The sequence below is a fragment of the Xyrauchen texanus genome, chromosome 14 (assembly GCF_025860055.1).
Source record: "Xyrauchen texanus isolate HMW12.3.18 chromosome 14, RBS_HiC_50CHRs, whole genome shotgun sequence".
NCBI lineage: Eukaryota > Metazoa > Chordata > Actinopteri > Cypriniformes > Catostomidae > Xyrauchen > Xyrauchen texanus.
In genome coordinates this window covers 6,731,996-7,308,711 of record NC_068289.1, presented here as the reverse complement: position 1 = coordinate 7,308,711, position 576,716 = coordinate 6,731,996, and the positions used below count along the sequence as shown (strand labels likewise).

The window sequence follows — 576,716 nt, the reverse complement described above, 5'->3', positions numbered from 1 at the left end:
TTCTAAAATGTATTCCACTACAGATTACAGAATACATGCTGTACAAATGTAATTTGTAAAGTATTGTGTTAGGTTACTCAAGGTCAGTAATGTATTCTAAATACTTTGGATTACTTCTTCAGCACTGGTAGATTTTTTTTACTTGTTTTGACTATAAAAACTATAAACCAGTACAGCAAGACAAAATACACATGTTACAAATTAATTCTCTGAAAACCTAAATATCATATGCCGTGTTGTTTCTAAAACAACACTGCAGAGTGGTGGTGGTGTAGTGGGCTAAAGCACATAACTGTAAATCAGAAGGTTGCTGGTTCGATCCCCATGGCCACCACCATTGTGTCTTTGAGCAAGGCACTTATCTCCAGGTTGCTCTGGGGGGATTATCCCTGTAATAATTGCACTGTAAGTCGCTTTGGATAAAAGCGTCTGCCAAATGCAAAATGTAAATGTGAATGTAAAACAAGATCAATATAATTGATCTTGTTTTAAGGATTTTTAGATATATTATTTAACAGGAAAACAATAAAACAATTATTATCAAGAATATGATTTTTTTCCTAATATCAAAGGTCTTACTAGAAAAAAAGAAATGATCCAACATGAATTTTCTTGATAAAAAAATATGTTCGTGCCGTGCATGTAAAATAGCTAAAAAACAATTGCATTTTAGCTTAGCATAAAGCTGACAATTTTACAAGTTTTATTTCTATTTCTTCTGCTCCCTTACTTCAAACTTACTTCTCTGTCTGCTCATATAAATGTAACACATCGTAAGAAAGTGTTTCACCGCTGTTCAAATGCACTTTATTTTGCATCATTTAGATGTATAAATGTTATCCATCTGAAAGGACTAAATATTAAATTAAACAATTGACAATAAAATGCAAAGTAATCTCTTCAGTAATCAAAATACTGTTTGTATGTAACTGTATTCTAATTACCAATTATTTAAATTGTAACTGTAGTGGAATACAGTTACTTATATTTTGTATTTTAAATATGTAATACCGTAACATGTATTCTGTTACTCAAACCTGGCTATGTCAAAGGATAATACTGCCTTTTTGCCTTAAATGTATGTTTAATGTATATTAAAGACCAATACTATGATGAAACTGAAAGGAGATTCCAAGCAGGTTTGTGGTTTTAAGAAAGGTAAACAGAGGACTCCCTTTCCCCGCAGCTATAGTTTCAACTCCCTGGCTTTTTTTTTTTTGCTTTGCTTTTTTCTGAGCAGAAGGCATTAAGGTCTTTGCATGTAACAGCTTCTTAATTTATTATGTATTGCATTTCATAGCACAATATAATTTTGTCCTGTTATGACTTGTTAATTCTGCGATGTCTTCACTGATGAAAACTTGTTCCCAGGAGGATTCCAGTGAAACTGAGAGGGCAGTAATATGTCTGTAAAATATGTCTGGAAAATGTGTTGACTGCAAATAGTGTCTTGTCTGCCTTTTATTAATGTGTTGTTTTTTTCAGGGTGGACTTGTCACTATTTAAAATGAGAAACAGGCTGAAATGTTTCATTTATACTGTACTTTTCAACAATACAAAGAGAGAGCACAATAAATTGGTCAGTGAATAGACGGACAGGAAGGTGTTCAGTGTGCAACAGTATTTGACACTTTGAAGTTATCAGAAAATGGTTTTAATTATACATTTTGGCATTTCAACAATGATTTAAAACTATGCTTCACTAACCACAAATGATTTAGCATGTATTTTCATGGCAAATAGAATAAGTCACATTCGAGGAAGGTTTATTATACACTCACTGAGCACTTTACATTTACATTTACATTTACGCATTTGGCAGACGCTTTTATCCAAAGCGACTTACAGTGCCCTTATTACAGGGACAATCCCCCCAGAGCAACCTGGAGATAAGTGCCTTGCTCAAGGACACAATGGTGGAGGCTGTGGGGATTGAACCAGTTATGATTAACAGTTATGTGCTGTATCCCACTACTCAACCACCACTTTATTAGGAACACCTGTACACTTACTTATTCATGCAATTGTCTAACCAGCCAATCACGTGGCAGCAGTGCAATGTATAAAATCATGTACATATGGGTCAGGGGCTTCAGATAATGTTCACATCAACCATCAGAATGGGGAAAAATTTGATCTTAAACAGTTTGTCATCTTTATGTTCTTATGAACTCTTATTTTGGCATAGTTATCGTCTTCTCTTATTAGTTTTCCCCATACTACATTTCCCATATTGCACTACCCTCATCACAGCCATATGTTCCCCATCTTCCTCACCTGTTCCCTATTCCCTCATCAAGCATGTATATATACACATATAATCAGTTTGTATATATACCCTCTAGTTTCTCACACTCATTGTCAGTTCTTATGTTTCCAAGTTTGTTCCTGTTATTGCTGTTAATGATTTTGTTTGGTTCTTTGTATAACTCCACTTTGTTTTGTATCACCTTCATCTCTTTCATTAAAAGCCTGTGTGTAGATTCATCATCTCCCATCTCGTCTCTACAAATCGTTACAGAGGAACTGACCACAAATGGATCTAGCGGCAGTCAAGATTCTCCTCCTCACACAAGGGGGCCGTTCAGTGGAGGATCATGTTTGTGAGTTTTTTGAACTGGCTAATTTGGTGCACTATGATGATCGCACTCTGATGATTTTCTTCAGAGCCCGTCTATATAGTGCCCTAAAGTGGCTCACCTTTCACTGTGGTGAAGGAGGATGAGGCCTTCCACGGCCTCTTGCTCCAAGCCCTCCACGGCCCCTTGCCTAGCACTCTGAGCCCTGGACTCCGCCTTAGCTCCACTGTGGTCTTCCAGCCTATCGCCTTCAACTGGGTTCCTCTTCCCTCCAGCTCCGCCTTGGTCTGTCGGTCACCTGGCTCCGCCTTGGCTCTCCCATCCTTCAGCTCCACTGGGGACCTTCATCCCTATGGCTCTGCCTTGGTCCTCAGTTCCACCGGCTCCGCCTCAGTCTTCCAATCCCCCAGCTCCGCCATGGTCCTCCGAGCCTCTGGCACTGCCTTGGTCCTCCGAGCCTCTGGCTCCACCCTGGTCCTTCAAGCCTTCGGCTACTCTCCAGGCTCCAAGTTCTCTAGTTCCTCCCCTCGAGCCTCTCATGGCTGTGCCTTCCATGGCTCTGCCCCTCTAACTTCTCATGGATCCGCCTTCCATGGCTCCGTACCTCGAGCCTCTCACGGATCCACCTTCTGTGCCTCCCTCGGTTTCACCCCCTAAGTCTCCACCTCCTGCGACCAAATCATCTTCTAAGCCTCTTGAACCTGTTCCTGTGGCCACCTCCCAGGCCTCCTGACCCTGTCCTTGCCCTGTGGCCACCTGCTAGGCCTCCTATTCCTGCCCTGTGGCCGCCTTCCAGGCATCCTGTCCCTGCCCTGTGGCTGCCTCCCAGGCCCCCTGACCCAGTCCCTGCACTGTGGTCACCTCCCTGGCCTTCTGATCATCCTTCTTTGTATAACTCCACATTGTTTTGTGTCACCTTCATCTCCTTCATTAAAAGTCTGCATGTACAGGTGAAACTCGAAAAATTAGAATATCGTGCAAAAGTTCTGAATTTGGGGTTTTCATAAGCTGTAAGCCATAATCATAAAAATTATATCAAATAAAGGCTTGAAATATCTTACTTTGCTTGTAATGAGTCTATATAATATATTAGTTTCACCTTTTAAGTTGAATTACTGAAATTAATGAACTTTTGCACGATATTCTAATTTTTCGAGTTTCACCTGTAGATCCATCGTCTACCATCTCGTCTCTACAAATCAGTACGGATATCAGGGTTTTCGACAAGGCATGATTGTTGGTGCCAAACAGGTTGGTTTGAGTATTTCTGTAACTGCTGATCTCCTGTGATTTTCATATACAACAATTTCTAAAGTTTACTCAGTATGGTGCCAAAAACAAAACAACATCCAGTGAGCAGCAGTTCTGTGGACGAAACGTCTTTTTGATGAGAGAGGACAGCGGAGATTGGCCAGACTGGTTCGAGCTGACAGAAAGGATACGGTAACTCAGATAACCACTCTGTAAAATTGTAGTGAGCAGAATAGGATCTCAGAATGCACAACATTTCAAACCTTGAGGTGGATTGGCTACAACAGTAGAAGATCATGTTGGACACTTTATTTGGACCATAGTTTTCCGAATAAAGTGTCAGTTGATTGTACCATTACATATCTTAAATATATATCACAAAAACTGGATTGTTGTGTTTGAAATGTCTTTAAGATCATTCACGTTCACGTTTGGCAAACTGTGCTTTGTGGCACCAAAAGATAATTTGGTAGCTTTATACAAAGATATAATAGACTGCATCCTAATAATAATACAAATTCACACACTGAACAAAGCTTTCTACATGTTCAACATATTCCAGTGTTGACAACTTTGTTGATTATAACAGGAGTTTTCAAGTTTTGTCATGTTGCATTGCTCGCTCTCAGTGTAGACTGGGAATGACACTCTTGTTATACATTCTTCTTCAATGGCTCACACATAATGTGTTTTGAATTCCTGCTTGAGTTGCATATAAATGTAAGCCCATATTGTTCATAGCCAAAGTCACTTCATGACCAGCAGACAGTGTGACAAGGGAAATCTTGTTCAGGCCTCTTATTTCAAGCAAAGGAAAGTGCTCTTCACTTTCACTTCAAATCAAATCAATGTCTGATCAATCATGGGGCCTGAGCCTTCAGGGTGGCAGTGGGGATCAATCTGCCATTTTTCAGGGTATCCACTGACTGCTTACCGCTGAGGCTGGGGCCTGTCTAATTGAATTAGCGGGGCCACGTCCCGGGGTGGTTTCCATCTGGTTTTATATATGTAAGTGACAAGAAGAAGTTACTTGAAGATGCATCAACAGATGCAGCTGTTAGTTCAGGAGGGAAATGAACTCGACGAGGCAAAATGAGACACTCTCTTTTGCTTAATTTCCTAGCCACAGTTTCATCATGCGATTTGAAGAAGTTATGGCAAAGTAGACAAGCGTTAGAAATGTTTTAACTCTTGCAGAAATGGGCATCATGCACCAATGTTTTTTGAAGGGACACCAATGGCATTCCTAGCTCACTTGATGCCATTGGCGAAAAATGACATGACTGATTATTTCTGTATGCATAAATTAGGTCTATGTACAAATGAGAAACTTGTTATTCTAGTAAAAATGTAGGACATAATAAAAAAATATACAAATAAAAACAAACTGGAAGTTGCATTCAAAATTGGCTTGGCTCTAAAATTAGTTTGAATAGGAATGAGGCTTTCACTTGCAAAAATGTTTTTACTCTACATTTTGCATTATGACATGAGTGCTGTTATTTGACGAAATTGTAGCAAATTATTGTATCAACAGTCTTTTGGCATCCACATTTTATGTCAACACCTGTGTGGTTTTGGGTTATTAATCAGACTGAATGACCTCTTATTGACCTCAGCATCAGCCAGGGCTACAGAAATTATTGCTCAACCAAGTTATAACTACTTTGTCTTTGCCCCAAGACACCCATAACTTATTTTGAAGCTTTTCAAAAGATATATTATTGTGATTTGTTTTCAGGTGTCCCTAATGGTGACCAGACATTTGAAGCTCCAAACATCACATAAAGCCAGCATAAAAGTAATCCATATGATTCCAGTGTTTAAATTAACATCTTCTGAGGTGATGTGCTAAGTGTGGGTGACAGATAAATATTTAAGTGCTTTTTACTATCAATCTCCTCTCATTTTCTCATTTTAAAAGTGAAAGTAGAAATGTATGGTGAAAAAATTAAATACTGATCTGTTTCTCCCCCATGCCTATCCTTTTACTTCTGAAGATATTAATTTAACCAACCTGAGTCATATGGATTAATTTTATGATGCCTTTATGTGATTTTGGTGCTTCAAAGTTCTGGTCACCATTCACTTGTATTGTATGGACCCACAGAGCTGAGATATTCTTCTAAAATTCTGCATTTGTGTTTTGCAGAAGAAAGACATACATATGGGATGGCATGATTGTGAGTAATTGATGAGAGAATTTTCATTTTTAGCTGAACTATTCCTTTAAGAATATTATTTGAATCAAAATGCCAGAGCTCCTTCATGCAGTGCAGTTTCTATCAGTGCCATTTAGTTTAAAAAATACACATTAAAATTAAGTTTCTGCTGATGTCTGCAGGGTAATTAGCTCTCCCTTTCACTCACTACCGAACTTCTGCCACTCAGCATGTTATTTCAAAAACAGTGATCCAGTGGCTGAACTCTGAGTGAATCTGGCCTATGCCGCTGACGGCTGCTCATGATGTTCAAACATCAGAGAAACTTGGTTCTACTCCCCCGCCAATGCTACAGCCTGCTGATGCATGCTATGTAGTCTGTGTGAAATCAAATCAATAGCTGAGGACATTGATGATTCACAGTCACACTGTATCTGCACATTTCCCTATCTGTGTAATGATTGCGTGAGAGGAACGTTTAAAACAAGAAGTGGCAAGTTGTTTATTTCTCTCTTTACATGGTGGGTGTAAGGTCACGGTCAAACAAGAAGTCACACTGGGCTGCTTTCAACTGTGAGAAAAAAAATTATTGTTTTGCTGCACTCTTGTTCTGTGGATGGAGTTGCATGAGTTCACCCCTGTGTCATCTGTAATGAGAGACTGGCTTATTCATGATCAAGGAAGCCACTTAATAGCCTGACCTCATTTTCTATGACATTTTAAAACCAACCTACGGAAAACAAAGATGACAACAGAGCCACCGATTGTTTATATTGTGTTAAAAGGATAGTTCACCCAAAATGAATAGTATGTTCTCTTCACCATCATATTGTTCCAAACTTTTATGACTTGTATGGAACACAAAATGAGATGTTATGCCAGATGACAGCCTCACTCACCTTTCATTTTCATTGGAAAAAATATGAAAAGTGAAAGTAAATGCTAAGCTAACTGTGGCTAACTGTCTACCTAACATCTCCATTTGTGTTCCATGTAAAAAAGAGAGTCATAGGGGCCTATGGGTTTGGAACGATATGATGATGAGCGAATGATGAAAGAATTTTCATTTTCAGGTGGTCTAATCCTTTAAACCCCTCTCCTCTTTGAAAGAGATATTAGATAAATATTTAACACCCCCTACACTCCTCCTTTAGTCTTATCTCCTCAGAAGGAGTCTTCCTGACATCAATTACAGGGGCAGATGGCCTCTTGTCTTGGGTGCTGGAGGACAGGAGGTGTGAAGTGTGGCCTAGTCAAAGTGAATAGCCACATCTTAGGCCTGAAGGAGCCACACACAAAGAGAGATTAGTGACACAACACAACCATTCTGAAAGCACACAAGCGGAGCACGGCGATTGTGCTTTGTTGCTGTGGAAAATGGCAGGATGACACATCTGGAGCAGAACTGCATTCAGCTCAGGGTTTCAGGGCCTCCCACCGGGCTGCTTTCCATTATTATCTGTTCAATGGGTGGAAAGTCAGTGTTTATGGGTGGAAAAGGTTTGAGCTAGAGTTCAAAACTTCTTTGGGCATTATGTTGGAGCATATCTCTGGCATTTATTGTGACTGTTGCAACTAATCTGATGGTTGCTTGTGGCAAACAGATTTTCATAATTTAAAATGCAAGTTTTTGGATCAATGCAATAATCAATAATCTCTTCACCAAGAGCAGAAAATCATAGTGGTTTACAGGTCTGGTAGGGTTGTGGACAGCAGTGAAAGAACAATGCCAAATGCAAATAATAAAAGGCAACTAACCATATATAATGATGCATAGTTGGAAAATTAAATAAGCTTCTCAACTTTTAAAGAGGAGAAAGGCTTTCCATATATTTTGTTGTTGCCGTCAAAAGCTGTGTATCCAAACAAACACAAACAAAGATTTTAAGAAGATTATTTTAGCTCCATGGGTCCTCACAGCACAAGTGAATGGGTACCAAAGTATAAAAGCGTAAAAGTAATCAATAAGACTCCAGTGGTTAAATCCATGTCTTCAGGAGCTGTTTGATTGGTGTGGGGGAGAAACAGATCAATATTATTTGTGCATTTCAGCACCTACTGGGCAGGGAGGAGAATTTATAGTGAAAAATACTTAAAAATCAATCTGTTTCTCACCCACACCTACCATATCACTTCTGAAGATATATGTTTAAGCACTGGAGACATATGGATTACTTCTGTGTTGCCTTTATTTGATTTTTTGGAGCTTCAAATTTTTGTTACCCATTCACTTGCATTGCATGGACCTGCAGAGCTTAAATATTTTTCAAAAAATCTTTGTTTGTGTTCAGCAGAAGAAAGAAAGTCATACACATCTGGGGATGGCACGAGGGTGAGTAAATGATGAGAGCATTTTCCTTTTTGGGTGATCTAACCCTTTAATACATTTCACATTTAAAATTTGAGGAGATTTTGTTTGATAAACAATTTTTGTACTGTGTTGAGTTACCACTTCAAGTCCAATGTAAATTCTGGGTCATGACACAAGACCATTTGAGAACCACTGTTATAGACGAACAAAGACAATGTAACACATGCTCTTTTTATCAAGGGAAATAATGAAACAACCATTTTACACATCTAGTAATATTAGTGTCAAGCTCTCACCCACTTTAGTAGGTGCCATTGCAACATGTATCTACTCTTTATGTCAATTTTTTTAAACATGACATAGTTTAGAATTTAATTATGTAGCATCTTGCTCTTATTTGCATGCTAATTGTTATAACTGTGTTCCGAGGGCAGGGTCACATGTTTATTACAGCACTCCGGGGCAAACAGGGTTCAGAAGTCATGGCACTTTAGTCATAAATCTCCCAATCTGCTCAGCCCTGTCACTAAAAATGCACCTCATGGGTTAACAAAGACAGATCGGGGTTTACCTAATGTTTTTGAGATTCACTTTACAATTTTTTCCCCCCCCTAAAGGCTCACTGAATTCTCCCAAAAGAAACAAGTTATATAAACACATATGCACCCATGGAAAACAACATTTGCATTGCCATCTGTGAAAGACAGAGCCCATCAAGATGTTCATTTGCATACTTATAATGATGGTTAAATTTATTGTGATGTCAGCATATTTGCTATTGTTGGTTGGACAAGTGAGAGACCTATGTGTATTGTTTTAAGCATAAGTTTATTCAAATCTGGAAATAATTACTTTGATTTTGTATGTATTAACGTTAATTGATTTTTGAGATAGGAAACTAAACATTTTCCATAATTTCTGAAAATAGCAACATTTCTGCTATGAAACTAATCAGACATGATCACTTGATCACACAAAGGTAGCATTTCAGTTGGTATTCTTTTTTAAATCAAAATTATGGAATTGCATTTTACATTTACATTTACACATTTGGCAGACACCTTTATCCAAAGCGACTTACAGTGCACTTATTACAGGGACAATCCCCCCAGAGCAACCTGGAGATAAGTGCCTTGCTCAAGGACACAATGGTGGTGGCTGTGGGGATTGAACCAGCAACCTTCTGATTAACAGTTATGTGCTTTAGCCCACTACACCACCACCACTCTTTTATATATATATATTATATATATATATATATATATATATATATATATATATATATATATATATATATATATATATATATATATATATATATATATATATATATATATATATCACAGACTAAAACCACCTGTCCTCAGACTACCTTAATACATTAAATAGATTCATATTTAAATTAACATATCATTTATATACATAACTTAAGAAAAGTAAAAAAAAAAAGAAACATTACTTATATGTCATGACATAAGAAAATCGTTATTAAAAACAGATCTTTTTTTCATATGTAGCTGTGTCCCTTACGGGCTTTGGTTATTTATTTATGTATGTATTTATCTAGTAAGTTAGTTAGTTAGTTAGTAGTGCTGCATAATATGCATATAGGGAGCAGCGGTACTGGGTAGATAATTTCTGAAGAATAAGTGGGTACTGATTACAAATTACACTATTTAAATGATAATCCGTTACGCAATTTGTTTAGGTAATTTAATTGGATTGCTTTTGGATTACCCATTTCATATTTTTATGAAAATCTAATCAATAATTTTAAATGGATTAAATAGCCTACCAATTAACACTCCTTTCAATAAACATGAGAAAACATAACATCAAATGGAAACTTACTGTCAGTTGATGAGTAAAAAAAATAAAATACAAATGTTAATAAAAATGTATGCTACTCAAGATAAAATACATTCTTTAGATCTCAGGCATATGTCCCTACCAACTTTCATGTAATCAGAAATGTCCCAACCAACAGGGCCAGCCATCCTATTTCGCAACATTAAGGTGGCATCGTTTCACATTTTAGCATGTGTCTAATCTCTGTCGAACAAAATACGCCCCGGTCTTACCACTTAGTCTTACCACTTCTGAAGCTATGCATAAAAGGTGTTATTTTGTTGCATATATACATTTTCTCTGAGCTGTTGACGCTGCTCCAATCACAGTCTTTTGTGATTATTGTATAAAGATTTTTTTTAAAAATCTATTTTCTGGAGAAGGTCCTGGGCTTGCGTATACGGCCCAATTAGTTGAGGGTTCTGCTTCGGTCAGTTAGTGCCTTATTGTGGAAAACACTATTGAATACTGACGACTGTCCAGTAAGGGTGTGGATCGTTACAGTTTCTTAAATACCAACATTTTGAAAATCATCCTACTTGCAACATGTCCATAAACCTACGACTTTATTTGAGACCATGCTTGTATTTTTAATTTTAAAATGATTGTTGTTATTTAGGAAATTAGGAATAGGGACTGGACTTTTTTATTTTACAGCTTTGAAAGCAATTATGAGAGAATGTCTTTATATATGATGCAGAGATTTACAATTTGTACCTCCTCATAATTATTCATGAGAAGGTTTGGCCTCAACTTAAGACAGGTGCTTTTTTTTCCTTCAACCTGAAGCATGGGCCGAAGTGCATTTGCATGGTACAAAAGTTCAAAGTTGCATGTGACCAACACCTCTGAAATGTTTGTTTGCAACATGTGTCAAGAGTGTTTAAAATGATGGACAGGTTTACAAGGGCTTGTTTGAATCCAAGTGCCCTGTGTGTATTTGTGAATTGTATTAAGCACTTTCAAAGCAGTGTAACTATTTTGGTAGCTATAGTAGCTATTTTGGTAGGGTTAGATGTTACATAAAATATAAAAAATACAGACTGCTCAAAGCTGCTTTTATTTTTTATTTAGGAGCATAATTTGAAAATGATGCACTAGTTATTGCATTTGGTTAATTAGTGATGTAATCAAGAATGTAATCATGTAATCCATTGAAATGTAACTATAATCTGATTTCACACATTATAAAATGTAATGTAATCCAATATCAAGCACTTGATTTTTGTAATTTGATTACATTATCCAGATTACATGCAATCCGCTCCTTCCAAAGATCATTTTAAGGCAATCATGCTTATATTTTCTGTCACAACCATGATTTGTCAAGACCATCATCTGTCAGATGTCAAATATTTGACATGACAGTACACAAGTTCTGTAGCCTGTTTTGTCCAATGTAGCATCAAGTAGCAATATCAAACAGTAAACTCTGTGACCTTGTCCTTAATTCTGTTCAATATCAAATAATATAAAGAACAGTCACCAGGTGGCACTCCATACAACCTTATTGAGAATGTTCAATTATGGCTTTATTCATTTGATTGCACTTGAGACAAAGCATGTGTCAAGTTGACTTAAAAATGTCAGAGTTAATCTGTGGTCACACTGTTGAGTACTATTAGAGATGGCACATATCAGTGCTTTAATCAAAGTTTGATGAATCACAGTGTTTCATGTGGAGATCGCTCTTATTATCCTTCCCTCCCTTGCTTGTATTCTCTCTCCCCTGGGTGTTCAGATGTTCTCAGGGTGTAGAATTTCATATCCACTGCAAATACTGCAAGATTTTAACATTGTAAAGCTTTACTTTGATCATGAAAGAGACGCAGCCCACTGACAGTACACAGAGGTGCTCTTTTAGTGTACAGAATACAGAGAGATCAGTATTTGTTATCGAAATAAAACTGAAATCACAAATTGAAAGCCAATTTTTCACGCTTTAAAACCTGAGATGGATGGGCCTACATCTGTTACTGCATTATTTTAGTAAGAGAGAGTTCTGCTTCTAGGGCTGGCCTTCTCTCCCTCTCTACCACACCCAGCTCTCTTTCAGTCAAGTCTAACACGCTTTCTCCAGTTTACATCTGAAGAATAATTAGGCCTCCTGCTTGTTTTATTGTTGCTCTCCAGATCATAAATCAGTGAGAGGGATGGTGGCAGTTCCACTGCGTGGCTCCACTCCTGCCCTCAAGCCATGATTGGGAGTTGCACTCTAGTGACATCCAGTATTCCCTTGTGTGCATGGATATGGTTTCTAGGCTAAAGGCTGCCACAGGAAACAAAAGATGGGTTGTATTATTGTGCACAAAGGCTAATTAGGCTTAAAAAAGGAGAGAAAGCCTGCAAATCAATCATGCTGATGCTACCTCTAAATAATGAATGACAAAATAATGAATTTTTAAAACATTTTTGTTTTTCTGTTTTCTTTTGGAGTTGTGGTGGAATAACATGCCTTTGTTAATGAGTGAGTGTCAAACCCAAAAGAGTTCTTTGATATGGTGGTCTATTAGGATGTTTTTAACTACAGTGAGACTGGTTTCACATACAGAATGTTAAGATTAGGTGGAACAAACGGCACTGTTTTTGTATTTGTTTTATTTCCTTTTATCAAAGTATACATTACACACACACACACACACACACACACACACACACACACACACACACACACACACACACACACACACACACACACACACACATGTTGTGTTTCCATGTTTTATGGGGACTTTCCATAGACATAATGGTTTTTATACTGTACAAACTTTATATTCTATCCCCTAAACCTAACCCTACCCCTAAACCTAACCCTCACAGAAAACATTCTGCATTTTTGCATTTTCAAAAAACATAATTTAGTATGATTTATAAGCTGTTTTCCTCATGGGGACCGACAAAATGTCCCCACAAGGTCAAAAATTTCGGGTTTTACTATCCTTATGGGGACATTTGGTACCCACAAAGTGATAAATACACGCTCACTCACACACACACACACACACACACACACACACACACACACACACACACACACACACACACACACACACACACACACACACACACACATCATGCCTTTGTTTATCCATATTTGCAAATCATATTTGAGCTGTATGCGTTTCAGAACTTTTGTTGCCTCTCTGTCCGTTTTAAAACCATCATATCATATTTTCATACATTTTTTAACTAATTTAAGACACACAGTTGTGTATTATGCAAACAGTGGCCATTTTCCTTGCAAATATTGTAAATGTTTTGGAAAAAATAAAATCTTAGCTGCAAAAAACGAAGAACTGCACTAAGATGGTATAAGCAAATGCTGTATACTATGCACACCTTATGACCTTTGAAATTTGATGTTGTTGCCACCTAGTGGAGAGGCTGATATGACATGTTCTGTGATTAATTCTGACCTGATTGTACTTCTAAACGCATGATAGATTTTTATTCAGAATGTATTTATTTTTTGATTACGCAGCCACATTTGCTTCAATGAAAATTGTAGAGTTCAGAATACTGTGCATGTTAATATGTAATTGTTTCCCCTGACTCCTATTTAGCAAAGTTCATAGATCATTAGCCCTTATTGGAGAAAATAAATCTCCTCTTATTTGCAAGACAACCAAGCATCTTGACAGTGTGCGCTGTCTATTTTATGGTTATTGTAAGTGTGAAGAATGTGATTCATTTGTGTCAATCCTGGAAAAACAAACAATAGAGCTTACAGAGAATAAATCATCCCTTCCTGGTGGTCTGAATTTTCTCAAGTGCTCTCAGTTCTGTAGCACAATAAGAGCTAAATGTTAGAAAAATGTGAACAAACAAGAAAATAGTGACGTCTTAAAGCTTCTTAGCTCAGGTGAAATTTTAGCTGCTTAGGGTGGGATGTTCTGCGTGGCTGGAGGTATTTCTCAGTCCTCAGAAAGTCATAAGCCAGTGACAGTATGCTTGGTAATTTAAGAATACAAATTGAACATGGCTATGTAGCAGAGAAACATCAGGTAAGGTTCAGGAGCATGGCAAAACTGAAAGCAATAAAGAAACCTCTCAAAATGGAAATTATTTGAACTTGCCATCACACTCTAAACACACCCGTTTCTTCTCATCTCAAATGGTACAAATTATCAGACAGGATAGAAATTAATGAGGTAATTTTCTACCATATTAGATTTTAAACAAAAGCAAGTCAATTTATCCACAGAGACTCTGAAACCACTTTACCAGCAGTTATGAAAATTAAACATTGTGGGAGGGAAGCGTTTTAGTGGATTGTTGATGCATTACCGATGAAATTATGCAATTTACTTGTGTGAATGGCCTGTTATTGGGGTCATTTTTATTTCACTGCATCTCATATGCCCCATTTTTAAATGCCCATAATTGAGACAACGCTCTGTCATTTGGAGTTGGATCCAGTGAGACACTTTACAGGAATATAATGACATCTCGCAACCATATTTAGCAACCATGTGCATTTATAGAAAGCACCGCTTAGAATATGGATTAAGCCATTGATCTCAATTGGTCCAGGTGGTTTGTCATTTGTGGTTTGTGGTTTAAACGAGTTAAAACCACAAATCAAAGCGATTAGATGATTGTTTCCTTGCTGCTAGCGTGTCTGATGGGCAGTACCCTTTGTGGTTTGTTTAGTCAAAGCTCAAGAAAGGACTTAAATTACCACACGACCGTCTGTATCAGTGCTTGATACGACAGTTATTTCTCCTGGCATGTAATTAAAGTTATTCTTTGATTCTTTTTTCATACAGCCATGAAGCAACCAAATGGAGACTAAAATGATGAAGACGCAGATGCAAAGAGCCGCAAGAGCATTCATCTGAGTGAAATGGAAATTGTGATGACAAGTATGCCAAACCATACAACTATTCTAATACACAAACCACTCTGTTTCACAGGTAATGGGCCTCACCTCTTCCACTTTAATGAATGGTTTCAACTTTTTCATCTTTTGCCCTGCAAGAGCTGAGGGTTAAATTTGTACATGCTAACATAAAAAAGTATCTATCTTTACAGCACACTGGTTAAATATTTCCCTTGGCCATAGGTGGATTGTGAATAGTTTAATAGTGGCTAGGATTGGAGTGGGCAGGTCTGGGGAATAAATGGTCCCATGATACTGGAGCCAAATTGACAGGCCCGTCTATGTTAGCTCAGTCTTCATTTATAGTGTATGATCCTTGCCAACACTGGTGGTTTCCAATTTGCTCTAGGACAGATACATTTGGAGGGCTACATATAGACAGTGTTTTTCTCACAGTCCCTCTGGTATGTGCTGGGTAGATCTGTGACCCCTGCAACAGAACTGATATCTTATTTACCACATTATTTGAGGAACTGTTGAATCAACTATTTAAACATTTGGAAATTTTATATCAAGTGATCACCATGAGGTCATTGCTTCTGACCTACTTCTGATCCACTTTCCAGTATAAGATGCTGCTGTGCTGTGTCCCCGCCAGGCTTTTTAAATAGCTTGGACAAGCAAGACTCTCTTGGTCCACCAGCTTCAACCATAGACTAGATACAGAGAACAGGGGCCAGTTTTGGGTGTATAGGCTGTTCCTGACATCTAGAGAGAGAAGGTGTGCTGACTTTGATAAAGTGATGTAACAGTGACATCTAGTGGTCACAAGAAATTGTTTAAATTAAGTTTGTACCTTCAGAGTTCCTGTAGTTTAGTGTTGGTTCAGAAATGTATTCAGAATTTGAACAATGCACATAAAGATGCTTCTCCCTGGCATGCTCTTTGATGTTAAAAAGGCTTTGAATTCATGCCTGTGAGTATTTAATTTAGTATTATTGTATTGTTAATAGCACAAAATGTAATTTGATGGAACATCTGTGTAAATGTTTAACTGTTTTTCTGTGAAGTTATAATTGCAAATCTAATTTGTTAGCCGTCTATGGGAATTTCATGTCATGCTAGTTTAAATAGTTTTTACATATTTTGCCATATTTAATTGGTAATTATACTGAATAAATTATAACCTGAATGTAGTATGGGAATTAATACACACAGGACAGATTATTTCACATTTTGTTTATATGTATGTTCAGATTTCCTAACAAAAATAATCTAAACTATCCACAAACTTGCAAATTTGCAGTGCGTTATTTTCACTTGCAAATTAGCTTTTGATTCACCGCAAATGTTTGCCAGAAGTTTGCAGCTCTTCACCGGCAGTGGTGAACCTCTGGCAACAGTGGACAATTTGCTGCAAAGCTCATTTGCATGTGAAAATTATCAGTGGCAAATTTGCGGCAATTTGCCATGAACTCTCAGTTTTTGTAAGTAAACCACTCAATCTGAAGTTGTTTTTGACAGTGAAAACTGAGCTTTTAGAAAATGTTCTCTCAAGTGGGTACACTTTAAAACAGCGTTTTCACGTTGTAGTGTGGACAGGAAAAACAGAAGCATCTGGAAACTGACATATTTGTTGGTATGTGACATAGTCATGTGATCCATTCAACCGAAAACAATCAAGATGGTGGCCCATCTTGTTGTGGCATTGTTGTTACTGTTATTCACTTGACACCTAATCTGATAGCTGTTGGAGGCGCTCTGACTAGTGCATTAGTGTGCATGTGCATGCGCAGATTGAGTTGTTTATAACTCAAATAAATGGATAAATACAACAATTTTCCATACAACAATTTTCCATATAAATGAAAAAAAAAACCAATATTCTAAAATAATCTATGTATAATAACAATATTACTGAGGGAAAACACTATGCAAATATACACGAAACAGGTTTAGAAGCTTATACATGTTAATCACCTGTACTTGTGCTTTAAATCATAAACAGTCAAAATGTTAATAAACAGGGAATGAGAATAGTGTATACGAGATATAAAAACAAACAGAATACATTCTACTTACTTAACAGTCATGCATACAACTTTCAGCAAAGACAAATTGTATTAGGAATAAACTTGCATCCATCAGCATCCTGTTCAGCTCAACTCAGTTTAGGGGCAGAACTGATCACAGGATGTCACGTTCTGAATGCTGATTGAGTGATCTGGAGGATGCTAGACCAGTTTAGAACTGTAAAAATAGTACTAATAAAAAAAACATATAAGTGAAATAATAACAATGGCCTTTTTTACAGCCTCCCCAGATTTCTGAAAGGAAATATGAACAAAAACAAAAAGGACTACAACTTAAATGCCATTAACAGTAGTTCTACTTTAATCAGGTATGACAGGTAATTGTATGAGGCATGCAACTGGGCATATGAACAGTTTCTCTCCCAACCTTAATTTGGGCTGTTCTAACTCTGTTGTCTACTTCAGGAATACCTTGGACACCTGACCCATCAGCCAGACTTCTCTGGGCAGCTGAGGGTCAACAATTAGAACTATCGTGCCGACGTGGATATCGCACGATTTCTTATCTTGCCACTTCTGGCGAGTCGGGAGGATAGGGAGGTAATACTTCAGAAAATGCTTCCAGAAGTGATCAGCCAGTACCTGACTGTGGCGCCATCATCGTGGGCTGATCAGTTCTGACTCCTGTTACATTATGGAAGCAAGTGATGAATCTGGCCGCCTCCCATGAGGAGGGAGTTTGGTGTGACAGGGTCCAGATCAGAAATATCAGATGAAGTGAAACCTAGTGGCTTGGAATTTAAGATCCCTTAGATCTACACCAGCACAGTTTGCAGTACCTCAAATCTGACAGACTAGGTACCAAGGGTTGTAATCAAGGCTTTCTTTAGTGAGCGAATCTCCCATTCCCAAACGCCACCAAAGTGTGGAGAATTGGGAGGATTAAAGTGAAATTGAATTTGCTGGCTTGCCAGCTTTCTCTGCATTTCAGGAGCTAAGAATGCCTCTTTTAGTTTTCTTTCTCCTCCTTTGAAATTAGTGCCCTGATCAGATAAGAGCTCAAAAGGTTGTCCTTGTCTCGTTATGAAGTGTCTGAGTGCCATAAGAAATTAATCAGAATTGAGGCTATGGAGGAGGTCAATGTAAACTGTCCAGATGTTTAGGCGTTTAAACAATATGCCCCACTTATTTTCATTTCTCTGGCCTACCTTAACATATAAGGAACAAAGCAATCCACTCCTGTTGAGTAAAAGGCTTGAATATTTATGCCGAATTCATCAAAAACACTTTTGGGTCCTGGATGGTGGAGTTGGGAATCATAACTCTGTATGAGAAGCTTAGTTCTATCAGGAATACTTGCAGACTTGAGTGAGATTTAAGATGATATTTATTTAATGAATATAAAACAGAAAAGTAATGTCTCTCTTTGGCATAGGTCTGGCGGTCCGAAGAAGTTATACTCAGAACTGTCATATCCCGCCGGAGATAGGAGGCAGGGGCGAGGAGCCTACCCCCAAAAGAGAGAGAATGTAGAATACTACCCCCAAAAGAGATGATCCAGTCGGGTACTAGCCAGGTCTTGTGTTCATTCTGGAGAAGAGGGGAGAGAAAAGAGATGTGAACACCTAGATTTTACATGAAATGCGCAATATCTCTGGCATGGTTGTGCAATACCTTTGCAATAGGAAAAGCCGTGCAATAGGGAAAGCTGTGCGTTTTTTTTTTCTCTCCATTCTTCTCGAGTTTGATTTTTTTCTTGTGCATTTTTTTCTTTCTTTTTTTCTCCTCTCCTTTTCTTTGTCCTCTAGTGTGATTTTGGGCACTCCGTCAAGGGCTCCAGTTGTGCAGAATCTTTGCCAAAGATGGACAACATGGTATGCGGCCCTACGTTAGGCCGGTGTTGCTGTACAGTGTCGTTGTTGAAAGATATAGAGCCATACGATAATGGCAATGTTGCGTGCAATCCCTTTGGTGAAAGAAAACAACATGTGATTATGAAAACCCTCTGATGAGGGAAGAGTTGTTTGATGTTATCTTTGCCGAAAGGTGAACAATGTGCGTAGAGCCATACGGTAATGGCGACATTGCGTGCAATACCCCTCGTAGAAATATATTCCATGAGGCTGAAGCCCTTGAACAAGGGCAGCCATTGTTCAATGGTTATCTTTGCCAAGGTGAACAGCATACATAAAGCCATACGATAATGGTGATGTTGTTGTGCATTACCCTGTTGAAAGATATCCCATTATAGTGTGAGCTTTCCAGCAAGGGCGGCTGGCTTGTGCAATACCTATGCAAAGGAGATGCTTGAGATTATGGAAGCCCTGGCGAGGAGGGTAGACATAGTTGTGTGCCATCCTTGTGAACAGTGGGTGTGCTTGGTTTGAATCATTGTGTAGGGAAGGATGTGCTGGGAGAGAGTCACCAGCCACCACCAGATAGGCATGAAAACTTAGGCTGATGGAGAGTTGTTTGATGATTTGGGTTGTGTTGACTATATTTCAGGTAGGCTTAGGAGGACCAGCGCCCAAGCATCTTGACGGTGGATTCCAGTATACCTCGAAGAGCACCAGTAGAAGCTGCTCCGATGCGAGATGAATACCCCGAGATGACATGATGGGAGAGACCATAATGTTTTAACCAGTGGCGCTACATGGGAGCTAGGGATGGAGGGATGAATAGGGGAGGAAATTTGAGATGCCTAATGAGAAAGCAAAAGGAAATTTACAGGCACGCTGGGAAATTGGAATGAAAAATAGGGTACTGCGTGATTGGCAGGAGGAGGAATAGTGGGCCCAGGTGGAGTAGTAGGAAGTGTGTACCTGGCAAGTCCTTTCTGCATGGGAGTTGGAGGGGAATTTAAATGGGGTAGTAAGGAGGGGCTTAATCCGGCAGGAGGTCTGAGAGGGGTGGTGAAGAATTTTTATTTATTTATTTATTGGTCTGTGGAACTCCTGCAAAACAAAGGAGGGAGTCGGAGATTGCATTGAAATAATGAAGTTGCCGTAAATGCTCTGCCATGTCAGATGTCTCATAAGGGACGTGATGATTCAAGGAGGACCGGCCTTAATTGATTATAGTGACAACTGCGGAATTGTCGCATAACTACAAGGTGTTTGCATGTCCAAAGGGAACCCCATATAACAATGGCCGTGACGATGGGATAAATTTCAAGGAGAGCGGATGAGCATAGGAAGCTATATTGAAAAATAAAATGTCTGGCCATTTCCCTGTGAACCATGACCCTAGATTAAACCCTCGAATCCTGTGGAGGGAGCTGTTTCCATGAAAAAGGACATGTCATCCGGAGATTCACGGCAGCTATTATCGATTGAATATGTGGGAGAGGTTGTCTTCAGAATGAGCTAGTGTGAGGAGGTGGGAAACTAAGAGCGCCGTTGAGGAATGATTCGCCTGGCAAAATTGAGGTGGCCTAATGGAGATGGGAGATTACGAGTAGACCTGATCCTGTCGAGTTTCTTTAGGCAGGGAAGCTTGGGTGTTTAGAGAATAGAGCGTGATCAACACTAGGACATGCAACATGGTGAATGACATGCGAGTGAACTTTGACCGAGTTAACCTCATGTAATCTCACTGTGAACGCGTGATTGCCTGCACTCTGAGAGCGAATGCGCTGTTGACATAAAATACTGGCTTTTGATATTGATGCAGATGTGTTATGATGAACAGACAGCATTGCAGCTTATGATGAATAGACAGCATGACAACAGAAGAACTATGACTAAATCAGAATGCATTTGATGGATATGATAAGAACTTAGAATTTAGAACTTAGCTTATTTCTGATGGAAAACGGCTGCTGCCTGAACCGATGATTTTGACAGACTTGGCGGGGAACGCACTCCTTCTGCACCGGGCAGACCAATAGGGGATGCGGTGGCTCAATTGAGGGAGATCTTCTAGGTGAATGAGACATGGATGAAGATCCGGGTTTGCTGGTTGTTTACTCCCCATGAGTTTGATGTGGCCAGAAGTTGAGATGAAGTGATGACTTTATTGGAAAGAGAAGGTGAACTTCCTGTGCCTGTTTCTCCTGTGGCCTGGAGAGGTCGGAACATGTCTATTATGATTCCAGGAGGGCGCGATCCCACTGAGAAACCAAAGATATGTGGATGTGCATTGCGCGAGGACTGCTGCTACTGGATGAGAGGTACGGAGCAGTGAATAAGTCTGTGTCCATTCTGGATGTTAACTAGTCAGATAGCGAATGGGACTCAACGTCAGACAGAACCATAGAATTATGCTGCCGTGTTAGCACACTGAAACAGCAATGTGATAGATTGTGAGCAGACTTATAAAGCAATGGCTTACATGTGATTGGCTGGGAATTACCCAACTAATGGTGCAATGATGTACAGCTGCTAGTCTTCCTGCTAGAACTACACTGCACTTACTTAGACAGGGTGTTTAAGATCTAGAACAATAGGGTGTACTGTATCTGGAAGTGAGAGCTATAACGTAAGCGACCTCCAACTCTGATCAGTTGCATTTCAGGGTCAAGCTCAGGGGCTAGAGTCTTTAGCTGGCTGTTTCTGGGAAGTAGTTTACCCACTTTTATCTGTTCCAATTCAGAGGGAAAGCATTCCTGCTGAGCTTGCTGTAGAACACTGACATTTACAGTTTTGTAGTTTGCAGCTGTCGAATTACTGCCAGTTGCCCAGTGACAGGCCCTGGATTCAAGTAGCTGTTCAAAAGTCTTATACTGACTGATGTTAGGAAATAATTAACTGGTTGTGAAACAGGCAAGGGAACAGGCTGCCATCTTACGGAGCTCAGTATCATCTGCAGCCACAGTATATGGAATTTCTGGCCACAGATTTGAAGGATATTTAAAGATCGATGGTCCCTGATACCACCGGCTTTTGGGTCCCAGCTCATTAAGGCTTTTACCTTGTGTAATATCGTACGCTGTCCACAAAATTATTTGGTGAATGTGGAGATTCAACTCAATTCTGACTACTTTGGTGATTTGTGCTCCAGACAGTGCTGCACCAAGTTCCCTGTTGATCCTCTGTGCAGAGGTAAGTGACTGAGCTGGCTCATATTAGTGTTTCTAACTGGGCTAGTATAGCACCTGGGAAGAAGAATATGCTGTAGGGCTGGCAGTTCTTCCTCCCGTTCTGTCCAGGTCTGCTTGAAATCTTTGGGCAAGTGTGGGTCATCCCAGTCTCTTTTTTCCCCACAGGTGCTGCACTATGAGCTTAGCTCTGGTAATGTAAGAGATGAGATAGCCCAAGGGGTCAAACTGGTTTGCCAGAATTTTGTAAATGCTATGCATGGTAGTTTCTTATGGGCCGGTATTTATAAGATATTGTGTCTGTTTGCATATCCTGCCTGTTCCAGTTTCAAAATCTCTACGGTGTAGGCAGCTGCTTTCTCTGAATCTTTAGCCAGCCTCCTCTCAATGGCTCGCAGCTGTGGGCTGACGGCCTCCTGGAGGGCCTTCAAGTGCGTTATGATCTTAACATGCAAGAGAGGGGTTGCATATCACTAAACTTGGTTCATCTCTACCCTCACTGTCTTATTTTCCAGGAGTTCCACCACTTCCTGATATTGTCTGGATCTGGTGCTCATCTTTTCACTTCGCCAGGGAATCACATCCATCTGCCAGAGTCTCTCTACTTGTTTGTAAAGATCTGTTTCTGGATATGAGATTGAAGTGCAGAGACATTGCTGACCACTTACTTCATGCTTTAAGTGTAAATGTCCATCCTTGTAATGTCCAGCCAAGACAAGTCTTGATAGCTATTGGTCCCCTTGGAGGGCCTGGACAGATTCACCACAGTAATGAGGTGGAGATAATCAGATCCAGTGAGTAAGACATGGCAGACCACCTCTAGATGATGTAGGGGAAGCCTACTGAGTTGTCTATATTTCTCTCTCAAGATCTGAACAGGGTGTGTATGTTCAGCTAAACTCAGCTGTGGGGCAGTGAATGTACCTCTTATGTGATACAGTTTACTGGGCTGAGACACAGGAGAGATATGAAAAGACACTGCAGCACAGTTGAGGACTTGTAATATCCTGTCTGACTGTTCGAAGAGGAAGGTCTTCTGCCTGACCTTTAAGGCCCAACTGCTGGGCGGCACTATGGAGAAGGAAAGTTCTCTATGATCCATCAACTAGGATGGTATAAGCGCTAATTCTTTGTGCCCCATTTCTGAGAATGACCTTAACAATCTTTAACAGGACCTTACGACTGGCAGGTGGTTTACGAATAAGAAGTATTTAATTCATGGTGTTTAAAAGGCAGGCACCTCCTCTGGAGCATTTTTAAATTGCACTCTGAAACCTGATGATTTCTCCCACAGCAGCAGCATCTATTACAGTTCTTTATCCAGTTTCACTTTTGGTCAACAGTAAGTTGCTTAAAGTTGTAACAATTATTCAATTAGTGTTTAATGTGGTCACAGTATGGACAATAGGGGTTGGGAATAGGCTTAGTGGAAACAGATGACACCTTTGGCACAGGAGGTGATCACTCTGTACCAAGCAGAATGGTGGTGCTTTTAGCTTATGGCTTAGGGTTTCTAACCACCTCATGCGTTCGTACAGGGTGTACATGACTGTTAACTGCTGCAAACATTGAGGTGTCTTCTTATACTTGAATTTCGTATTCCAACCTTTCTGAGAAAAGAGTGGGGATAGGCACCCTTTGGGGGTGTACAAAATGCCGGAAACTGGACCTGAGGTCATGCGGCAACTTCCCCAAGAGCCTGGAGACATGAGAGCCACATTGTAACTCAAAGGTGCCCTTCCTCCCTAGGTGCTCCAGTATACTGACAAAAGAACAAACTTTGAGGGCAAAGGTTTTGAAGCCCTTAATATCACCACTGGCTATGTTTGGACCATCCAGACGCTCTGCTATACATTGCAGAACGAGCTGATGAGGCTGACCGTATTGCTGATCCGGTGTTGCCATGGTCTTTGTAAAGGGCTGTTGAGAATGACTGTATGAATCTGCTATCAATTACACCTCTGTGTAGTCTGTGAGTTTTGAAAAGATATATAAATATTTTTTTATATATATATATATTGGACAAAATCTCACTTTATGCAGGACAAATATTTTTTATTTGTTAAATCCATGGTTAAAGCTTGCTGTACATTTAAAGAGTGGATGCACAAGGCATGATCGTTTGACACATATAAAGTCCAGATTCTCGTTACGCTGCTTTAAAAAATATCAAGGAAAAACAAAGGGGGCACATGGTATCTACTAATATAGTAATTATTATATAAATAACCACAGTCCTTATAGATTGCATATGATCCATACATATAAAATTGTAATGAATATCAATAAAGCAACAACACTTAAAAAGAGAAAAAAAATTCACTGCTCTTTTCTGGATAAATTAATACAACCATCAAAACTGAACACAAAATTAGGATGAGAAATTGCTCGTTTTAATTTACAGACACAACGTCTGATAGCATTAAATATGTAACCTATTAATGTATCAAATCTACAGTATTATCATTCTGTGGAGACAACTGAAAAACAATTATGAATTTCACTTTCCCCTGCAATCTTCTTCCTGGTTTCAGTCCATGTTTTCATTATTGCCATAAATGACTCAAACAAACTTTAAAGTTGAAAAGATTGTGTTTTTCTGGGTCAGCTGTGTCACTCAGTTCCAGTTTAAACTGAAAAGCGCAAATTTACGTGCATTCGAGTTTCTGTGCCAACACACATATGTTTTATCTCTTGTAGAGTTATGTTTGATGACTTGTTTAAAGTAAATAAAGGTCATTTAGAACTGGAATTTTTTTAAGGCATTATTTGAAGATGTTCAATGACATATGTGCTAACAGAGAAATATTTGACTGATTACAAATGATGAGGAAGGTCTGGTATCTAACAGCAGTTGTAAACCAGTCCAAAATAAACAGCGAGATTTAATATACAAAAACACAACAATACAGTCACATAATTTCAGATGTGTACATTACTAATCATTTGAAAATTTAAGTCAAATGATATAGTCTATATTTTACCCAGAGGGGAACCTCAGCCCATGTGGGCAAAGGTGCTGTTGCTTGGGCCACTGTAGCTACCCCCTCTGTACGTGCTTGGAACAAAGAAACATTTAATGTTGGAGTGGGATTTGAGCAAATGCTTTTTTACCGGTGAGCGTGAGTGGTACTTGAGCAGAGCGTCTGCTTGGGCCGTGAGCAGCTGAGCGGAGCGCACATGCATGGGGAGCGGGTTATAGAGCGGAGTGTCACACCGCTCCGCTTTGCTAACATGCTCTGCTGTCAAGACAGAGAGAGGTCTCACATTTAAACCCCATATGAAAACAGGAGGCACTACAGATCCTGACAAGAATTATCCTAAAATTCCAGACAAAAACAGGTAAACCACCTTGACACACAGTGCCCACTATAGCCTATAACAAACCCCATCCATTTAGGAAATGTTGTAGCTTTAGGAGCAAACCTCTAGATGAGAGGAAAACTTAACTCAAGGACAAGAATATCTGTTTCAGATGCTGTGCATCATCCAGCCATTTTGCCGATGACTGTGACAGACCTGTGCAATGTAAGGAATGTAACAGCAACCAGTACCTCTCAGCGTTACATCCATGTGTAGCACTGCGGAAAGCTGATAGCTGTACATCGACTGAAAATAAAGACATTGAGCAACCAACAACTAATGCTTTGACTGTGACAGCTACAATGGAAAGAAAGAGTATGTGAACCCTTTGGAATTACCTGCATTTATGTATAAATTTGTCTTAAAATCTGTTTTGATCTTAATCTAAGTTATAAACTCATTCTTTTTAAAATAAAAACACAACTTATTGTATTGTTCTTGTACATACTGAATACATCAGTTTTGAGCAAGGGCGTAGGTTTAGGGGGGGACACTAGGTACTAGTCCCAATCAATATTTTGAGATGACAAATTTGTCCCCACCAATATTTAGCAAGCTCCTTTGAACTGCTATTTTGATATTTGCTCTGCATTTGGATCTTTGCGCTGCTATTTGGATCGATTCCAACGGCCAGGACGACGACAGTACAAGATACGCCGTAATTTGATTGGCGGCGGGGTATCTGACAGGCTACACACGCGGGCCGGGGCTACTTTTTGTGCTTGCACTCACTGGCAGCGAGCGGGTGGTGTGTGCGTGTGTGTGTGACGACGCCGACGGTAAGTTACCAGAGCTGTCTGTCTCTCTGCCTGCCATATACAAAGGCCAGAGTAAAACATTTTAATATTCCGTTTTTTTGCCCCTTTTTGTACTTTGTAGATCAGCTATGTCACCCAAGAAGAAGAAAGGGGACATACGAAGCTTTTTCATAAAGCAGAGTGTAAGTAGGCAAAATAACTAGCCACACACACAAATAACTAGCAGTAATAGTGACTGACCAGGCTTTCAAATGCAGATTCTACTGTGGAAAATAGTATTAACTGGTGATCCTGGTTACCCAGGATATTGTTACAGTTAAACCTAGCTTCTGCAATCTTTCAAGGTTAGGAGCATTAATTAGGGGTGTGCAGCACGGATAGACTCATAGAAGTAGCGCTATCATGATAGAATGCTACGTTAGCAAGTCACTGAATGTTAATTAGCCTACCTTAACTTAGAATCTTGCAGTCAACATAAACAGTGGATCATCTGAGACATTTTTCATTTCTACATTCTGTTTATGTAATGTATTTGTGAGTGTAGCCTACTTGCTAGACACGTGCTGGAAAAAAATGTTGGCAATGTTAAAAAGGCAAAAGTTAACACTGTTGGTTATTCAAATATAATGAATCATTATTTGATTGATAATATCCAAATAACAATATCTGGTAGGAGGGTTAAACATGCTAGCCATAGGATAGACTACAAAATTAATTAACCATGTTGTATGCAGGAAAGACAGCATCAAACCACAACAGATTTACATTTATTCATTTAGCAGACACTTTTTATCCAAAGCGACTTACAATTGAGAACAATAGAAGCAGTAAACCTAGGATAACAATATGCAAGTTTTATGACCCTTCCCAGTTTAATCTAATGCACTTTTTTATTTATTTTTTTTTTTTTTTAAGAATAGAATATATCAATAGAATTTGATATAGAATAGAAGATACAATTTTAGTATTAATAGAATACTGTAATAATGGATAATAATAATAATGGATTTGTTAATCCACAAAACCATGTCCCCTTCATATTTAAATTGCTTTGAAATATAAACATGATGTGTTGAATGCATACTATATGATATGTGTGTATTTTATTCATAAGTTTATTTAATCACATATAGGAAACTCAGACATCTTGTGAAGGTGTCATAGAGCATGTTGAGGAAGAAGTAGCTGGACCTTCAGGGCTTCAGGTGAGGTCTTTATGAACTATGAATTATTAAAGCGTGAGTAAAGGAAATCATGCATGTTAAAAGTTTTGAAAACCATGTCCCCTTCATATTTAAATTGCTCTGAAATATAAACATGAAGTAGCTGGACCTTCAGGGCTTCAGGTGAGGTCTTAAAGTGATAGATCGTCTTAAAGTAAAGGTCTTAAAGTGATTCTGTGATGAGATATACTGCTATTGATTAATAGCAAATTATTAAATATAAATATAGTCTACCTGTTTTATTATGTGAAAGTGAAGTGAATTGGTACTAGTATAAAAGGATATCAGTGTGGATAAAAACCAGGGTATGTTTTGTTTGCTCTTCAGGAGACAGTCGGTGAGAGCAACAGCGATCCTCAAGCAAGTCAGTGTAGCAGTGTCCTGGACTTGGGAAGCAAGCCATACCAGCCTGATCCAAAATTCATAAAAGTACAGAAACTTAGAAACAAGAAGTTAAGGTTTCAGGCAAAGTGGTTTAGTCAATATCCATGGCTGCATTATAGTCCTACATTGCAGAAAGTTCTTTGTTTTGAGTGTGTCAAAGCACACACCATCAAAAAGACCACTCTAGAGAAAAGAAATGACCCTGCCTTTTGCTCTAATGGGTTTAACAATTGGAAACATGCCGTAGAATGCTTTAATCGCCACAAGAGAAGCAAAGCCCACCATCATGCCATTACTGTCAATGCACTGGAGCAAACTCCAGTGCAGACACAAATATCCAGTTCAATGGCTAGATTACAGGAGGAGGCGAGGTACTGTCTCGAGCAAATCATGGGCTCTTTGAGATATCTAGCAAGGCAGGGAGTTGCCTTTCGAGGACATGAGGTTAATGAGGGTAATTTTTACCATCTTGTGAAATTCCTTGCAACCAAGGACCCTATTTTATCCTCTTAGTTCAAACGTTGCCATATATCAGTCCACAGTGCCAAAATGAGTACTTAGCTTTATTTGCCAACACAATTGTGAGGGAAATTACCTCAACAATCAGGTCCTTGTCTGTGCTACAGTTTTCAATCATAATGGATGGTACTCAGGATATACAGGGGAAAGAGCAGGTTTCCATATGTCTCAGATATGTGGATCAAGACCTTGTGCCTCAGGAAGTATTTGTGGGACTGCATGAGGTGCTAAGGACAACTGGTGAGCAGTTGGCTAAGCTAGCTATTGATGTGCTCCTGAGATTGAATATTCCAATCTCTGGCTTGCGAGGTCAGACTTACGATGGAGCAGCCAATATGTCAGGGAAATTCTCAGGCGCACAGGCAATGTTGAAGAGAGAACAGCCATTGGCTTTGTATGTGCATTGTGGTGCACATTGTGTGAATCTTATAACACAGAGTGCTTGCAGTGCCTCTACCTTACTACGTGACACATTGCAGTGGGTCCATGAGCTTGGAACTCTGAGCATCCAATCAGGGAAATTCAAAGGGGTATTGGCTAGCCATCTAACATCTGAGGGGCCTACCAAAACAGTTAAACCTCTGTGTCCAACTAGGTGGACAGTGCGTGGTCAAGCTGTTGATACAGTTCTTAGCCAGTATGAGGCTGTGTTGTGTAGTTTGGAGGAAATGGCCTCTGTTGGTTCTCCAAATGGCACTCGAGCCTATGGTCTCCTAGATCGCTTCCAGAAGGGTAAGACTGTTCTTGGACTGCTGGTAGCATCAGAGGTGTTGGGAGAGCTTGAGTGCTTAAACAAATCTTTGCAAAAACAGTCCCAAACAGTTAAAGGCATGCAAGCTGCTGTTGACTATGTTAGTTCAACTCTTCAAGAAAAAGGAGTGAGGAAAAGTTTGCAGAAGTGTTTGAGAAGGCATTGTCAATGGTAGACTCCATGGGAATTGAACCTATTCAACTCCCTCATCAAAGAAATCCCCCCAAAAGATTCACTGGCGGGGCTAGTCAGCATAAGCCAAAAACACCAGAGGAATACTATAGAATAGAATTTTTCAAGGTGTTGGACAGTTTGGGCACTCAGTTCAAGGAACGGTTTAACCAACCAGACTTACAGAAACTGAAACAGATCGAGAATGTTCTCCTCACTGGGCAGATGGATGATGTGATTGTACAGTATCCAGAAATAAACAGGGATATTTTGAAGGTTCAGCTACCAATGTTTCTTTCAAAGCATACAATCACATCAAGGGATGAAGCTGCATGCATTCTGAAAGCAATGCCAAGTGAGGTGAGAGGCTTATTTGATGAGGTTGAGAAGCTTGTTAGGTTGTTGTTGGTCGTCCCTGTGGCCTCAGCTGAAGCTGAACGAAGCTTCAGTGCACTGACGAGACTGAAAACTTGGTTACGATCTACCATGTCTCAGCAGCGCCTTAATAATGTAACTGTATGTCATGTACATCAAGAGGCCCTTGACAAAGTGGACCTTAACGATGTAGGCCAACAGTTTGTATCTGTAAATGACAGACGTAGGCATCTGTTTGGAAAGTTTAGATAAAAGGAAGGAATCAAGAAAATGCAGTAAAATGTGGAAAGTAGCCATAATGCAGTTATAATTTTGGGTGCCAAATAGTAGAATAAAGATGTTTTTTTGCTTTGTTTTTTGGTTTATTATTATGCTCCAAAAGTTCTCAAAGTCTACCTCTTGCAACAGTGTTTTTTTGTAAGTATAAATAGGCTACTAATGTACATAGTAAATTATGTTTGTTTGTTAAACCGTATGGATGTTCAGCATTTCACATTCCCAGGTATTAACGTGAGTGTGAGTATTTGTTAGAGGTACTGGAGGGTAAAAAGTGTTTATAATAGAAAAAGGTTATTATAGTTATTTATTTAGATTTGTTTTGCTCCACAAGTTCTGAGAGTACTTCCTTGTGACAGTATTTTTTGTTAGTGTAAATACTAATGTACATAATAATTTATGTTAAATAAAATGTTTGGTTGTTCAGCATTACACAGTCTCAGGTTTTTATTTTTTGAGAGTGCATTTTTGAGATTATACAGTTATACTAGCTCTTTATTGACAGTATACAGGATGGTGTATCGGGGTCAGGATACAATATAATGAGATGAAGTAGATTCACTTCTGTATTGTGATATTCTGTATTGCCAGCAGTCTGAAATGACAAAGGAAATCGCCATTAAAGCACTGTTATCTTACAACAAAATAATTCCCGGGGGTGGGGGCGATTGGGGGGGGGGGTGTCCCCACCAAAGCTGAGACCAAACCTACGACCATGGTTTTGAGTGTGCTATTCACAAGAGCTATTCTAAGGAGCATCTTGATTTGGGGCTGCTTTGCTTCTTCAGGGCCAGGAACGTTTGCCATCATCGAGGAAAAAATTAATTCCCAAGTTTATCAAGATATCCTACAGGATAATTTTAGGGTGGCTGTGTGCCAGCAGAAGCTCAGTAGACTTTAGTTGATGCAGCAGGACAATGACCCTTCTCAGGAAAGCTGTGAGAACTTTCTAAAGTTTTTTGACAATAAAATCTTGGAGATCAATGCTTCTGTTGAGCCATCAAAATATTATCCCCCTATGATATGTTCACCAACTGGTTTGTTAACTTGTTTTCAACCAGTTAACTCTGCCCAGCTAGCTGATCTTGTTTCTAAGGCTAAATGTTCCAGCTGTGAGACAGATGTTATTCCAGCTCGTCTCGAAAGTGTTTGAAACATGAGCCCAGCTGTAACAGCTATTATTAACAGCTCTCTAGTAAATGTTGTACCTGCCAGTTTAAACATGCTGTTGTTCACCCTCTGCTTAAGAAACCTCATCTTGACCCATCTGTCCTTAGAAATGTTAGAACTATTTCCAAACTCCCTTTTATCTCAAAGCTCTTGGAGAGAGTTGTATATTGTTAGTTGAATACTTATTTAAGCATGCTTGATATTTTTGTTTAATATAATATTCTATCAACTTTACATTGGCTTCACGTTAATTATAGAATTGATTTTAAAATTGCTGTCTATGTGCACAAGGCTTTATCTGGTATATCAGAGACCTTTTGAATCCTTACTCTCCCCAAAGAGCACTTAGATCGTGTTATCAACTTCTCTTATCTGTCCCTCATTGTCACTGTAAATCTAAGGGTGGTCGGGCCTTATCCGCTGCTGCTCCCAAAATTTGGAACAGCCTGCCCTTTAACGTGAGGTCTGCTCCTTCACTAGCTATTATTCAATCGTTCTTAAATCTTATCTGTATTCGCTATCATTTGATAATTCTTTGCTTAAGTGTTTTATGGTTTAGTTGTATTCAGTTTATTGCACTGTATATTTTGTATGCCGCATGTTATTTATTAATGTTGTCACTTGCATATTTGCTCCTGGATTTTTCTTTTATATGTTTTAAATTTTACTGTACAGCACTTTGAATCCACTCTGTTGCTTTTATATATGCTCTAGAAATAAATCTTGACTTGACTTGGCTAAACATTGATGTAAATCCACTGCAGAATGGCTTCAAAAAAAGAAAATCCACCTTTTGGAGTGGCCCAGACCTTAACCCAATTGAGAATCTGTGGAATATCTTCAAGAGAGCCCATCACACCTGACATCCTAAGAATATGCCTGAGCTGAAGCAGTTCTGTAAGGAAGAATGGCCCAAAATTCCTTCTGAACGTTGCAGGTCTTATTCGAAGCTACCAAAAACACTTGGTTGAGGTTGTTGCTGCCAACAAATGATCAACCATTTATTAAAACCAAGGGTTCACTTACTTTTTCCACATAACTTTGAGAGTTTAAGTGGACATGTTCAATAAATACATGGAAGATTATAATTGTTTGTGTGTTGTTGACCTAAGCACATTGTATTTGTCTTACTTGGGACTTTGATGACAATGAGATCACATTTTATGACCAATTAATGCAGAAAACCAGCTAATTCCAAAGGGTTCACATACTATTTCTTGCCACTATAAATGCATTGAGATCTGTAGAAATACAACTAGCTCAAGATCATGCTCCAAAATGTCTCTCATCAGTGTGTATCCAGCAGGACAGAAAGAAAGAACTATCAAAGCCTATGTCGTCCTTGATGATCAAAGCAATATGTCTTTGGCTAAAACCCAGGTCTTTGATCATTTTGGCATTAAAGAAGATGGAATGCTATACCCCTTAAACACATGCTCTGGAGTCATGGACACAGTAGGGCAGGGGCCGGCAACCTTTTCGACAATTGGAGTACCATTTTTTATTTTACTGGTCAATGGCTGTGCCAACAATCTTAAATATCTTTTATAATATGCATTCATACATTTTTCAAAATCACACAGAGGGGTAATCACTAGCACACAAGCAACAGCGAGGCTATTTTATTTATATTAAGTTTTATGCACCTGCATTCCAATCCAATTCTTGATGTAATCCTTTCTCATTATCACACAGCATGTTTTCATGAGCTGAATGGGAGACTAAACCCTATTAAAGTGTGACAAGACTCACGCTGTGCAAGCAAGACATTTGAACATCACAAGCCGATCAACTATTTAGCCTTTTTCTGTGAACTCCAAAATCCTAAACCTTTATTTATAGGTTTAATTGATACTTTGAATAGACTCTTTTTGATGATTTTTGAACTTAACTGTGTGGGTTTATGTTTTCTTTTTTAATCTTTTAATGTAATTTTTAATCTAACCATGGTTTAAGGACTGTGTACCTGTATGCTGGGTTGGAAATCTCAAGGATTAATAGTTGTGTTTTCCTTATTACATCACTAGTTCTTCTGTAAGCAAAAAGAAACTAATGAAACACTGAATGTAGGCTGGACTGCGCAGACTGAAGAAAAGTGGGGCGTTTACTCATCCAATTAACTGAAAGTGAAGTGCTGCTGGTGTGGGCTCTGGCTCGCAGACCGGGGATTCAGAATGAGCAGCAGTAAAATCAGCGATATGCAAAGTTAAAACATGGGAAGCACATGTTGAGAGGCACAGGAGAACCTGTTGGTATATACTACCAACCCCAATCCCCTTGCCAACCTTAATTGAATGTGACATACTTCTAGATGACAGGCCTCAGATCCCATCACCAGAAATTGCCAGGCTCCATCCACATCTCAAAGCATTGTCTGATAATATCCCAGCTGTTGACCACAGTGCAGCCACACTCCTGCTCCATTATCGAGATAACTACAGCTGCACAAGATTCAAGAACAGCATGGCGGATCTCACAATGTGGCATTTGCACAATGTCTGGATCTTAGATGGGTGATCAATGGAGAGGTTTGTCTTGTAAACACACACAAAACATCCAGTGTTAGTGTTTTCAGAAGCAACATTCTGAGTAATGGATGCTCATCTATTCATGTACTAGTAACATTTGTGTAAGAGAGAAGTTTGACAATGCAGTGTTATATTGCAATCCCCTAAATCAGAGGTTTCCAATCCAGTTCCTGAGGCACCCCAACACTACACATTTTGGATATCTCTCTAATCAAACACCCCTGATTCAACTGATCAGCTCGTTAGTGGAGACTCCAAGACCTGATCCGGATGTGTCAGATAAGGGAGGTATGCAAAATGTGCAGTGTTAGGGGGCCACTGCTCTATGTAAACCATGTACAGCTGTTCTTGAAGACGATTCAGATAGCCTTGGTAGAGTTTTTCAGAGAACATCCCATGATGATAAAGGACAGAGTCTTCCTTGACATTATGGACAGATAAGTCATGTATGTCTCTAACTCCTAGGTAGCACCATTGCCATTCAGACCAAACACCTACATAACAATAGATGCACCCAACATCCAAACATCCAAACACCTTGAATTCCTCCACCACACTCTGGAAAGAAAACCAGATATGAAAGATTTTTCAAATTCATGCAGACAATGTTTGACTCTGACCAAGCTAAACTAGCATCCCCACTCATAGCACAGCAGGAGTATTGGTACTTGCCCATATTTGGTGTTTACCACCATCAGAAAAAGCCAGATATGTATAGTATTCGATTCCAGCGCCAAACATGAAGGCACTAGTGGTCAACCGATATATTGTAGAGGCTGATAAATTGTCCGATATTCAGAATTTTTAATTATCGGCCGATACATTTTCCCCTTTTGCCGATTTGTTTCTTGAGGGCCCTGAGAATCGCCTGCTTGCATGTGAAGTGACTGAGACATGTAAATGGACAGTCACGGTTCATTTAGTTGTTACGTGCCATCGTACTACTTAAGTTATAAAATAATAAGAAAATGGTAAATAAGAAGAATTTTGTTCTAAAGAATGCTTGGAGAATCCATCGTACTACTACAATACTAGACCATGCAACACAGTCTCATTTAAACAGTCTGTATATTAGAGCTGCGGCAGACACGTTTAAGCTCATAATGTTAAACTTGTTTCATTCTCCCTCTCTCTCCTCCACAGTTTCCTTTAACTTTTAAATCCTTTTAAAATGTTTTACCTTGTCTAATGTTAAAAAGGCAAATATCAATAAAACTTCTATAATATACCATCTGCAAACATGCAGATGTCTTGTTTAAACAGATGTAATTCACATACCTCATGAAAATCCAGTGATTTCCTTCTTCCTAATATATTAACATTTTCTTCATGTGCAAATATATTACTAAAATTTGATGACTAAAAAGAAATCAGAAGAAACTGCTATCTTCCATTTAAAATACAATGTTATTTTTTTGTTAAAAGTTAAAGTTTAGTGTGAAATTGAATAAATATAGTGGTTTATTCATTGTTTTTTATTTTTTGCAATTTTGTTTGTTAATTAATATATTACATTTTGTGATATATCAGCATTAGTCATTAAAAAAACCCATATCGGTTGATCACTAGAAGGCACCTTACTCAAGGATGTGCTACTGAATGGACCAGACATGAACAATGCACTGCTAGGTGTTCTCATCCACTTTCGCAAGAAACCTGTGGCATTAATGGCAGATGTACAGCACATGTTCTATTGCTTTATTGTCCATGAAGATCCCAGAGGCTTTCTCAGGTTTCTTTGGTTTGAAAATAATGATCCAGACAAAAAGATTGTGGAATACAGCATGAAAGTACATGTGTTTGGAAACAGTCCATTCCCCATTGTGGCTGGGAGAGAACAAACATGACACAGATGTGAAACACTTAGTCATGAGGAATTTCTATGTGGATATGTGGATATTGGACTCATTTCCTACCAGTAACGATGCCATCACAGTGCTGACACAAAAGAAATACTAGCAGAGTCAAACATCTGACTGCACAAAATAGCATCCATCATTTGAATGGTAGTGGAAGCGTTCTTTCCTGAAGATTTGGCCAAAGATCTAAAAGACCTTGAGTTACCATCAGACCCCTTAACTCTGCAACAAAGTTTAGGACTAATGTGGAACCTGCAAACTGACAATTTCACCTTTTGTGTGTTGCAGAAAAAAAGATGTTTACCAGAAGAGGCATCCTCTGAATAGTCAACATGCATCATGACCCTCAGTTATTTGTAGCACCTGTACCGTCAGTACTGTGGAGACATATATACTTATCGACCAGCCATGAGTTATTTTACAAAGATGGCTTTAACAAGACATTCCAGCCAGAGACCTGTAACCTTATTTGGACACAGATGCAGATTTATGTTCACATGTGACAGACTTCATTACGAAATCCTGTGAAACGAAGCTAAACATTGGTTTACACAATTCTACAGCTGGAAGCTACTCACCTGAGCCATGGGCAGTCCAATAAGCAAAGCCAGATCTTCTTTTGGATCTCCCAACTGCAATACTGATCAATAAGTACAAGCAAGACTAGTGAACATCAAAAGTACACAAGAAACGTCATGGTTACTGTTGTAACCTCCATTCCCTGAGGGAAGGAACAAGACGTTGTGTTGAATGAAGTGACACAAGGGGTCTTCCTGGGATGCCAAACATACCTCTGTACCTGAGAAAAGGCCAATATCAAATTGGCAGACAGAATTAGCATGCCCCGACCCAGACATACGGGTATAAAGGGAAGCGGGGCAGCAAGTGCCAGTCAGGATTTTGCACTGAGGAGCCGAAAAGAAGGTACGGCAGTTTACAGTGGTAGGTCTAGTGCTGTAGCAGGAGGGACACAATGTCTCATTCCTTCCCTCGGGGAACGAAGGTTACAATAGTAACCATGATGTTCCCCTTCTGTCACTCACTCGACGTTGTGTCGAATGAAGTGACACAAGGGATCCCATATAAAAACGCAATGCACTGACCGTGTTACGTGAACAGGCTAGGCTGTGGAGGGTTCAGTCTCCGGGCACATTTCAGGAACCTGATAATCAAGTCATGCTTACCTAAGGACTTGCCATCTACTGCGTTGTGGTGGGCTGCGATAGCAGCTACATACACCTTTTCAAGGTGGAGGGGGACAGCCTCCCCTCCATCCTCTCCTGCAGGAATGAAAGCACTGTCTGAACTACGCACCTCTGCTGGTCTTCGGCTCGAGAAGAACACCAATTTATATGCTTATGAAAATTATAAATGAAATAAAATTGTTATAAAATAAACCACATAGTGCTGAATTGTCTATGCATTCTTTAGAACAAAATTCTTCTTCTTTACTGTTTTCTTCTTATATTATAATTTTTTATAACTTATAACTATAATAATATTTTGTATTTTCAAAAAGACTTCTTCATGTTCTGGGCCCATGTTCACAAAAATCTTAAGGCTAAACGTAGCTCCTAACACAGGAATTTAGGACCAACCCTTAAAAATTAGGGGCGTGTCACTCCTAATTTTAGAACTTGTAATTCATGAAGCATTTTAATGCTAATAGTAGCTCCTGAACCCATGACAGCTTAGAAGTTGTCCTGAGGACTTCTAACTCCATTAGAGTGACTCACAAACAATGCAAAGCTTGGCTGATGTCCTCAATTCACATTTAAAACAATATATTAGAATATTATTTTGACATTGACCATTTAAAAATGTATTACCTGAATCACAACTGTCAATGTATTTTAACAATATAATATTATAATGTTGACGTTGACCTTTAAAAAAGATATCGCCTGAAATGTGAGGGTGTTTTCATTATTGTAAACATAGTTATGGATGCAGTTACATCTCACACAAACTGAAACAACCCAATTACACTGGAGATAAAGGTTTTGACAACTCTACTCCCAGGCCACATCAAAATAAAACTGTGTAGCCTGGATGAATTGTGTTTTTCTGTCATCCATCAGCAGAATAATCTATCAAACTATAAATAACCTTTTCAGACCGCACATCGTCTGACAATTCATAGTGTGTTTCTCCTGTGGATACATGCTTGCTGCAGAGAAAAAAGGGGGCATTCTCGGGGAATCAAGTCAATTGCGGTGCTACCCGGTGTTTTGATGCTGTGATGGAATGCATGCTCGTTTAATTACATCAACACAGGATGAAGAAATGTTCATAAAAAAGTGTCTGTGTGTGACGCTATGCTATGCTATGCTGTGCTGCCTGGACAAAAAAAAAGTATGTTGGCATTTGGACTTAATGTAAATAGGCATATACTTAAGAACATATGATTGGATTATTATTACGTTATTATTATGTTTCAGCTGGCAACAATTCTTTTAACCCTAACTGATGTGGCGTGTAGCTTCTCATTTCTTAAACAACCATGTCAGAAAGCATATTCCGTGGTCGTGGAAGAGAAGTTACTGTGTTTCAAAGGGGCAAATTATTGGCCTGCATCAAGCAAAGAAAACAACTAAGGAGATTGCTGAAATCACTGGAAATGGGTTAAGAGCTGTCCAACACAATATTAAAAAACCTTGAAGGATAGTGGTGAACCGTCAGCTTTGTGGAAGAAATGTGGTCTGTAAAAAAATCTTGAATGATCGTGATCAGAGATCACTAAAACGCTTGAAGTCACATCATAGAAAATTGACAGTAGAACTCACAGATTTATATAATAATGTAAATAAGAGCATTTCCACATGCACAATGCGACGAGATCTTATAGGATTGGTACTAAACAACTGTGTGGCCACAAGAAAGCCATTTGATGCTAATCAGAAAAAAGGGCTTCAATTTGCTGAAAGAAAGGGAGCATAAAGATTGGACTGTGGAGCAATGGATAAAGGTCATGTGGTCTAAGTCCAGATATACCCTATTCCAAACTGATGGTAAGAAATGTAGGTAAGAAACATCAAGGTAAGAAATGAAGCACATGAAGCGATGTACCTGTCATGCATACTGCTCACTGTACAAGCCTCTTGAGGCAGTGTGATGTCTGGGGTGGCTTCAATTGGTCATGTCTTGGCTCAGCAATGTTATGTGGCGATAAAATGAAGTCAGCTCACTACCTGAATGTACTGAATGACCAGGTTATCCCATCAATGGATTTTTTTCTTACCTGACGTACCTGGGCATATTCAGGATGACATTGCCAAGATTGATTGGGCTCAAACTGTGAAAGAGTGTGTGGCAGCAGGGGCATGGTCAAGTGCCCATCCGGATAGAGAGAAAGCGGAAAGGGCACTTGCACGTGAGCTAAATTATGACTAACACTTGTCTCTAATTCCAGTGAGCACGGGGAGAGCGGATAAAACCACCCACGCCACCAGCGGAAGAGAGAGAGAGTCTGGGTCCTGAACAGATTTTATTGTGAAGCTGTTGAGTTGTTATTGTGAAGCTGAACAGATGTTATTGTGAAGCTGTTGAGTTGTTATTGTGAAGCTGTAGAGTTGTTATTGTGAAGCTGAAGAGTTGCTATTCTGAGATATTATTGTGAAGCAGTGAGCCCTGCAGTGTGGAGCAACCCAACTTCCATGTCCTCCTTTCCCTTAACCCGCTTTACAGAGTGGTTCAGGGAGCATGAGGAATAATTTTCACACATGAATTGGCCATCACTGAGTCCTGACCTTAACCCAGGTGTGGGGTGCACCCTGGTGGGAGGTGCACAAAGGTATTGTAAGGGGGGTGCAGAAGACTGACCTGTTCTGAAATCACTTTCACACATTCTGCAAAAATAGTGACAATACACACAAGAAAAATGTGTGCAATTTCTTTACCTCTGCATTTTCTCCTGCCTTGCTTAAACTTTGGTCATGCACCGCAACGCAAACATCACAAAGCATGTAGCAGTGTCAGGTACGTTCTCGATGTGCTTGTGTAAACTAAGACATCTTGCGCACGCGAAATTATGAATTAACACTAGTGCTTCAGTCAGTCCCTCACGTAACACTGTTGAATGGCTTCAGAAGATTTGATATATAAGGCACAAGAGTTAAGGATGACTTGTATGGTGATATTGGTACTTGGACAGCCTATCACCATCCTCTCATCCCTGTCTTGTCGCTGATATGTGGTACCTGTAACTTTTCTCAGCATTGGCCAGGATGGGCCAATCACATTTGTTTATTATAACTTTTTTTTTGGCCAGGCATTGTATGTTATGTTATGTTACATTTGAGCTAACAAATAGCGGTTCCCTGTCTACCAATCACTGACGGGTGATTTAAAAGAGCTCGCTAATAAAATGTGAAGTCATCCATAGCAACGAGTCCACTCTCCCTTATTCTTGTCTTAAGATTTCCTTACTAAAACTTGCTCTTAGCAGTAGAAGTAAAAACTCTTAGCTAGGAACTCTTTGGAGAACTCCTAGTGGTAAGATAGAAATCTTTGTGAATATGGGTCCTGATCTTTTTTTTTTTTTAACCAGCAATGTTCATACATTCTAACAAACTTAATAAATAAATAATTAATTTCCAAATGTTTTCCAAAGTAGACTTTTCACACCAAATATTTATTGACTCATGGGTCTCTAGAGAGAACTAGAGAAAACTTTTATACGATTTTGTCTTGTAAATTATGCTAAGCACTTGAATCCTCATTTTTAGGGTTGAATCCCAGGAGAGGACCAAATTGTCCAACTCATTTTAACCATAGACTTCCTAGCTGCCTGTCTGTAACAGATGGACATGTTTTCACTCTTTCTGAAGAACGTCTCGGTTACTGACGTAACCTCCGTTCCCTGATGGAGGGAACGAGACGTTGTGTCACTGAGTTGACATTAGGGGTCGCTCTTGCGGAGCACGGCCATCTCTGATTTTGAGAAAAGGCCAATGAGAATTGGCGTGTGGCATTTGCATGCCACTCCCCCGGACATACGGGTATCAAAGGAGTGACGCTGCAAATACACATCAGGTATCGCATTGAGGAGCCGAGCCAAAGACCCGGCGCTTTCAGCGGATGGTTCAGTATTGTGGCTAGCGGGAACACAACGTCTCGTTCCCTCCGTCAGGGAACGGAGGTTACGTCAGTAACCGAGACGTTCCCCGTCTGTCACTCAGTCGACGTTGTGTCGCTGAGTTGACACTAGGGGTCCCATGGAAAACGCCACAGAGCTGAATCGAGTTACGCAGACAAGCGGTGCGAGACGGGCAAACCTCTGTGTGCCTCATAGCCAGCGCAGCAAGCCATCGTATAAATACCCCCAACACACTGGCAGGCATGAAGCGGTCCCCTGCACCTAGGGGGAACAGCTAACTACTCAGAAGTATAAGGACTGGCTGGCCCAGCCGGGGCCTTCTCTCTATTTTTCTCCCCTGTAAAAGGAACGCAATCGTTCGGCTGGGGGCCAATTATAAATTGTCCAAGCTGGGGGGTGTCCCTCCAAAGAGGAGGACACCGCGGAGACCACACCCGGCCCCGAGAGGGGGGGGTTTAGGTGGAATACACACACGGTCTTACCAGCCAGCAGCGGAAGCACATCGTGTGGAACGGTGCCGTGGTAGACCCTACCCAAAGGTGGGGAGGGGTTACTACAAACACGGCGACCCGGGGCCGAGGACCCTCTGTCCAAGGAAGATGCGGTTTGCCGGTAGGGAAACCATTTTGCGGGATATACGTCACATGGGGTTGCCAAAGGGGGCAACCAGCACATGTGGAGCACTTACCTCAGTACGGGGGCCTGGTGACGCCCGTACCGGGGCGGCATTGAGCCTCTCCGAAGACTCCAAGGGAGGAAGAACGTCCAGGGTTCACACTTCCTGCGAACGCAACTGGGGAAAAGAGCGCACGTCTTCACCTCAAGGGAGGGGAAAGGCGCTATGCACAAGCGATACACCCGGCCGGCTGACCCGAACTTACCTGTTTGTGTCACCTGATAACACACGGGACGAAACTGGCTCAACCCTGAGGTTATAGAACCTCGCAAAGGTGTTAGGTGTTGCCCAACCCGCGGCTCTACATATGTCTGCTAGAGAGGCGCCATGAGACAACGCCCATGAAGCCGCAACGCCCCTGGTAGAATGGGCTCGTAGGCCAGCAGGGGGCGGCACATGCTGGGCGTGGTATGCCATTGTGATGGCATCGATGACCCAGTGGGCGATCCTCTGTTTGGAGACAGTGCTTCCCTTCCGCTGTCCGCCAAAGCAAACAAAGAGCTGCTCGGAGCTTCTAAAGCTCTGTGTGCGGTCCAAGTAGATGCGAAGAGCACACACCGGACACAGCAACGTAAAGGTTGGGTCTGCCTCCTCCAGGGGCAGCGCTTGCAGGTTCACCACTTGATCCCTAAAGGGGGTCGTGGTAACCTTGGGCACATAGCCCGGTCGGGGTCTCAGGATGACGTGAGAGTAAGCCGGACCGAACTCTAGGCACAGTTCGCTAACAGAGAACGCCTGCAGGTCCCCTACCCTCTTGATGGAGGTGAGCGCCGTCAGGAGGGCGGTCTTCAGAGAGAGCGCCTTTAGCTCTGCTGACTCAAGGGGCTCAAAGGGAGCTCCCTGAAGGCCCCGAAGGACCACGGAGAGGTCCCACAAGGGAACGAGGCGTGGCCTGGGGGGGTTTAACCTCCTCGCGCCCCTCAGGAACCTGATGATCAAGTCGTGCTTCCCTAAATACTTACCTTCCACTGCATCATGATGTGCCGATATAGCGGCTTCATACACCTTCAATGTGGAGGGGGACAGCCGTCCCTCCAACCTTTCCTGCAGAAAGGAAAGCACTGATCCAACTGCGCATCTCTGGGGGTCTTCACCACGGGAAGAACACCACTGAGCAAACAGACGCCACTTCAGGCCGTAAAGACGCCTCGTTGAGGGGGCTCTCGCCTGAGTGATCATGTCTACCACCGCGGGAGGTAGGCCACCTAAGTCTACCGCGTCCCATCCAAGGGCCAGACATGGAGATTCCAGAGGTCTGGTCGTGGGTGCCAGATGGTGCCCTGACCCTGAGAAAGAAGGTCCTTCCTCAGGGGAATTCGCCAGGGGGGGCTGTCGCGAGGAGCGTGCGGTCCGAGAACCAGATCCGGGAGGGCCAATAAGGGGCCACTAAGAGGACCTGCTCCCTGTCCTCCCTGACTTTGCACAACGTCTGTGCAAGTAGGCTCACTGGGGGAAACTTGCGAAGCCCCGGGGGCCAGCTGTGTGCCAAGGCATCTGTGCCGAGGGGGGGCCTCGGCCAGAGAGTACCAGAGTGGGCAATGGGAGGATTCCGGGGAAGCGAACAGGTCTATCTGCGCTTGGCCGAATCGACTCCAGATCAGCTGAACCACCTGGGGGTGGAGCCTCCACTCTCCCCTGGATGTAACCTGCCGCGACAGCGCGTCCGCTGTGCTGTTGAGGTAACCTGGGATGTGAGTGGCCCGCAGTGACTTGAGTCGGTGCTGACTCCAAAGGAGGAGACGGGGGGCAAGTTGTGACAAGTGGCGAGAGCATAGACTGCCTTGGTGGTTGATATACGCCGCCGCAGCTGTGTTGTCCGTCCGGAGCAACACGTGCTTGCCCCGGATCAACGGCAAAAGCCTCCTCAGGGCAAGTAATACTGCCAGCAACTCGAGGCAGTTGATGTACCAAGACAGTCACGGGCCCGTCCAAGGGCCGGCGACTGAGTGCCCGCTGCACATGGCACCCCAGCCCCGTTGGGAGGCATCTGTCGTAACCACGACGTGCCTGGAGACCTGGCCTAGGGGAACTCCTGCCCGTAAGAACGCTAGGTCTGACCAGGGGCTGAGAGAGCGGCAACACGTCTGCATGACAAGGACGCGGTGTGTGCCGTGGCGCCATGCTTGTTTCTCGACTCGGGTCTGCAGCCAGTGCTGGAGTGGTCTCATATGCATCAAACCAAGCAGTGTAACCGTGGCTGATGATGCCATATGCCCCAGGAGCCTCTGAAAGGATTTCAGTGGGACCAACGTGTTCTGTCTGAACGTACGCAGACAGCTCAGCACTGACTGTGCGCGCTCGCTGGTGAGACGCGCCAACATTGAGACCGAGTCCAACTCCATACCGAGAAAAGAGATGCTCTGAACCGGGACGAGCTTGCTCTTTTCCCAGTTGACCCGAAGCCCCAAGCGGCTGAGGTGCCTGAGCACCAAGTCCCTGTGAGCACACAACATGTCTCGCGAGTGAGCTAAGATTAGCCAGTCGTCGAGATAGTTGAGGATGCGGACGCCCGCTTCCCTCAGTGGGGCAAGGGCTGCCTCTGCGACCTTCGTGAAGGCGCGAGGGGACAGGCCGAAGGGGAGGACTTTGTACTGATATGCCTGACCCTCGAAGGCAAACCGGAGAAAGGGTCTATGCCGAGGAAGGATCGAGACATGAAAGTACGCGTCCTTCAGGTCTACCGCCGCGAACCAATCCAGATGCTGGACGCTCGCTAGAATGCGTCTCTGTGTAAGCATCTTGAACGGGAGTCTGTGCAGAGCCCGGTTCAGAACTCGCAGGTCGAGGATTGGACGCAACCCGCCACCTTTTTTGGGTACGATGAAGTAGGGGCTGTAAAACCCCTTCTTAATCTCGGCTGGAGGGACAGGCTCTATCGCGCCCTTCTGTAGAAGGGAGGTGATTTCCGCACGCAAGGCAGCGGCGTTCTCGCCTCTCACCGTGGTGGGGCGGACGCCATTGAACCTGGGCGGGTGCCTGGCGAACTGAATCGCATAGCCGAGTCGGACTGTCAAACTCCGAGCGAGAGGGACCAAGGGGACTATAGCGTCAGACGTACCGGCAGGCGGGGCCTCGCGACGGGGCGGAGCCCGGGGTGCTGAGTCTAGGGACATCGAAGCACTTACCTGGCTCCTTGTGACCGCTCCCGGAACAGCCTGGGACGGGGGAGGAAGAATTTCGTCCTCGTGGCCCGCGGAGACCGTCGGCTCGGGGGCGGGGTTGTGCTGCGGCTGGACGCGTGGAAGCGGAAGACCCGGTTCCAGGGCGCTGTACCTGCTTGGTCCACCTGGGGAATCGCCGTGTAGCCCCTTGCCGCCCCGCCGTCAAGGGTAGTGAGAGCGGAGGAGCTTACTGCTCGTGTGCGGGCAGTGAAAGTAAGCTCCTCATGCACCTCCGGGAAGAAAGGAACGGGGGCAGAGCGTGGCCGTAAGCAGCGCTCCGGCCCCAGGAACCAATCGTCGAGCCGCGAGGGTTCGGGGGGGAGCGGAGGGTTCCACTCCAGCCCGACACTCGCGGCTGCCCGGGCAAGCATGGCTGTCAGCTCCGCGTCAGCCTGTGACTGAGCCGCCGCACCCGAGGGTGGGAGCTCAGCCAAGTCTTCAGCGTCAGACATGACAAACCCGCTCTCCGATGCCGCGATCGAAATCTCATCGTCGTCAGGCGCTCCGAACGTGATCGCGGGTCCGCTATGAAGCGAGCCGGCAACCGCGCCCCAGCGCTCGGTTGGAGCATACGAGCGTGGCGGGGAGTGGGAGGTCCGTGGGGTTGTACCCGGCGGAGAGGCTCCCACTGAGGTCCCCATATCGCCCCCAGCGCTAGCCGACACTGCCTCATACCCGTAGGTAAAAGGACCGAGTCGGGGAGCGGCTGGGGTGCCCCACGCTCTTACGAGTGCGAGGCGCGACCGCAGCATAGCCATGGGCATGCTCTCGCAGTGAGAGCATGAACCATCCACGAACACAACGATCGTGGCCATCAGACGGGGAGAGAGAACGACCGCAACCAGGAAACACACACAAACGGAAAGACATCTTGAAAAAGACGCTTCACCGTTTGTGCCACTCTTTAATGTTTTTTTTTTTTATATATATATATATATATATATATATATATATATATATATATATATATATATATATATATGTATACTAGAGTATAAATGTATATATAAACGAAGTTATTCACTCCGTAACTCTTTTATCAGCTGCTGAAGCACCCAGGGGTGTATGCTCAGCACAAGGTAGTATGCGAGGGGGAGGACCGCTGGAAAGCGCCGTAAAGCCAACAGCTTGCAGAGATGACTGGAACAGCAGAGTAGTTCAGTTCTATGACTGCTCTCTCGGCTCCAAAAAAGATATCTGATGTGTATTTGCAGCGTCACTCCTTTTATACCCGTATGTCCGGGGGAGTGGCATGCAAATTCCACACGCCAATTCTCATTGGCCTTTTCACAAAATCAGAGATGGCCGTGCTCCGCAAGAGCGACCCCTAGTGTCAACTCAGCGACACAACGTCGACTGAGTGACAGACGGGGAAACTCCATTATGCTTTGGGATTTGTTTTTGTGTATTGTTAGCTGTCAATCACATAAGCTGATCATTATTCAGAATAATGACTCTTCATCCACTGGATCTGATTTCCAGCTCCTGAGTCAACAACTTTTCATTTGTTGGCCCTGAATTGCTGAAGCCATGTTCAGCTGCGATTTCTCAAAGCTTGCATTGTTAGTATTGCTTCTCAGTAAAACACAACACATGGACCAGAATATCAGTTAAGGAGCCAGATTCACGAAACATTCTTCTTCTAACTTAAGAAAAAAGTTACGAAATTTGCATTCCAAAAAGACATCTGTGGCATGGGGGCATGGTCATGCGTGAGAGGGCGAGCGGTAAGGCTCGTCACCTGGCTCATAATGGTCTCTAACACCTGTCTCTCATAATAGTGATGGCGGAGGGGGACTTAAAGGCGCACCAGAGGAGGGAGAGTGGCCCCCGAGTTAAAATCCGCAGAGAGAAAGAGTTTTGTTATTGTCAACTGTAGACTATTTATTTATCAAAAGGACTTTACCTTGAACCTGCTTCGTTGTCTCCTGACTCCTCCATTGCCCACAGACCAAGATCCTTTTACAAAATCTTAAGAATGTTCTTCTATTTTTTTTCTTCTTTTTTTGTACTTAGAAACATTCTTACACACTTATTCCTAAGAACTTTAAAACAAACAAACAAAAAACAATTGTCAAGGATAATTTCCTGAATCCAGCCATAGGCTATTTAAAATCATTCATTATCTTTAAATATGTTGAGATATTCTCAGTTGTTCTGCCAATGCATGAGCTGTGATATCAAAGGCAGTATACAAGGAAATGTATAAGTCCATTTCACACTTTTAAGAGCCCTCCAAAAAAAGATTGGTCAATGGCAGCACATCTACCACGATATAATGACATTTTCACAATTTATATGTTGCTTAAAAAAACTAAAAAATGTTTTGTAAGAACACACAGCTACATTTGATTGACTGTCAATGCAGAAAGATTATTTTTGCACTAAGAATGGTGTGTTCCAGCATCTACCAGCAGGGGCAAACCAGGCCATACTACCCTGCCAAACCTTGGTTAAAACAGTTTCTTATGCTATTTTTAATTAAGATCTGACCGTAGATCCATTGTCAGTTAAAGTCAAAGACCTAAACCTCTGAGACAGGTTCACTTCATCAATCACACTTGGATTACACTCACTTCTCTCAAGGCTATGATCCACTGTATTAGCCCAAGACTCTATATGCTAATAGTCTGTCATATTTTTAAATGGCAGCTATTTGTTAGGCTGGAAAGGATTGACTGATGATGTTTACAAATTCAGCAGGTAAGATCTGAAATTATCTTCTATAAATCATGCAATGCAGCACTTCTGTTCCATGAGATCATTCAATAAATGTGCCAACTTTGAGAGCGATTGTCCCTGCCACAGGGAGAGATGCACACAGGCTAGTCAGCTTTCTGTATTCTGAGAGGCCTTATAATTAATTTGGACAGCGTCCAGCAATCTGCTAGTGTCCTGGGCCGGTTCATTTCTTACCCGGGTGTGTGACGGATGAGACATGGTTTGATTGTCATTCCTCGGTGTGAATTAGGAGCTCTTGAGAGGCAAGCGCTCGTTAACCCTCGCGCATCACTTTGACTCAATGCCAAAATTTGACAAAACTCCATTAATTTGGAAATGAATGCAAATGGCAGGCAATGGAGCTCTTCTTGAGCTAGTCCTTATGGAACATGGATAAAAGCTGAAAACTATATTGATCCTTCAGCCCAGTCTCTTTGGTTTTTCAATTGTTTGACAGAGTATAATGTAAGGATTGTTTAGAATTTCTTTCGGGATTAAAGTGAGAAAGTGGGTTTACTACAGAATGAATGGCAAACATTTTGGTCACCCAACCTTTCTACAGTAAAACTCATTCAAATCTTGCATATAGTAGTCCACAACAATAATGTGAAGGCTTTTGTATATACAGTAATTCATCTATTTTGATTTTTGTGCACTATGCACCTATAAACTGAGTTCCATGCAGCTTTTCAATGATTAAAGTGAGGAAACAATGCAATGTGTTATAATGTATTTTGATTCCCAAACAGTTTAAAAAAAATAGTTCGCCCAAAAAGGAAAATTCTCTCATCATTTACCCTAAACCCAGATGTGTATGATTTACTTTCTTCAGCAGAACACAAAGGTTTTTTAGAAGAATATCTCAGTTGTGTTGGTATGACTCCTCACAATGCAAGTGAATGGTGACCAGACCTTTGTAGCTCCACAAATCATACAAAAGAAACATAAAAGGAATCCATATGACTCCAGTTGTCAAATCCATATCTTCAGAAGTTATATGATAGGTGTGGGTGAGAAAGAGATCAAAATTTAAGTCCTTTTTTACTCTAAATCTCCACTTTCACTTTCACATCTGAAAGTCACACGTAGTGCCTTTTTAGTTTCACATTCACATCTGAAATTCACAAGTAGTGCTTCTTTAGTTTCACATTCACATCTGAAATTCACAAGTAGTGCATCTTTAGTTTCACATTCACATCTGAAAGTGAAAGTGGAGATTTACAGTAAAAAAAGGACTTAAATATTGTTCTGTTTCTCACCCACACCTATATCATATCACTTCTGAAGATATGGATTTGAAAACTTGGAGTCTTGTGTATTACTTTTATATTTGCTTTGTATGATTTTTGGAGCTACAAAGGTCTGGTCACCATTCCCTTGCATTGTGAGGAGTCGGATCAACAGAGCAAACTGCTGACTGTGCTGGAAAACTATATTGTAATTTAATTAATTGCCAGACATTCAAGGTAGCACAATTAGATTTTAGGTTGAACCAGCAAGGGTGCACATAATTAGCAGTGTGATTAAGAAGTTTAATTAACATCGGGTAATTTGATCAGATGTTCTCCTTTGTTAATAAAGTTATCTAGGTCCCTTTACAGAAAAGTAGTAATTTTCATTTGAGCTCTTCATTTGGCAAAATGTATTTTAATAAAGGCACCAGACATAGGTCATATGCCGTTGTGAAATTGTATAAATAATAAAAAAAAAAAAAAAACAATCCACATTTTTCCTCATATTACAGAGATAGAATTTTTAATTAATAATTTATGCCATTTATTTACTTACCCTCGTGTTGTTTTAGATCGTATGCATAAAACAAAAGGAGATGTTTTATTGAATATCTCTTTCCGTCTTTTCAATAGAAGGGTAACTGATGGTGACTCACTTTAAAGCTTAAATTAAATAATAAAACTAAATTCATAAAATTAGTTCATGCAGCTTATGTCATATTCAAAGTCTTCTGAAGGCAAACAAAAGGTTTTAGTGAGAAACAACATGAAATGTTTTTCAAGCCTAAGTCATTTTTCAATGAAAAATTTTTGTCCATTGTCTGGTCATGAGTGCATGAGAGAATTTTTTTTTTATATGGCATTATTTTTATGTGTTCTATTCTGTAGGTTGTAATAGTTTGTATTTTATTATGAGACATATGTAGTTTGGAGTTTTGGGCTATTATATTTGGAATATTGTTTTGGTAATGGTCCGTTTGGACAAGAGGTTGACCGATAGTGGACTAAAGTGGTGGAGAAGGCCGATAAACGATTAATCGGCCGATAGTTTTTAAAATTGATTCAAATAATGTTATAGAATATTTTCTTAACCGGCACAGACATAGAGGCCAGAAATCCAAAAATAATCAGAAAAAAAGATTTGGTGCATAATGTGGGACTTTTAACACAAAACAAGCCTGAAACGCATGGGGACTCTTACTTTGAAATGACGGAGACTTGGCTCGGTTACAATGCTCTACTATTATTATTTACTAAATAAAGCTTTTTTCTAGCCTATATATTATTATTATTATTCAGGGGCAGGTTTACGATTTCTGAGGCCCCAAACAACCGACCAACAGGGACGAAGGCAGGTGGAAAGCAAAGGCACATGGATACAAAATGCAGGGGAGTGGATACAGTGACATCCGGGACGGAGAGGTGCGGCGACCTTGGTGTGCACACACGTTAAGTCTCCTGTGTGCTGCGGTTGTACAGAGATGGTTCCACTTCTAAAAAACAAAATTTTGCCCAAGACAATAAATGATAAAAACGGCAATTGCTAGTGGGGTGGAACGGTGTTGGCCATGGCCACCCTTGGCCACCCTCTAGCTCTGCCCCTGCCGACCACCCTGGGGCCCCATATAGAAAATTTTGCTTTAAAAAATGACATACAGTTGATTTTAAATCATAATTTAAAATTCATCCTATCAGCTGTTTTAGCCAAGTACATTCAAAATATTTAATGAAATACAATTCTTGTTCAAGATGATTAATGCATATTTTCCAGTTTTTTCGACAATACAGTGATAAAAAAAGCAATAGTTACCTACATATATTTTTACAAAACACTATTTTTTTTATGAACAGGGTGTGCAAAAAATACTACTTCACTCACTAACATTTTTTTAATTAAATTGTTATTTATTATTATTATTATAACCTAACAATTATTCTTGGTTGTCCAGTTTTTATTATAATACAGTGTGAAACAGTATTATTATTATTACATTGAGGATTTGTTGTGCATAACAGTCTTATTTACTTTCACCTGGAGCTTATATTCTAATGCTGCAGTGCATTGTTCATCAGTAACAGTAAACATACAAGGCATGGCAACCCCTCCAAAAGGGAAAAAACAGTGCCGTGTATCATGTTCTGAAACTTTGCTTGATGCAGAACAATCTGGAGTAATGTTAAACATTGTAAAAATCACCTCTTTGTAACCTGAACTTGTTCAAAACATTAAATCTTTGTGACAACTGCGCTAAAAACAATCTAGAAAGCGCAACTAATGACACAGAACGCAGGTGTCTCAACGTGCATTTTGAGACCTGAAGTTATTTTTAAATTGACACAGTGTCTAAAAATGTGCTGGTCCTGCGTGAAACACTGAAGAGACAGCGAGACATGGTGTAGCAGTCAAGAACTTTTGTCCAGCGTGTGTGTACTTCGGAAAACAATGTAAAAACAGAACAGACACTCGTAAAAAACATGTCCGGTGTGAACGGCCTCTAACTCATGGGTGAAACAAGTTCAGAAGTCCTGTATATTTTTTTCATAAATTAAAAACCCGAATCCAAAGTCCTATTTGAAAAACTGACCCGAACCTGGCGGACCTCTAATTTGAACCGCTCTAAGACGCTGACAACAGCGTATTCGTGTTTGTATGCAGAATATCATGTCATCCCTCAAGAGGTTATTGCTGAGCTTTCCTACCTGGGGCCTCTGGGGTGCCACGTAATTGTGTGGTGGTTAAAGCCGTTACTGTTATTGTACACAGTATATGAAATTGGACACATGATGGATGTGCTGTGTTATGTCCTCTGACGTATTATGCAGCAGGTGGCGCCGATATTATGTGTGTTGTTCCTTTTTGTGTTTTGTCTCTCTCTCACAGGATTGGACCGTGGAGAAAATCAGCTAGTCCTGGGGATTGGTGGATGTGGAGATCCACTGCCTATTTAAAGGAGATGGTGTTGATCAGACGTGGCTGGGTCTCAAGACTGTGGTGGCCTTTTTTACTCTGTAGTGTTTGTCTTCATTGTTAGTATGTGGTAGTGAATGCCAAGGTCAGTGAGTGATTGTTTCTCCAAAGCCAATATGTGATTGATCTAAAAGTGTTTTTCCTTGTTTCTGGTATAGTTAGGGAGGTAGGGAAGAATGTATTTTATTTGGTTTCTTTTGTGATTTGGTAAGTTCATTTTCAACTAGGGAGTTAGAATCACTTTTGTTTGTTATTTTGGCCACACTCATTTCTGAAGTCATTGCTTCACTCTTGAAAAGAAAAGAAGAAATGTCTCCTATAATAGTTTTGGTTATAGATATAGGGTTTTGGTTAATCCTGCTTGTGGCATCTCATATATATTGCTTCATTACCCCTAGATGGGAAGTAACATAAATTGCGGGCTCATCTTTTACATCTGCAAGTACCTAGGGTCAGTGATATTTCCCTAGTTTGTTTTGCTGTTTTATTTTGGTGTGGGTAGGGGAAGTATTGATGTTTGGAAATATAGTTTTATCCTGAAGCATTCTCCTAGAATCCAACTTTAGATGAGTTTAATATATGTAGGAAATTTGATCTAATCCAGTTAGCCAGTTTCTTTAAAACCACTGTATCTAGGTCTGATGTTAAACATGTAATTAGGTCTGGACTTTTCAATGAACTCATCGAAATGAATGATTTACCGGCTGAGTTTGAGTATGATGGTGTTGGATAGGCTGCTGCACTGGTTGAAGCTGATGCAAAGATCCTCTTGTACACTGGTCCTACAAGTTACTTTTTGTCCCTGGTTTGGTGATTAAATGAAAAGAGCTGGAATTGCAAGTAGCGAAAGGGGAACTTGAGAACAGATCGCTCCATTTGTGAGAGTTGTATATACTTTCAAGAAGCGCAGTTAACATTTCCTCAGTTATTTCACCTCCAGTTCCTCCTTCTACAGGGGTGGCCCAGAATGCAATATGGGGTGGAGTAGGTTCAGTGAGAGGTACCACTACCGTGGGCAGAAACACAGTGACATCTGTAGCTGAATTTGATGTAAGTAAACGGAAGTAGATTTGTACTTTATTGCATTCGAATGCATTGCTACCACTCTAAGATGGCCTTGGGAAATGTGGGCACTCCTGTTACAGTGTAAATTGGTGTGCAGGGCACAAGAAATTTGCTCATCTTTACCTATTGAGGAAAGTTTAGAAATTGACTTGGTTAAAAAGGCTGTATTAAGTGCCTACGAATTAGTGCCAGAGGCTTTTCGTCAAATATTTAGAGCCCTTGAGAAATCAGCAAAACTTACTTTTGTGGAATTTGCTAGAGAAAATGGGGCATTTTTTGACAAATGGTGTGGGGCCAGTAAAGCCACACATTTTTTCTCAGTTACGTGAACTGGTTTTACTGTAGTACTGTAGCGTAGTCTGCCAGATAAGGTGGTAATTCATTTAAATGAGCAGAAAGTAACATCACTAACAGAGGCTGCAGTTTTGGTTAATGAGTTTTACTTGACTCACAAAACCATTTTTCCTGTATCAGAACGGCAGGAGAAACGTGTTTTCCCAGTTATTGATCTTTCAGTTAGAGAAAAATATCTCTGCACTTTTAAAAAGTCTAAGAGTGATGCAGGTGAAAGACCTCGTAATACCGCGCACCCTTACTTGTCTAATAAAGTATGTTTTTACTGTATTGACTCATCTCATTTATCTCTGATTGTAAGGCACGGAAACAGATTAAATCTAAGGGAGTGGGTTTTGTTTGTGATTTGGATGTCACTACAGAGTACAAAAGTCCACCACAGCCTTGGGAGCCAGCAATGTCTGATCAACACCGTCCCCTTAATTAAGAAGACATCTCCACATCCACCAGTCCCCAGGACTAGCTGATTTACTCCATGGTCCAATCCTGTGAGAGAAAGAGACAAAACACAAAAAGGAAGGGTAGAACAACAAGCATCATAACAGTGCCACCTGCTGCACAATACGTCAGAGGACGTAACACCCTCTGGCACTACACGGGCACAAGCACAAAAGTTCAATGAGGTAAACGATTTTTCTGATTCATTTATGAGAACTTCTCCAGTCACAAGTGAATACAAAGTGTTTGGTGAACCTGAATTGCCTTTTGATTTTAGGTCTGAGTCATTTGAATTGTTGCCTGAAATAAGAATAGAGCAACTGGCTGATGTGCACAGAGCTGATCCCTCTTCGGCTGGATGTATTGCAACAGCTAAAGATAAGGATGAAATATCCTTAAATTATACGGCATATTTTTGGGATGGTGTCCTGATGCGTAAGTGTACGCTGGCTCTCACTGGTGCGGGCTGGGACACAGTTCATCAAATTGTTGTGTACAGCTTGCTCACGATCATGCACTGTCAAGATATGTAGGGGTTAAAAAAACATACAGTATCATTGCATCTTAAGGTTTTTTTTGTGGCCAGGTATCAAATTGGCTTTGTCCAAATATTGTAAATCATGCCATGCTTGCCAACTTTCAGGTAAACCAAACTAAGTAATTTCTCCAGCTCCTCTGCAACCTATTCCTGTGATGGAGTAGCCATTCGAGAGAATTATCCTTAATTGTGTGGGACCGTTGCCTAGATCAAAATCAGGGCATCAATATCTTTTAACTTTGATGTGTGCTTCTTCTCGTTACCCGGAGGCTGTTCCCTTGAAAGATTTGTTAAAAAAAGAAGTCAGTGGTAAAGGCTCTGATTACATTTTGTTCAGTTTTTGGGGTGCCGAATATAATTCAGACTGACCAGGGGTCTCATTTATTTTTTTTCCCAGGTAATGTGTGAACTGGAAGTGAGGCACCAATGTTCCAGTGCTTGTCCTCAATCTCAAGGTCCATTTGAACATTTTCATCAGGCGTTAAAGTTGATGCTGCGTGTGTATTGCATATAAACAGGTAAGGACCGGGATGATGACTTACCTTTGCTGATGTTTCCAATATGTGAAACTGTGCAGGAGTCCTTGGTGTTTAGCACGGCAGAAGTTGTTTTTTGCTATCAACCCCAGTGAAAGTGCTGGATTATGTCATCATGCCTGTGATATTGCCAAAGCTAATTTGGGGAATACCCAGTCAAGAATGAAAAAACAATTTGACAAGAAAAGCCTACCTAGAGTATTTCAACCGGGTGATACCATGCTTGTTTTTCTTCCGGTGCCTGGTTTGGCTTTACAAGCTAGGTTTTCCAGACCCTATTTGGTAGAGTGTAAATTGAGTGAAACTGAGTACCTAGTGCAAACTCCTGACAGTAAACGTAAGTTACGAGTTTGTCATATTAACATGTTGATAAGTTATGTGGATCCGTCATCTGAAGGTAGTCCTTCATCTCTGTCCATTTCCCTACCTGATGTTAAGCCTGTAAATATGACTGTGATCTCTGGCTTACTGTGTTAAAATTCTGCAGAGGGTGGGGTTAGAATGTTGGAATCTACCTGATTTGGGTGCTTAGAAGCAAAATTTTGAGATTTTAGATAATGTGCCCTCATATCTAGCTCATCTATCAGAGTCTCAGAGGGAAGATTTAGTGGGGGCGATTGAGAAGTATTGTCCCATCTTTTATGCTATCCTTTCTCAAACATGTGTTTTGGTTCACAATATCGATGTAGGTGCTTCGGTACTGATAAAAAGCCCTTGTTTCGTGTTAACCCTAAAAATGTCAAATAATGTGAGAAGAAGTAGACTATCTTCTGAAGCATGGGCTTGCTGTTCCCAGTTACAGTGCATGGAGTTAACCATGTTTGCTTGTGCCAAAGGTAGATAGATCGTCTTGCTTCTGCACTGATTACCAAAAGGTCAATCGAGTAACTAAGGCTGACTCGTTCCTGCTTCCCTGGTTAGAAGATTGTGTTGACCGTGTGGGATCTGCAAGTTATTTGACAAAATTAGATCTGCTAAAGGGGTACTGGCAGGTGCCCTTGACCGAGCACGCTGTGGAGATCTCAGCCTTTGTGATACCGGATAGTTTTATGTTCTGTAATGGCTGTGTTTCCACTGCCTACCACAAAACAGTAATTGAGACGCTTGGTATGGACGGATATTATCATTTGTTCTGCAAATATTTAGTTCATATGTGTGTCCCTAAACTGATTTTCTCAGCTCTGTTCGGGAATTCGTGTGGACTTTGGAGTGTGATGCTTCATTTATTGCAGCCAACAATTTATTGAGTAGCACTCTTGTGCTCTCCGCTCCTGACATTGCGCTTCCATTTATGTTAGAGGTAGACGCAAATGTGAATGGAGCTGGAGCTGTGTTGTTACAGGATGATAAAACTGGCATCAAACATGTTTGTTTTTTCTCAAAAAAGTTTTTGAAATCGCAACACAATTATATCGAAAATAGAGGCTCTGGTGTCATTGATTGCGTTGCAGCCTTTCGAGTCTATTGGTGGTAGTTCTGTTCCCTTCATTGTGTTTACCGAGTCAGATGTCGAATTCTAATTAATGCTTAATGCATTGGTCTTTAATTGTTCAGGAGTTCAATTAGGAGATTCATCACAAAAAGGGGGTGGAAAATGTGATTGCGGATACGTTGTCCCATACGTTTAGTGCTGAGTAGGGTATAACACTTTTTAGTAAAATGGTGGTTTGAATTTTATGGAAGGGAGGTGTTACGTCCTCTGACATATTGAGCAGCAGGTGGTGCTGTTATTATGTGTTTTGTTCCCTTTTTTGTGTTTTGTCTCTCTCTCTCTCTCAGGATTGGACTATGGAGAAAATCAGCTAGTCCTGGGGATTGATGAATGTGGAGAGGTCTGCCTACTTAAGGGGAAGGTGTTGATCAGACGTGACTGGCTCCCAAGGCCATGGTGGCCTTTTGTACTCTGTAGTGTTTTTCTTCATTGATAGTATTTGGTAGTGAAAGCCAATGTCTTATTTATTGAAGTGAGTGATTGTTTCCTCCAAAGCCAATATGTGATTGATCTTAAAGAGGAAGCCGTAGGAAATGGGGGCCTGTTTTTTTTGTGTGTGTTGTGTTTTTCCTTGTTTCTGGAATAGTTATGGAGGTAGAGAATAATTATGTATTCTATTTAGTTTATTTTTGGAATAGGGAAGTTAATTTTCATCTAGGGAGTTAGAATCACTTTTGTTTGTTATTTTGGCCACACTCATTTCTGAAGTCATTGCTTCACTCTTACAAAGAAAAGAAGAAATGTCTCATACAATAAATTTGGAAATTTTGGTTAATCCTGCTTGTGGCGTCTCGTTTATGTTGCGTCGTTACCCCTAGACGGGACATAACAGCTGACAATGGACGCTTCCATGTAGTCGCATTTTTCTTTGCATGCCCTCACTTCAATAAAAAAAAAGCCATCATGAGAAAAAAAATCTGAAAATCAAACTATCGGCATAGTTTGCAGATAATTGACAGTTCCAACAAGCAATTATCGGCACCAATTAATCTGTACAACCGATATACTGGTCCACCTCTAGTTTGGACACTGTTATTACAAAGGATTACATCTTATCTGTGGTGACCGTAAAATCAAGAATTATTATGAATCATGGGTAATCTTTTGGTTTAGAGTTTTATAGTTTATAGTTATGGTTTAGTGAAGATTGCCAGCAATTATATTAAAAAAGTGATGTACAATGATTTTAGGTTTTGTAATTATTTAAATGGTCTGTCAAACGAATAGACAATGACTACTAAACATGGTGATGCCACTCAACCACTAAACCAAATAACAAGAGACTGATTTAATGATTAGACTAACTTGCTTTCTGCAACAATCTGACAAATAAGCTTTGGGTACATCAAACAGGACGAAGGGAATCCATTACCCGGGACTTTTCCTTGTGGGCCAGCCGTTAAATGGTGCCGAATGTGTGGCGATAAGCTGAAACAGGCACAGTGAAATGCCGAAGGGGGCCATGATATGCAGTCCGCCCCTAGCCCCAGTCCTTTGGTTCAATCCAGCTAGCAGACACTAGTTCAAAAATGCTGTCAGCAGCTGCATGCCGTGTGTCATTTGCAGCTCTGTGCTCATTGAGGCAATTAGAAAGGAATTAAACAGAAAAATGCACATTGCCACAAGTTGAAAATAAATCAAATCCCCTCCCCCATCCAAATCTATAGCTCAAAAGGTTCCAAAAAGTTATAAATGGGTGGAATTGGCACATTTTTAAATACTTATGTGTGTGCTCTTCTTTCAGTGTTTTTCCAGGCATTTATACCAAGCCAAGCATGAATCAGTGGATTTCATGCATTCTAAAGTGATGCAGTATTGAACCACGATGATGTGAGGGCTTGAAAAGGCATATCGATATACTGTAAAATTGCCTTTAATCCTCATGTTCTGTTTGTGGTATCAGTGACCCCAAGGCCATTTTAGTAGCTCCAAAATATGCTTAACATCGAATTATTGCGTTGACTTTTTCTACTCTTATGAGAACTGAATATAAACATAAATCTCAACTTGATCTCATGCTTCGATTGTCCTCCATTTAAAATCTTTCTGTTTGGGTCTCAGTGATACCAGAATTAAAGAACATAAATGAACTCAATACATTTTCACATACTGCTGTTTTCTGACTGGAGTACACAGTGGCCAGTTGTCTTTTGCCATCCTGCCTGTTGCATAATTAGATTTTTTTTCTGCAATATGTTTTTGCCCATATATATATATATATATATATATATATAAAGTTATAACTTCTATATGTTGTTTTGTTTATTTATTTTATTATATTTTATTTTTCAGTGTTGTGTTTTTGCTGTGATCAGAATCACCCCAAGTAAAAACAATTTTACTCAATTTGATCCTATTCACATTTCTGTAAAGAATCATAGCATGTGGTCCAAGATGAAGTATTGGCCAGGGTACATGTGGGATATAGGAGTGGAAATGAGATCAGTATGTGGCTACTGCACATTGACTAGGTCAGAAGAAAACATTGGTTAAATCCCAAATTACACATTTTGACACGTACATCATTGGGGTGTCTAGGACTCAACTGAACATGATGGTTAAGATTCTCTCTGTTTTTGAATCATGTTGAATTTTGTTTATCAAGGAATACATTGCATTGTTTCAGGTCGCTTTGAATAGAAATGCCATTTTAGCTGCAATATGTGGTAGTCGCAGCCTTAGGTGCTGATTCGCAAGATTGAAGTCTGTGTTAATTAATGAGTAACCAGTATCTAACAACTGGGGAACCCATATACCATGTGTCAGGTCCCAGTGGGTTTGACTGCTTCTATTTCACATGTCTGTAATACTCAGAGGAATCTGTGTGATACACCCTTCAGCCTCACCTGCAGAATAAGAGATGGAAAGAAGGAATGAACCAGGGACCAGGAGATTTGAGCATCCTATAGATTTGGTCACAGAGGTGTGATGATGGAGGGGGTTGTCAGGATGCTTTCACACAGGGTAAATCACACCTTGATGGAGAGGAGAGAGTGCCACTATGCATTAGGTTTTGAATTAACATTTCTCTGCTCCAGACCAGCCAAGTGGTTTGGGGCATAGAATATTGATACCCATAAAACACTGATATTACACTAAATTAAGAATGGTATTTTTAGAAACGTGTTGCTTTGTCTGGGAAATCTTTGGATTGGGGTGGATTTGTAGCCCAGTCAAGGTTGGTCCCCAGATCTCTTTTATTTTTAACAGGTAATTGCTTTCCAACAGTCTAGCATTTTACTTTAGAGTGAATGGCTCGTATCTCACCATCCGCTCATTATGATGGAGGTTAGCTGTTTTTGAGCATGGAGGGATAGATTTGGTTTAAAGGGATTCAATCGGATTAAGATATCAATACATTCAAAGCCAGACCACCTACGGTGATATTTATTTAGTTATGACTAAGGTAGACTCTTGGAGGCACTTCAGAAAATAGATAATGCGTTTACCACTAGATGGCAGAATATCAACTTGCATTAAGAGATGTGTGTCGAATTTGGGTGCATGTAGATGACAGCAGGAAATGTGCTGCTACAAAGAGCTGTTCAAAGATCACAAACACTTCCCTTGATGTGATTCGGTATGTTTTTTTCTGTAATTAAACCCTCAAATTCTTAACATCCTGTAGATACTTCGTTACATAACCTGTATTTTAAATCATGACTCAGATCTCACTAATTTTATGGACAACTGACACTTGAAATGGAATTTTTTCTATCATTACCAACAAGATTATAGATTAAATATATATGAGTGTAATAGAAATACATTTTTAGGATCATGTTTTAGGATTAGGAGGAAAAGTTATGATGTAAAACAAAGAGGAAATATTTAAGATTCTTCACTATTGATAGGTTTGGCATTGACCAAGTTAACTCCCTAGTACAAAAACACAATTGCTGTTGAAGCACACAAAATGCTTTTATGGATTAACATTAATTATTATTTTTCACAAACTGCATAGGCCAGTTCCAGTACATGCTTTCATCAAAGCATGAGGGGAAATAGTCACAAGTTGAGGCCCTCTGTATATAGTGCAATAATCAAATCATCTGTTTTGTTACTTGCCATCAGAGGAAGGTATGAGTACAAAAGGGAACAGACATCCCCTCTGGATATGTTGATGTTTCAGCGTGTGAATCAGTTCAAATGTCACAAGAGAACATTACGTACCACCTTAGGGTAGTACGCTCCATGCAACACTGTCAGACCACATTCACCCACCCGACTCGGACATCTTTTGAAATTCTAGTCTCCTGCAAAATCATTTATTTGATGCTGTCCAACATGGGCAACAAACAGCATTTTCCTTGTCAACAATTCAGAGCACCTAGTCAGGCTGTCACGGTCCAGAGTGTGTCCTTTGGCTATGGCAAAACTGACAGCCTCTCACTCTGGAAAAACTCAAGCTCTTTATAAAAGTTTGTTCAAAGATTCCTCCAAACAGATTGATGGGTCTAAAGAACACCCCCTTATGTCCGTGAAATAAGAAATTATCCAGTCTTCATTATTCAATTTGTGATATTTTACTGTTTCTCTGGCTGCCTCCAAGGTGTTTTACCATTTATACTCACTGTTTCATATACTGCATATATTTTTTACCTTTCCTGTGACTATTTTCAACTCTGGGAGATGAAATATATGATGACAGAGGAGCAACATTTGGGTTTGCAGCTCTCTCCTTGTGGCTAGTGATAATATCTCATATTTTGCTGTATTTTTCTTTTTACTGTGGGCAGTGGTTTCTATAGGGCTGTTTTTTTTTTACTATCTGTGCTTGGTTTGTCCTTTGATCAGTTCTAAAATATGAAGCATATTTGTATTGAAAGAAAACACAGATAATATTTGTCAACAAAACTGCATAATGTATCACACAATGAAACACAAATCTAATACCGCATGCCAATCATCATTTATCACAGGAACTTCCTGAACATCACCATTCTTGTTGTATTCTACTGGTTTTACAGTTTCATACTTACAAGTGTTAAAATGTGATACATTTCCAGACTAGCTATATACCGGACAGCTCCAGTGTGGTATTTGAATCAGAAACAGGAGGATTACTGATGTATATGTAGATGAGCTCCAGAAATAATCCAGCACTGAGGATTCTGAGAAGCAGAGCAGCAGGTGTCCTTCAGTCTAAGCACAGTTATCTCCTCTCCATCTTTTGTAATTTAGTCATAATAGAACCTTGCCTTAGACTCATTCATACACAATTTCCCCTTGAAAACAGATACAACTAAACTTCAGGAGTCTAAAGTAGTCTGCTTCACATCTGAAGGTGTGCTTGTTTCCAATCCTGGTTTCAGGAATCAACAATCGCCAAGTAAACAGTCTGTTGAGAATGGATCGAAACAACTTCTGTAAATTGTATTAATGCCATTATATGCCATTCAGTTTTTGGGTAATAATAATTCACTGTACATTGACAGTAACAGTAAGGTATGGGTGCAGTTCAGAGATATGTTGAACCAATATTCTGAATCTTAGCTTAGTGCCTTGTTGTACTTATCGTGGCAGTTTCCTGGTGAAATTAGCTTTAGAACCGCAACAACAACTTTCATTAACCTTCACAAAAATCACAAGTAAAACGGCAGATTGTCAGTTCATCAACGCTTTTCATTTGTACCTCACACAGTGCTATTTTATGATATCAAAATACTTTACCATAGCACATGACTTGTAAGTTGATGCATTTTATAATTTGCTTTATATCCAACTACATTTACAAGACTATTCTAACTCTATCAAGTTAAAAGTAACGTAATTATTAATATGTAATCAGTTAAGTAATATGATTGCAATTTTAGAAAGGTAATTAGTAATTTGTTGTGGATTACTTATTTTGAATAATTCACCCAACATTGTATAGAAGCATCACAACTTGTCGTGGTTGATTCAGCAAATGGGTATTTTCATCTCACGTTGGCTTTTTACATATAACCCCACTCACTTCTTTCATTAATGGTTTTACTGTATATGTGTCTATATTTATTGCTCCTAAGCAAATTTAGGAGAAACATCCAAGACAGAATTGATGGTTAAATGAATCATCCTCCATTAAGTTGCCAGAACTGTGAAAGAGGGACATCTGTGCAATAACATTTTCCTCTGGGAAAGTCTTCAACATTTTCATACATGGCTTATATTATTGCTTAGAGACGTACTCTTCAAGTGCAACTACACAACGGACCTTTTCATGTTTGCCATTTCAAATGCACTGACACTTTTTTTATTTTGCCAAGAGCAGACAATGTTCTTTGGCATTGTTTAGGCTGTGATTTACAGCAAGGAGAGACTTGAATTCTACAGCACAAAGTTTTGAGATCTTTTATCCTGCTGAATGACTCATAGCCACATCACTATGACATCCTATCAGCCAGAACGGAGAGGAGCCACGAGTGTTGTCTCATACAGATCTAGATATCTTTTCTGAGGCATGATTGAATATGTGTGTACGAGAGATAGAGAGCGAGAGAGAAAGAGAGAGAGAGAGAGAGCGAATGAGGAAGACAATGAGAGCTGTTCTCAAGTAGCTTTGGTGTGTCACCACTTAACAGGTGTTTAACTGGTGAGTCACTACACCCCCACCCCCACCCCCATGCAGCTCTGAACCTCAAAAATTCACAAGATAAACGATGAATGAGGTTACAAAGTTAAACGCTGGCATTGTCTCTGTAAATCAGAACTTTTGTTTGTTTTTTTTGCCTATACTCTTTGTCTCACTTTTTTCCCCTGGATGTTTGAGCAAGTGTAACTTAGCAGAGAAAATATTTGTTTGTGAAAAGCAGCGTATGCTCCATTAGGCCTAGTGGATTGTTGTCAAGGACCATTATACATGTTTGCCTTCACTTTGCCTTGCCTGTGGGCCATTTAAAAAAATGGCTGAAGTGTTATCTTTCATTGCACTGCTAGACATTTGTGACTTTTGGAAGGGAAAAACCTTCACATTTTGTAAAGGATCCATCTCTTATGTAAGACCAAGTTTAACACTAGTATAATGTTTTTGTCCTTAATGGATGAGGAGCTAATGGGCCTTTTTACACTTCACTTCATGCGTCGGAAAACAGCCTTCGTCGGATTGCTACACTATTATACTATTCCCAAGCTATTTTCAAATATAACTGAGTTCCCTTCAATTACAATGCTAATGGGTTAAAAAAAATAAAAAATAAACTGGAAGTGGTTATAATTGTTTCAATGATTGCGGTACATTGTCTTTGGACTGACATAGTTCTGTTTAGAAGGAGTACAGTTTATGTATGTTGTCTGAACATCCAGATGCATTTACACTTGGCCGAGTCGCAACTTTAATGCGTCTGAAACCACCTTCTGAGGTTTGAGTGATCGGAATGTTCAAACGCGTCTTGGAGGGTATTTTCACTTGTTTCTTCCTTGTAGGATAGCCATCCGAGCAGTACAAATACAATTGAACAGCTGTAACTATTTTTAATGTTTAACTATGTTTATGTTTAAATAGGTTTTTAATATGTATGTCTGTGGATGACTGCAACATACCATTTTAAAGGGTGAAGTACTTATGATATCTTGTTGTTAAACATTTAATGCTTCCTGGTTGTACAAATGCACCCCAACTTTGCTAGTTTGTCTATCTGTGGGATTTTCCAATACCTGCCCATGGAATGAAGCTATCTTGTTCTATGAGAGTACATTATCACTGTAACCATTGGTGGAGATGAATGAAGACCGCACTCCTCTGTGCTACAGATACAGCAGGCATATTTTCCTCTGATAAGGCAAGGGAGGCAGTACATCCTTGAACAACTACATGAAAAACAATTAACAGGGCAAAAACAATCTCAAAACAATTCATACGAATTATGTCATTGAATAACTGTTTGAAGTACAATGATACAGGTGATAAGTCATGTCAGACAGTGCTTCCTTAGCACTGTGATTGGCTAATTAGACTGCCAGTGCTATGAAACAAATCCGCACAAATTGGTCAAAATGAAAATGGATATTACAATTAGTTAGCTATTTGATTTGTTTACGTTTGAACTGAAATTCATTTTAAATGACTTGAAAGACATACTGATCTGTGAGTGAGCCATTTTTGTGACAACTAAATTAAAGAGGGTATCACTGTCTGTGTCACCACCATTAAACCTGCAATTTTGACAGAGCATTTGTTTACTTGTAGCCTGAAAAGAAGGTGATTACTACATACAAGTATGACATAGGCTTGTTACTGTATTACTGTTGTTATTTTTTTATCAATGTAATTGAAAAAAAAAAATCAATAATTTGATGAGCATGGTCATAACATTTTATGAAATCATGGATGGCTTTATCCCAGAAACCAAGTAAAAATTATTTAAAATTGGAATATGTTTCCATGTTTGGCCCTGTTTCCACCTGGTATTACGATGCATCTCTAGTGATTCAATCACATATGGTCAGGTGAGACAGACCGCTGTTTATACCTGGTCGTTTAAATGCATCTCCTGTGACCACTTGTGTTTGGATTTGGAGGGGCGGGTCTCTGTTTCATGATGACATACATCAGTAACTATGTCAGTGTGTTACTGCATGATAATAAAGCACAAACAAAAAATAGTGCACTGTTTCTCCCAGATTTGGTTGAAATTTCAACATTTTCTTTTATTTTAGTGAACTACCTTTGTTAATGGAGCTTCATGTGTTTGTGCTTGACATCTGTGTTGATAACAGACACACTAAAGAAGATCTGTGAATCTCTCGTGATTGTGCATGTATCCGCATTTTAACATTTTCCGATGAGATGTTTTTTTTTCTTCTTTTTTATAAAGCAGCTCGTAACTGGCAAAATGTAAACTCTTGTTTTAGCGCATCAGTTGATTAACAGGTGAGGGGTGGCGCTTCACTGCTGCCAGGATGTATACAGGATTGATTACTGTTTACACCTCAAATGCGATCTGGTCACATACATTTTTTACCACCTTTGTATATATGGTATTTCTGATCCGATCACAAAACATTTTAGACTCATTTAGATCTGTATTTAGGAATGATCACATGTGATCGGAAATGCATCTTAATACCAGGTTGAAACGGAGCCTTTGTCTCCTCATTTTAGAACTCCACCACATACGACTGACATGCAGGGTAGTTCAATATCCAGACTTCATTTAAACTTTGGTTTGCATGTGAGAAAACACACTGACTAAACAAATTGACAGTCTCATGAAAATTACATAATTGTGGCAACATTTTTGCAAAAGTATATTATGTGGTTCCTTACACATATCGCGACAGTTCCAAGGCGAAATAGCCACTGTGTGGTGCTTAAAGGGAGTTAAATGTTCTCCTGAAGAGATGAGGTTTTAAAGGTTAATGCTCTATCGAATTTTAAATCAACAATATTTAATGAGGCTGCCGTAGGCGGGGATCAAACCCGGGTTTGCAGTGCTCGAGTGTTTGATGTTCTACCACTGAGCTAACCAAGAGCAGAAGAGCAATGAGTCGGGAAACTTGCATTTCTTCCAAAAAAATATAATCTTTAGTTGTTGAAAAAAGGAGCAAAGTACAAATAAACTAGGAAAGCCGAGCTTCCACAAAACTGAGAAACAAAATAGACACAAGGGTCAATAATGTACAACAATGATAACACTTAGCTTGAAAGCTGGTCACTGGAGGCACAAGGTACATAGGCTCAAGACTGAACACCATGGCAAGAAACAAACACACTTATATAGGGCTAGATACAGGTGAAGGGAATGAGGGTTAATGAGCGGGGAATAGAACAAGGTTAGGGGCGTTGGTGCTATCTACAGGAGTGGAGCATGGCACGGTGAGGCCCAAGGCGAGCACCCTCTGCTGGTCTGGAGGGGAAAAGCACCCCAAAGAGGAGATCCCTTACACAATACCTCCTCCCTACTATAAATCTTAAACCTAAACCTAACCAACAATGGCATAAAAGCAAATGGCAGATGAAAAATGCAGAGTTGAAACAACCACATCATTTTGTGGTGCCTCTTATGACACTTTTGTGTGTCAACTTGCATGTTCTTCAAGACTCCTATCCTTTACATTGCAAGTGCAACACTGCATTAGTTAAGATACCACACAATTTGATCACAATTGAACAAGCTTGTAAATGTAGTTTGTTAAGTATTGTAAACTTTATAATGTATCATCTTAGTCATGCATCGAGGTAGAATTGTGTGAGGAACAGGGCGAAAGTGTTTTTGATCTGATAATATGCCCTTTTACTTGTGATTTTTGTGAAAGGGAATAAAGGTCATTATTGTTGCCTCTAGGGTTCTTTTCACAATGTAACTGTCCTGATACACACAACGAGACATGTACATAATGTGATTCTATGAGACAAGGTTGCAAACTGAACTCTGATGTTATACAAACTCATGCCCAAAAACTTCCAATGTAAGAACACCCTTAGTTTTCAATTATAAAGGTTTATGAGTTTCCACTGATAGTCCAATGCTCTGGGAGAACTGAAACCTTTGCTTCGTGATTTTCATCCGTCTCAGCAACAAAGTAATCCAAAGCCATGCTGTGGTTGGCCAAAAGGAAGGATTTTCTCCAGCAGAGGCATTTGAAGTGCCCCGTAGAGCTTGATGTTTTGAGAATTATGTTCCACCTTCACTTCCTCTTGAGGTCTGTCCCTCCATTTGATCTGACAGCTCCCATGTCTCGCTTTTTGCCTGTAGCAACTGCGCCGCTTTCTAGGGGCACACCATCACACAACTCACTAAATATTTACCTCATGCTGGTTAAATATAGACAGTTCGCAAAGCAGCCCATCCAAGACCGATCCCATCAACATGCTGCTGAGAAGAATGATGGATGGCCCTGCCTGAAAACATATGACTGTCAGAAGCAAAACAGGAAGAAATTGAGGAAATGAGTCCTGACGGAAAAAACAGTGTGAAATGCTACAGTTTCACCATGAATGTCTGATATGGTCCTGAACACCTCTTTAGTGTCATATCAATGCCAAAATGATGAGACACGAACACAGGGTGTTTTTCTCAGCATGTGGGCCTTCCAAAAATAATGCATTTAACTTTGGGCGACTTTTTGTTTATGCAATCTTAAGGCAAGGGCAAAAACACACATGAGAACTAAAAGAATTATGGTTCAATAATTTTATCATACCTACTTACAGTGGCCCCTGAAAGTATTTGTACACATTTACTCACCCTCACGCCATCGCAGATGTGTATAATTTACTTTCTTCTGCAGAACACAAAAGAAGATTTTTATAAGAATATCTCAGCTCTGTAGGTCCATACAATGCAAGTGAATGGGTGCCAATATTTTTAAGCACATAAAGGCAGCATAAACGTAATCCATAAAGCTCAAGTGGTTTAATCAATATCTTCAGAAGAGATATGATAGATGTGGGTTAGAAACAGATTCCCATATAATAATTATTAAGTCAATTTAACAGATAAAAATAATGAAGTACATTTTTTCTAGACATTCTTCTCGCTGCCCAGTTGGTGGCATATGCATGAAGAATATGAATCACCAAAAACACAAGAAGAAGAATGTGAAAGCTAAAGTGGAAATTGACCAAGCAAGGAGAATTTATAGTAAAATTGACTTACTTATTATGTGTATCTCACCCACACCTATCAGACCTATATGGACCTACAGAGCTGAGACAGTCATTTAAAAATCTTCATTTGTGCTCTGCTGAAGAAAGAAAGTCATATACATCCGACATGGAATAAGGTTGAGTAAATAATTAGATAATTTGTATTTTTGGGTAAACTATTCATTTAAGTCACACTTAAAAATGTATGAATAAATGTATTATATGATAAAACCACAGGCACAGTTCCACAAATTTTGACACCTACTGTAGAACATGTCCAAATATTTTTTCTTAATTTTGAACACTTTATCTATTGTTCTATAATTTAAAACCTTACAAACTTGTAAAGATCTTGTGCTATCTGTTTTTAAAATAAATGTTTGATATTTATGAATTGATATCTATATCTAATACAATGGCATTCATACATTTTAAATGTGGCTTTATACTGCCTTCATGTGCTATCGGAATTATCCTACTTTGAGGTAATTACGAGGACATCATGTTCAAGTGTTTTGTTGTCGGAAAGAACATTCATTCATCATTCATTCAAATTTCTAGAGGAATTTTTATTTTGACACCATTATACATACTACTCAGTTAGCTTCCTGACGATAATGGAATTTTGGTCAAATACAAGCTATTTTCACAGTACAACATGCATCAAATGGTTGCTGATATACATAAATGAATATGACCGAAACGGCAAGCACTCACAATTACAATATACCTGTCATTCAAAACAGCAACCATATTCTTTTCCACCATGTTGAAAGTTTACATCTCCAACCAATTGATACATGGGTATCAGAATTATCTTAGAGTTTCTTAGTCATAATTACAACTTGAGGGGTCGTTCATGTGCAACTTCCAAGTGGGAAAATCGTATTTACAATAATTCCGAAAGCATGTGAAGGCAGCATTACACTAGATGAAAAATTTCCCCAAATTTTCTGAAAATGTATCACATTAAATGTTTCATAGAAGTTTACAGCTCTTCACTAGTGGTAAACATGCAGCAAACCTTTGACAAGGGCAAACCTTTTATAAGGGTAAGTGTAAAACGAAAACCTTTTGGATACTATGTCATTTACACTTGTCATTTTGCTGTATTCCTAAACTCAGCTCTTGAATACATGAAGTACTGAAGGAAAATGTAATCACAGTTTGATGAGACAGAGCTAGCAGTTAATGTGTAATAAAAATTCTGACCTTTATAAACAAAGGCCTTACATTACCCTCCAGTAAAGTGATTCTTAAAAATGATATTTCAAATTTGTCCTCAAAATATCCACTAAGCATAAAGGTGTCTAAGCTAACAGTTTGTTGCATACTTTCTCTCCAAGGTTTCGAGACACAATGACCCACCTATTAGAAAATTACATTTTAAAGGTTGCATTAAAGGGCAGAGCATACTATTACTGGCCAGTCTTTGTGTGTGTTTAGGGGAGATGCGGGTTGGTATTGACAGATCCTCTAACTGATGTCTCCAAATCCTAAATGAATAATTCATTTTGTGTGAAGGGGACAAGATCCTTCGGCTGAGCTTTCATCTGCAAGACTCCAGCGTGACCTCTGCCCCACTCCTGTTGAGTTCATTTCTCCTCTGCTCTCAAAGTCAGTGGTGTCACCACCATACTCAAATGTTCAGTTATGACTCATCTGCAATTATTTATGCTGTTTTGTGATGACAATGAGTTATTGGTGTTTTAAGCAATGTAAACAGCAGGCTTCGTGCTGTATTAAGATTGATTCTATATTAAATATAATGTGACAACATGTAGGCTTTTCATCCACGGCCCACTAATTTTCAGCTAATTCAGCTCATTTTAAATAATAATGTTTTTGCTCCTGGTTGACACTTGTTAATTATTCTAAAAGCTCAGTTTCTTATTCAAGTTTTATCTTTAAAAGGCAAGAGGTGCATGGTTTACTCCGGGAACTCTGTGAGTGTTCATAAAGCATTGCGATCATGCTCTGTCTAAGGGCATGTTTTATTCTCCTGGTAGTTTTTAGTCTCTGTTGATTTTTGACCTTTCACAGTTTGTACATTTGTTTATTTATCTTAACAACTAGAGAGACTGATGTGTTTGACCTTTCACTTTGATGAAATGGTATTTGTGCAACTACAACTAAAAGGCCCTTTGGAGGTTATCGTTTTTGTGTATTGTGGAATAACTGACAGGTTCTCTTAAACATTTCTTTGGCAATCTAATACATAAATGTGACTTTTGTGGCTAAATATCATCTGATGCCCAGTATAAGTTTAGCTCATTGGGGTAATTGAGGCATTCAGAGTATGTGTGTAGACGGATGCCCTCTCTGACTCTGACTGTAGAGTTGCTACTACTCCTGTGCCGAAGTTATAGCTAATATTTCACTCTCTACTTTGAAGGCAAATCACATAATATACATTATTCAGAAATTGGTGTAAGAGAATGATGCTTAACTGCATAACAAATTGAAATGAGACATTACAAAATGTCCTAATATAGAGCAATTAGCTATATAGTCCAATGTAAAAGATCTTTTGTAATAATCATATTAATTCAATTTTTTAAATTATAATTCTGAGGATTGCAATGGATCACCTCTGTTTGCATTTCAGTAAGGTTACACTTGAGCGATTTACTCATTCCATATTTACCTCTGTACCTGTATTTTTGGAAGTTTAGATGTGGTTCTGATCAGAATTTGTAATTCTTATGTTGATCAATTGGATTGTACATTTCTTTTGGACTGTTGAGATGTGCATGTGGTCTTTGTTGTCAGTTTGACTATTTTAAATGTTATTTATTGTAGTTAATTGCCACTTGTCTCCTTTTAAATTATTTAGATGAATCCAAAAGAACACTTTTAAATTACCAGCAGGTAATTAGTGCTCACAGAGGTACTTAATAAAAATGTTTGTATGTTAATGCTTGATGAAGATTCTCTGAATTTAAATGGGGATTTTGCTGCAGTGTGTGGATCTACCTCTTCAATTTGTTGACATGTCACATCTGCACAATATCTGTCTTTCTCTTGCACTAACAACAGAAATGCTAGTCTTTGTCATCACATTGCTAATTGCTATTCACCATTAAGCTGGAGAGGGTATTTATGACCGGTCTGAACATAGCAAGGAGGCAATTACCAAACAGGGCGCTGTCTAAAGGGGCAGTGAACCATACACAATGCAAAGGTCAATTTTGTGCATTGTGAAGACCTGCTGTCAGGGCCATTGCACGATAACTCATAATCAGGGCACAGAGGGGGTATTGTCAGACTTCAATCAGACCGCAGGCCACTTGTCAATCTGACGGAGTCCCTCCCTGTGCCCTCTCATATGTGAGGGTGTGATGAATGCTGGGTGTCGGGGCTGCAAAGTTTATGTGGCAACTCTGATAATGTGATAATGGAGTGGCTGTCACTTATGAAATGGGCAAAGTTACGATACTCAGTGTGTCATGGCTGGCAGTCATGTGGAGATGTCAGTCATAGCATGAAGGCAAGAGACATAGGGGTCTAATTCAAACAATCTCTGATGGCTTTTAGTGTATATGTGTTTGTTTGTGTGAGAGAGTGTGTACTCTTTGTTTCACCATTTACCAGTAACTGAAGGATGGGTTACTTCATGGAAAAATTGCTCTATGGGGATTTCAAGTGAAGTACAATTTTATTAATATAACACCTTTTAAAGTAGTGTTTATAACAGACTTTACAGAAAAATATAGGGGTACACTTGGTCACTTCACAAGTTTATACTGATCTGATAGCAATCTGATAATGCAGTCGAAATTGATAGCAATACAATTACTAATGCAGAAGAATCATACTTTGAGATTTACATTTACGTTTATGCATTTGGCAGACGCTTTTATCAAAACCTATTACAGCGACAATACCCCTGGAGCTACCTGGAGTTAAGTGCCTTGCTCAAGGACACAATGGTGGTGGGAATCAAACCATCAACCTTCTGATTAACAGTTATGTGCTTTAGCCCACTACGCCACCACCACTCCATACAGTACCAAGCATAAATGCATCTGGTTGTTCTGGGCACATGTGTAAACTTTACTCCTTCCAGAGCAGACTGATCACAATTTAAATTGGGCGAAATGATTCCAAAAGTCCTCTGCTGAAATTGGTCTGTGATTACTGAAGTTTGAATCACTGTGTTGTTGAACATATGGGAACGTATGAACTTTGGTTTCTGTGTGATATACCCACAGAGTGGTGCAAAAGGCAAGCTGTATTTTTTGTTGTAATGATGTAATACAGTCAATAGAAATGCATATTTAATTAACTCTACTCCCTAACCCAAACCCCAACCCTCAATCTAACGGTCAGTGGAGTAAAAATGCAATTTTAGAGTGAAAATGAAATCTCTGAATCACGGTCACCATTGTTTATGTGAACATGATCACTCCCTGGTTCTCACGGGACCAGAATCTGTGTCTCGGAGTCTGCTCGTTCAACACACTACCAGTAGTACTAGAGGAAAAAGTAATCATGGCTGAATTAATGCAATATGTCTAATGGAATATGGTGCTTTTTGGTAGTTCGGCAGTATGGGATTGATTTCAGGACACATAAACTTTCAGAAGCAACATGTCGATTTCCCATGCAATGATGTGGTCAAAACAGAAATACATCACTATTGGCTCTTACCACCATCGGACAGAATGCTTCTGAGCACGGTGAGTTACACTAGCTTTTCCACCTGGGCACGATTCGGCACGACACAATTAGAAACCCTTTTGGACTGGAATTCTAGGATGTCCTGGATGGTTAGACAACCGTGCTCAACTGTGCTGGTGGAATGCCTGTAGTGATGTCACAATTCACGATTAGTCACTTGTCACTTGATGTATTTCTTGTATACATTAAATGTCTGTTTTCAGCTCCACAGTAGAAAAAAAATCCATAACCGTGCTGGCTGGCCCAGATCGGCACAGAATAGAACAGATTCTAAACAAGAACAGTTCGGCCCGATGGTGGAAAAGAGGCTTATATGTATAAATAAATGTAGTTATTTTATCTGCCTCCTTTTATTAATTTGTTTGAGCCACATTAAATGCAGCAAAATGTGTCCAAGTGTAAATGGAATGAGTATACCCAATCTGACAGCAATTTTATCAATCAAGTTGCATGAAGTGACTACTGTAAGTGTGAATATGTACAAAAAAAATTAACATACATTCATATGGAAGGAGATAAGACAAAATAGAGTATTAAGAAATAAATAGAATAAGAAAATAAAATGCAAAAAGTAATAGAATAAATGAACATAAAAATAATAACATGAAAAACAAGGTAAGAAGAGAAAATAATTGCGTTGCCTGAGGAAAAGTCCAGTAAACATTATTGCTAGATGTGTCATATTATCATCATTTTTGTTTTGTTTGATTGTTTATTTCAAAAGGATTCAAAGGAACAGCCAGAATGTTTCTGTCAAGTAAAGAAACAATTGAACGTTTGATCGTTGAACAATTAGTACATAACTGCGATGATATATTTCCTTTAAAAAGCACTCAAAAGGGCAGTTTCTTTTAACAGCTCCCAATTATTGGGTGAAAAAGCACATTTCTCTTTTGGAAACGAGCAAGGGGTTTGGGAGTGGTTGAGAATATAAGACATTAGAGATATTAAACCGTGATACAGCTCCTAAATCTGCCATTTTCATCAGCGGCATATGAGAGAATGGGAGGTGTGAGCAGCATCTGTTCTTAATCAAAAGCCTGGCGGTCTTGCCTGAATGAAATTACATTACGTAGGCTGCATGATAATGCCGTTGCCCCCTATCAGCATGAACCGGCTCTCAGTCAGAAACTGCTGCAATAGTGAGGCATAAGCCCCAAATTTTCTATGCATTGATTCTTAATGGACTATTATTGCTAACAGTTTACTACTGGGTATTTAGTAGGCTATTTACTCTAGAAACATGTTCTGTTCTTCTCCCATTTTCATCTATCCTACAGGATCTGTTGGTTTAGTCTCGGCTGCTCAGCTGTTTGTGTTTAAAAGGTTTTCATTCTCCAGGGACAAAACTATTCCTGTGCATCAGATTTCTCTTTTAAATGGTCTTTCTTTCACCGATCACTAGGGAACCTGGAGTTTATCTCAGCAATAGTGAAGAAAAGAGAATGAGGAATATAGGGCCAGAGAGAACAAGAGATACAAGCTTTGTACCCAGTAAACTGCCTCGCTGCCTACTGCTTACATAGGCAGCAGCCTATTAAATGCCAAAGTATACTTCCGTTGTCTGCGTTGCTGATCGCTCTTGCACAGTATGCGCAGATTTCATAATAAGCTCAGTTTCCGCGGAATGTCCATGTTGGCCCCAGATTTTCTCAAAACGTGGACTGTCCTCATCTGTGTGTATCTCTGGCGCATGCACCTGCCGTTGGCAGTACTAAAAGTGTATCACAAACAGTCTTAGTGCGCATACAACGAGTGCGTTCGTATTCGCTCGTGGTCAAAAAGTATACCTTTGAAAGGCAACGTGGTTGACCGGATGCGATCCGATCCGGAATGCATACATGCATACAAGTATACATGGGCCTTTAGGCAGCAAGAACTTCATAAGTCACATATTTGGAGTGCTCTTCTGTACATTGGTATTACCACACAAATAATGCTCCTCATGTGAAGAGCATAGGATTATAGACTTTAGAGTTTTAAATTAGTATGTTGCTGAGCTAATATTGTGAAACTATAAGAATAAAAATTCATAGAACACACAAATATTGAAGTTTAAATGAATAGTTAACCCAAAAAATAAAAAAATTGGTCATAATTTACTTACCCTCACTCCATGCAACATTGTCAAGTGTTAAATCCCTTCGTCTTTTCAATACAAAGGCAGTGTATAGTGCCTCGGTTTAAAGCTTATAAAAGGACCCATATGTATACAGTCTGTGTTTCATATTCATGTCATTTCATGTCAAAAATCTAAACGTCCCTTGGAGGTTTATTGATGCTATAAGAGAAGATTGTTCATATTGGCACTCGTGTTGACTTGAAAACGTAATTTGTTTTAGCGATGAAAATTGCTGAAAACTATGGGTGAGGGTGAGAAAATTATGACAGAATGTATTTTTGGGTGAAGTTCAGCCCAAAATGTAAATTCTCTCTACATTGACTCACCCTCATGCCATCCCAGATGTTTATGACTTTCTTTCTACAGCTGAACACAAACAAATGTTTTAAGAAGAATATCTCAGCTCTGTCAGTCCATACAATGCAAGTGAATGGGTACCAAAAGTTTGATGCTCTAAAATGGACATAAAATCAGCATTAAAGTAATATATAAGACTCCAGCGCTTAAATATATATCTTCAGAAGCGATAGGATAGGTGTGGATGAGAAACAATTCAATATCTTTGTTTTTGTTTTTAACTATAAATACTCCTCCCTGCCCAGTAGTTGGTGATATGCATGAATAAGGCAAATTGCCATAAACAAAAGAAGAAGAAAGTGAAAGTGGAGATTGATAGTAAAAAAAGACTTACATTTTTATCTGTTTCTCACCCACACTTATCAAAACACTTCTGAAGATATAGATTAAACCACTGGAGTCGTATGGATTATGTTTATGCTGTCATAATGTTCTTTTGGAACTTTTTTGTTTTTGGTACCCATTCACTTGCATTGCGAGGATGTACAGACCTGGGCCTTGTTTCCCAATGATGATTGATCTTAGCAGTTAAGAGCGTTTTCTACTAGCGATTTTATGAACTTTAATTTTTTACATGCATTTCCCAAAACTGCACTTAACATGAGTGTGCGAGGACGCGCTTTAAGTGCTACTTAAGAGAGACGCTGTCCATAAATCTGAAGCAATGAAATATGACCGTATAGTACTGCTCATCATTACAACTTGCGTAACTTAAAAAAAAAAAACTTTTGTAATTTACCTTGCTGGAAATATTTAAAAATTAATATTTAAAAACTTAATTCACCACATAATTTAATTTTGTTTTGCAAACATTTTTTAAACATCACAGAATGATATATTTATTTTACACAATCACTGCTTTGTTCATCAGATGTTAATTTTAATATTTCACTATAAAAAATTGCTCTGTGGGTTGAGATTAAAGCTTCCAGGATCAGTGAAGACAGCGGAGACTCTGTGTATGGTCCTGCTAATGGCAACAAGCATTAATTGTCTATAATGAGGCTCACAGTGTTATCACGCAGCGCAAAATAAGGTAACGCATGGAAGCTGTGCTTTAGTGACATTCTCCAATCTAAGGGAGATCTGCTCTTTACTCCCAAAAGTGATAATGGTAACAGCAATGCTACACAATATGTGTGGTACTACACAACGTGTGGTGCGATCAAAAGTGTCCTTAGGTGTCAGAGAGGAGATGAGGATGAGGAGCCCATGTATAATACGGATGATTTTCATGCATGGTAGCAAGTTATTGACTTCTTTCCTTCTCTCTCTGATTGAAATGCTTACAGTTCATACAGTTACAGTTAACAATCATGCCACCACTTTGTTGTTACCAACTTAATTACTTATACATTTATCTGTTCATCCATATTGACTAACCATTTTATGCATTCATTATTATTATTATTATTAGCCTTTTTTCGGTTAAAAAATAATTAAAATAAAACATTTGTATACTGATGTTAAATGAGCATAAAGTGTAGCTGTGGGTGTTTAAATTGTATCAGGTGTAATTTTACGTTTGTCCTGCAGGTGTCTGCATATGTCTGTGTCCTTACAATGCTCTTAGCGCTGTACGATTACTCCAGAGCACTCATTAATCTGTGAGCATTTTGAAGTACTAAAGTTACGATGCTTTTCGGAAATGAGGCCCTGAAATATTCTTCTAAAAATCTTTGTTTGTGTTCAGAAGATGAAAAAAGTAATTAATCTGGGATGACATGAGGGTGTGTGAACGAAGAGACTTTTCATTTTTGGGAGAACTTTTCCTTTAATGTAACTGAGCTATTAGGTATAAATAGTTTAGTCATCTGCCATCTTGATTTTTTTTTTTCTTTTTTCCACAAAGAATACATCTAATGCTGCCTTAGACATTGGCCAAAAATGAAAATCTGAGGAGGTGGCATAATTAAGCTGCCTTCCAATAGGAACAGTCTTTGCATTTGAAGCGTTCCTATAATGCCTTAATATTATGCCTCCACAGTCTGCTCTCTTGGTTTTGGAGTTTTTCAGCAGTGAGTGATAGAGCAAGAGATGAATCGAATGTGGTGATGCAATGCAGGCTGCACACTCAATGAAGGCAGCATGGTGTTTTGTCTGGGCTTTTCAGTCTCCCTGCTGCCCTTTTGTACCCATCACTTCTTGCTAACATTCCCTCATTTGCCTCAGCCCTTGTCGCTCTGTCAGCTATTACAATAGTAATTATTGCCGACAGCTATTTTTTAGTTCCTCTATTGATGTGCAAAAAAGTCATGGTTTGCCCTTTGCTATGGGAACACGGAATGGCGAGGAAAGTGCGGAGCAAGCAGTAATGGGCCATACATGTTTTTCCCCCGCTATCTCTGTTCGTAAGGGCCTGGAGAAAAGCATATTATTTCCAGGCCATTAGCAGGCACTTGTAGCTGTTCTTTGCTCTATAAAGTATTAATGCAGGTGAAGCTGCACGCTGATGGAGCAGAGAGCCATGGATTTGCAGCTCAGGTCTGGTTTAGCGTAGACGTGCTCCTCCGACTGGGGTCGAACTGGATTTTGTTTCTCTCCGGGCTGATGGGGGATACTATAGTCCAGCTGGTCATTGCTCTGCATTGCTGTAGACTAAATCAAAGCTGACAGTTGAGATCCGGTTATAGAGACATTATTCAATGAAGTTGGCAAAGTCCAATCTACCAGAGCTTGGTTGTGACAGTGTTTACAATTTGCCTCATTGGCTCACCTTGTGTTGCTGCTGGAGCTACATTTATTCGCAAATACTTGAATAGAAAGTGAAATAGAATGAATCTATAATCCTTCTCACACTGTTATAGAGGTTGGCTGACTTTTTTATAAGCTGAAACACAATCTGACAACAGAAGTGAAGTTTGGTTTGGCTGTGGAAATGCAAGTCTAAAAATACTCAGAACTAGTTCTATATTTCTTTCTGGTAGAGACACAAGCATAGCAATTTCCTCCAGGCTAATTAAAGTGACGCCTTTTCATTGGGCCATTGATAACAAGTGAGACTTTTTTCTCATGCTTCAACACTGGGTTTCATGGTATGTTGCTTCCTCTGAATTCCTGATTGAAAAATCAATCTTAATTCTCACATAACTAAAAACAGTTGATTGGTGTAATTATTATTCTTTGCCATTGGGGAAATTCAGGAACTTTGTAAATGCCAAAGAGACAGAAATCATGCCTTCTAAAACTTACCTTAAGTTGGGTTTGTTTCCTTGCATGTTAAGTACTTTAAAGCACGCTCAATGACATTATTTTCTTTCTCTCGCTAGTTCATGCAACACATAAGAACTGGTAAATTATCTATTTACTGAATAAGGCTGATACAGACGTTTGAGTGTAATGTGAACTGGAGACTTCTCTGTCAAGACTCCCTCCCTTCCTGTCAGAGGACATCAGTTTCCTTGAATTCTTGAGTTCTGTAGTTTAGTGTAGCCCTTAGTGTTACTTGCTTGATATTACATTTATCCAAAGTCAGTTAGTTCAGGTTAACTAATGTTGTTCACTAATGTTAACAAATGGAACCTTATTGTAAAGTGTTACCACACATTTTAAATAATTGATATCTTAGTTTGAGTCCTTTGGTTTACTAAACGTTTACTTTCTGATGTAATATAACCAAAGATTCCCTCGTTCATCTCCATTATTACACGATTAAAACCTTTCTTCTGTCTTCTGTGTCATAATTGTTTGTATGGATGGAATTGTTAGAATTGTGGGTTATTTATGATTGAGTGAAGCATAATTGGCAATGGAACTCCGTGCTCTGCTGGTACAGTTCATTGATTCCACATCATGGTCGACCTATGTCTGCCACCATCTGCCTGCCAATGAATGATGAGCAGGTCAGCTACTGTAATTTTCATTCGCTGAGGCTTGTCATTCCCATCATGCTGCTTGCTTGACTTGAAGTCCAGGCTTTAACATGAACTATCATTAAACAAGACTTTTACAGCAGTTTTCATCTTGGTTCATTTTAATTTTAACATATTCTAATGCATTTTTACGCATACTATAGCTTTTTCACATTTGAAGTTGAATATGTAACATTAGTTGCATTATAAACTACATGAACTAGCAACAAACAATTGTATATTTATACATTAACCAGGATTAATAAATGTTTTAAAAATATTGTTCATTGTTAGTTCATGATACCTAATGCATTAAATAGTGTAAATTAACAGAAACTTAATGAAAAGTGTTTGTGCAACCAAAAATCCTTGCATCATCCATCAATACATTTTGTGTAGCTTTTATTGTTTATCAAATGAAATTAAAAACAATACATAGGCTGTTTTAGATTTTATTTGGATTGCTTAAAAGGGTCATGAAATTATCTTTTTTATATATAGTTTTATTATCTTCCCTGAGGTCCACTGATAATGTTAGTATATATATATTCTTTTATTTTTATTTTTATTTTATTAAAACTTTAACATAAAAATGTGTAATATATGAACATTTTCCACCCTGTCTCTGGACCTCTGTCTGAAACGCTCGGTTTTGCCTCCCTAAAACTTCAACATGAACGGACACTTTTATGATTGGCTAACATCGCACAGCCCCTCAAATACAGCCATATTTGAAACTAATTTGGAAGAATATGAACCAGCTCCACCACAATAAAAATACATGTCAGGGTTTACACATGATGTGCATATAACACATTTTATCCAAATATATTAAACTGTTCATCTCAAGCACAATGGTTAAGACTCACACCATAAACTATCAAACAGTCATGACATTTGAAATATTCATAAATTAAACTGTTTACTTAGTTGTGATTGGGTGCAAATGTTTTTAACTGCCCCATCCTTCAATAACAGTTCCTTTGCAAAGCCTGTATAGTTTTAGGACTGGTTCACAAGCAATCCACACTGATACTGTATGAGCAGATAAAAAACATGCAATCCACGCTGAAGACACATCAAAATGACGCACATACATAGTCTGGAGCATGGTGTGATCTAGACGCACACATCCAGTTTTCAGCAGTGGTGGACAGTAACGAAGTAAATGTAATTCGTTACTGTACTTAAGTAGCTTTTTTGCGTATCTGTACTTTACTGAAGTATTTAAATTTGGGGAGACTTTTACTTTAACTCCACTACATTTCAGTGTCAAATATCTTACTTTTTACTCTACTACATTTTCAAAATCAGTCGTTCATTTTTATTTATGAGTGGATAAAAACGTAAGTGGTCAAAGGAGCCACCAATCACAGTACAGCGCGCGCTTTGTTTTGAACTTGCCTTGGCGGCATCTACTAAGCGCGAACCAGGGACGTGTTTCCCAAAAGCATCGTTAGCTAACTATGGTCGCAAGTTCAGTCCTTATCATCATAGTTCAACAAGTCGGTGTTTCCCGAAACCATCGTTCCAACGAACATTCGCAAACAGCATCGCAGAGCTGTGTGGTTGGAACGACAGCTCTCGACCTGTGGTTAGAAGCAGAGTTTCTTGTTATTATAACAAGTGGGCTTAATAAATTATTATCTTGAGCCAAATAAGCAAGATGACATTCTGTACAATCAGTATCTTTTATTTAGAAGACATACAAATGTCCTTTATGTCTTTTAGTTTGTCAATAGATTTAAAGCACCATTTTTGAAGAGTGCGCATGTGTGAACGTGCTCTAGTGCGTAAGAACGAGCCTATGATTGAATCTGGAAATACTGAGAAAAATATGAGATAGTCCTCAGATGACATGTCCGTAATTTATAGCAAAACATCTAGCATTAATTCGATCGCAAACAGATTCATTAAAAGTAGTTTTTACTCCACCACATGTGTGACATCATTAACCAACGTGGTTGAACAACCAATTTGCGACAATACGGTTTCGGGAAACAGTCGTGACTAGCAAGTTGATTTCTTCAACAGTGCATCGTACTACGGTAGTGGAGCAGCAAGTTACGTCGTTGTACGGGAATCGCACCCCAGAGCCGTTAAATATGAGTATTGCGAACATAGACGGTTGCGACAGTGATCTCGCCGCTGCGCGGTCACGTGATTCGTGTAGCTCTCAATAGTTCCAAACAAATTGCGTTGCCAATGATTTTTAGCAGGGCAGAGAGCAGCAGCTATTATTGCAGCAATTATCGGTAAATATTGACGCATAATGTACATTGATTATTATGCTGACACTAAAATGACTTGCATATAATAGCATTTTTTTTCTGGGGAGTAGCAGAAACACTGCATTAATACGTTTTTGTGTTTAATTTTGGAGGGAAATTGGCTGCTCCCATAACATAGAATATATATATATATATTCTATGTATGTGTGTGCGCGCGCGTGTGTGTGTATATATATATGTGTGCGTGTGTGTGTGTGTGTGTATATATATATATATATATATATATATATACACTCACCTAAAGGATTATTAGGAACACCTGTTCGATTTCTCATTAATGCAATTATCTAATCAACCGATCACATGGCAGTTGCTTCAATGCATTTAGGGGTGTGGTCCTGGTCAAGACAATCTCCTGAACTCCAAACTGAATGTCAGAATGGGAAAGAAAGGTGATTTAAGCAATTTTGAGCGTGGCATGGTTTTTGGTGCCAGACGGGCCGGTCTGAGTATTTCACAATCTGCTCAGTTACTGGGATTTTCACGCACAACCATTTCTAGGGTTTACAAAGAATGGTGTGAAAAGGGAAAAACATCCAGTATGCGGCAGTCCTGTGGGCTGAAAATGCCTTGTTGATGCTAGAGGTCAGAGGAGAATGGGCCGACTGATTCAAGCTGATAGAAGAGCAACTTTGCCTCAAATAACCACTCGTTACAACCGAGGTATGCAGCAAAGCATTTGTGAAGCCACAACACGCACAACCTTGAGGCGGATGGGCTACAACAGCAGAAGACCCCACCGGGTACCACTCATCTCCACTACAAATAGGAAAAAGAGGCTACAATTTGCAAGAGCTCACCAAAATTGGACAGTTGAAGACTGGAAAAATGTTGCCTGGTCTGATGAGTCTCGATTTCTGTTGAGACATTCAGATGGTAGAGTCAGAATTTGGCGTAAACAGAATGAGAACATGGATCCATCATGCCTTTTTACCACTGTGCAGGCTGGTGGTGGTGGTGTAATGGTGTGGGGGATGTTTTCTTGGCACACTTTAGGCCCCTTAGTGCCAATTGGGCATCGTTTAAATGCCACGGCCTACCTGAGCATTGTTTCTGACCATGTCCATCCCTTTATGGCCACCATGTACCCATCCTCTGATGGCTACTTCCAGCAGGATAATGCACCATGTCACAAAGCTCGAATCATTTCAAATTGGTTTCTTGAACATGACAATGAGTTCACTGTACTAAAATGGCCCCCACAGTCACCAGATCTCAACCCAATAGAGCATCTTTGGGATGTGGTGGAACGGGAGCTTCGTGCCCTGGATGTGCATCCCACAAATCTCTATCAACTGCAAGATGCTATCCTATCAATATGGGCCAACATTTCTAAAGAATGCTTTCAGAACCTTGTTGAATCAATGCCACGTAGAATTAAGGCAGTTCTGAAGGCGAAAGGGGGTCAAACACAGTATTAGTATGGTGTTCCTAATAATCCTTTAGGTGAGTGTATATATTTAATGGCGTTGTGCAGGTTTATGTGAATGTATCATAACATTAGGATGTTAATAATTATGACCATAGACACTCGAGAAAAATATATACAGTAAATACTGTAAATGTATTATACCTTATGGGAACAGTCCACTTCCCTCCAAAATTAAACACACAAAACATGTATTCAATTCAAATATATATATATATATATACATCTGACTAATTAATGTCATTTTATTAATAGATTGGTGTGCCAAGAGTGACATTAGTCTTCATGTAGACTGAGTTAAGCAATAGTCTTGTGACAAATTATAATAGGACATTATGGCCATAAAAAATCATAGTACTTGGATATTTAAGTACATTTGAAGGCAAATACTTTTGTACTTTTACTCAAGTGAATGTTTAAAGGCAGCACTTCTACTTTTACTTGAGTAATATTTTACTTTGAGTATCTTTAACTCAAGTACATGGTATGTGTACTTCGTCCACCACTGGTTTTCAGTCACCCTGGAATGAAATGTACATCACTGGAAATGCATCAAAACAGACAAAGACATCCATACATCAACAATAAAAAATAGTACAGATGGGAGTGAGAATGCGTCCAAAATGCGTTAGTGTTCAAAACAACAAGAGGCACAGCAGCTGAATGAAACCAAAAGGGTCCTCCTTTTCAGAGATGTACCTTGACACCTTTATAGTAGAAAGATTTCTTATATGATAAAATATCAAGGAAATTTGATTCCTCCTGACATGACCCATTTAAAGAGGCTGTCCTTATCTCATATTCTACTGCTTTGCAAGCGGTTATGCATTTTCAAAAATATTTAAAAATAGTAAAAAGTAATCATTAATGGAGCTCATTCATGTAAAGTTCTGAATAAACATAATTTCCTTATGGTGCCTTATTCACTAAAAATGGGTTGAACAAGCCTAGTTGATATCATAGATTGCAATACTTTCATGTTCCAATATTCAGCAAGGATATGAGCAAGTTATAGTTATATCCATAAGTTATATGGTATTTAGTTATAGATAGTTTCCTCCTATTTTGTATCATCCTTATGGTCTCTCTCTCTGGGGGGTCTCCTAGTGATTCTACAATCTAGTTTACGATGGAGGGATTCATATCTCAGTTTTGCAAGAATCATACAGATAACTCATGTCAGCCTTCCTAAGCTCTCCGCGTGAGCGAAGTGCAGGCACTGAACATTAACTATATTTACTGTCAACAATTTACAAAGGAAGGAAATTGCCTCTGCAAAGGGAAAGGGCATTTAGAAAATCCAAAGTCTAGATTTCAATCAAGATATGTCAGCTTAAAATATATTTTCCTTATGTATATGCTGTTGTCTTAGTGTTTCTGTCTGTGAACTGTGACACCTTACAATCTATTTCATTGTATGGATGTGGATGTAAGTAAACCCTTCTGTGTGGATTTTGGGAAGAATAATGGATTTTTAATGTGAAAAGCAAATGAGAACCCTTTATTCTAGGCCATCTGTCACCACAGAGAAAACCATCTTGCCAGACAGAGCATGTTACATTAAACAGGATCATGTTACATCATGAAGCACTTTTTGTTCTGTTGTGAGAGGAAATTGGAGGACTAATTAGAGTCCCTTCAAAGAAGCGGTTTAGAACCTAATTTGTTTCAGTGCTTAGTGACACATTCCATCCATTTTTTTGGAATGCTTAGTGACACATTCCATCCATTTTTTTTTGAGAGCATCCAGTCTTAAATCCCTCGAAGCGATGATTACATTGATATTTTGAATGTTCTTTTCCATCATGTACCATTCCATCCTTGCATGGATGTTCTCATTCCTCAGATCTTTTGCCAGTTTTCCTTATAAACAACATCTAGCTGTTTCTATATTAAATCAGTATGATCAGCTCTGTCTATTGGTCTATTCTGCTAAATGATTAAGTTTTTTTTAAAAGGGCAATACATACAGTATACTATACATTCTATAAATTGGCAATATTTCACATATTTGTAGCATTTTGTTGCCAATTTATAATGTTAGTCTTAAGCTGCACAATTGCACAATAAACAATTGTAATGTAGTGTTATCCAACCATTTCTACCCTCTCTCTGACCCTTAGAATTAAATAAGCTATTATTAGTTACTTTAAGACTTTATATGTAAATGACCTCTGTTATGATTGGCTATAATTGCTACTGATGTCTACTGATGTAGAATACATTGTTGGTCATCAGAACAGGTTGAATGGCTAAATACTGAATAAGCATTGAGTTATTACATGTGGGCAGTCATATGTCAATGTGCTCATAATGTGCTCACACCATAACCATCACAATTTCTGAATTAGCCATTTTTTAAACTTCATTTTTATTAATGCTCTGGGAAGGGAGCTTTATATTGTGAACGCTAATGTAAATCTACAAGTACATATAAGTGTTTTATTTTTATTTTTTTTCAAAAAGAGCAAGGAAAATCCTATTTTCCATTATATATATCCTCTTTTAAACCCAAAGCTGGGCTCAGAGCTCTTATTTGTTTGGACATCAGAGGAAGTGACACTTATCTGAATTTTGACCCCTGACCTACACAGAGACGTCAGAGATGGAATTAGGGGATAAACAGCAGCCATGCTCTGTCAAAAGTGGGTGGGAGAATTCTGCTGAGGTGGCCAGAGTTCTTGGTGCCATTGATTAAACAATATTTCTCCTTGCTCAATGTGAAGGGAAGGAAATATATACGCTCTTTCAATGTGAGCTGTACACCCCCATACCTCACAAGGGGTATACAATTATGTGTTATTTTAATTTACAAGGCCAAAGCTCATTTCTCCCACTCCCACACTCTCTTCAACAACATTAAAGATGACACCTTGCATAGGATAAGCAGCTATAGAAAATTGATTAATGATGTCCATGGGAATTTCACATGAACTGCGATATCACAGAACTATTTAATAAAAAGTCCTTTTCTTTTCACAATATCATACAATCAATATTTGTCTAATATGTAATGTATATTTACCTTTAAATTAAAACAATCACAAATAATCTCAAGTGCGGCACGGTGGTGCAGCGGTTAGCACTGTCGCCTCACAGCAAGAAGGTCGTGGGTTCAAACCCACACAGAAACTCCACCGGCCTTTCTGTGTGGAGTTTGCATGTTCTCCCCGTGTCTGCGTGGGTTCTCTCTGGGTACTCCGGCTTCCTCCCACCATCCAAAAGACATGCAGGCTAGGTTAATTGGTGTCTCCAAAAAAATTACCCTAGATGTGGATGTGGAAGAGAGTGTGAGTGTGAGTGTATGTCTGTCTATGTGTGGCCCTGCGATGAACTGGCAACCTGTCCAGGGTGTCCCCTGCCTTTTGCCCAATGTTAGCACCATCCTGTACACAGGATAAGCGGTTGACGATGGATGGATGGATGGATGGACAAATAATCTCATGGTTTTGTTTTTATTAATTCCTCAACACTTTCAGTTCCTTTGAAAGCAAATACAAGAAAATGTGTAAGTGTTAGGTTTGGTATGCTCAAAGGTGATGTTTATACTTGTTGAGATTTGATGATAATTTAATTATGGCAGAGGCTATAAGTGCAAATAGTGACAGATTATATTTACACCAAATGCAAATAGAGACAAATGCCATTCACTAAGTGTAAAAAGCAACAAAAAGCACCTTCATTGCACTAAGTTCAAATAGACAAGAAAAGCACAGGGCCTAGATGGTGTTTCACCCACTTGTCTAAAATCCTGTGCTGACCAGCTGGAACCCATCTTCAAACAGATCTACAAAAGATCACTAGAGCAGTGTGAAGTTCTCTGCTGCTTCAAATGCTCCACAATCATCCCCGTCCCAAAGAAACCCAAGATCTCTTGATCCACTAAATGCCTAACCCATTAACCAGTTTAATGTCTCTGCCCCAGTGTAAAAAATTCAAAGATTGTTTTTAGTTTTTGTTTTTTAATAAATAATTTATATAATGTTTAATAACGTCAATTAATAATATTAATGGTAATGCTATATGATATTCAGTTATTGTCAATTAAATGGAACACAATTATGATTTTGTATTGTTGAAAAATTACTTGACCATTACTGATGGGCAGTGGTGGGTAGGAATGTATGTTATCTTTATTCCAAAAAATCAAGTACTTGTAATTGGATTAAATAAAATATTAAAATACTCATAGTCTGTAATGGATTACATGATTACATATTAATCAGTCCAAAGCAGTAAATTGTTAATAAATAATTTATCCTCTTAATAATTTTTTCCTTTTACATTTTTATTCTAAATCAGCCTACCACTGATATACTGTAAGTTGGGAAAGTATTTGACCCTGTTTCCACCTGGTATTACGATGTGTCTCAGGTGATCCAATCACATGTGGTCAGGTAAGACACATTGCTGTTTATGTAACTTGTCCTACTTGACCCGCTCCGAACGGGATTCGAACCGGCATCTCCGGCATGGAGGCGGTTTTAGTGTATTAGCTGTATTGATGGAGCTTCAGGTGTTCATGCTTGTCATCTTTGTTGATATCAGACACACTAAAGATGATATGTACAGCTCTCGTGATTGTGCATCTGCATCTGCTTTTTACAATTTTCAGATTGGATGGTCATTCCCTTTTTTGATGGTATGGACCACTGCACACATGTTTACATATGTCCTTCATCACTGATGAGTATGCATAGAGCGAGAGTTTAAAAGATGGTGGATTGAAAGGAAATTGGGGGGAAATCATTCATATGAAAATAAGTGGAACAAAATGCAGGTGTAGGGGTGATTGCAAAAATGGCGGTGGAAACTTTACAGGAGTGCATGGTCGAAATGTGCTGTCAATGCACTGTCTAGTAGTTGGAACTGGTACTAGCCACTAGCTTGGTGATTATAATTACACTAAAGGAGGAGGGGTCTAACTCAGCATTTGACCACTGGATTTAAACAAATCATTTCATTTTTAAAGAGACATAGGATATTACTGTGCAACGTTCCAAAACGTAATATCCTATCCACAGCAAACAATTCCGTCATCATATTTAAATACATTTATGGAGATGAGCTTGCATGTTTTCTCAACTTTGTGGAATTTCCAAATGGAGGGAAACGTGAATCAAAATTAAGTTAAATCCGACTACACCACCCTGGGGAGAGCCAGGGAAATTCTCCCAATAAGGGCACACAGGTAAGTTTTACCAATTGAAGCAAAGAAATAAGAGAAAGTGAGACATGAGTATTAATGCAAAAAGTATATTTTATTAAAACACCTCAGCATCATTCTCCAGGGCCAGGCTTAGCAAACAAGGCAGGCAAGCCGCAATTCGGGAGGTCATCCAAACCCACCTTAACACAACACACACACCATAAGGAAGTTGTTGTGTCGGCATACTCAGCGAACTGTGAAGCACACACCACTGAATGAAGGCAGCTAGCCTCCCCTGTTCCCCACTGAGGCCACACTGGCTCCTGGAGAGAAAAGAAACACAAATTAACCCGGATTTACACTGAAAGAACACTAAACGATAATCAAAGAAAGAAAACAAACAAAATACATTTTACAGACACAATGGTGTGGTGGCTATAGCACTCAGGCCCACTGACGCCACCACATGCAGCAGAGGCAGTTAAAAAGCGCCTGAGTGAAGCCAGAATGATTGTTGTCAGTAAAAAACTGAAAATCATAAACACTATACAATAGAAACAATGACACAGCAACAACATGCACCACATCAATAGTAAGGTGACAGTGTGGAAAACGAACCTGAAATAACAGGTTTGAGGATGAGAAATGCACTGATTTCGCGTACAGTCTCTCAAACTACATGTGGTCGCAAAACAAATAATAGTAATACAATAATCCTGAAATTAATGAAATTTAAATCAACAAAAAAACCGAATGAATGAATTTACACTGTAGCAACAAAAAATAAAAAAAACAAAAGGAAAAGGCACAGTGCAATGCGCAAACAAAGGGAAACAAATAAAACTACACAAACAAACAAAGCGAAGCTGATATGCAGCACAGTGAAAGCAAGGCTCATAATCAGAAAGCCCAAAAGAGCCGTAAAGCAAAACAGCAGAAACAAATGCCCATAAGCAAAACAGCCAGAACAAATGACCGTAAGCAAAACAGCAGTGGCGTCACATGTAGCGTTTTTGGCTTGGGATTTTTCTTCAGGATTTGGATGATCAACTCCCCACTCTTACCTTAACAATAAGACCCAAGAGTTAAACTACATCTACCGAGCCCCAATGTGAAAAAGGGAGAAGCATACTTACAATTGTGTTGAACATACACCAGACCCAAATTTGTTTGGTTACTCACAACAGGTACCGGGGCTCAGTATACCTGCCATCAATCAACCACCTGCTAATGTTTCTGTTACTGTGAACATAATACAATAAATACCCCCACAGCGAGTGACCTAAAGATTTAAGATAAATATAAGACATAACTGAAAGCGACCTCAGCTGCCAACTCACCACAATGCACATGCCACCAGCTCTGCTCTAATCAAAGCGTACATAATCATATTAGCCTTGAGATGTTCCCATCATTACACCGGGAGCAAAGCCTCAACGTACCTGAGCGGGAACGAAAAATGGAAATGCCAGGGAGCGAGGAACCCAGAATCACCAGGACACATATACATGTACACCCGTCAAAATAAGGGTCCTTAAATAGTATTGTAGCTCCCACCTCATTGGTCTGCCAAAGAAAGCCATACCCCAAACAGGGCTAATAGGATGGTTAATCACTTATTCTGCCACATTCACATTGCATAACCAACTCCTGACGAACACATTTTAAATATAATTAAAATGATCACTCTTTGTATCATTTAACTGTGTGACTATATGTCTTTGGAATATTTTTGTCCATCAAACGCATACAAATGCACAAATACATGTCATTTCGTACTCACAGCGCCATTAAAACATAAATACTGAAACTATTGCATTAGTGTACTAATGTTAGTTTTTGTTTCTGAAATTGCATTTGTGCTCTGCTTTAAACATTTTAATGATTGAAATGTAGCTATTGTGATAACCTTTGAGATATTTGAGGTGTTGAATCACAAATATAACTGGACTGATCAGTTAGCAAACATGGGTGGTATTTGTAATGCTGAAATTGCAGGAGTAAGTACGGTTGTTTATCATGCCCCGGGGTACCTGTTCATAATCCTAGAATCTCTTCAATAAGAAATGCATGTTAAACACAAACATATTTGTGTCTCTCATTGATGAAGGGCCTAGAGCTCTATCAGCATCACAAGGGAAAAATGCCACTCCTATTATTCACACCTTGTAAATACATATGCTATTCATGCTTCTGAATTTATGGACAAAAGCAGCACTCAAATGATCAGACCATGCCTTCTCATGACGAATAATTATGCAAGTTACTAAACACTGCTGATGGATAACTGTGAAATACAATGTCTACATCATATTCAGTGACCTTCTTTAATTATTGATTCTTGAAATCTGAAACAAATAAATAAATAAAAAAGAAAGATTCTAACCTAGAATAATTCACACCTTTTTTTTTCTTTTTGTAATTTTGGACAAACATATGTTATCAGTGCATATATATTTTTGTGTTTCATGACTGTTTAAGTGCCTTTTTTCATTCAGTAACATACAAAAAAAACCATAATTTCTCCTACTTTTGATTCATTATCTTTTTTTCAACAATTGTATTTAAGCAACATTATGCCCAAATGAAATAGATGATTCTACTAAAATGCATGAAACATCAAATAAAACTAGTTAGGTCAGAGGTAATCCCAAAGCAATCAGATTAGATTATCTAAAATATAATCCAATAGATTACGTCACTGATTGCAAATCAGAAGTAATCTACCCAGCACTGCTGATCAGGCTTTCTGGGTACATAAGTCGAAAAAGGTTAGGAAACACTGAACTACTGCATCATATGATTGATTGATCGATCCATTTTTTCCTATAATTATATCAGGCATTACTAGGTAAAGTACATTTATGAACACATGTACCTATCAACTTTGTATAATTATCTTCACAATATATCTGTTATTTTGAAAATGGTCTATTGTTTTAGTTTTGTGTGTACAGTATCTATCTATCTATCTATCTATCTATCTATCTATCTATCTATCTATCTATCTATCTATCTATCCATCCATCCATCCATCCATCCATCCATCCATCCATCCATCCATCCATCCATCCATCCATCCATCCATCCATCCATCCATCCATCTATCTAAACACTGATTTACAACATAAAACAAGGATTTCTACATTTAAGTTATCAAACTAAGAGTGTGCCACAAGCTTTATAGTAAACGTTTAGCTTTGCTTGTGTGCTGATAGAAAGAGAGAGTGTAATAAAAAGGAGAGAGGAGAGATGGAGTTCTGATGAGTAAAGAGAAAGTATTGCCATCAAGTTTCTAAGACAATTCAAACCTCAAATAGTCTTTTCAACGACACTTCAAAACAATCAAACAATGGGGCCCATCTGTCTTGCGCTATCACTCTGGCTCTGTCGCACTCCACACTCCCTGCAGTGGGAAATGAAAGTCTGTGGTGCTCTGTGTTGTAATCATCCAACAAACATTCTGCAGATGCAGTACATACAGAGTGTGTACAGAATTGCAAAATTTCATGAAGAGACTATAGAACTCCTTTATTTGTCATTAAGCCACAGTCTAATGAGAAATGCACTCCAGAGCCTTATGATCCATTGACATACAGAAGTAAATATAAAGTATGCATTACCGAGGTGCAAAATATTCATTTTATACCGTTAGTTCAAAAACACTCATGTCATTCCAAACCATTATGATTTTCTTTCTTTTGTTGAGAGCAAAAAGAGATGTTTTGCAGAACTTTAAAACTTTTTTTTTTTTCATGAAATTAAAGTGAAGGGTGAAGTACAGCTTCTAAAACGACAAAAAACACAATGAAACTAACATTAAAGTAGTCCATATGACTTTTCAATGTTTTTTTGTTTTTTTTTTGTAAGCTATTTTCAAGTCTTCTAGAGCCATACAATAGACCTTATTCATAGTAGCGCCATATTTAATTTTTTGTATTTTTTTTGTATTTTCTCCCCTTTTGTGAAAATGCCCAATTCCCAATATGCTCCAAGTCCTCATGTTGGCGTAGTGACTCGTCTCAATCCGGGTGGTGGAGGACAAATATCAGTTGCCTCTGCATCTGAGACCATCAATCCGCGCATCTTATCACGCGGCTTGTTGAGCGCGTTACCGCAGAGACCTAGCACATATTGAGGCTTCACGCTATTCTCTGCGGTATCCACTCACAACTCGCCCCACCTAGAGCGAACCACATTATAGCGACCAACCCAACTTATATACAGTAGGAGATCAACCCAACATGACTCTACCCTCCATAGTAACTGGGACAATTGGTTTCTTAGGAAGCCTGCCTGGAGTCACTCAGCACGCCCTGGATTCGAACTTGTGACTCGAGGTGTGGTAGTCAGCATTTATACTTGCTGAGCTACCCAGGCCCCAGTAGCGCTATATCTTAGATTTTTTGACATGATTAAAAATTAGGCTGCAGGGCTAGACTAACCTTCTGTTCAATGACATGCTCATAGATGACATATAATGTTCTACAACTCATGTTTTCTGGAGTTTGTTGTACTGAAATTATATCATGAGTGGAATGATCCAAAAACACACAGCCTTGTTGTAATTTCCATCAAAACACAAAGATGATGATGCTGTAAATTAAGGTCTATAACTTTGTGTGAGGAGCAGATCAACATCTTTCGCTGATGATTTTCCACTTCACTGTTTTTCTCAAATCTATTTTGTGCTTGAGAAATTTGGCACAAGTGACATCATACATTAAAAAGTGTTTTAATTGAACGCAAGTGTGAATGAGATTTGAGAGCTATGATGGAGAGGAATGTTATCTGTGAATAGTGTCTACAATTTCTGTCTATTCCTCACACAAAGCTATTGTACCTTTTTGGAGCTTGACGGCATAATCACAATTTAATTTTCACTTTATAGAAAACAAAAGTTTGAACACTCTTCAATTTATCTCCTTTTGTGTTCCACAGATAAAAGAAAGTCATTTGTGTTCAAAATAACATGAGGATAAATAAATGATTACATCATTTTCATTTTTGCATAATCTGTTCTTTTAATGTTACATTCCTATACCATTACTGTTTCCAGATTTTTAATCCAGTTGTGTAAGAAAGAGTGAAAGGCAAAGAGATCAGGTAAATGTTTTGAGCTCTGTACTTATATTGAGTTTAGGGACTAATAGTGAATTGGAATCGTGTAGTTATTTCTCAGTGGACGCGATGACAGGTGAATTACTGCTAATTACTTTTATGCTACTAATTGTTTTTGTGACTCAGAGTGAATGTATTGTGTAGTAGCATGTAATAGGAAGCAAACTGAATAATGCAATGGCACAGTGAACTCTATGTCTTTATGCTAGGAGTCAGAGCTGTGGTGCAGCAGTTAGCACTCCAGACACACTGAGTAATGGTGCTCGTGCGGGTGATGTTGGTTTGAATTTGGCCTCTGATGTGTTCCAATCCCAATCCCAGCTTAAAAGACCATCTTAAAGCAAAATTTCACCCAGAAATTTAAATTCTGTCAATAAAAACAAACTTAATTGCTTCTTGTGGCATGATGACGTGTCCATGAGATGTAATGAGAACCAATGGGGTTTGATTTTATTGACATAGTTGCCATATTTGATGGTCAATCGGGTCCAAAACTTCCAATCTTTAAAAAGACAGGTGTTTTAATCCATGTCTTCTGAAGTGTTGTTATTCAGTTTTGTGTGTAAAAATGTAACGCCTTTTTCATTACAAATCTTGCTATCTGCAGTCTTGGACACTTCCTCGCATAGATTCTCTGCACATGCGTCAAGGAAGTCTAATCAAGCTTCAAATCATTGTATCGATCGTTTGGATTACCGTTATGGTAAATCATATTGTTTTCATTTATGCTGCCTTTATGTCCTTTTTGGAACTTTTGGAATTTTTAAACCCCATGGGCTTGCATTATATGTATATAACCCCCAATGTCTCCTTCAGAATGTCTCAATTTGAGTTCTGCTGAAGAAAAAAGTCATACAGGTTTGAAATGGTATGAGGGTGGTAAATGATGAGAGATTTATAATTTTGGGATGAACTATAACTTTTAAGCCTTGTGAGGACACCAGCACACCAGTATCCCATGTTGGAGATCAGCACCCAAAACACAACATATGAATGTCTTTTCTGCACTGTCTCTCCAGAATAATATCATGTCTCTCGGCACTATGTATGTCAAATAACGAGGCAAAAAGCGCCCCAAAAACTTTGTTTTCTATCAGTGGTTCTTGGTAGACCTCACACAGAAAGGCACTTCATCTAGCTTTAAGCCTTTACTCAATATGTCTGCCCGCACCACCTTCTGATTAATGACTCTGCCCTCAAATTAAAGTCTGTATTCAAGAGTGGTGTTGTACCAAAACAAGGCCTCATTGACCCCTCTCAAATGGGAGATGGTTTGTTAGTGTCTGTATTATAAACACAGACCAGTTTCACCCCACAAACAAAGCAAATTTAATTTCATCAGAATGTCACGTTCAAATAAAACAGCACTAGCGGTGATGAGATGATTTTGGCCTTGTCCATTGGAGAGAGCTGGGCAGGAGGCAGAGGGCTGTCTAAATGTAAATAAGTGAAGCGTCTCAGAACAGGTTTCCCTGTAGCTCAGTTGTAATGGATAACTGCTCCCGGTTAGTAATTACTCACTGTCTTTCTCTCATGGTGATTTCATTACTCCCCTTATGATCTGTCAGTGTTGACGAAAGTAGTGTTTGAATGTCTTCCTTTGTATTTGCTTGACAGAGCCACCATGTGAATTTCCTCAAACTTTTTTAACATCTCATTCTACACTCTTGCAGGGACTAGCAACAGGCCGTCTGACAAATCTGGATGATTGAAGTTCAGTGAGGATATCTTTTTTTTTTTTTTTTTGAGTTTGACGGGATGAAGGGAGTTGGTGTAGCATACTTCTACATCTCTCCTCTGTGCGCATACACGCACAATCCCTGACACACTTCAAAATTACATTTATTATTCATTTTGAGCATTTCAAATTTCTCTGATCCAGAATGAATGAATACTTTTATTTAGGCTAATTCTGCAGTGCATGTTCTTGTACGTTCTTAAACTTTGCAGTTTGTGTTCTTGTCAAAGAAGTACAATGACTGATTGACACTGACTGACAGGCACCATTTACTGTTTATGATTCCTTTCGAAAAGACCAGTATACAGTAGTTGGTATGAAGCACATGCTGTGTTTTGGACACTGATTATTTCCATCACCAGCTTTATCATAAAGGCCATTCTGGTAGACCAGCTAAGTTAGTGAAACAGCAAAGCTACTCTAGACCGGCATAAATAAGCTTGGACCAGCATGGAATTCATACGGATTTGTTTCTGATAAATGTATTCATCTATATGTAAAATTACAGTTAAATCCATATATAACTACTCAAGTATCCTTGCCAGAGGACATCATATGCTGACAATGATATGCTATATCTGAGATCAGCATCATTTATTAAAGAGGCAACGAGAAAAACATTTCCTTTAGCCTTGAGGCACGTATTAGCCCTGAGTTAGATCTAAACTAATGAGGCACACAAGTATGCCAAACCGCAATGCAAAACAAAGTCTAGACTTTCTATCTAGGAGTTTTTTATCAGTTACATAAAAACTTAATGACAAATATGGACTCCTTTAATCTGCATGCTGTACGAGTCTTTCCTACTGTAATAAATGTCTTTGTGTATATTGGATAAAATGTTGAACTCACTATTTTAAAGATGGAAATTATATATATATTCTTTTTTTTTTTTTTTTTGGGATATGACATTTTTGCCATATCCACAGGTTCTTCATGTCCATATATGGAAAATGTATTGTTCCATTCTGTTAGTCTTTTGTACTATCCTGTGGCTCTAAACTGAAGGAGGAAGCGGGAGTCGGGTAAAAATCCAAAACGTAAGACTTTTATTAAAAACACTTTTCAGTGTAACACAAAATACAATTTATTTTCAGCACACAATCTTTGGCCCACACATTCACTGTTGACTGTTTACACGTAACTTGGCTGCATTCATCTCTCTCTCTCTCTCTCTCTCTCTCTCTCTCTCTCTCTCTCTCTCTCTCCATGTCTCTCTCACTGTTGTGGCTTTGGCTTTGGCTTTATCTCTCACCCACCATAATCACCAACAGCTGCGAGAGATCCCCAGGTGCCCATACCGACCTCGCTCCACACCGTCTTCACTTGGTCACACCCTGCACACATATACCCTTACTACCCGATGCTGGGGACCATCCGGCCTGTTCTCTGGGGAACAGGACTAGGTGAAGGAGAGAAATTTTGCCAGAAGTTTGCAGCTTTTCATCGGAAGTGTTGAACCTACGGCAAACCTTTGATAACAATAGGCAATTTGCCACAATTATGCAGGAAAGTTCATTTGCATTTGAAAATAATCTGTGGCAAATTTGCTGCAAGTTTGTGGCAAATTTGCCATGAACTCTCCATATTTGTTATGGAAATTTTGTGGTAATATTTGGTTTGTTTTACATAAAGACAATCCATCCTGTTTGATAAAGTTATACATCAATGTGGAGCAGAGGGGGGCGGGGCCGGGTCGGAATATCCTGCGCCGGTCCCCAATCGGCCTGATGAGGCGCGCAAGGGATACAGGCGGCCGGTGACGATGGTTCGAGAGAGAGAGAATTACGGGCATGTCCGTCATGTGTTTATGTTTGTGCCTTTGGTTTAAGTTCTCATTAAATTATTATTTATATTGACAAGCCGGTTCTCGCCTCCTCCTTGCCCATCCTTAACTGTGTTACAATCAATTGTTATGACAACATGACATTTTTACAAGATGGTTAAAAAATAAAAAAATGAACAACATGAAGTTGATACCCTCATGTAGGCCTATGCTAATGGCAATGGCTAAGTTTAACTCTTTATTTCCATCTTGTTAGACATCCTGTAAATTTTCTTGCCAGTGTAAATACTCAAGTTATAATTAAGTGCCGGATTTAAGTACCTGATCTTGACCAGAGCATATTTCTGAAAGTCTAGTATTCCCTTAGAAATACTTCCATAAAGCTTATTCATTATCGAGAGTTAGCATTCAAATGTACTGCATTACAGGAAAGACCCATGCTTTTTATTATAACTCAGTAAATATAAAATAACTATTGCAACTCTAGCTACTTGTTGGATGTGAGAGATCGGTGACGACAGCCAACAATGAGGAAAAGTACGGCAGATGAGAACTGTGTGTGCTTGATGCACATAAACAGCAATGAGATATGTTTGAATACCAATGTCTAAGGAAATGGCTTTACATTTACAAATCCCAATGATGTCTTATTTCCCTCAACACCCCTCTGCCTCTCACCTCACCCCTCCGCCCCTCACCTCACCCCTCTGCCCTTCCCTTCCTCTGCTCGGAGAGAGTGCTGTTAAGTGCTTGTTATGCGTGCAGGTGCTAAAATCCCACAAAATCCCACTCACTGTTCTCTCCGAGGCTAATTAATTGTACTTTGAGAGCCCCATCTAGTAATTCAAGGTTAGCAAAAGACCAAAGGTTATGATTTAATGCAAACGTGTAAAACAATGTTTTGCCACCACTTTGTGAGGATTCCACTGATGAATTAATCAAATATTCATACTTTACAGGAACTTTGGGAACTAATTGTTGCTTTGTCACCATTAACTGAAGGCTATTAACATGTTGAGGAGATTTTCTATTGTATAATTTTTTTTTATTGATTTGTTTAGCTCATAAAAGGACCTGAATTGTTTGTAAACTTTGCGACTTTTTGATCTTATTGATTAAAAAAATTAGTGTTTCTTTTAGAACATGCTCTGGAGAAGTACCAATGCTTAGGGCATCCACAGTTATAATGATGTTGATTTTGCCTGATAAAGTAAAAAAAGAAAATAATGAATTAAAGCATTTTGTCTTATGTATGAAATGTCTGTGATGCATACTGTCATTGCAAGATACACTGCCTGCCAAAAAAAAGTTGCAGTTTGGATTTAAATAAGAAAATACTTAAGAGCTTATAATTGGATCATTATTGCAGAGATTAATATGTTTCAGATGGCAACAATTCCTTTAAACTTAACTGATGCAGTGTGTAGCTTCTCATTTCTTAAACAACCATGTCAGAAGATGTATCCTGTGGTCATGGAAAATATGTTACTGTGTTTCAGAAGGGGCAAATTATTGGCCTGCATCAAGCAAATAAAACAACTAAGGAGATTGCTGAAATCACTGGAATTGGATTAAGAACTGTCCAACGCATTATTAAAACCTGGAAGGATAGTGGTGAACTGTCAGTTTCATGGAAGAAATATGATCGTAAAACAAATGCTTAAAAAATCAAAGGCTATGTTTAAGAGTGCAAGTAAGAGCATTTCCACATGCACAATGCGACGAGATCTTATAGGACTGGGACTAAACAGCTGTGTGGCCACAAGAAAGCCATTTTATGCTAATCAGAAAAAACAACTTAAATTTGCTAGGGAGCATAAAGATTGGACTGTGAAGCGATGGAAATAGGTAATGTGGTCTGATTACTCCAGATTTACTCTATACCAAAGCAATGGGTGCATCAGGGTAAGAAGGGAAGCGCATAAATTCCTGACCTTAACCTCATTGATAGTCTTTGGAATCTGCTGGAGAAGACTTTATGGAGTGGTTCGGCTCTCCCATCATCAATACAAAGTCTCGTACAAAAATTAATGCAACTCTACACAGAAATAAATAATGTGATATTGCATAAGGTTGTCGAAACAATGCCATGATGAATGCGTGCCGTAATCAAAGCTAAATGCGGTCCAAAATATTAGAGGATGCAAATTATTTGGGGGCCAGGCAGTGTATATGACATAAAACAAGACATGACGCTTAATTAGATGTATGAGTAAAATTAATTGCCAAAATTAATGATATCCTAATCTTGCATTTATAATTTGATTAGAAATAATTGCTTTTCTCGGGCCTAGTCCTCTTTTGATATCCCAAACTGTCCTTTTTATTTCTGCTGTAAAATACACTGCCCATGGTGAAATAAATTTTCTGCTATATATATCCTTCAACAACCCCCCACTCCGTCATCATAAAAGTGCTGGGGGGGTTGTTGCTTAACAGCAAATTGAATGGAAGTTAAGTCATTAGAGCATAAACACTGTTAATTAAAACCTGAGAAACTGAAAAGTGTACTTGTAAAATTTTGCCATGCTACAATTTCATTAAAACGCTTACTTTAAATTCTTTGTAACAAAAAAATCATGGAACAGTTCACTGAAGACATTAACCTTTTAAACAACCAATATAGTGAAACAAACCGAAATCTAATGTATTATTAAGTGAAAAATTTTCCTGACCATTGGTCTCCTGTGCGTGTTCATGCTGCCCCCTCGCAACTTTGGGGCTTTCAATCAAAAATGAATTTTGTTTATCTAAAAATGGTCCTCCACAGCAATCGCAACAACAGAACACAACAGAGCTGCACACAAAACTAAACATGCTCTACTAAACTTTGAAGAGTTTGTAGTCAAAGTATATATGCATTTATACTTTTTTTTAATTTTTGGGTGAACTAATCCTTCAAATTTCCTCCTGATCATTGCAGCAGGAAAAACTCAGGATTTTACATAAATGATGATATTTCACGGGTCACCGTCATCGTTATCGCGTCTGTTCTATTAGACAAAACTGACTCGTAGCAACTGTTGGTGGATATTATTATTATTATTAACTGCACAAACTCCCATCACAAATGGCTGTTTTTAATGTCCAAAGTGCTGTCTCTGTGACAGATATGATGTCAACTAAGATCTATTGATAATCTTATATTATCAAGACCACCATATATAGGGGTCTTGATAATATATAGATGTGAGTTAAGAGGTGTCTTGTCTTTAGGCTCACTGGTGGGCCACCCAGAACATCCTGTAATGACAAATGGACACAACCACATACACCTAAACAATGTATTGAAACATTTTGAATGTAATTTCAATAATACATTAATCTCTTAGGATTCATCCAGCCTTTCAGTTATACTTTAAGCGGGCAAAGCTATCATTATGCTCTACAGCATGACAACTGTGTAAAGATTGATCACAGAACTTCTGGATCACATTCCTGAGTACACTCTCTGACTGTGACTTCAATGGGCACTGGTCTCCGTGACAAGAAGTCTGCATCTCGATTTGTTGTTCCTGGTCTATACTTCAATGTGAAACGGTAGTCTGGCAGCTCAGAAACCCACCGTTGCCCGCTGCATTGAGCTTTGCAGTCTTCATGTCATATGTCAGCGGGTTATTATCACTGTAGACTGTGAAATGCGGTGCGTGAAACAGGTACTCTCGGAATTGCTCTGTGATCACCCATTTGAGCCCCAGGAACTACAACTTCCCATAGTGCACTCTGTAATTTCTTTCAGCCGAAGTCAGGATCCGGGACACTTAACCCACTACTCGGAGTTTGCCTCCCTGTCATTGATTCAATATGCCCCTTGCCCATTTCCTGAAGCAACAACATGAAGAACAAATGGCTTCTCAAAGTCTGGGTATGCCATAATTGGTGGGCTTTACAACTTCACAATCAGCTTTTCCAGCACTTCCTGATGTCTCCCAGTCCACTCTACTGGCTGTGATGGAGGTGCTTGGAAGGAATGATTTCTTCTCTTTCCTGAGCATTTCGTCTTGCACATACCAGATTCTGTCAACAGCCTGTTACAGAGGCTTGCTTATTCTGGCAAAGCCAGATATGTATGATCTGTAGTAACCAAGGAAAACCATGAGCTTCCTCACCTATTGAACAGAGCTGGGTGTTTCCCACTTCAGTGCTTGCACTGCCTTTATTTCTTTGGGGTTAATGCTTTACCCATGTTCAGCGATAATGCTCCCCACATAGCAGAATTCCCACTTGAAAAGTCGCATTTCCTCATTCTTAGCTTGATACCACACTGTTCCTGTCATTGTAGCGCTCTCCTTAAGTCCTCCAGATGCTGGTCGAAGTCCTTGCTGAAGATTAACACGTCGTCAAGATAAGGGACACAAATATTATCCCTCAACTCTCCTAGACATTCTTCCATGTACCTCTGAAAAGCAGCAGGTGCATTAGTGAGGCCAAAAGGAATCCATACCCACTCGCAAAGCACCCACGGTGTTATGAATGCCGTGTATGCTCTACTGTCTTCACTCATGAAGCCCTGATGGTAGGCTTTACCCCAGCACTGTGAACCAGGAATTCCACCCTAGATTTTATAGGGATGCACATAGACATAAGCTCCCATCCTTCTTTTTCACACACACAACTGATGAGGATAAGATAGGAGGATGTCGACTTTTGGATCCACCCCAGACTCAGCAAGTTCTGTATTTGGGTCTTTACATCTTGATACAGAGGTCGTGGGATTGCATTGTATGTCTTTTGGACAGGGATGTCATTTTTCAAATGAATGTCTATTCTAAGGTCCTGAATACATCCAGTATCCCAGTCATCATTAGCAAACACCCCACTATTCTTTCTCAATTGCTGTCTCACATGTTCCTGTTGTTCCTCAGGTAAGTGACTGAGGTCCACTTGAGGGTCCCATTCTTCACTCTCCTGAACCCTGGGCCAAGTCTCTGGAGGTAAGTCGTTGTTGCATTGTGATCCAGTTGGAGGTGGGGATTTTACTTCCAGCTGATGGATGGTATCCACTATATGCAACCACCCCAGGACCGTCCATGCAGTAAGAGTCACCTCTTCATCTGTGGTATTATTCATCATCACTGTGATGTTGTCATTATCCTTCAGAGGTATCTCAATGAACTGTTTGTTTACCTTTATCCCCACAGGCCAGGGTACTACCGGATTAGTTTCCAGTATCACCTGTATTCCCAGAGGAACCGTCTTATTCAGTCTGCCACAACTGACGTTTACTCTCGTGCATTCTCGGAAGAATGATGGATTTTCGTCCCTGTTTTACCATATGACAGTCGACAGATTCTTCAGGAGTAATAGAATGGGTTTTGCTTTCCTAGAGCTAACTTCCAGAGATTAACTCAGTGTGTTCAAAAGGAAAATGTATTAGCTTGAACCAATTCCTCAATCACATTAAAACTGATCATTGGTTTCTCCAGATCACTGGATGGAATGAGAATTGGTGCCAGCAAGTGTCTGCCCCATCATTCAGTCTCAGTGTTTCCAGATAGACAAAACTCCACTTCCATTCAGCCTTCATATAGGATGCTCATCCCATTCATCGCTGTCAGGTTGAGTTCTCCCTCCTCAAGTAGTTCTCCCACTGGTCTCACCTCTGCATCAGGTAGATGTCTTTTCTTCTATTCCGAACCCACAATTGAAACTTGTTAACCCGTGTCCCAGAGCACCGATGTTTTAACACCTCCTAGAGAACACTGCAACAGGCAACTGCATCCCACCAACCGAGCTGTTTTCTCTTGTTTGGTCGACATGGCCCTTCAGGTAAGCAAGCTCTTGATAAGCTTTCCATGATATCTGAAGTAAGCTCAATCTTGATTGATATCACATTAGTCACAGTTTGTTTCCGACAGCCCGCTGCCCAGTGTTCACTGCTGCCGCACTTATAACATTGTTCACATCTTCCCTCTGGTTTGGACTGCTCACACTGGGTACAAAGTCTGGTGTTTGCTCAATCAGGTGGAAATTAATTACGAGTGAATCTCTGGTTACCGTTTCTGACTATCTGAGGTCTTGATGTGATGTTTGAGCAAGACTCACCACTTGATAATGAAGGTTCCGAATCACTTTACAGATCACTTTATCCTGTGTGTCCAGCTTTTTCATCAGGTTGTTAGGCTTTGGAGCTTTCTCTTTCTTTGTACTAACACCTTTATTTTGTTCAGCATGTGCATGTTCCTCCACATTAACTATGGCTACCTTGGCAATCTTAGGTCTTAGGTGTTTGAGAATTTGGAATTTCTTTCAAGCTCTAGGCTATATGACATGTTCATTTTCTCCAAAAACACTTCATCTTCCACCAGTGGTTTATCCAGGTAAGGTTTTAGATCTGTGCGTATGCTGTCATCATGAAAAATGATTCTGAATTAGTTAATGATTATATCTTTATCCTGTCTTTAAATTTTCAGATGCCGCCGAAATTCTCTGTCTAAGATCCATAGCTCGGACTAAGAACTGATTAGGCGTTTCTTTGGGTTCTTGAATTGCAAGTGTGAGTGAGTAATACAATTCTGTTGCATCCTTTTCAATAAAATGTGCTCTGAGAATTTGTTTCAAGACAGGCAATGTTAAGTCTGTTCTACACTCCAGGTAGCTTCTCAGACTGACACCTGGGAGGATGGCTTGGATAACTGGTTCAACAATTTCTCCCTCATCGTAACCTCTTTTACATGCCCTGTGAATCTGTCTGTCCAGGCTGGTAAAGTTTAATTTATCCCTCTAACCAGCTTCCCCAATTTGCCCAACTATTTTGAGTTCTTTTTTATACACTGAATACATTAGTGGGACATTTTCTCCTGAAACAGATGGATTTACCATTGATTTACCTACCGTTTTGGCACATTGTGATTCTGTTGCATTGATTCTCACAGATTTTTGTGGTGCAATTCCCTTGCACTTGCTGCTTTCTTCCTCCTCAAATCCATCACAACCGGGTGGAAACACCAATTTTATGTTGCCCTGTCTGACAATGTCCATGACAAGATTTTGATTTTCTGTAATTTATTTGCCAAAGTTATTTTCTCTTTTGTTTTCTGCAACACATTCAGGGCGGAAAACCTCAACACTCACAATAGGCATTAACCCCTGCTTATTCTTATTTTTACTCTCAGTACCACCAACAGTATATATTTTCTTAGGTTTGCCATATATTTTCCTCTTAACATAGTAGTGCCAATTATCTACAATAAACTTAAAAACATGAAACAAATTAAATAACAATTATTTGAGTTCATTACAAAAGGAATACAAATAATGTCATACTGACAAAATGATGTCTTTGCATTTATTTTGAATGCAGTAAGTTATATTGTTCAATGAAATACGGCTGTTATTAAGTTTTGATATGGAATATGATCATCCATCCATCCATCCATCGTCAACCGCTTATCCTGTGTACAGGGTCGCGGGGGGCTGGAGCCTATCCCAGCTAACATTGGGCGAAAGGCGGGGGACACCCTGGACAGGTCGCCAGTCCATCGCAGGGAATATGATCATATTAAAGAAAAATATTATTAAGGTATATAAGCAAGGTTTAAGCAGTTAAGACACAAATTGTATGTCTGATGGTAGTTTTCATTTCAAAGTACCCAAATTCTTAGGCTTTTGAAGTGATAGATGTGTGAGGATGTGTATTCATCCACATGTTACATAACAACATAATCACATCGGCTTATTGAACCAAGTTTAAACTTGTTTTACCAATATTTCAGAATAGAATACACATAATTTCTTCACTCTAAGCCATATAATGTATATGCCTTTGTAATAAATGTTATTAATATTAACAGGCATTATTACATTCTATATTTCTCACAGGCTACAAACAGAAAATAAAATGTCAATCAATTATCCTGTAAAAAAAAACAAATCGAAACAAATCTCTAATGTTTGCTTGACATCATAGAAGAGTTTGAAAACAATTGTAATTCAGGAGTAAAAAAATGTCAAAACAGAACTGACTTTATATTCTTAGCTGCTCTGTCTGATCAGCATACCGCAGATAAGAAATTCAGTTCCCCCATGATGATATTCAATGACTGTGTGAAAGTCAACAGCTTAGTCATTGGTTTAATATACCAAATGAATGATAAGCTATCTATCTCACTCACAATGGAGAATTCTTAATTAGAAAGATTTGCTTATACACTTAGGCATTGATCATGAAAATGATTTTTTCCTGGCTTGTGTGAGAATTCCTTCTAGACCTCAGTTAGCCAATTCGTTTAGCCATTCAGGATAACTTAGAGAGTTTTCACATTCCACAATTGGATTTCCTCTTGCCTTTGCTGTCTTAGTGGCTTGCAGCCTCTCTTATTTCACTGTAGGTGTGTCAAATGCAGCAGTTGGGAGTTGTTATGCCTTAGAAATAAAGGTAGGGGAGATATGAGACACAGCAAGAGGTTTGTGGATTGCAGTGAATGTTGTAAACATGTACACATGTGCAGAAACTGGAACTATAACTGTAGGTGTTTGTGTGTTTGCAAGGAAGAGACATCTTTATCTTACTCTATAGAAAAACAGATTCCCTCGGCCGATGTGCTTTTATTACAATCGCTTTTTACCCTCAATGGGTGAGAGACTGACTATAAGCTGAGATAACAGAGGCAAACATTACTTTGCTTGATGTTACACATTAACTAGATTTATTGAATGTGATTAATTCTTCTCATTGATTGGTCAAAGTTTAATCAGGTTTTTATGTTTATCTATCAGCATTTAGGCATACATCTTGTTTTCGAGGGGTAAAATCTGCACCTCAATATGCAATAATGATTATTCTGAGACACCAGAGTCCTGATCTATACATAGAATGACATTCATTAAACTCATAAAGATGTCTTTACAATGTTCTTAATTTAGTTGCATTTGTGTTAATTAAGCACATATGCATTTTGTTCTAGCTGGTCTGTCTGCAGTTAATGGTTACATTTATGAGGTGGATTTTTTTAGGCTCTCTCAACAATGACAACATGTCCATCATAGCAACACTTATTAATAACGAAACATGACAGTTACATCTGATAATTAAACCTGAAGGAAGAGAGAAAATGGATAGAAATCAGAATATGTAGACACTCAAAAAATTATCAGCTCTTCAATGGATTTTTATCAAGTGACATTTTGTTTTACTTTATAGGGTGCTGGATCTTTCTATATGGTTCTTTAAAGTTTAAAAAGTCCTTTGTGACATTTAGGTTCTTTTTTAGGTTTTCCTAAAAAAAATAGAGGAAAAACAGTTCTTCTGTGCAACTTAAAAATGTTCTCCTGTGGCATCAGTCCTTATTTTTTATTTATTTATTTGTAAGACTGGATATGTGCAGTCAATTAGAATCGAGTATTGTCCAGGAATTCATGGCATTGTATATTCTTCCCCAAGAAAGTAAAAAGTGGCTTGTATATACCTGTTCTTTATGTCAGTGTTTACTTTTTCTAGAGGAAGCCATATAAGAGTTATGTGCTGGTAAAAGTTTTCCACTGTTCACACATTACTATGACTTTAAAAGGTGACACTATATATTCTATGCTAAAAAAAAAACCTAGTTTCATACTTTCACATAGTATCTGTCATGTGGTCTCTTTCAGCTCTCTCGTCAATTTGTCTAAATCTCTGCAGCACACTACCAGCACGTTCTCCGTTTTATATCTCCGCTTTTGTCAAACAGGCGCCAGGACATGTCCTACTTGCAGATGGCAAGTTGAAGCTACTAAGGCATGGGAGAAAGTTCCAATTAGTGCAGCATATTTTTCTTTGGCAAAGAAGGCTGAAAGTGCAGATGGGTATCAAACAACAGTGACAGGGGTTCAAGGGGGTTATCATCAGCCTTGCCAATTACTGCGTTACTCACAGAACAAGAAACAATGGGCTGATCAGAGAGACTCTTATGACTCATAGCAGTTGTTTATGAAAACACTGAACTGCAAAGCAATGTATGACATGATATTTTCCAGACTAGCTGCATCATGGGTATACATAAGAGATTGGGCGTATATTTTTCACTTGTTAAAAATATGATAATGTTGTAAAACTGCCATTAGTGGATGTGGTTGTAATGCTTTTGTGTATAGGAAGCAAACATTCTGGACTCTTACAGGTATTCTGTTATATTTGGAACCCTTAAGATTTATTTGCTTGCACAGATGGTTTTGTACATCTCTGCCTTTGAATTTATTCAAAAATCAACTTTTAAAATGTATTGTACATTAAGGTATTCAATATACAATTCCTTATTATATTATGAAAGCCTCCAGTGGTTTTGACACTAAAGGTACACATTCTCAATACCAGTGGTGGTCAGTTAGTGTAGGCAAGGGAGGCTGAGCCTCCTCATAAATGGATTCGAAATGTATGTTACAACCACTAAATTAATAAATACAATACTTCCTAACTGATACCTACTTAGGTGTGTTTTAGTATTTTTTAAACAGCCTCTTATATACATTTACACATGTATGCTGTTGAATGTTGTGAAAGAATTTGGAACATTGTAAAATGAATAAATATTTTGAATTTGTATTGAGACACTTGGTGACTACACAATTTGTAACTTTTTATAGTAGATTGGTTGTAGGTTGGAAAAAGAATGTGAACCCCTAGGCTAATGACGTCAACAATAGCCAAATAGATTCAGGAATTGGCAAAAATGGCATCCACTTAATAGATTAAGAGATTGGGGATGTGGGTTAGAGCCTTTTACTTATAAAAAGCACCCAAAAATTTCATGTTTGTTATTCACAAGAAGCATCTTCTGACGTGGACCATGCCTCACAAAAAATCTCGGAAGTCTTCCGATAAAATTGTTTTACTTTGCGTAAAGCTGGAAATGGTTGGAAATTTATCTTGAAGAGCTTATATATTCATGTATCCACAGTTAGAACAATTGTCTATAAATGGAGACAATTTAGTACTGTGGCTACTCTCCCTAGAAGTGCCCATCCAGCCAAGATGACTCAAAGGGCACACCACAGAATGCTCAATGAGGAAAAAGAGAACCATAGACTGACAGCTAAAGACTTGAAAGAATCATTAGAACTGGTTAATATATTTGTTAATGAGTTTACTATACAGAAAATATTAAACAGGCATGGTGTCCATGACAGGACACCACGAAGGAAGCCACTGCATTCCAACATAAACATTGCTGCATGTCTGAAGTTTGCCAAAAAACACCTTGATAATCCACAACTATTGGGAAAATGTTTTCTGGATTGATGAAACAAAGGTTGAATTATTTGGGACAGTTAAGTATGGTGGAGGGAGCATCATGATTTGTGGCTGCTTTGCTTCTTCGGGACCTGGGCTGCTCGCAATCATTGAGGGAAAAATTAATACCCAAGTTTATCAATATATTCTACAGGATGATGTCACGATGGCTGTGCTCCAGCTGAAGCTCTGTAGAAGTTGGGTGATGCAGCAGTACAATGATAACATAACATAACCCTAAACATCAAATTAAATCCACAACAGAATGGCTTCGAAAAAAGAAAATTCACCTTTTGGAGTGGCCCAGTCAGAGCACAGACCTAAACCCAATAGAGATGCTGTGGAATGACCTCAAGAGAGCTGTTCACACCAGACATCCTAAGAATATGGCTGAGCTGAAGCAGTTCTTTAAGGAATAATGGTCTAAAATTCCTTCTGAACATTGTGCAGGTCTGATTTGCAGCTACCGGAAATGCTTGGTTGAGGTTTTTTTGCATCCAAAGGATGATCGACCAGTTATTTAATCCAAGGGGTTCATGCCCCTGGGCGCTTCGACAACGCTTTCTTTCTGGTTAAAAGAGTGTCTCCTCCTAAAAGAGTATATTTTCTCTAAAAGAGTCTGAGTTTCCACTCACAAAAAGAGCAATACACAGCAGCGCTGAACGTCCTTTCAAGATGCCTTTCCGCCCCTGTGTTGTTCCTGGATGCGGTCGATTTCTCTCCAAGAACGACAGCCATAGACGCTGTCTCTTGTGCCTGTGTAGCGATCACACTGAGGCGGCATTCGTGGATGGTTCATGTTCTCACTGCGAGAACATGACCATGGCAATGTTACGGTCACGGCTCTCCTTCTTGAAGGTGAATGCCACTTCAGCCGCCCCCCGCGTCGCTTATTCTTCCCACGGGATTGAGGACGACCTCGGTTTCGCCGGGTAAATCTCCACAAACCACCCACCCCCCAACACGGTCGTGTGCTTCCGTCCAGGCTCGGGATGAGTGCGACTCGCCTCGCAGCCAGCCGGCATTCTCCTTTGAGCCCCCGGGCTTGGAGGATGACATCACCGCTGCATCGGAGAGCGTCCAGGTGTCTGACGCGGAAGATTCTACTGGGCTGCCGCCTTCGGACGACTGGTACCTTGGAGCCCTGCACGGCTCACAGCCATGGCTCTCCTGCAGGTCCATAGAGCCAAGGCACTTAAAGATCTGCACCTGGGTAGTCCCGATCCCGATGTGCTGCAGAAACTGCGCTCTGTCACCGACCTTGCTCTCAGAGCCACGAAGGTAACTCGGGTGGGCGATGGCCACCCTCGTGGTCCTTTGGCTGAACATGGTCGAGATGCCTGACGTTGACAAGGCAAAGTTTCTCAATGTCCCCGTCTCCCAGCTTGGCCTCTTCGGCGACACCATCTCCGGAGCACTCCTGAGATGGGCAACCCAGGCAGTTGGATGTTCGCTCCGGAGATGTTACCAAGACCACTCCATCCCCCGGTGGAAGGATGGGAGGAGAATCCTTGTTTACCTTATTTTCATTTGCTGCAACCCACCCACTTGTTCAATAAAAGAGCGATTTACCCACTCCCTGGGTCATCCAGCTGGTGTGCGCCATTCTCATGGCACTCCGGCCCTAGAACTCTACAGTCCCGGTTCCCCGGATGCAGCTCCCTCGCCTCCAGCCCCGCGACTGCTCAACCCCGGCAGGCCAGCGCTGACGGGTTCCGAAGACGCCTCCTTAGGACCTCTTCCTCAGTCTCTAACCCGCCCACTGCTGGGTACACGGAGCAAGGTAAGTGCTTTGAGTCTTTTCTCAGCACCCAAGCCTCAAGATGCTCTTTTGCCTCCTGACGCATTATTACCTGCTCCCCCCACCACAAAGCCCCGCCCGGTATGTCAAAAACAATCATCCCGTTAGTGCCCCTCGCACAGAGTTTGGATGCGTGGCTCTCACTTCCAAATCTGTTGCATTGGTTGGCCAGGATCATCCGACTCGGCTACGCGATTCAGTTCGCCCGGCTCCAGCCTCGTTTCAGTGGTATTCGCTCCACTCTTGTGTGCAGCCAACAAGCCAGTGCCTTACGAGCAGCGATCTCCACCCTGCTCCTAAAAGATGCCCTCCAGCCGAGAAGAAGAAGGGTTTCTACAGCCCTTACTTCATCGCAACCCACCAAAATTGGCGGTTTGCCACCAATCTTGGACCTGCAAGTTCTCAACCGGACTTTGTACAGACTTCTGTTCAAAATGCTCACACAGAAACAGATACTCGCCTGCGTCCGACAGCTAGATTGGTTCGCGGCGGTAGACCTGAAGGACACGTACTTCCACGTCTCCATTCTGGACACCGTCCCTTCTTACGGTTTGCATTCGACGGCCAGGCGTATCAGTACAAGGTCCTCCCCTTCGGCTTGTCCCTGTCCCCTCACGTCTTCACGAAGGTCGCAGAGGCCGCTCTTGCCCCCTAAGGGAAGTGGGCATCCGCATACTCAATTACCTCGACAACTGGCTCTTCCTGGCCCACTCTCGAGAGTTACTATGCACTCACAAGGACCTGGTGCTCAGGCACCTCAGCAGTCTAGGGCTTCAGGTCAACTGGGAAAAGAGCAAGCTCGACCCGGTTAAGAGCATCTCTTTTCTCGGCATGGAGTTAAACTCAGTCTCAATGACAGCGCGGCTCACCAACGAGTGCGCGCAGTCAGTGCTCAGGTGCCTCGCTCGCTTCGAGCCTGGCTCAGCAGTTCCTCTAAAACAATTCCAGAGGCTCCTGGGGCATATAGCATCCTCAGCCATGGTCGCGCCACTCGGGTTGATGCATATGAGACCACTGCAGCACTGGCTACAGACTCGAGTCCCGAGATAGGCATGGTGCCACGACACACACCTTGTGACAATCACCCCTTCCTAGCGTCATACTTTCAATCCTTGGAAAGACCTCTGCTTTCTGCGGATGCACAGGCATCTCTAGCATGCAATAGCCTGCTTTGCACCTGTTTTGACAGTCACGTAACACGGTCAGTTCGTGGCGCTTTTTTGGGCTCATAGCCCAGGGTCTCAGGACTATGTGAGAATATTACGGACCGAACACCAGGCACGTGTTGCTGACAGATAATGCCTACAGGTCTCCTACCCTCTTGATGGAAGTGAGCATAGTCAGGAGGGCTTTCTTCAATGGGGAAAGGGATGAAATGAGGGGATGAAACACAGTCTGGGAGGATTTAATCTCCTTGCGCCTCTAAGGAACCTGATGACCAGGTTGTGCTTCCCAAGAGACTTACCGTTAACTGTATCTTGGTGCATCGATATAGCGACCATGTACACCTTTAATGTGGAAGGTGACAGCCATCCCTCCAGCCTCTCCTGAAGGAAGGAATGCACTGAACCGACTGCGTATCTCTGGGGGTCTTCACATTGGGAAGAACACCACTTAGCAAACAGACACCACTTTAAGGCATACAGGTACCTCATAGAGCAAGCCCTAGACTAAGTGATTGTGCCTACCACCACGGGTGGTAGGCCACTTATGTCTTCACTGCCCCATCCAAGGGCAAGATGTGGAGATTCCAGAGTCATTCCAGAGATAGTCCTGGTCAGCCACTGCAACGGGTTGGGGAGCGCGAGCCATGGCCCCAAGCTCAGGACGAGGGGTACCAATGGCACAATCGCAATGGACCTACCAGCGGGTGGGGCCTCACGGAGGGGGCTTGAACCCCAAACTCGTTGCCATGCTGAACCTAAGGACATCGAAGCACTTACCTTGCTTCGTATACCCACCATAGGAGCGGTCTGATACTGGGGAGGATGGAAATCGGAGGCGGATTGTCCAGCGGCACCATAGGCCTTAGTCGACAGTGACAAATTAAGCCTACAGGCCCTGGACAGGAGTCTCAGATGGTTCCACCAGGTGGTGGCGTTTTGCGGGCACAAGTGCACCGTAACCGCCTTATCAACTTGGGGACTTGCCGAACACCCCCTGGCAGCTACCTGGAGGGTAGTGAGAGGAGCCCATGAAACGGGTCCAGGCAATGAAAGGTGCCAGCCACAATCTAGTGAGCTTCTCACACACCTCCGGCGCTCTGGGCCCAGGAACCAATTGTCGAGCGTGAGGGTTCAGGGGGAGTGGAGGAGTGGAGCCCATTGGCCTTTTCTCAAAGATCAGAGGTTTGGGGCCCCCAAGGGTGACATCAAGTGACTGACAGATAGGGAATTTAATATTTCTCAGCCTGCTGAAAAGTAAGAAATACAATGTCAACTGTGAATAATTTTTTATTATTATTTTTTGCTGTCTTAAAATATAATAATGCATCTGTCTCCATATATTATTTAATCAAAATCAAGTTCTGCTTAAAAATGACCTTGAAATATTTTCAGTTCCAAGAGTGGCTATTTGCTTACAATCAATTCACAGCAATATTGCAGTCAGGACTGCAATATTGATAAAACAGTCAGGACTGCAATATTGATAAAAAAAAACCTACCTACATTACTGCTGCCTGGCTTCAAATTTAAGCTTCTCCCCTATGGAAATGAACAACTGTTTAATGTCACTTTTACAAATTCTTTTTTTTTTTTTTTTTTTTTAGATAAATGGGTGATTCTGTAACTATTCAATGTCAAGATTTTTTTTCTTTTCAGAATAAAAATAACAAATTCCACACAGTCTTCTTTCTATCTAAAACTCAATTTCTTCACGTTCCATGTCTAGGCAATAATGCAGTTTTTTTTCAACAGCATTCTCAGAAAAGTCAGAATTTTATAGTCTTATCTATTCTTATATTTGGCATACTGTAAAACCATAAATGTGGGAACCAGGCAAAATCGGTTTGTCAAAAAATGTATTAATATTGCTCATTATTGTTCAGGACAAAGTGATAATTATTTTCTTTCCAGTACATTTATTCAGCCATTTCATTTTAATAAAAAGAAAAACACAAATAGCTTTTTCTACTGTCAGAACGTCAAAGTGTCAGACGTTATAGAAGAGATAATCGTCCAATCAGAAGTCGTCGTCATGCTGGTGACATATATACAACTTTCGTCCAATCATTTGACATCTAAATATATCAATCACGGGAGTTGCCAGAATCCAGGTGTGAAAAAATAGAACACAAGCAGACGACATATGCCCACCTGTTTCTATTTTGTGTATGTCCATTTAAAAATAGACAGCAGTTATTTTTCAGTTATAAACGTTATTTCCCTGAATTTATTTTAGAATGTCATACATATGTCCAGTATTTTCAGTCAGAACTAAGATATGTCTGATTTGTGAATAAATCACTCTATTGAAACAGTTCTTTTCAATGAATCATACGAATTGATTCACACTTTAGCAGCCACAAATACTGGGCAGAACTTCAAAAAGGCACTTTAAAGATTTTACTTCAAAACAGGGGCACACTTGGAAGAGAAAACCGGGCCAAAAGTTGTTTTGCGACCAGTCCATAGGGAAAAGTCCCGGTTTTCCCTATGGCCAGTCTGCTCCTGGTTCAAACCTCTCCCATGCAGTAAAAATAGAGAAATGTTTTACATATCTTTGGGCATTTTAGAACTATCATTTAAATTCCAATTCATGTTCTGCCATTTCCAATATTTGAAATGGCACTGATGATTCCTATATGATCAGAAAGAAAGCGAACAAATCTGCGTTCAGAAGTCACTATTGAAAGCATCTAGAGGCATTGTGAAAGGATGCAATTGGATGCTTTGGATGCTTGCAAGTGGAGAAAAGGAAAGAAATGAAACAATATGTTGCATTTCAATGAGTGTGTGCCACAGCTATGTCTGACGACAGTGAGGAACTGGGATTGAGATGAAAATTAGAAAAAGAACATAAAGGACAAGACGTGTGTGTTTGAGGGAGAGAGAGAGAGAGAGAGAGAGAGAGAGAGAGAGAGAGAGAGAGAGAGAGAGAGAGAGAGAGAGAGAAAGAGGTAGAGAGATTGTTTGGAAGGGGAGTGGGTTACTTGAAGGGAGCAGGGCTGGCTTAATAGAAATCATCCCTCTTAGCCAATGAGTTTAAAGAGAGAAGCAGATGTCACAGGAGTAAGGGAGACCACCTCCACAAGCTAAAGCACCCTTTGCGAAAGAGCGCAATGAGCTGCATCTTGTCACATCGGCAGTTGCTATCTTCTCTCCTCTCAATCGGCTATACTCTCATTCTCTCTCTGTCTCAAACACGCACATTCACACTCTCTCTCTCTCTCGCTTTTGCAGGCTCTCAGCAGGAAGCATCGGCATAGGTAAGATTGCATGTTACATTCCTGACTGTATCTTAGCACAGGATGGTTGATCTTATTAAAGTGCATCTGATTTGTGATGTAGTGCTGTTTTGTGTGTAATCTGTTGTGAAATGCACAGACAGTGAGAAAGCCGTGGAGTTTCTGCTGATATATGTACAGTAAGAGAAACTGAGGAGGATCTTATGTCAGTAGCTTGCCTGATAGAGTCCTGGAGCTGATATTATGGAAACTTTGATTTGAGAGGAGAGGAGAGGAGAGAAGTAAGGAGTGCCAAGAGGGAGTCACAGTGGCAGCTTTGAGGTCTGTTGTTCCCGAACGCATGAATTATAAATAAAGGAGGGCTCTAAATGAATGTACCCACTTTGTGTGATCTCACAAAGGAATTAGACCTGAGCGATACCAGTTCATGTGGTCCTGTTCATGGGCAGGTAATCATTCTCCACTGATCCAGATTCAAATGCTGCAAACACCTTTAGTGCTGAAGTTGAAAAGGCAGCTTTGGGAGTCATGCTCAGGAGGAGTTCAATATATCTGGCTTTCGCTGCATTCAGAATGTTTTATCTTTCTCCTGACTTTACAAAATGCAGCTGAGCACCCCATGGGTCTCTCTCTCAATCAAGGGGCCCAGCCCCAAATCCTTTTGTTCGGGTGCTTAGACTGATCAATTGCATTATGTGTAAGGCAGACAATAGTGTGCCAAGGTGTTTGTGTATGTGTATGTGCTCCTTCTGCAGGGTATTTTTCATTGCTGACTGTGGTTGTCATTAGCTGTTACTCACCTTGCATGGAACATTAACGCTGAATATATGTAGGAGCTACAACAGCGAACAGCAATTCATTTTTGCATGTCGCTGCTATGGAATAAACTGAAAGGCGAGGAGCAGTCTGCCTTTCAAACCCTGCAAAATTTCAGTGATCAGCAACAGATATATTGTAGGTTGTTATTGATGTTGAGTTGCGATTCATATTTTTGTCCCACGAGTTGGCCGCTGAATTATGTCTTTGAACTTCCATGACTCACTGATGCTTACCTGGCCTACTTTGAGAAGAGGAGGATAAAGTATGATTCATACTTCATGGAGGAATTACAAAAAAAGTTTCAAAATCAGTTTCTTACATTGATTCGCACCTTTTTCACCCGATTCCATTACTTGTAATTTTAACATAAAAATATCAAATGGGAAATTGTTTGTGCTATTTGGTCTAGATGTCTGCAAAATATATGGTTGCATATATAGATGTCAGGGGTACATGTAGCCCACAGGTCCTGTTTGAAATATGCTTTAATAGGAGTCTTGAGTCAGTTTGATTCCCCTTACAACTGTTGAGTTCCGGCGAACCCCTGCGTCAGACTTCTGACAAAGGATATCACGAATTTACCACAAATTCATATTTTCTAATGTAAATGAGATTAACCGCAAATTTTTATAGTGGATACTTTTTCACCTTCAGCCATCTTTTTATCAGTCTCTCACTCTGATGAATAAGTAAATTCAACTCGCAACTGAAAATAGCTCCAGTTGGACTCTCCTTTCACTCCATAAGTAATGTACGTGTGTTCTTATAATTCATTTATACTTTACTTTCGATGCTATGCGCAAAAATCACTGGCTTTGGAGGATAAGCTCTGTTCTATGCTTGCCTTTCGCCTTAATCAGTGTCAACCAACAGACGTTTGATCATCTAATAATGTCTCTGTTGTATCAAGAATCTTGGACTTCAACCAACCAGGGCATAAATGTCCCTCCCGGCCTGAGAGCCATCTCCAACTGTGATTAGTTGAGCACAGCTGAGCTCTCTTGTCTCATAGAGTTAGCAGATATATGTCCTCTCGCACCACTTGTTTTCCACTGCAGATCAGAGCCGTGAATTAAAGTTGCAAATAATAAAGTGTTTATCTTGCTGCTTTGCCTCATTGCGTGCGCCTCCAGGATGACTTCGTCGGTTTTTGCCGTTCGTTCTAGAGCCGTCTCAGGTGTGACAATCAGGCAGAGTAATGGCAGGTGTAGATTGATGTATTTACTCAACCTTGAATCGTTCAGTATAAATAAGATGGAGAGCCCTGTGCCCGACTGTCCCGAGGCACTGAGACTGGCTGTGAATCACTCCAACACCCCATCTACACTGAGAGACAACAGCGCAACAAAACTAAAATGCTCACGTTATTGTCAACAACATTTTCTACAATACAAAAGTGTGATTTGAAATGTAGACAACTATTTTGATTGTAATGTGAGTGTTCTAGTTTTGTCAAGTAGCTCTTTTGGGGTGTATACACAGTGTAAAGAGCACAGTCCATAGAAATGAGATCGCTTTAATGTATTTCTCTTAGATAACAGTAAGATTAAAAGGCGACTTTCTCTTAAGTCCCCTGCTTCTCAAATTTTTATTAGAAGAAAAAGACCCTGTTAATCTCAAATGTGTCTCCTACTTTTTTGGTAGTTTTAGAAGAACTGGAATTTGTACCAAGATACCAAAATCTGCATTTAATAATCATATTTTTCAGTATGAACAATTTATAGTTCTCTATTTATATCTATGCTGAATATATATATATATCATTGATGCTTAAAGCAGAAGTCTATACATTTGCTGAGCTACGAAAGAGCAACATCTGAGCAATACAATTTTTCTCTGTGAGATCCTTCCCTGCCAAACGATATCTGTTGTAGGAGGCAAGCTGTACTGTTTTCTTATCTTCTGCTTTTCACTTTTAATTGAATATCACCGTGGCTGGTGACTTAAAAGGAAAAACTTTAAGCTTTGGTACAAATAAGAGTTTTATAATTAGGCTTAGGATGATACTGTTTTCACGCATAGATAATCAGAAGATTTTCCTGATGATTATTGATATGATTTTTTTATAAATAGGGCTGCTCGTTGCACAGTAGTCTTTGTCGTTTCAAACAAATTTCTCAACATAACTTAGTTAAAGTGTGAGCGGCACAGTTAATTAAAGTTGGTCATGAAGCAGACATGTCTGGAAGATGACACGGCATGCTCTAAAATTCAAAACAATAATTTTCCATGAAGGTACATATGCACACACCGCAGGCTTGCCATCTCCAGAGGCTGTTAAATATTCTGCAGCGCTCAGTTCGCACAGTTTTCCATAAATTCGACCCAAATCATTATCAAATGATTATTTACTCTAATCATTACTGGATGATATATTGTGCATAAGTATTTTTCATAGAGCCTACACGTCGTATTTTAAGTTACATGTACGTCTTTTTGTGGTTTGACAGCTTGAATGAAACACGTGTTCAATGCTACACACAGGAAAATTGCATAATAAATGTAATAATAAATACCATTTCTAATCGTTCAGTTTACAGTGTTGCAAACTCATCAACATCACATTGTTAATTCTTGAAGAGGTACGAAAACCTTCATAAATTTGGACTGCCATCAGCTTGTAATGTGTGTGATCTGTTCCTAGTCCATGCCACGCCCAGTGTAGTGGTTTCTGCCCAATTTGTGAAAAATCACTCTATTATCAGACAATAAAGCCGAGTTGCCTGCAGAACAACTAAAGCATCTCTGGGTTTTGTTCACTTAAATACATGTCCTCTAACCAGGTGGGGCTAATACATTCAAAACGTGTCACCATTATCCATCATCCTATTCTTTGAATCCGGTCTAATTATTTTAAGAAGTGGACAGGAGACACCCGTGGAAGAGCCTCACTATATATTTTCTCAGCCGTCATGTGAGCACATATGTGAGGCTATTGCTGTTCCTGCAAAGGCCTCTAAAAACACACACACATAGTAAAAAAACCTGCTTGACCATCAGAAATAATTGTAGAATAAAATGGCATTTATTATACTTGATTAATGTATACTTAACTTGATAAAAATACACCACACCAGCTTTGGTAAATGTTATGTCGCCCCCCTGTGGTCTCCTAAAGCTATTATGTCAGACTACATTGAACAATGCAACTGGCAGTAAACTGAAAGCACACAAATTAGTGTTCTAATTTAAATGCTGGCTGATGTTAAAATATCAATGCTTCAAAAATATATACGTAGATAAAATAACGTGCCGATCAGTCATCAATATAATATTTTAGGACATCCCTATTTATCATACGTCTTGACCTACAGTAAGTTGATTTCTGCCTTTTGCTGCTGCAAAGAGAGAGCTATTAATGTTGTAACAAAGCATGAAACAATGAAATAACACTTGATCAAGTGCTTGATCAAGCATTCTCTCTTAACAAAAGAGGAGAGTGTCATTTCATTAAAATATTCCTCACCGTCAGGAATGCAGAGTCAGGACCCAACCGCAGAGTTCAAAAAACAAGAATTTATTAAATACAAAAATAAAGGGAAAAACTCAACCAAAACTCCAAGTGGGAAAACAAACAAACTACCCATAGGGGAAAAAGGTATCCAGGTTGGGGCAGATGGTAATGGAAACAGGCTGGACTGGAAAATGGGGCAAACACACAGGACCGAGTGGAACAAGACCAACAAACAAGACTGACTGGAATACACAAAAGCACACAAGAAGAACTGGCACTGGACAGAACACATGAGGAGACTAAAATAGGGAGAGAAATCAAAAGGTAACAAGACAGGGCAGGTGTGACTAATAAACTAATAATAGGCAATCAAGGATGCAGGGTATGATGTAAAACAGAGAGACATGCAGCGATACGGAAGCAAAAAAAGTCACACACTCTTACAAGATAACAAAACACCCAAATGGCATGAGTGCACATCATCAAGCCAATAAGTAAATATACGCTCATGCCTAATTCTCACACTAAACGATACCTGAGCGATGCACACAACAGGTAAAAAACAAGACAACAAGCGCGACTCGAGGTGCAGCCATGTTCGAGAGAGGTAGACATAAACTACTAATGCAAGTGCATGCTGCCAAGATGACATAAGCATGATGCACCCACGTCAATATAAGACAAACGTGTGGCATGAGTGTCTGGATCCCGACACAGAATGAAACGAACCAGACAGGAAGTCAGGATCCAGACATGAAACAAGACAGACCGAAGAGCGCACGGCAGGAAATACAACAGAAACCCTGCGCTCAAAGACAGACAACGAAACACAAGACCCAGACTGACAGAGTGACAGGACCGTGACAGTTGTTTTTCTTTTGTTCACGAAGTTAAAAGACTCATTCATGTACTGATGAAAAGCAATTGAGTAATACCTGAATTAAATGCGGAACACATCTCCACACACATATTGCTGAGATGTATTGGAGCATCTAATGTCTTGGCAGACAGGTTCCTTTGAGTCAGTAATGGGCGAGAAATGCCAGGAAAGTCGAAGCCCCCGCCACTCCCACCCTTGCAGATACAAGCGATGTGTCCCTGGTGGCTCAGAACATGATTTCAGCCCGTATGAGGTTTCAGCAGTTCTTTCCATCTGGCCTCTGTGCAAACAGTTTTGCAGGCCTTCTCCAGTGTTTATCGATTGAACCATTCACTCTCTTCGTCATCTGATCATGCTCTCTTACTTGGCTCTTCGAGACATCGCAGCTCTTCATGTGATGATTGTAACAGTCAGCTGTTATTATTGTTAACAAAAACTTAAACTAAATGAAAACATTTTAACTTAAATGTTAGATTAATAAAAACGAATTGTTTGGTTTTTGCAAAATGTAAAACATTTACAATTAATCCTCATTGATCATGAAAATGGCAAGGAGAAATACACTGTTAAACATATTTGAAAGATATCAGTTAATACTTAGGAAAATATCAATACTTAAAATAAAGTTGAATTAGATACTAAATGTATTAAAAACTAAAAATAAACTTAAACTAGAAAACATTGAGAAAGCTAAACTAAAACTAAGAGTCGCTGTGTGAAACAATTGAAAACTAAACAAAATTTAAAGGACAAAATTTTAAATAAAATCGAAAAAAAGCTAAATTGAAGATTCAAAACTATAGTAATCCTGTCCTGTAAATCAAGAGAATAGAACAAATATAGTAAATGTGTGAATTTTTCCTATAGCATAAGAAAAATGCACCAATGGTGTAGTGGCGGCGTTGTGGGCTAAAGCACATAACTGTTAATCAGAAGGTTGCTGGTTCGATCCCCACAGCCACCACCATTGTGTCCTTGAGCAAGGCACTTAACTCCAGGTTGCTCGAGGGGGATTGTCCCTGTAATAAGTGCACTGTAAGTCGCTTTGGATAAAAGCGTCTGCCAAATGCATAAATATAAATGTAAAAAGTTAGCGGGACTGCGATACATTTGTCTAGTCTATCAACAAAGAAATTATTTGTGAAGTTCCTTTTGGAAGTGGCCTTGGGAAAACATGTGATATTATGAAAATTATGGTGATAACATTGCCCATTTAGCTTGAGGACTTCTGCTCCTTGTGTATCAGCCCAATTTAAATGATCTTTAGAATAAGGGAATATTTGAGGGTAAGTACACACAAGTGTGGTCTCATCAGTAACCAGGAAATGATGCGTTTGGTCCTCCTGTTTCTTGATGCAGTTTGATTGCACTGTATGTCTACTGGGAGCTTGTTTATCCTGTCTGAACCAGGCTGTTTAAAGAAGCCCCAAAGTGAAACTAGGGACTGAAAGAGAGACAGCAAATGAATATGGTTATTAATCGTGTTTCTACAGGATGATGTTGACCAGTAGAGGACATTTGAATGTCTCTTTGAACCATAAAATACTTTTTTCTATCTAGACTGAAAAGGCAGCTAATACAATCTTTTTTTTCTTCTCTGTGTGAATCAGAGCTTGTTACCCCAAAATGATGAAGGGATGAAGGCTATGTATATACATATTTAGCTGTCTTTGTAATGGATCTGTGCACGGCTGCTTTAGCACAAAAGAATAAAATAGGCATGCAGAAAGCTATTTGTCAATGACATCCAAACTGATCAGCCTGATTCCTGTGCATTTTAATGGCCTCCTCTCCATGTGCTACTGCCTCTATAGTGCTTACAAAGTACAGATTGCTTTAGTGTTTTAAAACGAAACCTACTGATGTGAAAAGTTATCACCCCCAGCTGTCTAACAGGTCTGTGAGCTAGGATAATTTCTCTGATGCCTTGCAAATTAGATTTGCAAAATTTTAACTAAATTTTTACATTTTCTTATGAAATGTAAATGTGAATGGTACGTGCCTGTGCAAAACTTGCCGCCATGATGCTCAGTTGTTTTCGGGGTTTGCTTGGTAGTCTCTCTGATATTCTCGTCCCTAGATATGGCTCAGGTTCCTCCTTCAATAGAAGTCTAAGGGATTTTGTGCCCATTGTCTACCATGGGAAAATGATAATTCTGATTACTAAGAAAATTAATATCACACCTCTACTCAATGAGCCATGTGATTTGAGGTATAATTTATGTCCGTAGCACAAACATTGTGGGACAATTTACTAGCCAAAGTTTAAGGGTGCCTACATACTAGATAAAGCTCTGATGGAGTGCTTGATTGATATTAATGTGTAAGATTCATTTTGACATGTGGAAAGAGTAATGTCAGTTTGAAATCAAGTGAGGATAGAGTGAATTTAATTTCTGAAAGCAGAACTGGACCTACAAGACGTATCTCTATGGAATTCCCAGCAAAAGTTGAAAGGTTCTCAATATTTGGCCATATGACAGAGTGTCTTTTTGCAAACCATTGCGATTTTCCTCTATTTACTTGCAATGCACCATTTAAATCAATAGATTTGCAGTGTTCTCTAATGCAGTGTAAACTCCAGTGTGTAGGTCAAAACACTGGAGTTTCCAACTTAGAGTTAGGGGTTTTTAAGTTTACAACTTAAAATAAGGGGTTTGTTAAAATTCCTAACCCTAAATATGAGCAATCACAATAGTGGTTCTCCAAAATTTTACAAGAATCTGCTGCTCTTTATAGTAAATAAGTGAGGTCGCATTTAAAATACAGTTACATTCTGTCCTTGTGGATTTGTCACTCTCAACGGCTGTATCGATCATGTTTGTCCAGCGAGCTGTCTGCTGGCTGGTGGCACGCTGTCATCAGCCCTGGATAATTAATAGCAAAGGGAGCTAGAGATGTTGGGTGGTACTGTGTAGTGTTTCACTCAGGCTGTACTGTAGGCGTGTGTCAGTCTAGGCTGAAGGGTGCTGCCTGGGGCAACATTAAGATTGCAGGCAAGGATACCAGAGAACCCCAAATCCCAACATGCCATCTGACAACAGGACAGGGGAATCCAAGACACACAAGATGAAGGTCAGTCTATGATAGATTTGTGACACGTGTGTATATATACTGTACGTATGTCCTTTATTTATTTGCATCAACAAAATGGGTCTCATTCACTATTAAATGCATAAGCAGTCTGATGCTTATAGCACACAAAACTGGAAAACACTTTCTCGATCAACTCAGTGGAAATCTGATTGGCTGGTTAAATGGAACAGGACATTTTATTAGTCCGACTGGTAGCCAAGTTGTGTTCACATGATTCCACATTGATAGAATGAGCACATTTGAGGATGAACTAATCACAGACTTTGCCCAAGTTTGCCAGATTAGTGACATCAAATAATTTTAATATTTTCAGAGTTTTGTTTGAGGCACGTAGCAGAGAATAAAGCGATTATCCACAAGCAAAGCTGCATTTTCAGCTGTTCTCCTGTGTGCTTTCGGTGCAATCACTCGTACCATTAAAATAAATAATTTTCTCTCCCATAATAATAATAATAAATTTTTTTAATGTGCTTTTTCTCATCCCCAAAGCTCTACATCATAGAGTAAAAAACACAACAACAGAGCATAAAATATATACATGTTAAAAAAATAACAAAAGATATAAGAGATATTAATAGAGAACTATCTTCTAATCAATAAGAGAAGGTGTAGAAGGTGTGACAAGTTTTCAAAGATAAACTGGAGCTGTCACATTAATTTATTTTATATTAAAATCTGAGTTTTAAAATCAATACGTGCACCAATGGGAAGCCAATATAATTGAGAGCGCACCAGGGTGATGTATTGACATGATGTTGTATAGGTAAGTACATGGGCAGCTAAATTCTGAATATGTTGTAGCTTTTTAATAGATTTTGTGGATAGACCAGAAAAAGCACATTGCAATAGTCTAGCCTTGAAGTAATAAAGGCATGAATGAGCCTTTCGGCATCAGGAAGGGAGAGATAAGGCCTAAGTCTAGCAATAATTCTGAGATGGTAAAAAGCTGTTTTAGAAATACTTTTAATGTGGCCATCAAATGTCAGCAGTGCATAAAAAATAATGCCAAGGTCTCGCACTTGAGATGATGGAGATACCAGATTGTTATCAACTGACAGTTTAAAATGATTATTTTATGTATGTCTGTCAGCATACACAGCAAAATCCCCACCATTCAATTAACACTCCTTGGTGTCTCCACGAGTCCACTCTACAAGTTTGTTAACTAATACTAAACAGAGTTGAAATTGCTCTGTGTTGTGTTGAATGTTGAACTGGCTAAACAGTTAATGAGATCAAGTAGGTACACTCTCTGAATGATGATTGATCATTAGTGATCAATTAGTGAAGGAAAGAGGAACAACAAGAACAAGAGAACAAACCAGCAGACACCACAACAATTGAATATGTCTAACTGGGGACCTGCAAGCACTCTCTGCCAGCGACACTTGCCTGGAGCCCGGTCCGGCAGATGTTCACCTCACCCTAAGACCGCGACTGGGCTACGTGCCCAAGGTTCCTACGGCCCCCCTTCAGGACCAGACAGTGAACCTGCAAGCGACTGCCCCAGGAGGAGGCAGGCCCAGCCTTATCATTGCCGTGTCCGGTGCATACTTTGCACACATATTTAGTTCAAATCAGCACTTTCCCAGTGTTTATATGGAAACCAACAGAAAAGTGTTAAATTATCACTTTCTAAAGTGTTGACTTTTTGAACACTGCAGTGTTAAATGACAAACTCCTAGAGTGTAAAATTTTAACGCCAGTATGGAGAATAAGGACACTCAATTGGAGTTGATAAGAGCTTCTAATTTAACACCAAACCAAAATTTAAATAACACTGAATAATTTGTGCTCAATTTAAATTTTTTAATTGACACTTAAGTGTTGATTGTACATTATAGTTGTAACGTTGTAGCTGGCAATGGTAAAGACGATGTGTAGAACCCAAGGGCAGTTTTATTAAATAAACGTGAAATCCAAAACTCAAACTTTAAATGAGAACTAAATTAGACATACACATGAACATGACTAAAACATGGCTAAACATAAACGTGGCCTGACCTAAACTAGACTTAGCATGGTTTAAACATGACATGAACTTCGAAAGTGCTACCAAACAAACATTAATACTAGACAAGAGAAAATGGCTAACATGAGGGCTTAAATACACAGACATGGGGGAACATAAATGAATGATCAAACAGAACACTAAACAAGACTAATAACCTAAAACCAATTACAAACTAGAACTAATAACAAAGTAATCAAACAATTAACCAATGAAAACAAGACACATGAACTCAAAACACACTGTATATGACTGCACAAGGTAACAAGTAACATGAGGTAACAAGTAACATGTTGCAAAAAAGAAAAAAAAAGACTCGACAATTGACTTGAGACTTGACTTGGACTCGAAATCAAAGACTCGTGAAAAACACAAGTCATTTTGCTACTGTTTTTCCCTATGACTACAGAGTTAGCCAACTCTCTCTCTCTCTCTCTCTCTCTCTTATGCGCTGCCGTTTTCTGTTAAGCGATATCTAATAGCATACACATCAAAAGTGGAATGAAACAGCGCTATTCGCTGCGCCGAACAATGGACAAAGCAGCCCGAGCACAGAACAGCAGCTCACAGTACAGCATTGTGAGGACCATTGTGAAGCACAGCGCGAGGCACGGAAAGATTTGAATTCGGCACAGAATTCTCTGATGCAAACCTCTTGGTGAGCAAACATGAAGTGCCCCACAAAACAGCATTGATGTGGAGAAAACACTGTGACATGCACAGACAGGGACGGATTATGACCCTGTGGCCAATTATGGTTGTGTTTGTTGTTCAAGTGGAGTGGGTCACCAAACTAGATAGCACAGCCTTAAAGCCCAGGGGTGGTCAAGGGCCCCTGGACACTGGCCCCATTGGCCCGGTCAGTAATCCTTCCCTGTGCACAGACATAAATTAGCACATTTCACTTTTCACACATCACCACCTTTATCATGAATTTACTATAGTAACACTATCTGTATTGACTGTAGTATTTTAGCCAGAAATATATTCATAATAAATATTAAATTACTACTATAGCTCTATTAAGTTTATAATAGGCTATTAGATAAGTGAGGGGATATCATAAATTTTTGTTACAACTATGGCAGTTATACATGTTTTTTTTCTTTTGTATTTATAGTTTTAAATGCGTTAAGGATACTGTTTTTGTTTACAAAAACGCCAACGTTTGTTTTATAGAAATCATGTTAAATTTTACCATGATAGTGACGATCAATGCTTGGTTTTGCCTGATGTTACCATGGTCTTGTTATTGCCACAAAAAAAAAACCAAAGACTTGACTTGGACTTGGCATTGAAATACTTGAGACTTGACTTGGACCTCAGGGACTTGTGAACATTTCTGGTGGCCCATTTCCACCAAATTTGCGATTGGTTCAAGTGCCGAGCCTGTGCTCCGCTGGGTCAAGGCCAGGGCAATCTGGAGCCTATCATAAACCAGCCATACTTTCCAGTGACCTGAAAGCTAAGTGGTGACATAACGGGTTACTGTCTACGTGGTAGTTTCACGTGACTACCTCAAACAGAAACAAACAAATAAAAAATGCTGGTCACAGTGTATTTTTTACACTGAACAGAGTTCCCTGATGCTTAGAAAATAATCATTTTGAACTGCTGCTTTCCACCACATTCCCATTTATTGTCCAATTGCTTTTCATCTCTCAGCACTTTTTAACACCTTTGTGTGTCTGAATGTAAGAGGTACCAAATGTTTAATTGGATTAGATTTCTAGAGGCTAAATTGTCTTTTAATGGTTTGCACCAACAATTTAACAAATGCACAGATCATTCTGTTTCAGACAATGTTTTGGCTCTTTCTTCAAACACCTAGTTAGTTATTCATATCAGTTTGGAATATTATTGTAGCTAGCCCAATACGTTCATTCAGGATTGTGTCCCAATTAACAAGATATTAAAAATAATATGTTGAAGATATCTCAAGGTCTTATTTAAATAATACAATAGTGGATGAGTGAAGATTTATAATGTTTAGAACAGTTGATTTTAACCTAAATTAGTAATACTGTATGTATTCTTTGTTTTGATATTTTGGACTTAAACGTCATAAGGACATACTGTGCATGCTGTATATTCAATGTGTTAGGGTCCCAGGAAAAAAAGTATCTTTGGATTTAAGTGGTAATTCAACTGATAGTCTTTTTAACGTTTGTCTGTCTGCAATACATCTTAGCATCTGTTAATTACCCTTATTATTAGCTGCCAGTTTTGGCACTGCATAATTATGTGTAAACAGAAGAACACCCACATACATTATTACCATTATTAACAAGCACTTTCCATTTTTCCTGTCATGAAATTGCAATGTGATGTGTGCTTAAATGATTTTGGTCAGAATAGATGTGTTGGGCAATTTTCTTTTCTTTTCACTTCCTGACAATAACAGAAAGCTTTTTAGTGAGAATGCAACAAAATGTATGTTTTATATGATGTGATAATGATGTGAAATGATGTGAAATTTACTTTTTTGTCTGCTGTTCTTCATAAACAGTACACAAAATTTGTGCAAACTACATTGTAGTTACTCATAATTAATACCAACTTGCTACCGCCATAATACTTTTATTGATACCAACTCGGAAAGCAGAGGATTAAAGCAAATTCTGCAATCCACCGGTAATTACAACATTGCGGTTCCATTTATATGTACTCATCTCGTAAATATGATCATTCCCACATGACTCAAAGGCAGCATATGATGCAGCTGGGTTTCATAAGGAGTCACATTTCCTCTACACACACAAAATTAGAGTTTCGTTCTTTGCCTCAGTCCACATTGCTCCATTATCCCTGTTCCTGTGAAGTTCCTAATCCCTTTCAGGTTTGGAGGGGTTTGTGTCCTTCTTTTGCATTTTCGCCACTCCTCCTCCTCCTCCTCAATGAAGAAAGTGACAGACAAGTGTTCAGTTTAAGAACTTAAAGATATAAGACTTATAAGAATACGAAGGAGGTTTTGTGGCCAATGTGAATTTTCTTGGAGTTAACTGAATTAATCGGGAGCTGTGCTGAGCCAAAACCTCAGGCACTTCAGGACTCATCTTTATTCTTATGGTATTTTATAAGGATCATACTCATTCTCATGTCATTCCAAACTCGTATGAATTACTTTCTAATACTGAACACAAAAGGAACTTGAGAAAAGGCCAATGAGAATTTGGTGCCACACTCCAACAGTCCCGAAACCCCGGATGCGGACCCCTCAAATCCGGACCCACGACTGCTGCCCCCGGTTCTGATGAGTCTAGAGGATGCCTACATGGGACCTCCTCCTCAGTTACTAACTGGGTGCGCGGAGCAAGTTAAGTGTTTCGATTCTTCTCTCAACACACTACCTGCTCTGCCCCGCTGCGAAGCCTCACCAGGTACGTCAAAAATTATCGTCCCTTTAGTGCCCCTCGTTCGGAGCTTGGACGCGTGGCTCTCACTTCCCAACCCATCACGCTGGCTGGCCAGGACCATCCGACTCGGCTACATGATTCAGTTCAAAATTGCCGCCAGACTTTCAACCCCTGGATAGACCTCTGTTTTCTGCGGACAGGAGTCCCCCTACAGCAGGTGTCCCGACGTGTTCTGGTCACCACAGATGCCTCCAAACAGGGTTGGGGCGCCATGTGCAACGGGCATTCAGCCGCCGGCTCCTGGTTGGCACATCACCTACTTAGAGTTGCTGGCTGTAATCCTTGCCCTACGGAGGTTTCTCCGGCTAATACGGGGCAAGCACTCACTCGTCTTGATTCACTCAGCCAGCACAGCTATAACCTGAATGAACAGATGCATGCTTCCCTTCCTTTAATCCATTATGAACGAGGATCTCTCATAGTGTGCCTGAACGTATTGCAGACATCAAGATTTTCACTAAGAATTACTTACATTTTTTTATGTTTCTTACCAAAACAGATTATATGACTTAAGAATACTTGGAATATGACACATGAGTCACATGGACTGCTTTTTTAAAAATACTTTTGCATATTATTTTAAGCTTTAAATTGATTCACTCTCACTTAATTCACTTTAATTTACTCATGGGTGAGTAAATTGGGTGAGTAAATTGTGACAGAATTTTCATGTTTGGTGAGCTACTCCTTTAAGTAGTAGCTTCACCCACAGACAAAAAAATGGAGGGCTTATCTTTTTAAGCTTGCTTTAGATGGTCTGATTCCAAGCATAGGTACAATACATTTAAAATAGTTTTTTCAGTTTAGTGGACAGCTTTAAATGACTTGTCAAACACAGATAGTAGCCTGTCCACCGAGGGGAATAGAGTTATATCTGCAAAATGAGAAAATGACTTGCAATATTTGGAGTCTGGCAGATGTGTGACTCCTTATCCTGAGATATGTGGCTCAACTGCTGTGAGAAGCATTTGTTTATGGTGATTGCATTAGGCATTCTGCCTTCCAAAAGCTGGATGTTATCAGACCAATCCTCTCTCACACTGCCTCTGAAGTTTGCTAATGCTTACGCAGTATGCACACACCCTCATCTGCTCGCAGTGGGCCTATTTAAAATACTGTTTTTCCCACTTTGCCCTGGAAAGTTTCCCCTGGTAGGTCATTATTTGAGGCTGTGTGTGCCTTGTGATGGCTCTTAACATCCTCCTAAACATGTGCTGTGTCTTGCATCTAATTAACGCACAGTCTGCTACAAACAGTGAAATAATGACTATCACTGGCTGCTCCTTTTGGTTTCCGAGCCAAATTACTTTTCCCAGGAAATCGGGCACTTGTGTCATTTTCAAGGTCTGGGGGGTATGGAAAACAATAGCTGGCATTACGGCTATTAGCAAGTACATATTCATCTGAGTGTCCCTAATTTATAGTTATGGGCATAGTGCTGAAACATAGATGAAAGTGAGAGACCATTCCCCACCTGGGAAAACTCTTTTAGCAGCTCTGTAAAAATAGTAACAGACTATGATAGCAAAATAGTGGTAGCTACAGAATAGTGCAAAGTCGGCTTCCGAAAGCGTCAAGCCTTCTGCATTAGTTACAGAGATCAAAGGCAGTGTCTGCAAAATATTGTGAAAGCAAGACCTATTACTAGAAATGTTTTTACAACTAATAGAACTAGCCTTCAGCATTTGCCTGATTTGTTGTTTATGAGAGAGACTTAGAAGTTGGTGGATGGCACACAAATGTGTTGACAAGCAACAGCACCGTTTGCAGAATATTGCATCTTTTGCAGTTTTGGTGAACAATCCACAGATCAATAGCTTGCTATGTAATATTGATTGCTTTCTCATTAGAGTGGCAGGATGCATTTTGACTGCAAGCAGAGGGGGGAGATGCATTACAAACTATTTTTCAAACAGTTTCCAGCAATTCATGTGTTCATGTTCAGAATACATGGGAATAGAAAGAATTTCGTTTACTGAGTGAATAATGGAAATCTGGTCTTGGCTTCACTGTCGACCCAACGAATAAGGTGCAGTTTTGTAGGGTTCGGAATACAGAAAGAGGGAATGATACAACCAGATGCCCGCAAGATCAAACTCTCTTCATTCTCATGTAGTTAAGGCCCACACTAGTATCACAAGCTATTAGAATTACAAGACTGAAATGTATAGTATAATGGAGAAATTTACAGTCAGAAGACTACAATACATCGTTTTTGATATTAATGTTATTAATGTATATTTTTGTTTAATTATATTAAATTAGCTTCAAGACTTCAAAACTGATAGTGTACATACTTTTTTCATTCTTTCTTAGTTAAGGCCTGTAAAGACATCATAAAATTGCTTGACTTGCAGTTTTTTCCCAAATCCTGTTTTCTTTGTGCTATGAAAGGCTGCTATATCAGATCGCTCCAATACCACACATGCAGTGTTGACAACTTTGTTGATTATAAAAAAAGAGTGATAGTTTTAATGTATTGCTCGATAACAGAGACATGATACAATGCCATTCGCATGTTGAATGAACAGGCTTATAGATCTGTAACATCTTAATTCAGTAATTATGTGTGTCCTCACTGCGCACTCTCACATTAAACTCGACAAGCGTTTAGTTAGCAGCTGAAAGCTAGAGATGTGGTTGTTGACATGGTGACAGTGCGCAACCATACCAACATTTTGAATTCCATGGTGGAAAAATATTAATCTAAAAAGCAAATATGCATTATATTATAGTCATAATAATAATAAAGCAGTAGTAGCAGAGTAGTATAAATTAATAAGAAAATATGAAAACTTTGTTGTTCTCACCTTGTAACTCGCACCGTTTGAACATGCGTAGTTTTTGCAGAGACGATTGTTTTTTCAGGGATCGGCAGAGGGAGCAGGGCTCTGGGTGATGACGTCACACACTTTGATTGGCTGAGGCAGTTGTTGTCCCAGGGACATCATTCAAAATGTTGGTCTCAGGACAACAACCACTTGGCAAAATCAGGTCGTGCGTGCACAACAGTTAAAATCGTCCGTGTAGTGCTTGTTCAATGCATTTCCCCACGCTAAACAACTGGAAATGGGCCTCTGTGAACACAGCATATATATACATACATTTGAAGTCAGAAGTTTACCATAGCCAAATACAGTTCAACAGAATAATATTAGAGAGAATGATTATTTCAACTTTTCTTTCATCACATTCCCAGTGGGTCAGAAGTTTACAAACACTTTGTTAGTATTTGGTAGCATTGCGTTTAAATTGTTTAACTTGGGTCAAACGTTTTGTGTAGCCTTCCACAAGCTTCTCACAAATTTGCTGTAATTTTGTCCCATTCCTCCTGAAAGAACTGGTGTAACTGAGTCAGGTTTGTAGGCCTCCTTGCTCGCACACGCTTCAGTTCTTCCCACAAATGTTCTAATGGATCGAGGTCAGGGCTTTGTGATGGCCACTCCAATACCTTGACTTTGTTGTCCTTAAGCCATTTTGCCACAACTTTGGAGGTATGTTTGGGGTCATTGTCCTTTTGGAAGACCCATTTGCGATCGACCTTTAACTTCCTGGCAGATGTCTTGAGATGTTGCTTCAATATATCCACACAATTTTCCTTCCTCATGATGCCATCCATTATGTGAAGTGCACCAGTCACTCCTGCAGCAAAGCACCCCCACATCATGATGCTGCAACCCTCACGCTTCACGGTTGGAATGGTGTTCTTCTGCTTGCAAGCCTCACTCTTTTTGCTCCAAATATAAAGATATCATTATGTCCAAACATTTACATTTTTGTTTAATTAAACCAGAGGACATTTCTCTAAAAAGTAAGATCTTTGTCCCCATGGGCACTTGCAAACTGTAGTCTTGCTTTTTATGGTGGTTTTGCTGCAGTGGCTTCTTGCTTGCTGAGTAGCCTTTCAGGTTATGTCGATATAGGACTGACTCAGTTTACTGTGGATATAGATACTTGTCTACCTGTTTCCTCCAGCATCTTCACTAGGTCCTTTGCTGTTGTTCTGGGATTGATTTGCACATTTCACACCAAACTATTTTCATCTCTAGGAGACAGAATGCATCTTCTTCTTGATCGACTGCATGGTCCCAAGGTGTTTATACTTGCGTACTGTTGTTTGTACAGATAAATGTGGTCCCTTGAGGCATTTGGAAATTGCTCACAAGGATGAACCAGACTTGTGGAGGTCTACCATTTTTTTCTGAGGTCTTGGCTGATTGTTTTTGATTTTCCCATGATGTAAAGCAAAGAGGCACTGAGTTTGAAGGTAGTCCTTAAAATACATTCACAGGTACACCTCCTATCAGAAGCTAGTTGTCTAAAGGCTTGATTTCATTTTCAGAAATTTTCCAAGCTGCTTAAAAGCACAGTTATCTTAGTGTATGTATACTTCTGACCCACTGGAATTGTGATATAGTTCACTAAAAGTGAATACATTTGTCTGTAAACAATTTTTGAAAATATTACTTATGTCATGTACTAAAGTAGATGTCCTAACCGACTTGCCAAAACTATAGTTTGCTAATATTAAATCTGTTTTAATGACTTCAACCTAAGTGTATGTAACTTCTGCCTTCAACTGTATATATATATATATATATATATATATATATATATATATATATATATATATATATATATATATATAGTATACATTTAACAGATCTGGCTGCATATTCAAAAGTACATATAAATATCAGTTCCCAGTATAAATGTAATGGAATTACCTTTAAATATCAGTATTTTCCAAACTCTGTGTTCTGATGATTGAGAGATATGTTAAAATACTTTTGTACCATATTTGATACACACATTTCAACGTGTTTTGTTTTTAAATAAAATAATGTACACAATTTTAAGCAGGAACAAGTTGCTTTAATTCAGTAAATACTAATACTGAAACATCAGTGTGGAACACTCTCATTTCGAGAGAGGGAAAACACAGGAAACAGGGTTTTTATCACTCCCCAGGTAACAGGGTTTTTAATATTTTTAACACACTTGTACAGCAATTGTAAGTCTCTCTTGGGAACACTGGGTTCCGTTGTCATTCTCTCTCTCTGACGGGCGCTTGACCACGCCCCCGCTGCCACAATCAGTAACAATCAAAAATTGTTTTCTCTTTTACTTGATCAAAATCAGCAAAGAATCCACAGCAAGATATACATAAGATATATGCATCATAATACCTAGGTGGACATTTTGGAAATTAAATTAAAAGGTCTTCTTCCTGCATAAAAGCACATTTCTGTAGAGGCTTTAGAAAATGATGACAAATATCAAATATGATATGTGTGGCTTTATAGGGGTAAGGGTGAGGAACATTCTAATACTAGAGAGCATTTGATTGGACAAAATGTAGTGCAAGATGAGTTGTAAAAAATGTTGGTCTGTTTTCCTGCAAGAGAATGACTGTAAATTTGAAATGAGTATATCTTCTAAAAGGTATTGTCAATGTTTTTGAGTACACTTTGTGGCTTAAAAGCTAATGGACATGGACTAAAAGCAACACAACCCAAATTTTAGGTCTTTAAAATAATATTTTCAATTTGTTTTCCAAAGTACACTGAAAGTACACTTTTTTTGAATCTGTACTGAATCAGTGGGAGAGTGAGATAAGCATCAGCCTGAGGGAGAGCGAGATGCACGTGGCCGCCTTGCATGTATGTCTGTTTATGTTTGTTTAAATTCATTGTTTAAGATAATTTATGCATTAAAAGTTAATGTTGAGTTTCCATCCTTTACTTGTTACAATCCTGTAAATTCTCGTTCCATTGTTCGTGTGGATATATTCTTACTTTCACTATTAAACATAGCTGTGAGTTCTGCTGTAGATTTTTTATGATGTTACTTAACCAAGCGTTTTAGTGATCTCCAATCACGATCATTCAAGATTTTTTTCCGACCACATTTCTTTCGGTAAGCTGACAGTTCACCAATACCTCCAGGTTTTAACAATGTGTTGGACAGTTCTTAACCCAGTTCCAGTTATTTCAGCAATCTCCTTAGGTGTTTTCTTTGCTTGAAGCAGGCCAATAATTTGCCCCTTCTGAAAAACTGAAACATGTTTTCCACGACCACGGAATACGTCTTCCGACTTGGTTGTTCAAGAAATGAGAAGCTACACACTGCATCAGTTAGGGTTAAAAAAAAAATTTTTCAGATGAAACATTAATCACTGCAAAAATGATCCAAGCATAGGCTCTTTAGTGTATACTTATTTAAATCCATCTATTGAAATAGAGACTTTTAAATTTTTTTGGTCAGGCAGTGTATCATGAGCTATTAGAATTATCAGACTGAAATTGATGTTATAATCGAGAAATTGGAAGTGAGAAGGAATCAATACACAGTGATTTTCTTCGAGTTATATTAATTTGGACTGCAAGTCACAACACATATGCTACACAGTTTTCCTAAATTTGCTCATGTTTCAGTTAATCAATGATTGTAGGAGTACAGCACAGCAGGTAACCGCCAGCAGGCACTATACAGACCATGCTGAGGCTCATGTCAAGCTGTGGTGTTCTGTTAGGAGTTCTGCTTGAGTTGTTTTCCTCAGTAGTGCTTTAATTATATGAGTTACTCCTGCAATCACCAATGACACTGCAAATCTCTGTGAAATCCAGAATATGCAGCTCAGATTAAATAAAACAGCCTTCAAATGAATGAATGAATGAATTAATGAAGATACCAGCTTCAATTAAAGATTGTAGAAGTAAAAACACTTCTTTACCTTTCTAACTTTCAATTTTTTTTTCTATGATAGCTTTGTGCTTGAGTGAAAACCATTGAATTCACAAGTTAAACCTCACACAAAGTGAAACATGCTAGCCAACATAAAAGCGGAACACTAGAGATGCACGATATGTTGAATTTATCAAAATATCACATATGTGAATATCACAATATGCATATCGCAAGGGTTTGTGATAATGGAATGATTATAATAATAGTGCTTTAAAAAGTCACATTTATGGCAACTCCGATAGCAGAAAATTGACAGGGAAAGCGATAGTCATTTGGTGTGTGTAGGTGCAGTGTGCATACGCGCCCACCAGTGTGACTTCCTTTCCTTTTCACCCTTTCTGTTGAGATGATCTCGCTACATGCAACAACTAAGTGTGAGGTATGATGTCTGATTCGCGTAATCGATTATCCTTGTGCGACCCCACGTCCATGTGCAGACGTATTGTATTTCTTGTAGCCTCTGTGTCTGGGCTGCCCCAGTAGGGAAATACTTAATTTAATTTTTTTAAATACATTTAAATATCTATTTATTTTAAAAACGAATTTACAGACTAATTGGTTATTTATTTATTTATTCTTTGGCTTTCTTAATTTTGAATAACCATTTAAATTAAGCAGCTCTGTAATTTGCAAATAAAAACAGCCATTTGGAAAATAAATTTAAGGAGCTAATGGCTACATGGTATGTTATTTAGTATGGAGCCCTGTATGTTTCAAATCTCTGGATTAGACAGTCCTTTTTTTTTTTGCTATAAACTTAAGTATTTATGGGCAGTGGGGGTTCTGTTGTTCCACATGCTACTTTGACATCATTAAACTGTAGGATTATTGCATATTGTATTATCCTAATCCAACATTTTATCGCATATCGCACTATTCCACAATATCGTGCAGCCCTACTGAACACCCAGCTTTTATATTTGCAAAATGGAGCGGTTTTACTTCACACACCTGGATGGCTGGGGTTAATCAGGATCAGTAAAGTAGTGTGTCCCAGCACACTCTCACAGCGACATCGTCAGTATTTGTATGACTTTTCTAAATTTGGAAAATTCGTATAATAATGTTGTGCAACTGCACTCGTTTGAATTCCTACGACTTTCACTACAGCCAATGAAGATGCTGGACAACGTTTCCATATAATCTGCGACAATTACTTGCTTCTGTCACACACAACAACTTCCTATAATGTTTACACATGGTTAGGTTTAGATAAGGGGTTGGGTAAGGGCATAATACTAATAAGTATGCCCTTAATGCCTTGTGGGTGGAATTCAAGCTTACTTTCGCAACAGACATCTGGGATTTTGCAAGTGAAGTCGTAAGAGTTTATGAGTCAATAAGCGAGACCATACGAAACTCGTAAATGATTTACGAAAATTCATGCGATCAGGTTGTGTGTCCACATGACTTAACAGAAACCAAGGTTATGGGACCTGCGTTATTTTCTTTATCCACTTTATACAGTAAGTGGTCAAATCATGGTGCCATTTGATTGATGAAAATTATTTAATGCGATGTCAGGGGTAGATAGGAACGATCTTAGCCATATCTCTGGCATTTTTGTTGTAGGCTACCTACTTTAAATACATACTGAAGTAGCCTGTCTGGTCGTGATCTTCTGGCTACTTTTTTTTCTCAAAGTTGAAATTACACGGATTTGTCGCTTCTATAGAAGCTTAGGCTATATCATTACTTAACCAATGAGCTCATGGTAGGTCTTGGAAGGTGTATGTGTATGTCATAGTGATTTTTCTATGAAGACAATGAATGGGTTTTTACTTAAAGGAACCTGACTGTTGCACTCTATTCTCACTATAAATGTTAATGCAAATCTCTTTATTTTTTTGAAATGTATGATTGCATTTTTGATCATTTGTAACAATACATGTTCCAAATGAACAAATTCTGTACAATATCTGAACTAATTCTGTGTAAACATTCTTTTGATGCCAAAATACTGTTGTTGTCTCATGTTTTTGTTCTTTTTTTTTTCTGTTTCAGTCTTGACAGAGTGTTCACCGACGTTGTATGATGGTATCATGTGTCTGTCATTTGCTAAATTCTAGGCAACAGTGTGTGTATACTATAGGTTACATCCTTGCCTGGTTTTGTGAAGGTTAAGAATGCACCGCATCTATCCTACTTCCTCTATCTTGACATGCAGTGCACAGGCTGATGTAGTTTTGTGTAATCCTGTCAGTTGCCTAGAGGTTTAATTCATCAAAGCTGCTGATGGTCATCCTTTAGTGGTATTATTTCTTTCTAAAATATCAGTATCCTGTGAACATTTGGTCACAGCTTGAATTCAGTAGATTTAACTCGACACTACAGAAATAAAGTGGCTAAATCTATATTGGAGAATAGGATGTAAAGAATTTGATATTTTCCCAGCACCAATTCAACAGTTCTATGCATTTTTTAAAGCCATCTCTCTCAAAACTGGTTATTTGTGGTGGCTATATTTTGTAAGGTAGATTAACTTACCAACAAGGTTAGTTGGTATTTATCTCAAAGCCAGAATTTTTTTTTTTTTTTTAAAGTAGCACAGTGAAAGTAATCACCAAACGAACATCTTGCTTTCTATTTGCCATTAGGCTTTCAAGATATTGGCACTGAGAGTTTTAGAGTCCTAACAGCAATGCTTCAGAAACAAATTACTGTGTTATTTTTCATCTCACCTCCAGACCTCAATCTAAGAAAAGGTACAATCAGTTGGTGACTGACTGAACCTGTCACCTTACCCTCCTTCAATTGAATTTACCCCACAGTTACTTCACTGCGCCGCTACGGTGTCGTTTGGAGATAAGCAACCCAAAGAATCGAGGGAAGCTTGATAATGTCTCCTCCTGTCTCATCTAGGTGGATGTCCACAGCAAACATATAAAAGAGACACCATGGGTAGATGGATGACCCTATGTTGTCCTTGTACAAAGTGACGTCACTTTGTACAGAATCTGCGAATGGCTTGTTCTGAGACTTAAGATTAATGGGGATTTTAAAAAAAAGGACTGAGTGGATTTGTATTATTATAGTGTGTTATGTACACACACTGCCAACATACGTTTATGTTCAAACACCATGTAAAAGTGACATTAAGTGTGAGTCATTTAATCCAGAGAAGCATGTATTCAACATAAAGTAAAAGAACTAAAGAGCAGATTAAATGAGCCTTTCTGTTCCTCTATGCTCTTCATTATAGCATTACTTGTTGGCATTTCAATTACTATTCCAATCACAGTGGGCTCTGTATTCCCCCAGTGTATTAAGCGCTGATTGCATTATTTATTAACAACAGCCTTTAGTTCATTGCTGTTGATCCAAGTTGCTCGATTTCCAAATTTATCCTCAATTATTGAGCAATAATGCCAGCTGAGATGATTTCTAATAAACAGTGAAAAAAGCAGCTATTTGCATCTTAATGTTTCGCTGGGCTGTTCTGCTCTTGTGAGGAATTATTTTGATTTAAATCATGCGGGAGGATATTTAGACTTAAAAGTGCCATTAGCGATTTTCTACTTTCACGAGACTGAGCCGTTGGATTAGCCACACCCCCTCTTTCCAAAACCCATACTCCAAAGATACCAAATGAGTTTTATTGAGACACAACAGAAGCAAAATAGCGCCTTCAACTGACAACTGTTATGAACAACATGGCAAATGTGGCATTACGCCTCAAAAATTTGCTGCAACTACAACACTATGAGAACATGCAAAATGATTGACTGGCAGAAAACATTCAGTCATGCTGAAAGTAGGTCATCCGATCCAGGTACTGTGTTTCTCGCTTACACTTTAATGAATAATGTAAAATACTGGCCCATACAACTCCATTAGCATACTTTTTTGTATGCGTGTACAGATGCAGCTATTGTGTCAAAGCTACAGCTATTCATGACACTCCTGACATCATAAAAGGCCTGTAATGATACAACCTCTCTCTGTCTCTCTTTCTCTGTCCAATTCTGCTGATACATCTAGCAGGAGACCTCATTAAGAGCTCAGACCTAACCCTCTGAAGCTGAAAATATATAACCACTAACTCAAAGATACAAACAAGAATGTGGAGAGTTATTTTGGTCCCTAATGGAATTGGGACCTTATCTAACTTTGTTATCAGTTGATTAAGTAATGAATTGTTCCCTTGGAGACGGTTTGCTGTCTGAGTTTCTCTGAGTTCTTAACATGAAGTCAAGGGCAGATGTTATCTAAACTCCAGTGTACTCTTACCTCAATGAGCTTTACTTAGCCATGTTTACTGGCCCAAATGTAATTACACTTTGTGGGATTTTCCCAGACAAATCGGAAGATAAATGTTGAGCGCACTGAGAGGAGTATGCATTTTAATCCATCGCATCTGCATGCCAAATCGTCCTCTTTCTTAGTAATCCTTGCTCGTATTCGCACAACATGCTGTATGTAGTTATGAACTGATTACGCTAAACAATATTAAAGTGTGACGAAACTGAGCTAGTCAGCAGAAGCGTGTAGCCCGGACAAACCATTTGCGCGACCACTGATCATCACAAGCCGCTTAAATCGTGACGCACTCCAGGTTCAGTGGTGCTGCAGTAGAGGGTGAGTAAACAGGTTTGCGTTGGTCGCACTGTGTGGTTGAGAAGATGCCAGTCTACAGTTTCTTTTATTATTAGTTGCTTTTTGCTTTCAGAACAATAGCTTACTTTCCTGGTGTAAATAAACAGTTACCACTGAGATTATCAAGCTGGCATACATGGTGCTTAACGTTCCACAAACACAAGATTGTGACTCTCAAATCAACATAATTAAAAGTGCACTCAGTCATTGTTTTCCTAATTGCAAAGTTTTACTCCTAATTTTAAAATATATGTATAAAATGTATCTATCTGTCTGTCTGTCTGTCTATCTTTCTTTTTCTTTTTATTAGGAGGGGTATGGAACAGTGATTAACAAGGAACATTAAAAATTAAATAATTAATTGTTGCAGACCCCTGCTGTATATATTTAATAATTATTTCAAAAGATTTGCAATTTAAACATCATAAATTATGTACATACAATAATATGGTAGCCTACCATACACATTTTTATGAGCATAAAATGCAACACTTAATTTTAGACAATATGTAACAGGGGTCCTGGCTCCGTCTCTGTATCCACCAAGGGGTCCTTGGTCTGAAAATTGTTGCAGACCTCTGCCCTATGGAGAGGTTATAACATCTATTTGCCTTAAAGGTGCACCTGAGTAATTTTATTCATGTCATTTTGGACTTACACCGACACATAGGGCCCTGGATGCTGCATCTTTCAAACTTAATAGCTAGCAGTGACCAATGCCATTGTAGAAATGAACTACTATTAACTATTCACAGTTAGCTATGATTGATTTATAGCGGGGTTGTCCAACACATTTTTGGTCGCAGGCCTGATTGGACCAAGCGACATACCTTGGGACATGTTTTTTTTTAATAAGTTATATATACTGTTTGTGTGTGTGTGTGTGTGTGTGTGTGTGTATACAGTATATATACAGTATATGTATATTATACCATTATCTGTATTTGTATATGTATCTGTTCATATACAAATGTATCTGTCTCTGTATTCAGATAGAACAGGAGTGGGCAGGGCTTAAACCAGAAGTGCGTTAAAACTAAATGAAATGCCAATTTTTAAACGTTACCCTTACATGTATAGTTTCTATTAATGAAATATGCCTTGTATATGCCTTTTCATAATAATAGTCTAATAATAATAAGTATTATTAATATTTAATTAAATGATCATTGAATTAGTTTTTCTTACCAGATGAAGCTGAATTTGATGGACACATTAACTATGGAATATGTTGTTAACTTTGGATTCTCCTGGTATTTCAGATATTAATATCGTCAGAAAAAGAGTTTTCATTGGTCTTTTCATGTATAACAACATTATTCTGGAGGCAGGAGGTGTCAAGCAAAATATGAAATGTCAAACACACCTTTTTCAGTGAATAATAAATACAAAAAATATAAATAAATTATTATAAATGAATAATTATAGCCTAGAAACAGGTGAAAGTCCCGTAAATGTATCAGGAATTTTTACGATAAGACACCATTATTTAGATAAATAATAATAATAATGTAAAATGTATATAGCGCATTACCAGAGGTAGCACCATTTAAAGAAGAAAAAAAAAAAGATAGAGAATGTTTCAGTTTCTTTGTTTTACATATGGAGGAATATTCCTAATCGATGAATACTATGTGGTGCATTTAAAACTTTTATGGAGCATTTTTACATTTTTTCTGAATAAAGTCTTAACCAGATCATTTTCTCAATCGCTGATGTGGACATAAATGTGGTCAATTTTAGTCGGGTAGATGTTACGGGCATGTCCGTCATTCTCTCTCTCTCGAACCGTCGTCACCGACCGCCTTTATCCCTTGCGTGCCCCATCAGGCCGATTGGGGACCGGGCGTGCAACATTCCAGCCCGGCCACGCTCCCCTCCGCTCCACAGAAGCATTTATGGAAGTGAATGGGGCCAATTTTTGAACGTTACAATACTCACTGTTTCAAAAGTTTAGCCAAAAGATGTAAACAATATGTGTGTTAACATGATTTTTGTGTAATAATATCACTTAATAACCTTTTCTGTAGCAACCACATTGCCATGACGATGTAATGTCAACAAATCCTAAAACCCTAAAATGACTGTAAACGTTACAATTTAAACAAAATTACAGATCAAATAACACATGAGTTTTAACAGAATAATTAATGTAAGTGCTTTTATCAAATTAAAAGCTTCACATTTCTGCCTTTAAACCTTCCAAAAATGGGGCCCATTAACTTCCATTGTAAGTCCCTCACAGTAACCTCGATTGTTGCTTTATTTTAAGAAAATGCTGTTGATTGAACTTAACTTGTATTAAACCCGTACAGGGTTGGGGAGTAACAAAATACAAGTAACAGAATATGTATTTGTCAAAATATATGTAACTTATTCCACTACAGTTACAATTTAAATTATTGGTATTAGAGTACAGTTACATTCAAAAAGTGTTTTGATTACTTAAGAGATTACTTTGCATTTTATTGTCATTTGTTTCATTTAATATCTAGTCCAAAAAATTATCATTATCATTTTGCCATTATATAAAACGTGAAAACCATTTAAAGTCATTGTACAGTCAACTATTTTCACTGTTGATAGCAATACTCTATTTAAATATTTAAAAAGTAATATTTTTACATATATTATCATATAACTTCCCTCCCTGATAATCTGCATCAAACAAACGAATATATTCCCGAGTATCTGTGACGAGGAGGAGGGCATGGTTGGGCCGTAAGGATGTACGCCTGGCCCTAAATTGTTGTAATCATCCTGGAGGGGGATAAAGATGAGCCGGAGTCATCAGTTCGAGAGAGAGACATACGCGAACGTTGTTTGTATGTGTCTAAGTTGATTTGTACGTTTGTATGTTTGTTTGTATGTGTCTGAGATGATCCAAGATGGCGGCGCGGTAGCACGCAGCGGCCACTCCGGATCCACAATGGTGCTATTTTTGTTAAAAAAGCCCGACTTTTGCAACACATGGACATCGGAGCAACCAGTGTTCGTGTCTACCATCGCCAGACACTACTCAAATATAAGACTCATGCAAAAACCAAGCTGCATGATGACCTGCAGGAGGCGCTACGCGTACTCGGCTTGCTGCGGAGACCAGGCCTCCAGCCCTCGGCGTCGCCTGATGCCGGTGGCCGGGAGAGGACGTCGTAGCGGTGTGCGAAAGCGGAAGCGGAAAGAGGGCGGGGTCCATGCTAGGCTAAAAACAAACCCTAGCCGGCCGGCTCTCCCGTCTATCCTGCTCTCAAATGTTTGCTCCTGGACAATAAACTGGACTATATCCGACTCCAGCAGGCTACGCAGCGTGAGTTTAGAGACTGCTGCGTCTTTGTTTTCACGGAGACGTGGCTCAGCAACAGAGTTCGGATGCCGCCATTCAGCTAGACGGGCTCGCCTCGTTTCGTGCCGACAGAAATACAGCTCTCTCGCGGTAAGACTTCGCGGTGGTGGCTTGTGTGTTTACATCAACACGGAATGGTGCAAGAACTCTATGCTAGTCTCTAGTTACTGTTCATCGCTGTTGGAGCTTGTGACTGTTAGATGCAGACCTTTTTATCTACCACGGGAATTCACCACTGTTTGCATAACCGGGTTTACATTCCCCCAGCGCTAACGCTAAGGAAGCGCTCTGTGAACTGTATGGGGCTATGAGCGAACTGCAGAACGCTCACCCCGACGGACTGTTTATTGTCGCCGGAGATTTCAACCATGCAAATCTCAAGACAGTGCTCCCTAAATTCCATCAGTATGTGGACTTTGCAACGAGAGGGGCGAGCGGCTTGATCTTGTTTACACAAACATCCCAGGCGCGTGCGGGCGGACCCGCCCCCACCTCGGCTACTCAGACCACATCTCTGTTATGTTAATTCCAGCATACAGACCGCTCGTCAGACGCACAAAACCGCTTCAGAAGCAGGTGAAAACCTGGCCAGCAGGAGCCATCTCTGCTCTTCAGGACTGTTTTGAGTGTACTGACTGGCACATGTTCAGGGAGGCTGCAACATATGGCGATTCTACCAACTTGGAGGAATACACAGCATCAGTGACCAGCTACATCAGCAAGTGCATTGATGATGTCACTTTCTCCAAGACCATCACCACACGCTCCAACCAGAAGCCGTGGATGACTGCGGAGGTGCGCACGCTGCTGAGGTCCGAGACTCCGCCTTCAGAGCAGGCGATAAGGCAGCCCTAAGAACAGCTAGGGCCAAACTGTCACGGGCAATCAGAGCGGCAAAGCGCTGACACGCCCAGAGAATCCACAGTCACTTCCAGGACAGCGGTGACACGCGCGCATGTGGCAGGGCATCCAGGCCATCACCAACTACAGGACAACATCAGTTGCCTGTGACAAAGATGCCTCCCTTCCAGATGCGCTGAACGACTTCTACGCTCGGTTTGAAGTGCAGAACGACGTGATGGCGAGGAAGTCCACCCCTCCTCCCAACGACCAGGTGCTCTGTCTTACCACGGCAAATGTGAGGAAAACTCTACGTAGAGTCAACCCACGGAAGGCTGCTGGACCAGACAACATTCCTGGCAGAGTGCTCAGAGGATGTGCAGACCAGCTAGCAGATGTTCTTACCGACATCTTCAACATCTCTCTGAGCAGCGCCGTTGTTCCAACGTGCTTCAAGGCCACCACCATCATCCCCATGCCAAAGAAGTCTTCAGTGTCCTGCCTCAACGACTACCGTCCCGTCGCACTTACACCCATCATCATGAAGTGCTTCGAGAGGCTCGTCATGAGGCAGATTAAGACCCAGCTGCCCCCCTCACTAGACCCACTGCAGTTTGCGTATCGTTCAAACCGTTCAACGGACGATGCCATCACCACAACCCTCCATCTGGCCCTCACCCACCTAGACAATAAGGACTCATACGTTCGAATGCTGTTCATAGATTTCAGCTCAGCATTCAACACAATCATTCCCCAGCACCTGATTGGAAAGCTGAACCTGCTGGGCCTGGACACCTCCCTCTGCAACTGGATCCTGGACTTCCTGACTGGGAGACCTCAGTCAGTCCGGATCGGGAACAGCATCTCCACCACCACCACACTGAACACTGGGGCCCCCAGGGCTGTGTGCTCAGTCCACTGCTGTTCACTCTGCTGACTCACGACTGTGCAGCAATGCACAGCTCGAATCACATCATCAAGTTCGCCGATGACCACGACCGTGGTGGGTCTCATCAGCAAGAACGACGAGTCAGCATACAGAGAGGAGGTGCAGCGGCTGACGAACTGGTGTAGAGCCAACAACCTGTCCCTGAATGTCGACAAAACAAAAGAGATGGTTGTTGACTTTAGGAGAGCACAAGGTGAACACACTCCGCTGAACATCGACGGCTCCTCTGTGGAGATCGTCAAGAGCACCAAATTTCTTGGTGTTCACCTGGCGGAGAACCTCACCTGGTCCCTCAACACCAGCTCTATCACCAAGAAAGCCCAGCAGCGTCTCTACTTTCTTCGAAGGCTGAGGAAAGCACATCTCCCAACCCCCATCCTCACTACATTCTATAGAGGGACTATTGAGAGCATCCTGAGCAGCTGCATCACTGCCTGGTTTGGGACTTGCACCGTTTCGGACCGCAAAGCCCTGCAGAGGATAGTGAGGACAGCTGAGAAGATCATTGGGGTCTCTCTTCCCTCCATCAAAGACATTTTCAAAAAACACTGTATCCATAAAGCAACCAGCATTGTGGACGACCCCACACACCCCTCACACAAACTCTTTACCCTCCTCCCGTCTGGCAAGAGGTACCGAAGCATTCGGGCCCTCACGGCCAGACTGTGTAACAGCTTCTTCCCCAAGCCATCAGACTTCTCAATACTCAGAGACTGGTTTGACACACACACGTGTCCTGAGTTGCACTTTAATAACTGTCACTTTATAACTGTCTGCTACCTCAATAACTGCTATGTGCATAGAACATTATCTCATAGTATGTTATGTTTACATTTTCAGAAACTGTCATCTTTTTGCACTACTGAGTACTGGTCGGCGCTGCACTGTCTATTGTCCTGTTCATTGTCAGTAATTTGTTGTACTGTCCTGTACTTTTTGCACATGTTTGCACGTGCACTTTATATAGGTATATATAGGTAGTTTATATAGGTATTTTATTTCGTTGTGTAGTCTCATGTGGTCCTATGTTGGTCCTTTGTTGTTTTTATGTAGCACCATGGTCCTGGAGGAACGTTGTCTCATTTTGCTGTGTACTGTACTAACTGTATATGGTTGAAACGACAATAAAAACCACTTGACTTGACTTGACTTGATTTATGTCATTAAAACATAAATTATGTGTTTAAGTCGATTTATGTCATTAAAGGTTTTGCTGACTGCTCAGCCTGTTCCCGCCTCCTCCTTGCCCATCCTTTACCAGTGTAATGGGTAAAGCATGGGCAAGGAGGAGGTGGGAACTGACAGAAAAGTCAACATAACTTTAATGACGTAACTGAACTTAAAACAACATAAAAAAAAACATAAACACACAAAGCGCGGCAGCGTGTGTGTCTCTCTCTCTCTCCCAAACTGGCGTTTTTGGCTCCCCTTTATCTCTCTCTCCCACTGATTAGTTGACTCAGCGCTAGCCGTGCACCCTCATGGACCGGCCATGCCCTCATCACACTATCATTTTAAATGAGCTACTTATCCCTTTTGTTTTGCTAATGCATGTTTTTTCTTCTTCAATTATTCCTTCTTTCCCTTACTGTTTTATCTTTCTTTTTCATTTTCTTTCACATTCTGACTGCATCCTCTATCCTGCTCTTGTGACATCTATTTGACACGCACTCATTCATAGGTAAACCCAAAACTTAAGGCTCTGTTATCATCTCTTTATTTATCATTCTGAAGACAAAAATATTTTCTTCTTATCTCTTAATGTTTTTTTTTTTTCATTTACATTGAAAGTGAGCTATCAGACAGAAGTTGCCACTGTGTTGTGAGGAGTTCTGCGTTTGATGGAGCTGCTCCTCTAAAAGTGCCCTCATATTTACTGATGAAAAGACTGATGAAATGACACATCATAAGCTTTTCCTCCAGCTCTGTGGGAGGGCGTTGATTTATTGAGCAATTTTTGGTGTGTTTACTTAGATGCACTATTGCTGGGGTTGCTTTAGTTCTTTGGTTTAATTTGTTTTGGTTTGTCATTGCACATGTGCTATTAGTGGTCATGAATGCATTTTCTATAAATAATTACCGTGGATTATGGAAGAAGCTCCCGGTGGAATAATTGCAATCTTTTAAGGCTGATTTTAAAGCACATTTACAACATGAGATGTTTTTTAGCAGTGCTCAGTGAAATCACATTTTTTTTTTTCGTTTGCTTAAGTTATGCAGTTGTTTAAAATATTGTCACCTATTATGTTGCTATCTTATTCCACCAAATGGCAAATGGGTTCACACTGGGACCGACAATTTGTGTGGTACAGCCTTGATCATCCTGATGAACTTGAATAATGCAATTACGACAAAATTCCTCTTCCCCGATTGTCACTCATCATCACACTGAAGAGCATGCAGGGTTTCTACCGATAACCTTTAATTCAATCCCCCCAAACCTAAATCCAATCAGCCATATGGCAAATCTCAGTAATATTTCTTGCTGCCTACACACATCTGAGAAATCTTCATAGCTCTGGGTCAGTGCTTTCTGCTGTTGGAACCCACTCAGTGCGTATATTTCCCTCTTAAATGTGTGCGAGAGGTACATTTTTGTTTACTTGCACCGCTCTTATTGAATTGCAGCCATGTGGGTGCGGCAGCTGTCCTCTTGACCACAGCGGGCCGCGGCTGCTAATTACTTCATATAGGCTCGGCAGCAGAGAAGGTTAGAGGGACCACCAGGAGTCGTGCGAGGGTCTGTCAACCAACATGAGCATTGTTGAGATCCAAACCGCAGCATGCTGAAATTAGCACACCCAAGGGGAGATGACTGCCAACTATTAAGTAAATAGCTTCTTACGTTTTGCCTTAATTTTTGGGGAAAGTGGATTGTGGACATGAAAGTAGTTGTGAGAGAGGGGGAATGAGATCGGTACATGACCCAGGATGGATTCAAAATGACGTCCCTGTGAGCCAGCGACTCTGATATGTTGCCCACTGTGTCAGATGACAGTACTTGTAAGATGGTCTTTTTGAGTTGTTTTTTACAAAATGCAGACAATGAAAATAAATCGTGGTGGTTAAGGTGACCACACGTTGCTAAAAATCTAGGAAAATCTCAAATTTATGAGCCGTGTCTGATAACTAGATCGAGTTACAGTCAAGGACGCCCTTTGTCCTGGGGCTGGTAATAGAAACCAAGCAATTGACAGAATGTTCCATCACTGCTGCTTAGGAAAAAAATGGAATTACTGTAGAAATGATAACTATTATTGCGTGATGTTTGGCATGTGATTAGGACACGGTGTGACTGTGACTGTGGCTGCATTTAGCCTCCTCTATCTCTCTCCGGTTTAAACAAATAAGGCTGGGCACAGAAATGCATTCTTTGACTGCAAACTTTTCAAACAGGTTTTGTAAGTTCTGTTCTCTAGTAATCAAGAATATTGATCCAGGAAAATGTCCTACTCTAAATTCTTGGCTGTGCATGTAAACAGGATCAATGTCATAACAACACAATCAGTACAACGTTTGAAGAGAGTTTCTTTAGTTTCTGGATAAAAAAGTTCTGATGAAATGTTAAGGCATGATGCACCTGTCAGGGGAATTCAAAAAATTGCCATCTTCAATTACACACCTCTAAGACTGGATAATTATAAGTACAGACGTGTGAGTACATAGTCTCTGACTCCATTCCCAGCAGGGTCACTGCTCAGAGAACAGCCCACTAAAATGATGTGCAGACCATCAGAGACAACACTACACATATTCAGTTAGGTCCAGAACCCACCCAGGGGCACCAGCAATCAACACAATGACACTTGCTTTTCAGGAAGCATCGCAATGTTTGGCTTGTATCGATTGTTCTGTTTGCTGTCCTTGATCTTCCTGAGACTGAGTGGATGGAAAGAGTTGCGTATAAAGATAAAGACCTGGATATTTGCCAGAGAGTCCTTGGAGAGATTCTTTTTCACTCTCCATTTGGCTTTAGATCCTTACCAAACACTTGTGTCATGCATTTCTTTTGAATTTTTAACCTACAGTACTTTCCTCTCTGTTCCTCAAGTGCAGATCAATATTTATGTTCTCATTATTTCTTGTCACTCATTGTTGTCATTCAAACCACAGAGTTCATGGATGCACATATACAGTGAAAATGCTATGAAATAAAAAAATGTTTTCTGACTTGTAGATGTCTATTTGGCTACCTTTTGAAGCCATCTGTTTTGTTGTGTGACTAGCATGACTAGCACTTAAAATAACCAAAGCCTATTTGCAAAGTTTTAAAAGGGATGAAGCCTTCAATATTTTCCCACCCAAATGTCCTGCTTCAATAAGACATATGTCTACATGGGGACGAAAGCTGCCCTCATCAAGGGAATCCATGGGGTCTTTCAAATGTTTGTTGTGGCATATGTGAAGGTTTTCTCTCTCTTTCTTAGGTCACAAAGGAGGACAAACACATTTCATGCCATTGCATTTCAAAACACTCAATAACTTAAACAGAATGAATTTCTGACCTGAAACAATCGATGCAAGTCCACACACTTGGAAACAGAACAAGAGATTTCTACTGTAAACTAGAATCCTGTTTACAAATCTGATTATCAATCAAGTTTGGATAAATCTATACTACGATTTTTTTCACCTGAGTTTGTGGTTGTTTGGAATGACTATGAACTCTCCTTTGTTTCCTTGGTTGTAGAAAAACTGATATTTTGGTAGAAATCTATGGTAGGCTCTATCCTGGATCTTTTTCATACTGCAAAACTCTCTAAAAAGGACCAGGCAATGGTCGTAAAGGGTTAAATGTTTAATCCTCTGATTACTAATACAGAAGTCAGATCAATGGGGGAAGTCAACCATTAAGAAACAGTCTCAATCTCCAGACACAAGCAGTATGCCAGCTGCCATCAACTCTCACTTGGGGAACTGGGGAGCTGACACACTACGTTTTGTTTGTGCCCCAATCAGAATTTTAAATGCAGCTTCCAAAAATAAATATTATTAGTTGCACAATTATTTTAGGTGAAAAAGTGTTTGTCTTAAACACAATGACCAAAATCACCCATTCACATGCCTGAATTTGAAAATTGTCATCATCTAACCACCATCGATTGTAGTTCGACTTTGTCCAGCATGCCTAGGCCTTCGTATTTTTAACAATTCCTCAACTGATATCATTCCTTCAAATATTTGACTATGCATTGTGTCATGTATGCTTGTTAAAACAGATGAAGACTCAGCTCAACTATACAAGAGTTTGCTGTGGCTTGATCATAAATGAACATGCGAACCCCCTTTAAAAAATGGTGCATTATGGCCTGTCTACACCACTGTCTAAACCACCGTCTTATTCTGATTTCCTACATGGTTGCTCATCTCGCATGCCTGTCTACTTTGACACCTACTACTAATTGAGCAGTTCAAATTTAACATTATATTTCAAGTTACAATCATTGATAAGCAAGACAGAAAAAGAGACTTGTTTATATGTCTGAGGTAAAATGATTGGTTGTTCTTTATTATTTGGAGTGATTACTGGGCTGCTGTAGGTTTGTTGTTGCTGAGTTATGGAAAACAAATACAGATAAAGATATTTAATGAATTCTTGCTTTTGTTGTACCAATGCTTGATAACAAATCTTAATTTTGTCTCATTCTGTCCTGAGAATTCCTCTCAGATGAGACAATCTTTCTCTAAAGGTTAATTAGAAGTATAAAACATGCATATCAAAGATTCATTTCAGTGGTGATCTCAGCAAATGATAAGGATATTCTCATTCTGTTTAATAAGCTCACTCCCATTATAGCTCAGTTTAAAGGTCACACATGCTCCTATTGACATTCAGATTATATAGAGAATGAAAATGAAGACTACATTTTGAAATATACAGTAAACACAAAATGGGACACTTTTTTTACGTGTTCGAGCTTGCAGTGTGAGACAGCAAAAAATAAGGGCTCTTCTGAAGTGTTTTGCTTGCCTGAGATGCATGCTAAGCTGTCTGCTTCAAATATGCATGCTTGAAATATCTTGCTCTCTGAATGAAAATGCAATTATGAATAATATGACAACAGATGGAGTTTGAAGATTTACACTTTTATTGCTAAAAGCTTGTTTTGTACAAACAAAAAGCATATGCCTCAGGATATAAATGTCCTTTCTTGAAAGAAATAGGTCATATTATATTATAGCTTCATGGGAGCTGTGGGATAGGTCAATGGACCTTTTTCACACTCCAGGTTTTGGAGCGCGGAAGTAAACGTTTCCAGGGTAAACTTCAACAGCGGTGAATGGGAGTGAACAGGAGATCACAGCAAATATTATTTTCACTTACCCATTTGCTCCAAGACCAAAATCAAAAATTCACATTTACGTTTGAATGACTTTCCAGAAGAGGAAAAAATAGAGAGCGGTGGATAATGACATTAAAATTGGAAAAGATGCCAAATTCACTGTCACTCTCTCAGAAGCTGTAATAGAAACCTCCTCACAGCTGTGGTAATTTGTTTTTAAAACTAATTCCAGGGTAATATAACACAAAGAATAATGTTATAAATTACACTCAATATTTAAAAAACGTATAATATAAAAAAATCTGCAAGATATACGCTGCTAAATAAGGTGGAAACACATCAACACAGTCTGTGAAAAAGGTCTATTATTTCTGCTACTACTTTATTTTTTATCCGGACAGCCAATTTCTGTGTTGATATATACAGTCTGATTTTCTGCATTCCAAATTTTTATGCCAGCTTTCTAATTTCTTGGGATTGATGAATAAATTGTGATAAATTATCCTCTGTGTGAAAAATCTATCCAATATTTCTATTATACACATAACAATCTTGAATCTCAACTCCCACAATGTTCGAGCCAAATCTACGCCCTTGGATGATATAATCAAAGATTTAGCCTATAAAAAACAAATTGAAAACTTAATTTTTATGGTTTAATTTGGTCTAGCACTGAAATGTGGTAAATATTCTAGCTTTCTGACCACTGCATTGTTCTCTTATTCTAAAAAGATTGAAGGGGAAATTCACTAATAATGAATTGCGCCTGCTAATAGTGTTTATTTGCATGCGCTGTTTGCATGCCTGATTTTAAAAATAATTACATTATGCCAATTAGGTTATAGCACAAACACATTTGCAAATTTGGAGCTGTGTGCACAACCTGATTGCAATTAATGTCTGATCGGACCTGATATTTATGAATCAGTCACATTCTATAATGAGACTCATTTACATAGAAAGAAGGCGTTGTTTGCACTGAAAAGAATGGTGATGACTTAATTTAAATACTCACAGCACAGCTCTGTAGTCTGTATAATAAGATACCGGTTGTTGCACTGAAATACCATGTGCCAAAATGGCGCAAATGTTTAATGAATTCACCCCTTAGTGACTAATTTGCCACGCCTTACTTTGATTATTTTTCAGGTGTTTATAAGATTATCCCTTCACTCTGACAGACCGTCTGTCACCTCAAAGCTGGATTTTAATTTCACCCATGGCTCCCCTCTCCTGGAGCTCTTCCCCAGCATAATTGACTTTAACAGGTTTCAGCTCAGCTGTGCCCTGTTTTGGGACTCTGGGCCAGCTCTATCTCTCTCCCTCTCAATAGCACCTGATTAGTGGTCTGCTACAGAGGAGAGGGCTGCTGGGATTTTCTGCAACCAGGTGTCTGTTTAACCAGGTGGCCCAATGCTTGGATTTTCTGCAACCAGTTGTCTGTTCAACCAGGCGGCCCAGTGTTATCATGCAGCCGAATGGAACAGACCTGCTTAAGAATAATCCCAGTTCCCCATGGACGTGTGATGGACAGCCACCAGGCTGTACCAGTCCTGTAGCCCACCTTGAGTTATCATATCACATCGAGGGCGGGGAGAATATTTTCACATGTGCTGTGTTAATTATATATTGCTTAATGAGGACAGGCAGCCAGGTGGAACAGTGGTGCAGAGGGTTTAATTACAATTTTGCTTTGTCCTCTCTGCTGTAAACCCAATACTTGATGTTAATTCTGGCCTCTGATTACTTTTGGTTTCACTCTCTTGCTATCTCACAAGCACAAATTAAAATACTCCTTCACACAAACTCACAGAAACTCTTGCACTATTCCAAAACCTAGTATTTTGAGGCATCAGAGGGGTGCTCTTATCGTGAAGGCTGTTCCAAATTCCAAGGCTGCTTTACATGTAGCCTTCGCGGAGAATGCCGTCTCAGAATGCATCCCCAAACCTCATAGTTCAGTGGAAAAATGTATCCAAGTTGGCAGATTGATAATAAATATATTTCATTAAGTGCTGAATATTATTGAAAATAACACTTTAGGTAATTCAAATGATTTGTTATATAGCAGATTGTTCCAACCCCGAAATCTGATTGGTTGAGCAATTTTCAAAGCCTATAGTAATTTAACTACTGATTTATAATATAGAACTTGATTACTGACACAATGATAAAATGCCAGCAATTGGTGCAATGACTGATGGCCGATACCACAGCTGTTTTAGATCTGATTGTTGCATTTAATGACTGGCCACTAGTGACTTTTAATTTGCTGGTTATGGAAGTTAGTTAGAGCCACTGTCTTATATAGATGAACATAACTCGCTCTGGCAAACAAGTAGGAAAAATTCCTGGTCTTGGACTAGGACTTGGCCAAGTCACTGAACCCCAAGTTGCTCCCAATGGCAGAGTAGCGCCTTGCCTTGGTGAAGGAGATGCAGTGTAAAGGGCTTTGAATACCGCTAAGTTTAAAGTGCAGACCATTTAACAATTGAGTTTCCTGTGCACTTCACTTGAGGAGCACTATTTTTGTGGTTCATAGAATTGCTGCCTATTTAGATCATTACCCTAAGATTTTTTTCAACAGCGGTGTTGTTGTGTACGCCAAACCAGTATTTACATGTGTCAGTGGAGGCATAGCTTAAATCGACTTTCGAATAATTATAGATGGGTTTTTCATGTTCACCTTGTCGTGTGTTTATTTTCTTGGAGCTTTTGACACTTGAAGGGTGTGGCAGGGCAGAGGGCGGGGCCGAGTCGTGATTCTACACATCCGGTCCCTTCTCAGGCTAATCAAGTCTCCGAGAGGGATAAAGGCAGACTGCGGAGGATGGTGCGGGAGAGAGAGATCATTTACGGACATGTCTGTCATGTGTGTATGTTTGTCTTTTGTTTAAGTTAATCATTAAAATATTATTTATGTTGTCAAGCCAGTTCTCGCCTCCTCCTTTCGATTGAACTGCTTTACACTGGTGCCGAAATCCGCGAAGGAGGAGGGATACGCCGTAGTAGAGTTCTCGCCACTACCGTCCACCCCAACGGAGCAGCTGCGGCCATCTGCCGGGGGACGAGGAGCCCGGCGGCCATTCCTCCGCTTCCAGACCGCGAGGGGAGAAGGGGCTCCAAACCGACCGCCTGGAGCGGTCAGGGCCATGAGCCGTGAAGGCTGTGGGGAACTTGTTGTTCTGAGCAGAACAGATGCTCTGAGCAGCTCTTTATCTGCTTTGGTGGACAGTGGAAATGGAACGCTGTCTCCAAACAGAGGCTTTCCCACTAGGTTGTTAACGCCATTGCTTTGGCCTATCACACCCAGGCAGTGCCCACCCCCTTGCGGGTTCGAGCACACTCGACGAGAAGTGTGGCATTCTGTCTGGGCACTGGCCAACAGCACCTCCGTAGCAGACATCTGCAGAGCAGCGGGCTGGGCAACCCCAAATACCTTTACGGAATTTTACAATCTCAGGGTTGAGTCGGTCTCATCCTGTGTTCTCTCAGGTCCAAGCATGTAGAACTCGGGAATACGGAACGTCTGACCGGGTGTTCCGCTTGCACATAGTGCCCTTCCCCTCCACCGAGGTGATCACGTGCACTCTTTTCCCCCAGGAGAGTCCACTAGATTTGCGCTCCCTAGATGTTCTTCCTCCCTAGCCCTCTGGTCTGCGAATTCAGCGGAGGAATTCCCCGAACAGACCCACTACGGGTACTAAAATGACTCTGAACTGGAATAGGTGCTCCACAGGATGGGCCCTTGTGGATTAATCCCCCTGTGTCTATTTTCCCTGGTATGGTCCCCCTACGGGTGGACCCGCGTCTCCCTTGGCCAGTTCAATCATATTCTGATGTCATCATTAATTTTTGATCATGATTCATCCAGCCACTTTCTCTCATTGTTGAACATGATTACCAAAGTATGAACGACATACCTCCTCCTCTCCTTCAGTCAGTCAGCAAATGCTGATCCTTGCTTTTTAAATTAAGGTGCATATTCGTTCAGTGGGTCAAACCTGTATGTGTATCTATGGGTTAAATCAATTGCTCCTTCACAGCCCACACTCGAATGCTATTGGCTCACGCTAGGTAGTCTTTACAACCATGAAAAAACACCAAAGCAGTCTCGCTCTTCAAACTAGCTCATTGGCTACAAAAGGGAGATATGTCAGTGAACGAGAAATGAGTCAGCGTATGAAGGTAAATGAGAACGATTGGATCACTTCAAAGATTTTTTTCAAAAGACAGATTCACTGACAAACAAAACATCACTACTGCGCTTTATAGAAAGCGTGCAGCTGACTGCGGCTAGCAAGCATTATGTTGTGTCAAGAATATATTAATGAACCATGTGAAATTACAGCAGAGGTTCTCATAACATTCAACAACAGCAGTGCACCACTGAGGAATGCAAATATGGGTAACACTGGTCATTTTTGGGTCTCTATGGCAGTTAGGATGCTAACTTAGGAGCTCACTAGGTTTTGGAATAAAGCTTCTATCTCTCTTGTCACTTACTGGCTCACTCTTTGCTGTCTGCCTCCCCTCGGCAGATATCAGCATTCTGATTGAGCAGATAATTTATTTTTAGTTTCTGCTTTCCTGTCTAGATGTTCTGTGTTCTTCCTCACATTCATACAGCCTCCTCTGCCACTTGAAGGAAGGTGCTTTCTTCTACCCAGATAAAACCCGCCACCTCAAAAGCGCCCAATTAAAATCAGCGCTGACAAGTCGTTTTTTCATGTGCTGACAGGATCACTGTCCCCTCACCCGCGGGGGCTCGAGGTGTTTGTTCTCACGTGGCATACCTCTCTTTAATTTTTTAACAATTTCTTCAAGAAACATCACACTTCTCTGTCTTGGCACCTGCTCTCAGGCACTCATTATTTCAATCAGTTTTTTTGACATTCACAGCTTAAAGCTTTTAATGGCAGCTAATGAAGACCACACATCACGTTGACTTCTTGCTTGACATATATGACACCCATATCATTAGAATTGTTACACTAGGCTACTTCCTGTCATCACAATGAGAATCCATTATACAACCATTAATAGACCAAGGAGAATGTCAAATGGAGTGTAAGGGTTTTATTGTTATCTCACAGGAAATATTATTTGCTTTGAGGTTATCTTTGATAATTCAGACTTAATGGAGTTCTCAATTATGTGTTCTTCAAATATTAACTTTTTCTTAGATGTTTTTACTAAAGTGTTTGCTGGAGAGGACGATGTATAGAAGAAATAAAAACATATTGTTATTGAATATTGTTTTTTTTGCATATATTGCAGAGCTATAAAATTAAAAGTGCACATCTTTTTCTTAATTAAAAAGGTTATAAAACCTTTGAAAATAACATCAAATAATTAATAATGTACTCCTACACTCCTAATCTAATAAAAGCTGTTTTATTTTACATGAAGCAGGTTACCTGACGTTGGCTGACATATTAATATCACACGAACAACCGAATATTATTCAGTTTATCTCCGTAACCACACTGTTATTGGACATTTTCACTTGTAGCATAAATGAATCATCACTGTGAATAGTGTATTTCTACAATGCATTGCACCTGAATAGAGAGGTCCAGATTAAATAGATCTCACTTGTGATTTTTATATTGCACAGCTATATTCAGACAGCACGGAAAACAGACAATGTTTCTTGTGTAATCAATGGCTTGCCACAAGCTGTTCTCTGTCCATTCAAATGAATGAATGCATTTATAGGGATTAGCAGGCCTGCTGCTGTCCAAATGGGCTTTCATGATAAGAACACAGATTCAGGAATTCTGCTTTAAGCTGATGGAGAGAGAGATCAACTTACAGATCTATTCCTATCTCTAGATATATTCTTAAATCAGCATTTTAGTGCAAGACAAAGTGGTTTTGTGTGGGCTGATCAGTTCAGCGCTGGATTCCAGCTGGTTTTCGCAAGGACTGCGAACATGCTGCCTGAAATCATTAAAGCAATTGTTTCCTCTGTGTTCTCAGACCAAACCAAACAATCTCCTTTTGAAAGAAAAAAAAGAGGTTTAGTCACAGTAAACAATACAGAAGGAGAGCAAGCTAGGAAAGTTTAAAAATCCTTCAAGTGTATTTTTTTCTGTCTATCATCAGAGAATGACTCTTACATTGTAAAACATTATAAAGTAGTGCTTTGAAGCACTTTAATATGACCAAAGCATATTCCTAAAGCCTTACCAACTTAAAACCAAACCTTTTAGGATTATTAAATGGCAATTAGGAGCTCCCATTAATAGAAAATTCTAGCACTGAAGGCTAGTTTTTTACTTTTGTTATTCACTTGGACAGTGAGTAGTCTAAAAGCTTAAAGTGTAAATGATTGACAGCTCTAAAACCTTTAAACACTTACCTCCATTATTTGAGAAAGTGACAGTGAAAGTAATCACAGTTTGTATATTCATTGAAGTTTGGATTCTGGTAAATTTCTGACAGACGTTGGATTTTAAATGTCATCTTTGACTATAAATCGAGTAGTTAGAGTAAATGATTAGAAGTTTTCTGTCCTTGCTGGTCTGTTTAACATAATTGCAGTCCAGGGGCTACTTGTTTAAACACTTGAAAGTAATTGTTACTGGTGGCTAGTTCACAAAGAGTTTTCATCAAATTAATTGAAATGGCAGACAATTTTATTAAACTGTCTCAAAATTAATTTCCTTATCACATTTGGATGAAATTGATTTCATGCAGTAAAGCTTCAAATCCATCCATGTTGAAACTCTTTCCTGCAGCTTTGTCTCTTTAAAGTGTGCCTGTCTGAACACATTTGCCTCACAATTAATCATACCAATTTGAATTCTCGGAGCAAAGCTTATGCTAGTAGACAAGCCAATTGCATCCATCAATTTTTTCAGCTTATGTCAGGTTTACAATCCACGCAACTTTAGCAACACTTTTCCTTTATACACCAGGAGAGTAGCATAACTTTGAACTCCCATAATAAACCACAAATCCACAGGTGTAATTTAAGAAATTGAAGGGGAATTTATTTGTATTTGTTGCTATCATGTTGAAGTTGTGGGAAATTAAAACAGAATCCTTATGAGGTGGAAACAATTTTCAGAAAATAACTAGTTATGAAAGGGTTAACTACAAAAAAGCTGGCTCTCCTGACATCCAATAGTGGAATGTCCTCTCTGCTTACCAATGCTTGAAATTATTATGTTTAATTATTTTGACTATGCAATGTTACATTTTCCTGCAATAGCCATTAGGTTAGACTGTACGATATATACATATTCCATTGTTCCTATAGCATCAAATAGCCCTATAATGATGCTCTTTTATAACAATGCATACTTGTGTATTTTCTGCCATTGAGACTTTTCTATTCTGTTTGTATTCTATTACTTGTTTATATTTTAATATACTTAAATTTTATCTAATAATTGCTCTGAACTCTCCCATGCATCCATTTGCAGTAGAGTGCTTTGTCTGCTATCTAAAAACAAGCAATTTGCTGTCCTCCCATATGCATTATTTAAAATAATGAAACCAAAATTACAATTTTTGGGTGAAGTATGACTTTAAGGTTTTATGACTTCAGATTTCTCCCATGTCAGAATTTCTGGTAACACTTTAGAATAACTTTCATTTACAAATCATTAGAAAACGTTATAAAGTGCTTAAGAGATAATTTGTTAAAATATGTTTAAACTGTTATAAATATGAGAAATGTGCTTTTTAATGTTTACTAATTAATTTAACTGACATTAAATATTTATCTGTTAACCATTATTTAGTATAAATTAATTTGTGTAATCTTTCATTTGAAGAGTTTGAATTTAACTTTTTTTACACTGTTGAGATTCTGAGATCTTTGACCCCATTTCCACCTGGTATTAATATGTGTTTTGGGTGATCCGATCACATGTGGTCGGCCCTATATACAGGTGTAAATGGGGTCTAAAACATTTTGTGATTGGATCACACAAACCACATACAAATGTGGTCAAAAACACGTGTCAACATCGCAGTTAAGGTGTAAATGCTAATCTGTCCTGTTTGCGTCCTTGCAGCAGTGAAGCACCACCCCTCACCTGTCAATCAACAGATGCACTAAAACAAGTGTTTTAACTTTGCCAGTTAAGAGCTGCTTTAAAAGTAAATAACCATCCAATGGGAAAATAAAAAAGCTGATAAATCCACAATCACAAGAGCTTCACAGATTTTCTTTAGCGGGTCTAATATCAACACAGATGACAGGCACAATCACATGAAGATACTTTAATACAGGTAATCCACTAAAATATCAGATAATTCTGCTTGACATTTTGCATTTGGGCTTATATTAAATTTCAACAGAATCTGGGAGAAACAGCACAGCATTTTTTACTTTGTTGCTCTTTATAATCACACATTAACACACTGACATAGTGACTGATGCATGTCATCATGAAACAGAGACAGTCCCCTCCAAATCCAACCACAAGTGGTCACAAGAGACACGTTTAAACGACCAGGTGTAAACAGCGTTCTGTCTCACCTGACCATATGTGATTGGATCACACGAAACGCAGTGTAATACCAGGGTGTGGAAACGGGGCCTCTGATTGGTGGATCCATGAAGGACCTAGCTGTGGGTAGTGTAGTACTTAACCGGGAATTTAGCCATTGCATTCGTTTATTGACCAACCCTGTGACTCAGTCAGCCCCCTAGCTCCCTATCTCTTGGATCAGAATACAAATTTGTGTACTGGCAATGTTGTTCATCCACTGAACATTGGGAAACTTATGACTCAATTACCTGTGACACAAAAATTATTTTGCACATTTAAACACAGCTGGTATTAATCAACGGCATCACTATATAAATGACACTGCGTTGCATTTTCGGGATAGATAATCAAACATACAGTGATATTATGAAAGATAAATGAGACAAAGAGTGTATTTTTAACTTTATTCTAACAACTCTAATATTCATGTTCATTATGGATGAAAAAAATTACAACCAACATCTCTTTTAAAAAGAAAATATTGCTTTGATTTCATAGTTTTACATTTGTGCTTGTCTTCTAATGACTTGAAAGCATTCAGAAAACATGAAGGCGTTTCCGATAGTGAGTAACGATGCTCCCTAGTTTTTATTGCCTGAATATTAGGGAGCGAAAGATTCAGTGCACAGTGGTAGATTTTGTGATTGAGACAGTCCTAGAAATGGCTGACTCCCTGATCAGTAGCCTGACTACTGAACTAGGGAGCTGATTGAGTTGCACCCCAAATCTCATGACTCGTGAGCAGTGAACCGCGCTTGTAATCGCATCGTTTTTTTCTGATTTTGAAAGCATTGCTTCATAGATGAAAGCAGCCATTTCACATCTCACAAGAGCTATTGATCTGCTGCCACCACGCAGGAAAAAAGAGGAAACATTGAGAGGACTCTTGCTCAATGGCAAGTGTTCAGTGTGAGCACTGAGAAGAAATTCGTGGCGGTACTTCCCGTCGCTGTCTGATCGAGTTGACCATCTAACATTTTGCCGTTGACTGGGGGGAGGTGGGTGTGGGTTTCGAATAGAAGGCTACAATTGAAATTTTGGACACTTTATAAGAATAAAGTAAACTGAAAATATGTAATTAAGACAATAAACACTAAGTTTAATAACATTTGTAAGTATTTGAATTTACATTAACTAATGATCTTTTAAGCATTATGTAATGATTGTTAATGAGTCATCAGTGAAGGTTAGTAAAAAGTGGTACTGAATGTTCTGTCTCCAGTTCATTTCTGAGCTCATGTACAGAAATGTCGTACTCCATGGTCCATCCTCATATGAATTCCTTCCTTGTCCCATAAGCCATCAATGTGCAACGTGACCTGACCCTTACCTACAGTTGTTTAACCATCCATGTCTAAGCACCTGGGCCAGTCAATGGAGCCAGGATGACAGTGCCTCACAATAAGCAGTGCGCTGATTGAGTTCACAACCCTGACCCCTCTACTACTCTCTTCTTGTTCTCTTCTCTCCTGCGCTGACTTCACAACAAACTCATGATAAAGTGCGATAGCCGTCTCCTGTGACCGCTGGCTGTTTTATTGATTTTGTGAATTGGTGGAGGATATCTGCATTATCTGAGAGATTTACCAGGATAGATTATCAGGACTGAATGGAGAGTCTAGCTGTGAGAGATTTGTTTGTTGAGAGATTCGCAAGTTCTAATCCAGGGCATGCTGTTGGACTCCAGCTAGGTCTCCTAAGCAACCAAATTGGCCCGGTTGCTAGGAAGGGCAGAGTCACATGGGGCAACGTCCTCGTGGTTGCTAGAATGTGGTTCGCTCTCGGTGGGGCACCTGGTGAGTTGTGCGTGGATGCCGCGGAGGATAGAGTGAAGCCTACACACACGCTATGTCTCCACGGTAACATGCTCAACAAGCCACGTGATAAGATTTGCGGGTTGACGATCTCAGATATGGAGGAAATTAAGATTTGTCCTCTGCCACCTGGATTGAGGCGAATCACTGGATGAGGATTTATAGTGCATAGGGAATTGGGCAATCCAAATTGGGGAGAAAAAGCGGAGAGAAAAAAACCATATATACAGCTGGTTATTCCTTTTACTGTGTGTAAGGGATGATGTACAGTCAGTCAGTCATTATGACAAAAATCATAGTCTATTAGAGGGGTTTGTATTGTACTTGTACCCTGAAGGTTTTTTATTTTCTCAATAATGACCCATTTTTTTTAATTCTCCAAGTACATGTACAGCATCTATTTACTGCAATACACTTATATTTACTGTAATACACTTTTTTTTTTTATCTTAGCCACTGTGAAAGCAAGCAAACTACATTTGAAATCTGAATTAAGATATGTGATTTAAGCATTGAATCCACCAGAAAATCCAGCATTATCGGCAACAGATTTTAAAATGCTTATCATAGTCATCACAACCTTGGTATGCCTTCATCTCCTGCTGTTTTCGCCTCTCATTTGCATACATTTTAACATTTTCCAGCTTTTAATGCTCTCACCGCTTGCTCCACTTTGCTGTCAATTCTACAAACCCCCGCGCAAGCTGCCACTCAGCTCCCATAGGGTAAGAATTAGATACAGCACTCATCTCTGCACCAGTGGATACATATGGTCAGTGTTCTATCGAATGCCTCTGCCCAAAGCAAGTTTACTATACACTTATTACAGGAACAATCCACCTGGAGCAGGCCAGAGTTAAGGGATGTAATGGTGATGACTTGCTGCTTGCAGAGATTGAACCAACATCCTTGTAGTTACCAGCCACATCCAATAGTATAACTCAAAGATGATGATGACACATGTTGAGTTAATCATATTTCTGTTAATCAAATGCTCTCTCAAATTAGAATGTCCCTTCCACTGCCATACACCAGCAAATAGCCAATCATGATTCATGACTGTGTTGGAACCGAAGCCTGTTGATTATTTAAAGTGGTGGTGGTGTAGTGGGCTAAAGCACATAACTGTTAATCAGAAGGTCACTGGTTCGATCCCCACAGCCACCACCATTGTGTCCTTGAGCAAGGCACTTAACTCCAGGTTGCTCTAGGGGATTGTCCCTGTAATAAGGGCACTGTAAGTCGCTTTGGATAAAAAGCCAAATGCATAAATGTAAATAAAAAAAAAAAGGGACAGGCCCTATGATATGTCCCACCCAAACATCTTGTTTCAATACGATATTCATGAACTTTGGACAGAAAACAATACTGATCAAGAAATTTCCATTCGTATTTTCATCCTCACAATCATTCCATTGTGTCACTTATCCATGGCACTTATATAATTTAATTCATGGCATGCATTTTCAGTCAGGGCAAAATAATCAGATATACACAAGACATCAGTGATGTGCGGTGATGTCTTAAAGAGGCTAGGCACTGAGTTATGAAAGCCAGATTACCTGATTTATTGTTTAAGCTAATAATACGTAATAACAGTGAACGTTACGCACAAGCGTAGCATATCAAGAAATGTACAAATCAGGATGTATATAGTTTACTCTCTCTCTCTCACGCACACACACACACACACACACACACAAAAGCGCTAGAACAGTGAACGTTACACACAAGCGCGCATATCAAGAAATGTACAAATCAGGATGTATATAGTGTACTCTCTCTCTCTCGCTCTCTCTCTCACGCACACACACACACACACACACACGCACAGCCACATAGCCAATCTTTTCTTACATACCAATCAGTTTGAAATGATCGGATAATTTTTGGGCCCTTTTGCTGTACTAGTCCATCTAAGGCTGGCGTAGACCTCCCTCTTGCAATTAACTCATATTTGGAATTAAAATCGAGCTTGGAAAAATTTCTTAATTCCGTGATTACAGCCGGTGCTGTCATTTTGATTTTGAATTTGGCGGGATTAGGCATGTAGGCTACGCTTAGCTGTGATGTAATGACGCCAGCTACGCGAAATGTCCAGGAATATCTTGATTTTAATTGGTCCATGTCTGATACGTAACGGAGATGATTACGGGCATAACATATTTACGCGAAAAGGCACAGCAGATTTGTGCTTTTTGCCGCACATGTTAAAGAATACAGGATCGGCGCGCATGCGCAACATGGGTTTTCCGCTTGTCATCTGCAATGAATGGACCGTAAAAGCACTGCTTATTCTACCATTTGTTTTTAGTTGATTATGCGTAACTGCTACATTTGTCATCATAACGTCTAAACAATTGGAATAACACACATATTGCATATTTAAATCACAAGAATAAAAAGTAAAAATATAAATACAAGTTTATTATTTAATAAACATTTTATTTTTGAATTTTGGCAGGGTAGGCAGTGCCTAGTTTGCCTACCCAGACCGCACGTCAGTGTAAGACATCACATTAAGACATTGTTCGCTGTTCATTTCTGCATATTGCGGCACCGGTTTGTGGTCCGTTCTGCATAACGCAGCGGGTCATTGTTGTTAATCGTGGCCCATTCGGCACATTTTGCGGCCAAACCACCAGCCCGCTCAGTTCTCCCGATGTCCATTCCACCCTCGATTGTCCCAAAAGTGTGTCGGCCCACCGGGAAAATGCCCGGTATGCCAGATTACCAGTCCAGCCCTGTACACAATACACGCTTGGTTTATATTTTGACAAACTAAGCGTTTAAATATAAATTACATTATCTCTGGAGTAGTGGTCTACCGATAAATCTGCCTATGTTCTGTTTTTTTTTTCATTATTGGCATAAGTCAATATATTTTCCTATATGGCCAATTAGTTTCTCAAGCTTTAAGGGAGCAGAGAATCACCTGCTTGCAAGTGAAGGAGCCATCTGAGACATATTAATGATCAATCACTGTTTGTTTTGTTGTTACTTGACATTGTGTATCACAAAAATAGACCACCATGCAACAACGTAATTTAAACAGTCCCACATAACAGAGTTGCATCAGACGCATCTGAGGTCATGATGTTGAAATTACTTGTGTGTTCTATTCTCCCTCCCTCTCTCTCCCTCTCTCTCTCTCTCTCTCTCCCTCTCTCTCTCTCTCTCGCTCTCTCTCTCTCTCTCTGCTACTGTTCCCTGTAACTTTTAACTGTCTTGTCTAATGATAAAAATGCAAATGTCAAAAAAACTGTCATATACTCTGCAAAAATTTGGATATATTGTATAAACAGATGTAATTCACAAAACTTCAGCGTTTTCTTCCTGTGGACCCTCATAAATTTTCTTTTCAAGCATGTATAATATCAGCCTGGACCAGGATTCTGTTCCTCTGACTCACAAATGTCGCATGATGATCTGTCTGTGACACTCCAAGCACTTCAGGTGATCTGTTTAAGCTAGAAGCAGTCATAAGAGTGAGAGCTCAACTTCAAAGCAAATGTGCTTCATGTGGGCTATAAAAAGAAATTGCACATTAACTGTGCACTGTATCTACAAGTAGTTTGATTCTGTGTTTTTGAGAAATAAAATGTGATTTGGGAAATGTGAAAATGTGACTTACCGTCCATGATTGCTGGACTACTGTGTGAACTTCTGTAATTTCCTTCTTCCTAATATATTTACAATTAAAAACAAATTATTTAAATGGGATGACTAAATATAAATCAGGAGAAACTGCTATCTAACATTTAAAACACACAATAATAAGTATTTAAAAAAATATTTTTACCAAGTTAAAGTTTTGTGTGAAAATGTTTGTAATTATAATATAAATTGGAGTGGTGGTGGCGTAGTGGCTAAAGCACAGGTCTGTTAATCAGCGAGGTCGCTGGTTCAAACCCCACGGCCACCACCATTGTGTCCTTGAGCAAGGCACTTATCTCCAGGTTGCTCTGGGGGATTGTCCCTGTAATAATTGCACTGTGAGTTGCTTTGGATAAAAGCGTCTGCCAAATGCATAAATGTAAATAAATAAAAGTAATTTTTGGTGTAAGTTATGAACTATATTATGAGTGATATATCAGTATTATATCAGCTTATCGGCCACCCTGCTCTCTTAATATAGGCATTGGCCATTAACAAATCTAAATCTGTTGCCCACTACTCTAGAGTTTTGGTTGGTATTCTTCCATGCCAGTGGACATGTAAGGTTCAATTAGACCAGTTGTCCTCTCAAATCTTACCCTGTATTGTCAATTAAAGAGGTCATATTTTACATATTTAAAGCATTTTATTTTTTTTCACTTATAATGTTGTTTAAAGTTTTGTATACCAACAACAAAGTAATTCAGTTTTACATGACAAGTTTTTATGCTTAGAATTTAGTGGGCTGTTGCTACTGTACCTTAAATACTAAAGCATGTAAATTACCTCTGTTATGATTGGCTAACCTCTTCGCAAGTGCAATGTTTAAATGACTGAATAGGCATTGATATGTAAACATGGGCTATCATATGATAATGTGCTCACGGTTCTGATGCCAACACCAGTACGCAGCATAGTTTACATAAACTGTCAGGGTGGACATAGGAGGAAGCATTGTATTGTTAAAGAGTTGAATAGTGTCCATATACACTACTGGTCAAAGGTTTTGAAACACATACTCATTGTTTATTCTAATATATATTTATATATATATATATATATATATATATATATATATATATATATATATATATATATATATATATATATATATATATATTCTTTTTTTCACATTTTAGAATAATAGTAAAGTTTTTATTAAATTGTTATGCCAAAATTATGGCATAACATAAAAGGAACTATGGGAATTATGACTAAACAAAATCCAAAATAAATTAAAACTGTGTTATATTTTTGCATCTTCAAAGCAGTCACCCTTTGCCTAATGAATTTGCAGACATGTACACTTGACATTTTCTCTACCAACTTTTAATATCAGGAGAAACATTTCAGTCAAGTGTTTCAAAACGTTTGACCAGTAGTGTATTTTAAAAGACCTAGGAAAATGCTGATATCTTTGATATGTCCCTTAAAAGACTGCTACTGTATATCTAAACCTCTAAAGAAATTCTCAGATGCTAATGATTTGTGAACAAACACAGAATTCCTCTGACCACTCCAGAAGTCATTCTCTGTAAGATTTCAGCTGTATTTCTGTTGTGTTTATCCAACCTAAACCCCTATTTCTCTCTGCTTGTTCTCTTTTTCAGGCTTGCTTGATTCAGGTCATTTTCTGTGAGAAATTTCTGGCTGTGGATACTTCATCCAGCATTTGCCAAAGGGTTATCTGTTCTCACGGTCAGTGATGGTGTGACAGACACATCGTTCACGATCTGATCTTCCCAAGAGGGAGCCACTGAGGACTAGCTGGCAGATGATGCATCAGTGGGAGGAGGAAAGGCTGTGTTTATCTGCTGTCCCCGTGTCACAGAGAGCTTCTGAGGAGCATTCAGCTGCCAGCAGTATCCACAGGCTTCAGCCATCCAGCTGTTCACCTCACTGTCACAGCTAAAGTGATGAGTCCCTGCCTTCCCTTTCAGGTAGATGCCACTGTGTCCTCAGCCTAATTGCCCAGTAGCCCAATCGTAAGCATCTTCACTTCCTCCTTGAGTCTGTAATGGTTAGACTTGCAGTACTGCCTGAGAGGTGTCTGCCAAGATATTTCCCCTTTACCCTGTACAACTAAAACTAATGAAGTGGAATGGTTTCCATTTTGGGTCCCTGTGCTCACTCGCTGTCGTTTAGAGGAGACATATTTTCATTAAATTATAAGATGAGTATAACAAGGTGACTTAGCCGAGATTTATCATTGTTTAAAGTATGATCAGGATTTTAAAGATGATGTGTGTACATTTTTAAAGAAATTAAAGGAATAGTTCACCCAAAAATTTAAATCATGTTATTATTTACTCACCCTCATGTCGTTCAAAACCTGTATGACATTCTTTCTAAGTTGTTTTTCACTATGAAATCAAACTATTAATCAACTCCCATAAAGGATTCCGAAATCAAATATGGCAACATGTCTATAACATAAAAACTCATTGATTGTTTTTCATGATGTCATTAAGTTTGGTCACGAGACTCACGAGAAAGAATACGATTTTATGTTATTGATGTGTCTCCATTGGCAATGGGCATGATTGAGTAATTTTGTAACGGAGTACTTTAACCCACACAAAAAAAATTTGATTTGATTACTCGTAAATGAAATTTTCAATAAAAAATATAAGTTATGTACTCTATGAATGAAATTATCAATATGCATTAATGCAAGTGAACAAAACATCAATATTTGCACTCACCCAGAGCTTACAAAAAATCCAATACCAACATTATTAGGATAACACACATAAACAGTCCACATAAAGTGCAGTATAATTAAGTGTTGTCTACGGTAGACAAATGTGCAAAGGAAAATCAATGAACGATATTCAAGTAGTGTTTGTAATAGTCGATTAGTTGGTGCAGGACAAGTACTCGATCAGTCGATTATATACTACATACAGGCTAAAACTAAATAATATCAGAGAAAATGACTTTAGTTTTCATATTTTGAATCTATGTTGGATAATCATATTTAAATAATATGTGTGTTTGTCAAAGTGTCTAGTTGGACACTTTGGACTACCTGTCATGTGCTTTGTGGTTCAGTTATGACTGATCATTGCAGACGAAGTGAATTCGATAGAAATTCAAATTTTACATATAATAAGCAAAAACATGATGCCTGTGTGTACAAGAAAAAAGTCTGATATAAGCCTATATTATTTTATTACCATTAAAGGAGTCAGTATTTTTTGTAATTATTATGTATTTCTTTCTAGATTTTTTTATGAATAAGTATATTTTGGAGCGACTGCACCGGCTGACCCAGTCGGCTGGTCTAGTCTCACTCTCATGTTTTTATTAAGTGAATTAGTGTTTAGACAAACTGAAAGTGTCAGTATAAACACCTTTGTAATGGCATACTACCATACTTTTAAAATTATATGGCAGATGTAGTAAGAGTAATATGGGTAGTATGAAGCGCATGTCATCATTGTTATCAGAGAGTCTGACCAATTACGAGTAATGTTTCATCATCCGTGCTTGTGCAGCTGCTTTGGGGCAACTGCACCGGCCACTCAGTCGACTGGTCTAGTCTCATTTCCATGTTTTTTTAAAGGTATACATCATGGTGAAGCAGTGGTGGTGGCGAATAAAGTTGAAAAGCATTTCTGCATGAAGTCAATCACGTTATCTCTCAAGCCTGATTTCTCAGTGAGCAGCCATCTGATTGTCATGTAAAAACAACCAATCACAGTTTGTCTGCATATGTGATGTTTAGAGGCACATAAATCTGGGGGAGGAACTCTGGACGACACCAAAATATACCAGCATACATAAAACGGTGACGGCAAATAATGGTGCTGCCGTCCCTGATTGCAAAGAGAAAAAAAATCTATTTATTGCTAAATGTGTCGGCAATGGTGCTACAGTATGCTGTGTTGTTGTGAAATGACAAATAAAACTTTTAACTTGTATTATTTTGAGCATGTTTCTGAGCAAGTGTCATCACAGGCAGATAATATGATACTTTACAATACTGTTGTATTTTTTAACATTATGCATAATGAACTAAAAAAGAACAATATATTATATAACATTCATGTCAATGTTAATTTATGCATCTACAAATGTTCATTCAAGTTTATGTTGGTTCATAATGCATTCACATTCATAGGAACTCGAGCTGCGTAATTGCTATGGGACACAATCTGAGTCTCGAATGGTCTGAACACCCTTATACAATCACACCAATTTATTGGTTGATGGCACTTAAGCAACACTCCTAGTGCTTGGCGCTTTGCACATGCTGGTGGTTTTGCAAGACTGACAGGCCCATTTTATGAGGGATTTAGATGAGGGAGCTGGACCGGATGCTGAAGCCATCATGGAATAACGCCGAACTTCTGATTTGGCGCTGAGTGCCACCAACTACTTTGCTAATGCTGTTGGTCTAAACGTGGTTGGCCTTGTTGTGGTGGAACACCATCTGTGGCTTGCGCTCATGGATATTCATGACAAGGCCTTTCTAATGAACACCCCTGTGTCACAATCCGGACTCTTCGGTGATGCAGCCCAGTTGATGGAGCAGAGGGGCTTCTGCCCAAGGAAGAAGCAGTTTACCAACAGGGAAACGTTTTCAGCAGAAATATACGTCGCAAGGGGTTATCTATGGGGAACCAGTGCATGCGGAGCACTTATCCCAGTACGGGCTTAGTTATTACATGTAATAAGCCAGAAGCAAGTTTCTCCACAAACTCGCCTGCCACAGGGCTAGGAGGAAGTCAAACAGGGAACACATCTACTGGGAATCAACAATGCGCTTCTTCAGCTCAAGGAAGGTGAAAGGTGCTATGTGCAAGTGATATACCCGGCCGGCTGACCCGGACTTACCTGTTCGTTCCTGCTAAGACATGGGATGAAACCGGCTTAACCTAGATATAGTAATCAGGATCATGTGAGAGTAGCCCGGACCGAAATCCTGGCACATTTTGCTGACAGAGAATGCTTGCAGATCTCCTATCCCCTTGATGGAGGTGAGCGCTGTCAGAAGGGCAGTCTTTAGGGAGAGTGCCTTAAACTCTGCTGACTCTAAGGGCTCAAAGGGAGCCCCTCGTAGGCCTTGCAGGACTTCAGAGAGATCCCATGAGGGAACGAGGCACAGTCTGGAGGGATTCAACCTCCTGGTGCCTCTCAGGAACCTGATGATCAGGTCATGCTTCCCTAAGGACTTACCGTCCACTGTGTCATGGTGTGCAGCTATAGCAGCTACGTACACCTTCAAGGTGGAGGGGGACAGCCATCCCTCCAACCTCTCCTTCAGAAAGGAAAGCACTGAGTTGACTCTGCATCTCTGGGGGTCTTTGTAGAGAGGGCCCTAGCCTGAGTGATGGTGTCTACCACAGAAGGTGGAAGGCCACTGAGGTCTTCCACATCCCATCCAGTGGCCAGACATGGAGGTTCCAGAGGTCTGGTCGCGGGTGCCAGATGGTGCCCCGTCTTTGAGAAGGAAGGTCCTTCCTCAGGGGAATTTGCTAGGAGGGGCACAACCTTTTCTGACGTGAGGAGCGTGAGGTCCGAGAACCAAGTCTGGGTGGGCAAGTAGGGTGCTACTAGGATGACCTGCTCCTCCTCCTCCCTGACATTTTACAGGGTCTGTGCAAGCAGGCTCACTGAGGGGAATGAATACTTGCGTAGACCAGGCGACCAGCTGTGTGCCAGCATGACAAAACCAAGGGGTGCCTCGGTCATGGAGTACCAGAGCAGGCAGTGGGAGGATTCTGGGGAGGCAAACAGGTCTGCTTGTGCCTGACAGTATCGACTCCAGATTAGCTGGACCACTTGAGGGTGGAGTCTCCATTCTCCCTTGTGGGTGACCTGCCATGACATTGCGTCCACTGTGGTGTTGAGGTCGCCCGTGATGTGAGTGGCTCGCAGCGACTTGAGGTGCTGCTGAGTCCAGAGGAGGAGATGGCGGGTGAGTTGTGACATGCGAGGGGAGCGTAAACCACCCTAGCGGTTGATATATGCTACCGTTGATGTGTTGTCTGTTCGAGCCAGCATATGTTTGCCCTGGATCAATGGCCGGAACCTCCGCAGGGCAGTATTGCCAACAGCTCGAGGCAGTTGATGCGCCAACGTAGCCGTGGGCCTGTCCAGGAGCAGGTGGCAGGTGCCCATTGCATACAGCACCCCAGCCGTCTTGGAGGTGTTGGTCGTAACCACGACGCACCTGGAGGCCTGTTCTAGGGGAACATCTGCCGGTAGAAATGCAAGGTTGTTCTAAGGGCTGAAAAGGCGTTTACAGATCTGCGTAATGGCCACTCGATGTGTCCCACAGCCCCATGCCCATCTCGGGACTCGAGTCCGGAGGCAGTGCTGAAGCGGTCTCATATGCATCAACCCGAGCGGTGTGGCCACCGACGAGGATGTCCTATGCCCCAGGAGCCTCCGAAATAGTTTCAGTGGAACTACTGTCTTCTGTCTGAATGCCTTCAAACAGGTCAGCGCTGACTTGGCGTGCTCGTTCGTGAGTCCAACTCCAGACCGAGAAAAGAGATGCTCTGAACCGGGAGGAGCTTGCTCTTTTCCCAGTTGTCCCGAAGCCCTAGCCGGCTGATGTGCTAAAGCACCAGGTCCCTGTGCACACACAACACGTCTCGAGAGTGAGCTATGATTAGCTAGTCCTCGAGGTAGTTGAGAATGCGAATACCCACTTCCCTTAGTGGGGAAATGCAGCCTCTGCGACCTTAGACAAGTAGACAAGGGCAAGCCGAAAGGGAGGACTTTGTACTGTTATGCTCGACCCTCAAATGCAAACCACAGGAAGGTTCAAGTATGCTGGGGCCATTGTGGTGAACCAGTTTTCTCAAATAAACATTCCTCCTGCTTTTTTCCATTCAAAATACCAGGGAAAAGGTTTATTCTGTCAGCGTCCCTGCTATAGATACATATCAGGGCACTCATAATTTATCTTTAAATACAAAAAAGGCAAAAACACTATCAAATTCCCTTCAACCAGCCCCAGTATTGGAGGAGTGAAGGCTTTCCTCCTCCTCTGCCACTGGTTCTGGGACTGTCACCAAAAGTATGCCAGTAGTTTTAAAGGATGCTTATATCCATATTCAGATTGAGCTGAAGCACATGCACATTCTCAGATTCGATTTCGGCTGTGTTTCAATTTTGCATCCTTCCGTTTGGACCACACACTTTCACAAAATGCATGGATGCAGCTTTGGTTGATTGATTCTTCAAGGCATACACATTTTAAATTATCGCAGCGATTAGTTGGTGTTAGCCCACTCGAAGACTTTGTTTGCCCAATATCGAGATGTCGTTCTCAGACATTTGAGCAATCTAGGGCTGCGTGTAAACCTAGACAAGAGTGTACTGTTACAAGGGCAACGGACTCTGTTTTTAGGGGTGGAGCTGGATTCGTGTGCAATGCAGGCACATCTCTCTTCAGCTCATGTTCTGTCTTTTTGACAGTGTCTAGCAATGTTCAGAGTTAGATGCATTCTCTCTGCGAAAAAATTTCACAGACATTTGGGGCTTCTGCTATCATTCTCCTGGGCATGTTGCATGCGAGACCTTTTTAGTGTTGGATGAACTCCACAAAGGGACTTCAACCATTGACGCATGTGTCTGCCTCTTCGAAGGGATGCGTGGGTGCTACCAAACTCTGTAACCATGGAAACTGAACTACCTTCTGATGTCGGGCATTCCGTTGGGACAGATGTGTCGCCACAAATTTATAGCAACAGACACCTCCTCCAGGGTTTGGGGCGCTGTGTAAGGGGTCATCCAGCCTATGAGGTTTGGATGGGCTAGCGGCAATATTGGCACATAAACTGTCTGGAAATTTTCACGGTGCTGCTGGCATTAAAGTTTTTCCTCCCAGAGATTCAGGACAGTCATGTCCTTTTCTGGTCAGATAACAGGACGGTAGCATTCTACATCAATTTGGAACGAGAAGTCACACTGTCCCCTCTCTCGCCTTTGGCACAGCTAGGCATTGATGTGTTGGTGCATCAGTGGCCGACAGCACATCTTTACTTGTTTCCACCCTTCAGTCTGCTACACACAGTTCAGCAGAGAGTTTGGGGTGATCATTTCGGCTTCTGTTAGTGGTAACGTTTTGGCCATCTCAAGAATGGTTTTCAACTCTGGTCTCTCTCCTGGAAAAAGTGCCTTGGGAGTTTCCAGTCAGGACAGATATGTTGTCTCAGGCTCAAGGCAACATTAGGCACCTTCGGACGGACTTATGGAAGTTATGGTGTGGCTCCTTAACAATGGTTGATACCATTCTAAATGCTAGAGCTCCATCAACTAGGAGGATTTATACATTCAAGTGGTGTATTTTTGCTTCTTGGTTCACAGCATGAGGTAAATTCTAGTTCACTGCCCTGTCGGTGCAGTAATGGAATTTTTGCAGGAGCGATTTAGGGCCAGGGTTGCCCTTGAAAGGATTAAATTATATGTTGCCACAATAACGGCTGAGCACATTATTGATACTGATACTGATACGTTATTGACTCTTATGTGGCATTGGCATCGTTTAAGAGAGTCTGTGATTGTATGCCCTGTCAATCTATCCCTTATGTATGGATATTGCGCCAGAGTGTTCAAAGGTTGTGTTAAGACCTAATTTGAGCTACAAGCCCAAGGTTATTTCAACTTCATTTCACTCACAGACCATTAGCTTTAAGGCTTTTTTCCTTCCCCATTTGAGAGGGAAGAGCATGAATGTAACATATGCTTTGCCCAGTTTGGGCAAAGGGTTTATGTTGGGTTTATGTTGACCGCACTGGGCAGTGGGGTAAGTCAGAGCAGTTGTTTGTGTGCTTTGGTGGCCGCAACAGGGGTGTTTCGGTTTTCCAAGCAAAGAGTGTCTTATTGGCTATTGATGCAATTTCAAATGCCTACAAAGCATGCTGTTTACATTTGCCTTCGGGTATTCGAGCCCATTCTATGAGGAGCATGGAATCCTCATGGGCTTTGTCTAGAGGTGCATCCTTGGAGGACATTAGATAGGCGACAAGGTGGTCCTCTCCACATACATGATGATTTAGCTCCATTTTGTGCCACTATATGCTTGCAACACGGACTTTGACAGTTTGCAGCTACTGTTCGCATGGCATGAATGTGTATATTGTTCCCATTATGCAGCTCGAGTTCCTACAAAAGGGAACGTCTCAGTTACGTGGAACATTACCCTGGTTCCCTGAGTGGGAACAAGACAATGCATAGCGGGTGATTCTCTCTAGCAGCTGCATAGACTCGTAACTTCCTGCAGAAAGTCTGACTTGATGGCACTTTTATTGAGCCGGTAACATAGCTCACTAGAGGTGTTGCTTATGTCACGGTATTTAATCCTATGTCTCTTCCTTGTCTCGTGCCTTGTTCTTAGTGTGTGTTGTGTGGGTGCGTGAATGTGTGGGCGTGTTGTTTGTACCATGATTAGCGCTCTGCCGCAATCACTCCTCTCACCAGCTGTTACTCATTCCCATTCCCTTTAAATTCTCACCACTCTCTCATCTCCTTGTCAGATCGTTGTTTTGTGATGTCCGGTGTTGTTCGCTCTTCAGAGTTCCAGTCCAGTTCTCTCGTTGTCCCTGTTTCGTGTCCTGTTTGCTGTTACCCGGATTCGCCGTGTCTGTTCAACACTTCGCTTCACTCTTCTCACCACGATCATCTGACCATTGGAGACTCTGCGCCACTAGACCATCACCCCGGACTTTTCCCCTATCTTCTCAATTTGACTGTCAATAAACTAATTGTCAACTTGCAACTTGCTTCCTAGCTTCATTACGTCACAGCTTAAGTGCCATCAGCCAATAAATTGGCTTGATTGTATGAGGGATTTAGAACACATGACACTTAGACGGTGTCCCATAGCGATTATGAAGGATCTCAATCCCAGTCAGGTAACCAGTGTTACATTCCACATAACTGAGATGTTTTAAAATCTACTAGTACTGTATATGTTGGAGTTAACATTAACCAAGATTAATAAGTGATGTAAGTGTTCTTCATCGATAATTAATGTTAACTAATGTTAACTAATACAACCTTATTGTAAGGTGTTACAGTTAATATTGTGTGGCGTTATAATGGATAAAAAACATTAAATTAAGCATAGACTACCGCAAATAAAACAAAACAATGACTCTTTTAAAAAAATACAAATGAAATAAAAACTAGTTTTGTGCCATTAAAACCAACTAAAACAAAAGTAAAATTGAAAACAAAACCAAAACTAAATTAAATAAAAACTAGTGCTTCAGCTTTAAAGAATGTTTCATTAATTTTGCTGATCATTGTTGTATCATAAGTTAGTATTTGGCTTGATTCGTGCTTGAATATATTGGTGAATAATAATACAAGAGTGTTTGAACTAAGATTACTTAGCTGGGACTTGCTCTACTAAGGCAGCCATCTAATTTCATATCTAAATATTAGTCCCAAAATATGTTTCTCTTACTTTTATGTTGCCATATTACTTGCTAATGCAGTGGAGGAACTGTAAATGCCTATTATAAAGTTGTTTCTGTAAGGTATATTTTATGGACAAAGATGGCAGGTGGAAATGACAGGTGGTATTCAAATGATTGCTTGTTTTGTGAAACACAAGCCAATTGGCCGCAGTACTGTATGGAAATTCAAGTGAGGGGAAGGCATCTGTGTTACAGTAAATGGGATTAGGAGCTTTTGTTTCCTTTGCTGTGCGAGCTGCTTATGTCCTGCAGAGAGAGATTATCTAATGGAACACCACTGGCTGAGGCTGCATCTGACTTTATACAGACCTTGCTTTAGGCCCTGTTTACACCTGCTATTAAGATCTAGTCACAGGTGGTCGGGCGAGATACAGTATATCGTCATTTACATGTGGTAGAAATGTGTCTACTTTAACCATGTGTTTGAATTTCAAAGGGAAGGTCTCTGATTTCATGACTGTATACAACCTCTTAGCACTTTATTATGAACACTATTCTCCTAAAAAAGTGCCAAACATGGTCTTCAGCTTTTGTAGCCAATCCACCTCAAGGTTCAACGTTTTGTGCATTCTGAGATGCTATTCTGCTCACTACAATTGTACAGAGTAGTTATCTAATTTACCATAGCCTTTCTGGGAGCTCAAACAGGTCTGCCAATTTTCCATTGACCTCTCTCATCAACAAGGCATTTCTGTCAGCAGAACTGTTGCTCACTGGATGTTTTTTATTTTTTTTTGGCACCATTCTGTGTAAACTCTAGAGACTGTTGTGTGTGAAAATCACTGGAGATCAGCAGTTACAGAAATACTCAAACCAGCCTGTCTGGCACCAACAGTCATACCACAGTGAAAACCACTGAGATCAAATTTTTAACTGAAGCTCCTGATCCATATTTACACGATTTTATGTATTGAACTGCTTACAATTGGCTGAGAATAAGTAGGTGTACATGTGTTCCTAATTAAGTGTTCAGTGAGAGTACAGTATATCATGCACTACTACATCATTGATTTACTGCATGATAGTAAAGTGCAAAAAGGTAAAGAAAAATAAAGCGTAAAAAATCAGGGCATGTTAGAATGTTTTTCAGTAGAATGCTCATTTATTTTAAAGGAGTACCTGTATTAACTGAGCTTCTCATTCTGTGTGCTTCTCATCAGAGATGGGAGGAACCGTGTGTGACTTGCAGCTCGCTGCATACACAACCAGTCGGCTCCGAAGAAAGTCACTTTAGCTGGGTTTTCATCCACCTATGTTAATGTAAATTTTGGAATATTGCAGAAAACTTTCTTGATGAAAAAACCTAGGTTCGCTTGAGGTGGATTTATTTATTTTTGTTCGGTAAGAAGACATGTATAAACTATGATTGAAACACATTTACTGAATATATTCCTACAAAATGTATATAGGAATATACAGTATATGCACATCAACAAAATAATGTAACTTTTCCTCAACAAAGCGTAGCATCTCTAATGTTGCTTTGGCCAAAGTCAAGTCATTTTTATTTGTATAGCGCCTTTCACAACACATATCGTTTCAAAGCAGCTTTACAGAAGATCAGGCATTAACAGAAGATACAAATGTAATATCTATAATGTCTTAGAGTCATCATTGTGTAGTTTGATAAAATACAATTGTGTCATCAAAACAATTGTCTACTATTACATCACATAACTGTCTGATATGCTTTCACTCCCAGATGAAAGACATCTGCCACCAAACGCTAGCAAACATGAGTGTTTTGTCCATAAACTCTAAACTGCAAGTAAATTATTACATTTAAAGCTGAAGTATGTCATTTTTTCAGTGTTAAAATACTATCTTCTATCCCAGCTAATATGCAGAGACAAATATAAATAAGCCACTCACAGGTTAATTTTCTCAAAAACTGTAAACACGGTGACGCTATGAAAATTCCTGTTAGTTTTGAGTGGCCCACTTAGACCCACCCCAACAACGTTACTCAACCAATGCCATGAGATGGGGATGGGACTGTCTGACTCTTTGATCAATGCCAAATGAAGGGCTGTTTTGAAAACATTATTTTTGCATTTTCATTCGGTGGCTCTAGTGTCACAGAAATGACATACTTCAGCTTTAATAAAATAGCCACAGTGGGTTCAACTTTCATTTTCATTCCTATTTAGTGCCATTTTTTCCAGAAGTGACAATGTTTTTCTCTTAAACACATGGAAAGGATATGCTGGTTTATTTGCTAATTTTTAAATTCAGATTTTTTGCATATATTTAATTCACAACTTGGAAACATAACTATTGGATCTTAAAATCAGAAATTCATTTTGAGAATACGGAAATAAGTCTTGTATGTGTATGCACTTTTACGAATATTCAGATTGGACAATTATTTCCTTTTTAAGATGTAATTTTAAAACTTTAAGATGTAAGATTTATAGGAGTGGCTAAAGTGTTTTTTAAAGTGTTTTCAACCACCTCTGAATGTGGTGGAAGTGGACAAATATCAAAACATTGTGGATCCTGTTTACACCTATCTTTAGCATTGTTATTCAAAAATATCATCCGAAACAGATGTTCATTCCAGGTGCATGCTTAAACAGGTTGTAGTAGTTGTAATCAAACATTAATTTCCAGGCCCAGACGTTTACAACTCAGATGCCTTCTCCTCCAGTGAAGGTTTGGAATCATCTGTATCCACATTTCAAAAAGACAATGCCGTGTTTAAAAATGAATCCTGAGTGCTTTTTGTGGAAAACTCTCAAGACTGAAGTGTCATGAGTCTTGAAGCCAAGAAACTCTCTCAGGATCTTATGACTGCACACTGTGTTCCAGTCTGAGCCCACAATCTTTGTTTGACCTAGTTATCCTAAAAAAAACATTGCAGGACTTTGAAGCACAAGATTTCCAGGATAGCTATGGTTGGTATGGCTGGTGACAGACACATACAGGAACAGCAGCATCAGTATTCACATCCTACTTACGGCTGACAGGTCACAAGAAAAAGGCAGCATCCATCCACACCAAGGTTTTTCACTCTCAAGTAGCAAATGTTTACTCAACTGTATGTAACCTTTTTAAAATCTTCACTGTATATGTTGTTAGTTTGGTTGTGTTGTGTTGTGCATGTTTCCATTGTGTTTTCATTTATGCATCTTTTGAAATGTAAGTGTTTACTTACAGTATTTTTCATTGGAAAGCTCTCAAATAGTAGAATACAACCATGCAGCAGATATTTTTTAAACTCACAGAAAAATGTGTAGTGTAACTAAGTATGTGTCTTTGACATCTCTTTGACACACATGCTACATGCAAACAGGTGTTGCTTTTATGCCATTATCTTATTTCGTTTATAAATTCATGAAAAATAAACTGAACATAACATTTCACAAACCATTTCTTAGAGGAGGTGATTATCTTTAAAACGAGTAATCAGATGCATAGATCATTAGATAATCCACATGAAGCACAATGTGCACACATCACATTAGGTGCTATATGGCTAAAAACATGTTAGCTTTCCTTGATCAGATAACTTAATCAGAAATGATGTAGTACGTTGTCCAGCGTCATTGAATGCTAAACCGTATTAGGATTCAGATCACTGCAACCAAAGGTGTGGTAGTTGTCCAAATATGGGCAAAGAGGATTGTTCACTCTAATTTCACCAGGAGATGGTGCCAAGTACATGACACAGACTCAATGATGGCTCAAATGACACAGAATGGAACTGAATGAGATCTTGTTACTCATGCCTGCATACTTTGGAGAGAGAGCATGCCTTTAGTCATTGTTGTGTTTTCTTCTGTAATTAGTTCTAATGTACAATTGTTATGTTTTATTTGTTTGGTGTGACTTTTGTACACTGGGATACATTTTTTGTAAGGTTATATCTTTTGATTGCTTGTCGTATCAACACAAAATTGTATTAATTTACATGTGACATGATTAGGAACAAAACAAAATCATTTTTTTTTAGCTTTAGTTTATTTTATTTACACCCTATATAATGTAAAATCAGAAAAATAAGGAAAAAACATTTTTTGGCTCAAGTTTTTTTGTGATTTGTCAGCAATTTCTTAGGCTGAGAGGCTCTGAATATATCATACTCTACTGTATATCACAATTTTTTTTTAAAAGAAGCCTTTAATTTTGTTTATGCCACTGAAACAGGAAATCTTTAAAAACCACCTCAGAGCTTTAAGGGCTAACCCATGGAAAATATGTAATTTAAGCGCTAAAGCTGATATGTGCTGTGCCCATTTCAGGCAGCGAACGCTAGTATTGTCATGTGTGAGGAGTTACACTGCTGTGGTTTATTAGCCTCTTCAGGATGCTTTGATTATCAAAAAAAAAACAACAACAAAAAATCCTGGGATCACAGTGTAACACACACACGAAGTTCTCTTTGCAACCTGAACGTTCAATCTTTGTGACACACCTGCGCTAAAAAAAAGCAATACACAGCGCAACAAATGCAAAAGAATGCAGGCGTTTCGAGATGCATTTATAAAAATTACACTTTTAAATTGAGATTGTGACTAACAAATATGGTGTTCCCACGTGAGACGTAAAAAACTGTGAGATGAGGTGCAACGGTCAAAGACGCCATCCAGTGCATGATTACATAGAACAAGAATTGAAAAACAGTGCAGACGCATGAAAAAAACACATGTGAACAGACCCTAACTCGCCCTATTCTTGGAAAAACTGACCTGAACCTGAATGGGGATTTTGATATTTGAATACTGTGTATATTCAATACCTTTTGCGGTGCTTCGCTCAAGTAGAGCTCATATAATGTATTATCAGTTATTTGGAATTAGATGCTGCTTGGCAGATTTTGAAAGCCTGTTGTTAAGTGGAGATTCTGGATGTGAGGTTCAGTGCTGTAGTACTCAAGATCGATCTTGGTTTTGAGACATAAATTTTTACTTTGTCTTGTCTTGGTCGGAGACAAAGAGGACTCTGGATTTTATTTCAAGACAGGTCAAGACTTCAACTGCGAGGAAATCACTAAATGACCTGTGCATTGTCTGATTTATTTGTTAACATCATTACTGTGATTGTATGTAAAACTTCCTACTTCAAATGCAAGCATTAATTTGACTCATTTCTAATTTGAAATTTGTGTTACTGTTAAAGGCTGTCACCCCTACCCGCCCCCTTCACACGCATTCCAAGAAAGTGAATGCGGGAAACAGGACAAGAAACTGTGGCTGTCTGAGAGATGTCAGACAAATCTTCTGTAATACAATCTTATCAAAGTTCTTGAAAAGGAAAATTATCGACGATGGTTATGTGGGATAGTGATGTGCCATGGGATTTTTTAATTGTAAAAAGTGTGCTGTGGCAGAAAAAGGCCAGGAAACACTGACCTAAACCAGAAATAGTTAATCTGCAAAAAAGCATTCAAAAGAAAACACACAGCAGTATGTAAATTCTGCAATGCAATGCTTACTGAGCCAGCTGGGACCTCGTCAAACTTTTATTGGCACTTACTTTAAAGCAAGCATAAAGTAAGGTAAGCTAAGTGTAAGTCATGCTAGCAAAACTAGCTAGCTAACGTTAGTAATCTGCCTCTTGCTGCATTCAACTCGGAAAGTTACAATTTTGTTTGAGAAAATAAAGAGAAAAGTGAAGACTTACGTGTTGAGTAAGTGTTAGATATATTCTGTACATAATGGTGTACAGAATATATCTAAATATATCTACCGTCCACCCCAACGGAGCAGCCGCGGCCATCTGCCGGGGGACGAGGAGCCCAGCCGCCTGAAAGAGGACGATGGCCGCCGACCGCGAGGGGAGAAGGGGCTCCTAACCGACCACCTGGAGCGGTCAGGGCCACTGCCAGGGGTGCAGGAGTCACCTCCATTGACCAGGTAGATGGGGATGACCTGCCGGCAGACTAGACGTAAAGCGCGCCCTCCCCCAGGGAAAGGGGGGGGGGGTGTATGTCAGGCCGGGGGCTCCTCAGCCTGAGAGAACAAGGGAGGAATGTGGCAGGGCGGAGGGCGGGGCCGGGTCGTGATCCTACACACCCGGTCCCGTATTAGGCTAATTATACCTCTGTGAAGGTTAAAGGTCGACTGCAGAGGATCGTGAGGGAGAGAGAGATCGTTTACGGACATGTCCGTCATGTGTGTGTGTTTGTGTCTTCTTTTAAGTTTATCATTAAATCATCATTTATATAGTCAAGCCGGTTCTCGCCTCCTCCTTTCCATTAATCCCTTTACACCATGTTAATGCAACTCCACCATTGCCAACATAATTCTCTAGCCTATTGAAGAGAATGTCGTGATCTATCGTGTCGAATGCAGCACTAAGACCTAAAAGCACTAGAAGAGAAATGCAGCCGTGATCAGATGATAAGAGCAAGTCATTTGTAACTCTGATAAGTGCTGTCTCTGTACTGGGATGAGGCCTAAATCCTGACTGAAATTCTTCGTATACTATTTCTCTGTAGAAATGAACATCTTTGGGAGGAAACTACATTTTCTAGTATTTTTGACATAAACGGGAGATTTGAAATCGGTCTATAATTAGCCAGTTCTCCAGGATCACGTTGTGGCTTCTTAATAAGCGGTTTGATAACTGCCATTTTTAAGTTTCTTGGGACATGTCCTAAGCATAGCGAGGAGTTAATAATATTAAGAAGAGGTTCTGAAATTACAGGAGATGCCTCTTTTAAGAGCTTAGTTGGTATAAGTGCTAACAAACATGTTGTGGCTTTTGATGTTTCGCTAAGTTTTATTAGCTCTTCATGACCTATGACAGAGAAGGATTGAAGTTGCACGTGAGGAAAATTATTAGACACTGTTTTCTGAGGTGCTATGACAGATGATTGCATAATTCCATTCTATTTCTAATTCATTTTATTTCTGATTATTTCAATTGTATCTGTAAAGAAATTCATTACGTCATTACTCTTGTGCTGCGACGTAATATCTGGTTCTGTTGAGGTTTATTCCTAACCAATTTAGCCACAGTACTGAATAAACATCTAGGATTGTTGTGGTTATTTTCTATGAGTTTACTAAAATATGCTGACCTGGCAGCTTTTAGTGCCTGTCTGTAGCTACAGACACTATCCTTCCATGCACCACAAAATACTTCCATATGCGCTCCATTTTCCAAGCTGCTCTCTTGAGAGCATGAGTGTGATCATTGTACCATGGTGCAGGGCTTATTTCTTTAATTTTCTTTAATCGAAGTGTGGCGACAAGAGTGCTAGAGAAGACTGCATTTATATTTTTTGTTATTTCATCAAGTTCTTCTGGGCTTTGGGGTTTATTGAGTGTATGAGATAGATCTGGATGATTATTAGTGAAGTAATCGAAAGAATAGTTCTACCTGAATGATAGCGTGGTGTTGATTGAGTAACATTAGCTGATTGCAGCATACAAGAGACGAGGTAATGATCCGATATGTCATCGCTCTTCTGCAGAATTTCTACATTATCAACGTCAACTCCATATGACAGAATTAAATCTACCGTATGATTATGGCAATGAGTTGGTCCTGTTACATTTTGTCTGACTCCAAGAGAGTTGAGAATATCGATAAATGCTAAATCCCAATGTATCATTTTCATTATCTATGTGAATGTTGAAGTCACCATCAATTAAAGCTCTATCTACAGTAACTACAAGATCTGATAAAAAATTTGCAAATTCACCAAGGAAATCAGAATAAGGCCTGGGTGATCTATACATTGTAGCAAGGACAAAAGACGACAGAGGTTTTTTATTTATATCTGACGGTGTCACATTAAGCATTATTAGTTAAAAAGACTTACATTTATATCCTGCCCTCTGAGAAACACCAAACACTTCACTGTAAATTGTAGCAACACCTCCTCCTTGACCCTTCAGATGAGGCTTATGTTTATAACAATAACCTGGGGGAGTAGATTCATTTAAACTAATATATTCATCCGGTTTAAGCCAGGTTTCAGTCAAACAGAGCGCATCCAATCTATGATCTGTAATCATTTAATTAACAATTAGTGCTTTGGTAGAGAGAGGTCTAATGTTTAGTAGCCCTATTTTTATATGATGTGTATTTTTAATTTGTTTGACCAACAGTGACCTACAGTACTGTCTGTATACTGAAGGTCAACACTGCTCATTTATGAACAGTGAATGAACCAAGGCCCGAAGTCCCAAGCAACCAGCTCTAGGCTCCTAAAATTGTAAACTGTCCATACACTTTTGAAAATATCTAATTCTATCTAGACATTTACTTGTGGGAGCTGTTAAAAGATAAGAGATCTTTTTTTTCATGCTGTCAAGGCCTCTCAACATTTTCCTCTCAAATCTGATTTTCTGCCAGTGCAACAATGCTGAAGCAATGAAATAAAAATCTAATTTTCCCAAGGAAATCAGCCAAAAACCAATTGGGAGCTGCAGGCTTTCCCTGCAAAATCACATAAAAATAATTCCACATTCCAAACACATATTTTAGTCTAAAAGCAATTCATCCATCAATATGCCGATACTGCCTAGCCATCTCGAACAGGTCGTGTGCAGGTTATGTATTATGTGCCATCTCCATAACAGGTGAATCAATCAAAATTTTAATTCAGATAATACTATAATACAGTGGTCTATGCAGAGCTGTATCCCATCAATGAAACAATGATGCTATAAAATAAAGAGGTCCCCATTTTTCCTGTCTGACCGTGGGCCTGGGATGAATGAATAACCTTGGTTTGTGCTGCAGAGCTGTTTAAATGAGTTACTTTCTCATTTCATTTGTCAATGAAATAGTTTATTACATGTGAGAGGCATAACTTGGATCCAGTTGAATGCATTTTTGCCATTTGAATGGTGAGCAGATTTCTATCAGTTTGTATGTGATATGAAACAGACCATGCTTCAAGAGTAGCTGCCTTTAAATTTAAAAATAATACATATAATAGCATTATCCTGGGTCCATAACTGCTATCTCAAAATGTTAGCAAAAATGTTCATTGTAAATCAAATGTACATAAAATTTCCTGCTCATATCGAACCTACTGTTCATACATGCTTGGAGAGCCAGTGATTCCAAACCTAATCCTTCATCCCAAGGATATAAATTACAGTGACGGGGGACAGAATTAAATGTGTTGCAATAAAAAGGTGTTAATACCCTCAATTTGTTCAGAGCTCAATGACCCAAGGCTCTGCCTGTGTTCACTGTGATAGTTACTGCATCAATGCATGCCATATCAATAACATGCAATTAATGACATTTTTTAAGACAGAGTGATCCTGATCATTCAGTGATCGTGAATAGCAGATGTGCACAATTTCATGTCTCTCAAAAGATTAAATGACTATAGTTAAACTTATGCTGTGATTAATATAATGATTCCCTTGAGTTGTTTATCGTGCTTGGCTGGGGTATTCACCTCCTAACAGGTACAGTTACACAGGATAATCATCATGGTTTTCTCCATCACTCGTTCTTGCAGGACTAAAAGTGTACAGGAGGTCAATGGGCTGGACTATGATTCAAAAAGATGACTCTGGTGTAAAGGGCTGGACATGGCGTTTTGGGAACTACCTACTCCTCTCTGTGTCTCTCATTGCAATGCAAGTGCAGTCGGACCTGGAATTTTCAAAGGACAGGCATTATATGTGGAAAACGGGTAAGAGTTCTGTGTTTACCATTTTTGTGATATGGTGATAACCATCTCTATGATAGATCTCTTTTAAATGGCTTTGCTTTGATGTTTCTCCCTACTGTTAACATGACACAGCATGCATCTATTCAGGATTATATCTTCCCTGGGCCCAAGCTCCAAGCTATACAGTGTTTATCAGGAACTAGTGTAACAAATTCCTCTGTGCCTTTCCAATGTTCCATCATGCTGCTTTCTTCTTTCTAGTGCTTTATTATCACTTTGATGTCAGGGGTGTGGCCTTAGGGTTAGCGCATGTGCACCTGACATGTCGAACTGTGGTGCTTATGTAGAAGACACAGGATTGAGTCTGGTCTTTGTCATTCAATGTTACCTTGACTTTTTACAAACTTTTTGCATGTCAAATGCATTGTTTATAAACTTAGTTTTTATATATAGGTGTGTTTGTTCTGAAGTGTAACAATGAATTCATATAAAATGTAAGTATGCAGCAGCACTATTTAGCACAAAGTTTCATAACCTCTAGTGTTATTTATTTATTTGCTTTGTTTAGAAACATAATTTGCATTGAAAGAAGGCGTGCATGCGCTTAAAAGAATGACAATGTCTTCATTTAAATACTTACGGTGCAGAACTATTTTAGTGAATTTCTCATAATGTTTCATGACAGATAGCATTGTTTATTTATTTGCATTGTTCAGAAACATAATTTGCATTGAAAGGTGTGCTTGCGCTGAATAGAATGACATTGTCTTAACCATCATGTTATGTTAATATGTTTAAGAGTTAAAAACTGTGAACAACTAATCTAAATCGTAATTTTTGTCAAAATGCCGTTGGGTTGTCCTCAACATTGACTAAATGAATATGTAAATAAAAAAAAGTAAAAAAAAAAACAATTTTTATCCACCTTTTATGTTCGGGTCAAATCTGACCTGGGGGTGACTAATACTGGAAGCTTCTCTTGACTGAAGAGTGTCACAAGATTTTTATACTGTACGAACTATAGATTCTATCCCCTAACCCTAACCCTACCCTTAAACCTAACCCACACAAAACTTTCTGCATTTTTACATTTTCAAAAAAACATGGTTTTGTATGTATTTTTAAGTGATTTGAATTATGGGGACACTAGAAATGTCCTCATAAACCACATTTATAGCATAATACTCTTGTAATTACCAGTTTTTAACCCCCCAAAAATGTCCTCGTATGTTACGTTCTTTAACATAACAGAAGGGTTAATTAAAATACTCATGACACAGCATTATTTCAGCACATTTAGTGCTTGCTTGAGTTGGGTTGGGGGTGATTAGTATAAGCATAAGTACATTGGCTCTGTACTTGTATTTTCCACAATGACAATAAAGTTGAATCTAATCTAATCTAATTAGTGAATACGATGTGCTAAAATATAGAGCACAAAAGTGGTATAATTGTTTAGTGAGCAGTCTTTCGTGTCTGTACTTAATTATGTTGTTTTGATTTTTTTTGTGTTGCAAACGTCTTTATGGTCGGCCGTTTATCATTCGTTCCTTTTCTTTTCCTCCACTAAGAATCCCTCATTCACACAGCTCCCAACATCATAATATTGACACAACTCCCACCTTACAACTGGAATGAAAACTCTGCAGCATTTGATCAAGGAATCATATGTGGATGTGAGTCTGTTAGCCTAATATATGCTCTGAAAAAGATTATCCATCTCTTGTTGAACAGTGACAGACCCTACTGCAGGGAGTGTAATCACATATAATGATGTATATAGTAATCTATTCCTAGTCCTCAAAGCTGAAGTAATTGCCTACTGCTATGCCTAGCTCTAGATTTATGGGCTTTGCCAAGGCATTGTGAAGTAAGTCAGGATTTTCTACATGTTTTGCCCAGTTTTACAAACAAGAAAATCTGATTTTGACTCTTAATCTCTCTGGATCTGACAGAACTTTTCTAATGTTTCCACACATACTAATTGATTCCAAATAAAGAATTTACCCACAAGAGCAACTTTCTACAGCTGTTGAGTTCACAATATTTGATGAATGAAATGCAAAGAACACTATTAGCATTCTATAAATGATTTAAAATGCCCACAGGTGATTCAATTTGAGCCTGATTGTTGCCCTAGCATTGCCTCTAGGAACTAAACATGCAGACTGATGCAAACAATCCACAGACTAGGGTGACCATATTTTGATTACCAAAAACCAGGACACTCGGCCCGGCAATGAGATACTCAAATGATACTCGAATTTTACTCAAAGATGCCTTGTTAATTTCAATACATTTAAAGTAGGCTATGCCTCTGTATGGATAGAAAATTGTTATTACAAAATACTATCTATCAAAGACACAAAAAAGACGGCCAGGACAGGACGTGGTAAAACAGGACGTTTGGTCACCCTACCACAGAGTAAAAAACTCTGAATCTCTTTCAGATTATCAGTGTGAAAAATTAAGTAATTAATTCAAACTCACTGCTTCAGATGTTCTCTCTGTCCCAGCGAGTGTGCTTTCAACCCTTTTTGTACACAATGGCCTCATTGGCTTTGTAATCAACGCTTTCATGTGCTTCTTCTCATTTTCACTATGGCATTGCTCAAACTATAAAAAGATTGATGAACTACTCTTGAAAAGAAAGGAGTCTAATCAGATCATCGGGAGTAAAGCTGTGACATCTCTACTGAGCTGTGATGGCTCATACATTTCTCTGAAAACGAGAAGTAACATCACCAACTGAAATCGTTTTTTCAGTGCAAGTAGGACCAATAACAAGCATGATACAAGCATGTGACCTTTCAAATCAACATTAAAATGTAATGACTGGAATATCATACATTTGGACCAATTAGCAGTGCCTTATAGAAACTATGAGATATCTGGTATGAATTATTACTTATTAAATGTATTATTAAAATCAACTCAGTTCCACTTAGCAGTACTTGGAAAAAGTCTGTGATGTACTGGCTCAAATAGGTTGTAATTTTTCATCATGTGGTTTTTAGCAGTATTTGAGGGCCAACCTTTGGCCATTTTTAGCACCAAACTTCGTGGAGTCAGCATCTCAAAGACATTGTACATGTTCAAGTATGGAAAAAATGTTAATGCCTTTTTATCTGTTCCTATGGCATTATACTAACAGTATCACATGGTCTAGAATTCTTCTACACACTTATATCTTGGCAGAGTTTAAATGATTATTCCACTCCTACAGGTAGAGTCATTTCCTGAGAGTTGACAGAACAGTGTGACTCTTCACATTATGGAGGGCTGATGTGTGTTTTGGGCTTGACCTTCATCACTGTCTGAGAAACGGGGGGTACCCAAGGCTGTGGATAATGGGACAATCATTTAGCTCCTTAAACAAAGCACTCTCATTAGAGCCTGTGAAGAACAATCCCTCCCTTTCCATTTTTCACCAGCGATTGCCTGAAGAGGGAGAGAATGAGAGTGATTTGATTATGTGCCTGTGATTTTCTGCCTGTGATTTTCATTCCAAAATCTTAGAAACCTGGTGAAAATGTGAGCATTCACATTAATGCTTAACACTGACCTGTGTGATTGGCCTTTTAACAAGAGGAAAATAATGGCAGTAATTTAAGCAATACCATGTTAGAGTGCTGAGAATGCAAGAGTGCTGTTTTACTGAATATCAGTCACAGGCAATCACAGCCATGATGATATGTTTTATTGCTTTTATACAACAGCTCTATTGTGAAGGTTTCCTGAATGACTGTTCCCCCCTAATGGACCCTAATGGCATACCTTAATTTCTGAATACATGAAGGATATCATAATAGGTTTTGTTTACAAGAATAATGAGTAAAGATAAATGTGCAAAACCAATGCTGTGTTCGTATTGCTGTATTTGTAAGTTATGTGAAAAAATTTTTTTTAAGATGATGTGAATATCTTCAATGTTGACATTGTTCACCCCAAAATAATAATCATGTTATCATTTACTCACCCTTATTTTGTTCAAAAGCCATATGATTTTCGGTCTTCAGTGGAACACAAAAGAAGATGCACATCAAGAAGATCCACAGTCACCATTCACAATCATTGTACAGTATGGAAAAAATATGCAATGAAAGTGAATGGTGACTGAGATTGTCAGTCCCTAACATTCTACCAACATCTCTTATGGTTGTTAGTTAAGAACGAATGATGAAATGACTTGAGTTGTAAGCAATATAGTTTTGCTTGAATTTTATATTAATTCAGCCAAGGAGCTTTAGTTTTGGACTCATTGATATATAGCTTTGTTTGTTCTCTGTCATTTGCATTAATAATATGCTCAGTATGTTCTTGTCTGTATTTGTGTCAATGAAACAATGTACGTTGTACATCATTCACAATCTTTGTGAAGACTGCCATGCATGTTCTCTCAGACCGAGAGAGAGCGCCAAACTGAAACAAGTATCCCTGGCTGCAGCTTGCAGAACGAGGCAACACATTGGGGCGTGGCTACATGTGTCACCCCGCCCATAATTTACTCTCATTGACTTGGTCATCTTTTATTGGTGTGCATGATAGGAGATGCGTTTATAATAGTGTAGCCTGTAATTTGTATTACAGTGCTATGGCTCTTATGTGAGTCGCATGGTCAGGTGAACAAACTGTGTTGTTGTGTCTGCTGTCATTCAAATCTATAAATCAAAAAGCTGTTCAAGCCTTCATTATAACGTATGGTTATAGAAATGAATTATGAATTAAATTAATTATAAAATGTTAATTTCTTAATATCACCATATAGAGAAAATGAAATAAATGCACTTTTACTTTCCCGGTTTCTGGCATAACAGCTTATCATCATCATGAGTGAATATTTTGCATGATTAATAATAGATTATTTAATTGACCAAGTTTGCTTTATGCACGCTGTCTGTATCTGCCCGATCTATTGATTACTCTGCACTTTACGAATTTAGTCATTTTAATTTATGCCATCAACAATAGCAAACAAGAGGTTGATGAACTGATGAAAATTGTTATGCTATTTTTGAGATAATTGTGATGCTTTCACTCATATTCTATATTGATTCATATTCATTTCTTTGAAGGATTGTAAAGGATTATCTCTCCTCCTCGCTCCAAAAATGTGTGCTCCGTTATCTCGTCGGCCTAAAAATTACTTTCTAATTGAAGCACGCAGAAACCAATGAGTAGGTCATTAATAAAGATCTTAATACAGGCTACTAAAATGTTTGTTGAAACACTGTTTACTAGCTATAGCAAGTCAGTTGATAAGTCACTTATAGTCAGTTGAATATCATTAGGGGGACCATCAAAATAAAGTGTTACCAAATTTTCAGACAGTACGCAAAGCAACGAAAGTGCATCTGAGCATTTTCAGTCATAAATACAGCCACACCAACTGACAGTTCTGAGTGCAGTGTTTTATGTCTGTATATTATATTTATACACATTTATATTAATTACTTGTCCCGACTAATTAATCGCATATACAAATATTTGCTGAAATTTTACTTTTTAATTTTAGGTGTCATATGAGAGTGTAAAATGGTAGTGATAAACATTAAAAATGTTTTTTGGACATCAGAGGATAAAAATTGTTAAAATAAATTATATTTAAATTAAATATCACAGTATCTCTTGATCTTCAAGGTTATTTTTGTTTGCTGTAGTGAGAAGTCTTGGGTTGTATTGTATGAGAAGTTGGGTTGTATTTCTCTGTATTTCTGTGGGAATAAGCAATTAAACACACTTGGCAATTTACTATCTAATAGAATATCAGTTATTGGCCTCCTCATGTATGTTAACAGATTTCCTTAAGGTCTGAATTTGCATTCTTGGGAAATTTCTTATCTTATTCCCAAATTCTTATCTTAAACACAGGGCTCAAATTTGTTCTGGATTTTTCATGATTTTTCATAAGAAAGAAATGCAAATTTTATCCTTTAGTCATAACTGCGCAGGCATAAATTAGAGCTTGTATGTACATCACAGCATTTTTTTTTTCTCAAACAAGACATGTTCTGATTTTTCTAAATCTGTGGTTGTCTATGTTGCAACACTGGGATTGTTTGATCATGCCTTTGACATTTTCTTGAACATGAGGTCAAATGGAATTTCATTGCAAGTTTACAAAAGTTGATAGTTATTGTTTTTGTATTGATTTAATTGTCTAAGAGGTCCAAGGAATGGCAAAAAAAAAATCCATTTTATTATTTGTTTTGGAAAGATGTGACAATATTTCCCCCTGACATACCGTATACCAAGTACAGCACAGAATGGCTTTCTTTTATTTTACTTTAAGAAATGGACTGGCATTTGAACAGACAGAATACTGCTACGGGTCTCTATCCGTGGCTAGGTTTACTCTACCCCTCCTCTCTAAGCATAGCAAGAATAATTTTTTGTGTAAATCACTGTAAATGACTCACCCACTAATTACTGCCATCCTTTCTCTCAGCAAGATTTGTAGCACATTTATTCACATTACTCCCAAAGCTAGACAACGATTTCAACATACTTTAAACTGTCTGGTCTCTTTGACTATCACGCAAGAAAGCTTGCTTACTGTAGCTTGCATAAATTGTAGCTGTTTAAGGAGGTAAAACGTTTTTTAGGTCTTAAAAGGGTAGTCCATTCACAAAAGACAATTGTCATCATTTTCTCACTCATGTTGTTACAAACCACTTTGACATTCTTTTTTCTGTAGAACACAGAATGTGGCATCAGTCACCATTCACTTTCATTGTATGTAAAGAAGATGCAAAGAGAGTGAATGGTGGCTGAGACTGAGAACATACTGCCTAGCATCTCCTTTTGTGTAACATCAAATAATGATTTGGTCTGAAAAATATACAAATATAAAGGAGAGTTAATACATTTTTATTTTGGGGTAAACTATACTTTTAATAACTTTAATAGTACCTTTTCAAGACTGCGTGCATCCAGATTAAATGTGAGAACTTGAGATTGAGAGCAAGGGAGCAGAGGCAATGATTCCCTGCATTGAGAGATCAATAAGGATTTCATTATGGAGGGAGGGTTCATCACAATCCTTTCGTCATGTTGCATTCAGCATTTAAAAGGAGCTGTCATTCACAAATATAAGAAAATGAGTATGAAAGAAGTATTAACACGACACTCACGGAAACCTCACATTAACATTAACAAGCATCTTGAGGATATGAACTGAAAATAGGAAATCATTTGGCTTTCATGGCAAAAGCAACAACAAAATAATAATAATAATAAGGAGAGATCATATTTCTTTTACTTTTCACCGCATACACTAAATACAAACAGAACAATCTGTCATGAGGTTTTAAATAGTAAGGGGGGAATTCAGTAATGGCATGGTCACATTCACCTTTATGTGTTTAGGTAAAGAAGGCATGGCTGGATGAGAAGTGTTTGTGAACATGCATGCATTATGTGATGCATGTGTATACGTGCCCACACAGAGATCACTGCCAACCAAGCAACTTGATTTTGATCAACAATATGAATTCTTGTGTACAATTTCACCACACTTATAACTAATATGCAAAATGTTCATAGGGAATTTTCAAGTGTGCCAGTCAAAATTCCTGATTTCACAGATTCCCATTAAGCTGACTTTATTTAACCAAGGACATTTTGCTGTGCAAGGGTGAATGTGACCGTCTTAAGAATTAATTGCACCAAATTTACTAAAAGAAGTGTTTAAATTAAGTAAATGTGAATACACTCCCAAAGATTCTATGCAATTTGTACACCACAATTCTCCAGCTTCAAGACCAGTTCTGAGTGCTAGATTGTGGAGGATGCAGTAGACTACCACAGTCTGGAATACTTTACTGCAGTGGTTCTCAAACTTTTTCGGTCATTCCCCACTTTGGACAAGGGGGAATTTTCAAGCCCCATCTGCCCCCATCGCCCCAACACAATGCTAATGAAATATGCAACAAGCTTAAAACGTTCCAATTTATTGAACAGTAGTAACAAGTAACAAGTATTATCAGTAACAAGTTGTATCTAAATCCAAACTAACTATTTACATGAAATAACAGCAAGTTCAAAAATAAAGAAAATAAAAGTGCAGCTGTCATAACTTGCATGAAATTCAAAAATAGAGAAAATAAAAGTGCAGCTGTGTCAACATTTGTATCAAGATAAAAAAAAATTAGAAAAGAAATACAAGTGCTACTTTGCAATCTGTTAAAAAAAAAGAAAAAAAGAGAAATCCATTTGGCAAGAAAGTATTTAAAGAATTCATTTTCCCTGCATTAGTGGCTGCAATGAGCTTGTTTTGCATTGCACAGTTTCTCAAAGCAGGGTTGCAGGCTTGATACTGCCACTCTCAAGTCATGCTCAATGTTCAGGTGAGATCTGTACTTAGTTTTCAGTGAAGCAACAGCTGAAAAGCCCATCTCACAGAGATATGATGTGGCAAAGGACTAACATCATTTTGTACTTAAAAACGTGAAATATATATATTTTTTAAATAGACATAACATACTGTGTTTGAAATTGGATTAAAATTATGGGCAGTGTAGCTATAAGATAAACTAATGATTCATTATTCTAATATTCCTTTGTTCCGATCAGAGCATGTGAGCGGAGCGCGCAATTCTGAATATTCCGCTCTGCTCGCTCATTCCGCTCAGGGTCGCGCGCTCAACCCAGAATGGCCTGCTGGTTCAAAAATATGTGAAATAAGGGCTGCCTCCGACAAAAGTTTTTTTCTAGTCGACTAGTAGTTGTTCATTTAAGCCATTAGTGGACAAATCGCCCCTTTATATTGATTTAATAACTTAAGTAGGCTATACAGGATACTGAGCGTTATATAGCACGACCGCACGCATAAAGCTTGCCACAAAGAACCGGCAAAAGTAATGATTATGAATGTGAAACAAAAATAGCAAGGAGACATTTAATTGTTTATTAATAAACTGGTGTTTTATGTGTCACTGCAAAGATGAACGGACTCGCCATGAACGAATAAAGACAGAAATGCATAAAAAGGAAAATTTCCCCCAGTTTGGCGCGCCCCACCTGTCACGTCTCTATTCCCCACCAGTGGGGCGCGCCCCACACTTTGAGAACCGCTGCTTTACTGGGACTGTTCAGCATCACTTCACCACTGTGTAGTACTACTAGGCCCCTGGTGCTGTCTTACAGAAACATCCTAACTCTAAAATCTTTTATGGTAAGTTACCATGTTGATTTCAGTTAGGATCTCATTTAGGATAAAACCTATTAAAGAATAACATTTCCTGAATGCATTATCTTACTGTGACTCCAGTTAGGATTTGTTTCTGTAATACGAATAAAGAAGAAAAAAAACCAAATCAGATCATAAGTTATGTTATGTTAAGTGAAATTAAGTTAAGACCTAAAGGAGTATTTCGAGTTCAATAGAAGTTAAGCTCAATCGTCAGCATTTGTGGCATAATGTAGAGAACCACAAAATTTGTTTCGAATTGTCCTGCCTTTTCTCTAAAAATAGCAAAAATATGGGATTCAGTGAGGCACTTCCAATTGAAGTGAAGGGGGGCAATCCGTAAACGTTTTAAATGTGTATGCACAAGACGTAAACAATATGATTGTTAACATGATTTTAGTGTGAAAAAAATCACTTACTAACTTACTTTTCTGTGTCAACTAATATCCAATTTTACAACTTCATTGCTGCGATGACATAAATCCATAAACCATAAAATGACCGCAAAATTTACGGTTTAAACTTTGCGTTCAAATAATCTACGAGTGTTAATGGAAAAATAAATTCAAGTGGTTTTATAAAATTATATGCTTTGCATTTCTGCCTTTACACCCTACAAAAATTGCCCCCATTCAGTTCCATTGTTAGTGCCTCATTGTATCCAAGAGTTTTTTTGTTTGTTTTTTTTAAGAAAAGGAGGGATGAGTCGAAATAATTTTTTAATCAACATTATTCCACAAACAGTATTGATTGAGCTTAACTTGAATTGAACCCAGAATATTCCTTTAAGACTGCAATCATTTTCTGTAATACGGCAATCTGAATCAAATAATTTCTTTTTAGCGGCCCTCTCTGGGGGTGATAATATTGCGACGTTAATTGTGCCAGATAAATAGCCAATGAGTTTTTGTGATCTTTTTATACATTTGTTCTATTTGTTCACAACCAAAGGTTCTTGTGGTTCCACAGATTCTTGTGGTGGAATATAGCTCACAAAAGCAATGCTACTGTTTGGTGAATTTGCCACTAAATAAAGAAATACATTATTTTGAGAGTGAAAGTGAGAGGACAAGAATTACATTACATTCAGTATAATTTCATTAGACCCTTTTTTTTTTACCAAAACAGCTTACAATACAGTGCACAAATCTTATGACAACCAACAATTACTGGTGCCGAAAAATTCATATATGTGTTGCTCATCAAAGTGACCTTGAAACACTGTAGTTGTAGTCTTCAAAACTCTCCTTACATTGATCACAAGATTGGGACATCTAGCTGGTGCAGAGCTATCTTCATGTGCATGGTGATTGAGGTTGTCTTAAAAGCTTTACATTCAGCCTCCCCAGACCCCCCAGTCAGGAATGTTCCAAGCCGGTTTCATTCCCAGCAGAACATTCTTTGCCAAGATTCAGATTTCAGAAAGCCTTCTGCCTCTGAAGTTCCTTTATGCTTCAAAGGTTATTAAATCATCTGCATGCACACTGTTTCCTAAGGTATTTTTCAGAAAATCGCTTTTATGGATTTCCTAAATTTCTTTTTAAAAATGTTTTTATTAAAATGTATATTGGGATGAGGGGCAGTGAGTTCATATATTATGTATGGATCGTCTTCAGGGGTGATCTTTTCTCAGCATGGATTTATTTGGTGAAATAAGTTGTGGGCTAAATCACTGAACTGGTGCAGCTTGATGCTGGCATCGACGCTCTGATGCGAATCATGAATGCAGCTTCACGATTGCAGTAGAAGCAGATAGCCACAGTCTACTGGCAGAATAATATTATGGAGGATGAGAGTTTAAGAGATTTAATGCCCACTGAAAATGAACCTAAATGACCAGTTCTTTCAGTTAAAATCAAACTCCCATTTAGACCTTATGAAACGTTTAATGTTACTTGAATTGGTGATATTTTAGTGCATGTCTTTATTTATACTGTGGAAGGCTTTGTATGGAAATGTTAATTAAGCATTATATTGTTACATATTGTTTTGTTTTCTTTCCTAAGATGGGAATAAATGCATTTCAACATTTTAAAAATCTGCAATTAATCATGATTAACTAAAAAAACTTGTGATTAATCACGATTACAAATGTTAAACTACTGACAGCACCAAATAAACTAATTCAACAAACAAAAAATACAGCCTTTTGCAACATGGTGAACAATACACTGCATCATCAGAATATAAGATACAGGAGAGAGTAAAGTAAATAAGACAGGAATATAATACTAATGTATAAATCTGCTAAGTAATAATAATAATACTGAAGTAGTAGGTGTTTGCACAACCTGTTCAAAGAAAGAGTTTTCTAAAAACATATGTAGGTAAATATAGTTTTTTTACGTGTCGAAAAACTTTAAAACATGCATTCATTATAGTTAACTAGAGTTTTATTTAATTAAACATTTTGAATGTACTTGGCTACAACAGCTGATAGGATGAATTTAAAATTATGACTTAAAATATATTTTATGTAAATTTTTACGCAACAATTTCAAAATAATAATAATAATAATAATAATAATAATTTGAATTTGTATAGTGCTTTTCTCAAACTCAAAGTCGCTTTACAGAGCATGTGAGAAAAAAAAAAAATAAAATATATTATTCAGGGACATATAGAGTTGGGAGGGACAGGGGGCTATGGATAGGCAGAGGTGAATAGATGGGTCTTGAGGCGGGACTGGAAGATGGTTAGAGACTCAGAGATGCGGATCTCATGGGGAAGAGAGTTCCATAGCCTGGGAGCTGCCCTGGAAAAGGCTCTGTCCCCAAAACTGCGGAGCTTGGACTTGTGAATGCAGAGGAGACTGGCTGAGGTGGACCTGAGGGACCGTGAGGGTTGGTAGGGGGAGAGGAGGTCAGTGAGGTATGAGGGGGCCAGGTGATGGATGGCTTTGTAGGTAAGTACTAGGATTTTGTATGTGATCCGGTAAGAAATGGGAAGCCAATGTAATTGTTTTAGGACTGGAGTAATGTGGTGCCAGGATTTGGAGCGGGTGATGAGTCAGGCAGCTGCGTTCTGGACCAGTTGAAGTCTTTTTATGTAATTTGAGCTGATACCAAAGAGTAGTGAATTGCAGTAGTCCAGTCGTGAGGAGATGAAGGCGTGAATGAGTCTTTCAGCAGCAGAGGGTGTGAGTAAGGGTCTGATTTTGGCGACGTTACGGAGGTGAAAGAAAGAGGTTTTAATGACATGACGGATGTGAGGCTCCAGGGAGAGGGTTGAATCAAAAATCACGCCGAGGTTGCGGGCCTGGGGAGATGGGGAGACAATGGTGTCGTCAGTGGTGATAGTGGTGTTATTGGTTTTGCTGAGAGTGGATTTGGAGCCTATGAGGAGGAATTCTGTCTTATTGCTGTTGAGTTTGAGGAAGTTGTGTTGCATCCAAGTTTTAATAGCAGACAGACAGGAGCTGATGTGGGAGAGGGGAGGATTCTGAGGGGATTTGGTGCTGAGGTAGATCTGGGTGTCATCGGCATAACAGTGGAAATTCAGTTTGAAGTGGCGAAGTATCTGCCCAAGGGGGAGAATGTAAATGATGAAGAGCAGGGGGCCGAGTACGGAACCTTGTGGAACGCCTTGGGTGACTGTGATTGTTGCAGAAGTGAGGTTATGAAGAGAGATGAAGTGGGATCTGTCGGAAAGGTAGGAATGGAGCCAGCTGAGTGCAGTACCTTTGATGCCAAGGTCTTTGAGTCTGGTGAGCAGGATGTTATGGCTCACAGTATCGAAGGCTGCACTCAGATCGAGAAGAATAAGGATGTTAAGGGAACCGGTGTCAGCGGAGGTGAGGAGGTCATTGAGAACTTTAAGGAGAGCGGTTTCTGTGCTGTGTAGGGGGCGAAAACCAGATTGGAGAGGTTCAAATTGGTTATTGGCATGAAGATAGGTTTGTAATTGTGAGGCAACTATACGTTCCAGGGTTTTAGACAGAAAGGGGAGGGTGGATATTGGGCGGTAGTTGTTAAGGGAAGAGGGATCCAGACCAGGTTTTTTGAGGATTGGGGTGACAGCGGCAGTTTTAAAAGCAGAGGGGACAATTCCAAGGGACAGTGAGGAATTGAAGAGGTTAGTGAGGTAGGGGCAAAGGACAGGGAGGCAGGACTTCACGAGTGGAGTAGGGAGGGAGTCAAGTGAGCAGGTAGTCGGTTTGGAAGAGCTGATGAGTTTAGAGATTTCCAGAGTGGTGATCGAGTGAAACTGGGAGAGGAGGCAATGTGGAGAAAGGGGAGGGAGGTCAGGAGGGATAAGGGGGAAAGGGGCCGTGTTAGGGGCTAGATTAGATAATGGGAAGTCGGATGCAGGGGATAGATATTGATAAATTATGTTTATTTTATCAGCGAAAAAGTGAAGGAATGAGTTACAGAGATCCGGAGTAGAAGTAGGGAGGGTATTGGTCCGAGGCTTGATGAGGTTGTTCAATGTGGAGAAGAGGGTTCTGGGGTTTTGACAGGGGTTAGTGAGGATAGTGGAGAGGTAGGCAGATTTGGCAGCAATGAGGGCATCTTTGTAGGCAATGAGGTGGAGTTTATAGGCTTCATGGTGGACGATGAGCGATGATTTTTTTGTCAGGCGTTCTAGTTGGCGGCCGGTTTGTTTCATTTTCCGGAGTGCAGGTGTGTACCAGGGTGACGAATTGTTAAAGGTGACAGTTTTTGTTTTGAGGGGGGCCAGAGTGTTAAGAGAGGTACACAAAGCAGAGTTGAGGTGGTTTGTGAGATCATCAGGTGAGGTAAGGGTTGAGTCCAGGTGGAGAGTGGTGGAGAGCAGGTCAGAGAGATGATGGGGATCAATAGATTTAATGTTGCGGAATGTGATTTCTCTGAGGAGGCGGGGGCGTGGGGTTGGAGAAGGAATGGTGAACCGTATCATTTTGTGATCAGAGAGGGGAAAGAGGCATGGATGGAGGTTGAGCACTGGTTGGTTAGTGGAGCAGACCAGGTCAAGAATGTGTCCTTTTTCATGGGTGGGGAATGTAACATGTTGGATGAGAGTAAAGTCATCCAATAAAATGTTGAATTCTGATGACAACTTGCAGGTGGGGGAGTCTATGTGGATGTTTAAGTCACCGATTAGCAGCAGACGTGGAGAGAGAGATGAGGCTACTGTGAGAAGTTCAGTGAAATCGGAGAGGAATGAGGGATTTGGTTTAGGTGGCTGGTAAATGAGGATAACTGTCATGGAGGAAAGAGCTTTGAAGACGAGATATTCAAATGATGATACTGAAGGGAGGGTAAGTTCAGAGATCCGGAAGTTCTGATTATAGATAACGGCGAGTCCACCTCCACGGCGGGAGGGGCGGGGTTTGCAGATATAATTGTAGCCAGTGGGGGATGCTTGGTTAAGGGAAAAGAAGTCATCGGGTTGTTGCCAGGTTTCGGTGAGCAGAAGGAAATCCAGCGTGTTGTCAAGGATAAATTCATGAAGGGCAGGGGCTTTATTGTTAAGCGATCGGGTGTTAAGGAGGGCAAAGTTGGCCTGGTGAGAGGGTGGTAGGCTGGAAAAATCTGAGATTATCACAGTTAGCAGTGCGTGTGGGGGGGTAATGCAGTTGAGGAGGGACAGTGAGTGGATTTGCAAGTGATTGGAGAATAGATCTATTTGATGTGCGAATAGCACTGTAGTCCAGTCCGGGTTTTCTATGCAGCCAAACGGTGCGCTCAGCGCTAAGTGATCCAGCGGGGGAAGCACTCCGATGACATGGGAGAGGTGCGACAAAGCGTGCAGGTGACCAGATGGATGGAATGGAATGTCCGTGGTGGAAGTAAACAAACTTGCGGCGAAAGCTTCTGTGGATATAACGGGGTCGACGTAGAAGTCCGAGCTGTTTGATGACTGGGATGCAGGATGGAATGGAGAAGTTGATTAGTTCGACCAGTTGCAGAGTTGAATATATGAACATGATGCCGAGTGGATGGATTGAGAGTTCCGTAATAGCAGTTAGTGATGGACTAGGGACACAGAGATGGAAAACTAATGTAAATGCTAAAATTATCCATGGCATGACAGGAGGAGATGAAAGTCTCGGTCACGGCTCACATCTGGTGGAGGTTGCCTGTGAGAAAGAGGTAGGCAATCGGTTTTGCCGCTATTGCAACTAGAATTAGCCGGCACGCGTTGATGAACGCGGGCAGCCAGCCTGCTAGCGGCTAACCGACGAGGCGACAGTCCGGTCGTGGTGCCCAAGCGGCTTCGGGAACTAGCTGAGAGACTGTCCAGAGGTAGAGGTACAATAAACACAAATAAAACAGGAACAAAGAAGGAATAGCAGACGGAGAAGCGGCGAACAAACAGCGCCAGCGTCCTCTCCTCAGTTGACCAATCAGGGACAACAGGTTGGGGTCCCAGGTTGGTTGGTTGCTTGGGGCCTCATAAATCGTAAACCTGCCCCTGGGTGTAGAGGTAGCATTTTCAGATACAATACAATATGCTCTGTTCTTTTATTTAAAAACATCTTATGTTTAACTCTTAACCCAAAAATGTTTTGTTACTTTGCAATGTTGTACTTCGAACAAACATTAGCGTCTTTAGTAATATTTAAGAACAAATTTCAGTGAGCTTGTGAGACGATGTTGGACTCATATTTACATATGTCACCTATGATAAATCACAATATGTCACCAATGACAAAATATCCATATATCCATAAATCAGAATGCTGGTATGTCCATAAATAGGGGAAAATAACAAGCACCAATTTGTCATAAACTGCATACAAATTAAATGTTGTCATGATACACACACACACACACAAACCCAGTTATAGCTCTACACCACTACTGGAGGAGGTGTGTGAACTACCAGGAGAGAATGAATGTGACCAAAATGCTCAGTAGTGTAGGTGCTGGCAGGGCTATCAAACTGTTTGGTGCATTGGTAAAAGGCCAAGAGCTATGTGGTGTCTAACAGGAAGAGACAGGAGGATATGGAGACAGTGTTTTATACTGTAGTATCTCCTACACAACTCTACTAGGGGTGGTAATCAGCAGGGACCTGTCGATACAGTGGTTATCTGTAATACAATTAAATTGTGATGAGACTTTTTAGGTTTAGTTTGTAGGCAATTTAAAACTGTGATATATTGCAATCTTTTATTCACTTATTCATCTCTTCATTACAAGTGCAGAACTTCCTGTATAGTAATGCCACAGAAGTAGCATAAAGCATACTCTAGGCATGTCAGTGTCAGTTAAAAACACAATAAGGGGGAATAATGTAACTTAGTACCGGCGTGTTTATCATTACACGATAACACTGACAACTTAGCTGTATGAAAGATCTGTACAGATTAAGGGTGTGCAGCAAAGTCATTATAATTGTTTCTTACCAGATGAAGCTGACTTTGTATATTAATATTGCAGATATTAATATATGAAGAAGGCAGAGAACAGAAATGTTTGGACCATTTTTATCTCCTGTTTGAACTTTATACAAGTATTTTTAGAGTGCAGACCTTTTTGCATTTTCATATTGATACATTGGTCTTAGCAACTAATTAGCTGGGAGAGCGCAGTGAGTGCTTTGATTGGAGATATTAATATCTGCCTGAAACAGAATTTTCATTTGCCTGTTCATGTATAACAACATTATTCTGGAGGCAGGAGGTGTCAAGCAAAATGTGAAATGTCAAGCACAAATTTTGCAGTGAATAATAAATACATATTCAAGCAATAACATTTGTTATAATTTAGAATATGTAAATTTTTCAATGATGCTTTATGCTTGTATTTCTTGGATTATTAGTCAAATTAATATTTGTTAATATTATTCAGATCAATCCGTTATTCGTTTAAAAGTCATTAATCGTGCCTTTCCGAAAAGGGTATTCATCTTTGGGCACATCACTTGTACAGATCTTTACAAATTAAATTAGTTGTAAACTTTGTTTAGTTGCAATAGAAATTATTTTGTGTTTGTTGAAATGATTCTACTGTATGTTTAGTTTCTCACACACTTGCTTTTTATCAGGCTGTTCTCATGAAACTTATTTTTGCTAAATAACATTACTCGATTCCTCTACTGCCTCCACTGTGAGGTGCTAAAAACAAGTTACATTTTGTCCCAAACAGATGAGGTTTTCCAGGTTAATGCTCTATGGAGTTTTTAAACAGCATAACTAGTGCTGCAACTAACGATTATTTTGATAATCGATTAATCTAACGATTATTTGAACAGTTATTCGATTATTTGGGGATTATTGCAGCGATTAATCATTAGCTCTTAACCGATTATTCAGCTTGTGTCCCAACTTAAACGGTTGTATTAAATGTGCTTACTAACAATAAAGTGGAAAAAAAAATATTTCAAAAATACATATAAAAGACCTTTTTAAAAGAAACTTACTGCAAAAATTCCCATTGTTATTAAGTTTTTTTGTCTGGTTTTCCATTTAAAATGTTCTAAAAATCCTTAAAACAAGATACATTTACTTGAGAAGCAACATATAAGAGGTTAAGAATTGCTTTCGGAGAGTGTATCTTAAATAAAGTGTATTTTGTCACTTGTTCATACTTCTGAGAGTGCAATAAAGACAAAATATATTTATATTCAAGATCTATTCTCTAAAAGCAAGTAATTTTATATCTTATATGCTGCATATTTTTTTATATTAACACAAAATATTTGTGTTTTTAATATTATAATCAACATTCTCAGATTAAAAAAAATTATATAATTGATGTTGTTTTAATGGAGCTTTAAATATTTTTATTGGAAAACAAGCCAAAACAAATCAAAAACATATTTTGTTGCAGTGTATAATGGGTGAAGACTACCCGCTCTCACCTTTCTGTTCAATCCATCTTTAACTCACTAAAAAGCAAACTCTCTCATATTAATAAAGCTGTGTATTGCCAATTTTCACAATAAGAAATGCACAGTGACATATATTATGATTCAATAAGTCGCGAGTCATCACATTATAATCTAGGAGCATTAAGCGTGCGTGCTTGTGGGACGAGTGTCACCTTGACAGAGTATGCCTCAGCCGGGTGCAGTTTCAATCTGTCGCCCTTAGATTGGGACATTCGCGCAACTCATAGAATAGGTGTTGACCGCACAGAGAAATTACCATTTCGTAGTTTGTAGTTATTTACATGATCTGTTTCCATAGTATTTGAACAATAATAAAGCTATAACTATTAAAAATAATTGCATTTATGATGTAAAATCGGGGTGTTTCCTTTAAGGAGCTCCAGCTATGCTTATTCCACAATGAGAGTGCTTTTGCATTTACTTATTTGGTATTTTTGTATAATTCCCTCATAATTTGAAATCTACATTGCCTGAAGCTGTTTGGAAAGTTTAGAGTGTGTCTGGACTGTGAGCTGTGTGTTCTTCCTCTCCTCAGTCTCACACAAACTGCAGTGCTGCTTTTGTGCACCATCATTAAGAGTTTCATATGATCTCATGTTACGTTAAATGAGATCAAATTACTATTTGACAACGAAAAGTTTTGTCGTCATTTTTTATTGTCTAAGTTGTTGATAACGTCCTCTAATCATCTCAGCCCTAAACATAACCAACCTCCCTACCCTAAATCTTAAATCTTACCAATCTACAGACTCTCATGACCGAATGTCACGTGGGGAGACTTTTCGCGTGCACTACAGAAATGTCACTCTGATGCCGTATATTCAACTCGTGTCTTAAATGCCATTGGCTCTTGTGTTATGTGACTGATCATGTCATGTTACCGTTTGTGACAACCTGGAAAATGAGGAACATTTTTAGCTATTCAAACCTTTTACTTTCCTCACACAGAGCTTTATGGTTTAAGAATACTTGAAATGTAGCATGAATCATTTGGTAAGTTATTGTGACTGTACTTGTACCTGCTTGTTATGTCTTTTATATTGTTGTTTGGTTATATTCTGGTTATATTAGTGGTTAGGTTTTAGGGTTGGGTTAGGTGATTGATTGTAGAATATTAATAAGATTGTATAATGTAACTAATCTTATATTAAACCCACATGATAACTTCGAAGATCGCTGAGCCTGTGACGGAATCGTCCGAACTGAGGTGAGAACGGCAAAACAATGAAATTTTAATGATGCAGGCAAAAGTCGGTATGGTGACCGCCCTAACCCGATACTGTCATAAAAAGCAAATGTGACATGAAAAATGCATTTTGTGGCACTTAATTGACTCTTTCGCCTCACGTGTCGACTTGTGCTCTTTAGGACTTGCACCCTGGTCCTCTGCATGGGAAGAACAAAACTCTATCAGTTGAGCTACAACACAATATAATTGCACCCAAGCAAATGTGTTAATGTATTTGGTTATGTAGTCCTTTTTCTCTTGATAAGATTAATGTGACACTTAACGTTGGCAAATTGATGACTGTTTAAGTAACTTGATCACACTTTCTTGATCCTTCCAGCTTGCTGGGAATTTATCTGACAGTCAGTGTGACGGGGGACAGTACTGATACAGAAAAAAAAAACTGCCTAACTCAGGAGAGTGATACGAAAACATTGTCAAAATGCCATCACCTTCCATCAGGTAGAAATTTAGAGCTCAGCAACTGTTGTGGCAGTAATGTTTTCTCTGTGTCATCACAAATTACCCACCCAGCCAGTGCAGTAACAGATTGAGTCAAATTGGTTCCCCTGTGATTAGATTTTCTCATCTCACCCACACAGTCCCATTTGACACACTGTACTATGTGTGGTAATTAACATGGTATTACATAGCCTTGGGGCCACTCCAGGGGCCCTTGAGAGAGCCGTAGCAAAGCGGCAGCGAATGTCATTGTCCTCCTCTCACACTGCTGTCCAGAGTATGGTAATGCTCGCTGTTCTGTGTTTTACTCCACATCCCAATTCTCCCATTTAACATATTGTATGTATATATATTTTAGCCAGAAGGACTGTAACAGAAATATTTCCCAAGATATGGTATTTTTTCCTCATTACTTTGTGAATTTTAAGTCACCTGTAAATGACGTTTGTGTTAACTAAGACTTGGGTCTTTGTACAAGTTCTGTATTAGGGGTCTTCTTGGGTCATCAGAGACAGGCAAGTTCCAAGCCATTAAAACCAAGCTTTATAATTTGGCAGAGGCTGTTTACACTGTGCATAGGATGGTAGGTAAAATATACTATTATAAAGTTGTATATGTAAGAGATAATGAACAATCAGCATGAAATATCAGACTCAGAATCAAGTATTCCAGAGACCTGTGTAATAAAATATAATAACATATATCAGTGTCAGAAATGAAGCAGGTCTGGAGGCAAAAATGCCAACGAAAGTGACAAAAATGCCCCATATATAAAATATCTGGGGACAAAAATGACCTTCCTTGTGAATGACTGTTTTTATCATGTATCTAGCGTGTTGTATATTTTATAAAATTCTCATCAAGTCTGCAGTCCAGTCTAATCTAGTTACAGGTCAAGTGCCCGTTGAACTAAGAAATTAATACGTTATTGTAGAGCGGAGGAGGGTAGGGCCGGGCTAGAACAGTGCACGCCCGGTTCCCAATCAGCCTGATGGGGGTGTGCGAGGGATAAAGGCGGCCAGTGACGATGGTTCGAGAGAAAGAGAGAGAATTACAGGCAGCTGCTCTGTATGTTGGCGTGTTTTTGATTCAGTTTTTCATTAAACTATTATTTATATTGTCAAGCCGGTTCTCGCCTCCTCCTTGACCATTTATCCCTTTACACTGGTGCCGAAACCCCGGAAGGAGGAGGGATGCCCGTCGACACTGCCGTCCACCTAAGGGGGGTGCCGCTGCCATTCGCCGGGGGACGGAGTAGCCCGACCGTGGGGAATGGCCGTCGTCCGCGAGGCAAGCGGGGACTGGACTCCCCGACCGCCTGGAGCAATGGAGCCACTGCCAGGGGCGGAGGAGTATTACACAATATTACTGAACTTTAAAAGTAGCTTACCATCTGGAGTTTATTTGTAAACAAACAAGTTACATTTAATTCATTCTTGAGGTCTAACAAACATGTGGAATGCAGTCCCATCCCCATTACTGGTATAAATTGTATTTCATGATACATTTTTCTGAATTTATATTATAAAAAAAAATTATAATTGTTTTGCCCATATCACCCAGCCCTAGGTAAAGGTTTACATGTTCACCAGAAAGATGTTTAATGAAAGAAAGCTGCTGAAGATTGAATTCACAGAGCACAAAATTGGTGTGAACTGTGTAATGAGACAGATGCATTGCACTGTAATAGTGGGGTTTACCTCTACATCAGACATCAGGGCTCCCCCGACATACTTGAGCACATACACACATGCGCATTCTTCAATTGAGTGTGTTCCATTTAGAAGTTATTTTCCCTATACCCTTCAAAGTCTTTAACATCCACTGTGAGAGCAATTGAAGGCTGTAAGATGCGAGGCTCCAAAATAACATTTGGAACTGACTTTTAAGCCATTTTTATTGTAAATTCAGTTTGAAGCTATCATACATCATACCTATTAAGATTCTTCTCCCTTTGGAGGCTGATTTATCTAGTTTGGTGTGCACCCAAAAACATCACTTGTGTGTTAAAATGGACACAGAAGCCATGTTCTCCAACAGAAACCGCATGTGTTAAAGCATTATATCTTAAAAGAATTTAATCCCTTAAACGGTTTCACAATGCCACTTACAACAAATAAGCAAATTTCTTACATGCATGTAAAAGTGATCATAATCTTGACAAAATGTATGATGTACAGTATATAGAACAAAATATATAGAAGACTCAGTGAAGTAAAATTATGTCCTCACTGCAAACTAAAAGTAACTATGTGTCTAACCTGCACATACTGTGTACATGACCCTGTCATTTATGAAAACAAACCGATTCCCCTTGAAGGAGAAATGCCCTGATAGAGCGTAAAAGCAGAATCCAGCAGCAGTGGCAGCTTTAGCTCTGTTTATCATTACAGCTGTGTGATCTCTCTTAGCTCATTCAGATGCAACCTAAGGAGCATCTCATTTCGGCTCCTTGTGCCTCCATCTGAGATCTGCATTCCCAGCAGAATACCATACACAGCTGTAAGAAACATGCTACAGAAAACCATATGGCTCTGAAGCTGGTTAAAATAAAATAATAAAATAAACTCTTCTGATAGTTGAAGGGAACGTTTATACTGGTACAAATTGTTGTGATCGGAATCAGACATTTAAGAAATCACAATATGTTGGCCACTGGTAAGAGTCCTTTGATTTTGCAGACTATTTTTTTTTTTAGTCCCTTGAAGAAATTTCTGAAAATAATAATGGACTATTTGCACAAGGTATAAAAAGCACTGGTCATAATAAGGGACTATTTGTCCATACTATTTGCCCCCTAATAGTATGGTCAATCTTGTAATTTTGTATGTCAGAGAAATGGCCTGGAGGGTAGACCAACTATATTGGTATTTTTACATGGGTGATTCAAGTTCACCTATATCACATACATAAAAATTAGCTGAGAATGGCTGCATATAAAGATGATTATTTATGAATAATACATAATTCAAATAATTATAAACATAATACAAATACATATAATAAATTCAAACTAAAATATTGCATTATTGTGGCAGTCGTGAAAAGCATTGATTAGACAATACAAAAAGTGGGTTTAAGTCAATATATTTGTTTTTATTCCCAAACCATTAAACAATCATACACTTTACAGCAATTAATTTTGCAATGGAGTTGGTGTAACTGTCCCACAATGTTCTTATGTTCCGTAATATGGAGCATCAGATGGATGTTATAGAAACATCCCCCTGTTATTACTACATGTACAGTAATGTATATAGCATTAATATGTGTCCTATGTAGATAATATATGTCAATGTTTTTTAAAACTGTAGGTGGCAATATTTCAGGGACATTTTTACCATTATAAGGGCATATTTTTTCTAGAATATATATATAACTGTAGAGCGGAAGAGGGTGGCCCGGCTGGAACAATGCATGCCCGGTCCCCAATCAGGGGGCGCGCGAGGGATAAAGTCAGTTTGTGATGATGGTTTGAGAGAGGAGAGAGAGAGAGGAAAAAAAAACTTGCTCACCGGTTCTCTGATGCGCCGTCACGTGGTCCCCGATCACTCCTCCACCCTCTCAGTCAGATGGCAGTCGCTCCTCCCCAGGCTGACCGGAGTCAGACCTACGACCCCCAGTGGACAGAACGTCCCTCCGCATTCCCAGCGACTCGTGGGGAAACTCATCCACCCCTGGCAGCGGCCCTACTGCTCCAGGCGGTCTGGGAGTCGCTTCCCTCCTCCCCTCGTGGACGGCAGTCTTCTTTCAACACCTCCGCGTTTCTAGGGCACGACAGGGCAATGCTCCGCCCCTGGCAGCGGCTCCATCGCTCCAGGGGCATCGGGAGTCCAGTTCCCGCTCGCCTCGCGGACGGCGGCCATTCCGCGTGTCCGGGCGGTCGGGCTACTCCGTCCCCCGGTGGATAGCAGCAGCACTCCCCTGGGTGGACGGCAGTGTCGACGGGCATCCCTCCTCCTTCCCTGGTTTCGGCACCAGTGTAAAGGGATAAATGTGCGAGGAGGCGAGAACTGGCTTGACAATATAAATAATAGTTTAATGAAAATATATTAATATTTCAATGTATTTTCATCAATTTCATCTTTAGCTGATATTTGACTCCACTGAAAGACTTTCTTGAGATGCTCCACAGTCCAGCTCAGTAGGTGGCGGTAATGCACCATGAGCTGGATTGCCAACCGACAATAAACATCACAAGAAGAAAAAACACTTTCTTGCCTGTGTCAGCGCTATGGATCATGAAATAAATCGGTTTCCATGACATAAGGGCTGCCTGCTAACAGGTGTTATACTTTCTAACCAGCTGATTTCATGACTGTGATGCAGTCAGCTTGGTGTGTGTATAAATAAACTGCTTGTATCTGTAGCGACATATACCTGATCCAATCGTCTAGATGTATAACATAGGCTAAATATAAAAAATTATTCACATTTTTATCAAAGATATTTTTTTTAATTAAAAATAACATTTTTCCGATAAATATCGATATTGTTTTATTGCACAGCCCTAGCTCCATCCCCTGCGTATCATCATTAAAAATGTGGTTCAAAAAATGGATGTGGCCCATATACATACTACATTTTCGGTAAACAGTCACGACTAGCTAGTTAATTTATGCATTGTACAATGGAGGTTAGGCAATGAGTCATTTCATTGTACGGAAAACAGCCCTGGTTAGCTTAACACCTATCCAGACCCAACGCGATAAAATGACATGCCATAAATAGCCCTCTTCCATGTAAATCTGAGGGTGTGTGTCAATCTTTTTCCATTGTTAAGACCCTTGCCAGGAAGTAAGCCATTTCTAGGTCTTATTGCCAAAAATGTATACAGTGCACTCAAACGGTTGCTCCCTAAAAATTCCCAGAATGCACATTAAACAACAGTGTGCATAGGCTGTTAACCTTACAAAAAATCTAAACTAGCCGCAAACTTGCCATAAATTTGCAGCAAATTTGCTGCTAATTATTTTCGCATGCAAATGAGCTTGTGATTTTCTGCAAATGTTTGCCAGAAGTTTGACGCTCTTCACCGGTAGTGGTGAACCTGCAGAAAACATTTGGCAACAATTTGCCGCAAGTTTGCAACAAAGCTCATTTGAATGTGAAAAGAATTAGTGGCAAATTTCCGGCAAGTTTGTGGCAGATTTTCCAGGAACTTTGTAAAGGTGTCTTAAAGGTGTGTGCAGCGAAGCCATTATCTGTATCTGTATTTGTATTGGTTCATATGACAAAATTATCTGTTTCTCTATTTTGATAGAACCGAGAGTGGGCGGGGCTTAAACCGGAAGTGCATTAAAACGTAATGAAATACCTATTTTTAAATGTTTCTCGTATGTTTATAGTTTATATAAATACAATATGCCTTGTGTATGCCTTTTCATAATAATAGCACAATAATAAAAATAATAATAATAATTATTATTATTATTATTTTACAATTATTATTTTTCTTACCATATGAAGCTGAATTTGTTGACACATTAACTGTGGAATATATTGTTAACTTTGGTTTCTCCTGGTATTTCAGATACTAATATCTGCCAGAAGAATATCTGGCTTGAAGAATTTTCATTCATCTGTTCAAAACAACATTATTCTGGAGGCAAGAGGTTCAAGCAATGAAAAAAATTTGAAATGCTAAGCACACATTTTGCAGTGAATAATAAATACAAATTAAAACATTAAAAGAAATATAATAAATATAGCCTAGAAAAAGGTGAAAGTCAGGTAAATCTATCTATATTTTTTACAAAAGGACACCATTATGATGACTCAAGATGGTGCCGAGTATGGCTGCTGCGTTGCGAGCTCCCACACAACACTGCAGTTTATTGTTTGTTTTGTTTACAGTTATTAGTTTTTTTTTTTGTTTTGGATGTTGTCTGCCTTATTGTATATGACAAACAAACACTTTTGGACATTGGTTCTGCAATTACACACCGGAAACCGGACTTCAAATTCCTCAATGCCGACCTGCTGTTTACAAACACGCCCTTTGTCTGGTCTGCCCGGCCGCGGAAACACAGAAGGAAAGGGGGAAAAAGAGCCGGCATTCTTATCAGAGTAAGACTTTGCAATAATCGACCCCCGCTACCCAGTATTCTACTGGCAAATGTTCAGTCTCTGGACAACAAGCTCTGCGAGCTGAGAGCGCAGATCTCTTTCCAACGAGAGACGAGGGACTGCTGCGTTATCTGCCTTATGGAAACCTGGATGTCTGCGGAGATTCCAGACTCAGACATCGAACCCGCGGGTTTCTCCAGGCACTGAGCGGACAGAGCGAAAGACCTTTCAGGTAAAAGCAGAGGTGGTGGTGTATGTTTTATGATCAACAAATCATGGTGTGATCAGAGAAACGTACATTTTATCAAGTCTTTTTGCTCTTCTGGTCTGGAATTTCTCAGGCTTCTGTGTCAACCATTCTGGCTCCCGAGGGAATTCACAGTGGTCATTATCACTGCTGTGTACATCCCCCCACAAGCCGACACAGACTGGGCACTCAAGGAACTGTATGGGAGTATAAGTGAGCAGGAAACTGCGCACCCTTAGGCCACGTTCATTGTTACCGGGGACTTTAACGAAGCCCATTTTAAAACAATCACAACAAAATACCACCAACACATCAGCTTCAACACACGAGGGGACCGGGTTTTGGATCATTGCTATTCTCCTTGGGATGGCTACAAATCCCTCCCCCGTCAACCATTTTGCAAATCAGACCACTCTTCCGTTCTGCTTCTGCCAGCTTACAGGTAGAAACTGAAACAGGAAGCACCCACCCTCAGAACGATCCAGTGCTGGAAAAGCAATCAAAATCACTTGTTTAAATGACTGGCATCCTGTTGCTCTGACCCCCATCATCAGCAAATGCTTTGAGAGGCTAATCAGAGATCACATCTGCTCTGTGCTGCCCTCCTCTCTGGAGTCATTGCAGTTTGCCTACCACAACAACCACTCCACTGATGATGCCATTGCATCTACAATACACAGTGGTCTCTCCCATCTGGAAAAAAGGAACACATATGTGAGAATGCTGTTTGTAGACAACAGCTCAGCATTCAACACCATAGTGCCTTCCAAGCGTGATGTGAAACTCCGGGCTCTGGGCTTAAACAGCTCGCTGTGCAGCTGGATCCTCAAATTCCTGTCAGGCAGACGTCAGGCGGTTAGAATGGGCAGCAACATCTCATCACTGACCCTCAACACTGGAGCCCCGCAGGGCTGTGTTCTCAGCCCACTCCTGTATTCCCTATACACACTTGACTGTGTGGCAACACATAGCTCCAATGCCATCATTAAGTTTGCTGATGATACGACGGTGGTAGGTCTGATCACTGACAATGATGAAACACTACAGTGAGGAGGTGCACACTCTGACACGCTGGTGTCAGGAGCACAACCTCTTACTCAATGTCAGTAAGACCAAGGAGCTTGTAGTGGACTTCAGGAGAAAGACAGAGAACACAGCCCCATCACCATTAATGGAGCACCGGTGGAGAGAGTCAGGAGTTTCAAGTTCCTCAGTGTCCTCATTACTGAGGAACTCACATGGTCCGTCCACACTGAGGCCGTTGTGAAGAAGGCTCACCAGCACCTCTTCTTCCTGACGGTTCTACACCAGTACTGTAGAGAGCATCCTGACTGGCTGCATCACCGCCTGGTACGGCAATAGCACCGCCCACAACCGCAAAGACCTGCAAAGGGTGGTGCGAATTGCCAGAAACATCATCGGTCTTAACCAGCTTTAAGAGACTGCTAGACAAGCTCTGAGTGAAATCATCACATCAGGTCAGGAATTTAACATCGTGCTCAGGTTTAGGCTATAAATTAATACATAGGAATCACATCTGAGTTGTGTGATACATTAACATAGACATTTCAAGAAGTGGAAAGTGTACATGAGGTCGTATCTTAGTTAATATTGACAAAAACATGCACAATTTACAGAGAGCGCAAAAGGATTCGAGACCGCGCCCAACCGATCTGAATTAACACTGTGCACATTTTCATACATAAGGTTTACACTTTGGCTGCAAAGATTCATACATTCGTTGTAATTTAGAATATGTTCATTTTTCAATGTCGCTTTATGCTTGCGTTTCTTGGATTATTAGTCAAACTAATATTTTTATATATTATTTGGATGAATCCTTTATTCGTTTTGAAGTAATTATTTGTGCCTTTCCGAATAGAGTATTCGGCTTCGGGCACATTAAGTCTCCTAAGTCTCATCAGAGGACGAGCACCTGTGTAACTTTATATAAAGACAACATTTGTAGAAGATATTCAGTTTGTAATTGTCTTTCATCCCTAATATGAAAGAGAAAGAATTGCATACTTAATATTAATGGTTGAAGCTGATAAGTTTTAGAACTTTTCAGATCGACCCTACACTCCAGTTTTTCATCCTGCTGTATTGTTCAGAGTTTCACAGATGTAAAAAAATCACCATATTTAAGATGTGATCTCTAAAAAAAATCCTGCAGAATACCTTAATAGCAAAATCACTAAAACTGTTAGTGAAGGCTGACTTTTACTTCCATTTTAAAGCAACAACATTATTAATGTAACAAAAATAACCCAGTAAGCACACAAATTTTCTATGAAAGAGTGCATAATCTGGAATGCATCTAATTTTATTTTAAGTGTTGTGTTTGTGTATTTAATACATTTATAAAAGAGTGAATTTATTTTAGCAACATATTATTATATTGTACATATATTGCTAAAACGTATTACACCTTTCAGAAATGCATACGTTGAATAGACATTTTAGCTGCATAAATGTATAATTAATAAATGTATCATTTTTATTGGTATAACGTTTATATATCTATATCTATATATATATATATATATATATATATATGTGTGTGTACAGTATATAAAATAACATCCACACCTTAATGACTTTGTAATGTTTTGTGTTAGTGTAACAGATCTGTGGAAGTCATGCATTTTCTCTATCTATCTCTCTCTCTCTCACACACTCAGTTGTGAGTCCTCTAAAACAGCCTCATTAGCACCCAATTATAGCAGTTGTACATGAAGATTTTGTTTGCATGGTTTATACATGCTTTTGCATGTACTTTGCATTTAAAACTGATATCACAGGCAGCCAGGAGCTTAGTGAAACACATTGGTCTGAATCTACATCTGAAGTAATTTCCTGTTGCTCAGAATACCAGAATGCACTGCTCAATTTGTGATCCAGCCCCCCTAAAGTTATGAAGAAATATACCTAGTTTTATCTGTTTTAAATGATGTCATTACAAAATGAGTATTAAAACTTAACTCTTCAGAAACAATCCCCAAGGTCTGAGGCAGATATAGACAGTGCACTCAGATAAAATAAAGTCTAAAGATGTCTTCTTGCTTGACACCTTATATTTTGAATTTATACAAAAAAATGTGAAAGGTTTCAAGAAAGCTCTGATATAGGGCAAAGCATGTCTTTGATAGTAAACAGACAATCTGAGATCCACGCACAACTTCCCACATGCCCCATTGAAAGAGATAACCACTAATCGCGACAACGAGGAGGTTACCCCATGTGACTCTACCCTCCCTAGAAACCGGACCAATTTGGTTGCTTAGGAGACCTGGTTGGAGTCACTCAACACACCCTGGATTAAAACTCGTGACTCCAGGGGTGGTAGTCAACATCAATACTCGGCAACCCAGGCCCCCTAAAGCAGTGGTTCTTCATTGGTTACTACCAACAAATGGGTAACAGGTCTCTTCTTACATAGTGTCATGGACAGCAGGAAAAAAAATGCTAGATGCAAATAAACTAATGAAACTAACCATATGATGATACATAGTCAGAATAGCACAATAAATAGTCTTATAGTATCAACATTTAAAAGGGAGGAGAAAATGCTTCCCTTAGCTTTTGTTGCTGATGTCAACATGGACAGGTTGCATGACATGCCCTCATCCCCAAATATGTAAGTAAAAAGAAAATATGACCCAGACGACATTAAATACAGCTTTATTTACAATGAGGATAAACATGGTTTGTGCAGATCAAAATATGTTTTGGGCTGTGAATTTTGGCTGCCAAGAGCTTTAAAACCACTGAAATTCAAGACATTTAGGAAACAAAATTTTGTATAATTTTTCATATTGTTTGGACCATGCTTTTCATGGTAATTTATAAATTTCATTGTTTGATTTTAGTGTCATTTTGTTCACTGTTATATGATAAAATAAATAAATAATACTGTGTTGGGTTTCCACTTGATGTCCAATGTGAAATCTTGTGTCCTGAAGCAGAACCACTGATATTAAGGATGCTTCAACATAAATGGTAGCATAATTTATTCCTCCCTTTGCATTTGATTCCCCAAGATGGAACGAAGAAAGATAGCTGTTCCCTTTTTTATCACTCTAATGACCTAAAGTGCCATCATACGTGGCTCTATTACTACTGACAAGTGTAAATTACACTGTCAGTATACGCATTGTTAAAGATCACGTGTTATGTCTTGCTTTCCATTTGAAAGGTTTCCCCCTGCAATCCATTTCAATAGCCACACAATAATAGTCACATACTGATGTCTGCACATCCATCTACCTCTTCAAATGTTGTTATTTTTCAGAAACCATAGTTCAGGGACCATACATTTAGCAGTATTTTTTATATGATAAATTTAATATATATTAAAAATATACATATTTCATAAAAATAGTATTTTTTAATTCATTTTACTTATTTGTTCACCCAAAAATGAAAACTCTTTCTGTGAAAATCATACACTCACATTACAGTATGTTGTTGCAAACCCATTCAACTTTCTTCTTCCGTGGAACACAAAAGGTAATTTTTTGACAATATACTGGCAGCTCCTTTCCATGTAATGAAAGTTCTTGTCATTCCGGAGCTTGCCAGCCCCAGTCCCCATTCACTTTAATTATATGGAAGATAGCGGCCAAAAATATTGATGAATTCACCTCATGTTCTGAGAATGTAAAGAATTTTGTCATTAATGATTTACATCAACAGTTGACAATCTCACATGATGTTTTCAAATTTCAACTCAAAGCGGATGAAGGATGAGTGATGAAAGACCTCATCAAGCTCAAGATGTTTTTATCAGAGTTGTCAGATGAATCTATGCTGACAAAAGTTTGCTGTAAATAAACATGTTTGTCTGTGTGTTTCTCATAAGCTTGCTGTATTCACACTATTGAAAACACAGCATATTTCTCCCAACAAGCAGCTGGTGCTGCCGAGGTGCCATCTGTTCCAAATTATAGAGAAGCTTCCTGAATGTCTTGTCTCAGCTTTTGTCATGTATCAAGAGTTGACTTCAGAGAGTCGATGCACTTTATTCTCACAGCATGCTTCAGCTTAACACACTCACATCTTTCAAATTCATGTAGCATGTAAGATGCTCTAAAATGCACAGCTCCATAAATACCACCATTTCCAGTGCTTGAGACATGTGACATAACTGCACTACAAGTGCTTAACAAGAATAATTTCAGTTGGAAAAACACACAGGTTAGTTGGTTAGTTGTTGAATACATTATGCAAACGTCCACAGTGTAGGTTGGAAAAAGTATGTGTACCCCTAGGCTAATGACATCAACAAAAGCTAATTAGACTCAGAAGTTGGCAAAACCGGCATTCAATAAATACATTGAGATTGGAAGCTTGGGTTAGAGCTACTTTGACTTGTAAAAAGCAATAAAATATTTTAATTTTGATATTCACAAGAAGCATCTGCTGACATGGACCATGCCATGCAAAAAAGAGATCTCAGAATACCTACGATCAAGAATAGTTGCTTTTACATAAAGCTGGAAAGCATTACAAAATTATCTCAAAGATCTTAGCAATTCATCTGTCCACAGTTAGATCAATTGTCTATAAATGGAGACAATTTAGTTCTGTAGCTACTCTCCCTAGAAGTGGCCATCCAGCCAAGATGACTCAAAAGGCACACTGCGGAATGCTCAATGAAGTAAAAAAGAATCCAAGAGTGACAGCTAAAGACTTTAAAAAATCATTGGAACTGGTTAACATATCTGTTCATAAGCCTACTATACAGAAAACATTAAACAGGCATGGTGTCCATGGCAGGACACCATGAAGGAAGCCGCTGTTTTCTAAAGACCACACTGGCACGCCACAAAACTACTGGGAAAATGTTTTGTGGACTGATGGAACTAAGGTTGGTTTGTTTGGGAGGAATACACAGCACTACATATGGCATAAAAAGGGAACAGCGGGAGGAAGCATTGTGATTTGGGGCTTTGCTGCCTGGACAGCTTGCCATCATCGAGGGAAAAATAAATTCCCAAGTTTATCATACCTACAGGATAATGTCAGGGTGGCTGTGCGCCAGCTGAAGCTCAGTTGAAGTTGAGCGATGCAGCAGGACAATGACCCTAAGTAACATTGAAGTAAATACACTACAGAATGGCTTAAAATAAAATTAAATCCACCTATTAGAGTGGCCTAGTCAGAGCACAGACCTTAACCCAATAGAGATGCTGTTGAATGATATCAAGAATGAGCTAAGCTGAAGCAGTTCTGTAAGAAAGAATTTTCCAAAATTCCTTCTGAATGTTGTACAGGTCTAATCTGCTGCTACCAGAAATGCTTGGTTGAGTTTATTGCTGTCAAAGGAGGATTGACCAGTTATTAAATCCAAGGGTTCACTTTAATGTTTAATGGGATGTGTTCAATAAAAACATGAACAATTATAATTGTGTGTGTGTTGTTAGCTTAAGCACCATCATGTTTGTCTATACTTGTGACTTTGATGAAGATGATATCATATTTAATTACCAATTAATTGAGAAAACCAGCTAATTCCAAAGGATTCATTAACTTTTTCTTGCCGCTTTAATGTGTGACATATTCTCACCCTTAACTGTGTTTAAATCGTCCTTCCAACATGTGAGTTAACCTTTAAAAAGGTAAGAACATAAAGATACCTAAGAAAATTTGTATATAGCTATTTTCCAACATTAGGGCCTAAAAAAGAAATTTTCATGATTTCCTTCAAAATAGTACTTTAATTTATACATAATATTTCTTTAAAAAATACATAATTTGTATTCTACTCACTCACTTGCCCTCCATGCCTCAAAAATGCATTGACAGCTAACACAGCATTTGGTATAAAAGGTCTGGAAGCTCTTACTGTTCTAAACATATGAGCTCTACAATGTCGTCCTAAATATAGTAATCTATATAGTTTTTGTTCTCTCTATGACATAGCTTTCCCTCTTTCTTCCCCAAGAGGCAGAGGACACAGTGAATTTTTTTCATCATTTTATGGTCTCTGGAGTGTACCTGTCTCCTGGCGAAGGTTAACTTCTCATCTTATTCATGGAAGCTATGAAGAACTCCATTCATCTTTTTTCCTCCACCACTGAAAAGCACCAGTGCAGCTTTTTTTTTTCTAATGACTCTGGTGATAACTCCAGTGATGGCTCTTTATCCCAATAAGAAAATGGAGGAAGCCAATGCAGTGATTATAAGTGGCGCAAAGCTCAATTACTAATTTCCTCAGAAATAGGTCATTGCGCATAGACGTTTCAATACCACTTCTGTTTTCAGCGCAAAGTCTAAATTCAGTTCCTACATTTGCAATTTGGAAAATTCACCAAAAGGCAGTAATACATTTTATATGCAAACTCTAGTGGAACATCAAATTATGTTCATGACAATCACTGTCATAGCCATTTTATTAAACAAACATTTATGAAATTTGTGCTAAACTAGCTATAGGTCATGGTTTATTTTTCAGTTATTATTATTATAATGTTTATATTTAAAATTGTATTTATGATCTAATTTGTATTGGAATTTTTCATCAGTGGCTGCAGAGTGATTTTTATATCAATGCAAAGGGGGCTGAGTTTGGAGAAGTGTAAAATGTTTGGATTTGGTACGATTTTGTTGACCACTGTGTTATTTACATTTTTTCATTTTTTAAAATGTTTAAATAATTTGAATTTAGAAATAATTTTGGTTTAATTTTTTAATGTTTCAATAAATGTATTTAATTTTTCAAAATTGACTGTTAGAAGTAAAGTGCTTGCCAATACAATCATAGTTAATACTAGACATGATTTTTGTGTAAGTAGATGAAATTGATTATTAACATTGACATTCTTTATAATTTAGAGATTATAGAGATTATAGTTCTAAATTCTGAACCACATTTGCCACATTCTTCTAATTCTTTAAGGTGCGGTCACACATACTTTTGCACTGTGAAATTCCGCGGGCGAAAAACATTCATCTCAATGGGAGTCCGAGCGATCGTGAATTTCACACAATGACTTCCGGTGGTGAAGAATTTCATCTCATGGAGTTAAATTTTGGTTAACTTTGCTGCAAACTTTCTTTGTTCTGATTAGCATTGAAGTCAAACTGGACGTGTCATAGAAGCATCACAAAATTAACGTGGTTGCTTCAGAATTTGTTTTTATCTCACATTTGCTTTTATGGCACTATCAGTTTAGGTTCAAGGTTTAGGGCATGGAGGTAGGTTTTGTTGATTTAAAACTCAATAGAACATTAATCTTAAAATCAACATCTGTTTGGGAAAAAAAAACTTGCTTTTATCATCAAAATTGGGCATTTCACCTTGAATCTACCACTATAAGTGTAAAGGACCACCACGTAATATTTCACAAAAATGTTACTTTTTACGAGATCAGGCTTGTTTTAATGTGGTTCTCAATCTTTTTATCAGCATTTGATGAATTACTGCTGCCATGATCAACTAAAAGTATACAAAAACATATTTTTAATAAAATTCCATCGACATCCTGCTTTCCATGAGAGGTGATGGACCCTTTTCACACTTCTGTTTTTGTGAGGCGGAAGTCGTCATAGTTGGGTAGTAACACATAGTGTATTAACCAGTGTCACTACTGTGTATTTCTATTTGCATAAATTCTAAAAGAAAACGTCTGGATGTGTCTTTCCATGAATTTCCAAAAGATGCTGAACATTGTACAAAAGCTTGGTGGATTCAGGCAATTAAGCACAAAGGTGATAACTTTGTTATTAAACGAGGCAGCACGTTCGTCTGTGGACAGTATTTTCAAGATGTGGACTTACAGCTGTCGCTCACATGTGGAATTGTGAAACGCTTTCAAATCTGAGCTGTACACCACTGTTTCAGTTGAATGATTACACATCACAACCAAGACGAGAGTGTGTTTAGACAGGGTTGGAGCAGGATATGGGTCTCTCCACTCCTTCACATCCTGTGTCGCCCATATGTAACAGGAGCGAGCTGGTAGATAGCTGTGCAGTGTGTAAAACTCACGGCCTTCCATGCCGGAGACGTTGGTTCGAGTCCCGTACAGAGTGGGTAGAACAAGAGCGTCAAAATGGTGCCGTGACCCAGATGGGAGTGAGGTTTAGGGGGGTGAGTGTAAAGGGAGCCAGCTGGTAGATAGCTGTGCAGTGTGTAAACCTCACGGCCTTCCATGCCGGAGACGTTGATTCGAGTCCCGTACAGAGTGGTTAGAATAACAGTGTCAAACATATCAGGTACCATGTTCATCTCTTTAACTGTACCCTGCTTTTTTGCATTTTTGCAATTTATGGCAACATATTTGTAAATTGTTCCTTTAATCTCTCAACAGTTATTCATTTTTATTGATTTACCGGAATATAGTGCAGATTACCCTCAAAACACAATTTGTAACTTTTGTTGAGTTTAGATTTAACCGTTGATGAATTCACTTGGACAAAGTGGTCAATGTTTCCATATGTAAATTCTGGCAAAACCTTGGTAGTGGCCAAATCTTTGTTTACACAACTATGACGATCTCTGCTTCACGAATTCAGAAGTGTGAAAAGGGTCAATAGTGCAAGATTAACCTGCAACAGGCAAATAAACTCTTAGAAGAAAAGGTTCCATATAGAACCCAAAGGGTTCTATCATATTTGGAACCCCAAAAGGTTCCAAATATGGAAAACCCTAAGGGTTCCATCAACCCTAAAGGGCTTTTTGAGCCAATTGAAAAGGGAATAGGGAAAAACTTATTAAGGGTTCCCAACATGGAATCAGTAAAATGTAGTTTTTGTTTAGTTTTTAAATATAGTTTTATTTTTTTTTACAATTTTATTTATTTTTTTACCAGAATAACGTTTAATTGATATGTGAATTTGCAAAAAAGATGTTCATATGGAAAAAGGGTGCAAAAGAGTTCTTTTTTTTTCTTCAAATCTTTGTAAATAGAACCTTTTTTGCATAAAGGGTTCTTTGGAGCTGAGTAAAGAACCCTAGTTTTCTATATAGAACCCCAAAGAACCTTTTTTTTTTACTTCTAAAAGTGTAGCACAAATGTTTGTGTAAAATCTACAATGTAAAATAAATCTAATTCATTTAAAAATGATTTTTTTTTTTTTTTTGTGCTAAAAATAATGACATTTTTTGCATTTTTGCAATTTATGGCAACATATTTGTAAATTGTTCCTTTAATCTCTCAACAGTTATTCATTTTTATTGATTTACCGGAATATAGTGCAGATTACCCTCAAAACACAATTTGTAACTTTTGTTGAGTTTAGATTTAACCGTTGATGAATTCACTTGGACAAAGTGGTCAATGTTTCCATATGTAAATTCTGGCAAAACCTTGGTAGTGGCCAAATCTTTGTTTACACAACTATGACGATCTCTGCTTCACGAATTCAGAAGTGTGAAAAGGGTCAATAGTGCAAGATTAACCTGCAACAGGCAAATAAACTCTTAGAAGAAAAGGTTCCATATAGAACCCAAAAGGGTTCTATCATATTTGGAACCCCAAAAGGTTCCAAATATGGAAAACCCCTAAGGGTTCCATCAACCCTAAAGGGCTTTTTGAGCCAATTGAAAAGGGAATAGGGAAAAACTTATTAAGGGTTCCCAACATGGAATCGTAAAATGTAGTTTTTGTTTAGTTTTTAAATATAGTTTTATTTTTTTTACAATTTTATTTATTTTTTTACCAGAATAACGTTTAATTGATATGTGAATTTGCAAAAAGGAAGTTCATATGGAAAAAGGGTGCAAAAGAGTTCTTTTTTTTTCTTCAAATCTTTGTAAATAGAACCTTTTTCGCATAAAGGGTTCTTTGGAGCTGAGTAAAGAACCCTAGTTTTCTATATAGAACCCCAAAGAACCTTTTTTTTTCTTCTAAAAGTGTAGCACAAATGTTTGTGTAAAATCTACAATGTAAAATAAATCTAATTCATTTAAAAATGATTTTTTTTTTTTTGTGCTAAAAATAATGACAGTGACTTCATTTAAATTCTCTTGGCACAGCGCTGTCTAAGCACATTTAGCGGCTGGTTAAATTGGATTGCGGGCAGTTAGTAAATAAAATACAGTGGAGCCACTTTGCAGTAAATTCGGCTTTGGATTTTAGGGATATACAGCCTGTTTTAACCGCAATGAAAGTGTGGTCCTTCCAGAGAAGCAATGCCATTTTATCTTTTAAACTTTCAATATAAACATCCCATCAGTGCTCGAGGTCAGTGCAGGATCTCTTGAATGGAGAATGTTGTCACAGTTACTTCTCTCTACCTGACAAAGATTTATATTGTGAGTATTTACAAGAACATATCAGTGTGACACACCATCTTCAACTTAATCTCACTGCTGTCATGGATATCTTCCCACTTGCATTGCAGTCTGAGTCTGTTCTCTCATTCAAAATATGACGGCAATTTTTCACGTTTGGTAGCTGATATCTTGATACTAAGCTTCTCTGCAGTTTGTATAGAACTGAAGAGGCTCATTTGTTCAGTGGAAGGAAGTTACTGCCAGTTGACCGTGGAAATTAACAAAAGCATGTGGTTATCTGGAGCATACAGTTTGAGTGTTTAATATTGTCCCACTGGAATTAGTGTCCTTGGTCTTCGATGTCTCTGTTTACCTCCCCATCTCTGTTAATCACTTTTCTTTACCTTTTCCAATTTCCTTTTTTTTTGCCTCTTCCCCCTTTAATGTTGTACTGGGATTTCTGATAGCTGGAGAGGTGAGAGTGTATCGTCACTCAATTATCCCCCAGCTAGCAGCACTCACATGTCAAGAGTCATTTACACTACAGAAGACATGCAATTACACCTGAGGAATAATATGAGTTTGACTGAGCCTGTCAGACACTGCAGCAGCAGGTCTATATCTCTCTGCTCTCTGTAAAAGAGAGGATTTTTGGCAAACCAGTTTGTTGGATTAGTACTTGATTACACCACTCTGTTGTTGTATTGCGTGGTTGGTAAACAAACACAATATGGCACAGAAATTACTATTGTGGGCATTGGGACTGAATTATTCTTCATGAAAAACAATTGGAATGAAAAATAAAAATCAAAGAATTTAAAATAAAAAGGAAATTACATTATAATTGTGACATTATATTTATGAGATTTACAGCAGTGTAAAAAACAGAATTATATATAATATTATTTAAAAGTATTTATACACACAGGCTTTGTGAGATTCACACATAAACTAAGACTGAACAAGGAATCATTCTTTGAATCAAAAGCCCATTATTTGCATAGCTATTTTAAAGCACCAAGTTTAGCTCAAAGTGTCAAGATTCAGCTTTTAATTAGTATAGGATGTCAAGATTCATTAATAATAATTAAATTAAATAAATTAAAAACATTACTATAAAACGACTGTCCCTATGAAGGGACATCAAATGTAAATAAACACTGATTTTTTATTTTATTTTGTGAAATAATGCAGAAAAGTTTATGTACTTTCTACATTAAATAAGTTAGTTTAATTGTGAACTTAAAAATATTAAGTAAATTCTACATGTATTAGTTACTTGCGTCAGTTGTGATTAGGCGGATGAATCTCACGGTCTGTGGACTCAGAGATGACCTGCAGAGTGGAGTCATGACGAGCTAATTTCATGTTGATATTGTGATATTTACTTAAAATTGTATAAACAATATATGACTTACTTTGAAGAAGATAAATAAGACTCTTAATTATATTTAAATATGATTATCAAATAATTGTACTATCCACTACACAATACACATGACTGTTTTTATTATTTTTTCATATGTTATCATATTAAGAGGTGAAACTTGTGAAATGGCTGATATCAGTCCAGTTGAAAACTCAATTTGTATATTACAATCTACAGCCACAGTTGATCATGCAAGTGAACCGTCATACTACAATAGTTGGTCTATGTACTGAAAACAATGAAAGACTGTAATGTAAAATTGTAAAATGAAGAATCAATAATGATGACATTTTTTGAACATGATTTATTGAACATGAAAATAATATGCAGAAATATGTAATATTAAAGTTACATTAATACATTTTTAATCATTTATTTGGAAGGAAAGTTACAACTTTGAGATGTTTACATGCTAAACAAATTAAAAATTTTTACTGTGCTATAAAATTATATACATTATATACAACTTGTGATGAGCATAAATTCATAGGGAACTACCTTGTACATGTAGTGGCTTTTTAGATCCGTTTAAACATCTGTTAAAAGGTTCTGCTAAACATCTGCTAAAAGGTTCAAATGGCAAGTGTCCGTACATGGATTTATTGCATTTCTGTGTCTGAGGTTAAAAAAAAAAAAAAAAAGAATAAGAAAAAATAGCCTAAGTAAACCACGGCACAAACATTTAGAGTCAGGAATCTTGAAATTGCAGCAATGTTATAAAATCCCTAGAAGGGGACATTCTAAAACGCTTAACGTGAAAAACGCTTAACGTGGCTTACTGTACTAATACAGTGATATTGAAAGACCCAACTCAGTACACATCATATTAATAAACCATACTATGTATAAAAAAATAAGATGCGTCCAAAATATGAACGCAACGCATGTAATTACACGTTAAGCATTTTCCTCCCATAGAAAACCGTTATAAGAAAACGCTTAACGTGGCTTACTGTACTAAGACAGTGATATTAAAAGACCAAACTCAGTACACATCATATTAATAAACCATACTATGTATAAAAAATAAGATGAGTCCAAAATATGAGCATAGCGTTTAATTACACGTTAAGCATTTTCTTCCCATAGAAATTCATTTTTCAGAAGAAAATGCTTAACGTGTAATTAAACGCGTTGCGTTCATATTTGGACTCATCTTATTTTTTATACATAGTATGGTTTATTAATATGATGTGTACTGAGTTGGGTCTTTCAATATCACTGTATTAGTACAGTAAGCCACGTTAAGCGTTTTTCACGTTAAGCGTTTTAGAATGTCCCCTTAGAGGTCATGAATATAAGTGTATGAATGTATGTAGCATGTGTAATATGTTTTAAAATAAATAAAAATGAAAATATAAACACATTGCTATCGGTACACATGAGAAATGTTTGATTGCATGACAAACAATATACTGTAAGCTTAAAAAAACGTACCAGAAAATATATCCAAGCAGTATAGCAGGTAAACAACTTTGACAAACAGTAAAAAAAAAATAAATAAATTAGGAGAGTGATATTACTCCGCTGCTGTCCTGACCCCTGAAACCGCGACTGGACTGACTGAACAGCTGTTGGCTGCCGCACTCGCTTCCCGATTCTCGACACACAGCTGGACCTTGATTCTCAGCTTAAGGATATGATGTAAACACACATGGACGAATTACATATGCCTGAGATTTTGTGCCAAATCTGATCCGACGGTTCAAATTCCTTCAAAATAAAAATTGTAAGCTTACTGTTGTGAATCGGGGTAAGACAAGGACATGGTTTGAACTTGGATTTTTAATCAATAATGAACTTTTGTTTTATGTATTTTTTTTTTTGTCCAAATAAATCTTACATAGTGCAGCCTCACCCCACAACATTTTTTCAAGGTATTATTTTTTACAGATTATAAAAATGTAACGATTTTTATAATTATATAATGATTATAATTGTTGTGGATAATGCTTTCTCCAAATTTCCACTGATTGGGGAAATTAAACAGTTGCGCTCCAGTGACAGTGCAGTTTATATTTAGTGCTTTGAGCTAAAAATAAGTTGAAATCTCATTTTTTTGACTGTATGTTAAACAGATTCTAATGCAACCGCTGGTATCAGTCTTCATTTGAAAAGAAAAAAGTCGTGTCATTAATGTTATTCCATCATGCAAGTGTCCAGCCTTTTTAGAAGCAGTGCAGAGTTAAACAAACTGACAAACAAGACTGTCCATATGTTTGCTTTCAGATTTGCATTGGTCAGTCAGTCCTCTGAGATTATACAATATATGTGGTTGGACTCATAGATTGTGAATATTGATTAGAACACATTAACTCAAATGTGACGTTAAGAGCACCTGGTTTATCTTCCCCCTGTGAACTGGTTGTGGAGATGTTTTATGAGATTAATAATTTCATACAGTGTTAATGTGGACATTTTGCCATATGGCCAACATATGATCAGGTGTATGCACTGTAAAGTACAATGGAGGACAAAGTATAAATAAAGGACAATATTTGGCTTAACATCATCCCACTACTGAGTAAACATGGCTTTGCATGATTTTCTGTGCACACATAGCACATCTCCTGGCGCTTGCCAGTTGTGTTGTTGGCAACATGCCTCTAGAAATTGATATATTATAGAAAAAACAGGATTTATGTGAAGTTCTAGCTACAAATTGAACCATAGGTTGAAATCACAGCTATGCATAATTTAAAAATCTCTCAAGCTTATTATGTATTAGTGTTATAACATTGTTATAAATAGCTAAAAGTTTGTAATAAAGGTTTGTGAAGAAATAAGAGATTCTTTAATATTTACCATACAGACTCCATTGAAACTTTGTGGATCTTAGTTTTCTTAATAAATATTACTTTAGGCTAACATGGTTACCTGGATTATTTTAATAGTATGCCTGTAGTAAATTGCTTATATTATATATTGCATATCATGGTTCTGGATGTAAGCATTCACTGGATAACATTTTTGCACTCCAAGTCCGGTCTTTATAATCACAAACTGTCACTCAAAAAGGTGCCTGCTGACTATAAAATGCTGCACATTAACACCACAGCTGAATTTTAACGCTTATTTGAACTTACTGACAAACCTGACAGTAATGGAAAAAGTGTGATCTCAAAAATGTTAAGGTGAACAATCCTTACATGCACATCACCTCCAACATCTGGAGTGTTAAATGTAGCTCGGTCTGGCTGGATGAGGCTGAGATGTTTGCCTTGAGCAGATGAGAGCGTCCCTGGCTGTTGCTCCACAGCCGACTGAACTCCACTCAATTATTAAGTAATTAAACATCAGTCATCAATATTTCTCATCAGTCCAAACAGACACCTGGATGAAATTAAGAGCAGTAAAAGATGGATGGACTAGAAGATTCTAACCACATGAGGTGCTGTTTATACGGATTCAATAATTAGGCACTCGCTAGACTGAATAAATTAAACGTGACAGGATTCAGCATGGTGATATATTCATGAATAATTTAGTACCTTGTGTATAACAGTTAATTTAAAGCCTCACAATAATTTACATATTGATGGAAATGTTCACATTTCTCTGTTTATATAGTCATATGAGAATAGTGAAATAATTTTTCCTAACAGCTGGTAATAAAATGTAAACTTTATAAGGAAGAAAATATAAGCATGCAATAAAATGCTAATCAAATTTTCCAAACATCTGGGAAGAACATGGGTGTCTCAGAAGACATTAAGCTAACAATTAAACAACCAAAACTGTAGAAAGAGTGTGACTACCTTGTGTGTAAACAGAACTTAATAGTAAGGATGGACATGTGGTCCAGGGCAGGTGTGAGGGAGATTTGGGTCAGTTGACACTATTACTTGCCTTTAGTGTCAGCATTTTGTTTTATTGTAGCTTTCTAATTTCCAGCTAATTAATACTTAATAATTGCTAATAAAAACAAAATAAATTATTTTGCTAAATGTATCTTTTATAGAACAGTAATTTATTTCTTGATGACGCACATAAAAATATGTTGCTATAAATACTGTTTGACTTTTGTGCGTGTTGTTTCGGTGCAAAATCTTATTTACCTTCACTCTAATTTAAGCAGATGTAATCAAAACCAAAATAGTGCTGCAACTTGAGTTTTTAAATTAAGTCATTCCTTTAAGCGTAAAACACAATAAACATTCTATTGATCATTGCAACAGTAATTCAAGAAATAATGATCAAATTATGGGGAACAGCGTAATAACATGGAATCCCAGTTATACCATAGTAAGCCAGATCGGGTGGTCTGGTCCATCCTCCTCAATATCTAGTGCTCTGAACCACCCCGCAAAATCGGAATTGATCGTGCAATTTGCATTCAGCACAGAGGTTGTGGGTGTGTTCGCCTGTTTCCTGTTTTGCATAATTACTTTAGTAAATCGGGCACAAAACCAGCGCAGACAGCGCGTGCATCTTAATATACAAGGTGCAAGTATTAATCAAGAATGATAATTCACGCTTGTCTCCTGTCAGTGTGTGAGTGAAAGCAATAGGTCAGATAGGCCTTCTGGGGCATCCTAGTGGTCTCTTGATGTAGTTACACAAGCTATAATGAATGGGGCGATACCACAGGCTGAGGGAGAGACAAGAGGGGCAGCAGGATGAGAAGGGTCTAGCAAGTGATGGACAGTGTGATTATTCAGCCCTGAAGGTGTAGCTCTCTGGAAGAGAATAGTTTGTTGTGTTTGGTGCTGCTCTGTCAGTGTAATCACTCTGAATCACACCACTATAAATCACCCACACAGCACAGCTGCTGCTGCTGGAACAGCTACACTGGCTGCAGGACAACTCCTTGTGCTTGCTGACCAGGCACAGTGGACTGAGAGGAGTCAGAGGCTTGTTAGAGATCAGTGATACACTGATTTTATGAGCTAGCTGGAGCACCTGTGTGTGTGTGCAGGCGTGTAAAAAAAAATGAAATCTTGAAGGTGCTGTAAATGATTTTAGCCTTTCTGTAAAAGCCGTTTAGGCTTCGTAATCACATGGCATAAATTGAATTTGAACTTAAGCTTTAGAATAATTTTCTACATTTTTAGAAGAAACAGGAGACAAAGTAAAATCTAATGACAGTGAAATAAGCATTCTTTAAATTATTTATGATTGAAATTACAAACGATCTTGATATTTTCTATTAATATAGGTCTATTCTAATAATAAATATAGGTACAGTGCCCTCCACAATTACTGGCACCCCTGTTTAAGATGTTGTCGAGGACTTTTAAGCACATTACTTTGGTGGTAAAAAAAAAAATCACACATTTAGAAAAAAAAAAAAAAACTTGAAATCATGTGTCCCACAATTATTGGCACCCCTGATGTTAATACTTTGTACAATGCACTTTTGCCAAAAAGACAGCACTTAATCTCCTCCTATAACATTTCACAAGATTGGAGAACACAGAGAGAGGGATCTTTGACCATTCTTCTTTGCACAATCTTTCTAGATCATCCAGTGTCCTGGGTCCTCTCTTATGCACTCTCCTCTTTAGCTCGCCCCACATGTTTTCGATTGGGTTGAGGTCTGGGGCCTGAGATGGCCATGGGAGGACATTGAGTTTGTGACTGCTGAACCATTTTTGTGTAGATTTTGCCACATGTTTTGGATCATTATCCTGCTGAAAGACCCAATTACGACCCATCTTCACCTTTCTGGCAGAGGCCATCAGGTTTTTATTTAAAATGTCCTGGTAGTTCAAAGCGTTCATAATGCCATGCACCCTAACAAGGTTCCCAGGGCCTTTGGAAGAGAAACAGGCCCACAGCATCACAGATCCTCCACCATACTTCACTGTGGGCATGAGGTGCTTTTCGGCATACTCATCTTTTGTTTTACGCCAGACCCACTTAGAGTGTTTGTTGCCAAAAAGCTCAATCTTAGTCTCATCTGACCAAAGCACACGATCCCAGTTGAAGTCCCAGTGCCTATAGCAAACTCCAGACGTTTACGTTTGTGAGTGTTAGTGAGAAAAGGCTTTTTCCTTTCATGCCTCCCAAACAGCTTGTTGGCATGTAGAGAGTGTCTGATGGTTGTTTTGGAGACTTTGTGACCCCAAGATGCCACTCTTTGATGCAATTCTGTGACAGTGAGCTTAGGACTTTTTTTTTACTTCTCTTACCATCCTCCTCACTGTGCGTTGTGGCAAGATAAACTTGGGACCTCTTCTAGCCTTGTTTGTCACTGTTCCAGTTGTTTTAAACTTCTTAATGATTCCTCTGACTGTAGATTCGGGCAAGTTAAGGCGAGTGGCTATTTTCTTGTAGCCATTGCCTGACTTATGAAGGTCGACACACATCTGCCTTACTTGAATGGTGTGTTCTCTTGTCTTTGCCATGTTGACAAATGGGTAAGAGAATTAGGCCTCTGTGTCACGTCATATTTATACCCCAGGGAAACAGGAAGTCATGAATTACTAATTAAAAGTTCCTAGATACCCTGACCAACTTTAGCAACTACAGAAATATATATATAAAAAAAAATCAATTAAATTTGTCAGCGGAATTGTTAGGGGTGCCAATAATTGTGGGACACATGATTTCAAGTTTTTTTTTTTTCTAACTGTGTGATTTTTTTTTTTACCACCAAAGTAATGTGCTTAAATAAAAGGTTGGATTTTCTCTTTTTTTGCATTTGGGTTCTATGTTGTTTAAAAAAAAGGAGAATTTTTAGAAGTCCTCGACCACATCTTAAACAGGGGTGCCAATAATTGTGGAGGGCACTGTATATATGCAAATCCCAGTGTGCGACGCATAAATCCCATTGGATGAATTTCAGGGAAGTTTTGTTGAACAAATGCATCTGCATCCTGAAGAACTACCACAAATGAACAATTGTAAATTAGAGTTAACATTGACCAAGTTTTTAAAATGCTATAAAAAGATTGTTCTTTGTTATTTCAAGATATCTAATGTATTAAATTATGTTAGCATGAATCTAATCTAAAAAATAAATCTAATTGTCAAGTATTAACAATATTATCTGCCTGTGATGACACATGATCAGAAACTACTCATGCTCAAATAAATAACATGAACGTTTCATTAAATGTTTTATTTGTTGAGGCCTGGGTAGCTCAGCAAGTATTGACGTTGACTACCACCCCTGGAGTCACGAGTTTGAATCCAGGGCGTGATGATTGACTCTAGCCAGGTCTCCTAAGTAACCAAATTGGCCTGGTTGCTAGGGAGGGTAGAGTCACATGGGGTAACCTCCTTGTGGTTGCGATTAGTTGTTCTTGCTCTCAATGGGGTGCATGGTAAGTTGTGCGTGGACCGCAGAGGGTAGCATGAGCCTCCACATGCAGAGTCTCCGTGTCATGCACAACGAGCCACGTGATAAGATGCGCAGATTGACAGTCTCAGAAGCGGAGGCAACTGAGACTTGTCCTCCACCATCCGTACTGAGGTGAGTAACCACGCCACCATGAGGACCTACTAAGTAGTGGGAAATGGGCATTCCAAATTATTACTGACATGAATGAAATATGCTGTAAATGTTACATTGCCGGCACATTTAGCAGTAACTACTCTGACATCTAAGCATTTATCAGCAGCATGGACTGGAATCAGATGGCTCTTGTGTGAGACTACCTTCACCGGAGTAGCAGATAATATGCCAAAGTTTACAAAGTTAATGAAATTTAATATATTCTGAAGTTTTGTTTGAGGTCAGCTAAATGAGCCTCTAATTTCTTTCATGCTGTAATCTCTTCCGAGATGGCAGCACCATTATTTGTTTTCAGCACTTTCTCGCATGCTGGTTTAATTTGGTGTCCTCCAGAGCCACCTACCTAGCTTTACGTGCTTCTAAACATCACGTATGTAGGCGAACTGTGGTTGGTTCTTTTAAAATGTCAATAAGAAGGCTGGTCAACAGTTCTTTTTGTGGAAAACAAAGAGGAATCAGGATTGAGAGATTATTTAAATTAGATATTCCAACAATGTTTGTAAATACAAAAACGAAAGTAATTTTCTCTATGATTCTATTTAGGTTTCATTCGTACTGTAGTGATTATTTAGAGTTTTGGTTTATTTTTGTATTTATTTTTTTATTACATTTCAGTTTTTAGAATTTTTTTAGTTAACAAAAATATGTTTTAAAGCTAGTTTTCGTCTTAGTAATCATTTTCGTTGAATGATAATAACCTTGGTTCGCTTCAAGAAAGAACGAGTGGCGATGAGTGGATGGAGTGGAGAGGCTTTGTTTATGCAAAAGAAAATCCTGTAGTATTTCAGTGTAGTATTACAGCTCTGTTCACTGCTTGACTTGGCCTGAAGTTTTATATACTCTGTGCAGGAAAAATATCTGCAGGAAAAATAAATTATGAGCCATTTGTTCGTGTAGTCAGCCTATAGACACAGGAGAGGGAGTCTGTGGGAGGAAGTGAAATGCCTGAACATGTTAATATTAGCATGGCTTCTTTTGGTGGATGAATATACAATTACAATTGTTACAATTCCTACAGCTTTGCACAAGCTTGTATGATTTTGAACGTTTGTTAATCCACTCATTTTAAGATGTTTATTAGATGTTTGTACATAGATATGGTGCTTTAAAAAGACGATGATGCTTTCAAGATTATGCAATCTTAACAAATATCTTTGTGGTGTATATCTGCTTCTGTTTTGCAGAAAATTCCAAACAACCATATGTTTTTTGACCTGGTAGAGTCTTTTTTATAGACCTGGAAAAAGTAACCACATATATATCTAAGGATCAGGATGGTCTCTTTTGACTTAAACCAGTTAGCACAGTTAGCAACTTGCAACCATTTATTAATGCCCTAGCAACCATCTAGCAACAACCTAGTAATGCCCTAGTAATAACCCAAAACACCCTGACATTGCATAAATACAAACAAGTATCCAAACCATGTAATATTTTTTTTAACCTATTCATTTATTCATTGTTGTCTGGAGAATTAAAAGCATGTTCACTATATACACAATTATGATACATATTTTTAAGTTTTAAACTCCTGTTATGTTTGGGTAATGTTTTACCTGTTTATGAGGATTATGCTCACAGCTTTGAGCTAACGGTTAGCTTTACCAAGATGTTATGTAAGAGTTATGTTTATGAAACAAATTTGGTTATGTTTCAAGATTAACATTTATTCTTTCCTCTCCCATTTCTAGGTCATTGGGGCAGGTGTATGGGAGAGGACTGTGGAACTGGTGGTGTTCAATCCAGGACGGTATGGTGCATCCATATGGAGGGCTGGACCACACACCACTCCAACTGTCGGCATGTAGACAAACCTGAGAGCCAGAGGCCTTGCTTTAAAGTGTGTGAGTGGCACCAAGACCTCTTTGAATGGGAGGTGTCAGAATGGGGGCTATGCGTTCTAGCCTTCTTCCAGTCCAACGAGCTCAGACTGCAGACTGCAGAGTGTGTCACAGCCCAGCACGGCATCCAGCGACGGAAAGTCCATTGTGTGCGCACGTCAAACCGCACGGCTGTCACGGAGAGGATATGTGAATTCTTCTCCCCACGACCTGCACTGGAGCAGGCTTGCTTGATCCCCTGCCCGCACGACTGTGTCGTGTCCGATTTCTCCTCATGGTCCGGCTGCAGTAGAACATGCGGTTCTGGGCTCCAACATCGAACCCGCCACGTGCTGGCGGCACCAATGTATGGAGGTGCTAACTGCTCCAACCTCACCCAAACAAGAACTTGTGCAAACCTGTTGCCCTGCCCAGTTGGGGAGGGTGAACATCACTACAGCCTTAAAGTTGGTTCCTGGAGTGAGTGCAGGCAGCCACAACATAAAGGACTCTGGATGAGTGGTAGAACCATGCTTGACTTTAGTACAGGAGATGCTGAGAGGAACACGGTGAAACGACATATCCAGAGCTCTCAACACCACCATCACTATCTCCACAACCACCATCACAGCCTCAAGAGCTTGGATGTGGAGATTGGCTACCAGACGCGCCAAGTTCGTTGCATGCAGAGCGATGGCAAGAATGCCATGTTGAGGTAAGGTGCCCCTGAACCTACACAGATACATGGAGCGTGTCTATTAAATTTACAATAATTTGTGTACAAGCAATGCATGCCTGAGAGACAAACCTTCTGAGAACAAAAACCCTTTTAAAGTCTAAATCCCAGATTATGCTCTTGAAAGCAAGGTACTGCTGCTTCCTGTGTGAAAGGAATTGCTGTGCTGCAGGATTTTTGAAGCACTGCTGTGAATTGAGCCTAGCTAAATCGTTTAGTCCTCCATTAATCTCCTTCCCGCCACCGTACAGTACAAGGTGAGTAGGGAGACATGCCTGGCAGCAGCATAGGAAAGATGCATCTCTGAGCAAAACGGACTACAGCAGGATGGAAAGGATTGAAATTACTCTGTTACTACAATCTCTGGATCCATAGCATGAGTTTGGAAAAGCGGTCAATCACTGTTTCTGTGTGCTTTGTGCCTTTTTCTTGTTTCACACTCTCAGTTTCGGGGTAGAATTAAAAGTCGCTGAGATGTAGCTCATCCTACCCTCACAAAGAGTATGGATTTCCCACAAATGGAGGATAATGAATGCTGGAACTAAGGCAGGCTTTGAACATGACTTTAAAGATGCCTCCTTTGCAAAATATTGATTCGCAGGCAGGCTCTCCTGATAAAGGTTTTAAGTCTGCAATGTAGACTTTCAAGTTTTACCCATTTCATGGTGCATTCTGGTGGAGCTTGCAATGTGAGTTAAAGGGATAGTTCACCCAAAAATGAAAATTTTGTCATTGTTTACTCACTCTCTAGATTTTAGGAACTATTGTACATCCAGTCACCATTAACTTTCATTGCATCTGTTTTCCATTCAATGAATGTAAAAGGTAACAGACTAACATTCTGTCTAGCACAGGGGTCGGGAACCTATGGCTCACAAGCCAAAAGTGGCTCTTTGTTAAAAATCAAGTAGCTCGATGGCTGTCTCACCATTCATCAACAACACATTATTGTTAAAACTTTCTAGAGATAATTTTCCTGCAGAAAGTGTAGGAGCGATTGCAAAGCTTGTAGTCAAAGACACTGTTTTGATTTTCTTTCTCCCAAACTTGTTCTACTCCTGGTGAACAAGGTTTGAAATTAACACCCGCCAAATTCAGATTTTTCATGTGGAGTGGCGGGTAATTTTGCTGATGTACCAATAAGACCTGTAAGATTTCTCAGAGTGATATGAAAAGAAATTAGACACAAAGATGCATGTATGATGAATTACATGACGAGACTCTATCCAGTTTGCTAGCTCCTTGTCTGAATGCAGGTATTTCATGCGCAAGTAATTTTGCTCATACCCATAACACCCGTAAGGTGACCTGCAAGATGACACATGACAAGAAATACTGTTAGTTACAAAGACATGCAATTGAAGAAATTTTTTTAATATTTTATCATATAAGAACAGAAAAGCCGTCAATGCATGTGTCTGATTTTCTGTTTGTTCAGAGGTGTGCAGCAGGACCCTGTCTCGTAGAACACGGGCATGTAAACAGTTTGGAATAATGTTGTCTAAGAGAATGTTGCAAATGATGTGAGTTGAGAACTGTAGGTTTCGTTTTTTTTCCATGGAGATCTTATGCAATGAGAACGCATCTCTGCAGATTTAGCAAATATATATATATATATATTAGAGCCCGACCAATATGGGATTTGTGAGACCGATGCCGATTTTAGAGGGGGAAAATTCACAGATTACGATATAGTGGCCGATATAGTTCATTTTTGAGCTGGTCCCAATTTCAGGCGAGACCACAAATTGGTGATATTCTTTTGACTGGATTTTTGACTAGATACCTAGCTTATCTTTGATTTGCAGGTATTGCAGACAACTATATCACCATTTTTGGGGTCTCACACCTTATTACCTATTCGCTGTCGCTTTTCAGCCATCTGTAGGTGAGAGGAAAGAACATCAGATTTTCTTTGGGCATTTTTAAGATGGGTATTTTTTTTAATGTAGAGATAACAGTTAATTTTAACTGATCATATATTTTATATATAAAATACTGAAATTAAAATTAAGTAGTAACTATAGCTGTTAAAAATAAATGCAGGGAAAAAAGTACAATATTTCCCTCTGAAATGTAGTGGAATGGAAGTATAAAGTAATAGAAAATGACATGGTAATACTCAGTAAAGTACATGTATCTCTAAATTGTACTTAAGTACAATTTTCTTGCTTAGCAAAACATCATCAGCAATATTTCCCTGTTAATGTATAACAAAACAGTCACAAACAATATCTCATGGTTCACTGCTGCCGAGTCAAGAGATAAACAGTTGCAGTGGTGTTACACCGTATTCTGCTATGTATACAAGTTCAGAAGAAACTTTCAACAGTGGGAAAAACAGATTTTTAAATATCACATTTTGTAAATGCAATGACTGTAATTGTTCATTTGAAGGGGGAATCAAACTGTGAATCCTTAAAAAAAATCAGTTTGGTGAATAAATGTTCACACATTAGCTTCCACTCTGACAAGGTATGAAAGTAGCTACACGGTTAGCTAGTTAGCTATAAGCACATTGTAATTGAGAGTAAAAGATTGAGGTTGTTTATTTACTTTCCAGCATTGCATCTCACCAACTAGGGAGGAACGTAGTGTGAAAACAACACTACCAGACACAATCCACCACTGCACTGTTGTCTGCTGATCTGCAAAAAGATGCTCTGATGTTTACCTTTCAAACTGCTACATTACTGACTGCACTGACAAATAATAGCTGGCTAACATAGCAAACAGATGTGATAAACATGAGTGGCATGGTTGTCAGGGATAGGGTTAAAATTATGTAACCCTTTCTTAACCATATGGTACATTTGATTAATCTAAAAATATACAAATAAACAAGAACCTGGGCTCCCAGCAGTTGAATGGTGAGCTGGCTGGAATAAATTGATCTACTTACCAATAAGTTGTAAAGATGATAATGTCCCTTAGCTAATAAATTACATTAGATATATTTATATAAACAAATATGTATTCAACAGCTATTATTTTCTATTTTTCTTAGCGCGGTGCCTCCACTAGAGAAACATTATGATTAGTTTTAAATCAAGTAATGATAGCTCTCTAGAAATATATGAAAAATTACAATAAGAAATAGATAAAAACAGACAATGATTAAGGAAAAGAAATAACAATATTTATTTTACCTATAATTTTCCCCCTTAAACCCAATTTTCCCTTTACATTTAGACAGTAAAGAAATAAAATCAAATAAAATAACAAATAATGACTATTTGTTTCACTTCTCAATTATTTAAATGCATGTTAACCCCAAAATTACTTCTTGTATTACCTTTTTCTTCAATATACAAAAACCTCAAAATGTAAACACTTGTTTAACACAAAGTAGAAACATTACACTTTCATTTCAGTCTTTGTAAAGTGTTCAGAGTTCAGTCTCATACACAGTTTTCCCAAAAGAAAATACCCGAGCACATGCTTACATTGGGGCCCATTTCGTTGGTGCACTTAATGTTCAAATGTAACTTTTTTCCGTTCAGTAACAGTATGTAAGGCAACTTCACTTACTTAATCCTCCTTTAGAAACAAAAACACAAATAATCAAATGAAGAGTCGTTCACTCCGTGACACATGGTTTTCCTCAGGTGATTCATCTCCCGTCTCACATGAAATGAAAATGTGACGCGCATCAAGTGAATCCAGTCTCTGGGAATCTCACACCGATCAAATGGTTCATCCACTGTTAGACACACAAATCTGGATACAACTCTGTATAGCTACGATCAACTGTTCAACAGACACTGTTTGAAGTTCTCTTAATGACAGTTATCACAGAAATATTAATGAACAATCATTGCTCTGCCCTCACTCACGTGGCGATGTAATGTTTCGAGCACAATGTTCAAACAAAGTTCACAAAACGGTTGTGTAAGATATAAACAACTTTTACACTAATCCGTATTTACTCACAGCTCTGTTTCTTGTCATTTTGGGCCTTATATTCTGAATATATCAGTCTCCATAAACGAACAAAGTGGAGAGAAAAAAAAAGGTCATGCATGTTTGGAACAACATAAGGGTGAGTAAATGATGACAGAATTTTCATTTATTAGTGTACCGTGCCTTTAATTTATAGCAGCATCATTCTACACATATAGCATAATATTACACAAACAAATTGAAACATATCATAACAGATAATCACAGGGAATTATGCCATTTTGTATATGGAGCAATGTGTCATGGGTGTGGTCTAATATGATGTGAGATGACTAACAACTTTTGATGTGTCGAATTAGACAGAGTATAAAATAGGGATCATCCCCAGTTAATCCTCGCGTCAGGTGGAAAAAGGCTTTTATATTTGACGCATAAATATCCTCATTACACTTATTGGCATTTGCATTTGCCATTGGCATATGAAGACACACACTTATAAAATTAGAGTTGATGTAGTGTAATTTTTGATGTGTATGTCATCTGTGTTTATTTCCATTGTTTGACACACTGAGAGCAAATCTGTGTCAGACAGCAAGATCTGACATTGTGATGGTATTCTGTCAGTATATACTGTATGTTTTATACATGTTTTTATATTTTTGCTACAGAGTTTTGTCCCTCTTTTTCCAAGGAATAGATTTCTCATTCTACATTTGTTTAACATGGATTTTCAATCATCATTATTCACAGTTCAAATGGGGGAGGGGCTGTAGAGTTATGTTGAGCAGAATGGGATCTGAAAGGTTTACTGCAGGTGTAGCATAACAAGAGAGAGGCTGCAGCATTATTTTACAGTGAGGCAGAGCATTTACACTAATTTACATATTCATTTGTGTATCCTATGTGCATTCCTAATGTAATGTAGTGATTTGAATGTTTCCCACCTGAGTTTAATTTCGGCGGTTTTTACAATTATAGTCTAATTATCATTGAAAATGAAGTGAAAATGAGTGCTACACAAACGGATTATGATATACACAATAATTGAATTGGGTGACTTATACGGATGAATTGCTGATTAGGTATTATATTTATTCATATTTTATACTGCATGCAGACCTTGCTTTGTAGGGTACAAAGGTGAATAGCTCATTTAAATATCCTTCACTTTAGATTCATATTGTTTGCCGTCTTGCTTTGCATAACATTTCAGATGCCTTGGTTTGATTTACGATCACTCAAGCATTGCTGTGTGTTAAACAATTTCTGACTAAAAATGAAGTTTGTCTTCTCTTTTCTTCAAATACATCACTGCTATTAAATATGCTAATTTTCCCCAAACAAATCAAGTTTGTTTTTATTGAACAACTATGACGCCTTATCAAATTCCAACAGTTGAGGAACAAGTCGGCCATTTATCTCTCAAACTGTATTTTTTAAACTCCAAAAAACAGAAACTGTCTTCTGTCCGTTTGTGACTGCTTTGAAGTATGTAAGTTTGAAAGTGTGTTTTCCATTCTGCCTCTCATTCTTATTTTATATGTTTTCTTGTCCAAAGCCTTTGTACCCTTGACAACAGCCCTGGAACATTCCAGCCATGCATTATGCCCAGAGACTGTGAGACCTCTGATTGGTCAGTTTGGAGTCCTTGTTCAAAGACATGCAGAGCATCAGATATGTCTCCTGGTTTTCGGGTCAGGAGTCGGAGCATAACACACACTCCCATTGGTCTTGGCAAAGAATGTCCCACCCTTGAAGAAAAGGAGGCTTGTAACATCATTGGAGATTTACTTCCAAATTGTCCCAGGTTTGTATTAACACTATCATGCTTTGCCTTCAAATACCTCCCATAATAATCAAAGGGATTGTTTAAAATCCCCCCCACACACACACCCACCCAAAATATTTTTAATAATAATAATTTACTCACCCTTATGTTGTAATATAACCATATAACCTTATTTTTCCGTGGAACATAGGAGAAGCCTCAGTCACCATTTATCCTCATTGTATGGAAAAAGGTGCAATGAAGTTGAATGGTGACTGAGACTAATAGTGCCTAATAGAGTAAATATGAATAGAATTTTCATTTTGTGTGAGATATGTCTTTAATTAATTCACACTGTAAATATGTGTCAAAAAAAAAGAAAAATGTTCAAGTGTTGTGATCAAGTATTTATTTCCAAAACCCCTGTTGCGTTTCAAAGATTAGCAGAAGCTAATTAATGAGATTATGCATTTGATCAATTGCAGTAGACTGTTATTTCATTAAAACCTCTGCTTTATGCAACACAACACTTTGACTAAGTCAATGCATTTTCATTAGCAGATGTTTTCTTACCGGAAAACAAGAAGCTAAGCCTATTAGTATCTGTCAGCTGTTGCTTACTGTGTCCATATATCCAACACAACTTTTGAGAGAAAACCAGCACAATTTAAAATGAGACGATAAAAAAGTAATGTGTTTTACCACATTGTGTGTATGTTTTGTTCTCCAGTTATGTGTGGAAGAGCACAGATTGGGGGGACTGTCAGGTGGCTCCTCTCCTCAGCCAGCAGGACAGAAGGCTAAACAATGTTAGCATTCTCTGTGGTGGAGGGATTCAGACCAGGCAGCTGTATTGCGTACAGGTTCCAGACAACTCCACCCCTCATCACAAAAAAGAGGGTAAGACTAACTGACAAAATAATGAGCTACTGTTATTTTGCTGTACAATATGGCTCAACAGCTGTGATAATCTAAGCACAATATGTTATCTGAAATTTTTTTAATCTAATCGAATTTATTAGGGTGTGTTCACGCTTGGCAGGTTTGGTTAGATTATAACGAACTCTGGTGCGATTGCTCTGTTAGTGCGGTTAATTTGAACAAGTGTGAATGCTGCCACCCGAGCCTTGGTGCGCACCAAACAAGCGGGCCGAGACCGCCTGAATAGTGGGTCATGGTCTGCTTCCAAATGAACTCTGGTGCGGTTTGATTGATATATGATATATGAATACCTGCAAATCAAAGATAAGCTAGATATCTAGTCAAAAATCCAGTCAAAAGAATACCACCAATTTGTGGTCTCGCCTGAAACATGGACCAAAGACATCTAAACGGACCAAAAACAGGAAGTAATACTGAATACAACTATGATGGAAAGTTCTTAAGATAATCTTCACAGAGTGACTGGCTGAGCAGCTGACAGGAAGTTGGAATCTCCTGGGTCCCAATGCCTGTCGTCTATTATTGCGACTTATACGCATGTGTATTTTTTTCTCTCAACATTGCTTTTATTCAGGAGCAACTTCATGCTTGCCTACATATGTTCATTACAAAAAAGTACCATGGTATTACCATGAAAATATACCATGGATAATCTTTGAAACCCATTATGATTAGAGGTACTCAAAAAGAGTCACCTTGTTCTGAAATTAATTTGAATAGTCACACTAACCATCGAAAACACGGATGGATTGGATGGATTTAAAAAAAAAAGCTGAGCTGAGGCACACAGATGAAGACGAATCCTTTCAATCAGTGTTGTTTGGAGAGAAGGATCAATAAAAATCACCAGTGGTGTTTGCTTTCCACCTGACCCAGAGGGTTCACTAATATTCACAGAATACTGTCAAAATGAAAGACTTTCAAGATGTTTTTCCAAAAACTTTTGGTGAAGGAACACTCATTGAAGTGATTACATGAAATGAAGAGCAAATTGTGTTCTGTTGAGGTTATGTTTGGTAAATCATTGCTGTACTGCCTTCAACAAATTCAAAGTATTTTTAACAGAAAAACTGTGTCAAATAACACTTGTTTGACAGCAGTCATATTTGGAATCTTTTAAAGGAATAAAGGAATAGTTTACCCCAAAATATTGTAAATCATCGTTTATATGATTTTCAAACTGATAAGACTTTCTTCCCTCCCTGGAGCACAAAAGATGTTAGAAAAAGTGTTAGGGGCCAATCACTATTAACTAATTAATTTAAGTGAATTTTTTTTTTTAATACATTTATATATATATATATATTTATATTCACTTGAGTTCCACTGAAGAAAGAAAGGCAGACATGTTCGGAACAACATGAGGGTGAGTAAATTATGACAGTATTTTTTTTTTCAGCTGGACTCTCCTTTTAAGTTAAACACTTGCAGTGGCTTACAATGGCTTAAAAATTAATTTGATTCGCTCTGATCCAAACAATTTATTTTGTGTGACTAGGTAGAGAATTGGAGCTCAGCAGGAAAGGTTGAACAAATATGCCTTTTCACTGAATCATTTTGTTTTTCTCAAGAAAGATTCTGACCCTATTTGACTCACATTCAGTATTGATATTTTCTTTGTACATCTTTATGACTCTCTCTCTCTCTCTCTTTCATTTCTCAGTGTCTAGGCCAGTAAGTGGGCATTTGTGTGAAGGAGATTTGCCCTCTGCGGTACAGCCCTGCTCCATACCCTGTCCACAGCAATGCCTGCTCTCATCCTGGTCCTCCTGGGGAGCCTGTCTCCACGACAACTGCATGGAGACCCAAGGACGAAAGGGTAGGACAACCTTTAAGAAATGTCAAATGCCATCAATAAAAAATATTCTACACTATTATTAATAGAATCTATTAAATACTTTAAACTTTTAAATAAGCTCTTAAATGGATGATCTCAGCATTTTAAAGGGTATGTACTTTATCTATACATATCTTCTCATAAGCCCTCTCTCAAGAACACTGCACATTTACTGCATGTCTCCACTGAGCTAAACTGAAGTTAACAGAGTTTCTATAGCTGACAGCACTTCTCCTGGTGAGAGGCAACAGTGTTGAAGATGATACCATCTGCTGCTGAATTTAGCTGCCAGAATACTGCCCTATAATGAGAGAATTTAGCAGAGGGAAGACTGATGTCCCACTATCATAAGTGAGGCTTTTTTAATCAGAAATATTCCCATTCTTTGGTATCATAAGAATAATTCTTAAAGGGATAGTTCACCCAAAAAAAAAAAAACGTTCTCATTATTTACTCACTCTCATATCATCCCAGATGCGTGTGACTTTCTTTCTTCTCCAGAACACAAATGAAGATTTTTAGAAGAATATCTCAGCCATGTAGGTACTCACAATGCAAGTGAATGGTGACCAGACCTTTCAAGCTCCAAAATCACATAAAGGCAGCATAACAGTAATCCACGTGAATTTAAATCTATGTCTTTAGAAGCGATATGTTGCGTGGGTGAAAAACATATTTTTCACCTTCTGAAAGTGGAGATTTATAGTAAAGAAGGATGTAAATATTGATCTGTTTCTCACCCTAAGCAATCACATAGCTTCGGATGACATCAATTTAACCACTGGAGTCATATGGATTTCTTTTATGCTGCCTTTATGTGCTTTTCAGAGTTCTGCCCACCATTCACTTGCATTGTATGGACCTACAGAGCTGCAATATTCTTCTAAAATCTTTATGTTTTGCAGAAAAAAGAAAGTCATACACATCTGGGTGTGAGGGTGAGTAAATTATGAGATCATTTTAATTTTTGTGTGAACTATCCCTTTAACACACTGCTGCAATCTCATCATCCACTTGATACCTCAAAGAGACAAGCTGTAGGTTACAACAGAAAAAAGATTATATATACAAATTAGATATTAAGGAAATGTAATTTGTGATTTTTCTTTCCTACAGGATTATCCCATAGTTTGCGTGCCTAGATTCACATTTATTGTTGTTTATAATGCAGCTTGTTAGTCTATTTAATGTTCTGTAGCATTTTACCTCAGTACTGTTGCACAGTACAATTGTCTCTTGATATTGGTTGATCTATGGAGAACTCAGCCCTAAAGCATTCATAAATAGAAAAATAAACTTCTTTCAGATTTAATCAGAGGGGCCTCGTAGATTTGTTTTATGTTGTTTTATTAACATTTCTAGTGCATTAAAAAATCTCAAATTGCCCATAGTCATATTTTCTGTCCTCCTTGTGTGATCTTCAGCCTGTGAATGTAAGCGTGTGCAGAGGAATGAATTGAACACAGGGCTGGTAATGATTATAAGTGGTAAATTCTATCCAGCATTAATGTGAGCAGGGAGCATTGAAGTGGGACTGATAAGGTTCTGAAGTATTGGAAGTGAACCTCTGCCTGCAGCCCACCAGTCTTTTCCATGAATAAATCCGATAGCTCCCGTGAACCTTTCAATTATTAATATCCGCAGGGATGTGTCTCCACCAAATTGTTTTTCACAGTTTGGAGGAGGGCATTGGCCATCCAGGCATTCCTCTCGATTGATCCAGAGGCCGGGTTCCAGACGTGACTGTACGTGAATATGTGTGTGCGCGCACAAGCATATGGAGTGCATTCTCTATGGGAGGATGTCCTCCACTGGTGTAGTTTTGGAATGATTGGTTGTTGTAATTTGTTCCTTTGGTGTCCTGGGATTGCGCCGTTGACATCTAAGAAATAAGAATGCTGTTTTAACAGCTCAGAGGTGTCGGCGGTTGTTTGTTACACTGTCAAACTGTCATGTATTGTCTTTGACGAACAGAACTTACATTTTAGTGCATGGGTCAAAGTAAATAATAAAATAAGGCAATGACAAACATAGCTAAATGTATGTGGACACACAAACACCACACCAATATGTGTTTATTCTACATTTAATTTAAAAATGGCAGGCATTTGTCCTCCCTTTGCTGCTAAAATAGCTTCCAATCTACTGGGAATGCTTTCCAAAAGATGTTGGAACATTGCTGCAGTGATTTGCTTCCTTATGATTATTTTTTAATGACTGCCAATTCAAACCCTCCTGCTGGGATGTGAGACTTCACCACCAGCATTTACATACTTTAGAAGCAAAGATTTGGGAAGTTAGTATCTAACCATTATTGACTGAAAATAGGATCAGATGGCATTCAGACAGCTAGTACAGTCATCTATAGAAATCCATCAGATTGTCCAGTTTGCTGCAATATTATAAATTATGCTTGGAATAATGCCTGGTTCATCATTATATATAATTAATGCTCTGTACTGCTATGCATATTGATATTGTCCAGAGCTGGCTACAGAAACGTATGCCAGTATATGAAATATTGCAGTTTCTTTTCTAAAACATTAAATGAAAAGGGTGATGGTCTTTCAAGCATAAAGATACATCTACTTCAACATTATAATAATGTTTTGCCCTCACGTTTAACCAGTACTTCCATGTGTTAATTGTTCATAATCCAAAATTAATTCTGTCATGATTTTCATCTCAGCTTGCAGTCATAGCTCACAGCCTTACAAACGAGAGAATGAAAAGTGCAGGCAAATTACGGCACAGCAACAGGAAGAATTCATTCTGCTAACAAAAGCTGTGATAGAAAGCCTTTTCAAATCAGTTTCTATTGCTGGCATATTTAGCCACCTCTACAATTTCAGTCCAGAACTCACTGGCCAAAAACTGCCACTCATTTTCCTCACAATACCCCTAATCCTCTGGTCTCTCTCTCTCTCTCTCTCTTTCTCTCTTTCTACTCACAGGCTACAGTCAGAGGAGGAGAGAGATTCTGGAAGAAGGATCTGGAACAGAAAACTGTGCCCATCTCCTGGAGTCGATGCCCTGTGAGGACCCGGTGTGCTTCCTGTGGCAGGTGCAACTTGAGGGTGCATGTGTGCCCAGGAATGGCAACTGTGGAAATGGAACCAAGACTCAAATCGTGGCTTGCGTCAACTCTCTAGGTACATAAAAATTATTGTGCTAAATTCCCCCAAAAATGTATTTTTGGGATATTATGCCAAACAAAACAAGATAAGTAGAAATGACTAGTTCCCTTTACAAAAGGCTTCACTACGATGTTGTGCTGCTAAGCGCTACGGGGAACAGCTTTGGCTGTGAGCTGAGCTGAATAAATGTGTGGAACACGTCAATGAACATTGACCGGAATTTATAGCCTTGGCTGATGTAATCATTAGATGCACCTGAGGCCAGGCTATAAATGGATACGTCACCAGGTGTCGTCAGAAACTCTTTTTTCAGAGCGATTCTGTTTCTGTGTGTTTCACACACCCTGTCAAAACTTTCTTTCCTCTGTTAGGAGATAGATTCAGTTAGGCAGTGTGCAGTGAACGTTGTTCTATTTTTCTCTTCTGTTTAGAAAATATTATATATATATATATATATATATATATATATATATATATATATATATATATATATATATATATATCTAAAAAAAAAAAAGAAAGAAAGAGACAATGACTGAAAGCAAACGGTGCGTGTTCCCCTCTTCTTGCTCTATAGCTGAAGACGGCACACATCAGTTTTTGCTGTTTGTTTGGGGGTAGAGCACGCTGCTCTCGCGTTGCAGCAGGGCGTGCTCGCCTCGCTTGCTTCCGGGAGTCAGCGCTCACGAAAAGATCGTTCGTGGGGCTCGTGCATGGATTTGGCTGAGGAGCAAGAGACGGGTTGATCCCTTTCTCTATGGCGCTTACTCCGTGCCAAAATCAAACATTCGACCGACCGATCGAACGTCTATCCGAACGTCTTGTACTTTTGAGCGTCTTACCGAGCGGGTTGACCCACGTGACGACCTGACGTGACGTCAACGTCTTGAAAATAGCAGTTTTTTAACCATGCAAGTATCCAAGCTAATGTGTAAAGACTATAAATGGACATTAAAGGCAATACATATAAATATTGTACCCCTAAAACAACACTAAAACATTTCTCCTGAATCCTGTGCATGTGAGGCTATGTGTTTTACTTTCAAAGAGCAGAAATACTGTAGGCTAGCCTATATACAGTCATTCAATAGTCTTAATTTGACCAATATAATCATTTTAACTAGTTTTTATTGTTCATTTTATTGCCCAATGTACAATGTTCTCACAGTCCATAAAAGAAAGCACTCCCAAATTAATAAATGTAGCCTTTCATTTAAAAGAAGGTTTTCATAAATATATATTATATTTATATATTTGGAAATACAGATAGACCTAGCCTATATAGAATATCCATTTATACACACACACACACACACACACACACACACATTTATATTTTAAACTGTTGTGACCTGTGAATCTACAGTTTAAAATATTTGCAGAACTTAAAAAAAAGCTAAGTACAATTTATTGTAATAATATTGTTACTGAAAGTTTTATATAGCATAATTAAAATAATTTACTTTTCCAACAAATGTTACAAGTCCAGTACTGTCATGGTGCTCTTCGGTCACTTTTGACCAAACAATTTTCTGTTTTGAATTTTAAAATTCACAATTATACACAAATGAACTGGTAGGGCTATTACCACACAGCATAATTGAGTCAGAAGACTGAAATAAGAGGTGGAAATGAGATCAGATCCAGATGGATTAAGCTGTGATAAAATATTTGCTGTTTATTTTTTATTTATTGATTTTTTCTGTTATGTGTAACAAAATGCTTTCTCTGTATTCAGGTTTGACTGTAATAATAGCCTAATGCAAATATATTTTTTTTATTGACTCTTGTGTGCATGATCTGAAAGCACTGTTTGATTTTGAGCACAGATAAAATGGTTTTGAGTCTTTTTTTTTTCTTTTTTTTTTTGAAAGAAGAGTCAGATGTTCTCTGAATGTAGTTTGAAAATTTGGTTTTGTGTTTAAGGTTTTAAAAATTAATGATGTTTCCAAGAAATGTGTTTTAGCAATTCAGGAAACCTGTAAGCTAATATATTAAAAACATTCATACTATTTTTTATACATAGGCTATCACACAGATAACAAACTAATAAAAAGTTAATCTAATCAAGCATAATCTCAGTCTTAATAAAATTACTAAATTATCATAATCTTTCACAAATAGACATCATAAATGTTAAAGTGGAAAGGTTTATTTAAAAAATTTGTATAACAGTTCTAATATTACATATAGACATAGTCAGCTGAATATACTTTACTTTGTAATTACGGTTCGTTGATTTTCATGTCTGCCACATATAAACAATGAGCCAAAACGAAATTATTGATCATTTTCATAAAATCATATGTAACACGTTCCTACGAGTGCTGACGTGTTGTTAACGCGTTCCTATGGCGACCGGTCGGAAGTGCGAGTAACCGATCGTCATCCCAACGTGTTGTTTACGTGTGAAGACACGTTGTAACACGTTTGTGTTTTTCTTACCTTAGTTTAACTTCTTACGCTTCTATTGTGTCCTCTAACTAGTCCACATTTGATTAGTGCAATGGCAAATTTTTTTATGAAGGTTTCAAGCTGGTCCACGCTTTTCAGCTGGGGATCACTCATAACAACTTGAACAAGGAATACCAAATCAAACAAGTAACAAGACTTACCCTGATGAACTGGATTGGTTCATTTTGATAGATTTTAATTTCGGCAAAAAAAAATCCAATGTAGGCTAGTTAGTGAGCGGAATAGGTGCAGATTCAACGAAATTAACGCAGCAGGATACAGACCTCCCCCCGCATTGGTCCGCAACTGGAGTAATGGGCGTGCAAGAGGTCTTTACAATTGGTCGCGAAAGCTGCCTATATTCCACGCAAAGACGGGCCGTAAACTTAAACACCTTTGGCCTAAAGATTAAAAGGAAGAGATAAATTCAACGTAGACAAGTGTACTGTGTATTGATAATCTTATCAGACCATTTCTCTTCGTTAACTGTAAAATTGGCGAGAATAATATAAAAAATTTTTTTTTAAAGTAGCCTAGGCCTATTCTTTCTGCATGGCATTTTTTTTCTTCTTATAGTTCAGTAATCAAAATTGTTACGTTAGGATGGCTATTTGTGTCATGGTGCTAAAACAAGCCTGCTGAGACACTCGTGTTGACATGCAAGTTAAATTTATTCTCTTAACTTCTCACTATTTACCATATCACCACAAATAGCGTAATCAAATAACCAATTTACAAATAAGCTATTATTTGAAGGATACAGATTTCTCTTAATATAACAGTTATTCAAAAATATTTTTTTGTCTGCTTGCACATGATTGCATAGCAAAATATGTTAGAGCGGAGATATGTTTTACTTGTAATACAACTATGATTTACAATGGCATGTTTTTCTTTTTAGTAAAAGTGCATGTAAAAAATAACATCAATATTTTGCCTGATAAGGACAAATAGATATGGTTGATAATAAAACATTTACCAGAGAATTATAAAAATCGCAGATTAGTAACAACAGTTTGAACATGCGCTGCATGTCTGTCAACAAAAATAAAATAGATTATATTTCATCTATAAAAAAAGTTGTTTCATTTCAATTGTTTCCAATAAAGAGCTGCAATCTCTATGGATGTGATATAAATGCATTTTTAAGTTAAGTTTAAGGGTAAGGGCAGGGATTAGTATTAAAATCATGCTTTTGTATTTATGACATCAAGGCTACTTTATTTGTTCATAGACGGAAGTAATTTAAAATGTTATTTGTGTATTGTAGGCTAGCTAGCCTACTTTTCAGTAGCTATAATAGGCCTACAGAGAATGTCCGTAGACGGGCTTTGGCCTACAGCAAAACTACAGCTCATCCAAGGATATTTTACGGAGCTGTCAACACTGGAAACTCCGACGGCATGCAGTCAGTTGATCGAACACCCAATTTATAAATAAAATGTATGTTATTAATAAATTGTATACTATTATCAATGTACAAGACTACAAGTTTCGTGCTTGTGTTTCCGCCCGTTTTATTCGTTGCACCCGCTTCGGAAAATTGCATTATCTAATTTAGATTAATCAATATTCAGGAATTGGCCGGGTTTTTTCCCTCCAACGTGAATAAGAACCGTGAAAAAAATTGCTTATACAGAAACATAAATTAGGATTAAGATAATTATTATATATTATAATGATTATATAGCCTATTATATATATATTAGTCTCTAACATACTATTATTAGCACTCTTTCTAATGTCAAAATATGCAATCTTTCAGAAGTCTTTATAGGCCTACATTAACAAGGATTTGGGACGATTATAATGCCATGCTGCAAACCACTTTAATAATATGTTTACAAGATGAGAACAGGAGAGACAGTGAAAATTCATGTTAGAAACAGTGACCTCTCTCTCTCTGACAGAAGAAATGTATATATCAGAGTTCATCTATCAGAGTAGCCTATCCAAAACCATCAACAGCTTGTTATGTTACAGTAACTCAGCCCACGAGTCAGCGGAGGCAGCAAAGGCAATTTCAGAAGGAAGGAAACGAAATCATGAACAAAGTCTATTGAATAATCTTAACTGCGTCTTTCTCAATGTGTTACCAATGGTAACTTACCATGAAAAGTGAATGGGCAATTAATGACAACATGGTCCCATATGGCATTGAAAACTTTTAAATTAAAATCATTTTTCTTATATCTTTTAACTCTTACTTGTAAAACAATATATCAGACAATATATAATTAATCAGTTTGACAGAAAAAAAGCTTACCACTGTATGTATGTACAGTTACAATAGGTGAGTTTGGTGTTTGAAACATTAGAGTCATGAAATACAGAGAAAGTCATGATATACAGGTGGTATCTTTTTCAGTTCATCCCTCAGAAAGACTTAGAATAGGCCTAGCCTACAACACCTTTTTTTCAAAGGCTTATTCAGGGAAGTGCAGCAGAATGCAGGAAATGGTTGAGTATTTTAGGTAAAACATCTGTATTTAGTGCCTTTCATGTCCATTTATAGTCATTACACATTAGCTTGGATACTTGCATGGTTAAAAAACTGCTATTTTCAAGACGTTGACGTCATGTCAGGTCGTCACGTGGGTCAACCCGCTCGGTAAGACGCTCAAAAGTACAAGACGTTCGGATAGACGTTCGGATAGACGTTCGATCGGTCGGTCGGTCGGTCGGTCGAATGTTTGATTTTGGCACGGAGTAAGCGCCATATTTCTCTCACTCTCTCCCCAAACCCAGCTGGTCCTTCACATGATCTCGAAGCGCGTTCCGACGCTTCTTCGGATCATGAGGTGGATCGCTATTCTCTTCCCGCCTCCGAGCTTTCCGTCCGCTATAAAAAAATCTACGGAGGAATTGCTCGATGTTGTTACTCGTGCGGTTGCCAGATTGGACTGGCCACATGAAAAAGAGACCCCCAAACGCTCCAATTAGGGTATAGATTTTATCTTCCAGTCTAAGAAAGGGAACGCCTCATGGGTCCCTTCCCTTTCTTTGACAACCTCCATGAAGAGCTTTTTCGCTCATGGAGAACCCCTAAAAAAAATAAAAATTAAAAAAAAAATATATATATATATATATATATAAAAATATATATATATATTTTCTTCCCGTGTTCGCATACCCTCGACGTCATTATATTCGACTATCGTTGGTGCTGAGGCACGGGGGTATTCAGTGATGCCGCCGGTCGAAGAGACGCTTGCGGGCTATCTCTCGCCGGGCTCGGCATCGTCACTTAAGATGCCCTCTCTCCCCTCAAAGCCTTGTAGGACAACCTCCACTTTAGTGGGAAGGGCTTATCAAGCAGCAGGTCACACTATGCTGTTTTTCAGGCATACCAGGCTGACCTCCTGGACGACCTGAGTGTGGGTTCTGCGCTTGACGAGCAAGCCTCAGACCCACCTCGGTCCTGACTGAAGGGAGGCTCAAAAGCAAAGCGTGGCGAGTCGTGCTCCTCCTCCCAGGGATTGGGGACAGTCTCGCCACCCTTGCCAGCCCTCAGGACTATAAATTCTAGTAAGAGAAAACCCTGACGGTCTTGCGCCTAGATTAGGGGGTAGCTCCCCTCGGGACGGGGCGCGTGCGTCACTTCACCCCTCCCGGTACCCCCTCGAAGCCCCTCCACTCCCGCCACCTCTTGGTGTTTCAGGTTGCAGAGGCTTCCGTCAAAATTGGGTGTTTTCGCTGTTCCTGCATTTTAGGGACGCGAAACACCCGACAACCCCTCAACAGGAAGTGTTAAAATATAATACCCATCTCAGAGATCCTGGCAGCGTGGAAACTTCTGCCGGATATATCCTTTTCTGTGGGTCTTATAAGGATGTCAGGATTTAATTCTCTCGCCGCTTTTCCGTGTTTCAACGGCGTGTTCTCACTACCGTAAACCGGATTTCTTTTTTTGTAAAAAAAAAAAAAACTCTCAATCTCCTGGTTAAAGGGGCCATGGTATGTGTTCCCCTTCCAGAGAGAGAGTTAGGTTATTACACTAAATACTTCCCGTTTCCCATGGAGGGTGAGGGGTGGCGTCTGGCTTAGATCTTAAGCTTGAACTACCTGTGGGTGTTCAAGTCCAAGATGATGCCTGTCAAGACGGTCGTGTCTCAAGCCCTACAACTCGTTTGGCTGGTCACCATCAATCTTATGACGCACTTCTATACTTCATTTAGAAGTTCTGCCACAACATGGAAAGTTCCTGAGGTTCACTTCCGGGGGCGAAGTCTTCCAGGGTCAGGTTCTTTCACTCAGCCTAGCCCTTTTTACCCGCACATTTACAATGCATGATGTAGCGCTGGCTCCTTGCGACTCCGGGGCATCTGCATTCTGAATTACGTAGACGACTGGCTGATCCTAGCGCAGTTCCAGGAACTGGCAGTTCAGCACAGGGACATCGTCTTAGCTCATCTGTTTCTCTGGGGTTGAGGCTCAACGCCAAGAAAAGCGTCCTCTCTCCCACTCAGAACACTGTCTATCGGGGCATCATATGGAGTTCAATCACTATGCAGGCACAACTGTCTCCCGCTAGGATTGAGTCCATTCAGATCACCCTGAGCAAAGTCAGGCTAGGTTGCACTGTTATCAGTATCAACGATTTCCAGGTCTCAGGGCGAACGTGTCCACGGTGATCCCTCTGGACCTTCTGCTCATGAGACCGTTTTTGTTGTGGCCAAAAGGGGATTTCTTCCAAGGGCCAAAACCCCTGGGCTAAATAGGGTTACGCACCTCAGGCTTCGTTCCCTTTCTATGTGGTTCAGACCCCGGTTTTCTGCCTTGGGTCCCACTCTAGGTGCATCTTGTTGTCGCAGACTGCTAATGACAGACGCCTCCCTGACAGGCGGGGTAGCGGCCTTAAGTGGTCGTCCAGCTTAAGGGGATAGGAGGGTCGTCAGCTCGGTTGTCACAGTCACTGTCTCGGGTTGATGGCTGTATTTCTGTAAATACAGCGGTAGCCTCTTACATAAATCATCAAGGAGACCCACGTTCTTGTCAGCTGTATTTCTGACACGTCGGATTCTCCTTTGGGCCTAGGGCAAGCTGCTGTCACTCAGGGTAATTTACCTCCCAGGATGCCTAAATGTGGGAGCAGATTTGCTGTCCAGACAGAACATACCGAGGGGCGAGTGGAAACTCCACCCCGAGGTAGTACAACAAATTTGGGAGAGATTTTACAGAGCAGAAGTGGACCTCTTCGCCTCTCAAGAGACTGCGCAATGTCCCCTCTACTTCTCTCTGAGTCACCCAGCCCCCCTGGGTCTGGACTTAATGGCGCATACATGGCTCAGAATGTGTCGGTATGCTTTTCCCCCGGTTTCTCTGCTCCCGGGAGTCTTAGCCAGAGTTCGCCAGCAAGGGTCTTGCCTCTTACTGATAGCGCCTCACTGGCCGAACAGGATTTGGTTCTCAGAAATTATATCTCTCCTCGACGGCTCGCCTTGGGCGATTCCGGACAGGAGGGACCTTCTGTCTCAGGCACAGGGGACGATATTTCATCCCCGGCCCGAATTGTGAAACCTTTCATGTCTGGCCCCTAAGGGTACCAAATGAGGTTCACGGGGTTTTCTCTTGAGATTATCCAGACCATTTCAAGTGCTAGGGATCCCTCCACTTGGAACTGATCTGGGTAGATTTTACAGGGCAGAAGAGGACCTCTTCGCCTCTGTTGATAGCGCAATGTCTCCTCTACTTCTCCCCGAGTCGCCCAGTCCCCCCCTCCCCCTCCCCCTTGGGAGGGGCTGAACATAGTAACGCAAATGCACCTGCATGCGTTTCCTTCTACTAAAGTTCTTATTACAGAACCAGCTAACTGCCAGTTTGTTTCAGTTCTGGATTTTCTGTAGAAAGAACTGTCAGCGGGCACTTGCCTCGCCACTGCCAGGTTCTGTGTGGCCACTGCGGTTTGCCACGGCTTGGTGGGTGGGGTGCCCTCAAAGAGGCATCCTCATTATTGCCCGGGCCTACGAGGCGCGTGGTCAAGCTTCGCCAGTAGGTTTCAGGGCGCACTCTACCAGAGGGCTCTCCTCCTCTAAAACCTTGGCTAGAGGTCTCCCTCTGCAGCAAGTTTGTGATGCGGCAGGTTGTCCTCTCCGCACACATTCATTGGACCTTTTTAGTTTGGATGTTCTGCACTCCGGGCTCTTATGCCCTTGAGTCGACATCTCAGCTCATACCTGAACAAGTTTGTGATGCGGCAGGCTGGTCCTCTCCGCTCACATTCATCAGTTTTTATGACAAGATTGTGGTGCGACAGGGTTCTCTTCGCACACATTCATCAAACTTTATGGGTTAGATGCTTTGCTACTCCGGGCTCTTATGCCCTTGAGTCGACATCTCAGCTCATGCCTGAACAAGTTTGTGATGCGGCAGGCTGGTCCTCTCCGCACACATTCATCAAAATTGAATGGTTTAGATGTTTATGCTACTCCGGGCTCTTATGCCCTTGAGTCGACATCTGAAGCTCATGTCTGAGACCTCTCGCGTTTTTGTGAGTACACTGCACAACCGTAGGGGTCCGGACAGCCCCAAGTGCGGCGGCGTGGGTATTGCGTTCCCCGTAGCGCTTAGCAGCACAACATCGTAGTGAAGCCTTTTGTAAAGGGAACGTCTCGGGTTACATGTGTAACCCTTGTTCCCTGAAAAAGGCGGAACGAGATGTTGCGCTGCTTTGCCGCACTGGGGCGTCCCAGGACTGCTCTTCAAAAAGAAGTATCTGACGATACCTGGTGACATATCCATTTATAGCCTGGCCTCAGGTGCATCTAATGATTACATCAGCCGAGGCTATAAATTCTGCTCAATGTTCATTGACGTGTTCCACACATTTATTCAGCTCGGCTCACAGCTAAAGCTGTTCCCCGTAGCTCTTAGCAGCGCAACATCTCGTTCCGCCTTTTTCAGGGAACAAGGGTTACACATGTAACCCGAGACAATTTTTACATAGTTTAAAAGAAAATATTAGTGGTACTTGCTTCTGAAAATGCATCCGTAACAATACTAGGGTGTTGTAGGATATTTGGTATGCGACATTTAGGAGGGAACCTTAAATTGCCCTCATTCAAACACCATTATATGTAAGGATACTTGGTATGCTAAATTTAGAAGTGAATTTAGGGTCTCGAAATATGTGAGATATGAACTAAATGAAACTGTCCTTATTGTACATTATTAGGTAATGAAATGTATAATGGAATTAGTCACGTTTGACAACCATTATAAATTAGATAAATGACAAATAACTAGATTATTTGTCTTAATAGATTCTCCACCATTGAAATCGTAATACAACGTCTAGTTGTATCAGCTCACAATTTCTACTGTAAGGAATTAGCTTTTATAAGTGAATTATGATTAATTCACTTATTGGAGTGATATTATTCTCATGGCTTATTGAAAATAGCATCACACGTATTTAGGTACAACTTTGAAGCTAAATCGTTTAGAAACAGGGATGAGATTATTTATCAAAATTTACCACAGTCACATCGTCTTTGAACACAGACAAACTTTATTACTATTCTAAAAATAAATCTAATCTAACACATATATACATAAGACAGCTTGGTGAAAAGAGTGACAGAATGTGAAATAAAAGATCAGTACAATGAAACTGAACTTTACGGAGTCTGTTTACAATGCCTTAAGAACCATTTATCCTTCTTTGAGTCTACATCGATTTGCTATCGGATTACCTAAATTATTTAATGAATATACCCACAATTTGAGCACAATATTGGAGATTTACTTGCGTGTCTTTGTGGTGTTCCCTTGCATTCTTTGTGTTGCTTGGATCTTGGCGCTTGGTCGAAAGTTCGTTCCGTCTATGTTTTTGACCTCTGTATGATCAAATTTATTGTCTGTATGAATGATGAGGTTAGCTTTGAAGTGAGGCCTTCTCATGGGTGTGTGAACCATAGAGAGTGATGAGCTTTCTCGGGACGTCGTGTCCTGAGCTTCCTTGGTCCTCACATGGCATGGACATGGCAGTCAGCGGAGTGACCAGACGAAGCACATGCAAGCAGAAGAGAGGAAGAGCAAGAAGGAGACAAGAGAAGAGCGAAGAAGAAGAGAGCAAGTTCTTCCTGTTTGGAAATATTTTAACAGAAATTGGCCGCATCCCCAAAGGTGTCCTGCGCCAATCAGAAGTGACTTTTCTGAGTCACATGGTCAACTGGGCTGTCTTTCCCGATTTATGGTCCTTTGTTCCAGAGTCTTACAAATCTCCCACTCAAAAATAGTGCATATTTAATCATGAACTTTTATATCTTGAGAACGGTACAAGAGACAGGATATTCGTTATCATCAGCTGTCTCTGCATACGCCAGTGAACGCTTACATACTAAACATGACATTTATTATGGATATAATACATGTAGGTAACAAAAGATCCATGGTTACAAAACCATATCGGTTTTGCACATCATTGTATTTTATCAAGTTAAGCCTTATATTTAACATTCTTAGTAGAATGAGATGAATCATACAAAATTAAAGATTATATTTATCAATTATAAGTGATTGCACATCGCTACACACAATTAAAAGAGGTCCATCAGTCTATTATCATTAATTTGTCAGGTACAAACGTTACCACAGTTCAAAGCATTTTTCAGCATTATCTAGCAAGGCTAGATTTAGATGGAATGTCTTAAAGTTGCACAAATCTGATGGTCCTTGTAACCTTACACAGAAAAGCCTGGTTTAACTCTTTGTGGGGGTTCCTGCAATTTATGACATTGAAACATTCCAAACTGAAAGGCTGGGTTTTTCCTAGATTCAAATCATGTTGCTGGAATTCTTCTGCATATCTTACAGTGTTGTGTGCACTGTATTTGTCAGAGCTTGTTATGCAGTTGCTAAGGTGTTCTGAGTGGTTGTTTGCATGTTTCTATGCAGTTGTTAGGGTGGTCTGGGTGGTTGTTAGGTCGTTGCTTGCTGGCCCAAGTCAAAAGAGCCCACCCCTGCATCTCTATAGCCGTGTTTCCATTATTGGACCATTCCATTATCCATTATTATGCTAGTGCATGCCAGGGCCAGTTGTGTTCCAACTGTCACTTCCAGGGCTCCATCGTGCCTTCCTCTGAACCAACAGCCAATGGCCTTTGGCCTGACTATTACCCTTGGGCCAAAAAATGCCAACTGGGAATTGAGGCAGGCTCATTGTTAAAGAAGGATTTTAGTTGAGTCAGGTCAGAAGGTCAGCACCATTACAAGATACTCATTACCAATTTTTCATATCTAGCTACTACTAGCTAATCTCAACAGATCAATGGAGAATGTAGAATTGTCAATTCTAGCAAGTAGACGAAACTAGGGTTCTTCTGAATATTTGGTCTGATGAAATTGTGCAACATAAGATCGATGGTGCTGCCCGTAATGAAGACGTAACTAGGTATATTGTCGCCGAACTTGTCAAGTTGTGGATTTTTATAGCCTATACCGATCACCGATATTCTTGTCACCTGATCAGCCGATATCTATAATTTCACCTTTTATCATAATCTCTGTGAAAACTGGCTATATGTAAGCTTTCTGCACAGTCACTACTAACTGAATTTTCCTCTTCCCAGTAATATCACTTTGTCTCATTTTTGCTGACAAAAAAAGTTTAAAAGGCTTTCTTTAATAAGACTTTAAAACAAGTATAGCCAAACAAAATAATCTCTATGTTAAGATAGATAGCCCTATAAAAAAATTAAGTTAAGTGTCAAACTGAAGACAAAATGATAACCCATTGGTGCAATTCAAATTTATGTGACATTTTTGGTTATTGATTGAGTGCCATTATTTCATATAATTATTGTATTTATATTTTAGTTTTTGCATTATTTTTAATTCCTTATTTTATGGTATTTTAAAGGGGTTTTGGGCCGGGTTCCTATGTATTGTTTTCCTATGTGAACACACGCTGGACGAATCTATTTAAATGTTGTATTGCATCTCGCTGTTTCTTCAGCATCTCGTGCAGGACCAGCACATTTTTATACACCGTGTCTAGTTAAAATGAACTTAAAGTCGATGCACCTGCTCTCTGTTTCATTTGTTACACTGCGTTTAGATTGTTTTTAGCGCAGGTGTCACAAAGATTCAAGATTCTGAACAAGTTCAGTATGCAAAGAGGTGACTGTTACTTGTTTAACATTATTCCAGATTGTTCTGCACCAAGCAAAGTTTCAGCGCTTGATAAATGGTAAGGGAATTTTTCCACCCCTTCTGCTCTCGTGTACTGAGGGGCTGACGTGCTTGTTAAAACTGTGTGTGTTTACAGTTACAATACTGTTACGAATATTGCCTAACATAAATTACAGCCTATAGCAACAGTACTTGCTAGGAGAAGGAATGATAAAGACAGGGAGCTGTTTTGGGTTTGGGCTTAAAATCAATGCTGCTTATCAGATCAGTACATAACAGATAAAAAATATTTGTTTAAGCTGAATAATTGTATTATGTGTGAAGAAAGCAGAGTGAAATTAATATATAATGGTGCAGTAAGATACTAATATACCTGGCGATGAAACTATTTTACCAATGCAATGAGGTCAGCAAATCAGAACAGTGGTTGTTGATTTTCAAGTTTTAAAGAAAAAGCAGCCTAAAACTGAGCGTTTCTGATAGAGGGTCAGAATGAGGATGGAAAATGGTCATGTTTTACCAATATTTTAAAAAAAATTTTAATCAAAAAACCTTTATAACAATATAAGCTAACCCACCCAATATAAGCTAACCCACCTTCGGCGTGCATTACTCATGGCATTGTTTTTCGAAAACGTTATGCAATGTCACAATGTAATACAATTACTCACCCTTATGCCATCCTTAATTTGTTTGACTGTTTTTCTTCAGCAGAGAATTTTTGGGTTAACTATCCCTTTAAGGTCAGGAATCTGTGGTGGCCAATTCATGAGCCACTCTTTCATAATTTAAGCCCTATGAATCTTGGCATTGTTGTACTTGAATATGCCTGAGCCATCAGGAAATAAAAAATCAATTGATGAGATAACCTGGTCATTCAATACATTCAGGTTGTCAGCTGATTTCATTTTATTGCTGCATAACGTTGCTGAGCCTAGACCTGCCAACTGAAGCAACCCCAGATCACAACACTACCTTCAGAGGCTTGTACAGTGGGCACTATGCATGACGAGTGCATCGCTTCATGCACTTCCCTTCTTACCCTGATGCACCCATTGCTTTGGAATAGGTTAAATCTGGACTCATCAGACCACATTACCATTTTCCATTGCTACACAGTGCAATCTTTATGCTCCCTAGTAAATTTAAGTAATCTTTTCCGATAAGCCTCACTAACAAGTGCCTTTCTTGTGGCCACACAGCTGTTTAATCCCAATCCTATAAATTCTTGTTGCATTGTGCATGTGGAAATGCTCTTACTTTCACTATTAAACATAGCCATGAGTTCTACACTCGATTTTTTTATGATGCGACTTCACAAAGCATTTAAGTGATCTCCGATCACTATCATTCCACATTTTGTCCCGTCAACATTTCTTTTATGAAGCTGATGGTTCACCGCTATCCATCCAGGTTTTAATAATGTGTTGGTGTAATGTGGAGGCAGAGGCGTTTGGATCCATTTGCAGTAGTTTATTCACACATGTGATCAAGCAGAGAGAAGCAGACATAAACAAGGGCAGGTTCAGATAAAGGGACAATCCAGTACTCGTAGTCAGACACAGGCAAGGGTCAGGGCAGGCAGCAAAGATTCACAGAGTCTAGAGTCCAGGCAGAGATCTAAGGTCCAGAGAATAATGGGGATCAGGGAATAATGCTTGGTAATGTCAGCAGAGCAGAACAACACTTCGCAAAGTAACAATGAATGGGGCAGTCCAGATATAGGGGAGATAATGATGAACAGGTGACGGTGATGAGGATAATCAGGTAAATCAGGCAGGGATGGAGCTAGATAATGACAGAGGGGAAGATGGGAAGTGTAGTTCTTAAAACTCTGGGGAGAGGGAGCGGATGAAACCAGCGGGGGGCGTAGCTGAGCGCTCCGTGACAGAGCCCCCCTCCTGTGAGCGGCTCCGGAAGCGAGGACCTGGCCGACGACGGGGTCTTCCACGGGGTCTTGGTGCGGGTCGATCTGGGTGGTCTCGATGGAAAGTGGAGAGTAACGAGGGGTCTAGAATATCCTGAGACCTCACCCAGGAGCGTTCTTCGGGACCGTATCCCTCCCAGTCAATGAGATACTGTAGTACCCCGCCGCGGCGTCTGGAATCCAGGACCATTCGCACCCGGTACGCCACTGCGCCGCCAACCTCAATGGGGGGAGCCTGCACTGGAGTGATCTCCTCCTGGACCACCTCTCTCCTGGGGGTAGTAGCGGGTCTGAAAAGAGACACATTAAAGGTGGGTGAGATGCGGTAATGAGCTGGTAGAGCCAAACGAAAAGAGACAGGAGTGATTTGGCGGAGAATTTTGAATGGCCCGATGAACCGGGGGGAGAGTTTTCTGCAGGGAAGCTTAAGACGGAGATCCCTGGTGGAGAGCCACACCCACTGGCCAGGCCTGTATTGAGGTCCGCTGCACCTTCTCCGATCTGCGTGCTGCTGATAGTGGCGGATAGCGGCTGTAAGTGGACGTGGCGGAGTTCCAGGTAGCCTCGCTGCGCCAGTAGCCATGCGTCCACTGCGGGGAGATCGGATGGCTCTCCAGCCCATGGGAAGAGCGGGGGTTGAAAGCCTAGAACACATTGAAATGGGGTTAATCCTGTAGCTGGTTTCAACAGAGAATTCTGGGCGTACTCTGCCCAGACCAAGAAGCGACTCCAGTCATGTTGATTCTGAAGGCAATAGGTGCGCAGAAAACGGATGAGGTCCTGGTTGAGCCGCTCCACTTGACCATTGGCCTGAGGGTGGTAACCCGATGTGAGGCTTACGTTGATGTTTAGTTTGGTGCAGAGCTCTTTCCAGACTCTAGATGTGAACTGGGGGCCGCGGTCAGAAACAATGTCATCAGGAAGTCCAAAGAGACGAAACACATGATTCACGAGGGCCTCAGCTGTTTGAAGGGCGGTAGGCAATCCAGCCATAGGAACGAAGCGGCATGACTTGGAAAAGCGATCAACTACTGATAGAATAGTAGTGAACCCCTGGGACCGAGGCAGATCAGTGACGAAGTCCACGGCAATGTGGGACCAGGGGCGCTGAGGGACGGGCAGAGGTTGTAACAGACCAGCAGGCTTGAGATGAGAGGATTTGACGGTGTTGCAAATAACGCATTGGTGGATGAGAGTGATGACGTCGGCTTGCAAAGTGGGCCACCAGAACTGGTTGGAGACGAGCTGAGTGGTAGCCGTGATACCAGGATGGCCCGCACTGGGAGTGCAGTGAACCCATTGGAGGACACGATGGCAAAGCCCGAGGGGAACATAGAGGCGATCTGCAGGGCATTCTGGCGGGGCAGCGTGATCTTGCTGTGAAGCAGTTACCTCAGTGATTATATCCCATTGCACGGGTGCCACAATTAGCGTGGAGGGAACAATAGACTCGGGCTTGGATGGTTCATGGGGACTATCAAACAGACGAGAGAGAGCGTCAGCCTTCCCGTTCTTAGACCCCGGTCTGTAAGTGATCTTGAAGTTAAATCTGGAGAAGAACAAGGAACAGCGAGCTTGACGCGCATTCAGACGCTTGGCGGATCTGATGTACTCCAGATTCCTGTGGTCCGTGAGGACAGTGAAAGGCTGGCGCGCGCCCTCCAACCAGTGCCTCCACTCTTCAAAGGCTGCCTTCATCGCCAGGAGTTCGCGATCGCCCACATCATAATTACGTTCTGCTGAATTGAGCTTGCGAGAATGAAACGCACAGGGGAACATCTTGGCCGGGTTGCCATGTCGTTGTGAAAGAATCGCACCCACTCCTGTGTTAGAAGCATCCACCTCCACGATAAACTCACTCTCTGGATTAGGGTGGTGAAGAATGGGAGCTGTGGTGAATCTCTCTTTCAGCCGCTCAAACGCAGAAATGCACTCGGGAGACCATCTGAACTTCCTCCCCCCTCCCTGGAGAAGGGATGTGAGGGGAGCCACGATCATGCTGAAATTCCGTATAAATCTGCGGTAAAAGTTGGCAAACCCCAGAAAGCGTTGCAGCTCCTTCACACATGAGGGTTGTGGCCAGTTAACCACAGCTTGGACCTTGCTATCGTCCATAAGGACCCCTTCGGCGCTGATGATGTAGCCCAGAAAAGAGATTCGGGTCTGATGGAACTCACATTTCTGAATCTTGGCGTATAGTTGATTGTCAATCAAGCATTTCAGGACGGCTCGCACATCCCTAACGTGCGCTTCGAGAGTCTCAGAATAGACCAAGATGTCATCCATGTAAACTATGACGTTTTGGTTGAGCAAGTCACAGAATACCTCGTTGACAAAAGCCTGGAACACGGAGGGACTATTGGAAAGTCCGAACGGCATGACCCGATATTTATAGTGGCCGGAAGTAGTAGAAAATGCGGTCTTCCACTCGTCACCCTTGCGTATGCGTATCAGGTTATAAGCATTCCGTAGATCCAGCTTGGTGAAATACCGGGCTGTGCGAAGCATCTCCAAGGCAGCAGGAACTAACGGCAGGGGATATCGATATTTCACCGTCACCTCAATCAGGCCCCGGAAGTCAATGCACGGCCGGAGGCCACCGTCCCTCTTCCTCACGAAAAAGAATCCAGCTGAAGCAGGGGATGTAGAGGTAGTGATGAAGCCCTTGGATAGTTGCTCGTCGATGTACGCTTGCATGGCCTCAGTCTCAGGCTGAGACAATGGGTAAACTCTCCCGTGAGGTGGTACAGCCCCAGGTAGGAGTTCAATGGCACAATCGCCCGCTCGATGTGGCGGTAGTTGATCAGCCTCTCTCTCGCTGAATGCCCTGCTTAAATCGTGATAAACTGCCGGTACGTTATGAAGATCCGACTCCATAGATGAAACGTGGCATGCTTCAGGACCTTGGACAGTGGGTGCGCGTGCTTCAGGACCTTGGACAGTGGGTGCGCAGTTTCTCTGACAACGGGGAGACCACTGGGAAATCCTCCTCTCTGACCAGGAAATCTGGGGGTTATGATCCTCCAACCAGGGAAATCCTAGTATTACTGGATGAAGAGGTGAATTAATGGTAAACAGTCATATAGTTTCGGTGTGCTGAGAGCCGATGTTAAGCGTGAGGGGTTGTGTGATATACTGTACCCTCCCGGTCCCCAGGGGGCGCCCATCCAGCGCTGCGACTGCCATCCGGGGATCGCAAGAGACGAGAGGAAGACGATGAGTTTTGGCAAAAGCAAGATCAACAAAACACCCTGCCGCTCCTGAGTCAATCAATGCTTTAGTTTTGACACGCTCTCCATTAGAACTTAACGAAATCTCCAAAATGAGTGAGTTTAGAGATGAAACATGGGGACTCACCGCAATCGAATCTGGGGGTGTGGGTCTCCCAGGAGGTCTCGCTGGACAGGCAGCTCTCAGATGACCAGATTGGGTGCAATACATGCACAGATTATGCTGCCTTCTCCTCTCACGCTCGGCCGTAGTGATATGGGTGAGGCCGATCTGCATAGGCTCTGGTTCTGTGCTTACTGGGGAATTAACAAAGTAGTTAGTTTTGTACGATGAGCGGCGAGCCCGGATGAGATGGTCGAGATGAATGGCGAGCTCCATAATCTGATTTAACGTCTTTCCATCATCGCGGCAGGCTAGCTCTCCCTGAAGCTCTGTGATGAGACCCCTTCACTATAAGAGCTTGAGGGGGTCCTCAGCCCAGCCCGTCTGTGCAGCGAGTGTTAGAAAGGCGAGAGTGTAATCGGCTGCTGTGGAGCTTCCCTGGCTTAACGAAAGAAGGAGTTCCCCCGGATCCTTTCCGCCCGCTGGGTGTTCGAACACCTCTCTGAAGTGAGTAACAAACATATCATAAGAGAGAGTAGAGAGCTGACCTCCTGATCACATCGCCGTTGCCCACTCCAGCGCCTTTCCAGTGAGGAGCGAACACACAAAGGAGATACGGCTGTCGTCGGTGGCATGCTCCCGTGACTGGTTAAAATAGATCTCACATTGCATCAGAAAACCTTTACAAGAGATGGGTGAACCAGTGAATTTTTCGGGGAATGACAGTTTGGGATTGCTGGAAGAGGTACTCACAACAGGCGGAGAAGGCGCAGGTGCGGCGGATGGTGGAGCCTGATTAGCGGCCGTGATCGCTGGGGTGAGTGCTTGTATGGATTTCACCAGTTCCTCAGTGAGGGTAGTCAATTTAACCAGCTGCTGACGGTGTGTAACCAACTCCGATGCTTGTAAAGAAACCTCGTGGGCTAGGCAGAACAAATCTGCTGGATCCTGTGGTGGCGAAGTGTTCTGTAATGTGGAGGCAGAGGCGTTTGGATCCATTTGCAGTAGTTTATTCACACATGTGATCAGGCAGAGAGAAGCAGACATAAACAAGGGCAGGTTCAGATAAAGGGACAATCCAGTACTCGTAGTCAGACACAGGCAAGGGTCAGGGCAGGCAGCAAAGATTCACAGAGTCTAGAGTCCAGGCAGAGATCTAAGGTCCAGAGAATAATGGGGATCAGGGAATAATGCTTGGTAATGTCAGCAGAGCAGAACAACACTTCGCAAAGTAACAATGAATGGGGCAGTCCAGATATAGGGGAGATAATGATGAACAGGTGACAGTGATGAGGATAATCAGGTAAATCAGGCAGGGATGGAGCTAGATAATGACAGAGGGGAAGATGGGAAGTGTAGTTCTTAAAACTCTGGGGAGAGGGAGCGGATGAAACCAGCGGGGGGCGTAGCTGAGCGCTCTGTGACAGTTGGACAGTTCTTAACCCAATTCGAGAGATTGCAGTAATCTCCTTAGTTGTTTCCTTTGCTTGATGCAGGCCAATAATTTGCCCTTTCTGAAACACAGTAATATCTTTTTTTTGGCCAGGCAGATTCTAATTTTCATCCTCAGGAAAGGATTCTAATGCTTTTAAAAAAGATGGTAAATGAAAGTTGTTTGACATTGTCATTAGCGAAAGAGAACTGTCTGTATATTCCATTAAAATTCTGTAACTTTTGATTGCTATAAAGGGTGGTATTAATGAGAGTGATTTTAAATGAAGAAAAGGGCTTTTAAGTTTCCAAAAAAGAGCAGCCGGATGCATCCCCCATGTCATTTCTCTCAACAGTGCATTTAATTAGTTGATATTTGGCTAAACAGCTGTCTGAGAGGCTTTTCCTCTGCAGTATGCTTTGGAGATCAGCTAGATTAACCTAGGTCTATAATTTACATAAAATATCATGAAGATGCATCATGAGCTTGATAAAGCATAAGACCTTATCCCATATTTACAACCTAATTGTGCCTTTTTTGCATGTTTAATTTTTGTGTCATAATATATTATGAGTGGATATATCATGAAGGCAAGAGGACAAAAACGAGAAAGCGTGGATTACGGCAGTCTTAAGAAAGATGCTAAATTTAATGTCACTCCCACAGCAGCTGTATTTGAACCTCATTGCAGCAATGGTAATTATTATTATTAATGCCAGGTAAATATAACAGAAAGAATAATGTTATACATTTTCACTGATTAATTAAAAAATGGAATCTATTAAAATATTTGCTAGATTTACACTGCTAAATAAGGCGGAGTTGCGGCATCAAAGTCTGTGAAAGGGGGCCATTGAAAAGACATCAAATGTGATTATGAATCTGTGATCCTACCTCAAATGTTGAATATTCTCTTTGATCTTCTGCTTCACCTTAATCAGTTTGCTAATTGATTTAATTTGACATAATCAGGTGTTTTTGGCATAAGGAAAAGTGGCTTATTATTTGTTCATTTGTGGATTCATAATTTGCGTCTTGATGACTATAAAGGGCCCCCTCTGTGTTATTATACAAATTCTGTCTGACCTCATTTTCAGAAGACCAGCACTCTCATTTGAATACATTGCTGCTGTGCAAAAATTAATTACCCAGTATTTATAGGTAAAGCAAATTTGTGTTGCAAAGAAGCAAGTAATGAAAGCTAACCGCATCAAAATGACTCTCTTGATTTTGATAATTATGTTGATGTGATAGGCCTATTTGGATAAATTAAACATCAAGTGGCTCAGTCGCCCTATTGTTTAACCTTCAGTCCAAATCTAAGACAGGAGACTCACGGAGTAATAAAGCATTTTTGGGCACATGTTATTCCAAATAAAGCTTTCTCAACTTCCTTTTTCTGGATTTAATTGGGCTCTGGAGGACAAGGCTTTTCCTCTGTTCCTGTTTCATTTCCCCAAGAATGAACATATTGATGCATGAATATCATGGTAGTTCCACTCTGACCAAAAAACAGAGTATTATTCTCTACCCTGATGTTCAGTGTGCTCCAGTTTACAGACCAGTTAAAACACATTGCTTAGTGCAATGTCTAGGCCTCTTCTATTCCATCGCAAGGCTGAAGTCTTTTTACAGTCTGGCAGCGCTCTTAAAAGATTCCTGTTATATAGTTCACAGTCTGATTGAAATTCAGCTACAGCCGTAAAACATGCCTGGAGCATATACATTTGTGCGTCCACACTTTTGACTACATATAGTCCTAGTCTGGTCCACATTGCAGCTTGTTATGCCCAAGAACTGCCTGCTCAGACAAAAAGGGACCGGTTGACCCACATGTTGTGACTAACATGTTTTTTTATTTTATGTTTGTGCTTTTTTTGTGCTGTGAGTAAATCTGAAATGGCATATCATACTGAGAGCAAAAGAGTATATTGACTCAGCTTCTCAAGGATGTCTTGTGTTCTTGCTACTATGGTCCTCGAATGTTGTTTTTGGCACAAGCTTATTAGTTCTTTGAACCTGTTATCTTTTAGTGAATCAGCTTGCTCACATTTGATAAGTTAAGCCAATCAGCTCACATGGTGTAAATAAGTGGCGAATTCTTAGGGCCAGCAAACCTTCTCTTCTGGCCTAACATGCCAAATAAATAAAACATTTTCATCCTCTCATTCTCAATCACCTTTTTGCCTTTTCGCTTTCCACTCTCAATTAATCTGCAAACAAATTGCGAAAAATGAAAAGTTTATCTAGTCAGAATTTATTCCTTGATCCTTACAAGAAAACTGTTTCACAAATCGCATGCCCGAAGCAGCGTGTGAGTCTGAGCTCCACCCCGTCAGGCCTTCAGAATTTCTACAGAATCCCTCAACACTGCAAATGAACGTGCAACTAAAGTCAGATTGTCAGATTCATCAGCCAATCAGATTGATTGATTTGTACATGTTGGGTGTGGTCTTTAGGATAAGTCCCGAGCGAGGACTTCTAGCTGGCCTCGACCATCATGCTTTAATTGATGTACAGAATTCAAGAGCGAAAAGTGTAAAATTAAACTGTCTGACAAGTCGGCTGTCATCACTGCTGGTATTGCCATTGAGAAAGAGATCCTAATAGATTTAAAAACATGAGATGTTCTGCATCACCGTGTGATTGCTTAATTTATTAAACAGGAAAGGAGGACTGATTTTCACCTCAAGTAAATTGGTAAGTGCTTTTTGCATTGTTATAGTAACATCAAGAGTTTTCTAAGTGTAAATTAGGCTACTCGAGCATTCAGTGTCGGATCAAATCAATTTTGAAAAGTAGTGCTGCATTCCATTCAACTCGGAAAGTCGGATTTTACAAATTCCTACTAGGAAAAGTGCAATTGAATGCATCTTGAAGTCAGATTAACAACTTGTAGGCTCGTGCAGAAATTCTCAACTCCGATTTCGCAGAGATGCAGGTGTGTGATGTCACACAAACATGTCGACACTCAGGGAGATTTACAAAGTAAGAGATAAATATTCACTTTATTAAGTAATCTTGATAAATTAATTTGTTTACACATTACATGATATTAAAGGTTGTTTAACAAACTCCTGCAGATACAGGTGTATAAAACATTATAATCTATTTTCATAATCGTACACCTGAAGCACAAATGCTAGCACAGCAGCATTGTTTATCAGTTGGGTTGCTTGGAGACATCTCTAATGAGAGTCAAACACCGGCTAAGCTAACAGGACATTGCAGTTTTGTTTAATATTTTATTACATTCTGAAGAGTTTCACATACGTTGAAACTTTTGGATGACAGAGTAAAATGGTGGTAAAATATAAACATGTCTCAACAATGCTACCCACACAAACACATATGTATAAGTACAATGGACTAAGATCAAATGTTTTTCTATTATTACTATTATTTTAACATATTTTGTAAACATTTTATAAGACATACTTATGTACTCTATATTGCTGTATGACAATATATATAATATATTATTCTATGTAGCTATTTTTGTTGTTTGGAATGGTGATCCATATTGAATGAAAAAAATTATGTTCAAATACACGAAGTGGTTCAGGAACTAAAACCGTTCAACTTTACACAAGAGTTATACCAGTGTTAAATGCAATTTGCCATTATAGATAAAACTTTCGTAAATGTATTAGTAGATATGGAGTAATTTGTGCATAAAATGGACCTTCCTGAAAACTTTCCGGATTCACAAACAAAATCGTTTTTATGAATGATGTAGGGCGGGGCCGGGACCATTAGGACGCACGCCCGGCCCCTAATCATGCTAATCAAGCCGACGAGAGGAAGAAAGGTTGGAAGTGAGAGAGCTACAGGCAGATACCCTGTATGTCTTTATGTTTGTGTGTTTTTATTTAATTAAATATTAATTTGATGGTTCTCGGCCTGGGCCTGGAGGAGCTCCTGGAAACGATGCTCCTGGGCGAGCAGGGCTTGGTGATGGGTCTCCTGGATGCTAGCCAGGGCGTGGATAACTTCGGCCAGTGGTGAGACTTCCATGGCAGCCAGTCTTCAAGAATTTTCTGGGTTTCAGCACCAATGAAATGGGGAAAAATGGAAAGGAGGAGGCAAGAACTGGACAAAGCATCAAAGTGATATTTAATTAAACAAAAAGACTCAAACATAAACACATACAGGGTTGCTGCCTGTAGTTCTCTCCCGAACTGCTGCCTCCGGTGGCCTCTACCCCTCTCATTGGCTTGATTAGCCTGATTAGGGGGTGGGCGTGCATCATCATGGCCCGGCCCCATCCTCTTCCTTGCCACACTCCTACCTCCTTTCCTTCAGGCCTGGGAAACCCTGGCATGACATAAACCCCCCTTTCAGCCCCGCCTGCTGGCAGGTCTTCCCCACACTCTCAGACCTGGGAGGGAGACAAGGGCAGGAAAAAAATAGAGGGAAAGACCAATACAGAGCAAGAGCGGGAGAGAGAGGAGAGAGAGAGAAAAAAAACGTACTTGCTGGTTTTCTGTTACTTGTCTTCAGTCACCCCTCCACCCTCTAGTGGATGACAGCCACTCCTCCCCGGGTGGATCAAAGGCAGTCCTCCGGCCCCACTGTGTTTTGGTGGATGGTAGGGGTCTCCTCCGTCCCTGAGAGCAGTTTTCCCGCTCCTGGTGGTTGGCAGTGAGCCCCTCCCCGCTCGCGGACGGCGGTCTTCTCTTTGACCCAGCCATGTTTTTGTGGCAGGTAGGGGTCAACCGGTCACGTTAGAGGACATTCATTCTTTAAAACACAAACTGCGTTTTTCATTAATTGTTTACCCCATATCAGGAACTTCTGCTGGACAAATGATGAGCAAATTGTGGGGGAAAAAAACTATACTTAGAAAAAAATAAACGCAAGCAGCAAAGAAAGGTTTCTGAATAAGTATAGGCTATGATTTATGTTTTTTTTTTTTTTTTTACAAATGTATATTATTATTAAAGGTTAATTTAACTCGTGTAATTATTTTAAAAATTATTAGGTAGCATCCACTGACATGTGTAAAGAATGGAAAAATTGGTCCAGGATGTCGACCACTTAAGGCAGAATCACAGAAAAGACTCCAGGGAACAGAACAGGAAAGACTGCTTTTATAATGGCTACTGTGAAGTGTTATATCGAAGTCAAAGAATTTTTAGTTTCAGTGAAATTAAATAATGCCTCACCTCCTGCTCTTGCAGTAACATCTCTGCGCGAACTTCTCCATGTGTCCAAACTCTTGGTTTTCTACCAGCTAGCCCACGGGGTAGTCTAATAAGGGTTCTTGTCAGTGAGGATCTCTGAATATCAACTCCAGGTGTTTCAGCTTGCCAGATTCTCTTAGGTGTTCAACTCCTTTGTGCAAACAAGGAGTGGCAGATTCCATCTCTGGACTCTGTACCAATTCCACATTTCCTTAAAGTAATTCAAATAGACTACCAAACTCCTCTGAAAAACAGAATCTGTTTGTTATTTTCACAGAACTTCAGGTTCTGTGTGTTGACCATATGTTCATTTACTCGGAAGAAAGAAGCTCTATTATGCTGAGGTGTGAAGTTAGAAAAGTCATAAATAAAGCTATACCACTGGCAACTGTGAAAGTTTTACCGCATCCTTTCATACATGCTTTTATTTATTTTTCACTTGTACTAACATTTTCGTATCTTTGGTTTCTGCTGTGCTGCTTCAACTTAAACTGAGAAAAAAGTTGTTTGATTGTCCAGCTGAATGTGGATTATAATATAGTCTCACTCTGTTTTCTCGGAATCTGAACATTGTTCAGCCAAACTCATCTGTCAAAGGACAGATCATAGCCTAAAGTGGGTTGCACATGGATGCTTTGTCTTAAAACTCAAACTCAACCCAATTCAACACAAAATGTTATCAGGGGACATTGACTTTAGCCTAGGCTACATGTTATATTGTGTGTAGGCAATTTTTTAGTAACAAGTTTGCTTTTTTTGCTTTAACAGCTAGAATAAAGCATAAACTACATATAGAGAACTTGCATAATAAACATTGCCCTGTCTAATCTTATAGTTTGCATAGTTTAAAAATTTTTTGTTTTTCAAATACCAACCTGCAAATGCATCAATGTCACTTTAGCTATGTTCAGACTGATAGTCCAAATCCAATTTTTTGTGTATCCGATCAGAATCAGATCTTCATGATTGTCTGTCCGAACTATGTATTGCAACTGATCAGATCCAATTTGTGTGCTCCGTGGCTATCTTCATTTTCTGGGATATCTGCATTGGTTGCTATAGCAATGACATTGTGTCAAAGCACAAAAAAGAATTGGAGGGGAATGGAATAGAGATTTTAGCTTATAAATGGCATTACAATGAGGCAGCAGCAGAGACGGAAGTGGCTGGCAGGTGCATGTGCATATGGACATTGTTGTCCAGACAGACTAGCAGTGACTGGTGGACTCGTGTTTTAAAGATTTCTTTGATAATGTTCTCAGCTAGACCAACACTCCATCACCACACAGATTATTTCCACCATCACTGTCAACATGTTTCCTGCTACAACGTGTGACTTGTCTTTACATAGTGTGAAAAAGTGACATACAGCAAAAAGCCACGTGTGATCTGATCAGAGCGGTCAGACTGAAACAGAATTCCAGAAATGTAATTTGAATAGGATTAAGACAAACCACATATGAAAGTAGATTGAAACAGATTTGCAAAATTTGTATTTCATGTGATTTGCCATTCAGACTTGCTAAATATGATGGAATTCCAATCAGATATGCAAAAAAATCAGATTTGGACTGACAGTCTGAAAATAGCCTTTGTTCCTTTTTGTTCCTTCTTGAAAAGCTTTTGTCAATACAGTTATTCGATTTACTGTTTTGGACTGCCACCTCTGTTCACCACAATGGCACATTCAGTATGCAATACCTGTGCCTTGTCCTACCCACAAGGTGATGTGGCCCTTCTCGTCGGGTATGTGACCTGCAAAATAAATGTGAAATACAATAATTGGCTGCTTAACCTGACAATGGGAATATGTCCACCTACCATGTTAGCAACAGGTCTGCAAATCTGCATGCATTTGTCATACAAGTGAAAAGCAAGACTAAATTTAAAAATGCCAACTTAGTTTTAATACATAGTATGCTAATATAAACACACAACAATAAAACATGAATTTACATTTGATTTAAAATTTCCAAACACAGCCTCCTAATTTCACAAGTCCACCACAAGTCACTAGTATGATCTCATGTCTGTGTTTCTGCAACACCAGAGTGGAGATAAATTATTTTCAGGTTGCTTATGTATCGGTCAACACTGCGTAGCCAAGGTCTACAGTATCTCAAAACATATTGAGAAACTTGATCATTTAATTTTGTGTCAGCAGCACATTACTCAAATTCATTGAATCCTGTAGTAGTGGTTGTAATTTTATGCTGGTTTATGACCTATTTGTTGTACTTCCCCTGTACTGCCACGAATTCACATACCACATCAAAGTGCCAATATAATATAAGGACCAAGGTCATCCTTTTTCTACGTTATTTCTTGTTTTTTTCTTTTTTTCTTAAATTTACAGCAGACCAAAATCTATCTGACCTCTGGCTAATCAACAGCAGAATCTCTATGTAATTATAGCTAATGTCAAACCTAGGACCACTAGAATCGATATGCACAGGGCTGTGATGTGATGTGAGAAAATCAATTTAAAAAATACATGTGAAATGCACAATGATTTGCTTTTATCCCATACGTTTTCTTTAAATTATTTATTTATATTGCTTTCTATTTGAGATCTGAGTATTAATGAAATCTTTCATCTTTTCATCTCTTTGCTGATACCGGCAATGCCCTTCCAATGTTAACTTTTCTGATTAAGTTTGGATCAGTTAATACATAACAGCACCCACTCCCCATACCCTCACCCCACACCACCCCTCCAAACAGCAGTGGCAGAGCACCATCATAGAGTTAAGGGGTGCTTTCACACTAAAGTCAGGTTGTGCCAGGAAAGGTGGTCTAGGATCATTAGAATGGTTCATCTGAACTTCGGACGCAATCCATACTAAATTGTGAAAGTAAAACTAACGATGTATAATTTGCATCTTAGCATGCTACCTGTCACACAGCTGCTTGTCTTTGAATACATTTTCTCAGAGAGCAGCACCTTATTTACATCTACTGGAATGCTTCTGCTGCAGACAAAAATTAGTGTCACTCTGGTGGTAATTGCAAAGGGAAAAATACATTAGTAAATCTGTGAAACAGTTGTCATGCCTAGTTACAGTCGTAAACAGCTGCTGCTAGTGCTAGTGTTGTACTGGTGCAATTATACTGCGGTTCGGACCCAAAATTACAATGTGAAAAGAGACCTGCGGTGGCTGGGGGAGGAGAGTGGAATCAAACTGTTTGGACCAAACAATCAAACAAAGTGTTCAAACAACCTAAGAGGACTTGGAACACTTGAGATGTGTGTCTATTTTCTATCTAGACCATCACACATGCTTTCGTCATTTCTGCCATTAATATGCTAATAACTGCCAGGTAGCTGATCAATGGGAACTGTAATCCATGCAGCAGATTAGAGGTTTGCCGCTGTGTGGTCTTTCCCAATAAGGCCATTTATCTTCTGTGTGCTGGGTGTAATCAGGGCTGCGTTTGATGGATCTCACAACACCTTGCCATTCTCTGCTGACGAAATACATGTGACATCATTGATGAGTGTTGAGCTTCCTAGTCATGTTTCATTCAGACAACCCTGTTGTGAAGACCAGCTTAGACTTAGAATGTCAATTCTGGTTAAGTATGCTTAATACTAGTTTGTGCTGGTGTAGCTTATGGAACATGCTGTTCACTAGGAAAGCATATGTAATAGGGCTGATCGGGATGTTAAAGACATACATGGTCTTTCTGATTAAACTAGTCAACTTAGGAAGTCTTGCTGGTTACACCAATTAAGAAGCCGGATGGAGACACTAGCACACCCGCATCCAAAAAATACTATACAAAAGTTAGTTCCGGTCCTCTTATCTTATTGAACAAGCAGCGTGTCACGAATGTAAGGCAATGAAGGCAGACGAAGGTTGAGGATCCAAATGCAGCTTACTGTATTACTAACAAAATACAAAGAAAAACCCTCAATGGGGAAATAAACAAGAACAGAGAACTCGGGCAGGGACCACAGACCAGGCTAACTATATTCACAATCATTCAACGACAGACAAGGACTGAACCAAAAACCAGGATATAAATACAAAAACATGGGACAAAGGGGCCAATGAACAAACAGAACACAAACTAGATGACAAGGTGATTAACAGAAACCAAAAGGCAAATTAACAAGGGCAGGTGAAAACAATGAACAGTGAACATGAAAACAAGACTGTGGAGCTACAAAAGTGACAAAAGTGAAAACTATGGAAAAACAAAGGGACAAAAATGGAAAACAAAGGGGCAACGGTAAAACAAGACAAGGTCATACATAACACAGCGTTCCAAGAGTAGTTAGTATGACCGCACTGGGACAATTCACATGTTGTATCACAACACTTGTTTGTGTTAACCCTTAAATTGTCTCCCAGTCAAAACTGACAGGTTAACATTTTTTTCTGAAAACTGTAGTTTATTACATTCAGTTGGAATAAAACTCTTTGAGGAATATTTCAAGATCTACTTATCACATTGTAACGGGGTTATAAGGGAAAGGAGGAGGCGAGAATTGGCTTGAATAATACAAATAACATTTAACAATAAACTTAAACAAAAACACACAGACATTAACACATACAGGGCAGCTGCCTGTAGTTCTCTCTCTCTTTCTAGAACCATCATCTCTGGTCGCCTTTATCCCTCGCTGAGAGAGAGAAAAAGAAACTCACTCACCTGTTCTCTGATGCACCATTGGGGTCTGGAGTGATTCATACAGGCCTGGCCCCGCCCTCCTCTGCGCTACACACATTATGTTGGGTTTTGGGCTTTTTTAAATTGGGATAGTCTGCTGTAAGTTACAATATGTCATTATCTATGTTATATGTATGTTTTAAGAAGTAATAAGGAAAAAGTGGACAAAAAGAAACTCCTGTTTATTATATTTATGTGTGTCAGTGGGAATTTCATACTCTAATACTTACTGCAGTTTGACGTCTGAGTGAAACAAATTTAGCATTTTACTTATTGAGACCTTTCCAATGATATATAACACATGGCTATCTCATCTTTTTAATGTTTTTTAACAACTCTGAATATAACTGTTGTTATAACAAATGTGCAAATTATAAGAACAAAACAGTTCTAATTTGTCTGCAAATTAAAAAGCATTATTTATGAATTGGTAGCATCAGCTATATGCGTTTGTAAAGTCCAGATTCCAAGCTTTAAAATGTCAACTATTTTGTTTTGATCTGGGGTTTTCAAAGTCTTAAACCATAAGACCCCCCCCTGAACCCCACACTCTTTTTATTTTTTGCAGATTAATTCACAAGTACATTGTCATACACGGGTGCATGATTAATGGCATTAATTATTTCTATTAATAAGATAAAACCGTATTCAGCATTATTTTGTATTAAAACATGTTTTTAGTCTATATTTGTGATAAACTTTGTCCATCTCTATGTAGACACATTGGCCCAATATCATGTTGAACTAGTAACACTGGACACGTTGCGATGGATTAACAGTGGCAGAGCTATGTAGCTTAATAATAGATTTGCGCAGGACACATTTGAGTGTGCACATGCACTCTATGAGTGATAGTAGGAAGATTTCATAGAGCACCGTATATTTGGGAGAGCATGTCCAGTTTCAGAGTATAAAGGAAATCAGTGTGCGAGCGAAGAGATTCACGCTCTTGCAACTGGTACAAAGATGTGCTCTCGCATGATATGCATTCGTTCAGGACATTTAACAGTATTATAACTACAGTCTTTTAAGCTGGACTACAGTCCAATAACCTATTAATTTTATTTATCTTGAAAATAAATTTTTATTGTGTTTATGTATCTTTTCATTTCACTTGGTGAATATATCATCAGTCTCCGCGGCTCGCTTGGAAAGCTCTGGCGCCTCCCAGGTTGAAAACTTTAGATCAAGCAAGTGGTTATTCATTTATTACATAATTATTATTATTGATTTTTTTATTTTTCTGCAGGGAGTGTCCCCACTATAAGCTCAGTTCAATTAATCCTTTTAGCTATGCAGGGGTTTTCAGCAAGAAACACATTATTTATTATAACAGCTCTATTTGACTTAGTGAAGCGCTGACGTTTCTAAATCAGTAAGAGTCATCTGAATCACAGATTTCTTTGTTTGGCCATGGGCAGGCTGCCACTAATTGCTCTGTTAAATAGGGAGGAGGTACACACAGTTTCTACTATGTACGGCTTCTTGGCTGTCACTTAGTAAGTGATGTGTCTGGTAGGTGTTCTGCAGCTCTAAATTGAGCGTTGCGAGTTAGCTGACATGATTGAGTGCATAGATGCAATTTCACTGCAGGTGACCAGAAAACTCTGTATCACGCTGATAGCTGATGTGGGTAGGCAGCTCAATGGCTTCTCAGCCCTCACCATAATTCCATCCAACCCAAAAACATGGGAATTGAGCAATCAAAATTTAAAAATAAAGGTTTATGCTTAAATTTTCACCTGTGAAAGGGTAACTCGCACTGTATGATAATACTGGTCAGGCTGTAGTTGAGGAAGGGAAATAATGGCACTTGGACTCACATGCCATTGTGATATTATATTTTTGAGAGTGAGCGCCAGCAATACAAGCCATATATTAATAATTCAGGAAGGTCTTGAAGCCGAGATCCATTTACAGAGTTTCCCCACTCATGGCAGGTGCTTTCTGCTTTTCGTTCGGCTCTTTCTAATGCAGGGTAGACGTGAACCCCACATTTTCTCACTTAACGTTTTATGATAAGAGTATCACTGGCAGCTGTGTTTGGGTGGTTGAGCGAATAACATTCCTGCTGCTCTCGCTTAAATCCATGAATACACTGTGCCTGTTTTATCAAGTTATTCTGTTTCCTTCACGGTTTTTAAGATGATAATGATTCCTGTTTCAAAGGTGTGTTCCTCTCTAGTTATTGTGCAGATATGACATGCAGCTTCTTAATGGTGAATTTAAAGGGATAGTCCACCCTAAAATGAAAAACCTCTCATTATTTACTCACCCTTATGTTTTTGATCCAAACACGATTTCTTTTTTTTCCATACATTTACAATAAATAGGGTCTGCCCACTGTGCTGCGCTTCTGAACGCAGCTCTGTACTGTCTATAGTGTGGTCAGTGTATTACACATACTCTGAGCACATGTGAGGTTCATAATATGGTATTTTAAGTGGTTTCCATTTATTACATTTACATTTATGCATTTGGCAGATGCATTTATGCAAACGACTTACAGTGCACTTATTACAGTGACAATCCCCCCAGAGTTAAGTGCCTTGCTCAAGGACACAATGGTGGGACAATCGTTTCTCAAAAATCTTGTGTCCTGAGATATGCTCTGAGTTTGGTTTGGTGCTGAGTGTGTTATTTTTTGTCAGTTCTACTACAAAGGTCTTCCATATATTTTCAGCCAAAATAAAAGCTTTTGCCAAATTACAACTTTGGGGATTTAACTGGACTGCTAAGCAATACCAAGTGCAAGTAAAAAAATTATTACAGAAATGCAATAACTATTATTTTCATACAATATTATACAAAATGTAATAAATTCCTACCTTAATAATAACTTAATAACTTATTTGCAAAAACAACTGCATTTCATTGGCTAGGTACTCTGCACAATGACAATAAAGTTGAATATCTGAATATCTCTCTTAATAATAATAGTAATTATTATTAGGGGCCAAGCCCTGAAATGGCGAAGACCCATATTGTAATCGTTAGTGTTCTTATTATTATTATTCTGCCATGGGAGTCTATGGCAGCCCATAGAACCGCTAGCAGGAAAGTTATGAAATGCACACAGCAAGAGGTCAGTCTTAACTGCCACCACAGTAAATTTGGAGTCTGTAACGCAAAACCTTTGGCGCCACCAACAGGTCAAATTTTCAGTCATGTTTACGCAAATAACTTGAATTTTGAATTTGGCACCAAAAATGGTTTTGAAGCGATCTTATATATATATATATATATATATATATATATATATATATATATATATATATATATATGTATAAAGTTTTTTTTTTAATGTTTTGATTAAGAAGTAGTCTTGGCAGGTGCATGAGCACCTCGATTGTGTCCCCAATAAGTCATGTGTAAGACACAGAAGGGCTTTCATCAGTGTCTTTATTATGTAAGAATGGGGTTGAAAGTTGCCTAACTGTTTCAATGTTGTTTCTTATAGACCTCAGACAGTCACTTGGCAGTACAAAAGCACATCCTGCACTCCTTGTGTGTTTTTAAGTCTTAAACTTCTTTCAGGAGATTTTTGTAACTGTGTCTCCACATGTTTGAAGACGCTGGTATTGAAATTTGAACAACTTCTTGGTATTGAAATTTGTACTTAGAATAGTTGAATGACTTAACCTCACTATCCCTCAAGGTAGTCTTAAAGGGATAGTTCACACAAAAATTAATTCCTGTCATTATTCACTTGCACTCATGTTGTTCCAGACCCAACTTTCTGACTTTCTTTCTTCAGTTGAACACAAAAGAAGAGGTTTAAAAGAATGTTCAGCCATAGTCAAAAATCTTATTTTTGTGTGAACTGTCCCTTTAAGTCAGAATCAAGAATGGAAAGATTGAGGGTGTCTTTAATTCCATATGAAATTGCAGGGCTGTATTTGAGCATATGATGATAGAATGCCAGACAGTGTTTGTACTGCTGTTTTGAATTGATTAGAGGAGAGGGTGTTTTCTCTCTGACTGTGTGATCAGTCAAAGTGCCAGTTATCAGTGTGTCTGATCAATGCAGGTGACACTAATCTGGTAAATGACCTTCTGCCTGCGAGTCAGACCTGACAATATCTTGGCTGAGTTGAGTTAATACTGATCAATTCTCAAAATCATCCTTAAGTATTTAATGGATGAAGAAATGATAAATGAATACGCACAGGCAGCAAAATTGACAACAAGCGGAGAAACAATACAAATTCCTGAAAACTCACCATTTTATATACTTGGTGCATATACTATACTAATATTGAATGCTTAAAGGAGTCATAGCAATAAAAACGTATTTGATCTTATGAGATAAAAGATTTAATTGAAATGAAAGCATATATAAAACTTTAAGAATTCAAAACTTCTTTCCCAGAATACACCCTATGGCTACCCTTAGGCGGGTGTCAGGACAGCTGAATTTTATTTTAAAAAGATATGCAATCGTTTCAGTAAAGTTTTAACAGTTTGAGCAGTACAATTCAGAGCAGATAATGTTGTGAATCTGTCACAAAATGTGATGGAGGTGTAAAAGTGGCTGCCTTAATTTAAGCTTAAAAGATTCAAGTAAATACTATAATCTAAATCACTTTGTTTTGGGTGCCAGACAGTTTAAAAGCCTATCAATATAAAAAGTAGTACACTGAAATGTAACCAGACAGCTCAAACCACCAGTAATGAAATGAATGGGTTTTGTTTTCACAATGACCAAACACACCAACAAATTACCTTATGAATAAGGTACATTTACAAATATTTGCTGAGAATGCCAGAGGCGGCGGCAGCCGATTTTGCCAGGGCTTCAGCCCCGAATGTTTTGAGTGTAGCCCCGAATGTATTTTGAAAAGTTGACTGACAAATATGAAACCGGACATAAGCCTATGTAAACCTCCGAAATCATAAGTTGCCTTATTTCTTTGTGCTTTGGCTTTGCACATACTGCATACAGCCTGTAAAAATGGACATAGGCATAATCTAGCCTATAGAATAAGTTCCTTTGCTGTCGGTAGCCTATAGGCGACTCCGTTTCTTCCTCTCTGTTGAATATGCAGCAGGTAGGGGAGGAGCTTGCACAGTCGTTGACGTCAACTAACGCTTACTTAGTGGCGAGTTAACAGCAGTTAGCAGGAAAGACAGCAAAAATTAAGCAAATGAGGCTTTGGGGATTTTTCCGAAAGAAGTCAGTAGGCAAGAATTCACATTTGTTTTTGTCCTTAAAGTCTGAAGATCATCATCTTGCTGTCACAACTTGATAGCTCCTTGGTTAGTGCATTTGCTTCTCATGCTGGATACTGTGGTTTGAGTCCTGGTTGGAGTGTACTTTTCTTGTTTATCAGGTGATGCTTTCGTTAAGGATAACCAATAAGCATTAGCATAAAATGTATTTGTGACTTGTTTTGTGATATTAGTTTGTAGTAAATATACACTTTGATTTGATTAAATGGTTTTGTAGAGTGTAGCAAAGATGAGCAACAGACTGAGGAGCAGCAGCTCTGCCAGAATCTGGTATGGAAACTGGTAACAATTAATCAATCACTTTACTTTAGAGAAAGTTAAAAGTGAAACATTGTTTATCCCAATGCTCCTAATGATCCTAATGAAAGGATTTTGATAGATGAACATTGAGAATTATATACAGTTCGATGCCATGGTGTGTCAATGAACTTAGACTAAAGTCATTCATGTATTGCTTTATCTTAGGATCTTATACATAATTTTGACTATTTATGTCAAAAAATATAAATTATTTATATTCAATATTTTTTACCTCACTTTACTCACTATAATATAACTCTTTTGTGATGACGTTATTGTAATGTATATGACAATTCAAGAATCATGACAGATCTTTGGGCAATCCCACTGATCTGGTTCTTCCCAATACATTTTCTTCAATGGTATTGGTCTACAATTTGAAATATGTAGCACTTGATGAATTAGTTGTTTGAAGCTGATTTGCAATACGTTATGTGCTGTATCTGTTCTTTTGCATCACAGATGATTCAGGGAGGAGAGAGGATGAGTTAGTCAAGGATAGTACTAGAGTGAAGATTTAGGAACTGTAGAAACAGGCCCAGCAAGAGCAAAACTCAAAGAATACCCTTTCACCAGCTTTGGACTACAGAGAAGTGGTTGCTAGTGTGAAAATAAAATTGTCTGGGCTAAGCCCCGGATGTCCTTCAATGCTGGAAACGCCTCTGGAGAAAGCCCCTCATATAACAATAAGTCAATATATAATGATGAAGTAATTTTACATAGTTATCTTTATATATATATATATATATATACATATATATATATATATATATATATATATATATATATATATATATATATAAATATATAATAAAAAATATTCAGATAATTAAAATGCATTACATTCTTGTGGCAGAAGAGTTCATCATCGATAAGACAATACAAAAAGCAGCTTTAGAATTCAATGTATTGTGTACTACAATATTATTGATCATAAGCCAATCATTGGCATACAGTTCACAGCAATCCATGTCACAAGTGAATTTCTCAATCAGTTGGAGATTTATTATGAGAGCTTGTTTAAGGACCCGTCAATGTGCATCAGACACGCTTGTGTAGCGTCTTGGGTGCGTTGCGTCATAAACATAACATTTTTAGGTTTTTAAGTTAAATATAGTTTAATACTTAGAAAACATCTTGAGATCCCTTAGTTCGAATTTGCGCTCTATCAAGTCTTTTGAACACAATACATTTTTACGCATGTTTGTGTTGTGCTGCCTGCTGAGCGGTTGTTTTGTTCCCTGTATAAACTACGCGTTGCCCATACAGCTGAAGTTTCACTCACTGCCCTCTGGAGTAAACATGTGGTACTACAAGCATGCATTTCTCAGGAATCATATATATATATATATATATATATATATATATATATATATATATATATATATATATATTAAATCACCCTAGAAGTTTTACAGGATAGACTGTAAGTAAAGAACAAAAAACAGTCTGTAGCCTACCCAAAATTTGATTCTAGATACATTATTTATAATATATATTCTACATGTCTGCTGAAAATATTTTTAGGCAATATCTACACAATATTTATGCATGATTCTTCCTCTGTAGCCCTCATCACATTCATGCATTTTGAGAAAAACAGACATGTGTCACTTTTCATTTGAATAGTAGCATAATGTTTATATTTAAATGGCATCGTCTGTCTTGCTGGGAATCTCACTGAACTTTGTGCCGTGAATTTAGTCATGGGAAGGTTTTTTGAGGTGAGATGTTCCACCAATCTGTTGTCTTTCATGGTTCATTTTTTATTCCTATTTTCTAAAGGTCAAAGTTTTGATATCTCTAAGGGTAATGTTTAATCTTCAGTCTATTCTAGGGCAATGAGCATATTTGACATTTCTCCGCATGTATAAACATTATTTTCTCTCTTTTTATCTATTTGTGCTATTCCTTCGAATTATAGTAAGGCAATATACAGTATTCATTTAGGAGTACCATTAGTTGTTAATATAAATAATATAGTTAATATATAAATATTAATATAGTGTTACACATAAGGTTTTTTCCAAAATCTGCCCCATAAGTTGGTCTGACAGGTGGGGTTACTATTCTCCATTCCCGTTCCATCTCCCTGATTCTCTCTGGTGTACTGCACTGCATTAACAGTTGCTGTTTGTACACACCTCTGTTGATAATGAGGATTCAGTGTTTACATGGACCTTTCAACATTAATATTTATGTTTTCTTGATGTGTCAATGAATACTAAGTGGTGTGTGTGCCTGAGCTAGAACGAGAAAGGAAATTGTTCATTTCTAAACAGCAGTCACTTCTTGCCACTTAATTCTAAATCACCTAGGAGCTTAACACACTAAATCATAGCACAGCTTAATATACTCTTTAAAAGTGTTGTTTGTTATTTCAATGTTAAAATACACTCCTGTCCCAGCTTAATTTGCATAGACAACTACACATTAGACATTTATAGTCTGAGTTCCTGAAAAAGTAAAAAAAAACTGTCTCTATGGCACTTTCAGCATTGCTCTTTTTGAATGAGTTAGCTCAACCAATCAAGGGGGAAACCTGTGCTGAAATAATAATTTCTATTTAGTAACACTAATTGCACTGAAAATACACAAACATCTTAACGTAAAAATTCATTTAAACCTTTTGTCCATGATTTTGATAATGTAAGGTGGTTTTGGCATAAACTAAATGTGTTCATGCCACATTTTGGTAATTTCAGTTCTTAGACTGTTAAACACATTACATAACTAATACACTGCAATCCCCATTAAGGTAGTGAATACAAGGATTTGTCCTTGACTGTGTCTGAAGAATTTGAGATAAGTGAGTCCAACCTTCATCCACCTTCAGTATGTTTCATTGAGGTATTTGAACTGGTCTCATGTTATATTTCATCATTATTCTCTCAATTATTCCTGTTTCTCTGTGCTGTATTCAGACTTTACTGCAGGATTGCCAGTTTTCTTAATCTATGAGGTAATAATAAATTCAACATATTTTGTCATACTCCAAAAATAGGTGTGTTTATGCTTGAATGGGAATCAAGGGTTACTATTTCTCTTTTCGCTGTCTTTTTCTCTCCCTCCCACTCTCTTTCATTTTTGTGTGGAGGGTTCTTTCTGAACAGTGTAGCATGAAATGGTACACAGATTAAGGGACGTTCAAAAGTAGCACTATTTATTTATTTATTCGTTCCTCGCTTTAATGCAAGTGAGCCAACGAGATTTCAGTCAGGAAGATGTGACCCTTCCAATGTTTTTTTTGCTCTCTGTGTGGGTTAAGGTTAATTTCAACCATCTGCATGCACATTTTTATCCAGCTCTCGAGAGGCAAAATGTTCCTTTCAAACTTTTACAATTATTTCTGATGTATTGTATCACAGAGGTAAAGTGGTTGGATTTAGGGAGGTGTGAAGCAGGAGTCATTTGATGCCTGCTGTGTGACCCATAACTTAGTGCTGTTTTTGAGAGCTCCTGCATTGTTCTTTCTGCAATTTAACTTATTACAGTTAGTAGTTCATATTGTCCAGCACCTGTTATGATATTCCAGGAGTTTGTGCATTATTCAGAAGAAGAGAATAAAAGCCCTTTGCATTTGGTTAAAATGAAACGTTTGCGGCTTAGTCATTTTTACAGTATAATTCGTGTCACTGTCTTTGAACTTACCATCACCCTTCACTTTTTATACCACTGTGTTAGTGTGTAAAGGTCTGCAGTATAAATATCTGAAATATAATATAATAAGGCATCCCTACTGAAAAAACAAACAAACAAACATGCTGGTCTCCACCATGATATTCTGGTGTGCTGGTGTCCCAATCAATCTTCATAAATAGCTTTCAACGTGCATTGTTGTGTGATAAAGCAACATGGCGCTGACCACAGTGGAGTTTGTCTTTGGTATAAATGCAAACAAAACTACATCTAGTTGAAACCTAATACATTTTTGACATTAAAACCTGTTTGAGTCAAAATATTAGAGTCTCTAATTTCATCCGATATGCCATTTTATATGCCACTATAGGGCATTTCTTCCTCAGAAACCCTATATTTACTGTGAATAATCACATTGAGAATCAATGGATCCATCCAAAAGCTGTCATTCACTAAATAGGGAGCAAGGGAGCATCTATTAGCTCTACACAGCTAAGAGCATTTAATCCAAACTTCCTATCAAAAGCTCAGTTTCAGGCTACCGATAATGTTTGGACCACTTAACATGTTTGGCAGTGGTAATCAGTGCATAGATTCAGAATGTATAATGTATAGTTTTATTTTAACATGGTTGGCAGTGATCAGATGATGCTGTCCATTATTTTAAATTAGATTTAAATATGTTAATTTCTGATGTAATGTCTGTAACATCTCAAAAACATAAATAACCAACACTCCTGGAAACATTATAAACAATTGTATTGCTTAGTGTTATTTAAAATGTCACATCTTAGTCCCACTGTCCATATATGTTTCCGTACATTTTTAGGAAAACTATTTGCTCTAGAATTATTATTATTTTATTATTATTATTGCATGTTTATTTGGTACTAGTAGTAACAAATCACGATGTCAAAAATGAATTTTTGACACACTCGGGTCTCAGGAGGTTAATGATGTTTATTTTGTCCTTTCTGGAGCTTGACTGACCTGTGAAGACATGTGAAAATTTAAAAAACACTTTCTTTTGTATTCCAAGAAAGATAGAAAGCATATGGGTTCGGAGCAACATTAGGGTGAGTAATAAGAGACTTTTCAATTTTTGGGTGAACTATTCCTTTAAATTTCAGGGTGTTCCTCAAACAAAGCGATCATATTGTCATCATTGCCTGTCTTTCTTCATAGTTCTCTGTATAAGAGAGACCCACACTGCAGGAGGCAGTAGAAATTCAAATGCATTTGCTTCAAGTGGTCTATAAATCTATGCAATCTCTTGGATCCCCCAACGTCAGTGTCAGGATCAAACAAAATACCAAAACTGCCTCTTCATGGTGTAAAAACCTCAGGTGTGGATGAATGGCTGTTGGAGGATTCTGGCACTGTCTGCAGTTTGTTAAATTGTGCTCAAGTGTCCTCCAGCTTGTGCACACAACAGTTTTCTTTAAACTCATTGAAGTCTGGGGTACGTGGTTGCCTTCAGTGTTTTTTCCTATGGCAGTTTAGACAAGTACTATAGCCAAGAAGATGGCTAGAACAACCCTCCTTTGCCAGGGTCTTTGCTTTGATGAAAATTCAAGAAATCAGTATGCTAATGGTCGGAGAATGTGGGCTGGATTCTTACCTTGGGATATATCTTACATCTATGCCTCATTTGAGAAAAAATATCTCCCTCATTTTTGGCCTCTTGACATGGATGTAGTTTCAACAGGGAGGAAATAAATAGGTAACAAATCAGCCCCTTGGTTGTTATTGCCGAACTGTTTGCAAGTTAGTGACAGGGTTTAACAGAAATAACGATGCCGCCTTGTCAGAGCTGAAGTTTTTCACTCATAGCGATGACACCACAGACAGACTTCTTTTTTTAGGAAATTGATCAGTCATAGCAAGCTGCTTGAGAAGTGTGTGTGTCTGTTGTGTTGGAGATGTTTTTTATGGTTTAATCTTTATAGGAAAGTTTTGTGTAATCCTAGAAAACAGAATGGGAGGATTAATGTCTCTCTTTCATGCATGAAATGAGAGTTTTCCTCTGACCGACCTCAGCAGAGAGAGCCTTGCTCTCTCTTTCACTGTCTTTTGATACCTCACTGGCATCCAATAAATTAAATGGCCTTTGGTTCTTCTTTCCTAATGCCGTTTCTATTTAAAACGTTCCTACAGGCAAAGGGAAACAAATACTGCTCAGCTGATCAAGCAGTCTTTAGTAAAATAATTTGATCTGTTTGATGATTGAAGAGTGCAATCTTTTTAGTAGAGAAATGACAGCATTTCCACTATACGATTTACAGTTGTAGATTCAAATTGTGTGTCTTAATTGTGTGGGATTGGAGCATCGTCAGTGTTTTATTGTTTGAGACTATGTTGTGTTCTTCATGCATAATGAAATCTTGATTGCCGCTCTCTATTTTAATGTTTCTTATTAGAGTGATTGAAGACAAAAAGAGGATGAAATGCAACTGTTGATCTCTTATTTGGAGATAAAAACAATTTTGTCTTCATCAAAGTTGCATTAAAAAGATGAAAGCAGTGCATATGAGTGCTTATAATGAGAGACTTCACAATAATCATGATTTAGTCTTCTAACACTGAGTTCTGTGGCTATTTCGGTGAATGGCTTATTTTACCTCAAGGCAAAAATACAATGGGTTTCACTGTCATGAAAATATTTTGTAAAGGTAAAATGGATAGCGGTTAACCAATATGAGTTTTTCAATGGCCAATGCTGACACCTAAATTTAACAATATCTGACCAGCATAAACCAGCATGGAAAATCGTGATTGTCTAATGGGGCATTTCATGCCGAATGCATTTTTGCATCTATCTGAAATTTTTTAAAAAATTGTATCTATGTAAACGTATGCTGGATGGACATCTTTGACAGTTGCCCCGCATCTCTGAATGTTTTCATTGTTGCTGCATTGGGCTGGACAAAACAAACAGAACAATTTTATAGTGCCAAATAAACATCACGTTACAGTTGTAACCTCTGTTCCCTGAGGGTGGGAACGGTACGTTGTGTCGAATAAAGTGACACAAGGGGTCTTCCTTGGGAGCCTGGCGTACCTCTGAACTTGAGAAAAGGCCAATGAGAAATTGGCAGACAGAATTTGCATGTCCCACCCCTGGACATACGGGTATAAAGGGAAGCGGGCATGTGTCTGTCAGTCAGGTTTTTGCACTGAGGAGTCGAGAATAAGGTACGGCCGTTTACAGTGGTAGGTCAAGTGTCGTGGCAGAAGGGACACAATGTCTCGTACCCTCCCTCAGGGAACGGAGGTTACAACAGTAACTGTGATGTTCCCCTTCTGTCACTCATTCGATGTTGTGTCGAATGAAGTAACACAAGGGGTCCCATTCAAAAGCGCCATGCACTAGCCCGTGTTACGTGAACTTCTGACACAGGTGCAAGCAGGCTGCTGAGTGCTAGAACTGTATTGGCCGCACGTGAGGGGGGAACAGGTGCTACATGACCAACATGGGAGCAAGCCTGGCAGCCGCATCTTTTTCTCTCTCTATGTCGCTGGCATAGGGTGTGAAGCAGCTGGGGCTATCTTAATGCTATGAAATGCGTCGGGGAAGGCGGTCTATCCCGATCCTATTCTTTCAGGGGGAAAAGACCCTGCGAAGGCCACATCCTGCCCAGACTAGGGGGAGGTGGTATGTGGCTAATACACCACGTGGGTTGTCAAGCCACACATGGGAGAAGCACTGTGGTAGGTCCTGCCTTATGAGGGAGCAGCTCTACAAACATGGCGACTGGGGGGAAGTGGGACTGCCCAAGGGAGATTCCGGTTCGCCGATAGGGGGACCTTACCACGGAAAATACAACACAGGGAGTTGCCTGAAGAGGGAATTAAGCCTCTGGAGCCCTACCCCATTATGGAACACTTGTGGATCGTAGTGAGTCTAGTCACAAATTGCTCCACTGAATTTGCAGGCCAGAAGGCTAGGGAGGAAGAACATCCAGGAAGCGACGCTTAGTGGCTAGCCTGGGAGAGAAAGCGCACTGGATCAACATGGTGAACACCTGGTCGGCTGTTCCGCATTACTGAGTTCTACCGGCTCGGACCTGACAAAACACGGGATGAGACCGACTAAACCCTGAGATTGCAAAATCTCGCAAAGGTATTGGGAGTTGCCCAGCCCGCTGCTCTGCAGATGTCTGCTAGGGAGGTGCTGTTGGCCAGTGCCCATGAGGATGCCACACTTCTCGTCAAGTGTGCGCGAACCCGCAAGGGGGCGGGCACGGCCTGTGTCTGGAAGGCCAAGGAAATGGCATCTTTGACCCACTGGGCAGCCTCAGTTTGGAGATGCCTTTCCTTTTCCGCCATCCGCCGAAGCAGAAAAAGAGTTGCTCAGAACATCTAGAGCTCTGCGTGCGGTCCAAATAGATATGCAAAAAAAAAAAGTACCAGACACAACAGTGAGAAGGCTTGCTTGCAGGTTCACGACCTGGTCCCTGAAGCTGGGTCGTAGGAACCTTGGGCACGTAGCCCAGTCGCGGTCTCAGGATAACGCGAGTATGTGCCGGATAACTCCAGGCAAGTGTCGCTGACATAGAACGCTTGCAGGTCCCCAACCCTCTTTATGGAAACTTGTGCTATCAGGAGGGCCGTCTTCAAGGAGAGGGCCTTGAGCTCAACTCTGTCAAGCGGCTCGAAGATGGGTCTCTGAAGGCCCGAGAGGGCCACTGAGAGATCCCTGGAGAGGAAAAGGCTTGGCCGGGGGTGATTCAGCCTCCGGCGCCTCTAAGGGACCTGATAATTGAGTCGTGCTTATCCAAGGACTTGTCGTCTACTGCGTCGTGGTGGGCCGCGATAGCGGCTACATGCACCTTCAAGGTGGAGGGGGACATCCTCCCCTTGTTTTCAGCCTCAGACTGGGCGAGTAGACCCGAAGGCAGCCCAGATGAGTCATCAGCATCAGACGCCGCTGTGACGCTCTCCGATTCTGTGTTGAAATCATCATCTATTTCGTGGGGTCCGAGGGAGTAAACAGACTGGCCGTGAGGTGAGCCGCCCTCACCTCGAGCCCAAACGGAAGCAAACAAGGGTTTGTAGGGATTTACCCGGCAAATCCGAGCCCGCTATACGCCCCAAATAGCCTTTATTGCCAGTCACGCCGGCCCCAATCCTGTAGGAAGGAGGTGCGGCGCGGGGCGGCTGAAGTGGCTTTCTTTTGTGAGGAAAGAAAGCCTCGACCGCAGCGTTGCCATGGCTATGTTCTCGCACTGAGAACATGAACCATTCATAAAACGCTGCACACGAGACAGCTCTTATGACCATCAGAAGTGGAGAGAAATTGACCGCATCCAGGAACTACACAGAAATGGAAAGACATCTTTAAAAAGATGCGTCCTGAAAAGGACGTTCAATGCCTGCTGTGTATTGCTCTTTTGTGAGTGAAAATAAAACTCTTTTAGGAGGGAGAACACTCTTTAAGACAGAAGCACTGTCGAAGCGCCCAGGGGCGTGAACTTCACAGCCTGCAGAGAGAGAACGCTGCTGGAAATGCACCGTAGATCTAACAGCAGTGCTCTGCCACAGAGGTGAGTGGAACAATAGTGAGACTCAGCCTGCTGATACACAACCGCTCGGCTCCGAAGAAAAATTCTGACTGACAGACACATGCCCGCTTCTCTTTATACCCATATGTCCGGGGGCGGGACATGCAAATTCTCTCTGCCAATCTCATTGGACTTTTCTCAAGTTCAGAGGTACTCAAGGCTCCCAAGGAAGACCCCTTGTGTCACTTCATTCGACACAACATAAAGTGAGTTACAGAAGGGGAACACGGTGTTTGCAGTTTTCAAAGAAATGAACCTACAATTGCCTAACTTATAGTTGTCTCTGCACTTCAGGTTTAAAATAGATCTTCAGCTGTTAAAAGCACATCTCGAGAACCTGCATTCTGCTCAATTCATGGTGCTGCGTCTAGCTTTTCTAAGGGCAAGGACACCTTCTGTAAACGGCAACAAAGCTGGTATTTTTAGCAGGAAAGGATTTTTAGATGTTTGAACAACTAGATACACCTCCCAGAGGTTTCAACCAGAGGTGTACTGCAAATCTTTGGCACGAGCAATGAGACAGGGCCCCACCCACAAGAAGTGATGTCATATATGAGCATTTGTATTGGGGTGAAAAACTATCACTGATGGAGACAGTGATGTTTTATTCGGCAGGTACGCTACAGCAAGTCTAAAGTGCGTCAAACCACTCAGTACACATTTGACTGTGACATAAATCAGAGGGAAGCAATTGAATGATTCTAGATTGGAGCTTCTTTTTTTAAAGCTATCCTTCACATCTCAGGAAAGCAGTTAGACTGGAAAAGTTATACATGCAGTATATAGATTATCCTTAATCTATATACTGCATGTACAGTATAATACAATTGGCTAGTAGGGCCGTAAGGGAATGTCCTGTAAACCAGTGCCATCAACATCTAGTTAGGATGATTATTATCATGGTGATGATGAAGATAAATTCATGAAAATGACATCAACGCCTTCTCATGTTCCACTCAACAGGGCAGCTTGTTCCTGAGGAGCTCTGTGAAGAGGAACCGTCTCCTAAAGAGGTCTTATGTGAGATGGCATGTCCAGGTGACTGTGTGCTAGGCTCATGGTCTGATTGGTCCTCCTGCTCCCACAGCTGCTCCAATAAAATATCAGAGGGAAGACAAAGTCGCACACGGACTATATTAGGCCTACCAGGGGAAGGTCAGTCCACCTTTTCATCTTCCACAAAAAAAAATTGTCAACATGCTTTTTAATTCCAAATATATACTTCCATATTTAAATAAGTTTTAGCGTATGACATATTGATGTTTATAATAAGCATAAAGCACAACTATTTGGCTCAAATTCAGTTTTAATTCAATAAGTTTTAATTTAAGAACATTTTAAGATATGTTTATGGCAAACCCATGGTGCATATGCTTGTTACATATTTTGGTGCCCACAAGGAAGCAGGTTCGAGTTTGGCATGTGTCACTTGCCCTGATCCCATTTCCCCTTCTCACCCTCTATGTTCCTGTCTCTCTCCACTTTGTTATCCATTGCAATAAGGCACAAAAATGTTAATAAAATGCAATTTTGTTATGTTGATTTCACAAGGGAAATTGTTTACTTTTAATCTCTCTCTTTGACATAGTACTCTAAATGAGGCATGATTAATCAGTTTGTTTTGTGAGTGGAGGAGGAATTTTGCCTTCTGTAAAACAAATTCACAAGAACGGTGATAAAAATGTGTACTCGGTGTCTCATTTCTCTGTCTGCCTACATACAGCCGTGGGCTTTTCCAATCACACACAGTCCTTCTGGAATGACAGAAAGAACTGTATAATTATCACTTAAATATACCTTAGCCTAGAGACTCTCCGCCCCCTCCAATGCTCCACAAACACCAACCGCATAACACTATTGTGCATGCTTTTACATACACTACTCTTCATGCTTCTCTGGAAAATTTAAATCTTGTCCCAAGCTCAGAGTTTCTACACACCATCTACTGAGCACCATTAATCAGACAAACCCTTATTAAAATTCAACCATTCTACGTTATATCCCATGTACAAGATCATAATGAGTCCCTGCATTACGGAGAAAGGCTAAATGTCAAATCACTGTTGTTAGCTCCAAGGGCAGATGGTGTAGGAATTACTTTTAATTATAAAAAGTGAAGAAATACGTTTGGAGGCTGATCCAGCAGAACTTGTCACAGGTGTTACTTCATCAGGTCTGGTATACTCATTCGGTTTCATTAACTACACTATTTTAATCTAAGCAGATCTTAAAGCTGCATTGCGTCATTTTGCACCATTTGCATCACAAAAATACAAGTTTCCATGTTTTCACAATGTTTTCACAAGCACTCCCCTCAATTGCCATTGCTTGGGCAAATAGGTAGTCCCACCCCAGAATATAGTTGTCTCTGTACACAAAAATAGTTTCCATTGGAGAATGTATTTTAAAGCTTAACTATGTAATTTCTGCGACACTAGCATCATCAAATGGAATTGCAAAACTAAACAATGTTTTCAAAACCACTTTGCGAATAGGCCCCTTGCCTGATAGTCAGATAGTCCCACCCCATATCACACCATTGGTTGAGTAATTATGTTGGGTGGGGTCAAAACGTATCTCTCAAAACAAAAAGGAATTACTATAGTGCCACAAAGAAAATTACTCTATGAATGGCTTACTTATAATTGTCTATGCATATTCATCTGGGATAGATGAAAGTATTTTAGTACTGAAACAGTTACATCAGCTTTAACATCAAAAAGACAACACACTTTAAACCTTATCAGCTGTAAGCCCTATTCACCCCATTCATTTTTGGTGCGATTTACAAAACTAAACACACAAGATTTTAATTTTAATATTATAAATATATATATTAATCATCAGTGTATATATTAAATTGTTAATCTCAAGCACAACTGTTAACCCTCAGCACTATAAACTATTACACACTATTCATGAATGAAACAGTTTACTTTCGTTTTTGATCATGTTCAATTGTTTTTAACTGCCCTATTCTTCAATATCAGTTCATTTGCAAAGTTGAATTGTATTATGACTGGTTCACAAGCAATCCACACTGACTTTAGTCGAAAAACACACATATACACATTGTCTAAAGCATGGTGAAAATATGCACACTGAGGTGCACATCGCCAGAACACATTGAAATGGTCAAAGACGTCCATCTAGTTAATGTTTAAATACACCAACAATTAAAAATAGCGCAGATGGGCAAAAGAATGTGTACATGACGTGTTTGTGCTCAAATCATCAAGAGGCAGCAGCTCATTGAAATTGCTTCTACCATTCAGAGTTGTAACTTGACATCGTGTCTTTTAAAAGCAGTGAGATACATGGCAGCAGTCGAAGAGTCTGAATAGTTCTTGTTTATTTACAAAATTATTCAAAATATTTATAGTTATCCACACAAGGTCTGCTCTCTTGAACTGCGCATAAGTGGTCGGGGCTAAGGGTGTGATGATGCATGTTGTGGGATGTGTAAATAAAATTGTGCAATGTCAGTTTGAATAAGTTTAAGTACAAAACATTTGTGAATATTTTATAATTTCTTGTTTTGAAGGGTAATGTGTGTATTTTATATGTTAAAATACTTTCTCTGATCCCAGTTTAATGTGCAGAGACCCTTTAGGGGGGTACCTGTTTGTCCGACCAATAACAGACCGACAGAGTGTTTGGGAAATCTGTTTAAAAACAGCAAATGTATTTGGTACGGCAGACTTTTAATGAACATCAGACTTGGTGTGAACAGGCTTTAAATGCTGAAAGTTATTTTTACACAATTCATTCACCACATAATTCAGATCTACTAATTTCTCCTATGCATATGTATCCCCATCCTTGCACATATGTCCCAGTGGATTTCTTTTTCATGCCTCTTGCTCATGTAGCTCGTTAAGGTTTTATAGAGCATTAAAGCACCACCAAGATGCCACTGTTAGGCAATTGAGCAAGGCCCTTAACCCTATCTGCTCCAGGGGCGCCGTATCATGGCTGACCCTGCACTCTGACCCCAGCTTAGCTGGGATATGTGAAAACTAATACATTTCACTGTATATATGCAAAAAACTGTGTGTATAATGTGTGACCAAAATAAAGGATTCTATTCTATTCTATTCGATTCTATTCTAAAGCAAACTTAAGAGAGGGTTTTCAATCTGAAATGCAGTAAATGGTCTTTCCCATTCGCAGCTAAGGCATGTCCAACTGCTACTGCTCTGGAGGAGTGGAGAACTTGTAATGATCATCCATGCATCATATTCTACTGGGAAGCGTTGCCATGGGGACCGTGCATTGAAGACTCCTCCATGAATCTAAATGGCACTGGCTACTGGAACGGAACGGCCACCTGTGCAGTCGGAGTGCAGATTCGTAAAGTGGTCTGCATGAAAATGGGAGTTGGGCCAGTTATTCCAAAAAGGTGCCCTATTTTTATGTGTTCTATTTATAATATATGGTGTTATGCAGAGGCTGGACTATAAATGCATATAGATTTTACACTGTGCTTATCAAATTTTTAAATAGATAGAAGTTAGAAAGTATGTCTCGATTTTGTCTTTACAAACATTTCAGAAAAGGACAATGACACTATCAAATGCCTTTGTACATCAGCACATATTTGATGAGGTTTATATTGTATGGTTTAAGTTTACAACAACTCTGAATATAGCTGGTTTCCTTTATGGGATCATCCATTTTAATAGCTTTTTCTATAAGCACTGTCAGTATTTTCTCTCTCAGGTATACATTTTCATATTTAAGAGGCAGTAAAACAATTTCAGTAAGGCATGCATATTTTATTCCAATAACCCACTGGTAAACATTTCCCTCTGCGATCTTTTGTAAATATATGTACAATGAGTTTGATAAGTGCCCTAGATTTAAGTAGATATTATTAGATTGATTTTGCCCAGGGACGTGTCTTTGAACATGTTTTGTTGTTCAGCAAAACTGAATATTAGAATAATTCAACATATTCCTGCTACACAATCACTACATAATCCTGAAAACCAATGCTTTGATGGTTTTTCATTTCATCATTCATAATACCAGTTGATACCATTCTAACATCATAAAATAGGTCAAGCAACAGATGTTGAAATTCAAAGACATTGGCGGCACTTGCTGAACCTTGCTGTACTTTTACACAGCTTGAATATAGTGTACAGCAAAAACTGAAAGCAGCTCTCAAGAGATGTTCAAATTTTTCTGACCTTTTCACAAGAGAAGAGTGCTTTATTTACCCATGGTGAAAACGCATCTTGTACATTCAGTCTGTCAATATTCTCTGTTTTCTGCTGTGAATGGCATCGAATGCTGGCATGACTGGACCGTTTTTCTGTATTTCCTGTATGAAAGCAGTGCTAGTTTATGTAGCCGCAGGTCTCGCCTTGATAAATGTTTCCTTTGGGAATGCCGTAATGGTACTTTGGGTATGATAAAATGTTCCATTGCATTGCATTGAGAGGATACCTTGTTCTGCAAAAAAAAAACAGGACTCATAAATATTGCAGCCATTTATACATTTATTTATTTTATATTAATGACACCAGCATAGAGTGAGTTTATGAGCTGTGTATATCACTGTCCTGATTATAAGTTTCACCTTTACTAGAGATGGACATGATAACAACGCTACTCGTAAATTAAAGCATATATTGATGATGAAAACACAATAATTACATTACTTTTTTCCACAACAATGAAAATCCAGTGACAACTGTAAGCAACTGTGCCAAAAAGGTCCCCTACAATTTTGTGATTGTTATGGCATAATTTTTTAAGGTACCTTGAGCTCTAACAAAGAACAATTTGCATTAACACCGTACCCAGTGACTTTCAGTCCAGGGTGGCCACTGGAACACTTGGGAGAATTTAGAGGGAGTTCACACAGTTGTGTTCTCCCTTTCAAAACAGATCCTTTCCCAAAAGCCGCACTAAGCCCTTACAGTTCTCCACCAAGGTTTTGGAGACGTAATGCCACATGGATCACCACTGGGGGCAGTGGTGGCTCAGTGGTTGAGGCTCAGGGTTACTGACCAGAAGGTCAGGGGTTCAAGCCCCAGCACCACCAAGATGCCACTGTTGGGCCCTTGAGCAAGGCACTTAACTCCAGGTTGCTCCGGGGGGATTGTCCCTGTAATAAGTGCACTGTAAGTCGCTTTGGATAAAAGCATCTGCCAAATGTATAAATATAAATGTAAATGGATCAGACTAATTGCACAGTGAAATCAGAAACATTAGGTTTACATTTTACTTGTCTGTGCCAAGTTCAAACGAAATGCAACCACTGATTCATACTCATCATTGATTATTCAAATGCGAGTACTTCTTGGTTTCAAGGTGGGATCCGAACCATGGTGTCTCACACAGCTGATGCAACATGCTACCAGTCGCACCACAACGAAAGGTAAACACCCTTCAGCCAATGCAAAAATGTCTGATGGGAGATGAAGCGTATCAATGAGTTGGCATAATGTGGCCAAACCTAGGGTACTGGAACTCTCAGAAACAACATGCCTACTTCCAGTGTGATCATGATGCATGGACTTTTGGCTCTGCTGTACTTCATCCTTAACCCTATGGTCTTGTGGACTTCACAGACACTTGCAAATGCTGACTAAGGCCAAAGCTCATCAGATCACAGGCTCACATCAAGTGCATCACTTTGGACTGGAACTAAATGGAACAGATTACTGGGCTTGAGACCTGGCCTCTTTTTGTTTTGACATCAAAAACAGAGAATAAATAGATTAATTAAATTATCTTGTAAAGTCACTGGTTCCCCTTCTGTCACTCACTCGATGTTGTGTCGAATGAAGTGACACAAGGGGTCTTCCTTGGGAGCCTCGCGTACCTCTGAACTTGAGAAAAGGCAAATGAGAAATTGGCAGGCAGAATTTGCACGTACAGCCCCCAGACATATGGGTATAAAGGGAAGTGGGCGTGCGTCTGTCAGTAAGATGTTTTCATTGGAGCTGAGCAGTTGTGCAACAGCAAGCTGAGTTCACCAATGTTCCACTCACCTCTACTGGCAAGAAGCACTGCTGTAGGATCGTTCTGCATGTTTCCAACTGGCGTTCTCTCTCTCTGCACGCAGTCCATGGCCCTGGGCGCTTCGACATTGCATTTCACTGCCAAAGAGTGTTTTCCCCTCCTAAAAAAGTTTATTTCTCTAAAAGAGTTGGAGTTTTCACTCTTAAAATAGCAATACACACCTGGTGGGACCGTGTCTCTCCTGCAGGTCCACCAAGCCAAGGCACTCAAAGATCTGCACCTGGGTAGTTCCGACCCCGATGTGCTTCAGGAACTGCGCTCTACTACCAACCTCGCTCTCAGAGCCACGAAGGTCACAGTGCAGGAACTCAGACAGGCGATGGCCACCCTCGTGGTCCCTTCATCTGAACACGGTCAACATGAAGTCACCGTCGATGACTTCACCCAACAGTTTTCGGTGGTGAAAAAGCAGACAGAGACGATCTCCCACATCATGCCATGGCGTCGGCAAAACAGACTGCCCCGTACTCGCAGAGGGCGTCCCCCTGCATCTAAATAAAAGGCTCTGCCTCAACCCAGCTCTCAGCCCCAGCGTCGAGCTACTCGCAGGCGGGGGCACCCCCGTATCCAGGACCAGGAAAGCGCAGAAGCGTTCCTGAGACGGGTGACCCAGGCAGTCAGACGTTCATTCCGGAGTTGGTACCAAGACCACTCTGTTCACCGGTGGAGGGCCGGCAGGAGAATCCTTGTTTACATTATTTTCCTTTGCTGAACTGCCTTCGGGATGTGGTACCCATATTCCTCACCCCCTGGGTCATCCAGCAAGTGCGCTCCGTTCTCATGGAACCCTGGCTCCAAACTTTACAGTCCCGCCTCTCCGGATGCAGTTTCCTCACCTCCGGACCCACGACTGCTCAGCCCCAGCAGGCCTGCACTGCTTTTACCTTCTCCCTTCCGCCGCGAAGCCCCGCCTAGTATGTCAAAAGTGATCGTCTCTCTAGTGCTTTCGCTGTCCAACCCGTCGCGCTGGTTTGCCACGACCATCTGACTCGGCTACGTGATTCAGTTCGCCTGGATCCTGCCTCGCTTCAGCGGTATTCTCTCCACCTCCGTACGCGGTGAAAAAGACAGCATTTTACGGGCAGAAATCACGACTCTGCTTCTCCAGGATGCGATAGAGCCTGTCCCTCCAGCCGAGATGAAGGGTTTCTACAGCTCTTACTTCATCGTACCCAAAAAAGGTGGCGGGTTGCAACAAATCTTGGACTTGCAAGTTCTCAACCGGGCCTTACACAAACTCAAAAAATGCTCACACAGAAATAGATTCTAACCTGCATTCAACAGCTAGATTGGTTCGCAGTGGTAGACCTGAAGGACTTGTACTTCCATGTCTCCATCTTGCCTCAACACCGACCCTTCCTACAGTTCTCGTTCAACGTATAAGTACAAGGTCTTCCCCTTCGGACTGTCCCTGTCCCATCGCGTCTTTACGAGAAGTGGGCATCCGCATACTCAATTATCTCGACGACTGGCTCATCCTGGCTCACTCGAGAGAGATACTATGCGTTCACAAGGACCAGGTGTTCAGGCACCTCAGCCGTCTAGGGCTTCAGGTGAACTGGGAAAAGAGCAAGCTCGCCCAGAGCATCTCTTTTCTCGGCATGAAGTTAAACTCAGTCTCAATGACAGCACGCTTCACCAACGAGTCAGTGCAAGGTGCCTCGCTCTCTTCGAGCCCGGCACAGGGGTTCCTCTAAAACAATCCCAGAGGCTGCTGGGGCATATGGCATCCTTAGCAGCGGTCGCACCACTCGGGTTGATGCATATGAGACCACTTCAGCACTGGCTGCAGACTCGAGTCCCGAGATGGGCATGGGGCCGTGGCACATACCATGTGATAATCACCCCCTCCTGCAATCAGAATTTCAACCCTTGGACAGACTTGGCTGTCTCCCTCCACTTTAAAGGTGTATGTAGTCACTATCATGGCCCACCACGACACAGTAGATTGCAAGTCCTTGGGTAAGCACGACTTGATTATCAGGTTCCTTAGAGGCGCCTGGAGACTGAACACTCTCCGGCCAAGCCTGTTCCCCTCCTGGGATCTCTCATTGGTCCTCTCGGGCCTTCAGAGACCCCCCTTCGAGCTGCTTGACTCAGCTGAGCTCAAGGCCCTCTCCCTGAAGACGGGCTACGTGCCCGGTCGCCACATACGGCTTCAAAACCCTCAAGGTGTATTTGCCACATGTTACCTCCCCCTAGTCTAGGCAGGATGTGGCCTCCGCAGGGCCTTTTCCCCTGAAAGAATAGGACCGGGAAAGCCTGCCTTCCCCGATAGCCCCAGCCGCTTCACACTCTATTCGAGAGACATAGAGAGAGAAAAGCCCGCAGCTGCCGGGCTTGCTCCCATGCTAGTCAGGTAGCACCTGTTCCCCCCTCAGGAATGCTGGGAATCTAAGGTCTGTATATGATATCTCTTTTGGGGGCATTGGGGAGGGTTACGTGCAGCCGATACAGTTGCCTCTAGCACGCAGCAGCCTGCTTGCACCGGTCTCAGCAGTTCACATAACACGGGCTAGTGCATGCCGTTTTTGAATGGGACCCTGTGTGTTACTTCATTCGACACAACGTTGAGTGAGTGACAGAAGGGAAATGTCACGGTTACTGTTGTAACCACCGTTCCCTGAGGGATGGAACGAGACGTTGTGTCCCTCCTTCCACAGCACCACTAGACCTATAACGGCCATGCCTTATTCTCGGCTCCTCTGTGCAAAAATCTGACTGACAGAAGCACGCCCGCTTCCCTTTATACAAGTATGTGGCGGGACATGCAAATTCTGTCTGCCAATTTATCATTGGCCTTTTTTCAAGTTCAGAGGTACGCAAGGCTCCCATGGAAGACCCCTTGTGTCACTTCATTCGAAACAACATCTCGTTCCCTCCCTCAGGGACCGGAGTTTACAACAGTAACCGTGATGTTTTTTTTGCATTGTAGGATGTTGAATTAGCTGACCTCTTTCATCTGTCGAGCTCTTGAGTAGACAAAATGCCCATCCTTAGCCTTTATCCCAGTTATGAGGGAGGTGCTGTCTGGAATAACGGTCCAGAAGATATTTCTGATAAACCCTGTATTGAGTTCACTGTAGGAGAATGTTTATGAGAGTCTGAAAGGTATAAAGTGTGTTAGGGAGCAAGTGGTGCCAAATACAGTTATGTTTACAAATGAATTGGTAATCTAAGCTTCTGTGCAGCCAGGAGAGAACAAATCACACTCTGGTCTTTTGAAGCACACAATATGTGCTGGAGGCAGAGAGAACAGCTCATCTGTTATAGCTCATGTTCTGTCATCATTAGAGAGCGGCAAAAGGTTCACATGTAGGTGGAGTGTGCTTCAGATAACTCTCTATCAAAAACACATTTTCCCTAGTTGATTTAAAACAGCAGAGCTGAGCTATTTAAACATTGATATATGAAAAGACCCAACCAAGAGATGTTTATTTATCTGACTGCTGCATGTCAGAAGCTAAATCTGTTTTTAGTAATGCTCTCTTTATGATTTTCCTCCATAAAGTGGAAAAGAAAAGTGAAATGCTCATCCTTTTAGAGCTGTGGTCGAGTGGTTAGCGCAAGTCCTCTGACAATTTGAGCTGTGGTACTCATGTGGGTGATGTTAGTTCAAGTCTGGCTTGCAGTATTTCCCAATCCCGTTCCCCATCTTCTCCACATCATTTATTTTCCTTTCACTACACTTTTGTACTGTATCAATAAATTAAATCACTGCAACCTACTGCCCTAGATGGCTTATTGCTTTAAAGTAATGGTTTGCTCCAGTATTAATATTGTGTAATTTTTTACTCACCCTCATGTTGTTTTAACCCCATATTACTTTCTTTTTTCTGTGGAACAAAAACAATGTTTTAAAGAATGTTGTGATCGCTGATATCCATACAATAGTAGTTGATACTGACTTACTTTAAAGCTTGAAAAACACCTTAAAGGGCCATATAAGTAGTCTATTCAACTTGTGTGTAATATTCAAAGTCTTCTGAAGTCATATAATCATTTTGTATGATAAACAGACCAACATTAATGTCTTTATTCACTCTCAAATCAAATTCAAATTAAATTATTGATGAACTCCTGTAAATAGAGCACAAAAAAATATGGTGACTACCTGTAAAACAATAACATCAAGCCTGTGTCGGCTGGTACTTTTCAAAAGTGGGAAAGCACAGATGTTTTTGGTGTCTACAATGCTGCTCCCACAGCTGCCCAAACTACTACTCAAACAGTGCAGGAACTTAATTATTAACTAAGCTCAAATCTGTCTTTGCAACAACACAGGCAAAGTATTAGATTATGAAAGCTTAAATGTGTTAAATCAGATAACTGTGCATGTATCCAAAAAACATGTTAAAGCCTCTCGTCCACTCAACTGTAATCTTTTGTGCCATTGATCTGAATGGTACAGGTGTCTGCCATCATCACACCTTCAGAAGCACTCTATGAGTCATGCATCCACTGACTTCTATGGGCATATTCATTTTTCTAAATTCATATTTAGAAAAAAGTGGATTGTGTTAATAAAGAGCTGTGTGATAGTGGTGTATGATGTTTTACATTTGTATTTGTTAAAATATAGAAATGCACAAAGAGTAATATGTAACGTATATAGATTGGTTGTAAATATATTAAACATGTAATTGCTGCATTTCTTTTGAAATGAAAGTTGTGCTCCCTATGCAGTCCTAAGGTAAACATCACTGGTTCTTGTGGGACAAAATGTATGACATTTTTGGGTGCTTTGTAAAGCTTTAATGTCCCTATCAGCTGATATTATATGACAATCATTGATCACAGCCTTGTTTCAAATACATCTTTTTTAGCACTGTAGTCGATTAATATTTGTAATTGCAATTAATTAAAAAATGATTCATAGTAAATCTCGATTAATCACTAATTTTGAAAGTGCTGAAAATAGACTCTAAAGATACTTTTTTCTGTCAAATTGCATTTATTGTCTGCTTAGGAAAGAAAACAAAACAATATTTAACAATATAATGGTGTATTAACATTTTCCAAAAAAAGCCTTCCACAGTATAAAGATAGAAATTAACTAAAATAGCATCAAATCAAGTAACATTAAACATTTCCAAAATTCTAAGTAGAAGTTTGACTAATTGAAAGAACTAGTCCCCACATAGGTAACATATTCATTGCAATAGGCATTAAATCACTTAAACTGTCATCCTGCACAATATTAATCAGGCAGCAGACTGTGGATATCTACTTTGTTACAGCAATTATGAAGCAGCATTCATGATTCACATCAGGCAGTCAGCGCCATCTTCAAGTGCCACTTTGAACTCCACATGAAAAGCGCTTGCAGACAAATGTGTTGTTCTGCGTTTTGGTGTTCCAAAATTCCATCAAGGCTAGTTTTATACAACAAATAATGTTAAGAGCTCCTTTCCCCATCACTTTATCACTGACACTGAATCACTGCTGTATGTGTTTGCGGTGTGATAGAGACTCAATTAAAAAGTGTGTGCTCAGCCTCTATAGCGGCAACATACACTTTAAGCATTGCCCTAGATTGTTCAAGTGGCTGAGAATGACACCTCGATGTTGAGCAGCCAAAGTCTCCGATTGGGCTAGCACCAACCAAGTCGTCAATGGTGGTGTAGTGGTCTAAAGCACATAACTGGTAATCTGGTAATCAGAAGGTTGCTGGTTCAATCCCCACAGCCAACACCATTGTGTCCTTGAGCAAGGTACTTAACTCCAGGTTGCTCCGGGGGGATTGTCCCTGTAATAAGGGCTCTGTAAGTCGCTTTGGATAAAAGCGTCTGCCAAATACATAAATGTAAATGTAAAGCACACAACTGTTCAATAAATCATTAGAATTATTAATAATAATCACAATCAACAATACTTACACCATGAAATATATTTAATGAGCCTAAAGTTTCTTGGTGGACAACAGCTACAGTTGTTCCAGTCCTCTAATTTGAGGTAACATGTGGATTCCAGCGCTGGAATCATCTGAGTTTGTGGCTTTTAATGATATGCAACAGTTCATTCTGTCACAAATATCACACTATTGTACTGAATATCAGAATGGCTGTGATTACATGTGGCACTCATGGCCGTGCTAATATTCAGTACAAGAGAACAATTGTGAGTGTGAGATTGCTTTTTATACAGCAGTTCTCTTGTTTGAGTGACATTGTTTTAATGTTGTGTTTTATCATATTCCTGTTGCTGCAGAGCATATCTTACACAACAGCTTCTAATTCATTGAATGGCGCAGTCAATCAGATTTTAGAGCTAGAACTGACCATTTTATTGTAATACATTTTTTCTTGATAAGTTTATATTAATAGGAAAATAAAAGGTCAACTCGTTGAATTCTGTCTGCTGTTCTGTATTTCTTTCAACGGATTTCTTGCGTTTATCCTCCACCCTCTATTCCTCTCTACTTTTGTTCTTGACCTTAAACTCTATAGAATCATTGCCTTTGTGTGATTGCCCTCTGTAATAACATTCTGCTCTACAGAGCACATAAGAGAGGGAGAAACAGAGCAGATTCAGTCTCTGTCTCCTCCTTTGATGTGCCCTGTTTGCTGGGCTCAGCATCCCGCAGTTGGGAGAGCCCTGCTAAGTTCAGCAGCATACTCTTTTTAGAGCTACTGCATGCTGGGAAGGGAACTGAGTCTTGAATAAGTTGTCTGGAATCCAGCTCACAGTGATTGACGTTCTCGAAGAAACAGCATGCTCTCAAATGAATGAATACTGTATATATATATATATATATATTTTCTTTTCACAAAGACGTGAAAATGAAATACATTCTTAGCAGGACAAGCACTCTTGTGGATATTTAAATTAAATCAGATTAGTGTTTTAAGCAGGAGTCTGCAAAAGTCCTATAAAAAAGGACAGATATATAAAACATAGGATTTTCTGTTAAAAAATGTAAACGGTACTGATGTAAAGAAAAGTTATTAATTAACGTTTTTATAAAGTGTTATGGAGAAAATGTAGCTTCTAATAAATTTAGAGTCCCCACTGTTGTTTCAAAATTGGTGAGAACATTTGGGGTGTGCTGCTTGCGACGCTCACAGGGAGCTACGTCACAAGCTCCATAAAGGTTCTCGCTTCACGCAATCATGTCAGATTTTTTGCAGGAAGGCACAATCATATGCAGCTTTAAGAGAGTATGGCAAGCTTACCCAGTGTGTCTCATTCCACTTAGGGAACCAGAGTTACACTTCATGTAACCAATACGTTCCCTATCGAGGTCACTTGAGCTGTGTAATCACATTGGGGAACGATGTACATTCATGCCATGCGAACAGAAGCTGCCAACTGTCTATGCCCGTGTTGCAAGCATATAGCGGCGCACAAGCGAGCTATAGTGTCTGAATAAACAGATGAAATTATGAGCTTACCACCCCGCCGCCATACAAATGGCTTCCAATGAAGCACATCTAGCCAAAGCCCATGAGGATGCAATGCTCCCCGTAGAATGTGCTTGAGTACCCGAAGGTGAAGGTAAACCACGTGCTTCATAAGCACTCGAAATTGCATCGACAAGCCAATGAGTCTTTGCTTGAACACTGAAACACCCTTGTTGCAGCCAACAAAGCACACAAACAACTGCTCCAACTTACTCCACTGGCTAGTGTGGTCAACATAATCTTGCAGTGCCATAACTGGGCAAAGCATATGTAATCTTTCATGCTCCTCCAACTCAAATGGGGAGGATAGAAAGATTGAAAATTGATAGTCTGATATCGAAAGGATGTAGACACAGTCTTGGACAAATAGCCTAAGCGAGGTCTTAACACTAGCCCAGAATAGCCTGGTACAAAATCCATTCATAAGGGATTGATCGACAGGGCATGCAAATCACCAACTCTTTTAAATGATGCCAATGCCACCAGCAGGGCCATTTTAAGAGTCAGAAACATGTCAGTAACTGTTGCCAAAAGCTCAAATGGTGCTCCTGAGAGCGCTTCTAAAACAACAGAAAAATCTCATAATGGCACGCGGTCAGGACGCAAAGGTCTAAGCCTGCATTCAACATGCATAAAACACGAGACAAGAGAATGTCTACCCATAGAAAATCCATTAATAAGCGTATGCTCAGCCTCTACAATGGTAAGACACTTTAATAATTGCTGTTGCAACCCTGGCCCCAAGAAACTCAGTGACAGGGCAGTGAATTGGATCTTTGCCTTGCGCCGTACACCATGAAGCAAAAATATGCCACTTAAATGTATAAAGCTTACTGGCTGATGGAGCTCTAGCATTCAGACTGGTATCAACCACCATGGATGATTAAAAATTATTCAATAGAGTGCCTCGTTGGGGGCCATACCCATAACTTCCATAAGTCTTGTTGGAGGTGCCAAATGCTACGGAATCTCCCAAGATGCTTCCTTCAGGAGAGAGACCAGCGTTGAAAACCATAATTGAGATGAACAATACGGCACCACCAACAGAAGCCGAACCTGATCCTCCAGAACTCTCTGCAGCACTGCATGCAGTAGACTGATCAGAGGAAATGCATAAAGACGCATTGTCGGCCACTGATGCGCCAATATATAGATGCCTAGCAGTGCCGGGGTGAGAGAGTAACCAGAGGGGACAGTGTGATGTCTACTTCCACTTCCGCTCTGCTGAAACTACTCCAGATTTATTGCAGAATCTGAGGATGTAATGTCAATTCTCTGGGCATCAAACCCTGTCTGGACAGGAGATCCACCAACAAAGTCAATCGTTCCAGGACATGTATGGCTCGTAGAGACAGCACATTGTCCCATGTCCACAGAAGAATGCGCCATGCCAGCCTCAGTATGGCATAAGAGCATACCCCTCCCTGGCAATTGATACAGTACACCACTGTCCTGTTGTCCGACCTGCTGTCCTGAATCTCTGGAGGGAAATATTGTAACAGCAGCAGCACCGTAAACATCTCCAGACAGTTTATCTGCCAATATCACCGCTGACCCGTCCAAAATCCGTAGGCTGGACGGCCCTCGTATAGAGCGCCCCAACCTGTGGAGGAGGTATCTGTCATTATAACTCTGTGGCGGCCGACCTGTCCCAACAAAATGCCTAACATTAGAAGGTGTGTCCAGTTTCATGGTAACAGTGTTCTGTAACACCTACGCGTCACTTTGAAGGGACGAAATGCATGTTTTAGTGGTTGAAGTCCCTTTATGGAGTTCATTCAGCACTGAAACGGTCTCGAGTACAACATTCCCAGGGGAATGACAGTAGAAGCCGTGATCATGTGCCCAAAATCCTGTAAAATGTTCTCACTTTGAACATTGCTAGACACAGACAGAATGACATATCGCGAGCTGGATACAGGCATGCCTGCATTTCCTGAGAAAATAGCTCCACCCCTAGAAATAGAGTCTGTTTCCTTGACAACAGAACACTCTTGTCTATGTTTACACACAGTCCTAGATTGTTCAAGTGGCTTAGAATGACATCTCAATGTTGAGCAGTCTCAGAGTGGGCCAGCACCAGCCAATCAGACAATTCTAAATGCGGATGCCCTGAAGGCATCAAAGCCGCATCCATGCATTTTGTGAAAGTGCATGATGCCAATGCAAGTCTGAATGGAAGGACACAAAAACTGTACCCTATTCTGGTTGTCAGACAATCGAGGTGCATACAACAGCGAACTCATCCCGATATTAACCTAAGGGCAGATTTATATACATTTAGATACATTTATACAGTCCAATTTCGCTCAATGGCTTATTTCCTTCGCGACACAGCTAGCTCATATGCTCATGTGTAGATCTACACTGGCGGCCAAAAGTTTAGAATAATTCATAGATTTTACTCTTATGGAAAGAAATTGGTACTTTTATTAGCCAAAGTGGCATACAACTGATCAAGTCAAGACATGAAACATGAAATTTTACTATTACAATTTGAAAACAAATTTCAAATTTCACAAGAGTTCTCATCAAAAAATCCTCCATGTGCAGCAATGTCAGCTTTAAGATTAAGATTCAACTTTATTGTCATTGTGCACGTACAGGGCCAATGAAATGCAGTTGTTTTCGCATATCCCAACTAGCTGGGTCAGAGCGCAGGGTCAGCCAAGAAACAGAGCCCCTGGAGCAGATAGGGTCAAGGGCCTTGCTCAAGGGCCCAACAGTGTTATCTTGGCAGTGCTGGGGCTTGAACCCCCAACCTGCAACCTTTCGGTCAGTAACCCAGTAACCCAGAGCCTTAACTGCTGAGCCATGACTTTCCCCTTTACAGATCCTTGGCATTCTAACTGTCAGTTTGTCCAGTTACTCAGGTGACATTTCACTCCACGCCTCCTGTAGCACTTGCCATAGATGTGGCTGTCTTGTCGGGCACTTCTCATGCACCTTACAGTCTAGCTGATCCCACAAATGCTCAATGGGGTTAAGATCCAAAACACTCTTCCTATAATCTGTTGTCCAATGTCTGTTTCTTTGCCCACTCTAACATTTTCTTTTTCTGTTTCAAAAGTTGCTTTTTCTTTCAATTCTTTCCATAAGCACGGCAACCCTGAGTCTTCTCTTTACTGTTGTACATGAAACTGGTGTTGAGTGGGTAGAATTCAATGAAGCTGTCAGCTGAAGACATGTGAGGTGTCTATTTCTCAAACTAGAGTCTTTCATGTACCTATCCTATTGTTTAGTTGTACATCTGGCCTTCCACATTTCTTTCCGACCTTGTTAGAGCCAGTTGAACAGGGTAGGGAGAGAGGGAAAGACAGAGGCCGCTCCTCTATTGCCTTATTCATGTGTATTCTCCCAGAATGACACAGAAAAAGAGAATAAGGACAAGGGGAAAATTATTCCTTACCTTCCGACGACAAATTCATTATACAGCGTTTTGTAATTGCAACAGCTCAAGACACATGTGGTAACTCTTTCACAGAGAGTACTCTTTGTCAGAAAATGGCCGCCGAGCTAGGCTAGCATGTCCAATGAGGCACAAAATTTCATTCTGGGGGAGTTCGACAAACACGAGGAAGAAACTGCTGTCCCTTCGCACTCCTACTTCTCAGTCATAGAGCCAAAAACACTAAATGGCTCCCGCACATGGAGCTCCAAATCTGGAAGGTGTTGGGATAATACCTCGTGGCAAGAAATTCCAATACTCGAAAAGCGCTGCTATCTCCCTTGGATCCCTGTAATGTTTAGAAAAACATACATTAAAATTTGCTCTGAAAATATCTACGCTGTATAACAACAACCTTACATGTTTTCCACTCAAAATGGAGAATAATGAACCTCGCTTCAAAGTGAGTCGTTTCGGACAGAATCGTGCACTGAGGAACAGAAAATATGACGCAATGGCGCGAAGCGAGTGCCTTTATGGAGCTTGAGACGTAGCCCCCTGGGGGCGTCGCTTAAGCGGCATCTGCCAATAAATTGCCGTGAATGTATAAGGGCTTCAGACCACGTGACATGAGTTGTGTCTCCCAATGTGATTACGCAGCTTGAGTGACCTTGATAGGGAACTGCGTGGATCAACAATTAAGCGTTATGCATATGACTCTTTTCACTTTGAGGCAAGGGGTTCCAGATTCTAATCTGCTCCAATGTATTTTAATTAACCAAAATGCCAGCAATATGTTAATGTATTTATATCATTTTTTGTGTATTTACTGGAGCAGATGCTGTAGAAAGCTGCAGAGAAGCAAAAGGGAAGTTGATCATAATTGTCCCTGGGTTTGTAAAGGTTAAAACGTCTGGTCTAGAGAGCTGTGTAGGATTTATCTCTTTATTTCTCTCTCTCTCTCTCTCTTTCTCTCTTTATCTTTACAGACATAGTAACACAGGCTCTTTCTCCCTGTCACTCATACCAAAATAACTCACTTTTACCATATATTTGTGCAGATACAATCAGCAGCAGCCTCTTCTTGTAAGGTCCATTTAATATTAGATCATCTTCCTCTGTAATGTGTTCATGATCTTCTGTTGCACAGATAGTATCAATGTAAATGTATCTATATCAGAATCAGAATGAGAATGAGCTTTATTGCCAAGTATGCTTAAACATACAAAGTATTTGTCATGGTGACAGAAGCTTCCAGTGCAAATGCAACCATATATACATGCATACAGTCATTTACATTTAAACATATATACATATAGTGACATAAAATAAGACATAACAAATGAAAAAAGAGAAGTATACAATAGAACAATAAAGTTGTTTGAATATTTTACATACAGATATACAGTTATGTGCTGGTGATGTCATGTATTGAAGAAGAGGTAGGATCTGTTAAATAATATAAATGAGATATGGATATACTGTAAGTAGGAATGGATGGATTGAATATTGCACATGGTGGTATTGACCAAAGGAATGTATTTGTGGGCAGTTTTAACTGTTCATGAGGTGAATGGCCTGTGGGAAAAACTGTTCCTGTGCCTGGCTGTTCTGGTGCTCAGTGCTCTGTAGTGCTGGCCAGAGGGCAACAGTGAGGAAATGAAATATACTGGATGAATGGGTCACTCTGGATGTGTACAGTTCTAGCAGGGTGGGTATGGGAGTGCCAATAATCCTCTCAGCAGTCTGAACTACCCTTTGATCAGAAGACTTGATGTCTGACTTGGTAGCTGAACCAAACCAGACAGTTTTAGAAGTGGAAAGGACAGACTCAATGACTGCTGATTAGAACTGTATCCGTAGCATCTGTAGCAGGTTGAACTACCTCAGCTGGCAAAGGAAGTACAACCTTTGCTTGGCCCTTTTCAAAATTGAGTCTATGTGGGTCTCCGACTTCGGATCCTGTGAGATAGTAGTGCCCAGAAACCTGAATGACTCCACTGCTGCCACAGTGCTTTTCAGAATGGTGAGCAGGGGTAATGTTGGGGTGTTCCTCCTAAAGTCCACTCTCATCTCCATTGTTTTAAGCAAGTTCAGCTCCAGGTTGTTTTGACTGCACCAGATGGCCAGCTGTTCAACCTGCCCTCTGTATGCAGACTCATCGTCATCTTGAATGAGGCCGATGACTGTAGTGTCGTCTGCAAACTTCAGGGTAGGGTTGCACCAGCTGTGCGTAAGTTCTCACGTAAATTGGGACATAAGGTTCACACTAAGGGGTTTGTAACTAATAATTAGTTTGTAACTAAGTCAATGCTTAATTTGGTTGCACCACCTGTTCTTAAGGCAAGACTTAACAAGTAGGTCATAAGCTCTCCGTAAAGTAACGCGTAGTCACATAACATGACGTTTACCTGTATTGATCCAATAAACAGCCTTCAAATTTGTGCGCAGAAGTGTTAAAAATCACTGGGGCACCAGTGCTGATTGTATGTGCTGGAGGTGAATGTCCCCATTCTCCCTAGCTGCTGCCTGTCTGTCATAAGGCTGGTGATCCACTGACAGATAGAGGCAACATAAAGCTGGGTATATTTAGTTCATAGGAGAGCAGTTTAGATGGTGTTAAAAGCCGAACTGAAGTCAACAAATAGTATCCTTGCATAAGTGCCTGGTATGTCTAGATGTTGAAGTATGTAATGTAGTCCCATATTGATTACATCATCCCCAGACCTGTTTGCTCAATAGACATACAGCAGGGGATCCAGAAAGTGTCCAGTGATGTCCTTCATGTGAGCCAACACCAGTCTCTCAAATGACTTCAAGACCACAGAAATCAGATTGATGGATCTGTAGTCATTAAGTCCTTTGATCTTGGGTTTAATATCTATATATGATCATGTTTGTGTTTGTGAAGTAAAGTAAATCCAACAGTATGTAAGGTGAGCACAGATCTGCTGTGATGCCAGACCGATAGGAGATGGTCAAGAACAACATGACTCTTCTCACTGTGAATCAAGACAGCTTATCATTGATTGTTAACAGAGAATATAATAAAAAGGTAATTTCTCTCTTTTCTGTGTGTGTGTGTGTGTGTGTGTGTGTGTGTCATAGGTGTCCAGATTCTGCCCGACCAGACACCATTCAAACCTGTTTATTGCCTTGTAAGAAGGACTGCATTGTGACTCCTTTTAGTGAATGGACAGTCTGTCCTACAACATGCCTACCAGGTACAGCTATGGATCTCGCCACCCAAATATTGATTTGGCTTTGCAATAGTATCTCACTTAAAGGAATGTTCTGGGTTCAATACAATACAAAAGTACATTTGGGTAATCATGTCAATTACCACAGAATTTATATATATATATATATAAAAATTTTATTGTTTTTATTTTTTAAGAATGTTGGTTACAATAATACTTAATTGACTTAAAGGGCTTAAAAATATGTTTAAAAGGACAAAAGGGTTTAAAAGCAGAAATGTGAAGCATGCATTTTTGTTATAACACCTAGATGAATTCTTCCTTTAAAATTGTGTATTATGTGAAATGTAAAGTTGGGACTAAAGGTGGGACTACTGTTGTAGGAATATAACATTTTAGTTATTCGTCACCACATAATTCCTATGTTAGGATTCTACTCAATGTAAAGAGTCCTTCTCTTCCATTCTTGTATGTTTCTTGTGAAAATAACATGGTTTCCTTGGCTACACATGGTCATGAATTTAGTTAAATATTGGATTATATCTTTTCAAGTAGTCTGATGTTAGCACATATAAACTTGTCCTTTTTTCAGGACACTGTATTTTAAAGATATTTTTTGTAAAAATCCAAATAACTTTACAGAACTTTATTGTAAAGGGTTTCAAATAATGCCATGCTTGTTCAATGAACCATAAACAATTAATGAACATGCACCTGTGGAACAGTCATTAAGACACTAACAACTTACAGATGGTAGGTAATTAAGGTCACAGTTATACAAACTACTGACTCTGAAAAACACCAAAAGAAAGATGCCCAGGGTCCCTCCCTGCTCATCTGTGTGAACATGCATTAGGCATGCTGCATGGAGGGATGAGGACTGCAGATGTGGCCAGCGCAATAAATTGCAATGTTCGTACTCTGAGATGCCTAAGAAAAAAAAAAGAAAAAGAAAAAGTGCTTGTTGCACTTAAATCTGTTTTGTATACTATTCTGATGAAAGTGAAACTTTGTAGTATGGCACTTTTTGTACCACTGTCTCCTTAAGATGATTCACTTTTGTTTTCCTCTTTTGTAAGTCGCTTTGGATAAATGCATCTGCCAAATGAATAAATGTAAATGTAAGACAGTGCTACAGGGAGACAGGAAGGACAGCTGATTGTCCTTGCAGTGGCAGACCACGTGTAACAACACCTGCACAGGATCCATATATCCGAATATGACACCTGCGGGACAGGCTCAGCATGGCAACAACAACTGCCTGAGTTACACTAGGAACACACAATCCCTCCATCAGTGCTCAAACTGTCTGCAATAGTCTGAGAGAGGCTGGACTGAGGGCTTGTTGTAAGGCAGGTCCATGCCAGACATCACGGGCAACAACGTCGCCTATGGGCACAAACCCACCTTTGCTGGAGCTGACAGGACTGGCAAAAAACGCTCTTCACTGACTAGTCAAGGTTTTGTCTCACCAGGGGTGATGGTCGGACTCGTGTTTATCATCGAAGGAATAAGCGTTACACAGAGGCCTGTACTCTGGAGCAGGATCAATTTGAGGGTGGAGGGTCTGTCATGATCTGGGGCGGTGTGTCACAGCATCATCGAACTGAGCTTATTGTCATTGCAGGCAATCTCAATGCTTTGCATTACAGGGAAGACATCCTCCTCCATCATGTGGTACCCTTCCTGCAGGCTCATCCTGAAATGAACCTCCAGCATGACAATGCACCAGCCATGGCCAGCGAAGATCCCGGATCTCAATCCCATTGAGCACTTCTGGGACCTGTTGTATCAGAGGGTGAGGGCTGGGGCCATTCCCTCCAGAATCTTGGGAACTTGCAAATGCCTTGGTAGAAGAGTAGGGTAACATCACACAGCAAGAACTGGCAAATCTGGTGCAGTCCATAAGGAGGAAATGCAGCTGGTGGTCACACCAGATACTGACTGTTACTTTTGATTTTGTCCCCCTTTGTTCAGGGACACATTATTCCTTTTCTGTAATCACATGTGTGTGAAACTTGTTCATTTTATGTCTTGAAGATTCAGTTGTTGAATATTTTTATGTTCATACAAATATTTACACATGTTAAGTTTGCTGAAAATAAAATCAGTTGAAAGTGAGTTTATATCATATATCCTTTATGAAAACTGTGCATTTTAACATTTATTGTGTTGCCCCATTTATTTCCATTCTATGTGCCTTGCTGCAACCACGATTGTTGCCTTTTTTATTTTTAAAGAACTGATAGCCAAGATTAAATTATTTTTATGGTAATCTTGTTAACTTGTGCAATTTAACTTACATTGAACACAGAACATTCATTTATTTTTTAACAAAACGGCAATTTTGTGTATTATGCCTCACACAATCTTTCTTATGTAATAATTACCTTCTTGTCCTAGGAGATAAAAAGCAAGATTTTTTTTATTACAAAATAAAATTCATTACCTCCTTGGGGGCCGTGCACTGGTAATGAAAGCAGAATAGATGTAGAGATTTGAGTGTGAGTGTGTGTGTGTGAACAGCTCAAACTTTCACACTCTCAAGACAATGGTTGAATAGGCCTTTGTCACACTTCCGCTTGCAGAGCGGAAGCTTCGTTTAGTAGCATAAAACAATTTCCGCTGCAGTCTGTTTCAATGGCAGTGCCCAGATTGTGGAATTATTATGGCCTATTTTATGTATAATTAATCTCAAATACTTAATCTAAACAGACCTACCTCACCTTACAATCATTGCTCAGGGATGATGAAGTGTAGAAAAACGATATCATGTTGATTGATTATAAGTAGGTTTTTTATTAGATGAATGCAAGAATATAATACAAACAAGAGTACCTTTACACATTAAAGAGCATTAGAACAAGACAGGTGCACACAATAAGTAAAAAAAAAAAAAAAAAAGTATATTCCGAGTACAGATTCTACAGAGTATTTGCGATGATGTAAGATCCATTTAAAAGTCTGATTACAGAAATTATCTGGTTAAATCTTTGTAAAACATAGAGTTATATCCTTGTGGTTTGATTACGATGATTGAAGCGTCCACTCACAAGTCGTGACCGAAAGCAATGTAGCCAAGTCAAGTAGTTTTTATTGTAGTTCAACCATATACAGTTAGTACAGTACACAGTGAAAAGAGACAACATTTCTCCAGGAACATGGTACTACATAAAACAACATAGGACAAACACAGAACCACATGAGACTACACAGACTAAATAACATACCTATATAAAGTGCTCGTGCAAACATGTGCAAAAAGTATGGGACAGTACAATAAATGACTAAAAATTAACAGGACAACAGGCACAGTGAGAGACAGTGCAGTGCCGACCAGTACACAGTAGTGCAAAAAGATGACAGTTCCTAAAAATGCCAAATGTAAACATAACATATTATGAAATGAGTGTTCTATGCACATAGCAGTTATTGAGGTAGCAGGCATGTATAAAGTGACAATAATTAAAGTGCAACTCAGGACGTGTGTGTGTGTGTGTGTGTGTGTGTGTGTGTGTGTGTGTGTGTGTGTGTGTGTGTGTGTGTGTGTGTGTGTGTGTGTGTGTCAGTCTGGTCTCTGAGTATTGAGGAGTCTGATGGCTTGGGGGAAGAAGCTGTTACACAGTCTGGCCGTGAGAGCCTGAATGCTAGTGTTGAGGGACCAGGTGAGGTTCTCCACCAGGTGAACTCCAAGGAATTTGGTGCTCTTGACAATTTCCACAGAGGAGCCGTTGATGTTCAGCAGAGAGTGATCACCCTGTGCTCTCCTAAAGTCAACAACCATCTCTTTTGTTTTGTCCACATTCAGAGACAGGTTGTTGGCTCTACACCAGTCCGTTAGCCGCTGCACCACCTCTCTGTATGCTGACTCGTCGGTCTTGCTGATGAGACCCACCACGTTTGTGTTATCGGCAAACTTAATGATGTGGTTCAAGCTGTGCACTGCTGCAGTGTCGTGAGTCAGCAGAGTGAACAGCAGTGGACTGAGCACACAGCCCTGGTGGTGGTGGAGATGCTGTTCCCGATCCGAACTGACTGAGGTCTCCCAGTCAGGAAGTCCAGGATCCAGTTGCAGAAGGAGGTGTCCAGGCCCAGCAGGTTCAGCTTTCCAATCAGGTGCTGAGGAATTATTGTGTTGAATGCTGTGCTGAAGTCTATGAACAGCATTCGAACATATGAGTCCTTTTTATCTAGGTTGGTGAGGGCCAGATGGAGGGTGGTGGCGATGCCGTCGTCTGATGAACGGTTTGGACGATACGCAAACTGCAGTGGGTCTAGTGAGGGGGGCAGCTGCGTCTTAATGTGCCTCATGACGAGCCTCTCGAAGCACTTCATGATGATGGGTGTGAGTGCGACGGCACGGTAGTCGTTGAGGCAGGACACTGAAGACTTCTTTGGCCTGGGGATGATGGTGGTGGCCTTGAAGCACATTGGAACGACGGCGCTGCTCAGAGAGATGTTGAAGATGTCGGTAAGACCATCTGCCAGCTGGTCTGCACATCCTCTGAGCACTCTGCCAGGAATGTTGTCTGGTCCAGAAGCCTTCCGTGGGTGTACTCTACGTACAGTTTTCCTCACATCAGCCGTGGTAAGACAGAGCACCTGGTCGTTGGGAGGAGGGGTGGTCTTCCTCACCACCACGTCGTTCTGTGCTTCAAACCTAGCATAGAAGTCGTTCAGTGCATCTGGAAGGGAGGCATCTTTGTCACAGGCAACTGATGTTGTCCTGTTGTCCAGGTGATGGCCTGGATGCCCTGCCACATGCGCCGTGTGTCGCCACTGTCCTGGAAGTGACTGTGGATTTTCTGGGCGTGTGTGCGCTTTGCCTCTCTGATGGCCCGGGACAGTTTGGCCCTCGCTGTTCTTAGGGCAGCCTTGTTGCCTGCTCTGAAGGTGGAGTCTCGGGTCCTCAGCAGCGCACGCACCTCCGCAGTCATCCACAGCTTCTGGTTGGAGTGCGTGGTGATGGTCTTGGAGAAGGTGACATCATCAATGCACTTGCTGATGTAGCTGGTTACTGATGCTGTGTATTCCTCCAAGTTGGTAGAGTCGCCATTTGTTGCAGCCTCCCTGAACATGCGCCAGTCAGTACACTCAAAACAGTCCTGAATAGCAGAGATGGCTCCTTCTGGAGCGGTTTTGTGTGCGTCCTTAGCGTTAGCGCTGGGGGGAATGTAAACTCTGGTTATAATAACAGTGGTGAGTTCCCATGTAAATAACATCCTGCCCAGACTAGGGAGGGGTGATATGATATCATTTTAGAGAAATAAAACTCTTTTAGGAGGGAGAACACTCTTTTAGACAGAAGCACTGTCGAAGCGCCTAGGGACGTAGACTGCACAGCGTGCAGAGAGAGAGGATGCCACTGGAAATGCGCCGTAGATACAACAGCAGTGCTCTGCCGCAGATGTGAATGGAACAGTAGTGAGACTCAGCTTGCTGATGCACAACCGCTCTGCTCCGAAGGAAAAATGTGACTGACAGACGCACGCCCGCTTCCCTTTATACACGTGTGTCCGGGGGTGGGACATGAAAATTTTGTCTGCCAATTTCTCATTGGCCTTTTCTCAAGTTCAGAGGTATGCGAGGCTCCCAAGGAAGACCCCTTGTGTCACTTCATTCAACACAATGTCAAGTGAGTGACAGAAGGGGAACTGCGATCATCCATAGACAGATCGATGGGTGGATGAAAGGGTCCTTTCACAAGGACATTAGTAAATGGTACAAACACTGGTCACTTAAAGACAGTAATTTTGCCATTTTTCCTGATTAATTTTCAAAATTAGGTAATTTATTTGAGATGATACCTGAAATTTTTTTTTTATTATTCTTTATACAAATTTTGATGTTGTTGTTTTTATGTCACACATAGAGAAAGTTCAAGATTAAACAATGTTATAAATTAAAGGCAAAAATAGGTTGTATTGTATGCAAAAGTTTTATTATTATCAGCTATAATAACATTTTGCTGTTATGTATCAAGGGAACATCCCATTCAAATTGAAGTGGCAGTGACGTTTGTCTTTGTGCAGGGTGTTTCAAACAGACACGTATGAGACAATAATGCCCTGCTCCCTTCAAAGTACCCACTTCAAGGGCTCTTCAAGGGTATACTCACTTTCGAATGGAATTCACCCAGTATTTCACAGGCTGTGGAATATCTTTGAACACTTCGATAAATCTCTTCTTTGACAAACAGTAAAAGCCAGACTATGTATGTACATTGCTCTCAGAGAGGCTTTTTCTTTACCCGTAGAACAGTTTTATTACTCTTTAATGAGACTATTACTTGACAATTACTCCCTCTATACAACCCAGAAGTGAACAGACATTTATTATGATTGAATGATATGGTAACACTTTTAGGAGAACTATTTTAAACTAACTGACATCCCCTCTGTACACAGTGTGTTTTACACTGTTGGGTCCTCTGTCGATGTGATCGGCCTCAGAATTGTGCTATTATCAATCTTTTAGTAATTAGCCATGTGTAATTAGCCTTACATCTTCTGTTAAATGAAGTCATTACATCAGCTTAGAATTCATGCAGACAAAGTGGAGGGAGAAGGAAGTCAACTGCGCCATAGACATCATATCATTACCTCTTATCTAAACAGCTCTTCCAATTGTTCCTGCTGAGATAATCACTGGCAGAATACTAATAAAGTGGGAGATCTGTGAAAATAATGGTTTATATGTGTCTTCTGTGCAGTGAACAGCACCATGCCGTCACAGTCACGATACAGGATCATCATCCAGCGGGCAGCCAATGGCGGTCAAGAGTGTCCAGACACTCTTTATGAGGAAAGAGAATGCGAGGCTCTTCTGGTTTGTCCTACTTACAGGTGAATAAAATGTATCTGTAGTCCAGCCAGTTTTATTTCAGTTTCAAAACCTCTTTCAACTAAAATGCACCCATATGTTGTGTGAGCTTACATTACTATCTACAAACGTACAATGTAATAATTTGTAACCTGCAATTATTACCTTAAAGAATATTCTGAGTTCAATACAAGTCAAGTTCAAAGGCACAATGTTGATTTCAACAACAAAGAATTTTTCAACTCATCCCTCCTTTTCTTTCAAAAAAGCCATAACCCAGCCACTGGGTTACAGTGAGGCACTTACAATAAAAGTGAATGGAGCCAATTTTTGGAGGGTTTAAAGACAATGTGAAGCTAAAAATTTTATATACGCTATTACATTAATTATTCTGTTAAAAATAATGTATTATTTTATCTGTAAATGTTTTTAAATTGTAATTTTTAGAGTCATTTTAGAGTCGGTTTTGTGGTTTGTTGACATAAGATCGTCATGGCAATGAAGTTGTAAAATTGCATAAAAATTTACACAGAAAAGGTTTATCACACTACAATCATATTTACACACATATTGTTTATTTCTTGTGGCAATACTTTTGAAAAAATGAGTATTTTAACATGTACAGATTGGCCCCATTCACTTCCGTCGTAAGTGCCTCACTGGAATCCAGATTTTTGCTTCTTTTAAAGAAAAGGAGGAGCAAGTCAAAATAAATGTATTGAGGTAAAATGCTGTTGATTGAACTCATTTTGTATTGAACCCAGAATAATACAAAGAACTATATCTAGCTAATCTAACTTGAGTTTTGTTTGTGTAACTCAGTGGTTCTCAAAGTGTGGGATGCGTCCCATAATGGGGTGCAGAGGTATTGCAAGGGAGGCGCGGAAGACCTCTAATCTCGTTCACTTTCACACATTCAACAAAAATAGTGAAAATTCACATATGAACACATAAGATTTCGTTCTGTCCTTCACACAACACTGTCATATCGCTTCAGAAGAATTTAAATCTAAGGCACGAGTGTTATGGATGACTTTATTGGAGCTTTTATGTGTACTTTCGGAGCTTGGACAGCCGCAAACATGATCCTCTCTTCTGGCAGAAAGGTCAGTTTTTATTAACGTTTATCAGTATCATTAATCAGGTGCAAATTATTGTCCACAGACCCTGACCGCTACCGAAACAGCGCATAGACGGGGATGTCACCTGATACTTATTACTTTTTTCAGGGCTGGCTAGGATGCAAAAATCACAGTCAATTATTATTACTGGATGAGGATTTAAAAAAAAAAACTTTTATAGACACTACTGAAGCTTATTTCTGTTCATAGATATGAATCCTTGCAATTATTAGTGTTTTAAAAAAAAATTACTATTCTAGAGTAAAATTGTCTCCAATGAGATATAAAACTTTCTGGTAGTTAAGTGAGGATGAATGGATGATTTGGTTTTCTGAGCAGCCAAATGCTCCCTGGAGTGAAGTGTAACTTTTCATTCAGTTTTCATTGTATTTTGAAATAAAAACTTTTTGTCAAATAAGACATAAGAAAAATGTGTTTAATCTTTTTTTTTTCAGTAAACGCAAAATGATTTTAGATTAGATTATTTGGAGAAGGGGACGTTTTTCTTGTTTCAAAGGTGGGTGTGACCCAAAACAATTGAGAACCAGTGGTGTATCTTAATGTAGTCAGATCATGTTCATTCCATAATTCTTGAAACTCTCGAACAGTACAAAAATAATCCCCAAATGAATCATTTTTCGTTTACTATAAAAAATATCATGTGCAACACGTATATATTCAAGTGGTGTCCCCGGCTTCTCCTTTATCCCTCTCCTGCTGATTTGGCAACTCAGTGCCGGTGTAACAGGATAGTGACTCTAGAGGCTGTAGCCTTTAGCCTCCTTGTTAGAGCACCTGCCTCCCATGCCAGGGACATTGGTTCGAGTCCCGTTCAGAGCGGGCTGATTAGGACCGGTTACAATGGTGCCGTGACCCGGATGGGAGTGAGGTTTAGGGGGGTGAGTGTAAAAGGAGCCAGCTGGTAGATAGCTGTGCAGTGTGTAAACCTCACTCTCCTGACCTCAAATGTGCACTGGATAGTGACTCTAGAGGCTGTAGCCTTTAGTCTCCTTGTTAGAGCACCTGCCTCCCATGCTGGAGACGTCGATTCGAGTCCCGTTCAGAGCGGGGAACTGGTTACACCGGGCGTACATCCTCTCGGCCAGGCCATGCCCTCCTCCTCGTTACATGCAGCACTTAACTCTTTCCCCGCCAAACACGGAATTTTCCGGGTTTCCGTGTTTTAGGTGTTATACGGTAAGGAAGACCCCTGCGCATGTTTTGAAAGAGTACGCAACTCTTTGATCAAAGAAACAGACTGCGATCGTCTCAAACATGAAGAAGTGGAGTATGTTTTTTGACAAAACCTACCTCTGTTCAAGTCGCAATAAAAAAAGAACAAATGAAGATAAAATAAAATCGTTTTTTTTTGCCTAAAAGCAGAGGCCCAGATCTTTATTTTAGCATAATATATGATAGCATCTTCATATATTTATGGAAGAAAATATTCTGCAGGCCATTAAATTTTAGCGAAAATCGTCAAAAACCCTGGCGGTGGCTGGCAACTTTTTTTTTAAAACGCTGGCGGGGAAAGAGTTAATTAACACTAATTTATAGAGTTTATTTAAGTCACAAAATTTGTTTTGTATTTTTTATTTGGTCAAAGACCAAGTGACATACTGTAAAAAGTGGAAACTCTTACCATAATAAGCTGTAGATCTACCAGATCGAACCTTTAAAAATTGGTTCTGTTGTTGCAAACTATTAATTTAATAATTAGATTATGACTTCTGACATGTTAAATAATATTTTTAACGCGAATAAAACTTAGGTGCTACCACATGCCCATTTTTAAGTTACCTGAATTTTCTTTTTTTAGTGTGGAATGAAAGCATATTGTTACCAAAACCCCAGAAAGACAATTACTTCCATGTACCATAAATGATTGTAACTTCATCAGACTGGTTAAAACTTGTCTGAATATTTTAACTGTAAGAATTCATTTATTAATTTACGGTGGCACGAAAAAGTATGTGAACCCTTTGAAATTAACTGGTTTTCTGCATTAATTAGTCACAAGTTTAGTCAAAGCACAATGTGTTTAAGCTAACAGCACACAGACAGTTATAATCTTTCATGCCTTTTCTGAATTCATCCCATTAAATATTTACACTACTGTGGAAAAAGTGACTTTAATGAAGATTAGATCACATTTTATAAGCAATTAATGCAGAAAACCAGCTAATTCCAAAAGGTTCACATACTTTTTCTTGCCACTGTATTAAAGTGTGTTTACACTGGAAGGTTTAACATTTTATAATACAATAATTGTATTATTTTTGCCATTAACATGCCAAGTACTTTACCTGGTCAGTAAACTGCATCACTAATTTATTGCTGGCAGCAGTTCAGGGTCCTACACATCTTCATCTTTCTTCCAGATGGAAGACACACAAATGGCATCCATGTACTCTGGTCCCAGATTCAGTCCAGCAGGGAATGACAGGATCGAGCCAATCATGTGGAAAAGGATTAGAGATGAGAGGTAAGACAAATTTGCATCCCAAGCAGTTAATTATTGAATTCCGATAGTACACCACGTAGCTATGTGTTTGTCCATCCACTTCTTGTTTTATCTTTCTTTGAGCCATTCGCATCACTGTGCACATTTTGATTGTGTTATTGCCTGAGCGGTGCAAAAGCAGGATGTCTGTAAGATCAACACTCTTTACTAAGGTTTGTGGTGTCAGGGTGGATGTAACTCAGTTGTTAAATAATTTGATGTGTGAAGGATGTAGGTTCAAAATCCACAAGGGCAGCAAAACACTGAAATCTTTAAAACCATAAGCATCAACTAAATTCATCAGCATCAGTCAGACTCCAGTCATGCATCCTAAGCAACCAATTGGCCCATTTGCTAGGGTGGGTAGTGTAACGTTGGGTTAAAACCGCCTCGTGGTCGCTATAATGTGGTTCTTGCTCTCGGTGGGGCGTATGATGAGTTGTGCGTGGATGCCGCAGAGAAAAGTGTGAAGCCTCCATACACACTAGATCTCCACGGTAAAGAGGGTGGGACATCAGACCGAGAAGCAATAACAAATATTAACAGAAACAATAACAAAGCCGCATGCTCTCACAAGCAGGCAAACTATCCTATTGGCATGAGCGCACATCACCCAGATATTAAGGCGATATACACTCTTGCCAACCGACAAACAAGTAGACAGCTCGCGACCCGGGTGTGCAGTGCAAAATGAGCACAACGTGTATCCTCGGAAGCGAGAGACAGACACAGATTATTGACTGGAGTGCAAGCAGCGAAGATGACACAAGCTTGATGCACCCATATCAATAACAGGCAGACAAGGAGTATGAATGCCTGGTCCCGACACAGACCAGAACAGAACTAGAAAGGAAGTCAGGACCCAGTCACCATACTCATGAAACACAACAGACAGAAGAGCACGTGGCAGGGAGATAACAGGAGCCGCACACTCACACAAAGACAGACACAAGAACGTGTGGCCGGGTTTTGCTCTGAAAGTGAATGATAACTCAAGATTGGAAGCCCTTGAAAATAATATCACATTTGAATAATTTCTATATACGGTTAGTTCCAGATTGGTTGAGATCAAATTAAAAATAAATGATGGTATCCAAAAATGATTACTTTTGGATGCAATGTAGTGTGACATTTTCCTGACCTTCCCTAATTTATCAGCATATTTTATTGTTACCATGAAAAAAAGATGACCTTTTTGTAGAAAGTCAAAGGTCAGTATTATTCTAGATAATTAGTGCATTCATTAAAATTAATGAGGCCATTCATTATAAATAATAAGTCTGTGTAAATGCTATCTTGCAGGAGAAGACTCAGATATTCACTAGTAAGAAGCCACTTCAGTGAGAGTGCCGCCACAGCAAGGTTAGAAAACAGACTGCAAGAAGATGGAGTGCAGCAAGCACTTGCCTGTGTGCAGATTCAATTTCATGGCTTATTTAAACCAGCGCTTGACATAGTGTTGACCTCCCCTTGGATCTCTTCTGCAGGAGAGCATACTGTATATGCAAGTAAACAATAAATCTCGGCTAGTTTACAAATGCTGCTCACCGATTAGTTTCTGCTTTTTACTCCACAACAACTGACAGCAAGTACCACAAATGCAGTAAGCTCTTGTTTTTACCTTATTCTAGTCATTAAAAATTACGCAGGTTGTTTATGTACCTGGATGATTTATTGTTGTATTTTATGCAAGCATTCCAGCTGGTGTAATTTTATTATGCTCAGTGTTCTCAGGTGGAGTGGTGACTTGAGACAGGCAGACAAATGCTCTCCGCCACGTTGATGCAAATGAGTCAGCCGCAGACTCCGGCTGTGTTTCAGAACACTTGTTCTATCAGCACCTAAAAAAAAAAAAAGGTCGATGGCAATGCAGTAAATTACACTAAATGAACCAGAAAGACAGAGTCTTTTGCAAAACTAATGGAATATAATTTCTATGAACCGCACATATATTTTGATACCTCAGGCAGACTTACAATGGAAAAAGTGACCAGATGTCATTCATTATCTTTGAGAGTTGGCGATGTAAGGCGACATGAGTGACGGCGATCTTTGGAGATGTGACAAAGTTCAAATAAATGAGCAGCGAAGTGATGCAGCAATTACCAGTGGGAGTGAAGACTGTGGAGTTCACATGATCCGCCTCCTGATACAGTTGGAAACTGTCTGTCAATACTTTTATATGCACGGTTATAATAGAGCTACAGCAGGGTTTTGTGTAGTCAAGCAATAGTGTTCATTTGTATGTACTAGGGTGTAGCACCGAATTTTGGTCCTGGGCACAGAATTATTTTAGGGACCCCTGACCAATTTGGGTTTGTGGTGGGGATAATATCCAGCATAAACATTTTAGATGGAAATTTAACAGTGCTAATTCATTACTTTGAATTAAATTAATTAAATATTATTTGAATCAGGCAATCAGGGTGTTGGATATTTGGTACTGATGAATTTAGACGGGAACCGTTAAAGTGCTCGCATTCTCACACCATTATATGTAAGGGTATTTGGTATGCTAAATTTAGAAGGGAATTTAGGGTCTTGAAATATGTGAGCTATGAACTAAATTAAACTGTCCTTATTATACATTATTAGGTAATGAAATGTATAATGGAATTAGTTGCGTTCGACAACCATTATAAATTAGATAAATGACAAATACCTAGATTATTTGTCTGAATAAATTCTACACCATTAGAATTGTAATACAACGTCTTGTTGTATCTGCTCACAATTTCTACTGTAAGGAATTAGCTTTAATAAGTGAATTATGATTAATTCACTTATTGGAGTGATATTATTCTCATGGCTTATTGAAAATAATATCACACGTATTTAGGTACCGCTTTGAATGAAAACTTTTAGAAACAGGGATGAGATTATTTATCAAAATATACCATAGTTCAAATCCTCTTTGAATACAAACAAACTTTATTACTATTCTAAACATAAATCTAATCTAATACATATATACATAAGACAGGTTGGTGAGAAGAGTGACAGAATGTGAAATAAATGATCAATACAGCGAAAATGAACTTTATGGAGTCTGTTGACAATGCTTTAAGAACCATTTAACCTTATTTGATTCTGCATCGATTTGCTATCGGATTACCCAATGTATTTAACAAATACACCAGCACTTTGAGCACAATATTGGAGATGTACTTGTTTGTAGTAGTGTTTCCATGCGTTCTTTATGTTGCTTGGTTCTTGGCTCTTGGTCAAAAGTTCGTTCCGTCGATGTTTTGGACCTCTGTAAGATCAGAAGGTTATTGTCTGTATGAATGAATGAGGTTGGCTTTGAAGCGAGCCCTTCTCTGAACCATAGAGACTGAGAGGCTTCCTCGATACTTCAAGTCCTGAGCTCCCTTGGACCTCACATAGCATGGATCTGGTTCCGACGAGATCCTGAGAAGACAACGAGGACAGAGTCAGAGCGAAGTCTGAGCAGGAGAGCAAGCAGCTAGGGAAGACGACAAGAGAAGAGATGACGAGAGCGTGTTCTTCCTGTTTGGAAACATTTGAACTGAAATTGGCCACATACCCAAAGGTGTCCTGCGCCAATCAGAAGTCACATGGACAATTGGGCTGTCTTTTGCGACAGTTGATTTATGGTCCTTTGTTTCAGATTCTGTAACAAAATTCCCACTCAAAATAATGCATATTTAATCATGAACTTTTAAATCTTGATACCTAGATTCAAATCATGTTGTTTCAATTCTTCTGCATGTATAATACTACAAGGGACTAAAAATTTTCAAGTAATGAAACAAGTAACAACATTTTAGAATGTTGAACCTAAACGAAAACAGGAACAAAATGATATTCAATTGTGAAAACTTATTGGTTATCGTTGTAAACTCCATTCCCTGATGGAAGGAATAAGACATTGTGTTGAATATGCATACAACTCCCCCAGACATACCCCAAGGTATAAAAGGAGCTGACTCGCAACCACTCATACAGGTTTTAAACTGAGGAGCCGAGACAGGGTCTCGGCCATTTCAGCGGGTAGTACAGCATTGTGCCAAGAGGGACACAACGTCTTGTTCCCTTCACCAGGTATTGGAGGTTACAACAGTAAGACTTTACCTATCTGTCACTCACTCGAGGTTGTATCAATGAAGTGGCACTAGGGGTCCCTATACGAAACACCACAACAAGCTGAACTGTGTTACTTGGACTGACGGTGCAGGTGCAAGCAAGCCGCTGCGTGCCTAATAGCAGGTGCATCCGGTCTGCTTGTAGCCTTGCCCAACGCCCCAAGAATGTCACACAGTCCCTCACACCCCTGGGGAGCTCTGCCCAAGGGAGATGTGAATTTACCAACAGGGAACCCGTACCGTGGAAAATACATCACAAGTGGTTACCACAGGTAACCAGAACATGTGGAGCACCTACCCCAGTATAGGGCATACTAGCACATGTACTGGGCCCAGCTCTGAATTCCTCAGCCGAATTCGCCAGCCACAGGGCTAAGGAGGAAAGACAACCAGGGATAAAAAGTTAAACGAAACCAAGGATTCTTCACCTGACCCTCCGGTGGGGGAGGGATTGGTCTGCTTACCAGCTCCCATAGTGCAGTTTCCTGAGTCCCAGGGCTGCCCATCTCAGGGGCGCTTCAAAGCCTTCCTGGTGTTCTTGGTGGCCGGCCGATAGGCAGGTGGCATCAGGGGCCTGCGGGTAGCTCCACGACGAGTCCGGCCCGAGGGGCGGGCTGTGGCGGAGCTGGTGTTGCCACCATATAGGAGGCTCTGCTGTACTGCGGAAGGGCCCAAGGGTGTTGCTCGACACAACCGTAGTGTGCGAGGTGGAAAACCACTGTAATGCACCGTAGATCCAAGAGAGAGAGAGAGAGAGATGAATGGAATGGCAGGACGGATTCAGCTCAGTGAATGCATCCGCTCGGCTCTGAAGAAGAAATCTGAGGGTGTGTTTGCACGTGGCACTCCTTTTATACCTGTATGTCCAGGGGAGTGGCATGCAAATTCCACACGCCAATTCTCATTGGCCTTTTCTCAAAGATCAAGAGTTAAACCCTAGTATCAACTCATCGACACAACGTAGAGTGAGTGAATGAAAGGGAACATTGTAACAGTCACCTCTTTGCAACCTGAACGTTAAATCTTTGTGACACATACACTAAAAACAATCTAGATGCAGCTCAACGAATGAAACAGAAAGCAAGTGTCTAGACATGCGTTTTTGAAACCTGAACTTCTTATTAACTTCAAACTAAAAAAGTGTCTAAAAATGTGTCGGTCACTGCGTGAAATACAGCGAGACGCGATGCAGCAGTCTAGGACATTCGTCCAGCGCATTTACATAGGAAAACAATGAAAAAACAGAGCAGACGCACACAAAAACATGTATGGTGTGAACAGCCCCTAAATCATCCGAACGGATGTCATGTGTCTGAGCATTTGAGTGAAACAAGTTTGGAAGGCCGATAAATTTTTTCATAAACCCAAAGTCCTATTGACCTGAACCTGGCAGCTTCTTACGTGAACTACTCTGAGAGCGCTGACAACGGCATGTTCGCGTGTGTACCAGAACAACATGTCACTTCAAGCGGTTTTTGCTGAGCTTTCCTACCGGGCTGGGGGCCCTCTCGATGTCTGGGGCCCCACGCAATAGCATGGTGGTTAAAACCGCTACTGATGATCATATCAGGTATTGGCAATCTCACAGGCTGACAGTTACATTGTGATGTAATGTCAAATATTTATATGATTTGAGCCAATTGTACTCCAGTTTATTAAATGTGAAACTGGAGGTTTGAGATGAGATACTTATTTTTTCATCTTTACTATTACTGTTTGTAAATCTTTTTCTCCCTTCTACTCTAGTTCTCTCTACTACCTTTTCTTTGCACATTCGTTCCTTTTTCCCACACAGTGCTACAGAGACAGAAAGGTTGACAAAAGTGACATTCTGATTGGAGTGGCAAGCTGCCCATTTTAAGCACAATTATTTCCCCTCTCTTAGCATTATTTACATTTTATTCTCATCTCGTCTCATGACAGGGATCATCTTAATAATGCAGCCACTTACAAAGGTGACAATATTTGTCGACTACTCAAAAGGACACAGGAGAGAACTTATTTGGCCCTTAAAAGACACTGTCAGACTTGCCAGCAAAGCTTCTCAGAACTCATTAACTACAAAGGCCAAGAACACAAACCACTAAGATTCTTCTGTTCATTACAGTAACCCTTTCATGTGCTCCTAATATTCATGTTTTGTAGTGTGGGCATCAAAGACCAATTAAATGACTACTGGAGCTCATCACAATACCAAGAGGTACTGTGGAAAGTGCTCCCATAACCACCCATAATAATGCAAATGGATTAACTGAGACATTTTAGTCAATGATGTGAGATAAAGATTGGTATGTGTGGTATAATCAATATATCTGCCATCTTAAATACCCTCACATTATTTAGAGGACAATCAGATTGCACTAAATCACCTCAGCGAAGATCACAAAATGAAAGTACAAGGAGCTTTTTTACAACAAGATATGATGCAGCATCAAATTGCCTTAAAACTATTCAAAAACAATGTGTGACACAAATTTTCCTCAGTGAATATATGGCATACCAGAGCGAGAGTGAAATGTGCTCCAGACATTCATGTGCTATAGAGCAAAATGCAAACAATCAGACAATACAGATTTCTAGTTGTGTGCTTACAGCACAGACAGCTCCAATGACCGAAATGGGAGCATTCTAGGTTTGTTGCATCTTGTCACCTGTTCTCTGTGTAGATCTGCTGTTTTGTGACATTAAACACTGACAGCGATTGAATCACTGGAGTTCACCAAGTCGCTGTATACTGCTGGTTACTAGCAGACAATCTTACACAATCAGTAAGTTTGATTTTAAAGTGTGTATACATTTAATAATTGAAAAGTTTAATTTCAGTAAAATGTCACGTAGTCTGACTGAAATCGTATGTGCGACTGGTGCTGGTCGGTCTAACAGACCTAAATTATGCGATTGTAGCTTGTCTTTGTCCAGGTTGTATACACGTTAATCAGATTACAATTGCCATCTGCGCTGTGCACATGCATGTTCAGAAAGATGCATCACTTGTATTTAACCCGCCGTGTTTGATGACCTTACTGAGTATACTCAGTTTGGACCGTTCGCTGGCTGATGGACCAGACCACTTTCACTTTTGTTGAGGGGTGGTGGGAGCTGCTAACATGGGAGGAGACATGGCAGATTATAGGGGAACTTCCCATTTTTACAGGTCTTGCAACGTTGTATTTTAACCAATAGCATGTAATTACTATATACATTATATAAAACAAATAGTTATATTATGGAATCTCAATGAAACCTTTCTGTGGGCCCCCTTCCAGTGAGGGCCCCTATTACTCAATCATTACTTGTAGATATGCCCCTGTGTATCTACAATTATACATGGCACAATGCGTAATCGACAGTGTTGGTTACTTAAAAATAGTAATTCATTACAAATTACTAATTATTTCCTCTAAAAATTGTAACCAGATTACTTTACAAATTACGTCTTTGGAAAAGTAATAAGATTACTTTTAAATTACTTTCTAAAACACTGTTCCGCTCAACAAATTTAAAATAATGTCTTTATTTCTTGTTCATTATTACATACAAGTCATACACTCAGTACCTCACATTTCTCCTTCACAATGACTCGATAATGTACTTAAAAATGAAAGTCAGTAAATGTAATCTTACTACAAGAAATTTAAATGTAATGCATAACATTAAAGTAATTCAATTACAATAAGTAATTACTTTGTTATTGGATTACACCCAACATTGATAATCGAATATTTTAAGTAAGGACCTCAAAGACGGCGGGTTAAATACAGGTGGTGCATCTTTCTGAACATGCATGTGCACAGCGCAGATGGCAATTGTAATCCGATTAACGTGTATACAAACTGGACGAAGACAAACACCAATCGCACATACGATTTCAATCAGATTAAAGTGTTTACATGACATTTTACTGAAGTTAAACTTTGAAAGTTATTAAATGTATACACACTTTAAAATCAATCGTACTGATTGTGTAAGATTGTCTGTTAGTAACCAGCAGTATACTGTGACTTGGTGAACCCCAGTGATTCAATCGCTGTCAATGTTTAACGTCACAAAACAGCAGATCTGGTGACAAGATGCAACAAACCTAGAATGCTCCCATTTCAGTCATTGGAGCTGTCTGTGCTGTAAGCACACAACTAGAAATCTGTATTGTCTGATTGTTTGCATTTTGCTCTATAGCACATGAATGTCTGGAGCACATTTCACTCTCGCTCTGGTATGCCATATATTCACTGAGGAAAATTTGTGTCACACATTGTTTTTGAATAGTTTTAAAGCAATTTGATGTTGCGTCATATCTTGTTGTAAAAAGGCTCCTTGTACTTTCATTATGTGAGGGTATTTAAGATGGCAGATATATTGATTATACCACACATACCAATCTTTTTTCTCACATCATTGACTAAAATGTCTCAGTCAATCCATTTGCATTATTATGGGTGGTTATGGGAGCACTTTCCACAGTACCTCTTGGTATTGTGATGAGCTCCAGTAGTCATTTAATTGGTCTTTGATGCCCACACTACAAAACATGAATATTAGGAGCACATGAAAGGGTTACTGTAATGAACAGAAGAATCTTAGTGGTTTGTGTTCTTGGCCTTTGTAGTTAATGAGTTCTGAGAAGCTTTGCTGGCAAGTCTGACAGTGTCTTTTAAGGGCCAAATAAGTTCTCTCCCGTGTCCTTTTGAGTAGTCGACAAATATTGCCACCTTTGTAAGTGGCTGCGTTATTAAGATGATCCCTGTCATGAGACGAGATGAGAATAAAATGTAAATAATGTTAAGAGAGGGGAAATAATTGTGCTAAAAATGGGTAGCTTGCCACTCCAATCAGAATGTCACTTTTGTCAACCTTTCTGTCTCTGTAGCACTGTGTGGGAAAAAGGAATGAATGTGCAAAGAAAAGGTAGTAGAGAGAACTAGAGTAGAAGGGAGAAAAAGATTTACAAACAGTAATAGTAAAGATGAAAAAATAAGTATCTCATCTCAAACCTCCAGTTTCACATTTAAGAGGACAGTTGGCTCAAATCAGAAATATTCGACATTACTAAACTGTGTCGTTAAAGGTATTATATATGATATACTACTCTGGAATACTAGCAATCTGAGGAATTATATATGACTATATCTGATTTCCAAGTGTTGCTAGCTTCATGTCTCGTTTCACTCTGCAGTCTCTTTCTGCTCATTTTAAAATCATTTAAATTCAAACCACTATTTAATGTCTGTTTAGATATTTAAGCCATAAGTAGCCATATAATAAGTCCTGATCAACCTTTTGGGGTTTATTTTTAGATAATGACCAGCTGATTTTACAGTTCATGATCCCTTACATGCTACAGAATTAACAAATTCACAGCAAATAAATGCCTTTGCTAATCATAATCTGAATGTGCCATTTTCACAACACAAAAGGAACAATAATTATATTTTTATAACACCATCCTACATGTATATACCGTCTCCACCCACATTGCTCTGAAGTGGATAGAGCAAACAATTCGGTCAGAGAGCAAAATTTGAATTTCAAATTGGAATCAATAAGATGTGTAAAGGCTTGTTTGTACATCCATGCCTCTTCAAAGACATCAAATGGTTCTTCTGTGAGATAACAGCATGACATTGCTCTAGGGAAGGTTACGTCCATGCAGACTGAAGTCAGAAGCGATGCAGGCTCTCAAAGTGGCACCTGAACATTGTTTTTTTTTTTTCATTATATTTTTTATTTTGAATTCAGACAATCCCATGTGTTCTTTTCAAAGCCTGTCATACACATCTGGGAGGGTTATAATTATTTGAATCATTTTTATTTGAATGCAAATAGCAGATTTGAGATGAAAGAGCAGGATTTCATCTACACGCACAAAAAGAGCAAGTGTAATAGTAAAAATTTCCAAATGGGACAAAATATAATGTAACTTGGTAAAGAAATAACTGGTGTATGTATTTAGTCTTCCTGTTATTTATTTTGATTCTTTTTCTTTTCTTAAATCTTTTTTTTTTTAAGTTAGCTTGTAAAAATGAAAAGTAAAGCAAAATCTCTGCATCTGCTTTGTGTTTTTATTTTTTGGATTAAATACATTTTTCTTACTGTGGCAGTACAAGTCATGGAATCAGATGGTAAAAACGTCTCGGGTTATGACTATAACCCTTGTTCCCTGAGAAGGGAACGAGACACTGCGTCGTTGAAAACGACTCTTTGGGGAACGCTCCTTAGCGTGCGCCTCTGAATTATGAATGAAACTATTCCAATCTTGATTGGTGTTGCGTCATGACGTAACATGTGACGGCATAACCGGATGCATAAAAGTGACGCCGGTACACACACACATTAGCCTAGCGATGAAGCAAGCCGCTCTCAGGCATTGAGGGGCATGGCAGGACGACGCAGTGTCTCGTTCCCTTCTCAGGGAACAAGGGTTATAGTCATAACCCGAGACGTTCCCTTCCGAGGGAACTCGCGACTGCGTCGTTGAAAACGACTCTTTGGGGAACGAATGCCCACTAGGCCACGCACCGAAAAAGGCCTGCCCTAGAGTGAAACTGAACTCAGGCACTCAACTAGGACGAGAGCACACGTGCGCCAGGCGTACTAGGGAGGTGCAGACTATAAAACCTGATGAAAGTGTGCGGGGTAGCCCAACCGGCTGCCTCACAGATCTCCTGGAGGGGCACTCCCGATAAGAGAGCCCTAGAGGACGCCATGCCTCTAGTTGAATGAGCCCTTATGGCCAAAGGTGAAGGCAAATTGCGCACCTTGTAGGTCCGAGATAATAGCCTGAACAATCCAATTACTAATGGTTTGTTTCGAGGCAGGGAGCCCCTTCTTAGGTGACCCAAAACACACTAACAGTTGGTCCGACCTCCTTCAAGAAGAGGACCTCTCGAGGTAAATGCCCAAAGCTCTGACAGGGCAGAGCAAATGGAGCCTCTCTTCTTCTGCCGACACATGAGGTGGAGGATGAAAAGCCTGCAGGACCGTAGACCGTGCCGTGTTAGAAGGCACCTTAGGCACATAGCCAGGTCTCGGGTGCAGAATGGCTTTAACTCCGCCAGGGGCAAACTCCAAGCAAGCTGGTGTTACTGCCAGGGCTTGAAGATCTCCCACCCTCTTTAGAGAGGTAATAGCTAAGAGAAAAGCCATCTTGAACGTCAGGTCCTTGGGCGAAGCCGACTGAAGGGGTCCGAAGGGGGCCAGGGATAACCCTTCGAGAACCACCGCCAGGTCCCAGGCAGGAACCCTGGACCTGGTTGTCGGTCTCATCCTCCATGTACCACGGAGAAAACGAATGACCAGCTGGTGCCTCCCCAGAGGCCCATCACTCAGTGGTGCATGGAAAGCCGAAATGGCAGCCACGTACACCTTAAGTGTGGAAGGGGAGAGACCCGCAGAGAAACGATTTTGAAGAAACTCCAGAACTGAAGCCACCGGGCAGTTAACTGGATCTAATTCATGTTCTCTACACCAAGTGGAGAACACATTCCACTTGAGGCCATATAATCTCCTAGTAGGCGGAGCCCTAGAGCCAAGTATGGTTTCAACCACCCCCGCTGATAGACCAGCATTTAGGTACTGAACCCCCTCAGGGGCCAGACCCACAGTTTCCACAGCTCCGGACGAGGGTGGAAAACTGTGCCCCTTGCCTGAGACAACAGATCCCTCCTCAGAGGAATCTGCCGTGGTGGAGCTATCAGGAGTGAAATTATGTCTGAGAACCATACTCGGGCCGGCCACATCGGGGCAACCAGAAGTAGACTGATGCCCTCTTGGCGGACCCTTTCCAGGACTCCCGGGAGCAGAGCGATAGGGGGAAATGCGTACAGGCGAGGCCTCGGCCGGGCCTGTACCATGGCATCCAACCCCAGTATTTTCTCTTGGGACCAAAGAATCATCTGATGCGCCAGTCTGCACAGAGGGCGCGATCTGAGTCCCCCTTGTTGGTTCAGATAAGCTACCACTGATGTATTGTCCGAACGTACTAGGACATGGTAACCTTAGATGTCTGGAAGGAAGCTCCTCAGAGCCCTGAACACAGCCAACATCTCTAGACAGTTTATGTGCCAAGAATGATGATGGTCCTGCCACAGACCCCTGGCAAAGCGGCCGTCCATGACCGCGCCCCAGCCAGTGAGGGAGGCGTCTGTCGAAACGGTTTTCCGGCGACATGACACTCCCAACACTGGCCCTAGGGACAGGAACCAAGGTTTCTTCCATATTAGCAGAGAACGAAGGCACCTGCGCGTTACTCTGATTATACAAAATGGATTCCCCTTGGGGGAAAACCCCTTGGCTTTCAGCCACCACTGGAGGGGCCTCATGTATAGAAGGCCCAAAGGTATAATGTTGGATGCCGCTGCCATGAGGCCCAGCAGTCTTTAAAACTGCTTTACAGTGATGGCCTGGCCTAGCTTTAACCCGGACACCATCGCCAGAACGGACTCGATACGTGCAGGAGACATGCGTGCCTGCATCGTAACCGAGTCCCACACAACACCCAGAAACGTTGTGCACTGGGATGGTTGTAACACACTCTTTTGTGTTGAGTCTCAACCCCAAACTTCGAATATGGCCAAGGACGACATCTCGATGCCGAATCGCCATTTCTCGAGACTGGGCCAGAATGAGCCAGTCATCGATATAATTCAGTATGCGGATGCCCTGAAGTCTCAGAGGAGCAGGAGCTGCATCCATACATTTGGTGAATGTGCGGGAGAGAGTGCTAGGCCGAACGGAAGAACCCGATATTGGTAAGCTTCACCCCCGAAAGCGAACCTCAGGAACCTCCTGTGACATGGAAGGATGGGTACATAAAAATAGGCGTCTTTTAGATCTATCGTGACAAACCAGTCCTCGGATCTGATCTGACTCACGATGACAGGAATGGTAAGCATTTTGAACCTGAACCTCCTCAAAGGCCGGTTCAAAACTCTGAGATCTAAAATCGGCCTCAACCCCCCATCCTTTTTTGGAACTATAAAGTACCGGCTGTAAAGACCGGACTCCCTGTCTGAATGAGGAACACGTTCTATGGCCTCCTTCAGCAGCAGAGATTGCACTTCTTGTTCCATCACCTGAGCCTGCTCCGAACCACTGTAGTCTGCACCACCCCAGAGAATTTGGGGGCGGTGCCCAACTGCAGTCTGTACCCTGATTTTATTATATGCAGGACCCATGCAGATATGTTGGGAAGATGATTCCATGCCTCTACAAAATCTACTAAGGGAACCAGCCTCTCGGGCTGGTCTCGGGTGTTTTTCGAGCACTGTTCTCGACTTCCTGAAGCGAGATACCGGCAGGATTTAGTCGATACAATTCTTGTGACCACAATTGATGTGTGTTTTTTATTTTTTTATTTTTTTTATTTTTTTGAATAATATATCTATATATTAGATATCTTTGTGGAGATCGGGGAAAAAACGGAAAACCCCGGCGCTGAGGTTGTGATCTGTGCCGCTGGAAACGCACGTCTAATTTGCTTTCAACTTGCATTCCCTGCTCATTTTGTGCTGCGCTCCCAAACAGTTCACACATAAAGCGTGCGTGTCCCTACCCGTAATGAAACGAGGGCAGGGGTGCACGCACTTCTTGAACTGTTCGGTGACCATAATATTTTTAAATCAGACAAACAACACCAAATAAGACAAACAATTTCAACATAGAGCTTGCTGAAGAGCGAAAAGCTAATGTGTGTGTGTACCGGCGTCACTTTTATGCATCCGGTTATGCCGTCACATGTTAAGTCATGACGCAACACCAATCAAGATTGGAATAGTTTCATTCATAATTCAGAGGCGCACGCTAAGGAGCGTTCCCCAAAGAGTCGTTTTCAACGACGCAGTGCGAGTTCCCTCGGAAGGGAACTCGGTACTCCAAGGTACTTCATGAATATCATGATATTACCTTGGTATTTGTCCAAAACAACATAATAACACCATGGCCCAGGCCCGAATTGGCTAATCGGGAGCACCGGGAGAATTCCCGGTGGGCCGGTCTGTTTTTTGGCTGCGAGGGCTGGTGTTGTCATGGCACTGGGTTGAAATATGGATACTGTCCCTAGGCTGCCTGTACTCATAGCAGCCCACTCTTTTTTATTTTACCTTAACCCCACTCTTTTTATTTATAATTTTTTTACAGCCCACTCACAGAGTGCAGCCTGCAGGTTAATGACTTAATTATCTTTTGACTCCCCTGACAGCGGCACCTTGCTTAAAAAAAAATGGCACTTGTAAACTTCAGTCAGTGGTGGTTGTGGTTGATGGAGGATATGGGATAAAATGAGGGCAAAGGCCCTGAAAAGGCAAGATTAAAAAAAGAAAGCTCTTCAAACTGACACGACCATATGTACAAAACTGAGCAGCTTTTTCACCAGCACACCAAATGAAGGTGACGAGAGGGCCGGCAAGCTAACGTTAAGCTAGCTAAGAGCAGTGCAAATGATACGGAAGCAGGTCTTGTAGTTAACTAAAAACTCAGAAACTGACATTTCTCAGTGTGGTCAGCGGCTCTTCTATGAGTTGCGTGAATGTCCCGATCTAAGGGGGAGTGATTGAAACTGCACCCGGCTGAGAGACCCACTGTCACGGGGACGCTCGTCCCTCGAGCCCGCACTTACTAAAGCTAGGTTATAACGCGATGGCTCACGACTTATTGAATCATAATATATGTGTCACTGTGCATTTCTTATCATGAAGAAAATGGGCAATACGCAGCTTTATTATTAAGAGAGAGTTTGTTTTTTTGTGAGTTAAAGATGGATTGAAGTGAGGGCAGTCTTCGCCCCATTATGCACTGCAGCAAAATACGTTTTTGATTTGTTTTGTTTTGGCTTGTTTTCTAATAAAAATATCTAAAACTCATTTAAAACCATGTACATTTACTTTAGGAAATATACTGCAGAAGAAAAATTGTTATCTGAGAATGTTTGATATATTATTGAAAATGCAAATATTTAAAAATATATAAAAATCCTTTTAGAAAAGATGAATTCACCTGAGAAGCAGCATATGAGATATATAGACTTGCTTTTAGAGAATAGACCTTAAATATAATATAGTTTTTTCTTTACTGCACTTGCAGAAGTACAACCATGTGAAGAAAAAAAAATACACTTCCTGTATATTTAAGATAAATTCTCTTAAAGCATGTCTAACTTACATGTTGATTCTCAAGTAAATGTATCTTGTTTTAATTATTTTTAGGCTGTAGAGAACAGTGCACTATTGCAGACTTATATACTGAGGTTTTAATTTCATTATTTTAATAGTCAGTCATGAACTATAGTGGGCCGGTCTAAGGCATGAAACTCTAGGGCTGAAAATGAGCCCTGCCATGGTCCATGTCCAAGAAACCATGGTATTACTATGGAATCCTTGTCATGATGTTTTTAAAAATAAATATTTTTGTAGATTAGATAGTTAAAATAAAATGAGTGGAAAAAGGCTGTAATGGCTAGTCTTTGTGAGTCTCGCAGTCTTAGTTATTATTAATTTGTAGTTTTTATACTTTCCTTATACATACCAAAATGTATAGGTTTACATATTCACAATAACACTACCACCATTCGCCTAGTTGACTATAGCCCTCTAGCCATAGACTGGTATATAGGTCTTCTTGCTTGGAAATGGGAACAATTTTAATTAGAAGAGGGACATTTTTATAATGAGCAAAAAAACAAAGTGTGCCTTAGTTGTAAAAATGTGCTAGGGAGGTGAGAATTTTTCATTTGACAGGTAAGCGACACCAACCTATCTTAATTTGTTCCTTTGTCTACTTTTGTCCATCTCATTCCTTTAGGAGGCACCATTCTTCATCTCATTTTGATGTTTGATGTCAAATGACGCTTATAAATTGAGGCAACTGTTTTGGCAGTTGTCTAGTTAACATGATTCAATCCATTTGTGTTCATCAGTCTGTATGGATACTGTGTTAAATTAGTTTGGAAATGAGTTTTGGAATCTCCTCAATTACCTTTGTGTAACAAAAGGCACGGCTGTATTAGACACCTTGTCAATAGTGTCTGTGTGATTGCTGGAGAGTAATAAAATGTGAACAGCTTCTGAGAATTTCTTTATTGCATTTGGCACTACCGTTCCATGCACTTATGTTATTGTATAATTTGAAACCCTGCATTCAGAGGCACTTGTATTCAGTTTCATTTGCAATTACAGGTATATTAAGGCTGTTAAAAAATAGACATTATACAGCAGTTAGCTCTGGTCTTCAAATCCAAATTGACAAGTGACATTCCAAGAGTGCCGCTATTTATTATCGGTCTGCGATAGTTCACAGTTTGTATTACTCCGCTTGTCCGTGTTCACTAAAACAAAAATCTCTTTGGCTGAACTGATTCTGTTGTGGACAGTGTTTCCACATGTTTGAAATTCGTTTTCTAATCATAAAATGACTATGTTACCTCAAAACAAACACTTTGTTTAAAAAGAACATTGCTGAATTGGGTAAACCCAACTAAATTAGATGTGTCGATGTAACTCGATGTACTAGTGGAAGTGAATGTTAGTATGATAAATACATGCCGGTTTGAAGCACTACAGAGTGTAGTTTAGTAACTATACTGTGGCTAGCAAAGCATTTGCTCAAGGAAGCAATTTTATGTGCGATATTTACTTGTCCTCATCATTACCTCAAGCTCCTCTTCACCATAATGGTAACCCCCAAAACTCCAACATAACAGAAACTATTCTAAATCTCAATATAACAAAATATTAAACATTAACAACTATCCCCCTTTATATTCATCTTGCACAAAAACACATAAAATAACACTTAATTTTAAAATGTACTGTTAGAAATCCCCTTCCCAGTTTCATCAACGCTACATAAATACCATAAAAAGTATTCATTTAGTCCCATCTCAAATGGATTAAGTAAACTTCCAATCACAATTTTAAATGGATAGAATACTCTAGAATGAAAGAAATTGAATAAGCAGACTTAGCAATTAATTGATGGAAAATGTGGTGCTTTGCCTCAAACTGAAATCTCAAATCACTCAACCATATACACAAGTGCAACAGTGGGTGAAAGTCTTGGGTGCGGCTCCAAGCAACATAATATTCATGACAGTGATGAGACATATACCAATCTACAATAAATAACATATTTACACAACACAATTTACAAAACTAATTGTGAAGGTTCCCAGGGCGCCACAGCACGCCAGCTTCACAGTGGGATAATAACTTAGTTTTGCACAAAGGTTTCAGCTTCACAATATTCCTTAGTCTCAACACTTTAGGTTCACAGAACGTTCTGATCCACACTCTCTCTTCCTGGTCTGCTGGCTATGTGGCTCTTTTGTGCCGCTCTCCCCGAGTTCACTGTAATCAGAAACAGGTGTTAATTTAGCTCAGGTGCAAGTGCCCTTACAGCTCTCTCTCTCTCCGGATGGACACTTGACCATGCCCCCGCTGCCACACTAATATACAGATACTTACACACAACACAATATACAAATAATAATAATACACAATGTACAATATACAATATACACAATATAGAAAACACAGTATACAAAAAAAAAAAAAAATATATATATATATATATATATATATATATTATTATTATTATTATTCTATGATGGACTGGCACCTGTCCAGGGTGTCCCTGCCTTCGCCCAATGTTAGCTGGGATAGGTTCAGCCCCGACCCTGTACACAGGATAGCGTTGACGATGGATGGATGGATGGATTATTATTATTATTATTATTATTAATATTTTTTATTTATTTTAAGCAATATCACACGAGCAAGAGTGCGATATGGCCCTACATCAGCACCGGCCGCAGGCACGATGCCACAGGCCGAGTGCCGTAGGTAATCACAGCAATGCTGATGTAGGGCCATATAGCATGATTGCGAGTGTGATATTGCTTATAGACAACAGTTCAATGAACAAGTATATTTAAAACAAATTAGGAAAAATGAAGTAAAAAGAGTCATAAAAAGAGCATTTGTGCATGGAACTACTTTCTTACGCGACGGATCAGAATCTGCCGTTGCTGGTTCAGTACAAATGATGCGTCCAACACTCCGTTAGTAATTAAAAAATGTCACTTCAGAAATAGTATCACGGCTTTTTCTACCAAGTTATTGGATAAACAAGGATGAATGTGAATGAGTAAGTGTGTGAGTGTGTGTGTGGGACGTATTACCATCATTATGTGAAAGAGCGGTGATCCAATCTCCGACCCCCAGGAACAGGTTTGCAGATTTTCTGAGCATTGCTGTGAGATCCTGGGGGAGGGGAAGTCCCTCAGCCTGGAAAACATTGTGGGACAAAGTGGGGATGACCCTGCTGGGGCTGCAATGCCTCAAATATTGGAGGAAGAAGTCACTCCCTGTGGGTGGCTGGCTGAGGAGCCATCTTTGGAGGAAGTACTGAAGGCGATCCGGAGCCTGATACCAGGAAAGGCACTGGGCAGAGATGATCTCCCAAGTGAAATGCTGAGGGAGGGTGACGTTTGTGTACAGACTGCCCTACATGACATCATAACAACAGTCTGGACCACTGGTTGGGTTCTGCAGGATTGGAAGTATGCCCTGGTGGTCCCGCTCTTTAAAAAGGGGGACTGCACGGATTGTAACAACTATAGGGGCATTTCGCTCCTCATTGTGCCGTGAAAGGTCCTGGCAAGGATTATTCAACATCGCCTTGCCAGGTACGCTGAGGAGAGGCTTGAGGAGCCCCAGTGTGGTTTCAGGAAAGGGCGGTCTTGCACAGTTGCCACATTCTCTGTCCGTCTGCTACAGCAGAGGTGTAGGGAATTCCAGCAAGACCTACATCTCTGCTTTATTGACCTGGTCAAGGCCTATGATACCATCAGTAGGCCTGGGCTCTGGGTTGTTCTTCGTGCTTTCGGAGTCCCAGACCCGCTGCTCGTGATCATTAAGGACCTTCATGATGGCGAGCGGGCCCGGGTAAAACTACGTGGCCGGGAGTCGAAGCCATTCACTGTTCACCTTGGAGTGAACAGGGAATATTATTTAATATCTATTTTGACCACGTGGTTCGATGGCTGTACCGGAGGAATTTCCATCTGGTACAGATATAATGGGAGGTTGATCGATGCCCGGGTGTGGTCAAGGGATGGCTCCCTATTGGTCAACCACATTATGTATGCTGATGATGGTATAAACAGGGAGGCAAAGTCACAGAAATGTATTTTCCACTGAATAACGAAGACACTAACGGTTGATAATGCTTTGGTTTCATTTTGAAATATAGCTGAGAAAAAACTGGCAAAAATGTACTTTACTCAAAATCTATTTCTCGTTTATAGCATGTATAGCATATGCAGTTGTAATAAATATCAGCACGGTTGTGATTACCTGCCACTATTTTATGAAAGCAGTATAATTCTGTATTGTACAGTCATTTTATTACTGTAAAATGCACTAATTTGTTGTAATAATGCGCCCCATTATTTCTTGTAATATCACTGTATTGAAAATATTGTGGCTTTTTTCTTGATTATAACTAGCCTAATTAGATAATTAAGAGCATTCAGTGCTATTCACATTCTGTCAAACAATGTGTGCTTGACCAATAATAAGCCTTGTTGTTTAGTTTGAAAAGTTTACTTCAAGTGTCATCGTTATAGCTATGTGTTAACTGAATTCCCATGAAAAGATTCTGCTCAGTGGAAGGAAGCCACACTCTGGAGGACTGTGTCAAAACATGTCATCATGTATGGCAGAGTGGCAAATTTAAGTCAGTGAGCGAAAAGTCCTCGGCTGTCTGCTAGGAACATCACCCTGTGGGTGGAATGGACACACCATTGTGCTGAAAAGGTAACAGGCGGCTTCACATTTGCCAAGCATATCATTTATGGTCCCTCAGTGGCAGCAATGCTCAGGAGGTGTATTTTCATGCAGGAAGATCTGAAATCAGCACTGTAAAAGATAGAATTATAGGGAAACATGATGGCTTTTAGTCACAATGCCTTTGCTTACTTCCAGCGCCGAATACATTTGAATGAATTTGCTTTACAGTGAATGTCTGAAGAACTGTCAAGTAACATGTTCGCACAGCAGCATATTTTGTATTATTTAAAAGGAAAGTACACCCAAAAATGAAATATTCTTCTAAAAATCTTCATTTGTGTTCAACAGAAGAAAGAAAGTCATACACATCTGGGATGTCATGACAGTGAGTAAATGATGAGAGAAATGTCATTTTTGTCTGAACTATTCCTATAATGAGGCTGATTGAATTGGTGTTGAATTACGTAGTCTCTTTTAGACTTAGACCTTTAACCAAACAGCATAATATCTGGTCCTCATTGCAGCTTATTCTGGTCAAGAACTGCACACTTACATGAACTTACAAGTGACATGTAAAGTAAGAAAAAAACAACAACCATGTTTGGTTTGTTAAACAGCAGTCTCCATAAATGGATATACAGTGAAAAATAGCAGAAGATGTTTATAGGTGTGTGTATATACAGTTCTGATTGTGAATATACTGTATAGTTAACCTGATATAAAGTACTTTTAACAAATCTCTGAGTATCTTCCAAACATTTAATGCATTGAGCTTGCAGACTTTGGCAAATCCAGTGACTATTTCTTCCTCGGAAACATTCACTGTATAAATTCTGAATGTTGTAATACATTTTTTTTTCCTGGTGTACTGATTACAAAAAAAAAACATGTACCCTAACTCCCGAAAGTTGGATAAAGCAAGCCAATCAAGTTGAAATTGAGGATTCCAGCCAGTGCTTGCCATTTTTGTGTTCAATATGCTTTAGGCCGTCAGTGAAAGGACTTTGGGCGGTCCGTGGGAGTGCTGTTTATGGCTGAGGCTAGGAATGACTTGAATTGTTAACGCTGTATATACATTATCAGATTTCATTTTTCAGTCTTTGTGATTCTGCAGTTTGCAAGCTTGAAATGACCAATGTTTATTAATATTAGCAAGTGGGCATAAATTACAGCAGATGTGCTATCGTGTTAAAGCTCTGGTGGGGTTGATTGTGTTTTCTCCCAGGAGTGAGCTGTGTGGACAAATATGATGAGGTGGCAGATGTATCAGACTGTCTGCAGTGGGCCGGGCCGATGCCATCACGCTTCAGGAGCTGCTGGGTCCCCTGCAGGGATGACTGCACTCTCAGTACTTGGTCTAAATTCACAGAGTGCTCTGGCTGTGGGAACCGACGTACCCGCAAACGCACCTTAACAGGTGAGATACATTCAGATTACTCACAGAGTGTCTCAAAGTTGTGAATGTTCAACATTTAACATAACAGTGCCACACCTCATGCACTAATTACATTAATGAGAAAATTGTGTGAGGTGATAGAGGTTGCCTAGTTATTACAGATCTGGGATGGTGACCAAAAGGTTGCAGGTTTGAACTATGCAAGGGGCAATCCCTTAGACTAAGACACTTAAACTCAGGTTGCTCCATTGGGATGTATTTTTCAGTAAATAAGTAAGTACGTAAAACTGAATATATATAGCACCTTCAAAAAAGGTTTGTTTCTTTACTTCCACTGAATCACACAATATGCTCTTTTGAACATTCTCAAATCATGCTGGAAAACATGAATCATCAGGTTTTGCACAGAACTGCGGAGTCCATGCCAGCTCGAATGCATGCTGTCACTAAAAAATAAGAAGGACATACCAAAATAGAAGCATTTTCACTAGTGGAATTTCACTCAGACTTTTGGACCCCACTGTATACATGCACATCAACACATTCACATCAGTGTTAATCTCGTCAACAAATAACCGTTTGTTGCCAAAGGGATTTTTTGATTTTGTCAGTGCTAATGAATACAAATTAAAAAGATGCATCATGACGATAATTAAACTATTTTATTAAAACAGTGCACAATATAAACAGAAGAAGAAACATCTAGAGAAACATCTGTTTATAGAAGAAGCTATTAGATATTGTTCATCTAATCCAATATTTCAGTATGTTGGGAATTTCCCCACTTGAGCTGTGTGCCCTGAACACTGACAAAATGAATCAGGAGGGTTAATTACCTCTCTCAAATGCATTCTTATTTCTACTTGAGAAAAATCACTTTATCCACAACATACATGCAATATTACAACTTGCATCTGCACATACAATGAAATTATGTAACTTGCATTGAGAATATGCTGTTTCCTTAAAAACCAAGCGTTCAGCATGCAGTTCAATATTCTAAACTAGCTAAAAATGGAAAATTAATAAGTCTTTAAAGCATGAAGAATGCAGAATACAGTAGGGTAACTTCTAAAGAGTAGCTACTACTTCAGTATATTCATTAAATATCAGTATATTGTATGTAGCCTATCTTTTAAATGTTTTATACATGTTTAAATTAAGAAATGTTTATATATTTTTTTTCTAAATGTTTGAATATTTGATTAAAGTTTGGTCTTTTAAAGTTTGACATCTTTTTGTAATTTTGCACATTATCATCAACTAAAATATATTATTTTCACTGACTATAATGTAATGCCATTTTTAGTAAAAATAAAAGTAAAACCGTTAAGCACAGTGCACAGCCTTTTGCAATGACTGAAAAATCAGTATACGACAATAAAATTAGATTATAAATACGATTGTAAATATAAAAATAATGATAATAATTGAAAAATAAGCCATGATATTTTGATAGTTTAACACAAATCTCATATATATATATATATATATATATATATATATATATATATATATATATAAATATTATTATTATTATTATTTATACCATGGTCTGGGTGAATACTCGATTCTGATTGGCTGCAGGGTGTCCGTTAAAAAGTGATAGAGGACACCTAGTAAAGTAGTTCTGGTGAAACTGCCTGTTTACCATTCGAAATTAATAAATAAATGCGCTGCCTACAACAGCTGTGAGTAACCATAGCAACAGGCAGTCAAAGTATCCGTTAACAATTTGCTCTATCAAAACAAACATCTAACGTTAGTTAGATATTACATAGCCTACTAATACAACAATGAGCGACTTCGTTATTTCTTTTAACATTTATGGAGAATATGACAACTTTGACGACTGGGATGCTGCTGAAGAAAGAAAAAATTTTAATAAAACGGAGAAACGACACAAAGAGATAACACCGGGAAAATTGAATCAAATAGAAGACGAAAAAGATGAGATCAACACGAAAAAAAATACGAAATGGGCAGTAAATACACTCAGAGACTTTATTGTTCAAAAAGAAATGGACTCCAGCTTTGAAAATAACACCGCTGCTGCTCTGAATGAGACCCTGCGGCAGTTTTACGCAGCTGTCCAGACAACCAAGGCAGGAGGAGAGTACAGCGCAGAACTAATTGTTTTTTTTTTGTTTGATTGTTGTCTGATTAATTGTTTTATGTGTAATAAAATAATAACTATGCCTACCTTTGTGTTTCATGAAAAAAAAAAATGCATTTTTGAACCTGAAGGGTTCTACAAGCTGAGCGGACTATAAATATCTCCGGTTGCTAAATAAACCGTCAGGCAAGTTATTATTTGTAAAAACTAGATTTAGCCTAATTAAAATATAAACTAATGTTTTAAAAATGTTTTATTTGGCAAGTGACCATGGTATAAGCGTGTTAATGCCCTCCGAGGTGTCCGCTGCGCGTCGGCCGGTTCACACCTCGCCGTCGTCCATTAAAACCTGACAATGGACACCTCGTCGGGCATTAACCCTTTCTTATTTATTTTTTCTGATAACGGCTACAGCAGTGATTGTGACTTCATTTGATGTTCCACTATATTTTAAGAGTTTGGACATTAATTTTAATACAGCCTGCTGGTGGAATCTACAAACTGCAAATACAGGAACTGAATTTGGAATTTGTGCTGAGACAAGACATTTTGCACCACTTCATTACTATAAAATACACACACAGTTTGTGCACCTACACCCACAGTAGTGCAAACACTTCCACCCTCGCCCACTTGAACTTTGTGCTGGTATGAAAATGTTATACTTAGAATTAACGCTTTCACGAAAATTGGATAAGATGTAGAGCACGGTCGTAGCGCTTCGCTTTGCACACTCATAACAAGACAGCCCTAAAATTATTAAATGACAAAATTTTGAACTAAAACTAAAACTATGACTAAAACAAAAAACATCCATACATATGAAAGGAGATGCAAGAAAACAACATTTTAAGAGTAAAGGTGAAAGTGTGTAATTCTGCCCCACTCATAAAAATAATGATCGTTTCCAAACAGGTTTTTACAAACTCTCCTACTGCCTACTGTATATGTGTTGATGAGTGCTGGCATGCTCTACCACGCAGCAATTCTTACAGTACTTACCTCAGGAAATGGAAGAACAAGCATTGATACATTTGTTATTTACATTCTGTAAGATGCCTAGTGTGACAGAATACAACAATTTCAGAATGAAAATTGTCATGGTGAATATGTTAAATCCTTATACCATAGCAAGTCGATAAGCTTGTTTAAATCCTGACAAGTACAAGCACAAATTAGTGGCAGCATATTTGTAAAATCCTTCAGGAGCTAGTGCCAAGTTCTATAATGATTTTGAGAGTGTCACAATTGTATTATCACTTCAGTTATATTACTTTAACAAAGGGGATAAGCTGACAGTTATGTCAGCTTCGGTATATTCCTTAGCTGGGTATAATCAGCTAAAAGCAGGGAAATAGACTTGAAAATAAAAAAGTGAACTTTTGTTCAGTGCCCCGTTTCATTGTTTCATTAACTATGCTCTTCATTTCCACTTTTCTCCTTTTGTTAACATTACTGTGAATATCAAACTTGTTTTGACAGTCCTATCTATCATCAGGTATCAGAGACTTGCTGTGAACTACTCTACAGGCAGTCTATTAGGGAATCAATGCAGGGCTTTCTACTTTAGTTAGTTTGTTCCTATTAAGTCATGATTGGCTTTCATAAAGACCCTGCACATCTGATGACGTGTTTTCTGTGTCAGATAAAATTTCAAAGGCTTCCTTCACCTGATACTTTTTTGTAAATCATACATCAAAGGCTATAAACTTTAAGGTGACAGATTTGATCCTTAAAATGGAAAAGCATCGATGGCAACGACCTAGAAACTCGATAGTCATGTTCGCTGATGATACGATGGTGGTAGGTCTGATCACTGAATATGATGAAACAGAGAGGAGGTGCACACTCTGACCTGTTGGTGTCAGGAGCACAATCTCTCAAACAACGTCAGATAGAGCTAAGGATTTTACACTGTTAGTGCTGTTGTCTATCACTGGCCACCCCTAAACAACCAAAACAGATGTAGGCTGGCAAACACACAGCAGGGAGCTGTCTGGACATAGTGAGAGTTTTAGTCTCTCTTTTCCTTTAACTTTCTGCCCATCACTCTTGCTGTCTTGCCCTTGGCTGTATGGATGGATGGATGGACGGACGGACGGACGAACGGACAGACAGACAGACAGGCAGGCAGATAAAGTAAACCCCTCATAATTCCCAGCCCTTCAACATGACCATGCTTAATTGTTCATGCGGCACATGGTTTTCAAAGGCTGATGCGATTGTACTTGACAGGTTTGAGGACCTCATTGAACGCTGGTCTGCAGTGTTAGTTACAGCATGTCTGAATGAAGCAGCTCTCCTCATGGACAGACCCTTTTTATTTATAACCTAATAATCTTCAATAATCATGTCTAATGGACATGACTAATTTGAAATGTTCCAGGAAGTAAAATGTGCAAAGAGGAGCTCTACTAATTAAGAGCTAAACTCTTAAACAGAAGCCTTGAAATTAATTTCTCTCCTCATTAGATGAATTAGATGTGCACAGTCCACTGAACATGACAGTGGTAATGGTATGTGTTTGTACTTAAGAAAAAAAGGAAAGAAAGAGAAGGGGATATGCTCTTCATTGTATGTTAGATGAAAGTTTCCAAAACTAAAGGCTCTCACAGCCTCACAAGTCAGTCAATTACTAAACATGCTGCATTTTGTGTGTGAAGGTACCTTCTAAGGAAACTATTGTCAGCGAGCTTTAGAGCCCAGCTAACAAATGTATATCCTTAAAATGTCTTCCAATTGTTATATTGTGGTTTTGGAAATGTCCAGTTTTCTTAAGTTGAGTATAAAATTATTAAGGTTAACATATCTGTAAAACATCTTTATCCGTTATCACTCTCAGATTTTTTTTTAAAGAAATCTATGAATCTTAAGGAATCATAAAATTACAAGACAGTTTATCAAGATATCCTACAGGATAATGTCAGGGTGGCTGTGTGCCAGCTGAAGTTCAGAAGAAATTGGGTGATGCAGCAGAACAATGAACCTAAATATTGAACTAAATTCAGTACAGAAAGGCTTAAAAAGAAGAAAATCCATCTTATGGAGTGTCACAGTCAGAGCCCAGACCTTAACCCAATTGAGATGTGGAATGACCTCAAGAGAGCCGTTCACACCAGACATCCTAAGTATATGGCTAAGCTGAAGCAGTTCTCTAAGGAATAATTGTCCAAAATTCCTTCTGAACGTTTTGCAGGTCTAAGCCGCAGCTACCAGCAACAATTGGATGAGGTTTTTGCTGCCAAAAGAGGATCGACCAGTTATTAAATTGTGGAAATGAAATCCACAACACTGTGAATATTTAATGAGTTGTGTTCAACAAAGGCATGAAATCTAATTAATTGTTTGTGTGTTTTTTAGCTTAAGCACATTGTGTTTATCTATACTTGTGACTTTGTTAAAGATGAATCACAATTTTTTGACCAATTACTGCAGAAAACCAGCTAATTCCAAAGGGTTCACATACTTTTTCTTGCCACTGTATATCATAGGCAGTGAAAGATACATCTATGCTGCCTTTCTACGTCAATATAGGTTTTCTTTTTTTTTTAGCTTATGGAAAGCAGCCAGTGTCAGCCAGAACAAAGTCCATTTCGGATTTATCTCTGATTCTGAAAATCCATCCATCAATAATGTCAGAACTGAGCCTCCATCATCTAAAGAGTGTTGAAAGAATGACATGTTTGCTGCAAACTGAGTTTTTCTGAGACGTTTCCATTTCAATCAGAATAAATCAGGAATTATTCCCTGGGGCTATTTGCAGTGGCACTTAGCAGTCCACAGTTGACAGAAGCATGAATAATAGTCCTGGTTATCTACAGATCATTAATGTTTTAATAATTTTTAAAGACAGCTGTATTACACACAAAATCTCCCAGTGTGTGGTCTGGACTGCAAAAGAGCTGTTTGCATTTGTCCTATTTGCATATAACATAGATTCCTATTTTATTACAGTTTATTATAGTGAATTATATTTAAATAATAAATGAATTAGTCAGTTTTATCATTAATACAATGTGGTTGGATTACATCTGGTCAAATTATCATTTGTCATGTAAAGTATGTATGCTTGGTATACATTTGTTTAAATTTGGGTCACCCTGGTGTTGGATCTTCCCAAGGTGTCTTCCTGATCTACATAAATATCTAAGAAAGTGTATCCTTGCCACTGTTGCTTTTGACTTGATCACTCGGGATATTGTGCTGTTGTGCTTATTTTTGTCAGTTTGACTCCTAAAACTTATATGACTGGTCTTTTTGCTTCTTTATTGCTCTCTTTTTCAATCATTCATTCTGGGTCTCTCTCTGTTTTCCGAACCATGTTCAGGTCGAAGCAGGAAACAAGACCATTGTCAGAGAGAAGGCCTTTACCCTCTGCTGGAATCTGAACCTTGTCCATGTGATGAGTTTCTTTCTCAGCTGTATGGTAACTGGTCATCTTGTATCCTGTCGGATACGCCAACGCAAGCATCTCTCCAGGGTTGGAGGGGTCGTAGAGAGACTCGTGTCTGTGGTCAGGGATTACGTTATCGAGCTGTGGCCTGTCTGGACCACGAAGGCCACCTGGTTAGCCCAGACCTCTGCAGCGAAACAGGTACAGTACGCCTCCCTGCTTCCGTCTCATTTTCCAAATCTCTCACTCTCTGTGTTTAATGATTAAGTAATTCTTCCTCCGCTGGGAAGGCAAGTAGTTATTTGTCAAACAGGAAGCTGTGGGGTGCCCTGAACTGTCAGTGTAAATTAGATGGAGGTCTCAGCATAGCCACCAGGTGTTTCCTGTAATGTTATTACTGTGATCGTGAATGGCAGGGGCTTGACCACTGATTACTCAACATGCTCTCTCGCAGGTCTGGCAGAAGAGATTTGCCATGTGCCATGCCCTCTGGACTGCAAGCTGAGCGACTGGTCGACGTGGTCAGCCTGCAGCGTCTCCTGTGGCAGTGGGCTGAAAATCAGATCCAAATGGTTGCGGGAGAAGCCATTCAACGGCGGCCGACCATGCCCCAAACTAGATCTGAAGAATCAGGTGAGATGTGCAGTCCCTAAAGGGAGACCAGAACGTGCCTGCAGCTGTTTCTCTGTAGGCTTCCACTGCCATATGGTAAATCGACAGTGAGAAACGAGTAATGAGAATCATTCGAGTCCATGATCACAGGCATCATGGTTTAGATAATCGCTCGTGTAAACTGTTTCATTTAGGGCCTTTAAAATATAAATTTTCTATTGAATGCCCGATATATCCCCAACGGAACATATTTAAGCTGCCTTCAGAAACATTTTTCATTCTGAGTACAGTTTACATTGAACTCATTACCATTTCACTGGCTAATGCCTCTTCATTAAGTACAGTTTACTAAATGTACTTCAGCCTCTAAGCGAAAGTATGAACAGTGTTGTCCATTAAATATTTTCTCTCTCCCAGCGAGATAGGGAGAAGATGCTAATAAGTGTCCATATAAATACTGTTCCTGAGTGCCGCAGATTTGATCTTTTCACAAAAAAATATGCCCATTTGTGCAAGCTGTCTGTCCATGACCTCTCCTCTCCTCCATTGACTGTCAGACAGTTAGGGCATTTTGCAGTAATATGATAAATGTTGTTACTGGAGCAAGTACAACTCTGCCAGCTCTCAATTCAAGTTGTGTTCTCTTTTTCTCTTTATCTCACTAAAGCACACAAACAGGCTGCATATTGTTCCTTCTCATTATAGAATCAGTTATGCAGTCATTAGCCATTTGGGTTTTGCATGAAAAGGCCTTTGTTTTTCAGGTCTTCTGAATTAGATGTCATCTTTTTCTTTGTTTAAAATAACAAAAAGGAAAACAGAAGGAAGGCATACTCAGAATATTTGTGCCAGCTTGCTCCCAGATGGGTCATATTTAAAGGAGAATTTTTATATAAATGTGCCATGTGTGCTGAAATTATCTACTGAGGACACATTGGTTTCTAGAGGTCAGTATGCAGATCAGGCAACACGCATGAAGAAATTCCTCCTAAAAACTTTTATAGACCCACTGTTTAACAGGACTCAGAAATACCTCTCAGCAAATAGCAGAGTTTGCCTTGGCTAATGTCCACTCCGATCTTTTGCAGAGATTAACTCTCACTGTTAACATTTTGCAAATGGCCGCACTGGCAGAGTCAGAGTCCCTGGCAGTCAGGCTCTACAACTGGCGATTCCTCTGTGATGATGTGGAGATTGACAAGCATACAAGAAAGTCAAGTGTTTGAGTTCATATTAAAATCTTGTGCTTTTTATTGCAAACTTTGGTATTTTGTTAAGACTAAGCCTAATTTGTGAGATCTCTTCTTAAATCCTAGAGGAGACATTTGTGAGACTACTAATCTGATTGCTATATAGGAGATCTCATTTGTGATTCGCCTTAAAAAAATGACAATTATGTTAATTTAGGAAACACAGCATGGCGCTGGCTGATAGGTTGAACAGGCGCACCTCGTCCTACACACCCAATCAGTAGCTTTGCCCTCCTGTCAAAATATACAGTTGTGCTCAAATTTTTGCATACCCTGGCAGAAATTGTGAAAATGATTTTGAAAATATGACTGATCATGCAAAAATATTGTCTTTTATTTAAGGATAGTGATCATATGAAGCTATTTATTATCACATAGTTGTTTGGCTCCTTTTTAAATCATAATGATAACAGAAATCACTCAAATGGCCCTGATCAAAAGTTTACTTGCCCTTGAATGTTCGGCCTTGTTACAGACATATTAGGTGACACACACATGTTTAAATGGCAAATAAAGGTTAATTTCCCACACCTGTGGCTTTTTAAATTGCAATTAGTGTCTGTGTATAAATAGTCAATGAGTTTGTTAGCTTTCACGTGGATGCACTGAGCAGGCTAGATACTAAGCCATGGGAAGGAGAAAAGAACCGTCAAAAGACCAGTGTAACAAGGTAATTGAACTTTATAAAGATGGAAAAGATACAAAAAGATATCCAATGCCTTGAAAGTGCCAGTCAGTACTATTCAATCACTTATGAAGAAGCGGAAAATTCAGGGATCTCTTGATACCAAGCCAAGGTCAGGTAGACAAAGAACGATTTCAGCCACAACATCCAGAAAGATTGTTCGGGATACAAAGAAAAACCCACAGGTAACCTCAGGAGTAATACAGGCTGCTCTGGAAAAAGACGGTGTGGTTGTTTCAAGGAGCACAATACGAGAAACAAAAAATAGCTGCATGGTAGAGTTGTCAGAAAGAAGCCTTTACTGCATCAATTCCACAAAAAAAGCCCAGTTACAATATGCCCGACAACACCTTGACACGCCTCACAGCCTCTGGCACACTGTAATTTGGAGTGACAAGACCAAAATAGAGCTTTATGGTCACAACCATAAGTGCTAAGTTTGGAGAGGAGTCAACAAGGCCTATAGTGAAAAGAATACCATCCCCACTGTGAAGCATGGTGGTGGCTCACTGATGTTTTGGGTGTGTGTGAGCTCTTAAGGCACAGGGAATCTTGTGAAAATTGATGGCAAGTGTAATAAATGAATGCAACATTTTATCAGAAAATACTGGCAGACAATTCGCATTCTTCTGCAAAAAAGCTACGCATGGGATGCTCTTGGACTTTCCAGCACGACAATGACCCTAAGAACAAGGCCAAGTTTTCTGGTTACAGCAGAAAAAGGTGAAGGTTCTGGAGTGGCCATTACAGCCTCTTGACCTTAATATCATCTAGCCACTCTGGGGAGATCTCAAACGTGTGGTTCATGCAAGATGACTTTGCATGGCCTGGAGGCATTTTACCAAGATGAATGGGCAGCAATACCACCTGATGGAATTTGGGGCCTTATAGACAATTATTACAAAAGACTGCACACTGCCATTGATACGAAAGGGGGCAATACACAGAATTAAGAACTAAAGGTATGCAGATTATTGAACAGGGGTCATTTAATTTTTTTCTTTGTTGCCATGTTTTGTTTTATGATTGTGCCATCCTGTTATAACCTACAGTTGAATATGAATCCCATAAAAAATAAAAGAAATGTGTTTTGCCTGCTCATTTGTGTTTTCTTTATATTACCAATTCTCTAAGGGTATGCAAACTTATGAGCACAACTGTATAAAGCTGCTACTCACCTCACGCAATACACTGGGAAATGGCTACAGCAGTGCAGTATGTGTAGAGTTATCCCTCCACCTTCCCAGCACCACCTGTCTAGATCTGCTTTACGGGGGCTTTATCATGATGTTGGTACAGCTGCAGCAGCATGTCTCTTCTGTCTCAGCACTGTCATGTTTTCTTGCCAACAACAGCAGCATATTGACTCATGTAAGCAGCAGCAGTATGCATAAGGCAGATCTAGTCTGCCAAGACTAAGTTATCATTATCATCCATAAAAATCTTTAATCTATCTCCAAGAGTTGTTCTAACTGAACTTATAGTTATCTCAAATTGTAAAAGACTCAATCTTAATTTTGTATTATTCTTACTAGTTAACTCTCTAAATGCTAAGTTGTCATTAATAAAAACATTTATGTGGTCATAATTATATTGTACTTAAAATGTCACGTTTTGGAATCATAACTCAGATATATACGTTCTTTAAACTTTGGCTTAGAGTACTACTAATTTAAAATGAGTGGCTTACCCATAATCCCTTGCACTTGAATAAATTATTTGGTCAAAACAAGGGAATGTTTGTAGAAAAATAACAATTGTTATTTAAAAACGAATAAGGTTTTAATTTGTATGACTATTGTTGTTATTTTGTTGTAGCTGGTTGATATTAGGGTAATTAGTGTTACCTCTGTTGAACTTAAGCCTGATAAATGTAAGCCTTTCTTCTTTTCTCAATTGTACTTTACAAAAGTGCAGATTTATGTGCTCTAAGAAGTACTGAGGAGAATCCAATGTGCCAAATTGCAGTGTATGGAAGAGAGAGAGAGAATATGTGTTAGAAAGGAGTAAGAAAAAGAGAGGGAGACAAAGGGAAATGTCTCATTTTGTGTTGAAAAATTACTGGTTCAGGAATAATCGAGAAGATCAGAGAAACACACTTGATATATTCAGAGTGTGATGCATGTGTGACAGAGTGGAGAGAGAAACCCACCTCTAATATACCCACAACAAGGGCACTAATAGGCTAAGAGCATGCATGTGACACAGCACAATTAAGCAGGTCATTTTAGCCCATCCTGCTACACACGACTTGTAAAACTCCTTTAAAAAAAAATCTGGGTTTTTGTGCTATGAACACTTTAATTGACATTTCAATATTGTAACTTTAGCTAAAATGGACCAAATGTTGTGCATGGGATTTGTTGTTGTGTTCTCTTTAAAGTCAATTGTTTAGAGCTGGAGTGTCACGTTCCTTGTGAGCTTTAGCTTGTTATGTCTCTCTGTCCTCTACCTTTAACAAGCAATCCTCACTTTGCCCAGTGTGGCTCCCTGCCATGAGTAAAAGAGCAGGGCAGCACTCTCCATTCATTTATTATTTAGACTTTCAGGTATTACAGGCTCGAAGAGGCCTGTCACAATCACTAAATTATTCCAGCTCCCTCTCGGACTAGTAAACAGCTGACTCTGTTCAGGACCAGGGCAGTCTTTCCACCACTTATCTATTGATCGCTGTCTGAGACACTCCCTATGGACACAACACAGGTGCAGAGCTGCACCACTCTCCCACCGTCTCTGTCCATCGCTCTCAGCTTTCAGTGAGCACTGAATGCTCTACAATACTTTCCAAATAGGCATAGTTTCCTGCTTCAAAGTATGCAAAAATCAGTACATTAAATAAGTTCTTCATTAAATTCAATGAGCACTATAAACGTATGGGAATTCGGACACATTCCCCCTATTCTGATGTGCCATACTGAACATGTAACGTTCCGTCTCATTGTGTCGATAAATGGTGATGATTCTCTGCAAGTTTTTGCCCTGTGATTGTCGGCAGTGAGCCACGCTGATGGGAGACGGAATGATGCGCAACGTTCTCCAGATGTTTCCTCTTGCACGGTTCCCCACAGTGAGTCACTTGACAGAAACAAGATTGATATTCTTATCTTGCTCGCTCTTCCCGTACTGATGATCAGCCGCTGTGACGGGAGCGGGAGGAATTTAGCCGCGTGGAGAGATGCTGTCCCTTCAATGATACTTACCGCTGATCTGAAAATGGTACTATGCATGAACTGGCCACATAGCACCAAACACCCTTGATCCTGCATAAACAACACCATAAACAAGAGGCTGATCGGTCCAGCGATTATTTTATAGAGATAGTTCACACAAAAAGGACAATTCTGCCATCTGCTCCACTCCCATGCTGCTTGAAATGCTTTTGGGACACAAAAGGAGATATCTAGCAGAATATCCAGGCCACTCTTTTTTTATTTGATGAAAATGTTTTACAAAAATGTACTATAAATTACCATAAAACTACAGTGTTCCATACCACCTGTACACTATACTGTATCCCATGTTGTCTTAAATCAGTGTTTCCCAAACTGCGATTGACATTGTGAGATTTACCGTTCAATTTCTTCTAAAATAACATTCAAACCCAGTTTGTGTATTTCTCATTGGCAAAAATTATTTTGTGTGCCCTCTAGTGTAGAAACACCAAATTGGTTGTGTCATTAAGGTCAGAATATGCAATGAAATAACACGATATTTTACTCATGCGTTGTGCGTCACACAAGTATATTTTTTCGTCAGCCCAGTGCTTTGTTTTTGTATTTAAGGTTAGATGCATAGGGAGTTTTTATTCTGATGGTAGAAGTTCATAAGCTTTGATGATATGGTGCCAGACATTGAGCAGCACCAAATAATTTTCCATATTCACACGCAGTCATTTCTATCACATTTGCTTGCAAGGTTAAGACCTGTTTTTACATTGTTGCATGATGTTTTTTCAGCAAATGAGCTCAACTTTGCTAACAGTGTCAAATGTGACATAAAAAGCCCCTTGAGCTGACTGCGCAATTGCACAGATATTTACCATCAATGCTCGAATTCGACCAGCAAAGCCGTACCTGTATATCGAAATGATATACAATTCGAGGCAAAGAACCGAGCGCTATTTTTGCGTACCGCGAGGGGGGAGTTTTCAAGTTATGCAGTTATATCATACCAAGCATTCCCAGCTCAATCGGTAAGCCATTTATTCACTATGCTTATATGATTAATATAACATGTACAAAACATGTGCAAATATAACATGTTTAATATAAGGGAGTTGTTTTACAAAGATAATTGTGTTAAACAGACATATTTTCAAATGACATCGTGTGAATTTTATCTATGCGTTAGAGAGGGGGTACGCAAAAGGATGTTGAATGGTTGAAGGGTTACGCCACTGTAAAACGTTTGGGAGCCATTGTCTTAAATCATACAATTGCTTTGTGTAACATGCAGATTAATATTTTGATTCATTAAAAATCTTGACCACACTCTTAAATTTTGTTTATACTTTTGTATATTGAAACCTGGTGCATTCACAAAACACTTGAGAAATAATTTGTTTGCATAGAGCTAGAATACCCTAAACACAAGAAGAAGAAGTAGAAGGAGAATAGATTCGAGTAGAAGGAATTTTCTGGCTGACTTCTTTATGGCTATCCCTTTTAATTTGTAGGATCCTTATTACTAGTTCTGAAGAACTGAAATATTTCTGTCAGATGCAACAGATGCAGCTCTCCTCAGGGCTGATGCAGTCTCAGCCGCAGTCTGTCTTACCCGCAGCAGAGAGCTCGGTGCTAGATTCGCTGCGATTCTTCTTGCCCACCTCCAGAGCTGGGTACCATATGGTAGCTATCATGTGCGCTGAGGCAGACTGTTCTGCTGATGAAATGAGCCTGTGTTGACTGGGCTTGCATAATTTAACAACCTCTATAAATCTGTGCTTAGAAACCAATCTCCCTATAAAGCATTTCTGCCTCTCCCACGGCTCCTAAATGAAGCACGTCTTTATCTCAAGAGGAGACTTTTAGGAGTGGTGTTGTTGCACTACAGAGTACAGAAATACGATAAACGTCTTTTGTTAAACCCTCACAAACACATTTATTATAGTATGACTTGTTTAAAAAGATATTGATTTGTCACCACCAGGTTGCAGCGCTTGGTACACATTCTCCAATCATGTTGAGCCTTGGTGTCCATGTGGGTGATGCAGGTTCAAGTCCTGCCTGCAATATTTCCTGAACACATTCCTTCACTTTCTTACTGGTCTTATAAAGAAATTAAATAAAATGAAATTAAAATTAAGTTTATAAAGTAAACTTCATAGATAGTTATCTAAGAGTCATAGATAACGGGTATATTACACTACCATTAAGTTGTTTCCTGTAATTTTTCCAGAGAGACTGACAATGCAAATAATTCAGCATCTAACATTTCCTTTCATCTCTACATAATAAAAGTAATCAAATTGAAGTAGAGCTGTGTACAGAACTTCTGAGACAACCCAGCTTTATTGTTGTAGTACAGACACTCTGAACTTGGAGTCTGTTTTCATTTGTTGATATTGTGTAAATATTTTAGATATGGAAGAATGCTCTCAAGAATGACAGGTTAAAAAGTGTGTGACATTTTCTGTCGCTACTGAAAACGACAGTTGAAGGAAGCAAGCGAATGCTCTGCTCTCCCACACTGCCGCCTCCATAATTAGTGCAGAGTTCAGCCACTTACAGATGATGATATGTTTCACGGTCTTCAAGTGCATTCCTGCAAAATATGTTTCTGCTTAACGGTTATGGCCATAACTGCAGTACTCTGCCCCCATGCTGAAACAAACACAGCTTCCTTTACTGAATACAACAAAATCAATATGTTTTTCATTTATTCTTCGCTTGTATATCTGGTATTTCCAACAGTGGGAAAATGCATTTGCACCGAATGACTAGGCGAAAGAGATGTTATGCTTTGATACTCCCTGTCAAATTGTTGACTTGGAGGTTTATTTAGTGGAGAGGTCCTTGGAGATTGATGTTTTGATTTGAGCAAAAGCTTCACTTCATTAATAAGAGGCACACAACGTTTCTCCACACTCTCAAACGTGTTTGTTTTGGGTATGACTTAGGGGATTGTCTGCCATTCTTCTCTGCTGATCCTCTCAAGCTCTGTCAGGTTGGATGGTAACTATCGGTGGACAGCCATTTTCAGGTCTCTCCAGAGATGTTCGATTGGGTTCATGTCCGGGCTCGGGCTGGGCCACCCAAGGACATTCACAGAGTTGTGCCTAAGCAACTCTTGCGTTGTCTTGGCTGTGTGCTTTGGGTCGTTGTCCTGTTGGTAGGTGAACCTTCGGCCCAGTTTGAGATCCTGAGTGCTCTGGACCAGGTTTTCATTAAGGTTATCTGTGTATTTTGCTACCCTGAGCAGTCCCCTCTCCCTGCCTCTGAAAAACACCCCCACAGCATGATGCTTCACAGTTGTGATGGTATTGTGCAGGTGATGAGTGGTGCCTGGTTTCCTCCAAACATGATCCTTGGAATTGAAGCCAAACAGTTCAATCATCATTTCATCATACCAGAGAATCTTGTTTCTCACAGAGAGTCTTTTAGGTGCTTTTTTATATGTACTGCATTAAGGAGATGCTTCCGTCTGGCCACTCTGCCATAAAGCCCAGATTGGTGGTGTGTTGCAGTGATGGTTGTCCTTCTACAAATTTCTCCTATCTCCACACATACTCTCTGGAGCTCAAACAGAGCGACCATTGAGTTCTTGGTCACCTCTCTTACCAAGGCCCTTTTCCACCGATTGCTCAGTTTGGCTGGGTGGCCAGCTCTAGGAAGAATTCTGGTTGTTCCAAACTTCTTCCATTTAAGAAATATGGAGGCCACTGTGCTCTTGGGAACCTTCAAAACCTTCAAAGTCATCAGAAAACAAAAATTAATTCATATGAGTGTGGGATGGAATAAGGGTGAATGATCCAATTTTTGGTGAACTATTCCTTTACTACATTTATCAGTATCAGTAGCTCAGTCTTTATTTATATATACACTCACCTAAAGGATTATTAAGAACACCATACTAATACTGTGTTTGACCCCCTTTCGCCTTCAGAACTGCCTTAATTCTACATGGCATTGATTCAACAAGGTGCTGAAAGAAATGTTGGCCCATATTGATAGGATAGCATCTTGCAGTTGATGGAGATTTGTGGGATGCACATCCAGGGCACGAAGCTCCCATTCCACCACATCCCAAAGATGCTCTATTGGGTTGAGATCTGGTGACTGTGGGGGCCATTTTAGTACAGTGAACTCATTGTCATGTTCAAGAAACCAATTTGAAATGATTCGAGCTTTGTGACACGGTGCATTATCCTGCTGGAAGTAGCCATCAGAGGATGGGTACATGGTGGCCATAAAGGGATGGACATGGTCAGAAACAATGCTTAGGTAGGCCGTGGCATTTAAACGATGCCCAATTGGCACTAAGGGGCCTAAAGTGTGCCAAGAAAACATCCCCCACACCATTACACCACCACCACCAGCCTGCACAGTGGTAACAAGGCATGATGGATCCATGTTCTCATTCTGTTTACGCCAAATTCTGACTCTACCATCTGAATGTCTCAACAGAAATCGAGACTCATCAGACCAGGCAACATTTTTCCAGTCTACAACTGTCCAATTTTGGTGAGCTCTTGAAATTGTAGCCTCTTTTTCCTATTTGTAGTGGAGATGAGTGGTACCCGGTGGGGTCTTCTGCTGTTGTAGCCCATCCGCCTCAAGGTTGTGCGTGTTGTGGCTTCACAAATGCTTTGCTGCATACCTCGGTTGTAACGAGTGGTTATTTCAGGCAAAGTTGCTCTTCTATCAGCTTGAATCAGTCGGCCCATTCTCTTCTGACCTCTAGCATCAACAAGGCATTTTCGCCCACAGGACTGCCGCATACTGGATGTTTTTCCCTTTTCACACCATTCTTTGTAAACCCTAGAAATGGTTGTGCTTGAAAATCCCTGTAACTGAGCAGATTGTGAAATACTCAGACCGGCCCGTCTGGCACCAACAACCATGCCACGCTCAAAATTGCTTAAATCACCTTTCTTTCCCATTCTGACATTCAGTTTGGAGTTCAGGAGATTGTCTTGACCAGGAACACACCCCTAAATGCATTGAAGCAACTGCCATGTGATTGGTTGATGAGATAATTGCATTAATGAGAAATTGAACAGTTGTTCCTAATAATCCTTTAGGTGAGTGTATGTATATATATATATATATATATATATATATATATATATGTAGCTTTCCCAGTAACAAGATATGGCGACCCTAAGTGAAATCTTACTTAGAGGCCCCACCGTGTATTTTAAGGGGAGGGCCCCCTATAACTGACTAATTGAGCCATAGCAGCTGCCTGAGCCTTACTCCCAGCTTTAGTAGTTTTAGCAAAATTTTAAAAAATAAGTGACCTTGCCCTGGTGGCTTGGCGGCCCTAAACGTATGCTTATGCCACTTAAAGCTAGAAAGGGCCCTGATTGACCTGGAAGTTTCCCAGCCGAGTTAATAATCAAACTCACTCTCCTAAATAGCACATTCAGTCTAATCTGTTGGTTTGGATAGTTCATGTAAATTTACTAATACATTTTTTTTTAATTGAAGTGATTAAAGATTCAAGTCCCTGTGCATAGGTCTCTGCATGGCATTTTAAGTTGCTTTTTTTTGCAGCGAAATACTTTGTTCAATTATTTTGTTCATCGCTGTTTTCAGTTCAGTTATATAAATTAGTATGCATTTTAGTTTTTTATGTTTATTTAATTTAAATGTATCTGTTAAAGGTTAATGTGTTTACTGTCACCCAATTGATCTAATTAATTGAAAACCCCTTTTTTTGCTAGAAAAATATTATTTAGATTACATTTTAAATTATACCAAAGGATAGGATACATTTAAAGATACTGCCCCATCATATCATTTCATTTCATTTCATTTCTGCATTTGGCAGACGCTTTTATCCAAAGCGACTTATAGTGCCCTTATTACAGGGACAATCCCCCCGGAGCAACCTGGAGTTAAGTGCCTTGCTCAAGGACACAATGGTGGTGGCTGTGGGGTTCGAACCAGTGACCTTCTGATTAACAGCCCTGTGCTTTACCCACTACGCCACCACCACTATGCCCCATCAATTAGCTTTAATGCAGCTAGCTAGTCGAAAAATAGTTGCTTAACTGTAGTTGAACTACATCAAAGGAATAGTCCTGGTTTATTACAAGTTAAGCTCAATCAGCAGCATTTGTGGCATAATATTGATTGCCATAAAAATGTATTTCGACTAATCCATCCTTTCTTTAAAAAATCTAAAACATTGGTTCCAGTGAGGCACTTACAATGGAAGTGAATGGGGCCAATTTTTAAATGTTAAAATACACGCTGTTCCAAAAGTATAGCCACAAGACATAAACAATATGTGTGTAAATATGATTTTAGTGTGAGAAAATCACTTAATAACTTTTTCTGTGTAAAGTTATAGCCAATTTTTCAACTTCGTTGCCATGACAATGTAATGTCAACGAATCCTAAAGCCTAAAATGACTGTAAAATTACGATTTTAACAGTTTTACAGCTCAAATAATGCATGAGTTTTAACAGAAGATTGAATGTAACCTAAGTGCTTTTATAAAAATGTTATAAAATTTTATATTTAATTTTCTGTCTTTAAACCCGCCAAAAATTGGCCACATTCATTTTCATTGACCCCATTCACTTGCATTGTAATTGCCTCAATGTAACATTGATTTTTGCTTTTTTAAATAAAAGGAGGGATGAGTCGAGATACATTTTTGTGGTAATCAACATTATGCCACAAATGCTGTCGATTGAGCTTAACTTGTATTGAACCCAGAATATTTCTTTAAATAAGCTTACCACGCTACAGTTTCAAAGCAGCTTCTGATGAGTTGGTGGATATGCCCTTCTTAATCACACAATCAGCTGTAATTTGCATATTGGTCGGATGGTCCCTGGTGGTGAGGAGCTCAATTTGCTCTTGGAGTCTCTTCGGCTTTGTGATAGTCCTCCTGCAGTCCAGATGGCCCATTGCATTTAGCAGTGTTACAAAGGTTAGACATTGCTTTATCAACTAATTAGAATAACTGAATGAGAACTGTGTGATAATAAACTGTAAATAATTAATGCACACTTGTCATCCAGTAGCCATGAAATCCCATCAGTGGAAAAAAGGTCAGCAGTGCTTTGGAATCTAACTGAGTATGAAATGAAAGCTCTCTTTATTAGAATGAATAGCTGGTTAGTGTTTGAATCTGATATTAATCAAGTGCTAATATAGTGGTATGAGTCTCAGTTCAGCTGACAAATATTATGAAATTAGTGTGTGTGTGTTGACTTTAAGATCATAGAATTACTAGTAAATTCTGCACCTATTCTACACAACACTCAACTCATTTAGGCCTAATAACCAGCACACTTTTGAATAATGGATGGGGCTACAGTTGAAAAAGAGCTAAAATGGTGGTTGTGAATAATCCACCACACTAAAATTGTCCCTATCTACATAGAGCCAAAAGGAATAATTCTGTCATTATGGACCCTTATGTTGTTCCAAACAACATAATGGTCCATATGTTAAGTCTTACTTATATTTTATATTATACTTTATATCCAACCTCTACAATACCAATATACAAATAAAACGGACTTGACTTGAAAATGAGAAATTTTTCTTTTCTCATAAAATTAAAACACACAGCAGGGGTCAGCAAAATTTTTAACTTGTGCCATTTTAATTTTCCTTGTTAATCACTATGCCGACACCCCCACCACCCCCTATCTATATGTATGTATGTATGTACAGTACAGTACAGTAAGTATGTATGCATCATGTACTTGTAAGTATTTTTGTATGTATTTACATTTTAGAAAGTGGTAACCTTTAACCACTTGTTACCTTAAATACAGTAACTATTTCTATTTGTTCTAACCCTTAGAATTAGTTGTGTTGGTTTAACCTTATGTATTCAGGTTTAATCAGTGATTTATCATATATTTATTATTTTAAACATAATATATATTATTTTATTTCAATCAAACCACTTAATTTAGATGCTACCACGTGAAGCATATTTTTAGGTTAACATTTTCAGTCCACTTTTGCTTCTTTTGCACTTGTCTAATTTAATAAAATTGTTTTCCATTACAAATTATATAACCAGCTTAAAAGTTGGAGTGAACATTTTGTGCAAAACCGTTTGATCCATGGTACTCATTATTATTTATGATTGTTCCAATCTTGTATGTTTCAATGGAAGCAAGAAAACATTAACTATTCTACAAAAGAACTAGTTAAAGTCACAGAATTGCTTATTTGATTAGTGACCTATAAATATGTCTTATTCATTTTATGTCATGAAATTTAATAAATCCTGAAACTGTTTATTTCCAGGTTTTATTAGATTTTGAATCAGGCTCAGACTTTTTAACACCGCTATGTGTGTTTTTCTTTGCTGTCATCCCCTAAACCGCACAGCTCAACAAAACCACGAAAAGCAGGCATATTTCCATGCATGATTCACCGAGAGTGAAGCACTTACTGAATTGATCTGCATCTAGCAAATGATGACAGAATTCCTTTTTTTTTTTTTTTTTTTTTGAGTGAACTATTCCTTTTACAAAAGTATTCCTGCATCATCCCATTGATATTTTCTAATATCTAATATCCTCGCAGCTGTCATTTACATTACATACAAGACTCCCAGGATGTCCCAAGACATTGGAGCAAGAGTATGCTAGGTTGTTACATTAGTGTGTCACTACCTATTTTTTGTCCCAAAGGTACTTCCTAAAATAATTTTTTTTTATTATGGCCTCATGCTTTTGTCTAGTGTCAGCGTTTCAATATCAGAGCATCATCTAAAGTGCATTAGAAGCTATCACAGAGAAAATATTTATCTCCCTGCGTTTCGATGTGCCCCTACTGTTTTGTCTGTCTTCCAGAGGCCAGGAGACAGTAATGGCCCAATCTGTTTAAAGTTTGAGTCAGGCTGTGACACTTAAATAGATTTATAGGGTCGAGAGTTGCCTGCTAGGCTTACCACCCTACCATTTCTGCTTCTCATGTAAAGCTGCTCTCACTTCAAGGAGGTCTGTGTGTGGGTGTACATGTGTGTGTGGGTGTGCAATGTGCATATATTACATGTTCTCTGTATGACCTGAATATTTGCATTGCGCTGTAAGAACATTGCTTCGATCTACCATGTTATGAGACAGTTACGTCTCCTGGAACATAGTATTTTGTAGTTGAGTAATTTGATATCCACTCAGCTTAACATTTTGAAAAAAATATTGCATTAGCTTACTACCTTCAGTTTAATTAAAAAATGAAATACTTTGTTTATCTTCTATGTAGAATGTCAGAATCTATACTTATATTAAAATGTAATGCTAAATGTATAATAACATGTGTAACTCTGTTATTCTATATTCTTCTTTATAGTTGTCCCACACAGCATTTGGAAACTTAAACACACTTAAAAATGTTTGAATATCATTGCATTAGATCACAAATTCTCAAACCAATTTCCATCTGCAAAGAAAAAAAGCGTTTATGTAATACTTTGTTTGAAATGCTTGCTTTTGCTATCATTCTTTGAAATTAACGCCTAACTTGGTTTGTTATTTGGTTATCTATTATAATGGTATTCATACATTAAGTGTGGCTTAAGTGCCTAAATAATGTAGGGGAGACTGGGGCTAGTTGTCACACTTTTATCTCAAGTGAACATTACAAATGTTTTGGCAAATGAATATTAAAATTAATACATTTTATATATTTATGACTGTGGCAGGGCGGAGGGCGGGGCCGGGTCGTGATCCTACACACCCGGTCCTGTATTAGGCTAATTAAGCCACCGTGAGGGATAAAGGTTGACTGCAGAGGATCGTGCGGGAGAGAGAGATCGTTTACACACATGACGGACATGTCCGTAAACGATCTCTCTCTCTCCCGCACGATCCCCTGCACTTGACCTTTATCCCTCACGGAGGCATAATTAGCCTAATACGGGACCGGGTGTGTAGGATCACGACACGGCACTGCCCTCCGCCCTGCCACAATGACATTTAAAACACATGTGTTAATAAAAATAAAAATGTGACAGCATGCCCAACCTTACTTTCATGAAAACAACTTTGTCCTAAGAACACATGTAAACCTTTCTATAAAAAAGTGTTATTATATAGTTGACCCTCGTCTAAATGTATGCCTGTGTGAGTTGTTTACATTTGCTTGTTTATACTGTATAACAAACATATGATGAGGAGGGTAGAATTCACAAATATAGTTCTAATTTAAGAGAGTTTTGAACTACTTATTTGAAACCAACATACAAAACCTCTGCTAGAGAAAACACACAATTGCGCAATTGGTCTTTTGGCTCCAAATCTTCTCGTTATTAAGATACAGCCCTTGTGACAACTAGCCCCTGTCTCCCTATATGTTCAGTCCTTTTTGGATTCATCGTTAATTACATTATCTAGTTCATACTTCCTCCTGTTCATACCTTATTTTCTGTACTTTTGCTTGTTTATTTAGATCAGTTAATTTGATTTTAATTCTGTCTTCATCTTCATTCATCAAATAAATATAATCACCTATATATACACAGACACACATGCACTTCTGCACGTTATAATCTGCTAAAGAGAGAGTTTAGTCAAAACAGCTAGAGGCTACTGCAAAGGAAAGGTTAAAGCACAAAACTAATATATATATCATTTCTCTTCTCTTTCTTTTGCTTGTCATGCACTGCTAATGCGGACATCTTCAAAGGCTCAGGTCAGTGGCTCATTCTGTGTTTCTCCCTGTGCATCTGTTAACCTCACTGGCCCCGTCGGCCTCTGTGGACCTAGCCCACCTTTGAATGAGAAGAGATAGTTTATTTTGATCATGGGGGTGACTGAGATTTGAATTAGTATGAAGTACATTTTCATGTCACCTCTGGCCCTAAGACTGACATTTGAGAAGGAGCAGGGGACTTCATTAGCCAGCCCAGAGTAACTACATCCTCTGAGAGGTTATAGGAACTGACTTGCTGTGAGCAGAATAACAGGTTTATTTTTCGTAAAATATTAGAGCTAGAAAGTGAAAGTTACTGTGAAGGAAAGATTTTTATATATTTTGTATTTAAGGGATTATTTGAACTTATTTGAATCTGCAATAACGAGCACCTTCTTTGCATTGTAAATGTCGTGCAGTAGGTTGGATTTTTATTGTCGCCATATACATAGCAAAATGGTCAGGTGTGCTATGAAACTGACTCTGCCTATTAAATGCTTTTAAATAAAATTGATTTGTGCTGTTCATGTGTATTGCTACAGTATATTAATGGGTTTACCTTAACGGGGCAATTCCATTTCCTGATATGCTAATGTTTATAGAGTTTGATATTCATCTATGTTAATGAAATTGTTCATTTAAAGTGCTTCAGTAGATTTAATGGCCATTCCATTCAACATTCTTTCACTCATTTCTCACATCTTCAGCAACATCTTAACAATCGTTTGATTATTTTAATTGGAAATTCAATGACACTCATTAGAGGAGAGGAGAGGAGAGGAGAGAGGCATGTGGGGGCTTTTAGCAGCTGTAAGGTCAGATGAAATGTTTAGAGAGAGTGTGTTAAGCCCTGTAAGATATATTAAAGTTCACTCTTACAAGTTTTTCAAGTTAGTTAGATTGATTGTCTAGTATTTCATAAATGCAATTTATGTTTGGCTTCTTTACTCATTTTTGAATGAAATCAGCTCTACTGAAATTTAAAAAAAATACTCTACATTGGTCTGTTTTGGCATAAAATCATCCAAAGAGCTGTAGGACATAAAAAAAAAATGCTTGTATATTATTGCCAGTTGTATCAAAATGAAGGAATAGAATTAGCCCACATCTACACTAATACTGATTTTCATTTTTAAGTAATTTGTTTTTTCATAGAACGGTATGCAAAAATGTTTCCTACTCCCTGAAATATATTAATGAAATAAATGTCGTGAGATATCTCAATGATCTCTGTGACAACACTAGACTCTTTAAACAGCAGACAAAAATGTGCCCGCAGGCCGCGGCCTCTGATGCTTTCTGCCTGATCATTATTTGGCACAGTTGCAGTAAATTATTGAGGCTTAATGCCATTTTTATGCCATGTTGTTCTTAACAGTTTTCAGTTGAGGGTGCTATTTTGCTGCTGTTTTTGACAATCGATTTTGCTCGGTGTCGGTCTCAATAAAGCTAATTTGGTATCTTCTTAGGAGTGCAAGGTTTTGGAAAGAGGAGGCGTGGCTAATCCAACAGCTCAATTTAAACTCGCATCACCGATAACATTATGAATGATTTTGCTAAGTTTACGCCACGCATCCACACTTTCCTCCACTACAAACAGAGACTTCTTGTCGAAAACGATCTGTAATACCGAATATTTTGGAAAATAATAAAGTAAAAAAAATATATATATATTAGCGTGGATGTAGCCTTAGTTAGAGTAAGGACTTTTCCCCTCTAATACATTTTCTGTTGAAAACGCATTGATTTTGCTATGATTATGCCTCTCATCCACATTAGAACTAAGTGTATCCGTTCCTATGACAACACTTCATAACGCCAAAAAGTATTTATCACTACATTAGTTCATTTATTCACCTCTATATATTGTTGCAAAATTTTTAAGAACAAAAGAAATACAACTTGTAATTTCGAGCTCTGCAAAAACGTGAACGTTTTTTTTACAAGTCAAAATCTCGTAATTACGGTAATTCCAACATGACGTGAATGCACCATTTTACTTACTGTACAACACAAATGTGTTTTCGTTGAAAACTCCTTTTTCGGTTTCCCTAACGTCATTGTTTTCCAAAATATGCAAAACTAGAGAGTTTTTTTTTTAAGTCTCCATTTTCAGTTTCCCAGGACCTGAGCAGCTCAGAGTATAACGTTGAGTTACCATCTCGTAATTACAGTAATTTCGACACAACGTAAACGCAGTGTATGTAAAATACTACAGTATTTTAGTAAATAAAATAAGTTGTAGTAAAATTACTTTAAATGGACATCACTGACCTCTCATTTCATATTAACGTCATATTAGCTTTGCGTCATGCCTAGAAACACCCCTTAATCCTGGTAAAATCCCTGTAGCTTTTAATAGTTTATTACTGCTTTTTTAATTTGATGCAAATGGAAATGATGTGATGTGGGTGAAATAAGTACAGTCCGATCAATAAAAAGACATATTGTTGTGTACATAGGTGCTGATCGTTTAGCAGACAATGCATTGAAATACATGTCTGCTCAACTTCCCAGGGGACAAAAAAACTATACCTCTGTCCCTCACAGACTTGTTTGTGTCAATTTCAATATGGCGTCTACTCTATGGTCTTATAAATAAAGAAATAAAAAAAAGGATTCAAAAGATATATTTAATATTTTTATATATTTCTAAATATTTTATATATCTTTAAATATACTGTATAATCTATCTTAAATATATTTTTAAATATATTTCTAAAAGATTTTTTAAATGAAACCTTTAAATAAACTTGTCTGGTTCACATTAACCACTCTGATGCTTGAAATAAATCATGCACAATTGATGATATTTATTTTAATTTAGTGCATTTAGTTTTATTATAAATATTTCATTATAGCTGTGTCTGTGTGTGTATAGGTGTATGAGGCTGTGCCCTGCTACATTGAGTGTGGTCAGTATAAGTGGGTAACAGACCCCTGGTCAGTCTGCACCATCAACACAGTGGACGAACTGCCAGCCTGTGGTGAGGGCGTACAAAGCCGCAAGATCCGGTATGCAAGGACACGTTATTATAGAATAACCCCATCACAGATGCTTTTTTTAGGGGGCATGACCTGCTCTCATCTGCCACCCTCAGTCTGTTTCTCTGTCTGTGTGACAGGTGTGTGAGGCGTGGCGGTGGGGAGAATGTGAGCAGTGTGAATGAGACCCTCTGTGACCAGGACGAAATTCCTCCCCAAGCTCAGACCTGCTTCCTGCCGTGCCCTAATGACTGTGTGATGTCCCAGTGGAGTCAATGGAGCACCTGTCCGATGGTAAGGCATTCAGTTAATCTTATGCTATATCCTGCAGGCACAATCTAAAAATTCAGCAGTAGAGTTTAGTCAAGTTTGTGTCGTATACTGTAGCTTTGAAGGCTTCTGTTTGCTAGTGTAATCCTAAAAGTTGACAAAATGATCTTTCAGCAGATTCACACATTTAAAACGTGCTGTACAATCTTTCCAATTGTACAATGGACCTAAATATTGATTAGTCATCTTGCTCCATGAAGAATTTTGTTCAATCAATCAAAAAGCTCTCTAGAATTAGAATCCGCCTAATATCACCTGCAACCAACTAACAAGTAGCAAATCATAGCTGTGACATAAATGATGTTGAATGGCTATTTAAAAAAAGAGATGAGCCCTTAGAGATGTCCCGTCCAAACTTCTGCCTTCAATAGGAAATACAACAACACAGGAAAGAATATTTTATGGGCTCTTTAACAGAGCCTTCTTTAGTCAACCAGCTTTATCAGATAAAGTTTGCTGATAAACAGCATTCATCTACTGGTTGACCAGCAACAATAGCGACAAACCTGCATAAACCTGCCTGGAAATGCATGCTGGTGCAAGCTCTTGTTTTAGCAACATTGCTATGTTGACATGATCTTTATCTTTTGCTTTTGTAGGTGATAAATATGCAGTCTTGTTTATGAGCCATTAAAAATATGCCTCATATATTAATTTCTGCTGGCATGAATGAAAAACAGAAACAATTTACTGTAGGCCTATTTTTGCAAGTTTCTTTCTCAGCCTTGGCCATGACATCAGAGAGTGTTGAGGTGTTTTTCACCCATTTGAATTTCACATTAACGCTGCCTCACAATTCAAATCTTGATACAGTTCTCAGGAGTTCCCGAGGCAAAATTTCAAACTGTGAATACGAAGACAACTTGAATCGGTATGCAGATGAACCTCTAGTAGTAATGAAGCGTTTGTTATTCTAATTAAAGTTGTGCAGAAAAAACCTACCCTAGATACAATTTGCCATCGGGCAAAAACAGCTCCTCAGTTCAATGTCAGCTAATCAGAAACAAACTGGGTGAGTTTTCCTGGCTCGACCCAACCTGCTCATGACTGCCAACCCATTTCACTATAATTTGGCCTCTACACTAATCACATTAGATTGCAATTCTACCTTGCTCGGTCTCAGTTCCAAGGAATGTTTGTTGTCTTTGCTTTGTCAAAGTGCTCAGCCAGCTCGGCACATATGTCAAACACTAGTGTTCAGTGATTGAGCTTGGTTAAATTTTCTCAGTTATACATAATTATCAAATGTTCCCAAAAAACCTGGGTGCCCAGACATGTGGCATTAGCTGAATAGAGCTCCTGCTAATGATCTGCCTTCCCAAAACTGAAGTACATGGATGTGGCCAGCTAGCCGTTTAAAGGGTCTCATTAGTGTCTGACAGTGATGGAGATGCAGATTAGTTGCTGCCTGCAGCTGAACAGCTTCTAACTGTGCACTTAGCTCTGCAAGACCGAGTGGCTGTCTGACTGCTGTGTTTTTTAAAGACCATGTGAAATCGCTTCATTAGCACAGTTTTTTTATCTTATGTTGATGTGTATAGGAGAAATTGGGTCATACTGTTTTCAAGGGCTAATCCCTTTAATTTTAAACAGCCAGTAGACAGTAGGGACACCATAGGCGATAAAACTCAAATATCTAGGAAAAGTCAAGAAAGTAGGGCCCTGGAATTTGATCGAGTGCAAAGATAATTTTTTTCTTAAAGCAAATGCTCGGCTCTTCTATTGTTAACCTACTTGGTAAAGGGGGAAGGGACATTCTCATTCCGGAGAGCCTTTGATTGGACACAAATCTTTGTAGTCCAATATGAGTCATCAATTTTTTGGACTGTTTTCCCAGCAGAGAAAACTGTAAATCTGCTAAAAGTAACTTTTGTAAACATTTAGGAGTACACTAGCATATAGATAAAAATGTGAAACAGCACAATATTGCTACCAATTTGTATGTTTTTAATTTTATCCCCTTTTCTCCCAATTTGGATTGCCCAATTCCCAGTACTTGGTATGTCCTCGTGGTGGCATGGTTACTCACCTCAATCCGGGTGGTGGAGGACAAGTCCCAGTTGATTCACTTCTGAGACTGTCAGTCCGCACATCTTATCACGTGGCTCATTGTGCACAACACCGCGGAGACTCCCAGCATGTGGAGGCTCATGCTACTCTCCGCGAACAATGCACAACTTACTACGTGCCTCATTGAGAGCGAGAACCCCTAATGCGACCACGAGGAGGTTATCCCATGTTACTCTACCCTCCCTAGAAACCGGGCCTATTTGGTTGCTTAGGAGACTTGGCTGGAGTCACTCAGCACGCCCTGGATTTGAACTCGCGACTCGGGTGGTAGTCAGCGTCAATACTCTCTGAGCTACCCAGGCCCTCACTAAGACCTTTTTAGAAATGTATCACAAAGAGTGTCTACAAATAGACATGCTTCACGTAAACCACCATCAACATTTTCTTATCTCTATTTATTTGTAGCCATGTGACGAAAGCACAGTGAGGATGAGGACAAGACACATGCTGCGCCCCCCGGTGGCCGACAGAGTGTGTCCAGAGAGTAACCAGTCAGAGTCTTGCGTTGTCAACAGCACTTGCTTCAATTATCACTACAATGCCTCCAGTGGGTCTCTCTCATTCTGCTTGACACAACACTGCATATACAATAACATACTGTATAAAATAAGCATAACATAACATAAACTAATGACTTCTAGATCCATATCTACAGTATATTTATCTATATATTTTTTCTTCTTTCAACTTGTGAAAGAAGGAACAGCAAAGCCAGGGGAAATGGAAAAAATAAGCAGAAAAACATTTTATGACATTCTGTAAAAATAAATAATGAAACGTTGACAGGAAAGCCCCCTGTCATATTATTCTCCCCCTTTAGGATAGCACGTAAATAATTTAAAAATACACTAAAACTGCTTGTTTTTATATTGTTTTGAGCTTGTACCTTTGGACTCTTTCCAAACAATTTACGCATTTATATTCGAGACATTTTATAAAAATAGAATTTCTATCATTTTCTGGACACACTGTTTGTCTTGTGCATCCAAAAGTGTCTGACTGAATTGTGTCTAACTGGTAAGTTTCTAAAAACGAATTAATGCTGACAGCAGCAGACCTACCACTCCGCTGGTCTTTGCTTTTCATGCCTTTGTTGCGCTCGTGGGTAATATTTCACAAGTTGAGCAGCAATGATGATTCAATTCCACCATACAAGAAGTGCAAATGACTTTTCTTAAACGTCCTGTCCAGCGCAGATCATTATTATGAAAATCACTCCAAACAGAATAAACCATTTTTATGTCAGATTTAGTACAGTATCTGAATTACTACAGCGTAAAAAAAAATAGCTTTGAGTTATGCATTAATCACATGAATTTAAATGAGACCCCACAAGAATGTGAAAATATGCTTTCGAGGGGGGTCTCCTGTTCCATTCAATGCACCTGAGACCCCCCATAGACCCCCTGTAATTCACACCATGGTTACTTTCCCAAAAAACACTAAAGAGCATCAACAAATCTTTGTGACTTCTTACTGAAGCAGTTTTGGAGTTAAAAGTGTATATATATATCTCTCTAGTCTTTGAACGCATCTTTGGAGTATGTGATGTTGAATGCTCATGGTGTTTCTTAGTTGAGAGTGTTTGACAGTGACAACAGAACTGATCATATCTGTTTTCTCTATTGCAATGAATCTGGTAGAAAGTGGCTCTTTGAAAATTAAAACCAAACCATGAGAAAATTGTTACACCTTTCATTTATAGGCTATATACAGTACAATGTATAAAATATTTACTATAAAATGTATCATTCTTACTAGAAAATGTTTACTATAAAAATACAAATTGTACAAATGTATCGAGGCTACATTAGTAGCTACAGTTAGCTGAGCTTACCAAAGTTTATTAGCCCTGGCTTAGAACAAGCATTTTCAGTATTTCTTAATAACCAGCCTTAATTAGCAGGAATACATATTCCATGACATCGTCAAAGACTATGTTAGCACAATATTTACAAGGGTGATGCGAGTTTGAGTATTCGTCATACAATTTCCATTCCTCATCATTTCCTGTCCATTCTGAACTATCGATAAGTAATAAAAAAGGCCAAAGAAAAGTTACAATAACAACCTCCCTGGAGCTTGTGGGGTTCTAACATGCAATCTTTTGGACCCCAGCCCAGATCTTGAACAAATAGGCTAGAAGAAGGTTTCTAAACAAGGAAACCTTCCTATCAGGTACTGAGATACTGTCCACCAGGGGCATAGCAGCTATTTCAACTATTTTAGAAATTTCTAAATTCATCCCATCACACTTCTTGAGAAATAATCATTATATTTTAAGAGTTTAGTTCTAGCTGATCATGTATAACCAGTTGCATCAGCAAATTTGCAAGCAGTAAACAGAAATCCATTGGCCAGTGTCCACTTACCCTCCTGTCAAGAAAGCAATTAGGACTACCATGCAAAAATTACATCACCTCATTAATAATCATGAGCCACAGCCTCTTCCTCTCTCAGACTAGCACATCACTGTACTCTATTCTAAACATCCATTGAGAATGTGAACTTCTGAACCATTAATCCTCTGCTTTGAATTGCCCAGTTGCATTCGGCCACTCCAGGCTGCCCACATTATTTTCAGAAGGGCATCACCCTATGTGAAGTATCCTTCTATAAAGCAGAGCGATATTTACTTCCTGTAGATACTAATTCTCCAGATAGACCCAAATGAAGGAAATGGGCTTGGCGATATAAGTGAGATGATAAGCCTTTTACTGCACAGTGTCCATGAAATCACTGATCATATCAATACTGATACTGCTCTTCTAAGCCAATAGACTGACATAAAGCTAGATTACCATCATAAAGAGAGCCTAACTAATTCCTGCCTTTAGAACTCAATACATCCTACTTTTTTACTTACAGGCCAGTTTGCTTGACATTGTCTGATTCCACGCTTTTCCAAAAAGTACATTATGCGCTGTGGGTCAATAATACTTTTTTTTTTCAGGCTAAATTGGGCCATAATAATCTTAGACATTGAGAGGGACACACCTTTCCCAGTATTCTGATTATTAGCTTTTTATTGGATAATGATTAAATTATTATTTTTTGATTCCCCTAATCCTGAATAAGTGCTTCTATTCTTGGTACTGGGACATCCTACATCTATGTTATAGATTTGTGCCTTATATATCATCAATGCAGACCAATCCTTTTCCAATGCAATAGGTTAAGCTGCAGTAACACTAGGCTTTGAGCATGCAAAATTAATTGGGACACTGCAAAGGACAGGATGTGATGCCGCAATCGAGGACTTCAAGTTTTAATAAATAATATATCACACGGCACAAATAACATTATATTCGAAATGTTATACCTTGTTCTCACTTTCCCACAACAATAAAAGCATGCAGCTTTTAAATATGTATTCTTTGTATTGAGTCAAGTGGTCAGTGTGGGACATTTAGATCTTCTATTGTTCACACGTATTTTTGTAATCCAAATTCGGAGGTCAGAGTTCGCCAAGCTTGAACTTTCGTGTGCTGCGGAATGCAACATTTCTCCCACATTCGTATGCATTTGAACGGAAGTGAATGGAAAATGAAGTGTAGTATGACCGTGGCTTTTATGGAAAATATTATAAGTGACGCACTCCATCATAACAATGCAATGGCGCAATGGGCTATTTTGGGGTTTTCTATTTATATATATATATAACAAAGTCTCATTTTCATTCAAACAATATAAATGTTATTTTGTTGTTGTTTTTAAAAGCAGTATGTCAAATCGATTCATGTTCTTAGTGTGCTTTGTGAGCCCACATTGATGTTACATAGATATAAATATATATAGATATGCTATATTTATATGCACACATGCACACTGAAAATGCAGTGTTCCTGTAATAATATTTTTTTACTTAATAAATCTTTCAATTATGTAAAATTATGTCTAAAATAGTTTGGAATCTTTAGAGGCTATTTTCTAAAACAAAATTTTCAGTTTGGGATAGAAACATAAAATTATATTATTAGAAAGCTGAGACCTTCCTTTTTAATGCATACCTCTCAAAATGTGATTTTGGGTCAATGCAACTTAAAAATGATGGAGCAGGTCACATATGGATACATACTTCAAAATCTATGATTACCATATTTGAATTATTATTTTCATACTATAAAGGATAGATAGAATTTAAATTCAGTGTCACAGAAAGGGTACAGAAATGTAATATATTTGACTGACACTTTTGTCTGAAGTTCCCTGTATGTGTGTGTGTATCGTTATATCATTTGTTTGTGGGTCAGGCTGGAGCACCTGTCAGCTAAGCGAACATGCCATCTGTGGCCAGGGCACGAGGACACGTCTCCTAGATTGCATCCGTAGCGATGGCAAAGTGGTGGATTTGGTCGTGTGCGAGGAGGTAACCTTTCCTAAACCTCGGCCTAACATTCATTTCCTGCAACCCCTCTCTGTATAAGTGTTCTCTTAGGAGGAATTAAGCACTGTGAGATTGTATTACGTCCTTCAACTGCATGCACTGCAAATCAGCCATGACTGTCCATTAACTCCCTACAGTATTACTCCATATCCACAAAATGATTCTCTCATTGAAGCTCTTACAGTAATAGCCCCTCATTGGCTCATGACTGGTTCATCAGACAGTTATTTTGTGTGGTGGTGGGGTGTAGTGTTAATGGTTGTCCCACTGTTATAGCTGGGCCTGCCTCAGCTGTGGAAATTGGCAATGAACTGTGTGGTGGACTGTCCCTTTAACTGCATCCTCTCTGATTGGACGCAATGGACGGAGTGTTCACACACCTGTGGCAGTAAAGGTAAGTCAAAATAGAATGACCTGGGTGGACAAAATTGAAAGGGTGGGCCCCAGGCATGACTCTACATATCCATCGCATACATGGGGGTATAGTACCGTGGTGGTAACATGGTGCGTTAATATATACCATAATACTTAACGATTCATGTACTTCAAGGCTGCTCTTCCACCATTGGCTGAACAGTTCTGAGCAAGGTGAGTAACAGTTCCAGTAGCCTTTCCACTTGAGCTCGGTTCGGTACAGCACAAAAATCATTGGTGGAACGGATTTAGTCATGTGGTCACTTGCCCAGTTTAATCATTCTATTCCTGAATTCACAGCATCACCTGTAGCCATGCCGATGAGCCCGGATCAGTATAGAACAGCATGATTCAGCAATGGTAACTGTTCAGCCCCAGTGGTGAAAAGGTGGCTTAAGAATAACACACAAAATGCTATCGCACTACTGCGGTACGATATTAAATGTAAAAAAAATGGATATTACCATGGTTCTTTTTGGCACTTGTTTTAGTGCCAACTGTTTTTGTCACCAGTTTTGTGTAAGTTATCCTCAAAATAAGTAATGCATCACAAACTAATAATTATTTATCTAAAATGTAATCAGATTGATTTACTGATTACATCATCTGAAAAGTAATCACATTACTCTTTGTTTTACATTTAAGTTACTTTCTAAATCACTTTACCTAGAAAAGTTTTTGGATTCCAACTTATTTAAAATGTGAAAATGTTAAATCCACATTCATTGTCGCACACCCATAAGCTTATACAGAAACGCAAACATACGTACATAAAAAAATCATATTTTAAATATATTATATATATATATATATTACTTTAGCTTAAGTAATGTACTTAAAAGTAATTACTTCAATTAAAAGTCAATAACTGACTAAAAAGTAATTAGCTCACAGTAACTAATTACTTTGTAATCAGATACACCCAACACTGTTTGTCACACACTAAAAGGCATATGCTGTCCTAAAAAGACAAAATGCTTTAACTAGACAAACACTGAAACTGATTGCCCAGCAAATGAGGATAATCATATTTTCACACTACATTTTTTCTGAATTGCTCTGAATCTGGGAATAGTTGAGCCAAATCCATCTGTCACAGGATAAAGAGACCAGATTCCTGTAGTACCTCAGTTTTAATAAAAAGTGTAGTTACTGCATTTTACCTTTGCACAGCAGTATGACCCGGGCCAAAATTGTAAGGGTGGACCCCCTCTTTCCAAAGCCCAATAAAGTAGGCTGTACAATTGTTTACAGATGACAGCCCTGCATATTACTTAAAACACTGACCTGAATTCTCACATACATTTATTCTTTGTGTATAATATACGAAGCAACATCATTCGCCTGCAGTGTAGATTGGGTATAAGTTCTTGGTGTGCAGTGAACTACATAATTGCAGTAAATTTTATTTATTTATAAGCAGCATTTAGAAGGAAAATTGGAAGCATGCATCCAAATTAAGATTCAAAATAACTATAAATAATATTTAATGTTCTTGTGCAGTTGATACCTTTTCATTTTCATGCTACTTAACACACAAACCTGTGCACTTGGGTTCCAGGAAGATAAACACTGCTTGCCCTAGGCTGACGCTATCAGCTTGTGTGCATTTACTTTGCATTCATTAACATGCAATGTCAGAATCCCCTTTAATTATTGATGTTATTTCATGAATCATATTTTGGGATTGGCTTACTGGTTAGTGAATCAGGCTTATCGACTCTTTGCTTTCCTGAACACGCTGAATGATTTATCAATCAAAAAGAAATATTTATTTTATCCATTAGTGTTCTCCAAATTGCCATTGTTAATTCAGAGTTTGTTGCTCTGTTTGCTGTCACTCTGGTGAAGCAGTGTTATTGCTTCATGCAATATAAAATAGGCTAATTACTAGTCTTAAGAGCAGGCAGAGTCCCCGTGGTTCAAATGACCCAGCTCCTGAGGAGTTCAGCTTATAAGTCTCTTAATTAGACACATTCAACAATTGTTGTATGTATACAGAGTTTTAATGCATCTGTCAGTAGAACTCCAGAGACCCACACAACTAAATCTCCCAGCTTGCCTTGCTCCACATCTCTCTATCTCTGTTCTATCTCCTCTATCTCTCTGATTTTCTCTCTTTTCTTTCTTCATTCCAACCCTCATTTCTCTCTATCCCTCCCCACCCTCTATCTTCATCTCTTTCTCTCTTGCATCTCTCGCAGGATCAAGTAGAGATATTTCCACTGTCAAATCACAGTCATTTTAAGGGCTTTCTCATCTGGCCGCAGTGCTTCTGGTTTAATGAATGATGTGCTTGAAGCAGCCAGCTGTAGAGGGAGCGCTTGAAGGCGGCACAAAACATGAGTTTGATGAGCAGTTATGTTATGTTGTGACTGATTTCTTTTTTTTTTTCATGCTAAATGTTTAATGGTTGACTGGAAGTCAACTCACTGGAGTGCTATTGAGTTCAGATGCACAGTGAGTTTAGATGTATGCTGATGGAGGGTCTGTATTTTCACGTTTTCTTGAGAAATTGGGTGAATGGATTGATGGGCCCAAAAGCCTTTCTTTTAGCCCCCTGATGGAGGTCCACTCAAGCACTCTTCAAGCATCTCATGTACACTAGCCTGTTAAAATCTCATAATGGCTTTTTATTTTCTTCTTAACTTTATTTTCATTTAAAGATGGGGACAGAGGATGTGCTGTTTGCATAGAGGGCCCCTTGGTCTGAGCTTCAAAGCTGTCAGTTGCCTTGTTCATTACATTTACATTTAATTTCTGCATTTGGCTGATGCTTTTATCCAAAGCGACTTACAGTGCACTTATTACAGGGACAATCCCCCTGGAGCAATCTGGAGTTAAGTGTCTTGCTCAAGGACACAATGGTGGTGGCCGTGGGGATCGAACCAGCAACCTTCTGACTAACAGTTATGTGATTTAGCCCACTACACCACCACCACTCCATCATTAGGGGCATCATGTTCTATACAACACTAATATGTTGAAGAACAGGACGACCCCTCTTTATATCCCTGCTTAAAAGAGTAGCTCATCCAAAAATAAAAATGCTGTCATCGTTTACTCGCCCTCATTTTGCTCCAAAACTGTATGATATGATAAGTGTTTTGCAGAATGTCAAAACTGAACTTTTCCATAAAAAAAAGCATGCAATATAGTGGCCACGGTCTGTCAAGCTCCAAATGTTTGGCTGATATGTACCAAAATAGTAGTACATGCAACTTGTGCACTTAATGCAAACTTCTCTAAAACCATACGATAAGCTTGTGAGAGCAACATGCAGAAATGTAAGTTGTTATTCATTGAAAATCTTCCTGTCTGCTGTAGCACTCAAACCACCTTCATGTGCATTCAGATGTGTCACATCCAAAGGTGTCACACTAGATGTCATGACAATGATGCAAAGCGGCATTGCTCCTCATGTGCTTGTAACTGATTGCAATTGTGGTGAGTTTGAATATGCGGAAGCACAAATGCTTTCATTGTATGTAAAAGAGCAATATGAACATTCTTCAAAACATCTATTTTGTGTTTTGTGCAAGAAATAACAGGATATATTTGTGTTTGAATGAATGACCAGCGTGTTTTTATTTTTATTTTATTTTTTTCTCGATGTTGTGCTGGTGTCCCCACCAGGCTTCTTCAGTAACAAGCAGGCCAACAAGACTTGGTCATCAAGCTTCAGCTTAAATACTAAATACAATGCTCAACCATCTAAGTTTTGATGGTGAACATCTTGGCGTGTTGGTCAATCAACTAAACCAACACCAGACCAACTCTAACCAGTTTAAACTGGTTGTTGTGGTGGTGGCGTAGTGGGCTAAAGCACATAACTATTAATCAGAAGGTCGCTGGTTCGAACCCCACAGCCACCACCATTGTGTCCTTGAGCAAGGCACTTAACTCCAGGTTGTTCCGGGGGGATTGTCCCTGTAATAAGTGCACTGTAAGTCACTTTGGATAAAAGCGTCTGCCAAATGCATAAATGTAAACGTAAACCAGTCTGTGCCAGCATGGAACAAAAATTTGTTTTTCAGATTAAAATGTTTTCTTGATTCATATAAAAATGAGTTTTTCTTATCTATTCATGCATTGTACAATTAATACATTTTTAAACTATACAACTTGTGAATTCACAGATGTCTCTAAATGTGCATCTTTGCCACAGGTGTGATGAGCCGCTCTCGCAGTGTGCAACAGCAAGCTCATGAGGAGGGCCGCCCGTGCGCCTCCCAGCTCTCCCAGACCAAACCCTGTCCCATCAGCCCCTGCTACACATGGCTTCTGAGCAACTGGTCTCCCTGCGGAGTAGAGGTAGATTCTGTGCAATAAAAATTGGAACTGCATGGATTCTGCACTTACTGCATATGTCATCAAACCTTAGGACAATCAATACATGCTTTATATGACCAAGTAGTGTTAAGACAAGCAGCTCCGCATGGCTATCAGGTACTGGCAAAACATTGTGATTCTTTAATTTAATTTTGTGGAAATTTCAAGCACACATGCAGAGTTTGTGAGAGAGTAGGGGACTTTGTGTCATTGAGATGTGAGGTAACTGCTGATTAAAATCATTCTGGGATTCATGCTCTTATTATTAGACGAGAACAGTAGCAGAGTTCAGATTTTCATCTCCTCTCTTCTTCTTTTCTCTTCTCTCACACATTTTTATCTGAAAGGGATTTTAATTGTATGTCTCAGGGCATGTCTCTAGAGTCATGCTTGCCCAGATCAAATGCTGTCCTCCTCACAATATGAACAAAAGGATTGTTAAATACTTTTCATTTTCATTTATTTGCTTCAGTCTTTGGTGCTTAGTGTGATAGACACTTTCGTATTCATAATTGTTATCAAAATTCGGAAACATCTCTCACTACTTAGTGTAGCTTTTTTAGTTTAATTATATTTTATTAGTATTTAATGTACATTTTTTAGACTCCAGCTAAACCACATATCTGAACAGTGATTTGCATTAATTCATTTGCAGTGTAGATTATGTTTAAATGGAAATGCAAAAGAGGTTTAAAGGGTAACTAAACCCTAAACCAACTTTTTTTAGTTAATGATCTGTAAGAATGGGGCTTTATTAGTACTGGTCATTGATTCAAGTAATTTTTTTGACATTTGTGTATAAAGTGTTTTAATTCTACAATATATGGTGTAAAAACGTCTGAGTGCTGCCCTCTTCAGGTTGAACGGTGGCTACTGCAGTTAAATTTTCCTATTGGCTGTTGCGGTACTTCGTGACGTAAGCGGTGACAGCTGACGTAAGCAGGTTCCAGCTCACCACGCCAGATTCATGTACATGTCGTCTTGCGACCGTGTGAGGAATAATAATAACATAGAGTCTGACAGCAGCTGTCAATTAATCCGTCACTACGAGTCTCAGGTGCTCAGCCCCGCACTCGGTTCGTTCCCTCTATCCCCGCCGGGGTCTGCCCACTTTTCCAGCATTTTCAAATATTTCTAGTGGGTGGAGTCAGACTCTGAGCAGGTGTTTAGTTACCCTTTAATGAAGCATAACAAAAACATGATTCTGTATCTTGAGGTAAAACATTCTATGCACTGCAATGGAAAAGTGAAGAAAGATTTTGTAAGTCACATCTATAAAAACAAAGTTTATTTAACAAAATAAGAAAACAAAGATTAAACCAAGAAACATCCGTTATCATTCCTATTCATCTCAATAGTTAAAGTTGCTCAATAGTTGCTGGGTTAGCGCAAACCACTCCAAAAGTCTGAAAACTGCACACTGCCATCTTTGCTCATAGGTACTGAGGACATTTTTCAGGTGACTAATTACTCTGGATCGGAAAATAATGTCCTGGCATGCTTACAATGCTAAAAGGCTGACAGCACCAAAAGAATGTGCACCGTCAACAAGCCATTCTCTATTGGCTATTCTGAGTTTTGACGTCAAAGGCAGTAGACGGGGAAAATGTCTTTTGTCTAAAAACTTTTTCTACAATATAATGAAATAGTCACGATTAATGTGTTTTATTTTTTTTATTCTATTTCGTCAGAATACGTAGCTATTTTTGAATGGTCTTCAATGGAGAAAGATGCTTTTTGGCACAATAATGGTGTAGTTATGGCATCTACCAGCCAAACCCTGTTTCCCTTGGTTTAAACAAAGTCTGTGTCACCAGGTCAAAATTATTTGCAGTATGTTTCATTCGCCAAATGTCACTCAGTCAGTGGAAGATGTCACTGTAATAAGCCCCTCTGCTGTGCTGCTCACAGCTCTTCAAGATTAATGAGTGTGCCCTGCGTGGTTTTGTGCAGGGGGCAGAATGTGGAGAGGGCACGAGGGTGAGGAACCTGACATGTGTGGTGCACTTGGCAGACTGGCCGGACAGCCCCCACCAAACTGAAATGGTAGAGGACGAGAAGTGTGGAGACCGTCTGAGAAAGGAAAGTGAGCAGGAACTGCAGCAGCCATGTTTTGTCCCCTGTCCAGGTAAAACTGAACAGATCCATACCTAAAAAATGCTGCAAAATGGAAGCAACGTTTCTTATGATCTCACCTTTTTGTGTTTTATGTTTTAAGCACTGACCCTCAAATTTGACTTAACATGATTTAACTTGAACTTGTTCCTGAATAAATGTCCTTGTTGGCTCTGGAACAACATTTCTATCAACCAGTCATTGCCCCCTTTGATGTCAGGGTTAAGGTTTGGGTAGGAGGCCATTCTGACCAAATGTGTTCTTGCAAATAAATAAATAAAAATAAGCAAGTTGTAACGAATGGAAAGAAACACAAGTTCTATCGGAAGACACGCAGGCTTGAGTGAAGTTTAAGATGCCATTTATTTGATAAATGTAAAACAGAAAGTAATGTCTCTCTCTTTGGCGTAGGGCCCGTCCAGCGGTCCGAGAGAGTTGTACCCGGAACCGTCATGTCCTGCCAGAGATAGGAGGTAGGGGCGAGGAGCCTACCCCCGTGCGGGACAGGGCTCAACTGGTGGTGGTGGGGTGGTGGAGGTTGCCGTGTTAGCACACTGAAACAGCAATGTGATGATTGTGAGCAGACTTATAAAGCAATGGCTTACATGTGATTGGCTAGGAGTTACCCAGCTAATGATGTGATGATGTACAGCTGCTAGTCTTCCCGCTAGAACTACGCTGCGCTTCCATATACATTTTAAAAAGTTCAAGTCCTTTTAAATTGACACTGTTCACAACATGTTTGGATTCAAATGCATCAGAATGCACGAGAGCAGAAACGCAAACTAATGCAAAGACATTTCGAACTCCCCTGCGTACAAGAGTTCAAGTTTGGCGAACACTGACCTGTGAATCTGTATGATGAGAGGACACGTGACCGATATAAGTTTTGTGTGAACAAAATGTGACACACTGACCACTTTGCTCAATTCAAAGTATACATACTGTATTTCAAAGCTACGTGTTTTATCATTGCAGGAAAGTCAGTAGACAATATTTTATAAAATTTCAAATAGAATATTATTTGTGCTCAAAGCCTATTGTGACCGCCCATTTAGGGAAGGGGTTAGGATCATGTTTGTTTGACAGGAATGTTGTGCCAGGACCAGCAAAATGTTCCTACTCTGCAAAACCACAATTGCAGTGTTATGGCTGTGATTGGTTGATAGTAATATTGTTCCAAAAACACTGAAGGATGTTGATCCAGGATAATGAACTTCTACTTCTCATGCTGTGCTCACAATCACGGTGGAGCTGACCCAGGAATTAATACCTGTCATGTTTAGTGAAACACACAAATTAAAGTATGCTGATATGCCTCTCTTTCTTACCTGTGCATACACTTCACCCTGAGGCTATGGTTGACCTGTGTAAACTCTTCTTTTGCCTCTCTCGTCGAACTTGAAAAAATTATCCTCTTGCCCTCAGTGAAGAAAACATGCTGTGTGGAAACTTGAGGAGAGGAAAAGAAAGATGTTAGACGATGAGAGATATAGAGACAAAAATGAGAGAGTACAAAGGAAAGAGTGATTCGGAGAGGGTGGCATATGGTGTGCGTTATTGTATTATATGTTTTAGCAGCTCTAGTGAGGGATGAAAATAGACCGGCTTCGTTAAAATGATGGATATTGAGATGCCTGGGTGCACAGATTGTCTCTAATAGCCAACCTGGTCTGCAGAATCAAAAGGACATCATGGCTGAAGAGCTAGCGCTAGTGTGCACAGGTGGGGGGACTGTCATTGTGAAACGGCCCCTGCACCGGGGGGATTAGGAGGGTCAATGAGGTATGACCCTCAGCAAAGGAAGCACAAAATGTATCTGAAGAGCTGAATAATGCATCCAATACCACAACAGCTGGTTAAGATAAATCTTGGTAGGCTATACAAGTAGCTTTGATGCTGATTGCTAGACTGTTGTAAGATCCCGCTGAAATCTCTTCATTAACACATGGCAGGAGTGCTGGATGTGTAACTTGAAAGTATAAGTGAGGACGAACCTTTTGGGGTGAGCTAAACAAGGACATATTTGATGAATGTACTAGTCACAAGCCTGTCTGGGATAATCCCAATTTGCATACTCTCCATACTTTATAGTGTACAAAACTAGGATTAGTGTGCTCCAGATTATAGTGCATTTAAAATTGTATGCCAAAGGTGACTGGTCCATTGCTCTGGTGCATAATTCTTGAGCTAATATTACCCACAACCACTTGCTGTACACAAGAGCTTTCTGTTGCTAAAAATTGTCAGACAAATGTGGGACAAAAGCTACTTCAGCAAGGTTTAAATATATGAACCTGCATGTTGAATTAAGGTGCAGAAATTTACTTAGGAAAACTATACACAGATGTCACTGAAATAGGTGTCTTAGGCAGATTTCAGGGGAATTGCCCACCCTTTTTTAGCCAATCTTGAAACACTTAGTCAATCAAAAATGCTCTCTGTCTGTCAATCATTTTGTGGGGTTTCAAGGATATGGCCAGTCAAATTTAGTGGCAGATTTAATTTAGCAACAGTAAAAGCAAATGCATTGTAGGGTAATAATTTAGCAAGAGGCTAATGTTAGCAGTATGTATGCAACCCATTTACTTATACAGTTGATAGCAATCCTGCTTTGCACACGTGGAACAGTTGACATGCATTTGGCAGATTTTGTTTAGCAGAAGTAAAAGCACTTACGGCACATTAAGATAAAAAAAAAGCATTGTGGGGTAATAATTTAGCAAGAAGCTAATGCTAGCAGTATGTATGCAACCCATTTACCATAAATAACATTCCTGTGTTGCACATGCTAACTGAGCCAGTAATATTACTGTGGTATAGTTGACATACATTAATTTATCATGTCACCAAAGAACCAAAGATGTGATTTGCCGTCTACAGGAGACTGTCACCTTACAGAGTGGTCGCTGTGGAGTTCCTGTCAGCTGACATGTTTGGAAGGGCGTAGTTTTGAGACCGTAGGGCGTCAGGCACGTTCTCGGGCCGTGGTCACACAAGTGCTAGAGAATCAAGACAGCTGCCCTCACCAGGTTTTTGAGACACGTCTATGCAAAGGTGCAAGCAGTGAATTAATCAGCATATCTGAATTGATTTATTTAGCATGTCCTCAAAAAGTTTTGGACACTTAAGCCATATTTGAAGTGTTTGAAGTGTCTGAATTTGTGTTAGATATCAAACCAAGTGTCCAACTTGTGTCTTAATCAATATATCTATTGTTTTATCATTTCAAATCTAACAACATTCTTTATTTGAAATGTGTATGTGCAACCTTTCTTTGAAATAATGGCAATTATTTTTATATACATGAGCTAAAACATTATGACCACTCACAGGTAAAGCAAATAAAGTTGATCATCTCCTAACAAGGCCACATGTCAAGGTCTGGGTAGATTAGATATTAAGCAAACAAACATGTTCTTATAGTCAATGTGCATGCAGGAGAAATGGGTAAATGAGTAAAGACCTGAGTGACTTTGAAAAGGGCCAAATTGTTATGGCCAGATGACTGGGTAAGAGCATCTCTGAAACGGCAAGCCTTGTAGGGTGCTCCCGGTCAGCCGTGGTGAGTACAACCAACAGTGGTCTGATAAGGGACAAACCGACAACTGGGTGCTAAGCAGTGGGGATTTCTTTAAGACTGCAAGGGAAGCTCAGCTTCCCCTATAATGTCAAAAAAATAATGGTCAAATATGTACTATTGTGTAAACAATTTATTGACTAAAAATGCATTAGAACACGTTCATCTCGAAGACGAGTTCGTTCAGAATCAGCTACATTACATATAGCAGGTCGGCTGACTCGATTTACTTCTCATACATTCCCGTAGCGTCAGTGCATTTCCCTGTTGAAGCCGAGCGTCCATTGACTTCAATGGGGCTGCTATGAACAGTTTTTTTCAGTGCTCCGAAAATAGACGGTCATTGGATAAATGCTGCGATTATGTCCTGCCCACGGGGGTGAATGAGGAGTGGGCTGGCCCAGACTCCGGGCTTCCGCGTGATGATTGGAGGATCTGTCGAAAGACTGCATCTCCTTTTGATTGACAGCGAATCTGTACTATAAGAAGTCACTGAAGCTATTTCACGCTCAGTCCCATCGTGGATTTCTTAAGTGTAGTCGAAAGACAAACTGCTGCAACCTATTTCTTTATATTTGTTTGGTGAAATTGCTAGTCAATTTGCATAATACATTTCACACAATTATACACCACATTCCTTGTTTCAGTTTTACCAAGTTTAATATATGTTGTTTTAGAGCGTTCGTTCGTTCATTCATTCATTCATACAGTAGGCTAGGCTAGCGTCGTACGGGTAAAACTGCGCACGATGGCAGACGGTGCTAATATTGTCGACCTGATTTTGGCGAAGCCATTTGAAAGTCTTCCTTACGAGGAAAAAATTAGAATTAAACAGCAGGGCAGATCAACACCTAAGATTGATTTAGTGCAAAAAATAGGGTAAATAAGTTTATAATGTAGGCCGAAAATGAGCTTCCCCTCTTTGAAAGACCAGCAGCCGCCACTGGTGCTAAGCGCTCAAGGCTCATTGATGCAGGAGGGCAACGAAGATTATCCCATCTGGTCCGAACCAACAGAAAGTCTACTGTGGCTCAAGTCACAGAAAATTGTAATGATGGTTACGTGAGGAATGTGTCACAACACACAGTGCATCCCACCCTGATGTGTATGGGGCTGCATAGCCACAGACTGGTCAGAGTGCCAATGATGACCCCTGTCCACCATCGAATGCACCTACAATGGGCATGTGAGCGTCTGAACTGAACCTTGAGCAGTGGAAGTAGGTCGCCTGGTCTGATGAGTCCAGTTTTACATCACGTGGACTGCCATGTATGTGTGTGCCGTTTACCTGGGGAAGTGATGCCACCAGGATGCACTGTGGGAAGATGGCAAGCCAGTGGATGGAGTGTTACGCACTGGGCAATGTTCTGCTGGGAAAACCTGGGCCCGGCCATTCATGTGGGCGTCAATTTGACACGTGTCACATACCTAAACATCGTTGCAGACAGGTACACCCCTTCATGGCAATGATATTCCCTGATGGCAGTGGCCTCTTTCAACAGGATAATGCGCCCTGCCACATTGCACACATTGTTCAAGAATGGTTTGAGGAACATGATGTAGAGATCAAGGTGTTCGCCTAATCTCGGAATTCCCCAGATCTCAATCCAATTGAGCATCAGTAGAATGTGCTGGACCAACAAGTCTGATCCACTGCGGCTCCACTTCACAAATTGCAGGACTTGAAGGATCTTCTACTAATGGCTTGGTGCCAGAAACAACAGGAAACCTTCAGGGGTCTTTTAGAGTTCATGCTTTGGTGGGTCGGCACTGTTTTCGTGGCACACAGAGGACCAACAGCATATTTGTCAGGTGATCATAATGTTTTGGCTCATCAGTATATAATTCAATGACATGTGTCTAGCTAGAGTGTCCAAATACTTGTTGGGCCCACTGTAAATTATGAGTATTTTCTCAAAATATATCCTTTGATTCTCGCAACTATGACTACGTAGCAGTTTTGTCCTGAGTCTGTTTGTGTGAGCATGTGAAAGTGTATCTGAGTGCAATATGTGCTTGGAAAAGCTAGGTATGTGTTATATATGCATGCATCAGTATAAAGTCTAATGCCTAAGTTCAGCTATTATCACTCCTGACCGCTCAGTGCACACCTAACGAGTCTCTATCTGACTCTATGATGCCGCAGGAGGGAAATGTCACAGTTACGAGTGGAGGACCAGTGCCTGGAATGACAACGAAAGATCAGTGTGGTGCCAGCGTTCTGATGGGGTCAATGTGACAGGTAGCATACAGCTTACACTGAAGTTTGAGGGAATGATGAATATCCTCTACTGACATCAATGCTATTGAAAAAAAGATTAAAAAAATGTCCTGTCATTATGAAGGCCACATGAGCAAAATTCTGTACAGAACCTAACATTATCTCCTGAGCAATTATATTCATCAGTTATATTGAAAGCACATATGAAGAATTTACACTAAAAGAAATGTAACCCTTAACACAGAACCATAAGTTGGTTGAGTGGATTGATTTTCTAGTATACATGAATAATACTTTCAAATTTCAAATTTACTGTTATATCAAGAGGAATGCTCCTCACATAAAAATATCGATCCTTATTTACTGATTTTATTAATAATTTAGCTTAAAAAAAGAATGCATATCACAAGCTTCTAAGTGAAAAAATAGCTGTATTAGCAAATAGTTTGTATTGAATGTGAACTGTTTCTTCTCATCTGAACACGTGCAGAAATGCTGAAAAGACAGCTCTTATTCAAACAGAGAAAGCTGACAGAGTAATGACAGAGAAAAATCATCTGGAGATATTTCACACTAAATAACAACAAGTTAGAACTTGTCTAGGATGGTTTAATGGCACATACAACATTTTCCAAATTGTCTCTCCCTCCATTTCCAAGGAAGTCATCAATAAACTGGTGCAAGTTTAAAGGTGAACAATAAAAATGTTATAAAACATTGTTTCATTCTGGCAAACGCTTTTTAAGCTTTCAGATGTATTTAGAGAGAGAGAATTAAGGCTTTGTGGTTGTGCCAAGCACTTTAAATAACAGAGAAAGGTGATCTTATCCGAGTACGGAATCGTCTCTGGCAAATATAAGCTGTCAGAGTGGAATCTCTTCTGTTTGAGAAAATCCTGAGCCCAGGTTATTAGTCTCTTATGTATTGACATGTAATTTTCTATTCCAAAATTACAACCTTCACTGATTGATCAGAAGCTGTGATGGGTCCTTTATGCCATTAATCAGGTGTGACAGCACTTTTATCTGGCTATCAATAGGGAAATGGCAATAATTACATGTGTTGTTTCCTGCTGGAAGGGGGCTGCTTTCCACAGAACAGGCCGACCACTGTGCGCCACTGTCACCCTCCCTGCACCAAACCCTTTTCCCACTGTAAGCAGGTAAGCTGTGTCTGCCCTCCCGTGTTAAGATACCATCCTGTTTACTGTATCTACTATCATTAAAACCACCATAAGACCCGTCAAAATAAAAGGGACAAATGAGCAAACTCACAAAACTGTACATTGACTGCCACTTGGAGTACATTGCATGCAATTACATGCATTTCACTCCATGCAACTGCATTTTCCCTTGCAAAGCAATATTGATAAAAACATATAGATTAAGAATATAATTAAAGGGATAGTTCACCAAAAAATGAAAATTATGTCATCATTTAAGCCCTTATGACTTTCATTGTATGCAAAAAAGATGCAATAAAAGTGAATGATGACTGAGGCTAACTTTCTGCCTGTCATTTTGTGTGTAGTGGCTTTGAGCGACGAGGGTGAGTAAATAAGTTTTCATTTTTGGGTGAACAATGCATAGTATTCGCAATTAAGCATAGTAGTAAGCAATGTCAATGTTAGCATTTTTAAAGTGTTTTGCAGCTTTGCTCTCATACTTGTCCCTTTCAGAGTGGCGTGTGTGGGTGCGAAAGGGGTTATACTGAAGTGATGACCACACACGGATTCCTGGATTACTGCACCAAGACCCCTGGTTCAGACAACAAGAAAGCAGATGTGAAGACCAGCTCGGGAAGATTAAAACCAGGCACTACTCAGATCCAGGACTTCTTCGGCGAGTGGTCGCTGCAGCCGCTCGGCCCAGGTATTTGGAATCCAGATTAGGATCAGCTGATCTGGGCCTGTGGAGTCTTCAGATCTATGTTAGCTTTGAGTTATGTCAGAAACATGGACGCCTTTATGAGAGCCCAGATACAGGCTGATGTAGAACTCTGTTTGACACCTCAGTGTTTATGCCCTGTTCAAGCTATGAGAAAAGCAGGATTATACAGTGTCTGATAACAGCATGATTTTTATTGCCCATAACTTGACAGACAGTGTTTCTTTATTGCTGGCTGGAGGCCATTTCTGATTAGAACTGAATTTAGCGGCCTTTAGCTAATTTGTGTGCGTGCCATCAGGTTGCCACTACGTGTGGATTTCAGCCTCCAGATGTTTGTCCAAAACTTTTAAGATTATCAGTATTGGTCAATGATTGCATTCTGTGGTCAAATATTTTTGTATTATGACGCTTTACTGTATAATTGGTATTTTTCCAAGGCAACCGATTTCCTACCGAGCTGTGCTAGTTTTTATGTCTCTCATATCTCTCTGTGGTCTCTTTCATCAAAATGTATATAATATAATTAATATATATGATGTTAAATTTGACAAAAAATGATGTGTTAAAAAAATTACGTAATTAATCGCAATGCCCCCGGACCGTAATAAGGAAGATTCCTGAGAAATGCAAGCTTGTAGTACCACCTGTTTACTCCAGAGGGCAGCAAGTGAAACTTCAGTTGTATGAGCAAGGTGCAGTTTATATAGTGAAGAAAACCCTTCAGTAGGCAGAACAACACAAGCGTTACATTCTTGCTTTCAAAACACTTGAAGGAGCGCAAATGCGAACTAAGGGATCGCAAGATGTGTTTAAATATTGAATATTAAACTATATTTAACTTGACACAGTGACCTAAACATTTTATGTTTATAACGCAACGTACCCGAGATGCTACACAAGCATATCTGACGCAGGTGTAAATTGACGCGTCCTTAAACAAACCCTCATAATAAATCTCAAACTAATTGACAAATTCACTTGTGAAAAGGATTGCTGTGAACTGTATGCCAATGATTGACTTATGATCAATAATATGTTAGTAAACAATACATTGTATTCTAAAGCTGCTTTTTGAATTGTCTTATCAATGATTAACTCTTCTGCTACAAGAATGTAATGCATTTTAATTATCTGAATATTTTTTATTTTATTATATATATATATATAATAAATATATATATATATATATATATATATATATATATATATATATATATATATATATATATATATATAAAAATATTTAAAGATAACTTTGTATAATTATTTCATCATTATATATAGAATGCGATTAATCACGATTAATTCATTGGGACACCATGTAATTAATTTGATTAAAAATTTTAATTGATTGACAGCCCTAATATATATATATATATTTCATTAATATAATATAATATAAAAATGTGATATATATATATATATCACATTTTTATATTATATTATATTATTGTGCATAACAGATCTTAAATTAATGAAATTACACAGTTACAAATGTCATGAAACTATATTCATTCATATTTATAAAGCTTCTTATATGTTTAATTATATAAATTATAATACTACTTATCTGTCACATTATTTAATGTTTTTTTAATACATTTTTACAGTTATTATAAAGTGTAACAAAAGTTTATTAGCAAGATATTCTTTCCCCAAGAGTAGTTTAGTCATAACAACTCTCAAAAAGATTTAGCATGTTATTTGGGTATGACATATTCAGCCTGATGTCATGAATTTACGTGACAATGGCAAAATGTTTGCAAACCAAAAGTACGTACTTCATTGCACGTTTAGCTGCAGTTTCCTAATTAAATGTCCAGTGGGGGGTGCCAAAAGCGAGTGAAATAATGTTGTAATCAGACCAGTTTTTAAGGTGAATATTAAATGGATGTTTTATTGAGTAAATTGCACCTCCCAAATGCCTAGTGGACACTACTCGAATCAAGCTCTTCTCCTTTGATGTTTTGAGTCGGGTCTGCGACAAGAAGTCTCAGATCACACAACGAAAGTTCTTGTTGTGTGTGCAATCCTGCGATAGGCTGAGATGAGTCCCAGACGCTGCAACTGTTTTCAAAACTACTGTACACATGGTCTCAATCTGGGACGAATGGTCCTGTAGTTGATACTCTATAGTCCTGAATTGTTCACACCAGCATGACAAAAAACAGGACACAGGACGCCGACTGCAAGTCGTAAAGATGTACGCTATCCTAAAACTTAAACTTAACCAATAGTGTCCTAAAAGATAAATGCAAACAAAACAGACAACCTTACCCTTAACCAATGCTAAACCTAGCCAATAGTGTTCAAAAACCTAAATGAGAGGTGAACAAAACAGATATCATTGCAAAAAATAAGTGTTTATAAAGTCATAAACAGCCATTGTACCTGTGATTTGTGTGAAAGTGAATAGAACGCACAGTTGCTGGAGCGCCTCTAGTGTTAATTTCACCAGGACACAGCAGCAAAACATAAAAAGCAGCACATAAAACTCAGTTTGCAAAAATTGTGTTAAAGTAACGTTCATGCAATGAAACTAGGTTGGACATATTGATTGGATTTTGGTCTTGGCGGACTAGATCTGCTACGCTGCTGCTGCTGCACTGTGGAGACTTGATACTGCAACAAGATACACAGACATACTGAGTTGCTGATGCACAATTAGAAAACAAGACATACTGCATCAGCATTGATGACATGCTGCTTTACAATTAGACATAAATACAGGCCATATGTCACAGATCTAGACCAGTGAAGCTGGGGTGGAGGAGGGTTTCAGAGAAACCTATTGCTGCATGCTGAAGTGAAACTCTTACTTGCAAACTGTGCAAATTTAAATGTAAAGCCCAAAGTATACTTCGGTTTTGACGCGAACACTTTGCATCTGCATACAGTCGAACACGAACCTGTTAAAATATACTTTATTTTACTGTGCATGCATACAGAGGCGGTTGCCACTTGTGCGCTATGACTGCTATGAGACGCTGGACTATTTCTCCTCAGTAGTTTAGACACATAAATATGTCTTTATATAATTCTGACTCTAATTATATAAATGCAGGTATCTCCTGACCTCATCACACACATGGACTTGATGTGCACATCCACTGTTGTTGTTTATATCTTCTTCTACCACTTATTCATGACAGCAATGGCTCAAATATATGTGTTGTCACCTTATTATTACAAATAATTTCCAGTTTGAAAACTCAGGCTGCACGTGCTTAGTGCTTGAGCACTCTACTGTTGGAGAATTTGCGTCAGACATCCTGTACACGGACAATCAGTGTGTAAGATGGTTGGATTTACATATCACATGTGAGTGAGCTGAATGGCTAAAAGATAACAAGTTAAAACAATCTGCTTGCACTATTCAGAGTTGCATGCCTGAACTTAGTTATTGTTTGCATCATCCGTTCTGTGAATCCCAAAGGATTCTAATGCATTCCTGCGAGAAAAGCTCATCACACTGTGCAGTTCATCAGAGTGATGTCTTTTGAGTGATAGAAGTGTTCTGAGCTCTTGTAATATCAGTTATGCAAACATCCTAATGGCTCTATGACACATATCTCATTCTTTCCTCAGAATTTTAAGATAAACTGAAGGTGGTGAAAAAGTATTTTCAAGTTCCCTGTCACCTGCATTAATGTGCCATCTGTAACTGCTGCAACAGGCAACTGTTCAGTAACCACAAGCAGCTTAGAATGATGAAAATGCTCTTTTATATTTCTATGGTGACCTCACATAAACATGAACATGATTGAAGAAGGGAGCATAGAAACAATTTGTAAAGTCAGGAGAATTATTAAAGCATAGGTCTTGAAAAGAACTGATTATCTCTTAAAATTTTGAGAGTTCGAATGTAGAAATTTCTAAAGTGGGAGCTCATCCTTAGTAAAAAAAAAAAAATAAATTAAATAGTTGCTATGCTTTTGAATTGACCTGAATGGCCAAATAATTTTAAGCAGGGGATCATAAGATTGGCAATTGACAGCCATCATTTGCATTTTTTAAAGATCTTCTAAAAACTTGTGAATGTGACCCTTGTTTCCTGTTTCCTGATTGCACAGATGGAAGAATAAAACTGTGGGTCTACGGGTTAACGGTTGGAGGATTCATTCTGATATTATTCATAATTGCTGTGGCCTTTTTGTTCTGGTATGTATGTTACAATATGCACTCATCATCATAATATGAGATTGAGGCACTTACAATAGAAGTGAATGGGGCCAATTTTTAGAGGGTTTAAAGAAAGAAATGTGAAGCATGTAATTTTATAAAAGCACTTACATTAATTCTTTTGGTAAGACTCATCTATCATTTGAGCGTCATCTATCATTAAAGTGTCATTTTTACAGTCTTTTTTGTGTTGACTACTGTAGTGTTGGGTTGTTGACTTCACATCGTCATGGCAACAAAGCTGTAAAATTGGCTATAACTTTACACATAAAAGTAAGCATTTTTATCACACTAAAATCATGTTTGCACACATATTTTTTGGTCTTGTGGCTATACTTTTGAAACAATGAGTATGTTAATGTGTATGGATTGGCCCCATTCATTTCCATTGTAAGTGCCTCACTGGAACTCAGATTTTAGCTTTTTTTTTAAAGAAAAGGAGAGGTTTGTGGTAATCAATATTATGCCACAAATGCTGTCAATTGAACTCAACTTGCATTTAACCTGTAATATTCCTTTAAGAGATTTTCCATGCTGCTTGATTTAAGCCTTTTATTCCACTTATGATGAATTGTTGCTGCCATCAAGTGGTACAGTGTAGAAATACAATAAATGGCAACAGTGTATGCATTAAAGGTACAGTCACTCTTCATGATGTTCCAAACCTGTATGACTTTGTTTCTTCCATGAAACACAAAGGTTGTTAGGCAGACTGTTGCCTCAGTCACTATCCATGCTCATTGCAGTCTTTTTTCCATACAATGAAAGTTAATGGTGACTGAGACTCTAAATCTGTCTAAAACCTCTGTTCCACAAAAGAAAGTCATACAGGTTTGGAACAACATGAGGCTGTGTAAATGATGGCTGAATCTTAATTTGTTAATGAATCATCCCTTTAAATGTAGTTGATTTCTCTTTCTCTTCATCGCAGCAACCCACACAAACAGAGTAAAAGTACATCTCCACCTCAGAAGCCCTTGACACTGGCCTATGATGGGGATGTGGACATGTGATCAAGCTCTCCGTGACTGTATGTCAAAGCACAAGCTGGACTTCTTGCAACATTTAAAAATGTTCATCTCTCCAAAAAAAACGACAAAAGGGGGTCATCAAAGGACATTTCAGTCTTGACATCTGCAGCACCAGAACTTTGTGTGCAAGCCTGCAAGGACAACGGTTTTGGATCAGTAATCATTTGGAAAATGGTGACATTCAAAGAGGGTACAAGACAGCTGACATTCCACAGACCAGATGGAGGACTTTGACATTTTCTTGCCATGATTTTTCTTACATTAGAAACAAGGGGAAACAAACTCAAAAAGGGCATTTCAGGTTGTGCCGAATATATTGCATCAGTTGCATTAAGCCAGTCTGAAAGTGACTTTTTAATTAAAAGAGAACGAGATAAGACTGATGTGTTTTGCACTATATTAGTGCTTAGTCATTCTTTAGTTCCTCTTTGTGTTCAAACAGATTTTCTAGTGTTTTTCATTGTGATGCAAGGACTTTGCTGTAAACTGTTGTTTTCATGTAGAATGTCTTTGAATGTGTGTATGATCCACACAGTTAACCAAAACACAGCTCATTTAGACACTTTTAAAGGTTACGGATGATGATCTGCTCATGTGAAGCTGCTTCATGGCTCCGTTTTGACCTTTAACCTCTGTCTAGAAGCTGAAAAATGTAGTCTGCTCCAACCCCAAAAGGTAGTGAACTGTGTTCCTGTCCCAGAAGGGCTTTGAAAGTGACTTTATGTAATATCTTGCCGTTAGAGGAAATAATTTAGCACAGATAAAGTGGACCAATGCATTTATGTCGAGTCTGCATGAGCATTATACTGGGAAAGGTGGTTCAATGCTATGAATGTGAATAATTTCCAGTAGAGAGTACAGGTGCTGATTCTGTATTTTGATAATATTCCTTGTGTTTGAGATTTCTTTAAATATATAGTTCGCACAAAATACAAATTCATAATGTTGTTCCAAACCCGTGTGACTTTCTATCTTCTGTGGAACACAAAAGGAGCCTCAGTCACCATTTACTTTAATTATATGGGAAAGATCAGTATCATCATTCTTCAAAATTTCTCCTGAAGTCATTCGTGTTTTAACGGCATGAGGGTGAGTAAATAATGACAGAATTTTCATTTTTGGGTTAACTATACCTTTCATTTCTTTTTATGATTTTATGTTCTTGCAGGCATAAATGATTGTCTGTTTTTATGACTTAGTGTCAAGTTTTGCTTACCTCCTTGTAATGCCATGTTAAAAAAAAAAAACATTTCTTAAATTTCAGTGGTCCTCATTATAAGACGATGTACAGCATAAGCTACATAAGACCTCTTATTCGTGTGGTCTTTCTCCACCCAAAGAATGTACATTTTATTCTGTATACTAAATGCACATCAACTTACAGGTTTGATTATGTTTTTCTTCATTTGTTGATTTAGTACCTTTCATCATTCTTTCCATCCTGCCTAATGTCCCATGAGACTTGCTAATGCTGTCCACATTATTTGTAAGTCCAAGCTGGTTAGTCTTCAACAGTTCCTTGAACAATTTCTGTGTCCTCATGATATTCATCTGAATAATTTGGCTGCTCATAGACTGATGAAATCAAAAGGCTTTGGCATATTTCTAAATTAGTCCACCCTTGTGAGAACCTAAATGTGTATAGCTTATAATAGGTTTCATTACCTTGCTTACAACCCCTGGAAAAAGATGGCAATATATGTATTTATTTATTTTAAAGCCCAATTATGTGTGTGCATGCTAGATTGATTTTGTCATACACTGGATTATTCCAAAAGTGGCCTTGCATTTTTATGGAAATTTGCTCCTAGTGACATGAAGTCAACCGTGTGTTTTGTTCATTTGATTTTTTTCTTTTCATTTGTTGCCCCTAAGAACTGACTTGTTTACATGGCTTCTTCTAATATGTTAGATATGCTCTCAGCACTATATACAGTTGCCTGTAAAACACTGACATTTAGTTTACATAGTGCTTTCTGTTTTAATTGTGTACTTGAAGAGTTGAACGAAAATGCTAATAAATTGTGATATTCTGTGGAAAATGTTGCTTATTAATAATTTGTGAAAGCATCCGTATCGGAGATTCATTAAAAATTAGAATAGAAACTATATCTTTTAACCAAGATAACACTGAAATAATGTAGTACAATTAGTTGTGTTGAAATATTGAGTTTAATTGGATTCCACTAAATGCATTGCTGTTTGCCCACTGTCTGTGCACAAAGCACTGAATGTCTTCAAAGTGCAGTCCATCAAATACTTATACTCTAGGATGTTGAATCATTTAAATCTTTTGTTTAATCCATTTTTATTAGTAAAGCCTGTCATTTCTGTTTAAGGATGAGATGAATTTAAACAGATTTGTCAGTGCCACCAAGGGGACACGTGTGTATGGTATGATTCTGTCAGGTTTAATTTATCCATTTAGCCTTAATAACACTGCAGAAGATTTCCCATGAATCTTTGTGGGCTAACAGAAAAGGCTCTCTCATTTTCATCACGATTTTCTCTTTAACAGTAGCCCAATCTGTTTAACAAATTTTGACATGATCAAACTGACTAAGCAGAGAAGTAGGATAATTGCATCATTTTCATCTTGTATATATATTAAGAACATTATAACAGGCAGATAGTACTGCATATATATATATATATATATATATATATATATATATATATATATATATATATATATATATATATATATATACATACATATATATATATATATATATATATATATATATATATATATATATATATTTTTTTTTTTGTTTGTTTTTTTAGTACATTGAAACATATATTCAAACTAATATAAAGAAAGAAAGAAAGAAAGAAAGAAAGAAAGAAAGAAAGAAAGAAAGAAGTACAACCACTAAAATGTCATGCGTCAATCTTGTTCTTAGGAGGCACTGCAGCTTTAAGAGAGTAGGCGGGGCCGAATAGCTGACTGTGATGTGTATTAACACTGGCACTATCTGTCTGGCAGTGTGTTGACGAATGACGGAGAAGGTAAGTTGTTGTTGCACATTTCTGCTTTCTCAATGGTTTTATGAGACCGGTCGTCTGTAGAGGCGCCGGAGCATACCCACTGCCAATCACCTATAGATAAACAATCATTCCAAATAATGAAAACAATAGGAGGAGTCGATATGTCACGCTTTCAATTAACCGGTTCATGATCTCATCATGTTTGTCTTAACATGTGACGTACGGACGCAGCACCAAGTATACTGCTGCGATTACAGTCTGTCACTATATCACTGTGTATATGTCAGTCGTTTGATTGTATTGCACTTTTTATTATATTTTGAATTCAGTATATTATTATTATAGGCTAGTGGGGTTCAAATGTTTGAGACTAGTAGTGAAAATAATTATATTTTGCGTATTTATTAATTTTTATTACAAATTATAGGACTATTATTAGCATAACCCTCATGTCATCCCAGATGTGTATGACTTTCTTTCTTCTCCTGAACACAAATAAAGATTTTAGACAAATATCTCTGTAGGTCCATACAATCCAGTGGTTTAATCGATGGCGATCCAATCGATTTTGGGTGAAGACAAAAATAAATTTAACTTTATTTTATTTTATTTTATTTTTTATTTTTTTTACTTATTGCCATTGCAGTCTCTAACTTCAAGCTCAGTTATACTTCTTTGTGCTTGACGCATGCGCAGAGCACTAGGAAATGTAATAAAGCTTAAAATGATGATGGCCTCAGAGAATGCTGATATCATGGTTTATTGTGAAAAAGGAGTTTTCCTTTCAAATCTTTTTGAAATCCTTTCAATCTTTCAAAAGATTTTGGTCTGTTCTCACCCAGAATTGGCTGGATAGCTTCAGAAGACATGGATTAAACCACTTTTATAGATTACTTTTATGTTGACTTTATCTCCTTTTTGGAGCTTTAACATTCTGGTCACCATTCTCTTGCATTGAATGGTCTACAGAGCTGAGATATTATTCTAAAAATCTTTGTTTGTGTTCTGCAGAAACAAGGAAGCTCATGAGTAAATGATAAGATAATTGTAATTTTAGGGTGAACTATCCCTTTAAACCTGGTGACAATATCCCGTATAATTTCATGGCAGCCTGGAATACTTAATTCTGATTGGTCAATGGCGCCATCTAGCTGTCTTTTATTGCTCTGTTACAAACGCAACTCCATGTATCAGACCACTCATCCGGGGTCTGCGTCTCTCCTGCTATACGTAGCACTCTGCGATCTCTACAAGTAATCTAATAAAATAATTTGAACTCAAATCAATGTTGCTTGTGTATTTATTTATTTATATGGCAAGATGTCTTGTTATAAGATGTAAACTAAGCAGTCAGACGTTCATTAATAAAAAAATAAGCACCCGAACTCTGACGCAAACCAGAGGTGGATTTTAGCAGAATTTCAATGCAAATCAATATTTTATTTCCATGTGTAACATTTTTTGGTTAGCAGCTGTTTAATAAGTGGGATAATTTAAAGTCAGCCGGTTGTTGTCACATAATAAACCCCTTCAGGTTGATGCATGGCACCTCTGCTTTGTGCCGCGGTCCCAGCGTGATTTTAATATATTTCTTGTGTGCTTCAAGAATCGGCCCATTCGTACAAAGGTCACTATCACAAATGTGCTTATTTTATTAGTGACATTAATAGTGCAGAACCTTAAATATTTAGTTTAAATGAATTGAAATTCCAGTGTGTGTGTGTGTGTGTGTGTGTGTGTGTGTGTGTGTGTGTGTGGAGTCCAAATCACATCTTAATAAGCAATTAACCTATTAACCAGCATCCCTAACCCTACCCATAAAATCATGTCCTTGTGTATATCATGTTAAGCTAATTGATTTATTGACTTATACACAGGCCCATACAGAACTTGCAGACACACATTTTCTGTTACGATTTAAAAAATGGAATGGATTAAAACATTGTAAAATGTAAAAGCATCTGATAGTACACTTTTGGTAGCTAAAAGAAATCTGGAGAGAAAAATCTGCAGAGATCTGTGCATGCAAATTTGTTGTTGGCTTGGTCATAATGATACTTAGAACATCACTTGTATGTTTCAGACAGCAAAAACAATGGCAACTCCATTCAGATCACTTGTGGAAGATTATCCGAGATACCTCAAATCTTTCCAACTCTTTCTGGAACGCTCATCAGAGCACCAGTGCATGCAGGAATTCATTCATAACACTCTACCAGACATACTGGCAAGGTGCTTTATTGTTCCTGAGTAATGTCATATTTAATTATGTTGGCCTGTTGCAGCTTAATACAAAATGGGCCACCAGATTTATCAATGGTGATATATTATAATATTATTATATTGCTTTTCTCTGTGCAGCATTGGTGGGGGGAGACCCATGTTTAATGTAATGGGAGTTGGGAGTGGAGCAGGTATACTTTCAATAACAATGGAATTATTAAAATGTTTCATAATATCATTTCACATATATGAATTTAATACCTCACAGAGTTCACACTCTGAAGCCCTCCATTTTCATATTTCATCTAATTTTCAGGTGAGATTGATCTAGAGATGTTAGCTCAGCTTCGCCTGAAACATCCTCATGTCAAAGTTGACAATGAAGTGGTGGAACCAAGCATTGACATGCTGCACAAGTATAAAGGTACAGACCTTAATTTTACTCATTTAGACTGATCTTACAAATTCTTCTAACAAATGGATATTTATGCTGTTTTCTGTTCTTTTATGGTTTCTTGTTTAGTTCGGGTGTCAACAACTCCAAATCTTGATTACATCAACTTTAAATGGAATAAGATGACAGCATCTGAATTCGAAAAACACTGGCAAGAGAAAAACCTTGGGAAAAAGATTTTCGACTTTATTCACATGATACAGGTTTTGAACAAATTATTACAGGCAAATTGAACATACATTGATATCTGTATACCATACATGTTTTTTGTGTGTTTGTTGTATATTAATATAATTCCAAATGCTTTTAACAGATGCTATACTATGTCAAAGATCCAGAGGCCACCGTCTCATTTTTTCGAAGTCTGTTAGACAAAGATGGAAAACTCTTAATCATTCTGGTGTCAGGTAAATGCTCTGAGTTCAGAAGTCCACAACCACCATTATATATATATATATTATTGTAAACCAGATGTAGTCACTTGTCCGCTTTACCCAATTCAGGACATTGAATCAGGTGTGTTAGATAAGGGAAACTTTCTAATGTGCCGTGCTGGGAGCCCCTTCAAGCGGGATTGAGAAACACTGATCTGTCTATCTTTTGCAGTGTCAAAGCATGCAACTACTTAATATGACTGATAGTGTAAAGATTTGTGGGATAATTGCATGTGCAATTTACCGTGTTTTCAAAGGTGACCTTAAAGGATTAATTTGGGTTCAATTCAAGTTAAGCTCAATCGAGAGAATTTGTGGCATAAAGTTGATTATGCCAAAAATGAATTTCGACTTGAAAAGCACTTACAATGGAAGTGAATGGGGCCAATCCGTAAACATTAAAATACTAACTGTTTCAAAGGTATAGCCACAAGACATAAACAATATGCTTGTTAACATGATTTTTGTGCAATAAAATTGCCTACTAATCTTTTCTGTCTGAAGTTATATCCGATTTTACAACTTTATTGCCATTACGACGTAACATCTAAACTAAAACTATAGTAAAAATGACAATTTTAACAATTTTACAGCTCAAATAATACACAAGTCAAGGTTTAAGAGAAGAATTAATGTTAGTGCTTTTATAAAATTACAAGCTTCACATTTCTGCCTTAAAACCCACCAAAAATTGGCCCCATTCACTTCCATTGTAAGTCCCTCACTGAAACCTCGATTTTAGTTTTTTAGTTTTTTTTTAAAGAAAAGGAGGGATGAGTGTTTGTGGTTATCAACAATATAACATTTTGTGTTTACATAGGTGAAAGTGGATGGGGAAAGTTATGGAGGACCTTCAGAGCCCAACTTTGTAACACAGAGATCAGCCAGTGTGTCACTACAGGAGATATAAAGAGTTTCTTAGATGCTAACGGCATTCTCTACCGTAACTATGAGCTTCTGTCCCAGATGGACATCACAGAGTGCTTCACAGAGGGAGATGAGGTGGGAGAACTGCTGCTGGATTTCCTAACTGAGGTGATAGAGTTCAGTAAAAATGCTCCTGAAGAGCTTAAAAAAGGAGTGTTGGACTTACTGAGACATCCTGACTGCAGTAAAGAGGTGGATGGTAGGATAATTTTCAACAACAACCTAGGAGTCCTAGTGGTTGAGCCGTAGCTCCAAGATTATTTAATATCTCACCAACTGAGGAGTTCTGATGTTAGTAAGCAGTCTCATGGAAGTTATTTTAAATGCTTTATTCTGTATTGATCTCAACAGAGACACAAGATGTGATTTTATTATAACATTAAGAAATGTTTGGTTTATTGACAAGCCTTAACCTACTGTCACATCATTCAATCAACATTCAGTGTTTATTGAAATACACTGCGACATAGGTAGCTTGATGGGACACCAAATGATGACAACATTTCTACTGAATTGATACAGTATTGTTATGGGTGAACTGACAGGAAAAGGAAAACCGTGTAGAACAATGCATAGTTTAACCTGCAGCTACATCAAATAATTGAAATAATGGTCAGTGTAGGTGATGGATCACAAAGGGAGTTGTGTGACCCTTTATCGAAAACTCCAGTATGAGTAAATATATACGTACTTGGTAAAACAGATATAACTTGAACTAGCTGTAATGGACAAACTCTGTGCTACTGACTCACTCAATAATAGTATCTTTATGATGAAAGAGATGAGATTGTTTGGTGGCTAGTAGTGCTGTTTTGACCTCTTACCTCTTTTATCTTTGGAAAGGAGTTTAATACCTAACCAGACAGGACAAAGGTTGGGTACATGTATACATTTCAAGGTAAACGATAGCCTGACTACAAGCACTGTACTTGAAATTACATTCAAACAGCCAACGTATGTGTAATTTACACTGTAATCAAACAGCTCCTAATTCATTATAGCTTCTACTTGTTAGTAATGCTACATTCTGTTTTCTAAATTGCTGTCTATTTATCCAAGTTTTATTTGGTTGCTGCATGTAACAGGCTTGTTAAGTTAACACTGCCTTCCCTTTGTGTTTGATTACAGTATTTTTTGTAGGATAATATGAATATTGTTTCAGTCAGTATTTCTGTATTTCTTTCTTACATAACAATAAATAATCACATAAAACTGATGTAAACTTTCTTATTTATACCAAACATTTTATCTTTGAAAAAACCAGTGCACAGTGAGTCTGTCATTTTTGCTTTGGACACTGGTACAATGTGTGTGTGCTTATTCAATTTAGACATACATTAGTGCAACAGGTCAACATGCCTGTTGATGAAACAGCCAGTGAACTGGAATTCAGCAGGTATTCCCAGCACTTCTTGAATTAATATCCATCACTGTAGAATTACATTCATTACATTCTTTCTCACTCTGTTTCAAATTCCCTGCACATGATAGAATCTGAAAATGTCTCATCCTGGGATACTGGTGCAGAATAAAAAATGCCAAAGCAACATTTACTATAGAAACTATACATGACAATATAAAACTATAAAGGGCAGATGCCTTTTTACGTTTTTGAAAATAAAAAAAAAAATTCAGATTAAACTCCGTTTCCGTTTTTATAAAAAGGTGGGTTAATGGATAAATTCACAACATTTTGAACATTCATTTAACAGTTCTCATTGGCACATCAGGAGATTTTATTTTTTTAGGTCTGTGCATACAGTTATCCCATCAATGTGTGCTTCAATATGAGACAATATGGAATAGCCAATCTGTAGCGCAATAGAAGCTTAAAGTACCACTTGTTTTCAGCAGGGGGCAGTAAGCAAAACTCCAGCTTTAATGCACAATGATCAGCTGTACAGACAACAAACCACACTCAGGGGTGCTTGACATTAGCGACAGCCTGGGGCATAATTTCCAGGGGATGAGAAAACCCCCCAATAATCAAAACAACCAAGTAACCCCTCCAATATATGCTCAATGGAAACATGCAAATTCTTCATGCTGCAACCCCACAATGTTCAAGCCAAATCTACGCCCTTGGCGACAGCACAAAGTTGAGATCGTGTTCTTGTGTTCAAACACAACTGGAAAGAGCACAGGGATCTCAAGATAGGTTTTTCCGGCAGCCAAAGTCTCACAAGAGTCTCATTTGCTGTTACTGTACGTCCACATTAATCCGGATACATTTGGAAACCACGTTTTTGTTTTTGAAACACTCTCCTTACACACTCCCTTCTCCTAAAGTTGCTCATCCACACTGAAACATCTGAAAACACTCAAATCCCCTTACTGAACATGCAAAAAAAAAAAACAAAAGGTAAGAAGCGTGGCCCTGTGTCATTTCCATGTATGGTCTGAAATGCGTTCCGCCGCCGGACAGCAAATCTGAGAAAACGTCCCGTTGCCTTTTAAGGAATGCAATGTAAATGCTTACAAAGTAACACTATCTTTAACAACGCTATCAAAGTGGATAACAGGAACAACAATACCGCAACAACATGGGCCACTATCTTGATTGTTTTGGGTTGAATGGATCAAATGACTGCATCACAGTACAACAAACACATTACAATTTTTGAATAACACACAAAAAACGACAAAACGTAGTGAAATTAATGCATTTTCAAAAGAAAATGTATTAGTGTGAACATGGCCTGAGGTTAGGTCAGGGGTAGGCTTTAGGGATAGGGTTTGCCCGAGCTTCTTTTAGCTCATGACGTGACTCACGCATGCAACTGTGAGCAAACTTCTCTCTGGATTGGGATATTCATTTAAATTCTTCTTTTTGTGTTCTGTATAAGAAAGAACGTCAGATGGTTATTGAAAAAATACACGGCACCAAGTTTCAACAATAAGCATGCACATGATTCTAATAAAGTAGACCTGTACATTTAGGGTTACTTTTGGAGAAGGCAAGGTAAATTCATCATATTAAAACAGTGCAACAGCATTTACTACAAGCAGTGTTGATGATTTCTGCACCATTTTCTCCTCTGAACAGGACTGCAGGAGGAAGACATCTTGCATTTGAAGTGACAGGATTTGACAGTCCTCTGGTACGCTTTACAATTAAAACAATAGGATTTTTCATCTACTGGCTCCATCTACTGGTAAGTTTGTGAAAGGTAAGCATTTTTATTGATATTTGTATATGATATTCGTTGGTATTTTAACAACAAAATGTTTTATGTACTTGTATTAAACATATGTAAAACATGTTTTAACTGAAAATCATTAAAATGTATATATATTTAGCTAATAATAAATCTTTGATTGTGATACAAAATGCAACAATCTAATATTTACACTACTTTTTATCAATTTATTAAATGAATAAAGAAGGTAATGCATACAGTACATTTGTATAATACAGAATACATGTTTGTGTGGGATTATTTACCAGTCTAAAAGTATTAAAGCTTTTTTTTGGAGGGGGGCGGGGTAGATTGTACAATCTAATGGTAGTAAATCGAAAATAGCCACATTTTAGGGTGTGTATTATCATCAAAAGTTTTATCACTTGTCTTTAGTCAGGGTAAGATCTTAAGAAGCATGTTTCCATATTGTATCTAAATTTTGACTGTGATAAGGAGATAAGGATTTTTTCACAGTAATGCAGGGGTCATTCTGCCTGCTGGGGGGGTGAATTAGCATATTTGTTCTGAAATGGGTGGAGTACAACTTGTCTGTATGTTTGCATATTGCTGTGGCTTTTTAGACTTGAGATTATAGTGATCGCCAGCAGGTAGCGCTGTAGTGTTTCCAATATCTCCTCAGCTGCACATAATGCTCTTAAACAGACATGATTTGTCCAAGTTTGTCCATTCATGCTGAGCACGGCTTTTATGCCTCATTTGTACTCTGTACAAGAGTAAACATGGAGAAGGCTCATTCTGATACCCTTTACCCAAAATTACAGATGCATTAGTAGAAATCACGTGGACAAATTAGACAGTCATTTTCAATAAGAACAGCACCTGCCACTAATTTGGTTCAGTTTCCCCAGGGCTAAACAGATTGAATGATAGTAATAAATGGATCTCCTATTAGAAAAACAACAGATTTCAAACCAGGAATTTGAAAAACTAGATTCCATTAATTCTACCTTGTACTGCAATACTGTGGTACACGCTATAGCAGAGCGATCAGTTGCACAGTCATGGCCAACTAAGCAGACAAGGCTTTGGAATATGTAGTCATATTATTAAGTGTGGTAAAGGAAATAGCTTTAGCTAAATAAATAAATATGCAATTAACACCAAACTTGCACCAAACCTAGCTTTTCTCACATGCATACACACACAGAAAAGGAAAGCTCTGCCATTGTGTACACACCTTCAGTCAAATCAGTGGCCTTATAATATGACTGTTTTATTTTCCATACAGCTCACATGACCAGCCGAATACAACACACTTCATCTCGGTAACTCCCCCTATTATTGGACACATTTGATCACAGAATAAAGTGAATAGCACATTTCTACAATAGAATTAGTAACCAACACTGAGCCTATTTACATGCACACCAATACGCTGATAAATCCCAAAAACTTAGAAAGAAAAAAAATCTGAGAAAGCGAGAAAACCGCTTTTACATAAGATTACACGAAAGTTGTTCTCAGCTTTTGATGTCAAACCGTGAAGAGGCATGCACACAACACTAGTACACATTGGATAAGCCGGTAAGAATGCCGCTAAAGGTGTTAACATGCAATGCAAAATCGTGGTAATGGGCAAAGAATACCTGTGTTGATCAATTTATTCTTACGCTGTTTCTGACCTTACACCAATAAAGGAAAGCCGTTTAATGTGTTTACATGACCATACCATTGTAAGAACGTACTTGCTTTTGTATTTATGCATCATCCACGCCAGTAGGTGTCAGTATAAGTCAAAGACGACTGCTAAATCCGCCAGCTCTCAAATATCTAAGTGCACCTTTAAAGCTAAAGCTTGTGTAATTTAGCGGTGCCAACTATAACTCCCCCATCTTCCATTGGTCATTAAACAGATTGCCCCACCCCAAACTCACATCATTGTTTGAGCCAAAGTTGCTGTGCCAGGCTGGTGAGATCCTCAAACAAACAGAGCAATGTTTTGAAAGTGCTACAGAACCACAATGTTGGTAATTTTGGGGAATCAACCTCCAATGGTTTACTTAAAATTGTCACTGTATATCAATTAGGTAGGCCTATAGGAGAAATCATTTTAACATGACCACTTTCAACAAGTGGAACCTTAAAAAAAAATGCTATAATTTTCTATCAAGAGGGCCAGAATTTATAAATACTTTTCATTTTCGTTATATCTATAGCACTCACATTGAGCTTTAAATATATCATCAAATCAGTGATGAACACTACAATTTTTAGATATTTTTATTTAGCCTTTATTTAAGCAGGCAAGTGTTTGCTTATATACAACAATGACCTGGCTACATCTATACTGCTGTTCTGTGAGCAATGCTTATATCCCAGCGATGCTCAGATGTCATTATCAGTGAAAAAAAGTCCATTGGCCATGAATCCACATTTAACTTAACTCGTTAACTCCTTCAATCATTTATTTTCCTTCCCTCTTCTTCCTCTTTCATCACAGACTTCAGTGAGAATCCAGCGAGACATAAACTGCCCCTTCAATGTTTCAAACAGGCTTTAATAGGCGGAACCCAATGTGTGACCTTGAAATATGGTCTCCGATACAAATCCTGCAAATGGCCGCTGTGGCTGCAGCGTATTTCATTCTGTGGAAATTAGTGCTGTTTAGCAGCTGCGGTTATATAATGCCCGTCCTGAGATGGCTATGAGTGGTGACCTGCCTTTTGATTGATGATTTCTGCCTTCTACCTCTATTACCTATTGGAGGACACCAGTGAAATCACACACTGATGGGCTGGTGCTTCAACACTCTTTCTTTTTCTTTTTTTTTTTTTTACTCTAGTACAGTTGGGTTCATGAACCAGGCAATTTGGAATGCTATAGAAGATTGAAGAGTTTTCTTAACTGCAAAAAGGAAACCAAGGATGGAATTTTGCTAGTTCTTGCTTGGTGCCGTAATCAAGATTAGACTCGGTTTGCTCATTAATCAGAACAAGACTGTGGGAGGACAAAAGGAAAAAAAACTAAAAGAAAAAAAAAGATTCCAGGATTAATGGAGCAGATAAACACAGACTGCAGTGATTTACGATTTGTTAATAATCTATCATGTCTCAGTATATTTTTTGCAGATATAAAACATTATTAATTGGGTAGTTTGAAAGAGTCATTACACAAATTTTATTAATTATCCTAATGTATCTTTTGATTTGACTCAAAAATAAATATAATTGAAAATCAATTCATAAATCCTGGACCAATTTATATTTTGTACTGACTTGGGTTAGTGAGTTATTTGCAGTAAAACTTTTGGAAGGTTTTATGTGTCTTTAAGGGCTGAGCAATGGTGCATTGCTGAAGTTAATTAACAAGAGCCACAAGCCAACTCTTAAGGCAGACCGGTGTGTGTTGGCTTAATCAAGACTCACTGTCAGATGTTCGTTTTGTCAATACGTAGTGCTGCAGGCCTCCTTAACAATGCTCCATTGATCTTTTCCCCCCAAAAAGCTCAGGTCTGGCACAGTTTCATATTACCAAAAGGAATTTTGCTAATGATGCTCCAAAACAAAGTTCATCAGACCATTTTCTTTTGAAATGACTTCATTTCAATTTTCAGACGAGACTTCATTATATTCTAAGCTATTGATGTCGTCAGTCCATCAGAATTTCTGTTCAAGGGAAGTTTGATGCAAATCAGTTTGAAAGGCTCTTATATCCAGGGCTGTATTCCTTCAAAGACATTATGGAAGGCCTCATTCTTTTAATTGTATTGTGTTATGACTTTGGTTAGATTAAAAACTGTTCCCATCCCATATCCATTTTGTGAATCTTAAATATATTATCACTCCTGGGACCCCGTTCAATTGTGCATACAAAATGAAGTTTCCAACTTAATACGTTATTTGAAGACGGGGGTCTCAGGAGTGGCTCCCTGCCTTAATAATGTCTAATGAAGTTAGACTGGTCTTCCTTTCTCATTCAGCCAACTATGTGTTTCCAGCAGAAAATTAATGAAGAGTTCCATTAAACTGACAGATGAGCCTGTTTTGGGTTTATATGACCCCTTTACCATTGATGTCTGAATCAAAACAAAGACAGTTTTACGCAAATTCTTAATTTATTTATTATACAATATTAATTAATATTATATTTAGGGCAGTGGTGGCTCAGCGGTTAAGGCTCTGGCTTACTGATCAGAAGGTCAGGGGTTCAAGCCCCAACACCACCAAGACACCACTGTTGGGCCCTTGAGCAAAGCCCTTGAACCTATCTGCTCCAGGGGCGCCGTATCATGGCTGACCCTGCACTCTGACCCCAGCTTAGCTGGGATATGTGAAAAATAAATAATTTCACCATGTATATGCAGAAATGTATGTACAATGTGTGACAATTGATCAATTAAATTAAATTAAATTAATCACATTATTACAACACAATAATGATGATGATGCACTCGGGGGAAAAAAAGAAAATAAAAAGACTTTAACCGTAAAAATATTGCTTTTTTTTTTTTCTAACTTAATATAATAAGTTACATCAACAAAACTAATTTTAAGGGTTAGATCAGGTAGAAATTGCTCCTTAATGTAACAATTGGAGGTTACCACTTTGTACAGTGTGCACATATGATACAGTGTTTTATTATTATTATTTGTTGCATACTAATCTATTATTAATGTATTTCTGAAATCCTCCCAAAAAATGATTATTGTTAGATGAGTTGTTATTTATACAAATACAGTATGTCAAATATGTATTTTTTCCCTGTAAGTTAAAAGCTGAAATTATTGCTCAAACAATCAACAGCTTTTAATTATTTTAATCCAAGTGTTTATTGTTGGAATCTCTCCTCCGCATTTTCTTTTTATCGTGTGTCCTTCTGACTCAACACACGGCTCAAACTATTACTCCTTTGACCACTTCAACCTGTTCATATATACTTCGACAGGTGTCAGGTGGAAACCGCTAAAGTGACCGGCTTTAATTCCTCCGTGGACTTGATCTAATTTGAGATGATCCATGTATCTTTGGCAGAGCGCATTGCTGTTGTGTGTTTTACTGTAGCTCTCAGTGAGAAAGACATTATTCATCACCAAACGATCTTGCCATCCTCAAACAGCCCTATAAAACACAGAGTAATGAGGCCTCTGTGGCTGCTGTCAACCCAACACTGCTTTGTAAAGGATGACACAATTATACTTTACTAGCTCTCCGAAAATGCTGACAAGCTCTCGTTCAATAAAGCACAATTTCTTTTGCTTTTCGGCAGCCGTAGCTCAAAACTGGATGTCTGCAGTGTAGATAGGAATCCCCTGCCTTATTAGAGACATAAGAATACAATGCAAATGCACTGTATTCAGACTCTGAATGTCAACAGTGTTGCATATTTAACACAGAAATATGGAAACATACTAATAAATGCAATTATTAAGAAATTTTACTTGGTACACATTAAATGACAGTGTATCAGACAGCCGGGTGTTTAAAAATGTTTGTGCATGAAGTAATTACACTTAAATACAAAGTAACATGCACTGTAAAATAAAATAAAAATGTATGACCAGACTCCATTTTAAAGATATTTTACTCAGAGAACATGAAATGCCAGTGGATCAGACAGCTGCAAGATGTTTGAGCATGGCTTTATTTATATATTTGTTTTATTTACTGTATGTGCATATTTATTTGTGCATTTCTTTATGGGAAATGAATATGTCTGCCTTCACCTAATCTCTCCTCACATTTACTCTGGGGACTATTCTGAACCATGCATCATTCAATCTGTCCCTCTGTCCTCATGCCAACTTTTACACCTACTGACTGAAGCCCCATGTCTGTAAAATGTTACAATTTGTATGTTTTGCAGCACATCTGTATGCCTTGGTAAAACATGATTAAAACTAATGCTTTCAAAACATGATTAAAACAACAACCCAAACTGAGAATAAAAAAGAAAACTGTTAAGAAATAAAACAATAGATACTATAAAAAGAAAACATAATACAAAAAAACATTAATAGATGCTTACACCACATTAGTGTGTGTGCGTGCATGCGTGTGCATGTGCGTGTGTGTGTGTGCGTGTGTGTGTGTGTGTGTGTTCCGCTGATGAATAAAAGCTTATTCACAATTTACACATATTTACACTTGAGCTAAATTTTTTCTATATGCATAAATATGGAAGTAATTTGAAGTACAGGACATGCTTGTATAATATGCATAAAATATCAATGTACATTTCATCCAAGGCAAAATTGCGAAAACTTGTCAAGTCCTTGAATAATGACCATTATGATAGGAGGCATTTTGATCATTCTTAATTTGAAGCTCTAATCGTACTAGTGTATTTTATTAAATGATAATAATGAATTCAGCATTGTGGCAGACTGAACTACATCAAATTTTAATGCTAATGGAATATGTTGCTGTGCATGCCTATGATGCCTGGAGCTTTTGGGGGTGATGTTAACACTGGTTAATTTATTTATTTATTTATTAGAGGAATGGATTGGTTCTCACACTCCACTATCACTATCAGTGAGGCTTGTCAGCGGCAGAGAGTAGGTGATGCATGAGCCAATATGTTCACTAGAGAAAACCCTACATCGCACATCAGAATGAAAATCGGTGTCTCTTTGATACAGTTCCTGGCTGTGTTCATAAATTCTGCTTATCTGAAGTCAAAAATTAGCAAAAGTCTTCTGAAACATTTTCAAGAAACTAAAGGCTCCGGCATAAAAAACAAATGTAATTTAGAACTAAATCTGGTCAAAACGAAGGTGTTTTTGAGTTTGTTTCAGTGGTTCATAACTGCTCACCTTGAGTGGCCCAGCCAGAGCTTGGACTTGACCCCAATTGAACATCTCTAGAGACACCTGAAAATTGCGAGAGAGAGCAACAGTGAGAGAGAGAGAGAGAGAGAGCGAGAGAGGAGAGAGAGAAGAAAATACATCGTCGCCTGGTCCTCGACCACGCCTGCACCCTCTGGCGGATGAAAGCCGCTCCTCCCCGGGCGGAGAGCAGCAAGACCTCCGACCCCTTGCGGATGGAATGCCCCTCCGCATTCTGGCGGCCAGTAGCGAGCCCCTCCACCCCTTGCAGTGGCTCCACTGCTCCAGTTGGCCAGCAGCGAGCGGACAGTTGGATCTTCGGATGACATGCAGCTCATATCTCCGACTCTGTGAGGTAACGAAACCTGATTAACATGAGACATGCTCGTGTACATTGCAGCATGTTACTTTAAGAAACTCTCTTGCTCAGAGAGTTTGGTTGTAATAAACTTGGTCGAAAATGTGCTTCACAGCAATTAGTGTTAAAGCTAGCACATTGGTCAAATTAGAGTGTATCGGTTAGTTCTTCCAATCATATGTGAAGAGGGGTGGGATTTGGAAGGGAGGAGAGGGTGCGAATGCGAAATCCATGTCAGGATAGCATTGAAGCTTGATGTCGATCGGAAACTGGGATTTTAGACCATAAAACCTTAACGTTCTAGAGATATAAGTGTTAATTTATGCTAGGTGTACTACTCGTACTACTAGAGAGTGTCAGTGAGAAAATATATGTGTACAGTTTATGCAGAATTCTTTGATATTACGCTGTATCGTTACGCTGTATTTTTGTTTTACGCCTCGGGTTCACCACACTGTCGTATAATTAACTCGAAATAGGGTGATGAAAGCTGACAGTGGAACTGGGACTTGATCGGCTTCAAACTACACGTTGAGTGGCGGAAAACTGCATTTTGTTGTATTTGTTTAATATGGAACAATATGGCTGGAGATCAACACCAGATAGTCCTGTGAGTTCTATGAGCTCAACAGGTCCTCTGGCAATGCTGGATGACCAATTCAACGAATCACAATACAGCTTTGTGGGTGCTGTGAGCACATCAGGTTTTCAAGTTCACAGATGGAGACAGATCCATGCTCACAAACACTGTAATCTGATCACATAAGGAGTCTGAGGTAACTTAGATTTGTTTGCTCAGCAGAGTGAAGGGGCCATGGATTTTCCAGGCCACATCGAACTCTAGCGGCGAATCAGGACTGCAGCGGGGTGGATTTTGTGTGTGAATGAGGATCCACCCAATTGTTGTTTTGACCGGTCTTAGGTAATTTGTTTTACTCAAATCTGTGGGTTTATAATGTAGATTTAAAACATATTGTTTAAAATTTATGCTGTGTTTGTGTGTTCATTATGTAGGATAACCTTAATACAAAGCTTATTTTGAAGTGTTGCAAGCTATTAGGATATTAAATCTTTAACCACATATTATAAGGTTAAAAAGACTTTCCATGGGGGTCTGGTTAGTTCAGCAATTATTGATGCTGACTACCACTCCTGGAGTCACAAGTTCAAATCCAAGGTGTGCTGAGTGACTCCAGCCAGGTCTCCTAAGCAACCAAATTGTCCCTGTTGCTACGGAGGGTAGAGTCACATGGGGTAACCTCCTCGTATTCATGATTAGTGGTTCTCACTCTCAATGGGGCACATGGTAAGTTGTCCTGAAGGACGCATGGAATCGTACCTCTGAACCTGAGAAAAGGCCAATGTCAAGTTGGCAAACAGAATTTGCATGCCCCGCCCCGGACATACGGGTATAAAGGGAAGCGGGGAACGGAGGTTACGACAGTAACCATGGCGTTTTGTTTGTTTTTTGCGTTTTGTTTTGTCAATGCTATAGTAATGTAACAGTGGTGAATGATTTCTATATTGTTTAATGGATATGAAGAAAAAAGAAGCATCATGGAACAATATGTTTAAAATGTCTATTTTTATTCAAACACCTTATGTACTTTTTAATTCATGCCAAATTTCCAAATGTATTCATAGCACAATAGAGAAGACAGGAAACCCAACATCACATACATCAGCACCATAGCTCAACGGCCATGTCCACACTGCAAAGTTTTGGGAGTGGCAACCACATTCAATTTAAGAAAACAAAACATCTTCAACACACATTCATTATCTGATGCTGTCCACTTCCTCAGGCTGATCTATGGAGGAAAACTGTTGTTGTCCTTAAACATTGGAACTGGACATGGCGAATCCATGACTCTTAAGGTTAATTCAAAAAATTATCTCATCAGTTGAGGACAAATCGAATAAAGGAGTCGCCCTCCTCCTGCTGGCAGGCATGCTAATCTCTGGCAGGTCTGCTCCAGGTCCACCTGTGATCTCTCTCTCTGTCAGAGCCGCTGACGGTCCTCATGGGCCCCCGCAAAGATCCGCTTCACTGAGCCACTGTGACTGGGCTACTAATAAAAAGACAGGAAAGAGAGTGACCGGTTTGGACTCACAACCACTTTGTATCCCTCCTATATCTGTCTCCTCATCTCTCACTCTCTCTCTCTCTCTCTGTCACATTATCTATGTGTAGCTTTTGGTCTTTCTTCACAGATCTATTTTTCTTGGTATCCATTCCTCATGTGCTGCTCAGGTAATGCTGCCACAAATGAAGCAGAACAGCTTATTTTCTCTCTATCCCTTTCTTTCATATCACTCTGGCCTCTCCCCTAAACCATATCTATCACTCCTGCTAAATTTCTACTCTTCTTCTTTTTAAAATCTGTTCATTTCTCTTTAAACATTCATTGATCTTCTCTTTGCTCTTAACTGTTCCATGCCTCTTTTTTTATTTTCCACTCTTTGTTTCATCTCTTAACTTTCAGACACATCCCTCTCTTTTTAAAACAAAATCACACAAGTTTAAATTCTGTCATTAATTATTCTGGTGGTGCTAACCCCATATACGTTTTTGAATAATTTTGAAACTCTTTCCCATACATTGACACATCAACATAGCTATCAAGCTCCAAAAAGGACACAAAAAAAAAAAACCCACCACAAAAGTACCATGATACCACTTATACACTACAGTTTGTTCCAAGTCTTTAGAAGCTATACAAGCTTTGTGAGAATAACAGATTGAAATTTAAAGGAATAGTTCACCCAATAATAATAATACTCTCATCATTTACTCACCCTTGCTGTTAGAACCCTGTAAGACTTTCTTGCTTCTGTGGAATACAAAAAAAGATATTTTGAAGAATGTATTGGGTATTTTTTTTCCATATAATGCAAGTGAATAGGGTCAGAAACTTTTAAGATCCAAAAAGTAAACAGAGGAAGTATAATTTAGTTTTGGATGAGAAACAGACCAAAATGTAAGTCCATCTTCGCTATAAATCTTGACATTTAAATCTTGACAGCCCTATTGGAACACAAGACAGATACTCAATCCCGGTAACATTAAACGTCAACAAGATTTTGCAATAAGGGGGGAAAATAAAATATTGGTTTAAAACCACATGTGGCTCAATAATTGATGACAAAATTTTATTTTAGGGTGAACTATCACTTTAAACTGGCTGCATAATTTCTCTCATGCCTGAAATCCCATGGTCCAGTGTACAGGAGAGTGTGCTTTACATTCCATGCTCCAGAATGGGAGATATGAAAAACCTATTACAGAAACAGGTTGAGGAATGATGTCTCATAATAATTATGTTTGTCTGAGTTCTTGGCTTTACGAAATAGCTTACAGAATTTTTAGAAGAAAAAGATTCAGAAGAATCAATGACAGTCACTCGAGTCACAAAATAGATGCAACCTTCAAAGATGCACAAGTATTGGTTTTAGCCTTGACACAGGGTTACTTATTTTTCTAACCTGCTGACCAAATCATTTAACTATCCAATCATAAAGGGGCTGGGCAATAATGTCAACCCTGTTATTCATGAGAAAAACTCCAGCTCATGTCTTGCCATGGGGTTACAGCTCAATTTGTTATCTCTGTTGGCATTCGAAATGTGATTGGTGAATATGCTTTTTGTACTTCCTTTCTCATTACTCATTTCCAGTTAAATGTCAATCAGGAGTTGTCTCAGGTAGCGAGGTCACAAACATTTGAAATAGTGGCTCACTCACACAAACATATGCTTATAGATTTCAGATCAGATCATTATGGGAAGCAGAAACTAGATTTTACATATAGAAGCCCACCCCCAATTCTCTTGAATATTCTGGTCACAGTCTGATCACTAAGAAGGGGCTAAGAAGTAGTACGTTTCTCAACAAGCAGCATGATTAGAAGTTTCATTCACATCCGTAGCACAAACAAGTTATGCATTGTGCCAACATAAAATACTTAAAGCTGCACTATGTAAGATTCAAAGTGTTCAAAAGTATGTCCTTACCTTACACCGATTCACTAAGATTTCATGTTCGAATTGGCATGAAATCGCTTGCTTATGACATTCATCCATACATCATGTCCGCACACACTGGAACGAAGTGCCGGCTATCTCAAGTTCCAGCTGGAGAAACTAACTACGCTGTTCAACTCAGTTCAGGAACACTCACAGAGTTCAGGATGGCATCGTTGCAGTCTAGATGGATGTTTAGCTGCTATCCGTTTGGTGAAGTTGTTTACCTGCCATAATGCTTGGATATGTTTTCTGATAGGGTTGTTGAAGCTTATATTGCTTGTTATGCTTTTATGGATCGAACATTACTCATGTGTTAACAATCATGTATCTACGATGTCCGGTGAAGTTACTGTGACATGTTTACTATGTACGACTTCTGAAATTGACTTCTTGTAATTGTTATATTGGATATTTAAGCATATTATTTTTACCCTTAATAAAGTATATTTTACCCCATCATTATTGAATCCTCGTTTTATGTTTTTAGTTTGCGGTGTTGTTGTGTGAATTGCATAGACATGCTATTGTAGTAACTGAGGCTGGAAAATACAGTATACAAATAGTAAAGTCTTCTATTGAACTCGTATTAGCTATATCGCGTGTTTAATCAATTAAATTGTAAATTGTATTACAATTCAAACATTAAGAGTAGAGATGGGATTCTCTACTCTCTGTTTAAATATGCTTTGAGTGTAGTGTCAGAAAAGCGATTTAAGTGTAAAATGCATTCATATATGTAAATAAGAGTGTTGTTTATCCTCATCAAAGCAAGTAATATTTCTGTTTCAGATGTTTAATCGTACAACATATTAACATGAAAATAGCACGTTTGACTTCGGCTCCACTCTTTATCACACACACAGTTGATGTCAAGGGCTGCGATCCATTTCAAATTTGTATCCACTTCCCTCGCTAACTTCACTCCGTCTCATGGACTCGGATGTACATCACTGCTTACGTTGCGTGAGTGTCCACTATTGGCAGAAGATGTGCAGTGGGTTTAACTAGAACACCCTTAATTTCTAATTTTTCATTTGAATGAATTGTTAGAAAGAATTAATCAAGAGTTACACAAAAAAATTACATATTAATGAACACATAGGCTATAACTGTGTGATAAACAGTTTAAGGTAGCTTTATTACGCTGTTAAATTCATCAGGTGGGGCTGATGAAGCGCAATCTGCTGTCACGTCACAATCGAGTAGCATTGTGGGATATGGAGCTGTCTGAAGCGTACATAAGAGTAGGCTCTTGTCAAAATCGAGGGGTTGAGGGTTTGTCAACAGTAATTTCCCTCGCACACTTAACAAAGTGTGAAACGGATTTCCAAAATGGTGGCGGGGCTTAGGGGAGTTAGCGAGTGGATGTTAAAAGTAAAGCGGAAAGAAGCCCAGGAGGCTCAAATTGGGAGATTCATCCACCAGAAGAGCAGTGCCAGAACACGACTGATGTAATGTATTCTTCTGCAAATTGCTTGCAATTTAAATTTTCAAACACAGATGTCGCTAGAGAGCACAAAGTCACATAGTGCAGCTTTAAGGTTAGTGGTCAGTGTCAATGGAATTAAACTGTAATGAAATTTTAAATATGTGTGTGTGAGTGAGTGAGCGGGGGATGTGTGTCTATGTGTGTACCTAACCTCAGGTTGCCTCAGGGGAACTGTCACTATAAAAAGAATATTATAAATTGGATAAAAGCATCTGCTAAATGACAGCTTGCCATTTACTTTCTTGTTAAATATATATCTGAACATGAACATGATATTTCACATTAACTATATGCAATTTCAAGTATTGATTCGGCTCAATATTCATGAATGCGCAAAGCGCACAACTACATGCAACAACCGTGTGCTATGTCTTATCCAATCCAAATTTTCATGCCAGCTCAAAGTGCAAGTGGGCATGTGTTACAGGTACTGGGCAGCGGCACCCATAGACAGCTATATGTGTCCTGAAATACAGGAAAAATTGTGAGACAGAGAGATGTGGTGTTTCCCCAATGAAATCTCTGCAGTTATTTATTAATTTACATTTCCTTTATACCATCAGCATTGTTTCAAATTACCAGTTATTTATCAGTACTGTACCTGTCTTGTCTTCCTAGACACATTGTTCTTGCTATTAACATAATATGCAATAAAACCCCAAACCCAAAATTATACATATTTTACATCCTCCATTTCCATACATACATTCATTTGTCCAAATACTTTTGGCTATTACTGCAGTGCAAAATACACTGATACATTGACGCCATGAAATATGACTCTGAATCGCTGACAGTATAAAAGTATTCATCACTAAAACATATAAAAATGTGTACAATTAAAGCATTGTCAACAGTTTTAAACATAACACCATTTCAACATGTTACATCGTTTATGGAGCAAGACAGTATATTATTCTAAACCAACAGTGGAGACATGTGGCTCACGCTAGCATTTTACGCTATCATGCTCATTAACAGAGTAAACGAGTGTACCACGCCGCTATTGTTACTCTCTGTGGGCCTCATGTGAAACCATATCTCCAGCAACTGCTCATTTTACTCTTGTGCTTTAACTCAACATATCTCTCAAAATTAACTAATGAACTACAGCGATTTATGTGATGTTTTAACACATTACTAACCTGAAATACAGGAAAAATTGTGAGACAGAGAGACGTGGTGTTTCCCCGCTGAAATCTCTGCAGTTATTAAGGGAAAACAGTGGAGCATGCGCTCATGATCATGGTCCCTGAGGGTAAACCACAGTCTCAAACCGCCACCTACTGCCGGAAGGCTGCTACAGTAGGCCAACCATTCACACACAAGCCATTTTACAGCACATAAAATCCTCTTCAAATAAAGGAAATTAAATACAGATATCACTTTAGATGATCTTAAACCATAAAATCAAACACAAATGTGATCACACATGCGTGGAAGTTTTTGCACTATCTGTGGGTGTATGCACACAAACTTGAGGTGTATTTTGTGTAAATGAAGTGGAGCAAAGCGCAATTTGCTATTTTCCTGAGAAATAGGTAATTGCGCTAAGACAAAAGCAAAGAGAACATTGAATTTTTGTGTACAATGTTTATAATGTATGTCCAAATGTTTATTTGTATTGCTGTTCTTTCAAAAGCAAATCTGTTTTAAGCGCAAAGTCCAAACTCAGTTCCTGCATTTGCAGTTTGGAAATATAGCCCATGTCCAAACTCTGAAAATGCAGTTAAACATTAAATTATGTTATCTCAAATTATGAGATTTGTGTTAAACAGTATGTCTACAGTTTGTAATTACAAAAGTAACTTTTTTTATAGAAATCATGTTACATCTAACCACGGTAGTGAAGAAGATCCATGCCACCTACCGGACTGGAGTGTGGAACAGCAGATTATCAGAAAAAATAAAAACAGGCCTAAATTTCTATTAGCCCCGTTTCCTTCAGATACTCAATTAGGTAACTGTATATTCCCCATGATGCCTCTCCCAGGAGGTTTCCTGTAATTACATTTAGCTTAGCTTTCTTTAATACTGATATTAGTTATTTCCTTTACTCTTCATATCCCCTACATTCCAGCAGCACATGCTGAACAGATTCAGGGTGACCACAATGTGCACATCTACCAGTTGGGTGTTTACCTATTTTATGAAGTGTCTGATTAAATCCAGTATGTCCAATCCTGAGATGGGTAATGACTGCCTCTTCCTTTCGGTTCCTGCCCAGCCTTTTTCCCAAACCAACATGATTCTGGATATTATAGTGATGACAGGTGTTTGTTATTGCTTCCTTCCTCTCTCATATTCGCTGTTTATTTCTGACCACAACAGTAGTGCTGACACGAGGGGAGGTGGTCGATCTGAGACCTGTGAGCACTTTCTTCTTCAATTATGCTGCCATATACAAGGCTTGTGATATTGTACATTCTGCTGAGACATTTTCTTAACCCGCTTGACTGGCCCTGTGCACTAACGATCTACAGATTCATCAGAACGGACTAAATTAATTGTAGATTACATTTTTATTCAGGGGTTAAAAGTTTAATCTCTGATTTGTTAAATCGTATTTAAAATTAAGTGGTGCAACACAACTCAAATTGAAATCAAATTTGGATCAACACACCCTGGATTAGCTCTAAACTCTGCTTAATTTAATCCTTATTGGTGCAACCCACCCTGAAACTTTTGTCTACATAATTGTCAAAGCATGAGTACTAGGGGTGTAACGGTTCTCTGCAAAACAACGAGTTTAGAGCTAATCCATGGTTTGTTGATCCAAATTTTACTTTAATTTGAGTTGTTGCACCACATTTTAAATACGGTTGAACAAATTAGAGATGAAACTTTTAACCCATGATTAAAACATTCATCTGTGATTAATTTTGTCCATCCTGATGATTTCTGAACCTATCTGTAGATCATTAGTACACAGCAGCATGTACAATGTCACCAACTTTGAATATGGCAGCATAATTTAAGAAAAAGGACCGCACAGGTCTCAGATTAACTGCCTCCCCTCACATCAGCGCTACTGTTGTGGTCAGAAATAAAGAGCTCTGGCTGCCGACTGAAGCGAGTATGAGAGAGGAAGGAAGCAATCCATAATATTCCTGAGTCCCATAATGCTTTGCGGGTGATATGGGCGGAAGTTCTGGTTAAGTGTAAGTAATCATTATGTTATGTACTAATGCGGCATTAAAAATAACAGAAACTTGAGAACAACTGATCAATATTGTTCTTCCCCACCTATCTGTTAATGATTATGGGTTTGAGGATAATGGCCAAATATCACAAATAGAAGCATTTTAGTTATTTTGTTGAAAATTTAACCACTGATGGAAGAACCTGAGCAAACTAACCTGAAAAGCTATGTAGCCTACTAACGCCTTCACAGTTGTAAAGTTGAACGTGTTTTGAGATTGTTGATATTTAGGTTTATTTTAAAGCATATATTGAGTCTAGTCAGAACCTGAAGAGTTTGTTGTACCGAGATTATCTGCTTACTGCAGATACAGGGGAGGTCCAGACAGCAGGATGCTTGTGTATTACAGGACTATGGCAACGAGACTGTCATGCTGCCATTTTTCAGATCAAATACAATTATTTTGTGGGAGATGACTGTGTAGTAATCTCAATCTAGCTATAGAATTGTTAGTTTACATACATAATATCCATATCTAAATGCTATAACCTACATGAAATGTTTTAGTGTTGACTGAACTGCTGATCCTGTTGATAGATTGAATTTATTGTTCTTGTGTAGGATTAACGATATATTAGCAGCCACACAATAAACCATACTGTACAAAAATAACATATTTATTTGGACATACATTATAAACATTGTACACAAAAGTTCAATGTTCTCTGTAAAGGAACTATAAAAAGGTATGTATTAAAAAAAAGCACTAGCAGTACAAATCAATTTAATTGATACTGAATTAATGTCCATCCTTTTTTCCAAATCACATTTTCCCCTTAAGGGAAGACAAGGACATTCTGCAAATAAACTCACATGAAAGTAAATTGCAGACAGAATATTAGAATACAGTTAATTTCAAACATGATAAACATCTTAATACTGTAAATGTCTCATCTAATAATTGTGGTCTTCCACTGTAGAATTTATCCATTTAGCATCACAGCATGAAAACCTAATGAAACACAGCATGATTGTCACTAATCACAAAGAGTTCAGGAAAAACACTTTTCCTTTTTCAACTCACAAAAAATGTGCCAAATAGAAATGAACAAACTCTCCAAATTTCAAATGAACTTACAGTACATGTACACACACCTGTAGCACAATAATGCTATTGTTTATGTAATTCATTGCACTCCATTTCTGGATGTCTATCTTGGCAATATAAGTAATCCCCATGTAACAGTTCAAGGTCGGTCTAAGAGGATGCAGGAACCGGCTGAACAGTAAACATAAAGATTTAATGTCAAACTTAACATAAAACAAACATAAACAAACACAGACACACATGCAACATGGCCGCGTGCGTCTCTCTCTCTCTTGAACTGGCACCTCCGACTCTCCTTTATCTCACTCTTCCTCTGATCAGCTGATACAGTGGTCCACCCCACCTCCTGTGAACCTGGAAGAGAGATGAGGGGAGGTGTGGGGAGAGGGAAAGGGCAAGCAGAGACAAACACAGAGAGAGAGAGAGAGAGAGAGAGAGAAGAACTTGCTCGCTGACTCCCTGACACGCTGTCGCCCGGTCCTCAACCACTCCTCTGCCCTCTGGCGAATGCCAGCTCGCTCCTCCCCCGGCAGACGGCAGAGAGTCCTCCGGCCCCTGGCGGATGGAATGTCTCCTCCCCTTCTTCAGCAGACATCAGTGGTTCCTCCGGCTCTCAGCGAATGGCAGCAACCCCTCCGTATACAGGCAGACGGCCGCAGCTGCTGGCCTAGTGGATGGCAGCGGCAAGGACTCCAATACAGCACATCCCTCCTCCCTCCCAGGTTTCGGAACCACTGTAACAAGGTCGGGCAAGGAGGATGCAGGAACCAGCTGAACAGTAAACATAAAGTTTTAAAGTCAAACCTAACTTAAACCAAACATAAATAAACACAGACACGCATGCAACTCGGCCGCGTGCATCTATCTCTCGAACTGGCACCTCCAGCTCCCCTTCTCGCTCTCCCGCTGATCAGGTGCAAGGCCCGGCCACGCCAATAAAGTGAAATTTGTTTTTTTCAAACAGATGTTCCTAAGTCAATTGCAACCTGTGACCTCACACAGCATAGCCTACCTATGTGTATCCCAGAACATTCATTTAATATTGATTTTCACAGACAAGTTGAAAGGCATTTGTCTGTGGATTGTAAGATACATTTGCAACATTTATCAAATTGACGGATAAGTATGCATGCCTTTGTTAATAATTTTTAGTCTAATGTCATCCCATAGTTAAATGTTTATCATATATTTTCTCATGGATGTCATTCATGATATAAAACCAGAATTGAAGGAAGATAACTGATGATAAAGGGGTCTCTTGTTAAGATTTCGTTTTATTGAGTGTTTGGTACTAATTATACAACTGTGTATGTGCAGATGGGGTTTTTTCCCCCCTTGTGGTCTCTCCTTCCACGTGATTAATTGAACTCAAGATGGCATCTTGTCCATTCCAAACAGAGAGTAAAATTGTAATTCATGTATTATCAAAGCTTTTTGTTCAGTAAACACTTTATTCTCTATGCTGAGACTCAGTTTACATAACAGTTCATTCAATAGCAGAATTTCTTTGCACAGTTAAATGATAAAAAAATAAAAATAAATACATAAAAAATAGAGTATGCCGTGTGCTACATAAAACTGATTGAACAAAAAATAAAAATCCTTTCCAGCTAGAATTATGATCACTTAAACCATGGCAGCAATGAATATCTGAAATTGCTCTTTTATACGGTATTGCTGTGACCCTCAAAATCATGATCTCATCATTAATATGAGAAGAGCAAATGATAGATCCCAGCATGCTTCACTGGAGACTCCCAGCATGTTGGCCTTGGCTCGTATATCACTCAGAACATTTTTGGACTCATTAATCACATGAACGTTATTTGTTGTCCTGACAACTGATGATTCTTTTAATTTAATTAAGTAAAGGATAATGTGCAGTCATTATCGCACAATAAATCTTGAAATGGTGATCAGGACTTATATAATCTTGAAGAGGTTTATTTATTTATTTTATAATTACAGGATGACTTTATCCTGCTTATTACATGGTTACTTACCAAATAAGTCAATATGAAAGAACATGAAATATTTATTTGATTAAATTATTTTATTTTGTGAGAAAGAGGATGTGATGTCCTATGAGAGACATTAAACTAGAACAGTTTAGGACAGTGATTCCCAATGGGAAAGATTGACAGGTGTGCTGTGTAAAATTATCAAATTCCACAAAATAAATAAATGCATGAACAAAATAATAATAATTTCAGGGATCCAAACTCCTCACCTTCCGGAGAATCACCATTTTGAAACCATAATTGGTCACTTTTGAGCAATGATTCATGTACGAAAGTGAGTGATATTTATAACCGTTAAGGGTCATCACATGACTCACATCAGCGCTGCAGAATACATTAAAGTCTATGAAGTGACGTCACACCAAAGTGTTTTTCACACACACGTTTTTGCTTCATCAATAATGTCTAAAGGTGCGTACACACTGCCAGCGACATCGCGCGCGACAGCGACTCCATACCATTCATTTTCAATGCGAGCACAGCGACTTCCGGCGACACGAGCTGTCGCGACTGTTGGCGCTAGATGTGGGCGTGTCCAGCGACGTGACAAAGTTGAGACAAGTTCAACTTTATTCAAATGAAGAGCGACTAACGGAAGCGACAGCCAATAGGAGAGACGACGGGAGAGCTCACGTGATCCTTCTCTCTCTCTCTCGCTCTCTCTCAGCTCCTGCAGTAATGGAAAGATGGATGAAAGGCTAATTCTTGCTGTTAGAAATTTTCCAGTGCTCTATAATATGTCTCTTCCCACGTACAAGGACTTTTTTAAGGAAAATACTGCGTGGAAAGGTGTATGTGAGATCGCTGGGATTTTATGTACCCAGACAGACCGGCATTTGCATTTTCGCCACAGATAAAGAGCCGCTATGGCAAACAGCACGCCTTGTTTCTCATTCATCTTTGATATAAAGCATTTTATGTACTGATTCCATTTATATTTAGACTTTTCCCTCCAAAATGTTTGTTTTTAGTGGCAAGAAAAGAGATTCGCTGTCAACAGCAATGGAATGACATCCGTGAATGTCATTTATAAACGTTACTAGGCAACCAGTAGTGGGAACGCCCACTAGCGACTTCACCGCCAGCCACTGGCGACCTGCAGCGACAAAGTCGCTGGTAGTGTGTACGCACCTTTAGAGAGTATTAAGCAACAAGAAATATTTAAAAACTGTCCAAATTTGTGAAGAGACATTGAATGTCTCATCATTTCTTTTAATTAAATATTACCTTATCGTTTATGAATTTCAGAGACCTCAGTTATTGAACTATTTTAAATTCACCAAGAAAACGCTTCGACCTTAACATAAACGAGTCCTTTTATTACTTTCTGCTATCAAAGCAACTGCAAGCTTTTTTTCTCTCTTCCAAATACATGTTTTCAATGTTTATTGTACACACTTCCCACTTTTTTTATGTGGCACACTGTCTAAAATTGTCCCTCTGTGACGCTTTCTGGAACTCTTGTCATGTAGACAAGAGTATTTATACATCACTATTATTAGACTATTATGGTTGTCTTTTTTGATGAAAAATAATGCTCAAACTGAAGGAAGACTGTAGATCTGCTTTGTTCTTTTAATGCTTAAACACTATAAAGTCTCTTGGTAGATTTCTGTCATGAACGATTCAAAATGATACACTGACTCACTCATAGCACATAAGACGCTCATTTGTCTTCACCTAGAGACATTTCCAGAAGGGGTTACTGAACTAATCAGAAAATAAAATTTAACAAATTTGTGAAACAGAAGCAAGCCTCACCAAAAAAACTCTTTATTTTGCAGCTAATTCTGCACAATTGTAAACTTGAATAAACTTGAATCATTAAATCACTAGAATTGGTGCTTTTAGCTTATTCTTTAAAGAAAATTTCCCCAGAAAATGTTTCGTGGACCAGTGATTGTTTTACCTTTTTAGCCCCTCATGAGTTTGTATCCCTGTAATTTGTTGTGGCATTGCAAGAACAAATCTAGAAATTTTCATTACCCATTTAGCGCTCTTGCAACCTGTGATAGCCTACCTATGTGACTTTTTTTTTTTGCATAGCCTAATTTCAAACATTTGGAAACACTGGTGTAGGAGATAGGTTGTAAAATATGTAATAAATAGTTTAGCAGTCATTATACAAATATTTGATGCAGAATGCAGCGATCAACCAATCAGAATACTTCGGAGATAAATGTAATGATTTAAAGTATAACACTGACATTAGTAAAAAAAAAAAAAAAACATTTAAATGTTTCACTCTTTCACTGTAGCAGCCTACACCACTATCCCATCCTGTGACGAAGACAATTAATGTTTCTAAAGACCAGTGTTTTTTTATCTGTCATGTTCCACTCACATCACTGACCTTGTTAACTAATACCTCATTACCAAGATTTTGCTTCCGTTGATTGTGAAGCTTAATTCCAGGCATCATTGATCAAAAAACGTACATCAAGAATAGGTGCTTCCTTGATAAACTGGCTTTTATGTTCTATGTTCGAAGTCCTTTTTTTTCTCATTCCAAACTGAAAGGATTGTTCTGGCTAGATCAGACATAGCTCAACTCCAACAGGTAAGCCTTTCTTATTCTCTCTCTGTCACTCTCTCTCTCGCTCCATCTCAACACATGCAGGTGTCAGGAGCCGTCTCGCTGGCTTGTCAGAGCTGCTCTGCGCCATGTCTGGAGTGATTCATCTTGTTGCCAGGATCATTAACTTCCTGTTGGAAGGACTGACATAGAGAAAGTCAAAGCAGACTCATGAAGAGCTAGTGTGCCACCAAGCCTTCCATATTAATTAGACTGAAACTTTCTCTTATTTGCCTCTCTCCTACATTAATATGTTTGCTATAATAGTGAAAAACACAGAGATAAAAATAGTGGAATTCAGTAAGAAAGAATTGCACCCGATTATAGCATGGTTCATTTGCACGTCTGTGTGGTTTTAGCACCTGATTCCCTAAAGAATTATGCAAACAGCGATGCAAACACGCCCCAGAAATGTACAGACTGATCTCATAGTGAAATTGGAAACACTAGATTAACTTTTCTTAAATTTGGTCTTTGTTCATCGAAACTCGAACACTGCCCCCAGTGGCCAAAGTGGTAAGTGTTGTTGGGCGTATGGGCACGTGTGAGCTACATTTTCAGGGTGTATTGTCCACCGATGGGTGCCAAAAGAGAGTTGTTTCAGCTGTACAGGCTGTATAACAGTGAAGAGGATTGCATATTTCATAAACTGTACCCTTCAACCCAAACCCCAAACTTAAACCTAGCCATCAGTGGAGTAATGTAAGAGTGAACAATTTAGCCTTGGAATCACGCTCATCACTGCTTATGCAAATGCTAATACTTCCTGGTTTGAAGTTAATCCAAATTCGGGTCTCCCACGCTGCTGATACAACATACTTCTGGTCGCACCACAAGGGCAAGTAAACACACTGGAGTTGATGCAAAAATGTTCTAACATAGGATATGGTGCTTGTCAGTGTCTTGTTAAAAGATGGCCTGCCTACAATGTGGCTGATACATCATGTCCACTTCCTATGTGATTATGTTGCAATGTTAAAGCTGCACCGTGTAAGATTTTTTTTGGTTAAAAATGAACAAATTGCCATTTTTGATTGAGTACATAAACAATCAGTGTTTAAAACAATGTTCTTACCTTACACTGATTCACTACAGTAAGCCTATAAAAATGACAGGAAAGAAGTACCGGCTGTCTGTCTCATATTTCGGCTGGGGAAACTACGCAGTTTAGCTCAGTCACACTCATGCAGTTCACAGCATCGCTGCAGTCTGCATGGATGTTTATCTGTAATCCGTTTGAGGGAGTTGTTTACCTGCTATATTGGATGTTTTCTGGTAGGGTTGTTGAAGCTTATATTAACTGATAACTGATTGCAATGTATCTACATTGTCGGTTGAAGTTACTGCAACATGTTTGTCTTGTAATGTTCTTGTAAAAATATTGCATATTATTTTCATGTTTAATAAAAAGTATATTTTATCCCCATCATTATTGAATTTGTTTAATGGTTTTAGTTTACAGTGTTATTGTGTGCATTGCATTGACATACTGTACTATTGTAATATTACGGTTTACTTGCATTATCAACTGAGGCTGTAACAATATACTATAAAAATAATAACGTCTTCTATTGAACTCGTATCAACCACATTACAAGTTTCACCTCTTAAATTGATATGTGTAGTACAATACAAATATTAATAGTAGACAAAATACTTGAATAATCATATTAAAATATACTGGAAACTGGTGGTGATTGAGACCCCTGTTCTCTGTTTAAAAGTGCTTAAAGTGTAGTGTCAGAAAAGTACTGTAAGTGTAAAATTCATTCATTATAAATATGTAAATAAGAGTGTTGCTTATCTTCATCAAAGCAAGTAATACATCAGTTTAAAAGTTTAATTATATAACATAATATAAACATGAAAATAGCATGTTATTACTCTGGCTCTGAATATCTCCCAGTCACAATAACACACAGTTAATATCCAGGTAAGCTCAAATCGAGTCTCAGAGATTCATTCACCAGAAGAACAGTGCCGAAACACAGCTGATGTAACATGTTCTTCCTCAAATGCTTGCAATTTTAATATTCAACCACAGATATTGCTAGAGAGCACAAAGATACGAAGTGCAATTTTGCACCATGCAATTCTCAATCTTGCAGGTTCATTTTAAGGGCTCGGTTATAGAGGATGCAGCACACTTCTGGCATAGTTTACTGGGACTGTACAGCATCACTCCACACACCGTGAACCAGGCACCTGAAAATGGACTTGACTAAACATGTCTAGCTATATGATCTGTTAATGCTCTTCTCTATCTTTTGAACATCATTTGATGAATTACTGCTGCTATGATCAACAAAAAGTTAAATCAAATTGTGTTAAGCACAAACTTTCCATGGGAGATAATAGTGCAGGGTTAATTTCACCAGGCAAATAGCGCTGAGCAGGGTCAGAATTGAACTTTTGCTTTAAGAGGTAATATTTGCCCTCTGGAATTGATTTCCAAGTGTATTTTTTCCTTTGTAAGGGATTTTTATTCAAACCTTATAAAATGATGCTGTGTCATAATTTTATGTAAAATACTTAATTTGAATTAATTAATCCAGTTTAAATAATGAGATATGGATGTTACCAATAAAATGTAATCAACATCAGCTAACATTTGTTGGACTTGGTATTCGCATTGATTTCTCCATTTAATTAGATTTAATTAGATTCCAGTATGATTAGATAAAATTTCAATTCATTTTGTAATATTTCAGTTACAATTTCAACAGGTATATTTCAATAATTACATTTTGCCTGGTGTCTACATTGCATAATGCGCATTGTGACTGAAATTTGACTGTAAATTGCATCATTTGATTACATGATTTTTTGTTATTCCTCATACCTGGTAAACTTTAGGCACTTTTGGCCTCTAGCTGGTGAGGAGGTTTTCAGACAGACAGATAAGGTAGATGGGTTGATGAGCAGGAAAGTATAGCACAGGGAGCAAAAGTGCTACTCACTAGAACAGTTTATTTTGAATTAGAGGAGCAACCGGTCACGGAATTTAGTGCAGGAGTACAAAACCGAATGGATGCGGAGCGAGATAAAGGAGTGCCCATCTGTGCGGGTCAATGATGCAATGATCCGGAACTACACTCTGCAGACCTGGGAACATCTGCACGATGGAGGGTGTGCTGCAAAACAGGAATTCATCGCGGGGGCATTTTTGTCCCCCTTCTTTTTAATTTCAGGGGCATTTTTGTCTATTTTGGTGACAAAAATGGTTTCATGAGGCAGTTGTGCAATGCATAAAATCATACAGATATGGGTCAGGAGCTTCAGTTAATTTTCACATCATGATTTTGACCGTGGCTGGTTTGAGTATTTCTGTAACTGCTGATCTCCTGGGATTTTCACGCACAACAGTCCCTAGTGTTCACTCAGAATGGTGCCTAAAACAGAAACCATCCAGCAAGCGTAGTAACAAAAATCCATTTTGCACCGAAACTCCTTTAATGTACGACCCTGGCGCTGAATTTATTTGAATAAAGCATAATCTGTACTAAACCTAATTTACAAACTTAATGGAAAAATTGTGCAGCACTATTTTAGCACATTTAGAATCTGGTTAAACTGCATTGCAGGTGGTTAGTGAATAAGACAAACCAAAGTTTTTGCACTGAAATACCACATGCACGAGTGGCTCAACTGTTGAATTCGCCCAACAGAGAAAGGAACGTAAAGTAAAAAGACAGATAGATAGATGAGAAAATATGCCCTTTTTTGTTTGGAAAACTCATGCACTGTTAAGTCTTATATTGGTATAATGTGATCTCTGAGGTGTACAAAGTGAGATGGTGCAATCAAACAGATTTTTGGTATTTTTAACTATGAGGAAATCATTTAGATTAAACAGACACCAGCGTCCATGGTTGCCTTATTAAACAGTCACTTCCGCCCTGATTGTCCCATTAGAGTAATGAGTTGCTGTCATTGAAGATTAATTGCATCATCTTAGTTATGTTGCTTTTGTTTATTTTAGTCCTGACGAACATTTACAGCTATCAATATTGTTTTTCTGCTGTCTTGCTTTCTTTCATTTTTTAGAGCAATCATGCCTATCTGAAACCTTTAGTTAATTACCAATAAAATGTGAAATCTACTCAAATTAACCTCCTTTCCAGTACATTAAGTTTTGCCATTGAATGGAATTGTGTGGTGAACAACATCTTTATGCAATGCTTCCATGCACAGCATACTGCATTTTATCAGGTTGCGATCCACGTATTTTCTGAGATGATGAGAGAGCAGAGAGGAGAAAGTGAATGCTCTGTCCGTTGAGTCGCTCTATATGTCCTAAATACTGCTTTATTTGAAGTTTGCGGCAATGACTCTGAGACTAATGGTAGAAAATGAGTTGTGGGTCACCTCGTGACCTTTCAGTATAGACTTCTGTTGTTGCTTGGTAACAAGATCATGCTTAGCTGCCTCTCTAGTCTGTGCAGAAGGAAAAAAGTCTTATTTTAAGGTATGGTTTGAAAGGAATTAAGGCCAGAAATGAACAGGGTCTATACTGGACCTGGACATAGAACCAAAGTGGACTTTGTTGTGCTCTGTTGTGTACAGTGTAACCATTCCTCAGCATTCATTTGGTGTGTGCTTTGTAGTATACCGTTGAAAGAACAGTATATCCCATAATATTAGAGAAAAGGTTATGCTGATCAAATTGAGATTCACAGAACCCAGTATGAGGATTTATGATACGGGTTGTAGTGTTATGATAGAAGTACATAGTAGTTTTTGTTTATGCAATGAAACAGTGTTTTGTAGAAAACTGATAATCAACATTGCTAGAAAATAAGTAATCATTACGTTATCCTGTAGTACAATGAATGCTATTTAAATTAAATAAATTTAAATATGTAACATGAAAGATATAGTATTTATTATTACTTAATCAACCTGAATAAATCACCCAAATCAGCTGGAAATACCAACTGCTGGAATTCACTTTTTTATATATACTGTTTATTATTTTGTTATCATCTTTAAGAAACAGAAAATGTGCATACGCCAATTGTTAAATCATTTAAAGACACAAAAAAGGAAATAAATTAAAAAAAGAACATGTATATTAATCCAGTTATTTAAACAATGTATTGATTTATGAAATCAATTCATATATAATTTCTAGTGAAATAGGCATTTCATCTCACTATTTAGTGCAAAGGTTCACTTTTTGTGTAATTAAATTAAATACAGTACATTATTAAATATTACTAAATCAACCAAAATACATTAGGTAATTTCAAAACACACACACACACATATACTAAATTATATATATATATATATATATATATATATATATATATATATACACTCACTGAACACTATATTAGGAAAACTATCAAATAAAGTGCCAGATGTGATCTGCTTTTGTAGCCCATCTGCCTCAAGGTTTGAAGAGTTGTGCATTGTGAGATGTTATTCTGCTCAACACAATTGTACAGAGTGGTTATCTGAGTTACCGTAGCCTTTCTGTCAGCTCGAACCAGTGTGGCCAATGTCCATTGACCTCTCTCATCAACAAGGCATTTCCGTCCACAGAACTGCCGCTCACTGATGTCTTGAGTAAATTCTAGAGACTGTTGTGTCATGTGTGAAAATCTCAGGAGATCAGCAGTTACAGAAATACTCAAACCAGCCTGTCTGGCACCAACAATCATGCCACAGTCAAAATTACTGAGATCAAATTTTTTCCCCCATTCTGATGGTTGATGTGAACATTAACTAAAGTTCCTGCAGAATGTTATGCATTGCACTACTGCCACATGATTGGCTGATTAGATAATCACATGAATAAGTAGGTGTACAGGTGTTCCTAATTAAGTGCTTAGTGAGTGTATATATTTTGTGTTTTGTTAGTTCAGCTAGAAATATCTGCCTGCATGAACTTTTTACAGTCTAATCACTAATATTTAAAATTAGCAAATATCTAGTTGAGAAGATTTTTAGGAAATCAAGTCTTGCTGATAGTCTTAATTTCTGGAAATGTTAACATCTCTAAGTATCGCTGGAGGTATCTTGTGTGTTTTAGCAAAAATAACTCTTTGTCTCATAAAGATCACTGGCTGCGAAATGTTGCAGACAATTGAGCCCAGAAGTCGTCTGTGCATGAGAGAGAGGAGCATTAGTCTACTATGCAAAAAAATAAACAAAACAGAACCCCCCCATAGTAAGTTATATTTTCAGTGTCTCCCCTTGATTAGTTTAACAGCTCGTTTGATCTTTGCCTGTGACTGAAGTGTTGAAGTAAAACATGAAGACGGGGAGGGCTCACCGGTTCCCTGCGCCACCACATGCCTGTGGGGCACAAACATCTTAATGTCACACGGAAATTAAAACACTTTCCCATTACCCTGGCCCTGAATCTTAATTTGCTCTTCCACAAACTATACAAAGTAGGTGACAAGGTCAGTACATTTTTATTGAATAGGAGGTGAATGTTGAACTTTGAAGGCAGGAGTTAAAATAAGACTTCAATTCCTATATGTGAACACACAACAGGCTTATAGGATTGACTTTCAAGCTAAGCACATATAGAGGCTTTTGACTTAAATTGGTTTTAAATTATTTATTGATTATAAAATGGCAGTAATTTGAAGGGTCTAACTTCATGAAATAATGTTCATAGTGATTATTATGAATCCAGAAACAACACTTTCTGAACAGATTTTGAAGTAAAAGTGTAAAGACGCTCCATCAATTGATGTCCCTGTTGCTGACTTTATGAGTTCCGTCGATCATGTTTTATGGTTGATGCTCTGAGTCAAACATTAGCTGAGAAAAGCACATCGGTAACAGCACCCTGGTAACTCATGAGCTTTGAGATATCTCCAAGACACACTTCACAACACAAAACCATTTGGCACCTGTAATGCTATGTCAATACCTACTGACAGAAGACAAATGTTGTTATTGTTTTGTCATTTTAACATTAGCAGGAGATTTGGGATCTGCAGTGCTCATCTTAGCACCAACAAAATGTCAGCTAATATGAGGAAATTCAGAAAAGAGCATCATATTTCTTACAAGTGACAGACAAGCATGATGGATTTTTCCTGGCCTCATAAAACATCGAAAAGCTAAGATAGAAGCTAACATTAAGGTAGGAAGACAGTGCAATATGTTATTAGCTTTTCAGACCCGTTTGAGAAAAATATTGGTGTGCTTAAATATTGAACATGAGACATGCACTTTATCGAACAGCCAATATGTTGAAGTACTTCTGTGTGTCCGTTAGCATTGATTTGCTTAACTGTGCACTATTGTGAGCTGTGTACTGACTAGCTGAAGAAAAACACACACACACACACATGAAATCAATTAAAAGGTTCATCAGTTTTTCGATCCATTATGTGCAAAGCAACTAGGGGTGTAAAAATGCAATGATGTTTCACAATACAATTGAATTGGTCATGTAATTTAATCATCGATAGTAACTACGGAATTCAATTAGTTGGTTACAATAAAATCCAATGTTTTAAATGTTTATTTTGTTATCTAGATGAATAAAATTACTTTTATGCTTTTAACGCATTTAAATTACTATTTTACCCAGTATTTGTTTGTGCTTTGTATTTGATGCTTATATGAGTTTCATGTGTTAGCTTAGCAACATGCTAACGTCAAACAATTAGCTGGAAACAAATGTGAGTTATGTCTCCCGTGTGCCTCGCTAATGAAGTTGCTGGCTATGTAGTGTGTTCCAAATCAGTCCCTTATGAGGTTCTATCTCAGTTAGGATGGCAACTGCCTATATAGACAGCGAGGCAGCTCACTCACTGGTACAGAGCCATAGACTCTACATAAAGGGAGGTTATATTGGGACATAACTACCAACCTGTAAAGTTAATATAAGAGAATATGACATTAAAACAAACTTTAAATAAATGGCACGAGAGCGATTAATCATTTGAGCAGTGCGTTTTGTGAAACTGTACCATTAAAAATACCGAAAACATTCTGCACAGACAGTAGCGTGAATTAGGGTTAATTGGGTCCATTTTTGACTCATCTCCTTGTTATAAAGGGGCCTAGTTTTAATTTTGGGTTTCCCATTTACAAACTCATATTTTACATAGACTAGTTGTACCTGAAGAAGCCATAAAAGTATTTAACTTAAAGGATTTTTAAATACAACTGAGGTGTGCGTCAGAGGATTATTCACTGATCCTCATTTAGAAACAAATCACTCCTATTAGGTGTGCTCCAAAGTGACTTTCCCAGTCATCCATCCAGGGAATTCTGCTGTTATCAATTAGAATTGTCACTTCTAATCTGTGATAGCTTCCCAGACACTGGTCATTTCCCATTAGAGTCATTTTCCCCAAGATCCCGCTGGCCGATAGACATCTCTGACACTCAACAGAGGGGACGTAGAGGAGACAGTAATTAAAGAGGTGGCATTTACTCCCAGTCAGGCTCTCTCAGAGATCTGAATCTGCAATTACCTTCCAGAAAATAGCATTGTCAGGACAGGGCTGGCGTTAATAATGGCTCCCATCTCAGCCTGGGATACCAGCTGCAATCGTTTCTACTGAAGGTACCTTTGATTGTTTATCACTTCACCCCAGGTTATCATTCACACTACTGGAATAAACGCTTAAAAAGAAAAAGCAAAGAAGGTAAGGAGAGGTTGCATATAATTTTATGCAAACTCTCCTCACAAAGAAGGTGAGGAGAGGTTGCATATAATTGCATATAATTTGTTTTATACACCATGTTTTTTTGGAGGAAATACTGAAATGCTAGTAGTCAAAATATAAGAATGGATACACTTTACAATTTCACATCATGAAGAAGTGTTTTAGATAGTGTTCTTTCTTTCTTTGGTTTTCCCCCTTTTTCATCTGTCCATTTTTGTTATGCCTTTTTCTTACATACAGACACAGAGTGAGAGAGAAAGGGATAGAGTGACTGTAGGCATGCCCAAGTTTCCCAACACTTGATAAAATACAAAAGGACCATTTGCACAGAAGGCAATTAAAAGCTTTAGTGCTTCCTGCAGGCAGAGTGGTACTTTTGGAGCCCCAGTTGACACATGAGCCAGTATCTTATTGGAAAAGGCTGCCTTGTGCACTCAAATGGCACCAGTAATTTTCACCAAAATAGGCTCCAGGTAGTAAATATGGGCCAAAAAGAAGGCATCTGCATTAATCAATATAAAATTAGCCCACATTTAATTTGTGTAGTGCTGCCGTGCACCTGCCCATAAATGTGATAAGCTGGATGTGGAAATTGCAAGGAGAATGATAGACAGGATTGTGTATTCCTTGACATGCCACATTATTTTTTTGTCTGTTTGGGCTAAACCAAAATTCTGAGTGTACGTTTGTTCCTTTTGTTTCAAACTTCAGATCAGACACAATGGGCACGCACACACTGCAATGTTTTTAGAGTGAACTGCATTTGAACGCAGGAGAGGATCACTTCAATCAGAAAGTGATAAAAGCCAAAGCAACGTTAAAGTTACTGTTGCAAAAAGATAATGTTCAAATAGCAACAAGAAACATGGAGTTTAACTCATTTAGACTAAATAATTTTTGACAAAATTAATATTAGCATCTAGCAGATTTTAGTAAGCCACCATCAACAGAAGCTCAATGTTTTGTTTATGCTCTTTAAAATTCTGCTTTTCTGCAGTGTGCTCTCTCTGAACCATATTGTATGCGTTGTCACAATGTATTGTGGGAAGCAACTTTGGTGGAGAGACAGACTGGCATGAAGATACAGTTGAAGTCAGAAATTGACATACACCTTAGCCAAATACAATTTTTCACAAATCCTGACATTTAATCATAGAAAACTTTCCCTGTCTTAGGATTCCCTGTCTTAGGATCACAACTTTATTTTAAGAATGTGAAATGTCAGAATAATAGTAGAGAGAATAATTTATTTCAGTTTTTATTTCTTTCATAACATTCCCAGTGGGTCTGTTTACACACACTTTGTTAGTATTTGGTAGCATTGCCTTTAATGGTTTAACTTGGGTCAAACGTTTGGGTAGCCTTCCACAAGCTTCTAACAATAAGTTGCTGGAACTTTGCCCATTCCTCCAGACAGAACTGGTGTAATTGAGTCAGGTTTGTAGTCCTCCATGCTCGCACACGCTTTTTCAGTTCTGCCACAAATCAGATTGAAATCAGGGCTTTGTGATGGCCACTCCAATACCTTGACTTTGTTGTTCTTAAGACATTTTATCACAACTTTGGAAGTATGGTTGGGGTCATTGTCTGTTTGGAAGGTATTTGGAAGACCCATTTGCAACCGAGTTTTAACTTCCTGGCTGATGTCTTGAGATGGTGCTTCAATATATCACATAATTTTCCTTCCTCATGATGTCATCTATTTTGTGAAGTGCACCAGTCCCTCCTGCAGCAAAGCACCTCTACAACATGATGCTGCAACCCTCATGCTTCACGGTTGGGATGGTGTTCTTTGGCTTGCAAGCCTTATCCCTTTTCCTTTAAACATAAAGGTGGTCATTATGGCCAAACAGTTACATTTTTGTTTAATTAAACCAGAGGACATTTCTCCAAAAAGTAAGATCTTTGTCCCCATTATTATGGTGGTTTTGCTGCAGTGGCTTCTTGCTTGCTGAGTAGCCTTTCAGGTTATTTCGATATAGGACTGACTCAGTTTACTGTGGATATAGATACTTGTCTACCTGTTTCCTCCAGCATCTTCACTAGTTCCTTTGCTGTGGTTCTGGGATTGATTTGCACATTTGACACCAAACTATTTTCATCTCTAGGAGACAGAATGCATCTTCTTCTTGATCGGCATGATGGCTGCGTGGGTCCCATGGTGTTTATACTTGCGTACTGTGTTTGTACAAATAAACGTGGTGCCACGAGGCATTTGGAAATTGCTCCCAAGGATGAACCAGACTTGTGGAGGTCCACCATTTTTTTTCTGAGGTCTTGGCTGATTTCTTTTGATTTTCCCATGATGTCACACAAAGAGGCACTGAATTTGAAGGTAGGCCTTAAAATACATCCACAGGTACACCTCCAATTCATTACACCTCCAATCAGAAGCTAATTGGCTATTTGTCTAAAGGCTTGACAAAATTTTCTGGAATTTTACAAGCTGCTTAAAGGCACAGGTAACTTGTTAACATACTTGTTTTTAACATACAGTTAAGTGTATGTAGACTTCTGACCCACTGGAATTGTGACCTACTGTAGTCAATTAAAAGTGAAACAATCTGTCTGTAAACAATTGTTGGAAAAATTGTGTCATGCACAAAGTAGATGACCTAAATGACTTACCAAAACTATAGTTTGCTAATATTGACTTCAACTGTATGTAAAGGAGTCAAGACATGTACATCTGTCTGTGACTATCTAACGCTGCACTAAAAGAACATCTCAGATATACCATCAGTGGTGTCTCTACATTTACCAGTCGTTTTCAATTTGGGTCTATTCAAACTACACAATTTTAAAGGAAGGTCTCTGTAACGTTTGTTGTCCTAGGAGTCAAGAGGAGCAGGAACTTTAAATCCTTTATTCACAAAGCTGGAGTAGAGCAAACACTGGAGTAGAGTAACATCAAACATAACAATACAATTCAAGGACTTACAAAACTAGAGGTTATATATATATATATACACACTTGGAACTTAATAAGGGAATGACATACAGGTGGGGATAACGAGGGAGTGATCAGGGCAGTGACTTCTGGGAAACATAATGCAGGAGAGAACTTCAAAATAAGAGTCCTTGAATGTGAAGACAGACTGTGACACTCAGGTTCAATACAATGTTCATTGTCATCACAACATAGCGCTGATTTGCTGCAACCTGGTCTCATAGAATCAATTAATATACCTATATTTTTTCTAAATGGTTTTTACGTGCCCCATTGTACGTATCATGGCAAAAAATTGAAAGAGGAGATTTAGAGTAAAAAAGGACTTAAATATTTATCAGTTTCTCACCCACACCTATAATATCGCATCTGAATATATGGATTAACCACTTAAGTTACATAGATTACTTTTATGTTTCCTTTATGTGATTTTTTGAGTTTCAAAGTTCTGGTCACCATTCACTTGCATATTATATGGACCAGAGCTGTGATTTTCTTCAAAAAAAAATTAATTTGTGTTCTGCCGAATAAAGAAAGTCATAAACATCTGGGATGGGATGAGGGTGAGTAAATGATGAGAGAATTTCATTTTAGGGTGAACTATCCCTTTAAGCTCAATGTTATTTTCATCATAACATAACACAGATTTGATGCAACCTTGAATTACTTTACTATAGAATCACATTACTATACCAATATTTTTCCTAAATGTTTTTTACATGCCTTGTTGCACATATTGTGGCAGTTGTCTTGTGAAATGAACACTAGAGGTGCCACAACAACAATGACTCTTATTCACTCTCACACGAATAATGAGTAAAACCTGTTCATCACACAATCTAAACACTTTTACATACATTTTAACGTTTGCATTACATAATCAACTATTTACAAGACTGTTCATGCATGATCAAATTGCACAGAAGCTCAACTGATAGAGCATTGCACTTGAGATGCAAAGGGCCCGGGTATGAGTCCAGAAGAACATGTGAGACGAAAGCGTCATAGAAGCACTACAATAATTACGTGGCTGCATCGGCAGTTGCGGTTTTCATCTCACATTTGCTTTTACGACACTATCGGTTGGGTGTAGGTTAAATATTAGGGAAGTAGGCTTTGTTAATTTATAACTTGAAAGAGCATCTTTTGGCTTAATTTTTGAACAATTGTGTATAATGTAACCCCAATTTTTGCTTCTTTTTTTATTTAAAGTAGAGACAATTCAAAATAATTTTTATGGTAATCAATATTAAGCCTTGTATTGGACCTGAAACATTCCTTAAATTAAAATTATCTGAATTTCTCAGGAGTGAATTCTGTTTTGCATGTACAGACCAGGATTAAGCACTTAAAACAGGAGTTATAGCCGTATTTAGCTGTAAAGTGTATGTGGCCAAAGAGATTGCGAGGTCTGCAACAAGTACATGCTTGAAAAGGTGGTATTGACAAAACAAGAAGAGACAACCCTGCAGTGAGAGATAAGGTTGTCCCTGGAATGTCCGTACAGTATACAGAAGCCGAGATAATGAAGATATAGTGTGGATTAGTTGATTTGCATATCTCCTGATCAACACACCTGTTTGTCCAACTGATGTGTCTGCTCCGATTGCTGTATGCAGGATTCATCCAAACTACCGCTGGTACTTCACTACCACACAAACAAAGGAAATATCTCAGTACTCTGTTCAAATTCACTTTAGGTTTGGGGTCCCAGAGCCTCAAATGCTGTTTGTAAAGAAATAATAGTAGTAATTTCAAAACTTACCTATTATTTTCCCTTCAATTACTTTTTATATGTTCTCAAGGCTTAGTCTTAGATATGTACTAAATCTTGTGCTGTGATAAGGACAAACTCAAACTTGGGTTGTTTCAATTTGCCCTCAAAATAACTTTGCTTCGTTTAAAATGCCATTGGCCCCCTTAACTCACAACCAGGAAAGGGTGTAGAGGAGACAGTCCCTGATCTCTCTCTGCAGACTGTGTCCTCCAGATCTGCGCACTGGCTTCTCGTTATTCAGCTCTGCAGTCGGCTCCTGCTCTTTATCACCCTCCAGGATCAGCAATCGCTCACTGACCACTCTCACATTAATGCACCCAGTCTAAAGTGCTGTCCATGGTCCTCCCAAAGCACTAAAAAAATACAATAGCAAAAGTCTAATACAGTTGCTGTTGTGAAGAGGGAGGATGAATGTTTTATAGGTGATAGTGTCTCTCTGATTTGTTTTTTAAGTAACTAAGAAAGCAATATGGCACACAAGACTTGCACAAATGAAAATAACAAATGTAGGTAACAACTGCAGGTTAACACTTTTTACATTGGAGCATGTCTTCTTGTACCATATTGCTTAATCAAATTCTGGATAAAATAAATCGTATAGCCAGAGGTAATGTAAGACTCAAAATGGAAATTATCTATATCTTCAATATCTTCAAACAGTCTTCAAATTAAAGGGAAAAGAGATTTTAACTCTCACCTGTTAAGCATCCAGTAGCAGGAAATGTTAAACAGCATTGAGGCATATATACAGTATACTTTATGCTGGCCCTGTTCGCCTCGCTCCAGGGTGGAAATACAGATTTAGACACAAATAAAATACAGGCTCTGAGCTAACCTGTCATACTGTGAGATTAGAGGGAGAGAGGAGCCGACGGGAGCTTGTCAGAGCGTAGTCAGCCAAGCAGAAAGTAGAAGAAAGGAGTGTTATCATTCGCTTCCTTCTTAAGTAATAAGATGTACACCTGCCTTGGCTCTGATTTACCATCTTTTACTCTCAAACTGCACACATTCTTGTGCTGATATGTGAAAAGGGTTTATATTTTCTGTGATGGCAAACTTAATACCAACACTGAAGGAAAATTTCACATATTTGTCAAATGGTAAACTAATTTGATTTTACTATTTTATACCTTGGAATTTAATCAATAGATATTGCCTTAATTAAAATTCAGGGTAGTCAAATTGCATAATATCGAAACATTTAAATAATCGAATCCCTTCGTGTTCAATCTAGATCTTACTGCCTATAGCATCTGCAACCAAACACAGAATACTTTAGAAACATTAGGCATCTGTACACTCATTTTCCCTCATTTCAACTAATTTAATATAATGAAAGAGATTATATGGTCGAATCCATTTGAATTTTTACCAAGTATGAGCAAATTTATTTCACAAAGTAGTACGTCTGTGGTAAGATCAACTGGGAAAAAACAGTGCATTCTAGTAAAATTAGTATCTAATTTCCATATGAAGCGGCTCTATTAATAATAGGGAGCTTATGTGCAATTTCTCTCATCATTCTAAGGGAAATGAGCTATGAAGAATGATTGTAATTGTCAGTGGACATCTCATCATGATAGAGCATCTGCTCTGGTTCTTCATGCTACATAATCAACACTGTTATAGTCCAATAGGGCTAAAAGTTTTGAAGTGAGAAATAAAGCAGATCTTGAAAGAGGTTCATTAAACAATTGAGGACAACCGCTTTGGTTTTTAGTTGAACTTTTTTTGAGACTTCAATATGCAGAACATTTCTCCTATATTTTCGATTAAAATGTAAACATGAATCAAAGTTTGGCTTCCTTCAAGAGTATTTAATCTCAGAACCATTTTGATCTAAACAGATCTTTGAGGTTCAAATTTGTTTATTTGTATCATTCATTGTGGTAAATTGCCTCTTGCTTAAACCCTGATAGCGCATCTATTCAATGTGTGTTTGTTGTCTGGAAAATGTCAGTAAATTATTCCCTGAATAATGTAAAACGACATCCTGCGGCTGTTTTATGGGGTCCAATCATGAAAAAAAAAAGTAGAATTTTGTGATCTTTTGAAATAAGAGTTTGATTTATTTTGCAAACATACTGTATTGTACGTTTCACAACTGAAATCCCACCCCAAACCAAAAATTATGTGCATTTCTGACACCAAAAATCTGAAAATACTTCATCCAAAGACTGCCCACATTTACATGTCTACTGCCACTATTTTGTGTTAAGCAACTTGGCTGACCAGTTATTTTAAAATAATAAGGAATGATAATCAGATAGAAAGTATTATTCATCAGAAAAAGAAAAAACCATTACACCGTAACCATGTCTTGAACATTGCAGGGGTCACGGGTGTTGAGGTCACAAATATAATGGTATTCGTCCTTTAAAATATTAAAGGCGATTAAATTATAATTTTCTATATAAAAATAAATATAATTGATATTTAAGGTTTTATATGTGTGAAAGTTTTTTTTTAATGAGACCACAAATTTGAAAATGTATGGTTTTAAAAGACATGTTTTTTTTTTTTTAAGTTCACACAGTACAAGGTCCTTTTTGGATGGCAGCACAACGGCAACAATGATATCAGTTATACAGTGCATCCGGAAAGTATTCACAGCACTTCACTTTTTCCACATTTTGATATGTTACAGGCTTATTCCAAAATGGATTAAATTCATTATTTTCCTCAAAATTCTACAAACAATACCCCATAATGACAACGTGAAAGAAGGTTGTTTGAAATCTTTGCAAATTTATAAAAAAAAAAAAAAATAAAATAATCACATGTACATAAGTATTCACAGCCTTTGCCAGAACACTCAAAATTGAGCTCATGTGCATCCTGTTTCCACTGATCATCCTTGAGATGTTTCTACAACTTGATTAGAGTCCACCTGTGGTAAATACAGTTGATTGGACATGATTTGGAAAGACACACACCTGTCTATATAAGGTCCGACAGTTAACAGTGCGCAAACCAAGCCATGAAGTCCAAGGAATTGTCTGTAGACCTCAGAGACAGGATTGTATCAAGGCACAGATCTGGGGAAGGGTACAGAAAAATTTCTGCAGCATTGAAGGTTCCAATGAGCACAGTGGCATCCATAATCCGTAAATGGAAGAAGTTTGGAACCACCAGGACTCTTCCTAGAGCTGGCCGCCCGGCCAAACTGAGCGATCGAGGGAGAAGGGCCTTAGTTAGAGAGGTGACCAAGAACCCGATGGTCACTCTGACAGAGCTCCAGCGTTTCTCTGTGGAGAGAGGAGAACCTTCCAGAAGAAAAACCAGCAGCACTCCACCAGTCAGGCCTGTATGGTACAGTGGCCAGACGGAAGCCACTCCTCAGCAAAAGGCACTTGACAGCCCACCTGGAGTTTGCCAAAAGGCACCTGAAGGACTCTCGGACCATGAGAAACAAAATTCTCTGGTCTGCTGAAACAAAGATTTAACTCTTTGACCTGAATGGCAAGCATCATGTCTGAAGGAAACCTGGCACCGCTCATCAACTGGCAAATACCATCCCTACAGTGAAGGATGGTGGTGGCAGCATCATGCTGTGGGGATGTTTTTCAGCGTCAGGAACTGGGAGACTAGTCAGGATCGAGGGAAAGATGAATGCAGCAATGTACAGAGACATCCTTGATGAAAACCTGCTCCAGAGCACTCTGGAACTCAGACTGGGGCGAAGGTTCATCTTCCAACAGGACAACGACCCTAAGCACACAGCCAAGTTAACAAAGGAGTGGCTATGGGACAACTCTGTGAATGTCCTTGAGTGGCCCAGCCAGAGCCCAGACTTGAACCCGATTGAACATCTCTGGAGATGTTGAAAATTTTGAAGATCTCTGAAAATGGCAGTGCACTGTTGCTCCACATCCAACCTGGTGGAGCTTGAGAGGTCCTGCAAATAAGAATGGGAGAAACTGCAAAAATTAAGCATTCAAGGTGTTGCCTTGCCCTCCAAATTCCCCAGATCTCCATCTGATTGAGCATCTGTGAGATGTGCTGGACCAAAAAGTCCAATCCACAGCGGCTCCACCTCGCAACTTACAGAACATGAAGGATTTGTTGCTAATGTCTTGGTGCGAAAAACCACAGGACACCTTCAGGGGTCTTTAAGAGTCCATGCCTAGGCAGGTGGTCATAACATATTGCTCATCAGTGTATTGTCTCATTTGTTGGTACACAAATATGATTAAAACAAAAATAAGTTTGCATGCACTGATCAGGAAATCAGAATGCAGTCTGTGGTTACATTGAATACCTAGCCTTATTTAACACACTGCAAGACAAAGACAGTGGTCATTTTCAAAGTGTGAAGTGTCACAGTAATCCAGTGAAGTACTAGAGAGAATTAACAGCTCTTATAATGTTACTGGTTCAAGAGAGGTTATGTGGACAATCCTGTTCTATAAGCTTTGTGATTACAGTGCATTATGATCGCTGAAGTCTGTCTAAATTCATAGGGCATAACGTTTTATATGTTTTTTTCCCTGTTTCACACCCTGTATTTGCTCACTGCTCATGAAATTATGTCAAATGTTTGTTTAGTGGCTTAAACACTTTATTCTGTGGAATGTGTAAGTGTTTCTAATTCTGACATGCCTTGGTTCAACTGAGGTGTCTAAAACGGTGGATTAGGGAGAGAAGGAAGACTCAGATGATCTGAACGCTGGGCCAGTCTCTGCCATGCTTCTACACATCCAAAACTGTTGTTAAAGAGATTAAAGGGAGCTGCATGCATGGACTCTGGGAATGATAGATTTAGCAGGATCAAGCTCATTATAAAAGCTGGGAGCTGTAAGTATGTGTGTGCAGCTCTGCCAGCTCGGGTGTGAAATGTTCTGCTTGGCTCTGAGAGGCTGCTAGGCTCCCACTGATCCAGCTGTGCACATCATTGCCTGTCCACACTTACAAAAAGGAACATCTTGCTGCTTTATTTTCATATAATGATGGATGCATGGAGATAACAGTCTCAATCACTCTCAACAATTGACGGTGTTTGTATTGGATAAATATATCCGCTATTTTACACATTTCTCTTTTTTTCCATCTCACACATGGACAGCAGGGTTTTTTCTCTAACCAGGAATGAACTGTTCATGTCCTTCAGCTTTCTGTATACTCAAAGGTACTTTTTAAACTCCTCTCAAGTGCATTTAAATAAAACTCAACTTTCAAAGGGACATTGCTGAAGTCAAGGACAATGAAATGTTCCTTTCAATAAGCAGAACAACTAATTTTCCTGTAAGGGAACTTGTCATGACATTTGCTTTATCCTTACTGACGTCCTTTTTTTGTTCAAAAGAAGAGAACAAGAGACTATAGTGTCTCTGAAAAGTAACATGATTTTTATTACGAGTAGTTCTGTGAGTTATAAGAGCAATAATACACGCAGTCATAAAATAAAGTATGGAATTGAATCAAGTAACTGTGAGGAAAAATTCAAGCTTATAATATTCCTAAAGGAGAGCAATCAAGCATTATCAGTGTCATCTTTAGAAAATTTTGATTTTGGAATGTAATCTGACTGGATGAGCGCAAACGTCTTTCTTGTGTTGATACTGCATTTCCTATTGAACAAAAAGTTTGGGCTGGAAATATTAAAGGGCTCTCCCCTTTTTGTATAATAGTCAATAGGCTTTAGTTATGTCACAGTCATGTTTTGCTACTTGGTATACAGTAGTTGGTTGTAAGTGGTATTAGGGAGAGGTACATTCTCATTCGAGGGAGCATTCAATTATACAAATATTTAATACAAGATGAGTCATCAATATTCTGATCAATTTTGCCCAAAGAGAGAGACTGTCAATTCTAAATTTACATTGGTGGCCAAAGGTTTGTAATGATGTACAGATTTTGCTCCTATGGAAAGATATTGGTACTTTTATTCACCAAAATGGCATTCAACTGGTCACAATGTTTAGTCAGGTCATTAATAATGTGAAAAATTACTATTACAATTTGAAAAAAACATGTATGATGATCATTTAACCATATTTACAGCCACTGTGACATTTGCCATTGTCAGCAGTGTTGAGAAGAGAAGATCTTCAATGCACACTGTTAAGTGTTGAAAAGAGAATGGCTGATTTGTGCAATTAGGACATTTTTCTTCATTTCTATAGCTATGATTTGCACTTGTTTTCAATTTGCATCTTTGCAGTATTCGTGGATATGGAGTAACTGTCATTCTATAGGTACTGATAAATGCAAAATGCTTTTATTCTGATGCATCACCTGAGAAACTTTTAAAGGAATAGTTCACCCAAAAATGTAAATTCTCTCATCATTTACTCACCCTCGTGTCTCTCTTACTTCTGCTGAAAACATTGTTAGAAGAATATCTCAGCTCTTTTGGTCCTCACAATGCAAGTAAATGGGTACCAACCAAAAACACACAAATGCAGCATAAAAGTAATCCATATGACTCCAGTGGTTGAACTTTTTAAACTACTTCAAAGAGTTCTCATCAAAAAATTCCTCCATGTGCAGCAATGACAGCTTTGCAGATCCTTGTCATTCTAGCTGTCAGTTTGTCCAGTTACTCATGTGACATTTCACCCCACACTTCCTGTAGCACTTGCCATATAAGTGGCTGTCTTGTCAGGCACTTCTCACACACCTTAAAGTAGGGCTGGACGATTAATCGAAAAGTAATTGAAACCGAAATTCAGAAGCTCTAACCGACGTAATTTTCCCATGTCGGTTATTTCGTTTTTTTAATCCTGTTTCTTCTTTCCCCTTAAAAACATACTACCGCGTTTGAAGTCACTTGACTCCACCCCGCCCAGTCAGCGGCATTGGAGAAACATGGAGGCGAATTCAAACACCGAGACAACTAAGCAACAGGAGCAGCTTATACCAAAGAAAAACGCAGTGTCCGTCGTTTGGACACATTTTGGCTTCAGTAAAGAAGACACCGAACAAAATGAAGTCAAATGTAAACACTGCAGAAAAACCGTTTCAACGACCAAAGGTAATACCACCAATCTGTTTCAACACTTGGAGCACAATCACGTTACCGAATACGAGCAGTGCATGGCTCTAAAAAAGAGAGAGACTGACAAGCGCCCAGTAACAAGTGCCTCCACAAAGCAGGTGTCGATAACACAAGCATTTACAAATGCTACACAATATGAAAAGGATTCAAGAAGATGGAAAGAAATAACTGACGCTATTTGTTACTACATTGCGAAGGATATGGCTCCCATAGCTACAGTGGAGTGCAGTGGGTTTAAACACATCGTTAAAACTCTCGACAAAAGATACACTGTGCCATCGCGACCATATTTTTCCCGAACTGCGCTGCCCAACATGTACAAAATATGTTGCAAAAAGGTAGCTGTTGAACTGAAGTCTGTCAGTTATTTTCTACTTTTGACATGGCAATATTTAAAATAATTGTATTTACTTTGCAAAAAATGCAAGTTATTTATTTTCTACCTTTTTAGGAAACTTGCTGTTTACATTAAATCTGAAATGTGACCTTTTTTTCATAATACGTTTTCATTTCAAGCAATGTGTGCTTTGATTTTATTGTTTGAAATATTCAACCGTAAATAAATAACCATAAATAGTTTGTTTCCTTCAATTATTTGAAAATCTCAAAGATAAGAAATGCACTCTTTCATTAGGAAAAACATATCCCACCTTTAATAGTTGAGCATATTTACAGTACAAAACTTGTCAGTAAACTATGAGGGCAAAAAAAAAAAAAAGAAAAAAACGAATTAATCGTTCAATAATCGTAATCGAGGTAAAATGATCAATTAACCTAGATTTTGATTTTAGGTCAAATCGTCCAGCCCTACCTTAAAGTCTAGCTGATCCCACAAAAGCTCAATGGGGTTAAGATCCATAACACTCTTTTCCAGTTATCTGTTGTCCAATGTCTGTGTTCCTTTGCCCACTCTAACCTTTTCTTTTTGATTTTCTGTTTCAAAAGAGGCTTTTTTTTTGTAATTCTTCCTTTGTCTTTTAAGAATGTAGTGTACACCTTTGAATGAAATCTTCGTTATTTTGGAGGCAATTTCAAGCATTGTATAGCCTTCATTCCTCAAAACAATAATTGACTGATGAGCTTCTAGAGCAAGCAGTTTCTTTTTAGTTATGTTTGACCTAATATTGATCTTAAGACATGCCAGTCTATTGCATACTGTGGTAACTCAAAAACAAACACAAAGACAATGTTAAGCTTAATTTAACTAACCAAATAGCATTCAGCAGTGTTTGATATAATGGCGAGTGATTTTCTAGTACCAAATTAGCAATTTAGCATGATTACTGTAGGGTAAAGTGTTGGAGTGATGGCTGTTGGAAATGGGGCCTGTCTAGATTTGATCAAAAATGATTTTTTTGAAATAATAATGGTGGGAATCAATCAAGCTGAAGCTCATATGACTAATCAAGAACTTTACAAGAAAACTGGCCAAATTCCAATCAGTTCAACTATTAGATCGAGACAGCTGCATTTTATTGGACACTGTCTATGAATAAACGAGTGCGAACCGGCGAACATCTATGCCCTTTACAAGTCGGATGTAACATCGAACCCACGTGGTAGACAGTGCTTTTCATATCGAGAAAAAGTGCACAAAGATCTTAAACACTTAGGCCTGGAATTAAGAAAAGAACATCTAATGCAAGAGGTTACCAGATTGGCAGAGGATAAAGAGTTGTGGAAGAATATTGTCGTGCCTAACAAGCCCGATGATGATGAGTGATGGTGCTGTTTTTAACATTAGTAATGTCCTGCTATACTTTGTAATAAGTTGAATGCCACTTTGGTGAATTAAAGTTTCCTTCCAAAAAAGCTAAATATGTACATTATTCTAAACTTATGGCTGCAAGTGCATATCTGCTAAAAGTTAATTTTAGTACACAAGCTTGTAGAAAATCATTTTGATTTCATTGATGTTAGTCTTTGTTATTAACATGTCATTGAGCTATACTAACTATGATTGGTTTATAATGTATTCAGTTATATCAAACAATGTTTAAATTAATACATTCAACAACAAAAAAGATTACCAAAACAAAATATGTTTTTGTTTGCTTTTGTGTTAGCTTTCATGAATAAAAAATTAATCCCTCTGTGACTCAGAGAGAGATTAAAATAAAAAAATAAAAAGGCATAAAAATGTTCATTCAGTGAGCTTAGAAATAAATTATGGAAAGTCTTTATTTGGCTGTCATCATCTGATGTCTGCCAGTGGTCTGATTAGGTCAGTCCTGGGTCAGTTGGTCACAGAACTCTTATTTTCCATGGTCAACATTCTATAAGTCTTGCCATCAACCTCATCAACCTTGCTAGATATCAAAAATAATAATAGTAATATCATGAAAGCACTTGCATTCAGTTTGGAGGTGGCACAGATGTTGAGTATTGTTGTGTTGTATAGCTTTCAATTTTTAAAGTATGATTGGTCTGTCTCTCATGGGTCTACTGGTGAATGAAACTATGTTGTGTTGTATAATTTACCTATTTAATCATGTAACTGGTTGAATATTCTTCACTCATTTGTCTCTCCTTGAATATTAGCACTAGAAGAAAAAAAAGATGATGCATTATTACAGTACATACTGATAACTAATTTAAAGTGACAGTTCATCCAACATCAACATTTATGCTATCCCAGATGTGTATGACTCTCTTTCTTCTGCTGAACATAAACTATAATTTTTAGAAGAATATCTCATCTCTGTAGGTCCATACAATACAAGTTAATGATGACCAGAACATTGAAGCTCTAAAAAGCAGATAAAGTCATCATAAACATAATCCATCAGACTCCAGTGGTAATCAATGTCTTCTGAAGCGATCCGGTTGGTTTTGTGTGAGAACAGACCAAAATGTAACTACTTTTTCACTGTACATCTTGCTATTGCAGTCTCTAGGCACAAATATGATTTAAGTTCAATTACACTTCCTAGTGCTTGACGCAAGTGCGAATTTTGATGTTTGGAGAATTTTTATGTTTGGGGAAACTAGCTCTTTAAATTATGTCCATTATATAAGATTTGTGTAAAATTGAAAAGATATCATTATATTTTTGTGGTGAAGTATACTGACAGGTCCACTCAAACCCTTTGTTGACTGTTGTTAAAGCTTTTTGTTAACTAGCGGCTCCAGTATCCATATTACTTTCCTTGTCTTAAACTGTAATTACAGCACAAATTTAAAGCTACAACCAATAATAAGACTCGCAATTAGGAATTTCAATGCCTGTCAAAATGTATGATGATCATTTAACCATATTTACAGCCACTGTGACCTTTGCCATTGTCAGCAGTGTTGAGAAGAGAAGATCTTCAATTCACACTGTTAAGTGTTGAAAAGAGAATGGCTGATTTGTGCAATTAGGACATTATTCTTCATTTCTATAGCTATGATTTGCACTTGTTTTCAATTTTCAACTTTACAGTATTCATGGATATGGAGTAACTGTCATTCTGTAGGTGCTGATAAATGCAAAATGCTTTTATTCTGATGCATCACCTGAGAATCTTTTAAAGGAATAGTACACCCAAAAATGTAAATTCTCTCATCATTTACTCACCCTCTTACTTCTGCTGAAATTTTTTTTAGAAGAATATCTCAACTCCTTTGGTCCTCACAATGCAAGTAAATGGGTACCAACCAAAAACACACAAATGCAGCATGAAAGTAATCCATATGACTCCAGTGGTTGAATCCATATCTTCAGAAGCGATATGATTAGTGTGGTTGAGAAACAGATAAATATTGAAGTCCATTTTTACTATCAATTTACACTTTTACTTTCATTTCCACATTCTTCTTTTGTTTTTGGTGATTCACATTCTTCCTGCATTTCGCCAGCTACTAAGCTGGGAGGAGAATATAAAGTAAAATAAGGACTTAAATATGATCTGTTTCTCACCCACACTTATATTGCTTCTGAAGACATAAATTCAACCACTGGAGTTGTATGGATGTATGGAGGTGATGCCACTCCAATGCGATTCCAACGGCTGCTGCTCAATCGTATGATGGTAGATGAAGATGGATAAATGTCATTTGGCAAATCCTGGCAAGTCATTTGCTTCAAATGTTATTGAAGTTGTAAACTTTGTTATGGAAATGTTTGTAAATGTTTAGGATATTTCTGCTCCAATGTTGACTGTTTCATTAGTGATGGTCCCTAAATTTGCCACTATTTGGGAATAAAGAACGTCCAACGTCAAGCCAACATTATTGCATTATTTATTGACGTGGGGATGCTTGGCCACTTGTTTTTGATTTTGCTGCTCTATCGTGGAAAAATAAACTACATGTACCCATGCCAATGATGCCAACATAGGATCCGTACATAACTGCACATTAAGCAACATGTAAAAGCGGATCAAGTTGGGTTCTGAACTCATGACTACATTGGTACAGCTAGTAAAAACTTGCATCAAACATCAACACCAACCCAGCCTTGTTTTTTTTTTTTGTTTTTTTTTTAGATATGCAGCCAATAACCTACAATCCAGGAAGTCTTAAATAATGCCTAAACTAAAACTCTGCTAACTAAATTCATCTGACTTGATACATGTGTTAACGGACTATGGTAATGGCCTACTCGGACAACACATTGTTTCCTAGAGTTGGCAGAAAATACTCAAATCTGACACAAGCAGCGTATCTATCAACCACAAATAATATAGTTATTTCCAATTACCCGTGATTGTCCAGGATTTGCCAACTGATGGTTATACATCTTCATCTACCATTGTGCGATTGAGCAGCAGCCATCAGAGTCGCATTGGAGTGGCAACACCTCCCCTTTTTGAATGACTGGCTAGAGGAGAAAGTGTCGATCAAGAACTAGTGGATTAATGGGTACGCAAAAAGCCCCCTGATTTACATGAAACTCTACTCAAGTTTTGGAAATCCAAGTGCAGAACTTGGAAACACAAGCAAAGAAAAATACAGCGTAAGCAACGTGTACAAAATAATTGGCTAAATTTTCAGAGAGCACAAAAAAACAGTAATATAACCAAGGAAACCATGATTTTGTTTGCAATTCTTATGACTTTGCTTTAATTTTTCTGTCATTTTTTTTTTTTTAAATAAAATATTTTGTATTCGTGCTTGTTATTTTTTGATCTGCGCTAATTATTTTGAAGGAGATAGGAGAAAGTATAACAGCAGCTCCACATTAGTAGTTTTGTGATGGTTCATGCGACACTAGCGCGCGATGCATTTTAAGTCTAGGCCTTCAGTGCGATTCATGCCATTATGAAAAAACTGTTTCACAATTAATAAGATGCCATTACGTGGCAGCCAACTAATAATACAACTGACGTTTTACAAACACGTTCATGCACGAAAGCCAGAACCAAGGAGGTCTAATACCAAGAAAAAGCTCTCTAATAATATTTGTGATTTCAATTTTGCTAGCAATAAATTTTGTTTCATCAGAGTACACATTTAATTTTTAAAACTTGATCTGACACTGAATGCTCAAGAAGCCTAATTTACACTTAGAAAACTCCTGATGTTGCTCTAACAATACAAAAAGCACTTCAAATTATGTACATCACTTAGCTAGAAGGCCTGCACTGGGACATATCCTAAAGACCACACCCACCTAGAACAAATAAATCAATCTGATTGGCTGATGAATCTGACAATTTGACTTTAGATGCCTATTCACTTACACTGTTGAGGGATTCTGTTTAGGGCTGAAGCAATTTGTCAATGTTATCGACATTAGCTTCTTATATATATACACATCCTCTTTACGCAAGTCTAAATATCTTATATGCAGCTTCTCAAGTAAATGTATCTTGTTTTAAGGATTTTTAGATAATTAGAATTATACAAATTATTTGTCCCCCCCTTTAATTCAGTGAATGTCTTTTATAGGTATTTTTAAAAGATGATTTTTCTCATCTTTATTGTTAGTAAACCTTTTAAGTCGGGACACAAGCTGAATAGTCGGTTAAGAGCTAATGATTAATCATTGCAATAATCGCCAAATAGTCGAATAATCGTTCTAATAATCGTTAGATTAATTGATTATCAAAATAATCGTTAGTTGCAGCCCTAATTCTGTGTAAATTCTGAAGGCCTGACGGGGTGGAGCTCAGACTCACACGCTGGTTTGGCTAAGGAGCATGGCCTGAAGCATGAGATTAGTGAAACAGTTGTCAAACTTTGCTTGTAAGCATCGAGGAATAAATTCTGATTGGATAAAATGTTTTGCTTTTCGTTTGTAGATTAATTAGGAGTGGAAAGCGATTGAAAATACATAGGCAAAAAGGTCAATGAGAATGAAAGGATGAAAAAATATTTATATATAAGGGATGTTACACCAGCAGAGAAGGCTTTGCTGGCCCTGAGAAATCGCCACTGATGTTTCACATGAGGGAGCATACATAGCACGTAGAATGCGCCAAACGGCAGATGAATAAAATTAAATTAGCAGGAAAACCGCTGTAATATCCAACACTTCTTATCCCGCTTCAGTTCTATTAACACCTGCAATTCCGAATGCAAAATTCGAGGCTGGACCAAAATCATTTGGGGCTCGAGCCCCAAATGTTTTGACCTAGCGTTGTGCCATTGTTTTCTTAATTTTAATGCGCTGTTTTTAGTTTTTAATATTCCATCTCCATTCCATCTTCCATTTTTCTGTTCTGTGCCCCAGGCCAGAATGCATCCATCTGACCATTTGTGATGGCATGAGGGTGATGAGTGAATTTTCACTTGAATTTTTCCATTTAAACTCACTGAGTTAAAAAAAAATTAATAAATTAAATAGAACAGTTGTTAAGGTTTCATTGTTATATTATGACAGCTGTTCACATCTAATGTGTGCCATAGTTAAATCAGTTTTTTTTTTTTTCATGAAACAGCAGAACGTGGAATCAATGCCTATTTGCAGTCATCTGTGGTAATTTGATTAGGACTTTACCCAGTTTTGGATCTCTCTCAAAATGTAAATGATTCTTTACAATTCACTGTTAGCAAAGAACCTCATGATCAAGGCACGTTAACATGAAACACTAGCTTTGGGAACCATAGGACCCACGTGAAAATGGCGTTCATTTTAAACAGCGAGACAATCCCATGCTAAAGTTAATGGGAATTAGTTTTCACAGATCACAGCACATTGCTTCAGCGTGGCTTACCAAAAGCGCCTTTATGTTTGTCTGGAGAATGACATCAGAGCACTGTGGATGACGTCGTGAAGGAAGAGTCATCTGCACAGAAGTCCTGGCAAACAAAGGAGAACTTGACGCTCAAGTAGTGTTTGTTTATACTTGCTTTGCTTTTGAACAGATATGTGAATGTAATGTGTATAAATTAATGCCTGTGTTAAGTAATTTATTTGGCGAATAAAAGTCAAACTACTAAAACTAAACTGGGTTGACCCAAATACGTGTAATAGAAACGCATTTCCGAGGCATGTTTGCGCAACGTCGATGAGAGAACGTGTTACTTTTCGCAACACATACGATTTTCAACCAATCACAAGCACTGCGTGATATTTCTACGATTTATGTGCCGTTTTTATATATTTTCACATAGTTGACACACGCTTCCAGTATATATATTTAGTGACATGGGAAATGTTTACCAACATCCTTTCCTTTACTCGGTCTAGCTCCCGGTTTTCAGCTAACCTTTATACGACGTCGGTATTTTTGGGCCAGAGCGCGCCCCCTGTCGGTGGAACTCACCACTGCCACGCCATTTGACATCAGCACGGACATCTCTGCTTCACACTACTGTGCTTTCGCTTCCTTCACTGGCAGGATACGCTACTGTGATGGGCTGCTTTTGAAAAGACACAAATACACTTACATTTTAAACAAAGACGATTAAAAACATACAATATCCCGAAGGAGCATCAGACCTTTGAATTTAACAGTATTGACAGAATGGCGAAGAAAGGTTTGTGGTTTAACTGATCTACTTGTATCAGTGTTGTACTTAGCTTGCTAACCACATAGCCAACTAGCCGACAAAAATCTGACTAGCTGAAACAAAAGACTATTCCTTTTGTCCCGATTGGACTAGATTTTTAAAGCATTTACTGCAGTTTCATTTATTGGTATGTAGCATTGAACCAAACAATATAAGTGGTTCATATCATTGTTTTATTCAGATTCATGTTTGGTGTTTAGCTAATCGTTTTTTCCCTTTTTTCCGTATTGACCAAGCCCAAAACAACTTGATTTAAACTAATACACATAACAGCACGAAATCTGTAAGTATGTAATGCTCAGGCTCCTGAAATAAACTGTTTTATTTCAGTGGCTGCTGTTAAATAGGTTGTCAACTTAATCTACGTGCAGTCAATCCGGATTTGAACTCACTGAACTCTGTAAATATCCTAATAATGTTTATGGCTGTAAACAGTCTAGTTGAATTCATGTCATTCACAAACCATGTTAATGTGAATGTTGGGTATGTTGTATGGAATTATGTTAGAATATAGAATGTTGATAATGTGGTCTGAATTTGAATTTATAAATGTTATTCATTTTTTTATTTTTACATTCCAAACTTGATGATTCCACATGCACTGATCCTGTTCTTATTTACTGTTACTGATAAACGCTTATGAGAGGTCTAGAATAGCAATTTCGATCACCTGTAAAGTGTATTATATGAAAGATATCTATTTATATTTACAGGTTGGGATGAGAAGCCCTTGGAACATGCTGTAATATCACAGTAAAGCACAGTATTTACCTGATACATGAAAATGGCATCAAGAAATGAAATATAAGACATTTACTAAAGTTTAGGTGAGTTGGAGGGGGTATGCACTACTTGTTTGTTCTACTAAGCCAAGAAAGTTTGATTAACAGTGAAATTATAGTTAGGTGGCTATGTCTTGTAAACGGAGAAATAATTGTTTTATCAAAATACTACTAATGTGCGCTTGACTATACCTTGCCAACAAGGGCAAGTTCAGACCTGCCCATGAGGCCTGTGCCAACAAGCCATTGAGTCCCTACATTGAATTTAACTGATTATGATGTTTATCAGAGACAGCTATATTTATTGGTAGTACCTTGTAAGCATTTTCAGGTGTTTTCATGGATCTAAAACATTTGTGTTGTTGCTCTTTAACACTCCTACATGGATTTTGATATTGCATCCTTCCGATGTCAAAGGTTTTACAAGGCTTGCATTCTTTCATTTCCTTCCTCCACTTTGACACCATAAAGTGTTTTGATAGATTCTATGCCCTGAATCGTGGGTTAGCTATGACTCTCATTTGACCACAAAATGACTTGCTGATGGAAAAGTCAAGAATTTGATATTTTCAGGTCAGGAGGAGAGGCAGAAATTACTGCCGTTTATATTTCTTAAGTGATGCCTTTGCTCTGTGTTTTCATAAAGGTCAAGTGATAAAAGCTTTGGGATCGTCAGCACTTCTTGTAGTGGGGAGTGAGCTGGCGATGTCAGGGGTCCCAACCCCTCCTCCTCCAGGGGAGATGTCCAGTGGTCCTGTGGCCGAGAGCTGGTGCTATACCCAGGTAAGACTGCAGCATCCTCTCTTCATACTCTAGTGGTCATGTACAGACATTTGCTAAATTAGTTCTCCATTATTTTGGAAAATATTTGTTCAAAACTTTTATCTGTCTGATAAGACTCTTAAAGGGTAAGATCACCCAAAAACGCAAATTCTGTAGTTGTTAACCCTCATGACTTTCTTATGTGGAACAAAAATTATACATTAAGGCAGAATGTTAGCTTCAGTCACTATTCACTTTCACATTTTATCCACACAATGAAAGTGAATGGTGAACCTAACCTGTTGATACGCACCCCCTTTTTGAGCACAAACCATGAATATGACATACATGAATGGTTGTATTTACTGGACCCTTTGGAGTATGGACACAGTTGTAGTATCATTTGAAAGAAGACACTTTGGGCTTTATTTATTGAGAATTAATGTATGTTGTTAATTTTTAATGTTAGAGAAGAAGTTTATAGTAATGGAAATATTTTGTGCTGAACATGTTTTTATAATCTAAAAAAACAATAATAAAAGTACCAAGACAACCCAGAAATACAATGTTCTCAAAGCCACAAGTCTAAAGAAGTTATGTTTCAAATTTGAAGATGATCCAACAAAAAATTAGGTTCCTGCAAGCTTTTTTTCTCTGTAAAATCGCTGGAAGCATACAGAGTAAAATTAAGGCTCTGCCTTTCAAGACGACACAAAATCTGACTGCACTACTCGGCTATTATGAATAAAACGATGCTGCATTTTTAAAAATGGGCTTTGGAGACATGCTCATTTTGTTTATGAGACTCTAATATATAAGATCATATACAGTTTTACAACATGAATGCTGCTCAGATTGTACAGTTTGTTGAAGAACAATGACGAAGGGTAATTCTTTCAGATGAGATCTCATGTAAACAATGGAGAATATAACAATATTTCTCAGATTTATCACTTTTATGGACAAAAAGTGCAATTGGATGTTTTTCCATGAACGCTACTCATGAACAATTTACCAAAGTGTGGCGAACTGGATTCATCTGCCGATTGCGTTTTCATAACAAAGGTATGAAGTCCCATTTTGATATTGCATGTTTTAATTTGTACTCCGGGCATAAATAACTAAATGGCTGTTTCTGGAGCATTGCTATCGTGAAACAGAGATCGGATATCAATGTTGAACCCTTAGATCTTGGAAAAGATGTATAATTTATTAACATTAATTTTATTGGTGGTAAATTATATATTAAATGTAAGCAGAGTGACGTCACTACTGCGTGCGGGGGGATTGCATATCAACAGGTAAAGGCCTGATATACATCCAGAGAAGTTTGTCTTTGTTCTTCGTTCGGGGGTAAAAAGACGTTAGAAACAGCTGAGCAATGGTATGCTGTTAACGAACTTTCAGACACAGGCCACACCGCTGTGGGAGGCGTTTAGAAGTACATGTGTATATGAGGACTCTCTATATATCCTTAACTAATATGACATTAAAATGTGTTAATAATGTACTATACATATTTTGCTGTTTCATGAAGAAATTGGTACTTCACCAAAGTGGCATTCAACTGATCACAAAGTATAGTCAGGACATTACTGATGTAAAAAAACAGCACCATCACTATTTGAAAAAAGTCATTTTCGATCAAATCTAAACAGGCCCCATTTCCAGCAGCCATCACTCCAACAACATATCCTTGAATAATCATGCTAAATTGCTAATTTGGTACTAGAAAATCACTCGCCATTATATCAAACACTGCTGAAGGCTGTTTTGTTTGTTAAATGAAGCTTAACATTGTCTTTGTGTTTGTTTTTGAGTTGCCACAGTGTGCAATAGACTGGCATGTCTTAAGGTCAAAAATGGCAAAAAAGAAATGGCTTTCTCTAGAAACTCGTCAGTCAATTATTGTTTTGAGGAATGAAGGCTATACAATGCTTGAAATTGCCCCCAAAAAACTGAAAATGTCATTCAAATGTGTACACTACAGTCTTAAAAAGACAAAGCACAACTGGCTCTAACAAGGACAGAAAGAGATGTGGAAGGCCACATGTACAACTAAACAAGAGGATAAGTACATCAGAGTCTCTAGTTTGAGAAATAGACACCTCACATGTCCTCCGCTGACAGCTTCATTGAATTATACCTGCTCAACACCAGTTTCATGTACAACAGAAAAGGGAAGACTCAGGGGTGCAGCCTTATGGGAAGAATTGCAAAGAAAAGGCCACTTTTGAAAAAGAAAAGATTAGAGTGGGCAAAGAAACACAGACATTGGACAACAGATAATTGGAAAAGAGTGTTATGGATCTTAACCCCATTGAGCTTTTGTGGGATCAGCTAGACTTTAAAGTGCATGAGAAGTGCCCGACAAGACAGCCACATCTATGGCAAGTGCTACAGGAAGCATGAGGTGAAATGTCACACGAGTATCTGGACAAACTGACAGCTTGAATGCCAAGAATCTGCAAAGCTGTCATTGCTGCATGTGGAGGATTTTTTTGGATGAGACCTCTTTGAAGTAGTTTTAGAAGTTTGAATAGTTAAGAATTTATTTTTATTATTTTCAAATTTGAATAGTAATTTTGCACATTATTTATGTCCTGACAATACATTGTGATCAGTTGAATACCACTTTGGTGAATGAAAGTACCAATTAATTTCCATGAGACAAAATATGTACATTATTCCAAACTTTTGCCACCTGTGTATATACAGTACCGGTAGTTTAATTTATCTTGTTTACACTCTGAATTCATGACCCTAATGCGCTGACATGCTATATGATGCCATAAAACCATCCGATTACACTTTTATTGTAATTTATGTTAACACTAATGCTGCTGCAAAGAATGGTGTATAAAAGAGTGATAATGTGCAGAACACAGACAAAAGAATGATGATAGGCTTATCTTACTTTGGGCAGATGTTAATGTCTTTCGTTGCAGATGGCATGTACATGAATGGGGACTTGAGAATATTTGAGTAGATTTGATTCATTTTGCTGACTAATTAAATAAATTTGCACATGCTCACTAATAACTGCACGCCTGTGTGCTCATGTTGAGTGATCTTGACTTACTGAACAATGGCAAAAAATCGGCTTTCGGCCTCAAAGTAGGTGAAGCTCCAGGTCACATCGACTCATGACATGGAACAATAGCAGTAAGGAGGTTTTTAAGATCTGTTTCGAATTTTTCTTAAAAGTTCGACCAGACTTGCTGTTAAGAACCACTGAAACAAACAAAAAAAAAAATCCCTTCTTTTTGGCCAGATTTAGTTCTAAATTACATCACAACTGTTAGTTCTTTGATTTTGTATGAAGCATATCTGGGCCTTTAGGCTGACGTTCTGCTTAACATATCCTTTTTGTGTTCAATAAAAAGGTCATACAGGTTTGGAACTAGTGAAGGGAGTAAATGATTGTAGGTTATTCATTTATGGGTGGACTATCCCTTTAATTTAGCTCTATGTAGTGACAAGTGTATTTGAGTAAATGTATATGTGTATTAGATCTCTCGCTTGTTGTAGTGCTGTGCACAGTTTGATCTAATAAAGGGTAATTGGTTCATTAAAGTAGATAGGATAACACTTTGTGCAAGTGATAATGAAACGAGCTTAAACTCAAGCAGTCATCATAATGTGGTCATGCTGGTTTATCAGACACAGTGAAATAATACAGAGACAGGTGAGACTTCAAGCTAATGCTACCCAAAGTTGTATGATGCTGTTTAAAAGCAATTTAGTTTTTTGCTTGCGAAGTGAGTCAGATGTTTGTAAAAAGAGAAATGTTTGAAGTTGATAGCTAGGGGAAGTTAATGTGTTCTCATTAGAACCACTGTGTTGTTGGCATGGTTTTGAGGGACTTTTTAAATATATTCCACTACAGGTTACAGAATACATGCTGTAAAATGTAATTTGTAACCTATTCCGTTAGATTACTCAAGGTCAGTAACGTATCCGAAATACTTTGGATTACTTCATTAGCACTGGTAGATTTTATCACTTGTTTTGACTATAAAAACAAGTAGTACAGTGCCAGTACAGTTGGGCTGCAACTAACGATTATTTTGATAATCGATTAATCTAACGATTATTAGACTGTTATTCCACGATTATTGCAACGATCAATCATTAGCTCTTAACCGATTATTCTGCTTGTGTCCTGACTTGTATTAAACATGCTTACAAACAATAGAGAGAAAAAAATCATCTTTTAAAAATACCTCTAAGTGACATTTACCGAATTAAAGGAAAAAATTATTTTTATAAGTTTAATTCAGTAAATAAATTCACTGCTAAAAAAGCTATTGTCCTATTGTCATCAAGTGTTTTTGTCTTGTTTTCCATTTGAAAATGTCTAAAAATCCTTAAAACAAGATATATTTACTTGAGAAGAAACATGTATGATATTTAGACTTGCTTTAAAAGAATGTATCTTAAATATGCAGTAAGTGTATTTTTTACTTGGTTATACTTCTGCAAGTGCAGTAAAGACAAAATATACATATATTCAAGATCTATTCTCTAAAAGCAAGTCTAAATATCTTATATGCTGCTTCTCAGATGAATGCAACTTTTTTTTTTTTAAAGGATTTTTAGATATTTTAAAATATTTATATTGGAAAACAAGCCAAAACAAAAACAAATCAAAAAACATATTTTATTACAGTGTATAATGGGGTGAAGACTACCCACTCTCACCTTTCTGTTCAATCCATCTTTAACTCATTAGAAAATAAACTCTCTTGTATTAATAAAGCTGTGTATTGCCAATTTTCACAATAAGAAATGCACAGTGACATATATTATGATTCAATAAGTCACGAGCAATCACGTTATAATCTAGCTGCAGCAAGTGCGTGCTTGAGGGACGAGCGTCCCCACGATAGTGTGTGCATCAGCTGGATGCAGTTTCTGAAGTTGAATATAGTTACATGTATTTAGTATTTTAAATACATATTACATGTATTTAGGTACTCCGCAACCCTGGTTGTTGGCTATGAATGAATGCACACTGATATGTGTTGACTGATATCAATCATCACTGATGGTAATCTTTGATCTTGTAGGTCAAGGTTGTGAAATTTTCCTACATGTGGACCATAAACAACTTTAGTTTCTGTCGAGAAGAGATGGGTGAAGTATTGAAGAGCTCTACCTTCTCCTCAGGGCCTAATGATAAGATGAAATGGTGAGGAACCCTATTTATTTATTCATGTGCAAATTATAATGCCTGTTTCATTTCTGTTTATCCTTCTCCTAAAACATCTCTTGGCACCTCTGTCTATCTTCAGGTGCCTGCGGGTCAATCCGAAGGGCCTTGATGATGAAAGTAAAGATTATCTATCACTATATTTGTTACTAGTTAGTTGTCCGAAAAGTGAAGTCAGAGCCAAGTTCAAATTTTCATTACTGAACGCTAAAAGAGAGGAGACAAAAGCTATGGGTAAGACTCTTATTTAAAAATGTGCAAGAGGCTTTTATGGTTTCATACCATTTTTGCATTAGTAATCCAGTTGTTTTAAATGCTGTCTAGATTTGTAATGTCAAGTGTCCAGAACATTAGATTAATTCTGTATTGGCTAACTTCTGCTCCCCTCTCTTCCCAATGCAGAAAGCCAAAGAGCCTATCGGTTCGTCCAAGGCAAAGACTGGGGCTTCAAGAAATTTATTAGGAGAGATTTTCTTCTTGATGATGCAAATGGGTTGCTACCAGATGATAAGCTCACATTGTTTTGTGAGGCAAGTATGCATTTACTTCATTCAGCTTATAAAAATATGGTTCGGGTCAGACCCACCTGATAAATTACTTGAAATTGCATAATTTTCTATTTTTTAGGTGTTATGCAAATATAGTGTTAATAGAATAGGTACTGGGCATCTAACATTTAAATTGTTGTCGGATATGCATGTTTTCAGGATCTTGAAACCAAAAAAATTCTCTCAAAGTCGATCACAGATTGAATATCCTGCATGTAGTGCATGCTGAGCCATTTGTATGAATATGTTAGCTGTTTGACAGATTGCCCTTCCCTTCAGAATGTAGTGGGACAGAGACATCACCTACAGCAGCAAATGAATTTACTGTAACACAATTATAAGTCTTGCTTGAGAAATAGCTGGCACGCCTGGTGAGATCCGCTGCAAGATTTACTATTTGCAGGGAAATTAACAATATCACAAGGCGAAGTAGAAACTAATTGCAAATATTATGTTTCTCATTAATTGGACAGTTTTTTCTCAGATGAGTATTGCCAGAAAATCTATTAAACAACTGCAGGAGGTGTTTGTCAACTGTATGTGTCTTAGCTGCAGTTATGCTTTTTATTCAAATTGCTAGCTCTCTAAATGACTTTGCCTAATTTGTATACAGAGAAATTATAAATAGCGGCAGTTAGTACTTGCTTAATAGGGCCTGCTACATTCTCCATTGCTGTTTCACTCCCTTTCTTTACATGATTCAGACAGTTTGACCAAAAAAATTTAAATTCTTTAATTGACCACATTTACATGCACAGTTTATTCCAGGGTTTTTGCTTAAAGCGGCATTCTGGAACATCTTGTAAACAAGAACGCTAATTTCCTTACGCCTTTAAGGGATTAAGAGAAATTGGTTTAAAACATTCAGGTTTCTCCCAGAGAACAGGACTTATGAGGTCATGTAAACACATAAGCAGCGTTCTAACTGGTTTTTGAGGAGTTTGCATGTTCGTGGAACAGACCGAATAACAAATGTCATGATGGAGCCTAACAACAAGTCAACACTGCAGAAATAAGTCAATATTTCTTAGAGTACAGTGGGAAAAGCACATACACTATAAACTATACCCATTAATACACACCAATGTAAGATATCAACGGTCCCTCACGTTTGAGTATATGGGCTTGTACATTGAGGGAATCCCGGAGTTTTATGTAAGGGGGAATCTCCACTATTGTAGTGCAATATTTCCACTGTATAACGATGGAAAGTTAAGGAAACAAACACCGCAACAACTCTGGAATATCTGGAAATAAAGCAAAGCAACTAAGAATAAAATAGGGAAGTCTTCTTTGGATTCCATGTTTGTTATTTACACAAGCGAGAAAGTTGCTTACTGACCGAGAAACATGTATACAGGAGTAAAGAGTACACTGCTTATTCAGAGCATGTAAACTGGAACGCTATTTTATTGCAATAACCTGCTTTCTCGCAATAAGCCACTTTCTGGTGTCCATGTAAACGTAGTCATTTACTCACCTACAATCCAAACTCATATGATTTTCTTTTTCTGTGGAACTCAGAAGTTTAAAAGCATGTTGAGCCCGATCTTGTACACTCATATAAAATGAATGGGGATGCTTGGTGTTGATCTCAAAGCAGCATTAAGGTCTCGTAAAAGTAATCCATATGACTTGTGTGCTATATTGCAGGTCTCAAAAGCCATACTTCAGCTTTTTATGAGGAAAAAATTAAATCTGGTCATCATTTAAAATACAACTTTTTTTGTATCTATGATTTACACCAAAAATGTATTTCCGCAAGTGATTTGTCAGCATGCCTCAATCTAAAAATGTCCAGACAATCCATGGAATAACACAGTTATGTGTGGAAATCCTAATCCTAGCACGGTTCAAATGCTTTACAGACAATCAGATTGCATGGCCAAACCTAACTGTACAATTTTACTCATTACTTGTGTTCATTAGGTAAGTGTTGTCCAGGATTCTGTGAACATCTCTGGACAATCCAACATGAACATGCTGAAGGTTCCAGAATGCCAGCTGTCCGATGACCTGGGGAACTTGTGGGATTGTTCACGATTCACAGACTGCAGTCTTTATGTGGGGGGGCAGGAGTTTAAAGCCCACAAATCCATCCTGGCAGGTGAGTCTAATCCAGACCCCCAGCCCTGCTGACGACACCAGCTCCATGTCCTACCCTCATCCTAGTGGAGCTAGCTCAGCACCCACCCTTCTGAGGGTGGAAGGTGTGTGTGTATGTGGGCAGACAGTATGTGTGACCTTGATGGTATTTGTTTTCTTTCTGAGGTTGTAATTCTTCAATATGACAGATCGAGAATTATCACTGCAAATCCACCGTCTGATGCACCTCTAATGTCCTCAAAGGACGACTGGGGTTGCGAATGTGACTTTTGGCTCTTTGTTTCTTGTTTGCCTCTGTAGATTGAATAATCTAATGTAAACTGGACACTTGTGTCATTCGTCTTTACTGTGGCCATACATAGAGATATTTTCATATAATGTGACTGACAGATTTATTGCTTTCTTGGCAGCAAGATCACCGGTCTTTAATGCCATGTTTGAACATGAAATGGAAGAGAGTAAAAAGGTATGCATTTGATGTTTTTAATATTGCAATAGTGTTTCAGATGCTTTGGCTTTATGTATGAATTCATAAGCTTTTGGTCGTCTCACAGAACCGGGTGGACATCAGCGATGTTGAACCAGAGGTTTTTAAAGAAATGATGGGCTTCATATACACGGGGAAAGCACCAAATTTAGAGAAAATGGCTGATAGTTTATTAGCAGCAGCTGATAAAGTAAGTCTATACATTTTATGCAAAATAATTTTTTACCATATTTGAAATTTTAAATGATATTATGAAACCTACTATCTGGTCATTTGTTTTGTTGATATGAAATGTTTTTGCCATTAAGAAATATAAGACATTGATTTAAAAGCCAATCAGAAACATGATGATTGCTTTTTTTATTTTGTTAACCTTAGAGAAGTTATGGTAACACTTTACATTTAAGGTTATATACACTCACCTAAAGGATTATTAGGAACACCATACTAATACTGTGTTTGACCCCCTTTCGCCTTCAGAACTGCCTTAATTCTACGTGGCATTGATTCAACAAGGTGCTGAAAGCATTCTTTAGAAATGTTGGCCCATATTGATAGGATAGCATCTTGCAGTTGATGGAGATTTGTGGGATGCACATCCAGGGCACGAAGCTCCCGTTCCACCACATCCCAAAGATGCTCTATTGGGTTGAGATCTGGTGACTGTGGGGCCATTTTAGTACAGTGAACTCCTTGTCATGTTCAAGAAACCAATTTGAAATGATTCGAGCTTTGTGACATGGTGCATTATCCTGCTGGAAGTAGCCATCAGAGGATGGGTACATGGTGGCCATAAAGGGATGGACATGGTCAGAAACAATGCTCAGGTCAGCCGTGGCATTTAAACGATGCCCAATTGGCACTAAGGGGCCTAAAGTGTGCCAAGAAAACATCCCCCACACCATTACACCACCACCACCAGCCTGCACAGTGGTAACAAGGCATGATGGATCCATGTTCTCAAATTCTGACTCTACCATCTGAATGTCTCAACAGAAATCGAGACTCATCAGACCAGGCAACATTTTTCCAGTCTTCAACTGTCCAATTTTGGTGAGCTCTTGCAAATTGTAGCCTCTTTTACCTATTTGTAGTGGAGATGAGTGGTACCCGGTGGGGTCTTCTGCTGTTGTAGCCCATCCGCCTCAAGGTTGTGCGTGTTGTGGCTTCACAAATGCTTTGCTGCATACCTCGGTTGTAACGAGTGGTTATTTCAGTCAAAGTTGCTCTTCTATCAGCTTGAATCAGTCGGCCCATTCTCCTCTGACCTCTAGCATCAACAAGGCATTTTTAGCCCACAGGACTGCCGCATACTGGATGTTTTTCCCTTTTCACACCATTCTTTGTAAACCCTAGAAATGGTTGTGCGTGAAAATCCCAGTAACTGAGCAGATTGTGAAATACTCAGACCGGCCCGTCTGGCACCAGCAACCATGCCACGCTCAAAATTGCTTAAATCACCTTTCTTTCCCATTCTGACATTCAGTTTGGAGTTCAGGAGATTGTCTTGACCAGGACCACACCCCTAAATGCATTGAAGCAACTGCCATGTGATTGGTTGATGTAGATAATTGCATTAATGAGAAATTGAACAGGTGTTCCTAATAATCCTTTAGGTGAGTGTAGGTTAACGTTAAAGCAATACTTAACTATATATGTATATACATACATTATATACATATATATATATATTATACACCGATCAGCCACAACATTAAAACCACTTGCCTAATATTGTGTAGCTCCCCCTCGTGCCGCCAAAAAGTGCCAACCCGCATCTCATCACAATTGTACAGAGTGGTTATCCAAGTTACTGTAGACTTTGTCAGTTCGAACCAGTCTGGCCATTCTCTGTTGACTCCTCATCAATAGGGCTGCCCCCGACCAAAGATTTTCGTAGTCGACTAGTAGTCATTAAGCCGTTAGTTGACTAGTTCTTGAAATTAAAATTTTAATGTTAAAAAATACAATCAGGTCTCCACAAACATTTGGCAATATCGTGTGCATTTGCACATTATGAACTTACCTATGATTTATAAATGAACATTTACCAAGATTAATATTTTAACATTATTTTATATTGTTCGCTCATGACACCCTAAAGCACTGACTCATTTTAACGTATACAATCTTGTTGGAAAGTGTTTCCATAGTTATAATTGTTTATATTGACAATGACAATTTTAGAGATGTGAAAAAGATAAAGTGCATAAAAAACATTTGAATGTAGTTCTGTTTGTTTGTCTGTGTGTTTCTCTGGCAGTATGCTCTAGAGCGTCTAAAGGTCATGTGTGAGGAAGCCCTTTGCAACAGTCTCTCGGTGGAGAACGTGGCAGACACCCTCATCCTGGCCGACTTGCACAGCGCCGAGCAGCTCAAAGCACAGGCCATAGATTTTATCAACAGGCAAGCGCTGCCAAAAAAACTCTGCTTGATAAATTCCTGCTGCCATCGCTGTTTACCAGCCTGAGAATGAAAGCGGTTTTCTTCTATCTTATCCATAGGTGCAGTGTCCTCCGACAACTGGGCTGTAAAGATGGGAAAAACTGGAATAGCAAGTATGTAATTAGCTGATGTATGTGACACAAGATTAATACCAAGCTCTTATCTGCTCTCTTAGATGCATTAGAATTCATTGTTTTAAGTTCTGGGCAGCCTGAGCTGCTTGGCTGTTACCCACTGCCTCCGCATCTCCTGATACCGGTTATTAATAGTCTTGGACTGTCTGAAACGTCAAGGAAGGGAACATTTCTGCATTATAAACATATCACAAAGTCTCTATTATAGTTCCCTGACACCTTGCTGTTCGTACTCTAAAGACCAGATGGAGTTATTGCATTAGTGCATGCTCATTCATAGGAAAATGACTTTTTCATGCCTTTCATATAAATAAACAGAAAGATTTGCTCCCTTGTCTAGCTCTACAAGGAATGTTTCTATGAATTTCTCATCTGTATCATCTCCACTGCACAATTGCTTTAATCACCTAGCCTCTTTAGCATTTAATCTCTTATGTTTTTACTCCATTAAACTAGATTAATCCACAGTGCTCTTACTGATTTTTAATGTGTCTTGTGTTAATACTGAAATGTATTCACCCTCTCCTGACAGTCATGCCACGGACATAATGGAGACCGCAGGCTGGAAGTCAATGATCCAGTCTCATCCTCACTTAGTGGCGGAGGCTTTCCGCGCACTCGCATCAGCACAGTGCCCCTCTTTCGGCCTGCCTAGGAAGCGCCTAAAACAGTCCTGACGATGTTACTGCTGCTCTCTGGGTCCTGTCCTGGTGTAAAAGCCAGAAAACTTGAGATTTGACTCAATCCCATCATCCTCTAACCCAACAGCATGTGATGGGGACAGGCTGGCTTCTAAATAACAGCAAAAACAGTTCACATCCTTCTCAAGCGACGGGTTCGGCATCTGAGCTTTATTTCACAAATCTTTCCGTCTCTTCATACAGCCTTAAATATCTGCCATGACTCTTGTGTGGATTATTTGAATTCTCTCAGTTCTACTCTGTGCCTGCCTTGTCCCATGAGACCAGGCCTCTTCCCTGTTGCACTAGTTCCCAAAGTCTTGCTGTTTTGAGATGGAATTCTCTAGGAATGCTTCAGGAGTTTGATCAGTGGGAAATAATATATATATATATATATATATTCCTAATGTTTAGTTGTACAACTAGACATTAAATAAATGTTAACATGATGAGTGCAAGGTAATTTCTTTACACTTTTTCAAAAAAATAGCTATGCCCCATATTGATGGCAAGATTTCTATGTAAAGACAGTTTAATGATGTGGGGAGGGAAAAAATACCTGTACTATTCCATATTGTTGGAAAGTTACATTTATGCATTTCAAATATTTGTATTGATGTGTGTAACCAATGGAATTATTGTTTGTGTCCCGCCCCTTGAGCTATGAAGAAAACTTGCAAGTGTCATCAAATCTGCGAGAACACAATTTTACTCTATAGTGTTGCTTCCCTGGAATTGGTCTTGCACAGACAAGTAGTTTAAAGTGTCTGTTGTAAGTAAGGTGAAGTGTTGGCCCACAATTGCATTTGTGTAAACTGATTGAAGTTTAGTCATGACAATCCATCTTCCAACACACTGTCCTCTGTATTCAGGAAATACTTGAATGCTGAGCATCAGAGTGTGGCATTATTACCGTGGATGTCTAATTGGGAGGAGTAGATCGATTGTCATCTATCTATTGCAGATGTCTTTTCATGGTGTTACAGTTGAACTGACATACCAATTTAGAGTCTGTACATTGTGTCATGCTAGACTTGTTCTGTTAAAGGACATGTTTTGTGAAGATTCTGGAATTTGTTTCATCTATAAAGGAAGTTGTCACAAGAATGCCTGCATTAACTCATTAAAAAAGGTTTTCAGCATTCAATTGTGTTAAGTCATTGAAGTAATTTCACAAATGTCTGCAAGATTATTTTTAAATGCACCACTGAGCTAATTAGAAATGAGGCTTCATACAGTTGTTCATTTTTCAATCAGTTCCTTTTTTGTCTTTTTTCGTATCGGAAAGTAAAAGGACATTTAAGTCCACAGAAATGCATTCACAACATGGTAATCTACTTTTATGAAGAAAAAAAGGTTTAGAAGCATGTAGAATTTGGACCATTCTGTCTTTAGCATACTAACATGTCACAATTCTATACATCAGAAAGGTTTTTATTGAGTTAAGATCATGTATTAGAGCTTGAGTAAATGAAGCACAAGTCACAGGACTCAAATGTATGTATCATTTATATGATTTTGCAAATGATCCAAATGATTATATGCACGTTTCACAACTAATCTCACATATACTGTCTGGGTATTCTTCATGGTTTACTTTGTGACAGTCAAAGTGAATAAAAGCAAGAAATTAACCCTCTATGGTATGGTGTTGCCATATTCATTGTTGCAGTGTTGGAATTTAAAGAGTAGTCTTTTAAGTAAGTAATAATATGCTTTTTTCAGGCCATATGGCATTTCATTTTCTCTCCAAGACAGTTTTTCCTGGGGTCACTCTCATGAAAGATGTGCTAAAGTGCTTCACAAATTGCTCTATTGTGAGAGTATGAGCTAGGACGTTGACTTTGATAATCATTCACTCATTTGGGTTTGTATGCAAGAGTATAAATGTATCAAGCCATGAAATTATTAGGATAAAAGTATTCCTTTATCATTTTAAAATATGGTACAGAATTGCCATACGTAAGATGATACAATTATATAAAGTATGTATATTATTATTTATAATTAGTAATATATTATTTTGTCAAACAATGTTATGGAATAGCTATTCCATCATTAGAACATGTGCTCCATAGAGGGTTAAGACTTAAAATAAAGGCTGACAGCTAAGATATTTTACTCGTGCATATTCTTTTTTGTTTGTTTTTTGATTTTACAGATATATTGAGGACAAACATAAAGCATACAGTTTTCATTTCAGAAAAAATAAAGCTATGTCTAGCAATATGACTAAAATCTACATCCATTTGTTATACCTGTCCAACACGAAAAGCAGGAAAAGTTTTGATGCTGAGTGATAAAAGAAACCAATTTATCCTTGAAAGGCAAAATACACACGATTTTATATTGTCACATTTATACACTATTCACAGAATTGCACACTGGGTTATAAACCAAATACAATTATAAACAGCTATCTTTATATCAACATTTTCTTGAGTCATATTAGTACAATTAATTATCCATCTGATTCTTCACTTCGAGCATTACTGTGATCCAGATCAGAAGCCCCTGATAAGGGAGGAATGAAATAAATTGCCATAATGTTTTTGGCATACACACATGGAACCTGAGATCTCCAGTTCTGATTATTAGACTGTGGCATTTCGAGTGGTTCATTGTCACACTGACATTTAGACTAGAATGTAAACAATAATGACACAAAACATTTATTCCTTTGATCTCTACATAGTGTTTTAAATATATATATATATAAACAATCAGTACAAGGTATACTTAAATAATATATTAAATTATCCTCAATATTTCCACCTCATGTGCATTTGCATAAATTGGAAACCATGCAACAGAAAAAAAAATTTTTTTTGTTGATATTCCGACAAAGAGTTTGATTCCAGTCCAAAGTCACTGGTGTGAATAGAGGTTTGCTACATGACTGACGTGCTAAATTTCAGTTTTTGGCTTCAGTCCCCTCTGCCATGGTTTGTAAGTGAAATTTCCCACTATAATTAATGTTAATTAGAGACTGGAAATGTGGATCACTGTGGCAGGACCATGACAAAGGGTTGTTAACCGGCTGCCAGTTTCACTAAATCCACCTGTCCAGTGAATTGTGCTCTCATGAGACATCACAAATGACTTTGAAATTATACACAAATCTCAATTTATACATAGAGCTTTTGTGAAATGCAAAATGACTAAGGGTAATTTGTATTTGATGTCTTTGCTGAATGATTTCACCCGATTGTGCTAATCTTGACAACTGCATATGCTCTCCACATTAAAATAGTTTCCACAACTAAACATTAGTGCAACAAAAGGCCAATAAAACATACACAAACATACTAACACACACACATAAACCTCACATTGAAAACAGGGGTTTCACATATATATTTTATCCTATGTAGGTGTGTGATTCAGCGGCAACTGGAAATTGTTATGAACAGGGAGTAGGGATGGAATGTGTTAATGTTTAAAAATGCACATGGTAAAATGTGAGTTTATATTGTACTGACACATGGCAGTGTAGATGCAGCACCATGCTAAAGCAAAGTTCTAAGTAGTCATTGTAAAAAGGTGCTCATTCAACAATTATTAATTTAGTCCATGAGTGAAAGCATCCAATTTTCAGGGGATTATCGATATAATAATTAAGATAATATTTGGCTGGTCGTGCGATCTCAACATGGCATCTGCATCTCATTACATGTGAGTGTACATCATTGTTTAAAAATACTATTGTACTATTACTATTTGCTTCTGTTTAGAAGGTTAGAAGTAATCAGTAATGTTGTATTTTATTTTATTTATTTAATTCTGAATGCACCTTTACATTGTCTGTGCTCTTGAGGGTAATTTTGCCCCTGTTTTTTTAGCCTGAAAATTCATGACATGCTACATAACAAATTAAGTATATGTTACAATTGGAAATTAGTAATATGTTGGTTATCAATGCAAGATCAATTGTTAGGGAGGAAGTGTGCAAATTGTGACTCTTGAACTGTGATTTATAATCATGTAACAGCCACACTGTATTGTCAATGGTAACTAAAGGGTTAACCAGAAACTATTTTGCCATCATATCATTGTGACTGCTTTCTCACGAAAAGGCAGATGTTGAAAAACATGCGAGGATTTTAGCCTAATGCAAAACATCTGGATTTATTATAATTGCTTCAAAATCAGATGGAACACATGGTGAAAATAAGGTTTGATGTTGCAAGGTGCCAATGGGGTTGACCATGCTGTTTAAATTCTCTAGAATATTACTGTCGAGGATCCAAACTTGGCTTGACTGGACTTTAACCCATGGAAGCATACGGTGTGTCACTGTGATAATTGTAATCTGGGCAGATTTTCTGCACCAGTTTATAGTCAACGCTGTAGAAGGCAATGTAGATACAAATGACTTTGAAGGGCTTTGAGCAGAGCCAGGAGACGTGACTCTGGGTCGATTCTTGGTAACACACATTGGATGGGTCAAAGCTGCAATGTGAAGTCTTTTTGCTGCGGTCCGTTTTCTGATACTCGATACGGCAGTTGAAAGATTTAGAATCTTTAGTCTCCAGGGTGGACTGCTGAGCCATCTCAAACTCCACCACCTTAGAGGGTGGCACTAGACTGACGGACACATTCCCCAGGCCTGTGGAATTGTGTCGGAAATAAACACTGAACGTTCCATTTCCATGGTCCACTATCTTCCCTGTAATGAGTAGATTCAATTTCACAGTCTTGATGTTGGAGTTGAAGTCGCCCCAGCCAAACATTTTTTTAAACTTGCCTGTTTTCACGATAGGTCTGCGTTTAGTCCTGCTCTGTGTCTCATGCACATCTGTCTGGTTAGATAACCAGTCCCAGGAGTCCTCTAGGTTTTCCAAAAATGTTATTTCCCTCAGGTTGCTCTTGAACCCAGGGGATCCCCGGGCAAAGAGGCGCAGGGGGTTGAGGACGCGAGGGCTGGCACCTTTGGGGGAGGGGTTCTCCTCGTTATCAGCTTCTCCCCAGTCCACAAGCCCCACGTCTGGAATATGTACTCTTCTGCATGTGACCTTCCAACAAAACTAAGAAAAAGAAAGAAGCAAACAAATGAGGATCTATATACCCAGAGGAAATAAAAATACCAAATGAGATATTTCTACTAGACAGCAAGGAGAGTGAATTAAAAGTCTACTTCTCAGATTTTTCTTCTGAGAAAAAGACCCCAATAATCTTACATTTGTCTTACAATAACTGCTTTTCCATTATCGGGCTGGTGCAAGCCAGAGCTATAAACTGGTTAGGTGGTAGCCAGGGCCAATAGCCTCAGACCTTGAGACCAAAATCGATCTGCATTCCCACTATCGGTCTTGTAGCGTTGCCCTAAAACATGCCCTTAATTTGCCGCCCTGGTGCCAATGTCACACACCCCGCCCATTTCACAAGCAAGGGGGAAACTCAAGCTGAGGAATCAGACTCTGGAGACTAGCTAGCCCTCAAAATGAACACTAATTTGAACTGTGTCAGCAATCTTTAATTTTTTATTTCCCGAACCTGTACCATTGTGCGCTGGATACAAACATGGCGAGTTCTGCGACAATATACATCAACACGTCTTCATTTCGACAGATGCTGTCGATTTGACTTTGCACATTTTCATCAGCCCAAATATTCAGAAGAGCCCTGATTTCGTCTACAGACCAGTTCTGATGATTCTCCATTCTCTGTTGATCTGTTGACGTTAGATGGTAGTAGCTAGATATGAAAGATTGGGAAGATCTTGGTGCTGAAACCGTTGACCTGACTCAGTGAAACTCTGCCTTTGACACTGACCCTGCCACAAACCCCAGTTGGCCCAAATTTAATTGGTGGGCCAGGGCACTTAGCCACTGGCCCCAAGGAAGCCCCGTGGAGGCACGATGAAGCCCTGGATGTGACAGTGGGAATGCAGCTGGCCCTGGCATGCACTAACATGCCATCATTTGGCCCGATAGTGGAAACGCGGTTAATATGAACTCTGAGGAACAACATTTTATAATGGGCAATCATTTTAGGTTTAGCTCTTTTCCTTTTTCTTTTAATTGAGTTTGAACAAAATAGAATGATGTGAACAATCTTTGCAATTGCCAGAGCCACAGATTCTTTTATCTCAAATGTTATCTGCAGAGTACTACAATCTAGGATTGCTCTTAAGAGCAAATCTATTTACATATCATACTACGAACGGTGAAAAACATCAAAATTGTATAATCGGGGGGCCTGGGTAGCTCAGCGAGTAAAGACGCTGACTACCACCCCTGGAGCCATGAGTTCGAATCCAGGGCGTGCTGACTGACTCCAGCCAGCTGTCCTAAGTAACCAAATTAGCCCGGTCAGATGCGGAGGCAACTGAGATTCTTCCTCCACCACCTGGATTGAGGCGAGTCACCACGCCACCACGAGGACGTAGAGCAAATTGGGAAATGGGCATTCAAAATTGGAGAGAAAAAAAATGGTATAATCAGAATTAATTACAGATTGTTGTTGATCAATTATAATTGACAGTCTTCTGTGATATTTGTCTTGGTATTATAATAGAATGTATCTTTTAGATTTTAAATATTAAACTGATCTGTGTTTTGATCATTTTTTTATTTTTTTTTATTTATTATTCCTGCAATACACTGCAGTGCTGATCCTATGTGCCAAATAACCTTTTTTATCTCCAGGAGTGAGTTCTGGTCAACTTAAGATAATAACTTAATGAATGAATGAATAAATGAATGAACATTACATTTATATACCGCTTTTCTGACATTACACTCAAAGCACTTTAAACAGTGAACAGGGGACTCTTCTCAAACACCACCAGTGTGCAGCATCCACCTGGATGATGCGACGGCATCCATAGTGCACCAGTACACTCACCACACACCAGCTTTTGGTGGAGAGGAGAGAGTGGAGTGATAGAGCCAATTCATATAAGGGGATTATTAAAGATAAAGTCTTAATCATTTGTAGAAATAAGCCAAACTAGTTTTGCTGGTAATTAGCGCAGACTGCCATCCTGAGGCACGGCTGAGAGGATCATTTGCTGAAGCAGATGTGAAAGTAGGGCTGTTTGAAATCACACAGATGAGCAACCCTGTATTTTTTCTATAATTACTAATTTTGCTGTAAGCTTAACAGTAGCATACGAGAACTCTGTCAGCAAAGGACTACAATCATGAAGACATTTTCCTCTAATAGTCTATAGCTTTTTCTGATAGTTGCATCAGTATTTTTGTGCCTGTGCCTTCTAATAGTACATGTTTAAAATCATAAATTTAAACATAACATTTCTGATTCTCTATATGAACCATTAGATGGATATAAAATGTTGTTGTTACATGGTGTAATGCCTAAAAACATCATGCACACCATTATAAATGATGCAAGCAGCAAATAATAGCCCAGTCACTTCAAAAATCCTTGCATAATGTGAAATCAATGTGTCTCCCATGGATTGACGGAGTTGTTAATCTATCATTCTTCACAAAGCTTAATTAAGACAATACCTCTACGTAAAAACTGACAGAGAGAGAATGCAGTGTACATGTTAATAAGAAGCATATGGGTTGCAATGAAAGCAGCAGATGCCACTTTCCAGCATATGAGTAGTAGCTGAATGATATGGGTTTTTCAATGACCAATGCCGATACTGATAACTAGTGGGGTGGCTGAAACATATGTTATATAAGCTAAGCTTATTTGCAGTAATTGAGATATATGCGTATTCTGTCATTAAACAAACATTTTCAAACTATATTTATACTAATATAACTACACTCACCTAAAGGATTATTAGGAACACCTGTTCAATTTCTCATTAATGCAATTATCTAATCAACCAATGACATGGCAGTTGCTTCAATGCATTTAGGGGTGTGGTCCTGGTCAAGACAATCTCCTGAACTCCAAACTGAATGTCAGAATGGGAAAGAAAGGTGATTTAAGCAATTTTGAGCGTGGCATGGTTGTTGGTGCCAGACGGGCCGGTCTGAGTATTTCACAATCTGCTCAGTTACTGGGATTTTCACGCACAACCATTTCTAGGGTTTACAAAGAATGGTGTGAAAAGGGAAAAACATCCAGTATGCGGCAGTCCTGTGGGCTGAAAATGCCTTGTTGATGCTAGAGGTCAGAGGAGAATGGGCCGACTGATTCAAGCTGATAGAAGAGCAACTTTGACTGAAATAACCACTCATTACAACCGAGGTATGCAGCAAAGCATTTGTGAAGCCACAACACGCACAACCTTGAGGCGGATGGGCTACAACAGCAGAAGACCCCACCGGGTACCACTCATCTCCACTACAAATAGGAAAAAGAGGCTACAATTTGCAAGAGCTCACCAAAATTGGACAGTTGAAGACTGGAAAAATGTTGCCTGGTCTGATGAGTCTCGATTTCTGTTGAGACATTCAGATGGTAGAGTCAGAATTTGGCGTAAACAGAATGAGAACATGGATCCATCATGCCTTGTTACCACTGTGCAGGCTGGTGGTGGTGGTGTAATGGTGTGGGGGATGTTTTCTTGGCACACTTTAGGCCCCTTAGTGCCAATTGGGCATCGTTTAAATGCCACGGCCTACCTGAGCATTGTTTCTGACCATGTCCATCCCTTTATGGCCACCATGTACCCATCCTCTGATGGCTACTTCCAGCAGGATAATGCACCGTGTCACAAAGCTCGAATAATTTCAAATTGGTTTCTTGAACATGACAATGAGTTCACTGTACTAAAATGCCCCCACAGTCACCAGATCTCAACCCAATAGAGCATCTTTGGGATGTGGTGGAACGGGAGCTTCGTGCCCTGGATGTGCATCCCACAAATCTCCATCAACTGCAAGATGCTATCCTATCAATATGGGCCAACATTTCTAAAGAATGCTTTCAGCACCTTGTTGAATCAATGCCACGTAGAATTAAGGCAGTTCTGAAGGCGAAAGGGGGTCAAACACAGTATTAGTATGGTGTTCCTAATAATCCTTTAGGTGAGTGTATATCAAACTTATTCACTAGAATTATTAATAATGCAAAAACAGCATTATCCATTGATATTGGCAGCTGGTAGATTTTGAAACTGACAGGGCGAGCTAACACTTCTATAAATAGGTGATATATCTGTCTATAATACCTCTGGCAATCTCATAAGGGAGGCATCACCATAGCGACTTTTTGCAACACGAAAACGTCACGGACGATGGTCTCTCTTAAATTTGGAGGATTTCGTCACTGGCTCAGCAATCTTTGGATATTGTTGCATGTTTAACCACAATATGTTTTAGCATAATTTCAAATAGATTAGTTTAGTTAAATTATAAATTTCGATATTTTAGGTACTCTAACCCAACCCCTAAACCTAACCACTTATCAATAATATACAACAGATAACATGCAGATAAATTTACTGTTAAAATAACAGTTACAATACACTTTTCTACCTCAAAATAAAGTTTGTATGTTGTGATTTACCTCGGAGCTGGTTGGTTTGTGTAAAGGAATTAATGGGAAGGAGGAGGCGAGAACCGGCTTGACAATATAAATAATATTTGAATAATAAACTGAACAAAAAGGCAAACACACAAACAAATATCTAAATATCTCTCTCTGTCGTACTGCCATCTCCGGTAGGCCTTTATCCCTCTCAGAGGCTTAATTAGCCTGATAAGGGGCCGGGTGTGTACCCAGCCCCGCCCTCCGCCCTGCCACATTCCTCCCTCATTCTCTCAGGTTGGGGAGCCCCCTCGTGGCCTTCCGGCCCCGTCTGCCGGCAGGTCATCCCCGCCTCCCTGAATCTGGGAGGGGACTGGTGGAGGGAAACAACAATAATAATTAAAAACAGTGGGTATTCACTGTAACAGTGAAGTACCGCCAAAAAAACAGTCAAATTTAAAAGAGAGGGAAAGGCCAATGCAGAGTGGCAGTTTGAGAGAGAGAGGAGAGAGAAAAAAAAAACACTTACTCGCCGGTTCTCCGATACGCCGTAGCTTGGTCCTTGGCCATGGCTTATGTATTCATAAAATACATATGAAGTCTGACCGGAGACGGCGACGGAGAGATCCATCCATTAATGGATGACAGCCGCAAAGGAAATTGGGAAGGAGGAGGCGAGACAATATAAATTATATTTTAATAATGAACTGAACCAAAAAGACAAACACACACACGGGTGTCGGGTAACTGTCCGTAAATATCTCTCTCTGGTCAGCCGTCATCCCTCTCAGAGGCTTAATTAGCCTGGTAGGAGTGGTGGTGGCGTAGTGGACTAAAGCACATAACTGGTAATCAGATGGTTGCTGGTTCGATCCCCACAGCCACCACCATTGTGTCCTTGAGCAAGGCACTTCACTCCAGGTTCCTCCAGGGGGGATTGTCCCTGTAATAAGGGCACTGTAAGTCGCTTTGGATAAAAGCATCTGCCAAATGCATAAATGTAAATGTAAATGTAAATGATTAGTGGCCAGGTGTGTAGCATCACGACCCGGCCCCGCCCTCCACCCTGCCACAGATTGGTTCATGGCTTATGTATTTTATGAAAGAATTTATGAAGAGTCTATGGGAAAAATGAATGGGAAAAATACTTCTGGAACCCAGACTGCTGAATAAGTGGAAGGGCACTGTTGCGCTGTATTGGTCACAACACACATGAAAACCAATGGTATATGACATTTTTTGAATGATGAAGGCTTAAATTTAGATCTGTTCCTCATACAAAGCGATCACACAGCCTCAAAGTGCCCAGCAAACAACATTTTTATGATTCTTTTCTCAGTTTTATGTGCTGCATCTCGGAAATTCTGTAAACTCCCTATGGTAAAAAAAATTATGGTATTTAAATCCTATGATATCAGTTGAATAAGGCACCAGAGTGACATTTAAAAGCAACCTAATATCATTGAATGACAATACTATAACTACATTTTTGCAAACTGAGTTTTAGGTGCTGCTTTCTACATTTTGCTGCAGTTTCCCGGTGAAAATAACACTAGAGGCACTGCAACAACTGCGAGTTTTATTCACTATTCACAGGTACTATGGCTGTTTAGGACTTTGCTCTATTACTCACACCCTGATATGTTATTATCTCAAAACAATTTAAAGATACTTTTTAACACTTGTATTACAGACCCATGGAAGCTCACCTGATAGAGAAGTGTAGGAGTATATGACTCAGAGGTCAAACCACAAGCCCAGCCAAGGACGCTCGAAATGAAAGTGTCTTATTTATCTTTTATAACACTATTGGTTAAGTTTAGGTTAAAGTTCTAGGTTAGTGAGGTATACGTTACTCATTCAAATATCCATCTAATATTCACCTTAAAAACTTTGTCTGATTACAGCATCATTTCACTGGGAAACTTCAGCCAAAGGTGTAATGAACCACGCAATTTTGGTTTACAAAAATGTTGCCATTGTTACCTACATTTAATAACATCAGACTGTTTTGAATATGGACCAAGGGTGAAGTAAGGTTGATGCAGGCAAAAAGTGCCTTTAGGAACATAGCGTTATGAGAGTGTGTTAGCTTCTGAGAATCCACTGAACAAACTGTTGCCAAAGAATGTAGATAGCATTCAATGCAGAAATGCAGAAAAAAGGTTTTGTAAGAAGAGGGAAAGAGATTTTGGTCTGCCTTGAAACATTTATTCACTTTGAGTCCCACTGGTCCGTACAATGTTCAGTAAAACAGAATGCTCATATCTCTGTTTAGCTCTTGGTTGTAAGTCGCTTTATTTTTCATTTGGCAGACACTCAATGACTTGACAAGAGAAGATGAATACTGCTCACATTTAGAGAAAATGCGGTGAGAGACAACTTCAGGTAAAGCAGGAAGGAAATGATAATGCTAATGTGGAAGCAGTTAAAGGATGATGAACAACTGGGGAAATTGCTGTGACAAGTGGAGGGATCACAGGCAAAATAAAACGCTTTACTGCCTGGAGAGGAAAACTTGAAAGGTTGTGCTGACAATCAGTCCCAATCCTTTCCCTATGTCCCTCACTGTCTCTCTCTCCATTTCTTACATATAGAGTAGCTGTAATTCTACACATGTTCGGTAATATGTTTTATGTCTAACTCAAGGGGCGGATTGAAACTGTGACTTAGGTAGAAGGAAAATCATGCAAGGTTTGCTAAGGGGAACTTTAATTAAGACTTTAAAATACAGTACTGTCCTGGAGGGTTGACACAGGGTAATAGACAGATGTACAGCCTTTAATTTTCACAAACAGCATTTATATAGTCCAAAAAAATTATTTAAAAGTATTATGACAAAAAAATTATGAATTTCATTGCATTAGATGACAAAATTTGAAACTAAGTTGCATCTGCAAAGATGATGATAGACCCTTTCTCAAAACCTTGTCACCAACTTGACTTTTCTTCAACAATTCCACAATTACTTTTAACCAACAGGCCCGATTTCTATGACATTTAAATACTTTAAAATTGAAATACAATATTTTTTCCCATGAACTATTTTTTACTTTTGTTCAATAAAACATTGTGGTACTGAAGCTGAAGACCACTGGTCTAACCAACTTAGCAGACACTTAACATCAAAGCTGACCCTAAATTGCATAGATCTCTGATAAATATCTGTTGATGTATTTGATATTAATAATCTGATAATGTATTGTACAAAGTGTCAGTCAGTGGCATCATGCCCATTAAGAGTGGGGGGCACATGCTCCCTCAGATTTTTGAGCCAAGAGGATTTTGAATAGTTATTTGAACTTCCAAAAATGTATTTTTATGGCATCTTCTATAATTAAATTAAATGATTATTGCATGTACAAAACATGCCTGAGGCTGAAATCTTTATTCACATGTTTAAATTTTGTCATTTAAAATCCAATCGAGCCAAATATGTTCTGCTATACGCAGCATCCAGTGCTGCTTCGGGGATCGTGTTCACGGGGGAAGGTCCAGCACCATGGGAAAGCGTGGCGTTATGGTAAAAACAAACTAATTTATGGCATCAACTTCAGTGTAGTTAACATTTGCCAACTATGCCTGATCTCTGTGGAACAGTCAATCGTTTTTTTATAGTCTAATAAAAAAATATGTTTATGTTTTCTTTTGATTGGTCGCTGTTCATTTACTTTAGTGCTGAAATGCATTTGACAGCTTTAGCAAATATCTGCAAACATAATAGTTATTAAAAAAGTGATAGTGTTTCCTGTGATTTACAGAAAGGGAGGGTGGGGGTTTCGGTTGCATTAGGGTTGCGGTTGCTGACCTTGGTGCCCCCTTAAAAAAAATAGGTGCATGACGCCCCTTGTGTCAGTCACCGATAACAAAAGCTGGCCTATTTTTGTAGTGACAGCATCATAATAAGACATCCACAAAGTGAAAGATGAATCAGTCTAGACTCTAGACGTTCATCTTTAATGAGCATTATGGAGCAAGCTGTCTGCCAGTCCCTGGGGTGGACTTATCTTTTACGGCTTGACATAAAGGTAATTGCCATGGTGACCAGAACTAGCCCTCTAGAAAGTTATTAAGAAGTCAGGGACATCTCAGTGGTGGATCATGGTTGAGGATGCTGTTAAAATGCATTTGCTTCGCCTGGCAGTACCAACCCTCTGATGGCTGTGATGGTGCTCCAGCCCTGCGGATTGAATCTGTTTGTAGTTTGTAGTTGAATCTGTCAGACCTGCACGTTCTTGTCATTTCTTTTCCATTTCTCATTCTTGTTCTGTCTCAGTGTTTCTCAGTCCCACAGATTGTTTGCTCAATATGGGAGTGAAGTTGTAATTTGTAGCTCATTTTGGAGCATTTACTTTCTTTTTTCAATTCTACATTCTGCCTTAGTATAATTTGAGCTTTTGATCTTTTAATGCATAGTTCAAGTTGGATAGCATTCTTTTTTATTATTTATGGGGTTGAGTTTTTCCTATTTTTGACAGTTGTTTTTAACAAGCTCCTCATTCCAAATTAAATTCTGAAATACTTGCGAACTTAAATCTCTCGCATTCAAATCCACCTGGGAAGTTTGTACTTACGAGGTCGGGAATCGTATATACTATGTGATGTGTGTTCAAGTGATTTTTGCGGTTTTGCAATTTCATATTTCTCTTAGATGCCTCTTAGAGGTCTGACACCACACACTGTCTGTCTTAGTTCACTTGGGATGGGGAGAAGATGAAAACGTCACATGAAGTTTGAAGTTACAAAAGTACAAATATACACATTATTCTCCATACCACTTCTCTGACATCTAAGCCACCTTTTTAGTTGTTTTGTCTGTTTCTACCATATATCTGGGGTGCAAATAGCTGCGCTCTTTGATCAGTGCTATTAAAGGAATAGTTCTCCCAAAAATGAGAATTCTCTCATCATTTACCATCCCAGATGTGTATGACTTAATTTCTTCTGCAGAACACAAATTAAGATGTTTTTTAAGAATTTCTTAGATTTTTTTGGTCCACACAATGCAAGTGGATGGGTGCCAAAATGTTGGAGCTCCAAAAATCTCATAAAACAGCATAAAAGTAATCCACACAATGTGGTTAAATCAACGTCTTTAGAAGTGATAACTAAACAGATAAATATGAATGTCTTTTTTTTCCTATAAATTATACTCCCTGCTCAGTCAATCTCCACGTTATCCTTCACATTCATTTTCTTGTTATTTTGGTGATTCACATTCTTCATGCATACGCCCCCTACTGGGCAGGGAGAAGAATTTTTAGCAAAATGTGCTTAAATATTGTTTTGTTTCTCACCCACACCTATCATATCACTTCTGAAGTTATTTATTTAACCACTATAGTCATATGGATTACTTTTGTGCTGCCTTTATGTGTTTTTCAGAGCATCAACATTTTGGCACCCATTTACTTGTATGGACCTACAGAGCTGAAATATTCTTTTAAAAACCTTAATTTGTGTTCTGAAGACATCATACACATCTAGAATGGCATGAGGGTGAGTCAATTATGAGAGAAATTACATTTTTTAACTTATTCCTTTAACACTTAAATAATCACTCTGAATTGTTAAGCAAATTCACACCTAATTCAACATGACTACAATTGCTTGTTAAACAGTACTGAACATGGCATGATTTATCAGGGAAAGATACAGCAACAGCTTCTCTAATGGATCAGTCCAACTCTCCATTCCTCCCCAAAGTCTGCTTCTGAACCATACTACAAACACTCTGCCCCCCCTCTCTCTCTCTCTCTCTCTCTGTCTTTTTATACCTACAGTATAAATATACCTCTTATACCTCTTTGTCTCTATCTTTCTCTCTCCCCACTGTTTCTCCTCTGTGGTGTTACAGGGCATTTCATTTGTAATGATTCACAAAAAGAGTAGTTTCAAGAGAAAGGCCCCAAAGGCTTGGAGGAGGCAGGTGGGGCCTGAGTCTAAACATGGCCACAGAATAGATTGCTAACCTGATGGTGAAACAGCCTCACACCCGAAAGCCATCACTCTTAATCAAGAGCTGGCCTGCTAACAAATGGCAAATGTTTAGTGGAGAGGATCATAGGGAGAATCCTCACCCTCAGTCAGGACTGATCTCTGCACTATTTGCTGTGTTGCATGTCTAATACCATATAATCCCCCCTATCATTACAACACCTAACACTCATGCATGGCTGTGTCAGTCAACAGAACCTTAAATCATCTGGTCAGAGTTGTAGAAAATAGCTGCTCACTGTCTTGGAGGTATGGTCTATTTCAATGATTTGCAATTAAAATAATGCAAGCCAAATTAAATGCATGCATGAAATAGTATTTGGACACATAAGCCAAAAGTATTCGATAATGAATATCGAACCAACAAAAACCCTTCTTTGCCATTTTCGTAATTACTTTTCTGTGTTGATTTTGAGGGTAAATCTGCAGAATTGTTCGGTTCTTCGGAGTTGAGAGTACTACACCCTTATTGGTAGCTGAAAGCAACAAGTAAATACTCAAAATATTTAAAAGAACAAAAATGCACGAGTGGGGATGTGTAGAACTTTATGAATGACAAATGCCACAATTCTGTGGTTGAAGACCATGTAACAGAAGTTGTGACCGACGTTTCTTTGGTATTTTGACATATTTCTGAGTGAAATACCTTATTGAACATAAAACAAAATGTAATGCAAGGGCATGATTTTATCCAAAGGTTGTTGACTGATTGTGAAAAGTAGGCGTTGCATCCCGGAATGGAAGCAGAACTGAATACGGGTTTGCAGTCGACACACAGACACCCACACACTCCCTTATCGCTGTGCCCCACTAACTTGAGAACCAAACGATGTTCTAACTGACAACATTAATCTATAACCAGCCCACTAACACACACAGCACACCGCTGTCTTTGCTTACGATGATGATGAATCCCAACGAAGACGAATAAGAAAAAAGCGGGATCATCACAATATTTCAACGTTTTAATTCACAATACACTAAATATAAGGGGTAAAAAGAACACTAACTTATGCTAAGAATCCCAAAATAACTGCATTAAAAAATAAGAATAAACTCTAAACGCATCTGTTGCATACAATAGTGATCACCTCTGCAAGCATTCTGGCGTGAAATGTCTCGAATGAAACACTGTTTATTCCTCCTCCTTTCAAATTCAAATTGAATCCAGTGGGCGCAAGGATTTTGAGAGGGAAACTGTCAAAAATACACCTCTTCATCTCTGCATTAGCTGCTTTGATAGCCAGTTTGTTCAAATGATTCTTGAAAAACAGACGGAATCACGGAATCCAGACATGGATTAAATTAATGTAAATGCACAATGAATAAAAGGAATACATGTCCTAGTGCAGTGGTTCTCAAACCTGTCCTGGAGAACCCTCAACACTACACTTTTTGGATGTCTCCTCTCCTCAATCAAACACACCTGATTCAACTCGTCAGAACGTTAGTGGAGACACCTAGACTTAAACTGGATGTGTCAGAAAAGGGCGACATGAAAAATGTGCAGTACTGGGGCCTCCAGGACCAGTTTGAGAATCACTGTCCTAGTGTGGTGATTAAACCACAACAGATTGTGATTTCACTAAACAAAAAGCTTGCATGAGTTGTGTGTTCAGTTGTAAGTGAATGTGCTTACAATGTTCAATTGTAAGTGTTGTAAGCCGCTGCTTATACACTAACCGCATCATTAACATCAGGTGTGCTCTGTGTTAATAACAAAAAGCAGATCACTTTATTCACTGTGAAGCACATAGCACATGCAGACTGTATATTTATTTCATTACATCATAGCCTTTTGCGGTTTAATAAGCACATTAGCCCATAAAGCAAACTGCTTTTCAAACACCAAAATAAAAGCTCCACTTAACTGGATGCATGAAATTGAAAAAATGTGACATAACTATATTTCTTCTGTATAGTAAAATGTAATATTTAATGCAGTAGTAGTAATAATAATGATAATAATAACAATATATCAATAGTATTTATATTACATAATTATATGTAAGCAATATCTCAAGCAAGAGTTCCATCACTGCTTTCATAAATACTGGGACGCTCGAAAATAACCAATAATACCAAAATAACAATAATAATAATAATAATAATAATAAAAAGTAAAAATTTGGGTTTTGTATTGTGCTGTGAGGATCAGTATAGTTGCTCTTCATTTAATAAATAATAATGCAATGGTATGTTAAAAAGTAATCGTTCTGTTTTAATTTGATTAAAATTCAATGAATTAATTTGATTTGACAGGTTTTGTTTATGATAAAATGTAATTCAACTTTAAAACCCAGAATTCAGAAAAAATAAAATGGAAAACACAGAATTTGGTTAATAAATCAAACGGAGTGGGAAAAAAAAAAAAACTTTTAACCAACTGCTCTGAAGGTGCTTTTTAGTGGAGGTAAAGTATGTAAATTTCCCCCAAGGTCCCCTAGCATAGTAATTACTGGTGTAATATGGACATGTTCTACTAATGTTTGACAACCAGAATGTGTCCAAACCATTTTGCCTTCATTTTGAACACTATCATGTGTATTGTTTTATACTTTAAAACCTAAAAAAAATCATGTTTTTTTAATTGAAATGTTGTTATTTCATTCTTGAAAATAAATGCTGCTTGCTTTTATATTTTTTTTATCTAATGCATTCAGAAATGTAAGTATTAAAATACAGTTTGGGGGCCACTGTATAAACTACTGTATTGACTAAATATATATTTAAAAAATCCTTCAGACTTGTAGGATCAAGCTTTTGTGAAGCAGCTTGCGAAACAATACATCAAAAAGCATCAAAGGCCAACATAGAGAGAGTTAGACAAGGTGTTTTTGTACTGCATTATACATAATAATCTGTTAATAAGGACTGTTAGGTGAGGAGTGATTCTCTACCCTTAAATGCATGTCAGTTTGGTTCTTTGTTTCACAGTCTGATGATGAGCTATCATCACAGTAACACCTCCACAATCCCATTATACCCATCTGATCTTTGTTCCTACAAATGCGTTTGACATTACCTCAGCATGAACAACAGCTATGATTGCAAGGTTTACATGCAAAAACAACACAGGAGAGAAAAAATCTACATGCATTAAAAAAAAAAGTCTTGCTCATTGAGAACACTTCTGGTGTCCCGTTTGAAAAGGTGCATTGTACACCTCCTTGATTTCATTTTTTGCTTTGGAATAAGATCATTCAAATGTGAGTAGTGGGAACTACGCTTGTGCATTTCCTCTGTCAGTGCAGTGTTAGAACTGACAGTACAGATGCCTCTGTTCTTTGATTTGGAATGAATCCTAAAGTTTTTAGATATATCGGTCTCTTCTGAAGACGATAAAGTGGCAGCAAAAAAGTATTTTTTGGTTTCTTGTAGAGATGATGGGTTCATCAGAGCAGAAGGGCTGGCAACACTACATCAAAGTGACAGAATGAAAGAGGAAGGGATGAATAAAAAAGAGGTATAGATGATGAAAATATTATAATGACAATGATGACATTTAAACTATTTAATCTTCCATTGTTCTTTAAGTTGCTTACTGGGGAGTTTATAAAGCACTTATTCTTAAAGCTACTTTCTATAGAACAATATGAAATGTGAAAAGTTTTTAATTGAATGGAACTGAACTGAATAATGATTAAATGAAAGGATGTTTTTTTTTTTTTTTTTATCATGTCATTCCATGTATTTCTTCAATGACAAACACAAGGAGATTAGGTACTAGAATGACTCAGTAACATTTACGTTGATTTTATGGGAAAAAAGGTGCAGCGTCGACACTCTTTAAAATGTCTCCTTTTGTTGCACTGCAGAAAGAAACTCTTACGGATTTGGAAGGACATGGGAGTGAGTAAATGACAACAGAACTTTTATTTTTTGGGTGAACTTTACCTTTAAGTGCAGTATGTTTCAATGTTATGCAGCAATGTAAATGGTCTAGTTGACAATGTTACTCGCACGGTTGATTTTGTGGGTAACTAAGACTTTGAAAATCAAATGAGCAAAATAAATAAATGGTTCTCAGGTTGACAAGTACATGGCCACAGCTAATAAAGTACCTGCAAACATCTCAGCCTCTGTCATGCAAACCAAGCACCAACACATCGATCATGATAGTAAGCTTGAAATATAGACGTAACCTTCATTCAAAAATGACTGTTTCAATAGCCCATTTTCTATCATATAAATGTAAAAGCATTGATCTTATATAATAAAAGATAAACTTACATAAACTTTGTGTTGTCTGTGAGTGAAGCAAACAGAGTTTGGGTTAATTATTAGATATTAAAACGTGTTTCCAAGTAACAATCTGCAGTTAAAAGTAACTAATGTTCCAAAAAAACCCTAATCATTTTTTGGTCATTTATTTTCATTGATTTCTAAAGAATAGAATTAAAACTAATAATGAAATTCCATTTTAATGTAAACATTTAAAACTTAATCAGGAGATATATCCAAGGCCCAAAATTGCACTGCGTGCTAATTCTTATTAATTCATTATTTATTAAAGCTAAAATACTACTAATAATATTAATTCTGAATGTTGGAGTGGTGAGAAATACTTTCCCATCCACAAACACACATCCCACTGACTGTGATCACCATGTTTCCCAATAACAATAATGTCTGCAGTAACAGTTTTATTTCAGTTTGGATTTTACATTGTTTATTGCAACTAATCAAATCCAACTTGTCCATCATTATTCATTCACAATAAATGTGTCTAAAAGTTGAGATATTTGATGTCATTATATTTCATGAAAGAACACATGTGGTTTAATATAAACAACAGTAATAATAAAATGCAAAATGATGACTGCATGTAAATGGCACCTGCTCTTGGGGATGTACGACGTTAATTTCCTGTATTTTACCTCATGAAATTAACAAACATAAGAAACAGAAGCCTCACTAAAGCCAACGTCCATGCTTGTAGCGGTAAATGTCACAGACAACATTGTTTATGAGGATTACTGAGGCCAGGCTTCTGGAAAGGAACAATGACCCCAATATAGACACAGATACACATCACTGGTGTATAAGCCCTGCACTGATAATGCCAATCTAGAGCGAAATGCTCATATTTACCGACGCTCTCAGTGAAATCCTCATGTAATCTCTCCCAAAGGAATTTCTGGGTTATTGGACCTACAAACACATATCACAAGTGCATTCTGGCACTCCTATTTTCCTCTCATTTGGTGTCCTCAGCCCAATTCTGTGAGCCCAATGTACGTTCCCCCCCTAACATGGCAAATCCATCAAGGGGTTGATGTGAAGACTCAAGCTGCAGTAGGTTCTGCAGAATATAAACAGAGTTTTTATTGTCCGGAGGTATGGGTGTGTGAAAGAGATGAGGGCCTTATCACAGCCCAGCAGCTCTGTAATTCGGCTCTGTGATACAGCACCAGAGCGGAGAACCTTACACGGCTGGCACAATCCAAAGACGGATTAGTTTTTCTGACATAAGCTTCCTGAAAACTAATCAATCAGGCCATGCGGTATTATCAGAGGCATAAGATTAAAGCGTGGCTCCTAATCCTAGCACTGTAAATTTTAGTAAATTCTCAACCGCTAGTTTTCCTCTAGTAAATAAATAATGAAATCAAACCTAATTGCGCACAAAGAGAGGGGGAGCGCTGGATGACCTCACGATAGGGAATTCACTGATAATCATTATTCAGGCTTTAAATTTACTCTCCATAAACCATTTAAGTCTGTGTATTCAAATGTGTCCTCTGAGTAAAGAAACATGTCTTCTGAGGCAGACGTTCAAACGAAATTTCTGTGTGAAAATGACAGAAATTAGAGATGTTTCTCTCAAAATAAATTACGGTATACACCATGTTCTAATTTATGCAAATGAACATGAGGCAGTGTGGGACAGATATTGTACAGGGACAGTACAATCTATTCAATGAGTTGTACCATTGTGTACCTTGGCGTCAACAGCAGACGCAACACAAAAATTTCCAGTGGACCAAATTCTCTGGAAATATACATTTTGACATTGGACCTTAAGATAGAACAACCTATTGAACAGACAGTACATCTATCCCTCACAGTCTTGTTTTGGCATCTATCCTGACTTGGGTCTATTAATTGACATTAAGTTTCTTGTGTAGTGTCAACATAGAGGCGCTCTGTTAAACCATTAGCACAGATTGATGGCCATTACGCTCTTTTGCTGCACGAACAAGCGCAAAAGCACAACGGCGAGTGACTGAGGGGGTGTGAAAGAGAGAAGCGCTCTGGCAGCAAAGGCCAACTGTGCTGGATAACAGCCATGCAGAGAACAATCATTATACAAAGATGAGAAACGAGAGAAAATGCATTTAAACAATAGAGTTGTGGGCTAGTTCTCAAGTGGATTTAGTGCTGATCACATTGTTCTCCATCCTGCAATCAGAGAAGGAATGCAGCAGATGTCATGGAATGAATAGTTACTAGTGTGAAGGCGCTGACCCTCTTATCTGTCCCAAGGGAGCAGCACAGATGCTGGGCTACTTCTCCAGTATTTGTGTGTGTTTGTGTGTGTGTGTGTTAGGGAGATAGATAGAGAGAGAAAAAGAGAGGGAGAGAGAGAGAGAGAGAGAGAGAGAGAGAGACTGTAGGGACTCCATTGGGAGAATGCCTTTGGAGGATAGTACAAAGGTGAGAATGTACTCATAGACAGAAAGACATTCCCACTGGTACTTTTCTCAAAAGTCTCAAAATGAATATAAAAAAAAAAATCCATCCTGCATGTTGTGCATTTAATGAAGCATTTCTTGTGATATCTGACCTAAATATCTTTTAGTAACAAAAACAGCACACATTTTCAAAGTGGTGTCCTGAGAAATGTAACATTTTAGAAAGAAGTTTGTAGTCACAATCACTTGAAAATGTTTGTCAGGTATCATTTACAGTTAAGAAAATTAACTGCATTCTGCATTGTTAACAATTCAACAATGTATTGTCTCCATTGCATAGTTTAATAAAATTAAGGTATATACACTCAATTGTCCTGGTAATTATAATTTCTAATGAGTAATTAAAAGTACACTGATCTATGACACAATTGTCTTCCTTAATTTCAATGCAAATATGTGCACTGTGCAAAAGAAAAACAGAGTTGCAGACAAAAACTAAAAACAAATTGGTATACTGTATGTGTCTTTCTCTTTTCTACAGCTGCTTAAATAAAATGAAAATAAATACAACAAACATAAGAATGGCTTTTCATAAAGATTGGATGATCTGCCACAATGATACAGTAACTAGAGTTAACCTAAGTAAAATAATATGGAGTTATTTTATTTTTTAAACAAATAAAACTTCTCCACACTAGCCTACTGTAAATGCTTGTTTTTTTTTATTATTATTATTATTATTTTTTATTTTTATTATTGCTTACATTTTGCACATAAGAGCACACGTGTTTCATACATCTGCAAATGTAAAGGACGGTACTCACCTTGTGCAAACAGAACAGAAGCAGAACAGCTGAAAGAATTTGCATCTTGACTACAGAAAATTGTCTTCAGCTCTTACTTAAGGTGGGAGAGGAAAATATCCAGTTCATAGGGTTTAGGACAACAATGTGCCATTGCTTTTAACTACCTGAATTTGAAAAGAAAAAATTAATGCATTTATCAATACACTATTGTAGTAAGAGTTGAATAACATCATAAACAGATACAGTTTGGTATTTGCTTACCCTTGGCAAGAGGTGTTGATCATGTTGAAGAGTTGGGGTAACCAGCGGGATTTCTGATGATCCCACAGGCATCAGAGATATTGATAAATGCTGAACTCGGGACAGGAGAGCCTTGTTTTAAGAATAGGGTTTTATTGGATAGTAGTGATAGAGTGACTGTTCGATAGATCGACGGAATGCTGCGATGCCTCACGAAACGCGTCGAGTCAAATCAGTGTGACGAAACGAAGCTTGGTCGTTCCTCGTCCGCGATAAGGGCCACCTTGTCTTCTTGTATATCACAGTTTGATATGATTAAAGTTTCCTACAGCCCCCAGGTAGAGTACATCTTTACAAAAGGCTTAGCATCTTAGTTTGTTCGGCTTGTAGTGTGATTTGCTAGTGTGTGCTGAGCATGTGTGTGGTGATGTGAGAATCCCTCTTTGAAGTGCTCTTCAGATTTAGCGCCTATGAGGGACTCAGTATAAAGCTAGACGTCAAGTTTTTAACCCATTGTAGACTTGTGTCTGCCTTTTTTTTTTCTTTTCAGATGTTAATGAGCAAATAAGGAAATAAATACTGACAACACAACAAATGTATTCACCTTTAAGTTAGACTTGTTTGTTATCACGCGACAATAAAAACAACATACCAATTCAGCCTTTGTAAATATCGAAATATATATATATATATATATATATATATATATATATATATATATATATATATATATATATATATATATATATTAGCATTTAGCATATAATTAATTTGTTTTACCTCATGATACATATAGTAGGCTTATTAGACAATAGCATCGGTGAGATAGAAGTAGGTACATAGAGAAAACGTAGAGGCACAGACTTTATTGATGATCTGAAAGTAAGTGCTGCCATCCGAAAAAGTGCACAAAATAACAGCTGCACACAGAGAAAGAAAAAATTAAAGTGTGCAATGGGACATGTGCAATAAAACATCAACAATGAATCTATGAGCGTTGCAACATCACTGCGACGAACTTGCGATGAGCGAATATAAGTGTGTTAATAGCACCACCACGTGTCTAAACAAAATACTCAAAAATATTTACTGAGCGTTATTATTTAGCATATTCTGTTAAATATCAGTTTCCAACAATCTGGGAACCCAAGTGATTGTAATCCTATAGTCTTGCATATATCAACTTTATGAACACTTTCTACTTAATGAAATCTGTATTCAGTAATAGGCTCATTCTATAATTTAGGGTGCATTCAATGTTCATTGATGATAATTATATATTTTCTAACCATTTTCTTCAGCTCTATCCCATTTTATCCATTAATGAAAAGCATGTTATAATATCACACAAATATTTTGTGCATCCCATGTTTCATTTGGCTTGAAACTGCCACGATGTTTCTTAATCGACAGTTTTTGCATTGCAAGTGAATGTGTCATAAGTTCAAAATAATGAAAATAAAAAAATTCTAGTCAACATTATCTATATTGTATTTATTTTTAAATTCTAAACTCTTATGAAAAATAGTATTTTTTATTTTGTATCTTTTTTGGATTGAGTTTGGCAAATCTTATTTTCACTCCCAAAACCATGTGACCAGCATCATGTCATTTTCCTCTGTGGGGGACATTTTGAACACATAATGGTCTCCTTTGATTTATTTCAATATTTTAACTAAAATAGCATATTGTCAAGGACTATATTAGTTTACGATCAACTATGTTGAGTATATTGTTATGGTTTGCAATATTATTATGATTTTAACTAAAATATATATTCACATTTTATGTTAACCTGATCAAGAAAATGACATGTGGTTGGCCACATACTATTGAAATTATGAGTCAAAATGGGGGAATGCCAACCATGTTATATGTCAACTAAGGTACCATATATGATATGAAACATTTTACCGGCACTAGTGACTGTGCTGAAAATCTAGCATGAATATCTACAAAAACATAGGCCTACAATTCTTACAATTATTTTAAAATAATTACTGCACATACAGACAAAAGAACCCTTAATTATGTGTGTTACTTGAAGTGTAGTATTTAATCAGTGTCTTTAATGGCATACATTTTGTCCATAACATAGTTGACAAACTCACTAGGGAAAACATCCTTTCCCTTACAGAGACTGTATTTATGTCCATTGCCAAATGTGATTTTTAGTAGGCTATAAAACAGCCACAACATCAGACATAATACACAAATGTACAGCTATGCCCACACCAAGTGAGATTAAACTGTATACAGTGCAAGCATGCAATGATACGTGTCTTCTGTATATGCAGTACTGGAGATATGCAGTTTAACCATGAGCAGTGAATATTCTTACAACTCATGGATAAATGTGTTAATAGCACCACCACGTGTCACTATGATGCACACGGCAATCCTACATCATGTGCAAATCAAACATATTTGTTAAGTTGTGTCCACAGTAAGCCACTGCTGGTATGTGCCATAACAACACAATTTTGTGCTCTACAAGCTTTTGTCTCCATTGACAGGGATTCAAAAGTAGCTGTGATGAAGTCAAAACATTTCAGAACTGAAAAACCAAAACTGTGTAATAAATAGGATAGTCTTGACTGAAATATTTGCATTCAGCAGGGGTAAATTGCGTATCGTTGTCATGTAAATATCCATACTAAAGACTTGATAGCTGTAGGAGAACAATTTAATTGTCATGGGAGTAGTAGTTTACATATATCATGTAAATCTTACCATTCAGCTTACATAGATCTGCTGCAACAGTATTTTGCACCATCAGCCAGTAGGCAAAGAGGTAGTAATTAGGAGTTCTTTCCTTTGGGTGGGTTTGTTAGCTCTGTAAAAGATGCACGATTGAGATTTTTCTTAATGTCTTTTCCTATTGCAGGCCACCAAACTGACATTTTCACCCCTGACAGCACTTGGTGAGACCCTGATGCTCATGGTGGATTCTATTTAACACATCTTCCCACATTGGGTATGTTCCCAAATGTTGTGGCTTAGAGTAATATTTCTTGTTTTAAGTACTTTGAAGTATATTGACTCTTTTAAGAAGAAAAAAATCATATTGTATCTGTTTCTGTTCTATGTATATCAGTAACAGTGGTCTATTTTGTTGTACTTAAATTTGTGATTTCACAAAATGTCATAGCTGTGTGGAGGCAGACTCCTGTGCTGCTCTAGATAAAAAACATTACCTCTCTCGCTTATGCCAGACTCTGCCACCAACTAGAGGGAAGTATTTTACTTGAAAGTGTTTAGGGTGAGGATTTAGAGTGAAAAGAACCATTTCACAGCAAAAAGGTATGTGGCATAGACAGGTTGGTTTACAAGCAAAATAAATAAATAATAAACATAATATATAAACTATATATCTAATCCACATATATAAAAATAAACTGAACATACTGAACAAACTGAATATGCTCTGTATTAGGGATGTCCTGGTACAATGTGTGATGAGGATTCGGGCTGGTTGGGATCCATGTGCGTTTTAAGGGGAGGTGTCAACTCGGGACGAGCAGACGGGGTCCGCAGGCACACACAGTGAGAGGAGGACGGGCAGGCTCGTAACTAGAACAGGCAGTGGGTCAGGGCAGGCAGCGAACGATCGTGGGCGGAGAACAGGCAGAGTAAACTAGGCAGGCGGCAAACTATCGAGGTCGGGAGAAACAGGCTAGACTGGTACACGAGATAAACAAGAAAACGGGTAGAACGCTCAGAAATGTGGCCGGGGCTAACAAGACTTCGCGAGGAGGGAATTCACAGGCACGGTTTAAATAGACAGGGGTAATGAGAGGCAGCTGGGAACAATCAGGGCAATTAATACTCGGCGAGTCGCGATCGCCGCTGGGCAGGAGAGAGACGCCCTCGTCGGTGTTTGTGACAGAGCCCCCTGTGAGCTGCTCCTGACGCCAAGACGAGACCTGCGCCGGGGTCTTCCCGAGGTCGAGGGCCGGTCTTTCGGGTTGGCTCGGTGGAACTCGGTGATGAGGTTGGGATCGAGGATGTCGTCGGTGTCTACCCAGGATCTTTCCTCCACTCCGTACCCCTCCCAGTCTACCAGGTACTGGATCCAACCTCGGCGTCGCCTTGAGTCAAGTAGTTCTCGTACCTGGAATGCCTCCTGCCGTCTAGGAACAAGGAAGGGGGCTGTGGGTACCCTCTTCGCTCTGCCCTCGGGGTCGGCCGGTTTGAGTAGGGAAACATGGAAGGTAGGAGAAATGCGGTAATCAGTGGGGAGTTGTAAGCGAACGGAGACAGGATTGATCTTTCTGAGGATCTTAAAGGGACCTACATACCTGGGGCTGAGTTTCCTGCTGGGCAGGCGGAGACGGAGATCGCGGGTGGATAGCCAAACCCATTGGCCAGGAGTGTAGTTTGGACCGGTCGTGGTGTCGGTCTGCCTGGGTCTTGGAGCGGTTCATGGCTCGTTGTAGGTGCACGTGCGCCTGGTCCCATACTGTCTCACTGCGTTGGACCCAGTCGTTGACCGCAGGGACCTCCGACGGCTCGCCGGACCAGGGGAATAGTGGGGGCTGGTACCCCAGGACGCACTGGAAGGGGGTCAGGTTGGTGGAAGGCTTGAGCAGGGAGTTCTGGGCGTACTCAGCCCATGGGAGGAACCGGCTCCAATCTGACTGGTTTGATGGCAGTAGGTGCGTAGGAATCTGGTGATTTCCTGGTTGAGGCGCTCTGCCTGGCCGTTGGACTGAGGGTGGTACCCGGACGAGAGGCTGAGGTTTACATTTAGAAGGCGGAAGAAGGCTTTCCAAACCCTAGAGGTGAACTGGGGCCCCCGGTCCGAGACGATGTCCTCCGGCAGGCCGTAGAGATGGAACACATACTGGAAGAGGTGTTCGGCGGTTTCCAGGGCGGTGGGCAGTTTGGGAAGAGGGATGAGGCGACACGCCTTTGAGAAACGATCCACGACGGTGAGTATGGCTGTGTGTCCTCGGGAACGGGGCAAGTCGGTGACAAAGTCCACTGCTATGTGGGACCAGGGACGCCGAGGTGTAGGCAGGGGCTGAAGAAGTCCGGCCGGCGACTGCTTGGGGACCTTTGCTAGGTTGCAGGGTCGGCACCTCTGGACGAAGTCAGCGGTGTCCTCAGAGAGTGTTTCCCACCAAAAGCGGTTTCTCAAGAGGCGTGTGGTAGCAGTGATGCCGGGGTGTCCGGAGTTTGGGGCGTCATGTACCCAGCGGAGTACTCTGTCCCGGAGGCTGGGGGGCACGAATGTCCGGTTGCGGTGGTCGGTGAGTACTTGGAAAGGGTGCCTGGCCCCCTCCAGCCAGTGTCGCCATTCCTCCAGGGCGGCTTTAATGGCCAGGAGCTCGCGGTTGCCGACGTCATAATTTTGTTCGGCGGCAGTGAGTTTACGGGAGTAGAAGGCACAGGGGAATAGTTTCGGTGGGTCGCCCTGGCGCTGGGAGAGCACGGCGCCTATGCCGGTGTTGGAGGCGTCCACTTCAACCACAAACGGGAGGTCAGGGTCTGGGTGATGCAGGATGGGAGTGGTGGTGAATCGCTCCTTGAGTTGGGCTAGGGCCAGGAGGGCTTCGGTGGACCAGTGGAGTCTAGTTCGTCCCCCTTTTACCATGGCGGTGAGTGGAGAGGCAATGGTACTGAAGTTCTTGATGAACCTGCGGTAGAAGTTGGCAAAGCCCAGGAAGCGTTGGAGCCCCTTCACCGTGGTGGGTTGGGGCCACTCCTGGACGGCCCGTACTTTGTTGTCGTCCATGGCCACTCCCTCTGGGCTAATCACGTACCCCAAGAAGGCTACCAACCTCTGGTGAAACTCGCACTTCTCGACTTTGGCGTAGAGTTGGTGTTGGATTAAGCGCTTGAGCACTGTTCTGACTTGACTCACGTGTTCCTCGAACGAGTCGGAGTAGATCAGGATGTCGTCAATGTACACTATAAGGCATCGGTTGAGCATGTCCGGAAGACGTCGTTGACAAAGGACTGGAACACGGACGGACTGTTGGATAATCCGAGCGGCATAACCAGGTATTCGTAGTGGCCGCTGGTGGTGGAAAAGGCGGTCTTCCACTCGTCTCCCTCCGGATGCGGATCAGATTGTAGGCGCTCCTTAGGTCTAGCTTGGTATAGATTTTTGTGGTTCTTAGTTGTTCCAGGGCCGCGGGCACTAGGGGCAGGGGTACCGGAATTTGACAGTAACGTCGTTGAGGCCCGGTAATCTATACAAGGATCGAAGGGAGCCGTCCTTCTTGCCCACGAAGAAGAATCCGGCTGCCGCGGGGAAGTGGAAGGCCGGATGAACCCCTTGGCCAGCTCCTCCTCGATGTAGGACTTCATGGCCAGGGACTCAGGCTCGGACAGGGGGAAGATTCGGCCACGGGGTGGCGAGGCTCCGGGTTTCAGTTCTATGGCGCAGTCACTTGGCCGGTGGGGCAGAAGAAGGGATGCCTTGGCTTTGCTAAAGGCCTCGCTCAGGTCGGTGTATTCATGGGGTATCAGTGAGGTCACGTCGGAGACCTTCTGAACCTTGGTGCCCCCCAAGGTGGGAGGAATCACGGTCCTCAGGCATCTAGTCGAGCAGTGAGTCCCCCACTGAGCGATCTGGTTGGTCTGCCAGGAGATTCGTGGGTCGTGGAGTCTGAGCCAGGGGTAGCCGAGGATTACTGGATGGTGGGGGAGGTGACGACGTTTAGGCGCAGGGTCTCAGTGTGCAGTCGCCCACCTGCAGGAGGACGTCGGAGGTGGTGTATGTCACACGTCCTGTGCCCAGGGGGCGACCGTCTAGCGCCGCCACTGTTAATGGAGGAAGGCAAGCCGTTAGGGGAATATTATGCCGTTTACAAAATCCTTCGTCAATGAAGCTTCCCGCTGCACCAGAATCTATCATAGCTTGGGTGTTCACGCTGAATGATGGATTGCTGAGCTTAACGGGCACTTCGAGACAGTCCCCGGCTAAAGAGGAAGAGAGCAGTAAACTCACCCCGGGGTGCTGAGGGTCAGGTGGTCTCGTCGGGCAGGTTACACGGACGTGTCCGGCTTGGCCGCAATACAGGCAGAGGCGGTTGGCCAGGCGGCGCTCTTTCTCCTCCTGAGTCAAGTGGGCTCGGTCGAGTTGCATGGGTTCCGAGGTTACGGGATGCTGGGGTGCCGGCGCGGGCTGCAAGGTCAGTCTGCCCGGACGCCTGGAGCGGATGAGGTTATCCACACGGATGGCCAGCGAGATGAACTGATCAAGGGAGACCCCCTCGTCGCGACAGGCCAGCTCAGACTGGAGGTCCGTATTCAGCCCCTGGCGGAAGAGGAGTTTCTTTGCGCGAACCCCTGGTTGGTCCAGACCGCTGTCGCCCAGTCGAGCGCTCGGCCAGTGAGCACTGAGCTGACGAATAAGATTTTGCTCTCATCGGTGGGGTACAGCGTTGGCTGTTGCGAAAGGAAGATCGAGCATTGCATTATAAAGCCCCTGCATTTGGCGGGCGTGCCGTCGAATTTCTCGGGAAGCGCTAGACGAGGGCTGGCGGAAGAGGGGGCCCGGTGAAACCGAGGACGCGAGGTTAGGCGAGGCCTGGCGCTGTGGGCACGGAAGCAGGCGCCGGGAGGAGTTGGTGGGAAGCCTGAGCGGTGCGCATAATCTCTTCCATGGCGGAAGTGAGTCTTCCGAGCTGGTGCTGCTGAGCGGCCAATAGATTTGCTTGGGTAGTAAGCTCCTCCGACATGCGGGCGATAACCGCTGGATCGATGGGCGCGAAGTCTTCTGTGATGAGGACTCGGGCTGGTTGGGATCCATGTGCGGTTTAAGGGGAGGTGTCAACTCGGGACGAGCAGGCGGGTCCGCAGGCACACACAGTGAGAGGAGGGACGGGCAGGCTCAGTAACTAGAACAGGCAGTGGGTCAGGGCAGGCAGCTGAACGATCGTGGGCGGAGAACAGGCAGAGTAAACTAGGCAGGCGGCAAACTATCGAGGTCGGGAGAAACAGGCTAGACTGGTACACGAGATAAACAAGAAAACGGGTAGAACGCTCAGAAATGTGGCCGGGGCTAACAAGACTTCGCGAGGAGGGAATTCACAGGCACGGTTTAAATAGACAGGGGTAATGAGAGGCAGCTGGGAACAATCAGGGCAATTAATACTCGGGCGAGTGCGATCGCCGCTGGGCAGGGAGAGAGACGCCCTCGTCGGTGTTTGTGACACAATGTTTTGAGTTTTGATTTTTTTTTTATACTCGCCGATAACAGTTATGAAAACAGATTTTTGTTTTTATTATTCCTGAAATTCATATCAACAGTTTATTTAAATTGTATCATCAAAATGGTGTTTAAATAAATATCATCATTAAAACATTTATTTAAAAATAAAAATTATAATGTTTTATATATTTATATTTATGCATTTGGCAGACGCTTTTATCCAAAGCGACTTACATTGCATTTATTATAGGGACAGTTACCCTGGAGCAACCTGGAGTTAAGTGCCTTGCTCAAGGACACAATGGTGGTGGCTGTGGGGATCGAACCGACAACCTTCTGATTACAAGTTATGTGCTTTAGCCCACTAAACCACCACCACTCCACTAAAGCTTTTATTTTGAAGTGTTTTTATGACTGTAGCTTCTCAATCTGGAACAAATTGTCATTACATGACTCAAAGTGATTATTAAAACGCAAAAGTCTAAAAAGTTCATTAGCGCTATCCTCACTGTCATCTGCTATAAACAGAGCGTGCAACTCTCATGATGTGATTTTTCATGAGATAGATTATCCCTTTTCCAAAGAGCACCAGCAGATATTGACTTTATACCAAAGTAGCACAAGTTGCGTTTTTGTTGCTTATGACGGTGTTTTCTGTGTATGAGTCAAGGAATTCTAACTGGTATGATGAGCTAGTGCTGTTGACAGTACCGGCCCAGGCTCTGTTGGCGCCCTTGGCGAGATTTTACATTTTGTGTGTTTGCTGGGATCCAAGGAAATCTGCTTGTCAATTTAAAGTATTAGTCTTACATATTCAATTGAGCAGGTGTGTGTGATTATTCTGGTATAGGGGCACCATCAGCCGTTAAGTAGAACATGAAAGAGAGTAGATAAAAAGTTCTGCATAGCTGTATATTTTAAGCCCAGAAGTAGTAGTGCACTCATGGACTCAGTGAATGATGTGCAATTTTCTGAAGTGTATACAGACTGATGGGACCATTCTATGATTGCTTGAAGTTTTGCTGCTATTTTTCTATCATGTATTAGTAAAAATGAATAAGGGCTGAATAAAATTATAAATTTTTACTTATTTCATACTTCAATGCAGTGGTAATTTAGTATTCAATTTAACACTCAAGAGTCTGGTTTAATAGTAAAATAAAACATTCAGAAATTATAGATTCTAAAAGCTTGTATTAATGTTGGCCGCATAGTGGACCCATTTACTTGCTTTATTCTCAAAACATTATCAACCCGTTTACACACTTAGGGGTCATGATGTGAGTCTTGTCAATGGTTTGATTGGCATCCCATTCAGCACACAACAGAATAAAACAGGCTGCATGACACTGATAAATGATTACCACCAGAGTAACATTCACATCATACAGGTGTGAGGGACTTAAGCGTTTACATTTATGCATTTGGCAGATACTTTTATCTAAAGAGACTTACAGTGCACTTATTACAGGGACAATGCCCCTGGAGCAACCTGGAGTTAAGTGCCTTGCTCAAGAACACAATGGTGGTGGCTGTGGGGATCGAACCAGCAACCTTCTGATTATCAGTTATGTGCTGTAGCCCACTACGCCACCACCACACTTAAGCATTTTACAAATAACACAAAGAACAAACATTTTCCTCTCTCGCTTGGTTTTGCTCGCATATGCCCTCCATGTGCGAATGATGGGAAGATCTATTGGGATTTTACTAAAGCAGACTTGTCACTAAACAGCACATGCAGCCTCATGAATGGACACAGAGTGGCTGCATCACAGTTTTCTTTTAGCATAATATTGCACTATTGAGCGCTAAGTATTTTATTATATTTTTTCGAAGAGGAGAGCACGCGCACACGCATACATGGTTGCCAGATTGTATAAATTAAGTATGACATAAAGTGATACTATTGTGCATGAATAAATCTCTGATTGGGGTGTTGCATCTATTATCTGGCAAACCTGAGCATATTAAAAGATTGTGTTTGTGCGATAGGTCCCAAAGAGTAGCAGTTCTAGCTTGTTTGGCGCCCTGGGTGAAACCCGCTTCAACATGCCCCCAAAGTTGTTGACCACTGTGGTGATTCTAAATTAGATGTCACCCATTCATAAATCCGCCACTGGTCCCAAAGCCAGATAGAAAGATCTAAAAAAAACTTTCATGATTAATCGACCCGCAGACAGTAGTTTGCCCTGGTCTGCAATTGAGGGTGCTCTAAGATTTGTTTGAGGGTGCTTAGCATGAATGTTTTAGACTACAGTTCTAATCATGGTCTCTTTTAAAAGAAGACACTTAGGAGTTAACAACATTATAGAAACTTATTTTAGAAGTTTATTTGAAAGAAAATACACTGCACTTAACTTGCACTAAACTTTAAAAAAACAAGCAAAAAATGGCCCACAGTGTATGTGCCAGTTAAGAGGTTCTAACTAGGCTATTTCAAAGTAGTAAATAAACATCAATGCCTGACATGAACAGTTGTTAACTTGTGATTCTTACCTTAAATACTGCCCTTTTTTCTGCTCCTCTTCTTTGTGCTACTTCCTGCCTTATGCACCTGATAATTTGGCTCTTTTTTCACTAATTTTGTCCACATATGATAAGGATCTGATTAAAATATAATCACATGTGTGCTGAGTGACTCCAGCCAGGTCTCCTAAGCAACCTAATTGGCCCAGTTGTTAGGGAGGGTAGAGTCACATGGGGTAACCTCCTTGTGGTCGTGATTAGTGGTTCTCTCAATAGGGTGCGTGGTAAGTTGTGCATGGAACACGGAGAATAGCATGAGCCTCCACATGCTGTGAGTCTCCACGGTGTCATGCACAGCGAGCCACGTGATAAGATGCGCAAATTGACTATTTCAGAAGTGGAGGCAACTGAGACTTGTCCTCCACCACCTGGATTGAGGTGAGTAACTGGGCCACCACGAGGTGAGCAGTGGGAATTGGGCATTCCAAATTGGGGAGAAAGGGGGGATAAAAAAAAGGGAAATTAAAAAATATAATCACGTAGTGCTAGTGCTCAATATATGGGTAGGAGGGCACACAGTCGTCACGAGAGGGCGCACTTCTGACAAAAAATCTCCTGCCTATGCCAAGGGGCTGGCCCTGGTTGTCGAAGTTAACCCGTTAATAAAATACCTTATACCTAGAGCAAGCATTTTATCAATGTAGCTCAGGAGTAGAACATGCCCCCAAAGCATAGATAGAGTGAAAGTACAAGAGCGAGGCGATCGTCTGTGTTCGTGAATAACTACAAAAAAAAATTATGCGATTAATCACAATTAAAAATGTAAATCGTTTGAAAGCCCTAGTATGAGCACTTTGTGTTTTTATGTTAGCACAACACCAGCTCCACACAAGAACTCAAATTTGAAGTGTGCAGCAAAGACAAACTATAAATTTATCTCATTAAATCGCAGCTTTTGCTGTATTATAAATTTGTGCACTGAATGATATTCGTACATCAGATGGTATCAGTTTTTGGTATCGGAGCATTTTTATAGCACAAGTACAGGTACATGAGCATGGTATCAGATCCGATTCTGATACCAGTATCTGTATCGGAACAGTCCTACATTTTGTATATATATATATACTTTACAGTGAAAATCCTACCCTAATCATTATTACTTTTTTTTTTTTTTTACAATATATATAATACGCTGGGTTCTAGGCTGTCAGTATATAACAGAAACAGTTGCTGGTAACCTAGAAAAGCCCACATTATCTAAATTCAAGGATAAACTTTTTACTTTGTGACCTTTCAAATATATTGATATTTCAAAACAATTTACCCAATATCCTGACTGCTATGCAAGCGTGACTGTGCACTGTTTTAAAAGAGATAGCAAGTAAAGCACAGGTGAATGATTTACTCTACCTGGGCCTGACCGGAGAGGTAGGATGTCACCTAGAGCTGACAGGAGTACTCAAATTAGCTCAAAGATCATGCTCTCTCTAAAAGGGGTATTTGCAAACAGACTAATTAATAATTAATAGTTATTTATAACTGTTACAGATAAAAAGCTTTCCCTTTGAAATATATAATATATATATATATATATATATATATATATATATATATATATATATATATATATATATATATACATATACAGGGTTGTGAGGGTTACATTTGAAATGTATTCCACTACATTTTACAGAATACATGTTATAGTAACATCAGTAATGTATTCTAAATACTTTGGATTACTTCTTCAGCACTGGTAGATTTTATTTACTTCAAACTTACTTCTATATATGTATATATGACTCTTCATATATATATACATACATACATACATACATACACACACACATACACTCACCTAGAACTTTATTAGGAACACCTGTACACCTACTTATTCATTTGATTATCTAATCAGCCAATCATGTGGCAGCAATGCACTGCATAAAATCATGCAAATATGGGTCAGGAGCTTCAGTTAATGTTCACATCAACCATCACAATAGGGAAAATTGGTGGCATGATTGTTGGTGCCAGACAGGCTGGTTTGACTGGTATAACTGCTGATCTCCTTGGATTTTCATGCACAACAGACACTATAGTTTACTCAGAATGGTGCCAAAAACAAAAAACAAACAGTCAGCGGCAGTTCTGTGGACAGAAACACATTGTTGATGAAAAAGGTCAACCGAGAATGGCCAGACAGGTTTGAGCTGACAGAAAGGCTACAGTAACTCAGATAACCACTCTGTACATTTGTAGTTTGCAGAATAGCATCTAAGAATGCAAACACATCGAACCTTGAGGCGAATGGGCTACGACAGCAGAAGACCATATTGGGAACTATTTTTAGGACCATACTGTTCCTAATAAAGTTCTAGGTGAGTGTATATATATATATATATATATATATATATATATGTGTGTGTGTGTGGGTGTGTGTGTATGTGTATGTATGTATATAAATCGGACTTGGTAAATGGCTGTCCTAGCATTTAAAACTTAATTGTACTATAAAAACATACTGTAAGTTTCAGCTCAAAATCTCCTCCTCAGGACAAAAGCTGCAAAAACAATTAGTTTGGATTTTACCAATTTTGTGACATCACAGAGATGAGTACATCAGCACTGCCTCTACAGCTATACCTGGGACATCAATGCCTTCTTTTAAATCATCACACTCTTGCCGGACCACTGGTGCTCAGTCGAAAGGCGAAGAGAACAGAACAAGACAGATGGGCCTAAAATTCCTGCTAACCAAAGGGGACTTACACAGCACATCTTTATGTGGACTATTTTTTTATATTTTTCTACATAAACATGCAATAGATGACCATAATCATGTATCTCGAGCCACTTTTAAATCATAACTCTTAAAAGGAGACTCCCATTCTGTCTTGCTGTTTTGAGGATAAATGTTTTTGCACCCATCTGCACTATTTTCAATTGTTGGTCTGTGTAAACATGCACTAGATGGACATATTTTACAATTTTGTTGACAAAAAACAATTACTAATGCATTCTTTAAAAAGTTCATGAGAAATAAGACGTCACCTGGGAACTTTGGATCTGCTATTTTGAACACAATATGAATTATGTTACATTAATCTAAATTGGGCATGCTACTATATAGTACCGTATGATTAGTTGAGCCTATTATGATTCATATGAGAGCTCTGGATATTAATCAGCAAAGGTGAAACTGATAAATCAAGAATCACCCCAAACAGATTTCTTCTAATGCCATCTAGTGGTCAACATATGGAAACAACAGTGGAACTTATCGCAAAAGGTGAGTTTAAGCTCAACAAAAGCCATCATAAGGACTAAAGATGAACACTCCTACTGTACATGTTTTATAAGTCCAAGTTTATGTACACAAAACATGACATTTCTTCATGTCTATACAGACATTTGTTTTTCTTTCTTGCCCTGTTTTCTTTTCTATTGAGTTCACCATTTTACTGAGGGTGTGGTTTGTGACAGAACAGTGGAGCTTACATTCTATTCAGGCCCTACCTTCTTTGTTGATGTAGCAACACCCCATTTTGGATAAAATCCTGTGCTAGGGAGTGCAAATGCAAGAGCTTTCAAACGGTTGCCTATACCAATTCATACAGTATGCTCGTAATTATTGCTCATTTTGAATTATATGATTGTTAGAATGGCTGATTTTGTTTTGCTGTTGTGTCTTCTCTGCCTGGGCTCAGCTCAGGCTGGGAGGTTGTTGGTTGTTCCATCAGATGGCAGCCACTGGACAGGGTTGAAGCATATGGTTGAGGAGCTTGGGCGTAGAGGAAACCAGGTGGTGGTCGTCATCCCAGAAGCAAGTCTGAGCATGGGTACATCAGAACATACCACTACTCTGACATATCCAGTGCCCTACACCAAGGACCAACTACTGGAGGGCTTAAATGCAGGTTTGAATGCCCTGTTAAGAGTAGATGTATCTACAGATCTGGCTAGGTTTAAAGGTTTCATCTACACCCTGGATATACTCAAAGATCATACAACACGAAACTTTGAGGGTCTGCTCTTCAATGAGGACTTAATGAAGAAACTGAAAGACTACAACTTCGATGCTATTCTCACAGATCCATTTGAGCCCGTTGGAGTTGTAGTTGCAGAATATCTTTCAATTCCAGCCATTTATATGCAAGTTAATCATCCTTGTGGTGTCGACACTCTTGCCAATCACTGTCCAGTTCCAGCATCTTATGTTCCACAACATTTTACTCAATTTACTGAAAACATGAATTTTTGGCAAAGAAGTGTGAACCTGGTAAGGGCTTTGCTGCAACCCATGGCCTGTGAACGTATGTTTGCTCGTGCAGATGAGATTGCCTCACGTGTGCTAAAGCGAAAAACTTCTATGGTGGAGATCATGAGCCGTGCAGCTTTATGGTTTATACGTTTTGACTTTAGTTTTGAATTTCCACGGCCGATGTTGCCTAACATGATCGCAGTTGGAGGAATGGATGCCAAGAAAGCAAAGCCTTTGCCACAGGTAAGTCCTTCTAATAGCTGTCTTTTTGTCTTTGCTGCGGTCTGTGGTCATCCTCAAATGTGAAGAGAGCCAGCAAATGTACTAGCTTAACTGGCCAGTATCTCACCCGAGATAAGAATCCCATTTGTCTGGACATTTGTTTTTAATTCAGATTTTAATGTATTTTTAATATTTGAATATTTATTAATATTTGTGAAAAAGGAAAATTTTAATTTTGAGAAATCTTCGAGAATTTGTGAAAATGGCAAGTGAATAAGATGATGAATACATACATTGGCAGTTAGTGGATTGAGAAGGGGTTGACCTCTTTGAGCCTTTTTATAGGTCTGTGAGAGAACAAATATGTTTAGACATTTCTGAAATGTCATCACTACAAAAATCTACAAACCTCTGGGCACAGACCTGGAGCCTCATCTATGTCCTCTTTTATTGTAACCAACATTTTCAATCAAACAGTCCATTTCTATTATTGGCCAATTTTTCATCAATTTAGTTTCTTATCTGACTACTCGAATTGTATACAATGATTCTGGTGGAGTAGATTGTGCCATGTCATATGCTTACCTATGACAAACTTACTCTAAATTAGCAGTTTCCTTGCTGTTCCTATAGAAGGAAGGCTCTGTAGAAGACTTTAAAATTAGAAGACTAACTTGATCATGATTTGCTGGTCAAAACTGTTCCCATCTGTGTAATCAGACATGTACGATCCTGACACTTTTGGCAACAAGCCATTGTTTGAAGAAGCATTCTGTTTGTATTTTATCTTCAAGCTCATACTCCGCTCTCTATTTAAAAAAGGTATACAGAAGAGAAGTGTACATTTCTACATTAGAAATGAACTTTAATTACAGTTTGTTCAAAATATTTTCTATGTATAATTTTTTTACATTTTGAAGCCAATTTATTCTTGGTTAGTGTTTAAATAATAGGCTATATATATATATATATATATATATATATATATATATATATATATTGTTGTTTGTTTAATTTAACAAATTGTAAAATATGAGATAACATTGTAAATATAGCTATGAGCATGTGTGTTCATATACATGTTTAAATCTACTAATACTCTTAAAACATCCAGAGGTTTTCAGATCTTATGAAAAAGTCAAAACATTATTTTAATGGCAGGACCATGCAAAATTTCATTCTTGCCATTTTTTGCATTTGTTCAACAAGCAGAGGTAATTGGCTGCAAAAATGTTACAGTTACTTTCAAAGGCTAAAGTTCAAGGCTGTTTTTGCAAATAGAAATGTGAATTTGCATTGTGGCATTACATATTTCTAAACTTTCACCTTCTTTGATTGTGTCACCGCCTTACTGTAGATAAAATCACACCCAGCTGCACGTGTCTCCACCTCTTTTTAACATAAACCAGACTCATTGTGAGACATGGAAAACTTTAAGCTAGTCACCAACATTGTGTGGTTGTTCTTTGTTGACCTTAATCTCTGCCAACCGACAGTGAGACGTTTTCTTTCACAGCATTGATAGAATGGTTAGCGTTTGGTTGTTCCTGAGTCTCTTCCTCTTTGGTTCAGCTGAAGCAGGGAAACTGTTGGTTATTCCATCAGATGGCAGCCACTTTCTAGGGATGAAGCCTATTGTGGAGGAACTGGGGAGGAGAGGAAACCAGGTGGTGGTCGTCATCCCAGACTCAAGTATGACTATGGGTTCTTCGGAGCATACAACCACCCTTACATTCCCAACACCCTACACAAGGGAGGAAGTACTGGGGAACTTAGAAGGCAATTTAACCACACTTCTGAATATTGATCTCTCTTCTGACCTGTCCAAGTTCCTGCTTTTCTTTGGCCAAATGGGCTTTCTTCAAAAGTTTATAGTTAGGAACGCTGAGGGTCTGCTCTTCAATGAGGACTTGATGAAAAAATTACAAGACTACAACTTTGATGCTATTCTCACAGATCCGTTTGAGCCTGTTGGTGTTATTGTTAGTGAATATCTCTCAGTTCCAGCTATTTATATGCAAATCAACCTTCCGTGTGGTGCTGACGCTCTTGCTAGCCAATGTCCAAGTCCTCCCTCTTACGTTCCACAACGCGTTACTGAATTTAAAGACCAGATGAATTTTTGGCAGAGGAGTGTGAACATGGTAAGGAGTCTGCTGCAACCAATTTCTTGTAAACTTTTGCATGCCGAAGCAGATGAAATTGCTTCACGTCTGCTAAAGAGAAAAACATCTATGATGGAGATCCTGAGTCGTGCAGCTCTCTGGTTTATGCGTTTTGACTTTGCCTTTGAATTCCCACGACCGGTGATGCCTAACATGATCATGATTGGGGGAATGGCAACCAAGAAACCAAAACCTTTGTCACAAGTAAGCCTTCATATTTTATTTGCATGCTTGTTGTATTCTAACATTATCAGAACTGTTGCTCTCGTTTTGCCCAAAACATCAGATTTTTTTGAATCCCTGTTTTTTTTGTCATGGATTGTGAAAATAGCCTGCAAATGCACAAGTCCGAGAGGCCACCATGCCCTCTGAATCAAAAATTCTGTTTGTCCAGTTACATCAGACATGTTAAAGGCCATTAACCTACTCAAATCATTGATTACACAATTACCATTGTAAACAATTTGTGTTTGTGTATTTGGCTTTGATTATATTGATGATTATATTGATAGATCCAAGTAGGCCAATGTCTTGTCATCGGTCACTCCAAGGACATCAGTCTTTTCACTGACTTAGCAATAATTTCAAACATGCTGATTGTTGTTGGAGAGTCAACAATATCTTGTCAGAGCTTCTTAAATCTTCCATTTGTAATTTCTAAGCAAACCTCAAACAGCAACAAAACCATATTGAGAGTACTGGGAAATTGTACCCTGATGAAGGCTTTCTTAGCTGAAATGCGTTGGCTGTTTTAGATGTTGTAAATGAGTACCTTTTATGTTTCTCTTTTTTCAATAATTTTTTCCAGTGAGCACCATTGTCTATTCTTATTTGATAACTTTTGTAGCACACCTATTTTTTCCCCTCTTTTTTATGTATACCATATTAGGAGAGTGATTTATCTGAACTATTGGTCTAAATAGTCTAGCCACGATGAGCTGAGAAAGAGTGGGGAACTATGCACCTTTTTTTTTTACAGGCCTGTGAGAGGACATAACGCACATTAAAGTTTTTCTTAAAAATCTCTGTAAAACAATATGAAAGAGTTCAACTATCTCTGGGCACTGAGGCAAAGTGCAGCATCACCTTTCTGCACTTTAATACACTGCCATTAACAATTTCCTACCGTGACCACAGCGGTCATGATAGCTTTTAAAGTCTTAGATGAGCCAGTTTAATTAATGTATGATAACTTTGAATGTAAAAATCTTTAGGAACAATCTCAGATGGCACACCTATGGACTACCCACCTTACCAGGTTCACATTATTAACATTGGTGTAGCAGATATTTGTATTTGTATTTTGCCAGAGCAACTGAGAATCCCACTTGTTTACATAACTGATAGCAGCTATCTTCCTTAACAAAACAATGCAGAAAATAAGATGAGAAGAGTGTTAGGAAAGCTAACAAATTTAGCAAATATTATTAATTACCTAGATCAGCTGCAAAGGACACTAGCAATTCTGTGTTTATCTCAAGCAAGACTGACTGAATTTAATGCCCCGGTTAGTTTGCTGGATGGACGGTGTCTGAGTTCAGAGTCCAAGACATCGTTGCTCCCTCCACTGCTGCTTTTGCTTATGCTCCCTGTATTTTTAAGTTTTCAATTTGTTTATGATTTGGTCAATTGTCCAATTGAAGCTGGCTGCATGCTTAAATTCTTGCCTTCACTCCTCATAGATTTTTTTCCTTTGCATTCTCTCTAGTTTAATTTGGATCTCCATAGAAGAACATTTTGCACATATTTTGCTTGTTTCCTCTGCGTTTCTTGAACACTTTTGATATCTGTCATTTTTGTGGGGATTTTATTGAAAATATTGAGTGAAAAAGTACTCCTTGCTGCAGACAGTAGCTACTTTTGTTATTTGGAAAACTGTCAGGTGACGAAACATAATCATGCCCTCCTCCCCCGATGTAAACGGTTCCTATGTAGAGACTAGCAAGCTTTTGGGGCCATTGCAGAACCAGATTTTACGTCCCTGAATGGCCTTTACAGTGGTGGAAACACGTGGAACAGTTCAAGAATACACACCGGCCTAGGAACCCGCACCTGAACCATGTCGGTTGAAATGGACTATTACTGGATCTTTTACTGGAAATGGACTATTACTGGCAAAACTTTATAGTAAGGAATACAGAGAGTCAGCCATTCAACAAGGACTTGATGAAGAAACTGCAAGACTACAACTTTGATGGACAGGACGCGGAAGATTTAAGATCTACTACCACCTACTGGTGTAGTCACGATCAACCAAGCCAGAGCTACATTTACATTTATGCATTAGGCAGATGCTTTTATCCAAAGCGACTTACAGTGCACTTATTACAGGGACAATTCCCCGGAGCAACCTGGAGTTAAGTGCCTTGCTCAAGGACACAATGGTGGTGGCTGTGGGGATCGAACCAGCAACCTTCTGATTAACAGTTATGTGCTTTAGCCCACTTCGCCACCCTCTACCAGGCAACGTTACGCCCTGAAGTGGCACTTGTTCGCAAATTGGTGCTCTTCCTGATCTGAAGACCCGCAGAGATGCACAGTCGGGTCAGTGCTCTCATTTCTGCAGGAGAGGCTGGAGGGAAGGCTTTCCCCCTCCACCTTGAAGGTTTACATAGCTGCCATATTGGCTCACCACAACGCAGTGGATGGTAAGTCCCTAGGGAAACACGATCTGATCATCAGGTTCCTTAGAGGCACCCAGTGGCTGAAACCTCCCAGGTTATGCCTGTTCCCCTCATGGGATCTCTCCATAGTCCTTTCAGGCCTTCAGAGACCCCCCTTCAAGCCACTAGAATCAGTCGAGCTCAGAGCCCTCTCCTTGAAGACGGCCCTCCTGATCGCCCTCTCCTCCATCAAGAAGGTTGGGGACCTGCAAGCGTTCTCTGTCAGCGACACTTGCCTGTATCTGTAGCTGCATACACTATCCTTCCATGTACTGAAAAATACCTCTAATTAAAAAAATGTTCCAGTTGCGCTCCATTTTCAGAGGTGCTCTCTTGAGAGCATGAGTATGATCATTATACCATAGTGCTGAGCTTTTTTCTTAAATTTTCTTTAATCGAAGGGGGGCAACAGCAAAAGATGACAGAGATTTATTATTTATATTTGATGGTGTCACATTAAGCATTATTAGATCAAAAGACTTAAAATTATATCCTGTCCTCTGAGTAACAACAAAAACTTCACTGTAAATTGTGGCAACAAGTCCTCCTCGACCCTTCAGACGAGGCTCATGTTTCTAACAATATCCTGGGGGAGTAGATTAATTTAAACTAATATATTCATCTGGTTTAGGCCAGGTTTCAGTCAAATAGAGCACATCCAAACTATGATCTGTAATAATTTCATTTACAATTATGGCTTTGGTTGAAAGAGATATAATGTTTAGTAGCCTTACCTATATATGTTTATTGTTTTATTTTGTTTGTTATTTTCTAGTTTAACCTTAAAAAAAAATTTTCTAAATGATTTCGTGAGGGGTTTGTGTTTGGTAGTTTAATGAACAGACACAGTCTCTATGTGATATACAGGTGATTCATTCTCTATGTGTTGTAAACTCCGCAGAAAAGAAACGTCCTCTCACATTCAACTGCTTTTATTTCCAGCAAACTTAACATGTGTATATTTGTATGCACATAAAATGATATATAGAGACATAAACTGAACAATCAATATAAAAAGTAACAGTCAGTGCCTGGTGTGGCTGCCAGCTGTGTTAAGTACTGCAGTGCATATCCTCCTCATGGACTGCACCAGATTTGCCAGTTCTTGCGGTGAGATGTTACCCCTCTCTTCCACCAAGACATTTTCAAGTTTGCAGACATTTCTGAGGGGAATGGCCCTAGCCCTCACCCTCTAATCCAACAGGTCCCAGATGTGCTCAATGGGATTGAGATTCGGGCTCTTTGCTGGCCATGGCAGAACATTGACATTCCTGTCTTGCAGGAAATCATGCACAGAATGAGAAGTATGGCTGGTGGCATTGTCATGCTGGCGGGTCATGTCAGGATGAGCCTGCAGGAAGGGTACCACATGAGGGAGGAGTATGTCTTCCCTTTAACGCACAGCGTTGAGATTGTGTGCAGTGACAAAAAGCTTAGTCTGATGATGCTGTGACACACCGGCCCAGACCATGACAGACCCTCCACCTCCAAATCGATCCTGCTCCAGAGTACAGGCCTTGGTGTAACATTAATTCCATCGACGAGTCCGACCATCACCCCTAGTCAGACAAAACCATGACTTGTCAGTGAATATGACTTTTCGCCAGTTCTGTTTGGAACTCTCTGGATATGTTTACAGACAATTTCAAGAGCGTTTTCAAGAGCGGTTTCATGCAAGTGGGGAGAGGGAGTAGAGAACCGACTGTTGCACTTCACCCAAAGCACTGTGATGGCAGCAGAGTATGCTTTAATTTTCCATATGCTTGCTGCAAAAACAGGTTGGCCTGACTCACCCCTCAAGACCATATATCAAAATGGGCTCAATGATACCCTGCAGTCTGAGTTAGCTAGTCGAGATGAGAATCTCACTCTACAACAATTTATTCTCCTCTCCATAAAACTAGTTAATCTCATTCACAGTCGTACTCCCATCTCTCGAATGTTTAATGTGTCCCATCGCACCCTCTGGAGTCATCCACTGAGCCCATGCAGTTGGGACATGCCCATCTAACCAGAGATGAGAGACCAAGGCGCATCACTCAGAGACTCTGCCTCTGTTGTGGTGAGACTGGACCCTTCATGTCCCACTTGCCCTTCCAAGTTCTCGTCCTTAAACCCGGTAAGTATCTCTAATGTAACTCCCATTGAGAATAGAGTTATGCTGGTGCTTGTTATATTTAGAACGGCCACTACCAGTCTCGCTACCACAGCCCTCCTAGGCTCTGGTGCTGCTGGTAATTTTATTGATGATAAACTGGTTTCTCACCTTGCTCTTGAGACTGCTTTTATTGTTCTTCCTACCTCTGTCACAACATTAGATGGGTGAAATCTCTGCACCAGTCCCATTCAACGAATCACACATGAGCTCTCCGTGCAAGTTGGAGCCTGTCATTTTGAATTTCTGCAGTTTCTCATCAACTCCACAACTTAAACTCCACTGGTGCTAGGCTACCCATGGCTAGTGAAACATGATCCCGTCATATCTTAGTCACGGGGTGAAATCACCGAATGAAGCCCGTTCTGCATAACAAAATGTCTACAGTCGGTCAGTCCCATACCATGTCGTGTAACCTGTGCAAACCTCACTGACTCATCTCCATTATCCATCCTGCCATCCTGTTACCACGATTACCTGTCTGTCTTCAGCAAGTCCAAGACAACCAGATTACCACCTCTTCACTTTCTTGACTGTGCTATAGACCTTCTCCCCGGTACTCTACAAACAATACATTCGCAACTTCAGTGTTATTGCAGGCCCCCTCACCTCCCTGTTGTGAGGTAAGCCCAAGACGCTGGCTTGGAACTCAGTGGCCATTTATGCCTTTCAATCATTGAATGAACAGTTGACCTCATCCCCAATCTATGACACCCAACCTCTTCCAAAACGTTCGTGGTGGAGATTGATGCTTCCAACACATACTCTCCCAATGCCATGGTGATCCGTCTGTTTTCGTGTGTCTACTTCTCCAGAAAGCTCAACCCGGCAGAACAAATCTACAATGTAGGAAACTGGGAGTTACTGGCTATGAAAACCACCTTTGAGGATTGACAAATGACAGCATTGGCTTGAGGGTTCATTTACAGTGCTGATTGATACAGTGACATGATTTCTCTAACTATGTCAAGAGTTGTTCTGTTTGTGCACAATCCAAGACTTCCAGGTTCCTTCGTGCAGGACTCCTCCATCCTCTTCCAGTTACTGACTTACCCCCATCACAGGGTAACTCCACCATCCTTGTCGCCGTAGATCGGTTCTCTAAGGCCTGCCATCTCATCCCCCTCCCGAAACTCCCAACCACCCTGTCCCACGACCTCGGGGAAGACCCCCCCGTACAGAGGGGTGGACCAAAGAAGAGGAGAGGGACCTAAAAGAGAGAGTACTGTAACATCTATTGACTCTGACACCCTTCTCCCTCCTACATGAGATCAGCCTCGCCTGATTACTGACTCTCTCCCACACCTGCAACGCATTCCTTCTGATTACATCTGTCTGTATATTCTCAGTTGTATCTAGTTCACACTGCAAAGTCTTGCCATTCTCTTGAGTTTTCTGAGCGTTTATCTACACCTGCTACCTCCTGTACCTTGATCCTAGCCTGTCTATTGTTTACCCTGTTGCCTATCTTTTTGGAACTGTCTGCCTGTATACTTGATCATCTGGTTTTGACCCTTGCCTTCACCGATTACATCTCTATTAAAGCTCTGCGTATGAATCTTACCCCTGTGTCCGAGTCTGTATCATCACAATAGGCTACATGGAATTTGTACATTTTAAAAAAAGCTAATGTGGTTAAATATTGGTTAAGTACTTTATTAAAACCATGGTTTTAATACAGTATACTTTATCCATATAGTAACCATGGTTTTACTATAGATCAGCCATGTTTAATCTTGTGGGTACTATAGTATTACCACAAATATCATGGTATTTGTAGTAAAATCAAAGTAACTACAAAATTATGATTTTTTTTATTTCCATAGTTTTTGTTTTCCTGTATTATCATTATGGTTTTACTGCAAATATTAAGGTTAAAATATGGTTAAGTATAACCATGGTAAACGTATAGCAAAACTTATTATGAGGGAATGCAAAACATACTGCGAGGGAACACAAAACTATTGCGATGGCTTGCAAAACTATTATGAGGGAACGCAAAACTTACTTGCCTCTAAGAGGCTCTGTACAATTATAAGTATATTCATATACTATATTTTCACGATACTCCAAGGTATGTCACAGAATACCACATTACTACCATAGTAATGTCAAAACATGGTAATATCATGGTACTTTTTTGTGCACCGTTTTAATACTATTTTGTGTGGAGATGTGTTTAACCTGCAGTACAAAGTTGTTCAAAAGCTGCACCAACATCTCACCTCTCGGCAAGCCAACATGCATTTACGTAAATGTATGCAATGTAAATAAAATTTCCAGTACCCTGAAATTGGTCTCATTATGCCTAATTTACCTTCTCTTGTGGCGCAACCACATTGAATTGTGTCGATACCTCTATGATTTTTCTTTTTTTTTTTTGCAATTTCTCAGGTTAAAATGTGTAATTTTAAATATTATTTTAGTCATAATTCAAGTCATTATTTTTTACATTTATTAGCCAAAACTAAACAAAACTAAACATGACTTCTACTTTGTTTACCCTTACAAAAATTAACCATGGTTTTACTACAATATTACTTCAGTATATCCATGGTTTTAACCAAAAACAAAAACATGGTTACTACAGCCATGGTTATTACATACATGGTTACTATGTGAGATCATTATGGTTGCACAAGCAGCTGCTGAAATTAATAAAGACTTTCTTCTTAGTTGGCAAATGATAGGGAGAGTTGAAAGTAGAGTTTTTAAAAGAAAATGGATTAGATTGGGCATGGCCTGAGTGATATACAGCTCCAAACAATTCAGTGCATGAATCAGCTATCCAAATGATTGAAACTGAACTGGAAACTGATTCAGAATATTATAATTTTAGAGAAAATTGTACATATGCATATTAGCATGTGTGTCCCATGCTTAAATCCCTATTACTGTTAAAACAACCAGAAATTTACAACCAGAATTTTATATATATATATATAAAACATGATTATATGAATGGCAGGACCATACGAAATTTCATGCTTGCCTTTATTTTACATTTGTTTAATAAGCATATATAGAAGAGATTATTGGCTGCACAAATGTTGAAGTTACTGTCAGAGGCTAAAGTTCAAGGCTGCTTAAGTAACATAATTTTTCTCTCCTGTTGATAGAGCATGATCAAAGAAGAGAATTAAAGGGTAACTAAACCCCTGCTCAGAGTCTGACTCCACCCACTAGCAATATTTGAAAAATGCTCGAAAAGTGGGCAGACCCCAGCGGGGATAGAGGGGACGAACCGAGGGCGGCGTTGAGCGGGGGCGTGCACCTGAGACCCGTAGTGACAGATTAATTGACAGCTGCTGTCAGACTCTAAAATGGAGAGTGACTGGAGTGACGCAAGTAGCTTTGCCACGGAGCGGTCTTTTGAAGTCGAGGACCTTTCTCCCCCATCTTCACCTGAAGTGGAGGAGGGTGAATTGTCTGTGGACACAGGGCCGGAGCCATATCAATACGATATGAGCCGCTGGCTCAAACTGCGGTTTTAACTCCCTGTTGAGCATCCGAGTGCGCATTCACCTTCACTCGCGTGCAGGAAAAACAAACGAAACGCTGTTCAGTGATGTTTATCCTTTTAGCAGGATTTTTATTTAGCAAGCTTCACTTGAACATAACATCAGTTAGCTGTTCTCTCCTACTTAGAAGAATGTGACGTAAAGCGTAACGTCATCATGTACAAAACCGTATACCTCCAAATAAAACTATACAGGTAGTCAATACCGTAATATAATATATAAGGGTGCAATACGTTTAACACTCCCGCATCGCGAACGCGCGTTTGTCGACCCCAGAGGATTAACTTTAGCCTAACCATAAATTGTGATTCAAATATATATGATCACTCACCACAAGACGCCGTTGCGGTGGTGGAGTCCATGCAGGAGGAGCAGCATTTGGCACTGCGTCGCTTTTCAGCGCGAGCTGTTTGGAGAAGCCCATTTCCACCTCCATTGCGTAGGAGAAGCAATCCTGAGTAAAATGCAGTTTGCACACTCCTCCAGCTATAGGCGGGAACTCGCGGTCTTCCAGGCCAAGGACATGTAACCACTGGCGCCTAATTTCCAAGTCTGCTGGAAAGCTATACAGTCCAGCAGTGCTGTTGCAACCAGAAACACTACACCTACGTACCATCCTGACCACTGTACTAAATACAGATAATCTACGCTAACTTGAAGCTATCCTAACTGACGCAATACTATGCTACTAACTAACTATGCTTCTAACAATACTACACTAACAAATATGCTAATTAACTACCTAGGCTACACAAAATAATCTAAATAACTATATAAATGCTATGCTAAATAGATGCTAAAATACTCTATCCTGATCGTTTTCAATACTCGCAATTCCAACTCCTGACTCGCTACAGTGGTTTTGACGAAACGAGATGGTTTTTATACTGCCATGGGCGTGGTAGCTCGTACCAAGGGCGTGGTGAGCTGGAACCTGCTTACGTCAGCTGTCACCGCTTACGTCACGAAGTACCGCAAACAGCCAATAGGAAAATTCAACTGCAGTAGCCACCGTTCAACCTGAAGAGGGCAGCACTCAGACGTTTTTACACCATATATTGTAGAATTAAAACACTTTATACACAAATGTCAAAAAAATTACTTGAATCAATGACCAGTACTAATAAAGCCCCATTCTTACAGATCATTAACTAAAAAAAGTTGGTTTAGGGTTTAGTTACCCTTTAAAATTAGGCCATGACTGATAAGGGCCAATGGGGGACTTTTGCCAAGAAATCAGCTTTATTTCTAAACCTTCACTGGTTGCCTCACCACCATAAATAGATAAAGTCCTACCCATTCGCATGTGTCTCCACCTTGTTAGAACATAAAACAGACTCATTGTGAGATATAGAGAACTTTAAGCTACACAACAACATTGTGTTTCTTTCCTTGATGACCTTAATCTCCTCCAGCTGACAAAAGCCACAGTAAGACGTTTTCTTTTACAGCACTGATAGAATGTTTGGCGAATGGTTGTTCCTGAGTCTCTTCCTCTTTGGTTCAGCTGAAGCTGGGAAATTGTTGGTTATTCCATCAGATGGCAGCCTCTGGCTAGGGATGAAGCCTATTGTGGAGGAGCTCGGGAGGAGAGGAAACCAGGTGGTGGTTGTCATCCCAGACTCGAGCATGACAATGGGTCCTTCAGAGCATACAACCACCCTTACATTCCCAACACCCTACACAAGGGAGGAAGTACTGGGGAACTTAGAAGGCTTTTTTACCACAATTATGAATGCTGATCTCTCTTCTGACTTGTCAAAGTTACTGTTTTACTTCAGACAAATGGGCTTTCTTCAAAAGTATATAGTGAGGAATGCAGAGGGTCTGCTCTTCAATGAGGACTTGATGAAAAAACTGCAAGACTACAACTTTGATGCTATTCTCACAGACACATTTGAGCCTGGTGGTGTTATTGTTAGTGAATATCTCTCAATTCCAGCTATTTATATGTCAATAAACTTTCCTTGTGGTGTTGACACTCTTGCCAATCAATGTCCAAGTCTGCCCTCTTACGTTCCACAACGAGTTACTGAATTTAAAGACCAGATGAATTTTTGGCAGAGGAATGTGAACCTGGTAAGAAGCCTACTGGAACCCATAGCATGTAATTTTGTGCTCAGTGAAGCAGATGAAATTGCCTCACGTCTACTAAAGAGAAAAACATCTGTCATGGAGATTATGAGTCGTGCAGCTCTCTGGTTTATGCGTTTTGACTTTGCCTTTGAATTCCCACGACCGGTGATGCCTAACATGATCATGATTGGGGGAATGGCACCCAAGAAACCAAAACCTTTGTCACAGGTAAGCTTTTATAATTGCATTTGCATGCTTGTTCCACTGTGACATTATCAGTTTTATAGTTCACTTTTTGCCATAACATCAGTTTTTTCTTTGACGGTCTATTTCTGTCATGAACTGTGAAGAGGACATCATTTCCACTGAGTTGAGAATTGGCTGTGAAGTTACATCAGGAATCCTCTCCAAACAATTATTGTAGATTTTGATAGAGAATGTCATACCTATACTGACTGTTTTTTTTTGTGTTTTTTTTTTATGAAATCTCGCCCTCTTCTGCGAGGAGTCTGTCACACTCAGAGTTTAAGAATGGAAGATGTAGCAAGCTAAGCTACAAACTACTACAGAAAGAAATAATTAACCTAAAGATAAACTGAAAGTCACACTTAAAAGAAAGAAGCTAGTTACACTAGAAGCTACATGGCACATGAACAAGCTTGCTCCTTAGTTAATAAAATATTAATTCCTCTTCACTGTATTGCATCCTGCTAAAAATAACTTGCTTTAAAAGTTGCTTATGGCGACACTCTTTGTCCTTTCACTCGTACATTGGAGCTCACACATGCCTTTACATTCAAAAACACTTCCCGCTTCGTCCAGTAGGGGTATTGGTCTGAAGTTTGGTGAGCACAAACAGAATTTAGCTGAAGAACTTTCAATCTATTGTAGCAGAATTCACTGTGAGATAAGTCGGGCTGCACAATCAGCTGTTGAAATTAAAGATGTTCTTCTTAGCTGGCAAACGATAGGGTTGGTTTCAGTTGTTTTGAGGGTAAATATTCCACTTCAGTGTTATTTTTTCTTCAGTGTTCTAAAGTATATAAGATGTTCTGCAAAGCTTTATAGTAAGGAACTCATTACACTGATGCACACACCACAAACACACACAACAGCTTTGTCAGTGATCAAATGATGGAGAAAGGAGCTCTTAATGCAGTTTGTTGTACAAAACAAGCGTAGATGGGACTTGTGACAGAAATCAAGTATTTGTCAAGTTAGTTGCATTTTAATTACCACAGAAGCACATCAAGTCTCAACTATGACCATAGTCTACAATCGCTTTTCCAATGTAGATTAAAGTGGTGCTGACGTCTTGATACGAATCATGAACGTGGCTTCACGTTTGCGGATGGATAGCAACAGTCTACCGGCAGATTAATATTGTGGAGGATGAGAGTTTAAGAGATTTAATGCCTATTGCAATGGATATTCAACCTATGTAGGGACATGTTCTTTCAATTAGTCAAACTCCCTCTTAGACTTTGGGAAACATTTAATGTTACTTGAATTGGAGCTATTTTAGTGCATTTCTATCTTTATACTGTGGAAGGTTTTTTGGGGGGAAACGTTAATAAAGCATTATAATGTTTTGTTTTTTCCTAAGAAGGAAACAAATGCATTTTGACAGGAAATGAAGCACAATGCAAATTCTCACATTACATTGCAAACCACTTTGAACAAGTCTGAAGGAAAGCTGAATATAATCAGATTGTTGAGATCTTGAGATGTGCATTACTGTTTATTCATTCAGTTTACAATTTTATTCAATTATTTGTACAAAAATATGAAATGTTTGTCATTTGCCGAATGCAAGATTCCTTAAAAGATTACAGAATATGGATCTGTACAGGACATTTACAAAAAAGAGGCTTCAAGGAATCACAGCAGTGCAAAATACTTTATAAAGAGTGAGTTGCTGTAACTCGGTGGTGGAAGCTTAGTTAGCTCTGATATAAATACCAATCTAATTATCAAGTGGATACAGTGTTTTTGTGACCACCAGATTTTTTTGAAAGTCAGTGTTGATATAACCTTGCAGGAAACATGGATAATCTGCTAATTATATTAGTAGACAGACCCACTCTGTTAATTAATTACAGGAGGCTGAAAAGTTTTTTGTCACAGCTACTCTCAAAGTCCAACTGTGTTGTTTGATAAGAGTATGTTGTTTCACAATTGCTTTTGAATTTCTACTTGTTTTAGGGGCAAGAAGGGAAAGCGTTTTTTGGGTTTTTTCGTTTATTGTATAACAATTTCTTTAGCATTTACTGTAAAGTCCTTGCTTGCCATGTTAGCATGTCTTAGAAGCTGCAAACATTGCAACTCCTTAGAGCATAATCGTGGCATATTTTGATATGGAGTACTTTAACCTTTAAAGAAGCAGTAGGTGGGTGTTTTCTCCTTATATTGCCAAGGGTCACAGTGGCATATTTCTTCACAGCATTGATAGAATGGTTGGTGTATGGCTGCTCTTGAGTCTCTTCCTCTTTGGTTCAGCTGAAGCAGGGAAACTGTTGGTTATTCCATCAGATGGCAGTCACTGGCTAGGTATGAAGCCTATTGTGGAGGAGCTGGGGAGGAGAGGAAACCAGGTGGTGGTCATCATCCCAGATGCAAGTCTGAGTATGGGTCCTTCGGATCATACAACCACTCTTACATTTCCAGTGTCCTACACAAAGGCTGATATAGAAGAGAGGTTAGCAAAGGAATTAAACATAATTTTGAATATTGATATATCTACAGACCTGGCTAAGTTCCAGGCATTCTTGATCTCACTGGATGTTCTTCAAATGTTTACAGTGAGGAATGCTGAGAGTTTGCTTTTCAATGATGACTTGATGAAGAAACTGAAAGACTACAACTTTGATGCTATTCTCACAGATCCGTTTGAGCCTGTTGGAGTTATTGTTGCAGAATATCTTTCAATTCCTGCAATTTATATGCAAATAAACCATCCCTGTAGTGTCGACAATCTTGCCAGCCAATGCCCAAGTCCAGCATCTTACGTTCCCCAAATTTTTACACAATACACTGACAACATGAATTTTTGGCAAAGAAGTGTGAACCTGGTAAGGATTCTACTGCAACCCATGACTTGCAGCCATTTGTTTACTCATGCAGATGAGATTGCCTCACGTGTACTTCAGAGAAAAACAACTATGGTGGAGATCATGAGCCGTGCAGCTCTCTGGTTTTTGCGTTTTGACTTTTCTTTGGAATTCCCTCGACCTGTAATGCCTAACATGATCATGATTGGAGCAACAGTAAGCCAGAAAACACAACCTTTATCACAAGTGAGTCTTTTTAATTAAATCACTAATATGCTCTACTGGTGACTAAGTTGTAGATGTAATTTTGATACTTCTTATTTTTCATAATGTATGTCATCATTCTAATATATCCTAATATAAAAGAACCAGCAAATGCCAAATAGGATTTCCCAAAATGTCATTGTAATATCATTACAATTATAAAATACTATGGGGTCTATAAGACCAGCCTGAGATGATGTTGGTGATGCCAATATCCACTGGACACCAGCAGTCTTTATTTGAGGAGCTAGAAGGAAAGGAAAAATCTTTGAAACTTCTCTATTTTTACATTTAATGGAAAATAGAGAACATGAGTTTATGCTACTCTGAAATATCCCTGCTGTAAATACAATGTGAATGAGCTCACGTATCTGTCACTGGGCACTAAGGTAAAGTGCAGCCTCTCCTTTAAAGGGTTAAAGATTGAACCCTATGCTGACTACTGTAATACACGTTATGACTTCATCATGTGCAGAACAAATCTTTGTGTAAATTGTTGCTAAATCCTTTCTAACATAAATTGTTGCATTGAATTAAATACAGCTGTTTACGTAAAAATGCTTTAAGGAACAATTAATTAAGCATGTTTCCTTTAACAGTAATTTGACCTAACCTAACCCTTTCCTATTTATACATTCTGTTTTCCAGGGCCGTCGCTTAAGTTCTATTGAATAGGCTATACCATAAAGGATGTTAGTGTGCCCCCTTGTCACAGGGCCCAGTACGATGTTCCTAATTGTCTTCCCTTGGTTATGACTGTGCTTATTTTGGAGTTTACAGTGTATTGTATTGAAGTTTTTTAAATAAATATATGTAAATGTAAGTGCATGTATATTATTTCCTTTTTAATATAGACAAGAAATAGCTGAATCTATGAGGGCTTGCAATATTTGGAGCAACATGTTGACATAACTATACCTGATTTAAGATGTCTGGCCCTTTAAGACTTCAATATAAATGCCCACTGTTGTTATTGGCTAACATCATGCAGCCGTTCCAATAGAGCCATATTTGAAACGCAATCTGAAGAAAATGAATAAAGACCACAACATTTATAAAATAAAATTTCAGAATGAACATATAACCCACATCCAACGCATTTCAACGCATTTCAATATATTGAACTGTTCACTCAAGCTGCACCATAAACTATCAAACAGACATGACACATGAAATATTCATGAATTTAAATTGTTTACTTATGGATTTCCAGTCCAACAGTGTTTTCACTGCCCCATCCTTCAATGACGGTTCCTGTGACTGGTTTTCAATCACACCCCTAATGTGAGCTGAAAACATACAATCCTCACTGAGATGTTCTGAATTCACAAACATAAACAGTCCATGGTGGTGGTGTTGGGATGCTTCAACCAGCTTTAACAGGCCAAAGCAGAGATGCTGGTCTTTTCATCTCACATCTTCCGTGTTTGTTTGCACACAGGACTGCATGTTTCTCCCAGTCTGTGGCGGCAGGAGAATGACACGCAAATTTGAAAGTTGTGTTTGCACTGCTCTTAAAACGTGGTGCACATAGCCGGAAATGCGTTAAAACTATCAATGACGTTCAACGATTTCATGTTTACAAAAGACTAACAATTAAAAATAGCACAAATGGGTGCAAAAATGGTCCAGGATGCATTCAAAACAGCACAAAAGCAAGACGGTGCAGCTGAATGAAACACAATGGGGGTCTCCATTTTATGTTATAACTTGAATTATAACTGGACATCGCATCTTTTAAAATGATGGAAAAATAGGCATTGCATATGCAGATGAATTTGGTCCTTGTGACATTTACAAGTTCCACGAATTCCAAACAAGCCATTTTTGCAGCTTGGTTTAAATAAATACTCTTATTCTACTAAGGAGGCCGTTTTCAGTTCTGAAACGTAATGTATGTTTTTATTAGACAATGACCTCTTATGTGTCAAAAGATCAAGGAAAATGTTTTTCCCTTGTTAAGTTAATGTAACTGAGTAAATGTAGTGCTTTACTATGAACCTCTGATTATAGATGCCTTCTCTATGCTGGCAACTACCACTTTGAACACTCAAGGCAACCTTTAAAAGTGTGAGGCCCAGGTATACTTCTTTTTTGCGCGTTCCGGATCGGCTCTCGCCTGGTCGACCACGTTGCCTTGTTTGACACATGCCCACTATAACTTCTTTGTGATACTCTTTAGTACAGTCAATAGCAGGTGCAAGCGTCAGCGCACAGGGCAAAGCTGAGGACCACATGTGCGGCTCAAGTAAATCTAGATGGTGCGCAGACAAGCTGTGCGGCTGTGCTGATGATGCAATTTGCATACACACAAACATACATACTTTCTGCGAAGCAATTCGCAACGTGGACACCCGAAGTATTCTTTTGCCTTAATTAATGCAGGCTTTTAGATTCAGATGTGTTTGACAATAGACCTAGTTTGATCATTTCTATGAATACATTTTTTATGCAGACAGCAAAAGGCATTAGAAATGATTTTATCAAACACTTTGAGTAACAGAGTCATACATTCGTTTCCTTCAGGCATTTTACACTTTATATGTATTCCTCTATTGTATATCTTTTGATTATTAGCTCCTTTGTACTACATAACATTATCTATACAACTGTCCAATGTAATGCAAAATTAATCAAAGTAGCCGACAGAATCACTCAGTAGCAATCAGATCCTCATGTGTAAAAGCATGTGACTTTAATCTTTGCCTCGCCATTCCTTTCCCTCAGGTTTTGCTTAAGTGCTGTGCTTTTGACCATTAAGCCACTCATGTCACAGCCTTCTCTTATGGGAAAGTTCCTGTTTCTGTGTGAATGACTTACGTGTGTCTAAGGAGGAGTTAGCATAATCACTGAGCTTGCACGATATGTGTTGTAATCCTACTACTGCCAGGCCATAGTGACTTGCAGAATTGTGTTGAAAGTAACATGTCAAAGGGTGAAGATTAAATGAACAAAACTCCCAACCTCTCCCAGATTTGATGCCGTGCTTCAAAACCTGAAAAATGACATTTTCCCTCCTTAGAAATGCTAAGTGTAATTTATGGTTTTATGAAGAATTGTGGGTTTTGAAAAACCCTTTAAACATATTAACTTGTTGCAGACATTTGCTCCTCCTTACATTTGTATCAATTAAGTTATTTATCGATAACTCTTATGACAGTTTCAAAAAGTTTACTTGAAATAATTAACCCAGAGGCTACATTTAACCCACTTCATCGACTTTAAACCACAGCGCAATCAATGACATAGAGCAATTTACTGAGCTAACAAAGCCATGGCCAAGGTTGTACATGCAACCAGCAACCTATCTGCAAACAATATCCTCTTAGTCTAGTTGTGATGCCCCTCCTATTCTGAACTCATTGCCAGTCCTTTAAACTACCATTTCTGTCCCATCTACTGAATCAATGTATGAGACATGGTAAGAGCACTGAATGTTCCTGTTCTGGGGCTTCTAGCTTATCTTTGCTGGTCCTCCTCGGCGCCTGTGCAGGCTGGAAAGGTGCTTGTCATACCAGTGGATGGCAGCCATTGGCTTAGCATGAGGATCCTTGTGGAAGAACTGTCTCAGAGGGGTCATGAGATGGTGGTCCTGGTACCAGAGACCAGTGTTCTGATTGGGGGTTCTGGTAATTACATTACTAAGAGTTTTCATGTCCCCTACAGCAGTGACGAGTTAAGCAGTCAGTTGGACATAATAAGGAAAAGTGCATTCGATAAGCCACCGGAATTTACTGATATCTTTAAGAATTTGGGAAACCTGATTAAATTCACGTCTATACAGGTGAAAGGTTGCGAGGGGCTCCTGTACGATGAGTCCCTTATGAAGAGTCTTAGAGAGATGGGATTTGATGCTATGCTTACTGATCCTTTCTTGCCCTGTGGTACCATCCTTGCTGAGACATTTTCACTTCCAGCTGTTTATTTCTTGCGTGGGATTCCCTGTCGGCTTGACGAGTCTGCAGCCCAGTGCCCTGCACCTCCATCTTTTGTCCCACGCTTCTTCACTGGTTTCTCAGATAAGATGAATTTCCCTGAGAGAGTGAAAAACACAATTATGAGCATTTTTGAAATGTATCTCTGTCGCATACTGTTTGCCAGCTTTAATGAACTGGCCAGTAGATATCTTCAGAAGGACACTACTTACAAAGAGCTACTAGGTCATGGTGCAGTCTGGCTTCTACGCTATGACTTTGCATTTGAGTACCCCAGACCCCTAATGCCTAACATGGTCCAAATAGGCGGCATCAACTGTGCTAATAAGGGTCCTTTGGTGAAGGTAAGTGATTTATCTTTAATGAAATCAGCGTAGACCTTGTGAGCTGTTTTTCAGAATGTTGGACCAAAATGTGAATCTTTCAAATTGTCAATTAGTTTTTCTCTCTTGCTAAAGTATATATAAATTTTTGTGGTCAAAGTTTCTTTGTAAAATAAACCTTAGCGATTTAACTTTTGCAAAAAATATAGAACATGGTATATACTCTGTACTGTGAAACAGCATTTTTACTGTCATCAAGTGATATTCTGTGAACGGTGCCAAGACAACCAAGACTACTTTAGGGATGCCTTATAATCTACAATCATAAACAGTGTTCAAATGTCTCCTCTGAAATAAACTTACTACAGGGGTCAATACAGGTGTTCTACCACAAAGGCTGTACTTCTGATTATGTGTAATAATTCTATCAGGGAATTCAGTTGTAGTGCATCATTTTATAGTATTCTCTGATCCATCTTGAGCCACAGAAGGAAAAGCATTTTGTTTTTTCTTTCGACTTTGACCACTGTAATCCTTGACAGGATAACAGGGGCCCCTTTGTTTTACAGCATGAAGCACTAGAGGAAAGAACATTTTCTGTAATTTTAACATATCTGTGCTTTGTACTGTTGAGTAGGCATATATAGAGTAAATGACTTTTTTACCAAGGGAGTTAGCGAACCATCCATTTCAAACAGAAAAGCAGCATCTATAGGTATTCTATTTTAGCAATACAGATCAGTCGTGTCAAAGTAGAGTAATTGTTGCAGTTAGTTGCTAATCAATGTTTGGACATGCAAGTTAATGTGCTTTTGTGCATGTGTGCGTGTCCAAATGTCCCCATAAGGGTAGAAAAACCCAAAATTGTTGACATTGTGGGGACAATTTGTTGGTCCCCATGAGGAAAACAGCTTATAAATCACATTAAATTCTGTTTTTTGAAAATCTAAAAATGCAGAAAGTTTTATGTGAGGGTTAGGTTTAGGGGTAAGTTTAGAGTTAAGGGATAGTATATAAAGTGTGTACAGTATAAAAACATTATGTCTATGGAAAGTCCCCATAAAACATGGAAATCCAGCACGTGTGTGTGTGTGTGTGTGTGTGTGTGTGTGTGTGTGTGTGTGTGTGTGTGTGTGTGTGTGTGTGTGTGTGTGTGTGTGTTCAAAGAGAGACTTATAAAGTAAGAGCTTGAGCCACTATTCACTTGAAACATGCATTTCTTTTGTCTTCTGTGCAGGAGCTTGAGGAGTATGTGAATGGTTCTGGTGAGCATGGGTTTGTTGTTTTCACTCTGGGCTCCATGGTGTCACAGTTACCCGAAGCCAAAGCCAAAGAGTTCTTTGAGGCATTTAGACAGATACCTCAGAGGGTAAGTGATGATAAACTTTAAAAAAGGGATTACTGTTAAATGCATAAATGTAACTAAATGCTTCAATACATTTTAACAAATTCACATATTATAAATATAACTATACAATCACCTAAAGGATTATTAGGAACACCATACTAATACTGTGTTTGACCCCCTTTCGCCTTCAGAACTGCCTTAATTCTACGTGGCATTGATTCAACAAGGTACTGAAAGCATTCTTTAGAAATGTTGGCCCATATTGATAGGATAGCATCTTGCAGTTGATGGAGATTTGTGGGATGCACATCCAGGGCACAAAGCTCCCGTTCCACCACATCCCAAAGATGCTCTATTGGGTTGAGATCTGGTGACTGTGGGGGCCATTTTAGTACAGTGAACTCATTGTCATGTTCAAGAAACCAATTTGAAATGATTCAAGCTTTGTGACATGGTGCATTATCCTGCTGGAAGTAGCCATCAGAGGATGAGTACATGGTGGCCATAAAGGGATGGACATGGTCAGAAACAATGCTCAGGTAGGCCGTGGCATTTAAACGATGCCCAATTGGCACTAAGGGGCCTAAAGTGTGCCAAGAAAACATCCCCCACACCATTACACCACCACCACCAGCCTGCACAGTGGTAACAAGGCATGATGGATCCATGTTCTCATTCTGTTTACGCCAAATTCTGACTCTGCCATCTGAATGTCTCAACAGAGACTCATCAGACCAGGCAACATTTTTCCAGTCTTCAACTGTCCAATTTTGGTGAGCTCTTGCAAATTGTAGCCTCTTTTTCCTATTTGTAGTGGAGATGAGTGGTACCCGGTGGGGTCTTCTGCTGTTGTAGCCCATCCGCCTCAAGGTTGTGCGTGTTGTGGCTTCACAAATGCTTTGCTGCATACCTCGGTTGTAACGAGTGGTTATTTCAGGCAAAGTTGCTCTTCTATCAGCTTGAATCAGTCGGCCCATTCTCCTCTGACCTCTAGCATCAACAAGGCATTTTCAGCCCACAGGACTGCCGCGATACTGGATGTTTTTCCCTTTTCACACCATTCTTTGTAAACCCTAGAAATGGTTGTGCGTGAAAATCCCAGTAACTGAGCAGATTGTGAAATACTCAGACCGCCCGTCTGGCACCAACAACCATGCCATGCTCAAAATTGCTTAAATCACCTTTCTTTCCCATTCTGACATTCAGTTTGGAGTTCAGGAGATTGTCTTGACCAGGACCACACCCCTAAATGCATTGAAGCAACTGCCATGTGATTGGTTGATTAGATAATTGCATTAATGAGAAATTGAACAGGTGTTCCTAATAATCCTTTAGGTGAGTCTATATATTATAATATTTTCATATTATTTTATGTTTGTTATGGGAGGCCAAACAGAAAAAATTATTGATGTATCTTGAATGGGAGCAGGCCGCGCCAGCCACAGCCTTTTCTCTCTAAGTTTTTTCTCTTTAATACAGAGTATTTAATTCGGCTGGGGCCATTTAATGCTCATTATATGCACTGGGGAAGGTGCATATAATGAGCACCTTTCCAATTCTTTCACGGGGAAAAGACCCCATGGAGACCACACCCTGGAAAATACATCACAAGAGGTTACTGAGGTAACCGGCACCTGTGGAGTACTTTCCCCAGTACAGGTTATGTTAGCACATGTACTGGATCCGGCTACTAATTCCTCCACTGAATTTGCAAGCCAAAGCTGCTTTTGCAGTTTATTTACGCTACTGTCACCATGTTGTCCATCCGGACAGGCACGTGCTTGCCCTGGATCAACAGCAATAGCCTCTGCAGGGCGAGCTGTACTGTCAGCAATTTGAGGCAGTTGATGTGCCAATGCAGGCGCGGCCCTGTCCAGGAGCCGGCGGCTGCGTGCCCATTGCACAAGGCGCCCCAGCCTGACTTGGAGGTGTCTGTTGTAACCACGACACGCCTGGACACTTGCTGTAAGGGAACACCAGCCCGCAGAAATGCAAGGTCTATCCAAGGGCTAAAGAAGTGGTAGCAGACCAACGTGATAGCCATGCGATGTGTACCGCTGTACAATGCCCATCTCGGGACTCGAGTCTGAAGCCAGTGCTGTAGTGGTCTCATATGCATCAACCCGAGATCAGTGAACGCCACTGAGGATGCTATATGCCCCAGGAGCCTCTGAAAATATTTCAGTGGAATCGCCGTCCTCCTGTCATTGAGACTGAGTTTAACTCCATGCCGAGAAAAGAGATGCTCTGATATGCCACATCGAGGAGTGACACTCCGACGCGAGGTGGCCACGCTAAGTGAGCCCTCGAAGCACTTACCTTGCTCTGCGTACCTGGCGCAGGGCAGGTCAGTAACTGAGGAGGAAGGCCTGTAGGGCTGTCCTTGAGATTCGTCACCACCAGCTGGCCTGGGGGGTGGTTTGTGTGGTGCAGCCGGACATGCAAAGGTGATGAGCTGTGTTCGTGAGGCCCTGGCTGCAAGTGCTCGGTATCCTGTGGCCGTGGTCACTGGTGGTGTGACAAAAGGAGAGGGTTTTTTTTTTTTTACAGTGTAGGACCGCAGCCCGTCCAGGGTGCGGCGAACATAAAAGAAAAGGGGAACAAAAGATTCTTCTCCCGGCCCTCCACCGGAGGACATATTGGTCTGTTCACCAGCTCCTGAGTTCCAGCAGATGTCTTCTTCCTCAGGTCACCTGTCTCAGGGGCGCTTAGGAGTCCTCTTGTCCAACCTGCGAGTTGAAGTGGCTTTCCCCCGGAAGAAGGAAAGCCTCGACCGCAACGTAGCCTTGGTCATGTTCTCACAGTGAGAACAAGACCAATCCACAAATGCTTCTTCAACATGATTACGGCCCAGACATGTAAGGCAGCGATCGTGGCCATCAGAGGCGGAGAGGTAACGAATACACCCAGAAACTACACAGAGATGAAAGGCATCTTTAAAAAGACGCATCTTAAATAAGACGTTCATGTCAATGTGTTTGCTCTAATAGAGGAAATACACTTGTTAGATCAAAATACACACTTTTAGCGCTGTCGAAGCGCCCAGGGGCGCACTCTGCACTAGGCGTGCAGATGGAGAGAAAGCCGTTGGAATGCGCTGTATATCCAACAGCAAAATGCTGCTGTAGAGGTGAATTGGAACAGCAGTGGGAATCAGTTGCTGATACACAACCACTCGGCTCCAAAGAAAAAATCTGAATGAGAGGGGGTATTCCAGCTCGTTTTATACCCGTATGTCTGGGGGAGTGGCATGCAAATTCCACTCGCCAATTTTCATTGGCCTTTTCTCAAAGATCTTAGGTGTTTTGGGGCAGCTACATCGACACAACGTCGAGTGAGTGACAGAAGTGGAACCCTTATTTTAAGTGACTGATAAACTGTGAAATTCAGAATGAAAAAAAGTCATAATAATTATGAAAAATAAACACTCTTTAGTTGCATAACTTTGCCAGTTGTGGTCATCTTGGTGTTTTGCTAAATTTGAACAAATAATGCAAAGCATGTCTACTGTTATATGGCCATTACTATCATTTAAAGTGAAATTTTGAAGGTTACATTTCTTGGTTGATTACATGGAAAATGACTGATCCAAATAAGAGAGTTTTATGAAAACATGTCATCACATGCTCAGGATTACAAAATTGCATTTTTGTAACATTCATATTTCTCTCTTTATTTGTAGGTTCTGTGGAGGTACACTGGACCTGTCCCTGAAAATGCCCCAAAGAATGTTAAATTGATGAAGTGGCTACCACAAAATGATCTCTTAGGTATGTTTATATTATCCTTTGATCTAACCTTTTAACCCACCTTAAAGATATTTAGTTAGAAGAAATTATTTCAAGTTTTGCTGAGGTTATTTTGACCATATCATGATAACAAGAGGTTATTAGGTTATTTGAAGTTTGAATTATCTTGCAATATATATTTCATTACAAAATCAATAATGCACTGCTAATACACGTATTTTTATTTTATTTTCTTATGTTTTAGGCCATCCTAAGGTTAAGGCTTTTATTACACATGGTGGATCACACGGAATCTATGAAGGAATCTGTAATGCGGTGCCAATGGTGATGCTTCCACTGTTTGGAGACCAAGGAGATAATGTTCAGCGCCTAGTGTCTCGAGGAGTTGCCGAAACCCTGAGTATCTATGATATTACGTCAGAAAAATTACTGGTGGCACTGAGAAAGGTCATCAATGACAAAAGGTAAGCATAAAAATTAGGTTCAGCCTTTGCATCATACAATGCAATACATGCACTGATGTAATGTGCGTCTGTTTTGATTTATGTAACAAAAGTAACCAAAGTGGCACAATATACACTACCGGTCAAAAGTTTTGAAACACTTTACTGAAATGTTTCTCATGATCTTAAAAATCTTTTGATCTGAAGGCGTATGCTTAAATGTTCTAAATTCGTTTTGTGGACAAAAATATATTTGTGCCACCATATTAATTTATTTCATTATAAAACTAAAATTTTATAAAAAAAAAAAGTTTTGGAAATTGATGACTTGGACCACATAATAAAGGAAAGCAGCCAACAATTGCCCAACATAGATGGGAACTCCTTCAAAACTGTTTAAAAAGAACCCCAGGGTGATACCTCAAGAAGTTCACCCTGTCACGAGTACATTTCTGCAAATTCTAGGCAAAGGTTGACTGCTTTGAAGATGCTAAAATATAACACAGTTTTTATTTATTTTGGATTTTGTTTTTGGTCATAATTCCCATAGTTCCATTTATGTTATTCCATAGTTTTGATGACTTTAGTATTATTCTAAAATGTGAAGAAAAAAAAAATATAATAAAGAATGAGTAAGTGTTTCCAATCTTTTGACTAGTAGTGTATATTTAGACTGTTGCATTGTAAATTATTGCAATCTAAAATTATTATTTAAGGACTGCAATCCATTCATGAATAACATAAGATGGCATGCTAAAACATTCTTCCATCTTTCTTTGACTCACCAGCTACAAGGAGAAGATGACGAAGCTTTCAGCTATCCATAGAGACCGTCCCATTGAGCCTCTGGACCTGGCTGTGTTCTGGACTGAGTTTGTTATGAGGCACAAAGGCGCAGATCATCTCAGACCTGCAGCCCATGAGCTGAACTGGATTCAGTACCATTGTCTGGACGTTATCGGCTTTCTCATTCTCATTCTAGTGACTGTTATTTTTGTGACTGTCAAAAGTTGCATGTTCTGTTTCAGGAAATGCTTTAGGAAAACTAAGAAAAATAAGAAGGAGTAAAAATAATTAACTTTTTGTCCTTTTATTTGGGGTGATTGTGCGGGGAATTGTTTTAATAATATTTTTAACATTTTAATGACTCATGACTTGAATCCATCAATTACTTGAATAAAGCAGTTCATGTATCCGTTCACCTCTTTTATGCACTAGCTCAAGTTTTTGTTGAGAATGGCTGTTATTTTTAATAATTTTAATATCAAATTACATATTATATTAACTTTAAGATTCACTTTAAAATGAACTTTGTGCACTTACGCAACAAATGAAAATTGTCTCTGCTAAACAGTCCATAGTCTGATCTCTGAATCATTTTTTGTTGTCACTTCAACAGTATAGCGTCAAACTGCCTGTCTGCTTCACTGACTGATAGTTGTTGGGAAGTGGAGGTTTTCGAATGTAAGAATAAGCTATTTATTCTTTGACAAATAAAAAAATCCACTATTAGGCTGTAATATGGAGGTACAGTAGCAAGGCAAAGTCAGTGTTTGCATAACATCATATAATCTAAAATGCCACCATCTCGATTTTTGAAGGATGCATCCTTCACTGCCTATGATATACTGTACCTGTGCATTCTGTTCGGGAGTTGAATGAAAAATAAGGTGTCTGATGGAGTGGTTAAAGGTTGTAAATACACTACCGTTCAAAAGTTTAGGGTCACTTACTCATTCTTTATTTTTTTTTATTTATATTTTTTCACATTTTAGAATAATAGTTAAGTCATCACAACTATGGAATAATAGAAAAATGGGATGTTATGACTAAAAAAATCCAAAATACATCTAAATACATTTTTCAATCTTCAAAGTGGCCACACTTTGCCTAGAAATTGCAGACATGTACTCGTGACATTTTCTCAACCAACATCTTGATGTATCACCCTGGGACGCTTTTTAAACAGTATTGAAGGAGTTCCCAACTATATGTCACTTATGGCTGCTTTTCGTAATTATTCGGTCCAAGTCATCATTTCAAAAACTTTTTTTCTTAATTAAATTTTAGTTTTATAATGAAATTATATTTTTGTCTTCAAAACTAATTTCAAACATTTGTGCATACGCCTTCAGATCAAAATATTTTGAATATCATGAAAACATTTCAGGCAAGTGACCCCAAACTTTTGAACGGTAGTGTAGATTTAGAAATCTGATTCTAAGAAATAAGCATTCTAGTGAAGGGGTGGATGCCTGGATCACCACCTCCGCTCTTCAATATATATATATATATATATATATATATATATATATATCCTTTGAGTGAATAAAATTTACACTGATCAGCATTTAACCCAATGTGATTAAGTTCATTATTTTAGTGGAACTAATCAGTATTTTAATCACACATATCATTTTGACCTAATGAATTATTATTCTAAGTATCTTAATATATGTTATCTGTAGTGTCATGCTCTTACAAGCAGTTTCTGACCATTCCATATCTGTTTTCATACTTCAGGAGACAGTTTGTCTCCTGAATAAGAGGCCTAGGTCACGTAGGCCGCTCCTCTAGTGTCTAACCCAACAACATATATTTGATTATGAATGTTTCTGCCACGTTAACAAGAATACAACTTCAGCTCTCATGAGAGAATGTACAATTATATCTATGGTTTAAGTTCCAATAAGATAAGATCTCCAACAGAAGCTTTGTAGTATAAAACCTTGAATAGGAAAAACTGTGTGTGTGTTTTTCCAAAGGTATTTCTGTTTCAGGAATTCAGTAAAGTGAGAATAGCAGTCGAGAGGTGGACCTCAGAGACCTACTACTGTCTATAAAGCGAAGACTGTCCGTGGCCTAGGACCTGACACGGACCATTGGATCCTATATACGGAACTAAAACGTCATGCCAACAATCAATGAGATAAATGATATACACGATGACCATGTTCAGAAATGTTCTATACTTATCTATGCTTGTAGCCAATCAGAAATCTAGAAACTATAGCATTAAAGTCAACATGATGCTGCATCTGACTATAATTATTGATGTTTTGGACCCGAGTTCAGTTCGTGATTCTCCTGTCTTTGAACTCAAAGGCTTTTGTACTGCTGACTTCTGCCATTTGATTTTGCAAACAACTCTCTTCAGTAAAATTCAAATAATTTGATTGACACCTCGACTCCTGGTCTTCATTCCAAGCCTACTGGTCTATGGGTCATTAAATATTTGCATTGTTCTCTCTAAAGCTTTAGCTTGTAGATCATCTGACATGAAATGATGGTGCCTTGAAACTCTGTTTGAAGCCAGATTTCACAAAGAACCTTCATACAAAATGCTGTGAAGGACATTTCCTTAGCACTATAATAAAAACATAGCTTCATTTTTATTGATTGTTGTTGAATTCAGTGGCTAATCTGAATATAGATGATCATAGGGTCTTTTCTCCAGATATTCAACAAAATGGTAAAAAGTTTGCAGTTGTAATTTTCTTACAATTTCTGACCCATGCTTTCTAAGGACAGAGTGGCCCAGCCAGATAAAAGAATACAATACTACAATAGTGAGTGCATGAGTGACTAAAAGAGATAGTGAGTGAGTGAGTGATGAGTGAGTGAATGAAAGAGATAGCGAGAGAGTGAGTGAGTGAGGTGAGTGAGTGAGTGATGAGTGAGTGAGTGAATGAAAGAGCTAGTGAGTGATGAGTGACTGAAAGAGATGGTGAGTGAATGAGGTGAGTGAGTGAAATATATAGTGAGTGAATGAGATAATGAAAGAGTGAGTGATGAGTGACTGAAAGAGATAGTGAGTGAGTGAGTGAGTGAGTGAAAGATATAGTGAGTGAGTGAAAGAGATAGTGAGTGAGTGAAAGATATAGTGAGTGTGTGAGTGAGTGAGTGAGTGAGTGAGTGAGTGACTGAATGATATAGTGAGTGATGAGTGTGTGTGTGAGTGAGTGAACCAAACAGGGTTAAGTTAACAGAAAATAAATTGATTAGCCTATATTAAAATCCTTGATTTCACACATCCTCACATTCAAGCGGGAAGCAGAACCACCCCATCACATCCTTTACCACCACGTCACAATAAAACATGTGACGGGGTGGTAAATTTCATTCCAAAATGGCCAAAATGTGGTCAAGTTCCTTACATAGCATGAATGCATTCAATCTGAAATATAATTTTCTTTGCATTAATAATGTAAAAACTTTAATTAAAAAACAGTTTTCCCTATCTATCTTGAGCTTGACGGACGATGCCTAACATGAAAAAGCAACAAATAAACAAAGTAAAAGAATGTCAGTACATGCCTGCTTTTGTTCTTGGTAGCTACAAGGCTCAAATTATGTCATTTCCACTTTGTGATGTAATTTAAAGCAACAGTACATTATTTATAGATAAAACAAGTTAGTGTGACAGGGTGGTAAGTCAAACTGAGGGAAGCGCACAAATCATAAAATATTTACAAAAAATAAGGTTTATTTTAAATAAATATATCTTATATATACAGGGGCACACATACAATCCTGAAAATAATAAATGTTTTTAGATGCAAATGTCATGATGGTCAACACGGGCCTGTGAAATTGGCTATGTACTAATGAAATATTATTAAAAATAGTATGTTACTCTTTAAGAATAATATTTGTATCATATATAATGTTAACAAGAACACTTGATTTAATAACTTTAAGCTTTGGAAACACACTCACTCACTATATCATTCAGTGACTCACTCACTCACTCACACCCAATTGGGACATTTTTTGTGCCTTATGCCTCTCATCAAACGTTGCGGACCCAAATGGCACCCGTTTCATAGAATGATCTCCTTGTATAGGAGACAACTTATGTAAAAATTGGCTCATCTTAGCCCACTCTCTTTTGTTCCCCACAGTTAAGTGTTCATTCCAATAAATAAAGCGGCCCTTTATGCTATTGCTAATTAAGAAGGCAAGAAATACAATTACAAATACTATTTATTTATGTTAAAGTTATTTGAATTCACTATAAACAATAGCCTATTAAACAATCACAATTAAGAGAATTACCTTCTTTATAATCCGGAATGACGTTTATTCAGACACTGTTTTGCTTTTGATTCTTCACAAGTTCAGAACCACCAGAACCCCTCTACCTAGTGAACCTTCAAATTCAGCAAAACACGGTAGAACACTAACAAGGAGATCGGAGGCCGTAAGTTTTGACTGCATAGAACCGAAGGAGATGCTTCAGTACACTGAATAAACTGCATTTGTGAGGAAACTCGTCACTTAATTAATTGAGCACATGTTCTTTAACTTAAGCACGTATTACAGTAAAAAAAAAATTAGAATTAACAATGTGTGTAGTTTATGTGTGTAGATAAAGTTGCTGGCTTTTAAGAGACGGCATGGATAGTTTTGCGACAGGTAGGTGTCAGTTTACGGCTCTTCCGATTCATTGTATTGTATCCGCAAATGGTGATACTGTCGTAACAAGGCATTTTTTTTATTTGTTTTTTATTAACGCTTAACACAATACACAAATAATAACAGATAACAGAATACAAAAACAACACCAAAAAAAAAAAAAAAAAAAATTTTTAAATAAAATAAAAAAAAAAATAACAATGGGGGAATGATATAAATTAAACATATTGATACATTATAAGAATTACATGACACTGAAAAAAGGAAAAGAATTACAAACAGATAATGTTTTTAAGGCTTTTTTGTTCTCAGACAACTTAATTGAAAATAGATATTTTCCAAGTTCTATAACAAATATAAGAAAGAGAGGTTTGGCATTTAGATATTTAGATTTATGAATATGGAATTTTGCTAGTAATAAGATCATATTAATTACGTAAAAATGACCTTTTTTAGATTTATCATAATCAACAAAGCCTAGGACCACATCCTTCCAATACAACACACATTCATTATAGATTTCAGACCTAATAAATCCTAAAACATCTTGCCAATACATTTTCGTAAATGGACAATACCAAAAAAGATGAACTACAGTTTCGTCAGAGTTGTCACAGAAAGAGCAACTGGAGGAAATATCCTTTTTGAACTTTTTTAGATAGTGATTTGCAGGGTAGCTTTTATGAATTATTTTAAAAGAAATCTCTTTTACTTTATTGGTTAAGAAAAAGAGCTGTGGAAGCATCCATACTTTTTTTCCAACAGATATTACCAACTAAATTACTCCAATAAGCGGTCACAGGCGGTAAAGTAACAATGTCTTGCTGAAATAGTGAACGGACTGATCTATTATTGTTTTTATTGGGAGAAGCAAAGCACAATTTGCCAACAGGAGTATTGACCAAACTCAGAGAGACTGGAAGAAGAGAATGAGTTCCTCTCAATAAAGCAAGAGCACCTGGATTGAACCCATAACTATTGAAAATTCTTTGGGAGAAACAGGAAATTGAAAATGATCTAGAAATTCCTTATATGAAAACAACAGCCCTTGAGAATTGATTAATTGACTTAGATATATTTATCAAACCAATTCTGAAAAAATATAGATTTATTCTTGTATAAAATATTACAGTTATTCCAAATAAAATATTTATGAGGTGAAAAGTTGTGCTTAAATATCAAAGACCAAGCCAAAAGTGACTGCTTATGAAAAGCAGATAATATTGCTGGTAATTTTTCAATTTTGTAGTTACATAACAGAAGAAAATCCAGACCGCCAAACTGAGAAAAAAACATAATTAGGAAAAAAGTTCCATAAAGACACTGGGTTCTTTTTATCGTAACAAGGCATTTGACCGCTCTCTGCAATGGGAAAGCCGCGGAGAATTGTATATAAATAAAATAAGCTCTAGTTCTACGTCAAGCGACGTCAAAGGACATTTATTTTGAAAATTACATTGTAGGCGTGGCGCCGTGAAAATTTTCCTGTTAATCTGATGTGTTATTTCTGTTTATGAGATTTAATACATTTGCGGCTCTTTTTGATTTTATGAAATGCTTGAAAATGAAAGCAGTGAAGGTCGTGAAGCAGAAGAGTATATTGGACTTTCGGACTTTGTGGCTGATGGAGATGAACAGGTATTTGATGTTGTTTCGAAGTGTGTGCGCGCGCATGACAGTCTTTCAAAAGAAACACCGCTACTGACTGATTTGAGTGAATATTATTGAGAGTCTGCATTTTTGAGTATTAAAATATATTAATGGGGGGGTGAAGAAAGGCAATAAAGAATACTTCATAAATGTACATTTCAAATGTGTTTGAATGTCCAATATAATATTTATTTTGTTTGTAATCAAATAATCTTATGCTATAACAGTTTGGATTTTACATCGGATTTAATTTTGCTTGGTTTAGATGGTATATGGCCGTTTCTAAGTCTTTTTTCTCTCTAAACACAGCTAAGTTTCTCAGTTGGTGATAGATTAAAGGTCCATGACAGGAGTTCAGAAGTGTGGTGGTGGGCTGAACTGCAGGGTCACTTTGGTTATGTTCCATCCAACTATTTGCACCAAAACGACGAGGATGTGGAAGATGCTTGGCAAAACGACGAATATTTCGGGAATTATGGGATATTAGTGAGTACAAATTATTAACCAGTTAATCAAAACTCTAGCAAGCATCCCATTATAACATTATGTGGCTCAATAACAAAAAGTTTAAATAAAACGGTATGAGAAAAACATTGTAAAGTATCAATACAGTTTTGTATTCAAACATTAGTTTAACTTGGTTTGCATTAAAGGAATGCTTTATTCAAATTCTCTCATATTTTACTCACCCTCATGCCATCCCAGATGTTTATGACTTTCTTTCTTCTGCTAAACACAAACAAGGATTTTTAGAAGAATATTTCAGCTCTGCAAGTCCATACAATGCAAGTGAATGGTGACCACAACTTTGAAGGTCCACAAACATCACATAAAGGCAACTTACAAGCAATCCATAAATCTCCAGTGGTTAAATCCATACCTTCAGAAGCTATAACGGTGCGTTCACATACAAATCGAGTGTTTCGCACGGCGCGATTACATACAAAGTCAATGCAAAGATGCGAATAGGCGGAAATTCATGTAATCCAAAAGACTCCAGTGGTTAAATCCATACCTTCAGGAGCTATAAGAGTGAGTGAGAAACTTATAAATGTTTAACTCCTTTTTTACCATAAATCTCCACATTCATTTTCACATTCTCCTTTTATTATTGGTGATTCACATTCTTCGTGCATTTCACCACCTACTAGGCAGGGAGGCAAAAATATATTTAAATAAAAAGGACTTAAATATTGATCTTTTTCTCACCCACTCCTATCATATTTTTTCAGAAGACATGGATTAAACCACTGGAATCTTATTACTTTTATGCTCCATTTATATGCTGTTTGTGGCTTCAAAGTTTAGGTCACCATTCACTTGTATTGCACGGACCTACAGAGCGGAGACATCATAATAATAATTGTAATTTTATCTTTTAGAGATTAAGCACATAGTGCTTCACCAAAACACACACACACACAGTAAAACACAAACCAATCACATAGTAAACAAAGCAAGTCTATACAAATGTCACGATGGTAGGTGAAGGCAGACAAAGGACGAGGATCTACTTGCAGCGTAGGTTTATTTGATAAAAGGGTAACACGAAAACATCCACGATGGGGAAAAAGTAAAACAAACCACGAAAGGCATACCAAAGGAAACAAGCAAAGACAGCACGGGTAACAGGCTTCCACATACATCAAAGACCGACAGGGGAAAGGAGAAACAAACAGGGTTAAATACACAAACACAATGAAGACTAAACGAGACACAGGTGAGAACAATGAAGAGTGCAGGCAGTGAGAGAGGCCAGGAATTGTGGGAATTGTAGTTTTACACACGGACAGTGAGACTCAGGGCGGACAACAGGGAAAACGTGATATGGAACGGGATCGGTGAAGAGTGAAACGGAAAACACAGAGCAGACAACACGGAAACATGACATAAACGTGATGGGTGAAACAGAGAACATGGGGCAGACAACACAGGAACGTGACAACAAATGAGTTTTTAAACTAGATTTAAAAACAGACACCGATTTATCAGATCTAATATCTCTGGGCAGGCTGTTTCATTATCGTGTTGCCTTCACTACAAATGCTCTATCATACATTTTGCATCTGGATCTTGGAACAGCCAACAGTTTATGACAAGAAGATCCAACTATTTCATAAGGTCTTAAATGTTATGCCAAATGTTCTGGAGCTAACCCATGTAATGCCTTGTATGTAATGAATACAATCTTAAAATCAAACCTAACATGAACTGGTAGCCAATGCATAGAAGCTAAAAGTAGAGTAATAAGATTAAAAGACCTAGTTTGTGTCTAAAGTCAATCTGCAGCATTTTGCACAATATTCTTCTAAAAATCTTTGTGTTCAGTAGAAGAAAGAAAGACATACACATTTGGGATGGAATGAGTAAATGATGAGAGAATTTCTATTTTTGGGTGAACTATACCTTTAATGTACCACCTATTTCCTGCTGTTAGAGGCTTCATCTTGAAATGCTGTCAGATAAACCCCGCACAGAGATGTACAGGCAGGTGATCCTGAGGAACAGTACTGCCCTGGGAGGGAAGGTGGTCATGGACTTGGGCTGTGGGACAGGAGTTATCAGCCTCTTCTGTGCCCGACTAGCACAACCTGCAGCGGTAAGAGGAACTAAGTCACTTTTGGATGTAGAATGCTTCAAAAACATAAACTTAAGCTTTACAGGGATAAAAGTGTACATTCATGGCAAAAGCCTAAAAGCCCAAAAAAGTTATTATATTGGCCTTTATATTGCTATGTCTGTATATTTTTGTCTGTTTTACTTCTTCAGGTGTATGCTGTAGAAGCCAGCTCAATGGCAGAGCACACAAAGGAACTAGTGAGGCAGAACGGTTGTGAGGGAGTCGTGACCGTGTTTCAGGGCCGAGTCGAGAATGTCTCTCTGCCCGGGAAAGTGGATGTTCTAGTGTCAGAGTGGATGGGGAACTGTCTTCTGGTATGAGAGCAGCTTTAGACTTCTGCATACTCCCATCCAGTATTAAAAATTAATAGTATTTTTCAGTTGTTTTTTTTTTCTCAATAACATTTTCTGCCCTTACACAAATTAATAGTATTTTTGTAAAATGTTTCGTATCATGTACACTCACATAAGTTGAAGACTCCAGTCATATCACTAAAGAAATACATTAATCATGGGTAACCTTTAATAGTGCATTTTTATAATGGCAACAGGACAGGAACCAAAAACTATTGCTTTTACATTATTCTGCTTCCATGCCACTAGATGTCAGTATAAGTCCAAGACATTAAGAGAGTACTTAGTGCATCTGTACATATGACAGAACATAGATATTAGGTCTGTTGAGTGGATAAATAATGTCACCTTTCTCTTTGAAATTGCTGTCACTTTATCTGTAATAGGACCTTGCATTTTTATTAATACTGGCTTTTTCATTGGTTGTTGACTCTTGCGTAAACTTATAACGCTCTGATTTTCAGTTTGAGTTCATGGTGGAGTCAGTGTTGCTGGCTCGTGATCTATGGTTGAAGGAGGGGGGAATGATGTGGCCGTCTTCTGCCTGTCTTACTGTCGTTCCTTGCCAGGCCCTCTCTGACTACAAGCAAAAAATTGAGTTCTGGGAGAAGCCATATGACCTTGACTTCAGCTTTCTGCAGTGAGGCCTTTGTTATTAATACACAGCTCTGTCTGTATTCTGGTCCTGTTTACACCTAGTATTAAGATGCGTTTTTGGTGGTCAGCCGAGACACATTGCTGTTTCCACCTGGTATTACCATATATCTCAAATGCGTCTCCTGTGACCACCTGGGTTTGGATTTTGAGGGTATAACAATATACATCAGTCACTGTATCAGTTTGTTATTGCATGACAATAAACCACAAAAAAGTCATAAACAAATCATGAAAAAAACGGAGCATCGTTTCTCCCAGATGTAGTTGAACTTCTATCTAAGAACTAGTGGAGTAGCTGTGTTTATCTGATCTTCAGAAGTGTGTGCTTGTCATCCATGTCTCTGCATGTTGATATAAGACACACTAAAGAAGATCCATGAAGTTCTTGGGCTTTTGTATGTATTCGCTTTTTCAAATTTGCTGGTCAGATGGTGGCAAAGTTTAAACTCATGTTTTAGTGTAGTGGTTGATTGACAGGTGTGGTACTTCGCTTCTGTCCGGGACGCATTCAAGACGGATTAACGTTTACACTTCAGATGTTATGTGGTCACATGTTTTTGACTACCTCCATATGTGGTTTCAGTAATCTGATCACAAAAATCTTTTGGACCCCATTTCCACCTGTATTTAGCACTGACCACTTGTGATCAGATCACCAAAAAAGCATCTTAATACCAGGTATACACAGGGTCTGTTTACAGTGGATACTTCAGCAATGTCACTTTAGCGAACTAATAAAACTACTACTTTTTTAATGGATGAGATTATAGCTTCTAAAACCTGTATTTGAAATGGGTGATTTTTTAAATTTTTTTCTCTCTGATTTTCTCCCCTTTTAAATACTTTTAAAGTACTTTCTCCTATCACAGCTTAATATACAGCGACATCCGTTTGGTGTCATAGAAATTACACACTTCAGCGTTAAAAAGAGGAATTCGATAAAAAATAAAACACACGTAGAATGATTTCTATAAAAAAATAAAAATAATCGAATCAGTAGATTCATCACTATTATATTACACTTGGGCACTATGAAAACCCTGTATTTATGTATTGTAGGCCACTTGCACAGAAGGAGTTTCTCTCCAAGCCTAAGTTTAGCCATCATCTCATACCTGAGGACTGTTTGTCCACCCCATCTGATGTCATCACTCTTGATATGGCTACGATGCGGGTGTCAGACTTGGAGGTAAATGTTAGAATTTTGATTAAAATTAAGTAACTATTATAAATACATGATTTAAGAGGAAGTATGTTGGACATAAAAAATGACAAGGTATTAAAACGGCTCTGCTTTCTCTGCCTCTTCTATTTAGAGACTCAAAGGAGAGTTTAGTTTTACTATTGAGAAGACAGGCACATGGCATGGCTTCACTGTTTGGTTCAGTGCACATTTCCAGAGTTTAGAAGAAGACGGACCAGCATTGGAGTTGAACACCGGACCATATTCTGAGTATGCCATTTTTGAAAATGCATAAATAGAAAATTACCAAATGGAATAAGATGCTGTACATCATAAGATACTTTATTAAATCCCTTACCCTTATTTACAATTCTTACAGTTCACATGCTAATCTGCATTCTTAAATGTAAAAATGATTGAAAAAAGATTGACCTTAAACAGAGCCTTAAATAATGTTTTCCTAGGATGACTCACTGGAAACAGACTCTGTTCATGGTGGATTCACCAGTGACAGTTGAGAAAGGAGACATTATCGTGGGGTCCATACATCTTCAGAGAAATCCTATCTGGAGACGTCACTTGTCAATCACCTTTTCATGGAATATAAACAGCACAGATCTTTCTAGGGTAAGACTTTTGGACAAGATACTTAATCTATTGCACAATGGAAGGAGGGCTTTCTTCCCAAATCCATCTTAAATGATTTAGGTCAAGTAATATGCTGTTTCTTTACATTTTAAATCCAGAACATCCACACATTTTGTTGCTCCTTTAAATTATTCAATTATAGTAGTTTTCTTTTTGATGTTTTGGCATTTGCTTTGTCTTACCACCAGAAATCAGATGTGAATTGTGGTTAATGAATTAATATTTTATAGGAAAGTATTGTAAGTGTTCACAAGCATTCAAATGTTCATGTTGGTGCTATAATTCTTCATTTACATTCAAAATATTTTACAGGTACAGACAAAGAGTTTTCCAATGTGGAGGTGACATGAAGACCCATCCACTAACTTTTGCAACAAACAAATCCTTGTCCTTGAACTTTGTCTTTCTCTTTGCATTTTACAAACAGTACCTGTCCATGCAGGTTGCATTTGTCAAAATAAAACTGACAAGACTAAAATGCAGATTGTAGATTTTTTTTAAACAAACCTTTCAAATGCTCGAGTCCATAGAATACCTGCCCTCATGTTTTATGAGTTTTTCATAGTAAGGAGCTAAAGCAGCACAAAAAACGAATTAGAAACTGTAAAGCTCAAACATGAAAGTGTTTATCAGCCCTCAAACACAAAAGCATCCCTTGGATCAAACTTCTTTCTCTCTTTCAAGAGCACATCTTATTTAACAAAACTTTGATTTTGAAATTTTTATGCCTTTTATAAAACATGAATGTTGTGCTGTAGTATGTTTTATTATTTATATCTTCAAAGTTTGCAGTTCTCCCTATTTTGGTATGAAGCAGTGAAAATAAAAAATTAAATAGTTATGATTAATAATGACAATTTTACGTTTGAAAAATATAATAAGTTCTAATAGTTATTATATTTTTAATAAAATCCCAGTGGAGAGAATGTGCTGTTTTTATGATCTGTATGAGCGCAGACATCTTTTATTTATTACTATTTTATACAAGTAGGAAGTTACAGATCAAAGCAGGTTTATGTTTTTTTAAAAGAGAGAAAAATGCATGATTTTAAATGAGACCCCACAAGAATGTGCAAAATAGCTTTCCAGGGGGTCTCCGGTTACATTCAGTGGCTCCAAGACCCACACCCTAGACACCCAGTAATTAGCACTATGAATATAATAAGAATGCTTTATCTTAAAATGTTGACTTGTTGTAGATCAGAATCTAAATCAAATGATTTTATAATGTTGAGTGTTGTTGAAGAACCCCAGGGAGGAGAGGGAGAGAAACAGAACTATCTACATGCCATTACACGTTTCCACATTACTAAAAAACGAAATGTTTTATAATGATAATAATGTTTTAAAATCACAGTATATTTAAAACAGAAAGTTTCAAGAGCCAAGGCTTTGTGATATACATTTTTTTGTTATACAAAACATACAATGTCTTCACACCTACCACTATCTATTAATTGCCAAATGTTTTTTTAATTAAGTTGTTTGATGGCCAATTTGTCTTTAATTTGCAATAGAAACGGCATGATGTTACACACACGTTCATCGATAGCACTCGCTATGTTCGCAATCTGTCACACCGCTGGAGCACACTAATACTAAAGTTACCTTTGGTTTTGCACTAAGTTTATGGGCAGATTTATTTCTGCCCCAATCCATTTTAGTGAGGGCTTGTTGCAGTACCATATTTGACCTCAGATTTCCATTAGAAAAACTAAGGGGCGCTGTGGAGTTCAGACTCTCTGCCCCACATGCTTGTATCTATATCAAACACTGTATAACAGAGATTTCAGCTGCTTTACAACTTAAAAATAGGATACAAACTTATACTAGGCCTACTTTTAAATACATAGTATGTCAGCATTTTGAACACCTTTACGGGAAAACAAATAAAATTATTGGCAGTTTATAGAGTAGATCTATGTTTTCAAGTGGATGAATATTTAGGTGGGGCTCTGCCCTACCTGGCCATATAGACGTGCCGTGACTGATTGTCACATAAGTTTTGGTTTAGTGCAAAACAATTCTGCCCTGTTTACATACAAAATTTTGTGTATGTTTTGCATCCCAGATGTACACGCATGTGTGTAAAATGGAGAAAGCATTGAGACGAATTATTGAAATTGATCAGCTTACTGTCACGTGAAATATGAGAATTTCATGTATGGGGAAGTTTACTGGGTCTTTGCCATGTGAGAGACACCAATCAGTGAACAACTTCCATTGTAGCGCATAGAGGCATCTCATGGATGGTGCTCTAGCCTGTAAATTGGTGTTTGTGACTGAACGTGTCAGTTCTGGAACATTTAGTACACTCTGTTCAGGGGCCACACATGCAGGTTCCACAGCTGGGGCTGGGGATGCCAGATTGCACCTTGCACCTTAGAGAGGAAAACCCTTCTCAGCTGTATTTCCCATAGCAAGCTGTACTGCATCTCTTATCATTTCCAGAATGCTGCCACCATAAATCCCAATGCTTTCTGAAACAGGCTCAATGGAAGTGTTCTCCCCAGTTTGAACTGAGACAGACACTGTAGAATGGCCTGAACATGCTTGCTCGTGAGGTGCGCATACGTGGAGTCAAGGTGGACTCCCAAAAAGGAGATGAAGCAGTAAGTCTCTTTGTTGGCATAACAGAAACTCTGATTGCACCAGTAACAGCCAATCGTCGAGGAAGTTCAAGATGTGCATGCCACTCAGTCTCAGAGGGGCGAGAACTGCATCGATGCACTTTGTGAATGTACGAGGAGCTAGAGACAGTCCGAAGGACAGGACTTTGAATGGATTCACTGTTTCCTCGAACGCGAATCTCAAAAACATCCTGTGATGTCGTACAGTTTGGATATGAAAGTCTTCGGACAACACCGTGGAAGACAGAACAGCGTTGAAATGTGGTGGCCGGTGTGCAATTTGAATCGTATAACCATGTTCAATCAAGCCTTTTTTTTGGAGCAGACCTGGAGGGAACCAAGGGCTCTGCTTTCCTCTTTAAAGTGTTGTGCCCATCAGGAGCGCTTTTGCTGCAGGTGCTGAGATATGCAGGTGCCGGTGAGGCAGCAGGTATGGGGCTTTTAGTCAGGCACTGGCTCAAAACAGAGCAAGGGCAAACCGGCTGTGATATATTCCATTTGGGCATAAAGTGTCTCAGAGCCTGTGACTGCTGCTGCAAACTTATTCACAGAGCTGCCAAAGAGGCCGGCTGGAGGCATCCAACAGAGTGGCTTTTTCCTTATCACTCATTTCTGTGAGGGTCAGCCATATATGTCGATCCAGAACTGCCAGGTTGCCCATGGACTTGCCGGTGGCCTGCGCAGTTACTTTCGTGGCATTCAATGCTAAATCTGTAGTGGTGCGGAGCTCTTTGAATGTCTCGGGTTTGAAGCTGTGCTCATCAATTTGCTTGAGGAGCTTGACTTGAAATACCAGGAGCAACGCCATTGACGTAATGACGTATGACGAATGACCTGCAATTCCATCAAGAGTTTTAAGTCAGAATTGAAAACATTTCTGAAGACCACTCAAATCTGTACTCACCGAAGCTGATGTGGTGTTGATAAAATGTGTTTTTTGTATGTATGTGGGGGATGGGGGGTGGGTGAGTTTGTTTTTATTGTACCCTGCCAGGGGACTGCAGATGTAAAATAGCCTACGGCTAACTCTGGTACAATGCATCAAATGGTAACACTGTGCGAGCACACCTAGAAGGGCGCACGCCAGGACAGGGGAAGAATGAGGGATGCAAGTTTGAGGGGCGTGTGACCCGCGTGGACCACCTCAAAGTCATCCTGCTATGAAATAATGGATAATTCTGCTTGACAAGTTGCGTGTGTGCTTGGATAGAAATTTCAATCGCATCTAGGATAAACAGTGCATCGTTTTTTTTCTCTCGCTTTCTTTGTCTTTTCTGACTTTGTTGCGCTTTAATATCATGCAGTAAAACACTGACATAGTGATTGACTTATGTCGTCAAAAAACAGAGACCCTCCAAATCCGAACACAAGTGGCCACTGGAGACGCATTTAAGTGTCCAGGTCTTAACAGCTCAGATCATGCTAAAAACACTATTTTTAGTCCAGTTCAGCTAATGTGCATGCGTAATCTCTATATAACTGACAGGCAATGTCTGTATCTAATGGGTGATTGGCTCTTTTACCTGTAAGGCGGGACTTCCTTATTAGGCATTCCAATTTCTCCTAGTCATTTTAAGACAATGTGGTCCATCTCAGGGTAAGTAGTCTCTGATTAAGTCAGACTTCCACACACCTTAGGAACGTTTTTGTGTTGCAGTTTAATATAGCTAATGTCATTGTGTTCTGGCTTATTTCTGTTGTGTTTTCAGCTTTTATTTGCTTTGCTAATTTGGTTTAAAAACAACAAGTGTATACCAAAGTGCTGTAAATGGGCAAATAAAACAATTAATTAAGGGGAAATAAAAAACAAAGCAACATCAACTCCTAACCGGTGTATTGTAGCATCCCGGTCCTGTCCTACCCTATAGATCTGATCACAGGCCTGGTTCAAAGTGCTAGGTTCCTGTGAAAAAAGGCCCAGTTCAGATTCATGTCCATCAAGTCTCTAAAGGATTCCAATTTGCAATATAAACCAAAATTTTATATTAGTCTTTTGAACAAACAAACAACTTTTTTGTTTGTGTTACTGTTTAATTCGTAAATTCGTATGTCGTTGGTTAAGTTGCCTCTTAACATTCAAACATACAAACAAGTGGTTGGAGTATATTTTATATAACATTAGTATATCAACACTATTCAACACAATCATGCAAAAGACCTACAAATTTGCTCACCAGTGCATGTCGATAAGGAAAATTTGATTTCCTCCAATGAGATTAATGCCCACACCTCCAGCACACAGAGACACCAGCATCATCTGCAATATAAAAACAATGAAATTAACATATTTCTTAGTTTTGGTAAGCAAAGCAGTTGAACACCTAAGCAGTCAATTAGTTACACAACTAATAATAATAATACAAATATGGTCTCTGTGACCTCTATTTTAAAGAACAAGGCATATACTGTACTTGTGGTCCATTAGGGTTAGTTAAACTCCTCCACTAGGTCCATTCTTCATTTAGGATTGACTGTGCCATCAATTACAGCAAACTTCGGTCCAATTTTCTCCAAGTGAACCTAACAATGTGCAACATACTGGTCCACTGAGACACAATCACACTGACAACAAGGGTCCAAAATTAACACTTGCTAAACACCAAATGAGAGTAAAAATTGACTTTGGCAAGTAAATAAAACTGCCAGTGCCCATTAGCTTTATAAAGGAACTGCTACATAATACATGGTTGAAGCTGACTTGTAAGAATGACAGTCTGATCCTCACTCATTTCAAGTGATGCGAGTAATTTAAATAATTAAACTTAGGCTACATGCTAATTCTAATGACTCACAAATGGCAATTATTCATGAGGATCTACAAATGAAATAGGTAGGCGGTTTAAATGATTTGTCTAATATGAAATTGTTGTCAATATACCTTTTCTGATCTTTCTAATTTCTCATCATTCTGTTAGAATGGCTGAACTCTGAATTAAAGCCAAACAAACAAAAACATCACAAAGAGCCATAAATTGTCAGCTATATCCAGATCATTTGTGACATATATGACTACTGCAGATGCATTTGAAATTGCAGAGTACAGTAGAGGATGTGGTCACTTTGGTGCTTTCATGACTCTCCTGGAAGATTCCTGAGCTGAAGCAGCTGCCATTAAGGGAAACGGTGTCTTTCAGGTTAGCGTCTGAAGGTTCAGACAAAGACAGAGCACACAGCTGATCCAGAGTCTGTCAAACACACCATATACACACTTAAGGATCAGTCACATGTAACTTTGCATGGTGAAATTTTGTATGCAAAGAAGCCATGGGGCGATATTAAGTGTGTTGGAAACCTGCAAAAACTACTTGTCAAGCAGCCTGTTTTTTAATGCTGCATATTTAATGCTGAAGTTAAAAAACAAATTCCATATTCCTCACAATACATCAAAAACATTTAAAGAGCATAATGAAACACTAATACAGGTAAATAAATGCCTTAACAGAGTTAAATAGGCCTACATTTATCTTATACATTGATTGCTGAATGTTAAGGGGTCCGTGCAATAAACCAGAATAAATATGTTTGTAGATCAGTCCTGCATAATGTACACAGGTGAAAATTGTTTTCCAATTTATTTGATTCTGTCTCTGTGTGGAAAGACCATTCGTTGGCAGTTTGTCTCACAAATACGTCTCGGATTTGGTGTGAATATGCCTTAAATTGTGTGAGAGAGGGACAGTCTCCTTCTTGAGCAGAGACAGATGACAGCAGTACTGTCTGAGCCACAGCAGGAGTGAGAGGATGTGGATGGTGCTTGGAGGCCTGAGGCTGCTGAGAGGAGGACAGCGAGTCCTGCTGAGATAGACATCCCAAATTCCTGTGCAACTTATACACAAGCACGATTGAGCTGACTATTACTCTCTTGTACTGTATCAAACAAGCCCTGACAAGCAGTGCAGTGCAAAAATCAAGCAGATACAGGTCAAGAGTTTCAGATAATGTGAATTAACATTCAGAATGGAGGAAAAATTTGATCTCCGTGAATTGGACTGTGGCGTGATTGTTGGTGCCATGCGGGCTGGTTATGGTATTTCTGTAACAGCTGATGTTCATGCACAACAGTCTCTAGAATTTACTCAGAATGGTGCCAAAAACAAATAAAACATCCAGTGAGCAGTAGTTCTGTGGATGGAAAAACCTTGTTGATGAGAGACATCATCGGAGAATGACTAGATTGGTTCGAGCTGACAGAAATGCTATAGCTAACTCAGATATCACTGTACATTTGTAGTGAGCAGAATAGCATCTCAGAATGCTCAACGCATCAATCCATAAAGTTCCTACATGTTCGCACTCCTCTGTCGGTTGGGGCCACGGTACAAGCACACACCTCTTCACACGCTTGTCAATCTCTTTCTTCCATTGATGAACCAGAAAAGCAGGACTGATGATCAACGTTCCCTGCCACTAAGGTTGAATCTGAGGACAGTAAATGATTATCACTCTCCAATACATACAACTTTACTTATAGAGAACACAAGAGACAGTAGAGCCATAATCAGGAAACCAACAAACAGACACAGGCAAGCTAAAAAAAAAAAAAGTAGAAGTAGAGAAGAGAAGAGAGAAACATCTCTACAGTAAGATCCCATTGTGAGCCATTATTCAGTGATGGATACCACTTTTAGAGATACATTCCTCCAGTTTTCATAGTAAGGGTCTTTCCCAGGCCCATGTCATCAGCTTAAGGGGAAAAAATACATTAAAACAAAGTTTAAGTCTTTAAATGTCATGGTGAAACAATTGTCTTTAATGTGGAAAGTGTTAAAGAGTTTTTCTGCATTATGACATGATAACATGCAGTTGTTTATTTCAAAGAACATTCTGACAACTATTTCTTCATAACAGAGCTCTTATTATTACCCAGAATTCTCCCACAGGGCTTCTGTGTCTCTCTCCACAGCAGCCAGGTTAGAGCTCTCCTCTAATGAGGCAACAGTTCCACCTAGTGATGTAATCATGCCACAGTCACTTCACCTGCACAGCATTGACACTAATTTAACTGCAAAGCAAATCAACGCAAAGCAAAGATTTTATTGCAATTCAAAACCAAACCAAAACAAGCACATTACAAGTATTCTGATGTCCTCAATTCTGCATTTTCTCTCAACATAATGTTACATAATGCCACGACTACATAGCAGTTTCTGAATCATTTACACTATGTAATTTTGTAAAAGTTGTGTGTCCAAATTGATTGTATGTAAACATCTATGCTGTTAACAATGTTAGTTATTTCGTCCCACATGAATACAGTGTTTAAGACTTTTGAATGGGATGAACAGAATAACACTTTGCTTACTGAGGCCTGGACAGCTTTGCCTTGATTCCTTTGGGATCCTGTGCCTCTGCAGGGCAGGACTCCAGCAAGTCATGCAGATGGTCGATGGCCTCAGTGGTGGCATTGTGGATGGCCAGAAGTCTGTTCTCAGTCATCCTGCCACCATAGAAGGCATGGTTCTAAGGATTCACTGCAGAGACAACCAGCCAAACCTGATCAAGAACATCTTCTCATACATTGAGCACAGAAGAAACCAGCTAGTAGAAGAATGAAATTAAACACAATACCTCCAAACATTTGTGTGAAGCCCTGGCTCAAGCCCAGTGAGCTGCTAGAAGCTTCCTGTGGCATGAAGGTTGGAGCTGTGGGCAAGAGGATGCTGCCTCCAGATCGGCTGAAAGGATTGGAATGTATTGGTGCAGGTTTCTGTTCTGCCTCACTGCCTTTATCCTGAGACTCTATAATTAAATAATAAAGAGGATATTATTTCTATTTTAGCACTCTTTCTCGATGTCTGGCCACTGAATTCATCGAGCCTCTTCTACAAGTAATTGTTTGACCAGTTTAACACAGCTTGTGAAATGCAAGTTTTTATTCTGCACCAGTAACAGGTTATAACATTCACACTGTGTGCGTAATTTGGTACACATAAGCAGGTAGACTTTTGGCACGGAGTCTACCGAACTCAACAGAAAAACCTTTTTATACAGTAAATTTGACTGAATCCAGATGATTTAAGCAGTATTTAGTCTACACTTTGGGGTTTGGTTTCAGTTTGGTGTAGGTCAATTATCATTTGTGAGTAATGACACTCCCTGTCCCAAGTAAATAGATTTTACAATGATCATGTTTGTAATAGTTCTCAATGATCCACTCCTTATAACCATTTTATAATTTATGGATATTTTCTGTATCGACCTGAAACCCCGCATCCACATGCGTGGACATTTTGGATTCGCTACAGGCTATGCATAATTTAATTGAATTTGAACTGACTGATCTCAGTTCAGGAGACTCTATGCTGTCATTTAAGGGTTAAACTTTCGATGCACTTTTCGAGTCATGTGACAAAACAATGGTGGTGCTAATCTCAAATGAGTCTGTCTTTGGGAGAAACAGCAACAAAACTACAGTACATTTGGTTAAAAACTTCATTAAGTTTTTATATTTAAACCTGTTTGAGTCAAAAGAATAGAGTCTCTAGTTTCATCCAATATGCCATTTTAAAAATGTCATCAGCTTATCACAAGCGGCATGCTGTTAAACACAATGGCCACATACATGGACTATAGGCTAATTTTCCTTAAAATATCCTATATTCACTGTGTATTATCACTTTGAAAAGTAATGGAGCATACAAAAGCTAGGTAATGTTGCTTTCAGAGGCAGTATACAGAGTTGGGATGAAAATAAGGTGCATTTCAAACTGTTCTGAGACTAGTGTGGACAGATAGCAAACTGGAAGTTAAGCCATTTCCTAATTGGGGAGCAGGGGAACATCCTATGGCTTTCCTATGCAGCCAAGTTCATTCACTCCTAAAGCTGCGTTCACACTGCCATCGACTTTGTCGCTGCAGGTCGCCAGTGGCTGGCAATTAGGTCGCTAGTGGGCGTTCCCACTACTGGTTGCCTAGTAACGTTTATAAATTACATTCATGGATGCCGGGAGGGAAAAGACTAAATATAAATGGAATCAGTACATAAAATGCTTTATATCAAAGATGAACGAGAAACAAGGCAAAAACTCTTTGCCATAGCGGCTGTTAATCTGTGGCGAAAACGCAAACATGTCTGGGGTCCACAAAACCATTCAATCTCGGAGTCAGCACGGTGAGTACCACAGGTGCTGGTGCAGGAGCTGTGGCTGAATTAAGTCTGGTTCCAGCAGTACTTCAGGCTTGACAGGATCCAGTTTGATGAGCTGCTGCAGAAGGTGGGTCCCCTGATCTTTCCATTACTGTAGGAGCTGAGAGAGAGAGATGGATCACGTGAGCTCTACCGTCTTCTCTCCTATTGGCTGTCGCTCCCGTTAATCGTCTCTTCATTTGAATAAATTTAAACTTGTCTCAACTTTGTTGTGTCGTTGGACACGCCCACATCTGGTCGCCAAACGGTCGTGACAGCTTGTGCCGCTGGAAGTCGCTATGCTCTCATTGAAAATTAATGGGATTGTGTCGCTGTCGCTGTCTCGCGCGATGTTGCTGGCAGTGTGAACGCAGCTTAACACATGGTCAGAAGCTCAGATTCAGGCTGCAGATGATGTTTGGACCACTCAACATGTTTGGCAGACATGTTAATCAGTACATAGTTTCAGAATTAAAAATGCAACTTTTTATTTTAACATGGTTGGCAGTGATTGGATGATGCTGACCATTACTTTGAATTAGAATTTCTGATGTACTGGTTATTTGTGTTTTTGAGATGCTACAGATAACACTCCTGAAAACATTTGATAAAAAAAAAAAGAAAGAATCAAAAAGGGATTGGAAAATGCACACAGCAGTCATGCTTGTGTCTCAGGAGGTTAAAGAGCCCTTCTGTGATGCAGCAGAAACGTTGTGTAAAAGCTCAATGCGTTATACAGACCTTATACTAAAAATCAAGAGAGTCTAACCAGTCAGAGAAGCTGTGGTCTGTGGACTTCAGAGCCTCTTCCAGCTCCTTCAGCTGACTCTTCAAATGCTCTCCTTTATCTGGAAGAGCAGACACATTTACCACTAAAAGTGTCACCTAGGAAAGATGGAACGCATAGAGAAAAAAAGTGAGTGTTGATCATAACCAGTAGAGTCCAATTTGTAATTCTTTCTCAGCTTTATCGTAACAATCATAACCTATTTATCATAACAAACTAGAAAGCAATTATTGAAAGGTTAACCTTCTGCTTTAGCTGGGTTGTGAGACCTCTGTGGAGAGCCCTGGGATTCTCAGACTAACCCTTGACTTTAGAAGCAGGCTGGAAACAAGGGTAAGCATGAGCATTTTCTGTACAGGTGCAACTGGAACTGGAACACTCTTCTGGGAGCCAAGCTACTGATACCAGCTGAGCATCATCATCTTCATCCCTCCACTCACCTAATGGGGAGCTCACTGTCCCCTTCTGGTCCTTCTCCTGACTCTGATTTGGTGTCTTCTGAAAATTAAGTGCTGTGGGATTTTCAGAAACTGTCACTTCCTGTGGATCTTGAGGTAGCTTGGCTCTTGCTTTGGAAGTTTTAAGTTTTATCTGCATCTGATTTTGAATTAGAAATACTTTGCTTGTTATAGAGGACATTGTCCTTTGTCTCATTATCCACTGTAGCTTTATTATCAAGCCCAGAGGTGCTCTTTGAAGGGCTTTGTGCCACCTGGAACTGTAGACTTCTGCTCTTTGATGCTATGGAATTCACTCCGTCTTTGAGCCTGATCACTCCTACTTACCTTCTCAATGATTGGGCTCTCAGTGCACACCCTGGCTTTTGCTGTACTCTCATTACATTTGGTGCCTTTTCTCTCATCTTCAGACACTCTCTTCTTTTACTTCATCCCAGCAGGGAGCTTCTTATTCCTCCAGGACTCTGAAACTGCAGAATCTCCTTCCGCTCGGTCCAAACCACCTTGGTCCACCAGCCCTTTCTTGTTGTCCCTTTTTATTTGTGCTGTCTTGCAATGTCCTACTTCCTTTTTAGCTTTGCCATGATCTTCACAGTTTACAGGTTTATTTTCCTCTTTGATCTTTCCTCTATCCATTTCACCACTTGGACCCCTCCTGGACTCTGAAGATTTGCCTTGTTTGACTTTGAAAATGTTCTTGACCTGAGAGAGGCAGGAGGGATGAAGATTTTTGTCTGGTATTTCAGCCCTTCTCTCAGGGTCTTTCTGCAAGAAGATGGCAGAACAAATGACTACAACAACAACAACAACAAAAATATGTTTTATTTATTTTCTTATTAAGTGAATGATGGTGTATTTGTGTTTTGTTACTGTATGGTCTTATGTTATCTGATGCCTCTGTTTTTATAACAAATATGTCATATATCTTCTAACTGTGCTTGATGGTGTGTTGCCATTTTTGACAGATCAACCTTGAATAAGGTCTTTGACCATTTTTTTCACCATTGAACTAACTGTCCTACACAATTATGACAATACATGTGTTAGATGGGTGTTTATTTACTTGAGACATCAGACAATAAAGTATTATTATAATGAATAACGTGATATAATGTTAATAAAAACAAAGGTTAAGGGCTGGTTTAGGTAGGGTGACCAAACGTCCTGTTTTACCAGGACATGTCCTATTTTCATGTCCTGTCCTGGCCGTCTTTTTTGTCTTTGATAGATAGTATTTTGTAATAACAATTTTCTATCCATACAGAGGCATAGCCTACTTTAAATGTATTGAAATTAACAAGGCATCTTTGAGTAAAATTCGAGTATCATTTGAGTATCTCATTGCCGGGCCGAGTGTCCTGGTTTTTGGTAATCAAAATATGGTCACCCTAGTTTAGGGTTAACTCCAGCCTGGTCTCCTATGCAAACAAATTGGCCCAGTTGCTAGGGAGGGTAGAGTCACATGGGATAACCTCCTCGTGGTCACGATTAGTGTTTCTCGCTCTCAATGGGGCACGTGGTAAATTGTGTGTGGTTCACGGAGAGTAACATGAGCCTCCACATGCAGAGTCTCCACAGTGTCATGTACGAAGAGTCACGTGATAAAATGTGCAGATTGATGGTCTAAGCGGCAACCGGGACTTGTCCTCCACTACCCGGATTGAGGTGAGTAACCGTGCCACCATGAGGGCCTACTAAGTAGTGGTAATTAGGCATTCGAAATTGGGAGAAAAGGGAGATAAAAATAAATCAAATGAGCAGTACCAAATGTCAAGCATATATTTAATGAAAACTGTTAACATAAGAACTTTAAAATCCACAGTAGACTGCTGTATATGTAGTTGTAGACTGTAAACCAGTGCATGAAGTTCAACCAAGGAGTCTTCATGCTGAAGGCAGCAAGATGCCGGAATTCTAAGGAAGATACATTAACTTGCTGGGCAACTAACTGGCACATACACATGTAGGCCTAACTCACAGAACTTACACCACTTTTCCCTCATATAAATGTGTATATATTAACGTGTCTTTTATGTATGTGTATATTCTGCAGGCAGTACAAAGTTGCAGGGCGATGCATCACACGCAGTGCAAACATAGAAACTTTTGCCCTTCCTTCACAGCAGTTTTCAACAAGCATGTACTGCCTGAATAGCACAAGTTTGAGACCTTTCATTTAGTCAACAACGCATTCAGTAATCAGCTACTGTATTAAACTAGAGGGACTTTGCTGCCACAAGAACAAGGAACTCTCCATTGTATTATGGCAGCTTAGGCAGCTTCTATTAACTAATTTGGGTTTCGAACGAAACCCGTCGGTGTCGCAGTTTTGATGTCGTAGTCTACATTGTAACCGATTTAAAAAAATACGTTTGAAACGACTGCTGTTGTTAATACATTGCTGGTTGAACTTGGTTAGAATTATACATTCAGCAGTGCGAATTACAATGATACGTTTACTTTGAGAGACATGATTATGTTTTATGAACACAAAGGAGACTAGGACATTTACTGTTAACCTTTTTTCGTGAATCGAAGATTTTACCATTAAAAAACGTGTGCTATAAGAGCAGAGATTGCAGTTATTGTTACTATTAAAACCGTAGCACCACTGTCAAAACAAAATGACTGAAAATATATTATTTTTCTCTTTGAAGGTCATAATATATTATTTTGGAATGTTTGTACTGTAACAACAGTGGTAGTATGATACCTATTAAGCATTTAAAAAAATAATAATTCTAAAACTTCAATTCCTCAGCTATTCCAGCAGGTGGAGACATGTGCACATGTAGGGAAGCATCTAGCTCATTGGTTCTCTGCCTTTCTTTGACGATGTCGTTTTTGTAAACAAACAGTAGGCCTACTTTAAACCATCTGTTCTGAAACTGGGGGCGTCCAGTTGGCGCCATGGGGGCCACAGAACAATGATAGAACATTACTTTAAAATATATATATATATATATAATAGGCTACATGGATGGGGCTCTACATTAACATTTTTATTTTGGAGTGCTAGTGCCACTATGTGATTTGTTTTAGGGGCAAATTAAAAAAAAATATTTGCAGAGTTCAGTTTTTAAAGACTTTTCGTGATACAATATATGCACAAGCAGGAATTAAATATTATTTAAGAATTCAGACACAAAAGATATAGGCTAGGTTACCTGACAAATATAAGATAAACCTGACAAATGACATTTGTGAAACATTTTTTAAGTAATTTCTTTTTCAGTTAACGAGTAGTGACTGTGATCAATTTTATTGAAATATATTGATAACACTTTACACTTTCATTAGTCATTAACAAACGTTGCAGAATTCTTAGCAGATTAGTCATGAACGTTACTTTAAATGTATTTTAAGTTTGAACTAATACTCTGTTCAGCAAAGTGCCTATAGGAAGGTTAAAAAGCCTAATGCTTGTTAATGTTTTTCATGAAAGTTAAAAACGTTAGCAATATGTTTTCTATGATGCGCATTGTGCACATAAACTATTTTATTATATAAACGCACTTCACGACGTCTTTTTACCGTTTAGCCGCGTCTTTATAGTGATGTTAAACTGATGTTCCATGTTGTGTTACTCATTTTTAAATGATATGTTTTGTGATTTAATTATAATTAAGTTTAAGATTATATATCATCATGAGTTTCCTTGGTTGGGAAGGTGACACTCAGCTTTATCTTCCGATAAAATCAAATGATATCTCTGCTTTACAGTCTTTGTTAGATTGTCTTGAGGACATTAAAAGTTAGCAGCCAATTTTCATCAGTTAAACAAATCTAAGACAGAAGTCCTAGTTTTTGGCCCTACCGATTCCATTACAATGGTAACCAGCAATTTGGGACCTTTATCCTCAAAGTTACACCCACAAGCTAGAAATCTAGGGGTAATTTTTGATTAAGCACTAAAAATTTACAGACAAGTAAACTTTGTGGTCAAAAGCATCTTTTTTCATCTTAGAACTAATGATAAATAAAAAAAAATACTTTTAATGATTTGGAGATTGTAGTACATGCTTTTATTTCATCCAGACTTGATTACTGCAAGACACTTTACTTTACTTTAAACAACTCTGGATTGTAGATTGTAGTACATACAGTGGATACTGGTCTGCTTGTAAATCAACATAAATTGAACGATTCGATCACAGCTACATGCTAAGAAAGAGTTATTTTTGTGTGGCCACGAAAAATATCCTTTCTGAGAATTGATAGACAATCAATACTGAGTGTTCGCTGGATGAACAGATAAATTGATTGTAATATTAATTCAGCTACCTCAAGTTGATTCTATTAACCAATCCAAATGTTCATAATTAATTATAACAAGTTTTGATGAGTTATTCATATTTCCATTTAAAGATATCTTGACTGTGGTATATTTTGATAAATAATCTCATCCCTATTTCTAAAAGATTTCACTTCAAAGCTATACCTATATGTGTGATATTATTGTCAATAAGCCATGAGAATAATATTACTCCAATAAGAGAGTTAATCATATAGTTCTCTTATTAAAGCTAATTCCTACAGTAGAAATTGTGAGCTGACACAACGAGAAGTTGTATTACGATTTTAATGGTGGAGAATTTATTCAGACAAATAATCTAGTTATTTGCCATTTATCTAAATTATAACGGTTGTCATACGCAACTGATTCCATTATAAATTTCCTTACATAGTAATGTAGAAATAAGACTTTTAAATTGTAATTCCTAGGTCACACATACTGTTTCCCTTACAAATAATGGTAATGTACATGACACTTTAACCCATGCAGTAAACATTTATCATACCAAATTCGAACATATATTGGTGTGAGAATTTGGGCACTTTAAATGATTACTGTTTATTTGTGCATTGTGGAACGCGCTGACATTCATATGCATCGAAGAAACTGTTTTCATTAGTATTGACCCAGATCACAAATCACTGGTGTTGGTCGCTATGGCGATGAAAGTTCACAGGAAATCCTAAAGAGACCCTTCCGGGGCAATTTACCGAACATGCGCAACCTGCCGATGACATATTGTCAACAGAGTACAGCTAAGCTAATAGCATAGAACAGCACCATTAACCTAACAAGTTAGCAAACTTTCATTGAAACTCCTAAATGCACATTAAAATGAGTTTTATGTTGATTTTGGTTAATGGATAAAACAAAACATGATGAATAACTTATATCAAAGAATCATCTACACTTACTACTGCAAGCGCTAATAAGACCAGGCAAAAATACTCACAGGGACCACAAACACACATTGAACTCCTCTCTCTCTCTCTCTCTCTCTCTCTCTCTCTCTCTCTCTCTCTCTCTCTCTCTCTCTTTTTGTTACCAAAATGTGATGACACAGTGATGAAATTGTTGTATTGAGGCAGACAGTCTGTTTGTGCCTTGCTTTGGGAGTCAGATGTTCTCTAAAGGAACAGGCAAATGACAAAACTATAAAAACAAAGTTTAGCTCACAGCTACTCTATACTGAGGGACCGTGGATACTCCCACAACAACTGACTCCCTGAATCCAAAAAAGTTTGAGTTTGTAAGCATTTGACTTCACACTTAGCTAAATCTTTGTTAGCTAATGAATTACTGATTATGTTGGATTCCAGCTACAGAAGTCCCGCTGCCCATAATGCTACAGGAGCTTAATGAGAGTGAAATTAATTCAAGCATAGCTGCTATTTCTAACTGTGACAGTAAGAACCCCCTACTGCCATATCACCTTATACATCACCCAGGGCCTCTCAGTGTGAGGTAACACATTTATTAAGAATGTGATTTGTGTGTGAGCTGAGATAGAACTTTCAGTGAGGGCTAATCCTGTTAGGTAGAGTGGCAAATACTTTTTTACGCTGAGCTCCTGTCATTACGTCCCTGAGGTAAGTAAAGCCCCCGAAGAAACAGAGCTCGACTGAAGTGTTGTCTTTGACTCTGGGGACCGTGTGACAGGACAAAAAAGGAGCGTATGAATCAGAATATTAAAGCATTACATTTTCTTATATAAAAATATTTGTTCTATGTGGGATGTGTTCGAAACTTGTAAAATGCCTTTGCAGGGAGCATACACAGGTAGGAAGGAATTGAGGCACTGAATTCAGTGTTTGCGAAACATCTTGCCAACTTAGATACCTTCATCTGGTCACTTTCTGAAGGCTGCATAGATGTATCCTTCCCTGTGGTGTCTGATGGATTGGTCGAAAGAATTAAATTATTTGAATGATATGTCTTTTTTCCCCTCCAATTTATGGTTCTATTTCTACTAAGAAATAAGCAATGTATAGTCATTAAATATTTGCTTGGTTATGTTTAATCAATGTTTAAATTAGACATGACATTATGGTGCCTTGGAAGCCTGTCTGAAACCAAGTACCTCCACACAGAATTGATTGGGCAGTAAGGCAGCACAGCAGCCTCCTGCAGTTTTGGACATAGTCACTGTGAATTATTTGCATACTATCACATCAGATCTGTTTGATTTTTAAAACAGACTTTTCCATGTTGACCCACTTTTCCTAATTTCCATATCTTAGACACCTTCCAGTTTTTGTGTTTTCACTGTTTTTGTACCATTTTTTTTTTTAAACATTCTGGGCTGCATTTCCCAAAAGGATCGCAAGCTTAAGTTGATCTTAGAGACCATTGGCGCCAATGGTTTCTGTGATCTACTTAGGCTTTCAATGCTTTTGGGAAATGCAGCCCTGGTTATTACATAATATTTTATGAGTTTTACATAACTTCTGCCATTACAAAATCTATTCAAGTGGTTTGTAGATAATTGTGTTTATTTTATTACTGAAAATCTTCCATTAAAGGAATATTCTGTGTTCAATACATATTATACGTGTGGCATAGTGTTGATTACCACAAAATGTTTTTTTCTTTAAAAAGCAAAAATCAAGGTTACAAGACATTTACAATGTAAGTGAATGGGGCCAATTTCTGGAGGGTTTAAATCTTAAATTCACCCTTTCATTCCTCTGTTAAAACATGTGTATTATTTGAGCTGAAAAATAGTTTAAATTATATTTTTTACAGTCATTTTAGAGTTTGTTGACATTACACTGTCATAGCAACAAAGTTGTAAATTTGGATATAACTTTACAAAGAAAAGATTGGTAACCGATTTTATCACACTAAAATCATGTTAACACGCAAATTGTTTACGTCTTGTGGCTATACTTTTGAGTTTGTATTTTAACGTTTGTGGATTGGCCCCATTCACTTCCAATGTCAGTGCCTCACTGGAAACCTCAAAAATGTATTTGTGGTTATCAATATTATGCCACAAATGCTGTTGATTGAGCCTAACTTGTATTGAACCCGGAATATTCCTTTAAGACAAACTTATAGAATGTTCCACCCTCAAAATTGATGACATCATTGTAAAATTTGCATTCTGAATTCCAATTGTTTTATTTGTTCTTTTGTTTTTTATTATCAGTCTATTTATCTGTTTGCATAATAAATTAGGCTGGGTTAATGCAAATTTGGTTAAAAATACAATTAGTGTCGTTTGCTAAGGCAAACGTTACTATTACTATTGTTAATACTCGGGTTTGAGATTTGAAGCCCTAACATAAAGTCTAAAAGTTCAGTGTGTAACTTACGCACCACTCACATTTTGTCTAGAAAATGTAAAAATCTAGTCATTCTTGCTATTATATCCCATTTGAAGTTGAAAGAAAAGAAACGAAAAAAACATATAGCTTACCTTTAATGTGTGAAAGGGCATTGTGAGTGTACTTACTAAAGGTCTTTCTCAATTGCTGGCAGAAATTTTAGCCTTCAAGAAACATTTTATTAGATTTTATTTCTGATATGATACAAAAAACTAAAAGGTCATCTTCCTGAGTGTATGGGCAAGATTTTCTTTTGATATTTTTAGTTTTTATTAAAATAGCCTTTCTTCTTGCACTTATGTTCAACAACTCATTGTTAAAAGGATAGTTCAACCGAAGAGCAGAATGCGCATGAAGACTATCTCAGCTCTTTTGGTCCATACTATGCAAGTTAATGTGTTCCAAAATGTATAAGCTCCAAAAATCACATAAAGGCAGCATAAAAGTAATCCATAAGACAGTGGTTAAATCAATATCTTCAGAAGCGATATGACAGGTGTGGGTGAGAAACAGATCAATATTTAAGTCATCTTTTACTATAAATTCTCCTTCCTGCTCAGTCAATCTCAACTTTAACTTTCACATTCTTCTTGTGTTTTTGGTGATTCTCACTCTTCATGCATACGCCCCCTACTGGGAAGGGATAATAATTTCTTGCAAACATTGACTTAAATATTGATCTGATTCTCACCTACACCTATCATATAACTTCTGAAGACATGGATTCAACCACTGGAGTCATATGGATTATGTTTGTGCTGTCTTTATGTGCTTTTTGTTGCTTCAACATTTTGGCACCCATTCACTTGCATTGTGATGACCTACAGAGCTGAGATATTCTTCTAAAAATCATAATTTATGTTCTGCAAAAGAAAGAAAGTCATACACATCTGAGATGGCCAGAGGATGAGTACATTATTAGATACAAATATTTTTTATTTGTAGCTGAAATATTCCTTAACTAAACAAAAGCTACCAAATCAAACAATTAAGTGATTTCAAGTGGTATTAACTGCCACCAGTGATGATATTGATAATGATAGTATATTATAGGATGCTATATATACTATATTGTATAGGTCTGACTGGTAGATCTCATTGGTAGATTGTCCACAAAAAGCATAATATTATCACTGAGAGGATAGGGATGAGGAAAGAGGGGTGTAAGATGAAATATAAGAGAGTATATTGATTGTGTTTCTTTTAATCTGTTGGATCGGTGTTAGGTTAAACAATGCTACTTACGCTTGCTGAGAAAAGAAGTAAATACCAAACTCCAAAAATAAACATTTCAAGTGTAACATTTCATCAATGTAAAATTTTAGTCTTCCATCTGTTGAACACAGCAGCAGAAACAGCATAATTGAAAACCTCAGTTTCATATTTTTTTATTTTGTTTTTATTGACAGAAACACTCAGTTAGAATGTGCTCTTAAAAAAGCATGAAATAAAGTATTTGATTGTGTATTCAGATAATTGAGGCAGAAACTGTACAGTCTCTTCATAATTTGCCTCAGTAAAGCAAACAATAATAGTGATGTATTGTTGGTATTACTTTCAGTCTTCTACAACTAACTGTGTAAATACAGATGCCATGTATTATTATAATATTTAATCTTTGTTTCTATGGAAGTGTTGACTTAAGAAATATTTATTATAATATTTTGGAATTAATTTACAATCTGAACAATAGTGCACAGTAGTTTTACTGTAACTACATTTTGTATTTTGTATTCATTCTGAATTACTCAGCACCATAAGTAAAGGGAGCTCAGCTTATTAGCTTGATGTTGTGACAACATTTATGTTGAAATATTACATTAATTTGTGCCAGCAGGGCAAATTTGAACAAAACCAACATTACAGAAGAGCTGATAACTGTGTTGTATGGGTGAACAGTGTTCAACATGCAGAAGTATAAATAGATGGGCTAGTAGGCCTCTTTGCACTCTGAAATGCTAAAACCAGGGAATTCATATGTCTTTGTATGTGTGTTAGAGAGAGAGCATGTGGGGTGAGATCATTGATAAAACTTAGCAGGCTGTAACACAAGCTTCAAAGCTTTACTTTACAGGTATTAGAGAAAATGATATTCCTTTGATGAAATGGCATGCATAGAAGGGGTGAAGCAGGGGCCTCTTTCGTTCACAAATCTAAAGCTCTTCTAGTCATGCAGAAAAAGAGGGAGACATTTGAATAATACAAATAAAATAATTAACTAAAACAAAATGTAAATCTTTTAATAATCTCACAATAAATACAATAATGCGTCAGTGTGAGATTTCCTTGTAAATTGCAGAAGCGTAAAAGAAAATTAGGCATAGGTGGAGGTACCTTTAACTGTCAGCGCTACAGCAGATCGGGGCGAATTCCAATTGAAAGTGATCATCCCTATGCTCTACTCACTCCGAAGGGCAGAGCCAATGAAGGAGCTACTCTGAAAGAAACATGGCATTACTGTTTGACTATCCCATCTGCTAACAGTCTTGTGGAAGGGCTCTTTGAAAAAGTATTCATTTTCCCATTCAAGATTCCCATTTGGATCAACCCTTTGAGTGGCGTCCCCTTCCCTCAGTGCCCTTCAAGGGTAAATAGGTATTGCTGCAGACCGAGATCATGAAAATGGATTGGAAACTTTAAAAGAGGATGATAAATCTCCAGAAGGGGGTTGGGCCAACTCAAAAGGGGGCAGCACTTCCTCACACGGTTAGGTTAAGGGTTGGGTTAAGGACTCTGAATGTCTTTGTTGGCAGTCTGAAGCTCCTGTCCTTTTTTTGGAGCTCGGCCTGCAGGTATATCTTTCTCTTCAAGGGTGCAAAAATTGTAAAAAAAAAATAGGTGTTGCCTCAGAAATGGTCAGATAAAATGTTCACTCTATGTACAGTACTATAATGTAAGTTCATCCAAAAAAATACAACTCGATTACTACCTCATTTCGTGTCTCTTTTAATCTTTCGTAGAATACTGTCATAAATTGATTTTGTTTTTTTATTCCTCCACCCCTGCCCCTGCTGAGGTCTGTGCACGCCACTGCTTTGATGTGTCTTCAACGTGGGTAGTTTGGGCCAATCCGTATAACTTCTGAAAATATTGTATTTTTGCAAACTCTAACCTTCCCATTTTAGCTAAAATGGTGTTTAGCTGGGTTAACTAGTCACCCAATCTGGCTAAGCTTATGTTCAGCTGGTTTATCTGGTCTCCCATCTTTGCTATCCCTCCCTATGTCGTGAATCACTATATCTTGAAAATGATTTCGGGCACTGGTAAGGGTGTTCATCCACTGAACATTGGGACACATTGGGACACTTATGACTCAATTACCTGTGACATGATAACTAGTTTATGCATTAAAACACAGCTGGTATTAATCAACAACATCGCTGTTAAAATGACACTGTTTTGCATTTTCATTGTAGATATTCGAACATACAGTGTTATTATGAAAGATAAATGACATAAATAAAGAAATAAAAATAGAAAGGAGTGTATTTTTAATCTTCTTCTAACAACTGCCTTTCATGGTCATTATGGATGAAAGACATTACAAACAACATCTAATTTTAAGAGAAAATAAGGCTTTGACTTCATGGTTTGTGTGCTTGTCTTCTAACAACTTGAAGGACTTCAGAAGAACTGACAATGTTTCCATTAAGGGAACATATTGAGCAATGATGCTACCTGGTTTTACTGTGCATTCTGGGATTTTTTTAGGGAGCGAACATTGCAGACTCCCTGATCGGTGCCCCTTAGGGGTGTATTTCTACCCAAAAATTGTTTTACTATTGCCCAGTCCCTGGACGTCCATCCAGTTAAATGGGCAACATCAGGGTGAACAATAACTGGGTGGACATTCAGTAGATAAATGAGCCACTATATGGTGCCCATATAATAGGATGGACATGTTATGCTTGACCACATATGACTAACACCGCAAAATAAACGAAAAAAAAACTATAAAAAATAAAAAACAATAGAGATATAAACTTAAAAGTACTTTTAGTAATTTTGCAGAATGGCTGATCTACACCTCCAGTGTGTGAAGTAATTTCCTAACATATATCTTCAATGAAAGGTCATAGTATCATGACATATAAAGGGTAAGCCTTAAATCAAAGGACATACAAAAAAACCTCCACTATGTGAATGTGTTAAAATGACACATTTACCACAAATGAATGCATGTTCATGACAGAACGTAACACTAAACTCTTAACTATATGTGGGGAAAAAAATTGAAATCCAATGATTTAGCATTTTATTTTTGACAAAGAAGTTGTACGTGTATTTCCCTTTCTGTCACTCACTTGACATTGTGCTGATGTAGTCACACTAGGGGTCGAACTTGGGAGCCCCAATCACCTCTGATATTTGAGAAAAGAGGAATTTGCATACCTCTGGAAAGCCACTCCAGCCGCTCCCTGCATTGGTCCTTCTGCTTACATGCTCATGGCCACGGTGGCTAGCGCTGGGGGTGATTTGGGGGCTTCAATGGGAGCATTTCCGCCCTGGTGAACGGCGCCTCTCTAACAGACATCTGTAGAGCAGCAGGCTGGATGACAATCAATATCTTTGCGAGATTTTACAATCTCTGGGTTGAGCCAGTTTCGTCCCATGTTTTAGCAGGTACGAACAGGTAAATATGTGGGCAGCTGGATGGGTGTACCGCTTGCACTCAGCGCCTTTCCCCTCCCTGAGGGGCTAATGTGCGCTTTTTCGTCCATATGAATAGGTGCTTCATATTTAGTGGTTCCCTGTCAGTAATCCCATATGAGGTGTTTTCCACAGTAGTTTCCCTGATGGTAAACCTGTGTCTTCCCCTGGGCCGAGCGCTGCTCTGCCACCAGTTGCTGCACATGTAGAGTTCCTCCCTTCCTAGGGACTCCATTCCATGTGTGGTACTTCCTGGTTGGTAGGTCCATGTGATGTGCTCTCCACATTGGGCAGGATGTGGTCTCTGCGGTATCCTTTCTCCATGGGGGAAAAGAACACCTTCCCTGGTTTGAAAATATCTTGGTCCCAGCAAAGTGAATTTTCACAAGAGGAAAAAAGAGAAAGGTCAAAACAGCTGATGCAACCTATTCCCATTTTAAGTACGTCTAATGACCCATATTTACAGGGGTTCCGGTGCGAGATGCTGCTTTACATTGAAAACAGCTTGGACGGATGCAAAAATGTGTCCAGTGTGAATGTCCCCCACTAAACTTAAAATGAAAAATGCTTTAATACGACCAGAAAGATGAGAGAAAGGGAGAGAAAAGGCTTAATATGAAAATAGTGTATTCTCATTGGATTAGTGTCATTGTTTTGGCAGTAAATAGTGTTTATCATAAGGGAGATTCAAGTAAGTGTTTTAACTAAACCTGTACTACTGTACTTTTATTTTGAATTAATGCAGTAATTCAGTTTTTCTTACCTCTCTCTCTCTCTCTCTCTCTCTCTTCCAGAATTAACAAATGCAATAAAATGTAATTGCATGTTATGAAGGTGCAATTAACCTGCACTCGAATGCTATATAATTTGATAAAATTATCTTGCTTCTGACAGAAAACACAACAGAAGACGTCCTATGATTGTCAATGATCTTTCCCCCTGCAGTTTTTGTCAAATGTAGCAACATCCTATATCCCACACAACTCTCGCAAAAGATGTGTGTGTTTCAGGTCCATTTTTCATGATTTGTGAAACATTCTTAGCAATTTGGGTGTGTAACACTAAAATACGGGACAAATGGCATCGCATATGGATTTCAAACGGAATGCAAATTTTTCCCTTAATTACGGGACAATTCCCATAATTAAGGGGATTGTAAAAAGCCTATTAAGGAACCCTATTGAAAGCCTATTCACTTTAATAGGCTTTATATATATATATATAGCACAGACCTTTAAAGGAAGAGAGAGATGTGACCCTGTAATTACATATCTATATATATGTGTGTGTGTGTGCCATATTTGTACTTTTTAAAATCCAAAATGTTAATATAATTTCAACAGCAGCACAACCTTACTGCATAATAGTTGTCTTATATGATGCCATCACTAGGCTGATTTAAGAATTGAATTTAGGCTGCTTTATTTAACAGTGAGTTAATTTCTTTCAGGAGTGAGGATGGTGGATCAGGAAAGACTGGGGAAGGCAACAGGTAGGTCTAACATTAGGTGGAAGTGTAGAGGGAGCCACTTGATACCAACAGATTAATTTATTAATATTATTGATATGGAAAAAGTAATATGGAAAATCTATTACATAATGTTTGTTTGACAATGTCTTAGTGGAGAAGAACACAGGCAAGGGGTAAAAGAGACAGACATGATGTCGTGATGGCATCAAGTATAGAGGAGACCAGTGATGACATCAGGTAGGAGTTATATTAGTTAGACTACACAAAACTAAATGTCCAGTATGGTTTGAAGTTATGTTGACCAACCTATTTTCCAAATGTAACAGTAGCCCTGAGAGTTTTCCTGACAATGCCTACGACAATTGCCTCTGCGGAGAGATCATTCAGCAAGCTAAAGCTGATAAAGACATACCTTCGTTCCAACATGAGTAATGATCGCTTAACCCAATTAGCAGTCATTTCAATTGAAAACAGTGTGGCACGAACCATTTCATTCGATGCAAAACTAGATAAACGGGCAAGTGAAAAGGCACGCCATGTTACAATTTAGTAGAAACTAAAGAGCGCTTTTGAATGTTTGGTAGCAACATTGTTACTTGGATTGGGTATCGAGAATCGGTGACTGAATAGTTCTAACTGTTTATTCTGTTTGTAACTTTTTATTATTTGTTAACATTGTTAATAATATATGTATATATATATATATATGTACATATATACCGTAGGCCTACAGTCTGATATACTTTCAAATAAACCTTTATTATTTGAAGCCCATACATGATGATGTCCGGCAAACGTATTTATTTATAAGTGGGGTGTGTGTGGGGGGGCCAAAATTGTTGCTGCATACACCTCTAACACTAGTTAGTTGCGCCCCTGGTCGGGGCCATACGCACGTATACGCCATATGCTAAAGTTTGTCCCAGGGTTGCATATAACGACTCCTAAGGATCAATATTTGCGTATACCCTCAGTATACCCACTTGTTTGGCTGCTTCAAAATGATGTTAAGTTAGTAATTTAAATGAATACTAACGTTTTTCAATTTACATTTCAAATCAAGATATACATTTTTAAAATAACAATCCTGAATGTTCTTGTTGTGGGCCTAAATAAAGTGACTTTTACATATGATCTATTTTAATATTTTCATCACATTGAGATTTGTTTGTGCTCTTGCAGCAGCAGTATTGTTTTTCTTGCTGTGTACATTTACATTTATGCATTTGGCAGACACTTTTATCCAAAGCAACTTACAGAGCACTTCTTAAAGGGACAATCCCACCCAGAGCAACCTGGAGTAAGTGCCTTGCTCAAGGACACAATGGTGGTGGTTGTGGGGATCGAACCAGCGACCTTCTGATTAACAGTTTACCAGGTATGTGGTTTAGACCACTACACCACCACCACTCCACGTAAATGCCTTTAAATTCTTTAACAAGTGATCCTATGTGCTGTGTGAATGTATTCATATTATTTATGATTTCATAGCGAGTGTTCGTGTTATGTAAATGATTTTTGATCATATTTTTTTAACGTCCTCTTGTGTTGTGTTTAAATTCTTATCATTTATCATAATCTTCATAAACATCTTCAGTGGAGAAGTAAATTTCGCTGTGAGAAGCCGATTTGCTGTTCGCTTCATTCATGTGAACGAGCTTGTAAACTAATCATAAATTCATAAAACTCTGAATTGATAGAGAAAGTTGGTAAGGAACGTCTTGATACCACTTAACCCAAATTAACCCTGCACTTCTTTTTCTTTCTGTATATGTAAATGGTTGCATGTGCACGCCAATTTGTGTATGAAACACTAGTCTGGTGACCCATTTTATAACTTGCACTGGGAAAATATCCCCTGAGACATTATTACTAAAGATAGCAGTCTTTATAAAGCAGATAGTTGACAAAGGGCTTAGATTTGGCTTGAACATTTTACATGTTTCCATTGATCATGGTATAAATATATTGGGGGGTGAATCACATGACTCTATGTGTTGCAGTGATTTTACCGCTGATAAGGTTTATTGCTTTGTGGCTTACTGCTTTAATATTGTATGCCCATGCAAATTAGTGTTAGTGACATGCTCTACATTACCTATGTAAATTTTTCTGGCAACAAAGAGAAAAGGCATACAGTTTTATGTTAATCGTTCTTATGAACTAGTAAAATTGTTATTCACAGCCTGCTCTATGTGCATGTTAGGAGGGTGGCAGTGTGTTAAACAAATAACTTACACTTGCAAATTCAGCCTATTTATTTCCAAATGGCTCTTAACACTGAATAATGCAGAGTTCTTCAAACACAGGCAAAATAGTGTGCTTGTGCTAATGAAAGGGAGTTCCTATAGCATCTTTACTCACTGGACAATCTTTTCTCCCATGGCAGTCACACTGTATATGCAAAAGCAGTTAACAGTTTCAGTAGTTTGGTCGTCACTTACTGCAGTCCTATTTACGGTGACAGTATTAGAATATGTATTTGTTTTTGCCTGAAAAAAAAAAAACACATTAATAGATTTTTATGAAAATGCCAGTCTTCAGCATGTGACCTTCTTTACAGCTTAATTTAGGAAATATTGATGAATAGATCTGAATGTAATTACATTTGATTTGTTTTTTATTTTTTTTTTTTTTTTAAAGCAGAAAAGATGGATTTAAATCAGTTTAATTTTTTTTGCTGATAAAACAGTTTCCACATGTTTTCCAGTGTGCTGTGGACAGACTGTAATAGGGTCATTTTGAATCATTATCAGGTACTTTGCTTACTCTGCTATTTGGTGTGGCTAAAATAGCACTGCGGTACAATTAATATGATTTAGATGATTTTTCAAGATCTCAAATATTTTAAATCAATAGGTTTAAAGGGATGGTTCACCCAAAAAAGAAAATTCTCTCATCATTTACTCACCGTCATGCCAGATCCCAGATAAGTGTAGGTGAAAAACAGATCAATATTTAAGTCCTTTTTATACTATAACTCTCCAATTTCACTTTCACATCTGAAAGTCAAATGTGGCACCTGTTTAGTTTTACTTTCACAATATTTTAGTAAAAATTTACTTTTCTCACCCACAACTATCATATCCCTTCAGAAGACTTGGATTAAACCACTGAAATCTTATGGATTACTTTTATGTTGCCTTTATCTCCTTTGTGGACCTTCAGATTTCTGGCCAACATTCATTTTCATGAGATATTCTTCTAAAAATCTTTGTGTTCAGCAGAAGAAAGAAAGTCATACACATCTGGGATGGCATGAGGGTGAGTAAATAAGAGATTTATTTTTTGGGTGAACTATACTTTAAGCTTAATGTTTTTTTAATGTTAATGTTTTGTATCTATGAATTTCTTTAGAAAACTAAAACAATTATTGGTTGATTGGTTGGTTGCAAGAGTGTTGCCAGGAAATTACTTTTGGGTGGGCCACAATAAAAATGGATGTGCCAAGTTTTTGCCCAAATGTATTTTTACCAAATGTTCCTTAACAACAGAGAAGTGGGGCATTAAAACAGTCCTTTCACACTTTCAGAAATCAGAATTTATGCATATTTTAAACTGTTTTATAAATACATATTTGTAGCTTCATCTCACACCACAAAGGATTCACCGACACTTTGTCATGGTCTTTGGTTTCACGGTCTTTGTTGGACCATTTCTGAAGTTTATCAAAGACAGGACAGGAATTACACATACACACACACCCTCAGTTCTGCAATCTCACTGTGAGGAGTGTGAGAGAAAAATGAACCCCTGCCCCCATTAACACTTTTAACTGCATATAACTCGACATTTCAAATACACAGGCGGTTACAAATACGTATATTTGGCACAAAACAAAAGATGCCCCTACAAAAGTCAACTGCATGATGTTTTATGAACGTTATCAATCATATTATGTTATATCTTGAAACCTATATTAACAATGAAACCCACATATAAAATGGTGCGCAGGTGGGAATATAACCAAACTCAGAATATAACTAAGGTTACTGACAATAAAATACTTTCAGTGACTCAATCCACTCTTACAACACTTCATGCACAAATATTAAAAAGAAAACTAACCCAATCTCTTATATTTTAACACTTTATCACAGAGCTCAGTTACAACATGTCTCGCTCAAGTCCATAGCTGTTCTGAACTAGAGCGAGATCCAATAAGTGAAACAGCACATAAGCAGAATGACGTCACTTCTTCTTTTATTTATGCAAAAATATTATTTTAAAACAACTGCATATGCATGTTGCATGTTCTTCCCATTCTCTTATAAAGATAATTTAAACAGAATAACAGAAATACACAAAAAAAAAAACATTTTCACTTAAATCAACTTAAAGTTTGTTGGAATGGTCACAGAACTCAAAGAAGTCAAAGAATAATCTTTAATATTATGGGTGGGCCTGGGTCTAATTGCCCACCCTTGGCTATATCACTGGTTGGTAGGTTGGTTGATGGTTGGTTGGTTGGTTGGTTAATTTAGAAAGAGAGAAGTGGAGTGAGAAGGAGTGAATATTCTAAAATATAAGTCAGTTTTGATTTAACAAATGTTGGTCACTACATAATTCCCATATTTTCATTAGTGTTAATTCACTGGTACCAGTCGCTTAACTTGGATCTTATGAGCCCATGTGTGAAGAACCTGTCGGGCCTACTCCTTGGGGAGCCTGGGTCGATTATAATCTCACCATGGGCCCTAGGGCAGCTGTCCACCCTGCCCTCCCTGTAGTTATGCCCCTGGCTGGTACTACATATCAAGTGAAATGTTCCTCATGCAGCTCCTACTATTGGCTGTTCAGTTCTGTCTCTCCTACAAGCAGGAGATTTGTATACAACCCCAATTCAGAAAAAGTTGGGACAGTGTGAAAAATGCTGATAAAACAAAAAGGACTGATTTGTAAATTATATTCACCCTTTGCTTTATTGAAAGCACTACAACTACACATTATATGATGTTTTTGCTTGTGAATTTCAAAAAGTACAGTTATTTCAAATCAGATTATCGCAACATGCTCCAAAAAAGTTTAGACGGGCAATTTAAGACTAATAACAATTTGAGGAGTTGAAATAACAAGGCAATATGAAATAGGAGATGTTAAACAGGTGAGGCAATCGTGTCATAGTATATAAGGAGCCTCCAAAAACAGCCTAGTGCTTCAAGAGCAAGGATCATTCAAGACTTGTCAATTTGCCAACAGATATAAATTAATAATCCAGCACTTTGAGAACAATTTTCCCCAAAGACAAATTGGAAGGATTTGGGGCATTTTACCCTCTACAATGCACAATATAGTTAAAAGATTCAAGGAATCTGGTCAAATCTCAGTGCATAAAGGGAAAGACAAAAAACATTTCTGAATGCATGAGATCTTAAAAAAATAGCATTTATTTTTAATGGATATAATGAACATGGGCTTGGGATAACTTTAGTATGCCCAACATAGTTGGGAACTCCTTCAATACTGTTTAAAAAGAACCCCAGGGTGATACCTCAGTAAGTTGGTTGAGAAAATGTCAAGAGTACATTTCTGCAAATTCTAGGCAAAGGGTGACTACTCTGAAGATGCTAAAATATAACACAGTTTTATTTTGGATTTTGTTTAGTCACAACATAATTCCCATAGTTCCTTTTATGGTATTCCATAGTTTTAATGACTTTACTCTTATTCAAAATGTGAAGAAAAAAAGTGTTTCAAAACTTTTGACTGGTTGTGTATATTTTTTGTCAGTTCTACACACTCTCTTCCGCTGTTTCAGGCCTTTATATCCAACAATCTCCAAATAATAAGGGCATTTGGATTTTCCCAACAATGTTGTTTTGGTTTCTAGAACCATTATTGTCATAATTAATTGTGGAATTACTCAAATATGTTTTCAGTAAATAATTTTGCGTCCCTGTCAAACAACTACACAGACAGTGGATGACTTAGTGATGAGCAGACATATGGTACAAATGCACTGAGATTTTCAAGCATACAATTTTATGCAGAACACTGAGAGGAAGCCGCTTTGACGGCAGACACTTGGGATAACTGGCACAAATATTGTTGAAGCAACTGAGTTGCATTGCAAACAATTTTGAAGTGCTATGCAGTACTGGGTAAATTTGTCATGTTGATTTCAGAGGATTATTCATCAAGATATTTTTGATGAAATGATAAATACTGACTGTACATTAAGATAAAACTCATTAGCAGACTTTCAAAAACAGAACGGGTTTATGTTTGCAGTAGGCTAGAAAGAGTTCATGAACTCCAACTATTTACATTTATCTACCATATAAAATTGTCAGTTGTTTTAGCTGCAAAAAAACCTTCAGATTGTCGGCTGGGATGATTTGTCAGACCCGGTTTGAATAGCTCCATCGGAATCCTTGTTCCCATTAAAAGCTTGTTCGGAATGAACAATGGCACCAAAAATGGACATGGTGTGAACAGGCCTTGGCTGGTGCTCAAACAAATCACAAAGCTACAATGTGTACACTTTTTAAGGAAATCATCCTACCAATTTAGTATTCAGGCCCTGAAACTACATAAGCTTGTATTTGCATTGCTGTGTACTGAAATCAGTGTTGAGTAAGGTACTTAAAAATAGTTATCCACTATAAAGTCAGTGTAAGTCAGTCTATTTATAGCAACTTGCCTGAATAATGACAAAAAGCAGTTTAAAGGGATAGTTCACCCAAAAATGAAAGTTTTCTCATTATTTACTCACACTCATGCCATTTATTATTTTTTTTCCTTTTATGTGATTTTTGGAGCTACACATTTCTGGCTACCATTAACTTGCATTGTATGGATCTACAGAGCTGAAATATTCTTCTAAAAATCTTCAGTTGTGTTCTGCTGAAGAAAGAAAGTCATACACATCTGGGATGGCATGAGTGTAAGTAAATGATGAGAGAATTTAAATTTTTTGGGTGAACTATCCCTTTAATTGCAACGTAAAGGGATAGTTCGCCTAGGGCACCACACAAGCTAGAACCGCCACTGACCCCTTCACAAAAACACCCATATGTAGCGAGAAAGGAGAGTAGAGAAAGTGTAGTTTCTGAGGGGAATGAGATTTCTCTTTTCTTTTTTTTCTCCCCTTTTTCTCCCCAATTTGGAATGCCCAATTCCCAATGCTCTCTAAGTTCTCATGGTGGCGTAGTGACTCGCCTCAATCCAGGTAGTGGAGGATGAATCTCAGTTGCCTCCAAGTCTGAGGCCGTCAATCCGCCTATCTTATCATGTGGCTTGTTGAGCGCATTACCGAGTCATAGCGCATGTGGAGGCTTCACACCATCCACCGAGGCATCCACAAACAACTCACCATGCACCCCACCGACAGCGAACCACATTATAGTGACCATGAGGAGGTTACTGCATGTGACTCTACCCTTCCGAGTAACCTGGCCACTTTGGTTGCTTAGGTGACCTGGCTAGAACCACACTCAGCACACTCTGGATTAAAACTTGTGATTCCAGGGGCCGTAGTCAGCGTTTTACTCACTGAGCTACCTAGGCCCCAGGCAATCAGATTTCTTAAATCTTTTGCAAAGATAGTCAAACATCCCTTGATACACCTGAGCTTGCTGGTAAAGTGAAAAATCACACAAAAACAAAAGAAGAAGAATGTGAAGTGAAAGTGGAGATTTATAGTTAAAAAAGGACTTCAATATTTATGTTTTTCACCCGCACCCGTCATACCGCTTCTGAATGGATTTAACCACTGGAGTCCTATGAATTACTTTTATGCTGCCTTTATGTGCGCTTTGGACCTTCAAAATTCTGGCCACCATTCACTTGCATTGTATGGACCTACAGAGCTGCAATATTCTTATAAATATCTTTGTTTGTGTTACAAACAAACTTCTTCAGCAGAAGAAAGAAAGTCATACATGTCTGGGATGGCATGAGGATGAGTAAATTATGAGAATATTTGTATTTTTGGGTGAACTAACACTTTATGTTCAGCTTTACTGTTCCTTAGCAATGCATTAGCTGAGTACTCATGTTTATTTACTTCCATAAAGTGTGTTTCTGGCCTTACAGTTGTCTTTAAGATGGGGAAAGGTATTTTACTTTGGAAATATATACCCCTTTAACTTCACAAAACTTGTCATATTATAAAACAATTGAAATAGTATAGTGGAAAATGTCATAACACGGTGCTCCAAGTTTAATCTTTCGGTATTATTGGAAAAGCATTAGTTAAAATAATATTGTGCCCCATGCTGCCAAGAAAGTTCATCTTTTTTTTTCAGACAACACATTGTTTCACCCACAGACAAGATAAATATATCTATAATCCATCTAAAAACTCTTAAAACCCAATACTCTTATCTGTTAACAGCTCAATTAAACTCAGTTATACTACAGGGCTGTTGAATGCTTGATTCTGATTGGTTGAGAACGTTCTAAGGTGTGCAATTATTTTCAGGGAAACGCACGGCTAAAGTAGTTCCAGGCAGGTCTTGACCGCATTACAGTTCCATATCACTTCGCGTAGTCAACTGTAATAACGGAAAATAGGATACAATTCATAACAAGAAGTGACAGCGACAAATCCACTTCAACTTCAAGAGGATTTGTCACCAGACACAGCAGCCCAATACGTTGTTGGATGATTTGAATTCTGTCAGCCCAATGCGCTTGATCTGCCATTTTCGATGTCTGACTTCACCATCAATGGAAACGTGCAGTTTAATTTTAATAAATAAATTTGTTCGAATTAACGAATGAATTATAACGTATGAATTAATAAATAAATTAAATAATATGACGCACTATGATTTTCTGTCTCATTATTGCAACCTCTGTCTCTCTAATAACTACACTAATAACTGCATTAGTCTGCTGTCAGTGGCTCAAACCTCCGTTACTAACTCTAAAATGACGTTTTGGAATTAGCAACGGAGGCATGGGATTAGATGCGTAAGAAATTAGTCCTACATACAAGAGCGTTTTAATGACAAAAACTTGACAAACGTCTAGAATCACATCATCTGAACAATGTTTCGAGGTGTGGTAACTGTAGTATAAGCGGAATAATTGACTCTGGGCCGTTGAATTATTAGAAAAATAATGCACACCCGAGGTGTAACGGCCACTCCGCTTCGCATCGTGACCGCATTACCACCCCGGGTGTGCATTATTTTTCTAATAATTCAACGGCCCGTCGTCAATTATTCCTTACTTCACCTTCACTGAATAAATACTGGAATCAGAGGACAAAAATGTCACAGTCAATGTGACATCTCTTCTTAATGCCCCTTGTGGCAGCATCTGTGTGAAAAATAGTATGAGACAACATGCCTACTCTTATCACACAGCTAATGCCAAAACG

General features: G+C 39.0%; 6 protein-coding genes and 1 pseudogene across 12 annotated transcripts; 5 read left to right on the top strand and 2 right to left on the bottom strand.

Annotated features, from left to right (window-relative positions):
* Positions 1-113,114: 113,114 nt before the first annotated feature.
* thsd7ba (thrombospondin, type I, domain containing 7Ba) lies at positions 113,115-395,081 on the top strand. 2 transcript variants are annotated; one of them, XM_052142987.1, is made up of 29 exons: positions 113,115-113,235; positions 165,247-165,576; positions 183,518-183,694; positions 231,497-232,340; positions 237,823-238,071; positions 238,763-238,932; positions 240,638-240,793; positions 243,766-243,963; positions 288,790-288,981; positions 292,000-292,228; positions 308,764-308,879; positions 315,568-315,700; positions 319,180-319,283; positions 340,415-340,606; positions 347,029-347,295; positions 347,549-347,727; positions 366,362-366,495; positions 366,606-366,759; positions 369,271-369,412; positions 373,119-373,234; positions 373,529-373,646; positions 377,835-377,980; positions 379,952-380,126; positions 382,997-383,170; positions 385,840-385,935; positions 386,994-387,076; positions 387,593-387,785; positions 391,877-391,964; positions 392,917-395,081. In XM_052142987.1, exons 3-29 carry the CDS (start codon positions 183,541-183,543, stop codon positions 392,996-392,998), a joined length of 4,884 nt encoding a protein of 1,627 aa, XP_051998947.1. In that variant the 5' UTR covers positions 113,115-113,235; positions 165,247-165,576; positions 183,518-183,540; the 3' UTR covers positions 392,999-395,081. The 2 variants fall into 2 exon arrangements, with proteins under 2 accessions (XP_051998947.1, XP_051998949.1); XM_052142989.1 differs by lacking the exon at positions 288,790-288,981.
* An 874-nt stretch (positions 395,082-395,955) lies between these two features.
* On the top strand, positions 395,956-401,182 carry hnmt (histamine N-methyltransferase). The gene is made up of 7 exons (XM_052142985.1): positions 395,956-396,028; positions 398,091-398,239; positions 398,369-398,421; positions 398,547-398,654; positions 398,754-398,887; positions 398,998-399,091; positions 399,939-401,182. The coding sequence occupies exons 1-7, from the start codon at positions 396,017-396,019 to the stop codon at positions 400,292-400,294; spliced, it is 906 nt and encodes a 301-aa protein (XP_051998945.1). The 5' UTR covers positions 395,956-396,016; the 3' UTR covers positions 400,295-401,182.
* Positions 401,183-452,849: 51,667 nt separating this feature from the next.
* Positions 452,850-467,867, top strand: spopla (speckle type BTB/POZ protein like a). Its single transcript, XM_052142932.1, has 12 exons — positions 452,850-453,019; positions 453,766-453,879; positions 454,481-454,617; positions 459,669-459,790; positions 459,894-460,045; positions 460,214-460,341; positions 462,289-462,466; positions 462,876-462,931; positions 463,020-463,142; positions 465,216-465,358; positions 465,457-465,510; positions 466,064-467,867. The coding sequence occupies exons 3-12, from the start codon at positions 454,540-454,542 to the stop codon at positions 466,206-466,208; spliced, it is 1,179 nt and encodes a 392-aa protein (XP_051998892.1). The 5' UTR covers positions 452,850-453,019; positions 453,766-453,879; positions 454,481-454,539; the 3' UTR covers positions 466,209-467,867.
* Positions 467,868-468,776: 909 nt separating this feature from the next.
* Positions 468,777-489,182, bottom strand: nxph2a (neurexophilin 2a). The gene is made up of 2 exons (XM_052142933.1): positions 489,073-489,182; positions 468,777-471,238 (listed from the first exon to the last, which is right to left on the bottom strand). Exons 1-2 carry the CDS (start codon positions 489,115-489,117, stop codon positions 470,480-470,482), a joined length of 804 nt encoding a protein of 267 aa, XP_051998893.1. The 5' UTR covers positions 489,118-489,182; the 3' UTR covers positions 468,777-470,479.
* Positions 489,183-503,493: 14,311 nt separating this feature from the next.
* Positions 503,494-533,275, top strand: LOC127654831 (UDP-glucuronosyltransferase-like). 6 transcript variants are annotated; one of them, XM_052142300.1, is made up of 6 exons: positions 518,890-519,385; positions 519,496-520,292; positions 525,806-525,937; positions 529,599-529,686; positions 529,910-530,129; positions 530,897-533,275. In XM_052142300.1, exons 2-6 carry the CDS (start codon positions 519,549-519,551, stop codon positions 531,174-531,176), a joined length of 1,464 nt encoding a protein of 487 aa, XP_051998260.1. In that variant the 5' UTR covers positions 518,890-519,385; positions 519,496-519,548; the 3' UTR covers positions 531,177-533,275. The 6 variants fall into 6 exon arrangements, with proteins under 6 accessions (XP_051998256.1, XP_051998259.1, XP_051998258.1 ...); XM_052142296.1 differs by lacking the exons at positions 518,890-519,385; positions 519,496-520,292 and adding an exon at positions 503,494-504,437; XM_052142299.1 differs by lacking the exons at positions 518,890-519,385; positions 519,496-520,292 and adding an exon at positions 505,552-506,785.
* Positions 533,276-536,999: 3,724 nt separating this feature from the next.
* On the top strand, positions 537,000-543,104 carry prmt2 (protein arginine methyltransferase 2). The gene is made up of 9 exons (XM_052142926.1): positions 537,000-537,164; positions 537,486-537,662; positions 539,614-539,775; positions 539,946-540,110; positions 540,614-540,789; positions 541,866-541,995; positions 542,123-542,259; positions 542,454-542,616; positions 542,950-543,104. Exons 1-9 carry the CDS (start codon positions 537,081-537,083, stop codon positions 542,980-542,982), a joined length of 1,227 nt encoding a protein of 408 aa, XP_051998886.1. The 5' UTR covers positions 537,000-537,080; the 3' UTR covers positions 542,983-543,104.
* A 2,924-nt stretch (positions 543,105-546,028) lies between these two features.
* Positions 546,029-566,238, bottom strand: LOC127655094 (transcription termination factor 2-like; annotated as a pseudogene).
* Positions 566,239-576,716: the final 10,478 nt, after the last annotated feature.

What these genes read in the sequence shown, in the direction of transcription:
- thsd7ba (XM_052142987.1), top strand. Translation starts at nt 183,541, where the DNA reads ATGGGCTGGACTATGATTCAAAAAGATGACTCTGGTGTAAAGGGCTGG. An exon ending in TTACTTCCAAATTGTCCCAG is followed by an intron (nt 238,072 to 238,762) that starts GTTTGTATTAAC and finishes TTTGTTCTCCAG; the next exon opens with TTATGTGTGGAAGAGCACAG. An exon ending in GGGCCAGTTATTCCAAAAAG is followed by an intron (nt 292,229 to 308,763) that starts GTGCCCTATTTT and finishes TGTGTGTCATAG; the next exon opens with GTGTCCAGATTCTGCCCGAC.
- prmt2 (XM_052142926.1), top strand. Translation starts at nt 537,081, where the DNA reads ATGCTTGAAAATGAAAGCAGTGAAGGTCGTGAAGCAGAAGAGTATATT. An exon ending in GACTAGCACAACCTGCAGCG is followed by an intron (nt 539,776 to 539,945) that starts GTAAGAGGAACT and finishes TTACTTCTTCAG; the next exon opens with GTGTATGCTGTAGAAGCCAG. An exon ending in GGATGGGGAACTGTCTTCTG is followed by an intron (nt 540,111 to 540,613) that starts GTATGAGAGCAG and finishes TCTGATTTTCAG; the next exon opens with TTTGAGTTCATGGTGGAGTC.
- nxph2a (XM_052142933.1), bottom strand. Translation starts at nt 489,117, where the DNA reads ATGCAAATTCTTTCAGCTGTTCTGCTTCTGTTCTGTTTGCACAAG. An exon ending in TTCTGTTCTGTTTGCACAAG is followed by an intron (nt 471,239 to 489,072) that starts GTGAGTACCGTC and finishes TCTTTTTCTTAG; the next exon opens with TTTTGTTGGAAGGTCACATG.
- hnmt (XM_052142985.1), top strand. An exon ending in CTACCAGACATACTGGCAAG is followed by an intron (nt 398,240 to 398,368) that starts GTGCTTTATTGT and finishes TTCTCTGTGCAG; the next exon opens with CATTGGTGGGGGGAGACCCA. An exon ending in CATGCTGCACAAGTATAAAG is followed by an intron (nt 398,655 to 398,753) that starts GTACAGACCTTA and finishes TTTCTTGTTTAG; the next exon opens with TTCGGGTGTCAACAACTCCA.
- LOC127654831 (XM_052142294.1), top strand. Translation starts at nt 523,729, where the DNA reads ATGGTAAGAGCACTGAATGTTCCTGTTCTGGGGCTTCTAGCTTATCTT. An exon ending in ATAAGGGTCCTTTGGTGAAG is followed by an intron (nt 524,590 to 525,805) that starts GTAAGTGATTTA and finishes TCTTCTGTGCAG; the next exon opens with GAGCTTGAGGAGTATGTGAA. An exon ending in AAGGTCATCAATGACAAAAG is followed by an intron (nt 530,130 to 530,896) that starts GTAAGCATAAAA and finishes TTGACTCACCAG; the next exon opens with CTACAAGGAGAAGATGACGA.
- spopla (XM_052142932.1), top strand. Translation starts at nt 454,540, where the DNA reads ATGTCAGGGGTCCCAACCCCTCCTCCTCCAGGGGAGATGTCCAGTGGT. An exon ending in CCACAAATCCATCCTGGCAG is followed by an intron (nt 462,467 to 462,875) that starts GTGAGTCTAATC and finishes CTTTCTTGGCAG; the next exon opens with CAAGATCACCGGTCTTTAAT. An exon ending in GGGAAAAACTGGAATAGCAA is followed by an intron (nt 465,511 to 466,063) that starts GTATGTAATTAG and finishes CTCTCCTGACAG; the next exon opens with TCATGCCACGGACATAATGG.